At 52.8% G+C, this 567,498-nt stretch overlaps 7 protein-coding genes and 1 long non-coding RNA gene across 13 annotated transcripts; 3 read left to right on the top strand and 5 right to left on the bottom strand.

Annotated features, from left to right (window-relative positions):
• The first annotated feature begins 8,047 nt into the window (after positions 1–8,047).
• SLC25A29 (solute carrier family 25 member 29) lies at positions 8,048–21,147 on the top strand. The gene is made up of 4 exons (XM_080809462.1): positions 8,048–8,336; positions 14,131–14,174; positions 18,982–19,065; positions 19,378–21,147. Exons 1-4 carry the CDS (start codon positions 8,303–8,305, stop codon positions 20,125–20,127), a joined length of 912 nt encoding a protein of 303 aa, XP_080665588.1. The 5' UTR covers positions 8,048–8,302; the 3' UTR covers positions 20,128–21,147.
• Positions 21,148–31,515: 10,368 nt separating this feature from the next.
• YY1 (YY1 transcription factor) lies at positions 31,516–60,774 on the bottom strand. Its single transcript, XM_080807648.1, has 5 exons — positions 59,706–60,774; positions 43,069–43,231; positions 35,336–35,396; positions 33,535–33,693; positions 31,516–32,692 (listed from the first exon to the last, which is right to left on the bottom strand). Exons 1-5 carry the CDS (start codon positions 60,370–60,372, stop codon positions 32,510–32,512), a joined length of 1,233 nt encoding a protein of 410 aa, XP_080663774.1. The 5' UTR covers positions 60,373–60,774; the 3' UTR covers positions 31,516–32,509.
• A 52,717-nt stretch (positions 60,775–113,491) lies between these two features.
• Positions 113,492–133,307, top strand: DEGS2 (delta 4-desaturase, sphingolipid 2; the record flags this gene model as incomplete). Its single annotated transcript, XM_080808976.1, has 3 exons — positions 113,492–113,601; positions 130,728–131,470; positions 133,161–133,307. Exons 1-3 carry the CDS (start codon positions 113,520–113,522, stop codon positions 133,305–133,307), a joined length of 972 nt encoding a protein of 323 aa, XP_080665102.1. The 5' UTR covers positions 113,492–113,519.
• A 2,382-nt stretch (positions 133,308–135,689) lies between these two features.
• Positions 135,690–281,822, bottom strand: EVL (Enah/Vasp-like). Of its 2 annotated transcripts, none has more exons than XM_080807647.1 (14): positions 281,580–281,822; positions 190,338–190,506; positions 183,939–184,116; positions 153,336–153,399; positions 150,087–150,154; positions 148,230–148,459; positions 147,466–147,587; positions 144,139–144,199; positions 143,350–143,413; positions 141,793–141,859; positions 141,638–141,700; positions 138,064–138,130; positions 137,664–137,721; positions 135,690–136,180 (listed from the first exon to the last, which is right to left on the bottom strand). In XM_080807647.1, the coding sequence occupies exons 1-14, from the start codon at positions 281,582–281,584 to the stop codon at positions 136,143–136,145; spliced, it is 1,254 nt and encodes a 417-aa protein (XP_080663773.1). In that variant the 5' UTR covers positions 281,585–281,822; the 3' UTR covers positions 135,690–136,142. The 2 variants fall into 2 exon arrangements, with proteins under 2 accessions (XP_080663773.1, XP_080663772.1); XM_080807646.1 differs by lacking the exon at positions 281,580–281,822 and adding an exon at positions 207,748–207,897.
• A 17,376-nt stretch (positions 281,823–299,198) lies between these two features.
• EML1 (EMAP like 1) lies at positions 299,199–475,319 on the bottom strand. 4 transcript variants are annotated; one of them, XM_080808139.1, is made up of 23 exons: positions 475,140–475,319; positions 374,613–374,795; positions 359,106–359,241; positions 346,159–346,293; positions 335,860–335,888; positions 334,833–334,889; positions 332,154–332,283; positions 328,606–328,755; positions 327,754–327,823; positions 325,498–325,608; positions 324,602–324,697; positions 322,850–322,984; positions 322,096–322,195; positions 320,914–321,068; positions 318,381–318,506; positions 317,975–318,106; positions 315,117–315,184; positions 312,612–312,700; positions 305,102–305,199; positions 304,910–304,997; positions 303,398–303,493; positions 301,880–302,010; positions 299,199–301,229 (listed from the first exon to the last, which is right to left on the bottom strand). In XM_080808139.1, the coding sequence occupies exons 1-23, from the start codon at positions 475,165–475,167 to the stop codon at positions 301,104–301,106; spliced, it is 2,469 nt and encodes an 822-aa protein (XP_080664265.1). In that variant the 5' UTR covers positions 475,168–475,319; the 3' UTR covers positions 299,199–301,103. The 4 variants fall into 4 exon arrangements, with proteins under 4 accessions (XP_080664265.1, XP_080664264.1, XP_080664267.1 ...); XM_080808138.1 differs by lacking the exon at positions 475,140–475,319 and adding an exon at positions 425,203–425,335; XM_080808141.1 differs by lacking the exon at positions 334,833–334,889 and having other exon boundaries at positions 475,140–475,316.
• An 8,573-nt stretch (positions 475,320–483,892) lies between these two features.
• On the bottom strand, positions 483,893–516,946 carry CYP46A1 (cytochrome P450 family 46 subfamily A member 1). The gene is made up of 15 exons (XM_080809211.1): positions 516,727–516,946; positions 510,058–510,138; positions 509,438–509,519; positions 503,206–503,279; positions 502,653–502,739; positions 502,371–502,509; positions 501,502–501,612; positions 500,490–500,640; positions 500,218–500,280; positions 499,195–499,267; positions 496,840–496,924; positions 496,016–496,126; positions 485,665–485,753; positions 484,849–484,915; positions 483,893–484,656 (listed from the first exon to the last, which is right to left on the bottom strand). The coding sequence occupies exons 1-15, from the start codon at positions 516,846–516,848 to the stop codon at positions 484,489–484,491; spliced, it is 1,503 nt and encodes a 500-aa protein (XP_080665337.1). The 5' UTR covers positions 516,849–516,946; the 3' UTR covers positions 483,893–484,488.
• Positions 516,947–521,997: 5,051 nt separating this feature from the next.
• HHIPL1 (HHIP like 1) lies at positions 521,998–546,272 on the bottom strand. Of its 2 annotated transcripts, XM_080809331.1 has the most exons (9): positions 545,983–546,272; positions 539,954–540,600; positions 537,242–537,385; positions 534,805–535,133; positions 534,221–534,347; positions 531,461–531,606; positions 529,193–529,274; positions 525,558–525,640; positions 521,998–523,482 (listed from the first exon to the last, which is right to left on the bottom strand). In XM_080809331.1, the coding sequence occupies exons 1-9, from the start codon at positions 546,250–546,252 to the stop codon at positions 522,947–522,949; spliced, it is 2,364 nt and encodes a 787-aa protein (XP_080665457.1). In that variant the 5' UTR covers positions 546,253–546,272; the 3' UTR covers positions 521,998–522,946. The 2 variants fall into 2 exon arrangements, with proteins under 2 accessions (XP_080665457.1, XP_080665458.1); XM_080809332.1 differs by lacking the exons at positions 521,998–523,482; positions 525,558–525,640 and adding an exon at positions 526,308–526,572.
• On the top strand, positions 544,992–556,403 carry LOC308346426. Its single transcript, XR_013967179.1, has 2 exons — positions 544,992–545,024; positions 555,759–556,403. It is a non-coding gene; the product is annotated as an uncharacterized lncRNA (long non-coding RNA).
• Positions 556,404–567,498: the final 11,095 nt, after the last annotated feature.

The following is a 567,498-nucleotide window of genomic DNA, read 5'->3' as shown; positions in this document are numbered from 1 at the left end:
GAGAGTCCCACACGGTCTGGGGGAGAGCGCGGGTGGGGCCCCCCAGCCTGGGTTGGGCTCCAGGCTCCACCTCTCCCAGATGGGTGGCCTTGGGCCCGTAGTGTTACCTCTCTGGGTGCTGGGCAGAGAGCAGAAGGCAGAGTCCAAGGGAACCTTCCGGGGCCACTCCTCTCAACGGGCAGCTTTACTGATCAGCACCAAGGCCGGCTTTAGGCTTTCCTCCGCCAACACCAGAACCCCTCCATGTGTGGCCCCCCCACCCCCGGGGCTGGTCTTCCAGGAGGAGGCAGACATCGCACAGGAAACCCCAGCCTGGGCCACCGCAAAGGGCTCTGGGAACAGGGGGTGGCGCTGGCCCCACTGGGCACACGGACTTGCCCGTCAAGGGGCCAGACACATTCCATAATGCATTTTTACATTTGATAAGAAAAACTATAACTCTAAGTTTTGGGTTTTTTTTAATTTTTAAAAAATTTTTTAAAAGATTTTATTTATTTATTTGACAGAGAGTTAGGGAGTACAAGTAGGCAGAGCAGCAGAGGGAGAGGGAGAAGCAGGGTCTCCACTGAGCAGGGAGCCCGATGCGGGGCTCGATCCCAGGACCCTGGGATCATGACCCGAGCTGAAGGCAGCCGCTTAACCAACTGAGCCACCCAGGCGCCCCTATTTTTTTTTTTTTTTTTTTAATCCAAACTGATGAGAGAGAGCATACAAAGCGAACGCCTCGCAGTTCAGATCTGGGTCCTGCTTTCTAGTCAAAGGCAGGCAAACACAAACATTATCTTTTTTGTAGTTTTTTTGTTTTGATTTTTGTTTCACTTTGTTTGGGGAGGGGGAGGGGCAGAAAGAGAAAGAGAATCTCAAGCAGGCTCCACGCCAGCCCAGAGCCCAGCACTGGGTTTGATCTCACTGTCCCGAGATCACCACCTGAGCCAAAAGCAAGGTCAGACGCTCAACCGACTGAACCCCCCGGGCACCCCCACACATTTCCTTTTTCACTGTCGTTTTGTGGTTTGCTTCTTTCTGTTACCGACGTGCCTGGGACGCCTTGCCCACCATGGCTCCGAGAACTTCCCCACTGTGCATGTTCTGCGGAGTGGCCGAGGGTTGGCCGGGGGGCAGGGACAGAGGCCGACCCAGGCTTGGCCCTGGTCCTGCCCGTCCTCACGTGCGACCCGGGAGCCTAGGCCTCGGGGTCCTCACCTGTGAAGCGGGGATTCCACTACCCCCTGCCGTCCAGCTGTGGGAGTCCTGAGGGGTCCGCGTCCGGAAAGCCTCGGGAGCCGTGCCTGGCAGGCCGTCAGCGCGCCCCGTGTCGCCGCGATGATCTAATTCTCAACCGAGAGAAGCTGGCTCGTTTCCAGCTCAGAACAGAAAGTCAGTCCTCCCACAGGTCTACTTTGAGGTCTTCCCTTGTTTCCGTGGGGTACACTCTCGGAGGCAGACGGCCGAGTCAAAGATACCCGATCTACCTTTCATTTTCACATACTTTGGGGTAGGATTTGGAGAGGTCGAGGAAGGGCAGTGGGATTTCCGGGCAATGGAAATGGAAATGGGACAGGAGTGGGCAGGGGGACCCAGGCTGGCTCCAGAGACTAGCAGCCGTGGCATTTCCAGGAAACGGGGCTCCAAGATCAGGAGAGCCCTGGTTCTCACCCAGTTCACTCTGTGGCCAGGAGCGAGCCACCTTCCCCTGAGTCACGGTTTCTCCATCTATAAAACGGGACAGGAGACGAGAGCGTCTTCTTGGGGCTCGGCCCTGCCATGTTCCGGTGGGATCTCTGTAATGCCCCGCTGGTGGCTGCAGACCACACGGCCCCAGGGAGGGGGGCAGTGAGCATGTACCCGCCTTTGGGAGGAGGGTGTCTCTGGCATCTGCCGCTGGCCCTAGACCCTTGGGCCTCTCCACAGGACGACTCCCGACGTGGCTCCCAACATCCCCCCCACAGCTGGAGATCGAAGAGGGGGAGACAGGGGGTGGCCACGATGCCTCGGTGACTGTCTCGGAAGTGACACACGGTCATTCCTACTGCTTTCCATTCCCTGGAGGTGACCCGGACATTCCGGCCCAGGCTCAAGTGAGAGGGGACTTTGGAAGAGGGGAGTGTGGAAGGATGAGCGGACGGGTCTCCACGGCGGCTTCCAGGAAGGGGCACTTCGGAGCCGCTCATGAACTGGGGAGGGACCCAGGAGTGCAGGAGTGCAGGGCAGTGTGATTCCCAGCGTGGACCCTGAGGGCAGCCTCACGGGGGATGCCCCTTTGGGCACACGAAAATCTTCAAGAACACAGACCGGGTGAAGGAGAGGAGAGAGAGAGACCCCCAAGCCCCCTGGGGGTACACCTCGGAGGCACACCTGGCCCCTCACCAGCCCTCATGCTCCCGGCCACGTGGCATAGAAGCTAAGGGCCTGGCTCCCAAGGGGGCTGAGGACAGGGACTCCAGAGGACGGAGCCTGAAGCAGCAGGACAGGTGACAGGGGAGATTCTGCCCGGGGGAGGGAAGGGACTGTCCCTGGGCAGCTGCCCCAGGAAGCGACTGAGCTTGCATGAGCGGAGGGAGAGCCATGGAGGAGGAGGGACACCGAGGTAGCACAAGGCCTTTCTGCGAGAGGTTCTGGAACAGGGGGGACTCCGACTCCAGGACTCCTGCAAGACGGCAGCGCTCCGGGATTCCAGGAAGCCGAGGGTACATGGCCCGTCCTCTGCCTGTCTCTGGAGCGTCCCCCCAAACCCGTGCTCCCCGTGGGCCTGCCCGCCGGGTCCATGACTGTCCCAACACGCCTCAGGGCTCAGGACGCATTGTTCTCTGCCCGCTGTCACGCCCCCTCTGGCCTCCCGCGGTGCCAACTCCAGCTCACCTGGCCGCCCAGCCCAGGGCCCTGGTGGGGGCACACTGCCCTCGGGTGCCCTTTTACACAGCCCTTCGCCTGGGGACAATGGTCTGCTCCTCCGCCCCCCAGACGGTGTGCCAGCCCAGACGGGGCAGAGCTGGGCCGGCTCACGTCGGGCCCCAGTGCCAGGCCGGAGGGTGGGCTCCAGGGGGCCCTCGAGCCTCGCCACCTCTGAATGAGCGGCAGGCACACGCTGTGTCTGCCCCACGCGGCTGGGCGCCACAGGCCTGGCTCCTCTGTCCCGCCAGGCTGGGCCAGCCCAAACTGTGGATCACCCCTGGGGCCCTCCAGGTTGGGGGCACCCGTAGGCAGGCCCCCTGTATGCTCTGTTTTTAACCTTGAAGCATTTGCTATGGGTCTGTTTATATCGTCCCCGTCTTGAGTTTCTGGTCATCTCATCTGGCCACTCCAAGGCCGAACGGGCTGGGAAAGGTGCCACGCACGAGAGAGGCCCAGGGCTCACGTGGAGAGGCAAGCGTGCGGAAGGCTGCAACCATCTTCACCGGTGGGGTGAAGATGCTGGACGCCCACGCAGCATGCTAGCAACTCTGGGCTTGACTCCATCCCAGCAACCACTTCACGTCTACCTAACGAGAGAACGTTGGGCCCCGTGGACTTGGGAGGACAGTGGCTGGTCCCCGGCCCTTCAGGCTCTGAGGCCCAGACCTGCTGCTCCGAGTCTGATTCCTTAGGTCTGGGAAGCTGTGTCTTAGCCAGCATCCTGGGAAACTCCAATCCCGGAGATCTGGAATGGGGAGCCTGTGGCCGGGGCCCCACTCCCTTCACCCAGGTCTGGCTCCTCAGCTGCCTGCTCGCCCTGCCAGAGTTGGCAACGTGACCCCTGCCCTGCTTTTTTTTTTTTTTTTTTTTAGTGTAGGCGTCAAGCTCAGCCTGGAGCCCAATGTGGGGCTTGAACTCACAACCCCGAGATCAAGACCTGAGCTGAGATCAAGTCGGATGCTTTACCAACGAGCCACCCAGGTGCCCCTGTGACTCCCGCTCTTGAGTCAAAACCGACAGGCAGGGGTGCACGGGTCTGGCTCTGCAGGGACACGTGGGCACACACACAGACCCCCCCACCGGGGCCAGGAGAGGTTTATTTCCCCCTTTCTGCGCCTCCCTGCCTCCTTATCAGGGCCGACTGTAGCCTCCAGGAGGAAACTTTGTTTCCAAAGTTTTTAATTCTAAAAATACATGTTAGAAAAAACGATCACCCAAACCCCCAGCACTGCTCACCTCTTTTTCACAGAACACAGGTCTCTGGAGAAGGTTCAGGCTGTCGGCCAGCGGGCCCTCCCACTGGTGTTACCCCCCACCCAGGGTCCATCCTTCCACGGCTCGGATTCTGTCAGCTTGCACATTTATTGAGTACCTGCTGTGTGCCCACCTTGTTTAGGGTTAATAAAGAAGACAGAGAAGGCCCCTGCCCTGCTAGAGCTCACATTCTAGTGGGAGAGAGGAGGAAATTAATGTCACCCTAGGAGTTGAAAGCTGTGTGGGGAGGGGCGGAGGGCTGTCTGCGGTAGATGCGGGAGGCCAGCCAAGCCCCTTGTGAGGAGGTGAGGAGTGAACGGGGACCTGAGGTCTGGAGGCGATCCCGGCAAGGGACGGGCTTATCAGGCAGAGGAAGCGGCCTGTGCAACAGCACTGGGGTGATGATGGGCTTGGAGTATGGGTGTGCAGCCAGGTCACCTTGGGCTTAGAGGCACTGAGCCTAGGTTCTATCCCAAGTGAATGGGGAGTCAGTTGACAGCCCTGCCCTCCTCCACCTCACCAGGGTCAAAACAGCCTCCGGTCACTGAATCCAAGTGACTCCCGGAAGGCGAGAAACAGGTGAGTTTTCTTCGCCTCTATTCCTGCCGGTGTTTCTAATTCTTCCGCACGGGACCCAGCCATCTTGTGTAAGAAATTATAAAAGCCATACAAAGTGGGGCACCCAGGTGGCTCAGTGGGTTAAAGCCTCTGCCTTTGCCTCAGGTCATGATCCCGGGGTCCTGGGATCGAGTCCCGCATCGGGCTCTCTGTTCAGTGGGGAGCCTGCTTCCCCCTCTCTCTGCCTGCCTCTCTGCCTACCTGTGATCTCTCTGTCAAATAAATAAATAAAAATCTTAAAAAAAAAAAAAAGCCGTACAAAGTAAAAACTTGTACCACGCACTTTTCAGTGACCTGGCTTGATCCCTAGTCACCTGTGACACTCCCTCCCTCCTTTGCTGTCCCGCCACTGCTCTGGCCTTGAGCCCCTCCTGCCCCCTAAAGTCTGGGGCCTGAGAAGAGCCCTGCCAGGTGGCCTCCCCAGGAACAGAGGTGGGGCCTGGGGCACTGGGGAAGGTGAAGGGTTTGAACCACCACATTCTGTGCTCTAATTTTACCTTCAGGAAATGAAACAGACACAGAACCCGACTGCTGATGTCATAATACAGGCTTCAAAATACAGGCATTGCGCACTCATTTACTTGGCCGTGACTTCCTCGTTTTCCCTTTCTGGTCTCTCCTGAACTGCCACCAGTCCCTGGAGGTCGGGCCGATGACTCCCAGGGAGTCCAGGCTCATACTACCTGGCCCAAGTGTGACATTAACTGCAAGGCACGTGCATTCTCTTAAAAAAAAAAAAAAAGGGCCGCCTGGGTGGCTCAGTTGGTTAAGCGGCTGCCTTCGGCTCAGGTCATGATCCCAGGATCCTGGGATCCAGCCTCACATCAGGCTCTCTTCTCAGCGGAGAGCCTGCTTCTCCCTCTCCCTGCCGCTCTGCCTACTTGTGCTCTCTCTCTCTGTCAAATAAATAAAATCTTTAAAAAAATAAAAAATAAATATAAATATATGTATGTATACACATGTATTTATATATACATATATATTTACATATAAATATATACATATATAATTTAAATATATAAATGAAAATATATATGTAAAGCAGGGTGCCTGGGTGGTACAGTTGGGTAAGCATCTGGCTCTTGGTTGTGGCTCAGGTCATGACCTCAGCATCATGAAAGGGAGGCCCCCCATGGGATTTCACACTCAGAGGGGAGTCGGAGCCTGCTTGAGATTCTCTCCCTCTCCTTCTGCCCCTCCCCCTGCTTGTGTACTCTCTCTAAAATAAATAAATGAATCTTTTGCACACACACACATACATACACACACACACACACACACACACAAATAAAGCAGGTCGGGTCGTCCTAGTTTCCTTCTCAGCTGTCCCATCATAGCGTTCTGACCTACTGCCTGTTAAGGTACACGACTTTCTTCTTAAGCCTCCAAAACTAGAGGGAGCTGCTGCAGGCCTTGTCTCCACCTCCCGGGGCATTGGCAACCAGGGGACAAGTGTCCCTAGGGGTGAGTCACCTGGGTGTAGCTTTTTTTTTTTTAATAAAGAGTTTTATTTATTTATTTGACAGACAGAGATCACAAGTAGGCAGAGAGGCAGGGAGAGAGAGGGGGAAAGCAGGCTCCCTGCTATGCAGAGAGCCTGATGCGGGGCTGGATCCCAGGACCCTGAGATCATGACCTGAGCGGAAGGCAGAGGCTTTAACCCACTGAGCTACCCAGGCGCCCCTTCCTGGGTGTAGCTTAACTGTCATGCCCTGGAGGCCTCCAGCCATCCATCCGAGCATCCCCACTGTCAACTCCTGCCTGTCTTGGGTCTGGGCTTTTCCTGGGGCCCATGTTATTGCTTTTCTGGCTCCTTGAGGTCAGAGGCTGGCGATATTCAAACCCGGGCCTCCAGACCCCTAGTTCAGGGCCCACCAGCCATCACGAGCACTGGACTAGGAGTCAGCGGACCTGGGTCTGGGTGTCTGCTTAATGAATATTCTGTCTAGAGTTTAAAGAATAAAAGGAAACCACACATGACTGTCTGATTCCTGGTGGCCTCTGGATCACCATGGATCAGGGCTTAGCTGATATCCCCCCAGCACGAGAAATACATAATCTTTAAAACCTTGGGTACAGATCCATTGTAACCCCCTCGCGATTTCAGAAACGGTACAGTGAGAGTAAAGGAACTGTGCGATCTGCAACGATCTGGAAACACCGCAGGGAGTTTGGTCCCAACCACAGGACCATGAAGAAGGAAGTTGGGCCCCAGGCCGGAAAGGTGTTATCTCACCCTCATTGTGAAGGAGAAAGTGGCCAGTCAAGTCCAGTCCCAACCGGGCAGTCCAGGCCTCCTGAGGCGCTGGGGAAGGAGGGAAGGACAGATCTCTGACCAGGCAGGGGTCCTTGCCACTGCCAATCTCAGGGACTCTCTCCCCGGGCGGACTGCGTCGGACCGGCTCCTCCTCTGACCCCATCGTGTGCCCACCCCCCCCAGCCTCCTCCGCCACCCGGCTCGCCCAGTCCCGAGGCCTCCGGTGCCCCCTCTCCGCCGCGCGGCTCTAGGCGCGACCAGGAACCTGCCGAGCTCTGCACCCTTCGCGGCTCCCACGGCCCCGCAGCGCGCGGGCAGGTGCGGACCCCCGAGGGGCGCCCCACGGCCCCCTTCCCCGTCCCAGCTCCCTCCCCGCCGCCCGGGAAGGCGGGCGCGCTCGGACCCGGACATCCCGCGTACCGGGCCGGGCGGGAGCGCAGGCGGAGGGGCGACTCGCCGCCCGCGGGGCATCACAGCTAGTGGTGTCCGAACCTGAGAGGATCCTGGCTCTAGGCGCCCGCGTCCCCATTACAGGGGCAGGGACCAGGGGTTTGGCTGCAGTGTCGGGATCTGGCCCCAGGCCCCAGGTCCCCGGGCCCGGTCCAGAGCGAGCACACCCCGCCTCCCGCTCAGCTGACCCGTCGCGCGCACGCCGGGAGGGTCCCGCCCCGCACAGGCCGCGGTCAGGCCCTGCGCTCCCGGGCCCGGCCCCATCGTCCCGCAGCCGCGCGCACCGGGCCGCCTCTCCCGCCCGGAACGGCGCGGGCGGGCGCACGAAGCACATTCTTTGTCTGCGGCGCCCGTGCGCCTCCCCCGACCGGTGCGCCTCCCCCGCCCGTGCGCCTCCCCCGCCCGCCACGTCCCCCCCACCCCGCCCGCCCCGGACACGCCCAGCCAATGAGGCGCGGCGACGGCACGCAGGGCCCGGGGTGTTGTCCGCTCCTCGCCCGCCCATTGGCCGCGCTCTGCACCCCGCGGGGCCCGGCCGGCAGGCGCGAGGGGCGGGGCGCGCGGCCCGAGGTGAGGGACCACTGGCTGCGGGCGGACAGCCGCGAGGGCGAGCGAGCCGGTCAGCAAGGGTCGTGCGCTGACCGAGGAGCCGCGCACTGAGCCGCCGCCGCCGCCCCCCGACCCCGGCCGGCCCCGGGCTCCGCGCCAGGAGGCGGCGGCCAGGCCGAGCCCCAATCCCCGGTGCCCGGGGGATCCCCGACGGCGACCCGCCCGGCGAGGGGCCAGAGGAGAAGGGCGAGGAGGAAGGGCGGCCTCACCGGGGACCCGGCAATGGCGCTCGACTTCCTTGCTGGATGCGCTGGGGGTAAGGAGGCGGCCGGCTCCGGTGCGGGGTGGGAGGCCTGCTCACCTGCGGGCCGGGGCCCCGGCGGGCCACCCTCGGGTCGGGGTTTCGTCGCCTGCAGAATGGGGGTGACAGTGCTCTCGTCTCACGGGGCTCCCGCGGGCGTGAACTGACAGCAGGCCCGGAGGGCGTCTAGCGCGCAGTGCGCGGGGGCACGCGTCGTTTAAACCCTTCGAGGCACGTCCAGACGAGAGGTCTGGGGCGCCGGGGCAGCACGGTGGCTTGGCCAAGGCGGGGACTCCCAGGAGGATGCCCCACCGCCCCGTGCGCGCTTCTAGCCCGAGGCCTCCGGCGCATCTCCCTCACCGGCTCCTGCATCCCCAGCCCGCGCCCACCCGCACCAGGGTCCCCTCCCAGAGCCGGAGAAGTTTGGGGTTGGCTGCACCCTCTTCCCCGGCAGATGCCTGGCCGGGGCCGCAGGACGACCCCCTAGAGGGCTGGCCTTGGAGGGCCCTGGAGGGCGCCGTTTGGACCCCAGGCGCCGAGTCACGCTTTGGCACGCCGCGCCTTCCTACGCCGCTCTGTGAGCTGCTGGGGGGCGACTCCACCCAGGTGGCGGCGTGGGCCTGACACGCGGCGCGGGCTAGCCCCTGTGCTCACGCGTGCGTGTCACCGGTGTGGGGCCCCTTCACCCGCGCCGGGCTCCTAGGGCTCTCCCCAAGCCTGTGTCCCTGAGAGAGCGGCAACCACTGTGCAGTCCTGGCTCTGCTGTGGGCCACCCGGGACCCCAGGGCGGCCACTTCCCTGTTGGGCCTTGGGTTTCTCTGCTTTTCCTTGGGGAGCTAATTCACTCGATGGGTATTCATTGCCAGCCAGGTTTCGCTGCAGGTACTCCCCACCGAGGCGGCAGAGTTGCCGGTGCGACAGCCCCCCAGCGGGGTCCTGTGCTGATGGCGGGCTTCTCTCCTCCAGCACCTGTCTATCTGCTGGGGTTTGGCGCTGGGCTCCCTGGAGGCAAAGGAGGGACTAGCAATGGCCTCTGCAGCCTGAGCTTCCTGCTCTGGGCAGGAGGAGACTGGCAGAGAAGAGAGCGTGCCAGGGAAGCGATCTGTGTGAAGAGATTTTAAGAACTTCCTAGACTGTTACCCAATCAGGCTTCAGGAAACCGTGGGGCTGGAGCCTGCTGAAGGGGGAAAACCCCAGAGCTTTTCATAAATGGGTGCATTTCTCCCAAGCCCAGGCCAGGAGACGGCGGGGGGGGGGGGGGAGCAGCCTCTGCAAATCTAGCTCTCAGCTCCCCTGTCCCTCCCGCTGTGACCCCACTTTGCCTTTCCTGTTAGCCTCCTGTGGCTGCCCCTGCCCCTGCCGGCTCCTGCTGGGCCCCAGGCCCTCCTCTACCATTCCCCTACCAAGTGATGGCTCAGTGAGGGTGGGCTGTCCTATGGCTTCCCAACTTCTTCGGGAGTCTGAATTCTTTCCCCAGAGGGGCAGGATTCCTTCTGATTTCTCCCGGGTGTCCCGGGAGCCCCCTGCGAGCTGCAGGGTTTGGGGCAGCGCTACTCATCGTAAGGCCAGGCCTGCACGGGGACCCGTCCTCCCAGGCACATGTGTTCAGTCACTCAAGGCTCTTACTCATGAAGGGCCCCTCCTGGAATGCCTTCTGCCCGTCCTCACCAGGCCCACCTGGGAAATCTTGTCCAGGCTCCAAGGTTGGGGCTAGATTAGAGTCCAGTACCACACCCAGCTGCAGGCGGCAGCCCCCCCCCCCCACTGCCTTCCAGGGATCCAGCCAGGGGCTGCTGGTAAGCCCCTCCCTCCCTGCTGTGCTTGTGGAGGCCTGAGTCCCCCAGGATGGAAGTGGCTGCCACGTTCTTTATGAGGGTCATTGGCCCCCTCCCCCCCATCATCTGCTTTTTTCTTTCTTTCTTTTTTTTTTAATATTTATTTGACAGGGAGATAGCACAAGGAGGCAGAGCGGCAGGCAGAGGGAGAAGGAGAAGCAGGCTGTCCACTGAGCAGGGAGCCGGATGGGGGGCTCCATGTCAGGCTCGATGTGAGGCTCGATCTCAGAACCCTGAGATCATGACCTGAGCCAAAGGCAGAGGCTTAACCCACTGAGCCACCCAGGCGCCCCTCCTCTCCTGCTTTTATTTGACCCTGGGTCAAATAATCCTGGTCTTGAGAAGGGGAGGGACTAGTGGGACAGTGACCTGATTGTGTCCCCGGCCTGCCTTCTGGGTCCCTGGCATGGCTAGCCTGTGCAGAGGGGCTGTATGGGAACCATGCGCGGGTAGCGCTCCCACCGCGGACCCCTGGGCCCTCAAGGCCCCTGCCCAGTTCCTTCAGCTTGGGCTCCTCCAGGCCTGGAGGCTCAGGGCAGAGTGATGACGGTGCTTCCCTTTGGTGGCCTGTGGTCCCTCTAGATTCAGATTCCTGGGTGGGAGAAGAGTAGATCACCTCTGATTGGCAGGGTGTCGGGTCACTTGAGCTTTGCCTCGGGGAGGTGGGGCAAGCACCTTGATTGACAGCATCGGGGTGCTCACGTGGTCGGCCCGTCAGAAGGCCTGCCCGCACTCCCCACCGCGGCTCAGTCCCAGGCCTTCAGCCCACCGACCCGCCCTGTGCTCTGAATGGAGTTCTCCCTGCCCCAGCTGTGGATAGGAGGAGGTGGGGAGAGCAGCTGCACGGTGGGGCCGGGAACACTGCCTGGGGAGGGTGGTCCCCTCTCCCACCCTGGAGGGGCCATGATGGGTGCCTCTAAGAATCCAGCTTATGTAAGGCAGGGGGTACTGGCTTTGGAGGCAGAAGAAAGGGTCCCCTTGTGGTTCCCCAGTGGCCTGTTGGGGAGCTGCTCTGGCACAGCTTCCCGGCCCTCACGGTACTTGTGAGGTTAAAAGGACAAAGCTTTGGGGGACTGGAGGCCAGGATGGAGGCAGGCCCCAAGGCCCTCTCTGTTCCTGTGAATGGGGATGTCCTAGGTGAGGCCCGAAGCCTCTCCCCTGAGGGCCGTGAACTGAGCCTCTGCGGAAAGTAGGAATGCAAGTTGCTGCCATTGGGGAGGCCTTGGTGGGGCCTCCCAACCAGGCTGGTGGGGTGTGGGGTCACCCCTCCCAACCCGGAGGCTGACGAAGGCTGTTCTAGAACCTGAGCAGGTCTGGGGCCAGAGGCAGGAGAGTCCACTCACGGGAAGGGGACCTCCAGCATTTCACGTGTGTGGTTCTTGGGGACCCCACAGCTAGGCCTGGGTGCCCAGGGCATGGAGGGCCAGAGGAGCCCACAGCTGGAGAGAGAAGCAAGGCCAAACAGCACACCCCAGCCAAGTGTCAGGTTTCCAAACCCCAGGACATCAGTTACAGCCCCAGAAAGTAAATTCTAGAACTAGGCTGTTCAAATTTAGAAAATTCACAACGCTACAGGAGAAAGAAGGTGGCTTGCGAAAGATAGAAACAAAGTGTGTCTCAAAAGACCAGAGACGCAGGTATAGCAGTCTCAAGGGACAAGATGCCTTGGGGATGCCTTTTCGTCTTGCTGTGAATGTTAGGGGTCCCAGAAGGAGAAGGATGAATACGTAAGAGTGGAAATTTTCTGTGATAAGAAAAAGGCCTGAGTCTTCAGAGTCAAAGTGCTGGTGCGGTACCAGGCAGGGTTACTTAAAAAAAAAAAAGAAGACGACGACACGCCCTTGGCATCTCAATGACATTCCTGAAATCTACAGATAGAATCTCAGAGGCTTCCTGGTAGAAGCATATGTTACTGACAAGGAGAAGAAATGCACCGGCAACAGGTTTCTCAGCGGCAGCACCAGGAGCCAGACGATTCTGGGATGTTGGCCTCCGGCTGAGAGCATCACCAGAGCACAGGACCATGGCTCCCCACCAGTGTTAACAAAATAAATTTTGCAGAGAAGCAGGAATTCGGAGGCTATTCATTGCCGTATATGTTACCTCCGAGAAAAATAACCCAGAAAGGCAGCAAGCAAATGGCACTTGATCAGAGTAGAGACCCACAGGAGGGGGTAGAGGTGAGGAGGACAGGGAACAGCTCTGAGTCTGTGGGGTCTCTGGGTGTGGGAGATTTGGGGGTAGAAGGGAAAGCTACTGGGGTGGGGAACCTTCTTGGGGTGGCTCTTACTGGGGTGGGGTGGGGAGCTGTGGGGGCAGAGAGAGCCTTGGGGGTGTGACGGTTCTCGTCCTGTGTCTATATAATAATTCTAAGTGTTAGAAATAAGAAGTAACCGTTAGCTGGCCTGGACCATTAGCCAGCAGCCGCAGGACCAGTGGCAGTTGGTGTGAGCAAAAATGTGGAAAGGGGAAACGAGTAAAAGGATTCATTCACATAAAGTAGATGAGTCGGGTCAGATGTCCCATCCTGGCAAAATCAGAGGCGGCTTCAGACGGGAGCAGAGACCAAAGCCGAGCAGTAGCTTGTTTCCGGGAGTCTGGAAAACAAAGTCGTGGGACCAGGTTGGAAATCAGCCGTCGTGAAGCTATACCAGGTACACATAACCAAAAAGAAAGCAGGATCGGCCAAGTTAGTATCCAACACAGTGGATTCTAAGGCCCAAAGCATTGAACGGGATGGAGAGGACACCCTACAGTGATCACAGGTTGGAAAGCGGCTGCACAGTAATCCCATCTAACCTCGGGGCACCCACCACCAGGATACCCAGCCCCGACAGGGGGCAGGAGAGATGAGTGGTTAAGGAAGAGAGCCCCAGGCCCAGAAGAAGTTCCAGGCTCAGATCCTCACCCCACCAACTTATTAGCTGTGCGACATAGACATAGTCTCTCAGCCTCCCGTTCCGCATCTGTAAAATGGGCTAATAGTCCTTTCTTTACATGTGAGAGGGAGAGTTACTACACATGCAAAATGAACAACAGTGACCCCAGGTAGAAAGGGTACTGTTTGTCACTCAACAGATAGTACCTGTCTTAATTATAAACGCCCCAGCAGTAAAAGGGGAACCTTAAGAGATTCCCATAGGGAATTCTAGGGAGGAAGGTGGAATTGGCGCACGGGGCAGGCCACCTCACTGAGCCTGGTGACTGGGGAAACAAGGTGCCTGCCTCCCAGGGATAGTTGCAGGAGAACAGCACTCAGGAGGACTCTGAAAGGCACAGGAGCCAACTTGGAGAGTGCACCTTTGTCCTTCGAGGTGGGGTTGGGTTTGGGGCCTGGCTTGGACTGATGCATATCTCGCCTGATCACAAAGTCTGGAGCTGACTCCTGGGCAGCAGGTGACTCCCCTGCAGGGAAGGGAGTGGTCAGCCAGCGTCTGTAATACCCTGATACCTCTCCCCTGGCCCTGGGTCAGCCCTGCAGGGTGAGGGGGTGGCCAGAGCCGATGCTCACACCCAGCACAGGTGAGGACAGTGAGCCGCGGAGCCCGAGTTCCCTGTGAGCTTGGCCAGCTGAGTGGCAGACGGAAAATTCAAATCTGGGTGACTCTCTGGCCCCAAGTCCCAAAACCCCTGGGTCCCCCTGCCATGCTGGGAGGTGTTTGCACGGGGAGGGGCGTGGGAGGGGAGGGGCGGGGGACAATTGTTGTCAGTCAAGTGCGGGGAGCAGCAGGGGAGGGAGAGACACCAGCTTTGAGTTGGACAGATCCTGGCTTGTCCTCAGGGATGTCATCCTCTTACCCCACTGCTCCCGCAGACCTGAGGACAAAGGTGCTGAGAGGCGCCTGCACACAGTAGGCGCCTGTAAACATTCTGGGTTCCCACCAGGCGGCTCCCATGCGGTCCTCCGAGCCGGAAGCCCCCCACACTGCAGATCTCTGAGGCATCTGGGTGACGGTCCCCCTTTTTCCCTCCAGGTGTGGCAGGTGTGCTCGTCGGACACCCATTTGACACGGTCAAGGTGAGTGTCTTGTCCCGGTTTTACTCTCAGGTCCTTGTGGAGGCGCAGACGTTACACAGAGGCCTGAAGGGCTGGGGCGGCTGGAGGCCCCTTTCCAGGGACCAGGGAACCCCCGCGAGATCTTCCCAGAGGTTCTGGAATAAACGTAGACTTAGGGTTCTGTGACACCCAGGTGGACGGCAGCATTTCCGCTTTCCTTCTGGGTCTGGCCTTACACCTCCCAGCTCAGAGCTGCACGTGGAGGTCCACGGTGAGCCCTGAGCCTGAGAGGCCGAAGGACAGGCTTCCCCTTGCCCAGAGCAGGGGCTCCTCCCTGCAGAAGCCCTCCAGACATCTTGAAAGAGCAGTTCAGAGAGAAAATACAGAAGGACGAAGAACCGGAACTTGTCAGTATTGCCCACGAACCTGATCTTCTCTGAATGGTGATCCCCACCCGCGCGAAACTGAGCCATCGGTTCCCCGGGGCTGGTGCGCACATGTGGAGTTCACGGCTCCAGCGTGTGGCCCCGGGGGGGCAGGCACTCCTTCCGCGGCTCCTCCTCCATAAACTGTCCAAATGCAGGTTCTCAGAGGCTCGCAGCGGAAACAAAGGAAGTCCGTGTTGTCCAGCTGCGAATTCCCAAATAGAATGTTCTCCCTGTGGTTGGGGTTTTAAGTCCTGAAATGAGCCCCGCCGTCTGGGGTTTTCCTTACAGGCTCCCCCCGGGAATCAGGGCGAGCTGTAAGCAGCAGGGCAGCAGGCCAGACCCCGTGACCCACCGTAAACACTGAACTTGGCAGTGTCTACTGGGGACAGCGAAGACAAGGATGTCAGCCCTAGCTGAGTCTGAGGTCACTTCCTGTCCCCTCTTTTTCCAGTGGAAGTCAGGGGGTCCTTGGGCAAGGAAAGGACTCGGGACCTCAGGGCTGGGGTTGCCTTCAGCGAGGGTATGAGGGCCTGGCGTGATGTTTTGGCTCTGACCTGCACATGTTCTGCCTGAGGCCTTACGCGGGCCCAGGCCCCCTGCTAGCCCGTCTGCCGTGTGACCTTGGGCCAGCTGCTTTACCTCAGGGCCCAGGCTTCTCATCTGCCAAGTGAGGCGCTGGGTGAGATTACAGAGGCCCTTGTGATGCTGGGTGCTCCACGGTCAGGTTGGGCTTACACGGAAGGCTGGTTCTGCAGAGCACAAATCTTCTATCCTGTCATCTGCAATTTCGGGAGAAGGCGGAAGGACCAGGCTTTCTTGCCACACGGCAGCCCGTGTCCCCCCAGAGCCTGCCAAGAACCTGTCTGCACAGCTTCCTGGACGCTACAGGCCTGGGCAGCCCATGAAACCCATGAAGCCTGCCCCCAGGCCAAAGCAGCCCAGCCTGGCACCGGCCCCTACTCCGCTGTGTTTATAGCTTGTGGTCACATGTCGTAAATGCCTCTGTATCCGGCCAAGAAGGGGCTCTGGACTCACTTCGTTAACCCAGCATTACAGGGGCCATGCCTCTCTGAGCCAAGACTCCGCCCTCAGCTAGCCCCGCTCCCACTCCCCCTCATCAGTGCTCCCAGGCTGGGGAGGGCTCTGTCCTGGGGTCCCTGGCCGCTCTGAGCTCCTGGGCCATGGCCACACCCCTAGCACTGAAGGGGGAGGAGGGGAGGAGCCTCTCCACCCCACAGGGCTCCTGCCCCTTGGACACCCCTGCCCCGCCCTTACCTCGCCCACGGAGGGTGGTCTTTGAAGAAATCCACTGGCGACTTCTTTTGGCCACTGCGGCCCACCAGCATGACATCTGGGCAAACCTGTCTTTATGATCCAGGGTTCTTACAGACAAGAAAAAACCTGTCCCCAGGAATCCCCTCTGTCACCCAGCTCGTGACCCCTCTCACTGTGCTGATCAGGGAACGTGCTCCTTTGGTTTAACTTAATGCTATGTCACCGATGGCCTTATTTTTATTTTTTCAGATTTTATTTACTTATTTGACAGAGAGAGGACAAGCAGGGGGAGCAGGAGAGGGAGCAGGCTCCCCGCTGAGCAGAGAGCCGGATGCAGGGCTTGATCCCAGGATGTTGGGCTCACAACCTGAACCAAAGGCAGAAGCTTAAAAACTGAGCCACGCAGGCGCCCTCCACAATGGCGTTATTTTGTACTGGCTCTTTTCCAGTGTAAAAGTTAAACAATTCTCATTAAAAGAAAAATCAGAAAGGTAGAAGAGCACCTTTTCTTCATACTGACAAATTGTGTTTCCCATTCTGTACACTTCCTTCAGGATCCCCCCTCCACCATTGTGCCTGCAATGGGCATGTGATTTTTTTTTTAAATGAGTTTCATCATCAGGCCTGTACACAGTTCTTTGGTTGGCTTTCTATTACAAAAGTAACATATGTTGTAAAGAAATTTTTAACCATTATAGAGACATATAAACTAAAAAGGAAAAAAAAAAAAACAGTCCTTCATAGATCCTCTTCCCCAATCCTTAGTGATTTTTTTTTAGATTATTTATTTATTTGACACAGAGCACAAGTGGGGGGAGGGGTAAACAGAGGGAGAAGGAGAACCAGACTCCCCGCTGAGCAGGGAGCCCGATGCGGGGCTTGATCGGAGGACCGTGGGATCATGACCTGAGCCGAAGGCAGACACTTAACCCAATGAGCCACCCAGGCGCCCCCTCATTAGTGATTTCTGCTGAAAAGCAGAAATGTACACAGACCCATATATTCTTTGTGCTTGGCAAAAGTGGGATTTACTTCAATAGCTCTGCTGTTGTTTTAACTGAAATCTAACATATAGAAAAGTGCGCGCATGCCAAGTGTATGAGTCTATGAATCATAGCGAAGCACATGTCTGGGGAGAGAACAGGGTCCCCAGGAGGCCCCCCCTCCTGTCCTCCTCGCAGCCCCTCCCCCTTCTGCCTGGAACGGGACAGTAAGCAGGGTCACTGAGCATAAAACTACTCTCTCCCGGGAGTGGCCATCCCAGGGCAGGGGAGGGGCTGGGCCCTGGGGGCTCTGTGCCTGGATGTGATGTTGACATTTTATGTTCCTAGGGGCTCTCTGCACAGGGAGCAAAAGTGTAACTTTGCTGTAGACGAGCATAAGCCTCACCCTGGAGAGCTAGTCGGTATAGACCAGGGGAACCCGACCCTTCTCCGTCCGCGCTGATCCAGACCCCGGGCCTGAACCACACCCCGCCACACCTCTCCTCCTCCCGAATGGCAGGGGACAGGGAGGGTGCGAGGTGAGCTAGGGTCCAGCACGGGTCCTGGGGTGGGCACCCAGGTGGGGCTGGTGAAGAAAAATCAGCTCCTTCTGGACCAGAGGGTCTTCGTGTCGGGGGTCTCGGCCGGTGGAGAGCTGGGAGCTGCGGAGACCACGAGCCACCGTCCACGTGTCCTGCAATCGTGGTTTCTGCTCACACGGCCCGTTTAGTGGCTGCATGAGCAAGAGAAGTGTCCCACCAGAAACCCCAGGACATGGGAGGGAAGTGAAAAACCTCACACCGCGAAAACAACCGGAGCAGAGCTCCAGGGGGTAACAGGTTATGAGGTCTTAAGGTGTTAATATGTTACGAACACGTTGCTCAAGTCCTTTTGTTTTTCTCCACTGAAAATGCACCCCTCCCCCACCAGGTCCTGGCCGAGCGGGCAGCCAGGGTGGGACGGGGCGCCGGGGTGACCCGCTGCAGGGTGTGTTTGCTTGTCAGCCGCTTCGCAGAGCAGCGGCTGCCAGCTGCAGAGGTCCTCGTGTGCCCAGATGGTGCTTTTTTGTGCTTCAAAAGCATTCTTCTGTAAGTGCATCGGCCGGAGAAGGCTCCTGCCGGCCAGCTCCCCTCCCCACTCTGGCCCCCACCGACACAGCCGGGCCACTCCCGTCACTGGAGAGGACGGGCAGCCTCGGCTGAGGTGCAAAACCTCTCTGAGCCTCAGTGTTCCCATCTTTGAAGGGGGGGGGGTAACTCCACCCACCCATCTCAGCTGGTGATTCCCGGGTTAGGCCCTCCGGTGCTGCCGGCCGCCGAGGGGTGTTCGTGCTGTGGGCCTGGCTGTGGTCTCGATTTCCGAGTCAGCCCCTGGGAACAGGACTTAACCCAGCTCACCCCCACCCGCATGACCTGGATTCTGAGGCCCACTGTGAGGCCGGGCTGTCTATCGCAGAGATAAGCTCTCTGTCAACAAAGAGTACTTTCACAGTAGGAGGTTCTGGACTACAGGGCTCCAAGGGCAGCTGGGAGTGAACCCCCAGGTCCCAAAGGTGGTCACAGAGTCACATGGTCACAGAGGAGGCGATGAGCTGTTCTCCTGTCGCTGCTTTAACTCAGGACCACTGTCCTCACACTGTCTACTGGCAGAAAGCAGGAGTCCCTCGGAGTCCAACGCTCACTGCTTTTAACACCCACTGTGGCACTGTTGGACCCCAAGGGGAGTTGGGTGATGGGAATTAGGTGGGGAGCTCCCCCTGGCATCGGCCACGGTTTGCCACCAGGACAGTGGGGCGGTCTGGGAAAATGCTCTGTGTCCCAGTGTCTGCACATCGTGCAGACACAATGCAGCGAGAGGCTTAGCCTCTGCCTGTCTGAGATCTTGGGGACCCTCTACCCGCTCTGCAGCTGGCTTTCTCTGTGGCCGTCTGCCCACTGATACCCTCCCTGAAGAGGCACAGACACCCGGCCCTAGCCCCATCCTGAACTTCCAAAAGCCACAGAAAGCTCGTTGGCTCCCTGCCTCCAGCATCCAGCCTTGGGCCTCCCCGAGGGAGCCTCCCTGGGCTGTCCTGAGTGCTGGCGCAAGGGGTCGGGAGCTCTGGCTCCGCTCGCCGCCTCTCACGGGCTCCTGTCCCTGCAGGTGCGGCTTCAGGTCCAGAGCCTGGAGAAACCTCAGTACCGAGGGACCCTGCACTGCTTCCAGTCAATCATCAAGCAGGAGAGTGTGAGTGGCCTGGGCCCAGGGGGTTGGCGGTGGGGAACCAGCTTCTCGAATGCTCTGGGCCCAGACGGCAGAGCTGAAGGCTCCGGGCACAACGGGGACTTGGGAAAGGGGAAGGTGGGAACGCCCAGGCCTCCGCTGTTGAGAACACGGCTTCTGGGAGAATTCGGCGGGGTCCTCCGGAACGTGCGGGGGTGGGCTGTGCCTGAGCACGCGGGGGTCGCGGGGCTGGGGGAGGCGGGCCGGGCCGCTGGACCGGGAGCAGGAGCGCGCCTGACGCGCGTGTGCGCCCCCCGCTCCCCCCCCCCCCCGCAGGTGCTGGGCCTGTACAAGGGCCTGGGCTCGCCCCTCATGGGCCTCACCTTCATCAACGCGCTGGTGTTCGGCGTGCAGGGCAACACCCTGCGGGCGCTGGGCCAGGACACGCCGCTGCACCAGTTCCTGGCGGGCGCGGCGGCGGGCGCCATCCAGTGCGTCATCTGCTGCCCCATGGAGCTGGCCAAGACGCGGCTGCAGCTGCAGGACGCGGGCCCCGCGCGCCCCTACCGCGGCTCGCTGCACTGCCTGGCGCACATCTACCGGCGCGAGGGCCTGCGCGGCGTGAACCGGGGCATGGGCTCCACGCTGCTGCGCGAGACCCCCAGCTTCGGCGTCTACTTCCTGGCGTACGACGTGCTGACGCGCGCGCTCGGCTGCGAGCCCGGCGCGCCGCTGCTCGTGCCCAAGCTGCTGCTGGCGGGCGGCACGTCGGGCATCCTGTCCTGGCTGTCCACCTACCCCGTGGACGTGGTCAAGTCGCGGCTGCAGGCCGACGGGCTGCGCGGCGCCCCGCGCTACGGCGGCTTCGCGGACTGCGTGCGCCAGAGCTACCGCGCCGAGGGCTGGCGCGTCTTCACGCGCGGCCTGGCCTCCACGCTGCTGCGCGCCTTCCCCGTCAACGCCGCCACCTTCGCCACGGTCACCGTGGTGCTCACGTACGCGCGCGGCCCCGAGGCCCGGCCGGACGGCGACGCCGCGCCCGCCGCCCCGTCGGGGCCCGGCCTGGCCCAGCCCTCCAGCCTGTGAGGCGGGCGCCCGGGTCGCCGGCGGGCCTGGGCTGCCTGCCACGCGCGGGCGGGGGTGGGATGGGGGGGGGGAGGCGGGGGCGCCCTCGGCCGCGCCCTCGACGTCCGCGGCGGCCTCCGCCCGGAGACAGGGAGCCTCCTGCCCTCACTGTACGGTCACCGAGCTCCGAGAGGGCGGCGTGTCAGCGCGGAGCCTGGCGCTGTCACTTGGGGTCTCCCGGAATCGCCACCGACGCTCCAGCCCTTGCCTGGGATCCGGGCCGCTGCCACCGCGGGGTCTCCGATGCCGCACCAATGGGCCGTCCAGCGGCTAACCTCGCATCGTCCCCCAGGCAGAGCTCTGGGGGCACTCCTCGGCCACCTGTCCGGTCTCTGTATTAGGGACGGAGAGGCAGCTCCGGGTGCCTCCTGGTGTCCCAGAACCCAGCACTCCGCTGATGCACTCCAGCTTCTCCACGTGGCACAGAGGGGAGTGCCCCTGCTGGTGACCCCGTAGTAGCCTAGGGCCTGGGCTGGGGGACCAGGCAGGGGCCAGTGGGAGGGAAGCTCCGCGGTGAAGTCCAGCTGCGGGAGGGGAAGGCTGGTTGCCCCGCCGTCCTCGGGCTGCCCTTCTGTAAAATGGGGACATGGGTCAGCCACTGTGTGGGGCTCTGGCCGCTGGCCGGGGTTCCCTGAGCTGAGCTTGTGTCTCTTCAAGGACGTGGGCACAGGGGGACCCCCACTCCCCAGCAAATGGTGTCTCTCCCAGGGAGCCTGGTCATGCTTCGTGTTCCCACGAGGCCACGAGGGCAGGTCCTGTTAGTGGACACAGTACAGCGTGGCCGTATATTTGCACAGGGAGGCAGATGCTTTTGCACAAGTTGGAGGTGACTGTGGCCTCCTTGGCCCTGAGCGGGGCTCAGCCTGTTGGGCAGTGGGACACGGTCTCCCAGGAGGCTGGCTGCGGTCAAGGAAGACAAGACTCCTCCCCTATTCACGTGGTGTCGTGTAGAACCCGCTGAAAGAATAAAATATTCTTTGTTTTCTTAAGAGTGAAGCCTTGTTTGTGTCCATTGCCCACCCCCTTCCTGGAGTGAGAGGGGCCGGCTTGGGGGTCTGTGCTCTCCGGCCCAATGGCAGCCAGAGGTGTGTGACCCGGGCACGTGCCAGCATCTGTCCACACCCTGTTTCCTCATCTGCAAAATGGGGCCGACGTAGGCATGAGGATGAGGGGAGTGAGCTCACAGAAGTGCTGGGTGAAGTGTCAGCCGTCGGCACAGGCTCCTCAGATGTCTGTGGTTTCCCAGGAGTGAGGCCTGGGCCCTGCTTGTCCTTCACCTGGGTAGGCCAGACAGTGTGTGCTGTGAGCTTTTTGGGGTATGGAGGTGTGGTCAGGGCACAGACGGGACACTCGCTGAGGCCGGAAGGGGAGGTCTAAGCGGAGCTCTCAGAGGTGAGTGGATCTTTTTCCATATGAGATTAGACCTAATCCAGCCTGAGAGGTCCTGGAGGGCTTCCTGGAGGAGGCCTCGTTGGCCAAAGGGGTGTCTCTCACTGTGTGCCCCCCCCTTCACTGCTGCTCACCTTCCTGGAGGCAGTGCTGGGTACCCCGCGTCTCCATAGCTACCGGCCTGGAGTCTCTTTCCTTCCCAACTCCCACTTCAAGGGAGGGCAGGAGAGGGGGAGCCCCCAGCTCTCCAAGAGGGACGCCGGCTCTCCTGTGTCTTTGCCTCACCCACCCAACCTAATGCCCTGCATCAGCCTGTGACATTGAGCTTGTCTGCAGGAGCCAGATCCCCTCCCTGGAGTCCCAGGCAACAGCTCCTCCACCGGCGGAGAGCCCCCACCCCCCGCCCCCGTCTCTCTCACTTCTCCTTCCTCTGAAAGAGACCTGGCAAATGCTCCAAACCCGGGCCCCCACTCCCACCCCAGGTGCCGGTGGCGGAACATTCCCAGCGAATCAGGCAGGCAGGATCGGGAGAGCTGTGGGTTTTTTGTTTTTTGTTTTAAAGATTTTATTTATTTATTTGACAGAGAGATCACAAGTAGGCAGAGAGGCAGGCAGAGAGAGAGGAGGAAGCAGGCTCCCCGCTGAGCAGAGAGCCCGATGTGGGGCTTGATCCCAGGACCCTGGGATCGTGACCTGAGCCGAAGGCAGAGGCTTTAACCCACTGAGCCACCCAGGCGCCCCTGAGCTGTGGGTTTTTTAATGAATTGGGACATCTTATTTTCTCCCTGGTTGGAATTTATATTTATTTGGAATAAGTAATATATAAATGTGTTTTTTTTTTAAAAACACAACAACCTACAAACATACACAAACGCAGGCGGGACAGGTTCCCACCTCCCTTGTCAGTCGGTTCCGAGGTGGGGGGGCGGGACGCTGACAGCTCTGCTCTGCGCTTTTCACTTGACCGTGAACTTTCAGGAGTTTCCCCGGGGCCGCCATGACCAAATCCCATGCGCTGGTGTTGCAACCTGACGTTAATTTTCTTGAGGATCTGAGGCCAGGAGTGTGGGATCCCATGGCAGCAGTGGCCGGTGGACCTTGGCTGGGAGATATCATGCTCCAGACTGCCCCTCCGTCTGCACTCGGCTGCCCCACTGGACACCTCTGTCTCCTGCTGTTACCAGGACACCATCACTGGCACATGGCCCGGGCCTCCTCCAGTATGACCTCAGTTTGACTGGTGACATCTGCAAAGACCCTATACCTGGGCTGAGGACTTCAACCTTTCTGGGGCACACAGTTAAACTCACAACAGAGACCTTCTCCCCGATGAGTGGGTTCTAGTTGGCCACGGTTTTGTTAAAAGCTGCATGGGGTCTCGCCAGATAAGCGCTCCTTACTTTATTTACCCCTCCAGGCTCGGGACAGTCCTCTGGGAGGTATCTGAACTCTCAGTGGGGCCGAAGCCCATGGGGCCACAGCGGGGACAGTGGGGCTGGAGCCCCGGGATCAGATGGAGCTGAGTCCCACGGGTGGAGGGTGGAGGAGGGAAGGGCGGTGCGGGTCGTGGCAGGGGCGATGAGGTTGGAGAGGGCCACTGGGCCAGGTCACATAGCAGTGTGGAGCCTCCTAGGTGTCCTTTCCTGATGGGACCCAGTATGTTCTGGGCTTCAGCGTGTCTGGATGAGAATACCCTTCCAGACTCCCCTGCGGCTGGAGGAGGCCATGTGTCCCAGGTCTGGGCAGGGAAAGCAGTGGCTGAGGCTTCTGAGAAAGGTTTGTAAGAGGGACAAATGCCCCACGGCACATCCCGTGACTTCTGACCCAAGGAAACGGGGCTGGGACGCCCGCAGGGACGGTGAAGGCAGAGGCAGCCCTGCGCCAGCCTGGTCTTCTTCCTCGGGGTCTCTGCCATGCAACATGGCCACAGCCAGGAGTCTGCTGGTCCCCGGCGGGGATGGTAGGCTCTGGTTCGTGCCTTAGAGACCCCAAAGGAGGCCACAGTGGTGAGAAGAGGAGGCCTGGGTGCCCAGGGGGTGGTGTCTGAACCAAAGGGCATCTCATGGCTGGGAAGGGAGGGCTCCAGCTGCAGGCAGGCCGGAGCACACAGGAAGAAACGGTGATGGATGAACCCCCCCGCCGTGGCAGTTTGAGGGAAACTGAGTCAACAGAGACTGTCTTCCCCCAACTGCTCCAGTGCGGGAGGCCAGCCGTGGGAGGAGGTGCCGGCCACCTCCTCTGGTGCGCACATCGGGATTGACTGCCCTTTTTTTCCCCTCTGGCCCCCTGGTGCAAGGACGGACTATGGCATTGGCCCGCTCAGCCCCCTCTCCTCACTGGCCACTTTCACGGAGCTATGCAGCGGCACCCAGAAATCAAGAGCCCCTCGTTGCAGAGCGGGGCCTTCTGAGCCACCTGTAGCCAGCAGGTTCTGCGAGTGAGGACAGCTCACTTAGCCTCCCCTCCCCCACTCAGCCCTCCATTTGCAGCACCAGCCAGGGTCGGGGGGAGGGGTTTGCACGGCCCACGCCACACCCCTGCTGCAGACCTGGCAGTGCATCTGCTGGGCCGTCCACCCCCCTGCAGCAGGAGTGTCACGAGAGCCAGGATCGGCCCGGGAAGCTTGGACAGGACTGGGACCCTGGGTGCTTCTTGGTCTCCGCTTCCTTTCGACAATGGCCCCCTAGCCTGACCTCCTGGCACCCACCCACCTTGGGGCTGGTGGTCCTGGTGTCCACCGTGTCCCGGGCACACCAGAGAAGGGGCAGTGGCTGAGAGCCCAGCCTGTGGGGACACTGGCTCCCACCCTGCCCTGGCCACACTCTCCCGGGCCAGCTGACATCACTTGGGCTATGACGATCAGTTTTCCTTCAAGGAAGGCCCCCCCCCAGGCAAGGCCACGGTGCTTCCATAGTTTCCGTGAAAGTGCCACCAAATGGGACGCCTGGCAGGAAACCTCTGCAGTGCCAAGCTGGGTCTCGTCCCTGGAGCCTCCTCGCTGTGTCACCACCATGTGGCTCTCAAGGGTTGGGAGGCTCCTTGGCCTGGTGTGCAGACCCTGAAAGCCTCCCTGGGGACGTCCGAGGTTTGGGCAACAAAGTGGGCAGGACTAATACGTGAGTGTATGGTTGGGGGGTGGTGAAGGAGGAGGGAGGAGGCCATCAGGACAGGCCCCACGGGAATTCTGTTTGGAAGGTCCCCATGGATGGTGGCAACATTCACTACAGTGGGGACACAGGACAGGGAGCACACGTGGAGGGACCTGCTGGGGCATGGGGGTTTAGCGAATGCGTGAGCGGGTGGATGGATAAGGGCAAAGGCTGTGGGGTACAGGGCCCCGTGGGGTTCTGCCAGGCAAGTCAGAGGGGCAGGGGCCAGGGCAGGAGGAGGTGAAGCCAGGACAAGGGGCTTGGAGGACAGTATTAGGCTTGGGGAGCCCAGGTTGAGGCTGCGGTGAGACCCTGGGGAGGCAGGAGGAGCAGAGAGCAGGACCCCAGGGCAGAGACTACAGTGGGCAGGTGTCCGGGAAGACAAGGTCTGGGAGCCCCTATGGCCAAGGCAGGCTGTGGTGGGGTCACCATGAGGAGGCCAAGGAAAGCCTGGTCAGACGGAGGTGGCCCATCCCTGGGGCCGGAAGTTGAGGTCACCAGGGATGATATGTGGGGGCCAGTGACCAGGCATTTGAACCGGCACAGCGGCGAGTGCAGGGGCAGGGTAAGACGCGAGCGGAAGTGCTCCGTTGCGGGGAACCCGCCCACGCCGCCATGCAGTGCGGGGGTGGGGAGCTTCCCGCCCGCCCCCTGCTCCCGCTGAAGCCCACCGGCCCGGGGCCGCTCCTCCCCCACCCTCCGCGACTCCAGGTCCTGACTTCACCAGGACGGGCGTGGCCGGCCACGGGGGACCTCTGTTCGTCCTGACTCATCGCCCCCCATCTCCGGGGGAGCCACCCCCTCGGTGGTCTGGGGGTGCACCAGGACCCTCCTGGAAGGGCTTCCCAGCCCTCTGGGCTCTCCCGGCGGCCGCTGGCTGGCGGCAGGAGCCTCCTCCTCCGGGAGGGACTCTCACGGCCCTGGCTACCCTCCCGCGCCTCACTAGCGAGCAGGCCTCCCACCCCGGGCGGAGGAAGAGGAAGCCCCGGGGACGCAAGGGCACCCGCACGCGGGTCTGCGCTCCCCCGCACCCCTCCCACCAGCCGTGCTCGGGCCCCTGGCACACTCGGCGGCAGGGAGGGCCGCGGCGGAGGGGCCCCCAAGCGTCCCCACCCCAGCGAGCCCCGGAAGTCTCCGAGCGTCCCCAGAAGGGCTGGCTTCCCGGGGGTGCCGGCCGCCCCCGCCGCCCCCGCCGCTCGCACGCGCACCTGGCCCCCCCCCGTCCCCCCGCCGCGCGGCGCGAGAGCGGCCGGGCGCAGCGCCCCCCGGCGGCCGGAGGTGGAGGCGCACCCGCGGCTGCGGGCCCGGCGACCAGGGAGGGAGGGGAGGGCCGAGGCCAGAAGGAATTTGCAAGGCGCGGAAGGACAGGCAGCAGCCCCCGCTGGGGCTGGTCTCACGGGGTCTAGTACACAAGCAACATGTAGCAGCAGGCGATGGGCGTGGGGGGGGGGGGTCGAGCCAGGTCACTGGCAGCCCGGCGCTAGCGTCCTCGGAGCCGCCCCGCCACCGCCCTGCCAGGTGTAGAGCGGGTTCCCTTAGCCCCTGACACACAAGTCGGCCTCCAGATTGCTGAATGAGTGAGCGAACCCCGAATTCAAGGACAGGGTAGGGCTTGGAAATGAAAACTGCAAAGGGAAGGGGAGGAGAGGGAGGAGAGGCTGGAGTCGTGCGTCGGGGCTGTGACCCAGTTTCGGCAGTAGGCGAAAGCTCTGGGTTTTGTTCTGCAGGGTTCGGGTTGGGCTGGTCAAAGAGCCCGCCAGGAGACTGGCACAGTACAGTGACCCCAGGAAGCTGGAGAGGAGCAGCTGGGGCCAGAACAAGGGGTTGACGCCCGCTGGCCATGGGCAGACCAGGGAGCCGTCTTCCAAGGTCAAGGCTGGGGGTGGAGGAGGGCGTAGTTCCTCTCCATATAAATGAGGACAGGGGCTTCTCTGTCAGGTCAGAGGGGCCAGTGGCCCTCGCCCCCCAACGAGGCAGTGCTGCAGAACCCCTCCGCAGTTCAGTTTGGAGGAGTACGTGCAACCGTGTCCTCAATACTCAGCACAGTCCTGGGCCCAGCAGGCCCTCTATACGTGGCCGCAGCCGGCAGGAGAGTAAAGGAGGGACACTGGCCTCATTGTCACCTGGGGGCGCCCGCACAGAGCAGCTCCACAGCCCTCGACCACCTCAGTTCCCACCAATCTAAAATCTGAAGTCGCACACACGACTTTCCGCTGTGGCTGCCCCTCAGCTCCGGTCACTCAGCAGTTCCAGGCCTTGCGTGGGCCTGGGACCCGCCACCTCCCCAGCACTGTCAGCAGCTCCTTGTGCCATTAACAAAGAGAAGGGAAAGTCACACGAATTATGGAGAGTAAGACTAACCCTCTCGGGGCAATACCTCAAACACCAGGGCCCCAGCCAGGGGAGAGGAGAGCAAGGCCCTTCTCTTCATTTGTCTTTGGTCAAATCCCCATGAGCTCTCCGTACAGTTCGTCCAGTTTCTAAGTCTATCCCCATCAGTAAGTTCTTTCTCGAGCTGGAGCTCCCAGAACTAACACTGGGCGTCGCGGGCCCCAGTGCGTGAGCATTTCTTTGGGCTGTGCCTTCCGAAAGGTGGGTGCGGTTCCCATTAATACTCTGGCCCGCCAGCCCATCTTGGAGCTGAGAGATGAAGGACGCATTTCTGGCTGGTGTGAGTGGAGGCGTGTGAGTTTCCATTCCTGCGCCAGAAGGGAAGCCGGAAGGGGCTGTCCCGTGGGGGGCTGTCCCAGGAGGTCCGGGTGGCCATTGGGCCCGGCAGGAGCCTGCCGCCAGGCTGCTACCAGGCTCCGCAGGAGGCTTGGAGGACGGAGGGACAAACAAGAACCACACGCGTTAGAAAGCTTCACAACATTATGCGTTTATTGTATTTTATAGAGCCATGTTACACATGCGTGGTGCTTCAAACGGAGTTATCGGTAAGTGTTTCTCTGGATGCAAAGCCATCTGATGCTTGATGCCTTAAATACTATAATATTTCTGCATCTATGACCTATGAGCTAAGGAAAAACCAAGGACGACAATTCCAGAAATGGCAAAGAACATTTAAGAAAAGATGTACATGAGACACAATGCTAAGTCCTTGAGTCAGGGCCTACAGAAGTTACCAGAAAGTGAATAAAAACAGAATTGTTCTATGAAAATGGCTTGACCAATCACCATCTGCAGATCATAGAGCCTCACACAGTTATGGATGTTGTAGAAAAAGGTTATTCTGTTTGGTACTGATGCCCTCTCCCCTCCGCTCTGTGTGCGGACACTGTGCGGCCAACAGACAGAGGAGCGAACAGAACACAGCACGGCAGCTGCCCCCTCCCCGCCACATCCCGATGCTGTTTCTTATGGCGTCTGAATGTCCTGAAGGAAAAGCAATTGGATCCAACTTGCCACTTGGTGGAAAATCACTGGGACTCAGATGAACGTGGTACCACCACACACTGGCCCGCGGCAGACTCCCAGGACGCTGGTCAGAAATGGGGAGCAGGGTGACCAGCCCGCAGTAAGCTAGATTCGCCTGCTGCCCTAAACTAACAGCCATGTTCACGGTCAACATTCCCTTCCCGTGTTGATAAGGGAGGGGAACGGAGAAGATGCCTCGACAGTAGGCCGCCCACCCCTCCCACATCTCCACAGGGTCCCAGCTTAAACATCTCCTCCAGCACCCTGCTGACCGCTCCGCCCTGGAGAGGACACCGGCAGCCTTCCAGCTAGGGATAGCCAACTTGTGCGGGGGCCAGCCTCCTTCTAGAAGCCCGATGCCGCTGCTCTAACGGGCCTGCACTCACACCGACTTCATGCAACCAGGGAACCTGAGCCCAGTATGAGCAGTAACCAAGCTGGCCAAGGCCAGTAAGTTCGGGTGCAGGAGACCTAGCCAGACATTCAACTGCGTCTGCGCCCATGAAAGGGATTCTGAAGGACCTTCTGGAAAGTCCAAGTGCCGGCCACGGCACGCATGACCGGAGCTGCAGGGAAGCAGAGCTTGGAGCCCGGGTGGCACGCGCCGGCCCTGGCCTGCTGGACTTTTTCACTAATGCCAACGGGAGCTGGGACACGGGCTACCACGTCAGACAAGCGCCCGGGTCTGAGGCCATCCGACGACAGGCGGGCCGCTGGCTTCCGCAGGCCAGCGGAACAGCCGAGGAGGAGGCCTCCGGGCGGGCCGGGGCACGGAGGGGACGCCTGCCAGCAGCTTCGGCTCCCCGCTATACTGACCTCTCGGGATCCTTGCTCTTGCTGGTGGTCAAGATGTCCAGAAAACAGAAGGAACTCCAGGAATCCAAGATTCGTAACGCGGCTTTCCTGAGCCCTGCCAATCCCAGGCCACAAAGGAGTCAGACAAGAAGCCATCAATTCTCTCTACCTGCGGCCCGGGTGCTCATCGTCTCCCACTCAGCAACTCGGGGGCGGCCAGGTGTTCCGGCGCCACGGACATACACTGTGAGGTGCGCGAGGACAGCTAGGTTTGGCAGCAGCGAGCCCCCCGCCCCGCATCGGCACCGCGGCGACCACTCAGGTGGCCCGAGGGGTCTCTGGGTTCTTGCTGAACGGAAGTGGCTCTACCTGTGAAGAAACCCATCTAGAACTCTGCTTGGCAACACTGGCAGGCATCGAGATACTATTCTGTCAAAGGGCCTCGCCCGACTCAAATTCCGCAAAGCAAGTGACATTTAAAAGAACCCACACGTGAAAACCAAACGGGGGGGAAAAGTCTTGATTTTCCTCAAATCCTCAGGCCTCGAGTCTAGGCACAGCACACAAACACCATATGAAACCAACAGCGTGAGTTCAATGTCACCTTGGAAAATAAATGTCACTCTGGGGTGACAGTTCTTTATACAAATATTATGCTTCCCCCTAAACCCCCGCTACCAAAAAAGGGGGGCAAATCATAAGAAATCCAAAAATAGAAAACAACATCTTGTTAAATGTAAACTTATCCTCTGGAGCTTTTATATTACATATGCTAGAAACATGCATTTATTTCAGTTCGGATGTAAGAAAATATGTCTATCGGTATTACTTACAAATCAGGTTAATTCTCCAGACAAGGGACTCACTGTTAGAAGACCACTTCAAACTGCGGTAAATTACATCTTTAGCAAAATCATAAATTCTAACCACAAGCACGACGGGTTTCGGTTACAGCCAACGAGGACAACGGCTCTTCTTCCACTGCCGCTCCCCGAGGAGCTTCCTACACTAACGGGAATCGAGAGCGCCCCGCCAACCGGGGACCTGGGACACGCCACCGCCTCCGAACCCCCACTTCAACTCCTGTCACAGATGGACTCTGCAGACCGTGAGAGAAAGACACACGGACAAAGGGGCCGGGGGAGCGACGGTGGTTCCCCTCAGGGACAGAAGGGGGTGGAAGAGATGACCGGGGCACCCCCAAGGGATCAAGGCACAGAGGAAGGGGGGACCTTGCTCCACGCGGGAGCCTGGCTTCTCTGTAGGTCTTGGCGTGGCTCGGGGTGGGGGCTGCTGGTGACGCCTCCCCATGGCCAAGTCGGCCTGGCCGTGGGCCCCAGGGCGGGAGTCCCGGGCACAGCGCCGGGCCCAGGCTCCCACGTGGCAGTGCCGGGCGAGGGTGGCGTGGCGCCGGACTCCTAACGCGGCCACCACCCCGAGACCGCTCCCCTGGTGGTGGAGAGGGGACGTGAGGACGCTTACAGCACAGGCCTCGGTGGAGGCCTCCGCCCCAGGTCTGCTCAGAGAACCTCACGTTGGCACTGGGGCACGCCGCTTCGAAGGGGACCTCCGCCACCGGCTTACCTCTCTCCTGACTGCCAGATACAGCAAAGCCGGGCTTATCCCGAGAACAGCGTGGGGGGGGGGGTCTTCTGATTAACTCAGTTCCATCAAACTACCCCAGGGATACCAGATTCTGAACGAATAAGAAAAAGTGTCTCAAGTTAAATTTGTCATTTAGGACTCAGAAGGCACTTCAAAATTCCAGAGAGCCCCAGGGTCACTGTCACTAGGTCACCGACCGATGGAGAAGCTGTAAGAGACGGGGCTGCGTTTCTGACCTGACGGGTGTCCTGGACATCTGGTACACAGACCTCAGACAGCAGCCAGCTCGCCAGCGACCTCGCGGGGTCAAGCGTGCGGCACACACGGCATGTTTGCGCTGGGAATAAATGTGATTTTTGCTGTATCATGGCAGTTTATAAAATAGTCTCGCGAGTCTGAGACTCGACTCGCAGTAAAATGCAAAACTTATAATCGTACGCTTAGGAGGTCACAACGTGAGAGGTAAAGTACTCACTGAGTACAGTATTCATCATCCAATCACCCTGCCGGCCTGCGCTCGGTGGCCGGGGAGAAGCCGGGAAAGGAAGCCACCGGCGTGCGACTGCCACCTGGGCCCGCCCTGAGAGACTCCCGCGGGACGGAGGAACCAAGGCTCTCCAAGGACAGCCAAGAACCCGAAGCGCTTCCCGCCAGACCAGCCAGGGACCTGCTGGGGCCGCCCTGAAGGCAGCCCGCGGCGGCAGATGCCCTCGGGTCTCCCCTCTGCTCGCGCCCCGTCCCGGGGACCGCTTACCTTGAGCGCACGCCCACGGGCCGGGGCGCAACTGCTCCAGTCACTCTCTTGCTGGGGGGGGAGAGGGGGGTGGGGGGGCTAAAATCAAAATCCTACCACCAACGGGGCCCGGTTTGGGGTACTCTGAGGTAGTTCCTGAACTCGGGGTGCCTGTCACCTACTCTCTCCCAGAATTCAGCGCGCGTAGGAAGTCCGGCAACCTGCACGCGCCGCTGCCACCACAAGTCACTGCCGTCGAGTGCAAAATAAAGGGAACTTGAGTTGCTTTATTTAGCTTCCAATTTCTGGGAGGCTCGAGAATTATAATTATGCTGGACAACAAAAGGAAATAAGACTGTGCTTACAGATCTTTTTCTGCCGTATTCTTTCTGTAGGATTGCTGTTTTATTGTTGCCCTTTTCTGTTACATGGGGTGTACACATCAGGTGGTAAAAGGTACAATACATTCTACAGCTGAGCACCACTTTCTGTAACTGAACAGGCAAAGAAATTACACTGAACATCAGCATCTGGCAGTATTTTTCGGAAAAAAAAAAGTGACTAAAATGGGTTTAAATTGATTAACACTATTAAATCACATCTAATATTTGATACTACATGATTCAATACAGCTATACGATACAATTATACAAAATGTGTTAACATCAAAGAATACAACCAAAATTAAGATAGCAAACAAAACCTATATAACTTTTTTTTACAGGAAAATACTTTTGAAGTATGCATGTAACTGCCCATTCTTTTAAAGAAAATCTACTGCAAGCAAAGTTATCAACCTCCAGAAAAATCACACATAGCATTACTAAGCATATCCCCAAAAAGTGTACAATATGCACACTTGGAAAATACAAAATTAAAAAAATTGTAAGCAACAGGTGAGCTTCATATTTATAAGAATGTGAAAAGAAGTCCCATTTTTAGCACTGTTGTATAAAGAATTGTCTTTTGATGCGAAGTTCATGAACTGTCCTCCTGTTGGGACCACACTTTACAAAAACACCGTGTTTTTGAAACGAGATTACAGAGCAAGATAGAGCATCTTAGCAATGTCATCTTATTAAAGTTTTTTTTTTAAATTTTTACTACTTTATCAAAACATGTCCCTTAGGTGTGTAGGATTCATTTTTTAAAATTCTTTCCTAGAAACAATATACAAAGGAGAGGCATATTTATTCCCAATCACACTCCTGGAAGATGCTCCCCGGGGTCGAGAAGGGTCTTCTCCGTCTTCTTCTCACTGGTTGTTTTTGGCCTTAGCGTGTGTTAAGATGTGAGATTTCAGGTTAGTTGACTGAGCAAACTTCTTATTACAGCCGTCGAAGGGGCACACATAGGGCCTGTCTCCGGTATGGATTCGCACGTGCGTGCGCAAATTGAAGTCCAGTGAAAAGCGTTTCCCGCAGCCTTCGAACGTGCACTGTCGAGGAGAGACCAGAGACAACCCGACTCAGCGACCGTGACGGGGCCGAGAGGGCGGGCAGCGGGCGCCGGAGAACAGCCGGCCTGGCTCGCCGCGCACCTCGTGCCCCCCGCTTCGGGGACACGCGCCAGTCCCATCCCAGGACAAGCGGGTGGGGAGCTCTAACTCTGCGTGCGGGATCTCTCCGAAACCCAGGCGCGGCCCTCACTGTTCAAATACGGGGTAAGAGAAGCACTTGCCAAAACAAACACCAAGAACCTTCCCCGGGCTCATGGTAAGGTCTCAGCACGGCGTCAGTGCTCCAGATAATAAAGTACAGCAGATCGGGAAGGTTTCTGGTGTCGAGTAGCCGAAAAGCCCTGTGAAGCGGGAGCTGCCCCGCCCGCCCGGCCGCGGTGACGGTTTCTAAAACAAGGGGAACGTCACTGCGCCGACGCCCCACAGTACCGCGTTGGATTCCCCGTGAGTGAGTGACCCGCTGCACTTCCATCAACTGCGGAAGACAAACTGCTTCCACGCCACAGTGAGTGCACCGGAAATGCAGTTTCAGGCTTGCTCTTGAGCAATCCAGTTTTTCTGCTGATACGAAGTACACCCCCCTGACACCCCGATACACCCCGTGCCCCCCTCCAGGACCAGAGTGGCTGCGCCCCGGGAAGGCAAGCGCCGGGGCAGCCCCTCCGGGCCCTCCAACGGGACCCCACTTCGGTTCCTCCCTTAAGGAGTGCCGAGAGCCCCGCTGAGAGGCCCCCCGGGTCTCCGGGTGTCCGGCTCCCCAGCGCCCGCAGCCCCGCCTCCACTTGCCAGCTGTGTGGGGAGGGGGAAGGGACCAGCTCTACCTGAAAGGGCTTCTCTCCAGTATGAACCAGTTGGTGTCGTTTTAGTTTCGAGCTCTCAACAAAAGCTTTGCCACACTCTGCACAGACGTGGACTCGGGGGCCGTGGGTGTGCAGGTGCTTCCGCATGGCAGAGTTATCCCTGAACATCTTCGTGCAGCCCTTCGGACAGAGAGAGCAGCTCAGCGGTTCGCACTGCGAACTGTTACGAAGGACTCAACCACCGAAAACAGCCTTTACCGACCCAAGAACAAAACCACCCCCCCCGACCCCCACTTACATTACTCAGCAGCGCAGTAGAAATATTGAATGACTTAAGACAAAACCCAGACAGCTGGAAAAGACCTTCCCGTTAAATGCAAGCCCTTGTGTTACAGACCAGGAAACTGAGGCTCAGAGATGTCTTTAAGTAGACTTGCCCAAGGTCACACTGCTCAGAGGAGCCGAGCTGGGGCTAGAACCCAGCAGCCTGGCTTCCAGCCACACCACAGCTGCCTCAGCCAACTCTGTCGCCAGACCAAGTACCAGAAGCCCCGGCAAACAACGGGGCTGAAATGACAGCAGCCCACCACCGCCTTTGGTGGGCCCCATATTCTGCGCCGCAAGAGTGGGCTGTCACTCTCCGCCGCACACTGTTCCCTCTTCTCTCTTTGCCTCTTTCCCCTTGACAGAGAAAGAAGAGGGTCTCCGAGGAATGGCAACTACAGAGGAAACTGATTTTGTGAGACACTAGGACAAGCAGCAGGCACAAGGACACTGGAGCGGGAGGGGGTCGGACGGGCGTGCGGCTCTCGGGACAAGCATGGCCTTCCCAATCTCCTCTGCAGCTGCTGTCCAGGGAGGAGCGGGTGGGGGACGAGCGGACAGCACAAGAGGAGGAGAGTTTCACAGGCACGAGGGAGGGGGAAGCTGTGGCTTTGGCACCTTGACCCCCAGGGCTGTGTTTCCATTTAGCAAATGGAATTTTTTTTAAAATGTAATTTGGAAGTGCAAGAAGCCAGAAGGAGCACAGGCACTTAGGGCCTAACTGTTTTCAAATGCTTCTTTCCATGTTGGCCCCCAGAGGAACTCATTTTATTTCTCAAAATCGTTACACTAAGCGTGTTGCAAAACCACACAAAGAACCTGTGGGTGGTCACTCGCTGGACGTCGCCAAATGAAATTCATCCTTCCTCAATGACTGATTTTCAAAAATTCTTTATCCCATGAAAACTTTCTGCCCACCTACGTGATACTTCTTCTTCTGTTAGTTTTATATCCATCCAATTAAGTGTGAAACAGACCCAACCAACACTTCAAAGTACTTTCGAGGTGATCCTTTTCTTGGAAAGACCGAGCACATTTGAAAACAATTAGGCACCCCCGTAAGTAACACACAGTGAACAGGGCAAATGAAGACAATCGTGAAGGGAATGTGGTTTTATGAGGCTTACTTTAGCAGCATCCAAATACTTTCCAAATTTTCATAGTGAGTTTAGAGCCCCACAAAGGTCCACGGGTGAGATAAAACCCAATGTCTTAAGACTGACTTGTTCATCATCCAAAAAGAAGAAATAAAACCCTAACATTGTGTATTCGATATACAGTAAGAGCAAAAACACTGGCACCCTACAGCAGCCCCATTTTACAGTATTTAAGTGGCCTTTACTGGACAAAACTTACATCACATATATAGCCTCTTGAATTTCGAAAACAAAGATTATAGTTCCTCATTTAATTATTCGATGGAAATAACAGTACAGATTATGGGCTCTCTAAATCTTCATCGGCGTCTAACGAACACTTTTCCCCTAGCATTACTTACTTTATGAGGGCAAGCTATTGTTCTTGGAGCATCATCTTCTTTAATTTTTCTTGGCTTCATTCTTACCAAAAAGAAAAAAAAAAAAAAAGAAAAGAGAGAGAGAGAGAGATTTGTAGGAGTGGGTAGACTCATCTGGCATCAATCATATAGTCCCTAAAATGTTCTCCTTACAGATACAAACATCTACGGTTACAGTTTGCGTCCAGGAGGGAAGGGATGCGACCGAACACATTCACTGAGTGCCCGTGACTGGGGTGCACCCGTCCCAGCTCGCAGATGGGGGTGCTGGTGCTCACAAAGCCTGAGTCGCGGCCATGGTCTCGCAGTGAGCAAGCTGGGGCAGCTCAGACCGGAACTGAGGTCTGTGAGCTTCGTGTATCTGCTCTTTCCTCTAAGCCCTTTAAATAACACAAGACCACCAGCCCAAACCACAGAGGAGTCTCTTGGTGGGAGCAGAGCAAGGTGTCCACGAGCAGCTGCTGTGATAACAAAGACACCTTGTGAAAAGGGAGCAGCAGATGGGGGAGGGTCTCAAACACAGATCCTACAAAACTGCTTTAAAAAAAAAAGGAGGGAGGCTTCCTTTCATACTGATGGACATTATCTTTGAGAGATAATTTTTTAAAAGGGTACAGAAGAGTCCTTGTAAACAGAAGATCATTTATATACATTATCTCTGGAAAGAAACATAGTAAATGAACTTGGTGTTGGTGTTTTGGGGAGGAGCCCCCAGGGACTGGTGGACAGGTGGGGACACCCCATGGCCTTCCCCACTGCTGAATTTCATCAGGCCACTACTTTTGATGGCGGGGGTAGGAGGGAGGTTACTGCTTTTCAAATAAGTTTTTTGTTTTTTTTTTTTTTTAAACGACAGAGATTTCTGGCCCTGCTTCAGGACAGGGGTGTAACAGGGTCCTGATCGTGCGGGCGGCAGAGCCCTGTGTGGCCTCACTGCCCAGGGAGCTTTCTGACTTGGTAGCTTACCTACCTGCTATTTCCACTGAACCAACCTTTGTTCTTTTGTCAAAACTTTCTCTCCAAACATTCCCTACAGATCTGTGTGTGGTAGAGGGGTGAGAGATTAAGAGTTCCTAGAGAGCCTAGAAAAACAGATTTACATCTCCGAGACAGATGTTCCTTCTGTCCCACTGCCTGCCCCCTCACTGTCCTACGTGAGGCTGCAGTTCACCGATGAGTCACGAGGTCAGCAATGCCTTACCAGTAAGAGCTAACTTACCAGCTCAGCACTCTCTCATCACAAAAGCTTTCTGCAGTCATCTTTAAGTTAGCAAAGGCCCTAGCGCCAAGTCCTTCTTCACCCTTGAGCTGGGAAAAGGATGACCTGAAGATTTTTGTTTTACAAAACCTGAACTGACAAAGTCATCTAGTTAAACTCTCCAACCCTGGAGGGGCGTTGCTGAACCAATTTATCTGGTGGCTGGAACTTACTGCTAAGGGGAGTCTGTTCAAAATTCTGAGAATATTTCCAGCTTGGTACCTGCCCCCTTTCCAACCTGGCAAACACTCATTCTTTCTTCTACTTGGGGGATTACTCCATCAGTAAGCAAGTGTTTTCTAAATGCCTACTGCATACAGGGCTTTGAACTTGCCTGTTATCTTAAACACTCGTAAACCCTGGAGCTGCTCTGAGCTCACGGAACTCAGGACAAAAATCTGGTGCCACTGCGCCACCTGGAGGTTGGATCAGAGTTTGGAAAACAACAGCGACCCACATGAACGAGTTCTACTCCAATCAAGTATTAGTAAGAAAAAAAGGGTATTAATAGGAACCAGGCTTCTGTCTTCCCAATGAGTAACATTTCCTCTTTTGATGATTACACTGAAATGCTCTGTCTCTCTTGGCTGCGGACATGGCTACATGATCGGTCACGGCTACATGATTGTGTCTGTTCAAATTCACAAGAGTGGTACTCACCTAAAAGAGGGTGAATTTTATTGTTTGCAAATTATGTTAATACACCAACTTTTTAAAATGCCCACTGGGATGACAGGTAAGTGGCACAGACAACCACTTCCTGCCCCACCCATCTGGGGCTCCAATGCGGGGTCCCTGCCAGTGAGGCACCTGCTGCAACGGGACAGATGTGACCAGCCTACCCCCCACCCCCACATTTTCTTAAATTTATTCCCAGGAACTTGATTTTTAAAAACTTTTTATCACGGAAATTTTCAAACATACACAAAATTAAAGGGCATGGTCCCAAGTACCATTTACCAAACTCTCGATTTCTTAAATGTTATCATTAAGTGGTATTTTTCTTAAAATGTCATTTGCAAAGTGTGGGGCCAGCACGTAGCAATATAATTGATTTCAGAATGAAAGTTTAAAATGTATTTGGGCAAACACCCCTGGACGCAAGAAGGAAGTGAAAGGCTTAATTGCAGCTACTCTCAAGCTCCTTGGCAAATCCGCCTTCCTCACCAGAGTGGCAAACGAGGCAGTGTGTGTTGGGGCCTTTATATTTTATTTGAAGGCAAACACTGAAAAGGTCATTTTCCAAAAACTAGATTCAAAGTGGGGTTTTTTTTTGGTGAGTAAAGACTAAAATTAAAATCTTCGTGGCACCAACTGATATATAACCTACAAAATAAAAAGAAGTATTTGAAATCCTAAAAAAGTCATTTTTGAAAAGACTAAAATCATATACTGCTACTTGGAACATCCCTTAAACCCGCCCAAACTATTCTGAATAACCAAGATCGGAGTTTTTCCTGGATACTTTACACAGGAGGAGACCGCCGACGGCAGCGGGGACATGGGGTCGGGCTTGACGCCAACTCCTACCAGCTGCACGACCTTGAGCAAATCACTGCACTTCTCAGCCTCAGTTTCTCACTCTGTAAAAAGGTGGAATGCTACCAGCTTTGTAGCTGCCAAGACTCAAAGACAGCCTGTACGTGAAGCTCTCGGGGAATGACAGCTATTCTTACGCCAGCTGTGGGTTAAATGGGTCTAGCTAAAAATTAGTTCATGCCTTAAAAAAAAAAGGGGGCCAATCGTATTTAACAACCCAGAAGGTTCCAGGGCTCCAAGCCACCGTTTTCAACTAAAGGGCTGAGAGATTAGAGGAAAACGGCCTAAGCTGAGCAGAAAGGCACCTTGGGCAGATTACCAGTGGCGTGGAGGCGCGAGGTGCCCAACGAGAGGAGCGAGCGCACGCTCTGTGCCGCACAGCTGCCAGCCCTGGCTCTCCCCACGCTGCGCGGGGCGGTTGGGGGCAGGCGGGGGGGGGGGGGGCAGCGCTGTAAAGGCCGGACTCTGGGACCAGAAGCCTGCAGGAGTCTCTGGCACCGCTTCCAGCAAGGAGAAATCAGAGTTCTAAGTTAAAGCCTGAGGTCCCAGACACCGAGATGAACCATTTTTGAAGCAAAGATTCTCAAATGAGGATAAGCCTGTCCCCGGCAGCCTGGAAGCCCCAAGGGGACCTGCGCTGGGGGGACGGGGGGGTGGGGGGTGGCCAGAAGCCCCAGCGGAACCTAGCTCCAGCTCTCCCCTCTGCAACCGCCAACTCCCCTTCCTACCTGGTGCCGAGGAGAGCGGCGCCCCTTGACAAACGAGACTAATGCTAGACCAAGTACGTCCCAGGGAGACAGCACTCGGCCCTGCCACGTTCCTTCCAGCCCCGCTACCCCCGCTCATCCTCGAGCTACTCCTGAGAAGCCTCAGGGCGGGTGGTGGACGACAACAAAAATAACCAACTTGTGGCTGACCTAACCACTTTTAATTCTCATCTGGCCAGACCAGAAGTTTCCAAAGGGCTAACTACAGGTAATGGAAAAGGCAAAAAGGCTGTTTGTTCACTTAATCTGGAACAAGAACTCACCAGGTCCCACCCACTGGCCACATTCTGAAGTATTTAAAAAAGGACAGTCACCCCCCAAATACCAGGACTTCTTACACTCGTGCCCCTCTCTTAACTGATTTACTTACTCCCAACCGATTCTCTAGGCTCGGTGCGGCACGAACCTGAGCCATTCTGTGGTTAGTTCCAAGCCCAGTGCAGAAGCCCCTCACCCCAGCACACGGAGGAGAGGGAGAAGCAGCCAACACGCTACCCCAAGCCGACAGCTGAGCCACAGAGTACAGGTGGAAGAAGGAGGTTCTGTGGGTCTTTACAAGAGAAGACGGGGTCTGGCCCCCAACAATTTGCAACCTGGTGCCTCTCGTCTCCGGCTTTCAGAGTCCCAGCACCACTGCCAGGGACCCCGGAAAATCCTCTTCAGCGGTTGGTTCTACACATTCTCAAAACGCAAAGACCTAACAAGAGAGGCCATTCCAGGCTCCAGTATCTCTCATCACCGCCACCGTCCAATTAGAGACGTGACAGTTTTCCGTGATCTGTTCTAGGATCGGGGGGCGGTGGAGGGGGGGGGGGAATAACAGAGATGAGCAGGAGACCAACCCTCTCCCCTCACTTTGTATACACTGTCAGGATGAGTGCGATCTCATTCCACTTGGTACACAAAAGGAAATCTTTTAACAGAATGATCAGAAAAGACACACACACTACATTCAGATGATTATGGAAAAAGATCGCCTACCGTGGACCGTAACTGGGTGCTAGGATCACGTTTCCTGCTCTGTGAGTCCAACAAAGCAGCTTGAGGACCAAGGCGAGACTTGCAGTCAGGCCAACAAGTTCCCTGAACTTCGACGACCATCAACTTTATGCCCACTTTTAGGCCGCGGCTTATCAGCACTGCCTCTCTCTTCAGGGGGTCTCTGATTATCTTTTCCTTTTTACATTATCTTTTCCTTTGGTTTCTCCCAAACCACCAAGGCCTTCCGGCTTCTTACTCATTCTGCGCACCGCTCAATGAGCTCGACTCCTGAACAAAGCCCCACAACTCACCGACTGTCTGTTCTCAACTGAGTGGGTGTCCAGCCTGCCGCAGAGCTGCCCCTCTAATTTTCTGGCTCTCCAGACTCTTCAGGAAGGCTTCCTTTTGATGTGCGTCCTCATCTCCCTGAAGTATATCCTCCAGTAACCCCCTCAGAGAGGGTAAGTGCGACATAAAACGAATCCTTAGGTGTCTACAATGGCCACTTTCCTGCCCTGTATTTGACGGACAGCTCTGCTCGATCAAGAATGCTGTTTACAGAAACTCTGCCTTCCAACTCTCAGAACCTGGCTCCACCGTCTTCTAATTATCTACTGCGGGTCAAGAAAGGTCTCATTCAGATCAGGTAGGGTTGAAGGCAGCCCTGACGCAGGTGCAAGGCCACCTGGGAAACAAGCAGAAGCTTCTTTCTATCTGACAACAGTGACATGCACCTCCCGAGCGCAGGGCTGAAGCCCCAGATCTTCTGCTCTGGAAACTGGGGACAAGCTTTCAGATCAGCCGCCCCAACTCAGCAGTGAGGGTAAACAACGCCAAGGGTCGCCACAGCTGGGCGTGGCGGCTCCCTAGCCCCAGGTTCCTGCTCTCCGCGAAATCCCGCCGCAGCCCTCTGCTCCTACACTGAAATCACTCCGCAACGTGCAACTCGGAGAAATGTGATCCGTCCCTCTCCTGGACCTCCTGAGCACGCCCTTGGCTTTTGTGATGCCGTGGGTACTTCACTAAGCCACCCCGTCTTGTCTGAATGAGCCCTGTGCACCGACCGCAGGGTGTTCCCCGGACTGTCCTCTCAGAAACCGCCCTCTCCACACCGCGGACGGCCGCAGCCACATTGCAGAAGACGAGTCAGCCCTGACCTACCTCCTGAAACCTCCAAGTCCAACAGGGACGACTGACACCTAAAGCCCAACAATGCCCACCCTGAGCCCCAAACCAGCAACCCTCTTCCAGTCTCACGCCAGCTGGGGCTTCGCGAGGCACTGCGCTTCCACTCCAATCCCCCCTCCCGGAGGCACGCAGCTGGGGTGGTTCTCCGTCTCTTCCACCACCTCCCACACCCTGATCTCATTTATTCTTTCCGTCTGGCCACCGCAATCCTGGCTCAGGCCTGCAGGACCTCCCCCACTCGCTGTCGGTGCCCGCGCCAACCCAGCCTGGAGAGAGCAGACATGTCATTCCCTCCACATCAACCCCCGATCACAGCCCTCGCTCTGCTGTTCACACCCCTCCGGCAGCTGTCCACCGCGCACTAAAAACATCCACAGATGTGGCGCCAGTATTCAGAGAACTCAGTGATCTCTTACACTTCAACTATCTTCCTATAGGCAGGCATCCAAATTCCCAGCCAAACCTACTTATTCTTCTCTGAGCGTACACCGAATGGGCGTGCAGCACCTCCCTTTCCACTGCGCTCACGCCACACTAGCATTAGGCCCACCAAGGAAACCCCCCCAATCCCCCCCACCTCAGCGTTTTTCAGGGCTCAGGCCAGACGCCATCCCCTCTACAAGGCTTTGACTCCTGCCTTCCATAGCTCTATCCCTGGGGACAGCAGCCTCTACCCTCGATAAACTCCAGAGACGTTAACAAAAACTGACTAACTTTAAAAACCCATGACAATACTAAACACTGGCATGCAATTCAACTCAATCTGCCCCAAAACTCTAACCTCGCTGCTGATTCTATCTACAGATTCCATTTTTATTTGTACGGGGGGGGGTGGGTGGGTATAATGGAGTTACATAGCATACCCGTACTTAAAACATGAAAGCCAACAAAAGCTGGGAGACACAATGTCATAAACAAAAGGACAGAAGCCTTAACATTTTTTTTCAGCCGTGGTCAATCAGAAATAAATTCGGGTGTAGTTTCCCTCTGGCCGCAGTTTCACGGGATAGGAGGAAAGGGCACAAAGCCCTTTATTATAATACCCCTGACTCTGACACCCATCCGACACCTGGAGAAACTGAGGATCCAAATGGCAGGAGGTCACCCACCTTGTTTTTTTCCCGGCAGGGCACACTCCAGGGCCTCCAGCTCTTATCTACTCCACTCTGCTCGCAAGAGAAAGACAGACAAGGGCGCCCCTGCTCTGTTTCTAGATGGGGGGGGATCACAAAGAGGTCTCTCTGCCCCGTCCTGTCCTTGCCTAAATGTCCTGGCTATTCCAGGCCCTGCACAACCTCAGGGCGGGCCGCGAACTCCTCCGTCTGCCCCAGAGTTGATGAGTTCATTTCACCTTTTATTTACAATGGTCTCTGAGTGTGTTCTCACGTCCTCGTAGAAACTGCCCAACGGTGCTGGGGAATAAATACTACAAAAGGGGAGAGAGGCTTCTGCGGGGGCCCCACCTGCTTCAGGTAAACAAGCCTCCAGACCTTCCTGACTGCCCACTTTGGTCGGTCACGGGGGGCCCCTGCCATAAATATTTGATCTCTTCCTGTCATGCCCGCTTCAGTGAACCAAACCCCGGGAGCATAACTGATGACACGCTGGCAAAGGAACTGATGACTCCTTCACGGGCGGCTCTGCCCGCCCGGCTCCGAGCCAGGCCCCCGCAGCGTGCTCCAGCTCACAAGGCGTCCAGCTGGTGTGAGGACCCCCATTTCCAATCAACTTTTGTGCAATTTTATGTATTCGCAAGCAATTATGAGCTACGGAATTAAGCAGCATTCGCCTCACCTCACTGTCTGCCAGGATCTAAAATGGGGCCACGCCCATCACTAGCAGAGTCACCCCCACAAACCCAAAGAAGTGCTTTTGTTTTCCCAAGTTTCCCTGGAGCAAGGCCACCAGCCACCAAGGAACCCGGCTGCCGACTCTCAAGTACTTTCTATGATTAGAGAGAAAGGAAAGTTCTGAGGGCTTACCTAGCGAATTCTGCCAGTTGTTTGGGGTCTGAGAGGTCAATGCCAGGTATCCCTCCAGGAGGAAGCTTCTTCCCTGTCATATACTCTGAATAATCAGGAGGGGAGTTCTCTCCAATGATCTGCTCTTCAACCACTGTCTCATGGTCAATATCTTTTTTTTCATCTGAAACACACCGTAAGATTGATTATTTTAGTGGAGGAAAAATGTGTATGTGGGCAAATACATTCTAAAAACTATGAAAAGTGCTTTCATTAGCAGCTTCGGGAGCGGATGATTTAGAGCTGCTAGCCCAACTTCTTAACCACCCAGTCTTTCTCCTCGGTCTCCTGAAATCCTCTTTCTGCTTCAAGGTCACCAATATCTGCGATGCCAAACCCAGCAGACCTCTGCGCTCGTGCTCCTCAGCCTGGCGGGAACGTTCCCCATTCCCGACTCGGCGGTCACCTGCCTGGTTCTGCTCCCACTTCTCGAACTGGCTCCTTGTCAAGCTTCCTCGCTTCTCCTCCCACCACTCCTCAGACTTCTGCTTTCTGTCCACCCTACACATTTCCTGTTAGCCAGCAACACAGCGGGGCGGACTCGAGTCTGATGCCCCAGCCTCCGCCCGGCAGCCCGCCTCCTGCCTTCCCCCTGCAGCCCTCACTCTTCCATCCCGCTCTGCGGTCCTTTCAGCTCTTCATGCCGACCCCATGACCCGTACGCAGGCAAGTTATAAGCACGGCACTGTGGTTTTCGTTGGCCTCTCCCACTACACAGTACGTGCCACGAGGACAGGCGTGCTTGTCAGTTTCGATCCCCAGGTATCCCCAGAGCCTGGTGCAGCCCACACAGAGCTGGCCCTCAACAGACGCGTGTTCAAGGAATGCAGGACATCTCTACTTGTATTGTCACAAATCCAACAGGCTAAAAAAAAGGAATACGGATCCCCATAATGAATCTCCTACACCCCAAACACCAAATCCTACTGGTTTTTAGAACGTCTTCGCCCTTTGTCCCACTGCCATCAAGTTAGCTCTTAGCTTCTCATACCTCAACGACTAACGTAGTTTCTTAACTTATCTGCCCCATTCTGTTCTCTGCCATGATGATGCTATAAAGGATCAACTGATACAGAAAACGCAGCTGATGTATTCCCACCTGGTACGAACCCTTCAGAAGTGTAAATTACACTTGGCCTCCTGGGCCCCCTGGGTCCCCTGGGTCCCGTTTACACAGCTAGCCGGGCCTTCCTTCCTCCCAGGCAGGAGCCCTCCACAACACAGCCAGGCCGAGCTCCTCCCAGGGCTTGGTGACTCTACTGCTCTGGCCTCAGGTTCTTACCTTTTCCTTGAACTCCTACACTAGGGCTTGGTAACAACACCGACAAACTCTAAATCATGCTGTTTTGAATTTTTGTTGGCCTCGCCTCTTACACTAGGGTCGAGTGCCCAGAGGCCCAAACTGGTTGGTGTGCAACTATGTGGCGCTGAAAGCAGAAAATAAAGACGCTCCAAAGTGTTCCCTGCTGACTGAAATGTCCTGCTTCTCCATGAAAACGTTTCACAAAGGGCAGGAACAAATAGGAATTTTTTTTTGAAGATTTTATTAATTTATTTCACAGGCAGAGATCACAAGTAGGCAGAGAAGCAGGCAGAGGAGAGGAAGCAGGCTCCCCGCTGAGCAGAGAGCCTGATGTGGGGCTCGATCGCAAGACCCTGGGATCATGACCTGAGCTGAAGGCAGAGGCTTTAACCCACTGAGCCACCCAGGCGCCCCAAACAGGACTTTCTGAAGTGAAAATTGGCTTGTTCAATTCTTACCCTTCCACCAGTGTTTAAAAAACAAACAAACAACAAAAAAAACACAAGACTAAAGGGGCGTCCGGGTGGCTCAGTCCGTTAAGCATCTGACTCTTGATTTCATCTCAGGCCATGATCTGAGGGTATCAAACCCCACATGGGGCTCCGTGCTGAGCGTGGAGTCTGCTGGACATGCTCTCTCCCCATCTGCCTCTGCCCCCATGTGCACACGCTCTCTCTCCCTAAAATAAATAAAATCTTTTTTTTTTAAATAAATAAAATCTTTTTTTTTAAAAGATTTTATTTATTTATTTGACAGACAGAGATCACAAGTAGGCAGAGAGGCAGACAGAGAGAGAGGAAAGGAAGCAGGCCCTCTGCCGGGCAGAGAGCCCGACTCGGGGCTCGATCCCAGGACCCTGGGATCATGACCTGAGCCGAAGGCAGCGGCTTTAACCCACTGAGCCACCCAGGCGCCCCAAACAGGACTTTCTGAAGTGAAACTTGGCTTGTTCAATTCTTACCCTTCCACCAGTGTTTAAAAAAAAAAAAAAAAAAAAAAAAAAAAGACTAAAGGGGCGTCCGGGTGGCTCAGTCCGTTAAGCATCTGACTCTTGATTTCATCTCAGGCCATGATCTGAGGGTATCAAACCCCGCATGGGGCTCCATGCTGAGCGCGGAGTCTGCTGGACATGCTCTCTCCCCATCTGCCTCTGCCCCCATGTGCACACGCTCTCTCTCCCTAAAATAAATAAAATCTTTTTTTTTAAAATAAATAAAATCTTAAGACAAAAACAAATCACAAGACCAAAAACCAACCAAATCAAACCCTACAGGGACATCACTATCAAAAAATGTCTAGCTGCTTATCATCAGGTTCTCTGACATCAGGGTACAAGGGCAAGGTAAAGACAAAATGTTGGGGTGTGTGGGTGGCACAGTCAGTTAAGCCTCTGACTCCTAGTTTCAGCTCAGGTCTCGGGGTTGTGAGACTGAGCCCTGTGTCGGGCTCGGCACTCAGCACGCTGCCCCGCCAAGTAAATAAATCAATCTTTTTTTAAAAAAAAGGGCAGAATGTAGGTTCATTTGATTCAAGTGGTCATTATGTTCAATCACTCAGATGAAAAGCAAAGAACACGATACTTTTTCTTTTTTAAAGATTTTATTTATTTGACAGAGAGAGATCACAAGTAGGCAGAGAGGCAGGCAGAGAAAGAGGGGGAAGCAGGCTCCCCGCTGAGCAGGGAGCCCGATGTGGGGCTCCATCCCAGGACCCTGAGACCATGACCTGAGCCGAAGGCAGAGGCTTAACCCACTGAGCTACCCAGGTGCCCCTGGCATACGATACTTTTAAATTATAAATGTCTCTCCTCCCACCACTCATTTATTTTTCAAAAATTTTATTTCAAGTCATCTCCTACACCCAACGTGGGGTTGACCCTGAGATCAAGAGTCGCCCACTCCACCAACTAAGCCATCCAGGACCGCACCCCCCCCCCCAATTCTGGAAAACGTTACGCGTCACTGCCAGGAATCAGAGGGCAGCAGCATCGCACTGAATGTTTACTGGACAGGCGGTTTTCATTACCACGCACAGCCCCCGAGAGGTGGGCAAACTCGCAAGTCCACCCTGCACAGGAGAAAGCGGAGGCCCAGAAAGCCTCCCTCCCGGCCCCGGGGTCCTTCGCTGTCAAGCCCAGCAGCCTTCAGTTCCGAGCTAGAACAATCTCTACATCCCGAGTAACCTCCATACAGACCACCCAGCCCGGGGAAACAGCCAGATCATTCTCGAAGGGCGAGAAACATGGTTAGCGATCCTAAGTGACAAAGCCAGGACTGTGCACCGTAACCGGGTTTTCTCTCGGGCCTGCGGTGATCCCCTCACCCTCCAGCCTTCCCCCTGAGGAGCAACTACCACCACGTCACCTTTCAGGTGCTCCAAAAATGCTCGGGTGGGCAGGGGAGCTGTTTTCCCACCCAGACTTTGGGTACTTCCCACAGAAGAATGGAAGCAAGGCGGAGGGCCCCTGCCGCTTCGAGGAAGCTGTGACAAGAGCCACGTCTCCAGTAAGCTGGGACACATTCCGGGATTACCGACTCACAGACTAGGGGCGCCACCGGCTGCCTTCGGCTCAGTCATGATCCCAAGGTGCTGGGATCGAGCCCCGAATGGGGCTCCCTGCTCCGCGGGGAGCCTGCTTCTCCCTCTCCCACTCCCCCTGCTTGTGTTCCCTCTTCTTGCTGTCAAAGAAATGAATAAAATCTTTAAAAAGAAAGAAAAAGGGATCACAGGCTAGCTCACACTCCCTGCACAGTCCAACACCTATTAACCGAGGGCCTCCTCACCTGGCACTGTTCCAAGGCCCCAGAAACAAAACGAAGCCTCTGCCCTCAGGGAAATTTATTCTAGTGAGCGAAGCCGTCTTGGCTCAGGCTGCCCTAACAAAATACCACAGACTGGGGGCTGTGACAATTCACCCCTCACAGTCTTGCAGACTAAGGTGCCAGCCAATTCAGCTCCTGGTAAAGGCGCTCTACCCTGGCTTGTGAACAGAACCTTCTTGGGGGGCCCTTCCATGGCGGGGAGGCGGATCGTCATCTCTCTCTCTCTCTTTTTACCTAAAAGGGCACTAATCCCACCAGGAGGGCTCCACTCTCATAACCCAATTACTTCCCAAAGGCCCCACTGTCAAATACCTTCGCACTGGAGACTGGGACTTTAACTCATGAATTCTGGGGGGACACAAACAAGTCAAATGAGGAAATGCTTCCTGAGGCTTGAGACTCAGGTCTCAGACCCAACGTTCAGCAACGCCAAGCACCCAGACGCCAACGCCAGCAGAGTCACCAACATCACCACGAACTGTAATACGTGTATGGAGTGAGTCTAAGCAGAGACTGACAAGTTTTACGATCCCCAAGTACCGCCAGTGAGCCCGACCCAGCCTGACAACCTTCCCACCACCACTTATGGTTTCCTTTCTATTATTTTTTTATTTACACACACACACACACACACACACACACACACACACAGAGAAAATCCCAGCACAGAGCTGATGCGGGGCTAGATGTCATAACCCTGAGATCAAGATCTGAGCCGAAATCAAGAGCTGGACACAACGGAACGAGCCGCCCAGGTGCCCTCTCCTTCCTACTGTTTAAACAAATTTTGGTTAAGGAGACATGAACATAATAGTTATCATTTCATCCATCTGTGAAATGTCCAATTCTGTGGCATCAGGTACACTCACAATGCTGTGTACCCATCACCACCATCTATACCTGAGACTCATCGTCCCCAACAGAAACCCGGTACCCACTGCACACCTGCCCCGCCCCCCGGTGGCCTCTATTTTACTTCCTGTTTCTACAAATTTGCCTACTCTAGGTACTTTTTTTTTTTTTAAAGATTTTATTTATTTATTTGACAGACAGAGATCACAAGCAGGCAGAGAGGCAGGCAGAGAGAGAGGGGCAGGCTCCCCGCTGTGCAGAGAACCTGGTGCGGGGCTCGATCCCAGGACCCTGGTATCATGACCTGAGCCGAAGGCAGAGGCTTTAACCCACTGAGCCACCCAGGCGCCCCTCTAGGTACCTTTTATAAATGGAATCAAACAGTATTTGTCCTTTTGTGTCTGGCTGACCTCACATCTTCAAGGTCCACCCATGTACTAGCATGTACAAAACTTCATTCTTTTTCACAGCCGAATAATACTCTTGTATGGACATACCACATTTTGTTTATCCACTCATCCACTGATAGACACAGGAGCTGCTTCCCCCTTCTGGCTGCTGTGAATCATGCTGTTATAGATAATGGTGTGCACATATGCCACCTATTTTTGGAAACAGCTTTACTGAAACACAGCTATGCTTGTTTGTTCACATGTTATCTTTGGCTACTTTCCTGCTGCAATGACACTGGCGTTGATATGGTGCTTTAGGATGGCCTATGAAACCTGTAACATTACTATTTAGGCCTTTACAGAAAAAAACAGCTTATTGACCTTTTACCTATATGATGGAATTTTACTTAAAAAATAGGATTTAAAACTATAGTGGAGATTTTTCTAGTGAAACAAACAGTGAGATTACCCAATGATGGGATTTACTTCCAAAAGAGACTTCAACCTGTCTTTAAAACAGGTGAGAGGGGCGCCTGGGCGGCTCAGTGGGTTGAGCCTCTACCTTCAGCTCAGGTCATGAACTCGGGGTCCTGGGATCGAGTCCCGAGTCGGGCTCTCTGCTCAGCGGAGAGCTCGCTTCCTCCTCTCTCTCTCTGCCTGCCTCTGTCAAATGAATAAATAAAATCTTTAAAATAAAATAAAACAGGTCAGATTTGAGTTCTATTTTGGAGGAGGACTACACAAGTCTGGGTAATAAATGAGAGAAGGGGGGGTAAGGTGGGTGGAAAAGGATGTTAACTATGCCTTCCAAGTTTCTGGGTTGCATTTCTGGGGGGAGGTCATGAGCCAAGTTGGAGAACAAGGGGGGAAGAGACAATGTGCAGCAGAGGACCTGGAGTTCCCTTCTGATTTGAGGGGTCTGGGAAACACCCTGTGGATAGACAGACCTCAAGGAGGTACTTGGATATGCGAGTGTGGGGACAAAAGAAATTGAGGTTGAAGAGGAAATACAGACATCACTGGCACATGGCCTGTATTTAAAGCCAGAGAGATAAATGGTATCTATTGAAAAAAAATACAGACAGGGAGGAGAGGGTTCGGAACGAACACCTGGGTAACTGCAACCCCAAGGGAGACCGCAAAGAAAAGTCTAGATGCAGGGAGAAAACCAGCTTTGTCTCATGACTACTGAACTCAGTGACTTACCAAGCGAAAGTGATGCACAGTTGACGCCGTCCGTCCTGAGTAGACAATAACCACATGGTCTGTATGTAATGTTAAAACCAAAATAAAACTGATTAAAGACAACCTGCTTTTGATGACCACCACACATACCCCTGCACTTCTGAACGTGATCCAATACTCTTGCCTCAAAAAAACTTTTGTTGGGTCTTTCTAGATAATTGCTGTGTGCTTTCGTAATATGTATTTAAACTTTACATTACCACTTCTGTTACTTATTCCTTCATAAACAGCGTATGCCATGAAAGTTCATTGAGTGAACTCTTTGAAGACCAGCACACAGAAATCATCAAAAGGGTCATTAACTACTCAACAACACAATGTCAGGAAATAAACTATTTATATAGGAAAAAAATCATATTTTGAAGAAAGCTGCTTGAGAAATGACAAAAGATGTTTGGTTTTATGGTCAGAGTGCCGCTCAGCAGTTAAGTTTTTTTTTTTTTTTTAATTTGTCAGAGAGAGAGCACACAGGCAGGCAGAGTGGCAGACGGAGGCAGAGGGAGAAGCAGGCTCCCCACCGAGCAGGGAGCCCAATGTGGGACTCGATCCCAGGACACTGGGATCATGACTCGAGCCGAAGGCAGCCGCCTAACCAACTGAGCCACTCAGGCGCCCCTCAGCAGTTAAGTGGGTGTGGTGTCAGGCCTCTACTGGGGGTCTTGGAACGCACCCCCACAGATTAAGGGGGGGCTCCCGTATAAACAAACCTGTCCTATCCCCATCTCTCAACTATTCCGTTCACGTCTCCATTACCGAAGCCATCCTCATTCTCATCCTGGTTTGAGAGGCAAAGCAAAGAGATTCAGAATAACTTCAGTCAAAAAGATAGCGATGGTGGGTGAGGGGCACCTGCGTGGCTCTGTCAGTTAAGCAGCTGCCTTTGGCTCACGTCATGATCCCAGTGTCCTGGGATCGAGCCCTGCATCCGGCTACTTGTGAGCAATGAGCCTGCTTCTCTTTCTCGGCCTCTGCCTACCACTCTGCCTGCTTGTGTGCGCTCTCTCTCTCTGACAAATAAATAAATAAAATCTTAAAAAAAAAAAAAAAAAAGATAGCAATGGGACACCTGGCTGGCTCAGCTGGCAAAACATGTGAGTCTGGATCTTAGGGCCATGAGTTCGAGCTCCACATGGGGGAGGCGGACTGTACTTTAAATAAGTAAATAATCTTTGAATAAAGACTCAAATATATTAAAAGAGAGAGAGAGAGAGACGGAGAGGATTAAGCTAAATGGAAAGGCTGGAAGCACTCTCCAGGTCCACGAAGAGGTTTAAAAAGTGGTCTGACCTACCCTCCCCAGTCCTACCAAAGAGGCCCTCTGGCCCTGTTCCTCAACGCGGGAGAAAACGTACAAGGTAATACAACGACACCTTCCCCTCTGCCCACCTCTCACCCCCCACCCCTGCATCCACTCTGCGCTCCAAAGCCCGGACCTCCTTCCTTCGAGAGGTCTTTCACTTCCGTCAGTGAACCTTGCTTGGTTTCTTCGTTTCTTAAAAAAGAGACCACCACCGGTAAGGCTGAAACCCGAGAAGGCTTTAAATGGCAGCCTCGGCGTCTAGGAACACAGGGAGGAGTGAGCCAGACACCTCTGTTCCACCTTCCCCACCCTCCTGGGCTTAAGGGGAACAGCAGGTTGTGGAAGAATGCTCAACTTTTGTTGGAGGAGAGGAAGCATGTAAAGGATATGGAAAATTCTGAGTCACCTTCAATTAGGTTACATTTTCAGTCTTTGGCTCTTCTAAGACACCACGTGAATTCTGGACACCACACCGGCTGGAATCCGCACTGTGACCCGGTGGTCCTCTTCATATAGAAGCAGTTTAACCAAGAATTCAGTCCTCAGAGAAGCTTGACTTCCCTACAAGTTTTTCTCATCTTAGCTAGAATCCGTTATCAGTAGTATGCTTTCCTTTTTTATCTCAACTGCCAGGAAATTCATGAGGGCTGACCCTCACACTTCTTTTTTTCCTGTGATCCTGATTTTCTATTTTCACCAACTCCGGTATTTATTTACCAACTACTTACTTACATGGGTTGGCTAGATTTTGATCCCCCGCACCTTTCATCTTAGGCCATCAGCTTCGGTCTGACCTTTCTGGGAGACTTACAGCAAAAACGACATCACCAACTCACCACTGCCCTCACCCAAACCTTCACTGGGGAAACCTTGGGGGGGGGGCACTAACTATTTGAGATTCATTGCTAAGCAACAGGCAGAAATCAGTCATAAGCTATTTCCATGTTTCCCCACTAACTGAGACCTAAGGACAAGATACTATCATTTACTGAGTGCCTGCTTCATGCTAGCAACTGTCCTATTCCTGAACGCAGACAAAACCTCAAAGACACTAACTTCATGTGTTTGGCTTAAGAAACAAGCCTCAGAAATGCCAAGTCATGTACCTGAAGAAACGCAGTTAAGTGGCACATCTAAGATTTGAAACTAGGGTCGACTGTGTAGTCCGTGCCTTTCCTAGAAAAGGAACACTCCTGCACACCCTCTCCTCACCCTTCATACTTCTTTTCCACCTATGCGGCCGGGGCGGTCCGGGAGCAGGGCAGTGCTCTGGTCACTAGGCTGCGATTCTGCCTTACTGCATCATTTCCATGTGCTGATCGCTCACCCAGTTACGGACCGAGAATCTTCTAAATGCCTAGTGCCATCCTAAGGCTGAGGGTCACAAGCCCAAAACTTACTCCCTAGAGGAAGCAGAAAGAAGCAGGTTAAAAGAAAAAAAAAAAAAAAAAAAGCAAGATAGCTTCAGACACTGCTATGAAGAGAATAAAACAGGAGTTTTATTAGGAGTCACAGTGAGAGTGGAGGACCAGGGAAGGCCTCCTGAGAGCGGAGATGTGAACACGGCAGCACAAGAATGTGACATCTGGGGTCACTGCGCTGAAGGCAGAGGTCAGCGCAAAGAAACAAGCTCAAGGATGGAAAAAGGGCTCCTCAGGCTGGAGCACAAAGGGAGTGGCGGGAGGAAGGAGGAAAGAGAGAAGGAAAGCAGGGGCCAATCATGTGTCGCCTCATGATAAGGAGTCTGGACTTCAACTGAATGTGATGCGACATCTGCAGGACGTGTGCGTATGTGAAGACACAAAACACGGTATTTACCATTTTAAAATCTACAGTTCAGTGACATTAACTATATCCACGCTGTTAGAGAGGTTTTCAAGCAGAGGAGTGAAGCCATCTGATGAAGTCTTAGAAAATTCAGGAAGGTAGAGAGAGTGTACACCTAGATTCCCCAGACATGAAATCCAGAAGTGTGTATGTAGTCCTTGTTAAGAATCTATAAAAACTGGGGCACCTCGGTGGCTCAGCCTGTTAACTGTATGACTCCTAGTTTCCACTCAGGTCATGATCTGGGGTCATGAGATCTCGCCCCATGTGGGGCTCTACACTCAGCACAGAGTCGGCTTCAGATTCTTTCTCCCTCTGCCTTCTGCCCCCCCCCACTCATGCTCTCTAAAATAGATAAATCTTAAGGAAAAAAAAAGAATCTGTAACATCTACTTAATACAGGAATCATATGTATTAGCACAAACTGTAAGTGAGCTGCCAGCAAAGTAAGAAATGAAAAGCCAACTGTCCATTTGGAGGAGCAGCAGCAGCTTCTCTCCCTCAAAGTTTCTGGGTGCTTGGGAGCTAGAAGACAAAAGGAAAAGAAGGAAAGAGGACTGAGCGGAGAACTGCAAAAAGAGAAAGACACTTCAGGCGTTTTCGCAGGCGTGATCACCTGTGAAACACTAGAGATTCTGTTCAAGTCTGTGGCTCTCCTAGAAGAGACAGGGTCTGGGCTCCAACAGAAGAACAGTGGCAGCCTCCTTCCCTTCTCCACACTTCTTATATCTAAGGGAGATCATTAATACAAGAAAGAAAAGTCCTTCACAACCACTTACATTGTCTTCATGTTCATCTTAAGAGCACTGTGTAACCTCAAAGGCATCAAATGATTATCAAGAATTTTACTCAAGGGAAAAAAAAAAAAAAAGAATTTTACTCAAGAGCTCCTAAAACCTCATTCAGCAGGTCACGTTAAAATTTAAGAGTTCTGGGGTGCCTGGGTGGCTCAGCGGGTTAAAGCCTCTGCCTTCGGCTCAGGTCGTGATCCCAGAGTCCTGGGATTGAGCCCCACATGGGGCTCTCTGCTAGGCAGGGAGCCTGCTTCCCCCACCCCCCGGCCTGTCTCTCTGCCTACTTGTGATTTCTGTCTGTCAAATAAATAAATAAAATCTTAAAAAAAAAAATTTAAGAGTTCTGCTTTAAGAAAGTGAGTACACTGGTTCCTATGGTCACATAGGAGTTCGGGAAGAAGTTCTTTTTCTAAAATAAGTCATTTTACAAGGACACAGAGGTCAGAAGTTAAGATATTCCAAAGCAAGATACTTTGGTCAGTGCCGTCTAAAGTGGAAATCTGATGCTGTTACTAATGTGATTACCGGAAACCACTGGGCCTGTTGTTATTGACAATTAATCACAAATGAAACAGAATGGGACCCATTAAAACGTGGCACTTGGGAACGGGAACGGTCCTCTCGTGGACTGTACTGAAGTCCACCACGCGCAGGAAGGCGCACACTCACACGGTGCGGTCAATGAACTTCCAAAACCTCCACACGCCTTCCCGATATTCTGCTAACAGTAACGAAATTAATGTTACTGTCAACCTCCAAGCAGCATTTCAGATGCCAAATTTTACAAATACAAGGCTTGAATGTTTACCCAACAATACTAGAGAATACAACCCACTGGTAAATACTCAGATTGAAAAATTATAACAAGTTTTCACTTTCGTATACTCCTATGGGAAGAAGAGCAGAGTTCACAAGATGGTGCCCTGAGAAGAGAGGATCAGGAGTTAACAAAGGAATGAAAATCCTAAGAAATGTTCCTTCTAGTCATTGTTTTTGCTAATAACCTGTTACAGGACCCTAAACTTCTCAGCCTTAAGCCCACCTTACTAAACAGACTGCAACAACAAAACACCAGGAAACTTTTGGTGAATAAACACCCAGGAGTCTAGCATACATTTTTTTTTAAAAGATTTTATTTATTTATTTGACAGACAGATCACAAGTAGGCAGAGAGGCAGGCAGAGAGAGAAGGGAGAAAGCAGGCTCCCTGCTGAGCAGAGAGCCCGATGCGGGGCTCGATCCCAGGACGCTGGGATCATGACCTGAGCCGAAGGCAGAGGCTTTAACCCACTGAGCCACCCAGGCGCCCCCTAGCATACATTTTTAAGTTCATTATTTTATTTATTCTCTTTCAAAGTCTAAAATGCTAGCTAGTAGGTAAGGGTCAGGAGCCCTGACCTCTTCCTGGTAGGGATTTCTCCTTTCCCGCTAGGGGGAGTCAGCTGTTGCCAGTGGGAGGGAAGAAGGCCGGTGAAGCACCCGGAGTCGGGCAGCGCGGAGTCCGCATCAGCGAGCCGGCTTCCAGAACTTCTGGGTCAGGAATCAGGATCTATGACTTAGACTGCCCTATGTAGGTCACAGGCTTGACAAGATCACTTGGCGGGGCGGAAGTGGGGGGTTGTTCTGCAGCTTGGCTCCGTGGGAATTTACGTGCACGGCATCTCTAGTTAAGGATCAACAGGTAAAGGAGGAGGAGGTGGAAAACCCGCACAGGAGTGGCCGATGATCAGGACTAGTAACTTTTAGCAAATCTGAGTTTTCTGAATATAAAGAACTGACAAACAGTTAAATACTTTTCAACTTTCTTTCACTTTACTGATTTTAATATCAATGGTCTTTTCTGGTCTTAGACGTTTTGCTCAATCCAGCATGAAGCACTTCTATATTTGGTCTAACAAAAGATAAGTAAAATACCAACAGCCTTGAGTGAAGGTCACGATTTCCAAATACCTGCAACGTCGGGGCGCCCGGGCGGCTCAGCGGGTTAAGTCTCTGCCTTCGGCTCAGATCCCAGGGTCCTGGGATCGAGCCCCGCATCGGGCTCTCTGCTCAGCGGGGAGCCTGCTCCCCCCCCCCCGCCTGTCTCTCTGCCTACTTGTGATCTCTGTCAAATAAATAAATAAAATCATAAATAAATAAAGACGCGAAGCCTCAGATTTTACAGCCTTCTTAGGTTTCTCTCCAAACTAAATGTTTTACGGGCACCTGAGTGGCTGAGTCAGTTAAGCATCCGACACTTGATTTCAGCTCAGGTCATGATCTCTGGGTTGTGAGATCGAGCCCCAGATCAAGCCCTTCGTGCTCAGCGGGGAGTCTCTCTCTCTCTCCCTGCCCACCCCCCCCCCAGCTAGTGGTACTCTCCCTCTCTAAAATAAATAAGTTTAAAAAAAAAAGCCCTAAATGTTTTAAATACTCAGCTTTTATCATGAGTGTCCCTATTTGCCCATGATTAAGCGGTTTAGTTTATAGTAAGCTCTTTAGAACAGTATCAGTCCCATATGATGACAATCTAGCGAAAAACATACAGGAGACTGTGCCCTACGTCAGGCAACATGGAACTGTTCATTCATCATGTGCCAGGAAAAGACCCCAAAATAAACAAGGGCCTTAAAACAGTGGATCAAGCATGTTTAAGACACAGCTGAGGTGTGATGAAACACCAAAACACACACAGCCTCACTGAGCCTTCATCTTCTACTCGAAAACAAGCAGGTCCTGCTCAAGTACCTACACTATGGAACCTTACTCAGCCTTAAAAAGGAATGAACTACACTCGACGCTATGGCTGAACCTTGGACACCGGCTAAGCCACAGACACAAGACCACAGATTGTTATGATTCCATTTAAATGTCCAGAATGGGCAAAGCCAGAGAAACACAAAGTAGATTAGTGGTGGCCAGGGGCTGGAGGGCGAGGGGAAATGGGGAGTGCCTGCTCATGGGTATGGGGTTTCTTTCTGAGATGTTGAAAATACTGCGGAATTAGCTGGCAGTGACGGTCACACAACCTGGTGAATACAGCACAAGCCGCTGAACTGCACCCACGTGAATTACATCAGTTAAAAAAGAGGAAAGAAAAAAGCAGATCCACTAGGTTCCTTTCCCGTTATTCCATTAAAGAGATGCCAGTCACACAGACCGCTGTGACTCTGTGGGCAATTAGAGCAAGACAGCACACAAGCAAAAGAAACCCATAAAATCCAAAGATTTGGTTTCCACGGACGTGCTGGCTCCCACTAAGTTTTTTTAGCCTAGAAACTAACAGTAACTGGAACCCTGAGAATACCCTGTGTACAATTTTTTATATAAGGACTTCAGGGAACTAAGCTTAGACTTGGGCAAAACGGTCACCTCACAGCTCATTCCCATCCAAAGGACTGTGCCGTGAAACCAGAGTGGCGTTCAAACCCTTCTAGCCTGGGATCGGATGAAACGGAGTCTGTGAAAGCACTGAGCATACTGGCTACTGCAGTCAATACACACACCGAGAAATTCAGCTTAACAATTAAACTGTTTTGATTTCTTCACCTATTATCAATTATCTCCTCATTTCAGTTCCTAAGATTCCACTATCTTCAGAACTTGAACTTGGGGCGTGCAGAGTTAATCACCAATTATTAGGCTTCTCTTTGGTAAATAATTCCAAGCCACAAGGACAAGGAAGAGGGCTAGTTCACCACAAAACATGTCTGAGGAATCAGGCCTTACTATGTTACTGCCATCAAATATTTGTAACTACCTTTAGACATCGAGTACTCTGTTATGCGCCAGGCAACTAACTCTGCAAAGAAATGGGAATTAAAATAACCCCAAACTATGCAACTCCGTAAGAAGCCACTTGCACAGGGGAAATAATGACTTTGAAATGTTAATTGTAAATTAACTCCCATTAGTCAGGCCCCTCAGACCTTCCCCCTCCCCTGGCTGACTCCATACCCATCACCTCACCCAGCGAACCCTCCATTACCAGGTTTTCTGGGTATGAAGTAGACAAGCAATTTGATAAGACTGAATACAGAAAATTTAAAACACTCTAGTTTTCTAAATTTCTATAAAACCAACATGTCCTCACCATGAGAAAAAATAAATTTAGTTTTATAGTTAAGGTATATTTCTATCAATATCTCATCTCAGGGGCGCCTGGGGGGCTCAGCGGGTTAAGCCTCTGCCTTCAGCTTGGGTCATGATCTCGGGGTCCTGGGATCAAGTCCCACGTCGGGATCTCTGCTTGGCGGGGAGCCTGCTTCCCTCTCTCTCTCTGCCTACTTGTGATCTCTCTGTCAAATAAACCAATAAAATCTTAAAAAAAAAAAATCTAGGGGCGCCTGGGTGGCTCAGTAGGTTAAAGCCTCTGCCTTCAGCTCAGGTCATGATCCCAGGGTCCTGGGATCGAGCCCCACATCAGGCTCTCTGCTTGGCAGGGAGCCTGCCTCTCTGCCTACTTGTGATCTCTGTCAAATAAATAAATAAAATATTTTTAAAAAGAAACCTAATTTCAGATGGGACCCTGAATTCAGCAAAACTCAGCAACAACCGATTGGCCCGTCTTTTATTCTGCATATTAATGGAAAGAGACGACCCTCGGTTCCAACATCACGGGTGTGCACGCTACCAACTCTCCGGAAGGTATTCTGATAACCACTAAATACGCGGACAGGTTTCGTCTAAACATGCATCTTCATTGAACGCAAACTGCTCAGACTTCCACAAGCACTCTGAAATGCAGAGCAGCAGCCCTCTGCCCTGCCGTCCCGAGTCCCGCAGCCGTGCAACTACGGTAGCTCCCCGTGGGCTTACTTGAGCAGCCGAGCCGGCCCGGCCTTCCCCTCGCAGTCAGCCATCCTTTCATACTCAAGGGTCATCGCAGTGTGAGGCTCCATCCCGACAACTGACGCCACAGCCCTACGGGGGGGGGGGGGAGGGGGCGGTGTCCTACAACCCAGAACTAGTGTAAGCCCCGCAAGCGCTAGAGGCACCGGCGCCGGCAGGATCACTCGCACGTCCCTCCAAGGCCCCGGCAGCTGAACCAGGTGACATGCGCATCAAGTAACAGGACGCGGTCGCGCAGCTTCCTACGGCCACGAAGCAAAGAACAGACTTCAACACGCAGACAAGTCCCTCCTGCCCTATTTTCTCCGGCCTTCCAGAATCCTTCTCTTCCCGGGGAAAGGAAGCGGACCGCCTACCATGCACCGAAAAGAGAGCGGACACTTAAAGGCCTCGGCTGCATTAATTCGGGGACAAACGTCCCCAGCTGGGCAGCTCACCGACCCGTCTCCACAGACCCGCACACTTAAGGACACTCCCCCAAACGTAAAGGGCTCACAACAACCCACAAAACCTCGCGGACCCGCTCCCCACCGTGCCGCGGGCGGGGAGGGGGGCCCGAGGCGAGGACCTCGCCGGCAGCGCGGTGACAGGCCCTGGCTGCGCGGAGCCCGCACACGCGAGCCCTACGTGCCGCCCAAGTCCCGCCCCACCCGGCGAGCGCGGGGAGCGCGGCCGCTGGCAGGGTCCGGCCTGCGCGCCGGGCGTGGGAGCAGAAGGCGCCTCTCGGGAGCAGCTGAGAGTCCGGGGAAGGGGGCGGAGCGGGGCCCCGGTGCCCCCCTCCAACTCCGAGGACGGCGGGGGGCTGGGGCTGGGGGGAGGCGACGGCAGGCTGCCCGGCCCGGCGTGAGGTCCGCGCAGCCCCGCTGCCCGCCCGCCCCGCGCGCCCCCGGGCCTCGCGTGGAGCCGGCCGGGCGGGGGCGGCAGACAACGGGCCGGCGGCCGTCCGTTGGCCCGAGCGCGCCCCGCCCCGCCGCGCCGCCCGGCCCCGCCCCGCGCCGCGCGGCCGCCCCGCCCGGGGAAACTACGCCATTGCGGCCTAGCGGGCGGCGCCGCGCCTCCCGCCGCCATCTTCGGCCCGCCGGCCCGCCGCCCGCCGCCCCCGCCGCGGCCCGCCATCTTTTGGGGCCGCCATACTTGCCCTGCGAAGAAGATGGCGGCGCCCATCACACACATAAAACATGGCTTCCCTTCAAAACAAAAACATCCCGGGGGCCGGCGCGCGCCGGCGCTCACCTGAGGACCACATGGTGACCGAGAACTCGCCCTCCAGGGTCTTGATCTGCACCTGCTTCTGCTCCCACTTCTTGTTGCCCGCGTCCGCGCCGCCCGCCGCCCCGGCCCCGCCGCCGAGGTAGCCCTTCTTGCCGCTCTTCTTGCCGCCGCCCTTCTTGACGCGGCCGCCGCCCGACGACGACGAGCCGCCGCCGCCGCTCTTGCCGGCCGCCGCCACGGTGACCAGCGTCTGCTCGATGTAGTCGTCGTCGCCGCCGGCCGGCGCGGGCACCGGGATGAGGATCTGGTCCTCGAAGCCGTCCTCGGCGCGCAGCCCGTCCGAGTCGTCGCCGCCCACCACCTCCTCGCGCGTCTGCACCAGGATCACCTCCTGGTGGTGGTGCACCTGGGTCGGGTCGTCGGTGACGAGCGGCTGCAGCGCGATCATGGGCGGGTGGTGGTGGTGGTGGTGATGGTGGTGGCCCGCGTGCCCGTGGCCGCCCCCGCCGCCGTGGTCGCCGCCGCCGCCGTCCTCGTCGTCGTCGTCGTCCTCCTCCTCCTCGCCCACCACCGTGGTCTCGATGGTCTCCACCGGGATGGTCTCCACCTCGATCTCGTGCAGCTCCACGATCTCGGCCGGCATCTCCGAGCCGTCCGTGGCGATGTAGAGGGTGTCGCCCGAGGCCATGGCTGAGGGCTCCGCCGCCACGGCCGCGGCGGCCTCGGCTCCGGGGCTACGGGCGGGCGGGCGAGGAGGCGGCCGGCCGTGGGGAAGGAAGGCAGAGGGAGGAAGGCGGCGGGCGGGCGGGCGGGGGGAGAGGGGGCGGGCGGCGGGGGGAAGGGGCGGGCGCGGCGGCGGCGGCGGCGGGCTTCCCCGCCTCCTCGCCTCGGTGCGCCCCGCGCTCGCTCGGCCGCTGCTCGCCCCGGCGCCCCGCCTCGCCGCGCCTCGGCCGCCCGCTCTGGCCGCGCCTCCTCCCGCCCTCCGGGCCGGCGCTCCGCTTCCCCCTTCCTCCTGCGCCTCCGCCTCCTTCCACACAAATACCAACTCCTCACCCCGAGCCCAGATCTCGCCGCCGCCGCCGCCGCCACACTCCGCTCAGGCTCGGCCTCGCGAGACTTCCGCGCTGGCCTCGGCCCGCCCCGCCTCGCTCCCACTCGCCCGCTGGCCCTCTCGCTCCTCCCCCTCTGCCAATCGATCTGCCCGTTCCCCACCGCAGCCCCGCCCACTCACCCGGGCTCCTCCCGGATTGGGGTCGACGGGGCGGCCCCCGCGCGCGCCGGCTGGCCGCAGCGTGTGACGTCAGCGCGCCGCCGCCGCCGCCGCCGCCGCCGCCGCAAGTCGCGCGGCTCCCTCCCTCCCTCCGCGGTGCCACAGCAGCGAAATCCGCCGCCCCGGGCCCGGGCCGCACTCGGGAGCGGGGCGTCGCCGCTGCAGCCGCCGCCTCGGGAGCCGGTGAGCGGTGCGCGGCCCCCGGCGCCGCGGGGAGGGGATCTGCAGGGGACGGCGGGCGGGCCGCGCGCGCGGTGTCCCGGCCGGGAGGCGCGGGGGAGCGGGCGGCGCGCTCGCGGCGGCCCCGGCGCCCAATAAAGTCTGCTTTGACGAGAAACGCCTGTGCCTCCTTTTTCGCGTCGGGCGGCGTTTGCTCGTGGCGCCGGGCTCCGGGCGGGCGATGGCGGCGGTGAGTGCGGAGGGCCCGGCGAACAAAGGCGGGCGGGCCGCCGAGGAGCATGGCCGCGGGCCCGCATCGCGCCGCCAGCGCCCGTCCCCGCGCCGCGGCGGGCCGGGGGCCGAGCGCAGGTGGGCCGCGCGGGGCGGCCGGGGCGGGGCGGCCGGGCGGAAGCGGCGCGCGGAGCCCCCGGGTCCACCGTTGGGAGGATGTCCGTTATCCTTTTGTGACCCGCGGAAACCCGAGACCGGGCCGTTGGGTGCCCGCTGCCCGGGGAGCTCGGAGCCGGCGGGCTCCCGCCGCTCGTCGCGCGGCTCGGCTCCTGTGGCTTTCTAGAATTTCCTTCGGAGCTTCCCTTTCTTCGGCTCCAGCCAATCAGTGTCTCCCCTGACCCCCGTCTTCACCTATTTCTCACTTTCGTGGACACTCCTCCTTGTGCCCACCGGGCTCTGCCTTGGTCTCGTCCTCGAGAGCCCCGCGGTCCACCCGCCGCGTTCCCGTCGCACGGCGCCGTCGCAGAGCCTGGGTGTTTGCGGGCGCGAACTAACGAGTGAAGCCTTCCGCCGTCCGACCGGCTGGCTGTGTCGCCGCGAAGTCCCTCTGCCCTCCCTCCGCCTTTGGGTTCACCTGACGGTTGGTTTAAAGCAGTAAAAATAAAGACTCCCTGGTTTTTAAGAAAATCTCGGAAAACTGAAATTCTGGGAAGGCGTTCTCTCTCTCTGCTGTGCTCCTGTGGCCAGATGCACGCCGTGCGAATTCCTTGAGCTCTCGGGACCGGTGTCCTGCAGTTGAAGCCACCATGATTCTGCGCTGTGATTGCCCGTCTTAGGTCGAACTTGGTGAAACAGGCAGGGGTTTTCCATAACGGTAGAGACAAGGCGATGTTTTCTGGCTCAAGAATGACTTGATCAGTTTGGTTCTTATTGCTAAAGGCTGTTTAACGAGTTTTGAGAATTTTAGCGTAAGGAGTGAAAAATTAGATTTTTTTTTTTTTTTTGAGTTTGAGTTTCAAAACCTGAGTAATTCCTCTTGGAGTGCTGCACCCACACAGTTTGGCAAAGTCAGATCTGTTGAAATAGTCATTTCTGGCTTCATAGCTTATAAATTGTGCATAAATATTTCACAAGTGAAAACCAGTTGTGGGAGAATTTTTTTTATGTGGCTTAATTTCATTTTCCCCACTCTCCTGTAATTGACGGGAAAATGTGAGTACTTGATACATCCACGTGGATGCAAGACAAATGGTGGGGGAGGCCCTGCTTAGGTAGCCTAGCTTCTAAGCGGCAGTCCTGTAGATGTTCACCGTCAAGTGGAGAAAGCTGGAAAGGGTTTAAAACTTGGGAAGGGTGTCCGGTGTGACACAGCGTTAAGATGTCCCAAAGTGCTGTCCCGGCACCCGCTCCATGAATAGTTTTTAAAGATTTATCATAGAAGGAGCAAGTATGGGGTGGGAAGGGGCAGAGGGAGAGAGAGACTCTCAAGCAGGCTCCACGCTCCATCCCCCAGCCCTGAGATCACAACTTGAGCCAAAACCAAGAGTCAGGCACCCCTCCACGAATAGCTTTTAAAACTTCCCCCAGGGGCTCCCGGTTGGCTCAGTGGGTTAAAGCCTCTGCCTTTGGCTCAGGTTATGATCCCAGGATTCTGGGATTGAGCCCCACATCAGGCTCTCTGCTCAGTGGAGAATCTGCTCCCCCACCCCCCCCACCTGCCTCTCTGCCTACTTGTGATCTCTGTCAAATAAATAAATAAAATCTTTTTAAAAAGAACAAAAACTTGCCCCAGAGCAGGGGTGCTTGGGTGGCTCAGTCAGTTACATGTCTCACTCTTGATTTCAGGCTCAAGCGGTGATCTCAGGGTCATGAGATTGGGCCCCAAGTCGGGCTCTTCACTGGGCTCACCTGCTTGAGATTCTTTCTCTCCGTCTCCCCCTCCTGCACCTCCCCTACTCACACTCCCCCTCTCTCTAAAACAACAGCCGCAGCAGCAAAACTTGCCACAGAGCAGGTGACCTGTTAGCATAGGCCTAGAGTTTTCTGTGGTGGGAGGTATTCTTACCTTCAGCTCTTTAGCCATGAAGGGTCGAATGACTGGATGTGCAAAGACGGTGTGCTGCATTTGCTCTAGCCTGCTTGCACTTGCTCCTAAAGGTGAAAGTCAATTAAAAAGACAGGTTAAGGGGACCCGGGTGGCTCAGTGGGTTAAGCCTCTGCCTCCAGCTCAGGTCATGATCTCAAGAGTCCTGGGATTGAGCCCCACATCAGGCTCTCCGCTCGGCGGGGAGCCTGCTTCCCTCTCTCTCTGCCTGCCTTCTCGTGATCTTTCTCTGTCAAATAAATAAATAAAACCTTAAAAAAAAAGTAAGTTGCTACTTCAGAGCCATGGGACTCTAATGGTAGGGGTAATTTTACTGCTTTTAGTCTCCGGTGTGGGCAGGATGAATTGAGCCGACGAGTGTTCCCTCTGAATGTCTAGAGTCCCTTTTTGTTTTGGCCACAAGCGTTTGGACAAACAGCATTATCTAATTAAGCTGGCGTTTCTTACACCAGCGTTTGAATGCTTTTACCCTTCCAGCTATGAGAGCAAAGGCAACGGCTGTGGCCTTTGCCCTCATAGCTGTCTACAGCTGAGTGCCTTGCACATGGAATGATGGTTTGCTTTTTTGGTTCATCAAAAAATGAAGTTGAAAGCACCATGACGGGAGCTGTGTGATAGTGCTTGACCGTTTCAAGTGTCTCAGAGGCTCTGACTTTGCACAAGGCTTCCAGGCTACCACAGAGATGAATGTCAACAACTGCGGGGGGGGAAAAATTAGAATATCGGAAGAATCCTGAAAGTCGTGCCGTTTTCTCAGAGCTGGGGAAGTCCGAGCTCAGTAATGGCTGGGGAGATGTGGTGGCAGATACCCTGCTTGGAATGTGCCCTTTGGCCACCTGATCAGGACAGAAGCAGGACAAAATGCAGACTGTTAGCCATAACCCTTGAAGTCGCCTGCCTCCCTCATTTCCTAGTCATTTCTTTCCCGAAACTTCCATTAAAAGCTCAAAGTCAGGGGACGCCTGGATGGCTCAGTCATTAGGCATCTGCCTTAAAGCTCAGGTCATGATTCCGGGGTTCTGGGATTGAGTCGCCTATCGGGCTCCTGGCTCAGCGGGAGGCTTGCTTCTCCCTCTCCCATGCCTCCTGCTTATGTTCCCCCTCTCACTGTGGAATAAATAAATCTTTAAAAAAAAGCTCAAATTCAGTTTTAAGAGTGTGTGGTTTAGGGACACTCACCGAGAGGGCAAAGGTCAGGAGTGAGCAGAAGAATAAAGGATGTGAGTTAAAAGATGCTGGTATTTCTCCCCTTTTCAGACAGTGTCTTATTTGTGGATTATAAGGAGGTTGTTAAACCTCATCCCACTTTGTGTGTATCCCTGACAGATTGGGACTGATTCAGGTAACGAGCTCACGACGCTAAGTAGTTTCCCTTACCACGAAGGAGTGTAGCTTCTTTGTGAAACCGCTCTGGGTTCGTTCGAATGTGTAGTCCTTGCAAGGTTCCCTCCAGTAGGCAGTTAGGGCTTTCCGCCTGAGGCGCAGGATGAAGAATGTTAGAGCTATGGGCTTTTTTCTTTTTTTGCATTTTGCCCCCAGGGAAAGCAGCTGGGTCACAAGGTCACATTGCCAGGTCAAGTAGAGCTAGGATCTGCGTTTTCTTGTCTTTCTTTTTTTTTTTTTTTTTAAAGATTTTATTTATTTGACAGAGAGATCACAAGTAGGCAGAGAGGCAGGCAAAGAGAGAGGGAAGCAGGCTCTCCACTGAGCAGAGAGCCCGATGCGGGGCTCGATCCCAGGACGCTGAGATCATGACCTGAGCCGAAGGCAGAGGCTTAACCCACTGAGCCACCCGGGCGCCCCTAGGATCTGCGTTTTGGGGTGGGATGGGGGGAGGTTGAATGTTAGTCCAATTTAGGTCCACACTGAGTTACCAGTAAAATATTTGGGAGAATGAGGTTGACATTTCCTGTTTGTGCATCTGAATTAGTGATGCCTAGTTTGTGTCAGTACAGGTCAAATGAAGCACTACGGGTGTGTACCTGTCTTAGTCATCTAAACTGAGTTCTTCGTTGTGGGGTCTGTTGAAATCTGGGCTGTTAAAAGGACACTCCCTGGGCGCCTGGGTGGTTCAGTGGGTTAAGCCTCTGCCTTCAGCTCAGGTCGTGGTCTCAGGGTCCTGGGATCCCGTCCCACATCGGGTTCTTTGCTCAGCGGAGAACCTGCTTCCCCCTCTCTCTCTGCCTACTTGTGATTTCTCTCTCTCTGTGTCAAATCAATAAATAAAATCTTTTTAAAAAGAAAAAAAAAGGACACTCCCCACGAGATACCCTAAGGACCTGTCTCTTAAGCTGACATTTATGTGTCATTTTATGTCCTTTACTCTTTTTTTTTGTAAAGATTACTTATTTATTTGAGAGAGAGAGTGAGAGAGAGCATGAGAGGGGAGAGGGTCAGAGGGAGAAGCAGACTCCCCGTGGAGCTGGAAGCCGGATGCGGGACTCAATCACGCAACTCCAGGATCATGACCTGAGCTGAAGGCAGTCGCTCAACCAACGGAGACACCCAGGCGCCCCGTCCTTTACTTTTGTAAGATCTTCATCAAATTCTCTTTCTGAGGCCAGTGAATGGATGGGTTACTGCCCATAACTCTAAGGAGAGCTGAAGTCTTCAGTAATAAATTAACTAGCTGTCCTCCGCTTTGCTGGTCCAGTGGCCCTTCGGGGAGATGCCAAGTCGACTCCTTTGCCTTGCTTACCCTTCCCACCGGCCCAGCCAGGCACGGGCCGCGCGGGCCCCTGAGCGGAGTGAGGAGGCATTTCTCTTCCAGTCCTAGGCAACTTTTTCACAGCCACACGCTGTTTCACGGCCGAGGCGCCACGTTTGGGTGCGTGAGATGGGTTAGTGTGGTGGAACGGGACAGCTCGCAAGGGCGAGGGAGTTACCTTGGCCTTGCTGCGAGTGGGGGGATACCAGCCTCCGTGGTGGGTTTTCTCTGTAAAAAGGAGTGACCTGGGGAGTTCGGGGAGTCCGGCTGGTCATTCCCCTTGCCAAGTGCCCCGCGGACACAGCCGCGTGAGTGGGATGACACACTTGTCTTCTTGGAGCCTGTAGTCTGGAGAGGATAGGTGGTGAACGGATGGTTCACAGTTACTTGCCATGATTCTGGTTGTGTGAAGTCCTAGGACGAAGGGGAGAGGCCGGGGACGCTGTCAGATAAAGGCCTTCTTGAGTTAAGGGGCAGGTCGACAGGGACTCACAGGTGGAAGGAATCAGAAAGCGCCTGACCCAGCACTTGGCTGCCCACCAGTCTATATCGTTTATGTTAATTTCTGTGTGAAAAAGGGGTAGATGAAATAAATCAGGTGATAAATTTTAAATACTGGGGCAAACCGATAACACTCACGTTTAGCCCTGGAAATTCAAATTAACAGATTCATCCGCTGTAAGTGCTGCTGGGGTTGGCTGTGGTTTTCTCCCTCACACGTGGGTCCTCACATCATGTCCTTTGTTTTGCTGTTTTTTTTTTTTTTTTTTTTAATGAGTCCCCCATTCAGAATTCACACTTGAACTTGGGAATTCATAGCGGAAATCATTTTGGGATTCTAGGCCTCGCAAGATAGACCGACAGCAAAACCGATGGGTGGGACGGGCAGACGAGTCACCAGAGCTTGGCTCTGGGTCCCCGTGGTGCCGTTTCTTACCCGTGTGACATCAGGAAAGGCTCGTAACCGCTAAACCCTCCGTCTCCTGAGCTATAAAACAGGCCTAACAATGCCAGTCTCCGGGCGTTACCGTGCTGAGTGACATGCCCAGCTCGGCTGTGGAGGTGCTGTACACTTCAGGACCAGTCGTACCTTCTTCCTCCTCCTCCCTGGGTGCGCCATCCTGCCACTTACCAGAGCTTGAGGGCCTGCCTTTTGCTTTCGGGCCCTGCTGGCTTCACCAGCGATGTTTGTAGACAGGACCCAGCGCTCCCTTGGTTTCTGAAAGTAGAGGAAAAATCACATGCTAGCCAGACTTTTTTTTTTTTTTTTTTAAGAGATTTGCCATATTGGCAGTAAGTAATTAATCTCTGTAAGCTAGGTCGGTTACTGTCCATTAAAAGTAGAATAAACAGCTTGCTTTTGTGTTTCCTGTGCGAATCAGAACTCGGTTTCTCCACATCGGAGCTCCCTTTGGAAGGGTCTGTACTGCAGTCCAGCCGCCGGTGTCTCACTGCTCACTTTTCTTGTGTTACAGGGGCTTTGCCTGGTGTAGGGGGTAAAGCCAAGGAGACTTGGCCGGGGTGTTGTGATGGTGGCTTCAGCAGCTGCCACGGAAGCAGCAGCCTGAGGTGGGGCCAGGGAAGAGGGAGGCTGGTGGTCTGTCCTCCGTGTGCCAGTGAGCCACGTTCTCATGCAGAGTTACCGCCTGACTTCCTTGGCACGCCTCGGTGCGTGGCTCTTTTCTTCCCTCGGTCACGTGCAGTTTTGGACTTGGAATTTAAAGGAGGAGGGTTGGCAGGAAAGACTATCCTGTCTACACCCTGCCATCCTCTTACTACCCGAGGAGTGGGTTGGGAGTGTCCTTGCACTGTTCGACACAAATGGCATTGACCTCGCGGCAAGAACGCAATCGTGGATGGCCTGCTTCTTTTCCTAGTTGATGTCTTGACCAAATCCTTCCAAAGGCAGTGCTTGCCCTGACGTGCCGTGAGGCCAGTGCCGCTCCAGACGCCGCTCTCTACCATCTCCTCGCCTGCTCCCGCATTTACGGGCCCCCTGGTGCCTAATCTACACTCTTCCTCTTGAACCTGAACCTGAGCCTGAGCCACGTCAGCCCTTAGCTGACTTGAGTCACCAGCTCTCGGGTCTGTATTTCGGCCTCTGTGATTCCATTTCCTCATTTCCCCCCTTCAGCTGCTGTCTCCCAGTCCTTGTCACTCCGAAGAGCAGCCCCACGCCTGGACTCTGAAACCCCAACGCACTGCCCTCTCCGACTCCCCCCTTCTCTCCACTTCAGCCTCAGACCTGCAGTTTTCTGATCCGTCCTTTCCTTCCCAGACTGGAAATCCATGGTTAATCCCCAGCATCCTCAGCATCCTGTCCTGCTCCTGTCTGATAAAACTTCTCCCTTGGGGGCGCCTGGGTGGCTCAGTGGGTTAAGCCTCTGCCTTCGGCTCAGGTCATGATCTCAGGGTCCTGGGATCGAGCCCCGCGTCAGGCTCTCTGCTCAGCGGGGAGCCTGCTTCCTCCTCTCTCTGCCTGCCTTTCTGCCTACTTGTAATCTCTGTCAAATAAATAAATAAAATCTAAAAAAAAAAAAACAACAAAAAACCTTCACCCTTGGATCGGCCCACTTTTGTCTCTGTCCTTCTGAAATCCTGGAACCTGCTGGAGGAAACACCACGGGCATAGGGAGGCTTTTGCTGTAGCTTACGGTCTCCAGCCTCAGTTCTGTTAAATGTCACTTGGCAATTCTTCTTGCTTGGCCTGACCCCACCTCCCTCCATCATTTTGTTCAGCAAATTCTCTAAATTACTTTCCTCAAAGTCCTTAAGAAATGTGCTTGTGTCCACCCCCGCCCCCCGTAGCCTCCTCCTTGAGGAGAATTGGGGGGATCATGATTCGTTGGTCAGATGCCAGCTGTCCCTTTGTAGCCATCTCCCCTGCAGACTGACCAGCCAGGTCCCTCCGTTCTTCGGCCCCGCGTGCTGCTGGCCGAGCCCGTGTCCTCCACCTGTGCCCTGCTCCCTGCTCTCTCTCCTCCGGGCCCCTCTGCCATCGAGTACCTGCACTCCCGGACTCGTCTCGTTGGATTGCATCTCTCCTGCTCTTCGAAAAGGCTCTCTCTCGCCATCGCCTCCCTTTCAGTTCCCAGCTAGGCGTCCTGAGCCCACCTGTTTTTCCAGCCTTGACTTGGTCTGTGCGGCCCCAGGCCCCTGTCTCCCGGCAGTCTACCGGCCGTCCCATCACCGACCAGACAGATGAAGGCTCCTCACCTTCTCTTTGCACCTGACGCCAGCTGCTGCTGTGTCCCCGGACTTCCCACCGCGGCTGTCCTCACCGCTCTGCTTGGTCTCCATCTTCTGCTCATGACTTCTCTTCCTTCTGCCCCTCTCCTTGTCCTGCGCGCTGACCCCTGCGTGCCGACCGTTAGCAGCTTCCGCGTCTGTCCTGGATTCACTCCAGAGCGCCTTTGCACACCGCACGGTTCCAGACAGCCCCGCCCTGCGTCCCACGGCCCCTCGGACATCCGGCCTGCCTACCCTGTCTGTCCGTCTCTGCCACCCCTGCGCTCCAGTAGATTTCCCCTCACCAGCGCACCCCTGCTCGGGACCAAATTTGGAAATTGATCTTGGACTCCTCTCTTTCCCTCACCCCCCATGTATAGCCACCAGCTCCTAACGAGTTGACTTAGACATTTTTCAAAACCAACTTTTCTCTGTTCCCACTCGTGCTGTCCTCAAGTAGGCTCTGGTTCGCTGTCACCGACATTTTCGCCAACCAGGGCTCGCCCCGTCACCAGTCCCCCTTCTAACCTGCAGCTGGGACCGCATTGCTCCCCTGCTCAGACTTCTCAGGGGCTCCGGGAGCCTCGGGACTAGCCAGCTCCCCAGCAAGACGTTTCTGACCATGCTGCCTCTTTTCCTAGCCTTCGCGCCACCTGCAGGCGTGTGTACCACGCTGGCTCATATATCTTTCCAGACTGTTCCAGAACGTCCTTCCCTACCTCCTCCAACTTTTACTCGTCTTCCACAGCTGCTCAGGTGACCTCTCTGGAAAGCTTTCTTTGGAAGGATATTTCCATAGTTACTATTGTTCCCACATTAAAATGAAAGTGGCTGTTACCAGCTCTGCTTTCCCACAAAACTGGGCATTCTTTGACGACAGGGACAGTGTGTGGCTTGCATCTTGTTCCTGGAGGGAATCAGGGCCAGCCCAGCGCAGGACACAGGGTGGGCCTGTCCGAGCAGAAGTACTCAGTGGTGCTGCTACCTTGTCCCCCTCCCCCTTCCTGCAGGTGGGATGAAGTCCAGACCCTTTGCTGGGTTTGAAGATAGCATGGCATAGCAAAAAAAATGGAAGACAAGCCTGGATTTGAATATTTGTTTCCCCATTTATTAGCTGAGTGATCTGAGATGAGTTTCTTAATCTCTGTGGTCAGTTTCTTTATCTGTAAAATAAAAATATAGATCTTCAGTTGGAATCACGCCCAGAGCTCCGGCTGTAGGAGGTGCTAAATAGTTGCCTCCTCGGCACTGGTTTCCCCACTTGCGCCCTCCCCCAACACGGAGCCTCACAAAGGTCTCCTCGCTGGTGTCCCCGCCTTTACTGGTTCTCCCTCCATTAAGGAATGCTTTCTTCGGTCCACCAGTGTCTCTGCCCAGTTCAGATTCTGCCTCAAGACAGGCCCAGATCCTCCAGTTAGAAATAACTCCCATAGCAGATGGTATCCCAGCTGCTCCACACGACGCGAGGTCTTCATTACCTGTAGACGGTCCCGGGGCTGAAAGCTCCGGGAAGGCAGGGGTGTTTCTTCAGCTTCGCAGCTCTCCGTGCTTCCAAGCACTCAGAGCCTGGAGCCTCCTAAGTGTTAAGTGAAGAGCTATTTACTGTGGTGGGTGTTGGGAGGACGGAAGAATGCTTCTTCGCTGGGTTAACCTGTTGTCTGCACCTTTAAGGAACCAAACCCTCTGAGAACTCGGAATTCTGGCTTACCCGCCCGTAAGATTTTTTGTGTAATGTCAATGTCCACATTTGCAAGCAAATAAGTACCTAGAAATTAGACAGAACTCTAGAAAATTCATTTCAATACAGTGAGCGATCATCAATCTTGAAATTTGTTTATAATATGAAAAAAGGAAAGATTCTCGTTTGTCCCAAGCTACAAGAAAGTGATATGTGATTTCTAATTATTTCTCAAAAGCATATTCCAAAAGGAAATTCTTCAAGTAGACCGTGCTTTGGGAAGATAATCATATTTTGACCTGCTCAGCGGAAGCTGACCCAATCTCTCATCCAGCCTTTTATTTTTTTAAAGTTTTTATTTATTTGAGTAAACTCTACTCCCAACGCGGGGCTCGAACTCATGACCCCGAGATCAAGAGTTGCACGCTCCACTGAGCCAGCCCGGTGCCCCTTGTCCAGCCCTTTTGAAGAGAAGGGTGTTACAAGTCAGGTCCTGTCACAGGCACCACAACAAAGAGAGAGTCCACATAAAAAGACCATTTCCGGTGAGAATAAATGCCATATTGATTGATGTATTAATCCAGCAGCCAGCAGGTTGACAATGCTGTCGGTGTCCCCGGCAGCTCCAAGTATTTTATAGACCTGCTCACGCATACCTCTCCCAGCTGTAAGTAGTGATTTCCCTCAGCCACCGCTCACTCCTTTCCCCCCCGCCCGCCCCCAAACCCCTGAATTCTAGATGCAAAGCCCACTTGTCGAGAGAACAGAAGCCGTCCACTCCAGGCTGCAAGCGAGGCAGGTGGCCGGGGCCAGGAGCGAGGGCCAGCCACCGCTTGCCCTGCATGCACTGGCTTTTAACTCCCATCTCCCCATCCTCTCTGCAAACTGCAGTTTTCATAGGAACCAAATGTGATGTGTAAATAAATCTTCATCCCAGTAGACGTGTCTGTCGCACACACAGAGATGGGGAGGTGCCAGCTCTCTGGGGACCCGCATGTAAACTGGGGTACCACAGCAGAAAGGTCTAGAAATGACCTGGAGGAATGGCTGGCTGCAGTACTGTGTGTCACATGCGTGTGTGTTGGGGGGCCCTGTGGCGTCCACTTTGTTGCTGGCTGATGATGGCTCTTATCACCCAGTGCTCCCTCCCTACAGAGCCCCAATTTTTTCGTGTCAGGGAGCATGGAGAAATCTGATCCCCCTAGGAAGGGGCTGAGAGAGAAATTTTGCTTGGCTGAACATCCAGGGCCATCTTACTTCCTTCAGCCAGTGACTTCTGAGAAGGAGTTGGAGAGACCGTGACCCAGTTCTGGCCAATGAAATGCTAAGGAGAGTGTGTAATATTGGAGTGGCTTTGCTGCCCTAATGAAAAGATAAAGCCTCAGGAGAAGACAGCCCCTCTTCCTCCTTCCTGCCGAAAAACCAGCGTGATGGCTGGGGCTGGGGCAGCCATTTTAGGACCGTGAGGAAAAAACTAAGGGAATTCGGGTCGTCAGTCCAGCACTGTGGACCTGGGAACCCACCAGTACCACCAGGCTCATGTGACCCATTGCATGGACCTGTTCTTGACGCACTGGAGCAGGTCAGGCTGTTAGTCGTTCCCTCTGGGAACAGGGTGGGGAGTGGAATAGAGGGGATGGTGCATCAGAGGGGAGTCTCTCTTCTGTGAGGCTGAAGTGTTTTGGCAATCTGATGGTCCATCCATGTGGAATATTATAAAACCATTGATTTTTACATGTGTTGGGTTTTAATTTTGTAAATGGTTTTGATAATGTCAAGAATTGCTGATAAAGGGGCACCTGGGTGGCTCAGTGGGTTAAGGCCTCTGCCTTCGGCTCAGGTCATGGTCTCGGGGTCCTGGGATGGAGCCCCGAATCGGGCTCTCTGCTTAGCGGGGAGCCTGCTTACCCCTCTATCTCTGTCCTCTGCCTGTCTCTCTGCCTACTTGTGGTCTCTGTCAAATAAATAAAATAAAATCTTTAAAAAAAAATTGCTGATAAAATAATCAGAAATATAGAACACTGGGGTATATAGTGTAATCCCAACTTTTTTTGGGAAAAGGTAGAGAAAAAACGGGGAGGTAAGTATGTCAGAACAGTGGTTTGCTTCTGGGAACTGGAATTCTGGGCAGTTACTTTCTTTTTTTAATATGTGTGTGTAGTTTTCACATACGGGGGGTTTTTCTGATTTTTTTTTTTTTGTTATTATTACGGTAAGAGACAAAGCATAAAATTTACCATCTTAGCCATTTTTTTTTAAGGAGGCTCCGCACCCAGCATGGAGCCCAACATAGGGCTTGAACTCATGACCCTGAGATGAAGACCTGAGCTGAGCTCAGGAGTTGGGCGCTTTGCCGACTGAGGCACCAGGCGCCCCACACACGTGCTGAGTTTAAGTACACAGTGCAGCGGCCCTAAGCACATTCCCCGTCCTGCAGCCACTACCATCTCCAGTACACGTCACCTTCCTGATCAACAGTAAGTCCCCTCCCCCGTCCCTGCAGCCCTGGGACCCACCATTCGCTTCCCACTCTGGGATGTAACTGTCACAGCTGCCTCCCACATGCGGGTGCACCACGCGGCATTTGTCCCTTCGTGGCCATCTTATTTCAAAGACGGTCTTCCTCTTGAAGGAAGATGCGGTCACAGCTACAGTGGAGCCTCCGACCCCAGCCCCTGCTCCTGACTCACTGCCGGTGGCTCTCACTGAGGAACACGTCGGTCAGGAAGCCGCAGCCACGGCTTTTAAAGACACCGGGAAGGGGCACCTGGGTGGCTCAATGGGTTAAGCCTCTGCCTTCAGCTCGGGTCATGGTCTCAGGGTCCTGGGATCGAGCCCCGCGTCGGGCTCCCTGCTCAGTGGGGAGCCTGCTTCCTCCTCTCCGTCTGCCTCTCTGCCTACTTGTGATCTCTCTCACTGTCAAATAAAATCTTTTTTTTTTCAAGATTTTATGTATTTATTTGTCAGAGATCCCAAGTAGGCATAGAAGCAGGCAGAGAGAGAGGAGGAAGCAGGCTCCCCACCGAGCAGAGAGCCCGATGCAGGGCTTGATCCCAGGACCTTGAGACCATGACCCAAGCTGAAGGCAGAGGCTTAACCCACTGAGCCACCCAGGGGTCCCTTCAATCAACCTTTTTAATAAATTGATTTATCGGGGCACCTGGGTGGCTCAGTGGGTTCAAGCCTCCGCTTTCGGCTCAGGTCATGATCCCAGGGTCCTGGGATCGAACCCCACATCGGGCTCTCTGCTCGGTGGGGAGCCTGCTTCCTCCTCTCTCTGCCTGCCTCTCTGCCTACTTGTGATCTTTGTCTGTCGAATAAATAAATAAAATCTTTAAAAAATAATAATAAAATAAATAAATAAATTGATTTATCAGTTGTTTAAAAAAAAAACAGTCCTCCAGGTCCCCGCCTGTGGGAGCAGGTATCAGAATCCCCTGCCTGAGGCGAGGTAGTCGCATGTGCGCCCCACCACGTCTCAGGGGACACTCAGGACTGCTTCCATGTTGTGGCTGTTGTGAAGAGTGCGGCCGTGCACACTGGTGTGCAAATCAGCACGTGTTTCGTAATCAGGAAAGTAGCCGGGGCTCGGTCCTAGGGCATGCAACTGTTCATCTCAGGGTCGTGAGTTCAAGCCCCACATACGGCCCAGAGGCTAATGAAAAAAAAGAGAGAGAGAAAAGTAGTAAATGAAGAAAATCTTGGGGAAGCCAAATCCACCGTATATTGAATTTGCGCCTTCCCCCCGTTGGTTCTCGTTTTCTATCAGATCTTTCGGACACTCAGCCCCCAGGAACATTGCCCTGCCAGAGGGGAGACTTGGTACCTGGGCGCTCTCTCCCCACTCGAAAGCCAGATGGCCGCACAGGGTTAGCTGTGTCCAGGCGCTCCCCCTGCGTCCTACGTGGCTCCTTCCTGTCCCTCGCTGGGCACACTGGTGACCAGCCCGACGCCGTTCCCAGAGAGGCTGGCGCTCTGCCCCCAGCCCCGCACATTCCTTCCTCGTACTTCCGAGCCGTGGCGGGCTGGCCGTCTGTTTCCGCAGCAGACGGTATGGAAGAAAAAGCAGCCTCAGGCCAGTTCACCGGCGACTGGGGGCTCCCTGGGGTCCCACCCCGTGGGGGTGCCTGGGGTTCAGGGGAGACTCTTCAGGTGGAGAGGTGCCACTAGAGTCGCTAGCTTGGTGGGGGCACAGCACTCGGGGCATAAAAACCCAGGGACGGGGGCGCCTGGGTGGCTCAGTGGGTTAAAGCCTCTGCCTTCGGCTCAGGTCACGATCCCGGGGTCCTGGGATCGAGCCCCGCATCGGGCTCTCTGCTCGGCAGGGAGCCTGCTTCCCTTCCTCTCCCTCTGCCTGCCTCTCTGCCTACTTGTGATCTCTCTGTGTCAAATAAATAAATAAAATCTCTTTTAAAAAAAAACAAAAAACCCAGGGACGTCTGGGTGGCTCAGTCGGTTAAGTGTCGGACTCGACCACGGCGCAGGTCATGATCTCGGGGTCCTGAGATGGAGCCCCGCGTTGGGCTCCACGCTCAGCAGGAAGTCGGCTTGTGATTCTCTCCTTCTGTCCCCCCCCAACATGCGTGCACGCTTGCTCTCACTCTCTCTCTCTCTCGAATACATAAATAAAATTTAAAAAAACGGAAAACAGCCCTTGAACTGATTGAGTCCAGCCTCTTGAGATACCCAGGCCGGGTGCCCAGGCGTGAGGCTGCACTGAAAATGCCTTCTCTGCCCTCCTCTCCGTCTACCTGGTGGCCCCCACCCCCACCAGCCTAAACCAGCCGTGTGCACTGACCTGTCCTCAAAAACCTCTGGTGGGCCCTGCTCCTCTCCAGCCGGCCCTCTGCGGGCCCCGACGCGCCTTCCGCCACCCACCCTGCCTTCCTGGCCATCTGCGAGGACGTCCTCCAGGCTCTGCCTCTGCGCGCTGAAGACAGGCCTCCCTGTTGGACCGGAACAAGCCGGGGAGCGAGGGCCCCGGGACTGGAGGGAGGCTGGCGGCCCTCCCCTGGGGTCGCTGGGAGAAGAAGTGCACCAAGGCCGTCCCTACCAGTTTGGGAGCTGGGAGGTGCTTCCAGAAGCACGGTGTTACCTCTCACAGGTACAGTGAACTGAACAGGGTTCTTACTTCCAGGAGGAGAAACAGCCTCACCCCCGCCTGGCTCTGCCTGGGCGGCTGTTCGCCTGCTAGTCCCCGTTCCCTGCGCCGGCTCTCCTCTGTGTCCCTCTCCCTCTCTGCTGTTGGCCCTTCCTGTCCCCGTGTGTCTGCCTCCCCTGCACAGCTTCCCATAGACCCTCCCTCCCTGATGCAGAGGCCATGTGTGTGCGTCCCACACCTGTCGTGTGCCAGCCGTGGCTTCCTGGGTTATTAATAGAGCCGGTAGATGACTTAGGGTTTGGAGCTTTTTATTCCCCTAGAAAAATTCCACCGGGTTATTTTTTTCAGCCAACAGGCTTTCATTGATTTTTCTCCCCATGGATCAATGATCTTGAGCAGAAAAGCTCGCCACCTCCCTGAGAAATGCAGGCCTGAGAAGGAGTCCCAGAGCCTCTGAGGTCTGTGTGTGCAAAGCTGAGCCCCAGGCCTCTTGCCCACCCTCACCGCCCACCCACGGCACTCACCGGGAGCGGGCAGCGGCCCTTTGCACCCCCCACCACCCCGCCAGCCAGTGCAGGTGGGGTCAGGTCCCCAGGCCACTTTCCTCTGCTCTCCTCCCAGCCTCGCGCCGGCTGCCCTCTTCCCTTCCCCGTGCCACCTCTGGGAAGGCAGAGTCCAGGAAGGCCAAGACCGGCTCTCCAGCTCCCTGGTAACTGGGGTTCTGGGCAACAGTCGGGTTCCTTCCATCGGATACCCAATTTGGGAGGCCGATGGTAAGGGTAAGCATTGGAGCGTGCAGGCCTGTGCAGCACGTGAATTAGGAGCTGAACGGAAGGCAGGAAGTGGCTCTGCGCCCTCCCCGTCCTCCCGTCGCCGGGAACCCCTGCGTTCTGGGAAGGTGGAGACCCCTCTCGGCACCAGGCTTCCCAGGACGTGTCTTCTGGGCCTCGCCAGGCGAGCCGCGTGGTGCCCTCGAGTCAAGGCCTCTGCCTCCTGGGCCCCGAGCCGTGCTGCAGCAGCGGCCACGCAGCTCTCCGATCCCTGCCCCCCTCCACCTTGCTGCACACGCGTGGCTCCGCGGCCCTGGCGGGGGGGCTCCTGCTCCCCCACCTTCTGACCTGAGCCCTGTCTAGCAGGTGGGCCATTCCCGGGTCCCCGGCGTGTGTTTCCAGCCCAGCCGATGGTCCCTTAAGCTAATTCCCAGTGCTGGCCATTGTCCGTCGGAAATACCACCGCTGCAGAGAGCCCGCCAGGGACTCAATGTCTGTGCCCCACCCACCCCGCCCCAGAGTCCCCTGTTGCAGCTTCGTCCCCAACATGATGGTGTGAGGAGGCGGGGCCTCTGGGAGGGGATTTGGTCAGGCAGGTGGGACCCTCCCGGGTGGGGTTAGCGCCCTTAGGAGTGAGACCCCAGAGAGCGCCTCTGCCCCTTCAGTCCCGCAAGGGAGAGGCCCGGAGGCCGTGTGCACCTGGCTGCCTCCAGAATGGTAAACGGGGTGTCTTACCCCTGGGAAGCCTCCCTACCCCTGGGGCTTGGATACGGCCGCCCTGAAAGGAGCACCCTCCCCTCCTTTGTTCAGGCATGGGTGCCGGTTTCCCCCGGTCTGATCCGGAGGCACTTGAGCGCGGGGATTGCTGACTGGGGGGTCCCCACAAAGGGCTCGCTCCGGGCCCGTTGAGGAAAAGCCAGAGTCTGCCTGGGCCCCCCCTCTCCGCCTGCAGCACCCCTGGCTGCAGCCATTCTCCCTCCGGAACCGGACCAAGGGCGCAGCCCCTCCAGGAGCCTCTGCCTTCCCCGTTCCCACCGCGGATGGCCCTCTGTATCGGGGAGGGGGCAGAGCAGACTTCCCCCTCTAAATGCTGCCCGGAGTCCTCGCACATGCTGGGGGTTGCTTGAAGCTGGCCAGGCCCCAGCCTCAGGCCAAGTCGTGGGTTGGGTTTTGCAAGGTTCTGACGCCCCAAACAACCCAAACCCGTGCTGGAATCAAGCAACTCAGTAGGAAGACCAGGGTCATGGTGTGTGACTCTTGTCCTAAGAGCAGCTTTCTAGACTGACCCCAGGGAGAGAACTCGGCATTACGCGAGGCTTGGACCTACATCAGCTCAAACGTTGTAAGCAAGTAATGCTATGACTGCCGTGAAGCCACTGTCTCAGGGTCCAGGTGAGGCGCGGAAGCACCTGGCCGGCAGGGGAGATAAGTGGGACAGATGGCATGGAGACTTCCTGGGGCCACTACCAGGCAGTGCCTCCATGTGGGCATCTGTCCTGTGTCGGGCTTCAGGATGACCTCACAGTTTGTAGTAAAGACTGTGCAAGTGGGGCGCCTGGATGGCTCAGCGGGTTCAGCCTCTGCCTTCAGCTCAGGTCATGATCTCAGGGTCCTGGGATCGAGTCCCGCATCAGGCTCTGTGCTCAGCGGGGAGCCTGCTTCCTCCTCTCTGCCTGCCTCTCTGCCTACTTGTGATCTCTGTCTGTCAAATAAATAAATAAAATCTTTAAAAAAGAAAGGAAGGAAGGAAAAAAGACTGTACAAGTTACAGGACGTGGGTGGCTCAGTCGGCTAAGTGTCTGCCTTCAGCTCAGTCATGATCCTTAGGTCCCAGGATCGAACCCTGCATCAGGATCCCTGCTTGGCAGGGAGCCTCCTTCTCCCTCTCCTTCTCCCCCTGCTTGTGCTCTCTTTATCTCTCTCTCTGTCAAATAAATAAATAAAATCTTATTAAAAAAAAAAAAAAACTGCAAGTTAAGTGGGACAAAGCATAGGAGAGAGAGGGCTGAGTGGCCTGTGCTGTTGGCATGAGAGCTCACGTGGCTGGGGTCTCCGGCCCTGGAGCCGGGTCTGCCCTACCTTCTGGATGTGGAGGGAGATGCTGCAGGGGACCCCGTGTGAGCGGGCACACACCCTGCCTCTGGGGGCGCTCCCACCAGGGCTTTGCGTGGAAGCACCAAGCAAAGCAGGGGGGCGGGCGGCCCTGGCCCACAGTCAGACCTGAATTCTAGCTATCTGTGCTGCTAACTCCCTGTGTCCGCGGGTCCTCTGGGTTGAAGTACTATTTAACAGTATCTGTGAAAAGTACCCCCAGCCCCAAATCACAACATGGCCCATTTCTGCTGGTTTCTACGTGGGCTTTCCTCTCTAACTTGCAATAGCGTCCAGGGCTCAGGACCAGAGGACCCAGGGTGGGGAGACGGCAGACCACGGAGCACCCCTCAGCAGGACTAGGCACGGGCTCCATCTAACCCACGTCTGTGGGTGGGGTCCTCTGGCTATGGAGGCCGTCCTCGCGGAAGAGAGCTTTCACCTGGGAGCGGGGTCACTAACCCGCCCAGGAGCTCATGTCTGGGGACAGGGGCCACCTGTCTCTTGCCCCGTGCCCAGCCAGGGCACAGGAAGTGCTGGAAATGGTCGTGGATCCAAACAGATGTGAGCCACAGTGGGTGGGCACACAGGTGCGCTGAAGCTGGGTCCAGCCCAGACCTAACAGGTGTGCGAGCAGGTGCCGTGCTGTAGACAGGGCCTGCTCTGGCGAGCCCTGGCAGCTGGCCCAGGGGGCTCTGCTGGGTAGTGACAGCTGGACCTCGCTGGAGCCCATGTGGGATGGCGCTGGCAGGTGGGGGTGCTCGGCAAGCTGAAGCGGCTAGCAGAACCGCACCGGGGTGCAGGAAGCAGGCGGCTGGGGTGAAGCCCGGAGAGCAGAACGGTGCGGGTTCCAAGCTGTGGGACGTCATCTCCAGTGCACCTGGGCAGCCAGTCAGAGCCCCGCCCGCTGCATCAGTCTCAGGACAGTCGTTCCCCAGAGGCATGGGGCAAGGGAAGGGGATTCAACCTTCCTTCTTCCTCTAGAGAGGCGTCCAGGGGCTGTTGGCTGGGTGCCAGGTGCCTTCCGGTCATCCCGAGGGGCTGGGTGCCATTCCCACCATTTCTTTCTTTTCTTTCTTTCTTAAAGATATTCATTCATTCATTTATTCATTTATTTGAGAGAGAGAGAGACAGAGACAGCCAGGGGAGAGGGAGAGGGAGAAGCAGGTTTCCCGTCGAGCAGGGAGCCCAGCGTGGGGTTCGATGCCTGGATCCTGGGATCATAACCTGAGCAAAAGGCAGATGCTTAACCGACTGAGCCACCAGGTGCCCCTCATTCCCACCATTTCATGTAGGAGAAAACTACAAACCCAGGGAAGAGGGGCACCTGGGTGGTTCGGTTGGTTAAGTGTCTGCCTTCTGCTCAGGCCATGATCCGAGGGTCCCGCGATGGAGCCCCGAGGTGGGCTCCAGACCCAGGGGGGCGTCTGCTTCGGATTCTCCCTCTCCCTCTGCTCCTAACTCCCCACCCCCGCTCGTGTGGGTGCGCACTCTAAATAAATAAGTAAAATTTTTAAAAATGATGCCTATGTCTGATACCATTGTAAATGGCTGTTCATTTTCTAACTGTAGCTAGAGTTTTTTAGACGGAGGGGGCTTTTTTTGGCATGGTAATTTTTATTCCCAGCAACCTTCCTAAGCTCTTGTGTTCTAGTAACTTATCTGTTAATCCTTTGACTTTTGTATAGTCTCTAAATAATGCCAGTTTTGTTTCTTCCTTGGAATCTTTTACCTTTTTTTCCCCTATGCCTTAGTGCCCTGACCGGGACCTCCAGTACCATTCGACCCGCACCAAAAGTGGTGACAATGGGCCTCTTTGTCGTGTGTCCGTGCTCACAGCATGGCCTGTGATGTGATGGGGGTTTGTAACTGCCCCTTATCAGGGCGAGGAAGTCCCTTCCGTTCCTGGTTTGCTGAGGGTTCTTCTCGTGACTGGATCTCCAATTTCATCTACAGCCGTGGAGAGGGTGGCATGACTTTGACTTCTGTTTTCTCCAGTCGCCGACGCGGACTTTTCCGGTTACCGAAGCAGTCTTGCACTCCTGGGACACAGCCAGCGTGACTGTGTCATACGAGCCTTTCGTGTATGGCCAAGTCCAGTCTGTGACTCGTGCAGGACTTTGCGTCTGTGTTCGCCAACGCGATGGTCCTGCGCTTCTCTTTCTCACGCTTCGTGATTGGAGTTAGGTGTCAAGGGTACAGACAAACAGGGCAGTTTCCTCTTTCTCCGTGTTCTGAGTTTACCTAAGGCCCGAGCTCTTTGCTCCTTTCTAAAGGCATTCGAGGGGGCACTGGGTGGCTCAAGTTGGTTGAGCTTCCGACTCTCGGTTTTGGCTCAGGTCATGATCTCAGGGTTGTGAGATCGAGCCTGCGTGGCGCTCCGTGCTCGGTGGGGCGTCTGCTTGAAGTTCTGCTCTCCCTCTGCTCCTCCCTCCGCATTCTCTCTCGCTCACTGTCTTTCTCAAATAAATCTTTTTTAAAAATACTTTATTTATTCATTTGAGAGGGAGACAGAGAGCACAAGCACGGGGAGGGGCAGAGGGAGAGAGAGAAGCAGACTCCCTGCTGAGCAGGGAGCCCGCTGTGGGGCTTGATACCAGGAACTGGAGATCATGACCTGAGCTGAAGGCAGCAGATGCTTAACTATCTGAGCTAACCAGGTGCCCTAATAAAACTTTTTAAGAAAATGCATATGAGAACCCCGCATGGGGCCTCCTGGGCCTGCCGTCTGCTCTGTGGGAAGGTCAGCTCGCGGCCGGTGTTCTTTTGCGGAAATCACATCCCCTCCTGCTCATCCTGTCAGACCACACCAACTCCACGCAGACCGTGTGTCCCTGTCAGGGTCACTGTCCAGGCCTCCCTAGGGAGTCTTCCTGAAGCTCTCTCCTGCTCCAGAGAGCCCAGCGGTCTCCAAGTCCAGACTTGCAATAGGACACTCTGGGCCCCCATTGGGGACTCCCCATCCCCCGCTGCGGGGCCCTGTGGAGCTTGTGGGATCCCTGGGCTTCCTTGTCAGGGCTTCCGTCCTTGCCGATGGCTACAGAAATCTGCCCCCCCTCCTCCTGGCCCTCTGCCGCTGATGCCACCTCTTCTAGCAAGTGTGCACCTTCCCTTTTGCTCTGGGTCCCTTTTCTCCTGTGGCGCTCTACGTCTGCCTCTTATCAGAACAACTTTGCGTGGAAGTATTCTCTGCTCTGGGTCACATAGGTGGCTCAGTCCTTAAGCCTCTGCCTTCGGCTCAGGTCATGATCCCGGGGTCCTGGGATCGAGCCCCGCATCGGGCTCCCTGCTCGGCGGGACGCCTGCTTCTCCCTCTGCCCTGGCTTGTGTTCCCTCTCTCGCTGTGTCTCTCTCTGTCAAATAAATAAATAAAATCTTTATTTTTTTTAAAGATTTTTATTTATTCATTTGACAGAAACACAGTGAGAGAGGGAACACAAGCAATGGGAACAGGAGAGGGAGAAGCAGGCGTCCCCTCGAGCAGGGAGCCCGATGCGGGGCTCGATCCCAGGACCCCATGATCATGACCTGAGCCGAAGGCAGAGGCTTAAGGACTGAGCCACCCAGGCGCCCCAATAAATAAAATCTTAAAAAAAAAAAAAAGTATTCTCTGCTCGAGTGGGTGTTCCTGGTCCTTCACTTAGTCAACAGATATGTCCCGGGCACTGGCCTCCGTCCTCGGTGCCGAAGATAGACAAGTTCCAGCCATTCCGGAATTATCCAGTGAGTGGGAAATAAAACAGCTGGTACTATACAGGTGAACATTTAAAAAAAAAAAAACCCACAAAATTAAATCCCTTAGAATCCCGCTGTTAATGTATTTGAGCCTTCCTTTCCGGCTTTAAAAAATGCTTATGCTCCCGTTCCTGAATAGGTAGGTAGGTACTACCTTGTTTTATCGACGAGCAGACGGAGGCCACAGGAATAACTGGGTCTGGATTTTTACCCTGGCAGCCTGGCTCTGAGCCCCTGACCTTACTCCACCCACCCCCACCTTTAAAAATATATATAATGGGGGGTACCTGGGTGACTCAGTTGGTTAAGCTTCTGCCTGGTTCAGGTCATGATCCCGGGGTCCTGGGACCAAGCCCCATGTCAGGCTTCTTGCTCAGGGGGGCCTGCTTCTCCCTCTGTCTGCTGGTCCCCCTGCTTGTGCTCTCTCTCTGACAAATAAATAAATGAAATGAAAAAAAAAAATCTCTATCCATCTATCATGGGTAGAGCTGTGTGTCCCTGCTTGGGGGCTCCAAATTTCCACGTCTCTTACTGCATACATCTTACCTGGAGAACACAGAAATGTGTATTCTGTTCTGTCCCTTGGCATCATCTCAGATCTGTTCTACCCACTGCCTTTGCAGGCTATGGTGGGGACAGACCCCGCTGGAGAGTCCAGAGGCCTGGGTTCCTGTGCCTCTGCCATCAACTGGCTGTGTGACCTCAGACTAGTCACTCAACCTCTCTGGGCCTCAGTTTCCACGTCTGTAACAAGGCTGGGATTCAGTCACACCACTGCAGGCCTGAAGGACCCCTCCCTGTTAAGGGGGCCACGCCCCTTAGAACTCTACCTGGCACAGAACCCAGAGCTCTGGGGCTTTGGGGAGAGGGGGGAGAGGGGCTGGGGCCGTGCTGGGGCTCTGCGGGATATCTGGGGACCTCTGCCCCCTTTCCTGCTTGGCCTCCTCACCTGTATCCCCGGGAGGTGCGAGAGTAACACTAACGATGTGCTCAGAACACCTGGTATGCTATGGCTGTGTCCTCACACTTGAGGGTTTGGGGTGCTGCTGGATGACCTGGGGTAGAGGCGTGCCTGGTGACCTCCTGCCCTGCCAGGCCCGGCCGGGTCTCTGTGCTCCGTGAGCCGGGTGGTCAGTCCTTAGATGGTCTTGGCCCTGGCAGTGTAGGCCTGCCCCTGCTGCTGGGTCCTGCCCCACCTGAGTGCTTGTCCTCTCTCTAGACAAGGTACCTTTGACCTTGGCATGCCATGGACCCCTGAGGCCATCTGGAGAAGAGTATGGACTCCTCAAAACAATATTTTTATGCAGTTTTTAAAATTTATTTATTTTGGTCATCTCTACCTCCAACAGGGGGCTTGAACTCACAACCCCGAGATCAAGAGTTGCACGCTCTTGTGACTGACCCAGCCAGGTGCCCCCCAAAACAATATTTTTGAATGAGTAAGTGGAGGGAAACAATTACATAGAGAAACTATGCAGGGCACCTGGGTGTCTCAGTCGGTTAAATGTCCTGAGTTTGGCTCAGGGCATGATCCCGGTGTCCCAATCGAGTCCTGCTCAGCGGGGAGCCTGCTTCTCCCTCCACCGCTCCCCCTGCTTGTGCTCTCTCACTCTCTCTCTCTGTCAAATAAATAAATAAATTCTTAAAAAGAAAAGAAAAGAAAAGCAATTCATAAAATTCTTAAACACATGTGCCGTGTAGTAGTGCATTTATTAACGCGTTGAATAACAGCACCAATGCTGCAAGTCAGGCGCCCGGGGGGGCTCCGGGGTTTGGGCGACTGCCTTTGGTTCAGGTCAATCCTGGAGTCCCTGGATGGAGTCCCACACTGGGCTCCCAGCTCCCCGGGGAGTCTGCTTCTCCCTCAGACCTCCCATCTCATGCTTTCTCTCACTCTGTCTCTCTCTCTCTATCTCAAGTAAATAAATGAAATCTTTTAAATCTTTAAAAAATCTTTTAAAAAACTATCTGGATTTCTGTTGGCAACAAAGTCATAGGTGCACTTGACATCACTGAGGTTTGTGGCCCCTGTCCCTGATGGGGAAGTAAATATTAGAGGTGGATGAAAGCGAGGATGTCAGTGTTTTCTGTCCAGTTTCAGAAACCCCAAACTCCCATCCCCTGGCCTCCTCCTCCCCAGGTGTCTCCCTGTGGACCCCAGGTTGAGAACCCCCGCCCTGGGTAATATGGTTGTGTAGGAGGAGCTAGAAGAGAATGGGGTGGGGTGAGGGGCAGAGAGGGGACCACGGGGTTGATTGAGTGGGTCTCTTTAAAAGGAAGATATCGGGCCAATTTTTGTGCTTCTGGGCCTCTGTACATGCTGTTTTTTTCTCCTGGGCGTTCCCATCGGTGCCCCATCTGCCCCCCTCCCACCTCCAGTGTGTCCTTGGAAGCCTTCCATGTGTCCCACCCCCAGCATGTGGTGCCCGCACTCTTGCCCCTGGTGTCTGCTCAGAGCATCTACGCTGAGCTCAGGAACCTGTGTGCTGGACTGACCCAGGCAAGGCCTCTGCTGGGGCTGCTCCATGTCTAGGTGTCCAGCGCCCAGCTCGACACCGGGGCTCGGCTGGTGCCTGCTGAATAAATTTATGAATGAGTGACAGAGCGGGTGAATGAATGAATGATGAAGTCATGCTTGCAAGCAACAGGCACTCCCTGCGGGTCTCACATTTCTGAGAGGACTGCTTGCAGTGATCTGTTACCTTCCAAATACACTTTTTAAAAAAAGTTATTATTTTTTAAAGATGTACTGATTTGAGAGAGATCGAGGGAGGGCGGGCAGGGGGAGGGGCAGAGTGAGAAGCAGAGGGAGAATCCCAAGCTGACTCCCCACTGAGCCCAACACAGGGCTCGATCCCACGACCCCGAGATCCTGACCCGAGCTGAAACCATGACTCAGATGCTCAACCCTCTGAGCCGCCCATGTGCCCTAAAAGTTATTTTTTTAAAAAGCAGATCAAACAATGGATAACAACAATGGAATATTATTTGGCCATAAAAAGGAACGAAGTAGTGGCTTGGGCTACCATATGGATGAACCTTGAAAACACGATACTCGGGGAAAGAAGCCAGCCACAAAGGGCCACATGCGCGATTCCATTTATATGAAACTCCCAGAACCAGCAAATCTAAAGAGATAGCAGATTAACAATCCTTGTCTTTCAGATCGTATCTAAAGGCAGAGAATCAGCAACGGTCAGCAGAAACCTGCCATGTGTCAAGATGAGAGCCAGAGAAAACGTCTACAAGAGCACAAACAGCCACTTCTGAGGGAGGACCGGGCTGTGCAGGGCAGGTGCAGGGGACTGCCACTCGCCAGGATAAGCCTTATAGTTCTATGGGTCCTTTAAAAGCGTGCACCCGTTACGAATTTTATTGGAAATGAAAGCTAGAGGAAGAAGATGGAGGCTCAGAGTGGCGAAGTAACTTGCTGGGTGTCACACAGGATTCAGAGCTGAGCCTGTCCTGAGTTCAGGTTCGAGATGGGGGAGGACCCTGAAGGACTGGCCTGATGCCGGTCGGGGGTGGTAGGCTGTCTGCGCAGGACTAGCCTTTGAGGAAGCAGGTTATTTTCACTCTCAGATGTGGCTGAAGTGAGAGGCATTTGTATCAAGTGTCTTGGAAACCGAAAGACCCTTTTGGCATGTCTGACCTTGCAGGCTGTGTCCTGGGGATTCAATGTCCACCAAAGCTCCAGCTCAATGCCAGCGAATTAGCAGAGTGCGCCCTAAGTAGACTGCCCTGTTTTGTAAGCCCACTGAGGGCAGTCACACATGTGTCAGAGAGAAGGGTTGGGTTTGAATTCGGGTCTCAGCATCTGCTTGTCCTCAGGACAGTCGTGGGGGAGTGCTGAGCAAGATTTGGTGTGGAAAACAGGCATGGGTCGTGACAATGTGAAGGGGTAGGACTAGGGGGACCCAGGAGGAAATAGCATGTGCAAAGGTCCAGGGGTCTTGGTCTGGAGCCGATATGAGTCAGTGTAGCTGGAGAAGGGGTCAGGGTAGCAGTTAATGAGATGGGATTGAGGGGGGCAGCAGGGCTTTGAAGGACTTTCAAGGTGGCCATCCAGTCATCGGACAGTAGAGGAGGCTTATGGCTGTGCTGACAGCACACAGCATTTACCTCCCCAAGTCCCTTTCCCTTTCCAATCTGCTCCAGACCCTGGCCCTCCCCCTGGAGGGGGGGGCACCCATCAGTTTTCCCCAGCAGAGATCCAAGGGCCAGCCTGCCAGTCCTGCCCCTAACCAGTGCAGTCCAGGAATCCTGGGCCAGCCATTCAGCCTCTTGCATTCCCCCCAGAAAGAGGGGTCCCAGTTCCTCACTCCCGGGGCTATCACGTAACTGTAGTCAACCCTGAGATATGCCTGGCACCGGGCCTGGTACTCAGGTGATGCCCAAGGGTGTTAGTTCCTTAGCCATCATCTCTCTCCTTGGTTCATATCCACGCAGGGTTAAGTGCCTATCATATACCAGGGTCTTGGCTGGGGGTGCGGAGATAGAGATGAAGGATCACGGGGGTGTAAACAAGCAGGCCAGCAGCCCAGGGTAAGGGGGTCCCTGCAGGGAAAAAGGAAGATGTCCAGGGTCTGTAGCAGCCCCCAGCTGCAGCATCTGGAAAGATCAGTCAGAGCAAGCCAGGAGAAGGGGGAGTCGGTGGGGGAAACGCAGGCTAGGCAGAGGACACAGGGCGGGGGTAGGCCTGGGGCTGGAGGGAGCAGGCGGCAGAAGGCCAGGGTAGCTGGAGCGAAGGAGCTGGCGGGAAATTCGAGGCCACAGGAGGGACCCAGAGGCCACAGGAGGAACCCGGAGGCCACAGGGCTGAGATCCGAAGGGCCTGGGCCCTCGCAAGGACTTGTGTCTTTATCCCCAGAAAGCCACTCCGAGGTTTGATAACTTAGCTACGGCCACTGGGTGGGGAACGGAAGCGGCAGCGGCGGCTCCAGGGCACTGGGCCCTCGGTCCGCGAGGGGAGCGGCCACCCACCGCTTCACCGACACCCCACGGCCCTGGGCGGAGCCCTCGGCCCTGCCACCACGCCCACAGCTCGGCGGCGAGGCTCCGCCTCCATCGCTGGTTGGTCGGGGCGGGGACACCTGATGCGGAGCGGCCAATCGCCGCGCCGGGTCTCGGAGCCCCGCCCACCCCGGCCCCGGTCCGGACTGTGTGGCGAGCGCGGACAGGAGCACCGGCAGGGGGCGGCAGGGGGCGGCAGGGGGCGGCAGGGGGCGGCACGGGGCGGCACGGGGCGGCACGGGGCGGCACGGGGCGGGCCGGGCGGCCTGGACACACCAATTCCGGCCCCAAGGCAAGTCCGCAGTTAGCAATTCCCGGGACGTCCCCGTGGCCGAACCACCAGTTCCCACGAACTTCCTGTGACGTGCGTTCTCCGAGGCCGCCCCGCGTCCGGCGTCCCCGGGCCGCGGTCGTTTCTCGTGCGGTCTGGCAGCTCGTCGCCGTCCCACCGCGCCCTGCCGAGCCGCAGCTCCCGGCCTCTGAGGGTCGGGGGCCAGCGGGGAAGCCCCTCCTCCTGTCCCCCCCACGACGCCCCTCCCCCTCTGCGAGCTCCCGACCTGCAGGCCGCCTCCTCCAGGAAGCCTTCCTTGCAGGCCGCGCGGCAGACTCCGCGCACGTCCGATCTCCGGGCCTGGGAGTATCGTCATCTGGGGATGCTTCTCCCAGAGGGCACGGCCGGGGCAACGGCCCCTCCCCAGCCGGGACCCCAGGCTCGTCGGGGGCCCGTCAAGGCGAGGTGAAGGGCGGAAGTTGGCCGGGGCCAGCGGTCGTCCCGCACCTTCAGCTGACGGCACGGAGATGCGGGCGGCCCCTCGGGGCGCGCGGGGCTGGGTGGCCGGGAGCCCCGCCGTCGCTCTCCGGACTCTCGCCCGTGCTGGTCCGGACGGGGTACGGCTGGGGGCCCGGGCCCTAGAGACGGCCGGGGGTGGGGGGAGGGGACATGCTCCTCAGCGCCCAGCTTCGACGCACGGGCACGTCGCGCAGCGCGGCGTCGGGTACGGACGCGCTGGGACGCGCACAGCACCGAGCGGATCCGGAAAAGCGACTCTCCCGGAGGGCAGCGGCTCCCGCTGCGGGGCCACTCACCCCGGCGGCAGCCGGGCCTTTGCCCAGGCAGGGGGCGTGAAATCCGACCTCACTGCCTCGTCGTGCTGTGTAGGGCGGCTTCCAAGGCACCCGAGGTGGTGCAGTGGAAAGTGCACCCCGCGATCCTTTCCTTCGTGTTCGTTTTTTAGTCCTTCCCTGTTTTTAACTATTTATTTTATTTATTTGTTAAAGATTTTATTTATTTATTCGACAGAGAGATCACAAGTAGGCAGAGAGAGAGGGGGAAGCCCGCGATCCCAGGACCCTGAGATCTTGACCTGAGCCGGAGGCAGCGACTTAACTGACTGAGCCACCCAGGCATCCCATATGTCAAATCATTTTTTTAAAAAAACCAATATATTCTAGGGGCGCCTGGGTGGCTCAGTGGGTTAAGCCTCTGCCTTCGGCTCGGGTCATGATCCCAAGGTCCCGGGACTGAGTCCTGCCTCTGGCTCCTTGCTTGGCAGGGAGTCAGCTTCTCTCTCTGCCTCTACCTGCCACTCTGCCTGCTTGTGCGCACTCTCTCTCTCTCTCTCTCTCTCTGACAAATAAATAAATAAAATCTTAAAAAAAAAAAAAGATTTAACATATAGTCAATCTTTGTGAATATTCAGATGTCCAGTAACAAAGGGATAGTCTGTTTTTAGGGCAGAGAGACAGATAAAAATTAATTAAATCTAGCTCAATAATTAAATTTTAGGTCTTCTCTAATCTTGATTTTTTTGTACACATATCTGTGAGAGATGTATTAAAATTTCCTACTACGGGGGCACCTGGGTGGCTCAGTCGGTTGGGCATCCAACTCTTGGTTTCCGCTCAGGTCATGATTTCAGGGTTGTGAGACTGAGCCCTGCCTTGTGCCCCCTCCATGCTCAGCGCGAAGAGTCTGCTTGAGATTTTCTCTCTCCTTCTCCCTGTCCCCCGCCGCTGCTCCCCGCTCCTTTCACCAGCACACATGCTCTCTCTCTCAAATAAAATCTTTATTTTTAAAAAAGATTTTATTTATTTATTTAGCAGAGAGAGAGAGATCACAAGGAAGGAGAGCAACAGGCAGAGAGAGAGGGAAGCAGGCTCCCCGCTGAGCAGAGAGCTCCATGTGGGAGTCGATCCCAGGACCCTGAGATCCTGACCTGAGCCGAAGGCAGAGGCTTAACCACTGAGCCACCCAGGCGCCCCTAAATAAAATCTTTAAAAAATACTTCTTGCTATAGGGGCACCTGGGTGACTCATTCGGTTAAGCATCTGCCTTTGGCTCAGGTCATGATCTTGGGGTCCTGGGATCAAGCCCCTGTCAGGCTCCCTGCTCAGTGGGGACTCTGCTTCTCTCTCTCCCTCTACCCCTCACCCCTGCCCATGCTCTCTATCATTCTTTTGCTCTCTCTCAAATAATCTTTTAAAAAATACTTCCTGCTACTGATGTACTTTTTACTCGTTCTCCTTGTATCCCTTTCGTTGTGTGAATGCAGGTACGTGTTATTGCAAGTACACATACTAAGGTCTGCTCCCTGGCACTGAGTAGATACGTGCCATCAACATCGTGACTTGCATTCATCATCGTTACAAAATGTTCCTCTTGACCTCAACCAATATTTTGCCTTGAACTTGACTGCTGCTTTCTGTTTGTTGGCACTGCCCCTTGCACCACCCTTTTATTTTCATTCTGTGAGTCTTCTTGTTTGGGGAGTGTCTCTTGCCCCCAGCTTACAGCTGAACGTGAACCACCTCCCAAGCATTTCCTTGTACAGATGAGTTAACCCATTTGCGCATATCCCCGTGACAGATCTGTCTCGGTCTCAATTAAGCCATCTTATTTTATGCTTTCTATTTTTGTAGGCTATAAAATATTTGCTTAATTTGGGTACAAGTGTTTCTTTTGATACTTTTGGAGTTGTTTTTTTTTTTTTTTAAGATTTTATTTATTTATTTATTTGACAGACAGAGATCACAAGTAGGCAGAGAGGCAAGCAGAGAGAGAGGAAGGGAAGCAGGCTCCCTGCTGAGCAGAGAGCCCGATGGATGCGATGGATGCGCGGCTGGATCCCAGCTCCCTGGGATCCTGACCTAAGCCGGAGCCAGAGGCAGAGGCTTTAACCCACTGAGCCACCCAAGCGCCCCCTTTTGGAGATTTTATCGCTGCGTCCTCGTGATTACCTTTATAATTTTATATATAACACACTTCATTCTTTATTTCTCTAAAGATTCTCTGTTGGCCCCCCAACTATGAGTAATGATGACACTGTTAAACTCTCTCTCCTTCCTTCCACCGTCCTTATCACAGTATAATTTGAAGTGGAAACAAATGTCATTTATACCTACAGACATCCTTGTGTCTAGGGTGTCATCGATTTTAAGATGCCCACTGAGGTAGTTCACAGCTTCTCGAAGGAAGATAAAATTCTGTCCCATCCCACATGCCCTGAGGAGGGTTAACAGGGGCCATGCTTGCGACGGAATTCCAGGGCATCTTGACTTCCTTCCCTCTATCCCTGTGTCCCCGCCTAGGCTGCCTGTGATCTTTGTCCTCCCTACCACCACTTGGAGGAGGCGTCCCGTGTCCTTGCCAAGGACCACAGTCATGCATGTCTCGGCAGGAGCCACCGGTGTGGAGGGGCTGGGCTGTGTCAGCCTGGACTTCAGGTGGCCCAAGGCTCTGCGCCGAGACAGTTGACCTCAGATCCACCCTGCCCGACGCTCCTCTTTTCTTGAGTCCGGGCATAGCTGGCTGACACTAGCTCAAAAGCAAGTCAGGCTTGATGTCATCTTACTAAAGGATTCTGGACATTTCTCAGGACCCCAGAGTTCCCAGAAGAACCCAGCATTCTCCGGCTCCCGCCTGTGGCTGTGCCAGTCACACCCGCCCTGCTGCGCCTCCTCTAGCTCCCGTGTGCCAGCCGGACCAGAGCGCCACCATCCCGACCACACCTAGTGCTCACCTGTCTCCAGGCCTTTGTTTTGGCTGCTTCCCCCCCCCGACTCCCGGGCTGTTTTTGGTGGTCAGAACTTCACCCGTTCCCTGAGACTCAGCCTGTACATCACCTCCCAGAAGCTTCCTTTCCTCCTTCTCTGGCTCCTCAATCCTGGCTAGGGGAGCTGGCCCCGTGCTCTCTGGATGCTCAGGGACTCACATCTCTGCCTCCCCTCCCCGAGCTGGAGTGGCTACAGAACTCTCTGGGGAGGGCTTTGGAGTCCGACAGGACGGGCTTCCCCAGAACGCCCGTCTCCAGGGTTGTACAACGGGGATATGGATCAGTGGAGCCCATCGTGCAGATGGGTGGCGAGAGCTATGTTTGGCCCTGGGGACCCAGCAGCGGAGACAGCCCTGCCTGCCAGCATGGAAGAGGCTCGAACTAACATTAGTCCTTGTGGTATGTTATTACGGTAGCCTTATTGGTGTATTTACATTAAAGTACAGAATCTGGGGGCGCCTGGGTGGCTCAGGCGTTAGGCATCTGCCTTCGGCTCAGGTCATGATCCCGGGGTCCTGGGATCGAGCCCCACATCGGGCTCCCTGCTCGGCAGGAAGCCTGCTTCTCCCTCTCCCACTGCCCCTGCTTGTGTTCCCTCTCTCGCTGTGTCTCCCTGTCAAATAAATAAATAAAATCTTTTTTTAAATTAAAAAAAAAGTAAAAAATAAAGTACAAAATCGGAACGTGAGCAACCGGATGAATGTTTCCTTGCGGGACGCCACCCTGCGACTCCGCGCAGGTCAAGTGCTCGCTCGTTTCAGGTCCCCAGGAGCCTCTACTGGGGCAACTGCTATTTTGCCCTTTGCCAGTACAGATTAATTTTGCCGGTTTTGGGTTCTTTATTTAAATGGCACACGCCTCATGTACTCTCTCCCATCTAGCACCTTTCACATTATACGTTATTTATCTGTATGTTGTTGTAATGATAATAATAGCACGGCAAGTGCTTAGTTAAGAGACCTGGTTGAGGGAATTTGACCCATCAGCTTTTTTCGTACACTTGAATGTGACCGGAACCAAACCCGTTGTTGAAAAAGGCACTGGAGGTGGAAATTGGAACATCGGAGCTCACGAAGGAGCTCACTTTACAGGTCACTGGTATCTGTGGTTTGGCTTGGCTGGTTATAAATGCCCCTGGAGCATCCTGGGGTCACCTTGGGTGGTGGCTGTGATCCTCCCTGAGGGTCATGCTGGGCCCTGCTCCCACTCTTCTCCCTGGCCCAGGGGGGGACGGGCCAGCTCCTTGCCTAGGCTTGGTGTCTCTGCCTGTCTAGAGGACTCCTGCTCTTGTCCTTTGTGGTCTAGACTGGGCACCCAGGAGGTGAGACACGCAAGATGCCCCTGGTTTGGTCTCAAAGGGAGAAAATATTCCCTCATCCTGCTCCAAAGCCCCCAGATAGAAATCTCTGGGCTGATGGCAGGTCAGGGGGCTCCTGGGGTGTGGATTCCCAACGGTCCCTGTGCACCTGGTCCCTTCTAGAGGGACAGGCCATGGCTGCTCTTCCCAGCATCTATTCCACAGCTGGGAAACCAAAGCTCAGAGGGCAGACTGAGTCTTTATGCAGTGTTGGATGAGGACTGCCCTGGATCTGCACCTATTGGGTCCCTACTGTGTGCCCTGTATTGGCACTGACAACCTATAGGTAAGATGACCTGTGCGGGCCAAGGACAGCCATGCTCAGGTGAGGTGTCCGGGAAATCTTCACCAAGTAAGCGGCCTTTGAAGTGTGAGTGCCAAATAAGTCCCCAAATAAGGACATTCCCGGCAGAGGAACTGCCCAAGCAAAAGCGTACCAGCGTGAAGGCCCTGGGGTTCACTGATGAGCAGAGCACTCAGAAGGGGGGTTTGGATGAAGCTGGTCAAAGACCCTGCTCAGGGGTGTGCTGGTGAATGCAGAGACTCTTTCTGGGGCAGGTGCAGGACCCCACCTCTAGGCTCTCCCTTCTACCCTCGGTGAACCCTGTACTGGCCCACAATAAATCCTCTGCGGCAGATGGATGAATGGGGGGTGAGTGAGTGAGTGGGGTTTAAAAGCAGGCAGGGCCAGGTAGGCAGATAGGGTTGAATGAACCAGGACCCTTGGCCTACGAGGCAATTAGGTCAGCACGAGGATTAGTCCCAGGCATGCTGTCTAGTCTTACCTCCTGGAGCAGGCCATTCCTGCACTCCACTCTCCAAGGGAGCCAATATCTGGTGGGGCAAGCAAGAGCCTTGGCAGCCCCTGGTTCAATCAGTGACCAACAGGCTAAATGTGCCTGTCTCTTTCAAGATCTCAGCTGCAGTCCCCCCTGCGCCTTTGCTCTCTGCAGAGGTGGAAGTGTCATTGACCCAGACTCTGCCAAGTTGGCTCCAGGACCAGGGGACCCAAGAAGAAATGTTCCAGGAGGATTCACTGGTGGATGGGTTTGTTTTACAGGACTTTTAATGGTCCTCACTTGTGGCTGTATCTCTTCCATACCGCTTCTCACCCCCACCCCCCCACCCCAGTGCTAGAAGCCCTCCCAAGCCTTTCCAGATGACCCTTCCCCACCCAGGAACACAGCAAGCTGGCTCCTTCCCACCACCAGGCCTTTCCTGTCCTGGAAATCTCTTTTCTGTGGGTCAGGAACTCTCTCTCTTCCTTGTGCTTGGATGCCGGAACCCACGGACCCACCTGCACCTTCAGGACTTACCCGTCCCCAACCCCAGGCCGTGGCACTGCTTTAGCCACCGGAGATCCCCCCTCCACTGAACGGCCGCAGAGCCCGGACCACGTTCCAGGGTGGAGACAGGGCAGGAGTAGGGGGTGGTACCTACCAGCCCCAGGTAGGGGACCAATAAACCGGTGTAAAAGAGGTTAAAATGAGAATTCCGAAACCCAAGTTCTTTGCTCCTCCTTTGGCCCAGTGCTGAGACATCCTCCTCCTCTGCGGTTCTGCGGGAGGGTGGGATGGGGGCCCCTGGGCACGGGCGCCGGGGTTCCTACCCGCCGCAGGCACATCCCGGCCCCAGGAGAGCCCGGGTGGCGGAAAGGTGAGGCACCTTACTTCCGGGCCCAAGGGCGGTGCTCCCAGGGGCGTAACCGCTACATAACAGCGATGCAAAGGCCCAGGAGCCGTCGGGACCCTCTGGCTGACCTCCAGCCGGCAGAGGGTGCAGGGCGGGGAGCGGGAGGAGGGCGAGGCTCAGGGATGCTGGCCCTGAGGGGTGCGCTAGTTTTAAAGCATTAATTAGGTCTCTTTTATTCTTTTAAGTGATCCGCCCTTGTGAAACAGAGCAGGGGCGTTAAAACAACCACCCTGGTCCCACAGCCTCACCTCCGGGAAGTCGCCGCTGCCTCGGACTTGGGAGCTCCCTTCCAGGTAGAGCAGATGCTCCGACACCGCGCACGCTCACCTGCAGATACCACCACGCGCGCAGACAGACACACACCCGTGGGGACACTCGGATTGCAGGAAGAGGTTGGTCGGAATATTCTGGGCTGTGGGTGTGTCCACGCAGACACGTGTCCGGTGACGAATCTACACACACAGTCTTGCAAGTTTTCCTGCTCTGCTCCCCGCGCTCCATCCGCGGGGCGTTCGGCGTCTCCAACCCTGCTTCCCGCCCCGGGCGAGGCGGGGCTGGAGGCGCAAGGTGCAAGGTGGCCGATGACACATCGCCAGGGCTGTCTGGGTGGTGGTGACGGGGTGCCCTGCGTGCAGGCTTGGGGGCTCACCCACGCCTTGGGATTCAGGAAGATGCCAGGGACGTGAGGGCAGAGGCGACCGGAGGAGACGGCAGAGGTCAGCAGCTGGGCAGGGGCTGACCCTGGCCTTCACGAGGGACATGTCTGAGGCCTTTGGGGCCCTCCAGATGTGTAACAGCCACCAATGTGGAATTTTCCCCTGCAAGCACAATCCTGCTGAACTGAGACGCCTAAGGGGAGGGCTGTCCCATGTCCAAGGGCTTTGGTGTATGTGAACATGCGGGCCCCACTCACTCCGCTTGGCATTCCCCATTACCCCCCACTCCGTGGAGCTCTGGGGAGCTTTCCTCTTCAAATCCACTGTCCTCCAATGGGGAGGGTGACCACAAGCCCAGCAGAGTCCATCAGTGGGGCCGGCCGAGTGGCTGACAATGACTTCCACCGTGAGCGTGGGTGTTGGGTGGGGGGTGTTGGGTGGGGGGAGCTGAGCATCTTCTTGCCGCCCCCACCGGCATTTGGGTCATCAGCCTCCGCTGTCCAGGGACCAGCTCCAGGTTCCAGCTTGAGTTTCCACCGGGTCATGCCAGCAGCACCCGCATGCGATCTGAGCTTCCGACTGGGTCTCTGGGACTGTCAGAGCCAGGAGCCGGCCCCCTGAAAGGTGAATCCTGACAAGACCCACGGACAGGCGGCAGGGAGGAGACAGGAGGGGAATGAGTGTGCAGTGCGCCACCCCCCCGGCTGCTGCAGTGCCTGCCTGCCACGCGGTTGCACCCGGGCCTGGGGATCCAGCCCTGGAGACCAAGAACATTCTAGAACGTTGATTTGGAAGCCTCAGCTCTGTGGCCATCAGTACTCTGGTGCAGTGCCTACCAGCCAGACAGGCCGGAGCCAGAGCTCATGCCTCTGCTTCTAGCTGAGCACGGTTCCTCCACTGGGACAGGGGAGAGTGAGGGTCCCCAGACTACAGCAGGGCAGGAACTGCCCTTGACCCAGGCCGGCCCTGGCATGGAGCTGGAGAAGAACCTGACTTCTGGGGCTGATACCACATGATAGGCCCCAAATGTCCACACCCGACTAAGTTTGTTTGTACGTGGTGTGAGGTTGAAATCCCCCTCCCCTCTCCAAAACAGGGCCGACTTCTCCAACCGGTTTTTATTTTGTCCTTAAGCCACACGGCTGAAAATGATTTAATCAAAGTGGAGCCCTGAATTCGGTCTCGGGGCCTGGCTCAGTGCTGGCCCGGCTCCCAGGGCCTGATGGCCTCGGGTGATCTGGTGAGCTTCACGGGCAGTTGGTGACCTCCTACAGCCCCCCCACCACGCTCCTGTTCTCCGCAGCCGGGTTCTCCCTGCAGACCCTTGCCGATGCCTGGGGGCCTGGTGCCCAGTACCTAGGGGAGGAGAGAGGAAAATGGGCCTCTAGCTCCGGCCCGCGGATCAAGAAGCTTCTGGCAGAAGGCGGCACTTGGACTGGGCATGAGAGATTGGAGACAGACGAGGCAGGCCGGTGGAATGAGAGATCTGGGCACAGGGGAGAGGGGTGGGTGTACGCTCAGCCGTGTGTGTGTGTGCGCACACGTGTGTGCATGCATGGGAGGCAGGCTGGGGGTCCACGGTGGGAGAGGCGTGGCGGCGGCAGCGACCCCCTGCTCTACCACCTTCCTGCCCACGGTGTTGCCGGTGAAGTCTGTGCACAGGCTGACGCTTGGGGGTTTTTTTGGTTTTATTTGGGGTGCCTGGGTGGCTCAGTGGGTTGGGCCTCTGCCTTCGGCTCGGGTCGTGGTCTGGGGGTCCTGGGATCGAGCCCCGCATCGGGCTGTCTGCTCAGCAGGGAGCTTGCTCCCCCTTCCCCTTCTGCCTGCCTCTCTGCCTGCTTGTGATCTCTGTCTGTCTGTCAAATGAATAAAATCTTAAAAAAAAAAAAGATTTTATTTATTTATTTGACAGACAGAGATCACAGGTAGGCAGAGCAGCAGGCAGAGAGAGAGGAGGAAGCAGGCTTCCCGCTGAGCGGGGAGCCCGATGTGGGGCTTGGTCCCAGGACCCTGAGATCATGACCCGAGCCGAAGGCAGAGGCTTTAACCCACTGAGCCACCCAGGCGCCCCTTTTTTGTTTTTTGTTTTGCAGGTAATGCCTTTTCTGCTTCTTCTTGGAAGCCTTTGGGATTTTTGTCTTTGTTGGGTGTTCAGGAATTTCTGCACAGTGTTTCTAGATGGTGATGTCCGGCTTTTTGGTTGTTGGTATTGTTTTACTTTGTGTTCCCTTTTTAAAATTTTTATTTTATTACTTTTTTAAAGTTTTTTTGTTTTGTTTTGTTTTTTTTACAAACAGAGATTACAAGTAGGCAGAGAGGCAGGGAGAGAGAGAGAGAGAGAGAGGAGGAAGCAGGCTCCCTGCTGAGCAGAGAGGCCAAGCAGGGCTGGATCCCACAACACTGGGATCATGACCTGAGCTAAAGGCGGAGATTTTAACCCACTGAGCCACCCAGGCGCCCTTTGTGTGCACTTTTGAATTAAAGTATAACGTATAAAATGGACACATCTCAACAATATAGCTCAGTGAAGTCTTACCTTTGTCTACACTGGGGTAATCACCACCTGGGGCCAGATGCAGACTACTCACTTTGAGCCTCACTCCGCTCCCCCCTACTCCCTTTCATCCCTAGAAGAAACAAACCACTGTTCAGTCCTCTAATACCACGGACTAATTTAGCTATTCTTCTCATAAATGGAAACATAGAATGGTATGCTTTTGTCTGCTTGTTGTTCTTTTTTTTTTTTTAAAGATTTTATTTATTTATTTGACAGACAGAGATCACAAGTAGGCAGAGAGGCAGGCAGAGAGAGGAGGAAGCAGGCTCCCTGCTGAGCAGAGAGCCCGATGCGGGGCTCGATCCCAGGACCCTGGAGTCATGACCTGAGCCGAAGGCAGAGGCTTTAACCCACTGAGCCACCCAGGCGCCCCTGCTTGTTGTTTTTTTTTTAAGTGAACTTCTAAATTTTAGAACAGTTTCAGATTTACACAGTTATTGGGAAGATAGTACAGAAAACTCTGTATACTCCATTTCTGTTTCCCCTTTAATTAATTAATTAATTTATTTTTGAGGATTTCATTTATTTATTTGACACAGAGAGACACGGGGAGAGAGGGAACACAAGCTAGGGGAGTGGGAGAGGGAGAAGCAGGCTTCCTGCCGTGCAGAGAGCCGGATGTGGGGCTTGATCCCAGCACCCTGGGATCATGACCTGAGCCAAAGGCAGAGGCTTAACGACTGAGCCACCCAGGTGCCTCCCCTTTTAATTTATTTAAAAAAGCTTTAAAGTAATCTCCATGTCCAACATAGGGCTTGAACTGCCAGCCTGGAGATCAAGAGCCCTGCGCTCTACCCGCCGAGTCAGGCAGGCAGCCTGCCTGACTTTTTTACTTAACATCTCACAATAGTATGATAGATTTGTCACAACTAATGAGCAAATCTTTATACGCTGTTACCAACTAGAACCCGTACTACATTCAGAAATCCTCAGTTTTTCTTAATGTCCTTTTTCCGTTCCAAGATCTCAGCCAGGACACCACATTGCTTTCAGTCGTCATGTGTCCTTCGGCACCTCTTGGCTGTGACACGTTCTCAGCCACTCCTTCCTTCTGATGATCTTCGCAGTGTTAAGTAGTGCTGGCCCGGGATTTTGTGTCACGGTCCTGAACTGGAATTTGCCTTGATGTCTTCCTCAGGGTTGGACTGGAGTCATGGGTTTGGGAGAGGAAGACCGCGGAGGTGACGTGCCCTCCTCATCAGACGACTTCATCACTGCAAGGGGACATCCTGTCAACCTGACGCGTCACGGTTCCTGTTGACCTCGGCCCCCTGGTGGAGGTGTGTTGGGCAGGTTCCTCCGCTGTAACGTGACTCTTTTCCCAGCTTCCACACTTTGGAAGGAAGTCTCTGTGCAGCCCACGCCTGGGGAGCGGGAGGTGGGCTCCGCCTCCTTGAAGGTGGGGTATTGGCCTGAATTATTTGGAATTCCTCTGCGTGGGAGATCTTGCCTCTCCATTTGGTTACGCAATTATTTATGGATACCACTTTGGACTTATGAGATTTATTTAATACTTTGGGCTATAATCTAATGCTGTCTTATTATTTTGTTGCTCAAATTGTTCTAGCTTTGGACACTAGGAGCTCTTTTTTTTTTTTTTAAGATTTTATTTATTTATTTGACAGACAGAGATCACAAGTAGGCAGAGAGGCAGGCAGAGGGGTGGGGGGGGAAGCAAGCTCCCCGCTGAGCAGAGAGCCCGATGTGGGGCTCGATCCCTGGACCCTGAGATCATGACCTGAGCCGAAGGCAGAGGCTTTAACCCACTGAGCCACCCAGGTGCCCCCACTAGGAGCTCTTTCAGTTGACTTCTGTGTCCCTTTGATGTGCCCCATCATTGGGTGTGTATGTGGTGCGTGTGTATGTGGCACGTGTGTGTATGTGGTGCATGTGTATGTGGCGTGTGTGCATGTGGCGTGCATATATGTGGTATGTGTGTGTGGCGTGTGTGTATGTGGTGTGTGTGGCACGTGTGTATGTGGCACGTGTGTATGTGACGTGTGTGGTATGTGTGTGTGTGGCACATGTGTATGTGGCGTGTGTGTGTGGCGTGTGTGTATGTGGCATGTGTGTGTGTGACATGTGTGTGTGTGTGTGTGTGTGTGTGTGTATGTTCTGAGTACTTCCTTACTTTCTGGTGTTGCAAGATGCTCCAGGCTCATTTTACGCATTCCTTGGTCCAGTCCTAGAATCTGCCATTTCTCCAAGGAGTCCTGGTTCCTCTTGCCGGAGAAGGGTAGTAGATGAAGATCACATGTGATCAAAGGTACTGGGATGTCCTTGCCTCTGGGCGCTGTTTGCTGACAAAGCAAGGGAGTACATGTATGTATTCTACCCCTGTGTGTACGCATCTGTAATTATTTCTACAAGTAACCATCTGTATCTACGTTAAGCTGAACATAAGTTTATCTTGGTGTCTCCACTTCTAATCAGTGACCACATGGAACATTCTAGCCTGTTCCCCTTGCTTATCTGTAATCTGCTCCAACCTGGAGAAACCTGGCTCTCACCATCTGCCCACCCCCCTTTTTTAAACTTAATTGTTCAATTCCAGTACATGTTTAGTGGCTCTAGAATTGTTAACCGGTGTTCACATGGGCAGCAACGTCACCAACTAGGGTACAGTCCTGCGTCTCCTCATTTCCCAAGTGACTCAGGGCAGCGTCTGATTCTCCCCGGCCCTTCAGCGAAGCTGGTTCAGGTTTTCCCATCAGTTAGATTCTTCCATTGTGTTCTGTGTTCTTTCCTGGGATTCCCGACTCCTAAATGGTTTTTTAAAATTGTGTGTACATGGAGGTCCACTCTGTGATATCAAGGTGTATGAATTTTGACCAACACTGGTGTCTTTTATCCACTTTTGTGGTCTTTTATATCATGATTTCACCTCCCTAAAAATTCCCCTGTGCTGCCCCTGTTCAACCCTCAGTGCCCCCAGCACCCCCGGCAACTACTGGTCTGTTTATAGTCTTGATAGTTTGACCTTTTCCAGAATGTTATTGAATTGGCATCATACAGTACATAGTGTTTTCAGACAGGCTGCTTTCACCTAGCAGTACGCATTTATGATTCCTCCATGCCCCTTAGTTATTTGTTAGCTCATTTCCTTTTATTTTTTTTTAAAGATTTTATTTATTCATTTGACAGAGAGAGAGGGAGAGATCACAAGTAGGCAGAGAGGCAGGCGGGGGGGTGGGGTTGGGAAGCAGGCTCCCTTCTGAGCAGAGAGCCTGATGCAGGGCTCGATCCCAGGACCCTGAGATCATGACCTGAGCCGAAGGCAGAAGCTTAACCCACTGAGCCACCCAGGCGCCCCTCATTTCCTTTTTTTAAATGTTTATTTATTTCTAAGTAATCTCTACACCCAATATGGGGCTCACCCCGAGATCAAGAGTCACAGGCTCCTCCCACTGAGCCCGCAGGTGTCCCTCCCTCATTTCCTTTTACCTCTGATTGATATTCCCTTCGCTGGATGGACCACAGTGTGTTTATCCCTTCACCTGTTTAGGTAACTAGAAATGAAGCTGCTGTCAGCGTTCACGTACATGCAGGTTTTGTTTGGGGGTGAGTTTTCACATCAGTTAGATCAATACCGAGGGGCGCAACTGCTGTATCATATGGTAAGACCTTGTTTAATTTTGTAAGAAGCTGCCACCCTCGGGGGCCCCTGGGTGGCACAGTCAAGTAAGGAAGCATCCGCCTCCTGGTTTCAGCTCAGGTCATGATCTCAGGGTTGGGAGATCGAGTCCCGCATCTGACTCCGTGCTCAGTGGGGAGTCTGCTTGGGACTCTTTCTCCCTTTCCCTCTGCCCCTCCCCCACACTCTCTCTGTTTCTCCCAAATAAATAAATAAAAACTAAGAAAAAAAAAAAAAGAAAGGCTGACACATTGTCTTCCAAAGTGGCCATGCCATTCTGCATTCCTACCAGCCACGAATGGGAATTCCCGTGGCTCCACATCCTCGGTGGCATCTGGGGTTGGTGTTGTGGATTTTATCCATTCCTGTAGGTCTGTAGTAGTGGCTCATTATTGCTATCATTTGCATTTCCCTGATGACAAATGACGCTGAGCATCTTCTCGTGTGCCCATCGTCAACTGGTGTCCGTCGTCATCTGTGTCTCCTGTGGGGAGCTGTCCAGGTCTTTTGCGCATTTGTTGGTTGGGTTATTTGTTATCTACTGTTGACTTTTTTTTTTTTTTAAAGATTTTATTTATTTACTTGACAGACAGAGATCACAAGTAGGCAGAGGGACAGGCAGTGAGAGAGGAGGAAGCAGGTTCCCGGCCGAGCAGGGAGCCTGATGCGGGCCTCGATCCCAGGACCCCGGGATCATGACCTGAGCCGAAGGCAGAGGCTTAACCCACTGAACCACCCAGGCGCCCCTCTACTGTTGACTTTTAATATCTGTTTATATTTTTTGGACTCAAGTCCTTCATTAGACTTGTGTTTTGCAAATAATCTTCTCCCCATCTGTGGCTTCTCTTCATGTTCTCTTTTTTTTTTTTTTTTAAGATTTTATTTATTTATTTGAGAGAGAGAGAGAATGAGAGAGAGAGCATGAGTGGAGAAAAGTCAGCGGGAGAAGCAGACTCCCCTTCGAGAAGGGAGTCCAATGCAGGACTCAGTCCCGGGACTCCGGGATCATGACCCGAGCCAAAGGCAGTCGCTTAACTAACTGAGCCACAGGGCGCCCCCTTCTCTTCCTGTTCTTATAACATTGTCTTTCACAGAACTAAAGTTATACATTTAATAAAGTTGAAACTATACGTTTTTTCTCTCTTTCACGGGTTATACCATTCGTGTTGTCTTTTTTTTTTATTTTAAAGATTTTATTTATTTGACAGAAATCGCAAGTAGGCAGAGAGGCAGGCAGAGAGAGAGAGGAAGGGAAGCAGGCTCCCCGCTGAGCAGAGAGCCCGATGCGGGGCTCAATCCCAGGACCCTGAGATCATGACCTGAGCCGAAGGCAGAGGCTTAACCCACTGAGCCACCCAGGCGCCCCTGGTGTTGTCGTTAAAAGCTCATCACCAAACCCAAGGTCATATAGGTTTTTCTCCTAAGTTTTCCTCAAGAAGTTTTGTCATCTTGCATTTTACGTTTAGGTCTGTGATCCATTTTGAGTAAATTTTTTTTCTAAGATTTTATTTGTAAAATAAAATCTACACCCACCGTAGGGCTCGAGCCTACAAACTGGAGATCAAGCATGCCACGCTCCACAGACAGAGCCAGCCAGGTGCCCCAATTTTGAGTATATTTTCGTGTAAGGTCTGGTCTAGGTTAATTTATTCTTTTGCATATGGACGTCCAGCAGTGATGCTATCGGGAGTATGATCTCCTGATTTAGTGAAGTTTGTGCAAGTTTGTGCAAGGCGACGTGGTGTTGTGTGTGACCAGGGGGGCAGGTGGTTGTGGTCCTGGTGGGAACCGCAGGGCCAGAGATCCTGGTGGAAAGCTGGAGGGTTAGTAAGGAAAGGCACTGGGGCTTAGGCAGTCCTTTCCTCAAGGGGGTCCTGGGGTTGACTAGTATGAGGCAGGCACCTCCTGGGGGAAAGCATTATCTCCATTCATTGTTTGGCCCAGAATAGTGACCTGGGCCAGATTTCCCTCTGGGTGTGGCATGTTTGCACAGACATGTAGGTGTGTGTTTCCACAGGGAGCAAGGAGTTAACCAGGATCCTGGCGAAGCGGACAGCAAGTTCAGAAACATCCCAGAATCCCTAATCCTAAAGGAAGGAAAGCAGTCAGGGTCTGCGTCCACTGTGCCTAGCAGAGGCCGTCTGTGGGCATCGCTGGGGCAGGAGTTCAAGAGTCGGGGTGAACTTGTCCTGGGGATCGCCAGCAGCCAGCTCACGGCCGTGGAGATGTCATCTGTGGTGTGGGCCTGGGTCCCCGCTCAGGGGGGTGTGGCCGCTGTTCTTGGGACTCAGTGGTGTTGGGACAAGGCTGGGCTGGGCTCTGGCGCGAGCCTATAGGCAGGTCCTCCCATCTGGCCAGTTACTGTGGGTCCTTTCCTTCAGTTGGTTTGGTTGGGGATAGCAAAGTAGTTAGGTCTTTGGGTTGTGGGGCTTGTACTAAGCAAACTTGACGCCTGGTTGAGGCAATGGCTCACCGGGAGGGTTTGGGCTTTGGATTACAAACCAGGGAAAAATCCCAGGCCGAGAGTATTGAGACCAGTAATCAACAGAGCGGTATATGGTTACACTTGACAGGTTTTGTGTTTATTCCGCGCGCGCGCGCGCGCGCGTGTGTGTGTGTGTGTGTGAAGTTTAGGCTCAGATGGGCCCTTTTTCAGATGAGCAGCTGTCTGGCCCGCAGGACACCCTATGGTGAATGGGGTCTAGGAGGATAGGTGCCCTCGCTCTGGCCGCCAGCCCTTCTGGGGTGGGGGCAAGATTAGAAATTCATAAAGATGCGGGAGACAGTATTAGAGCCTATATATGATATGTAATGTCTTTATGACCATGGAGGGGAGACAAATCCCCCTTTAAATGTAGGAAAGGGAGTGTAGGACATTTTAGAATTTGACGTTGAGTTTTGAGTTGGCCAAGGACCTTGAATTAAGAGAGATTAAGCCCTGGGGCAAGCAAGAGGCCCTGTGCGGGGGTCCATTTGCTGGACTGGAATTTGAAAAGAAGATATTTGAGGAAACCATTATGTCCCTGAGCTCAGCCTCTCTGGCGCCTCTCAGGGACAGAAAAGTTCTATGGGAGTGTCTTTTCGGAGAGCCTAGCACTGTGGATTCTGAGAAGTAACATGTGTACCTGATCGCTGCCAGTCCTGTTTGTAACTCCAGACGGTATAGGAGTTTGGTTTTGGCCTTCAGATATAAGGAGACAGTTGTGATTTGGGGTGTCTGTGAGGCAAGAGATTCCGAATCCTTTACCCTCAATGACCCAACAGTGTGTATAATCAACGTGCAGAGGGGCCTGGTTGCAGGCCAAGGCGCCAGTGCCAAGACGGCTGGCCAGTTGTGTTGACCATTGGGTCCTGACCTTCGTCTGGGACATCCTGAGGGATGGAAGGCAGCAGGGTTCCAAGGAGTGCTGTCATCTTTACGATGGCTGGCACAGTGCAAGTCACACAGTCAACAAGCTCTGGTTGATGTTCATTCGGTTCAGGGGGGGAGGGAGGGCGCTGCTGGTTAGCCAAGGTGCCTAGGGGAGGGGTGACCTCCCCCCTGGGTGGAGCACATGGCATCTGGCCAGGGACTGAGGACAGGGGAGGCCCGGTGGGCTGTGCCAGGGGGCTCAGGTCGGGCTCCTTCCTGTTGCAAGAGGCCTCGTCAGCCATTCTGAGCCCCTGACCCCAGCTGAGGGGCAGCTGCACTGGGAGGGTCCCGGGCTCCGGGGCTGTGAGTGTCGGTATTTCCAGGAAAGCCCAGTATGGAGAGATTTTGGTTTTAATGGTGTTTAGCATGAGGCCGAGAGAGGCAGTTTCTTGCATCAGAAGCCTTTGGACAACTAAGGGCCATCCGGGGTGGTCCAGAGAGCCCCGGGGACGGGAGGGGAGGTCGCCCGGTCTCTGAGGCCCGCAGGGAGGGCCCGTTGGCTGCGTTTGGCCGGATCTTCGAGCCTTTCATGAGCGGGGCCCGCTGCCCCGGAGCTGATTCCCGGGGGGCAGCCTGCGTCTGACCGAAGCAGAAATTGTAGACGAGGGACACGTTGTCATCAGAAGCCGGACAGAACGGACAGAGGACAGACCCGAAGCGGCAGGTCCAGTGACGCTCGCTGGAGGAAGCGGTGGTCCCCGGAAGGTCACAGCTGCGCTCCTGGAGGGCGGTGGATGCTGTCAGGTCTTGTCGGCCGGGATGGTTGTGTGAAGGCAAAGCCTGGAGAAGATGTGCGTCCTGCAGGGGGGAAGGCGGCCGGGCTGAGGGGCCCCCGACATGGGCGCTGAGCGGAACTCATTAGCCGAATCTTTAAGAGCAAGATTCTGCTGAGTTTTAGCAATATCGGGTGTGGGGAACGGGGACCCAGCGGCCTGCCTCTAGCCGCGAGCTGGGGTGATTCCTTCTTCTCCCTTTCTTCTTCCTCCTCCTCCTCCCCCTTCGTCCTCTCTCTCCTCCCTCCCTCCAGATTCCCTATGGATGTGATCCCTCCCATCCCACCAAGTCAGGGGAGGAGTCAGGGCTTCTGCAGACAAACAGCACAGTGAGGGACCTGTGGGGTGCCATGGTCCCTGAGCGGGGTGCCCTTGCACGGACTCAGTGCGGGGTCCGAAATTTCACAGTATCTCGGAGGAGTGCTCCCCGCTCCCTGGGGAGGCTGAAAAGTAGGGAGCACGGCAGTTTGGTTTGTCCACCACTTGTCAATGCCCCCGCTCGGGACCAGCCACGGCCCTGGGAGGGAAGTAAGACATAACTCTGTCCCTTCGGAGGGGCCTCTCAGAAACTCAGCTCGACCCCTAAGAAAAGGGGGTGCCCTGCAAGGTCATCCTGCGATCCAGGCGGGTAACAGCTTGAGCAGAACCTAGGGAGGACCCGGCTTCCGAGTTCCGGGTGGGAGTCCACGGCCACACCAGGCAAGTGTGCCAGCCGGGGTGGCCACTGGCCAGGCTGCAGCTCAAGCCTGGTGCCGGCAGTAGGTGCGGTGCCCGCCCCCCCTACCCCAACCTATGGCCTAGGGGCATACCCGCCCAGCCTGACTGGCCAGCTTGTTTTATAATGTTGATTTTATTATTATGCAAGTGTCACGAGGCCATCAGATCTGGAAACCACTGGGGCTGGCAAGGGAGTCTGTTAGGTATAGTTCCCAGGCAGGGGTCGCCCTGGAGGCCGGAGCCAAGGAGGTGAGGAGGGGAGGCGGGGAGGACCCGAGGGCCGAGGGGAAAGCCTGGGCAGGAACTTTTCACGCGGTTTCCCCGGGGAGTGGTGAGGCAAGGTAAACGGGTTTAGGACTGGCCAGTCTGAGTAATTTTGTTCCAGTGGTCCGGTCGAGTTGTCTGGAACCTGGAACACTGGCCCCGAGTGTGAGCCCCTGGAGAAGGTGGCGCGGTGCGTGGGCTCCGCGGGCTGGTGAGTTCGCCCTGGGAAGGCCCCCAGGCTGGGCGTTTACCAGCGCGAGGAACTGGTTAGCCCTGGGACGTCAAAGCATAAGAAATACAGAGAATCCGGTGTGTGGCCGACCCTGTCGGTGGAGCCCTTGACTCCTGATCTCAGGGTCGGGGTCATGAGTTACAGCCCCACGATGGGTGGAGAGATTACTTAAAAAAAAAAAAAACAACAAAAAACTAGAGAGAGCCAGAAGGCATGGATAGTCCCCAGTGTTGGTGTTGATCTAGTTGGTGTTGGTGTTGATCTAGTTGGTGTTGGTGTTGGTCTAGAGCATTTCTGTTGCACTGCTGCCCACCAGTCCACGCGTGGACTGACCATGGGGAGTCTGTCCGTCCGCTCCGCTGTGGTGGGAGGTTGGCGCTGTCTCTAAGCCGGGGCTTCTACCAAGGATGCTGTTACGGATATTCCTCCGCACATCTTTGGTGGACATCTGTCGTCCTTTCTTGGGGCCCCGTGCGCAACAGGGGAGTCCTGTGTGGTGAGGCAGGTGGAGGTGATGCTTTGGGGATGTCACTGCAAGTGACCCAAAGTGGTTGAACGAGTTTCAGTCTTGGGGACACCCCAAAGCCTCTTCAGGCTGAAGGCTCAGGGCTTCTGATCTGGGGAGTCCCCACTGATTCCTTATTCGATAGGATTCATCTGTTCTTTCACTGAGTACATTCCTATAGAGGCCATCCCCGTTCTGGGCATTAGGAACGCCAGGGGGACCCTCGAGAACAAGAAGCTCTATAGGAGGGAACAGACAGAAGCAAGAACGTAAGTGCGCTACACAGATTTATTTCAGATGGGAATAATCGTGCTTCCATATAATTACAATCCCAGAGAGAGATGACTTCTGTAAAGAAGATAAGGCTTGGAGGCACAGATGCCGCCCCTCCTCCACTTTCTCTACCCTTCTAGAACTCTCGCGAGACAGATTCGGGGTCCTATACCTGTCCTTAAGTCTCTCAACTTTATGGGCTTCCATGTCAATAGAGCATTGTTTTTTTTTAATTGAAGCATGATCGACTACACAACATCCTGCTAGTTTTGGGTTTACATTGTAGGGATTTGATATATTTTTTTAACTTTTAAAAAAAGTTTTAAAGATTTTATTTATTTGAGAGAGAGAGAGAGAGAGAGTGCACACGAGAGGGGCAGCAGCAGAGGGAGAGGGAGAAGCAGGCTCCCCACTGAGCGGGGAGCCCGATGCGGGGCTCGATCCCAGGACCCTGCGATCATGACCTGAGCCGAAGGCAGAGGCTCAACGGCCTAAGCCACCCAGGCACCCTGTGATTCAATATTTTGAAACATAACAGCCCCCGCGATAGGTCCAGTTACCGTCTGTCACCACACACGGTCAGGACAGTATTACTGACTGTTCCCCATGCTCTACATGACATCGCCACAGCTTCTGTACTTTTCTGTACTTCCCAGCGGGTGGATACCTTTTTTTTTTTTTTTTTAAAGATCAAACAAAGCTTTAGTTCGTGCCAAGCATCAAGAATCAGACCGACCGCCAAACAGACCAGTCGGGGACGCCCCTACAAAGAGGACGACCGGGTGGGTACCTTTTAATGCCCTTTGCTCTTTTGCCCGCCCTCCAGTCTCCCTCCCCTCCAGCAACTGATGGTTTCTTTCTTGTGTCTGTGAGTCTGTTTCTGTTTTGTTTCTTAGATTCCACTTGGAAACAAAATCTTCCATATGTCTCTTTCTCTCTCTGACTTATTTCACTCAGCATAATACCCTCTAGGTCTGTCCATGTTGTTGCAAATGGCAAGATCTCGTTCTTTTTTTTTTGTTTGTTTTAAACGTTTTATTTTTATTTTTTAAAAGATTTTACTTATTTGACAGAGAGAGATCACAAGTAGGCAGAGAGGCAGGCAGAGAGAGAGAGGGGGAAGCAGGCTCCCTGCTGAGCAGAGAGCCCCATGCGGGGCTCGATCCCAGGACCCTGAGATCATGACCTGAGCTGAAAGCAGAGGCTTTAACCCATTGAGCCACCCAGGCACCCTGGCAAGATCTCATTCTTAAGGCTAATATTCCGCTGTGTGTGTGTCCCACATCTCTATCCATCATCCGTCTGTGGACACTTAGGCTATTTCCAGATCTTGGCTATTACAAATAATGCTGCAGTGAACATGGGATGCATGTATCTCTTCAAATTGGTGTTTTTTTGGGTGCCTGGACGGTTAGTTGGTTAAGTGTCTGGCTCTTGGTTTCGGCTCTGGTCATGATCCCAGAGTTGTGAGATCGAGCCCCGTGTACAGCTCATGCTGAGCAGGGAGTCTGCCTGAGATTCTCTCCCTCCCTCCTCCTCTCTAACCACCCATCCCACGCTCCCTGTGTGCTCTTTCTTCTTCTCCAGAAAAGAAAAAGTATTTTCTTTTCTTTAGATAAATTCCACAAGAGGGAATACTAGATCATAGAGCAGCTCTATTTTTAACTTTTCGAGGAACCTCCATACTGTTTTCCACGGTGGCTGCACCAGTTTACATGCTCGCCAGCAATGCAGGAGGGTTCCCTTTCGTCCACGCTCTTGCCAAGACTTGTTACTTTCAGTCTTTTGGTCCTGCCATCTGTGCCAGGTGCCAGGTGATCTCTCACTGTGATTTTGATTTGCATTTCCTTGATGACGCATCTTTTTGTGTCCTGTTGGCCGCCAGCCTGTGTTCTTTGGGAAAATGTTTATTTAGGTCCTCTGCCCCCCCCTTTTTATTTTATTTTATTTATTTATTTGACAGAGATCACAAGTAGGCAGAGAGGCAGGCAGAGAGAGAGGAGAAAGCAGGTTCTCCACGGAGCAGAGAGCCCGAAGCCGGGCTCGATCCCAGGACCCTGGGATCATGACCTGAGCCAAAGGCAGAGGCTTTAACCCACTGAGCCACCCAGGCACCCCTCCTCTGCCCCTTTTTAAACATTAAGTTGTATAAATTCTTCATATATTTTATCTACAAACCCCTTATCTGACGTATTACTTGCAAATATCTGCTTCTACTAACTAGGCTACCTTCTCGTTTTGCTGATGTTTTTCTCACTGGAGTAGAAGATTTTTTGTTTGATGCAATCCCATTTGGCTTTTTTAGCTTTTGCTGCCCTTGCCTGGGGAGACTGCCCCCCACCCCCAATCCTGCCAATACTGCCAAGAGCTTCCTGCCTGTGTTTTCTTCTAAGCCAAGTTTTTTGCTTTTAAACAAGCCACTTACACCTGCCCATCTCTGGTTTATTTATTTATTTACTCGATGGCTTTGTGTGTCTCCTGAAATGAAAATGTCATTCTCATTTCTCAACCCAGTTCTGCTTTTCCCATAGCTCTGTTTTCCCAGTGGGACATTCTTCTCTTTCTTGGGGTGATTGCCCCCTGCCCACCCCCCCGGATGTGACTCCCTCCTGTGGGCTGACTGTGAGCTGTGAGTTACGGGCTGTTAGCTTCCCTTGGGTTCAGACAGGAGTGGGAGGGGCTGTACCGAATGCATTCTGGCCTGTTCCCCCGAATGTGCAAACCTGGGGCAGAAGAGGGCTTCCTGCTGGGACGGCAAATACTACAGTTAAGACTTCTGGGTGTAGGTACCCTGTGCTCCTCCCAAGCAGTGGAATTCACCCAGGCTTACGGTCAGGGTCCCTCCTGAGAGTCAGTGAACCTACCCCCCCTGCCCAGGTGTGCTCGTTGTCCCCCCCCCCCCCCCCCCCCGCCCACCGCACTGCTGCTCCTCCCAGGAGAAACGGGGGCAGGGAAGGTTCTGTGTGTTGGGGGGAATCACAGAGGAGTGGCTATACATACAGTGTATGATAAAGATTTTTGAACAATGAACTTCATTTTTTAAAAAAAATATATATATTTTTAAATTTTATTTATTTGACACACAGAGATCACAAGCAGGCAGAGAGGCAGGCAGAGAGAGAGGAAGGGAAGCAGGCTCCCCTCTGAGTAGAGAGCCCGATGCGGGTCTCGATCCCAGGACCCTGGGATCATGACCTGAGCCAAAGGCAGAGGCTTAACCCACTGAGCCACCCAGGTGCCCACAATGAACTTCATTTTAAAAATAAACTTTATGATCTGTAGAAATACTGGGAAGATAGCATTAAGAGTTCACATAGCTTCCGCACCCAACATCCTTCATTTTAAGATCTCGTAATAGTATGGTGCATTTGTTGTAATTAGTGAATCACTACTGGTACATTATAATTGACTGAAGCTCATACTTTATTCAGATTCTCTAAGTTTTTAACCTAATGCCCTGTTTCTGGTCCAGAATCCCTCCCAGGACCCCACCTTACAAACACGTCTTCTCTGTCATTGCCGGGACCGGGGCGTGGTGGAGAGACAGTCACGTGTGCTGTGATCAAGGCCACCATCTTGAATTCCGTTTCTCTGGTTCAGGCCTGCCTCAGGGACTTGGGAATTTCTTGGTCAGGGCACAGGATTGAGAGTCCTGTATGTTGAACTCCTGTTCTCCCCTCCTGTCTCTCTAGTATGTCCTTTGACGTGTCCCCTTTTGGCCTTAGTTTCCTCATCTGTAAAATGGAGGCACTGGGCTAGTTTCATCTGGACAGGCTGAGTCCTGGGGTCAGTGTGTGAATGAAGTTTTCTGATCCCCATCCTGGGGTGGAGGGAGCTGGCAGGCGGGATGGGATTCCAGAGGGCGGAGCTGAGACAGATCTCACTCACTGCACCGTGGGGGCAGACACGCTGCCTCTGGGCTTTTCAAGTTGAAGATCAGGGGCCTCTCCCTGCTTTGCTGCCTTATTCTCGCGTGGTTAGGCAAGCGCTCTTGAGCTCTGAGCCTTGGTTTACTCACCTGTAAAGCGCCAGCTGGTGGGAGGGTCCCTTTGGCTGGGAATAGAACAGGTTGCCCTGGGGAGCAGTGAGTTCTATTTCTTTTTTTTTTTTTTTTAAAGATTTTATTTATTTATTTGACAGAGAGGGATCACAAGTAGGCAGAGAGGCAGGCAGAGAGAGAGAAGAAAGCAGGCTCCCTGCTGAGCAGAGAGCCCGATGCGGGGCTCGATCCCAGGACCCTGAGATCATGACCCGAGCTGAAGGCAGAGGCTTAACCCACTGAGCCACCCAGGTGCCCCTCTATTTCTGAGGCTGTGCAGGCTGGGCCAGGTAACCCTGTCGGGTGCTTCAAGGGCTGGTGGCAACGCCAGGCTCTGAGGGTCTTCTCTATTGGACTGGGAATCCAGCCTCCTGCCGACCCATTTCTCCACACCTGAGCCACCACCCGAGGGTCACACACAGTTGCTTTACTCTCCTGCTTGGGTGGGACGGCATCTGGCCTGGGCCTAAGGGAGGCCTGCCAAGCGTACCACACCCCTGGGCCACGGACTTCAGTAGGCTGGAGGAAAACTCACCCTTATTACCTCCCTGCCCAGACTGGCTGCCAGGCCAGTCTGCTACCCAGGCTTCTCCCAGCACAGGCCAGGCTCTCCAGGGCGTAGAAAGGTGAACTGTCCACACCCTCCAAAGCTCCAGGGGGGTGAGAGGAATCCCTGAAAAGGTGAAAATGAGGAGCCCTGTGCCCCCACTCCTGGACTCTTACTATTTTAAAAATGTCAGGGTTCGTCTAAGCTTCTGAGCCTTTGGCATCTGCTGTTCCCTCCTCCACCAGTGCTTTTCCCTTGTCTAGCTGGTGATGACTCCTACTCACCCTTCAAAGCCCAGTGCAAAAGACTCCCGTGCTGGATCCTGGCTACCCCTCCCTGGGTCATGACACGTCTCACACTGAGTCATAATAGGCCTTTTCCGTGTCCCCGTGTCCCTCGATTTTCCTGAAGGTAGGGTGGGGCTGACTCACCTCCCTCAGGTTGCCACAGACCCATCATCTGCCCGCTGCGTTGCGTGGGAAGGCCGGGTAGGGGACAGGTAGGGGAAGGGAGCATTGCCGCCGTGGCGAATCTCTCCTAGCACCTCCTGTTTACCGGCGCTGTCACAGGCGTTTAATCTCTAGCCTCCTGGCCCCTATCCCCACCCCAGGTGGGCGCTAACCCAGCTCGTCCCCCAGGCAGGGGCAGCGGGTGCGCCCGTGCGTCTGGGCCGCGGGGAGAACCGGCGCTCCGACGACCGGCCGCGGGCGAGCCAGGCCGGGTGGGGGGCAACGAGCGCACCGGGCCGTCCCCGCACGACCTGGGGCCCGGGGACTCCCGCGGGCGGCGCGCTAAGAGTCCCACGTCCAGCCGAGGCGACCGAGGCTGGGGAGCCGCCGCCACCCGCCCCAGATCTGGGCCGCGCCCCAGCCCCGCGGGCCCCGCCCCTCGCTCCTCCCGGGGCGCACCTGGCCCCGCCCCGCGAGAGGCCCCGCCCCCGGCCCCGCCCCGAGCCGCTCTCGGGTCCCCGCGGCTCGCGCGGGGCAGACAGGTGGAGGGGAGCCGAGTGGTGCGACGCGCTCCGAGCCCGGCCCCAGCATGGGCAACCGCGCGGGCCGCACCGACTTCGAGTGGGTCTACACCGACCAGCCGCACACGCAGCGCCGCAAAGAGATGCTCGGTGAGCGCGGCCCGGCCCCTGCCGCGGGTGGGGACAGACCCGCGGGGCCGTCGGGAGGCGCGGGCCAGTGCCCAGCCCGGCGGTCCCTGTGGCGCCGGCCCCGATCTCCAGCGGGCGCTCCTCGGCCCCTGCTTCGGGGAGGGTGGGAGCGCCACTTCCCCCCTCCCAGGGGTCCTCGGCCCGGGTCCCCGAGGGTCCCCCCGCCCGGGTTGGAACCTGCTGTCGTGTCTCGGGCGGCGTCCTGGAGTCCGGGATCCGAGGACCCCAGCCCGGATCCGCGCGCCTGCAGCCGCCGTGTCCCCGTGGTGCGCCGCGAGCCGGTCGTGGGGCGGGGACCGGGCGGGGCAAGGGTCCGTTCCCGGGGACCGTCCGTGTGCGGGATGCGCCGTCCTGCCCGCGAAGGTAGAGCCCGCTGAGCTCAGCCGGTCCCGGAGTTAGGGCGCGACGAACGCCTGGAAGGAAGCCAGCGCGCAACGAGGGATACGACTTAAGAAAAAAAGATTATGGCCAAAAATGCCTTTTGTATCTTCAAACCTGTATTTTATAGCTTAATACGTGGTGGCCCCTCCCCCTGTCATTCAGTGTAGTTGTGGTCCGTCAAGCCAGGGGCTTCTTTGAGGCTGGGGATGTGCAGTCTCCTTGGTGGGGACTATGGGGAACTGGGCTCACGGCTCCGCGGGTTTTTTGTTTTTTTAAAATACTGTGCAGGAGAGGCAGAGGCAGACAGGGAGATACAGACTCTCCACTGAGTGGGGAGCCTGATGTGGGGCCTGATCCCAGGACCTCAGGATCATGACGCCCCCTGAAGGCAGACGCCCAGCCATCTGAGCCACCCAGGGACCCCTCCAGCCTGGTTTTCATTAGATGCCACCAAACCGTCCCTACAGCCCCCCGGGTGTGGAGCCGCCTGGACAGGCTACTCTTCCTCCCAAGAAATGGCGGGCTGTGGTTTCCACACTCCCTCGCCTACACCTGGGGTTGGCAAACCTTTTCATCAGATTGACTAGGCGACATGTGCTATTTTATTATGTTTAATTTGCAGTTTGGGGATGATTGTTTCCAAAGTTTAATGGGCCACTTTAATTTTTTTCTTTGTTCTCTTGGGTTGGTCTGTCACTTGTTGGTTTGGGCTCCTTGTGCCTCAGGACTCGGCTCTTCTGACGTGTTGTGTATATTTTCTCCCTTTTGCTCTCACAGGACCTTAGCTTTTCATTCTTTTTTTTTTTTTTAAACTGCATTCAAATGGATTGGCTCCCCCCCTTTAAGATTTTATTTATTTGAGGGCGAGAGAGCACAAGGAAGGGGGGAGGGATAGAGGGAGAAGCAGACTCCCCGCTGAGCAGGGAGCATGACTGTGGGGCTCGATCCCAGGACCCCTGGGATCGTGACCTGAGCTGAAGGCAGCCCCTTAAGATTGGCTTTTTTTCTTTTTTCTTTTTAAAAAAAGATTTATTTATTTGACAGACAGAGATTACAAGTAGGCAGAGAGAGAGAGGAGGAAGCAGGCTCCCTGCTGAGCAGAGAGCCCGATGCGGGGCTCGATCCCAGGACCCTGGGATCATGACCTGAGCCGAAGGCAGAGGCTTTAACCCACTGAGCCACCCAGGTGCCCCTGGCTTTTTTTCTTTATAGAGTTTTCTCTCTGGTGTCCCGCCCCACTCCAAGACTGTGAGATACCCATCCTGTTACTTCTAAGGCTTTCAGACCCCAGATACGCAGCAGTGGTTAGTGCGGGACTGTGCTCTTCTGTGGCTTACCCTGGCTGGAGACGCTGGGTGGGTGGGTGACTTCCGTGGTTTTCTGCGGTGAGGTGGACAGTAACGCAGCAGTACTGCGGTCTGACCTGTAGAGCGTCCTCTCTACACCCGTGCACTCAGTGGGGTCCCGGTGATCACCTGGTCCTGCCCCTCCCTAGAGGGCAGGTGTCTTGGCCACACCCTGCTGAGGCAGGGCTCCATTTCCTTCCCCTCCCCAGACTGCTCCTTACCTCCTTAACAGGACTCACTGGGCACCTGGCCCCAGGTGGAGAAGGCTGGGAGACTTAACCCTGGCCTGCAGAGCTGCCGGGAGGAGGGGTCCAGACCCTCTGGGCTGCGGACTCAGCTTTCTGAATCTGCAGAATGGGCACAGTCATCCTGTTTGGCAGAGAGGGTGTGACATTTAAAGGAGATCTGGGATGTCAAGAGGTGCCCAGTGTGCTACTCGGCACTCCTGGACGTAGAGAAAAGGATCTCTGAAGAGAGAAACATGGGCCCTGAGACCAATGGGGGAAGCTTCTGGCCAGGGTGGCCGGGAAGCCTGGAAGCCTGGAGGACTCGGAGGAGAGGAGGTGGTGCGGGCCGGGGAACGGACAGCACCAGGTCTCCAGGGCTGACCCTCCAGGGCACTTAAGCTCATTCCCATTTCCACTGGGGGTTGGGGATTCCTCCAGTTAGGTTTTTGAACTCGTGAACTTGGCATTAATGGGCCATTTTGCCTCACTCCCCAGCATTTGACAGCTCCTGCCCTGCCTAGATGTCCGTCTGACTGTCCATCTGTCTTTTCCTTCCTCGGCCCCACTGGCTCTTTGTTTGTTTCATTGAAGCGCGATTGACACACACCCTTACGTACGTTTCAGGTGTCAGTCTAGTCACCGTGGGCCGTCGTACAACGTTAGTGCAGTTTTGTGGGCTGCAGTCTCCTTGCTGCACTCGGATTCCCATCCCTCCCTCGCGCGTAACTGTTAATTTGTACTTCTGATCCCCTTCACCCATCCCTCTGTACCCCTCCCGCTCTGGCAACCGCCAGTCTGGGTTGGTTTTGTCTTTTGAGTCTGGGTGTGGTTCGGTTTTGCCTTCAGGTGGCGTGTGTAAGTGGAATCATGCGGTACTTTTGTTGGTCTGACTTCTTCAGTTAGGTCCCTCCGTGGTGTTGCGAACTCCGTTCCTCCTCGAGGCTTGGGGGGATCACATCGTCTTCATGCCTTCGTCTGTTCGTGGACACTCAGGCTGGGTCCGGGTCTCGGCTCTTGTACAGAATGGGGCCGTGAACGGGGGGGGTGGGGGGAGGCTATATGTTTTCGAATTTGTGTTTTTGTTTTCTGTGGATGAACACCGAGCCCTGGAACTGCTGGGCTGTGGAACTACTAGGGTAGTTTCTAGTTTAATTTTTTGAGGAAACTCCAACCTTTTCCAGAGTGGCTGCCTCCGTTTGCATTCCCACCGACAGCGCACGAGGGTTCCCCTCTCCCCACATCCCTTGCCAACACCTGTTTCTTACGTTGTGGGTTTTGGCCATTCTGACAGGTGTCAGGTGTGACCACCTGGTCGTTTCCATCTGCATGTCCCTGAGGATGACAGGTGCTGAGCATTCTTGCCGTGTGCCTGTTGGTCATTTGTGTGTCTCTTCCATGGAAAAATGTCTATTCAAGTTTTTTTTTTTTTTTTAAAGAATTTATTTGACGGATAGAGATCACAAGTAGGCAGAGAGGCAGGCAGAGAGAGAGAGAGGAGGAAGCAGGCTCCCCGCTGAGCAGAGAGCCCATGTGGGGCCCGATCCCAGAACTCTAGGATCATGACCTGTGCCAAAGGCAGAAGCTTAACCCACTGAGCCACCCAGACGCCCCTCTATTCAAGTTTCTAATCAAATTTCTGTTGGTTTGCTGTTGAGGTGTAAGAGTTCTCCATATGCTTTGGGTATCATCTCCTTATTGGGGATGTGATTTGAGAGTCTTTCCTGCCATTCTGGGGGCTGCCTTTTTGTGCTGATTGTCACTTTCATGGTGCAAAAGTGTTTACTTTGATGGAGTCTCCCTTTGTTTTGTTTTCGCGTATGCTGCCTTTACTTGCGGTGTGGCAGCCAAAAAACTCACCGCCAAGACTGAAGTCAGGGGGCTTGTTGCCCAAAGTGTTCGGGTTTCCCGTCTTGCATGCAAGTCTCCGGTCCATTTTGAGTCTATTTTGCACGTGCTGTAAGAAGGCGGTCCGGGTGTGTCCGTGGTGCGTGTACTGTGCGGTTTCCCCAACACCACTGGTCGAAGAGACTGTCTGCCCCTTGCACGTTCCTGTCGCCTCCGTTGGCCCATCCCTTGACCAAATGCGTGTTGTTTTGGGCTCTCTATTCTGTTCCATTGATCTGTGTGTTTAGTTTTATGCTCACTGAACTGTTTTGATCACTTCAGCTTTGTAGTATAGTCAGAAATTCAGGAGCGTGATACCTCGGACTTTGTTCTGTGTTCTTGAGGCTCCTTTGGCTGTTCGTGGTCTTTTGCGGTTCCATAGCCGTTTTAGAATTATTTGTTCAAGTTCTGTGAAAAATGCCGTGGAAATTTTGTTAGGGCTCGCTCCCCCACTTCCTGCAGGAAGGACCCCCCCCCCCCAGCCACCACTGTCCTCCTGACCTTGGGCCTCTGCTGGGTGAAGGCACTCCTCTGGGGCTCCCCCCCCCCGACGGCTCCCTGATTCCTCAAGGTTCTTAATCTCTGAGGGGCAGTAGATTTCGGGGGGTCTAGAGCATGGCCGTGAGCTCATCTCCTGGCTGGCACCTCCACACTCCTCACTCCTGAGCCTTGTGACCCTGGGCAGGTCGGTCATCAGATGAGCAAACAGAGGCTTGGTTGAGTTAAAAGGGCTGTTATTCCTGACGGAGTTGCGCAGATTAAATGAGGTAGTGTTAAGTACTTAGCCTTGCACGCCAGAAATGGAACAGTGTTAGCTCGGATGATAATTACCACCTCTGCAGACAGGCCGGAGCCCTCCCCGAGGACGGGGAGTACCTTCCACCTCTCATTTCCGCTGCTTACGCTGTGCCCAGCCCGGGAGAAATTCTGCGAGGAGCTGAGTAGCCGCTAGTACCTCTTTAGAGAAGGGGCAGTGGAGTGGGGGTGGGGATCAGAGAGGGGAAGGGGCTTGGTTGGAGCCACCAGGGCCAGGCTGGTGTGCAGTGCACTTGCTTTAGGGCTCCAGCCCACCCCCTGGGGCCCACTGGATGCTCCATAAAGATCCTAATGTGGGAGGGAGTCAGAACCCGGGGCACCCGCTGCAGGGGGCGGGGGGGGGGACCCGCAGAACCAAAGTTCCTCTCTGGCTCCCGCCTTCATGGGGACAGGCTCCCCAGGGCACAGTGCCCTGAGTAAATGCAGGCCCTCGCAGCCCCTAAGAGCCACGCCTCTCAGGCCGCTGCTGAGCCTCCCTGTACTTTGAAGGCAGGAACAGAGCCAGCCGGACTGGGATCCCACGGCCGACCGGAGGCCAAGCCGGGCGGGGCAGTGGAATGAAGCACGCTTTGAGTTTGTCTTTAAAAACAAATAGCTTTGTGATTTTTTTTTCTTACAAAAACAGGGCGCAGGCTTAGTAAAACAAAACAAAACCAAACACACACAAATTCAAATAATCAAAGGAAAACAAAAGAGGAAACAAGGAAGTAAGACTCTTGGCAATTGTTGGGTTATTTGGGTAGGAGAGGCCCCTGCTGGGGCTCTCTCGGGGCCTGGGCGGGAAAATCCAGAACGGAACCAGGCTGAAGCCCTCGGGGGGAATTCGCGATCGCTCCCCACCCAACCACGGGGCTGCTGGCTGCTTTCTCTCCCTGCCCCTGCCCCAGAGGGCATCTGGGCCTCCTCCCCTGCCGGGGCGGGGGGGGGGGGGGGCTTGCGTCCACCCAACTCTGAGATTCCAAGGAAGAGAGTGAGCTCACTCTCTCCCCCCGCCCCTTGAGCCTCCGACCTCGGGCTGGAGCTGTGAGTGGTGCGGCGGGGCAGTGGGCAGGGCGCTGTGATGGGCAAGTCCCCAGTACCACATAGTCAGGGCTGTTCTGTGGGAGAGGAATGGCTCTCCAAGAAAAGGGAGGTGTGCTGTCGCCCTAAGTGGTGTGGGCAGGGGGGAGTGGCAGGCAGGGTACAGGGACGCAGAGCCGCGCAGACCGTTGGTGATCACTCAGGGCTGACACCTGGACCCTCCTTGGCCTGGGGATATCCTCCCCTGAAATCGTCCAAGGGCTTCCCTTTCTGAAAAAACCACCTCTGCCCTGGCCTGTGGGGCAGCCCATCCCTGGCCTTTGCCCTTCCTCTTGACTTGTTCTCTGACTTTCGTGGAATGCACCCCCTTTGCCGTTTCCCTTACGGGTTTTGCAAATGCTGTTCCCTGTGCTTGAATTCTTTCCCCCTGTTCTTCATGAACCAAACTCATAATATGTCCCTCAGGTCTCAGCCTAAATGGCCTTTTCTCAGAAACACGACACGACACCATACACACACACAGACACAGACATACACACACACACACACACAACACACGCCTGGTATTATGCCGGTACTCTCTGGAGGGAACAAAAAATTACAGACACACAGACACACACACAGACACATACACAGACAGACACACGCATTCACACACGCACACACACGGTATTATGCTGGTACTCTCTGGAGGGAACAAAAAACTACACACAGACACACACAGACACATACACAGACAGACACACACACATGCATACACACACACTGCACACGCCTGGTATTATGCTGGTACTCTCTGGAGGGAACAAAAAATTACACACACACAGACACACACACACAGACACATACACAGACAGACACACACACACACACACACACACACACACTACACATGCCTGGTATTATGCTGGTACTCTCTGGAGGGAACAAAAAACTCCTGATTTGCAAATTGGCACTTGGCAGTTTCTGCAAATATCTCTATCGTGGCCGATTTCCAGCTGGCAGCACGCATTGCTGGGCAGGGATTTGGGAAGGGAGGATTGCCGTGGGGTGACCTGCACGCCTCCCCTCGCGTCCCGGCGCTGCCCCACTGTCCTCCCTCACCCTCCTGCAAAGTGCCTTCACCTCCTGGCCCCGGCCTCTTCGGTAACGGCCGACGACTGTGGCCGACGGCCTTCATCCTCCCGCGCTGGGGGCTCCCGATGCCCGGGCGGGCCCTGCTCCACCACCACCGTTCCCTCGGCCTGGCCCCTTGGCCTGGCCCGCGGGGCTCCCCAGACACAGGCCTGTGACAGGCGCTTGTGCAGAGGCTGCCAGGAGGTCCTGGGTTCCTCCCTCCAGCGCTGACTGCGACCTGCCACGCTCTGGCTCTTTCCCTCCTGGGCTCACCCCCTCCGGCCGGGGAGCTGGGAGACAACCCAGCAGCACCCGCATTTCTGGGCGGGTTGGTGAGGCGAGGACCCTTGGTTGATCTCACTGTCTTCCCCCGGGAACTTTACTCTCCTGTCCCAGCTCCTTTCTCCACCCGAGCAGCCCTCGTCCTTGTTCCCCGGTGGGTAAGGGTTTGTGTGTGACTTCCCGTGGCCCTGTGCTTGGCACCGTAACGAGCATCTTTGCCTTTTGTTTCTTCTTTTTCTTCTTTTTTTTTTTTTTAGAGATTTTATCCATTGATAAAAATTGATAGAAATCACAAGTAGGCAGAGAGGCAGGCGGGGGGCGGTGGGGGGTGGGAAGCAGGCTCCCCACTGAGCAGAGAGACCGCGCCACGCCACCGACTGGACCACCCAGGCGCCCGCCTTTTCTTTTTCCTGTCTGCTTTCCAGACATTGATGCTCTCTGGGGGGTAAGTCACTTGCCCGGGGAGCCGGTCTGGGGGACAGGCAGCCCTCCTGTCCATCCTCTTCTGTCCCCGGCCCCTGAAGAGAGCTACTGTCCCTGCCACGTGATGCTCGGATCCCAGCCTCTGCACGACCCTGCATGTCCCGTCCTTCCCTGGCCTACCTTTCCCCTCGTTCCGTTAATATGTACCAGCTTTTATGAGGCCCAGTTTACATACCATAAAACCACACGCCAGTGAGTTTAGTGAAGTTGCATAATCCAGTTGGGGAGTATTTTCCTCACCTGGCGGGTCCCTTGTGAGCACGTGCCGTTGCCCCCCAGGTTCTCACACCGTCCTTGGGCTCTGATGTCAGATGTGCGTGTGCTCACGTGTGTGTGTGTGTGTGTGTGTGTGTGTGTGTGTGTCCCCGTCCATCTCCCGGGATGCCCCTGTGAGAGCCGCACCCCACCCCCATGCTGCCGGGGAACCCCTGCCATCTCGCTGCCAGAGACTTTCAGCGAAGGTTTGTCACTGAACAAAAAGCAGATTTAGGGGCGCCTGGGTGGCTCAGTGGGTTAAAGCTTCTGCCTTCGGCTCAGGTTGGGATCGAGTCTGGCATCGGGCTCTCTGCTCTGCGGGGAGCCTGCTTCCCCCCCCCACCCCCGTCCCCCTCCCTGTCTACTTGTGATCTTTGTCTGTCAAATAAATACATAAAAATCTTAAAAAAAGAAAAAGGCAGATTTAGGGAGAGGCTGGTGAGGGGCCGGGCCTGGTGGCTCCTGAAGGTGCTTGGGGCCACTTTCCACACGTTCTGCCTGGAACCAGGTCCCCAGGGTGCCTCCCACACTGACTGTGTTCCTCCCGGCTCCAAAAGGGAGCGGGAGGAGGGAGATGGGCCGGAGAGGGGCAGGAGGGAGACCGGCAGGGGGGAGGCCAGGGAGCTGGGCGGGGCTGCAGGGAAGCCCTTTAGGAAGGAGGGGATTAAGAGGGTTTGGGGGAGTTGCCAAGTTACTCAACAGCCGGTGGAGGATGGGAGGGACAGAGCTGGAGCCCCTGGCTGGGAAGCAGGTGGTCAGCAGTGAGCTGCTGTGTGCCATGGAATGTTCTAGACTTGGGAATACTTAGCTGATGAGTGGCAATGACAAGGACCTCCCCCATAGCCATTGGGACTGTCACACCGTGGCGCTTGGCCTCTTCGGGGAGGTGGTAGGAGTGTGTGGTCCAGTGGTGCCAGGCCTGGGCACGGGGATGGGTCCGGAGTGTTGGCAGGAAGAAGCCGCTTGTGTTCCTGGGGCCCTTCCCAGAGGCCAGCGGTCAGCAGGGGGCAGGCGGGAGGCCTGCATCTGGGAGGAAGACCCTGGAGCCTTGGGACCTCCCTGGCTGCCTCTGGAGGGCAAGGGCCCAGCAGCCTCCCCGGGCAGCTGCCTGCTTCCGCCTCCCCTGCCCCTGACGGCTCTGTCGGGAGAAGTTGGGGGATGAGCCAGTATGTGTGGTAAGGCCGTTCCCGGAGACTGGTGTGGGGGCCCTCGGGGCCCAACAGGCCCACCCTCCCGCCCTGCTCTCTGGGTTCTGTGAACAAGTCTATTGTGTGTGTGGGTCCTTGTGATGCCTAGAAGTCACCTAGAAGTCACTTTGCTGGTAGCAAGCTGCTTCTCACCGGTCAGAGCCAGCACCTTCAAGAGGGAGAGTGCGAAGCAGGCCCAGAGAGGGACAGGGGCTGCCCAAGGACGCCCTGCAGTGGGGGTGAGCCGGGCTGCAGGCAGGTCTGACCTGGGACCCAGCATTTTCTCTGGCTGCTTTGTCCTGGCGACCACACATCTCAGCCCCAGGACACAGGTCCCGTGCCGGCCCGGCATCCCTGCAGAACGCTGTTCCCCCCTTTCTGGGGGGGTGGGGGGCTGGGGGTGCTTTGGAAGCGAGGCACGTAGTTTCACCTTGCAGTGGAAACCCCGTCTCCCTGTCTCCGCAGTGGGGGGATGGCCCGCTCCCGGGCAGCTGAATGTTTCCGGTTCCCTGCACCTGCTGGTGTGCCAGCCCTCGCCTGGGCCCCAGCGGGCATCCTGCTGGGGGCGCCTGGAGCTGGGGGTCCCAAGGCCAAGTCTTGGCAGTATGGGCCTCACCCTGCTCTGTGGGACGCTTCACCAAGCTTCCCTGGGCCTCAGACCCTCCTTTCCGTGTCAGGCCCGGTCAGGCCCAGTCAGTGCGACTTCTAACAATGGCTGTTGTTCATGGCCAGGTGCCCAGTTGCCTTGGGCCACGCCCGAGCGGGCCGCAGAGATTTGCATGGTTCATGGGTCGGTCTGTCTCCTCCTGGGTGGCCGTCTGTGCTTCCCCCCTGTGTAGCGAGCTCTCGAAGCTTGCGTGTCCCCGTCCATCCTGCTGTCTCTGAGCCGGGGCCTGGGCGTGCCCGGCAGGCTGGCCAGGCTTGGGTGTCCAGCTCAGGGCCAGGGCTCCTCCGTGGGGCCGTTGGGGTTGGGGGGGTTATGTGCTTCTGTTCCTCCTCTTCGGGCATCCCCCAGAGAGGATGGAACCCAACGCTGTGCGGCCTCAGGGCTCTCCCCCTCTTCTGGTCCTCCTTTCCTGGGCCCCTGGAAGAGGCCCAGCCCCCCAGCCCCCACCCCCGGCTTTTATCGGGCCAGCACCCCTTGCCCGTTCCGTGACCACTGCCCCAGCATCTCTGTCCTGGCCTCCTGACATCCCTTGCCCCCCCGGCTAGACCTCCCGTCCTCCCCGCTTCCCGCACGCACCCTCCCCCCCCTCAACTCCTTGCCTCACTGCCGTCTCGCCCCAGGTTGTGCCAACGTGGCTCCTGTTGGGGCCCTCATGACCGTGCTATAGGTCCGATGGGGCACCTGTCTTGTCTTCCTGCCCTTGACCCTCTCTGACCCCGGGAGAGAGACCTGAAGCCCATGGCTGCAGTCACCCAGTCCCTCCGGCGCCCCGTGAGCTCCACCTCTGGTCTGAGTGGCCGGGGGTCCCCAGAGCATCTCCTGTGGGACCTCCCCCAGGTCCCCCCGCTCCCCAGGAAGCTCTGGGCTTGAGAAGTCGGGATTCACTGTTGCCCTTGAGTGAGGACTGACTTTCTGGCAGGCAGGTCTGGAGCAGCCCCGCTCCTAAGACGGGGCCTCCCTGGGGTCCCAGTGGAAGGCCTGGGGTGTTCAGTGGGGTGGAGTCTGGAGCCGAGGACCAAGAAGGAATTCTTGAGACGTCTTTGGTGCAAAATGGAGGTTTGTTCAAGCGCGGGGCGGGGTCCGTGGGCAGAAAGAGCTGCTGGCCGAGGGTTGTGGGGGTGGCGGGTTATACTGTGGGGTTGGGGGAGGGAAGGAAAGGGAGGTGTCAAAAGAACTTATTTCTTTTTTTTTTTTTAGATTTTATTTATTTATTTGTCAGGGAGAGAGAGAGTGAGGGAGCACACACAAGCAGGCAGAGGAGGAGAGAGAAGCAGGCTCCTTGTCGAGCAGGGAGCCCTATGGGGTACAGAAGGCAGCGGCTTAACCAACTGAGCCACCCAGGCGTCCCTCAAAAGAACTTTCATATGCTAAAGAGGACCTGCCAGATACCGGAGGCCTCGCCATTGTCCGGTGAAGGTGGTTTTTCCCCTCTAGCAAGGCATTAACATCAAGATAGTTGGGGAATGGGCCGCCTGGCCCGCCCGGCAGTAGGGGTGGGAGGGTTGCAGGGCGTCCCTGGCCGCGGGCGGCTCCTGTTCCCTCCGCAGCGGGGCCTGTGAGCCGGTGCCGGGTCCGGAATCCGCCGCACTCCCAGCTCCCTGGGCGCACACAGGCCCTTCCAGCCAAGGCCCGGGGGCCCTGCCTTCCTGTCTGCTGGGCTCCTCCCTGCACTGCGGTCCGGGCCGTAGCCGCGTGGCCCCTTGTAGGGATCGCCCCTGTGCGGCCTGGAGTCCTGCTGGGACGTCGGCCCCATCTGTCGTGGCTTCCAGCAGGATGGCTGGGCCCAGTGGCCCTTGCGGCCTGGGAGTCGGTCCGAACAAGCCGGGCCAGGTCAGCCTGCAGGAGTAGCGCCCAGGCCCCAAGATCAGAAGTTGGAACCTTGTTACTCTTGGCTCAGAAAACTGCATTTAATAACAGTGAGAGAGCTCGCAGGGCTCGGAGCCACCATCCCTGCTGCGACATTGCCCCGGTGGGCGGGCCGGAGTGTTGTCCCTATCTCAGGTGTGGGGACAAGGCTGGGAGGCAGTGGGGCCACCCGAGTTTTTGGGAAGCTGTTAGGAAAAGGAGGAAGGGGCACCAGGCTCCCTGAAGGTGGGACCGCGGGGGTGTGCGCCCTAGCTCCCCACCGGCGGGATTACTGTCTTTGTTGGACAGATGGGGCGTCTGGGGCCCACTGTCCAAGGTCAGAGCCGCTCCTGCGGAGCACAGGAGTGGCCTGTGTGCTGGCTTCGGTGCCCGAGCCGGGGTCCCACTGCCTCAGAGCATGCCAGGCTGCTTACCTGCTACAGGTGTGGCCTGCCCTGCCCTGCCCTGCCCTCCCGCCCCAGGCTTGGCCTCCCTCCAAGGGCTTGCGTGGGAACCGGCCTGAGAGAGAAGCTGCTGGCCTCCAGCTCCCTGGGCCTCCTAGGTGTGCCTCGGGAGGCCTCGAGGGCCCGGCTCCTGGTTGACCGGGTGAGGGGGGTGGAGGCTGGTGGAGCCCTGTGGCCTGCGGTCCCGCCCCGACAGCCAGCTGTGCACCGGGCGCGGGGGGCTCTGCGCGCGGTTGCCCTGGCCCTGGGCTGTGGGCGAGCGGTTGCTGCTGGCTGAGGCGGCCCGCACTTCTCGGCACCCTGGCCTTCGGGAAGGCGTGCTTTCTCCCGCTGCCGTCTCACCCCCCTCACTGAGGCTGCTGGATTCCCCCGTCCCGGGCCCCCAGCCCTAGTGCCCCCCTGCCCCGAAGTGCCTCTCTTCCCAGGCAGTCCAGGCCTACTTTGTGAAGTGTCCCTCTTCCTCTAACCACCTTTTGGGAGGGGAGCAAGCTGGGATGAGGCCTGCCCCTTCAGTCCCCTCCTGGCTCCCAGGCTTAGGGTCCTTTTGTCTCTCATCCCACCGGGTGGGATGACAGAGGGCATGTGTGGTGCTGGCTCATCCCCCTTGGCGGGGACTGGCGGGCTGGGGGGGGCGCCCTTGGGGTGGGGGTGGGGGGCAGGCGGAGCGTGAGTCTCCCTGGGCCCTCCGGCGCCAGGTGCCAGGGTGGACCAGGGCTGCAGAGGAGTGGACCCTGTAACGGGCCCAGCTGCTGGAGTGCTCACTGTTTCCTCCTTTCTGATCTGGGTGCCCTCCGTCTCCCTGGGCCCCAGTGACAGGTAACCACAAGTTGGGGGGCCATCAGAGAGCACACACATGTTCTCTAGCAGTTCTGGGGGGGCGGAAGCCTGATGTGGGTCTCATTGGGCTGAAGTCATGTGTCATAGAGCAACGCCCCAGGGCGCTCCGGGGAGGAGCCCTTTCCAGGCACCTGTGCTCCTGAGCTCACAGCTCCCCTCTTCCTCCGCCTTCGTGACCAGCAGGGGCGATGGGGGTCCTTCCCTGTCCCCGGGGGACCCCCTCTCCTGCCTGCGCTTGCCCTGGGAGGGAGGGCCCTGGGATGATCCTGGGCCACCTGTACGGTCCGGGTCACCCTCCTGTCGTAAGGTCAGTGGCTGGCGTCTGATGCCCTGTGCGACCTTGTCCTTATGCCGGGGACTGGAACCTCCTCAGCATCTGGGATTGGGACGCGGCTATCTTTGGGGCCATGACTGACCTCCCCATCCCCCTCCCCCCACATTGCCAGTGGTCTCTGTCTCCAGCTTGTGAATGGGGTCTCCTGGCTTAAGGTGGCACTGGCCACCCCGAGTCTTACTCTGCCTGCAGGGCGCCAGGCAGCCCTAGGGGCCTTGACCTTGACAGCAGCCGGGTACCCTCCCGCGGCGCAGGCAGGAGGCCAGAGGCTATGAGCCCAGTGTGGGCGGCCCCCCGGGCGGGGTGAGCTATTCATCAGCCCAGCGTTCTGTCCCCTTGCAGTCCCCGTGCCCCGACGACACAGCTGCCAGCCTCGGCGGGGCTGGTGTCCCCAGCGTGCCCCGGCGGTCACCCTGCAGGCAGGCCACCGTTCGTGCCTGCCCGGGCCGGCTAGCCGAGCCCCGCCGGGCCTTATCCGTCGGCCCTGCCCGTGACCCAGCGGGCAGTGCCGGCACAGCCCTGCCGCCGAGCTCACCGGCCCTGAGCGGCCAGTTTCTCTTCACCTTTTTCCAAACTGAGGCAAAATACACAGAACCAGCAGTTTGCTGTGGGAACCAACCACGCTGGCGTGTCTGATTCCGTGGCACTCACGGTGGCGTGCCACATCCGCCTTACGGAGCCGCACAGACCCGTTCCGGGCCCCCCTTCCCTCTTCCCCCTCCGCCCCCTCCTGGCCCCTGCTGACCCCTCCTTTCCTGCCTAGGAACTGCCTGTTCTCCCCCCTCGTTCGTCCTAGTCCTACAGTTCGGGGCCCCAGCGGCTGGCGGCTTTCACTTGGCCTCATGCGTTCGAGGCTCATCCACGTGCAGCCTGGGTCAGCACTTTCTGCCTTTTTTTTTTTTTTAAAGATTTTATTTATTTATTTGACAGAGATCACAAGCAGGCAGAGAGGCAGGCAGAGAGAGTGGGGGAAACAGGCTCCCCGCTGAGCAGAGAGCCCGATGCGGGGCTCGATCCCAGGACCCTGAGATCATGACCCGAGCCGAAGGCAGAGGCTTTACCCCGCTGAGCCCCCCAGGCGCCCCACTTTCTGCCTTTTTCTTTCTTTTTTTAAAAGATTTTATTTATTCATTTGAGACTGAAAGATACAGAGAGAGCGTGGGCAGGGGGAGAGGCAGAGGGAGAGGGAGAAGCAGGCTTCCCGCCGAGTGGGAGCCCGATGCGGGACTCGATCCCAGGACGCTGGGATCGTGACCTGAGCCGAAGGGCGAGGCTTAACGACTGAGCCACCCAGGCGCCCCTCTTTGGGTTTTCATTTCCTCCTGCGTGAAATGGTGGGAATGGGGGGCCCCTGGGTATCTCACTCGGTTAAGTGTCTGCCTTCAGCTCAGGTCGTGATCTGGGGGTCCTGGGATCAAACCCGTGTCTGGCTCCCTGCTCAGCGGGGGATCTGCTTCTCCCTCTCCCTCTGCCTCTCCCCCTGCTCGTGTGCTTGCTCGCTCTCTCTCTGTTAAATGAATAAACAAAATCTTAAAAAAAAATAATAAAAAGGTCTGTGGGGTGTGTGTAGAGGTGAGCTTGCTGGGCCATACGGTAATCCTCCATTCAAGTTTTCGAGCAGCTGCCGGTTCGTTTTCCCCACCAGCAGCCTCGGAACGCGGGCTCCCGGCGCGCCCCATCCTTGCGGCCACCTGCCCTTGTCTGGTTTTGACTCTGGCCCTCCTGGGGGGCCGGGTGAGGCGGGACCTCCTGTGGTTTTGGTTTGCGTTTCCGGTGACTGCCCACGTGCAGCAGCTGTCTGGGCTCCTTGGCTGGTGGCACCTGTCTGGAGACGTGCCTGTTCAGGTCCTTCGCCCGCTGTCTGTTGGGTGGTGTGTCTTCGCCCCTGAGTGGTAGGAAATCTTTGTGTGCCGGTTATTAAACGCTCATCCACCGTGAGGATTTGAACCCGCCCGGAACACTGCCCTCTCCCAGCCGCCTGCGACCCTGGGTCCTGTGCGGCCGTTGAGTGGGGCTGAGGTGGTCACCCGTCCCTGGGCTGGCGTGCGTTTTCTGAAGTCCTGCGTCGACACCTGCGCTGCGACCATCCAGGCAGAGTCCTTGGCCCAGCCTCAGGGAGCGAGCACCCGGGATCGAAGGGGCCCGTGGCCTCCTGCAGCTTGGAGGCCCTGGGGGCCGGCGCTGCCCCCCGCTGGAGGGGTCCTCTGTGCGCAGGGGGAGCCTCGGGGGTGGGGCAGGGGTCTGGCTCTGTCCACGGTGGGGTTCACAGCCCACCTTGGCCCCTCGAGGGCTGTCCTCGGGGCCGTGGAAAGCACTGCTCCCGCGTCAGAGCCCACACCGCGGTTTGGGTGACGAGTTGAAGGCTCGGTGGGGGCCTGGGGATGGGTGCTGCCCGGGGCATGCCGTTGGCTTCTGGGCAGAGGAGGACCCCGGCTCCCCGCAGCATGTCCAGCAGATGCCGGCTGTTTGCCGTCACGGAGCCAGGGTCTTTCTGTGGGGACAGACACCCTGTGGAGCACGCACATCACGCCCCTGCCATCCCACACCGGGACACTGAGGCCCAGAGAGGGCGGGAATGGAGCCCGGGGCGCCCAGAAGACCGAGGGACCCCACGAGGGGCTTGTGGGGAGGCGGCTCAGGCAGGAGGATTCTGAGCCGGAGTCTCCCTTCTGACTGGAGCAGACTCCTTTGCTCCCATCGTGTGTTTCGCTCGCACACTCCCGGGGACAGGCAGCTCACTACTTCGGAAGCAGCCTGTTCCATTGCTGGATGGCTCTCAGAAAGGCCTGTGGGCTGTGACGGGGGTGGAGGGGCCTGGCTTTGGGGACTTGGGGCTGTTGAGTGGAGCTGTCACATCCTTCCCTTCCAGGCACAAAGGGGAAGCAACTTCCTGGGTCAGTTGGAGGACAGGGCTGGGCAGGATTTGTCCTGGGCCTGGCTGGTTCCGGGTCCTGTCTGTGGACCAGCCCGGGGAGGGTGAGCCTGAGGTTGCCCAGCTGCTCTGTGGGCAGGAGGGCTGAAGACACTGGAGCCCAGCACTGTCTTTCCTGAGGGTGCCCGGGATAAGCCCTGCTGACACGGGCCTCGGTTTCCATATCCATGCATCAGAGCGCTGCTCTGCGTCCCAGGGCCTGGGAACCAGGGCACCGAGCAGACCTGGGAGCGTCTTGTCAACCTGAGCGTGGGATGACCCCTTGGCCCTGTGCATCCCCACCCCTGGACACAGCACCAGACTCCGTACCCCCTCCCACCGAGCAGCCGGGGAAGTTTCTGGAAGGCAGAGCTGTCTTGCCCCAGGAGCACCCCTGCCAGGGCCTGGCTGCTTTCTGGCCTAGGGCCCTCCCCTGCTCAGCCCACTCCCACCATCATTGTCTTTTTCTTTCCTGTAGAACAAACTACAGAAAAGTACAAAAGACTCTGTAACGAGCACCCTCCACCCCAAAATAAATGAATTCAGCGTTTTATCGTGTTTCCTTAGATCTTGTTTAAGAACTGAAACACCGCAGCCAGAGCCAGAGGCCTCCGTGTCCCCGCCCCTGGCCAGCCCTGTGCCTTCCAAGGTTCCTGGTGCGTCGGGGCGCCCCACGCACCCCGTCCCTCGGGCTGGAAGCCCCTGGTACCACCGCACACCGGCCTGCAGCTCTCGGCCGATGCTTGGATTTTGGGCATCATGTTGCTGTGACTTGTGACATCTGCTCGCTCTTTAGGCCGGTGGCAAAGATCCCTTCCCTGCTCTGGGGAGTCTCCCCTGAGCCCCCAGGTGGTAGGGAGGCCGGTGTGCCTGGCTCTGCGGCTCCAGGGATCCCCAGACGTCTGCAGGCTGGGGTTTGGAGGGGCCCCGTGTCACTGCCTGGGGCTCAGTGGGTTAAGGGGGGGAGGGGAAGGCCCAGGAGGCCGGCGCGCGGCCCTCGCCGTGACCTCCTCTCCTCCGTTCTCCCCGCAGCCAAGTACCCGGCCATCAAGGCCCTGATGCGGCCGGACCCCCGCCTCAAGTGGACGGTGCTGGCGCTGGTGCTGGTGCAGCTGCTGGCCTGCCGCCTGGTGCGGGGCCTGGCGTGGCGCTGGCTGCTCTTCTGGGCCTACGCCTTCGGCGGCTGCGTGAACCACTCGCTGACGCTGGCCATCCACGACCTGTCGCACAACGCGGCCTTCGGGCCGGGCCGCGCGGCGCACAACCGCTGGCTGGCCGTCTTCGCCAACCTGCCCGTGGGCGTGCCCTACGCCGCGTCCTTCAAGAAGTACCACGTGGACCACCACCGCTACCTGGGCGGCGACGGGCTGGACGTGGACGTGCCCACGCGCCTGGAGGGCTGGCTCTTCTGCACGCCGGCCCGCAAGCTGCTGTGGCTGGCGCTGCAGCCCTTCTTCTACTCGCTGCGGCCGCTGTGCGTGCACCCCAAGGCCCTGACCCGCATGGAGGTGCTCAACGCCCTGGTGCAGCTGGCCGCCGACGCCGCCCTCTTCGCCCTGTGGGGGCTCAAGCCCGTGGTCTACCTGCTGGCCAGCTCCCTGCTGGGGCTCGGCCTGCACCCCATCTCCGGCCACTTCGTGGCCGAGCACTACATGTTCCTCAAGGGCCACGAGACCTACTCCTACTACGGGCCGCTCAACTGCATCACCTTCAACGTGGGCTACCACATGGAGCACCACGACTTCCCCAGCATCCCGGGCTGCAACCTGCCCCTGGTGCGTGGCACACGGCGGGGGGCCGCGGGGGGCCGCGGGGGGCGGTGCTGCCGGGCGCGCTCGGGCTGCGGATCGCTGTCTGGCTGCATTCTCGGTCGTGGTTCCTGGGGCGACGCGAGAGGCCCCCCAGGATAGGTGGGGCGTGGCTGTAGAATGGGGGGCGCTTCTGGGAGGGCAGGGGCTCGTGGGGGAATGAAAACCCGTTTGAACCCAGGCTGGACACCGTTGGGCCAGCCCCTTGTCCTCTCTGTGCGTCCCCTGCCCCTTCCTTACGACAGGGTGGCCTAGCTGTACTGCATTCCTGGCTCCCACCTCCCCTGTCCCTGCTCATTTCTGGTCACTGCCGGTGACCCTCCAGGGCCCCTTCGTGGCATAGAGAGGACAGGGTGGGCCTGGCACTTCGTGGACCCCAGGGCTGGGCCTGAGCTGGAGCCCCCCCCAGGTTTGGGGAGTTTCTGGAGGAGGGAGAGGGAGGAAGAGGAGGGGGAGTTCTGGCTGGGGGCCGGTGGGCTGGTGGGTTAGAGCGGGGGTGACCCGAGACGGGGTGCGTGGGGAGGGTGTCAGAGCGTTGGAGTCCGTGTGTGTTTGCCCGTTGTGCACGTGTTCTGCGGGCGTGAGTGCCGTCCGGGTGTGCACGCCTGTGGGCAGGTGCTTGCGTGTGTGTCTGAGTGTGCTGCGTGGCACACGTGTTTGTGTGTGAGCACCTGTCCGCGCCATGTGACTCAGGAGTCCGACCTGGCTGTGTGGCCCCCTGCCCTCCTCGCGTCCCCTGCATCTCCTGCCGAAGCTCCTGTGGTCCCACTGTGTGCTGGGCGCTGTCTCAGCCTCGCCCCAGGCCCGTGCAGCGGGCGTCCTTGTTCCCTGTTGTCCACGTTTCACAGACAAGGCAGAGGCTCGGGCGGGGACGGCCCTGCCTCGGAAGTAGCAGAGCCAGAACCTGGACCCCAGGCGGTCACGGAAGCACGTGCTCTTAGCTGTGAGCCTTTCTTTGCTTCCCCCAGGCAAAGTCAGGGTTCCCTGCTCATGCTTCAAGTAGGTCGTCTGGTCTCCCGAGCCCTGATCTTCCCCTCTAAAGCAGGCCGGGAGCCCTGGGTGCATTCCCCTGGGGGGAGTGAAGGGCGGTGGGGGTGCCCGTGCGGGCACTGAGGCTGGGAGTGCTTCCTGGAGGAGGTGGGCTGAGGGTGTGGGTGCAGAGTGGGTAGAAGGCTAGAGGGAGAGGGAGAGGTGTGCATGATACCCGTTTGGGGAAGGAAATGGGAAGCACTGAGACTGGGAGGAGGGCGGCGGGGTGGGAGCCTGGTGTCTGCTGAGGCCAGAGGGGCAGGGCGGGGAGGGGGGGCAGGGGACACTGGCTGGAGGCGCGTGGCCAGGACTGTGGCTCAGCAGAATTCAAGCCAGGCTGGGCTGCTTGGGGGCACGGAAGCTGGGCCCACCTGGAGCTCCTGGATCAGAAACTTGGCACGGACTGCAGAGGGGGGAGGGCAGGGGCTCCGAGCCTGCTGTGTCCCAGGCCGGCGGCACCCCGCGTCAGGCGGCGCTGAGCAGTCTGGCTGTGCCGGACATGGGTCCCCTGGGAGGCCATCCCTGTGTGTGAGTGTGTGTGTATGTGCATGCCCGTGTGTTCACGTGTGTGCGCGGCTGGGAAGCGTGCCCCAGCCCCAGCGTCTGACCCCGCTCGCCCTCCCTGCAGGTGCGGAAGATCGCCCCCGAGTACTACGACCACCTGCCGCAGCACCACTCGTGGGTGAAGGTGCTCTGGGATTTTGTGCTCGAGGACTCCCTGGGGCCCTACGCCCGGGTGAAGCGGGTGTGCAAGCTGGCTGAGGACCGTCTGTGAGACCTGCTGGCGGCCCGCCGCCCCGCACCCTCGCTCCCCTGCTGAGGACCTGACTCTCACTGCCCGCCCACCCCCCCCCCCCCCCCGCCCCCAGCCTGGCGCCCAGAACTGGTTTGGCTGCATTTGGTTCCCACGGCCTGGCTGTGCTCTGTGTCCCAGAGCCCGAGACCACGTCTGGCCACAGCGGGCACAGAGTGCAGCCTGGAGAGCTCCCCACGCCCGGCCAGGCCTCCCCCTTCTGGGCCTCAGGGAGAGCAGCCTGGCCCTGCCCTGGGTGCTCCGGGCCGCAGTCTCCCTGGGGCTGCTTTCTCGGGGGTTTCCGGGCCCTGCATTGAGTTCAGTGTTGGTTTCCACACCCGCACAATGTGCTTCCCAGCAGCAGCCAAGGGCCCAGCCCAGCAGGCCGCCTTCCCCGCCAGCCCAGGCCACAGCCCCTCTGCTCCCCCCACTCACGGGACGCGCTGTGTGCTTAGGCAGCATCCCCGGTGGGGGTGGGGGGTGGTGCCTTGGTGGCTGGCCCCTGCATGCCCTGGGGTGTCCCATCATCCTCTGTGTCTTTGTCCCAAGTCCCTGGGGCTCTGAAGCCCTCCGAGCGCAGCCTTCCCTGCTCTCCAGCCTGGCTGAGTGCTGAGGACGCCGCCGCCTCTCAGCCATGCCCCTGCCCCCACTCCACCCTGAGGCCTTGGCCTGAGGGGAGCCCTCTCTGAACCCCCGAGGGTGGTCTCTCCCTGCCCAGCTCCCCCAGAAGAGATCTTTGGGAGTGGGTGCTGCAGGCCAGATGGACGGAGGTAGACGGGTGGCTGGACAGACGGACTGGCTGAGGGACCTGCAGCTCCGGGGGCAGGGGGCTGATGTCCTTGGTAATGACCCCATCCTGACTGGTGGGGGCATGGCTGAAGCCTAGGGGGCGTGAGGGGTGGTGTGGGTTAGGGCGGGGTCCTGGTCTAGAGGCTGGCAGGCAGGCAGGCCGCAGGAGGGGTGCCTGGGGCCCCTGCACAGGCGTGGCCCCTGAGGCTTTGGGGGCAGAGGACCACCCTCTGGGTGGGTGGAGCAGGGCTGTGATAACTGACCCAGGAGAGGGAGGACGGGAGGAGGCAAGTTGCTGCTGCCCTGCGTCCCTGGGTCCCTGTAGGAGCTGAGCACAGACTTCTGCCGGGGCGGGGGTGGGGTGGGGTGGGGTGGGGTGGGGTGGGGTGGGTGGGTGCTGGGGGGCTGGGTGTGGCCTGTGATGCCAGACACACACACACACACACACACACGCACGCCCACCCCCGCCCCTCGACGTTGAGATGGCCCTGGGAAGAGGCACCGGCCCCAGGGCCTGCTGTGTGAGGCACGCGCAGCTTGGCTGGAGTACTTAGCCTGGGTGGACCGGTGGTCTCTCCCCGTGCAAACAGGTGGGCCTGACTCGGGGGACCCAAGAGCACAGCTCCTCCAGCGGCCGGCCTGGGGGCTCCCTTGGGGCTGCCGGCACACCCACCTGCAGGGTTGTGCTGGGGAGGAGGCTCCCCAGGGACTGGGTGAGCTCAGTCATGACCTGCCAGCTCCCCGCACCCCCGCCCCTAGAGGTTAGGATTCCTGGGCCTTGGCAGGGAATCTGATGCCCTGGGTTAGAGTCTCTGCTGGCCGGGGGTGGGGGGGGGGCAGCCACTCTGAGAGGAGGCCCCCGGCTGCTCACCCCAACAGGCAGAACCGTCGTACTCTGTCTTTCAGGTTGTTTGGAGTACTCGATCAGTTGGGGTGTCCAGAAAACAGCAGTCCCGTCATCAGACTGAGGCCCCCAGCCTCATCCCCCTCTCCCTGAGGAGCCCCCCCACCCCCAGCCCGCCACCCCAGGACAGCTGGGCAAACTGCTGTGTCCCTGGGGGCCGGGAGATGGTACCGCTTTTGCAGGCCTGCCTGCTGGCTGGGCCCCTCCTCCTCCTCATCCAGTGGGCAGATGCTCTTGGCCTCCAAAGGGCGCTCACACTGAGAAGTGCTGGGATGTGCATTCGGTGGGGGTGTAGGGTAGGGCCTCGGTTCTTTCTGGACGACGCAGCCTGTCACCCCTGCTGCCTTGCTAAGCCCAGGCCGTCGCTCCCTGAACCGTGCTCAGAGTGGAGCCAGCCGCTCCCATGCTCCGGGTGTGGGCGGCACGCAGGCCCATCTGGGGCGGGGGGGCGGCCGTAGTGGTGGCCCTCACCAGGAGCCCTGGCCGGAAGCCGAGTGGCCCCCGCTCTTGCTCCCACCTTCCCCCATCTGCTTCCAGCCCAGCTGCCCACCAAGGTGGCCACTTCGTTCCTGCGGCTCCGGGCCACGATGTTGGTGGGCCGTTACCCAGAGGGGTATCCTCAGCACGGAGTGGCCCAGAGCTGGCGCGACAGACTGAGCCGGAGCCGGGCGTGTGGACAGAAAGCGTTTATTACCACGTGGATACAGATACCGTGGTGCGTGGACAGACTTGACCACCACGACGCTGGGGACCGCTCGCCCCTGCCAGCCAAGCTGCTAAGAGCATCACCTAGGAGAAAACTCGGAAACCGTCTAGTGAAGCGCGTGATTCGGGGGGGTCCTCTATAAACCAAAAGAAATGTACACTTAAATAGGCAAATATAAAATACAAAAAAGGCGAGTAGACCTGGTGTTCTGTGTCAGGTAGAATCTAAAAAAATCCAGAAATTGAACTTGTTTCCTCATTTTAATATTTTATCACAGGTTAAGACGTTTGAATGGAGCACGTCCCGGCTTCAGTGCGTGCTTGCGTGTGCTGCAGGCCTGGGGCCGGCCGGGCTCCTCGCTGTCCCCCGCCGGCAGTGGGCCTGTGGTCTCGGGCGGTGGCGGCAGGGGCCAGGGGCCCTAGGAGGTGCTGATCCCGCTCAGCTCCTGCCGGATGGCTGGGGGACAGGACAGGACAGGGCGGCTCAGGGCGGTGGGGACAAGGCCTGCTTGCTGTCTGCCCTGCTCAGTCCTCTGAGAGCCTGAGCTGGGCTCCCAGAGGTCACGAGGCAGAGGCTTAAAGCCTCTGGCTTTTCTCCCCAGCTTCGTCCTGTCCCCGAGATTGGGGCCTGGAGCTGAAATAGCGGAGTACTGGGCGCTTAGCTGCCAGCAGGGCTTCCGAGAAGAGCCACGTTGCTTGCGCTTTCCCACACGCCCATCGGCCACAGGCAGGACCCACCCAGAGGCCACCCTGCCTCCTGCAGACCCGAGTAGGGGCCGAGGCCCCGTTTCCCACAGCCTCCCGCGGTCTCCGTCCCTGCAGACAGGCTGGCGGTGCACCCGCGGTGCACACCGGCTCTGGCCCTGGGGCCCCCAGCAATAAAGCGGAGTTAATGGTTGGCCTGTGTCTCGGCTCTGGCTCCGGGCCTGGCCTTGTTCTTCATTCATTAACTCCCTTATCTGGCCGGCGGGGGCCCGTGGGGGGCGTGGGCGGACAAACAGGAAGGGAGCGTGCTCTGCTGGGGCAAGGACAGGGCGTGGCCTGGTCCTAGCTCTGGGCTGGGGTTCAGGGTTGCCTGCCCCTTGGTGGGCCCCCATCCTGGCAGGCCGCCTCTGTCTTCACAGCACCCACCCTTTTTTAGTTCACGGAGCCCTCTCTGGCCCACGTACCCCACTGCTGCCACGGGGGCCAGGCCTAGCCTCCAGTGGCGAAGGGAGGCGGGGCGGGCCGGTCTGCAACTCCCTAAATGTCTCCTTTTCTTCTGGCTCCAGACCTGAGCCCCTGTATCAAAGGCTCCGGCAGGAACCGGAAGGACGGATGTGATCAGGGCCCTGACCCCTGCAGCCAGAGGCTCTTGGTTCGGGATAACACATGCCTGCCCCCCCAGCACGGGGCCCAGCCAGCTGGAGACTGCGTCAGACCCACGGGCAGTGCTGTGGCTTCTTGGTCCCGCAACACCTCCCTGCCCCCCTGCCCCCCTGCCCCCCCAGGGGGAGGCAGCTGCCGCCTTAGCCCAAACCCGGTGATCACAGGCAGCAGTCTGAGTGCACAGACAGGGAGACGAGGGACACGACTGTTCAGGTGGCTTCCACGGTCTCGCTCTGGAAAGCATTCTCGGACCCCTCTCCCCTTGCCCACATTCACACGTTTACCCCAGGCAGGAAGCCGGGTGAGCGCAGATCTAGCTGCCACCCCGCCAGGGAGGTGGGTATCTTAGACAAGTCACTTAACTGAGTTTGCTCAGTTTGCCGGGCTGGAGAATGGGGTGACGTGGGGGTCAGGAGGGCAATGGGACTGTGAGCGTGGATCAGCAGGCCTCGGGCCCAGGACGCTCTGGCTGGGCCACACCACAGCTCTGCTGCGTTATATCCCTGGGGGACAGGCCGCCCTGCTGCTCCCCGGGGACCCTGGGTAATGCCCAGGGCAGACCCACCACTCACCATCGATGATTTCCTCCTTCACTTTGTGGAGCTCTCGGACCACCTCCTCGAGGATCTCCTGTAGGGAGCAGAGTGGGGGAAGCTGGCTTTGCCAGGGGCCGTGTGTCCCCACAGGGCAAGGTTGGAGAGAATTTAAATGGGACCCCCCCAGTCCTGCAGAAACCAGGGGTGGCCCCAGGGGTGGGGGGAGCCCTAGAGCAGGCTGGAGAGTCCAGGACAAGGGTGCTTTTCTGGTGATGACGGGGTTGCGGGCCCAGTGCTGAGCGTGGGCGCCCCCTTCCTCCTCTGCTGGCGCCCTGACAGACTTGCAGCCGCTCTGCGGAGCCTGCCTCACTGCATGGACCCGAGAGGGTCCCAGCCACTGGCTCCTTCATGGCCACGCAGGAAAGGTCACGCTTACCTGTTTCATCCGGTCCAAGTCTAAGGCATCCAGGGCCACATCATTCACGCTCCCCACCGGCTTCATCCTGGAGAGGACGGCAGAGCGCGGTAAGACGGGCGGCAGGGCCTGCCCACCTCGTGGGGACAGTGTGGGAAAGCAGGCTGTGTGGGACAGCCTCCAAGCGCAGGGCCGAGGACCCCGGGGCCAAGCATGGCCCTCTTCCCATCGTCTTTCAAATGCTTTTTGCTTTGACCTCTGGCCACTCTGGAGCTACTCTAAAAGGATTCTAACGGCTCGTTTCCACCTCAAGAGGGTCTCGTGGGTCCTGTGACCGTTCTTCCCAACTCCGGGCTACGGACAGGCTGTTTCTGCTCTTAGAGCTCGTACACAGATGTGGCAATGCAGGTCACACGCCACCCCCTCTGGAAAGAGACACCCGCTACTCCTCGGTGAGGGATCTGGGCTCCTGGCTAACCTGAAGCTTAGGGAAAGCTCGTGATGACAGCATTAAGTACAATTGCAAAAGGCATCCTCCTAAAGGCATCCACTGGTGGTAACCGGTCCTAGTGTGTAACTCTTTTCAGGAAACATCCTTGGAGGTGGTTTTGCTCTTTTGAGGCATGGACTGTACTTTTTGAAAAGTCACTGAACTGCGGTTAGCGAGTTTGCTCTTCAATGTCTCATACATGAACCGTCCCTGGAAAATCCTAACAAAATGCCCCTCTGACCACTCAGTCTTTTAAACCCGTGCGGAAGGGTCCACTGCCAGGATCCCCGCATCCCCCGGCGGGGAAGAATGGCGGTCTGGGCCTGCGGCTCTGGGGAAATGTTTTGTCCCTCGGGGTGAAGGACGGCGGACACACACGCCACCTGGTAGGGCCGGCCCGGCTGCAGGGGCCGGTGTCTAGGGCGAGAGCAGGCCTGACCGCTGCGGGCAGCAGGGTGAGGGCCCCGACAAGTCAGACCAGGGCTGCTTCTGGGCGCATGTCTGAAGGGAAGGAGACCGCCGTCCTGAAGACAGGGCCCCCCACCCCAGTCACGGCCGCACGACTGACAGGAGCCTCCACGTGGAAACCACCCAGGCGTCTGCTGGCGGACGGACGGATGAGGAAGACGCGGCACGCACACGGGCCCGCCAGCCCCAACAACAGGGTGACCCTAGGGCGCGACGCAGAGAGAAACCGGTGGGGCAGAGAGACAAGCACAGCGTGGTCCCGCTGACGTGTGCCATCGCACGAGGCCAAACACCCAGAAACATAAGCAGTGGCTGGCGGCCCGGAGCTGGGGGGCAGTGGGGGAGCTCAAAGAGCACACAGCTCGGCGTGTGGGGAGACGAGGGAGATCTGGGGTCTCCCGTGCGCTGTGGGGTCTACAGGGAGGCACACGGTGTCATGCACCCGACAGCTGCTAAGCCAGCGGATCTGGAAACTGAGGCGGCAGCTGTGTCAGCTAACCTGACCTCGGGGAACACCTCGCTGCATGCTCGTGGATCGGCACGCAAACTCGGACAGCGTTCGATGTCAGACCTTAATAGAGCTGGGAAAACGATCCCCTGAGCAAGTCAAGTTTAGTGGTCCAATGCCCAAGCAGGAGTTAAAAAAGCAGGGGCGCCTGGGTGGCTCAGTGGGTTAAGCGTCTGCCTTAGCTCAGGTCATGATCCCGGGGTCCTGGGATCGAGCCTCACATGGGTTCCCTGCTCAGCGGGGAGCCTGCTTCTCCCTCCCCCGCTCCCTATTTCTCATAAATATATAAAATCTTGAAAAAAAAAAAAAGCAAACAGCATGCCCCTGCCCCCCCGCCTGGCTGGACTCAAGAAGGAGGCCCAGTGCGGTTTAGAAGGAGCCTCGCTTTGGATCCTGACAGGAACGAAGTGCAGCCTGAGACCCCGGCCCCACACATCCGACCTGCGGGCACAGTGTCTGTCCCAGCAGCAATCTCCCGGGCCACCTGGGCAAACTGCTTCACCTCTCGGGGCCTCAGTTCCCCCACGTGCACCAACCCCCCCCCCCCGGACGGACTGTGGCCATACGCCCCCTTCAGAGCCCTCTGTGAAACCAGAGGACAGACTGGTCTCGGGGGTGGAGGGTCTCAGGGGTGCAGAGCCCCAGCCTGAGGCGGAACAGCCTCGGACAGTGTCCTTGCCGGGGCCAGGGACAGCTGACTGCCCATCCGCGCTGCACCTGCGGTAAGTGCTGGGTCCGCTGCGGTGCAGCCCCAGCGGCCTGGGCGCCTCCCACCTCCTGCCTCCTGGGGCCTTGCTGGGCTCCTGCCCCCTGCCTGTCCCTCTGCCCCTTCACAGCCAGGGGGAAAGTGCTGGTTCCCCACGGCGCGCTGTGCCTACAGCTCGAGGACCAGGCCTCCCGCACACACAAGGAAACCCAGCCTTCCAGCCGCGTGACCCCTTGTGCCCCCTCGGAGCTCACCTCCCTCAGCCTTCCCCACCTGCGCCCCCTGCCAGCCCCCCTGGAGGCTGGCTGTCCTGTGAGCTGGCAGGTTGGTCACAGGACCTCAGCACTTACCATCTCCAGCTTGGAAGGCTGTCCCCGCTCTCTGCAAGGGCAGGCTCTCCTCAGCTGGGTCAACTCCAATGCTGCTCTGAGAGGCCTGCCCCAGCCCCCGTGCTAAAGCGCGTCTGTCCCCAGCACGGTCTGCCATGCCCCCCTGTCTTCCGCACAGCGCCTTGTGGGCAGCCGCGGCTGCCTTGTGCACAGGCCTCCGGAGAGAAAATGAGCTCCTTGCTGGCAGGGACCCGCTGGACCCAGCCCGGAACTTGGCTGACCACTGAGAGCCCTTTCCTGATGCCTGGCACCTGTCATCCCCGTTCCTGCCAGAGCCGGCCGGAGCTCCCCGAGAGCCCTGCCGGCCTCTGCAAGACCCGGCCCCCCGGCGGCCCGCTCTGTGGCAGGGCGACCCCGTGCAGCCTGGGCGCGGCAGTGGAGGCCTGTCCCGGCACGGGCTCCAGGGACCGGCAACCTGAGGCCACACTTGGACTGCGTGACCGTGTGGGTGTCCGCCTCTCACTTCTGGGGCCCCTCCGTTTTGAATATTTCACCCTGCTATCATGCCAGCTTTTGGTTGGAGAATGCAGTCAGGGAGACGTGGTTCTTCTGGGGGAAGGCGGCTGTGTGTGCTGGGGGCGGGGGGAGGTGGTGGTGGGGGAAGCCCGACCGGGATCAGCTGCGCGGCGGCACACGGCTGTGGCCGGTGAGCACATCCCGTGTCCAGCGGCTGCCACCACACAGCTGTCGCAGGACGCAGGGGTTAACAGGCCTCTTTATGGGGCGGGGGAGGAGCGGAGGCTGGGAGAGGCCACTCGGCTTGCTGGAAGTCGGTTGGTGAGCCCGGAGCCCAGCTTCGATGCCAGCCTCACTTCACCGCGCCCCCGGGCCCCGGTGTCTCCCTCCGGGAGGGGACAGCCAGGAGCAGGTCTGCACGGCCCCTGCCGTCCCTCCAGCCCTGCCTGCCCCAGGTCTGAAGGAACAGGCCACCCTTTCCCAGAGCAAGTTGTTAGGTGACAGGACACGGGGCGGGTTTGGGAGTGTTAGTCACAGGCAGGGACAGAGGAGGCCCCCGAGGTGGGGCTGTTCGGTACCTAGCGTGAGGCTGCGCCTGAAGGGGGCTCTTAGCTTCGGGGCTCTTGGCCACAGACGGGGTTCTAGGGCACGGAATGAAACAGACATGTGAATCGCCCCATCGCCCGCCTCGGCCCCACCGGACTCGCAGCAACGCCTTCCTGGGGCCGCTCACCTGGACAGTAACGAGGACACGGGTTTCTCCACCGAGTTGCTCCGCTCCCAGGGCTTCCGGCCAGCCTCTGTCAATCCACACAGTGGACGGAGAGCCTCAGAGCTGGGAGGACTCTCGGCGGCCACCCCCCACCGCACCCCAGGCCGCCGGAGGCCCCCCACATCTGAGGGCGCAGAGCTGCCCCGTCGGGAAGGTCGGCTTTGGGTGGAGCTGGAAACCTGGCTCTCTGCTCCCGGCCTCCCTTAGGGCCAGGCGGCCCTTGCAGGGTTGCGGAGGGCCCTGCTGTCACCCTGTGTCTCCCCGCTCAGGACACAGCTCCCAGTCCCTCCACCTGGTTGCGGCCTGGCTCTGAGTCCTCTCACCCTGGTTGGGTCTCTTCTTGGGAGTGTGAGCCCTGTGGTCGGGGAGCCTCTTAACCGTGACCTCTGGGGTCGACCTGAGACTCCAGCAAAGGGCCAAGTGGGGCGGAGGAAGCGCTGGGCCTGGCATCTCTCGGGGCGGCCTGCGGGCCCCGCACGGACACCTGCTCCACGCCCTGTGCCCCACACTCCCCTCCTGCGCAGGCCCTGAAAGCTGCTGCTCCTTCCATCTTCTAAGTGGTGCCGGATTAGTATTTCATTTTACTTCAAGAGAGCTGTTGGACTCAACTGAACTCCCTGGCTTTGCAGGTGAGCAGAGAGACAGAAGGAAAACCCCGAGGGGCCGCAGGGAGGCCCGCTGTGGGTCTGAGGAGGGTCTCCCCAAGGCCACACGGGGGGGTGCACGCTCAGCCTGCACGCACGGAAGGTGGGACCACATCCAGGCTCCAGGCGTGTGGCCTTGAGCAAAATGCGTCACCTTCTAACTGGGAAACACAGAACCCTTCCCTGGGGCAGGGACGTGGGACAGGGAGGCGTGCACAGGATCATGAACCCCCGGCGGCAGCTCTGAGGCGAAGAGGGCCCGGAGGGCAGTGTCCCGGGGGAGGCAGCCACACCAGCCCATGAGCAGCCCTCCGCTGTGGGGCGCGGGCCGGCCTGCCCTCTCTGCCTCGCTGCGGAGCACCGGCCGGGCTCAGAGCAGATGCCGCACACAGTGCGCTGAACCAGCGGGAGCCCGAGCGCAGCGGCCCCTCCCCACTTGTGGCCTTGCGGTGTTCTCCTGTCACCCCTGCCTCCACGAGCTCCCACGTGGGTCTCCGTCTCCCACTACTCTGCAAGCATCACCGGGCACCCTTCCTCTGAGCACCACAATGAGCGAGACAGGTCCGCACCCCCCTCAGAGGCCTGGCCCGAGGCCAGGAGCCTGCGTCCCTGATGCCACCGCCTCCTCTCCGCTGCGGGACAAGAGAGGGCTGCAGTGGGGGTGACGGGCCAGCCGGCTCTGATGTCCTTGGGCCGTCAGCCCAGGTGGCCACACCCGCACCTGCTCCAGCTCAGCGTGGAAGCCACAGCTGCACCTGCCGTGGCTCCTCCTGGAGGCTCAGGGCTTCCAGAAGGTGTCAGGGAGACCCACTTCGGGGGGCCCCTCCTGCTCCACAACCTCATGCGTGTCACAGGGCGGGACAGGGTGCCTTACCTGAGGAGTTAGGTGGCTGGCTGGCTGCTCGGGTCCCCGGGGATGGAGAGGTGCTCGGCTCTTCCTGAAATGGGAAAGAACAGCTCTGCCCTCACACTCTGCTTAGGAAGGCTGTCGGGGCAAGGGCAGGGTGCTCTGTCCAGGCCTCAGGGGAGCGTCTGCTCCTCACGTTTTCTAAGGAGCATGTATTGCCTTAAGAATCAGCCAGACAGGGCGCCTGGGTGGCTCAGTGGGTTAAAGCCTCTGCCTTCGGCTCAGGTCATGATCCCAGGGTCCTGGGATAGAGCCCCGCATCGGGCTCTCTGCTCAGCGGGGAGCCTGCTTCCCTTCCTCTCTCTCTGCCTGATTGTGATCTCTGTCTGTCAAATAAATAAATAAAATCTTAAAAAAAAAAATGAATCAGCCAATGAGCACCGCCATTAATAGGCACAAACCCGCCACCTTGGTGGGGAGAGGGCTAGCCCCGGGGTGGGCGGGGAGGGACCAGGCTGTGGGGGGAGACGTGGGCTCCTGCAGAGCGGGGCAGACCTTCTCAGTGGCCGGCAGCAAGCCCTGCCCATTAGGGAGTCCCCGGCAGCTCACACAGCTGGCCCGCAGGAGAACAGGCGCGGCCCGAGCTCTGGGGACCTTCTGCTCCCCGGTCCCCCCAAACTCTCCTGTCCCTCCTGTGAACCTCCGGGTGAAGCTTCTGTCACAGGTATGTCCAAGCTGGGCGCATGTGTGTGCCCCAAAGGCCTGGTGTCTCCCGCCGGCAGGCACCCGGGGCGGCGAGGGCTGGGGTCTGCTCACCGCTTGGCTTTCATCATCCTTTCTATCCGCCGGCCTGTCTGTTTGGGAGGCTGCTTTTCTCCTGACACAAGGAGGAAGAAGGTGCAAATCAGCTCCGGAAGGTTCTCACGCGGACCCAGATGCCTCTGCCAGACACAGCCTGGTCCTCGGAGGAACCTGTGGTGGGGATCTGACCCCGCTTTGGTGTGAAGGAGGCAAATGTTCCAGCGGCCATGATGATGCCCGGGGGAGTGTCTGGGCCTTTGTGCTCGTCCCATGACCCTGGGCACAAAACGGGCCTGGGCAGGGAGAACAGGGCCCAGGGGACATTCCTACGTCTGTTTACAGCACCTGAGGGTGGGAAGAAGTTGGTTTGCACCCTGTTCAGGCTCCCTGGGGGCCTGCGTTTGGCCACGCGGCAGCTATGCTCCCAGGACACTCAAGGCCAGGCCACAGGGACCAGGAGAGGCGGCCCCGGTCACAGGTCAGCGCCAGGGGAGCATTGTGTCTTCAGGTTGACTGGCTTAGGTAGGGGAACCCCACACCCTTCTGGGAAGGAGAGAAACCTCGGAACTTAGTCCTATAGCCACACCCTCCCCGCTCTGGAAAACCTCTGTGAGGCCGCCCTGCTCAGAAAGGGGGGGACCCCGGAGAGCTGGGACTGAGGTCCTCTGGTCCGTCTGCCTGCTCCCCACTTGCCTGGACGCCATCTCTCAGCCTCTGAAGCCCGCCCCTATGTCTCAGCCTCAGTGGTTATCCCCATCTGGCTGACTCCCGTACCTACAGGGCCTTAGTTTCCCCCAAGACAGGCGGCTCGGGCTCAAGAAGCTGCCGGAGCACGCAGCACGTGGAACTCAGGAGGCGAGGCTGTCACAGCCGAGGGACAGGCCCGCAGGGAGCTGTTCTGCCTAGAAACCGGGGGATGCCTCCCCACCAACCTCTTCCTCACAAGAAGGAAGCCAATTCTGGGGCGCCCGGATGGCTCAGTCGGTGAAGTGTCTGCCTTCGGCTCAGGTCATGATCTCTGGGTCCGGGGATCGAGTCCCACGCCGGGTTCCCCATTCGGTGGGGAGTCAGCTTCTCCCTCTTCCTTTGACCCCCCTCTCTGCCCCCACTCATGTTTGCTCTCTCTCCCAATAAATAAAAATCTTAAAGACAAAAAAAAGAGTAGAGCTACCTGCCTCTGCCTTGTATTTCAAATCTGTCCTCCTGTCTTACCTTTGGTTGCCTAGCGCCAGCCAGCAGTACCTCTTCCTGGACAACAGCAGCCACCAGATGGGCTCCCCACTGCCACTTTGCTCTGTAACACTGTGTCCCCACCCACAGCCAACCTTTAATTTTCTAAAGATACAGAGCAGGCAGGCACGGCAGTCCCGGGAGGGCCCGGCACACAGCTCTTGGCCACGATGACTTTCCCACCTATACCCCGCTGCTGGGAGACAGACCTCACTGCAGCCCCCCGAGGGAGTGGCAGAAATTCCGTGCTTCAAAGACTGACTTGCTGAACCCTTGTGGGCAGGGTGCACTCAGGCTTGTTCTTGGCCGGGCCTTGACTGTCCCGCCAGCCTCTGGGCGTCTCACCGTCTTCTGGTGAGACTGACCTTTGCCAGTCCTCAGGAACTTCCTTTGCATTTGGTCTGAACCATCTAGGCCTAGTTGTTACTGTTGACGCACTGGGGGAAATGTGATGGACTTGGGCAAAGTGTGAATATTTTCTTTTCGAGAAACATCTACTTTTAGGGGCATCTGGGTGGCTCAGTGGGTTAAAGCCGCTGTCTTCGTCTCAGGTCATGATCTCAGGGTCCTGGGATTGAGCCCGATGCTCAGCGGAGAGCCTGCTTCCCCCTTTCTCTGCCTGCCTCTCTGCCTACTTGTGGTCTCTCTCTCTCTGTCAAATAAGTAAATAAAATCTTAAAAAAAAAACCCCAAGGAACACCACCCCCCCCCAAATCTACTTTTACACAAGGCCCTGCTCTCCTCTGGGAGATGGAACCTGCCATGCCTGCGAACGAGGCTATCTCCTGCAGCCTGATCTGCGGTCACTCTCCTCCACGCCCTGGGCTCTAGGCCCAGTGGCTTTCTCAGCCTTCCCAGTACTGTAATACTGCCCACTCGCCTCGGCCTGGACAAGTGTTCGCTTCCTTCCCGGCTGTGCTTGTGTGGAACCTCCTCTGTGAAGGCCTCCTGGCTTTCCCCAGGGAATGGCTTGCACTGGCATGTAGCCCCAACGCCCTGCGAGCCTCCACTCTGTTGTGTGACAATTGCTCACAGTCTGTCCCTGCTCTTGGTTACCTACGTGTGCCATGGGTCAACCTCACGGCTCCCTTTGCCACTCCCAGCGGGTTCCCTCTGCTGTCCCCGGCCATGTGTGCAGGGGCCCTGGGCAGGAACCGTTGGCACTGCCCCTGCTGCAAAGCACCAGGCCAAGCGCCTGCCCTCCGGGAGCCTGGGTTCCCGTCATTCTCACAGAGCTGTGTACACTTAACAAGGGGCTGCCCCGCTGTCCGGTTCTCACGCAGGGCAAGCCCACTTGAGGGCAGGGAAGCAGCCAGAGACTGAGAGGAGGTGGGGGGGGGTGGGTGTCACAGTCAGAGTGAGGCCCGGGTGCGGCTGTGCACAAGAAGGAGCGTTCCGATAGGCCTGGGGAGCCACGGCGCCGGCAACCTGTGCCAGCACACTGCCGCCGGCGCGCCATGCTTACGAGGGACAGCCAAGCTCCGCAGCCCCTCTGAGAAGGAGCCACCGGGCCCCTCGGTCGTCGCATCAGCGGGGGAGCGACTGTGAGGCACGGTGACAGGCTGCTGGCCGGAAGCGCGCCTGCTGGTGTGGCGGAGAAGGGCTGAGCGGCCCTGGGCCCCGGCAGCCAGCCAGCACGTGGACGGAACTCCTGTTCCATCTCCCAGGGTGCTGTCCTCTGGGCTCCTGCCACTTCAGAAGGCCCTTCCCCGGCCCCCCACGAGCGCCCCCACGGGACCGGCCCCGCAGCTTGCATTCGCCGTGGGAGACTCCGGGACGCGCCGGCTCTGGGACATCCCTTTTCTGTTGGGATCTTAAGTGTGGGGAATGAGCCTCTTTCCTCGGAACCGATCTCCGAATTTCCCTCTGCTGGGAGCGAGGCTGGTACAGGGAAGCTGTGGGAACCAGACGGGGAGGGGCTGAGAGCCGAGAGGACTCCGCACGGCTTGCTGCTTGGGGCTGGGCCCTGGAGAAGGGGAGCTTGACTGACAGTCCCCTGCTTGGCTGAGCCCAGTGACAGTGGGCCCTGGGGCCGGGCAAAGGCTGCAATTGGACACTGAGGCACAGGAGATCCCTGCCAAGTAGCTGAGTCTGGGGGCGCCGAACACCCACCTCTTGGCCAGCAGCTTGTTCATTTCTTCCATGAGGCCTCCTCCACCACCCCCACTGCTTGCGCGGTTGGTGTCAGACTTGGAGGTCCCACTGGGACTGGAGCCTCCGGACGCATCTTCTGGCTAAGGGGTAAGGATGCAGCGTTTTAGGCTGGTGTCTGTGGTGGGATGTCGCTGGGGACGGGTGCAGGCCAGCGTGGACAGGATTCCTACGATAGTGGCACTGGAAGAGGCCCGAGGCTCTCGAATCCCATCTCCCCGCCCCACAGGCGACCCAACAAGAGCCCAGCAAGGGCCCGGGACTGGCTGGTCCCAGTTAGACACTGCCCAGCTCTGCTGACTCATGTCCGTGCCCTTGCTAAGGTGGGTGAGCCGTGACCGGGAGGAGGCAGTTCTTGGGAAAGAAGCCAAATTCTGTCTCGGAGGTATTGCCAGAACCCTAGCCGCACTCCACTGCCCCGTGGCTGCTCCCCGTTCCAGGCCGCCGGCCTCTAGAGCAGGCGTGGGAGGCAGGAGGACCCAGATCCAGGACACCTGGGCCTGAATCTGAGCCCTGCAGCTGCCCGCCGCCTGCTGGGCCAACTGCATCCGTGGCCGTGTGTCAGTCTCCCCACCGGCCCGGGGCTGCTGCTTGCCGGCTGGCGGAGCTACGGGCCAGGCTGGGGGGACCTTCCCTGTGCCTTGCAGACGAGGGAAGGCACTGCCCGTTGGGCAGCTAGAAAGCAGCGCCCGCCCCCCCCCCCCACCCTCCCCATGGACGCTTACCCGCTGGACTCTCCTCAGCTTGGCCCCGGCCAAGGCAGCAGCCAGTCCGGACACGGAGCTCTCGTCGTGGCTGGCACCCTGGGCTCCTCCGGCTGGCAGTGGGGGTGGTGGCGGGGGGGTGGACCCCGTGGGGGGAGGCGGGACGGGGGGTGGGGGAGGGGGTGGGGGCCCGCTACACGAGAGGGGGGCGCTGGCTGCAGATGAGGGGTGCCCCGGTGGGAGGATGGGTCCTGAAAGGCAAGGGTGGGGCTTAGTCGGTCCCCAGTTCTCAGCTGCTACTTCCCTGGAAGGAGGGAGAGACGGCAGCCTGGTCCTCTGAGGGAGAAGCTCAAGGTGCTTCTTCCAGGAAGCCCCCCATGGAATGAGTCCAGCCCTGGTCCATCACTCCCAACCCTGGTGTCCCCAGCATTCTGGGCCTTGGCGGGACCCAGAGTGTCACATACTCAACATCCCTTGAGCTCAGCCTTCTCTTGCTCTAATGGTGGTCTTCCCATGGGAGATGAGGTGCTTTGGTGGCACAAATTGTATCTCTTTTTCCTTCCCTGTACCCAGCGCCTCCCCAGGCACTGGCCCTTAAAAGGCAGCTGTGACTGACCCGTGGCCTGTGGGGCTGTGGCGGGTAACTGAGGCCGCAGGGCAGAGTGGGGCATACGTTAGGGAGCCATGCTGAGCCCTGGGCTGTCCTCAGCCCACCATCCACACAGCACCCCCCCAGCACCCAGTGATCCCCCACCGTGTGGCCAGCACGGTGCCAGTGCTGGTGAAAGTGGCCACGGGCTCTCTGTCGTGGCCTCGCGGGCGAGGAGTGAGCCGGCCACAGACGGAGGCACGTCTGTAACGGCGGCAGGACGGCAGGGCTCCTGGGGTGGGCACACGGGGGCCCGTGGGGGAGGGGCTCCAACAGCAGAGCCAGACGTTCAGACGTCCTTGGGGAAGTGGCCCGGCGCTGGGACGGTGACAGAGGGGCAGGAGTTGAGTCTGGTGAAGGAGGAGTGAGGTCGGGGTCAGAAGAGGGTGGGAAGTGCCTGAGAGACACTGGACAACGTGGAAGGGGCCGCCAGGAGGCCAGCTTGGCTGGGGCGACGGGAAGGGGTGTTGTGTGACTAGGGGCCCCGGGGGGTCTTGGTGCAGAAGTCTAGCTGAGAGGAGGTGCTACCGGCCAGCATGTCTGAGTGGGGGCTCTTGCCACTGGGCAGGGCTGGTGCTCAGTCTTCCCGTCAGCGAACCAGGGTAACGCTCCCGGCACAGGGTGCTGGAGGCAAGTGCGCAAACGCAGAACCTGAAGGCGCCCAGTGGCCTGAGGAGTCCCGGGCCTACTCATCGGCACCGCCCCCCTTCAGGGAGCCTTCTCCGGCCTCCCTGAGCTCGGGTCCAGTCAACGGTGAGAACGATCCTGCCCCTTGTCCGGAGGGCTTCTGACTCCCAGGGCAGGCAGGGCCCGCCTCCGCGTGGCCTCGCAGCTCGCACTGACTCGGTCACCACGCGGGCGCCGGGTCGGCTCAGTGTGCTCCACTCGTTTGCGCCCCTGACTGGACACTGAGCTCCCTGGGGCCGGGGCCGCGTGTGCCTGGCTCAGCGCGGTGTGTCCCTAGCCCTCCACACGGTGCCAGAGCCACGGCCTGTGTCCACGCAGCATCTACTCGGATAGCCAGTGCTGGGGGACCAGAGGCCAGTGGGCAAGGGCCGGGCCGAGCGGAGCTCATCCCCTCCCCCAGCTCTGTCCCCTTGTCCCCTTGCTTTCAGCGGATGGGACCGTCACAGAGACCCAGGCAGCAAGCAGCTCTTCACAGAGGGCGCGAGGTGCCCCGCGAAGGGGCTGGGCACGGCGCGGGCAGCAGGCCCCAGAGGGGCGCTCACCTGCGGCCGAGGTTCTTCTCTCCAGAGACTCTTGCCGCTGCTGCTGGTGCTGCTGCTCCATCACTTGTCTGGAAAACAACAGCAGAGCAGGCCTGACGTCCCGGAGCCGAGAACAATGTGGCTCTGTGTCCCGAGCGCGGGCTGCAGAGTCGGGTGTCGCTGGCACTCCCTGAGAGCCGCTGCACGCCCCGGGCTGGGGGCCTTGGCCGTGAGCTCGCCCCGTCCGCCCCGGCCCTGTCCGCCGGGCTCGCTGTCGTCACTCACAGGAGGCGGGGCATGTGACTGGCTCCAGGTCCCCAAACAGGCAAGGGCTGGTGGCACCCCCTGAACAGGGAGCCCCTCATAAAGGCTGGGGTGACCATCTGGCTGAGTGACTAAGCTTCTCCCCAGGCTGGACGTGCCCATCTGGGTTTTGGGGGCCTCTGGCCTCAGCAGACCCGACCTTGGGGGCCCCCATTCTTATTACACCTAAGCTTCCCGGAACAGTTTAGGCATTGCTGGTTACTGGGAGAAGCGGACACTAAGGCTGCACGTCCTCATTCATTTTACCCCAGATGCAGCCACAGTCTAGGCCTCCGTTAGAGAGCAATGCTACGTGCGCCTCAGTGGGCACAAACGTCCCCGCTCCTTCAGGCAGAGTGACCTCGGTGCTCTCAAGGGCAGGTCGTGTGAGGACACCGACGCACAGATATGTCTATGGAACCTGGGACTGAGATGCTGGGCCGGAAGGGGGCTCGAGGAGTCACGCACACCCTGGAGAGTGGCCAGGCTTCAACCGGTGTTCACCCACTCTAATTTGCTCTGCCCGGGAAGCACAGGGCCAGCTACTCTGGGAGGCAAGCAGCGGTCTCCGCCTGGCGGGGGAGACGGGAAGGGCGGCGGGCAGAGCGGGAGAGGTCGTGTCGCGCTGTATCCTCGGTTCAGAGCGAGCTTGTGCGTCTCTGGTGGGGGCACCAGGCACGCAGCCACTGCTCAGCAAGTGCTCTGTCAAGTGGTAAGTGTGTGGAGGACGGAAAAAATACGGCTGCTTTCCTCTGCAAGGAAGGCTGATGATACAGCACCTCCTCCAGAGGGGACCCGACATCACTGCAAAGACCACTGGGAGGTAGTGAGCTTTCTGGCTCCTGCTTTGGGATGGTGGCTTTGTGAACACCGACAAGTCACCCCCTTCCCAAGGCCTCAGCTGCTTCTCTGGAGAGGCAGCGACAACACGTGTCCAGGGAGCTCTTGGAAGGGCTCTGAGTGATCCCTACAAGATAATGGAAAAGACCTTTCTGGGACGAAACGTGTTTGAAAAGCTCCCAGCAGTGCTTGCACCAGATTTTCTGTCCAAACTGCGGAAACATCCCCAAACTCCAACTTTCCCAGCAGGATCCACATGCTTAGATGCCCTCAGCAAAACGAAGGCGCTTGGAAATCCTTAAAAATCAGGTGTGGACTTAAGAACTTGTTTGCGAGAGAATACAAGGTTCTGGTGCTTGGAATCAACGTAAGTCACCTCTCCCCGGGGCCTCCCTCTGTGTGAGGTGACAAGTAGGGAGGGACGCAGAGGAGCAGGTCCCCCACCCTATCCCGGCCCGCCCAGGGGCCGGGTGTTGACTCCTGCAGTTGAGAGCCGGGCCTCCAGGGGGCGCTCCGGCCCACGGGCAGCGGACTGCAGGCGGCCTGGGGGAATGCTGGGCGTGGGTGGGCGTGGGTGGGCGTGGGTGGCAGGTCGAGGTAGTGCAGGGTAGCGGTTAACCACTTCCGAGAGACCTGCTTGGACCCACCTGCTGCCTACTCTGACTCCTGGGTCTGGTGGGGCTCACGCGCGCCCTTCTTGGGGTGGAAGCAGCCCCAGGACCTGAGAGGGTGCAGTTGGGGCCAGACGGGCCGCCGGTCCTGGTTCTGCCTTAACTTTTCGTTACTTTGGGCAAGTCCTTTCTGCTCTCCTGGCTCGTGTGAGGTACCAGTAACAGAAGCCCGGGAGGTCAGGGTGAGGAGTAAAACCAGCCCAAACCCGTAAGAGCCCTTCGTAAACGGCAACGTGCTGTACTGCTGCCAGGCTAGAAGACAGGCCCACAGAATTAACAGACCCGTGGGAATTGATAAAAGGAGTGTCTCCTGCCTGCAGACAGCCAGAAGCACATTCCCATCTTTGCCTCATCTCTTTGAGGCGAGGGAGCGAGAACACCACCGTCGTGTTCCAACAGGAAACAGGCCTAGAGCAGGAACCTGCCCAGGGTTCCAGAGAACCCCGTCACAGCCAGCAGGCTCCCAGAGGTTATCGAGCCGTGGCCTTTAGTCCTCAGAGTCAGGGAGAGGCTAGAGGCAGGAGGGCCCCGGAGATCCTCCCAGCCAGCCGAGGGGTGGGCACGGGGCCTCCCGACTCCCAGCCCAGGATTCCACACGAGCTTCGCTGCAGGCCCCCGGCTCAGCCCCTCTTCTGAGAACCTGGGTGGGGAAGGCCTGCACCAGGCCCAGGTCCTGGACACAGCTCCCACAGAGCCCGATCCAGAGCCTCTCAGAGACGCAGAGCCCCTGCCAAGGCGATGGCAGGCCGGGCACCCTCCCTGGCCCTGCCTTCCCTGGCAACATGACCTGGGGCAGCTGCTCCCTCCTTGGCCACCATGAACTCTTCTGTAACTCCTGGGCAATGACACTGGCCCTTCCTCCCAGTTCAGGCGCTTTAGAAACTCCCTGGAGGGGGGGTGGGTGTCGTCCTATGGCCCACATCCCACAGGAGCGGCCGGCTCCACAGGCTGGCAAACAAGGACACCCCCACAGCCCTGGCCAGGCCGTCGGAGAGCAGCGGCAGCCCCCGCGGGGCGTTCACGGCCTCTGTCCACCCGTCTCAGCCGCGAGGTCAGTGGGCTGGGGTTACGATCCTCCTGAGGCCGTGGCCCCTGCCCGAGGCGTCCAGTGAGGGAGTGTCTGGCAGCACAGAACGGAGCCTAGGCCACAGGCCTCAGGCAGACAGCCCTGCGCGTCGTCTGCCCGGCTCCGGCAGCGCGGCCTTGGTCATGTTACCGAACCCCTCCGCAGCGTGACAGCCGCCTCCTGACACACGGGGGAGGCTTGAGTTCAGTACGAGGGACCGGCACGCGGGGTGCCGCAGACTGGAAGTCTCCATGAGACCTCACGTTCCCTTCCTCACTCGGGCAAAGCTGCAGAGGCCCGGCTCCCGCGTCCCCCTGGTCAGGCCTGTCCCCCCGCAGTGACTGTCTCTGGGAGTCGAAGGGCCGCCGGCCCTGCTGGCTGCGGGATTACCTTCTCTGGATGTCCGTCTCTTCAGGAGAGGGGCCATTCTGCACCTGACGCTGCGTGGAGGGGCCTGTGGGACAGAGAAGCACAGAAGCAGAGGTTAGCGAAGAAAGGCCCTGGCGAGCGAACCTGGAACTCTCCCGCCTCTGCCCTCCTGGCCCACAGGAGCCGTCTCTGACCTCTCAACAGGCCCAACGCCGCCCCCAGCCTGTCCCCTCAATCACCTCTCTGTCCCTGTCCCAGGGATCTTCTCCCAGAGCCCATGAACCGGACCGCGTTGCTCCCGTGCCTCAGAGACAGTCCAGCTTCTGAGCAATCTCCCCTCCCTCTCGGACCAGGCTCGCCGTGTGCTCTGCACATCGCACAAGGCCATTCCTCCTAAGACCACCAGCGCGCTCGGCATCACCAAACCAGGAGATCCGTTCTGCCCTCCTCGTGAGCAAAGGACTGACCCTGGCGTCCGAGCCAGGGACTTGCAGCTGGTCTGGTGCAGCCGCAGTCCCGGCTCCTCACCATGATGCGGGGCCCACCTGCCCGCCTGCCCGCCATCTGGGAACCTGCAGCTGTGGGCACAGCGAGGCAGGGACGGCAGCGGCGGTTACTGGCCGGGCCACACCCTGGCCCTGCAGGGAAGGGCCCAGAGCAGCCCAGGCCTGCTGCAAGTGCCCTGTGTTCCGATGGGGAGTGGGTGCCGAGCCACATTCACAAGAAAAGACAGGCTTCCGCCCCAAACTGAGAAAAGGCTGATTGTTCCTTCTCTTTGCTGGCTCGGGTGTCACTGGGGAATGGCACAGAGTCACAGGGACAGGGCAGAGAGTCTGGGCAGGCCGGTCTCATTCTTCCCTGACTACATGGGGAAGGGGCTTGTCTCCTCCCTAGGACAAAGTGGCAGCCCACTCAGCCCACAACAAAATCCACCATGTGTAGAAGGCTTCTCGCACAAGCGCTCCGAGCTGCTGAGGGATTAGGATTAGCACGTCGTCCCCCAGATCAGGGGCACAGCGGGAGAGACAGCAACAGAACCTCAGAGTGGAAATGGATCATCTGGGGCTTGCCTCCGGCCCGGCCCGAGCACAGGAGTCTCTGGTCTGCCTCCCAGGCCGGTCCTCCTGCCTGATCCCAGCAACGGACGACACTACCTCCCGTGACCACAGGCTTTCTGCCGCACAAGTCTCAAACCTACCCATCCTCAAAGGCCCTGTCCCCGCCACCAGGTGGGACACAGCACGAGTCGAATCCTTTCATGCCCACAGTGAGCTTCCACGGTCGGCATCTTCCAGACCTTGCTGTCCTGGGCCCCAGTATCATCTCCAGTCAAGTTTTCAGCGAGCCACGCCTTGCTGCCCTGCTAGCCCATGTCAATGTTTCAGCGGGGGAAGGAGGAGGATGGCAGTGGGCCTGCTGCTTGGTGGGAGGAGAGGGCCTCCCAGCACTCAAGGGAAGATGCTTCCCGGGGTGGACCTGCCCAACCCTGCCCTTGCTTGGTGCCTTCTGCCGCGCTCAGAGCATGGGTGGCAGAGAAGGGGCTGGCACACGGACAGACATGGCTTCTGTAAATGCTGGTGGGGCGGCCTGGCACTCGACAGGCATGAGATCGTGAGCTTTCTCTCCCCATCACTAAACACATTTGTAAAAGGAAGTTATTAAACATATACCACTTTGCTCTTTTTTTTTTTTACAATAATTGTTTTTTTCTGACTGTAAGTAACATATGTGTTCAAGACAGACATTAAAAAATTTAAAACAGGGCGCCTGGGTGGCTCAGTTGGTTGAGGGACTGCCTTTGGCTCAGGTCATGATCCTGGAGTCCCGGGATCGAGTCCTTCATCGGGCTCCCAGCTCCACGGGGAGTCTGCTTCTCCCTCTGACCCTCTCCCCTCTCACGCTCTCTCTCACTGTCTCTCTCTCAAATAAATAAATAAAATCTTAAAAAAAAATTAAAACAAATTCAAAAGCAAATCCTTGATCAGGGATCTCTTCTGTCTCCTCCTCGGCAAGGCCCCCGTCCTAGCCCCTTCTACCTTGTTCTCAGGAAGCAGGGGCAGGAGAACCCCGCTACCCAGCAGAGCCAAGGCACTTCCCTAATTTAACTTCATTTTCACTCTCACAACCCTGCTGGCCACCGAGAGGACTTGTCCTGGGGGAGGTGGGCTGGAAAAGGGAAATAACTTGCTCTGGGTCGCGAGCGGCAGACCCACACGACCCACAAAAAGCCACTCTATTTCTTCCGTTCGGTTACACCATGGGGTTGTGCCCTTCTGGGACACACCGCCAGAAGAGCCACAGGACAAGCGGCTGCAGCCCGCAGTGTCCACAGGTCGGACAGGTGTCCTCTGACCCCCACCCAGAGGCTCTGTGCCTCCACCCGCTTGTCCTGGCCAAGGCAGGAGGGATTTAAGACAACTCAGCCTCCCCTCCCCATCCCATTCTGGGACTTGGCCTGAGCTGCTCTGTTGCTGGCTGGACTTCTGGAAAATTGAGCTGTTCTGCCTCACTCTAGGGCCTGGCCTCGGCTGCCGAGCCCACGCCTGAATCTGGAGTCGCCCTTCTTCCATGGCTGAGCCCATCCTGGAGACCCTGTCTGGCACCTGGTGTAAGGACTGGAGCCCTCCGGTATCCTAGCCAGGCCCCCTCTAGCACGGAGGTCACATGATTTGGGCTCTGCCAGCTACTGAGATGTCTCTGTGTCTGCCAGCCTGGTCTGGTCTCGGTCACTGTGTCTGTTTCCCATCCCTTTGTTGGGATCCCCGATGACAGCCAATGGCTGTCTGTTGGGCTGGACTTCCTCCCAATACCTTCAGCCAGCCTGTTCCTCCAGAGGGTGGGGGACATCCGAGAGGAACCTGGCTGTTCCCAGGGGGTTCTGGCCCCCTGCATGGCAGACATACTTCAAAACCAGACAGCTGGAATTTCAGACACTACAGAGCAGGAAAAGACAGTGATGCTTGGTTGCGTAAGGCCTTCCGTTCTTCCCAAACTAAGAAAATGTGAGTCTGTTTTGAGCTATGAGAATTCTTGCCATTAGGAAGCCTGGTCCCTGTCTCAGAGGTGGGAGCTGGGGCCCGGGGAAGGGGCTTGGCAGCGTCACAAGGGGTATCCGCCGCAGACATGAGGTTCCCACGGCCTCCTTACTCCTGGCCGATTCCCCCCACTGACTCCAGCAGCCCCAGCGGCAGAGGCAGGGGTGAGGGGCAGGGAGGAGGATCTCTCCTTTGGAGTCATCTAGGGCTCCTTGGGAAGGCCCTGGCATAGCCCCCTTTCAGGAGCTTCGGCGGGAGATCTCTCGGTGGGAACACTGTCCCGGCATTGAGTTATTTCTATGAGTCCCTGTGCAGTGCCGCTGGCAACCAGGGCGGAGGCCATGCAGAGCCCCCGCCACAGAGTCAGCCCAGCCAGCCACGCCCCCACCTTCAGGATCCAAGGGAGGGAGCAGGTGGGGACCCCCGCTCCTCTGCCTCCCACTGCGAGTTGGTTATCGGGTCTTACCGTGGCACTGAGATCCCGACAGAGCCCACCGCCTCTGCGTCCCCACGTGCCCGCCCTGGCATCTCTCTCCTTGACGGATGCCTCAGGCCGCCAGCGGGACCCTGTGCCCTCACTCTCTCTCCTTGCTTCCCGCCCTCTCTTCCACACGGACACACACCCTCTGGGGTCTGTGGGAGACCCAAGCCTGACCCACAGGGGGTTGGGGCCACACTCTGTGGAAGAGGACACCAGCCCCCTGCCCCGCAGCAGCGCTCTCACATCTGCTCCCTGAGCCGGACCGCTTGCTGGGCTCCCCACCTCTCTGTCCTCGTGTGGGGCCCTCAGTCGACCCGGGGACCCTCTGCAAGGCTCGACTCTGACGTCCGCTCTTCCAGGAAGCCTTCCCACACCCTCACACTCCTCACTGCTCCACACGCCAAGGGCCCCTGTCACAACCCAGCTCTCACTAACACGACAGAGGGGGAAAGCAGCTCCTCTTCCCTGCGAGCTCTTGCGGCTCCTGAGGGCGGAGAGCACGCCTCTTCCTCGTCACCCCGCGCACAGGGCCTCGTGCGCACGGGACCCTGCTCTGTTTTGCTGAGTTGAGTCGGGACGGTTAGAGAGAACGGGTGACTGCTGGCCCAGGTTGGGGAAGCACAGCTGAAGAGACGGGGCTGAACTCGCTCAGATAAGAATAAGAATCACTGGAGAGATAAGCTTCAGATAAGCGATCCCCAAATTCAGGCTTGTTCAGAGAGGAGGCCAACCAAAGGGATAGATCTCAGGCTAACGATTCCCTGCCATAACCAGGACTGAGCTGCCGACCGGACGCCCGAGAGACAGTTTGACCTGGCCTCTGTCACAGGGCATGGGGTCTGATGAGCTCTGCGTGCAGCCGTGTGCGGACGCCCCTCTTTGTACGGGATGGCAGACATTCATCTAGGGGGATCACGTTTAACTGCCTTGTCCCCACAAGGTACTGCTGTGCACAGGCAGGCGGGGGAGGCGCCCGGAGTTGAGAGGGAGAAAGCCGGGCCAGAGCTCTGCCCCACACCGGTCAGCTGGACCTCCCTGTCTACAGAATGAATGTGAAGAGGACCCTTAAAGCCAACAGGGGCGCCCCACAAAGCTGCTGCGAGGAATAAACTAACTACATGAAAAAGCCCTCTGTAAACCATAAACTGGTTTGAAACTATTTGACAACTATTCGTTTTTATTAGTATTCAGAGCAAATTCTTAGGGCACCTGGGGGGGAGCTCAGTCGGTTAGGCGTCCAACTCCTGATCTCAGCTCAGGTCTTGATCTCAGGGTCGTGATTTTGAGATCCGTGTCAGGCTCCGTGCTGGGCGTGGAGTCTACTTAAAAAATAAAAGCAAATTCTTTGGTTGGCCTCTGCTCGGAGTCCAACGTCTCTTGCTGGTCACTGACCTGCCTGTGTCCTCGCACACTCGAATGGCCCCTGACCCCAGTCAGGCTGCTGGGGCTTTTAGGAAGGCGCCTCACTCCCCATTTACAGAGCGCTGCCTTCTCCGGTTCCACGACATCCCTGCAGAAGGGGTGGCGTATCTCCGGGAGGTGAGGGGACTTGTCGAGGCCAAGGGGCTCCTGGTGATGGCCTCAGTGTCTCAGCCTGCCGAGTATGGGAGCTGGGCTAGGGCTCTAGCTAGGACGACTTATCCTCTCTCACTTGTCCCAGGTAAGTTTTGCTGAAGTCAGAACAAAGAGCCTATCGGCACCACAGACGTCTGAGCCAGAGGAAGGGAAACGCCAGCTGGAGCCGCAAACAAAGGTGGGGAGAAGCAGGGCGCCCGTGCGTGACTGCTGTGGGTCCAGCCCACGGCCTGGCAGAGGGTGGCCTGTGGGGGAGGCCCACACTGACACCAGCAGCTTTAGGCCCTTTTGCGCAAAGTCCCGCTGGACAGTGACGCTTCCTGGGGAAGGCGCTAGCTCCCTCTATCTCTGAGGCCCGCTTTCCGGATGGCTTTAAGTCCCATCACACGCCTGCTCCTACAAACCCGGTGGTGATCCACAGGAGGGCTGTTCATCCTTAGGGGTCATGAGGTAGGAGAAGACAGAGGAGAAAACAAAGCTAGACGGGGCTGAGGCCAGGCCAGACTCCAGCCATGAGCCTGCTTGGGAGGGGTGACACGGGAGTCTGGCCAGAGGGGACGGGGCTGGCCGTCAGAGGTGGTCCCACAGAGGCCGCGGGACCGAAGGGAGAGTCAGTGTGATTGACCTGAGGCAGTGGTGTCAGCCAGACCAAAGGAGAAAGTGGGGCCAGGGCATCTGAGGTCATCTCTGAGGGACAGCCGCTCTCCCTGGGACCCCAGTGTACTGGGGGCCCCCGAGCAGGGTGTTAATGATCAACACACCCTTCCCAGGGCTGGTCTGAGGTGGGATGAGAGCATATTGGGCACTGGCCCTTTCTAAAGCCTTCTATAGTGCCTGTCCTGGATGTAAAGACTTGACAGAGGATTCCAACGCGAGGTACAATCATCTTCAGGAAAGCCACCCTTGTTTAACAGAAAACCCGGTCACGTGACTAATTCCAGGAGGATGAACCAGATGTGGACGATGCCACAGTCCCCCCAGCTTCACTGTGCGGCAGAGAGGCACGCAGGTCACAGGCTGGGCCCGGGTCCCGTGCGGCTGCAGGGGCACCTTCCTGTGGGGACTCTGTGAGTGCCCAGCTCCCTGTCCACCAGGACCCCGTGCGTCCACTGCACGGACCAGGAAAGACGGCGAAACGGACCCGGGCGCACAGAGCAGTCTGACTTTTACTCTCCAGGGACAGAACTTTTGTCCTCTGTATTCCCAGCACACACTGTAGTCTGGCATACGGTCAACGCTCAGTATTTGCTGAACGAGTGAAGGACTAGGCCCCAGGCAGACTGCGTGAAGCTCTACAGCCAAATGTTGAGACGACAGCAGGCGACACATTCTTAAAAAGTTCTCAGCTCTCGGCTGGAAACGGTCAGTGGCCAAGCTGGCGACGGCGCCTCGCGAGCGTTGAGCTAGGAGAGCAGGAGACACACCGCGGGTCGCCCACAGAGGTGGTGCTCGGAAAGGACCACAGATGGGATAAGGGAAGACACAGACCAAGTTTACTGAGTAGTTACTATGTTCTGGGGCCAGGCTCTGTGTAGGGTTCTCCCTGCTAGTCTTCCTCCTCATCCTCGTGGGCTGGAATCTCGCTAGCACTGCCCCCAAGGGTCCGCTGCAGGACCAGACAGGCGGTTTTCCAAGTGCTGGCCCAGGGGCCTCTGGACAGTGGGCAGTGCTCATGCTCCCGCCAGCCCCCACCCCCGGGAAGATAGCCCAGGCTTCCCACTACCCCGGCTCCCACTTTCCAGTCCCTCCATGTTTCTGGCTGGCCTCTTCCGTACTGCTCCCGTTTATACAAACACCCTTCGGAGTGAATTTGGGGCCAGGAGACCCAACTCTTGCTGGAGTTCTGCTCTAAGTAGTTAGGTGCCTTCGGAGGTCCCTCCCCTTTCTGGGCCTCAGTTTACCACGAAGTGAGAAGAATGGAACCAAAGACCATCTAGTTCTAAATCTCTACAACTGAAAAGGACAAAGAAGGAAATACACCAAGATGGGGACAGTGGTTATCTGTACATTGTGAGAGATTATTTCTCTCTTTTTGAACTTCCAAAGCCTGTCCAAGTGAGATATATTACCTTAAAATAAAGAAACACATGGCTGGGAGTCCCCAAGGAGGGCACACGTGGGGACTCCGTGACGCTCTCCCCATGAGTCCGGTGGTGCAGGGCGGGCAGAGGCCCTGACCGCTCCTGGCCCGGGTACCCCACTTTGAATTACACAGCCCGAGCTGGGCAGATAAGCCGGGGCATGGCCAACACCTCCTCCTGAGAGAGGCTGTTCCCCTGCCTGCCCATTAACATTCATGAGGTACTGGGACACCAGCCCCCCAGCCCCTCTGGGACACAAGGGACAGGCTAGGTTTCGAGTTAGTCTCTATAGGAAAGGCATCCCCTGGGCCTCCTGAAAGGATGGAACCCGAGATCCCAGGAGCCGGGACAAAGGATCCAGCACCTGCTCAGTGGGGCTCGATGGCATCTCTGGCCAGCAAACGACACCTACCTAATGTGGGCTGGGCAGAGCCCGAGCCCTGCCGAGGCGCCCTCCTCCCCTCTCCATGTCTCTGTCTGCCTCCTCCCCTCTCTCCAGAGGGTCCCTGCATTGTGCACTGACTTAGAGTGGCACTCTGAGATGGAGGCAGGCTTTCTAGACCAATGCCTAAGTACTCCTTCCCCTCTCGTTTCAGGGCCCCCCCTGTGAGCAAGCTGGTGTCTGTGTGGGAATGGGGTCTGTGGTCTGGGCCTGAGTCTGCAGTTGCCTCTCCAAAGCCACACAGGAATCGGTGGCAGAGGTGGGACCAGCGCCCAGGACAAACGTCCCCCAGCCCAAGGCTCTGGCTGGACAAGCAGGTGTCTTCCCACTTACGTGCTTACAAAGCCAAGGTGGCTTGGCACTAGACAATCCTGACTGCTACCTCCTGCTTATTTATTTACCTATTTTTAAAGATTTTATTTATTTGACAGAGAGAGACACAGTGAGAGAGGGAACACAAGGTGGGGGAGCGGGAGAGGGAGGAGCAGGCTCCCCGCAGAGCAGGGAGCACGATGCAGGGCTCGATCCCAGGATCCTGGGACCGTGACCTGAGCCGAAGGCAGACATCTAACGAATGAGCCCCCCAGGCGCCCCTGCCACCTCCTGCTTTAATGACAGTTCAGCTGCTTGCCTAGAGTTATCCTGCGTGAATCTCCCAGTGTCTTTCCTGCCCAGGCCGCTCTAAGGAACAGAGGCTCCCAGTGGGCTGGTATGTGAGGCAGCCCGTTTCCCTTTACTCAGATCCCTGGAGGCAGCTGAGGTGTCGCCCACCAGACTCTTGTAACAGACCCTCACTCCTGAGGCTGCCAATCATGGTTTCACCATCACCTCATGGTGACCCAGGGCTGAGGCTGCATCAAAGAGGCCAGAGTCTACATGACCCGCAGTCCTGCCAGGCCAGCCAGTGCAGATGCGGGGCTGATTCGGAACCGGAGCTAAGGCCTGGGCCACACAGGCAGAAGCACCTGCCGTCCTGGCAATGACGCAGCCCCCTGGAGTCTAGACAGAGCCGGCCTTTGCACCGTGCTGATGGCCGCGGGAGGCCTGTGGAGGCCGCAGCCCCACCTCCCTGTCCCTGTCCTTGCACAGAAGGCTCGGGAGGCTCGGGGAAAAGGAGGACTTGCTCGCTGGAGAAGTGGGGTTGAGACCTAGGTTCCCAGGTTCCAGGCCAGGATACCGCCAACCAGCCTGCCTCATCCCCTCAGGCTGTCTTAGGCCACTTTCCTGCTGAAATAACTTTTCTCCCTTTCCTCACAAGCTCACTTCAGGACACATAACAAACCTTGACAAGAACCTCAAACAAATTAAAACACGATAAAAATCTGTCACACCTTTACAGTGTGCGTGACAAAGTGCCTTTGTGTGACTTTGGCCATTAATCTGCTCGCTCTCCAGGGTGGGGCCCGTCAGACCTCCTTACAGGTGAGGAGACAGAGGCTGGGAGAGGGGGAGCATCCGCCCAGGGCCAGGCACGCCTCGAGTGACTGGTGCCGCTGGGACGGATGCCCATGTCTCCCGAGCCCAGTCTGCACACCGCTGCTTCTGCCCACACTTCCGCAAGGCCTCAGGGCAAAGCAGCGCTTACCCTCTGCTCAGTCACTAATGGGGGCTTTGTCCCAAGATCCAGAGCTCATGTCCACCACCCCAGCAGACGGGAGCAGAAGGAGAGGCCCATGAGGAACAGAGAGGAGAGGCCCATGAGGAGTGGGGAGGAGGGGCCTGGGAGGAGAGGGAAGAGCCCCCATGAGGGGCAGGGGGAGCCCCCTATGAGGAGCGGGGAGGAGCCACCCCATGAGGAGCGGGGAGGAGCCCCCATTCCCACCCCGTGAGGAGCAGGGAGGGGCCCCGTCACCTACAGCTCACTCTGCAGAGCACGGTGCAGTGGCAGTGGCAGAAGCAGAAGCAGTAGCAGTGGGAGGCCCACTCTCTGCTGACCATTACGGGCAGGCCCCCGGGCGCGGTGCAGGAGGGCGCTTCTCGCATCCCGGCCACTTACCTCTCCTTCCTTGGCCGCCCGGCTTATGCAGTGCGAAACCGATACGCCAGCCAGCCGTCAAATGGGCTTCACCGCCTCAATCTTTAATGAGGCTTCCCAGCTAACCTATCAGAACCCTCCTGCCTACCTGATTCCAGCAAGCTCTGGGGGCTGGGGACAAGTGTCCAGACCCCTGGGGGGTCAGCTCACAGGCCTTGGTGACACCAGTGTCTGCCAGAAGAACCCCCTCACTGTGGCTCTTGTCCCTGGGGACAGTGGGATGGGCGGGGCGGGCACAGAGCCAGAATGGAACAGGTGAGTGGCCAAGGGCAGAAGCCTGGGCACGGTCTGCCTAGGCCACCCACTCTGCCCGGGGCCCCCTGCGCCCTGGCTGCTGTTCCTCTCGCTGCCCCTCCTTGCCATCGTGTTTGCTTCCTCCCTCCTGCTTTCTCTCCCAGCCCAACCAGTTCCAAGGTCTGCAAGAGCTCAGTCCTTCACCCTGCCCGCAGGCTCGCGTCTCTTCCACTGCCCTGGGACCCCGTCCCGTCGTCACAGCTGTGGGCACAGAGCCTGTTCCTTCTGCCGGGTGACCTTATCCACACTTCCCTGACTGGCGACCCTCGGGACCCGGAGCCCAGGTGAGGTCGGCATTCCCTGGCACTCCCTTCTTCCTGCCCCCTGCTCTGCCGTAGTGTCCTGCCCCACTGTGCCGAGGGAGCGCACCCACTGCCACTCCCTGAGCTTCTCCTCTGTGTACTCCACTCCGCTGCGAGCTTGAGAGCAAACCCCAGGCCTCTCCCTTCTCATACACGAGACCGGCACCGGGCCCGGCAGGAAGCGCACATAGCACGTTTGTGTGGCCTGCCCAAGGCCGGCATCACACTCTCCGTGTGGGAACCTGCTCAGCCCCGGTCCCACCCGCCTTTCCACTCTGTGCCCTCTGCGGGTCTCCAGGAAACGCCGGCTCTCCAGAAAACTGCCCCTCACGTCTGCCTTCCCTGGGCTGTCTGGGCCCCAGCCTCGTGCTCGCTCGAGTGGCAGGGTCTCCCAGCCTCCGGCTCGTTGCTTTGAGCCATGTTTGCAGACAAAACATCAGGAAGCAAGTTTCTCCTCTGCCATTCCGCAGCCAGCGCCCCAGCAGGGCCTCCCAGCACCCACGGAATATCCTCTCGGACCTGGGGCCTTCTAGGCTCTAACTTGCCTGGGCCCACTGCTAACTATCCTCTCCAGCTCCCTCGTTCCCAGCCGGTGCCTTCGTTGGGCCAGACCCCACCTTCCTCACCATCTTCCCTGGTGGATACAGACAACTCCCTGTTCCTTCTTTCTCTCCCTGGGTATAAACGCAAATATGCGAAATACGCACAAATTCGTAAGGAACGACACTGGACTTCAAAGAATTTGGCTTCTCTCTCTCTCCCCCAGACACTGCCTGGGAGGGTGGCCTGAAGGCTGGCACCTCACCTCCCCCTCTATTTCCTCCTTGACACAGGGCTCGCACGGTCCTGCCTGTCCAGATCCTTCCTCAAACAGCTGACATCCATTCTAAGGGGCTCTGGGACCTGGGGCTAGCTAGTCACGGTCCGTCTTTGGGACTGTATCTTCTGCGGGCTGAACTAGAGAGGCAGCACCCCAGTTCCGACAGTGGCCCCACCGCTTACTACAAGCTCACCATGTGCCAGGCACTGTTCTGGGTGCCTGGACTTGAGGTCACTTAGAGCTAGATGCAGCCCTGGCTCTGTCACTTACTCTTGGCCTGACGGGTTACCGTTCCTCTGTTTTCTTATTGGAAAAACAACCAAAGCGCCGTCTGTCCGGGGTTGTGGATCGGTAACCTGTTAGTGTCAGCCTCCAGTCCGATGCGGTGCGACCCACCGACGGGGTCTGCTTTCTGTTTTAGGTAGTGCTGCGTGAGTGACACTTTGTGTCTGTGAAATTCTCATGACACGTCCCAGGAACAGTGTGATCACTACCGCATCGGGCCAGGGATGCCCCGAGACGTTAAAAACTTGCCTACATCAAATCTGTGAGTGACAGAGTCAGACCCAGAACTGGGTCCTGCAGCTTCTAATCCCACGCTGCCACCTCCCCGATGCTGACGCTACAGAAACTGCCTGGGGGAGAAGCCGTCAGTGGGGGCAGGCTCTCAGGCGTGCAAAGTCCGAAAACCAGCTCCAGGTCTGCCCGCTAGCAGTGGGCCTCTTTTCCTTAAAAAGCAGTGCCTATGAGGGAAAAGGAGCTGCAGGAACGGAAGGTGAGGCCGCACATGCGTGGGCTACAGGCCCAGTGGACCCACGTGCTAATTCTGCTTCAGCTTCAGTCTCTCCCTGACTTCCACCCCTGAGGAGGGTGCACTGGGTGGCCCTGCGGCCTTGCACGGCCTCCCAGCTGGGCGGTGCCCATGCCCACCAGCCCGCACCCAGGCTGAGCTGCCCACCCTGCCTGCAGCCACCTGGTGCCCCAGGAGCCCAGGAGTGAAGTCCTAGTAGCAGTGTCTGCAAAAGGGAGAACACATGTGTCCTGAAGCACAGGCCGGCAGGCAGCTAGCGGGACCGGAGTGCGGCCTCTGCGGCCTGACCTTCCTGGCTAGTTTCTCCATCTCTGAAACCAGGTCTGGGGGCACCTGGGGGGCTTAGTCAGTTAAGCAGCTGCCTTCGGCTCAGGTCGTGATCCCAGGGTCCTGGGATCGAGCCCCGCATCAGGCTCCCTGCTCCATGGGGAGTCCACTTCTCCCCCTGCCCCTCCCCTGCTTGTGCCCACTCTCTCTCTCTCAAAAATAAATAAATAGAAAAAAAAAAAAAAAAGCTGGGGTCGTGGCTGATGCAGTCTCGGAGGCCTTCTGCAAACTAATTAATGACGTTTATTTGTTTCTTCAACAAGTGTTTACTCCCAATTTTGCACTCCGATGGAGGAGAGCAATAGAGGGAAGTAATTTCTAGACTGAATCATGTAAGAATGTTCTGTTAATGGAGCCTGGCTTGGCTAATCTCCAGCTGTGCCCGAGTCCCCAGGTCAGACCTGGTGGCCAGCAGTCCCCCCTGTGCCAGGCACTCCTACCCTCTGCTTCTGAGGCCGCTCTACTCGCTGCCCTCTGCTCCTAAGCTGGAAGGGGCTCCCATGCCAGCGGCAGCCCCTTCCATCTGCGGGTGGGCACCCCAACAGCTTGGTGGTGCTCTGGGGGTATGTGGAGGAATGGAGAACATAGACCATCTGAGATCAGGTTTACTGAAAGGTAAATAATTTAAAACGAGGAAATAAGCACAGATGGTCCATGGAGTAGAACAGAAAATCTGCACGAGGCTGGAGGGACTTTGGGCCCCCCCGCCGGCCGTGTAGCTTAAGCCCAGCCCCAGGGGCCCTGTCGCCCAAGGGCTGCTGCTCTTCAGTGTGTCACCTGCATCCTCCTGAGCCGTTTCTGTCCTTCCTGCCTCTCCCTGGTGGTCCTTGTGCTTGTGACACGGCATGTCCCTACTTCCGCCCCACAAGCCCGCCCTCCTCCGAGGCCTGCTCTGGGCTTGTACGAGGCACCGCATGACATCTTCTCAGGGAACGCGCTTCCTGTGAGCCCTGCCCGGCCTGGCGCCCAGGCTGCCTTTTATTAGAGCCCTGTAGGCGCTTGTCTGCGCCCCTGCCGGACTCCGAGCACCTCGCATAAGAGAAACACCCTGTACTTATGCTTCCACATCACCGTGTGGAATTCTCAAAACAATGTGACAAGCTGTTATTATCACCCCGTGTGACAGATCAGAAAATGGGGTTTCAGAGGCATGAGTCAGCCACGTAAATCGGTGGTAGAGCTGGGTCAAGCCAGGAGGCTTTCAGCTACACCTTTCTGCCACCGCAAACAGGGCCCGTGTTGCTGTGAAGCTGGGCGACAGGCAGGTGCGCTGTCTGTGCTCTGAGGTCGCCGAGGCCAGCCTCCATGGCAGACCATTGCAGACGCCACTGGGGAGAGGTCCGGGCCGCTCAGAGGCAGGGCGGGCAGAGCCCAGAGCTCCCAGGCCTCGGGAAGCTGTGAGCCAGATGTGCACCTGCTGGGCCCCGAGAGGAGCCATGGCGCCCGGGGAAAGAGATCCCGGCGGGGATTCTTCACCTCTGAGGATCTGTTTGGCTGGGAGACGAGGCTGTGAAGGCCTGGGCCTGGGGGGCTCCTCCCCCATGGCTCTGGGGGAAGGGCTCCGCTCTAGAATGTTCTACCCAAAGGCTGTCCTTCAGGACCTGGCCCTGCCTACTCTGCAGCCTCATCTCCCACAGCGCCCAGGATGGGCAGCGCTCCTGGGAAGGGTGCCAGGCTCTGTGCGCTGCACGTGGCGCTGCCTTCCTTCGGAACTGCTCGTCTCTTCTGTCCCCACACTTTAAGACCCAGATCAGGCTCGCCTGCTGCAGAGGCTCACCTGCCGGCCCTGTTCCCTTACCTCAGCCTGCCGGCCGGGCCCCCTCCCTCCTCTCCCGCAGGCCCTGCCGGCCTCTGCCACAGCACCCGCCACGCTGTACCGTCAAGTCTCCCCTCTCCCCCTGAGCCCCAGGAACCCCGGAACCTGCTCACTCATCTTTGTGTGCTGGGGCACAGCCCAGGACCGACACGCCACGGATGTCTGTGCAGTCACTGATCACATAAATATCACCGTGTGGGGCACACACACCGCTGCCCTGGAACTCAGGCAACAAAGACGTGCATGTAACGGCAACATGGTAGGGAAGAGAGCTGAGGTGGCAGGTGACGATCCGGGGACGTGTGACGATCCGGGGGGTGAAGGAGCCACAGGCTATTGCAGGGAGGAACATTCTAGGCCAAAGGGACATCAGGTCGAAGACCCTGTGTCAGGAGCACAGGGAAGCAACAAGGAGGCCAGTGTGACTGAAGTCAGTGGGGAAGCAGAATGGGGGGCAGGTGGGTTTGGAAGGCGCCAGGGCCGAGTAGCCTGTGCAAGCCTTGCTATGGATTTGGGTTTGATTCTGAGTGAGACTAGAAGTCTCTGGAGAGTCTTGAGCAAAGGCTGACCTGACCTGGGTTAGACTGGAAAAGACCAATCTGCTTGCACGTAAAGAACAGACTACTACGGGCTGAGCACAGAAGCAGGCAAATCAAGGGGGTGTCCGCTGTGAAAACCCCATCACGTGCTGAGTGAAGAAAACGGGTGGGAGAAGGCAGGCGGCAAACAGGTGGGGGGCAGGGCCTCAAATGCTCACACGCTGTCCACTCCCGAGACTGCAAGTCGTACTTCAAGGCCGGCACTTGGGTCTGAGTCCTGTGACGATGACTTACTAAGAGATACGAGCTGGCTCCTCTCCTATGGGAGCTGAACTTGGCAGAGGCTGACCTGTGAAGGGGTCATTCTTTAGGAAAGAAACAGATGCTAGCTAAGAAATCAGAACACGGATGCTAACGAACTTCTGACTTCCTTCGGAAGACACAGGCGTTTGGCCACAGAGATGGGCCAGGCTGAGTGCCTGCCACCGTTCCCCTAGGATCAAGCTGGGCAACCACGCAGGAAGCATGGAGGCCGCCAGCCGACGAGCGTCTCTTCTGAGAGGCTATCTGTGTGGCAGGAGAGACCTGAACTGGCAGTGAGGAGACTGGGGGTGCGTCCCTCCCCGGTGTGGCCTTGGGCAAGGCACTTACTGCTCTGAGCCTTCATGTCCTCCTCCCTAAAGTGGGGACAACAATCCTTACACCTCCGCCGCTCCCAGAGGCCGCCGGCCGTGAGGAGCCGGTGGGATGAGCCAGCACGACGGCGTGTGGGGAGGCGCCGGAGCTCTCCTCAAGGAGCGGGTGGGTGAGCCCCTCGGGCACGTCTCCGCTTCTCCCTCAGCAGCGTAAGAATGACTCTGCCACTGTTGAGGGGCGAGGCCCTAGCACGGCCTCCTGGGACTGGGTGCTCTGGGGACAATGACACTCCGCTGGTGTTCTCATGTGCTTTCCAGCTGACGAGTCACATTCCCGTCTACTGTCTCACGGGGCCTCACCACAACTCTGTAGGCGGCCACTGCGTCCACGGTGAAGATAAGGAGACAGGGGCCGCGGGTGGTACGCTGGCTTGCTCAAGGCTGCCTGGCTGCTCCGTGTGCAGGGCCTGCAGCATGGGCCTGGCCACCCTGTCACCTGCCGCCGGAGTCCGTGTCATTTCTGCCAATCACCTGTGCCGACCACAGGCTACTCACCGTGCCCCAACCCGGGCACATGGGCAGGGACGGCGAGGCAGACCGTGCAGCATCCCAAGCCCCGACTACGGCCCTGGTGTGCAGGCCGTAGCTACGGAAAACTCCAAGCCCCAGACACACCTGCCGACCAGTGTTAGGGAGAACATCCTGGGGCTGGAAGTGAACTGCAAACCAACCAGCAGCTCCTGGAGGAAGACAACGGAGGGATGGCGGCAATCAGGGCCCCCAGGAAGGATACAAGGTGCTGTGAGTGGGCAGACGGAGACCCCAAGGTCAGGCAGAGCTTCTTCCCAAAGCCTCAAGTTGAAGTCCCAAACCACAGAGCCTATCCTCACCCTCGACTGCTCCCACCCCGGCTCCGTCCTGGCACCGCAGCCGTGTTCAGGCCCCACCACATCCACCACCATGCACCCCGGGCCATCCCAGTCCTGAGCCCGGCCTCCCTCCGTGTCCCAAAGCAGGGGAGTGGATGTTGTTTTTTAACTTAGCAAATATGGGAAAAAAAAAGAGTAACTTCAAATTGTTAGAGTAATTTCCAGGTGGCAAAGCACTTTCACGGACGTCATGTCCCTTTACCCTCACAACAACCCTGTGAAGTAGGTATGACCCCGTCATACAGACGGAAAAACGGTCTCAGAAAAGGACCGTGGCTTCACCAGGGCACATCCTTGGCACAAGCAGTGCCTGAACCCAGATCCACCTGGCGCCATGTCCGACGTGCCCGCACCTCCGGGCCGCAAACAGCCGTAGATCCACGAACACGAGGCTGCTTGGGAAGGAGCGCTCCATCATTTAGGGGTGGCGGTAGGTGGGCCAAGGTGACGGGTGCGATTTCTGTGTGAGACAATTCTATTTGCCATGTCCCTCAATCACAGATAGCACCCCTCACCTTGCGCCCAATGTCACAGGCTTGTGAGCGATGCTGGTTCAGGAGCGCCGTCTTGGTCTGCAGACGATGGCATGCTGATGGCAGGAAGCGCCAGGCCACGGGAGGCACACGACTGACACAGGAACAGAATGGCCAGTCCCCCACCCTGGGACGCTGGAGAGATGAGGAGCCAGATGCCTGCCCTCGAGGGGCTCACAGTCTAGACCAAGTGGGAAAGAGGACTGCACGTTTGGAGCCGAGAAGTGAGCTCTGAGGTTGGCGGGGGCACGGGGATGCTCCCCCGGCATAGCAGCGTGAAACAGCACACACATAGGCGGGGAGCCCCAAGTACGGTGGCACCGAGAAGGGCAGCATGACCCAGCTGGTGTGACTCACGGGCAAGGGTAGAGGAGAAGGTGAGCGGGGCTTGCCAACCTGACCCCAGTTCTGCAGGAATGTCATGCCGGATGCACCGGCAGGAAGGACAGCTTGAAGAAGGGAAGAGAGGCTGACCAGTCAGGGTCCTGCTACGAGCCTTCAGGGGCAGACAGCGAGCACACGGGATGAGTCAGAGATGTGGCGGGGTGAGGTGCACGCGCACCTTCATCCGTGTAAGCACGATGGAGCACGGGTTTGGGGGCCTGTGCTGGGTCCTGCCACATGGCAAGGCCCTGGGCCTCGATGCGCTCACTCAGCCTGGCATGCACACAGCAAGAGCTCCTCAGACAGTGTGCTGGTTTCTGAGGGTCCAGCGACAAATAGGACACTTAATGACACCCATCCCGACCGGATTCCCATGGGACAATGCCAAGTGGGCTGACCCTGGTGATGGAGGCAGAAGGAAAACATGGGGGTCGGGGTGGATGAGGCGGCCACAGTGGCTGGGAAGGCTTCATCTGAGGGTGAACTGCCGGATGGGGGAGTGGGGCCCGAAAGTGTGGGGCAGTGAGCAGGGCGACAGCGGGGGTACTCTGGGAAGCGTGGGATGAGCAGGGCACTGGGCGTGGACGTCCCGCCATCCCTGAACCCCGAGCACAGAGGCTGGTCAGGACCAGCCAGCAGGACGGTCCGGAGGGGGCATGGGAGGAAGTTCGTCACTCAGGTGGGGCCGCTGTGTCGCAGGTGGGCAGAAAGCGCCAATGGCCTCAGCAGGCGGGAGAGGAAGAGAGCCGGGTGTTTTTCTTAGGGGAAAAGGTAGGTCATTTTCCACAGAAAGGTTTATGAGAAGTGAAATTCAGCGCCAAGTCTGAGAAGCCATGAAGTGGAACAACGTGAAGAAATGGGGCCGGACCCGCTGCGCGAGAAGGCGTGTCTAGAAGTCCCTGCCGCACCTCCTTCCCACGTCTGTGCTGCCGCCATTCGGGGGATCAGCGACGGTCCCGCGGTGTTGGGACAACCGGGAGAACTCTGCCCGCCCAGCACCAGGACAACCAGGTCTCGGGAGGTCCCGATGAGGTCATTACAAGCAAACCAAGAGAGGAAAGGGTGTCCCCTTCCATTCCGCGGGGCCAGTGAAAATACCTCCTTCGTCATGGGTTTTAATTCACTCCACGTGGATTCCCACAAGCTACCAGGCTTTTCTTTTCTTTTTTCCCGAGCCCGGGTAGACAGACCCGACCAAGGGGAAGACTTCCGGGTGCAGCAGCGCGCGGTTCCCTGGCACGCACCCGGCCGGGAAGCACAGTTTGAAATTCACAGGCTTCCCCCCAGAAAGTGTGAACAGAGTTGCCTTCCACCTTCTGCTTCTGTTCCAGCCCCTGCCCAGCCCAACACCAGGCCTTCACCTTCTCGGGCATTCCTGGGTCTAGTCTGGGCCTCGGGCCTGTAAAGGAAAGCTGCCTTCCAGCACCGAGTTGGAGACACGAGGCGTGAACTCCTCATTTCCAGCCAGCCAGCGTTTAGAACTCCTGCCATCAGCGCCAGGCTTTGCTGGACTCCCTGGATCCCACTGAGATGGGCATCCCCAGCTCATTTTACAGACGAAGAGACTCCGGCCCAGAGAACAGCCCTGCCAGAGACCAGACAGCCTGTCTGACTTGGGCCCAGCGATGCTGCTTCACGTCACTATCTGCTGGAGAGCCGCTGTCCAGGCAGCCTGTCCTGCTACAGAAGTCTGGGTGCTGGGACCTGTGTACCCCAGGACATCCCGCTGGGGAAGAGGCTCCTTCCCCAGTTCTGGACACAAGGGCTGCACAGCAGAAGTGCTCATGGGCACAGACCCCAGCGATCTGTGCGGAAGCTCTCATAGCCACCACGGGGCTTTCTTTTCTACCCTTCCTGTCACAGTCTGGCTCAGTCACGACATAAAGTTTGGCCAGCCACCCCTCTTTTCCTCCCCTGTCATTCCCAGTGACCTACTGGGAGAGGCCATGACTTTGGCATGAGTTGGAGGTTGCCGGATCTTCTGATTTCAAAAGTTTCTTGGGGTCTTAGCAGGAGTTTGAGAAGTGAACCCTCTGTTTTGGTCTGGGGTCTCCCCACTCGGTCCTGAGTTGACAGTAGCTCCTGGAGGCTAGAATGGGGAAGGGCCTGCCCACAAGGGCAGGCTGTTCTACCACCGGGAATGTCAGACTCAATGTCATCAGAACCAAAAGGGAAAACAGTGGACAAACGAAGCTATCGCGAGCCTTCCTGAGTACTTTCTTTAGGTCTCTTCTGAAAGAAGCCCTGGTCCTAGGTCCCAGGGAAAATCCTTTTTAAGGAAGGAACAGGTGTCTCAAACCTGGGTCTCTGGGGCTAGTAGGAGAGACCTCGGGAGCAGCCCCAGCTCTGCTCCCGACTTTCTGTGTGACCTGCAAGTCCTCCCCCTCCCCCCACCCCCGGGCTTCAGTTCTGTCACCTGCAGAACGTACACTCTGTTTTGTGACGCCCAAGGCTCTCTCCGGGTTCCCACTCGCCGGCCCAGCTGGGCCTCAACCATCTGTCCTCCACACCAGCGGTGGCTTCGAGGCAGAAGCTTTGCTCAGAAATCCCCCCCACCAGCTGGCTGGATGCCATCAACCTGGGGTCTCGCTTCAGGTGTCGCTAGGGCCCTACTGTCCTGGAACATGATACAGTGACTGTGGTAAATTCTGGGAGAACCTCAAGTCGTCTAACAGAAGTGCGCGGGCCTGGGAACAAAGGTGAAACAAGGCCGCGGGCAGCTGGAAGGAAACCAGCTGTATTTACGGGACACCCGGGAGCGCCGCACACAGGAGCTGCGTCCACCACTCCTCCCACAATCGGGGGCATTATTACATCCATTTTTCAGAGGGCCTGGCTTGCTGTAAGCAGCACAGCAGAAACCCGAGCCCAGGTATGGGGAGCAGCACACCCAGAGAGCCTGGAAGCTCCTTCCCCCTTCTCTGCACCTCGTCCTCGGCTTCTCATCCCTCGGTTTCTTCCTGAGTAATGTCCTTTAGGATAACCAGTGATCTTGCAAGTAAATGTTTTCCCGAGTTCTATGAGCCATTCTTGCAAACCAATCAAACCTCAGGGGGTTGTGGGAGCCTTCAATTTACAGCCTGTTGGCCAGACGCACAGGTGACAACCCGGGCCTGACTGGTGTCTGCCTCGGCTGGTGGGGCTGTCTTGTGGGACAGAGCCTTAACCTGTGGGGTCTGACGCCACCTCGTGGTGGACGGTGTCAGGACTGAGTTTGGTTGTAGGACAGCCTGCCGGCCGCCGACTGCTTCATGTGTGGAAACCACACACATCCGGTGTCAGATGTGAAGGACTGTGGGCAGAGAAGACACAGGAATGTGATAGGAGTACCTTCCTTCCACTAAGGGACCCTGGTGCCAAAATGGACATTCTTCCCACTGTGGCATGTTGTTTCCACCACACCTCCCTGTTCCGCGTGAAGAGGAAAGTGAGCTAATCTAGTTTCTCTTACTGCCTGGCCACGGGCTCACTTCCTCCCTCTGGGGCTCAGTTTCCTCCCCTGTAAGATGGGCACAGACATGGCACTATCCGCCTGGCTCTGTCATGTGACAAGCACACGAGACGCCAGCCGTGATCAAGAAGGAAGGAATCTGATTTTCACAGAACTTCTGGTCCACCCTTCCAAACTCAATAGTCTCTTTTTATTACAAACATTTTATAAGGTCCCTTATGTCATCGCCAGTGAGATTCACAGGTCATATAACCTACCTACATAGGTTAGAAAACACCCGATGCCTTCAGTATACTGCAAAGGAGAAAAAGTGAGGAGGGACCCGCAACAGCGTGCGCACCGCAGGACGTAAGCACGCAGGTCCGGCTCCACTAGCAGACACGCTCCCTCGATGCTTGCCCCTGGCCCCAGACTCACAGTGACCAAGGGGAGCCGTGTGCACCACGAACAGTCTTGAGTGACAGTGCTCACGGAAAACAGAAAACAACTCCTGGTAAAGTCACAAACAAGCTAAAGCACAATTTTCTTTTGCAGTACGTGGTAGCAGCATTCCTAGAAAATTCAGTGCACATTAAACCCTGGTGGAAGAAAGGAAGCAGCACTTCCTCGAACAGAGCTACGTTCTGGCTCAGATAAGTGAGTTTTTACCTCCATGTGCTCAGTGTGACCCGCGAAGCTCTTCTTCACCGCGGAGGCCTGCCGTGCACACTGCAAGACATCCATGCTCCTCGCCCCCCGTTTACTGAGTCCCCGTGTCTCAGCTGTCCCTGCTGTGACCAGCCCTGCCACTTCAGCTCTAGATGACACAGGGGCTACAGCTGGCCTGAAGGCATGTGGAGGGCCATGGCTCACTGAGCCAAGAACCGGACTCCCTAATGTCTAGGCCAGGCTCCTCCAAGGGCTCAAGTGAACTCCCGGAGGGTCGGGTTTTCCCAGAACTCAGTCACTGGAGCAGGCCGGGCATTTTCCTTAGTTAGCGGGGCTTGGCCAACCTGGTGACCAACACAGGCTCCACACCTGTGCCGTGCGGGATGCCTCCGAAGCCGTCCACACCCACTACCTCCCTGCACTCCCATGCTGGGGGGCACCCAGGTCCACTTGCCACCCGCCACACAAACGGAGAGATCGAGGCCCAGAGAAGGAAAGTGATTGGCTCAGGGCACCTGTCGGTTAAGTGTCATTCCAGGCCCAGCATCCGGGTCCACTGACTTCCCCATCATCATGCCTGTTCGTCCCTGAGCAGACGGCAGCTCACCCAGCTCCACACAGAGAGGGCTGTGACTGGCCACTAGCCTGGTATGAGACCTCAGGGGACAGTCGACACTCCATGCTTTAGCTGAGGGAGTGGAGGCCCACAGAGGTCACTGGGCCTGACGGAGGTCCCACAGTGAGTGAATGGCAGAACCAGAACCAGAGCCAGGCCTCCTGAGTCCCAGTCCCGAACAATAGAACCTGGGGACTCTGTTCCTTGCAGGGTCACTGAGGGCCAGGTCAGAAGGCTAACGCAGCCCCTCCCACCCCAGAGGAGTTCTGGAGGGCAGTGGGGGAGCGAGGGTAGGTGGGGTGCGGGTGCAGGCCAGGTGCTGGCTGCAGCCGCCCAAGTGAGAGGCAGCGGCGTCACAGCAGGTGCGAGGCTGGGCTGCAGCATGACTCCTGAGGTCTGTGCTCTCTAGAGCCGGGGGCTCCCCCACGTCCCCCCTTTCAGCCACAGAAGCAGCCCTGCAGTCAAAATGGAGTTCTGGGGAAAAATGAAAACTAAGTATCACTAAGATCCTTCCCATCTTTAACCTCATTTCTTTCTTTCTTTCTTTTTTTTTTTTTTTTTTTTTAAGATTTTATGTATTTATTTGTCAGAGAGAGAAAGAAAGAGAGCACACACAAGCAGGGAGAGCTGCAGGCAGAGGGAGAAGCAGGCTCTCTGCCAGACAGGAAGCCCGATGCAGGACTCAATTCCAGGACCCTGAGCTAAAGGCAGATGCTTAACCAACTGAGCCACCCAGGCGTCCCTAACCTCATCTCTAAAGATAAGGAAAGGCAAACACACAGCTCAGCGAGGGAGTAACTGATCTGCATGTGTGACTTTCCGAGGGCGCAGCTGCATTTCTTCCCTGGGGTACTCCCGGGAATAGGAAGATGCCGTCTCCGGTGAGCCCCAGACCCCCGCCGTACAGAACAAAGATCACTACCGTTCCCGTTTCCGTTTCCACCACTGTTACCGCGTAGCTACTGCACCTGCACCCTGCTGGGAGCTTCTCGAGGATTATGAAAGGTTGTCCAAGGGAGAGGGAAAAAGAGGGGTGAGAACCGCAGGGGAGCAGACCCTGTAGCGGCCCGGAGCACGGCCCCTCGCTGGGGCGCGGGGCCCGTCTGGGCCCCTGGAGCGGGTAGCGTCACGTTCCCCGGGATTTTCACGAACAAACCGCGGGGTCAACACCACCAACCGGGAGGCGCGACCTGGGAGATACCTCACGGTCTGGGACAGAATCACCGGCACCAAAGCCAGGGCTCTGACCAACAGTGAGAAACACCGGCTGAGAGCGCGGAAGGAGATTTAAGCCGCCACCTCCAAACAAACAACTGGAGGAGTAAAGTGCTCCCGGGGCTGAGCAATGCAGGGCCGGTCACGCCCGCCCGCGACCCCGGCCCAGCCCCCCGAAAAGATCGCAGTGGGTTTTGAACGAGTGTATGTTCGTCAGGCACGTACTGTGTGTCAGGCACTATTCTGGGCACTGTATGGGGAGGAGGACAGCTAATCCTTAGGACATCCCGTGAGACATGATGTGATGACTAACATTCCGTCTTTACGGTTCAGAAGCCTGCGCACAGAGATCAAGCAACGTGTTCCCCGTACCAACACCCCTCACACCACTTGCTCCCCATACCGACACCACTCACACCACGGAGGCCTCCCAGCTGTGAGCACAGAGACGGTAACAGGCGACCCCTGCTCTCAGGGCGTGCATGCAGGCGCTCAGCACTCCACAGCTTGTTCTCGGTACTGGGAATGTTCTGGGTGCTGGGGAGAGCATTATGAAGGCACTGGGGTGCCTTGGGGCCATGACGGACATGACCCGGCCTCTCACAGCAGCCAGCCTTGAGCATTACGTTGGCAAAGGCAACATGGACAGGGAGCTTCCAGGAGCATGGAAAGGGGCATGAGAGGCACAAACTGGGGACGGGGGTGGTGCACAGAAGTCCCAATGAGAGAGAAAAGGTAAGTACACAAGGAAGCACACAGGAGGAATGAATAAAGAGAGGCCAGAGGAGGGAGCTGAGAAGGTGGAGGAGGGCTGAGTTGGATGGGCAGGGGTGGGGAGGGCAGGGCTCGATGGGCAGGGCTGAGGAGGGCAGGGCTGGGGAGGGCAGGACTGGGAGAAGCAGAGATAGAAAGAAACAGCCCCAGGGAAGGAGCAATATTTGAAAAAGCTTGGCATCAACCCCTCTGCCCTTTCTAGATTTGTCCTTGGCTATGTGCCCTTATTCTACGGGTTGCACGTTGTTTGAAAAGACCACAAGCTTATCAGAAGGCTCTCCGTGTGCCCTTCTTGTCACTTTTGGTATCCTTTCTTCTTCTTTTTTTCAAAGATTTATTTATTTATACGAGAGAGAGACCGCGCGCATGTGAGCTGGGGGAAGGGGCACAGGGAGAATCCTGACAGACGCCCCACTGAGTGCAGAGCTGGATGCGGGGCTGGATCTCACAACCCGGAGATCATGGCCTGAGCTGAAACCAAGAGTCAGACGCTTAACTGACTGAGCCTCCCAGGAGCCCCTTGCTATCCTTTCTTCTTTTAAATATTCCTAAGATAATTTAAAATGTAACATTACCCACACCTCCTAAACCCCAGAGCCACGGAATCCCGTCTCTCTGGTTTCTTTCCATTTTTAAAGCAGGGGACAGTAGGAGGATGGGTGCCAGGGCCAGGACGAGCGGGGAAATACCCTGGCCAGACGTGCCCTTGAAGAGGGGAAAAGGCTGAGAGGGGCCTGTGCTAACTGGGAGGCCACCCCACCCCACCACCCATGCTTCCGGCAGAATCTAGGTCTTCTAACTCCGAGACCTCCCTCCCCTCTTTTAAGAAGCCAGTCGAAGAATAGCCGAGAAATCTCCCTGCGACCCACCCATGTGACTCTAGATATTGAACTTGAACAAGTTCTCCAGCGAGAAGAGGTGCATGGAACAAAAGTGCAAGTGAGGACTCCCTTCTACGGCCGTGCAGACACGAGGAGCCGTAATAGCGCCTAACACAGCGCAGGTGCGGCTTCCCAGGGCCGGCGGAGGAAGGTGCATTTATGACGGACCCCCGCCTGATCCCTGCCACATGGGGCCAGACTGCATCCGCTCATTTGCCCAAGCAAACACAAGAGACCATTGTCCTTCGAGGACGCACACACTTTGGGAGTGGGAAGTCACGCAGGTGTGACTAAAGGTGCAGGGAGCTCACACAGGGCCGTGCTGTCCAGCATCTGCTGCAAACAGCAGACAACTGAAATCGCCATTAACGTCCACAAAACGCTCACCCGTACTAGCAAACGAAAACACCAGCTGAAAGGCTATGTCTTCCCTCGTCTTGGGCTTACTGGGATTAGCAAGAGTGTGAATGCTCAGTACTGGGGAAGGCTGGGGCAGAGCGTGACTGTCACGCGTGCTGGGGAGAGTATCAGCTAGTGCTCTCATTTTGGGAGACATCGTGGCAAAATAGATCAAAGCTTTAAAAACGTAAAGTTTGACTCAGAAATATGGCCAAGAAGTAACGGGACAAGTGTGCAAGGATGCACCCGTGAGACACAAACACACATACAAATACTCACGTAAAGGTACAAGAAGACCCTCTATGACACAAATGGAACAGTGAAAAATGGGGTCAGCTTTTAGGTTTAAAAGCAAAGACTGGTGACGTCACGGTGCATCATCATTCGGCACCCAGTGCGGTATCTGGCCACTCAGATGGTGTGGAGATCGCTCTGGCACGCAGAGCCATGCAGAGCCTAGCGTGACGTGAGAAAGGGTTACGGACAGTAGGCACAGTAGGCACAGACCATTTCCAAGGAATAGCTATTCAGTCCCATACAAACACAAACACGTCTGGAAGGACGTCTGTGAGTGTCAACAGCACTCATCTCTGGGTTGTAGGGTTACAGGCCACTTTGGTTGCTTGTACTTTCTCTTTTCTATGAGAACCGAGCACGGACTTGCTCAGGGAGCCTGGACGTGGAGGCGCCCTGCCTCCCGGGTGTGCTGGGCCCTGCGAGGGGTGAAGAGGGCATCATCCCTCCACTCCGGCATCCGCACAGGGCTCTGCCCACTCCCAGCAACGGCCACAGCGACACAGTCCCTCAGCAGTGAACGAGAACTCACTCCTGCCCAACAGTGTGCACAAACTGCTAGGACTTACAGAGATCTGCTCAGTGTGTAGCCCCCTCCTTCCTCATACTGAAACCGAGGCCCACGGAGAGGGCCGTGTTTAAGGTTCCATGGTGGGTCAGAAGTGGGCCCACACAGAAGCACACGGAAGCTATTGCGTTGCTAAGGCTACTGAGCTGTGGACTGGTATCTGCTGAGGGAACAGGCTGCAGGGGAGGGAAGCCGAGCCTGGCTGGGGTGTCCAAGTGTAGCCTGTTTCTCCCCTCGCCTGCTAACCGGCTCTACCCAGGTGGGGCTGTGTGCCCGCTAAGGACAGCACCCAGAGCAAGTCTAGGGGAAGCGCTTTCTGGAGCTGATGTCAGTGATGCAGCGGTCGGGACCCAGGGCACAGAAGTCCCCGTCTCTGGCCATCCTGTGAGCCGCTGCAACATGCCAGGAGCCGCACCCGCCGCCCAGCCCAAGCCCCTGAGATCCCCAAAGTGAGGAGACCCCAGCTGGCCTTCCTCCCTGACCGACTGAGGCAGAGGTGTAGAGAACACACTGGCTATCTAGCCAGAAGCCTGGAACCTGGGTCTCACTTCCACTGGTAGGTTCTGGCAGACGTGCTACCTCTTTTAATCTCCCGAGCTCCCACCTTGCCGTCCGCTAAATGTGTGTAACACCAGATCCCGAACCCTGGCCTGGGAAAAGAAGCCAAATTATAAGTACTTCGGAGTGTAAGGAAGTACTTTCTTAGCCAGATAAGGTCTTTCTGTGACTCTCACCAACCCCCCGCGCCCCCGGAGCTGAGGCTGATTAGTGCGGACCTTTTCTTGAGAAGGGCAGGAAGGGGCATGCGGGAGAGGTAGCCTGGTAAAAACAAAGCGCCCGGGCTTTTAAGAGAAACTACAGGTATCATTATTATTACTCTATGTTGTGGGTCCCCAGAGAGCCCCAAGCCGGCTTTGCAGCCCTGTCCTCCACCCAGGGGACTGAGGCCACCGAGCTGCAGGGCGACTAGTTTACTGATCTGTTTTACTTGCTAAACCGGCTTCAGGCTCTCTGGGTTGGGGCCTGAAGTTGACAAATGCGTCTCTAAAAGCTGCTGCTGAGGGGCGCCTGGATGGCTCAGTGGGTTGGAGCCTCTGCCTTCGGTTCAGGTCATGGTCCCAGGGTCCTGGGATCGAGCCCCGCATCGGGCTCTCTGCTCGGCGGGGAGCCTGCTTCTCCCTCTCTCTCTCTGCCTGCCTCTCTGCCTACTTGTGATCGCGCTCTCTCTCTGTCAAATAAATAAATAAAATCTTAAAAAAAAAAAAATAAACGCTGCTGCTGAGGAAAAGCTGATTTTGTGGGTACAAGGAACAAGTCAGTAAAGAGATCTTCCAAGGTCCCAGGGCCTGACCATCATGTCCACACCGGCGTTAGGCAGCAAAAACAGGACTGTGCTGGGTCCATTCTTTCTCTGGACTACCCCCAGGAACCCCGGCCGACAGCGTGCCCCACGCGGCGGAGAGGCGGGAAGGAGCACAGGCAGAGCACGGCCCTGCAGCTCCCCGCCGGTCCTCGGTGCTCGGACAGTGCGGACTGCTGAGTGGGCACCGCTCTGGGGGTGGCCTTCAGCGACCTCTCCAGCCATGGAACCACAGGGAAGTCACCCTCCTCCCTGAGCCGCAGCTGCTTGGGCCCCGCTCTTGCAGGGCAGTGGCTAGAGTCAGGGGAGGGCAGGGGGCGTCCATGGTTCGCTCTGACGGGTGACTTTCAGGTCTGTACGTAGGCATCTGGTATATGCCAGGTTCTAAAGACCCCAGAGGGGCCCTGCTCGCATCTGCCCCACAGGAGGAGGCAGAGGAGGGAAATGCCCAATAGGACTCAATGTGAGAAGACACCGAGTCTTAGAAGGCACCAGCCACAAAGGCCTGCCGGGGGCCGAGGCCTGCCAGTGAGGGGAGGGAGGAGCGGCAGGTGAGCTCCTACGAGGTGCCAGACACCACACCGGGTCCTTGAGCCCCCCTCCACAGCTCTGCAGTGGGACCGATGACCCTATGTGACCAGGAAGGACACTGAGGCTTATAGAAGACGACCACGTTTAACAAGAACAAAAGGCAAGGAACCAGTATTATTTGAGCTCCTATCACATGCCAGGTACCAGATGCTAAGTGCTTTATCAACATCTCAAAATGAATCTTCCTAACAACCCCAGGGAGTAGGGTCTAGGATCTCAGGGCCACAGGTGGCAGAACAAAGACTTACTATGAGATCTAGCTGCCCCCAACAAATGCTTTTCATACTATGGTGAACTGCCTCCCGCCAGGGGAGGATAGGCTGGGATTTCCTGACCCAGAGGGGATTTGCCAGAAAACAGCACAGTGATCCGGCAGCATGAACATGTCCAGCGGGGGCTGCTGGACAGAGGTGGGTGGATCCACGTGGCACAGCTCCATGGCGCAGTGGCACACAGTGGCCACAAGCAGCCCGCGGAAGACTGAACCATGCCCTGGTGGCTCCCGCAAACACAAAGCTGAGGGAGAGTCAGGTACAAAGAACGCACTGTACAAAGTACACACACAGTGAGGTTCAAACGCAGGCAAAACTGCTCTGTCGTCTCAGAAGCTGCTGTCCCCTGTCCTTGCGGGAGCGGGAGAGGGATATGGTCTTTCTGGGGACCTGCGGAGGCGGGGGCTGCTGGCATGTACGCGTGCAACAGCTAGTCGGGCTGTGCACCTCCGGCCGCTGCTCGGTAAGGTCACACCTCAGGGCAAGGAAAAGCAGAACTCGATTAGGGGCCTGCATCTCCTTCCACCAGAGGTCACACCTGCCGAAGCAGGACATCGGGTCCCGGCCAGCGAACTGGGACAGGCCGCTGCTACTCACGGTGTGAGCTGCCAACGAAGCCAGCCGCATACGCGCGCCCTACCCCTGCCCCGACGAGGGCGCGCATCCCGCCCAAAGGAGGCAGAGGAGGTCGGGGTTCCTAGCTGACACAGGTGAGTGACTAAAGGTTTCTCGTTTGGAAATGAGGGTCGTATTAGCTAATTTCCCTGTGACTATGATAAACTTAAGAAAGCAACTAGTAGTTTCTATTTAATGAGCAGTTGCTTCGCAAGGGTTACTGGTCTGATTAAATTAAAATGTTGTTTTTGACCCTCAGCGTGTCTACCTGTACAGATCCAATAAAGCCGAGCTCTCATATCCTGGGGCAGGTGAGGCGGCTCGGATCAGAAACCGTAAACCCAGCTCACTTCACCAGGAAGTACGAGGGTCTCGGGTGGAAAACAGTCTGAGAAACGTGTGTCGGGTGCTTACGGTGCTTCAGCTGTGGTCAGCCAGCTTCCCACCATGTGTCCCAAATTTTCAGTGGGAAACCCACAAACCCTGGAGCCTTTCTGAGGCGAGGAGAACATTCCACAAGTCCCTGTTCTGTGTGTGAACCCCGGGGAGCATACCCAAAATGTGTTCTTTATTTACTTAGAAAAATTCTCCGAGGGTTTACATTGGGTCCCAAAGCTGTCATCTGTCAGGACCAACAGGTCTATAAAAGCCATCTCCCTCTAAGTACCATGTCCTGCACTTCCCACCCTGACTCTGGCAGCAGCCGCAATGGGAGTGATACCACGGACAAGTGCCAACAGTGGGTGACTGCTGTGTGTCAGGCAGCTGGCTAGGTATTGTACACTCCACCCAGTGAAACTTAAAAACAACCTTTATCACCACCATCCGATGGAGAAGACAACTGAAGCCCCGAAAATGAAGTAACTTGCCCAAACTGTCCTCAGCTGGAACGCGGCAGAACCAGGACGCAAACATAACCCTGTTCCTGACTCGCTCTACCAAGGCTAAGACCTCTAGCGAAGTGCGGGGCTGTATGCGTGGACGTCAAGACACCTGTACTCTGGAAGGCTTCTATGTTCCCTTGAAGCTAACGTTGCGAATTTCCAGTAAGAGCCACATGCATTTTTGCTCTGTTTAGAAACTTTTCCCAGCCCCGCCCTGCTCCCTCCTCCAGGCCCACTGTCTACCCCAAGTGTCAAGCCTGGCCCCAGTCCCCTTCTAGGTCCTTGGGACCCTTCACTGTGAGGTTTCAAGGCCACCTTCTTTCCCGTGTGTGCCTGAGGCCCCAGAAACACTGCAGGGCACTCTCCCGCATGGGCTTTTGCTGTCCCTCCTCTGCCTGGCATGCCTGCTCCTCCGCTGCCCTGTGAGCTCCTCGCCCTTCCAAACTGCAGCCCAGGCATCCCTCTCAGTGTTCCCTAAGTAGTCTGCCCACCCCGGGCTGGAGCACTCACCACGACCCACAGTGCGAGCAGTTTATGAAGCCACCTGCTCAGGCGCGTCTTGGGCAGAAGGACGCCATCTATGCATTTCTTACCTATTCTGTCTGGCCAGTTTCCTACACTCAGTAAATATTTGGTACAAGTTCATTAACGACGTGAATGAATACTTTAATTCAACTTTAATTCAAATTGTTGCTCGTTCCCTCCCATCTCTGCTAAATACATGTTCTAGTACAGAAGGAAGATGACGCCCGTGAGACATCAGGACATTTAGCTTCAGGCACGCATCAGTACGAAGCCGAATCTCACAAACGGCAAAGAGATGTGATCACCATTCTCTCCTTCTTCAAACTGCTACCATGCCCCTTCGAGCTGGAGTCAGGCAGCAGGCCTCTCTGAGAGTCCACATAACGTCAGCCTGATGTGGCTGTGGGCTGGGACCCCAGGGAGCCAGTGCCGGGGGAGGGCGCGGGGAAGGAGAGGGGTCTCGGCACTGGGCCGAGACAAAGCCCCACTTACCTCCTTCTTGGGAATTCATGATGTTCAGGGCGAACAGCATGGCGTTGGAGAACGTGGTTGCCTCTTCCTTACTTGCAAAGTTCAAGCCGTAGACCTGGCGGGCATCTCGCCACTGGTGGAAGGTCGGCGTTGCCTGATTGTACTTCAGCCCTTTCACGATTGAATAATTGATCACAACCTGGAGGGGAAAAGAGACGGAAATACGTGTAAGTAAATACAAGGTGAGTAAGTGAGCTGGAGAGCGCGGCTCCGGGGCAGGGATACGGTGTCCCTTGGGGCTAGCAGAGGACAGGGAGGCGGGGCGGGGTCAGGAGAAGGGGATAGCGAGGCCAGGCAGCTTTTCAGTATGACCTCCAGAACCGTGAGGGGTTGAAAACCAGCTACTTCATCTCACTAACAATGCGGTGTAGTCACGCCTTCCAGATGAGAGGCCTGAGCTGGAGTCAGGTTCCCCGAGCCCAGGGGCTGGTCCCTCCATCCAGCCATGTCACCCAAGGAGATCACGGCATTTCTTAGGGGCCCAGTTTCTCCAATTATAAAATGGGGGTAATAATGCTTTACTAACCTACTGGGGTTACTGGGAAGGCCACACTGCGATGCATACCTTATCTAGATTTCCAGGCATGGAGACCCTAAGGGCAGAGTCGCCTAGTTCCTATCTATGCCTCCCAAAGCCATGCACACAGCGTCTAACACTTAGGATGCATTAATAAATGGGTTATTAATTAAAAGGATAACTCAGAAAAGTTAATGCATAGCATTATTAGTCAATCAACAAACCTCAACTGTCTGCAAGGAGCAAGCCAGGCCCAGTAGGGCAAGGTAAAGTAGACCAGGGCTGAGCCCAGAGCTTCGGGGGCTCCCAAGCAGTCAGGGCAGCCGCTCGGGTCGGCCTGAACTCAGAGCTGCTCTCTCAGACGACTGACAGAGAAGGACTTCCAAGTTCTTCAAGGTGACAGGTGGTAAGTGCGGCTCAGGGAGGCAGCGCGGCTCAGGCCTGGAGCGCTTATTCTCTACTTGGAGCCACGTGAGCCAACCTCAAGGACTTATGAGCCATCAGTCTTCCGGCCTGGAAAGTGGGAAGAAGGAGCCCTGGCTGCGGCACGGCCCCCTCATGGCGCGTGTGAGAGCACACAGCAGCCCGTCAGCGCTGAGAGACGGCAAGCTCCCTACGGACGGAAGTACACAAGCATAGTCTGGAGGAGGCTGTGGGCGACGAGATGGGAAAAACCTGTTTTAGGAGACATTGAGGAGGACTGCTCAGGTCTCCTCTGGCTCTGGGGCTCCAGGGTTCTGTGACCTGAAGCTAGAGACAACTCTGCCTGCGGTGCCCCTCCCCGGTTAGGAAGGGGACATCAGGGAAAGATTCAGAGATGCTGAGGGACGTGGCCAAGCCCCCTGCTCGCGGGCTGGGCACTAAGACGTGACCTCTGCTCGACCGCTCTCCTCTACTGCTCCACTCTGCTGCGCTGTGGGTGAGGCCAGAGGACGGCAGATATGATATGGCCAACATCCATGACAGCTTTTTTCCCAGGTCCTAGCCAGGAGGAAGGTGGGCTTGGGTCATTGTATGGTCCAGAGAGAGCACAGGTGAGCTGAATCAGCTAACGAAAATGCAATTGTTTCACATCTTGACACAAGGAAATTTTGGCCAGCGTCTATACCCCGGTGCCTGGGGTGGTTCTCTCTCTAGGTTGAGCTCCGAATCCTCAGGAAAAGGGCTGGAGGTTTTGTTGCGTGTATGCACAGTAAGGAGCACAGTGACCTCGGGTTAAAACGCTCTTAAGGGGAGAGCACACTCACGGCGGTGTAGAGACCAGAGCGAGGCAGCAGACCTGTTCTTTTCTGCCACGGGAAGGCCATACTGGAAGTTCTGTGTGCAGGTGTTTCCATTTTTGGGATGTACTTTTAGTGGACATTACACAACCAGAGGAAGCCGGAAGGAAATGTTTTCAATGGAAGGAGATCTGGAAACCACATTATGTCAAGAATGGTTGGGGCACCTGGGTGGCTCAGTGGGTTAAAGCCTCTGCCTTCGGCTCAGGTCATGATCTCAGGGTCCTGGGATCGAGCCCCACATCAGGCTCTCTGCTCAGCAGGGAGCCTGCTTTCCCTCTCTCTCTGCCTTCCTCTCTGCCTACTTGTGGTCTCTGTCTGTCAAATAAATAAAATCTTAAGAAAAAAGAATGGCTAAGGGATCTCGAAGCAAGATGAGAGAAGACTGCAGTGTACCACAACTGCTGCAAACGGTCTGTTTTGGGAAATGTTCAGTTCGCACCTGAGATGACTGTACATTCTGCCATTGTTGGCTGTAGTTTCGTAAATGTAAATTAGGTCAAGTTGGTCAATAATGCTACTCAAATTTTCTATCTCTTTACTTTCTTTCTGCTTGCTCAGTCAGTTTCTTGGAGGTTATGAACCTTGGACGATTAAAACCTCCAGCTCTGCTTCTGGATTTGTCTATTTCTCCCATTAGGTCTGTCCAATTTTGCTTTACATATTTGCAGATATATTATTAGATGCGTACAAATTTAGGATTGTTAGGTCTTCCTTTTCATCGACCCTTTCATCACTGAAAAGGTCCTTCTTTACCTTTCATAATGCTTCCGGTCTTGAAGCCTCTCGTATTTAACACTGATACAGTCACACAAGCTCCTTCCGGTTGGTAGGCTGTCCTCCCGGTGTTTGGAAGGCTTGCCTTTTTCCACTCTCCCACGTTCAGCCTGTGTCCCTATCAGCTTTAGTTTTAAGATAATTCTCCAAGCTCTGGAAGGACTGACCTGGACAACTGCTGAAGGATAAACTTATTTTATTTTAGTTTAGTTTAGGGCGAGACTGAGAGAGAGAGAGAGAGCCCATAAGCAGGGGGTGGGGGAGGAGAGGAAGGGCAGAGGGAGAGGGAGAGAGAGAGTCCCAAGCAGGGTCCACACTCAGAGTGGACCCTGACACAGGGCTCAATCCCACGACCCTGAGATCGTGACCTGAGCCAAAATCAAGAGTCAGACACTTAACTGATGGAGATAACCAGGCACCCCAGGATAAACTTATTTTAAAAGGTCCTACTTTTTTTTGCTTAAGAGCCCACAGGTGCGGTGTTTGGGGGAGGGGTGCAGGGCCGAGTAAGAGGGCCTTTCCTGTCTTCCAAGAGAAGGCCCAGAAACTCCAAACACTGTGCACCATGCTTCTGAGGCCTCTGAGTTCAAGCAGCCAAGAGCCCCTACAAAAACAGTGACTCACTCGTGGAAAACGATCTTCCTGACCCACACATTCACCGACATCTAACCCCCTCGGGGCGCCCGGGTGCCTCAGCTGGTCGAGTGTCCAACTCTTGATTTCCGCTCAGGTCATAGTCTCAGGGTCACGAGACTGAGCCCGCACTGGGCTCCACACTCAGCAGGGAGTCTGCTCAAGATTCTCTCTCCTGTCTCTTCCCCTACCCCATGCTCGCTCTCTCTCTCTAATAAATAAATAAATCTTAAAAAAACAAACAAACAAGAAACAAACCCCTAGAACCTATTGGTTGGTGAAGGCTCCTAAGGTCTCATCTCATCTAAATCTCTACCCTTCCATGAAGGCACGTCCTTCCCAGAGTTCTCACCCAGCGGCCAGCTAGCCCGTGGGCTTGCAAAGGAATGTGTTCACCCTCCAACAGCGTGCACGGAAGAACGTGCTCCCGGCCACCAAGCTATCTTCTTCCTGACAGTGTCCACACAGGACTCCTAGCCCTGTCTCAAGGGTACAAAGAGAAGCATGCCTTCTCCTCCCCACGCAGCCCATCAGAGGTTTGAGGGCTGTGGCCCTGCCCTCTTCAGCTTGCTTGCAGACCTCTCACCAGACCAGACGCCCTTCCCCTTACAGATTCCGGCTTGTGGCACCTGTATTCGGTCCCAATGTTCTCGGTGTAGTGGGACCAGGGCACAGCAGAGCAGGACTGTAGCTCCCTTCTGGACCTCTACCGTTCATTCAGCCTGAAAACTCATTAACATTTGTGGTGGCCATAATTCATACTAAACTAAAAATCTTTTGATGTTTTTCCACCTGTAATGTGAGACTTGGGTTAGCCCTTAGCTGACGATACTGCCATGTACTTGTCCCTTCTTCCGCAAATGATCACCGGGCTTTACGCCTACCCATTTAGCACAATGGGGCTGATACATACTTATGCTGTTATCCTCTGGGGTTCCTGGGAGACTAAAGTAATAGACATGAAAAGTGCTCCAGGAACCATAATCACGTTAAACGTGTAACATATCCCGACCTGGTTATAACCTAAGGGATCTCCGTCTAACGTGTCTGACCTTGCAGTCCATGTAGACTGGGAGACAGATCTGTGAAAATTAGTCTTTTCTCCTGAGGTCACAGGAGCTGCTGTGGACCAGGCTTCTGGCCACTTTCTCTAACGCCCTGGCTTCCTAAGGATCCCTTGTGCATTCCTATGTGTGCATGCTCATGTATGTATATACACACGTATATACGCATGTATGTACGTATACTATGTATGTACGCCCCATCTGTTTGGGGAACAGAGTCTCAACCACATTCTAGGAGCATGTCTCTTGAACGTGCAATTCCAGGTGGTGGCTGTGCTGGTAACTTCTCTGTCAGACTCTGGGAATCTCTTGGTTAGGGTCAACAGGGCCTCCGAATTTACCCAGGAGGCCACTGAGGACTGCTGCCAGTCCTTCCCCACGTAGGGAAAAGGTCTCCTCCCACACGAGCCTTGGCGTGTGGATTCTGGGGACGGGGGCAGGGAGGCGCGAAGCTCCTAAGAGCAAGGCGCATGTCGGTGGCAGGGAATCCGGTTCTCCAGGACCGGGGTGTTTCCAGCACACCATGCTGGCTTCCTGGCACGCCCTCGGGGGCAACCATGAGGTGTGGGGGCCGGAGAAACTTGCCACAGTAAAAGTGATTACTCAGGGAACACCCACTGTGGTCCAGGAGCTGAACTAGGTAATGGACCTGAAGTCAAAGCACATAGCAGGGAGGCACTGCTCTGCTGTACCAACCCATGGGTGTTGGGGACACGTGCCCATAACTGTCGCCATATGTATCCTGTAATACATTGCACAGTGCACGTCTAAAAGGCAGAGACAGAACCAATGAATTGGAAGAACAGGGTAGCAGCCTCCAGAAGGCTTCTAGAAAACCCTCTCTGCCAGTATGACTCATCGACAAGGGAAAGTGACACCTCTGAAGGTACCAAGAGCTCCAGGTTGGACCTTTCATCAGGGTCCTAAACTGGGGCTGTCCCTTTCAGCCCCAAGAATCTGAAACTTAACAGGGCCGTTTTGGCCAAAGCAGAAACCCATTCAACAGGCACCATACTAAAAATAGAGTCCTCAGTTTTTGTTCTTTGTCTTCTAATGGCTAACGTGCTGATTCTTATAGAGATAGCAGCTAACCTGCTGCTCGATTTAGCAAGGCCCTGACCAACAAAGGATGCCAGGAGGGGTTATTTGAGTGGAGTTTTTCATAAGTGCCGAAACCGCAGAAGCATTCATTTCACTGCTGAAAACATCCTTGTCGGTCTGTTCGAAGAGAGCTGGAGGCAGAACCGTGAAGCAGGAGCCAAAGTCATTGTGGCGAAGCTACACGGTCCCCTCCTCCACGTGTGTTTCGGTCCGCGTCATGTCAGAGCCCTGCGGCTTACGTAGGCTCGGCTCCTTCCACCGGGGCTGACCCTGGGTTTGCACAGAATTAGCCAGTACGCTCGCCATCTTGTCTGATTCGCCCAGGAGGTACTCTTAGGGGCAGAAATGATCCCAGAGTCTTCAAAAAAGATTTATTTATTTATTTCTGAGACACAGAGAGAGGGAGAGAGCGCGCGCGAGCGAGCAGGAGCGGAAGGGGTCGAGGGAGAGGGAATCTCCAGCAGGCTCCGCACCCAGCGCAGGGCCCAACAGTGGGGCTCCATCCCATGACCCTGAGATCGTGACCTGGGCCGAAACAAGAACCAGACGCTCAACTCCCTGAGCCACCCGGGCGCCCCCAATCGTCCTGATCGTCTTTCCAAAGGAAGACTCGGGGGCTGAGGAGCCAAACATCTTCACAACGCGTCACTTACGGCTGTGCAGGCGGAAGGAGACACTAACACGGCCTGCGGCAGCGTTTCCACAGCTGTTTCCCGTCTATTATTTTATTCTAATGGGATAATAACACAGTGAGGCACACCGCGTGTGGATTACCGTCTCTGCGAGACAGATGTGAAAAATGCCGTTCAGAGAAGAGCGTGTGCTCAAGGTCTCATACGGTGCAGTCGGAGAGCGCACAGGCGGCATGAGAGCCCAGACCTTCTGACTCCAAATCCCGACCTTATTTTTTCCTGAACTCTTTTCACTGTGTGTGTGTGTGTGTGGGGGGGGTACGCCCACGAGCCCAGCCTGTCGCTCCCTCGCTCACCTGCTGATCCTGAAGCTTGACCCCGACCACTCTGAAGGTGTTGCTGGCAGTGTTGTGGTAGATGTTGATGCGGCTGAATCCCTGCTGGCCGGGTTTGATCGGTACCCATTTCTTACTGGTGTCATCGTAGACCATCACGGAAGCCCGGGCTTGGCAGATACTCTGTTCGCTGCAAACCGAGAGAAAAGCTAAACGTCAGGCTCTGCTGTGAGGCTTTGCCTTTTCTGAACTAGGGGCCCACTGTCCCTTGATACCAAGAGCATCCGACTGTCCCTAGAGGGGCTGATCTATGAGTTCTCATTCTCCGAAGACCACCAAAGGAAGTACAGCTTACACGGCTTAGAAAAGATGCACAGCTTTCCTCTCAGGGAAAAAGTGCTGAATGAGAAAGGAGTTCTAATTCCAATTTGCCGACTGTCGACAACATTCTAGGCACTGTGTTAAATAAGACACTGCATTAAAGCACTTACGTGTCACAACTCAGGACAGCCATTCACTGCCCCCATTCTGTGAACGAGCAAAGAGTGGCTCAGACCCTTGGGAAGATTTTTACGAATTCACAGAGGTATTCAGGGATTACATTTGGGATTTCCGACCAGTTCTGTCTGACTCTAACGCACGTAATATTCTTCGCAACAACCAACAAAATGTTCTATTTATGATACTATGACACGATACTATCCTACAAGCTGTGCAGACACCAAATGATTAGATGACCTTCTAGAGAACCCAGCAATACAAGTAAAACTAATAGACAGCTGCGTCCAACTTCGCTGAAGACATTTCCTCTGTTCAGAACATGACAGAAAAGCAGGAAGAACCACTAGAAGCCCCCGGAGAGAGAAGATGGTTATCATCATGATCAGCGCTACAGCTCCTGTCAGGGCATTCAGAGGGAGTGTCTCAGAGCCAGCTGGCCTCTCCCTTCGCATAGGAGCCGGTGACCTAGAACGTGTCGTTTCTTAGTCTCCAGCATATTAAAGGCTCAAACTGAAAAGGTAAGGCATGCTTGTTCTGGGTAGGCACACCCAGAACAGTAAGGAGTGGTGGTTACCAGAAAGGACGGCCATATTATTACAATTTAAGAATTAGAAACAATATTTAAAGCCCCAAATTTGAGGCCAATTAATGTAGAAGCGAAAGTGTGTAATAGTAACAGATGACCATAATGATGAGACTAAGCAGTCAAGAAAAAGTCACGTTGTGTCCACTTCACCGTATTTAAGAAGGCAGGAAAATAAGATATTTGAGGAAGGCCCCCTCCCCCACCCCCAGAAACCACAAAATAGTGGTTTCTACGGGATGAGCTCTCAGTGACTTGGAAACCTCAGCCTGGTCTACACAGTCAGCTCCTAAGTGTTCCAGAGGCCTCAGCTTCCTCCAGCCCCAGCTCCCTTGTGACCCGGGCAGCAAGCGATCCAGTGTACAGACTTAAAATCTTAACAATAATTTTGTGTCCGGTGTACACACATGACTTTCCACACATATTCCTCCACTTCGCTTTATACCAACATCTACACACATTTCATGGCTGTCCGGCCACTGACAATGTGCCAGTGTTGGGTCTCCAATCTCCTGCGGGCCCCCCAGCGGTGCTCTGGGGCCCAGGAGGCTCGCGTGTGCTTGACAGCAAATGACCACACCATGCGCGGGGAGCTGTGCGGTGCAGTGGGCAGATGTATTGGCAGTGAACTGAAAGGGTTCGGTTGTATAACTGTGCTACTTTTTCCCCCCCTGTAATTTTTCACTCATTCAAAAATATTTAAGGGGAAATCAGTGATGATCAAAACAGGCCTGGGTCCTCCCCAGAGGATGGCCACATTAGGGAGAAAAAAAGAAAACACAAAAATGTGGCTATGCTTTGACTTCTCTGAGTTCGTCCTCCTCTGGCTAAGTCTCTGGGGCCCTGTCCTCATGAAGTCTAGTGACAGTGAGAGGAAACTCCAAAGCAGTAGACAGACCTTGGCTCAAGTCAGGGTTCCATCCCCATGTGAGCTGAGCACAGATCAAGTTATGGGCTAAACTGCGTCACTTACGGCTGTGGACACACTCGTGGCTAACCGTGAACCGGCAAGCAGCTGTGGTTCCTGATGCTCTCAGGGGCTGGGAGAGATCCCGAGATACGCAGGGCATTACTTAGCAGACCATGGACTTCCTGAGTCAGACGGATCTGAGCTGAACTCCCAGCTCTACCACTTGCTGGCGTGTGACCATGGAAGCCCTTGAGAGGATTCTGGGGAAGCCAATCCGGAAGGTACAGTGTGATGGGCAACACTTTCTAGAATCCCTGTGGGGCAGCCGCTGAAGTGTGCCCTTCAGATCTCCTTCAGGAGAACCTGTTGTGGGAGCAGAGCTGACCAAGGTCGCAGCTGCTGCTGCCCTGGTTACCCACCCGAAGGCACGCGCAGAGGCCACGCTTCCCTGGGCCCCTCTGTACCGATGACTGGCATAGCGGGAGCCAGCTCATTCCTGCCTGACCTGCGGCTCTTCCGCGGGGCCCTGCATCCCCCTGGCATGCCTCTTACTCAGCCCTGTGCCCTTCCTCCTTTCAGACAGCACACCTGCCTCATGGCCTGGGGCTCCCCCTGCCTGCTCCCTCCATCCTTCCCCTAAACCTCTTGCACGCCATCATCTGAAGGGTCTTGGCGTCTGCTTCTGGGAGCACCAGAGAGACACGGCCCTGCCATCGCGCAGGTGGGCCATGCCCGTCTGGTTCTCTGTGGGCCCAGAGCCTGGCACGTCGCTCACTGCAGAACCTCAGGGCCCAGAAGGGACACTCTCATGTCCCATGCAGCACACCTTCTAAAGCAGCCCCGCGTGCAGACTAAGCCTTCAACAGAAACTGCTCTCCAAGGCGGCCCACTTTGTTGTGATGTGGTTTCAGCTGTGAGGCTGCCCCCCCCCCCCCCCCGTTCTGAGCGACACGGCACTCACAGTCCTTCCGTTACAGAGGTGTCTGGGACAGCCCATGACGGTCCACTGGGCCACTGAAGGGACACCTGGCCCTCCCCTCCCGTTATCAACAGGACAAAGCTGCCAGTCACTCTCCTCCAGTGAGGCCCGCTTTGTCTCGTGTTCCCGTAGCGTCTGGGTCCCGCGTCGGGAGAGCAGGTTTTCATCTCAGTCTGACAAGCACAGACACCAGTGAGTCAAACACACGTAGTGGCGCAGAGGCGAACAGGACGGCTCCTGCCCTCGGAGAGCTCGCAACGACCCCGACCGCGAGACAACTCGTCGCACGTTTCGGTGAACTGGAGGGGCCGGGGAGGCTGGGAGACTTTCTGAAGAAAACGCTGCCTGTGCTTCAGACACAGACCTTCAACCCCCAGCGAGCTGAGGAAGGGGATGTGGGACTCTCGGTGGGGGAGGCACACAGCCGGCGGGGGGCCGGGAGGCGAGAACAGCGTCTGCAGGGAACCGCAGCTCCTGGGGGCCGGCGTGGGCCTGGGCTCCCATCTCTCGGGGTGCTGCAGGAGACGGTGGAAGGTACCCACTACTGTGCCCGCCCCTACTAGGTGCTGAAACACCAAGAACCCGGGAACTCATTTTCTTTTCTTTTCTTTCTTTCCTTCCTTCCTTCCTTTCTTCTTTCTTTTTTTTTTTTTAAAGATTTCCCTTATTTATTTGAGAGAGAGAGAGCATGAGAGGGGAGAAGGTCAGAGGGAGAAGCAGAATCCCCGGGGAGCTGAGAGCCTGATGCGGGACTTGATCCGGGGACTCTGAGATTACGACCTCAGCCAAAGGCAGATGCTTAACCAACTGAGCCACCCAGGCGCCCAAGAACTCATTTTCTTATTCTAGTTACGGCCACAGTTCCTTGTTGTTAACACTTCAGGTTCGAACTGAACTTGGAGTTAGCCAAAATACCCTATTCTTTTTTTCCTATTTGAATGGCACTTGTCTGGGCTTATTTTATCACAATAAAACCTAAATGCAAGAAAATACCCATTTCTTCTACTTACAATTCACCTTGCTTATATCCCTCTGGGATTTCTGTTTTAATAAAATTAAAAAAAAAAAGATTTTATTTATTTATTTGACAGAGAGAGACACAGCAAGAGAGGGAACACAAGCAGGGGGAGTAGGAGAGGGAGAAGCAGGCTTCCCGCTGAGTAGGGAGCCCGATTCGGGGCTCGATCCCAGAACCCTGGGATTAGGACCTGAGCCAAAAGCAGACGCTTAATAACTGAGCCACCCAGGCGCCCGTTTTAATAAAATCTTGTTTGCTGCCCAGCCTGGACATTGTCTCTGAGCTCCATCGAGACGACGGTCTTCTCTTCATCTTCCCTGGATATGAAAACGCTGTACTAACCACAGGCATCATAGGCTTCATTTGTCTAGATCAGTTACCATTTGAGGGCAGTCAGACAAATGTTTTCTTTTTAAAAATATTACTGGACAAATGAGTAAACTATTTATGAAAACATACACATAAATGCAAACAGACAATCCCTCCTCCCCAGCCGTCCACACATAACCATCCGCAGCCATGCCCGTGTGGCCTCAGAGCTGCCACCCTTCCCGGCTCTGAGGAACCCCAAAGTGCAGGAAGCCGGAGGGAAAGCTGAGGTCAGTTCTGAGGAGGGCTTTCTCTCTGACCGGCCGTCTTTCTGTGATCAGAACCACCAGCTGATTAGCGGGGGGAATCAGCCAAAACTCAGTGTCTGGTTTGTTCTCTATGGTGCCGCGTCACTGGGTCGGTGGACTTTTCCTGCTGGGGACCTATAAGTCTGCTCTGATCAGGAGGAACCACCAGAATCTCTCTCCCAGAAGAAGGTTCTCTTGGAACAAATGGTCCAACCCCATTGTCATCTGGGCTTTTTTATTTTTTTAAGATTTTATTTATTTATTTGACAGAGATCACAAGTAGGCAGAGAGGCAGGCAGAGGGAGGGGGAAGCAGGCTCCCCGATAGGCAGAGAGCTCGATGTGGGGCTCGATCCCAGGACCCTGAGATCACAACCCCAGCCGAAGGTAGACGCCTAACCCGCTGAGTCACCCAGACGCCCCCCACCCCGCCTTTTTTAAAGATCTGATTTATTTGAGAGGTAGCCAGAGAGAGCAGAGCAGGAGAGAGAGGCAGAGAGAGAAGCAGGCTTTCAGCTGAGCAGGGAGCCTGATGGGGGGCTCGATTCTGGGACCTTGGGATCATGACTGGAGCCGAAGGCAGATGCTTAACCGATAGCCACCCAGGTGCCCCAGTACTATCTGAGCCCAGCCCCGAGTAAGGTCTTATAACTGGTTCAGCACTTAACTCTTTTAGAGGACACAACAGAGACAGCTACTGAAGACCTGCTGAAATCCCTCCATTAGAAGGAAAAGAGCAGGCCACGCCCCAACTTTCTGTATGCAACCGGGGATCTTCCTGGACTCGACATAAAAAACCACTCGTGCGTTTGGAGAGAAAACTCCTAGGCAGGAGCAGCTTGTGGCAGGGCGGTGTGCGCAGCCGGAAGTCCGCCTCCGGCTCTCGCCCCATCGGCGCTTCTGGAAGAGGACAGGATCTCTGCCCACCAGCTCTCGGACCTGACCGACATAACTGGGAAGGAGGTTTCTGGACTTGTCCCAGGCTCACAGTCTCCAGGAAAGTCACCTGGGAATCCCTTTCCACCCTCCAAGTATTTCTTAACTCTTTTAGAGCACAAAACAGGTACTTGTGGGCACAGGAATTTATAAAAAATTGAAGCCTGTCATTTCCCTCCTAGTGGCAGATGAGATATTCACAAAGCTTTGAAGAACCCTTTTGTTAGGCGCCTTAGAGGAGAGAAACTGTGTGATTCTGGGCCTCTTTTTCAACAAAAACTTAAAGGACAGTGTGTAAATTCAACTAAGGACAGAGGACATAAGGCCAAAAAGGGAACAGAGAGGAACGGGGCTAACCACAGACGCTTGCTGGAGAGCTACGTGTGGGCCTGGGCTGGGAGCCACACAGCACGGAGGTGGCTCCCGCAGCCCCGTGCTGTCTCTGCGGCTATCTCGGCCCTTTCTGTTGGTCCTGCTCCTCTGGGTCCGCGTACACACCCCCTTCCCCAGGAGGCTGTGAGTGCCTCGAAGGCGGGACCCCACTGTTTGCCCCTTCGTAACCCCAGTGGTTTGTATGATGCAGACGCCAAGTGTCTGTGGAATGCACGATTCTGAGTAAGTGTGTTTATGACCGTGAGCCCGTGGGAACGTCCCATTTACGGTCCCACTCCGTTTATTCTCAGACAGCGAGCAGCTGCCACATAAAAGCATCTGTTCCGGCTTACCGACACTGCTGTCTGTCTCAAGACGCCCGGGATCTGAGGTGCTCACCGTGCCCAGTGCCGGGGGGGGGGCTGCTTCTGCAGGAGCCCTCGGCCTCACCCCCCTGCACGCCCAGGCCTGGGGAGACCAAAGGCTGTTCTGGGCGAGGACGGGCTGCCCTTCCCAGCCCCTCTGGCCGAGGAACCACATGCCCTGTCCTCAGATCTCTTCTGCAGGGACAAGGATGGTACCTCCCTGTCCCCCAGCTCCCGCAGAGCCTCTTGCTCAGCCCAGTGCCCTGATGTGGTCGCCCCCTGCAGACAGATCAAGTCATCACACTCTCCCACTGTCTCCCCAGCAGGACTGGGGACAGGGTTTGCCTGGGCCTAAGGGGTTTCCCGGAAGGCAGGTTATTTGGCACATCCCAGGCAGACCAGGGTGAGGGGCCACCCTCCTGGGAGCTCCTTCTTTATCTTTCACTCAACAGCCGTCACAGGGTTAAGCACCTGATAAGCACCCATGAACGTGAGTTTGGCTGCTGTGAGTCAGTGTGCAGGTGCCCACTGCTACCCCCGCTGCTCACTCTGGCTCTCCCTTCTCTTCCATCAGGCTCCTGCCTGCCTGCTTCCCTCATTTCTTTGCCACTTGCTCATGCTCCCGGCCCCTCTGGAACCTGGCTTCTGTCCCCGACGGACACAAGGTCGCTGGCGCACACTTCCCAGGGCAGGCGGCTGCTCTGGAGTTCTCAAACCTCTCGTCTCTCGTACTGAACAATGCTGCGACAATGTCCATACTTTTGAAGATCTCTCCTGCTTCTGCCTCTGCCTCCTCCCTGGCTCCCACTTCTCTCTGGTGGCTCCCTGAAGGCTTCTTCGTTTGAGGTTTTCTACTCGTGCTTAAAATGGGGGCCACAGAAAGGCTTAACGAGTCTAAGAACTCCCTGAAATTATTTGCAAAAGTGAGTGTGCAACTTTTTCTGAAGTAGGTTTTCACCGTGTTCTCAAGGGGCCGTTGCTCCAAACCAGACTGTAAAACCACTTTAAATCTTGGTGCTCCCCAATGTGAACCAGTTAGACTTTCTTCTCTTCTCACCTTGCGCTCACGGTTCTCAAAACTGTGTGCGGCGTGAGAATCAGGTAAGGTGTTCATTAAAACGCAAATTCTCAGACCCCTCTTCCAGAGAGCCTTCCCAAGTGTCGGCACTCAGAGCAGTACCGGGAGCCCTGCAGCCTACACCGAAGACTCGGGTCCGATCCCTGCTCTCGGCAGCCCCGTGGGCCCTCACACTCTGGGCCTTGCCTACCTTGTTCATGACTCACTGTCCCCATTCTCCATGGCCTCGCTGCTCTAGCTCGTGCTGCTCCCTCGGCCCGGGATGCTTTTTCTAGCCTAGCTTCCCAGTAATTCCTACTCATCCTACAGACCTGAGACCCATGTTACTTTGGCTAGAAAGCGCTCCTGGAAGCCCCAGGCTGAGTTAGATGGTCCTTCTCGGAACCCAGTTGGCATATCCTATGCCTTGGCACAGAACAGGTCTCACGGCAGGGGACTCCCAACAGCCTTCTACCTTGGGTCCCTCTGCTGGGCATGAGTGCCACCAAGGTGGGGACCACTTCCTTAAGACAGGCTTCCCTGTGGGGTGGTCAAAGGCTTAGTCCACAGTTCTGGTCCCACCCGTTTACCTTGGGCGTTCCAGGACAATAGGGCAAATTCCTTGTGCTCTCCGGACACTGGGCTGCCCACACCGTGCCTGGCGCCGAGTGTGAGGAAGGGCGGTCTGTCCAGGGCCCAGCCGGCAGCTTGGCGGTAAAGCCACGTCGGATGGCGAAAGCATCCTCCTGACGCTAGGCCAGTTAAAATGACTTGCTACGATTACTCAAGAAACTGAAGGAAGAAAGGAGTTCCCTCTGCCTAAGGTGTCTTCTCCCTCCTATGCCCACAGGTCTGCTCTTCACCTTTTCTTAAAGCTCGGGCCAAGTGCCGCTGCCTTCAGCAAACATCTGGCTCATTCCCATTCACTTGGTAACTACGAAGGGAACAGCACGATGCAAGGCTCTGGGGAGAAAAAGGACATGTCCCTGCCCCGAACGGATTACAGTCTAGCAGGAAGCATGAACAGGTACGAAGTGGGCATGCTAATGCCGTCACAGGGAAATCATGGGGTTCTGCGGGAGGAATTCTCTTCCGTAAAACAAAGCCAAGAAAATGTAGGTATTTTTCTCTGTGCAGGTGCCCAGTATCCAGTACAGTCCGCGTGCTCAACACGAGTGTGTCTGCCCCTTGCCCCTCTTGTTGGCCCTGTGTCCTCTGATCACTTTCAAGCTTTGCTGATAGCTCTTTTGCTTATCTTCCTCCCAAGGAGAGCTGCTGGAGAGCAGACCCCAGGGTGAGCCATCAGCTCCCCCATGGCCTTCCCGATGGAGTCTGGGACCACGGCCCTCATGAGCCCAGGCTCAGCAGCTGCTGAGTGAACTAGTTAAGTGACGAGGGAACAGGGGAGGCCAGAGAGAAGTGGCCATAAATAAATGTTCCCAAAGCCAAGCAGAAACAGAGCCAGACTCTGAGGCGGCTGGTAAAGTCCTGACTTGTTTACTTTCAACATGCAAGCGATGAAAGTGAACTTGAAAAGTGGGCTGAGAATCATCCGGAAGGAAGCCCCTCAGCCGGCAGCAGGGCAGCCGCCGCGGGAGGTGGGGGCCATGGAAACCTGTCTGGGTGCTCTGGCGTGCGAGGCTACCCCCCAGCACCACGGCGAGGCGCAGAGGGGAGGGGACTGTCCTCTCCTTCGCCACCCTCTCTCTCTGAAGCATGAAGCGCCCCTCCTGCCCGATGTGCAGGTCCCTCGCGTCAAAGCCCATGTGATTCATGGGATACTCAATGATTCTCATGAGCAAGTGATCACATCTGTCCCCACGTTATATGAAGTGATTTGTCCCCAACGACAGGCACCACTAGCTCAGACCCTGTCTTCCTCCCTTCTCTGGAGGCCTCTGCTTCTGGCTTCTAGGGCCTTACTCGCTGGGTGCTCCCACTCACCCTTCAACTCTGCCTCCACGAACACACGCCACACCCCTCGGCCCTCGCCTGCTGTGCTGTCTCCTCTGGGCCCCATCAGCAGAGTGCGGGCCCCCTACCCGCTCCATTCCAGTCCCTCTCTCTAGGACCACCGGTGGCCTTCCATTTGCCAGAGGTGACAGACTTGCCCTCGTTCTCGTCCTCTTGGCCCCTTTCTGCACCCTTCCGTTGGCTGACGGTGCTAGCAGCTTGGTTCATTTCTACTCTGCCCCTTTTCCGAGCAGTCTTTCCCAGTGAACAGGGGCAGAAAGGAAAAATCTGGGGGGCTGGTGTGAGCCAGGGACCAGAGATGTATCAGAAACACAGGCCAGGGGCATCGAGTCGACACCGTCCATCACAGAGACAGTGTGGGGAGTGAAGGGGGCCCGGGCCTGGCCTGTCATTAGCTGATGACATGGCTTCAGGGGAGCACACGCAAGACTCTGGAAAATGAGAGACGCGATCTTTCTTGACTAGGTTTTCAGTTTCTTGGAGCTTGGATACGTCTGAGGAGATAAATCGGAGAACAGTTTATGAACACGATCGGCCCCCGGCTACCATCTTGGGCAAGCAGATGCTGGCTCTGGTAATGGCACATCTGTGTGAGCGGAGAGTTGGGTGGAATCAGCGTGAGGTGCCTCTGTACCCACACGCAGAGCTGTCACGGCCTCTTATTCCGTCAGTCTCTACAGAGGAAACCAAGGTCTCCGGCGGGTTCTTCCCTGTGGCCTGGAGAATCACCTTGGGTGTCCAGGCGGGACTTGGGCTGTCAGGTTCTGTCCTGCGGAGCATCCAGAGCTTGGGCTCATCCCTGGGAGGGGCCCCTCCAGCCAGGCCTTGATGCCGGGGCAGCTCAAATGCCCTGCTCTGCCGGGACTCTCCTCCACCTGTCCTCTGTGTCATCTCCTGACAGTGATCCCTTCCCGCTGCGAAGAAGCGGCTTCACCTTTCCTTATGCCACTTATCACTGTACAGAAGGGCTGCTGCTTTTCTCTGTCCCCCATGAGGATAGTTCTTTTTTGGTTTGTTTTAAAAATATTGTTCATCGTGGTAGCCCTGGTGCTTGTGACTAGTGACTGCTCAGTAAACACCTTCAGATAAACGTCTGCTTTAACATTCGCCTACACCATGATGTCCCAGTTCAGTGACTGAGGGACACAGGGACTTGGAATGACAGCTCTGTCAGAGCCGAGAAATAATAATAAGTACTTTATTCAGATGGAGGAACCAGGCCTGGAGAAGGGGAGTGTTTCCTAGGGTCCTGTGCTGTTATGTGGAAGGGCCGTGTCTAGACCACAGATCTTCCTTTCTGCCATACAACAGGGCTTTTCTGCTTTATTTAGTAAAGCATTTTTTTTTTTTTTAGTAAAGCATTTTTAACACATGTAACTTATCTCTTCTATTTTTTTTTTCTGAACCATTTGAAAGTTGCAGATATCGTGTTACTTCAATCCTAAGGTTTTTAGCACACATTTCTTTAAAATAAGGACATTCTAATGTATAATTTAAATACCATTATTACATTTAAGAAAATACCTTACTAATAGCTAATACAGAGCCCACCTTAAAGTCACCTAATTTACCCCCAAATGTTTGATTTGTATGGGTCCACGATCTATAGCATGACATTTGGTTGCACTGTCTGCTTATTCTCTCCCAAGCTAGAATGTTAGGCCATTTTTTGTTTTTCATCGATGTTGACTTTTTTGTGTGAAGAGCTCAGGCCAATTGCCTTGTAGGCCCATCCACATTCTGGACTGTTTCCTCACGACTGGATTGGGCAAGAACCCGGCACAGGTGATGGTGGTACTTACTGGATCCCAGCCCAGCAGGAGGCACCCAATGCTAGCGGCCTCCTCTTCCAGACGCAAAGTGGATTAAGGGAATGGCCGCCAGATCTCTCCAGTGGAAAGGTGCACTGCCCCCTTGAGAATGAGTTAACCATTCATCGGGTGGCTTTTTTCCCCTCTAAGTGGCAACAGGCTCGAAATATGTTTAATGTTAGGTTCTCAACTTAAAACATGTACTCAGTCTGGGATGTGGTGTCACCTCAAGTGAAACCAGGCACCTTCTCCCCAGATCTCAGGGCCCCTCCTCTGCCGCAGGAGCCGCCATCTTGAACTGGGGGCTCGCCGGTTCTGTGTGCGCCTCCTGCAGCTCACGCTCATAGTGGACTATTTTACAAAAGTGGTTCTCGAGACTTTTTTGTTTCAGGACCACCTTACGCCCATAAAAACTACTGAGGATGCCAAAAAGCTTCTGTTTACGTAGCTTAAATCTATCCGTATTCACCACAGTTGAAACGAAAACTGAGAACTTTCTAAAACACAAGAACGCACAAGCACCCATTTCATTACCTGTCACAGTGACAATGTCAACACATGTCATGTAGCTTCTGGAAAGTTCCACCGTGTGCTTGTGAGATAAGAGTGAAAAAGGCAAACAATGTCTTAATGTTATTATAAATATAGTTTTGACTCACAAACCCCTAAAAGGGCGGTTCTCCTGACCACATTTGAGAACGGCTGAACTACGGCAACGAAAACAGTGGGTGAGGTCTGCGTGTTTTCAAACGCAGAAACTCAAATGCTGACTGTTTGAGCCCCACTTTTGTAAGCGTCAGAATGAAAGGAAGGCTTTGGCTGTATGAAGCCTAAATTTGCATGAGCCCAGACATCTTTCCTTCCATCTGAACTGGTTGGGAGGGTCAGCCTGCTCTGTCACCTACCATCGAGGTGTTTGCCTTTTCTCTGCTATAATGCCACTGGCCCAGATGCTTGGACAGCTGTTCTCCACTTCTCTGCGGAGTCTAGTGGAATCTGGAAAAAAACACTCCAACCAACTGTTGCGAGAGTCTGATATTCTCAGACAGAAGCTGTCTCACACCCACTTCCCACACTTTCTTTCCAGGCCACCAACATAACCCTTTCTGTGGGGAGCCGCCCGATAGTCCATGAGGACACTGGGGCTCCTCAAACCTCAGAAACGTTTATAAATTCCGGTACATGCCTATGGCCTCGCAGTCTGTGATTCTGCTTACTTGTGTAAGTGGAATGGGTTTCAACACAGCCTTGGGAGAGCTACAGAGATCTGGCTGGACCCAGGACTGGGGCAGTATGCTTATCTCCAAGGGTAAATTAATAGCTGAGGAAGGAGACCTGGCTGAGCCCCAGCAGATACCCCTGATCATTAGCATGGCAATCAGCTCAGTTCATGACATACCTGAGCAAGCACAGGGACAGGCAGAAAGGAGTGGCACCATGCCCTGGGTGCGCAGATGACGAATGACTGACAGACACGGGCGCAGGGTGCCACAGGAGGACAGAGGAGGTCTCCGTGTCTCTCGTGGTATGAATGGTGTGAAATCAGGGACTGCGTGATAACAGAAATTAGGAGGCCCTGGTCCGAACCTTGACTCTGCAACTCGGGGTGAGTTCCTTCAAGAGGCTACAGCTAAGCTTAGCTTTTGAGAACACAAGAGATCTGGTTTCAAATCCAACTCTGTCAAGTGAGACCACCGCGACCTGGAGTGAGTGACCTCTCTGCTGAGCCCTGTTCTTACCTGCAAGCTGGGACCAACAGTACAACGCCTCAGAGGATGAGGATTAAATACAGCGTCCATCACAATGCCTGGCACGGAACACTTTAGAAAGGATAACTGTTGTTCCTTTTTGCCTTTCTGGGTGCAGCCACCAAAGTAAAACCACTGGATGAGACCGGTCGCCGCCTTCAGCCCAGGACACCCGAGGAACACCGGCCGCCTTCAGCCCAGGACACCCGAGGAACACCGGCCGCCTTCAGCCCAGGACACCCGAGGAACACCGGCCGCCTTCAGCCCAGGACACCCGAGGAACACCGCACACTCTCATGAGATCGGCCCGGAACCCATGTGGTCATGTGTCTCAGTTGGAGGCACATCTGATTCTTTGGAACAAGGGAAGACAGAGAAGTTTCAAGAAGCTCTCCAAGTGACCTAGCTACATGGCCCTGGGAGCAGCTGCTGAACAACGTGCTCTCCAATGGCCTGTCTGGCTGTAAGCTTGTGGACTCTGACTCGCCTGTGACGACGACATGTTCAGGAAACGCTCCTCTTAGAGGCAGTCTTCAAGCCCTGCTGCGGAGGCAGAGGTATGGGTCGGACCCGGGCTGTGTGAGGCTTCTCACACCTTTACGCATTCAACATCTGAGGGTGGTGGAACAAGGGGCAATCAGTGCGCCGGAGCAGCCAACCAGCTACTGGACAGGGAGCCTCGGCGCCTCCACCACCCGAGAGCGAGCGGAACGTCTGCTCCTCTGGCCTCTTCTCCACCACGCCGCGTGGGGAGCTGCACTGAGAAGGAGCTTTGGTGGCCGGGCATCTCCAGCACACACATCAAACGCAGTTAATTAAATCCAGCAACTCGATAAATGTAGCAAAACAGACAAGAGCCCCTCCCCTCCTGGAACTTAGATTTTACAGGTGTGGAGAGAGAGATAAGTAATAAAAATAATAAATAAGTTATGTAGTATGTTGGGAGCTGATAAGCCTTTAGAAAAAACAAAACACCAACCAAACACAATGAGGACAAGAGGGAGGCCAGGGAAGGGACTGAAATTAGCGGCTCCACCAGAAAGGGGCAGACACATTCTCTCCCGTGGCCCTTCCTGCCACACTCTGGCATCAGCGGGTTCCCACTCAGCGCAGACTTGTTCGACCACCATTTACCGGGAGCCTGTCTTGCACAGGCTCACAAACCCCACGGACCCCCCAGCTGGCAGTCTAGCTGCTTACATCGTGCCCCCCCACCTCCACCGTGGCAAGAGAAACCACAGGCCACCTGAGTCTGGTTTGATGCACTTCCTTCACACCCACGGGTGACCCAGCGGGATGTCCTGGGGGCCGCATCTCCACAGCGCATCCTGAGCCCGGCTCTTGCTCCCCACTGACACTGACTGTCCCCTCCCTAGTCCCAACCGCCCCCTCTCACCTGGACGACTCCAAGCCCGCCTGGAGGTCTCCCTGCCTCCACTCGTGCCACAACACAGATCCTGAGCCACCCAGAATGATTCTTCTCAGTCCTCCATCGGATGCCTTTCCCCGTGCTCACCACCCTCCAAAAGGTTTCCCACGACACAACAAACAAAATCTAACCCCCTCACCAGGCTTGCCGGCTCTGCGTAAGAATTCCTGTCCACTTCTCGGCCAGTGTCGCCCTTCCCTCTCCCCTGGTTCACACAGCTTCAGCCTCCTTGCCCTCTGACCCCTGACCCCACCAAACTGTTCCCGTCAGGGCCTTTACACTTGCTGTCCCTCCCTATGTGCCCCCACCTCATGCTTCCATCTCCAGACTTTTGCATGGTGGCCTCACGACATCATGGCAGAGGTGTCTGAATAAAGGTCCCCCACCTGGGTGCTAGGTGAGACGATGGCCTGGTCATTTGCAACCAGCCTCTGGTGCTGTTTGGTCTCTCCATCTTTGGCTTATGGTTTCTTGACTGCTTCCCCTCCCTACCCTGCCCGCAGTGTAGTTTCAGGACAGGACGGCCCGTCTCGTTCCCTTGTTTCCCTGGCGCCTGGAGCAGCCCCTGACTGACGCCGACCGGGATGCTTGCTCAGTGCCTTTTTCTTTTTTTTTTAAGATTTTATTTATTTATTTGACAAAGAAAGAGATCACAAGCAAGCAGAGAGGCAGGCAGAGATATAGGGGGAAGCAGGTTCCCTGCCGAGCAGAGAGCCCGATGGGGGGCTCGATCCCAGGACTCTCAGATTATGACCTGAGCTGAAGGCAGAGGCTTTAACCCACTGAGCCGCCCAGGCACCCCGCTCGGTGCCTTTCTGAAAATCATGCACTATCCTTCGGAGTTCACCCGAGGTCCCACTTTCTCCTCAGAGTCGGTCCTGACAGCCCCAACGTCTCAACTCCTGCTGCTCGTCCCGTCTACACTCATCACTGTGTGCCGCGTGGCTCTGGGGACTCGTGGGCTCTCCACTCCCGAGTGCTGTCCCCCCGACCCTGTGCATCTCTGCATGCCCGAGCAGAGCAGCTCTCAAGTCAGTGCGGAAGGGCAGCACGGAGCCAGCAGCCCGGAGCTCAAGGCTATGTTTCCCAGCAAGTCGCTCCTTCTCTGCCTTGGTTTCTTCCTCTGTGCCATGGAAGCACAAAACCAAGCGCCGCTGCCCTCAGGACTGCCGACAGAATGAAAGGCAACACTGCCAGCGTGGTCCGGGCCATGGGCTCCGTGCACTCCCGCTCCGAGCCCACGGCCAAGTGCTCGGGGAAATGCTGCTTGGCTTCTGGGTGGCCGGAGCGGGCGCCGGAAGAAAAGTTGCTATGATCCGAAGGCCCCGTGGATGCCCGCTACAGGCACGCGGGTGAACGCAATCTAGATGTCGTACCCCGTTAGGTCAGCAGCCGGAGGACCAAAAAGCCTGCAGGTTTTCCAGCAGCTCTGCTCGTGGCTACTGACGCTGCCTCACCAGCCGGGTGTGGGGAGGCCGTGCAGGACCCTGGGCTTTCCGCCTGGCTGGGCCACCACCTCCTTCACCAGACTGGTCCTGCCAGGGCTCTCCGCCTCCGTTTCCTGATCTGTGTACCTCAGAACCGGACTCACTAGGAAGTATCCAGACTTCAAGATCAACATTGCCAATACACATTTTTTTCCCTCAAAGAGATACTGAAGAATACTTTACGAAGATAACAGACAGTTAATTTGGCTGAAGTGGAGGGTAAGAGGCCCAAAGCACCACTGACCTGGTTGCCCGACTGTGGGTCGGCTCTAAGGGCCTTTCAAGATGGAGAACTTTAAGACTCTTACTATTTTAAAAAACCTTAAAAACACCTGTTTTGCTTCCTCCCTCTTTACTTCGGACTCATTTTTCTGCAGCGGCAGTGGACAGGGTAAGTAAACTGCCTGAGCTTTTCACACTGTAATTCACGGCTGAAAACGACTCTGGTCCTCACCCACTCTGGAAGTTCACACGCCTTTGAAATCGAAGTATTCGGTTCTCCACAGCTCCACCCACAAGTCCTTCAGAGTTATAGGAAAATTACTAAAGTGATAGAAAACCGGCTGCAAAGGAGCAGGAATAAAGCCAACCACAAAGAGACAGTGTTTCCCAGGCCCTGGCGACTCCGGGCCGGGAGGAAAGGATTCCGACAGCCTGGCCGAGGCTGCGACGCCCCCTCACCAAATACCCGCTGGGAGCAGAAGGCGTATGGGCCACGATCTGCTCGCCATGGGGCCGGCTCTATTAGCTCGCTGCCAAACGCTTCCAGAACGCCTGTGCGGCGCCCTGGGAAAAACGCAGGGGGCGGCCGTCCTGCTTCTCACAGCCATGCGACCCTAGGCCAGAGCCCCTGCTTTCCAGAGGCTGGCTTCTTCCTCCTCAAAAGCCGAGTGCTGACACCTTCCTGATCCGCCAACACGGCCGACAGACCCAAGTAAGAAAACCGGTGAAGCAGCACTTTGTACAGCGAGGGCGACACAAAGTACTGAGTTAATCAAGTTGACACCCCAAGTTCCCGGGGGACAGAACTGTCTTATCACCGGCCACATTTCCTGGGGTAGCAGCGTAGGGAGAATCACAGCTGAGGTGTCACCCCAACATCGGAGAGAGTGCCCACAAGGAGACGCGCAGTGTGGCCTGGCTGCCACCTGCGCACGGCCTGAGTGGTGGGAGTCTGAGGGGCCGATGGCCTCGGTCACCAGTCTCTCAAGCAGGTCAGGACTCTGCTAGTCAGTTCCTGAAGTTTCCATTTAAAAAGGAATCAGTGATTCCCTCTTTGCCCAACTTGAGAGCCCAGGACCTCAGAGCCAAACCACAACCCCCTCGATGGTTCCGAGCCCGTCTACAATCAGAGGCAGCCGTCTGACTTCTGAGCACTGCCTTCAACACAGAAGCCATTACAGATCACAGACATCGAGGGACACGGGCCTATTTAATGACACACCAGAAGATGGAGAGGGGGTGGGCTCTGTGCCTAACTTGCCCCGAGATCCCGGGTAAGTCCCTCGCCCTCTGGTCCCGGATCTTCCCTTTAGTATAACAAGGGGGCCTGGGATGATTTCTATGGTCCCTTCAGCTCTACATGATTATGAGTCTAGGTTTCCTCTTGACATTCCTCTGTCCCCTTTTTGGTCCCCATACTCACCCCGTGGCCATGGCTGAAAGGCTTAAGCACAGGGAACCCTGAGGAGGCGAGTCCTGTCCTCCCACAGGCTATGCCGATCAGAGGACCACGGACCCTCGGAGGGCAGCAACTTGACTTTTAGACTCTACTTAAGACCAAACAGGAAAAGGAAGCTGAACCAGAGACAAAGGGGAAACAAACCCCAGTTACAAACTGAAACCCAGGGAGAAGAGAGAGAAACGAGAGGCTCAGAGCGCAGAGCCCCCACCTCCCGACGTGGGCGGCTGAGCCACCGCGCCACCCCACGGCGCTCCCATGGCCCACGGCCCGGCCTCCAGCCCCGAAGCAAAGCCCTTCTGGGGAGGCTGCAGCCGCCGGCTGGGGCTGGGGGTGGGACCTGTGGTGGTCCCCACCTGCCCCCCCCCCCCGGCCTGCTCCCTGCCGCCCCGCTCGGCCACAGCCACCTGAGAGGCCTGGGCCTAGCTCTTCCCACCTGCTACAGAAGGGGGGGGGGTCCCTGTGGGCGGCTTCGTGGAGGCTTTTGTGAAAAGCCTCGGAGAGCTCAGACGTGCCCTCCCCGACCCTCTGGAGAAGGCAGGCCACAGGGCGACGTTTAGGGACCTGCTGAAGGTTTACTGTTGACTCTGGTATCAGTTTTGCTCCTGGAAGAGGAGACGCTTGTCTCTAAGGCGGAGAGCTCCGTCCGCAGCTGAGGGCCTGCCGGGAAAGGCGCGAGGAACACTGGAAAGCGGGCTTCGTCACTTGCTCACTGAGTGACCCTGGGGCTGTGGCTTCCTCAGCTGGGGGGCGGGGGGGGGGCTCGCAGCCCCGACCCTGCCCGCCTCCACCGGGCTGTGGTGGACAAGAGGCCCATTCCCAGTCCCTCACTCAGGCCTGTGCTTGGCCCAGGAGACGGCACGCTGGAGAGGACGGCTGTCTTTCAAGTCCTGGAAGGGCTTTCGGAGTCTAGAAAGGAAGACACTGGAATGCTAGTGAATACATGGGGTAAAATGCTATCACTGGTACAGGGAAAAACAGCTCCGCGAAGGAAGGAAGGAACAGCTCTCAGGGACAGCTGACAGCGCTCTGGATGTTGAGCCTGTAAGAGGCTTGCAAAGAAGGTCCTTCCCTCTGAGCTCTGCTGTAGGAGCACGACACAAATTTTGACATAACTGTGCATTTCATTTTCCTTGACTTCGAAATATTCTCTCTTTTTCCACAGGACTACTTCTTTTATCTAGGGGTTATTTAGAAGCATTTTAATTTCTGTTTCTTAAACATCTGTTACTGTTACTTATTTCTAATTTAATTCTATTGTGGACAAAGAACATACTCAGCACAGCTTCCTTTGTTTCCCCAGGGAGGCTTTCAATCCTTTCAGATTTACGGAGACTAGTTTAGTGGCCCGGCAGGTAGTTTACACAGTGAATGGACTGTGTGCACAGGGACGTGTGTGTTAAAGGTGGGTACAGTGTTCTAAAAGTGTCAGGTCGGTGCTGTTCAGATCTAAGTCCTTACTGGTTTATTGTCTAATGGTTCTGTCAACTGCTGAGAGAAAGGGTTAAAGTCTCCAGCTGGTGACAGTGGATTTGTCTATTACTCTCTTTAATTCTGTCCATTTAAAAAAAAAAACTATTTATTTGACAGAGAGAGAGATAGGGAGATCACAAGTAGGCAGAGAGGCAGGCAGAGAGAAAGGGGGAAGCAGGCTCCCTGCCGAGCAGAGAGCCCGATGCGGGGCTCGATCCCAGGACCCTGGAATCATGAGCTGAAGGCAGAGGCTAAACCCACTGAGCCACCCAGGGGCCCCTAATTCTGTCCATTTTTACTTCATGTATTTTGGAGCTCTTGCTCGGTACATAAACTTTTTTTTTTTAAATATTTTATTTATTTGACAGAGATCACAAGTAGGCAGAGAGGCAGGCAGAGAGAGGGGGAAGCAGGCTCCCCGCGGAGCAGAGAGCCCGATGGGGGGCTTGATCCCAGGGCCCTGGGATCATGACCTGAGCCAAAGGCAGAGGCTTTAACCCACTGAGCCACCCAGGCGCCCCGGTACATAAACTTTTATGGTTATTGTATCTTCCTGATGAACTGACCCTCTCATCAATATGAAATGTCCCTCTTTACCACTAGTATCATTTTTGTCTTTAAATTTACTTTGTCTGTTAACGTAGGCATTTGGGTTTTCTTGTTGCCTGGGGTATCTTTCTCCACCCCGTACTGGTTTTCTGTTGTTTCTGTAACAAATTACTGTGCACTTAGAGCTTGTAACACAAATTTATGATCTTAAGTTTTGTGAGATAATAGGTCAGAGATCTCAAGGGTCTCACTGAGCTAAAATTAAGGTGTTGGGAGCGCTGGCTTTCCTTCTGGAGGCTCTACAGAATAATTTCCTGGCCTTTTAGCCAAGAGGCCCCCCACCCTCCTTCCCCATGGCCCCTTCCTCCACTTGCGGACTGTAGTACAGCGTCACTACAACTCCTTCTCCCACCCTAAGGTCTCTTCCTGACCACAGCCAGGAAAGGGTCTCCCCTGCTAGCTTCTTCTTGTCCTTGTCAGATCTGGGTTTTGTGGGGGAAAGAGGGGCTTTTATTTTTTCCACTCTTACTGAGGTATAACTGACAAAAACTGTATTGATATGTATAATTTATATTTGAGGTGTGTAACTATGACACGCTGAAGTGTGGTTTTCTTGTTTTCTTTGTATTTTCCCTGCTAGGGTTTCCTAGGATTTCTTGAATATGTAAGTTAAGGTTTTTTAGCAAATTTGGGAAGGTTTTGGTAATTATTTCTTCTAGCATTATTCTTCTGCACCATTTCCTTTCTCCTCTTCCTCCAGGGTTCCAATCACACCCATGTAGACCTCTTGGTATCATCCACAAAGTCACCAAGGCTTTTAATTTTTTCAATATTATTTCCCTGGTTTGCAGATTAGGTGATTTCTATTGACTAGTATCCAAGTCCACTAACCCTTTTTAAATACAATCCCTGATCCACTCTTGATCTCCTGTGATGAATTTTAAAATTTCATCTCTAGTACTAGAATTTTTATTTGGTAAATTTTTTACGATTTCCATTTCTCTGTACGTTTGCTCATTTTATCCATCTTCTAAGTCTCTGAACATATGTATAATAGCAACTTGCCTGCAAACTCAAACTTCAGAGTCACTCTAGGGTCTACTGATTGCTTTTCCCCTTAAGTAGGGGCCACACCTTCTGACTCTATGTCCACTAATTTATGATTGTATGTTAGGCACTGTAATGTCATAATGCGGAGAGTCTGGGTAATACAGTCTTTCTTTAGAGGCACTGAATTTGCCCTAGCAGGCAGGTAAATTACTGGCAGATTCTTTTGGTGAAGTCAAGTGTGTATTCTTTTTTTTTTTTTTTTAAGATTTTATTTATTTATTTGACAGGCAGAGATCACAAGTAGACAGAGAGGCAGGCAGAGAGAGAGGGGAGGCAGGCTCCCTGCTGAGCAGAGAGCCCGATGTAGGGCTCGATCCCAGGACCCTGGGATCATGACCTGAGCCGAAGGCAGAGGCTTTAACCCACAGAGCCACCTAGGCGCCCTTGTATTAATTTTTTAAAGTTTTTTAAAGTTGTATTTCCATTTTGAACTTAGCCCCAGGGTGTGGCCCTTACTCAAGGGCACAGTCCCCACTCCTAAGGTATGGCTGCTCTGGGGTGTCAAGTGAACGCTTGAGGAGCTCGGTGAGGTCTCTTCATTCGGGTGACTAGACTCTCCTAGGTTTCCCAGCACTGCATGAACTTGGCATCATCATTCAGTCCTCAGCCCTACAGCAGGTAACCTGTGCTAGGGCTCATAGTCAAGTCTCATTCCACACGGGCACAGCCAGCCAGCCCTTAGCCAACAACCCAAAGCGAATCCCTACACAAAACTCTATCCTTGCTCCTACCACAAGGCTTCCTTTTCTCTATTTCTTTGTCCTGCAACACCCAGCTATTTTGGTAGCTTAGAATTCCATTATCTGCCTTCTGAGCTCATTAAGATCAACTTTGAGCTTGAGCCCCACCATTCTGTGCCCAAACCAGAAAGAGGCCCCAGGCAGAAAGCCAGAAGCATTGTGGGGCTTATCATGTTTCTTTACTCAAGACTAAGAGCCCTGTGCTACCTATCAATGCCTGAAAACAGCAAGAAAATAATATCTTATGTGAGTTTCAGTATCCATATATTCAGGTGCTTCATATATTTTGTTCAGTTCATAGATTTTTTTTGTTTTTTGTTTTTTTGTCAGGAGAGTAATTCCACAATCATTCCTGTGTCATGGTCTGAAGCAGAAGTCAATGATTATTAAACTTCCAAAGGGTATTCTCTTTCACTTTCTGAGCATTTCCTGAGTGTAAACATCTTCACTGTAAGAAGATGCCTTTTCCTCCCATCCTTCATTCCACTGTCCTCCAGTCATGTTTCTCCTGCCTTTTCTTAGTTTCCATCGATAGATAAGAGGTAAGAGTGACCCTTCTGAGGGCATTTTTTTAACCCTCTCATCTAGCTTTAAGAAGGCACTTATGTAAATTACAAGGACTAAGAAGTGTGGAAAGATTTTCCGCTAGGGTGTTATGAGATACGGATTCTAGCCTATGCTCTATTACTGACACGCCATACATCCTCGGGCATTTATTTCCCCACTCTCAATCCTGGTTTCCTCCTCTGTTCAGTGAAAGACTGTCCATATTCATAATTGTGAATGCAGGTACAACACCAATTCCCAACTCAATTGTGTCAAGGCAACAGAAAACGTAGGAAAGGGACGCCTGGGTGGCTCAGTTGGTGAAGCAGCTGCCTTCGGCTCAGGTCATGATCCCAGCGTCCTGGGATCGAGTCCCACATCGGGCTCCTTGCTCGGCAGGGAGCCTGCTTCTCCCTCTGCCTCCGTCTGCCAGTGCTCGCTCACTCTCTCTCTGACAAATAAATAAATAAAATCTTAAAAAAAAAAAAAAAAGAGAACGTAGGAAAAATAGGACAGGCACTGTTAACATCTGAAGAACCAGTCAGTGAGGGGTTAAGTGATGTCCCGTTTAAGGCAGCACCTAATAATGTTACTATGAACTGAGCTCGGCGCTCAGTACACTCGTCAGGATGCAGCAGGTGCTAACTGACTGCACGATGACGACACGAATTAATGAATGGGAAGGTCTCACACAGGATACTAAATGCTAAGGCATCTGGCTCTGCATCTTGAACATAGTAAATGCTCAGTAAGTGCCAACTGTATTGGCTTGGATTGAAAGAGATTGTTTCCCATGTGTCTAGATCCCGAGAGAGAAGAATGGTTGACGACAAATCAGGGAACTACACTACAGGACACTTTACTTAAGAGATCAAATTCAAAGGCTTGTTTTGTGGCTTGGGAGAGTCATCTAACTTCTGCAGATCTTCGTTTTTTTTTTTTTTTTCTGTAAACAGACTGTTCTCTCTTCTACTCTCTTGGTGAGATTCTTTGAGCATAAAAAGGTTTTTGACTAAGAAATACAGAAAAAAAAATTTTGCTTCCTAATACTAGTTCTTCATGAGAATTTGTGTCCAAAAAAAAAAAAAAAAAGACAGTGTTCGGAGTAGAAGGTCCTCGTGTCCTTGGAGTGGAGGACAAGGGGATGGAGCACAGAATTAGTTACCATCAGTGACACATTATGAAAATCTCCTGGCAATGCTGCATGACCAAATGCAGTCACACCTGGCTTCGCCCTTCAAGACCCAATTTACATATCACCTCTTCAATGAAGTGTTTATCGTGCCCCAAGATAGACAACGTTATTTCTGCTGTGGTGTTTCTCCTGCAGTTTGTAATATTATCCATTTAATTGTCACAGATGATTGTTCTTTAGGGAGGGGCTACCACATTTTGTTCATCTTTTATCACCAGTTGTGCTCAGCACAATTCTTGGGATACATACTGTGTGTTCAGAATATTTGTTAGGCTGTTCTGCTGAAAAGACCGGTACTCAGGAAGTATGTGAATTACTATTGTACAGAGAGGGTACTGACATGGTCTTGTTTTTCAAATGTCAGCATCTGGAAAGGGAATGCTTGAATCTGGTCTGCAATACAGGGTACTCTGCCCCAAGTAACTTCCATCCCGACCAAGCTCCTGGCCAAACCCATCTGCAGCATAAACAGACATTACCAGCCAAGTCAATGGAATGTTCCAAAGAAGTAATGATGAACTCACAGGGGAAAATCAGAACATCTTTGAGAAGTGCAAGCACTATATAAGACTTGGGGGAAAAAGAACAAATGAAGTAACCTGTGATATATAATAAGAAATACATTTTGATCTCTGTTTCTGAATACAGATTAATGTCATTGTGGGTGGCAGCAATACTTTGTGTCTGGGTCTTAGTCTATAAAGGTGACCGAATGATGACAATGCCACTAAAAGAAAAGTTTAATGTTACTCTCAGCTCCCCCATGAAATAAGAGCCATGGTATTAGGGAAGCACCAGTGTTGTCAGGAGGCAGGAAGGAGCGAGGGGAAGAAGAGGCCACAGCCCTTCGGGGGGTTTCTGGGGGAAAGGCAGGGCAGGGTAAGCAGATTAGAATTGCTAGTTTGAATAATTCCCACAGGCCGGAGGGGACAGGGGCTGTCCCAATTGTTCGGGGTAGCTTCGGGCAGGGGAAATCCTGGCCTGGGGACTGTGAGTCAGATAAAGGAGGGGGTGGGGATGTGACTGGGATGGGTTGGCTTGTACCTGAAATGGGACCCCCCTAACAGTTTACTGTCTATAGGAATCAGCTAGCTCGGTGAGCCTCTCCCTAGCTAGCAAGGTCCCCCAAAGATGTCAAAACATTAAAAAACATTTAAAAAATATAATTAATGGGGGGAGGCATGGGAAGAGACTGTTCTTGAGTATGGAGCTTCCTCTAGGCGAGGTGACAATGTTTTGAAACCGGATAGTGGTGATGGTTGCACAACACTGAGAATGTACTCAGTAACACGGAATTGCAGATTAAGATGGTTTTAAAAAATAGTTAAAAAAAAAACAAAAAACAACTTGGGGAAGCAAAGATCTAGTAAGGTTTCTTATTGCCTGAGGTTTAATTGTTTGATAAGCAGTAATAATCAATAGCCATTTTTAAGGAAAGCGTATCTGTAACTTAGGACAGAAATTCCAGATGCACCAGTCCTTGTGTGTGCGGGTATTAGTCTATGTGGAACAGAAAGAGATGAGAGAATACTAAAGACTGAGGAGGCCGTGGACATTGAGAGCCTTAAATCAATGACAACAAAAAAATAAGTATAAGTGGGGCGCCCGGGTGGCTCATTTAAGTGTCTGCCTTCAGCTCAGGTCACTATCCCAGGGTCCCAGGACTGAGCCCCACGTTGGGCTCTCTGCACAGTGGGAAGCCTGCTTCTCCCTCTCCCTGCCACTCCCCCTGCTCCTCCCCCGGTTTGTGCGCTCTCTCTACCTCTCTCTGTCAAATAAATAAATAAAACCTTAAAAAAAAAAGTGTGAACCGAGGTCAGAGGAAGTTAGGAGTAGCAAGCAGGAGAATGAAAATAGAATGTATGATTTTGAATTTGTATTTTTAGAAAATTTAATATATATACCCAGAAGGTGGGGCAGGAGAAAAAAAAAGGAGGAAAAGCATTAAAAAACACATAGAGAGAGAAAATATAGAATAAGACAGCAGAAGCAAGAGCTACTACTCTCATCTCTGAATTTTTTCTGCTTGTGTACCCTCTAGAAATATTTAGGAAAATTATGTATCCTGTTGCATGTGTTTTAGGTGGCATCTGTAATTTTTCCTGAGATGGTTGCAAGGTATTTAACATTTAGAAACATTATCCGTAGTATATGTGCATTAAGTATGTTATATTTATGAATACAACTTAACATGGGAGCTTAAGCTCTATTTTTGAGAAGTTTTTATTTATTTATTTGAGAGAGAGCGAGCATGAGCAGGGGGAGGGACAGAGGGAGAAGCTGACTCCCCACTGAGCAGGGACTCAGACATGAAGCTTGATCCAGGATCCTGGGATTGTGACCTGAGCTGAAGGCAGATGCTGAACTGACTGAGCCACCCAGGTGTCCCAGCTCTTTTTTTTTTTTTTTTTTTTAATTTAAAGATTTTATTTATTTTAGAGAGAGAATGTGTGCGTACAAGCAGGGGAGAGGCAGGGGAAGGACAGAGGGAGAGGGAGAGAGAGAGAATTTCAAGCAGACTGTGCAGAGTGCAGGGATCATGACCTGAGCTGAAACCAACAGTCGATGCCTAACTGACTGGGCCACCCCGGAACCACTAAAGAGTTTATTTTTAAATAATCTCTACACCCAGTGCTGGGCTCGAACTCACAGTCCCAAGATCAAGAGTTGCGCACTCTTCCAACCGAGCCAGCCAGCCAGCCCTAAGCATTTTCAGTTGATGAAGGTCTGCCAGCAAACTGAATGGGCAGAGCCAGTTTACTCAGTCAAACTATTCAGCCAAATCAAATCTACTTGCTATAAGAAAAATTTCGACTAATTTTCCAACTCAGACGTGCTTATACACATCAGAATGAGAGCACACCACCTCTAAAAAGTCTTTAATTTTAAAAAGACAACCAGAGAGATGAGTTGTGGTGCTTGGCCACGAGTCAGGGGCCCTGCTGAAACGGAGGCTGCCCTCTTCAACATTCTCCACAGCTGCTACCCCAGCTCTCCGGAAACTCTCCTTCAGGGCCAATACAGCCTCACGTGAGTCCTCTGTTTGGTCTGCTAACTGCTGGGAGAGCCCGAGGCACTGAATCTTCCTAAGATTTGGAAAGGCAGGGATGCCTGGGTGGCTCAGTGGGTTAAAGCCTCTGCCTTTGGTTAAGGTCATGATCTCAGGGTCCTGGGATCGAGCCCCGCGTCGGGCTCTCTGCTCAGCGGGGAGCCTGCTTCCCCCTCTCTCTCTGCCTGCCTCTCTGCCTACTTGTGATCTCCCTCTCTGTTAAATAAAGAAATTAAAAAAAAAAAAAGATTTGGAAAGGCAGGCGGTGTGTCCTTCTGCTCGGGTGAGAACAGAGGAATCCTGAAAGGTGGCAGGAGGGAGGGGAGCCAGCGCGTCACAGGCAAGCTGCCAGACAGATCCGTGTCGGGATGGAGGATGTGCGGAAGCGGCAACTCTGGGAATGGATTCCCTCACACAGCCCTTGCCCGTGTAGTCTCAGGAACGCACGTGGCCTGGTGTGTAGGCAGCTGCACTCATGTGATAGCAGTGACCTACCACAAATGGGTTAAAAATCACTGGTCAAGAGACAGGGATTGTTGGATTTGATAAAAAACAATGACCAGAGTCAAGCGGTTTACACAAGACAGTTGAAACAACAGGATAATTCCATAATGCAACTTCAAAAATGGAAAAGTTATAAGGCAAATATAAATAAAAGAATACCATGTTAGCAATTCTGATATTGGACAAACAGAATTTAAGGAGAAAAACATGATCAAGGATGTAGAGGAATATTAATAAGTAGGAAAAATAATCATGACCGTGTATGTATGTATTATAGATGCAACTCTGTAAAGTAACTGAAAAATTTGGGGGAGAAAGAGTTAAATAAACAATCCTAGCGAAGACAAAAATACATGATTTCTTGGATATTTTTAAAAATAGAGAGATACAAAGTAAAAAAAGTGGGAGCCATTAGCTATCCACTCAGATAGCCCTTATTTTAAAAGTTTTGTTTTTTTAAAGTTAGAAAACTCAAACTACAGAAGACAAAGAAGGTAACTTATGGCCCCTTCCCTCTCCCCTGGTCCCTCTCTCCCCAAACATAACCCTTGTTGACCCTGGGGAAATGGAGTGCGGACTCCAGTTCTCAGTATCCCAGCCCACTGCTGCTTTTGTTACATCTCTGTGTCCCCTTGAGGAGGATGTGCTACAGTCATTCCTGCTTTGGACAGAGGGACCTGAACAATGTGACACCTCAAACAGTGAAGCCTGGAGCCCAGGCGGAGGGAAAGAAGCCAGCCATTATGTGACACGAGCAGAGCAGGCAAGTCTGTAAAAACAGAAGCAGATCTGTGGTTGTCTCGGGCTGGGGGAAGGGCTGAGGGGAACCTGGGGAGTGACTGCTAATGCGTACAGTACTCGCTTTAGGGGTAACCAAAATGTTCTAAAATACACCGCGATGATGGTGGCAAGACTGGACATACTAATACTATTGAACTATACACTTTAACTGGGTGGAATTCCGTGGTTTGTAAATTATATCTCAATAAAGTCATTATTAAAAAATGCTCCAGGGGCGCCTGGGTGGCTCAGAGGGTTAAAGCCTCTGCCTTCAGCTCAGGTCATGATCTCAGGGTCCTGGGATGGAGCCCCACATCGGGCTCTCTGCTCAGCAGGGAGCCTGCATCCCCCTTCTCTCTGCCTACTTGTGATCTCTCTCTGTCAAATAAATAAATAAAATCTAAAAAAAAAAAAAAAAAGCTCCAGAGGCACCTTGGGTGGCTCAGTTGGTTAAACATCTGACCCCTGGTTTCAGCTCAGGCCATGATCTCAGGGTCACGAGACTGAGCCCCACATCAGGCTCTGCTCTCAGTGTGGAGTCTGCTTGAGATTCTCTCCTGCTCCCTCTGCCCCTCTCTGTGCCCCTGAATGTTCTCGCTTTCAGATACATAAATTTTTTTTTAAATGTTCCAAATACAGATGGAAAATGCTTTCAAATGAGTTATGAATTAACAGGGGGACTTTAGGATTGTTGGAGAATCATCCCATCATTTTGGCTCCCATCAGAAACAGTGCTCAGTAGAAAGGACCTCATCCAGGGTGACAGTTCTAAATTATTTCAGCTTTCCAGAAAGTGAAGAGAAAATACAATGAAGCAAGGGTACTTCTGACTACAGAGGCCTCCCCAGAACACAGCAGGTGTAGTGCTCGTGCTCAGGCTTCCGGGCGAGTCTACGAACTCGATCTGACAACTACTCATTTCTCAAGCCATACGCTGAGTACGTTAATGCCTCCAAACCTTCTGCCTCCTCTCAATGGTTTCTAATGGTTTTACTGAGCATTGAAGAAAACAGGACACTCGGTTAGATTTAGCTGATGACAAATAAAATCAATCCAGAGGAACATAATAATGAGCAACCATTTTTCATCAAATTACTGGAGCTTTTTGTTTCTCAGAACTTTTTGTTTTAACGTAGGCAAACGGTCCGCATGTTTAGTTTCAAACGTAGGTCATTTGTATGAATCTAACACCTGTACCGATCTGTGGAATCCCTGGCACGGGAGATTGCCTCCATCCCTCCCCAAACTCCCTCCAGCTGTCCTGGGGTGGCACCCCAACCCCCCACCCCCAATTATTCCTGGCAGCCACTGATGTGTCCTCCAGCACAGTCCCTTTCTTCTGGAGAGTGCCACACTGCTGGAAGCTATGGCATGTAACCATTTTCATGACAGCTTCCTTCACTCAGCATTAACGCCTCTGAGACTCATCTGAGTTGCTGTGTTTATTCAATGATTTGGTTTTGTCTTTTTTTGTTTTTGTTGGCTAGTTTTCTGTTGTATGGCTTATCACAAATTGTTTCTCCACTAAGTTCAAGAACGTCTGAGTTGGCCTTGGCCATTATAAACAGAGCTGCTATCAACAGCCGTGCACACACGTACAGGTTTTTATTGACTTTAAGTCTTCGCTTCCATAGGGCAAACATAGAAGACTAAGATTGCAGGGTTAAATGGTGAATTTTATAAGAAACAGTTGTACTGTTTTCCAGAATGGCTGTACCATTTTCCTTCCTACCAGCTGCTGCTCTGCAACCCCATCAGCCTCTGGTGTCCTCAATATTTTATTTCAGCCATTCTAACACGTATGCAGAGAGCTCGTTGTGATTTTAATTTGCATTTCTCTAATGACAGCTGGTGCTGTGCATATTTCCACGTGACTGTGCGCCATCTGCATACCCTCTTCGGTGACGTGTCTACCTAAGTCTTTTGCCCATTTCAAAACACAGGGCTGTTTTCCTACTATTAAGTTCAGAGAGTTCTTTACAAATTCTGAAGACAAGGCCTTGTGATATGCAAATGTTTTCTCCAAATCTGTTTCTTGTCTTTTCATTCTCCTAACGTCATCTTTTACAGAGTGACAATTTTTAATTATAATTTAAGTCCAATTTGCCTTACTTCATCTTCTATGGATGGTACTTTTGCTCTTATTCATGTGGGCTGTTTGCCCAGCCCAGTGGTCGTGAGGGCTGTTGCAGGTTTCGGTCCAGCAGTGCCACGGCTGGACATTCAGGGTTAGAATCCACGTGGAGGTAACCTGGGTGCCACGTGGGAGGACTGGGCCAAAGTTCCTTTTTTTGGCATATCAATGTCTGATTGTTCCCACTCCATCTGTTGACAAGGCAGCACTTTCTCCATTGAATGGCCTTTGCCAGACATCAACTGACAACTGATTTCTGAACTTTTCCATCTAAGTGCCCAACATCTCCATAAGTCATCTTGAAAAATCCCCAGTTACGCTGGTCGGTGCTGCATACACATCTCATCAGAACTCAGAACTCGACCAGGAACAGTGATGGGGTCCGTGACTCACCTATTTTGTGACGTAGGCTGTGGAGTGTGTAACCCTTTCCGCGGGTTGGACTGCACACGGGATACTAAGGTCAGTTTTTGGTATCACAATGCGAGAGGTACCGGCAACCTGAACACATTCTGGAAGGGGGACTGAGCCGATGAGGCCAACGGAGATCCTAACACAAGAGGACAGGCTGAGGAAAATGGGGCGTCTAGACTGGAGAAATAAATGGAAAATAACAACACTCGTCCTAGGCCTCTGAAATGGAGCTGCCTGGAGAGAAAGGGTCCTTCTCTCACGTGATCCCCAGCAGATGATGAGGGCCAGTGGCCACAAGCAGGCACTGCGCTAGGTACTGGGAGTCTGGGGATGGACGAGATACACTTTTGCCTGCAGGAGGGGGGAGCCACAGAGAAAACTACTTTGGTTTGACAGAGGCCATCCAGCCAATTGTAGAAAACCGGACAAAATGACTTGCTTTGATTTTGACTTTGCATGATCGCCAAAGATGGCCTGTCAGCTCTATGTTCGACAGACGGTTCGTTTCGTCTTTGGGTCTAATGGCCAAATGAAAGTCCTGAGGTCAGGTGACAGAAAGAGATCTGCCCAAGGTCTCAACCAGTGCTTGCACAGCTGCGTTTGGAAACCAAGCCTCCCGATGCGCAGATCAGGATTCTTGTTCACTATCTGTTAAAATTCTTAATCAGTACCGTGTCTGCTGAAGAGTAAACAACCCCATGCCTTCTTGCAAATCCTGTCTCCGGGCTTCTTCTGACCCTTTAGGTTTCCAGTCTCGCAGGCTCACTGTCTCAGAGGCCTTTAAAAGAGAAAAGGATCCCTCACTTTGAAATTTCGACCCTTGTTTTCAGTGACAAGATAAGGGAAAAAAATCATATCAAATCAGACAGGTCTTTTCTGAAGATTTTATCTCTGCTCTGAGCTGCTTCTGGGTCACCTACTGCTCTAATTATGCTGGAAGTGAACCTGGCTTTCATGAGATTCAGGATGTAGCTGGAGGAAGAAGTTGTCAAAACTACTTAAGACCATCAGTGCCCACACCGGGCTCAGAGCACTCCAGGAACCCACCGATTCATTCCATAACTCATTCCACTGGCTGACTGCAGGCGCACGGGGAGAGCAGACTTCACTGACGGATTAGTGGTACTAGCACACCCAGGGCAGGACAGAGCAGGAAAACACTTCGGTTTAAGGCTAGTCCCCTCCCCAAACTCCTCACGTGAGCAGCACGGAGCCCGAGAAAGGAAGGACTCGAGGTTCCCTGCTTCTTCCCTTCGAAGGTGTGCTCACTCCAAAGGGAAGCAGTGACTCCGGGGCTTTCCCGCTGACAGAGTTCTGGTGAGGATCAGCGGGGATGACGGATGGGCAGAGTGCCTTGCGCACTGAGCGGCACTGCACCCAGGTGAGAGATTTATTCATTTAACAAACATGTGTTGGGCACCGATTAAAGGACACGCGTGCTGCCGAACACCAAGGATATCCAGTTCAAGAAAACAGATCCCTGGGCGCCTGGGTGGCTCAGTGGGTTAAAGCCTCTGCCTTCGGCTCAGGTCATGATCCCAGGGTCCTGGGATCGAGCCCCGCATCGGGCTCTCTGCTCCGTGGAGAGCCTGCTTTCTCCTCTCTCTCTGCCTGCCTCTCTGCCTGCTTGTGATCTCTGTCTGTCAAATAAATAAAATCTTTAAAAAAAAAAAAAAAAAAAAAGAAAACAGATCCCTGCACTCGAGAAGACAAAGCGATGTGGCAAGTTCGAAGGTGAGAAGAGCACAGGGTGGGAGGCGGAGATGGGGGGCCCTCGCCAGTCTGGGCAGGAAGAGAAGATGACCGTGAAGACGGAGCGTGAACAGAGAGGATTAAGGTAGGAGAGAGTGTACCAGGTTCCAGAAGGTATTTAATACTAGAAATGGTCTGCAAGGTGGGCACTGATTTTATTACTATGACCCCTACTGTGTCACAAAGCAGTGGCTTCAAGGAAGCTGCTCACTATCCCACAACGCACAGCCCCCACGACAGAGTCACCCAACCCTGATGTCAACTGCGCCAGGCCGCGAAAGCCTGCTGTGAAGGAAACAACTGAGGCCCGCACAGGAGAAGCAACTAGTACCAAAGGCTGCAGTGGGTTAGCAACAGGGCTAAAACCCGCACGCAGGTCTCCCATGGCCCAGCATCTCAGACAGGTCTCCCAGGTGACAGAGACACGGGTCTGCAGCTGGGCAGCACGGGAAAGGAGCACAGAGGATGACACGGCTGACTGATGGGACAAGAAAAAGTCACGTCTCCATGCAGGAGCACCACCACCAGACAGGGCTGTAAGCGAGGACGGCAGAGAGAAAGGGGGGACAGGAAGCAACAGAGGAAGGAAGTGGGCAGCCGTCGGTCTATTTCTGCTCTCAGACAGAGCACCCTCTCACAGTTCTATAGCGATCTGCATTTGAAGAAGCTGGTTGCACACCCAAGCATCACAACCAGGGAGGCGGAGAGGCAAAAATGAATATTCTCACTTTCTGGACCTGGAAGAGTGAAGGGCTTTACCCCAGGCCCCAGAGCTCTGTGGAGAGGGAGAAGTCCCTGGTGAATACTGCTGCAGGCGGCAGGTGCCTCGTGCCAGCCCTGCCCCAGACACCTGTTCCTTGACTTGCCTGCGGTCCATGGAGGCAGGACAAGTCTTGAAGGGACTTTGCCGTGAGCTCAAAGGAGAAACTAGGTACAGGAGAGCAGGCCCTCAAAAGCTGCGGAACCGATGTAGGAACAGAGAGGCCCTGCAGACTGGGCTCCACTCCCTGGGTCTCCGGACCAGGGATCTAACGGCAGGCGAGTCCCTGGCTTGTCTGGGCATCCCCGCCCATCCTGACAGCCAAAGAGCCACAAGATCGCCCTTAGGAGCACTGCCTGCTCTGAGAATGGAGTCCGTTCTATTTTAAAATTTTCTTGTTCTGAAGCCAATAACACTACTTTCAAGTATGGCCAAAAAAAACCATTACTAGGAGGGCAGCTGCGATAGCTTAGTTCCTTAGTCTAGGCTGAAAGGAAATAAAATCACTTTGTTAATGAATTAATTTTCAAGAAACCGAAATCCTTAAAAAATCTTTGTCCAAGTTTCCAGACTGCTGTTTCAAGCAGTTGCACAGATACCTAATTTAATTCCCTCTCATGCTAACATCTCTGCTACAAACGGTACACTAACGTACGGTGAGTGGTGGTGGTGGCTCACAGGCCCCCAGATGCCTGCGGCAGGGTGCTGCGGGGCAGCACCGTGGAACACAGACCACACCTGCTCTGGGGCGTCTGGCAGCCCAGTCACCTTTCAGGGCCTTGCTCCCCTCCTCTGCCACATGAGGGACTGGGTGCGCAGGCCATCGGGGCACACCTGGTGCAGATGCCCCAGAACTATTCTAAGCCTCGACTGGTTTCAGTTTCAGTGTCTTCACTGCTACTCTGCTAATGAAGACTAAATATAACAAGGAATGGGAAAGGTTCTTGAAAAGTAGACCACCTCACTGGCCAGAGAAGCTTGTCAGGGAGATGGGACGCTGAAAACTCTGCTTTATTAATCATTAGTAACGGGGTTTGTACTGACACCAGCTGACTCCCGTGCAGGGGCCCTGGGTGCTGGTCCGTCACTTAGGAAGCGCACTCACCGGTGTGTCTGGAAGGGTCCTGCACAGTACTGAGCGTGACTGTCCCCTCTGCAGGAGTTACACTGTTCCCGCCACAAAGTCAAAATTGTCCCCGGGGCCTCATTCTCACTTACACGCTACCGGGGTCTTCTTACAGAGGGGGAATTACGTTCCCTTTGACCCTGGGTGTGCGTCCTCTGAGCAACGGCCACCTGCCGGCCCTCCTTCGCTAGCCTGCGGGGCTCTCTCCAATCAGATTCCGGTGAATTCCACTTCCAGCTCATCAGTCTCGATCTAGCTAACAACCGAGTTCAGGATTTAAAAATTCAACAACGGCAACAACAAAATCCCATCATCCAGGTCCAGAATCTATGAACTGACATATCTATCGTTGACACATGCCACTAAAATCTTTCCTATTAACAAGAGGCACCCAGGTCTGCTGGCATCTGCCTCCTCTGGGTGTCCACACACACAACACTCCAGCGGAAACTTCTCGAAGCCATTGGTCTTGGAGTCATCTATTATGCAGTGACTCAATGCAACTTCTCCCTTTGCCAGAGCATCACGGAGTTCATAAACTGTCGCTCATCACAAAACATTTCAGCTTTTACTAGTAACACCCCGCCTTGACTTTTACCCAATCTCTGTCCTTATAACACAAAGTTTGCCGACAGGAAATGTGCCCTTGAACAAGGTTCTGCCCAAACTGCTTCAGAAGAGACACCGCTGGGAGCCCTGCAAGGGGCCTACGGAGGGGCAGATGCCCCTGCCACGTCCATCGGTGTCTGTCACTGTGGTTCTATCCTCTGGGAAGCCTGTGTGACGGCCCATGGCCGGCGCCTCTGCAGGGCACGGCTGGAGCTGGGGGAGCGCAGCGGGCTGTCTGTGGGGCTGGGCAAGCTGGCGCGGGGCCCGTGTTGGCTCCTCTCTGCAGCCCCAGCCCGAGTGTGCTCAATCCATGTTTATTTTCCTGTAGATTTTGGTCAAAGCCATCTGGACACTTTTCACAAGGGATTGCGGAGCAAGGGGCTGTTGTTCTGTGTGTTTGTGAACGTGTTTAAGCAAAATCTCTATGGCTTTTTAAAAATTTGACAGACAGAGATCACAAGTAGGCAGAGAAGCAGGCAGAGAGAGAGGAAGAAGCAGGCTCCCCGCTGAGCAGAGAGCCCGATGCAGGGCTTGATCCCAAGACCCTGGGATCATGACTTGAGCTGAAGGCAGAGGCTTTAACCCACTGAGCCACCCAGGTGCCCCGCAAAATCTCTATGTTTAAGAAATGTTACATGTCGTGAAAATTTAAAAAACCTAAAAACAGAATAAAACCTCTCCCTCCAATCCCAGCTCCCTCAGCTGGAGGCAGCCAGAGGCACACGCTGAGAGATGCTGTGGGTTCAGTTCTAGACCACTGCGATCGAGTGACTACTGCAACACCGCGAGCGCCCACACAAATTCCGTTTACAGTCTCCTATAGTCCGGGAAGTGTCCAGCAGCACTGTGTCAAGAACAATGTACATACCTTAATTAAAAATACTTTATTGCTGGGGCGCCTGGGTGGCTCAGTGGGTTGAGCTGCTGCCTTCGGCTCAGGTCATGATCTCAGGGTCCTGGGATCGAGTCCCGCATCGGGCTCTCTGCTCAGCGGGGAGCCTGCTTCCCTATCTCTCTCTCTTTGTCTGCCTATCTGCCTACTTGTGATCTCTCTCTCTGTCAAATAAGTAAATAAATAAATCTCTAAAAAAAAAATACTTTATTGCTAAAAAATGCTAACCATCATCTGCGTTTTCAGTGAGTTATAATCACTGATTGCAGATCACCATAACAAATGTAATAATGAAAAAGTTTGAAAATATTGTGAGAATTACCAAAACGTGAAGCTCTTCAAAAAACGGCACCAGCAGACAGCAGAATTGCCACAAACATCCAGTTTGGAAAAACAGCCTGTGGTATCAGGGAACCGCAGTAAGGTGAGAGGTGCCTGTGCTGGGTACTAGTACTGGGTACTCCTCTCATGCACATTCTTTCCCAAGTGCCCTGTGCCCTGTGCAAGCATGTGTGTGTCCTGCTCCACACCTGCAGTGCACACACGGCCTGCTAAATATCTACAACTCCAACGCACAGCTCTCATTTGTGGCTTGTGCTGTCTTTGCTGGACAGCACTGGTCTATGTTCTCCAGCAATGAGTATCTAATTTCCACCTTATGAAATGTTCTATTCTCTGCAAATTAAAAGCAAAGCTTTCAGATGGAATTTTCTAAGTCAGGCATGATAACTGGCACACGAAAAACCAGTTCACCAAAATGCCAGGGAAAATCACACTAAGTCAGATGAATTTATTTACGGGGTCTAAGTTCAGGGTGACATCAATTTGGCAATACCCAGTTGAAATTGGAAATGTCGCATCCAGGACATACTGCTAATACAATCTTTTTAAAAAAAAAAGATTTTACTTATTTATTTAATTGACAGAGAGAGAGAGAGAGAGAGAGATATCACAAGTAGGCAGAGAGTTAGTCAGACAGAGAGAGAGGAGGAAGCAGGCTCCCGCAGAGCAGAGAGCCTGATGCAGGGCTCGATCCCAGGACCCTGAGATCATGACCTGAGCTGAAGACAGAGGCTTAACCCACTGAGCCACCCAGGCGCCCCTATAATCTCTTTTTAAAGACATTTACTGAGCTCCTTCTGTGTGCTGGGCCCTTGACATTTATCATCATGATTTCCGTTAAACACGAGAGGACCGAGGCTCAGAGAGCAGCTACAGACCACTCGGAGCCTCCGTGAACCCGGGTCTGCATACCACAGCACGCTCTGCCTCATCGCTCCCTTGGCTGACATTCTGCATTTTTTATGTTTGCATCACACTTTGCAGTCTACAAAGTACTTTCAGATGTATTACATCATTCAATTATCCAAACTGTTCTGTGCAGCAGACGAGGTTATCCGTCTCCATATTCAAAGGAGGACGTTACAGGCCCAGGGGGAAGAACTTGCCCTATGTCTCACACCTAAGTAGAGCGTAATCTTACACTAGGAATTCCGCGCAGAAGTTCAGTATCTTTTCAAAAGTTTCCTCTCTGCTCTACCAACCGTAACTTTCTCCTTTTAATTGATACTGACTGCTTTCCTGGTCTCAGAGTTCAGAGGAACGATGGAAGAAGGGCCTTCATTGTCAGTAATAATTACGTTCATATTCAATGACAATGCAACGGTTTCTAAACACATATTACTGTTTATTATACACTCTTCTACTATCACTGTAGCAACAGCACCGTGACCTTAGAGCGTGCTATCGTATGTATCATTATTACACCCATTATTTGGTTTGCTTTGGAACCTGCGTGCGGTATCATACCAACCTGGAAGAGGAAGAAACTGAGGCACAGAACTACTTACGGATCAAACAAATGAAGAAGACAGGTAGTAAAGGTCACGAAGGGTGAGACGGAGAAGCATTGAGGAGAAACCTTTCCTCTTGGTCCCTAACGTCCTAGGGAAGGTGTCTGGCCAGCCCCACTTGGGTGCAGACTGGGGAAATGTAAAAGCCAAAGGACAGGAAGATCCATAAAAAGGCTTCATTTCTTGGGAGTGAACTGTGTTCACTGTGTGGGAGTCAGGCTGTGTTTCATTGTTTGGTTCTGTTCGTCCAGGTGAGCTTTCAGAAGAGCTGTGAGCAGCCACCCTCTGCCCTCTCTGTGCCCGAGCGCCTCAAGTGAAAACGAGTGGAAAACAGAACTAGAAGGAAGGCGAATCCAAGAGGAACAGGTGTAGCCCGAGTGCAGCCCAAAGGGGGAGGCCGGTCTAGCCAGAGGGGAGGACGCGGGCGGAGGAGTAACCGCGTCACCATCCAGGAGTAAGGAGGAGTTCAGGAGAGGAATGAGTACAGTAACGTCAGAGGGCTCAAAACCCAGCAGGACAGAGAAAGCAGAGAAACAAATGGAGCTTGTGAGAGTCTGCAGAGGGGAGCAAAGTGCCTGCAACGCGCCCACTCTGTGTGGAGGCATCAGGCAAGCGCGCTCAGGGGCCGGAGACCAGTAAGGCCAAGAGCGAGGCGGAGGGGTCAGCCGCACCCCCCGGACGCACAGCGAGAGGAGCCGGGCTAAGACGCCAGCCGATTCCCGGCAAGGAAACCACTGGCCACCCCTGTGTGTGGGGGACGGGCCTCGCCGCGGCTGTTTCTCTGGAACTTTCTCGCATGGATTTCCCGGACACTTCCGCTGCTCTTCTTCTATCTGTGCCGCGCACCCAAGTTACTAATTTTATTTCAAGTTCCACCTTACGAAGCCTAACAAGATTGTTGCAATCCGAAAATGACTGAACTTCATCTGAACCAATGGTGGGAAAGCCAGAAAACCTGAAATTACGGGGAAGGCGAGGACCCTTGTTTAAAAAGCATTTATCATCCGCGGGTTCTCCGAAAAGCCCGACTCTTCTTCACCATCTGTTTTTCCTGCACATCTCATAGCTCAGTCGGTGTCCTGCTTAATGATTATTTCCTTCTCCAAACTGTTATGTGAGGGGACAGTCTTTTGCTATATTCGACATAACCCAAAGGAAGTCGTGAAAGTATCAAGAACCTAAAACTTGCCACCAAATTTCTAATCCTTGTGGGTAAACACAGCCATATTCTTTCTTGACAGCATCTCTCACTCCCTCTCTCCTTCTCTCTCTCTCTCTCTCTCTCTCACACACACACACACACACACACACACTGAAATCCCAGGGCACACAGGGTCTAAAGTTGTACCTGAGACCAGCCCAGACAGCTTCCCACCCAGGCTGGGGCCTCTGCCGAGTCCTTAAGGATCTCAGTGGAGGTTCTAGTATTATTGTTTGAACTCTTTATTTTGAGCTGTTATTAATTTTTCAATTAATAGAACTAACTTATTAAAAAGAAAAAATGTTTAAAGGGGCAGGTGAAATGCAAATGGGTTGCAGCCCTGGCGGTCATGACCGAGTGGGCATTAAAGGGGTGGTGGTACTGGCCTGCCCTGCCTGCTGGCCTCAGTCCCTCACCCCCTCGCCCCTGCTCTTTGATTCGGCAGGTCAGGGCGTCTGCAGCCCAGCAGAGCTGGGAACGCCAGCCCAGAGAACAGCAGGATTAAGATCAGTTAGTCTGAAACCTGCCATATTAGCTTTGCCCATGCTTAGCAATTCTTTCCACCGGCCACAACTTAATTTCTGGTCTCTTCTCCTAATTCTACAGGGCATCCTCAGTATGGTGCTTTATTAAACGTGCGGAGCTGGTCGCCAGTGCCTCTGGCTCCCTCAGCATGTGCCCAGGTCCAGGCCTCAGCTCTCCATCCACAGGCATCCTATCCAGGGCTGATTTCTGCACAGCCTTCCCTGGTCCATACTTTCCCCTTGTTATGGGGCCAGGGAAGAAAGGCAACAGAATAGGAATTAGTAGATGTGAGTTCTAGTCCTGGCTCTGCTACTAACTTCCCTGGTGACCATGACCAAGTTCTGACCCTTTCTAGGTTTGTTCTCATCTGCAAAAGGGAGGTAATCTCCAACTAGCTGAGTGTGGTGTTACTTAGTATATTGTAAATGATCTCTGGGCACTTCATGGCTGAGTCAACAGAAGCTATCCCAGCTGTGTCCTCAGGTCTCGCTGAATGGATAAAAGAAGATAACTATGTATTGCCTGGACACAGAGGGCACTCAGTGTCACCTCTCTTTCCCAATGGAAGTGCCTTAAGGGACCCTGAAAAGTGTGCTTCAGGGAAGTGAGAAGCAGACACTGCGTCCAAACAAGCTCTGAGCCAGAGCTTACCCAAGCAGCTCTGCTGGCTCTCAACCTGCCCTTTCTTCCTCGAAGCGCTCCCCGCAGGCTCATGAGCTGCCCCTCAGATGTGGTCCTGAGTACCCTGAACAGCCTTTCTTTCTTCTAGTGGTCTTACTCAACTCGGGCTGCCATAACAGAACACCAGACTGGGGGGCTTAAGCCCCCCAGAAATGTACTTTCTCGAAGGTCTAGAGGCTGGAAGCCCAAGATCAAGGTGCCGGCAGGGCTGGTCTCCCCTGAGGCCTCTCTCCTTGGCTTGCAGATGCCATTTCGTCCTGTGTCCTCACATGCCCTCTTCTCTGTGTGCAAGCACTCCCGGCGTCTCTTCTTGTAAGGACACCAATCCTACTGGATCAGGGTCCCACCCTCATGACCTCATTTAACCTTAATTACCTTCTCGATTAACCTACTTATCTGATTAATTAAGCTTCATTACCTACTTATCTCCAAATATGGTCACACTGGGGGGTTAGGAGCTTCGACCTATCAATTTGGGGAGGACTTGATTCAGTCCAAAACAGGGTCCCAGACCACAGACCTCAGTTAAACACCCAGATGGATACAAAACTGCAAATATGGTCAGGCGATTCTGAAGATGGAAGGGATGGTCACCTCTCTGAAGAGAAAAGTGATAGAATTTTCTTCTGCTCTTTATTTATCTTGCACAGTCCTGTATATTCTTTTTTTTTTTTAAAGATTTTATTTATTTATTTGACAGAGATCACAAGTAGACAGAGAGGCAGGCAGAGAGAGAGAGGAGGAAGAAGCAGGCTCCCGGCGGAGCAGAGAGCCCGATGCGGGGCTCGATCCCAGGACCCTGAGAACATGACCTGAGCCGAAGCAGAGGCTTTAACCCACTGAGCCACCCAGGCGCCCCCAGTCCTGTATATTCTTTGGGATTCTCTAGGTTCTGACAGATACTAATGGGGAAAGATGGAATTTCTTTTTAGCGGGAATAAAATAAATAAAGGCTCTGGACTAAGTCCGGCTTCAGCAGAGCCGAGAGCCTGAAGCACACGGTCAATGACGCCATGAGAACTCCATGTCTCTGGCCATCACTGACCTCTGCCTTCCTCTCTGTCAGCTTCATTCTCACTCTTCCCCAAATGCTGGTGGCCAGGGACTTAAGATCCTTTGGTCCCAACAGCTCTTGTTCCCAGAAAAACAAAACAAAACAAAACATGGGAAACACCACGTTTCCTAGTCCTAGCCCAAGTGCCATTGAGGACTCTTGGAGAACAGACCTGCCCCCCAAATCTCCACGGCCAGGAGGCTCAGGCCCAGGGGTGTGCCACACCGAAGCAGGGGTGAGGGGCTAGGCCTGCGCACACCACACGGCCGCTCCGACTGCTGCGGGTGGAATGCTGGCCCCCCTCCCCCCTCCCCTCCTCTCCAAACAGGCTGCTGCCAAAACATGGTCTCTCCGTAGGAGGAACAGCCACGGTGGTCTAAGGAAGGATCTGCTTGCCTCTCACTTCTGTTTAATTTCTAGATCTTTGCGCAGCATCTTACCTATCAAGATGGTCTGAAACTCCTACCTGTCTCTTTTGGCCAGGGCTGAGAAACAAATGACTAATCTGAACCAGGTAAAGAGTGCCCTCACCCCTTTCTCCATCAGTAGGCACTGCCCTGGCATGCAAGTTTCTCTTCCTGACAGTCTTTGACAAGAGAAAACATCAAGAGTAATTACATCAAGAGTGTGACACATTAGAAATTCCTTTAAAAAACACACACACAGATGGGCACATCTGAGGAAATGAGCAGTGTTAAAAAAAAAACAAAAACCCCAACAACAACAAAACCAACACATGCATGCTGTTGAATGAAATTTACCATTTTGGAACTGTCCAAAAAATTTCTTGCTGCCAGGGACATGTCAGAAAAATACAAAATAAACTGCCTTAGCAGTCCAACTTGGGGTACAACAAAGTGAATGAGAGCAACGTGGTTCCTGATTTTCCAACTGTATGATTTCATTAAACTCCAAAAGCATAGAAACCAGCAAAAACAAAATTTAGAAGGAAAATTCAAGGAACAAAGTGTCATTTTTTTCAAAGTATCATTTTTTAAGAAGATTCACCGTATGTCAATTAGATCCCAATAAAACTGAAAGGAAAAAAAAATCAGTTGTAACATACCAGTTATAGAACCCAGAGACAAAGAAGGCAAAATCCACTCAGTCATCCAACAACTGTTAACTGTCCTTCAAACAGCTGGGAGAGGCCGTGCTAAGGTACCAGGACAGAAATGAACTGGTAAATAACGATTAAAAACAACAACTTTGAGTTTCGTTGTTTACAAAGCATTTCTGCATCTGAAATCCCAATTTTCGGGGCACCTGGGTGGCTCAGTGGGTTAAAGCCCCTGCCTTCAGCTCAGGTCATGATCTCAGGGTCGTGGGATGGAGCCCCACTTCGGGCTCTTTGCTCAGCAGGGAGCCTGCTTCCTCCCCCGCCCCCAACCCCTCTGCCTGCCTCTCTGCCTACTTGTGATCTCTCTCTGTCAAATAAATAAATAAAATCTTTAAAAAAAAATAAAATCCCAATTTTCCTCACAATGATCCCATTTTTACAGGAAGGGCAAGAGAGACCCCCAAAGAAAAAATGAATAGCCAATAAGAGCAGGACCCTGAATTCATGCTCATATGAGACTTCTTTTAACTTCTTCCACTTAACGGATTTTGCCCTGAAACCCCCACCCCCGCCAATTTCTAATTTCCAGGCTCTGAATCTCCCTCTGTTGCAGCACGATCTTCCAGAGTGTCAACTAAAAATCAAGCGTTAGGCAATAAAAGTTCTTTCATGACACGTGTGTGGGAAAGCCAGGGGCAAAAGTCCCACCCCACGGGACTTCCCAGAGCCTTCGTGTTACTGGGTGCTGTGCTCTTCCCGGGGAGCCGGTGCACAGTTCTTCTCAAACAACTGACCACGGAACTCCCGTCCCCTGTGAAGCCTCTGTATGACTAGGATGGCAGTCAAAAGCACAGGTCCCAGAGGCCGATGAGCTCAGGCTCAGTCGCCAGCTCCGTGTGAGGCTGCTTCTGTGATTCAGCTGGCGTGTGCCTCGGTTTCCGTTATCTGCGAAACAGCAGCTCCGTCCCAGGATCCTTATGAGGACAGTGGTACATGTGTTTATGCATAGGAAGTGCTGAGCAGGTTGCGGTGCTCATAGTTAAGGCCCAATAAAGGTGCTGTTTCATTTTCTCCGTGAAACAGTATATAAGACAAGCAACACTGGAGAACCTGACCGATTCTCCTTGTTTTACGAAATCAGGGTTGGAGGCAGCTACGAAATGACAAAGCGAGCACGGGCTCTTTAGCTTGAAGATTCGGATCCGATTTCCAGCTTTGCCAGCTAAGCACAAGTCTGACACTGGGAAAGCGCCCTAGCCTCTCGGAATCTACCCAGGTGCCTCCGAGGGGAGCCGGTAACGGTAACCCCCAGCCCACAGGCCTGCTGGGAAAACGGGGGGTGGCAACAGAAGGGCCTGCAATACACGCGTGGGATCCTGTGTGTACGGGAATCAGGACGAGTCAGAAACATTTCATTTAAATACGTAAGGGCATTTTAAGCCTCACATGCATTTTTATTAGCTCATATACTTTTGTAAATCCCTACAGTTTTGAAAATCTACCACCTAGCACTTTTAGGCCTTCCTGCTGATCTACTGCCTGGACCAACTGTGCTCGTTCGAAAGCAGGTCCCGCTCACTGGACTCAGTAGCTCTTTCGGAATCCGAATCAGGCCTCCATGCTGCCGAGTGAACAGACACCAGGAAGGCAGGAATGGTCTTTTTTTTTTAAAGATTTTGTTTATTTATTTGACAGAGAGAGAGATATCACAAGTAGGCAGAGAGGCAGACAGAGAGAGAGGGGGAAGCAGGCTCCCCGCCGAGCAGAGAGCCCGATGCGGGGCTCGATCCCAGGACCCCGAGACCATGACCCGAGCAGAAGGCAGAGGCCCAACCCACTGAGCCACCCAGGCGCCCCAGGAATGGTCCTCTTTACTGCCATGTCCCCCTCCAGGGCCTTTAACAATGACTGACATATGGCAGGAGGTTAAAGAGAAAGGTAATAAAAGGTGCAGAAAAGGCACGATGCACCCAGCCCCCCTAAAGTGTGACAGATGGGAGGCAGCTGGAGCAAGCATTCCTTCTCCCTTCAAGTAACCCTCACTCTAGTCGAGCAAATAAGACTGAGAAAGATTAAATACCAGATTATGAGTGATGGACCTTGAGTGTTATACGGGAGTTTAGAAAGAACAGAGAAATTCATGTGGATAAAGAGGTCAGGAAAGGGAGTGTGCACAGGGCTAGATTTCAAAGGACTTCACGGGCAGACAGCAAAGGCTGCAGGATGGGGAAGCAAGGTGGTGTGTGCAGGGCTGTTTCCAAGCCAGGCTCGCTGAGGCAGCGGGAAGGTTCCTGGGAGCTGAGCTTTAGGAGAGCCTGCAGCAGGCCATGGAGGGCTCCATGTGCAGGAGACGAGAGGAGCTGGACTGGCAGTGGACAGAGTGATAACATAACCTGGTCCCCAGAGTAGTAGGACACTTTCCCCTCGGTCCGCGGCCTTCTTGAAGCCAGCGGCGCTGAAGTCTCCAGTTAGGGCAGGGAGGAGCTGATTCCCACTTGGTTCACAGCAGGATCTGATGATCATGAATGTTCCAACCAACAGCGGGATCGCCTACAGCAAAATGCGTCTACCTTCCTCTACCTTGGGCATCTCTACCTTCCTGACTTCAGTAAGCTGGAGAATAATAAAGTACCAGGTCTTCGCTCCACTGGGGCTTTGGAAGGGCTCCAGGTTTCTTTTCTTTTCTTTTTTTTTTAAGGTTTTTATTTATTTATTTGACAGAGAGATCACAGGTAGGCAGAGAAGCAGGCAGAGAGAGAGGAGGAAGCAGGTCCCCCGCTGAGCAGAGAGCCGGATGCGGGGCTCGATCCCAGAACGCTGGGATCATGACCCGAGCCGAAGGCAGAGGCCTCAACCCACTGAGCCACCCAGGTGCCCCAGGCTCCAGGTTTCTGACTATAGGAGCATCCTCTCTCCAGGAAAAGGAATTTCACCACCAAGTACAAAGACTTCTCTAAATCAGAGTCTGCTGGGTGTTCTGGTCAGCATAAAGTCCCCTCAGCACACAGTTTTACCCAGCTGCCATCTTCCTCAAGAAGGCTCTATCTCGACTTAATACACAGCTTCTGAACTACCGCATCCAGGGAACGATGGAGACCAGGCCACAACTTGGGAACACTCACGAGGGAGCCCCCGAGGGGACGCCCCTCTTCCCGCTCCTGGTCCCTTCCTGGCACCCCCGGCATGCAGCCTGCACACCAATGGCCAAGAGGGGACCTTCGGAGATGGAGGAGCTCCCAGGTTTCATGTTTTCTCCGGGGCTCCCCAAGGAAACGCAGGTTGTCTTCTCTCCCAGCGCTCGTGCCGATGAAGACGGAGGGATGATGAAGAGCGCACAGTCAGATCAATGGCGGCCTTCTGCAGCCTTGAACCCGCTGACTGGAGTGAAAACATTCCTCTCGCTTGCAAACAAGCACAAAATGAACTCCTCACAGCCAAACGACGAGTCGTGCAGTTACCGAACCCAAGAGAGACCACGAACCAGCAGCAGTTCAGTGTGGACCGGATGCTGTAGTCTGTACCAGCCACACACACTGGACACACCTGGGTTCCCGAGTTCTAACTCAGTGCACATCTGGGTTCCAAGTTCGTGCGTCTCTGGGTCCGGGGCTCTCAACTTTCCAAAGCTCCCATATGGCCATCGTCTTATTCTCTCTGAACCCCATCTCTGTAAACGAAATATGATTTCTCTTTCCTGGGGGAACAAACTAAATCCCAGGCAAGACAAGTGACTTACCCAGTGTAACACAGTATCACTAGAGCTGAGGGTTTCCAGGCTCCGGAGCTCAAGCTCCTCCTGCAAACTCTAGCGGGGAGTGAGTGTGCCTCAGAATTACTGGCAGAGCTGCCACAAGGCATGTACCTCGGTTCTACGTCTGGAAATGTGGACTCAGTAGGGCTGAGGTGCAGCCTGGGCCTCTGTGTTTAGACCTTGATGGGCCCTCTCAGTCGAGAACCGTCACACAAAATCCTCGACGTAAGGATCTTCAGTAGCTTCTCCTGACGCCCAACAGAACAGAAGCCCCTTTCCAACGTGTCCTGTCGGATGGGCAACAGCTCCTTCTTGTTGGAAAGGTACTCGCCACTCTGTTGTCTGTAATTCACTCTGCTCCCCACCCCCATGGAAGAGACCTCACACGTCATACCTGTCCAAAGCAGCCCACGTTCACTCAACAGACATTTATTTCTGATGGCAGGCTCCGGAAATAAAGAGATACAACCCCGAGAGGTACAAAACAATGAGTTCTCAGCTATGGCCAGAGCATGTGGGCACTGGGGGAATGTCCACACTCGGGGTGGGCTCTAGCTCTGCTATCCTAATTAGACAGAAAGCACCAGACTCTCAGTCTGTCAACTGCAAGGAACTTAATTAATCTCTCAGACCAGTGAACCTGCAAGCGGACCAAGCCAGGGTCCAGGCATGCAGCTCATCAGTCACATCATGGTTGGTTCGCTGTGGCGTAAACATTTCAACCAACAGGGTTATCTTCCAAGGCCTGATTTCTGGCACTATGAGTCTGCCCTCTCTGGGAAGTGCTCCATTCGTGGTGTGGCAGTCCTCTCTCCTGGCTCCTGCACAATTTCTAGCCCAGGATGAGGGTCTCACTAAATGCTTTGTAACTTAAGGGAGATTAAAGGAATTAATTTACTGAGTATCTGCTAAGGCACCTTGCTAGAGGCTGCATGTAAGTAACGTCCTTTAATCAACACCATAGCTCTGGTAGGTAGGCAATATCCCCATTTTACAGACAGGCAAACCAGAGCACAAAGGGTCTGAGTAACTTGCTCACGGTAATAAGACTAGTGGAGAGGCCAAAGGGCCAGCTCCGGCTTCCCTGGAATGTCACACACACCCTGAGGGTGAAAAGGGTTCACCTCCACAAAGTAGTGAACTTCAGGGCAGAAAAGTCACCAATCGTGAAGAAAAGACAAAACAGACTTGGTTACTCTGAGAAGGAGAAAAATCTCTGCTTTTCAGCCCAAGCGTGGCTGGGAGCACACACTGTAGCCCGCTCCCCATCCTTATTTTCATCCACCTACACCCCATACTTCTCCAGGACACACTTAAGACACACGTCCTCCTAAAAGTCCCCCTTAACTCTCCATACAGCAAAACCACATCCTCCTCTTCCCCATGTGCCTCATCAGTGTCCCTCAGAAATTCATCTTACTTTTCCAAGTGCATTTGTCTTTGGCTACCCCACTCCGTACTGCTGGTGTTGGTTCAGCACCTTTTCAGGACGGTAAATGTCTGTGTATTTGCAGTTTCTACTACGGCTTCTATTTAGTAAATGTTTAGGAAGTGTTTTTTCAGTGAATGGTCATCCTAATTGCAAAAAGGCCCTCCTTTCTTCCCAAAGACATGTACAAAGTGTTCAGAACCTACACAGTTGGGAGATGATTTTGCAAGTACCCTCAACAGCCAGCGAGAATCCCAAGGATCGGGCTGGCATCCTCTTCTGGGACTCATTCCTCTGGGTAATAAGTCCAGTTTAAGTCTTTCCTCCAAGTGTTGTTCTGTTGTGTTTAACATAAGAGATTATGACAGTGCTAAGCAACAAAAAATGGGTAATGGAAATCAGGACTGTTTTAAAAAGTAATCTCTGAGCCAGTCATATATTAACTGATCAAGCTCCCACTAATTCCAAAATAGAAAATACAAACATTATAGCAAAATTTTGTCATTTACACACTTCTTTCCTATATATTATCCTCAAAATAGCCCTTTTCCTATAAATGAAGTAACTAAGGCCTAGAGAAATAAAGTGACTCGCCCAAGATCACAGTTTTTAAGTTTACATTATATAAACTGAACCCAAGCCTTTGGACTCCAGATCCATGACACTGCCTCTCTTTGAGGAAAACTCAACAATAATTTTAACACTTACTTAATAACAGAGGATAGACTGATATTTTTAAATATGTCTGCTTTGCCATTCAACAGCTAAAGTGTTTCCCAAAATAACATTTTGCTGTGGCTAGTCAAGCACTAGGCAAAACTGTCAAGTCAACGCAATCTGTCTGTCCTTCCGCTCTCCTGTTCTACTTCTCTCTCCCTCAACTCTCCTTCCTCTGCCACTTCCTCCAACCAGGTGCTCCTGGTCTCGCCTGTTAGAGACCCACACAGCTGTGCTTTCTATTAGACCCTGGGGGACGAGAGACAGTGTGATCACAAGCTCCTCTCAGGGACTGTGACTTATATAATTTGAATTATCTTAATACCTGCAATATCAATCTTTTTTTTTAAGATTTTATTTATTTATTTGACAGAGAGAGAGATCACAAGTTGGCAGAGAAGCAGGCAGAGAGAAGGGGGAAGCAGGCTCCCTGCTGAGCAGAGAGCCCGATGCGGGGCTCGATCCCAGGACCCTGAGATCATGACCTGAGCCGAAGGCAGAGGCTTAACCCACTGAAGCCACCCAGGTGCCCCTGCAATATCAATCTTATTGACAATGTTCCCAATCACTCCTAAGTTGGTAGTGATAGAAGAGGACGGAGCTATGCTCCCTGACTTCCAAGAGCTCAGACCACAGGAGGGCAGAACGCTGTGAAAGAAACACTGCTGTACAATTACCCTGTAGGAAGTACCCAGAGAGACGGGATGGAGGGTCGGAGGGAGTCAGGACAAGGGGCAGTCTAATCCACCCTAGGTGGAGGGATCCTCTCCTCCTGTTCTCCACTCTCCACAGACATGGAGGTGTACCAAGAGCCAGGCGACAACCGGCTCTGGGCCCACTGGAGAGAGTCAGGAAGGTGTGCCAGCTGGAAGACAGAAGGTCAGTTCATGCGACGGCATTCCAGGCTCAGAGTGTCTGGGAAGATGAACTGAAATGAAACTGACTAGACCTCCTTGCTGGGTGACTTCACACAAAATACCCAACCTCTCTGAGTGTCTGTCTTCATTTCTTTCATTCAGTTAGTAAGTATTTCCTAGATACCTGCCATGAGCAAGGCCCTAGGGATATAGCAGCGAACAGAAATAGATTTTTATTTTTATTAAGGATTTTATTTATTTGAGAGAGGGGGAGGGAGAGGGAGAAAGAGAGAGAGAGGGCACAGAGGGAGAGGGAGAAGCAGGGTCCTGCCAATCAGGGAGCCCGATGCAGGACTGGATCCCAGGACCCCGGGATCATGACCTGAGCTGAAGGCAGATGCTTAATGGACTGAGCCTCCCAGGTGCCCCTCAGAAATAGATCTTTTAAAACCCTACCTTGTAGCACTTACATTCTGCTAAAGAGAGACAAACAATAAACAAACACAAAATTAAAATCCACAGCACGTCGACGGTGGCATGTGGTCTGGTGCAAAGATACAGCTGAGTAAGGGGGCAGGGAGTGCCTGCTGGGGGGGCACCTTAAAAAGAGAAGTTGCGGCCATAACCGAGCTGAGACTCCAGGAGATGAGGAAGAACACCGCACGGGCATCTGGAGCAGAGGCCAGGGGAGGGGATGCCTGGCGTGCTCAAGAACAGGCCAGCGTGGCAGAGACACCGGTGTGAAGGACACATGGCACTGTCAGAGACGGAATATGGTGGCGACAGGGCCAGGCTAAGCAGGCCTGCAAGTTACCCTGAGAGCTGGGGCATGTGCAGGCAGGCGGGTAGCCACTGGAAGGTTCTGAGCACAAGACTGACACTTGATTTGACATTTTATAAAGAAAAACAAGTGAAGAACCGGGCGCAGGAGGACAAGGCAGACAGGAAGCTGGGAGGTCAGTTCCAAGGCCATGGTGGTGAGTTGGGTGTGAGATGGTGGCAGCGTGGACCAGGTTGGTGGCACTGGAGACACTGAGAAGTGGTGGGATGCAGGGCATCCTTTGAGGTGGAGCTGGAAGAACTCCCTGTGATGGCTCAGATGGGGAGGAAAAAAGGAGTCAGGGATGACTGAGCACTCAGAAGGAAGGCTGAGCTGTGGACAACTAAGGAAGGTATGGCTTAGGAAAAGCCACGAGAACAGTGTTAGATGTTTTAAGTTAGAGATGCCCCGTAGACCCCCAGACAGCAACACCAACCAAGCAGGGAAGACAGGGGACAGCATGGGGAAATGTCGGGGCGGGAGGTGTATGTTTGGGTGGTCCGCATCCCTGAGCTTCTGCTTTCATTGACGTTATGTGGCTCAGAGTCACCGTGGGTGAAGCCACCAGCACTGTGTGGGGCAGAGAGGCACTCACCGATCCAGTCCTGCGCCTTCCCCATCCCTGGCCAGCCCAGTCCCCATCTCCCGTTGATGAGGCTTACTTGTTCGCCGCAGTGTGACAGTCACTGAACCGAAACACCTGTCTCTTTGGTGGACTGCAGGGCCCTGGAAATGAGAGGGGTGAAGGCCGGCGTGGGCTCCACACTGGGTGGGCTATCCCGGCTCTAACTTCAGGTCTTCCCTGATACCACTCATTTTGACTCATTTCCATAATCCAGTGAAAGAACAAGAAAAGTTAAAACACTTCCCAAGACTAGGTATGAATCTGAATAAAGAAAGAGCTGGCTGGAGTTTGCTTCCATAAAGCAGACATACTCGCAGTAGTGACTTCCTGTTTTCAGGTGACTGACACATTCCAACTGTGGATTTTAGATCTTGGAGCTGGTATACCACATTCCTTCTAGAAATAAATCAGAACAAGTATCAGGAATTCTGAGAAACAGTGGTTTCTGATTTGGGTTCCATTCTCCCTCGTGAGATTACGGAGCCAAAAATCACATTTAAAACTGTTTATTCTGGGGATGGCAAGTCATGTAGTCTCCATTCTGGGTCTAGAAGGGGAAAGAAAACCACAAAGTGTTCCACAAAGCTGTCTCTAGGGGTGCTCAGAAGGCAGTCTCTGCCGTCTGTTGGAACTGGTAAATGTGTACTAAACTATGAATCCAGTAAGCTTGTCATGTAACAAGTTTTTCTTAAAAAGGTAAAAACACAGGTGAAGTGCGTCAACCACAAAAGCCAGCTAGAACAGCTTGCCTAGTGTTGCAACAATACAGTCTTGAAGTCAATGGCAGGCAAAAAAAAAAAAAAAAAAAAAGCCCTAACCATCTGGAAAACGCTGGCCCAACCACTCAAGCTCTCAGGATTCCACAATTGTGTGGTTTTGGCCCGGGCAAATCACTACAATCATCAGCACGTTCTAGAGTGAGATCATCCGCAGAGATTCCTTAGGAAATGTGACCGAGTTCTCTGGCACTCCGGCAGCCGGGGTGTGCTGAGGACACTTCACAGTTTTCTCAGGAGGTCAGCTGTCAGGTTTTCGACATGCTCTTCTGAACTAGCGCACTCACTGGGCACCCGGCACCAACAACAGGCTGCCCTTGAGCTAGCCGGGTCACTTGCTTGTTTCTCCTTCCTTATTAAACCCTCTGAAAACGACCTGTGTCAACCGCTTACTTATTAAGGCCTTACTGTGCATCAAGCAGTTTTACGCACAAAGGAGACAAAGTTAAAAACACAGGAGACTCAAAAGCTCTCAAGGAACTCATAGTCTAATACAGAATAATGGTGTGTCCGTGTGTCCATCAAAGTGAACGTGGCCCGTGTGCTGTCAGGGTTGGGGTGTGTGCATGGAGGAGTACGTGCATCCGTGAGCCCCGGAAACAAGTGTGCATATGCTGACAGAGTTGCCCCCAGGTCCTCTCCACCACTGTACTCACAAAGAAAGAACAATATAATGTATAAAGTAAGTTCATGCCATCTCGTTTAATTCTAACAGCATTATAGACTTTCTTAAAAAATGATCAAGAAACTTGACAAGTCCACACAGGCCGTGCATGGCAGAAGCTAGGTTATAAACCAATTCCCCAACTCTCAACCCTACCCAAGAGGAGGGGGCTGTTGGGAATATCAACTCTCACGAGCATGCCTGCTTCTGGTCCATCTGCCTGAACTTGATCTGCGGCTTCTGGCTCTGGATTTCTTTCCTCCCTGTACCTCCCTGCCTTTGCCTCAGACTTCCCATCTCAGTCATGACAGTCTGCTCTCCCCAAGCCAATCGTTCTGAAAGTCTGGTCACCAGACCTACGGCGTCAGAATCACCTGGGAACTTGCTAGAAATGCAGATCCTCAAGTCCACTCCAGACCTATTGCTGAATCAGAGCCTCTGGGAGGGGGGCCCAGCAATGCGGGTTTTCATGGGTTCTGCAGGTGAGTCTGCTGAAGGCTAGACCTTGAGCATTACCCTGACCTAAGCTAAAAAGCTAAGTTCCTCTATAGAGCCTGTGTCACCCCACCATGATTACTTGGCCTGTGACTAAAGAAGAAAACCATTTGTCTGGTCCGTGCAGCAGTCACAGAACACAGTCATACCCAGCAAAGTTCTTCAGGGCCAGCTGAGGTAAAGCCGGAAGCGCATGTAACAGACCTCCCCTTTCTGGTCTACTTTCCACAGCTGGCCCCCCACTTTCTCAGTTCAGCAGTACAGAGGCCTTCAACCTCACCCTCTTCCAACTCATCAGACCCAGCCTCTGGGCTAGGAGCTCAGCAAAGTGGGACAGGCTTGTGGATACACAATCCTCTTCCCTAACCAGGCAAGGAGGTGAACAGCTACAAGCTCTGCTCAGGCAGTTAGCTAAGGCTTACTCCATCTAGAATCAATACTAACAGTAAGATATGAACCTCCCAATTATATTACTTTCTACAATCCCCCAAACTCCTCTGTACTTCTCAGCAGATCACAAAAACTACTTTTCAAACTGGGATTAGAACCCGGGACTCCTGACTCACTCTCCATGGACCTATCTACCGTAACATGTCACGCTTAAAACAAATTCTTGTTAGTTATCTAATGGAGCTACAATAAAACAGTAAGTGCTGGTCACTGTGTAAGGGCACAGGCTCTATGTCAATAGAGCACGCTACCGCACGGAAAGAATGTCCTTTTCACAACCCAGTGCATTAGAAATCATGCAGAGACACTCTCTTAAACAAAGGATAACTTCCTAGATCCAGAGCTCCAAGTTTACAGAAAGGGCGGGGGACAATCTTTCCAGCCCTGCTTTTCTTCATGCAAATCTGGGGATCCTCTCATCCACTCCCTTGATTTTGATTAAAGGTCTCTAATTTCCTCTTACAAATAATGCAAGGTGCTTATTCTCTTATCATTTTCATGTCTATAGCAGCAACATCCTTCAGAAGGAACAAAAAAAAAAGAAGCCTGTAGAGACAGAGCTGAGGTCCCCACACACCCACCCGCCTGCCCATCGATATGCTATTTACACTCTGTTCTAAAATATACCAAAATTCCATTTGAGAAATGAGAGGCTGCTGGATGTCAGAGGCAGACACACACAAACACACTCTCTTCCATGTTCCAAAAGGTGGAAATCTGCACACGGATGATCAGATCACCCTCCCATTCCGCCTCCTTTATTTTCATTTCTTAGAAACTATCTCTGTTGGAACATCCCTTCCCACATTCAGATCTGTGGAGAGGAGATGGAGGAGAGAGAAGGAATAAGATTCACAAAAGACTAATTTGGAGCACTGATAATTACAGCAGCTGGAGAGCTTACAAAAGCAGAGAAGGACCCTGCTAACAAAACACCATCAGGGCACTTCCCCGAAAACCGGCCAGGCACGAGATTACTACTAACAATGAGGGAACAATTAGAGGCCAAATCAAATCTCAATTAAGCAGACAGACTTGCAGAATTTTTCACCTTCCCTGCTACGATTAGCATTTTAAAGACTCCATGAGTTTGACAAAGGAAGAAAAACAAAAGATAGCAAGAGACTCATTCTGGATAAACAGTTGCTGCTCCGCATTCATAACTCTACACCATCCACGGCAGCTCGGCAGCTCGAGAGAGGCAAAAGGTGGGGTCCTCAGCCGATGTGCCCCCGACCAAACCAGCAAACCAATTACCCACGCCGCACCTGAGCATGCAGTACACCCCCCCCCCCCGACCTGCACCACCTCTCTGCCTCCCACCCCCACAGCCGGGATCAACCCCACCGAAGGCAGAAAAGAACGCTTTTTTTGGGTGAGAACCAGCCAGAGCCTAAGCTGTCATTACACAGCAAAAACCTAGCGAGAACAAAAACCCAGCGGCAGCCTGATGTAGGAAGCCCAGAACGTACCTGAATTCTTCAAATGCAAACATGACCTAGTCAGAGACAATTTCCTTAGATTGTCTGGTAGCCTTTTTGGTTCGGAGGACAACCATTTAGTCAGTCAGATGGTGCAAAGTGCAGGAAAAAGAGGCGGGGTTTCCACACCCCCCCAATATTCTGAAGTAAAAGGCTTTCTGCAGACAGGGGCCTGCAGCTTCCAGCTCCGCCAGCTGCTGACAAGCGGCAGCTAACAGGGGAGGCAGCTAGAAAACCATGTGATCATTCCAGCAAGTCTGATTAATGCAGTGTCTGCTTAGGCTCCAGGCTGGGAGCTGGAGGAGCCCAGAGAAATAAGTCGAACCCTGGGACTCGCCTGGGATCCTGGGTGAATCACATATATGTACCCCTCCTCCCCCAAACCAGAAATTCGAAGGTTGGGAAGTGGGAGGCAAAGGCCTACAGGAATGCCACCAGCTCCCTGCGACCTGCCCGATGACCTCATCTTCCGTGGCTGCTGCTGTCACCACCAGGTATGGCCGGGCGGTCAGTGAACAGTATAGAGTGATGCCAGACTGCATCTTACTGAAAATTCTTCAGAGTTCCACTCCCAAACATTTGTCAGCCACAAATGCACAGATCCCTTCAGAATCACCGAAGTCACGTTCTGTGCTACCACTTTACCATGAACAGCATGACCTTGTAGGTCAACTGTGATGAATGATCTCATTGACTTAATTATTCATTTATTGAGTGTCTAGTATGTACCAGACTGTTTTCAATTCCTTGAGGTACAAAAATTACTATAATAATTTCAGAACAGAAGAAAAAGGAAAGATGTCAGCCAAAAAAAAAAAAAAATGTTTACCAGTTTGTAAAGCCCGAGCTGGCAAGATTCAGCTGTATTCTGCAACTTGCCATTAAGGAGATGTTCAGCATTTAGAGAGCAACTCTCTATAAAATAAGGAAGACAGATCTCAAATAAAAACCTGTGAGTCACTCTTGACTTTCTCTCCCTCACAACACAAATACAATCAGTCCCTACTTCTGATTGTGCCTCCAGAAGGCTGCTCTGAGCCCAGCCCCTCTCCTCCCCACGCCCTCAGCACTTCTTTCACGGCCCTGTGCCTTCTAACTGGTCTTCCTCATTCTGTTCTCCTCTTAACTCTGATTCTGATGCCCCTGCCCCTTCTAACCCTGCGTTAGTTCCTCAGTACCCATGGGATTATGCAAAAATGCCTCAGCCTCACAAAGAAAGTCTTACTTCTCCAACTCTTCCTTCCGTCAAAACTGTCCACAAACCCCCAAATTCAGGAAGACAGTCCCACTTCCCAAAACGCGCCAGGGCCTCCTTCCTTTGGTCCATGAGGCAACTCCGCAGATGATTCCTTGTTTCCTGTGTGACCTGTGTCCTCTCACGCATGCTCTGCCCCCAGGGGCCTGCACACCCCCAGGCCAGTCAGCTCTCTCTCTACTACCCCTGACCCACCGCACAGCACTCTGCCTGCCGCACACATCCCTGAGGCCCGTCGGGCAGTGCCGTGCATTCCCAGAGCCTGGCACAGAGCCGGACAGAGAGGAGCCATTCAGTAAAGGTCTGCGGCAGGAACCACCTTTCGCCTCTGCCTTCCGTTAGGGAGGAGATTGATGGGAGCACAGGTATCCGCACACGAAGGTGCTCTGGGATGACTACGCCCCCTTCCCACGTTCTCGCTACCTTGAAGAGCAGCCAGCTTCTTGGCAGAATCACGATATAACAGAAAACCCAAGAGATTCGGTGTCATTAAATAACTGAGTTTACGTCCCAGATCTGCCACTTTGCGACTCTGTGATCACCGGCAGGTGACTTGAGCTGCCCACGCCCCACTCCCTGCATGCACAGCCGGAGGAAGGCAGATGCCGGCCGCGCCCCTCTCACAGGATGGCAGTCGGGACCCCATAGGGCAGCACCCGCGGAGCTGTGAGAGCTCCTTGTCGAGTGCCTCAAATTACGGAACGTTCTCCATCATCGTTACCGGCTCACAAGGCCGCCTCTCCCTGACAGCGCCGATAGCCGGACAATCTCCTCTACGGCGAGGCCGCCCTCCTCAGCGCCGTGTTCTGTCTGCTTGCTGGCAGCTCATTTATTTTTTGGGTGGGGGTCAAGGTATTTCTGTCCAGGATTCTCAGGACAGGAGGTGTGTGTGTGTGTGTGTGTGTGTGTGTGTATACATACACCCCCCCCCACATGTATGGAGATATGTATAAAATCATTGTCCAAAATCCTAAGTTTAAAAAAGCAGCAGAGACTACCCAAGGCTCAGCAAACACAACGATATGATGTCGCTATTTACTAACGACCTGGGCGCAGTCACAGGTGCACGGGGGCAGGGGCAGGTGGTGCGCAACCAGACACGAGCTTCCGGAGGGAAAGGAGCTTCAGGGCATTCTCTTACCAGTCCTTCCCAGCTTCAAGGACGGGGCTAGTAAACAGCAGATGCTCAACAACCACTCCTGACTGAGAGAGGTGCTGGCTGGTCTCACGGCCAGAGCCTACGGTGTTGGCATTATCTGCAACGTGTGGAGAGGAGCAGCAGTGCTCTCAGCTCCTAGTCGTCTGCTGCCTCGGGCGCCGGCCAGATGTGCTTTAGCCTGGCTACGTGGCAGGTCCCGTGTGGCCGAGGCCTGGGGGTTGGAGACCTCAGGACTTCATGCCTGTTTTCCATCAGTAACACAAGAATCTCCTCTTGGAAGGCTGGTTATACCTTTCAGGGCAATTCATAAGGTCCAAGTTCAAGCAGAGTTGGTGAAAAATCTCCAAATCCCAGAACCAAATGTATGGCAGACAAAATTTCATGAGATCCCCCAATTTACTAATAAGGAAATAGAGGCCAAAGAAGTTAAGCAACTTGCCCAAGGTCATACTGGTGTCAAGTCGCAGAGCAATGACGTGGGGCCAGGTCAGCTTAATGCCAGTGTTTGCCAGCCCTGTGCCCTCTTGGGTCCCAACACCAATGACCCAACAGCCTCAGGTTGCCTCCAGCGAAGCGCTTATCCCATAGACGGTCAGGCAGCCTGTGGCTCTGTGGCAGGGCTGGGCCACAGTGACCGCGTCTGGGGTACTTCCAGCTGGTCCAGTCTAGTGCCTGAATGTCATGGCCAGGCACGCGTCTGTAAGGGCTGCAAGAGTGCATCAGCCGCTGCAGGGAGGAAGGGCTAGGATCTCGGGTTGACACAGGGCCAGACCGTGGGCTTCAAAGGCTAGGCACTCCATTTGATCAGATAGCACCAAAGTGCCAGGAAGAGGGCCACAAGTGAGGGTCCGTGCCTCTTGACAGCTCCACGCCTACCTGAATAGGCCAGGAAGGCACTTCTGTGACCAGAGAATGTTAAAAAACAAAAGGTCATCCCAGGTCATCTGCCAATGCCTCAAGGCTCAGACAAAGCCTGTTAGTGCCATGGGACCTTTTTTTTTTTGAATGTTCCTTACATGGGACATAAAGCTGATAAATGTAGAGGGTTCCGGTTGAAGGAGGACTGAAGGGGCCACAGATGGGGCCACCAGGCTTTCCTCTGCCTCTAGCAAGGGCAGCCCAGAGAACGCCTGGCTTCCATGACAGGCAGCCCCGTGGGCACGGATGTTCTGGATGGGGGTGGGGCTCATCATCACATTCACCCTCCTTAATCTGGATGCACCCCCTTTTGCTAGTCTCATTGTAAGAATAAAGGCCTCCTGATGGGCCCCGCTCTCCTCCTGCAGTGACTGGCCACGTGGGCTGCCTGAGAAGTCTCCAGAAAAACAAACGTGGGGATGCTGAACCCAAACACAGGAGGTGTTTCCAGGCCCCTGACAAGCTGGGAAAGCTAACATTCCTAGGCACACAGTAGGCCTTTGGTCAAACACTTGTTGAATTCACTGAACGTGCTTTTCCTGCAGTTGAATTAACCTTTCCAAAAATTTAAAAACAACAACAACAAAAATCCCTTTTTCAGTTGATAAGAAATGTGAGTCCTACACGCCGAACTAATTCTCCCCCCAAGTTACATAATTCAAGTGAACTTCTACAGTGACATTTAGCTTTAAAATAAAAGTTGCTTTTTTTAAAATTAAAGTTTTAAATAAAGCCGTCCCTCACCTCTATTTTGAGAATTCTATTTAAACGAAGAGCTACCCCTCAAAGGCATTCTACTACAAAGGAAACACAACTATATTTTTCAGTCTACCACTACTCAACAGGAGGGGTCACTGGTACTGATTTCTGTATTCGGTCTGCAGCAGTCTCTCTCAGCAGATCAGCGCCGTCTAGATACCTGTGTCGGTTACTGGAGGTTAGCTTTGCACTCACTCAACCAACAGCTGGAGGGCCATGACGCTAGCCCTACTCCAGGGGCTGCAGAGAGAACAGTGGGTACACTGAGGTCCTCAGTCTCCCAGTGCTGGCTGGGAAGGGGGGAAGGCAGATCACAAATGAATAAAGAGATTAGAAAAGACAGCAAAGGGGGGCGCCTGGGTGGCTCAGTGGGTTAAAGCCTCTGCCTTGGCTGGGGTCATGATCCCAGGGTCCTGGGATAGAGCCCCGTGTCAGGCTCTCTGCTCAGCAGGGAGCCTGCTTCCCTTCCTCTCTCTCTGTCTGCCTCTCTGCCTGCTTGTGATCTCTGTCAAATAAATAAATAAAATCTTTAAAAAAAAGAAAAGAAAAGACAGCAAAGGGCCACAGAGTGATGGGAGCTACTGAATTTAACCGAAGTGATAGGAAAGACCCCCTCAGGGGGTGACACTTCTGGTGAGATTAGAATGACAACCAGGGGACAGTTGTGCAAACCTCAAGGAAGGATTACTGCAGGCGAAAGAACGAGCTGAGGTGGGAGGAAACAAGCTTGGCTGTCCCCCTCCCATGCAGCGCGGCTGGAACGGAGGAGTAAGGAACAGAAGAGTAAGGAACAGAGGAGTTGGAGAGGAGGACAGAGAGGTCCACAGGGCTTTAGCAGCCGCGGAAGCCACCGTGGAGTGTGAGACAAGGGAGTAACATGTCGGATTTTCGTTTTTAGAAGGAACGTGGAAGTGGGGAGGCCAGTCAGAAGCTGCCGCAGCAGTGCAGGTAAGAGCGGACAGGGTCTGGACTCCGGGGTGCAGGACACAAGAGCAGAAAACAAGATAGTCTTTCTCACAATCCCATGGTTTCATGTGGTTCTTAGGTTAGTAACAAAGCAAAGACGGGAAACACTTCAACAGAGATACGAAGCACCCCACAAGGGTCATAAGCCAAAGAAGTGTTAGTGCCGCGTGAGCAAGGACCTTGTCCCATCTCTAGCGCTCTACGCCAGGGCCGGCGCCCGGAATTGCTCCGTGAATATGGGCTGGATTCATGAGCCAGCGGTCTGCAGATGAAGAGAATTTCGTAAAAAGGCGGACCTGGATGAAGTCTGCATGCTCTTCTGGGGCAGCCATCAGATAAAGGGCAGATTATCCTTTTGAACAAACAAGTGCAGCTGCTCCAATGTCACCCAGATAGAACTTTGCCAAGAAAATCATACCAGGAACCAGGGAGAATCGCAGAGATAAAAGCGTGCACAGCAAATTCACGTATTCCATCAGGTCCCTACTGGGCCCCTGCCAGTAGGTCCAGCACCACACGACCTCTGAGAGTCGAGGAGGGGTAAGAAGAGAGAGACACACCTGTGGCCTTTCAGAAAGCTGGGAGCAGACCACAGGGCCTCAGAAAGCTCAGGGAGAGTCGGTGTTGGTAAGTCATTATGAAGGCGTCTGCAGCTGGGACAAAGGATTTTCTAGTGACCCTGTTTGCACGGGTCTTCTTTCCCACCTCGGCTCACTGCTCTTACCAAGATCCTCTCGCATCCTGGTCCCGGTGTGCAGCAGCCCGTGAGCTTGGAGCATGAAGAGCTGAGCTGCGGTCTGAGCTCCAGCCCTTAGCAGCAGAGCAAGTCACCTCACCAACAGAGTCTCAGCCCGCTCGCCTGTGCAGTGTGGGTAATAATTCTCGTCCTCCTCCCTCACAAAGAAACTGCGATGGCCAAATACAATAGTCAGTGTGCCAGGGTTTCGTAAATTACATGTGCTAGATAAGTAAATGATCATATTATCATCGACAACACAGGAAATCACCCTTTTCCACTTGGTGCCACTGAGGTCTTGACAAGGCAGGAATTTTAAGTGTTTATCCAGGTCACATAATTAGATGACCCATAAATGCAATCGACTATCCAAGTGACCAAGAGAGTTTAAAAACACACGTAACTGTGGGAATTCAGGGCTAAAAGGACCTCACAGTCAGATGAGTCAAACCCTACTTCAGGCAACAGTCTAGCTACCTAACCAAGATGCTTATCTCCTCCTGTGTTCATTCTGTCAAAGTCTAATTTTCAAAAGCTAAAAACCTAACGGTCATACAAAAATATAGTATGCTTGTGGCAAGGACTGATTTAAGTCATGATGAGGGAATAGTAGGATGACAAAGCTGGTTCAAAGGTTACACAAGAAACACACAGAGTCAATGGCAAAAAAAGAATGTTGTGATAATCTTGCAAAGTTAGATCGAAACTGGCTCATGTCCCACAAAGTAATGACACCATAACCTTTGTAGTTATCTTTTCTACTAAACACAATCATTTAGCTCTCTAGCAGACAGAAATCACGTGTAACTTATCCATCTTCTACAGATTAGCATCTAACTTTACAAAACGAAGTCTTCTCCAAAAACATTAGGTGTGGGGCGCCTGGGTGGCTCAGTGGGTTAAGCCTCTGCCTTCGGCTCAGGTCATGATCTCAGGGTCCTGGGATCGAGCCCCGCATCGGGCTCTCTGCTCAGCGGGGAGCCTGCTTCCCTTCCTCTCTCTCTGCCTGCCTCTCTGCCTACTTGTGATCTCTGCCTGTCAAATAAATAAATTTTAAAAAACCCCAAAATATATATATATACCCTAAATCTAGCACAGGGCTTTATTCTAGTCTCTAGCCTGAGCACATTCTCTCCCCTTTTTTATCTTCTTTCTTTTTCCAACCAACTTATCTTATCAATTCCTTTTTTAGAATTTTTTTTAAATTTTCATCTTTACAGCCATATTCCATCCCTTCATTGTGTTTACTCTTATTTTCATCTACATATAACTTTTTCTTTCTTTAAAATTTTGGGAGGTAGTTTCTTCTAAGAGATCAAAATACACCCCAAATCAAGTGGGTGTATTTAAAATCTTTAAAAATCTTTAAAAACAACAAAAAAAGTTAGGTGTCCCTTAGGTGGGCTTGCTAAATGATGCTCTCGAGTGTACCAAAAGAGCACACTATAATCTTTCTGCCTTTGTACAAGCTGTAGGTAATTTTCCTATAATATCTCACCATAGCGTATCATCCATCCCCATGAACAGGTAATTAAAAAATTCTTTCCTATCTGGCCCGTTTTTGCTTTTTTCCCATTTACATCCTCTTATTTTGTGAAAATCCTTCAAATGGCTGAAGTCAATTCTAAATCACTGCCTAGTTTTCTTAATTCAAATCATCCTGAAATGGGAGGTGGTGGTGGTGCTATTTTCCAGAACTTCCAGCTTTCAGTGCTTCTCTGAATTCTCTCCAACTATCACACTTGCGGGTCTCTTAAGACAAAAAAGGGACCATCTGATTCATAGGTGCTGATTCACAAACCCCTCCCCCTCCCCCAGATCTGGCTCTTCTGAAGCACTTACCATAATTAACTCGAATCCCCCAACTTCACAAACCCAGCCTATCATCCCTTTCCTTCCCATATAATAGTGCTTGGAAGTCACAAACCAAACCCACTATACAGACACATGCACACCCAACCCACACTAACTGGCACAATAATGCGAGTCAAAGAAGAAATCGAGCAGATCAGAGAACGTCTTGTTCATATCTGTATTTTCCACACAGGGTAGGGAACGGGAACGAACAAACTAATTAATTAATTAAATGTTGTAAAGAGCTGCAGGAAGGAGTGCACCCCAAAGGCTTTGGCATGTTAAGTGTTCCCAGAAGCTAAGTGAGGAAGGGAATTTCCGAGACCAGTCCAGTGGGAGCCTTTGGAAGACGGACACTGCCTTAGTCCGCTCGTGCTACTGTGTGACAAACTGGGGAGCCTGTAAAGAGTCATGAGTCTCACAGTTCTGTAGGCGGGAAGGCCAGGATCAGGGTACCAGCACAGTCAGGAAAGTGCCCTCTTCCAGGTCGCAAACTTCTCTTTGTATCTGGACACGGAAGGGGCCAGGGAGCTCCACGGGGTCTCTTTCGTATAAGTCCCCCCTCCTCACACCATCACACTGGGGTTTAGGATCCCAACATGTGAATTACGGTGGGACACAAACATTCAGGCCATGGTAGAGACTGAGTGAATGAATGATGTGGGAATTTCTGGCACCTGCTGGCAAGGCAGGGTGGAAGTTTCATTTTGAGGGTAGGAAGTAAAGGAGGGGTCTAGATACATACATCTAAAACCAGCACACAGAGATGTGAGGTCTGCGCCACCTTCGAAGAGGGGAGCTGCCCTGTGTTTTGGGCACCTAAGGTCTAGAGTCCAGACACCCGTCCTGACCAAGCAATTCTTTCCCAATTATACAAGCACTGAAAGGGAGAACCTGCATTTAACCCATGTCCTCCGTAGAGAAGGACTTACAGGGAAGACATACAATGGTAAAGAAATCGCATGAATATAAGCCTCAGAGAGCTGTAATTTGAGAAGTCCTGCTTTAAATTTTGTTCCCTCAAAAAGCTAGTTCCTCTTTCTCACATTTTATTTCTGATAATCAGGCTTTCTCTATTTCTGATTCCCTACTAAAATGTACAAGGTGGTGTTTTTCTCCTCCAAAATAGCACTGCTTCTTAGTTTCCAAAAACGTTTCATTTGCATAAGTCTTGCAATGGTGTTTATATTCCTTCTTACAAAAAGCTCTGACGCCCAGCCTATAGCCCTGCTGTTAAATTAATAGGTATCGGGATAAAGTGATTAAGACCTTTCCATGTAGCCCTAATGCTGAGCTGGGATTTGCCAGGAAGCTGACTACATCTGGAGCTGTAGTTCTTTTTTAAAAATATATTTCCGTGAGCACGAAACAATACAAGCACCAGATTGTGTTCCATGCCTCCTTCTCAAACCATTCACTCTCCTATGATGCTACCTCCCTTGGACCCCACAGCAAATATGGCATAAAAAAAGGAAAAGAGAGCAAAAGGGACACAGGCTCTGGCGGAACCAAACTTGGAGAACCACTGTACTCTAGGAAGAGAATGTGGAACTTGAAGGGCTTCTTAGATTTCATTAAGTGGCATCGGTGACTAAGAAAAATGCTGGCCCCCTTCGGACCACAGAAAGAGAAAAACAGCACCGTCCCCACGGCTCCACTGTCATGGATGGAGTCAGAATGAAGTCTCCTGGTTTCGTTCTTTAAACCGGTACCTCTTGAAAGCAGGCGCCTCCCCCAGCAGTCGGGCATCGCCCACCTGCGAGCCGGTCAGAGAGGAACATTCTCAGCCCCTCCCAGACTAAGAATCAGAGACTTCAGGAAGGAGGAAGCAACCCAGCAGTCTGTGTCTCAGCAAGCTCTCCGGGGGACTCGGACGGACGCACGTCAAAGTCGGAGACCCGAGGACTGCTCTACCACTGGGGCCTCAATTGCGGCCATCTGAATGGCCCAGGGACCATCTGGCACTGTGTGGAGACACCGTCAGCTGTCAAAACCGGGGACGGGGGAATGCTACGGGCCCCTGGTGGGTGGAGGCCAGGCGCGCTGCCAACACCCTACTATGTGCAGCACAGCCCTCCACAACAAAGAATTAGCTGGCCCAAAATATCAATCGTGCTGAGGCGGAGAAACCCCACTCTTCCTCCTACAGGGACGGCAGGAGAGACAGAAGTTGCTAACGCTGCACTCTCTCCCTCAGAAGCGTCCATCCCCTCTGTCGGAGGTTCTCCTCTCTCTCATTTATGTGTCCTCTCGGGCTGGGCTCCCCAGCCGGTGTGTCTCCACCAGGTACGGGGCTCTGGCATCTGGACGCCCTCAGCTCCCCACGAGGTCAGCGGCCCAGACCCCGAAGCCAGTCCCTCCCACGGCAAACAGCTACACCCACTGCCCAGGTGTGCCACCCAAGTACTGTCATTTTCCGGGACAGCCATCATGGGACAAGAGATGAGAAATCAACTCGAATCTTTAAACAAAGCTGGATCGACTTCTCATTTCCAGTGATGATGAATAGGGTGGTTCAGATCAACCATTCTAGTGAAAATAACCCGAAAAGCCAGGTCACGCTGCTAAAAAACAAGCTGGCATTTCTAAAGGCATCAAATTGCTGTCAAGATGGCAAGGAACTTCTAGGCTAAAACTGAAAAAGAAAGATGAGGGTCTGAAAAGGCAGTTGGGCACAGAAGCACCCTTTTGCCCTGAGGGCACTGGTTGTTCCTGGAAAATACAAACTTTTATGCTGGCATCACGGGACGAAAGAGTCACCCTGTCAAGGTGCCCCCTCTTTCTTGGAAGGGATCCACAGACACCTCCCCAGCAGTGATCCATGGCACCTTAGTTGAAAAACTCCTACCACCTCCACCGACCAGCGCCCCATAAGCAAGCCCACTGAGCAGTTATGATGTCCCCTGCTCTGCTCTGCCTGTTGCATCAATTAACTTGACCCTGGGGGAGCAGCATGGAGTCAGGTTCCCTTATTTTTCCCATTTTACAGATGGGGAGACTGAGGAACAGAAAGGTGAAATAATTTGCCCAAGATCACACAGTTCAAAGATGGCAGAGCTCATCATACTCAACCATAGGCTACCGGACTTATAACCACCACAGAACAAGTTAAAACCAAAAGGGCACAAAGATGTCGATTTTTGTATGACTTAAAATAGCAATAAACTCAATAGCCATCACCAGGGATTGGTCAAATAAAATACAGTATATACAAGGAACCAGTACGGGGTGCCTGGAGGGCTCAGTCCGTTGACTGCCAACTCTTGGTTTCATCTCAGGTCACAATCTCAGGGTCATGAAATGGAGCCCCTGCTCAAGATTCTCTCTTTCCCCCTCCACCTGCTCGCGCTCTCACTCTCTCTGAAATAAATAAATAAAATCTTTCGAGAAAAATAAGAAAAAAATACTGGGTGCCTGGGTGGCTCACTTGGTTTAGAAAAATAAAAAAAATACAGAGTCACTGCAAACACAGACCTACGGTTAATATTGTTGAATAAAAACATTATAGAGAATTGTTACAAAGTATGAATTATTGTTGTGTAACAAACACTTCCACAAATCAAACAAAAAAGCACGTTACAGGAAAGACCCTCTAGTACAGTGTATTCTCAGGACACACCATACAACCCTGCCCCGTGGTCACAGGCTCAGCCTTTAGATTCAGAGAGCTTGCCACGACTTGACCTTGGGCAAATTAAATTACTTCATTGTTCTGAAACATCAGTTTCCTTCTGAGCAAAATGGGGTAGCATTTTTATCTCAAAGGGTTTTGGTGAGAACCATGGAGCTGCTCCGGCCAGAGCCGCTATGGAACAGCTCAGTAAACATAGCTGTTCTGCTACTATTACGCTTTTATGTGTGTATGTATGTGCGCACAGAGATGTCTGGAAGCATGTCAGCAAAATGCTAATAACAATTATCTCTAGGGAACTGGCATCCTTGGTCATTTGCACTGTATTTGTTTGTACTTTTCTCTATCGCTTGATTATAACGATGAACGGGAATGATTTTTATAAAACTAGTAACGCTATTTTATATATGCCCTCCCAACATACACATAAGGGTACGCCCTGAGCAGACTATTCCAACAGCACCAACAGGACAGGCGACACCTCAGAGGTCCCGGGGAAACGAGAAGGGCAAGCTAGGGAAAGTGAAGGGCCCGGGACATCACCAGGCACCTAACAAATGCGTGATGAGTGAATGAAGGCATCCACGATCCGAGAGGCCACGGAGCGGAGCGCAGTAGTACCGAGCTGGAAACTCGCACAGCTGCCGTGAATTACCAGCTCTGTCCTCCGGGCTGCTACCCCGATTTTTTAACCCTGCTGATCTTCGGCTGCCTCATCTGTGAAGCAGGCCTGTGCCGGTTCGGAAGGCCATCGCACGGCTAAACGAGATCGTACACGTGAATGCAGTTTGCAGTTAGTAAAAGTTGCACAAAAGCTAATTCTTCCCCCGCCCCAGCCCCAGGTGTGCGGATAACAAACTGGGTGGCTCTGGACAAGTTGTCTCCTCAGCCTTAGTTTTCTCACTTCTCAAATGAGAATAACATTTAGCCACTTCTCGGGGTGCTGTGCTGATTATGTCCAGGATTCCTGTGCAGTATAAATGGGAACACTTGCTATGAGCGTTACGGGAGTGTTTTTGGTCAGTTTATTTTACAGCCTCTTGGCTCCAAGGAACTAATTTTAGGAAGCCTTTAAAATCTAACAAACATGCAGATTTTATTAATTAGTAATAATTTACTGACCTTGCCCAGAAGAGCCTAATCCCTGTCTGCCTTGATGGGACTGGAATTGGTGCCTCCCAAGAAGCCCAGGTCCAGCTTGGCCCAGTGTCCTGACTGCCTGGCACAGAGCAGGCGAGGGGCCTGCGTCCACAGTGCGGGCGCCCACAACTGCAGTTTGGTTCCCCGACGATAGATGGGAACCCTCGCTTCTTTTCCTCAGTCTAAGACGAAGTGCTAACCTCTTCGAGGCGCCACATGCTGAAACCCTTACACAGCCAGCATGTCCGTACTCTCGCTGTCAGACCTTCATGAGAGCTAACATTTACAGAGCGCTCTGAAAGCGTTTCTCAGACACTGTCTTCTATGGTCAAAGAACCATCCAGCAGGGTGGCCGAGCCGGGGATTACTATCCCTATTTTTTTTTTTTTTAAGATTTTATTTATTTATTTGACAGACAGAGATCACAAGTAGGCAGAGAGGCAGGCAGAGAGAGAGGAGGAAGCAGGCTCCCCGCTGAGCAGAGAGCCCAATGCGGGGCTTGATCCCAGGACCCTGAGATCATGACCTGAGCCGAAGGCAGAGGCTTAACCCACTGAGCCACCCAGGCGTCCCTACTATCCCTATTCTAAGAGGAAACCATGGATCCAGGCAGTTAAGCGAATCTGGTCAAAGGCAAGCTCTGCACTGTCCACCATGCTCGGCAACAGAAGGGAAGATTCTATAGTCCGTCCGTTTGGGAAAGGCAAGGAGGGAGGAACATAAGCCGGGCCCCAGCCCTACTCAGGAGTATGGCCAGAGACCCCAGCAAGCAAGCACAGTTTGGAGTTTACTTACATCGGAATCACGTCTCCCTAATGAGACCAACCAAGAAAAGGAGACATCTATGTTTACGACTCAGATGACTTGGTTCTGCCCTAATTTTGGACGTCCAGCAGCCTGAATCAGTCTGTCCACCTGAGTCAGAAAGTCCCCCTAGAACCCCAGGCTGTGGAAGCGGAAGGGCCCTGAGACATCAGGCAGTTTGATCCCCGTCCTTCACAAGCAGACACATGGTAGCGATGAGGCTTAGCAGAGGGGACGACTCTCCAATATCAGCAGCAAGTTCGGGCAGAGTCAGGCCTAGCCCCCAGCTCCCCTGAATCAAGGCCCAGCTCCCTTCTCCCATCCCCCACGGGCAACCACTGGACTCCCATTCCCACTCCCAGGAACCCCCTGCCCTGACCCTTTGTCCTCCCCGGATCATAGTCATGTACCCTGACCAACGGACACTGAGCAGATGCCACGGGTGACTGTGGCAGTAAGAGCCCCCGTTTCCGGACCCTTATTATACAAAGGATGAGCCCACCTGCCAATTAATATGTGCAGGAGGCCACGACCCTGCCTTTTAGAAAAGAAACAACCGACAGAAGAAAGTCAGTTGTTGAGTCCGAACGTCTACACGACCCTTTCCTTCCACTTCTTCACGGAAAGCCTGAAATTCTGAGAAGCCCGATAGCTACGCCGGCCCCACCAGAAATGCCAAGAGAGTTACACCTGGGCAAACAATTATATTTACAAGTGGTTAAAAAAATGAACGCAATAACGAAGATGGGAAATACGGAGTATAAGCTGAAGGCTTGGACTGCGGCCAAAGAGTCCCTGGAAGTCTCTGGAACTCCACAGCCGTGAATCTGTGAGCAGTACAAGCTTAGGACATACGGTGGGGCCCCAGCTTTCCAGCTAAAGGCACGAGTGTCTTGTCTTCCTGTGTCTCAGACTCCTCACCCATAAAGAGAGAGACAGTAGAATTTTGGATCACTGAAAAAAAATAAAATAAAATTCAGAAAAAAGAAAAAAAAAAGAGAGAGAGAGACAGTAGTACCTACCCTCAAGGGTGACTGCAAAGATTAGAGACAATGTACATGAAGTGGTTAGAAAAGTGCCTGGCCCGTGAGCAGTACTCATTAATACCAGCGCTGTTATAATTACTACCAAGGACATTAATTAGGAAATAGAGTTCAGAACTTCTTGCCAAACTATACTTTCAAACTCAAAGTTCACATTTTGTCATATTTTCACAAACTGTAATAAGGGATTAAATTACTCCCCAAAGAAAGCAGACTTCAAAAGAGGGCACTGGAAAAAAGTAACTTTTAGTCTTAAGGAAGTTTTCTGAACTTTGCTGGTATCCTGGTACATGCCAGAAGATGTTTGTTTTTCCCCCACAACGAAAGCATTTACTCCATCACTGTTGCTGTGAACACTTCCCCGAGTATGTAATTGTCACTCATGCTCCTCGGCAAATAACCAACCTCAGTGACAGGGAGAAGGGGCAAGAACAGGGTACCCTCAACGGTATTTTCCCAATTCTTTACTGTTCCCCATGCATCTGCCACCCATCATCACAATCAAGATGAGATCTAGGGGCGCCTGGGTGGCTCAGTGGGTTAAGCCTCTGCCTTTGGCTCAGGTCATGATCCCGGGGTCCTGGGATCAAGTCCCGCATCGGGCTCTCTGCTCAGCGGGGAGCCTGCTTCCCTTCCTCTCTCTCTGCCTGCCTCTCTGCCTACTTGTGATCTGTCTGTCCAATAAATAAATTAAAAAAAAAAAAAAAGATGAGATCTACCATAGAAAATAAGCTGTTTCCAAAACACTTGGTATAAATGAACCCATCAGAACAGAGGCAAAACACAGTTAAACAGAAATGAGATTTATTCTATTCCGTACCAAGTTAAAAATGAATGAGTAGAAAGTCAAATGATTTTCAGTATAGATGCTAAGAAAACTCATGGGGAAAAGCATGTCTTTTTCAACAAATAGCACTGAAATAATTGGAAATCCACAGGCAAAAATGTGAACTTAGGCCCTTATCTCACGCCATACACAAGAATTAACTTAAAATGGATCATAGGCTAAGTGTGAGAATTAAAAGTATCAAACTTCTAGAAGAAAACACAGGAGAAAATCTCCCTGACTTGGGCACAGGCAAAGAATGATCTATAAAAGACAACACTGGGGGCGCCTGGGTGGCTCAGTGGGTTAAGCCTCTGCCTTCGGCTCAGATCGTCCTCTCAGGGTCCTGAGATCGAGCCCCGCATCAGGCTCTTTGCTCGACGGGGAGCCTGTTCCCCCGCTGCCTCCGCCTGCTTCTCTGCCTACTTACGATCTCTGTCAAATAAATAAATAAAATCTTAAAAAAAAAAAAGACAACATTGGTAAACCGGACTTCATCAGAATTAAAAATATATGTACATCACTAAGTAAATGAAAGGACAGGGTGCCTGGGTAGCTCAGTCAGTTAAGCGTCTGCCTTTGGCTCAGGTCATGATTCCAGGGTCTTGGGACTGGGCCAGTGTTGGCTCCCTCTTCAGCAGGGAGTCTGGTTCTCCCTTCCCCTGCTCTTGTCTGCGCTCACACGCCCGCTCTGTCAAATAAATAAATAAAATCTTAAAAAAAAAAAAAAAAAAAGAAAGAAAAGGCAAGCTACACACTGGGAGGAGACCTGCAGATCTGATCAATGACTTCTCTGTAGAACATGTAACAAAATCTCAAAGTCAACGGTGAGAAAACAAGCATCATGTAAATGGAAAAAAACCTGCGTACCAACGACTGGCTGGCTGCGTGGCTAAATAACCTAAACACCTCCTGTCAGTGAGATACTCCGCAGCTGTCAAAAAGTTAAACTCTTATCAAAAACAAAAACAAACAAAAAAACCAGAGGAACTGATGGAAGGATAGAAAGAGAACTACACGGACAGAAAAGTGACATAGCAAAAAACATAAAATAGTGGCAGGTACGTAGGTGTTTACTAGGCAGTTCAATTTCTCTGAGTCTGAAAATGTTCATGGTAAAATGTTGAGAAAAGGTAAGCTCCGGAATATTTAATGACACAAATATGTCATTAAACACGGCATACTGGTAAATAAAAGTGACAAAGCTGAGTGCATAGTACAAAGCTGCAATATATACATTTTTTAAAAATGTGTGGCCATAGAAAAGGACACAGCAGAAAGCTACAGTGACTATCTCTGGACAATGTGCTAATGAGCACCTGTCCTCTTAATCTCACCGCTTACCCATATTCTTTAAATTTTCCACAATGATTAAATATTTTTATGATTCAAAAAAAAGAGGTGCCTTAAGAGCAATTAAGAAACAATTTCAGGGGCACTGGGTAGCTCAGTGGGTTAAGTGTCTAACTCTTGATTTCGGCTCAGTCATGATTTCAAGGTCATGGGATTGAGCCCCGAGGTGGGCTCCGTGCTTAGCCTGGAGTCTGCTCGAGATCCTCTCCTTCTGCCCCTCCCCACATTCATGCATGCTCCTCCCTCTCTCCCTCTCTCAAATAAAATCTTTAGAAAAAGAAAAAATTCCAAATATGATTAAAATTTGATCACACACGCAGTGACAAAAAACACTGTCCTCCAAAAAAGTTTAAAAAGTCTTAATTCAACATACATTCAATGACTAATCCTTTCAGCCAGCTCCTGTGCTAACTGTTGAACCCCGTGGCAGATGCTGACACCATTAATTAGGGCTGCGCAACCTGAAACGTATGTATGAGAGAGAGAGCTGATAAAGCCCTGGATTCTGTCCTGGTCACACGGTCTGGAGTCAGCAACTGTAAGGGGCGCCAATAAGCTGGAGACCGCTGACTGTTACACAAGGATTAAGTGAGCCAAGTGTTTAACCCAAGGTGGAACAGATTTTGAGGAAATGACACCCAGAGTCTAATAATGTGTGTGCTGTTTTGGATGATGTAGAACTTGAACTTCTTATCAGCAGAAATTTCCGAGAAGTAAATACCAGCTAAGTGTAACAAGAAGAAGGAAGAGATAGCTAGGGCCGACTGGGGAGTCCGCTATGCAGCCTCATGACCCAGGGAACGCAAAAGCAGAAGCTGGGTGAATGCCTGTCACCGTAACAGCTACGCTCACATTCACTCATTCAGCAAATATTTACTAAGTGCTTATGATACAACGTCGAAGTTCTACAGTCTGTGCTGTCCAACATGGTAACCACCAGCCACATGTGGCTGTCAGTCACTTGAAACCTGGTATTACAATCAGGAGGAATATCATATGCAAAGAACACATGAGGGTAGACTCCTTATAAGGAGAGTAGAGGAAATTAAGCTGAAGAGGCAGAGTGGCCAGTTCACGCAAGACTTTACATACTATGCTAAGGAGTCATGACTTCGTCCAGAAAGACAGAGAAACATCCTAATGAGACTTAGGAAGAGAATCTTAACTCAGATTTGATTATTACCAATTTAACAAAGTACAGAGAGATTTTTTAAGAGGTAAACAACAAAAGTGGAATGCAATTAGAGTGTTTTAAGAATGATGAAGACCTGACTTAATTCAGTATCATGCTCTGGAGAAGGGGACAGACGAAAGAGATTTCGAGGAGGAGAAAAATGACAACATGGCTGCCTGGATGTGGCGGGAGGGAACTGAATGACTCCAGGAAGTCTCCAGGTCTCCACTGTGGATCCCAGTGTACGCCTCACGGAGAACGGGAAGGAAAACAGTGAGTTCAGTTAAAAAACAGATTTATTGAGAAACAAATTTTTATCCCATGATATTCATCCATTTGAAGTACACAATTCATGATTTTTTAGCGTATTTATAGCATGGTGCGACCATCACCGCAGTCTACATTTAGAACGTCTCCGGGGCGCCTGGCTGGCTCCATCAGTACAACGTGGGCCTCTTGATCTTGGGGTTGTGAGTTCCAGCCCCATGTTGGGGGTAGGTCACTTAAAAAAAAAATTGTGGCTCAGTTGGTTAAGCGCCTAACTCTTGATTTCGGCTCAGGTCATGATCTCAGGCTCAAAAGATTGAGCCCCGTGTTGGACTCTGTGCTGAGTGTGGAGCCTGCTTAAGATTGCCTCTCCCAAAAAAAAAAAAAAAAGATTGTCTCTCCCGCTCTCCCTGTCCCTCCCCGCGTGAGAGAACTCATGCGCTCTCTTCTCTTAAAAAAAAGAAACAAAAAAAAAGTTTTCATCATTCCCCAAAGAAACCTATTAACAGCCACTCCCATTCCCACCCCCATGCACCCCAAGCAACTACACATCTACCTCTGTCTCTATGAATTTGCCCTTTCTGGACATTTCATATACATGGAATCACACAATATGTGGTCTTCTGTGACTGGTCTCATTCACTCAGCATCATGGGCTCAAAGCTCATCCACACTGTGCTGGGACTGGTACTTCCCTCCGTTTTGCTGCGGACTAATATTCCAGTGCGTGGCTATACCACACCTTGTCGGCATTCACGGTACACAGACATGTGGGCTGTCGCTGCTGTTTGGCTGTTAGGAATAATGCTGCGATTAACATCACATATGAGTTTTGTGTAAACCTGTGTTTTACTTTCTCTTGGGTATACGCCTAGGAGTGGAAATGCTGAGACATACGGTAACTCTGTGTGTTCAGGATTTGAAGACTTGCCAGACTGTTTTCCGGAGCTGTGGCACCCTTTTATGTTCTCCCCAGCAACGGGTGAGTGTTCCAGTAGGGGACTTACCCACGTAGCCACTTACTCAGTGTGTGACAGTCATGTGTGTCCTCACCAACCCTTGTTACTAGCGTTTTGTCTTTTTTTTTTTTAAGATTTTGTTTATTTATTTGACAGACACAAGTAGGCAGAGAGGCAGGCAGAGAGAGAGGAGGAAGCAGGCTCCCTGTTGAGCAGAGAGCCCGATGCGGGGCTCGATCCCAGGACTCTGGGATCATGACCTGAGCCAAAGGCAGAGGCTTTAACCCACTGAGCCACCCAGGTGCCCCGTTACTAGCGTTTTTATTCTAGCTCTCCTAGCGGGTGGTGAGGTGGTGTCCCATTGTGGCTCTGGTTTGCATTTCCTCATGTCCAAGGAGGCTAAGCGCCTTTCCAGATGCTTCCTGGCCATCTGTATATCTTTGAAGAAGTGTCCCTTGAAATCACGTGCCCATTTTTAAGTTGGATTGTCTTTTTATTACAAGTCTTAAGTATTCTTTATATGTTCTAGATCTAAGTCCCTTAGTGGAGATAGGATTTGCAAATATTTCCTCCCATGCTGTGCGCTGTCTTCCCAACTTCTCAACAGTATGAGGTGCATGCACATAGCAGACAAGCCTTTAATTTTGATGAAATCCAATTTATCTATTTTTTCTTGTATCATTTGTGTTTTGGTGTCATTTCTAAGAAACCACTGCCTGACACCAAGCCCTGAAGATTCTCTCCTATTTTCTCCTTCAAGAGTTTTAAAGTTCCAGCTCTTACACTGAAGTGCATAATCTATTTTGAGTTAACTTCTGCACCTGGAGTGAGGTAGAGGTTCAACTTCATTCTTTTTTTGTGGATATTCATTTCTCTCGGCATTTGTCAAAAGGCTCTTCTTTCCCATTCAACTGTTTTGTCATTTTTCTCAAAAACGTATCGGTCAAGAGGCACCTGGATGGCTCAGTCGTTAAGCCTCTGCCTTCAGCTCAGATCCTGATCCCAGGGTGCTGGGATTGAGCCCCACATGGGGCTCCCTGCTTGGCGGGGAGCCTGCTTCTCCCTCTGCCACTCCCCCTGCTTGTGTTCCCTCTCTCACTGTGTCTCTCTCTTATAAATAGATAAAATCTTAAAAAAAAACAACAACAACCAATTGGTCATAAATTTAACAACAGTGGGGCCAGTGTCAGACATGCCGAACCGAAGGTGCCTGTGCGCTGTCTCCTTGGGACTGAGCTCCCCATGTAGAAAACCGTGTTTTCTACCCACAGCCTAAGGATTGGCCCAGTGTTCCTGAAAAACACGCAGTGAGCAATGACCCGTCTGTGGGAGTCACGGCAGCGCGGCCTCGGCAGCCACGGACTTGGACACTGGGAGGAACATCACTCTTTGTTCTGGGGAGGGGACCCGCTGGTCCTCCTTCCAGGGCTGCTCTCCTGTTGGAGACGCTTCATCTGATTCCGTAGGTCGCTTACAGCTCTATTTTATGTAGTGACACAAACTGAGGACAGCATTTTCCCTCTTCCCAGGAAGGGAAGTGTTTATACACTGGACCCAGACACTGCTCCGTGGGAAATCCCAGCCGGCATGAGAAGGCGGGCCCGTGGGACATGATCTGTCTGCAGGTGCACGGGCTCCAAGGTGTGGTGTGTTTCCATTTGGTATAAAGGGTCTCGTTTGCGGCTGGGGCCAACATCGGTCTGTGATCAACCCCGTTACGGAATTTAAATTTTTACATTGCTAATGGGTCATGTCTGAGCTCAGTGAAAGGAAGGCCCTCAAAAGGGGCACTAATTAGAGATAAATCATGAAAAACTGGAAGAACTGAGGATATTAAGCTAAGGCAAGGCTTTCTGAAGACCACTGGTTTTCAAGCACTGAAAAGCCAACAGGAAGAAAACGAACCAGCTCAAAGAAGTGCGAAAGGGAAGAACCAGAACAGAAGATGACATCCCCTAGCCTAGCCCACTGCAAATGCAAAGAAATAAAAATAAATAAAACCAAAACTTCGCACCTCCTTTCTGACATTTTGGTCTCAGGCTCGGCTCCCTGTCTTGGCTCTCTCTCTCTAAAGGCCAGCTCTCACGGACATCTGTAGCCTTGTCGCGGGCCCACTGCCTTGCATGTGGTAAGCACTCAATGGGTGTATTTCAAGTAAAAATTGAAGCAGATCTGATACGCGAAAACAGATCCATAAGTAGTAGCCATGTAAGTTTTAAAACAAAGAAGTCTATACTTTTTAAAAAATCACATTGACTGTAGTAAATTTAAAATTTTCAAGTATTTTTCAAGAATTCACATTTACTGAAATGATATTTATGTTAAATATTTAACACCACCCTTATGGTATAAAATTACCTCCCTGAGTGTTTACGCTGCCCAACCCAATCACAATGTCCACGTCTCCCAAGGATAAAAAGCACAGTAAGGTCTATACACTGCATCAGGCGCTCTTTTAGCTCTCAGGTCTAAGAGCCTGTGGCCATCATTCCAGCTCCTCTCCTGTCCCAACCTCAAAGCTATCCAGGACGGGAGAGAGCAAAGATGCTCACACCCGTGCAAATACAACTGAGGACACGAGGCAGACACACCTGCTCACCACAGTCAGACCCAGAACACACTACCTGGAGTAGGAGGCAGCCTCGGACCTGGGCTGGCCACGATGAACAAGGAAAGGTACAGAACATTTATTGCCTTAAACATCTACTCTCAGTTCTCTTGAAATCCAAGTTGGGGGGGCGCCTGGGTGGCTCAGTGGGGTAAGCCTCTTCCTTCGGCTCAGGTCATGGTCTCAGGGTCCTGGGATCGAGCCCCGCATTGGGCTCTCTGCTCAATGGCGAGCCTGCTTCTCCCTCTCTCTCTGCCTGCCTCTCTGCCTGCTTGTGATCTCTGTCTGTCAAATAAATAAATAAAATCTTTAAAAAAAAATCCAAGTCGGATGATTTTATTTTGTCTGTTCCTGTTGTCTATATTTCCCCTTGGTTTTCGGTTAAGTTTTACCTCTCAAAGATCTGGTCATTTCTGACCGAGGGCCACCCATTGCACAAGAAACCACACAGGCGGTGGGAGACTCCTCTGAGAGGATTTGCACAGGCAGGTAGGTCGGGGCTACAAACAACCCCATGTCACCTGAAGATAATCAGATACTGATTCCTTCTCTTTCTGACCAGGCCCGTCTCCTCTGGTTCACCCTTGTCCCTAAGCAGAGCCCACAGCAAAAACCTGGCGAGTTTATGAGGGCTCCTCCTCCTAGGCGGGTTCTGAACACCAGCATCTCCCCAGCCGCGTGAATCTGCCTACAGCTCTAATCCTCTTCTCAGGTGGCAACTGCAACGATTCCGGCAATGTTTCAAGGGGAGAAATGGTGCCAAACGTCAGGCATACCCGTCTGCCCTCTCCTGAGTCTTCGTTCTGCAAATTCTTCTGCCTGGTAGCTCTCTCACACCTTCAAACTGATTTTCTTTCTTGACTTTCCACCTTCTCCTGTTCTTAGTAGGACGGGTCCAAACAACCCGAAAAACTACTGCCAGAAGAACCCCAAATCCAGCAAATTAAACACAACCTTTGTTTAAGACTGCACTGGTTTTGAAATTCGAGTCTTTCCCAGGGAACTACCTAAACCAAGACTGAATGAAGCAATGTGGGCTATGGGAAAACAGTCCGCAATTACTGTTGACTAACAGAAAACCACACATATTTAACTCAAATAAAGCTCCCGGGCAGGGAGCCCGATGTGGGGCTCGATCCCAGGACCCCAGGATCATGACCTGAGCTGAAGGCAGACGCTTAACGACTGAGCCACCCAGGCGCCCCATCATTATGCATTTTAATCAAAACTATGTGTTTTATCGCTGGAATTGAGGGTGTGAAACTCCTGCCAAAAAATGAGACAGCTATCAACTCGCAGGCCAGGGAACAGCACTTGGTCGTGCCCTTTCCCCGCTCTGCCCTTGGCCTCCCCTGCCCGAGGTGGGCTGACACCGACGATCTTACCATGAAGTCTCAGGCTCACCCCTGAGCTGTACTTTTTGCTGGACTGAGCAGGAGGAGCTAAGGTCAAGGTCACAACACTGGACAATGCAGGAGTCAAGACAGCCCCTGCTCTCGACCACGTCTGCCCGGAAGTAAAGGGAAGGATGTGGACAGAGGACAGTGGGGAGAAAAGACCTGTGCTTCCTGCCCCTGTTGGCCCACTACCTCGTGAGCCCCAGGCAAGTGACTTCTGGAGTCTGGAGTCGTTTCCTCATCTGAGAAAGGAGGGATTCACATATTATTCAACGAATAATTATTTGTAATAATGTAATTATTGAGCACTTTCTATGTTCCAGGTCCACTGCTGGGTGTTGGGACGATAATGTGAGAAAAATCAGCCTTGCTCTTGACCTGGTGGCTGACTGGGTCAGCGGTTCTCCACTCTGGCTGCACATGTAATAATAATCGAGAGACCTTAACAATAGAACAAAACAACAACAGAACACCTTATCCCAGATTAACAGAGTATTCTGAGGGAGGGCCCCAGCACAGGGAGAAGCCACGGAAGAGATCCTTTCCAAGCGTTTCTGATACCCGGTGAGGATTAAAGCCCACCAGACTTGGAGGATTTCTAACTTTCTATGGTTTTACAAATGAGTATTTTTAACAGGTCAAAAATCTCCAAAATAAACTGTGGTTTCATCAGTAATTTTGGAGGAGGATGATGAAGGGTAGGGATTGTCTTGACGTGCTAACAATGTTATCCTCAAAAGTGATACTTCCTGTGAGCGATCTCTAGCCTCACTCATATCTCTTGGAACCATATTCAAAAGCCACATGCATCATGTCATCAATGAGAATTCTCCCCAAGGGGTATATAGATGCCTGAGTCATTCCATTCCAGATTTGCTCCTTTGGGCCAAAGCACTATTTCCCAAACTCTAGTCATTCATGATTAGTGCTATTACTTAGACTTTTTCTTTAAAATCAATGCACTAGAACAATAAGAGTGCTAGCCCTACTAAATATGAAAACCTATTATAAAGCCTCTTTAATTAAAAGCACATGAATAAATATAGACCAATGGAATGTAATAGAAAATCCAGAAATAGGTCAAACTAGTTAAATATGACAAAAGACAGCATCTCAAACCAGTGGGAGAAAAATGAAACTTTTAATAAGTGATACTGGGATAACTGAAAAAACAGACAAAAAAAGGATAAAATTGGATCCCTCCTTCCAACTGTATATGTCATTGCTACTGGGTCAGAGATTAAAACGTTTGGGTACCACAAAAAGAAAAGAAAGCATGCAAGCTCTAGAAAAACCCAGGCAAAGCCAACCTGGAGGATAGGAAACTCTGCAGCAATGGCTGCAAATCAAGAAGCAATGCACAAGCGGATGAAAGCAGTGAAACGTATTTCCTTTCTATTTAGTAATAACATTCGCAAAACCACACGCACAAAGCAACCTTTTCTGCATCGCTTCCGCTCCTCCTGCCTCACTGGTTCTGATTCTAGCCACCACTGAAGTGACCAGTCTCGCCTGGGCTCTGACCTACCTTCCCTGTCCCTGCTCTGGGCGATGCCACGGGAGCCCTCTCGGGGCCACCAGGGAACACCAACCCACTGTCAAAGGCAGCCAGTAGCTGATGGGTATATGCTTCTCCCCTTCTCCCCACAAATGCGAGTCCCGTGCAATGCAGTCATCATCAAGTCGGCAGCTTAGATCAAGGGCCCGATCAGGACAGAATGCCTATGTTGGCTCTTCCTCTTTCCATCGCCCTGCCCGCCCCTCATGCCTGCTCCCAGGGGGAACACTCCCTTGAAAGCTCCTCTCACGTGGGCCTTTGTCTCAGATACAGCCCTCTGGGGAGCTCAGTTAAAATACTGTGGATGTGATGCACTATTTTCCTCTAATGCATATAAAAATTATTATTAATATTTAAAAAGCACTCATCAGGAGAAACAGCATAACTCCCCACTGCTTAAGTGTGTGCCGTGAGCTTTCTTAAAAAGGGGACGAAGAGACTAACTTCACAAGGGCGATACCTGAAAACATGACATCAGCCAGGTGACTGCGGTCAGTATCAGCAGCCGTAGACCACGTCACCAGAGCGCGCCCTCTGCGTGATGTGAAGAAACGGCACCTCGGCGCCTTGGCTCTGTGGTCTTCCTCCCAGAACCTGCAACCCCACTCTAACCCTGAGAAAAACCCGAGGCAAATTCCAACAAGGGGCATCCTACAATAACCTAATAAGTACTCCTTGAAACAAGTCAAGGTCATCAGAAATAAGGAAAGGCTGAAAAACTATCAAGGCCAAGAGGAGTTGAAGGAGCTACAACAATGAAACACGCTGTGGTGTCCCGGATGGGACCCTGGAACAGAAGGACACAAGGTAGAAGCAAGGAGTGAAGTATGGACTTTAGCTAATAAGAATGTGTCGATATTAGCTCATTAAGTATAACAAATGCCCCTTAAATGTAAGATGTTAGTACCAGGGGAAATGACACAATTTAGATGTGTGCAGGGTATATGGGAACTCTCTGTATTATCTGTTCAAATTTTCTGTAAACACAAAATTGTTCTAAAATATAAATTCTATTAATAGAAAGAGAAAAAGAGATTTTAAGAAAGCATTCCTCCACCTCTGGCAATGGGATCTGCGTTTTGGAAGAACATTCACAAGTGATTCCCAGGCACGGTAAAGTTTGAGAAAAATCCAAGACACCAAAAGTTATAGCACATAATGTCCTTACAAGGAAATAACAGGAAAAACGATCCAGCCACACATCAACAAACAATCGTGCCCCAGAGCAGCCGTATGGGAACAATGGACTAAAGCACCATCACCCCAGTTATGCAGTAAATCATTATTCACATAATGAAACCGCTCTCCTTTGGATGCCAGCTTCCCCAATTTGGGGGTGGATGCCTGGAATGTTGTACTCGGAAGGACCCAGGCCAAGCTGGAATGACAATGTCATGATTCACTATCCATTTTAGGTATAGGTGGCAGCATCAATATTGATGAAGTATTTACCAAGTGCCTGGCACAGTGCTAGGCTCTAGGGACCCAACAGTGATCAAAACAGGCATAATCCTCCATGAAGTATAGGAGAAAAAATGTAAATAATTATAAATATAAAGAGTTATGGAAGAGGAGATACGGGATGCCATGCAGGCAAGTAACAGGGAAGGGCCTCCAGGGAAGGGCTCAAGGATTAACTCCTGGAGGAAGTGACGTTATATTCACTTACTTGAAAGAGAGAAAGAGAGTCCATGAGCAAGCTGGGGGCGGGGTGGGGGGGGCAAGAGGAAGAGGGAGAAGCAGACTCCCCGCTGAGCAGGGAGCCCATGCGGGATTTGAGCCCGGGACCCCGGGATCATGACCCAGGCCAAAGGCAGATGCTTAACTGACTGAGCCACCCAGGTGCCCTGCAGTAACTATTTCTTAATGTAAATGTTCTGGTACAATGATCTCTTCTCCCCCCAAACAGCCTGCCTCCTTTTTTGTCTTTAACGGTTCTCCTTTGTGTCTTTTATAGATAATCATTTTTAGAAATTGAAGCATTAGTAACAGCTATGGCTTCTAAACTAAAAAGTTACCACTTATGGAAGATGAGTGATTTAGTGATTGAGAAAGGGCAGAATATCTGAATTTAGAATTGTTCCAGATTTTGCAGGGTTGCAGACATAACGAATTGGGGTGGGGGAGGTAGGTAACTAACCTTTATTGGACACCACAGGCTAAGAACTTTTTATGCATTCTCGACTGATCCTCACAAAACCCTGTGCAGGAAGTGGAATTATCCTCAGTACACGTGAGAAAAATGGAGGCTCATAAAGGTTAAGTAATTTGCTCAGTCAGGTAACGAGTGGCTCTGGAGCAGAATCAGGTCTGACTCTAAAATCCAGGCTGCTTAGAAAGTAGGGGGCAAAGTGTGGCATAACACAACAGTTTTTTAGAAAGTTTGTCTACACTCCAACATGAACTCCAAACTGAAGAGAAAATGTCTATCACACAGCCTTAAAGACAAAGGCACACGGTCCACCTGCACGCCCGCAGCTACAGAGGAATCGGGAACGGGGCTCCCCCAATTGGTGAGCACATGGAACCACACCATTTACTCCGGACCTTTCTCTAGTCCTTTGTTTTGGGAGGGGGAACCTCTAAGTTAAGACAGGATTAAACTTCCTTTTACTAACTTTATCTCTTTCTTTCTCTCTTCTCTGTTTAAAATTAACACTCGGATAATGTTAATTATCAGAGAATATATTTGCAAATGACATATCCGATAAACGGTTAGTATTTGAAATTAAAATGTTTATACCCTTTGATGCCAGTAATAATACGATTTTACCAATTTATCTTAAGGAAATAATCAAAGATGTACCCTAAGAATTATGTGCAGACATTAGCCACTGTGCTATTTACAATGACGAAACCCTAAAAGCAAGTTAACGGTTCCAAAATTGGAGTGCTGATAAAGTACGGTATGCCATATAATAGATACTATTCGCCTACTTAAAATATTTTCAAAGACTATTTAATGAGGGGGTAATACATACATGTTAAATGTAAAATATCCAATACAAGTACACCGTCCAATATCAATTTTGTGAAAATGTTCCCTTACGTATGTAAAGGAACTAGAGTCCATGTTTAATGCGGTTTTCCCTAAACAACAGATCAATGCTGATTCGTATTGTCTTCTCTACCTTCCTATGCTTTCAAATTCTCTGCATGTAATATATACCACATTCAGATCAGGAGAAAGTTATTTTTCTAAAAAGTGAGAGAAAATTTCCAATAGAAATTGTTTCTATAGTGCTCTCCTTTTGGGCTAGGAAAGAGAAAACGAAGAGTTGTTTGCTGAGGGGGCCACTGCCCTTCCCACCCCCCCATCCTGAGGTCAGCTGGAGGTCCCCTTCATATTACTCTAGCACTTATGATACAGTCATTTAACAACTCAGTTACCATTAAGCTTATAGTCTACTGTGAAGTTCAAACTTAGGTAGTATATGGATTCCCTTTAAAGGGAACCTGATTTATTTTCATGCAGTTTATTTATGTACAATTACAAATATAAGGTTAAATTTATTATGTTTACAACTAGATACGAACAAAATGACCAAACCAGCAAAATTCAAAATGACAAAAGGATGATTTTGCTCATATTAAAAATCATCATCAATAGTAAGAGTGAGTTCTATTTTTTAATTGGAATAGTTTCACTTTCAGCATAGTGTTTTGTAATCTGCCTTTGTCACCTAACACAGTATGGGCTTTTTTCAAAGATAGTAAATACAAGCCAACATTTTCCTTTCTTTTTTTTTTTTTTTTAAAGGTTTTATTTATTTATTTGACAGACAGATCACAAGTAGGCATAGAGGCAGGCAGAGAGAGAAGGGAGGAAGCAGGCTCCCTGCTGAGCAGAGAGCCCAATGCGGGGCTCGATCCCAGGACGCTGGGATCATGACCTGAGCCGAAGGCAGCGGCTTTAACCCACTGAGCCACCCAGGGGCCCCTCTATGGTTAAATCTTTAGGGTAAAAATTTATTTGAGGGGTGCCTGGGTGGTTCAGTGGGTTAAGCCTCTGCCTTCAGCTCGGGTCATGGTCTCAGGGTCCTGGGATCGAGCCCCGCATCGGGCTCTCTGCTCAGCGGGGAGCCTGCTTCCCCCTCTCTCTCTGCCTGCCTCTCTGCCTGCTTGTGATCTCTCTCTCAAATAAATAAATAAAATCTTTAAAAAAAATCATCATCAACCCACAACTATATAATCAATTAGTGTTTGAAAAGGCAGGAATGAATATCCAAAGGAAAAAGATGGTCTCTTCAACAAATGGTGTTGGGAAATCTGGACAGCAATGTGCTGAAGAATGAACCTGGACCACTTTCTTACACCACACACGAAAATATATTCATAATAGGAGCGCCTGGGTGGCTCACCTGGTTAAGTGTTCAACTCTTGGTTTTGGCTCCTGTCATGATCTCAGGGTCGTGAGCTCGAGCCCTGGTCAGGGGGTCAAGCTCCGTGCTCAGCGAAGAGTCTGCTTAAGACTCTCTCTCCCCCTCCCCCTGCTTCTTCCCCCACCTCCGTGCACATGCAGGTGCTCTAAGAAATAAATAAAACTTTTTTATTTTTTATTTATTTTTTTTAAAGATTTTATTTATTTATTTGTTAGAGAGAGAGAGAGGAGTGAGAGTGAGCACAAGCAGACAGAGTGGCAGGCAGAGGCAGAGGGAGAAGCAGGCTCCCTGCCGAGCAAGGAGCCCGATGTGGGACTCGATCCCAGGACGCCGGGATCATGACCCGAGCCGAAGGCAGCCGCTTAACCAACTGAGCCACCCAGGCGTCCCAATAAATCTTTTTTAAAAATAAATTCAAAATGGATTAAAGATCTAAATGTGAGACATGAAACCATTAAATCCTAGAGGAGAACACAGGCAGCAACCTCTTTGACATTGGCCATAGCAACTTCTTTCTAGACACATCTCTGAAGACAAGGGAAACAAAAGCGGAAATGAACTAGTGGGACTTCATCAAAATAAAAAGCTGCTCAGTGAAGGAAACAACAAAATTAAAGGGATCCTGTGGGATGAGAGAATATATTCGCAAATGACATATCCGATAAAGGGTTAATATTCAAAATACAAGGGCGCCTGGGTGGCTCAGTGGGTTGAGCCTCTGCCTTCGGCTCGGGTGTGATCCCAGGGTCCTGGGATTGAACCCCGCATAGGGCTCTTTGCTTGGCGGGGAGCCTGCTTCCCCCTCTCTCTCTGCCTGCCTCTCTGCCTACTTGTGATCTATCTCTCTCTCTCTGTCAAATAAATAAATAAAATCTTAAAAAAAACACATAAAGGATTTATACAACTCAAAAAACTCCACAAATAATCCAATTAGCAAATGGGTAGAAAACACAAATAGACATTTTCCCAAACAAGACACAGAGATGGCCAACAGATACATGAAAAGGTGTACAATATCACTCAGCATCAAGGAAATGCAAATCAAAACTATAATGACGTATCACCTCATACCTGTCAGAATGGCTAAAAACAACACAAGAAACACATGCTGGCAAGAATGTGCAGAAAGGGGAACTCTCCTGCACTGTTGGTGGGAATGCAAACTGGTGCAGCCACTCTGGAAAACAGTATGGAGGTTCCTCAAAAAGTTAAAAATAGAGCTACCCTATGACCCAGCAATTGCACTACTAGATATTTATACAAAGAATACAAAAATACTAATTCAAAGGGAGACATGCACCCTGATGTATACACCAGCATTATCTACAATAGCCAAAAAAGGGAAAGAGCCCAAATGTCCATGGACTGACGAACAGATAAAGGAGATATGATGTGTGTGTACACATATACACGCATGCACAAAGAAATATATATAATGGAATATTACTCAGTCATAAAAAAGAACGAAATTCTGGCATTTGCAGTGGTGTGGATAGAGAGTATTATGCTAAGTGAAATAAGTCAGATAAAGACAAACCCCATATGATTTTACTCATAAAATTTAAGAAACAGGGGCGCCTGGGTGGCTCAGTGGGTTAAGCTTCTGCCTTCGGCTCGGGTCATGATCTCAGGGTCCTGGGATCAAGCCCCACACTGGGCTCTCTGCTCCGCAGGGAGCCTGCTTCCCCCACTCTCTCTGCCTGTCTCTCTGCCTACTTGCGATCTCTCTCTCTGTCAAACAAATAAATAAAATCTTAAAAAAAAAAGAATTTAAGAAACAAACAAAAAACGAGCAAAGGGAAAAAAAAGCGGGGGAGAGAGGGAAACCAAGAAACAAGCTCTTAACTATAGAGAGCGGCTGGGCAGGGGGATGGGTGAAACAGGTGATGGGGATTAAGGAGTGCACGTGTTGTAATGAGCACCGGGTGCTCTATGAAGTATTGAATTACTAAATTGTACACTTGAAACTAGTACTACACTCGATGTTAACTGAAATTTAAATAAAAATTTAAAATAAAATACAATAAATGGCACTATGATTCATGGTGACTTCTTTTCACCAGCTTGGGAAATCACAAGCATAAGCTATTAGAACCATTTCCATACATGTTTCACACAAAGAACACTGGAATATTGCTGGCTTGAATGAGTATTTTCTCAAACACTCTGAGATAGGTTTCTAAATTGCTCCGTATTCTTCGACAAATTACTGACATTAAAATTTCCATTTAAAGTAAAACTTGGGGTGCCTGGGTGGCTCAGTTGGTTGCGAGTCCAACTCCAGATTTCAGCTCAGGTCATGAGCTCAGGGTCCTGAGATGGAGCCCTGTGTTGGCCTCTGCACTCAGCATGGAGCCTGCTTGTCTCCCTGCCTCTTGTTCCTCCCCTTGCTCACACACGTGCGTTCTCTTTCTCTAAAATAAATAAATAAAATCTAAAAAAACAAAAAAGTAAAAACCATCATCTACAAGGTCAATAAAGCAGTGGCACCAGCCTAAAAACAGGCAGACAGAACAACAGAAGAGAGCCTAGGTCTCCCTAGGCTCCCTAATATGACTTTTTTTTTTTTTAAAGATTTTTTATTTGTTCATTTGACAGGCAGAGATCACAAGTAGGCAGGGAGGCAGGCAGAGAGAGAGAGGAGGAAGCAGGCTCCCCACTGAGCAGAGAGCCCCATGTGGGGCTCGATCCCAGGACCCCGGGATCATGACCTGAGCCGAAGGCAGAGGCTTCAACCCACTGAGCCACCCAGGTGCCCCTCTAATATTACTTCTGAGGACTCCCTCCATGACCTGGAGAAATGCTCTTCTGTCCCCATTCTGCAGCGCTAGGTTCAGAAATGTACTTGGACCCACATGTATTAGCTAGTACAGGCTCATGGTGATAAGCAAGGACTGTGTTTGTGCCTGTGTATCTGGTCCTGGGCCCTGCAATCCCACTGCAGTCTGTGTAACTCCAAGACTGATAAAATGCCCTTGGCCCAGATGAGGTGGATCCCTGGCACAAAACCAGACCCGTGGGATGGTGGACCGGCTGTGTCTTACATACACAGGGTGGGCCCTGCTGGGGGCAGGTAACTGCTCTGAGGACTCGGGGGTGATCCTTATTCAGATGTTACTGGTTGCAACCATGCACCCTCGAAGACAACTGTGAGATCCAGATGCCTGTATCGCCATCTAACTAATGAAATGTTCCTGATGCCTCTGCCATGTATCGACTGGTACAGTCAAGTAACTGACCAGCAGTTTTGAAGAAAAAAGTAATTTTGATCTTCATCTCGTAATCCAGACAAATTGAAGGATGACTTTTTTTTTAAAGATATTTACTTATTTATTTGACAGACAGAGATCACAAGTAGGCAGAGAGGCAGGCAGAGAGAGAGGGGGAGGCAGGCTCCCTGCTGAGCAGAGAGCCCGATTCAGGGCTCGATCCCAGGACCCTGGGATCATGACCTGAGCTGAAGGCAGAGGCTTTAACCCACTGAGCCACTCAGGAACCCCGGAGGATGACTTTTTAATATTTTATATATAAAATAGAAAAACAAATTAATACTTATCAAACTTCTAGAGGAATGCTATCTTCAACATAAAAAAATGACAGGAAAACCACAAAGAAAAGGACTTAATGACATAAAAATCCTAACCTTCTATATATCAGATCTTTAAAAGATAAAAGGCAGATAAGGAAAATATTCAGAGAAAAGAATGTTCCCCAAAGATAAATGACGAAAACATATCAACAGAAATACACTGTATACTGTGTATGTGGGGAGGTTGGTTTTTAAGAAAAAAAGGATGCAGAAAGGGATCTAGTATATCTGTAAATCATTTAAGGATGGGGACTATTTGGGAGGGGAGGTCTGGTTCTTTGCACCTCCCTACCCTCCTCATCCAGCATCAGGAACCAGTAAGCCCTCAAAAAGTGATTTTTTGAACGAAGACATGAAAATACATAAGGTCTGTTAGGAAAAGGGAAGGATTCAGGCAATAGTCTACAAAAGAAAGAAAAACTCAGATATAGCCTTAATTATCTGAGGAGTTTAATTCAACAGGACTTTTTTTCCCTAAAATATGTGAAAAATATGTGCCTCAAATGTTCAGTTTATTCATGAGGATGCATCTTGAGCCCTATGTCTTTCTTAGACACTCCTGAAAAGGGATGCTTTGGAAACTACCTTGCACACCTTTATGAACAGGTCCCATCTCCATACCCCCATGAGATTATCCAGCAAGAAAAATGTGTTACTTTCACTGAAAAAACTCAGGATTGAACAGAAAGCAAAATACTTTTCATGGATGAACCAAGTTGCTTATAAATATCCCAATCAAATGAGCTGACAACAGAGGTAATGAATATACTCCTTTGACTAATTTAGGTCCTTGCACAAAAGCCAAGTACTTGGGGTACAAGTCGATGTACGCACGTTGATGCTTAACTATAAACAGTCTGTGACAGAGAACCATGGTGAACTGTCAGCAGCATTTAAAAAAAACCTGTGTAACAAACTATAGAAGTGATCCCTGAAAAAAAAATCTGTGTAAAAAACAGACAACTTAAAGAAAAAGAATGACTGAATGGCCCACTTCAGAAAAGCCATTTATAAACTTTCATTTCTACAGTCATGCCATTTTATCTGATCCAAAAGAACAGAATATGAGAATGCTATTATGCCATTATTGATCAAAAGATTAAATGTTCTATTCAAGAGGACCAGATAAAGGGTAATTTTTAACAAATAAAGAAGAAAATCAAAACAAAAGAAAGAAATATGGAAAAAAGAGAGGAAAGCATCTGCTTCCAATATCTTTTGCATCACAGTAATAACTTGCACTAAACTGCCATTTTTTTCAATTAATTATATATTATGGGGAAATAAAGATTTATTTTTGAGATTATCTTGTTTCTAAGAGTATCTCACAAACTGACAATCTAATAGAGTTGATATAACACATGAAAATAGCTGTTATTTATTGATTTAAAGAGTTTATCTACTTGACAGAGAGAGAGCACGTACAAGTAGGCAGTGGTAGGCAGAGGCAGACCCTGGGATCACGACCTGAGTCAAAGGCAGTGGTTTAACCGACTGAGCCACCCAGGCTCCCTGAAAATAGTTGTTATTATTCTCCACAGCTTCTATAGCCTGCTAGCTTACATCTCCTGCAGAATTCAATCCTGACTCAAACTGCCCCTAACCCGCATGAATGAAGAGCTTTTACTACCAACAACCTTGGACTAAGTAAATCAGAACAACGTCTAACCGAAGAGAACTAGAGAAGCAGGGAAACGATATAATAAATATTTGCATGGAGGCCTGGAGAAGGAAGAAACCTCAGAGTAAGGAAAGTGAGCTCAGTATTCAGAGCTACTTTTCCCTGAGGGTGTTTGCCAATTCCAAAGGGAACGCTAAAAGTTTGGTGTTGGCTTAGGGAGGGAAGGTGCTAGTAGAGAGCTGAACCCTGGGAGTAAAGGTGGACCAAACAGGCTGGTCCTCACAGGGACTGCAGCTCAGTTTAGAAAGAGCTCGATCCCTGAGACTGCACTGAAGTGACTCCAGATCCCAAATGCCCCATTCGCCTGACGAAAGCAAATGTGGATTCTCTCTGGCAGAGGAAAACATCACCTTAGATCTCCAATAATTTCTACAAAATAATAAGGCAAATTCAATGGCCAGCACAAAATTAAAGAAAAAAAAACAAAAGCTAGGCACATAAGGAGACAAGATGAAATGAATGAAAACCAAGAGAAAACAGACAACAGACAAGGCTCACAATTAGTGCCATAATCGGACAAACCTTAAGATAATTATGCATACCATATTCAAGGAGATAAAAGACAAGATTGATAAATTTGGCAGATAATGGTAAGCTATAAAAAGAAAACCACATGGAAATTAAAGAATTGAAAAATATATAAATGAAATGAAAAACTCAACTGAGGCATGCCCAGCTGGCTCAGTGGGTAGAGCATGTGACTCTTGATCTTGGGGTTGTGAGTTTGAGCCCCATCTTGGGTGTTAAAAAAACCAAAACCAAAAAACCACAAAGGGGCACCTGGGTGACTATCAGTTAAGTGTCTGACTTCAGCTCAGGTCCTGATCTTGGGGTCCTCAGATAGAGCCCCACATTAGGCTCCCTCCTCAGTGGGGAGTCTGCTTTTCCCTCTGCCTATACCTCTGGCTTGTGCTGGCGTGCGCGCTCTCTCTCTATGAAATAAACAAATAAAATCTTTAAAAAACAAAATAAGAACCTCACCCTCAATTGATGGTTTAATAGATCATTTATAGCAGAAGAAAAAGAGATAAGTGAGGAGATACCCAGAATGAGGACAGAGAGACAAACAGAAAACACAGAAGAAAGGTTAAGAGACAGAAAATCCAATGAAAGATCTAACATGTTTAACTGGAGTCCCAGAAAGAGAGGTGAGATAGAATGGGGCAGAAGTATTATTTCATGTATTAATGGCTGATGACCTCCAAACCTAATGAAAAATGTTAAGGCCACGGATTCAAGAAGACCTAAGCACTCCAGTCATAAGTTAAAAAAAATTAAAAAATAAATAAAAAATAAAAGTCCCACCAGGAACAGCATAGAAAAATTGCTGAAAACCAAAGACAAAGAGAATATTTTAAAGGCACCCAGAGAAAAAGACTGCTTTCAAGAGAATGACAGATTGACAAGTGGCTTCTCAAAAGAAGTAATCCAAGTCAGTGATAATGAAATGTCTTTGAAATGCGTAAAGAAAACAATGGCAAACAAAGAATTCTTTCAGTACCTAAAAGGCCCTTCACAATGGAGGAAAATGTTCTAAAATTAGAGTGTGGTAATGGTTGCAAAACTCTGTGAAAATACTAAAAACCACGGAATCGTGTACTTTATTTATTTATTTTTTTTAAAGATTTTATTTATTTATTTAACAGGCAGAGATCACAAGCAGGCAGAGAGGCAGGCGGAGAGAGAGGAGGAAGCAGGCTCCCTGCTGAGCAGAGAGCCCGACGTGGGGCTCGATCCCAGGACCCCGGGACCACGACCTGAGCCGAAGGCAGAGGCTTTAACCCACTGAGCCACCCAGGTGTCCCAAAACCACGGAATCGTATACTTTAAATGAGCAAATTTTATGCTGTGTTAATTGTATTTCAATTAAGCTATTGTTTTTCTTTTTTAAAATTTAATTAAATTTAATTTTTTTTGTGTATTCCAAAATTCATTGTTTATGCACTACACCCAGTGCTCCATGCAATTCGTTCCCTCCTTAATACCCACCACCAGGCTCACCCAAGACCCACCCCTTTCGCCTCCAAAACCCTCGGTTTGTTTCTCAGAGTCCAAAGTCTTTCATGGTTTTATCTCACCCTCGGATTTCCCCCAACTCCCTTCTCCTCTCCATCTCCTCATGTCCCCCATGTTATTCCTTATGCTCCACGAATAAGCAAAACCATATGGTAATTGACTCTCTCTGCTTGACAAACACACAGTAAGAATCTGTCACCGCACACCTGCACTAAAGGAACACTAAAGGGTATTCTTCAGAGAAAAGAAATGGACCCAAATGGAAGTCTGGAAGATGACGAAGAAGGCATTGAAGAAATACGGGGAAAAGATGGCCTTTTTGATAATCAGTGCTGAATAAACGGTGCTGGTAACCCTTTTCCACAAAAAAATCAATTCCACAAAAAGTTACACACACACACAACTATACAAAGTCACACAAAAACAAATTCCAAGTGGACTGTGTAGATCTTAATTCGAAGGGCAAAACAGTAGGATTTCTGCAAGGTGTTATAAGAAGCAATCTTCTTTACTTCAGACTAGAACTACAAATTAGGAGAGAAAAGCCATGTAAGTCCCAAAGAAAAATGGGCAAAACATCTGAACAGGCCCTTAATAATAAACGAGGCTACCAAATAAACACGAGCATGACCTCATGGGTCGGCAGGAAAGTACAATCTAAAACCACAGCGGGATACACTTCGCACTCGGCAGGATGGCTAAAGTTTAAGACTGACAGTACCTAGTGCTGGCAAGGACGTGGCACACAAGAACTCTCAAACGCTTGCGGGAAGGAGGATACATCGGCCAAATGCTCTGGAAACTTGGTATCATCTATGAAATCTGAAGACATGTCAATCTTTTGACCCAGAAATTCCGCTGTTAGGTACGTCCCCGACAGAAATGAGTGCGCGGGGGACACAGAAGTGTATGCACGATGGCCAAAAGGCAGACCCAAGTCCAACGCCCACCGACAGGGGACTGGGCAAACCGCGCTGTGTTCACACAATGGGCTGCTACAGGTTAGCGAGCAAATGGATGAACGTCGAAGACAACTTGGGGGAAGGCAGACAGACACAAAAGAACACTCATTGTACTGCTCCGTTCACGTAAAGTTCACGAAACAAGCGAGGCGAAAGCACAGACACCGGAGGTGCGACGGGCTGTGCATCTGGAGGCCCAATTACCCAGAAAAAAGGCAAAGGGGTGATTACCCCGACCAGCGAGGGTCGCGACCGCGGGAGGAGGGTTCCGGCTCGCGGGCGCCGGCAGGGCTGTCTTTCTCGGCCTGACAGCCAGCAGAGCCCCGGCCGGGGGACGGCTCGGGCCGGGCTGCCCCGGGGTCCGGCACTGCCCGGCGCGCGAGAAGCCAGGGAGAGGGGGCGCGAGACGCGAGCGGCTGCGGGAAACCGCCGAAGCGGGGCTCGCGGCGCGGCCGGGGGGCGCCCGGGAGGGGAGGCCGAACGGCCGCGGCCCTGCGCCGCCACACCTGCCCGCCGGCCCGGCCCCCCGCCCCGCAGGTGCCCCCCGCCGCCTCCACCGGCCGCCCGCGCCGCCCCCGCCGCCCCGCCTGCTGTCCTCGACGCCCCCGCACCGCCCCCGAGGTGCCCCCGCCGACGCCCCCGCGCGCCCGCCCCGTCCTCTCCCGCCGCGCGGCTCGCCCGACTCACCTCATTGTCGCTGCCGGGGCGGGCGCGCGGGGCCGGGGGCGCGGCGCGGGGCGCGGGGCGTTAGCGGGGGAGCCGGCCCCGGGCGCGGCGGCTCCGCGTCTCGCTGGGCTGCGGGGGGCAGCGGGGGAGCATCTTCTCGGGGCGGGCGTCCGGGCCGCTAGCTGCGGAGACGGGCTGCGGCGGCGGCGCCTGACAGCTGGGCCCCGGCCCCTGCCATCTTGGCGGGCGCGTGCCCGGGCCGGCGTGTGCGCGCGCCGCCGGGGGCAGGGCGGGCGGCGGAGGGGAGGGGGCGAGCGCGCGCCGGCCCGAAGTCGGGGCGCCGGCCCGGGCGGGCGCGGGCGGCGCGGCGACGGGCGAGGAGGAGGCGGGGGGCGCGCGGGCGGGCTCCGCCGCGAGCCGGGACTGAGGGGGCGTCCCTCCGCCCGCCGCGGGGGGTGCGCGCGTCTGCGTCCCGCCGCCCCCGGCCGCCGAGGGAAGTGCGCGCGCGGCGGCCCGAGCCCGACACAAAAGGCGCGGGGCCCCGCCGCCCGCGCCTCCGGGAGCGCAGAGCCGAGGGCTGCGAGGGGCGGGGCGGAGCTGCGAGGGGCCGGGCTTCTGGGGAAGGAGGACCCGCGGCGGACAGGCCGGAGCTTCGGGGGCCGGGCTGTGGGGACGGGGCTTCCTGCGAAGGACGAGACGCGGGGGGCGGGGCTTAGGGCAGAGGGGGCGGGGGAGGACCCGCGAGGGGCGGAGCCGTGAGGGTGAGGTGGAGTCGTGGGCGGGGCGGGGCGCCAGGCCGGCACGTGGAGCGCAGAGCACCCCCCCGCCGCGTGGGGCGCCCCCAGCATCCACCAAGGGCGCTTAGTACGCGGGCGTCCGTGTGCGTGGGCCCGGGGGTTCCCTCCCCTTGTGCCGCTCCCCAGCTGCTCGGACGAAGGGGGCTGCCGGGATCCCTGGGGTGTCGAGGTCACCGACCCGTGAGCCCTCTTTTTGTAAATAGCCGGGTCTGGGACCGGGAGCCGAAGCTCTGGGGTTACAGCAACGCGTGGAGGACGTCCCCAGCCCAGGGAGCGCCTTCTCAGGCGCCCCCAAACCACACCTGTGAAAAATCGCAGCACAAAGTAGGTGCTCCCGGGTTTCACGGGTCGCTAAGTTCCCATCCTTCCTACAGGTTAGCGATCTTCATTGCTGGCTGGAAACCTTCCGGGGTCGCACTCCCCATATCTGAGTGGACGCAGATCGTCGTGCTTTCTCAGTTCTGCCGCTGAAGCTCCCTCTCCTGTCTTTCACAGTGACATGGAAATCATAGCTACCTTCTTAAAAACTGAGTCGAAACAAGAGCATATCACGCATTTGTCGGCGTTTGGGGTTTAGGGCGGGGAAGGGACGCTGTTTTACTCCTGGCCCGGATGAAGAGGCTCTGTGAGTTTTGTGGTTTTGCCCCCGGTGCAGGAAGTGGTGGAGCCGGTTCTCAGTCCAGGATTTCTCTGACTCAGAATCCCAGTGCCCGTTCGTTCTGGTTTGCTGCAGTTGAACGTGGTTCTCGCGGGGAGCAGGATGGCTCTCTAGGTGCTTACTCCCCTCCGTATCACCTACCTCTCCCTCGCCATCCACTTGTCATGAGTTCCTTAGGGACTGATTGTCACATTTTCCCTTTCTATTTGTTGGAGCTGGAGTCTTCAAACTCAAAAGGACACATTCGTCCCCTACTGCCCTATTAGCAGGTCCAGAGGGTTTAGGCTCCTTCTCACCTTATTTGTCCCCCTCATCCCAGGGTCAAGGTTGGCTCACTGCTACAGAAGAGACTGGTTAGACACTAAAGATGACTAAAATGGACAATCTCCAGGGCACCTGGAGACATGCAGGGGTGTTCTGTATAGGCAGTGTTACCCTTGGTCACTGCACATCTGACTGTGGGAGATACCACCCCAGGCCCCTGGGATATTGGCCGGTTTGTTCTCAGCTTGATTTATTGGAGCTCTGACCTCTCTGGTGCCTTGGAGTCTGATAAGTTGTTACTATCCTGTAACTGGAAAAGGGTCACCGGGCCCTGCTGGTAACAGATTTACTATAGAGCATTAGCACCAAAGGTGTGGGACATACACCTGTCGACCTTTCCTGCTAACCACCAATATCCTGGAACAATTAAGACAGGAGGACAGAGAATTTTGATGCTAGAAGGGAACTGCAGATCCTTCTGTTGGTAGGAGATGAAGGGGTTGGACCCCAAGAAAGTAAAAGGGGTCCCAAATCACTCAGTGAATTTGTAAGATCAGCTGTGGGGCTCCTGGAGAGACCACTTCCTAGATCCTGTGTCTGAGCCTCAGAGGGCTTCATGAGCAGCAGGAAGGGCTGGGGAGGACAGGTAGGGACCACTTGTGCTCTAAGATGAGGGCTGCTCCTCCATGAGTGGGTGTTGGTCGTGCTCACCCAGCCCAGGATGCTTAGGGAGGAGAACTCCACGTGTTGCCGCTCCACCGGCTGTGTAGACCTTTCTGAGCCTCCCTTTCTCACCCCACAGATGGGACTCCTGTATCCTTGTAGGCACGGCTGAGGAACAGCACAATGTAGGCTCCTCAAAAGTCTTTCCACCCTCCCCCTGCAGCCTCACTCTCGCCTCTCCGTCCCCTCCCCACTAACTATGCAAAAGTTTTTGAAACGAATCTACTTAGCATGTTTCCCATTTACTGAAAGAGCCTTGACTCCTTAAAGGCACATGAATTCATGTTTTACATTCTTCCGATAAAAAGAACATTAACATTATTTTTGACACATATGGCCCCCAAGTGATTTGTGTCTGAAGGTCACCCTTCCTCAGATTTGAAAAGATTGCTCACAAAAGCCAGCGACTTTGTGACACGTGATGGGGGGGGGTAGGACACGTAGCCAGGCTTACTACCCATGGGTCAACTGAAGACCCTCCTGGACTGGTTTTCCCACTTGTGGGGGAGGCAGGAAACACAGGCGTTCTGCTGTTAGCCCCAGCTAGTCATCGAGCCACAGACACGTAATAGAGCCAGGAAGCCCTCAAAGATATCTGTCTAACCTCCTGTCCGGAGGGTGAAACTGAGGCCTGGAGAAGTCACACAGGCCAGTGGATGAAGAGCCAGATGGACACATGTTCCTGCAGACCCCACGTTTCAAGAGTGCCGACGTTACCCCCTGCTCCCTCCCTGTTTCTTGAGGCTTTTCCAGACTGGGGGGTCACTGTTGAGGAACCGACCCTGTGCACCATCTTCTCTCTCTCTTGGTGTTGCCAAACAAAACCTCACTCACCCCAAATAATCAAAAGAAACACAGTTGTTTTCGATGATTCACCAATGAGACCATGTCTGGTTTATATTAACAGCAGAAGTCAATTACTGCTCCATGCCAGAACCCAGAGTGAAGACGCGCTTCTTTGAAGTGAAGACAACAGATGTCTCAGAGACCTTGGGGACCACCTGTGACACGGCACCTTTTTTTGAAAGTCTGCCTTTGCACCATTAACTTCATTGACCAACTCACTTATTACCAACAGTGTTTTCCTTGAATATAACACAATTCATTTCAATCATTCATTCATCCAAGGTTTTTGAGCACCTACGTATCTCGGGCTTGCTGATGCCCAGGACGCTGCCTCTGTCTACCTGGCAAACCATCTTCAACCCCCACTCACCTGTCACCTCTCTCTCAGAACCCTAAATACCCCCTTCCCCCAGGGCTTGCAGGCACCATCCTTCATACTGCTTGGAGGTTTGGGGCTTGGCCCCATCACACCTTCACCATCTCATATTGCAATGGTCTTTTTGACCTGCTGGCTCCCCCGCTAGACCGTGAACTTCATGAGGACAGCATGCAGGTCTTACTCCTCTTTTGACCCCACATCTGTTACAGCACAGAAGTGAGGAGACCCTGTTGTCTCTTTGCCCTCATCCAAGCAATGCCTGCAGGAGGGGTCATTTTGGAAATCCAAGCTCCTGCTTGTGCTCCTGTTCCATCTGGCAGGAAACAGAAATTACTTCTGGCCCATTTTACCTTCCCCGCACTCAAGGATGGCCCGTGGCTCATAGCTGGAGCTTCTCTTTTGACTCCACTCTCAGGCTTTTCAGCTCAAAAAGCAGCTCTCCTTAGAATCATGTTCCGCCCTCTTTGAAGGCTCAGGAAGAAGCAAGTCTTGGGAGAGGGGCCCGTGGTGGTCATGCTGGGGACGACTCCAGCTTCCTGCTGAGTGTCTCAAAGACCTGGACCAACCGAGGGGAAGCTTGGCCAGATGTACGCATTTTGGAGGGCTGGAGAGGAGGACCTTGAGTACCCTTCCTGCAGAGGGCAACTTCTTAGTGCCACTCTTTGCAATGGGAGAAGCAGATTGAGGACCCAGGTTGGAGCAGGCTTACTTTTTTGGAGGAGCCTGGAGCCAAGTCCTGCCATCCCAGGCTGCCCGAGTGTTTCCACTTAATTAAGTTCAGAAAGCTGAGCCAAGGGCATCCCTTAGGCCACCCTGGCCAGCTACCAAGGAGAGAGCTGTTGATCCTTTTCCCAGGAGCCTCAAGGCCTTTGGGAAAGAATGTCCATCCAGCCCCACCCTAGGGAGGCCCAACCTCCTTTGGGTCTTCCCAGTCCTGGAGATCAGGTCTCAGCTTGGGAGTGGGGGGTTGTCACCATCATCCCTGGGGAAGAGACTCCCTGGCCACTTCTCTCTCCTAGCTGTCCCACACTGCTTAGAGATCCTGACAGCCAGGCCTTTGGGGGGCTGAGGGGACCTGCCTACAATGGGGCTGAGAGGCCTGGGACTCTGAGCACACATTTTAGGGGACTTGGGAAATCTGAAGTCTTTGATCCTCTCACATGATGTTCTACCAAGAGAAAGAGAAGTCAGCAGGTGGCATGTCTAATGGAGGGGAATGATAGAGAAGTTACAAGAAGAGTCAAGAAGATCTTGCTTGAGAGCAATATGGGAACAAAAAGTGATTCTTAGGAATAAAAACATTATTTTCAAAATTGAAAATGTTAATTAGAGGTAGTAAAAAACAGAAAAGACACTGATCTAGAACAAGGGTTGGCACACTTTTCCTACAAAGGACAAGATAATAAATATTTTTGGCTTTTTGCAGGTCGTTCAGTCTTTGTCATAACTACTCCACTTGGCCATTGCAGCTTGAAGAGAGCCATAGCTAATCCATGAATGAATGGATGTGACTGTGTTCCAGCAACACTTTGTTTACAAAAACAGGTGGCAGGCTGGATTGGGTCTGCAGGCTGTAGTTTGTTGACTCGTGCCCTAGGAGATCAAACAAAAAATCTATTTCACAAAGCAGACGGAGTACAGAAGGAAGAAATAGAAATTATCATTGATAAAATAAAACACATAAATGATAGATTCAAGAGATCTGACTTCTCAATAGTTAGAATTCCAAAAGCAATGGTAGGAAAAGAAGTCATAATTGAGGACAAAATAGAGTTTTTAAGTCAAAAGAGCTCATCAGAAGACTGAATGCTTTTTTCTAAGACCAGGAACAACACAAGGTTATCTTTTCTTCCCACAGCTTTTCAATACTGTCCTGGAAGTAATTAGGCAAGGAGAGGGCAGGAAGGCATTCCACTGAAAAGGAAAAAGTAAAACTATATCTGCAGATGACATGATCTTGTGTATAGCAAATCTTAAGGAATCCATTAAAAAATTATTAAAACCAACAACTGAGTTCAGTTCCAAGATCAATATCCAAAAAGTCAATTGTATTTCCATATACTTTCTATGAACAATTTGAAAATGAAGTTGAGAAAAAAATTCTACTTCAAAACATTGAAAAATAAAATATTTAGGGATAAGCTTGATAAAAGAAGTGCAAGATATACACTGAAAACTACAAAATGTCACTGAAAGAAATTAAAGCAGACCTAAACAAATGGAAAGACATCCCATGTTCATGGACTGGAGGACTTGATATTGTACAGATGGCAGTACTCCCCAAATTGACTTAGAGATGCAGTGCAATTCCTATCAAAATCACCCCCATTTTTTTCCCCAGAAATTAGCAATGTGATGCAAAGACTCATTGGGAAATGCAAAAGATCTAGAACAGCTAGGATTATCTTGAAGGAGAACACAGTTGGAAGATTCATATTACCTGATTTCAAAATTTACAGCAAAACTATAGTAGTCAAGTACAGTACTGGCTCACGGAGAGAATTAGGTATAGATACAGATTGATTGATGGAATAAAGAGTCCAGAGATAAACACTTACATTGATGTGCATTTTGATTTTTAACAAGGGTGCCAAGATAATTCAGTGAGGAAAGAGGAGTCTTCAATAAATGATGCTGAAACAACTAGAAATCCCCAGGCAAAAGAAGTTTAATACTTCACATCATATGCAACAATTACCTTAAAATGGTTTGTAGAGGGGCGCCTGGGTGGCTCAGTGGGTTAAGCCTCTGCCTTTGGCTCAGGTCATGATCTCAGGGTCCTGGGATCGAGTCCTGTATCGGGCTCTCTGCTCGGCAGGGAGCCTGCTTCCACTCTCTCTCTGCCTGTTACTCTCCCTACTTGTGATCTCTCTCTCTGTCAAATAAGTAAATAAAATCTTAAAAAAAAAAAATGGTTCATAGACCTAAATGGAAGAGCCCAAACTATAAAACCCTTAGAAGAAAACAGCTGTGTAAATCTTTATAACCTTGGGGCACCTGAGTGGCTCAGTGGGTTAAAGGCTCTGACTTCGGGTCAGGTCATGATCCCAGGGTCCTGGAATCGAGCCCCACATCAGGCTCTCTGCTCAGCGGGGAGCCTGCTTCCCCCTCTCTCTCTGCCTGCCTCTCTGCCTACTTGTGATCTCTGTCTGTCAAATAAATAAATAAAATCTAAAAAAAAAAAATCCTTCTAGCCTTGGGTTAGGCTAAATTTTCCTAGCTATGATGCCAAAAATAAAAACAAAAACAAAGGGGTGCCTGGGTGGCTCAGTGGGTTGAAGCCTCTGCCTTTGGCTCGGGTCATGGTCCCGGGGTCCTGGGATTGAGCCCTGCGTCGGGCTCTCTGCTCAGCGGGGAGCCTGCTTCCCCCTCTCTCTCTGCCTGCCTCTCTGCCTACTTGTGATCTCTGCCTGTCAAATAAATAAATAAAATCTTTAAAAAAACAAAAACCAAAAACTAAAAAACAAAAAACAAGCAACCAAAGAAAAAACAGATACATTGAATTTCATCAATATTAAAAAATTCTGCTGCAGATAACACCATCAAAGTGAGAAGACAACCCACAGAATGGGAGAAAATATTTGTAAATCGTATCTCTGAAGAAGGTCTGTACCTAGAGTATATAATGAACGCTTCCAACTCCATAACATAAATGCCAATAAGCCAAGTAACAAGTGGGCAAAGGATCTGAGCAGCTACGTCTCCAAAGAAGATCTACAAGTGGCCAATAAGCATATGAGAAGATGCTCAATATCATGACTATCAGGGAGATGCAAATAGAAACTGCAATGAGATACCACTTTATGGCCAACAAGATGGCTATAAATAAAAAAAATAAGGAAGTAGAATAAGAAAGGAGAATAAGTAGGGTTGGCAGAGAAATTGGGACCCTCACACATTCTAGTGGATTGTAAAATGGTGCAACCACTTGGGAAAACAGATTAGCCCTTCTTCAACTATTCGACGCCGAGCTACAACGTAACCAATGAGTCTACTCCTAGGTACACACCCCAGAGAAGTGAAAACCTATGTCCGCACAATAGCGTGTACACCAATGCTCATAGCAGCATTGTTCATAATAACCCCAAAGCGGAAACAGTCCAGCTGTCCATCCACTGGTGAGCGGGTAAACAAAACGTGGTCTATCCATACAACGGAATATTATTTGGCAAGAGGAAACCGTGCAGTACTGGTTTATGCTACAGTATCGATGAACCTTGCAAATACGATGCTGAGTGAAAGAAACCAGCCACAGAAGGCCACATATCATACAAGTCGATTCATAGGAAATGTCTAGAAAAGGGGACTCTGCAGAGGCAGAAGTAATCAGCAGTTGCGGGGCTAGGGGAGCAGGGTGGATCTAGGGAATTACTACCTGTTACAAACTGGCCTGTGTTTCCCCCCAAATTCATATGTTGAAACCCTACCCCAGCACCTCAGAATGCATTTGGAGATAGGAACTATAAAGAAGTAATTAAGTTAAAACGAGGCCTTTAGTGTGGGCCAATCTGACTGATGTCCTTATACTGAGGGGAGATTAGGCCCCCCCCCCCCCAGAGACGCCAGGAACAGAGAAAAGGCCATATGAGGGCATCTCAAGAAAGTGGCCGTCTGTACGCCCTGGGGAGTAGCCTCTGGAAAAAAACAGCCCTGTTGGCCCCTGGCTCTGGGACTTCCAGCCCCCAGACCTGTGAGGAGATAAATGTCTGTTGTTTGAGGCCCCATGACCCCCTGCCCCCCGCCCCCCTGCCCCTGCCCTGGCCCGGGATGTTTTGGTTTGGCAGCCCCAGGAGATGAATACCCTGCCAGGGACTGTGGGGTTTCTTCTGGGGGTGATGAAGATATTCTAAAATTACATAGTGGAGATGGTTGCCCAGCTCGGCAGATATATAAGAACCACTGAATAGCATTCCTTAAGTGGGTGAATTGCATGGGATGTGAATTACATCTCAACAAAGCTGTTTGGAAAAAGAGAGCTCACCAGGTGTTTGGGAGGATTAGTGTAGAACGACACACATTTAGACACAGTCTGGTAGAAATGCCTGTTTTTCTCTCCCACACGGATGAGGCCCTCAACCAGAAAGGATTTCAGGCCTGCAGTTCCCTTTTCTCAGGGATCTGCAAACTTCTAGTTTCAAATTGCAAGTAAGAAGCCAGATAACCAGCCCGAGTCTCTCTTTACATGATGTATTAGCTTCCGGTCCCTGCCATACAGACGACCAAAGCTTGCTGGCTTCAAAAAACACACATGTATTCTCTTACAGATCGGGGGGTCGGAAGTCTGATGAGGGTCTCACTGGGCTGAAATCTAGGTGTTCGCGGAGCTGTGCTCGGGGGGAGAGTCTGTTCCTTGCCTTTTCCAGCTTCTAGAGGCTTCCTGCATTCCTTGGCTCGTGGTCCCTCAGGAAGGGCCGTCTGCAAAGCCAGCATCAAGTACGGATCAAGTCTGGGTCAGAGCATTCTGGCTCTGCCCTCACATCTCCCTCACCTCCTCTTTCCCCTCCCTCTGCTCTAGTTACACACCCTTGCAATTATACTGGGCACACCTGGGTAATCCGTGGTACTCTCCCTGTTTTAAAGCCAGCTGATTAGCAACCTTAGTTCTACCTGCAACCTTAATCCCCCCTTGGGCACGGAACCTACATATTCATGGGTTCCAGAGGTCAGGACTGGATATTTCAGGGTGGCGTGGGTGTGGGCATTTCGCACACAGGCAATCTTTTTTTCTCCCAGAAGCTGAAGGGGGTTTCTTGTTGGCCTTGGAGTTTGGAAATTTCACCAGGGTCCAGGGACACCCCAAACCACCATAAAAAAAAAAACAATAAAACTTTAGCTTAGAAATGTAAAAATACTCTTCAAGATAACTTTGAGCTGAAAGAAGAAATCAGTACAAAAACTATAAATTAATAAGAAATTAATGAAAATGAGAAAACGTCATAGCAACACTTACGGGATACAGCAAAAGCACACCTCATACATTTTTACTATACAACAGAGGGTATACATACGTGCTTAAAACACGACAAGATAAATAAAAAAATTATGAGGGGGAACTTATCAAGATGAAATCTGAAAATAACGAATTAGAAACATGAATCCTGAGAAATGAAAGTAAAATCCACTTCCTCAAGATGAAAGGAAATGGAAAACAGGCAAAAACTAAGAGTAAAAGACAGGAAAACAAAAGTATGGGGCGCTAGGCGTGAGGAGGGATTTATAATTACAGGGTGAGCGAGAATAAAATAACTGCATTGTTTTGCAGTGTGTATAACTGCAGGGTCATTGGGTTGCATTAATATAACATTAACATTAACTGACATTAATAGAACAATGGATAAGAAAATAATTACAAGAGAATATTGCTGTGGTTTTACTTCAATAAATTTGAGGATCGACATGAAATGGATGATTTTCCTGAGAAGCAAATCGGGGGGAATGCTGGTGTTTGGGGCACGGGGATGGCGAGTGCTGGGAGATGCGAGCCGTCTCTGGGACCCCCTCCTCCGAGGAGGACGTTCTTCTGCCCTGTGATTGGGGATGGCCGCTGAGCTGACTGTCAGCAAGACAGGTCACCAGGGAGGGGGGTAGGCGCGAGGCGGGAGGACCCGGCTCTGCCACCGCTCGCTGTGTGGCCCTTGCTGGGCGTGGACAGTGGACTTGGGAGACCCATGTGGCAGTCGGAGGTGGTGGGGGCGGGGTGGGGAGGAAAGGAGAGGTGGGTGGCATGTTTAGGGGGTGGACCAGGTGGAGGGTGTGGATACAGGATGAGTGTTTCTGGTCACTTCTGCCCTCTGACTGCTCCCGCCAAAGCAGGGACAGTCTCACCCACGCCACAGAGTGGATTTTCCTGTAAGATTTCATCCTTATAAAGCTGTTGCAGTCCAAAGTTTGAAAACCAGGTGATAGCCCCAACCCCTGGGGCTGCTTTCAGTCCTGATCCTTTCCCAGCATCCACTTGCTTAACTGAATGGCCTCTTAGAATTGTAAAGATGTTCATTATTCAGTCCCCCGACAGAGATAGGTATGAGTGTGTGTGTGTGTGCGCATGTGTGTGTTTTTCTTCTCTAAAAAACCACCACTTCCTTTGGAACATAATTTAAACTTGCCTTTCCCAAATGACCAAGAACTAGGCTAGCGCGTAGGGGCTGCTGGGCGGCGAGGCAGGCAACGGGTTTCCGCACACACGCCCGGCTTTCTCCCCTCAGAAGGACGAGGTTTACAGCCTTTAGGTAAAAATAGCTTCGTGCGGCTTGTGCCAGGAAGACATTTAGAAACGGAGGGAGGATTCGTTTGCTAAAAAAGAAAAAGCCTCCCAAATTGCTACCATAATTTTGGAATTCACTTCTGCAAAACCTATCAGGGGTCATAAAGATGTTTTTGCTCTTTTGCTCTCAAATTCAGTAATTGCACTTCTGGGATTTTGCCCTGAAGAAGCAAGTCTAACTAAAAAGAAAGGCTCCACGGACAAGCTGTTCTCCGTAGTGTCATTTGCAATAGTAAACTACTAGAAGCAGGAAAAGACACTCGGGCTTAAAGGCAAAGGTTTAGGAATCTAATCTGAATCCAAATGCTCCCCGTGGCCCCCCACGGCCCCGTCCATTTATGCCTCCACCTGACACTGGCTGGTAACCTGTCCATGCCAGACCCTGCGCTAAGAAAGACCAGGGTACGTGATACTGAGTGTTTATGCCTTGGGGAACTTACCACGGAAAGGGGACAGGCAGTAGACTCCACTTACAACTCAGTTTGACAAGGGGAGGATCCATGGGAGGGATCAGAACCCAGATGAGGCACTCCGGAAAGGCTTCCTGGAAGAAGTGTCTCTTGAGCTGTGTTATGAAAGTTACTGTGGTTGGAAAAACGGGAGGAAGAGCTTGTGGGCAGACGCACTGCGTGTGCGGACAGAGAAAAGCTCAGCCGTGAGAGCAGAGGGAGAGGGTGTTGCAGAATGGGGAAAGCAGGGAACAGGCCGTGTTTGCCATGTGGGGTGCTTTTTCCTAAGAGCCCTTGAAGGATTTTAAGTGAGAGAGTGATGCCTTTAGAAAACTCAGCCCGTCTGCCCTGTGGGGTAGGGCTGGTGTGGCTGTAGGCGGGGGGGCGGGGGGGGGGCGGCGGGACGCGGGTCGGGGTGGTGGTGATGCCACCAGCCCGGGCAGAGCCGTGCTGGTGGGAGGAGATGGGCACATGGGGGACGGCTCCTGGAGGGACAGGCAGAGTGGCGTGGTGGTTGGGTATGAACTCTGAAACCGGACTGCCTGGGTTCAAATCCCAACTTACTCGCTGTGTAGCCCTTAGCAAGCTAACCAACCTCTCTATTTTCCTCATTGTGGAAGGAGGATCCCTGTGGCAGGGTTGTTGGGCGTACTGCAGGGTCCCCGTGTGTGAGGTGTACCCAGCCGTGACCCGCACGAGTGAGGTGGTGCTGTTGGATGTGGTGCGGCTGATCCGGGCAGTGAGGCGGAGACAGGTGTCTGGATGGATGCATGCATTGCTGGCTTGGGCTACTGGGATCTGGGAGTCCAGGGTTTGGGGAAGGAAGTGGGTGAATTTGGTCTGGGGCGTGAGATGGCGGCACTCGTGGCTGAGCCGACAGACGGGTGCGTGAAGCTAAGGAAACGGACGTAGAGATGTGGATCTGAGCCTTATCCTTGTTGGAGAGGTGGCAGACCTTGTGAGCCGATGGGGTGGCCCATGGGAGGGGGCCCTGGCAGAGCCTGCAGCCCCGGGGACAAAGGCCCTCAGTAAGGGTGGCCTTGATTATCTTGTCTTGTCTTGTCACCGTCATCAGTGTGGGAGGACCGGACGGTCGCAGCAGCCGGTCACACAACCGATGGGAATTATTTATAACAAGTCTGTAATGACACTGGGAAATGCTTTCAAAGGTGCAAGAGAAAAGCAACATAAAACAGTATCCATGCACTACGTCAGCTACGGAAACACATCCGGAAATGTCTGCAGAGAAAAAATACGGGAAGGAGACGCACTAAGAACCTAGCAGCGCTACTTCTAGGTGGTGGGACATGGCAGGGTGTCTTGAATTTGCTATAATACATCTTATCATTGAAAAATACAGTAAACTTCATTTTATTTATTTGTTTTTTTAAAGATTTTATTTATTTATTTGACAGAGAGAGAGGGCGCACATGCACAAGCAGGGGGAGAGGCAGAGGAAGAGGGAGAAGCAGGCTTTCCGCCAAGTACGAAGCCTGATGGGGGCTCGATCCCCGGACCCTGAGATCATGACCTGAGCTGAAGGCGGAGGCTTAACTGACCGGGCCACCCAGGTGCCCCTAAACTTTATTTTATAAAAGGAAACAAACTAGAGCAGTGAGGCTCTGTCCCTGCCAAGGTCACGGCGACCTTGGGCAAGTCCCTGTTTTACAAGGGCTCTGGTTTCTGTGTTTACAGAGAAAGGGTCTTGCTGAACAAAACATTGTATCTTTCCTCACCATGTGCTCCCAGGGACTCTGCCTTGCAGACCGTCTCCTCCAGATGGCCACAGGCTTGGGTCCTCACTCTACCACTTAAATCTCTGCTCAAAGGCCACTTTACTGACTGCTCAGGCTCAAGTATCCTGCATCAGCCCTGACCCCTCCTGGGATTGAGCCCCACGTTGGGCTCCCTGCTCCTTGGGGAGCCTGCTTCTCCTGCTGCTGGTGTGCGTGCTCTCTCTCTCTCTCTCTCTCTCTCTGTCAAATAAGTAAAAATAAAACCTTACGGACGCCTGGGTGGCTCAGTCGTTTAAGCGTCTGCCTTCGCCCCAGGTCATGATCTCGGGTCCTGGGATCGAGTCCCATGTTGGGCTCTCTGCTCCACGGAGAGTCTGCTTCTCCCTCTGCCTGCTGCTCGCTCTCCCTGCTTGTGCTCTCTCTCCCTGGCAAATAAATAAATAAAATCTTTAAAAAACAAAATCTTAAAAAAAAAAAAAAAAAAAAGAACAAGATCCTCCCTTGTCAGGGGGGCTTGTTCCAATGCCCCGGATGGTCTTCGTCGGACCCTGATGGTCTCCCGCTGCGGATAGTATACATCAGGGAGGCTGAGTGTTCTCGAGCGAGGTGCCCAGAGCGAGATAAACTGGCCGGGAGCTCCAGAATAACAGAAAAGCACCCCTGTGCCTCGTCGCCCTTCTGAGTCTGGCCTTGAATCCCTTCCTATCGGGAATGGGGGCGGGGGGAGAGGAGGAAGTGGAGAATTGTTCGGCATCTGGGTTCCCTTTCACTTCTCTGTTATATTAAGCTTCTGCATGACTAACCTTCTCCCACAGTGTTTCCCAAGATGGTATGCCACGGAACATCGATCCTGGCCAATTATCAGCGTCGTGGGAGCCCAAGTGCCCAGTGCATGAGTATGGGAAACGTCAGGGTCAACAGGCTTCTTTGTTACGGAATTTCCAGTGTGTTACAGAGGCAACCTGTGCCCGAGTCTCTACCTACGACACACCGTATATAGTATGGGGCACTCCCGAAGTCATGCGGAGAGCCTGCACGAGCAGAGCGTCAGCCGGAGGACACTGGTGGGGGCGGGGGACACAGCTTGGGAGAACCTGGGACTGTCACCCAAGCAGCCTGGGGCAAGCTCCTCTTTCAAACCCTCTGCCTCTTCATGATCAAAGGGAGAGGGGGGGAGTGATGCTACCTCTCACAGCCGCTGTGCAGCCTTGTGGCCTGGTAGCAGACACTCGGCTGGTGCCCAGGGTAGAGACTGGGTAGAATCTTGAGAAGCGAGCAGGTGCGTGCCCTAGAAAACCAGCGGTCCCCCTCCCAGGCAGCGATGCCAAACTCTTGCTCAGATGTACAAGGAAACTGCAGGAATCCTGACGACAGCAGTTTGTGTCACCAGCTGTTGAACTGACATGTCAGTCCAGGAGCCAAGATCCAATGGAAGTGACCGTCTGAAGGTGCTGCTGGGTTATGGGCGGAACTTACCAAGGACGTTCCCAAGAGACCTCTTAGCCTCCCTCCTCCATGTTAGGGGTACAAAAGTGTCTGGCAGTAGAATTAAAAAAAAAAAAAAAGTCTCTGTAAGGGGGATTTCTTTGGGGCAAAGTTGAGCTGTTGATTCCAGCCCCCTTCCTCCCAAGAGGGAGGGGAGAGCTTGGTGGGTGGCCCCTGGGATTGGTGAGTTGATGGCTGAAAATCGAAAGGCAGGAGGTGGCTCTCAGCCAGATGTGCAGAGAAGGCTGTGTGTGGGGGAAGGAACCTCCTTCCCGCCAGTCTGAGGGTGCGGGGGTGGGGGGCACAGAGGTTTCCTCTGACCGAGGTAGAGAGCCTGGATTCTGCCCACAGGGCCTCCTGGAGTGGGGTGGGGGGCTCCCACCAAAAGAGGACTGGGGAGCGACTCCCGGTGATCAAGGCCTGCCGGGGGTGGGGGGGCGCGAGAGGCCCCTCATAGAACACCCTTATCCAGTGTAAGGGGACTCGGGGTGAGGCCGTCTGCAATGTTGGGGCTCCCCGAGATCCTCGAAAGCTCCCTGAGGACAGTCGCTTGAAAGGCCTGCCCCATCCAGCGAGTCGAAGTCCGATGGAGTCATGGAAGCATTCACCCTCCGGGCCTACGGAGGTCAGACCCCGGAGCGTCGTTCCATCCGGAGGAAGAGAAGCCGGCGCTGCTTTCCGCCACAAGGTGGCGCGCCTGCAGCCCGCGGAGCCCGGGGAGGGGGTTCGGGTCCAACCCAGCGCGGAGGGTTACCTTTGCCGGCCTCATCTGGCAGGCGCTGCGGCCCTTACTTTACTCTAAGCCCAGACAACCGTATTTGTTGGTAATTCGTCCATATCCTGAACTCAGGCAAATCTGTGTTCACGCCCCCCCAACTCTCACCGGCCAGCCAAGGTGGGAAGAAGCCAGGTCGGGTGACCCAGAAAGGGGGCTTCCCCAGGGACCAGGGGCAGGGTGTGGGGAGGGGCAGGGTGCAAAGCGGCAGTGAGCTGGGGGTCAGAGTGGGCTTTGGAGAAGGGTCCTGAGCTCAGCTGCACACGGGTGCTGAAGCCCCTGCTCGAGGCTTCGAGGTGGCCTCTGTATCCTGTGCTTTGCCTGGTTGGGTGGCATCCCCGTGTGGTGCTTGGCATGGAGACACGGCTGGTCTGACAGCTGGAGAGACCGGAAGGTGGACTGGGTATCAGACCATAAGGACTCACTGTTGCCGGTCAGTGGTGATGGTGTTACAGTGGTTACTGAAATAAATTGTGGGAGCTGCAGGCGGGGGGCATTTACAGGGGAATGACACGATGACTTGGACTTGCTTTGAAAACATCCCAGTCCTCTCTGTCGTCCAGATGAGCGGAGACAGAGGAAACAAGATTCTCTGAATGTGCATAATTTTTGAAGCTTGGTGAGAGGCTCTACTTCAGTGTATGTTCGAAATTTCCCATAAAGTTATATATACATATATATATGTGTATATATACATATATACACGTTATTATATATATTATATATATATTATATATATGTATATATATATACACTTTATTACTCTTCATCATGTGTATATATATATATATACACACACACATATATATATGTATATATAAAAACCAAAACCACAGTGAATCAGTACGTTTCTTGTCATTTTCACCAAACAGCTACCTCCCGGTTGTGCAGTTAGACCCCCTTTGAGGAGGCCGGAGGAGCTCAAACGTTGCTTCTTCTATGGGCTCTTCTAGAAGCCTCAGAGATCACACGATGGTAGTCTGTTCCCAGAGAACAGAAAACATGGTTAATGGGTGCAGCGTGTCACTTCTGGGCAGTGGAAGTAGTCATTCAAAAATTTGAGGGGTTAGGGGCACCTGGGTGGCTCAGTTGGTTGAGCATCTGACTCTTGATTTCAGGTCGAGTCATGATCTCAGGGTGGTGAGATCGAGCCCTGTGTCAGGCTCCATGCTGGGTGTGGTCCTCTCTCTCCCTCTTCTCTGCACCCGCCCCCTGCACTCTCTCTAAAAAAAAAAAAAAAAAGTTGGGGGGTGGGGAAGATACGTGTGTGAGCTCTGGAGTGAGCCTTCTCTTTGCAGGCAGCCAGTGCTCCTCTGGGTGCCCTGGGACTCTGAGTACCCCTGGCTGGGGCAGAGGCCCTTTCCTCACCCGGCTGGACCAGCTTCCCGTGATCTCGGCCACACCCCAGTGTCAGACATGGCGCTCTTCTGTGGCACCGTGGCACCTGCTGCTGGACTTCCGTCCTGAGCCTGCTAGCCAAATGCCTATGCTTGCCCTTGCACTTGGATGTCACGGAGGCCCCTCACCTCGCTTTCCCCTGCCCCAGGCATCATCCACCTTCAGACTCGCAGTGCTCTGCATCTTGGCCAATGGCACGGCCATCGGACCACAGAATGGGGAGCGGCCCGAACCGCACCCACGGTCCATAGGCGGTCCTTCACCTGCCAGCACGCCTCCCCCCGAAACTTCCCTCGGACCAGCCCTTCTTCTCCGCACCTGCCGATTGCAGCCTGGTCGCCGCTGTCAGCGCCTCACAGAGATTAGTGTCACTCTTCATAGCCCAGCTAAGCTGACACGGCCTCGGGCCACTGGGAGGAAGAGGCCTGGCAGCCGCCCTGGCCCTGCTTCCGGGCCTCTTGTCCTAGCGGAGTCTTGGATCTTGGAAGGTCGTTATCTCAGAGTCCTGAGGTCGACCCCCACCACGGGCTCTGTGCTGGGTGTGGTGCCTGCTTGAGATTCTCTCTCTCCCTCTCCCACCCCAAAAATAAGTAAATAAATAAAATATAGACAAATATGAACAGTAGTAGTTTATATAAATATCCTTTTTCCTTTATGAACCTGGAAAACGGTGGAATTATATAGAAATAAAAGTAGATCTTATAAGATCAATAATGGGTCCCTTTCCCCTTCCTTGATCTGGTGATTCCCCTAATTATTAATGTAAAAGTAATTGTTTTTGCCAGTATTACTTAGCCAAGTAAAATAACACCTAGGTATGGTAATTAAGCTGAATTTTTTTTTTTTAAGTTTTTAGATTTTTTTTAGAAACTCTAACCCCAACATGGGTCTTGAACTTATAGCCCTGGGATCAAGGGTTGCATGCTCCTCCAACTGAGCCAGGCAGACACCCTTCAGCTGAACTCCTTTTTTTTTTTTTTTTTTAAAGATTTATTTATTTTAGAGAGAGAGAGAGAGCGCGAGCATGAGCAGGAGGCACACAGGGAGAGAGAGAATCCCAAGCAGACTGCACTGAGTGCACGCGGCGCCCCATGTGGGGCACAATCCCATGACCCCAAGACCATGACCCAAACCGAGACCAAGAGTTGGATGCCCAACTCACTCTGTCACCCGGGCGCCCCTAAGCTGAGTTCTTTACAGCCCTCGAATCTGATGAATGCTCACATACTGTATGCTAAAGTCCCATTTGCAAATGACCCAGGTGAGAACAACAAAAAAATATGTCTATGAAACAGAATATAGTGTGAATCATGTCTAATTTTAAATATTTTAATTTATATATTTTCATGATTATAGGTCAATAAGAAATCCTTTTCAGCTTTAATTTCATTATAGAATATATTTGATAAGGATACATACAAACAGATTCATCTTTAATACACGTCTCTACTGGTGGCCCGCACTCGCGCCGCACGCAGGCTGGAGATGGGACAAACGTGCCTCCAGATGTGCTTAGTCAGCCACTCTGGACAACCAGCGCCGTGGAGTTCAGGTAATTCCATTCATTTACTTGCCTAGAACAAGTAGAAATCTTTAGTGTTTGTTTTTAAGTCTGTTTATTACTCTTCTATTTTTAAAATCTGAGATACATTCCCCAATGTAAACAATACATTTCAATCTGTCGCACAATCCAAATGGATAAGGCCTTCTTGACAAACGTACGCCACCTCTGTTTGACTCGTCAGAGTGCAATCTTATTTTGTAGTGTAGAGAGCCATCCACGCACAAAAGACAGGAAAAGAAGCTGCCCTTGGCACCCGGTGGAACCTTCCAGACTTCTCCCCGCCGCAGGTTTATTGTACACTTCAGAGATACTGTTTTGACTTGGTCTACTTGGTCTTAGAATACAAATATACAATGTCCGTAAGCATAAAATAGTAAAGCCTAGCCTTACGTCTTTAGGATGAATTTCTACAGTCCTATACAATACCAGATCATGCCGACTCGTAGACGGAAGAAGGTGGCTTAGATGTCTCCACCGATCCTCCGGGCAAGCGAGCGCGGGACAGAAGGGAGTGAGGCGGGGGCCCACACTGGGGTAGGCGGACAGTGTCACTGAGACTCTACGGTGCCTGCATACCGTGCTGCAGCGCGGAAGTTAACCTGGAGTACCATCTGCTGAACGCAAGACGACTGCGACCCTTTTCTCGCCAGCCTCCCGGAGGCAGGACGGAAGGAACCCTCGGAGAATGTCACCAAATAAAGCCACATTTGCGTTTCCCGATCCAGCTGTGCAGCTCAGTCCTCCTCGCTCTTCTCCATCGCGTTATCCCCTTAGGACCGATTAATCAATAGCGATCCCAATTCAGTACCTCATTCTTATCATAAATATTTGACTTAGCGAGCTAGGTGGGGAGAGAGTAAAGCTTATGTACAATATTTTAAAAGGCATTTCTGTGACCATTTTTGAAGGGTTCGTAGAAAAGTTACGAAGGATATACCAGTCGCTTCTGTTGATGTCACCATAATGTAAACCCTGGCATGTTTTTTTTTTAATATGAAATGTGCAGTGTTTTATATACTGTACAACCAAGGAGAACCGTGAACCGCTGCTCTGGTGTGATGCTCACTGATTCGCTAAGCTAAGGTAACTGGTAGAGGGAGTGGTTTTCCTGAGGTTTGTCAGAACTTCTCAGACAGAACAGAAATCACAGTGGTGGAGCCTAGCACGAGTGCCTGCCCCTGTTCTGCTCCCCGCACTTCTTGCTGGACTAAATGACCCGCCACTGCATGATGCTCGTGTCCTTGCCGCCCGTGGAGATGAGGTGGCTGTCGCCACAGAGAAAATCGACGTTGGTGACGTGGCTGCTGTGCCCACTGTATACGTGGCTCGGAGCCTGGGGAAGAATGACAGAGAAAGAGCTTAACGCAGAGTGTCCTATGCGGAGTCGGAAAGTCCTGGAATTCCACGCTCGTTCTTCCCTCCCGCAGCAGCTCTCACACGTGCACCTGCTTCGTGCACAGGCGCAGTAGGGGCGTGCCAACAAACCGCACAGAGGCCCTCCCTGCAGCCCGAGAGTCTGGCCTGGTGGGGGGACAGAGACGGGCAGGGGACACGTCAGGGCCCGAGTACTGTACCAGGCCTGGGACCGCCCAAAGGAGGGACCAACCAGGTGCCCCGGGTAGAGGGGGCAGGCGAAGGGCTTTAGGTCTGGGAAGGACGGGGCAGGGTGATCGAGGCACTGGTGTTGGCTCAGCTCCAGCAGGGCTGGAGCAGAGAGAGGCTGGTGGGGGCCGTGAGGCCCATGAAGGAAGCCACAGAGGTGGACAAGCCAGCTCGAAGGGCTCTGTGGGTGGGGGTTCTCCCCAGAGAGCAGTGGGGAGCCCAGAAGAGCTCCAGGCCAGCGGGATGACAGGGTCGTGTCTGCGCACGAGACTGGCAGGTTCATGCAGGCGGCCTTTCTAGCCAATCACCAGACCGCCAGGTGGGGCCACGACGCACGCGCCCCGAGGGCAGGGTCCCGGGGGGGTGGGGGGGAGACCATACCCTGAACTGTGAGCAAGGATAAGAGAACAGGTGCACTTTGCCGAAGTCGTCGCCGGTGGACAGCAGCTTCCTCTCATGGGCCCGACACACGGCGTTGATGTCGGTTCCGTCAGAGCCCTCCGGCCACACTCCTGAAATGAAGGCCACAGACAGGGCCCTGAAGTCCGGAGACACCGCGGCACGCTGCGCGGGGCCCGCCACCGAGCTGCCACGGAGATCAGGTCGCCCGGAGTCCCTGGCTCTCGAAGCCGGGGCCAGCTCCCAGCCTGCCCGTGATCGTCTCTGCCGCGGCAGCTCCCAGATCACTGGTCCCAGAGGAGAGCCACGGCAGGCTCTCTGGGCTCCCACGACTCTCAGGGGCCCCTTCCTTCTGGACTCCACAGCACAGAGTGTGCCAGAAACCCTGGCTTGGGACCCGATGCCTTTCCTTTATTCCCAAAGCATCTGAGGGGAAGCTGACCAGTCCTCAGCCTACAGGTTCCTAACTTTTGGGTTTTTTGGGGGGAACTCTATGTGAGTCTTTCCAAAGAACTGTTTAACCCTGTATGTGCCTTTCAGGTTTTGTTTTGTTTTGTTTTTTTTTTTTTTAGATTCTCTTTATTTATGAGAGTGGGGTGGGGGGAGCAGAGGGAGAGGGACAAGCAGAGTCCTCGCTGAGCATGGAGCCTGAAGAGGGGGGCTCGGCGGGCTCGATCCCACCACCCTGAGATCATGACCTGAGCGGAAATCAAGAGTCAGCAGATGCTCAACCGACTGAGCCACCCAGGCACCCTCGGTGTTTCTTGGTATCTGTCCCCTGTGCCTGCTCTGGTGGCATCCGGCAGGTGTGGCGTCTGCCTGCCATGGGTCTGGAGCCTGGCTGGGGCTGGGCGGGGGGGCGGCAGTGTCTGCTGATCATTGCTCTGGGAGACCCTTTTTGGTCCCAATAACTTTGCATCTGAGACAGCGGACTGTACATCTATTTCTCAACTGGCAGATCTAGAGTAAAGCCAGGAGTTCCTAGCATTTATACCAGAAAATGATAAATGCCAGCTCTAAAGAGATTTGTGAAATTCTGACCACCTTACTGACTTATGGTCTTACATAAAGAGATGATAAATATTGTCTTTTCTTTTCTATTCTGCGACACTGTGGTAATTTATTTTACACCATTTATAAATGTATTCCAATCTCAACTTTACAGGAAGTGAAAAATTTAAAGAACCCAAAAAAAATATAACAAATGATAAATAGATTGAGTGCCATCTGGCCTATCTTTCTAGGAAGTCTGGCACGACCTCATAGAAGATTCTAGAATGTTATCTCAGGACTCATTTCATACAATAAGGGTTAAACCTCTCTCTGGTTCTTGCCTGGCTGTTCCCCTGGGAGCAGCAGGGAGCATGTCCTTGTAGGGTTCATGTGGCAACAGAGCAGATGGACAAAACCGGTGACCATGAGAGCTCGTAACTATTAGAGAAATATTCTAAAAGTGGATACACGTTATTTTGAACTGAATGAAAGCTTCAGAAAACTTACCAAAGACGTGGAACCCCAAAGTGCAGGTGTAAGTAGCCCACTCAATGTCTCTCGTAGTTTCCACACTTACGACTTGCTTACAAGCAGAGGGAACCCCTGGAACGAGCAGATCCAAGTCTGGTGACGTCTGAGCCAAAGGCCCCCCCCCCTCCCCTGAAAAGGCTGGCCCTTAGAGCCCTGTCCTGCCAGCGACAGAGCCCTGTGGAGTGGGACCCCTTCCGCTTCCCAGCCCCATGGGAGCTGGGCTCATGGCTGCAATTGCGCCCGAGCTCTGGGCCTCCGGGCACCACTTCCCATCCGTCTCCCTCTTTGGGTCTGTTTCCTGCACTTTGGCTTCTCTTTGACCATCCACAGGTACCCTGGCCTCCAACTGCTCAGTGTCTCCCTCCCCCGCTCCCCCACAGAGCCCTTGAACAGCTGTCACTGGCTGTCATGTCAGGCCCCCCAGCTGTCCCCCAACACACAGACACACACACACACACACACCCTTTCAGCCCGGGGTTAGGAGTGGCAGCTTATGGAAACCAGTCATACCCAGGTGATTTGACTGTTCCCCAAACGAGTTCTCACTCATAGAGTACGAGACTGTGTTTGAGAAGACTCTAGACCCTTGGCCTATTTCTGAAGTCTGTCCCACTGCTTCTGCCCTGTGTCAGGCGGCACCTTGGAGAGGGCAGGGAGGGAGGACCAGGTACCACCTGGCATGTGCTATTTCCCTCTTTCCTCCAAGCCAGCAGCTCCACCTGTCTGGGCTCCCCAGCAAGTGGACGGCTGCCTCCCTGTGCACTGGCTCTTGATGCCGTGGCCTCGTGTCTGAGCCCAGATTTCCTATCTATAAAAGGGATAAGCCTGGAGAGCTATGGATCATAAGAGAAAATGTATATAAACTTTTTAGTACCATCCTGCAGGCTGCACACGAGGCCCTCCTCTTGCCCCACGATCCCTGTGCTTAGCCCAGAGCTCAGCACACAGCAGGTGCGGGGCACATGTGTAAGGAGCCAGTGCATGGGGTGTGACCTGTGCTCCGGAAGTGCCAGCCTTATCATCCTCAGTGTCCTCAGGTCCTGCCCGGACAGAGACACTGCCAGGAGGGATGGGGAGAGAAGCAGGAGGGGCCCCAGGGTCTGCGCCCCCCCCCCCCCCCCAGGCAGGAGAGACTTCACTGTGTCTGCCTGCTTGGGATGACGCCTTTGCAACCCACTCTTTCCTGCCCCACTTGCCCCCCTCGGGTGTCTCCCTCCAGGATTTGACATCCCTCTCCTTGGAGCCCAGCATCTTCTGCTCCAGAGGGGCCCACACTACCCTGGGCCCCCAAGGATCTCAGTGGTGGGAAGGATCTTAGAGCTGGTCCTTCCCAACTCTCCTGCGTTATAGAAAAGGAAACGGAGGCCTGGAGGTGATGGCACAGGCCGAGGCAGTACAGGAAGTGAGGTTTTGCAGGAGACCCCATTTTGGTCTCAAAGTGAATGTTCTATGTGATCCAAATCCAGACAGGCCCTGGGGTGTACTCACAGTAAAGGATTTCATAGTCTCCAGAATTTGACACGAGGAATTGTGAGTTCACAGACCAGTCCAGGTGGGTAATGAAGCTGGAATGACCCTGGGAAGGAAGAGTGGGATGCGTTTCGTGTGCCTTGTAAATGCCTGGCCCGACAGACACGTGGTCACCACACACGTCCCCGTGAAAATGAGAAGAGCGCCTACCGAGCACTTGCCAACACGCGTGTACTTCCTCCCATTGTCGCTGACCCCGTAGATGTAGATGCAGTTGTCATGTGAGCCGATGGCTAAGAAGGTCCCGTCTGCAGAAATACGCAATGACGTTTATTTTAAATACAAGCACTTCTCAGTGACAAGAAGTAATGCTAGTGACATCACAAATCTAGAAAAAAAATAGCCAAATCAGGGACTTAGAGCGAAAAGTTTGCTTTTCAGGGAGTCCTATACCACTGCCAAAGCTGTCTTTTAGAAATCTACTCCTGGGGGCCCCTGGGTGGCTCAGGTCTGGTCGTGATCCCAGGGTTCTGGGATCGAGCCCCGCATCGATGCCCCCAACCCCCGCCGTCTCTGCATGCTGCTCTGCCTACTTGTGATCTCTGTCTGTCAAATAAATAAAATCCTTAAAAAAAAAAAAAAGAAAAGAAAAGAAATCCACTCCTGACCAGATCTCTCCCCTTAGCAGCTCCGTCCCTGCCATTCCCACAGGGAAGGACCAACACTCACTCCCTCGGTGACGGGCCGACAAGACCCTCCTGGATGTGGCCGCCTTGCTCCTCTCTGAGCTTCAGGCTCTCTCAGACCTCTGCACGTACCGTCCTCCCTCCCACTGCACTTCAGCACACACCGTCTTCCCTTCTATCCCTGCCCTGCCTGGAAGGCCCCTCCTACCTCATCTCTGCACACTCTGGCCTCCCTCCCACCCCCCTGCCCTGCCAAGGCTCTATCCCCCTCTCTTCCAAATAGGCCATCCGTTACCGTTTACGCCTGGGTTTCTGGCCTCAGGGAAGCCTAAGGAATAGGGCTTCGGTGCTTGTGTGGAAACACAGGGAAGGAGCTCGCTGTAGCAGAAAAGCAGAGCCCGCCTTCGTAGCCGGCAGAGGAGCTGCCAAGTGTGAAGGCAAAGAGAGGCGATGCAGGATATACTGGGAAGGAAACGAGGCCTGAGAGCCTAACCCAGAGAGGGTCAGACTTCCCTGAGGCCGGGACGCAGAAGGAAGGAGACAGGAACCATGTGTGGGGCGGGCACCGAGGCCTGGAATGGAACCCCGAGTAGCGGGGTCTCTGCGCCCTGGCTGGGGGACTGCGATGCGTCCCTTCTCACCCCAAGCACCAGCGCCTCCATCCACAGAGCGTGGTAACGGTTCCATTTCATAGCAATTCAGAGGATTCCCTGGATAGCATCTGGAAAGGTCCTGGAGGTCACTGGCCATTATAAGTCATTAAGAAAGGGGGACGCCTGGGTGGCTCAATTGGTTGGGCCGCTGCCTTCGGCTCAGGTCATGATCCCGGCGTCCTGGATCGAGTCCCGCATCGGTCTCCTTGCTCCGCGGGGAGCCTGCTTCTCCCTCTGCCTCTGACTACCACTCTGTCTGCATGTGCTCGCTCACTCTCTCTAACAAATAAATAAATTTTTTGTGCTCGCTCGCTCTCTCTAACAAATAAATAAATTGAAAAAAAAATTTTTTAAGAAAGGTTCTCCCCCCGACCACTGTCATCAGATTTTCCTTCTCCAAGGTAGGGAGTCCTATAGGAAACAAACCGTCAGGAAATGTTGTTTCAGGAAGTCCTAGCCTGGGCCAGGTCAAAATAAGGGTGTTGGCAAGACCAAGTCAGCCTGTCCCAGGTGGGAATCCTGATGGAATAGGGGTAAACAGGCCAAGGACAGCGGAGGCCTGGAGGGGGGAGACCATCTGTGGTGACGGTTCTCGAGAAGGCCGGAGAGCTGCATGGGGAACCATCCACCCTTGAGTCCTCCAACTGACCGGGCCCTGACAATAATGATGCTGATAAACACTAAAGGCTAATGCTAATTATTATCAAATTACAACAGTTCACATTTATGTAGTGTCCACTAGGTACCATCCTAAGCTTTTCCTATATTCATGTATTTCATCCCCATAAACCCTGAAGACAGGCAGATATTACGCCCATTTTTCAGGAGAGAAAACTGAGGCACAAGTGGTAAAGCAATTTGCCCAGGGTCACACAGGTTTACGGAAGCTGGGATTTGAACCCAGGCAGTCTGACTCCAGAGCCTGGAGGATTTTCTTGCTGATTCTGCTGCCCCTGCGACATAGATTAAGACATAGATCAAGCATAGAGCACGGCTGAAAGCCTGCCACGCGACGTGTCAGCATGCTGGCTTGTATACCCCTAAGCCAAGGATCTCAAGGTAAGAAGTACCGTATCATCTGTTAACTTTCTTTCATAATGGAACCATCTGTTATAATTTTAGCTGCTCCAGTTCCAGAGTTTCGACTATTCTAGGCACCTCCCGCAAGTGGGATCATACAATTTGTCTTTTTGTGTCTGCCTTATTTCACTCAGCATAATGTCCTCGAGAGTCACCTGTTATAGCATGCGTTACAATTTCCTTCCTTTTCAAGGCTGAATACTATTCTGTTGAATGGCTAGACCACATTTTGCTTCTCCATCCATCTACTGATGGACACGGGGGTTGTTTCCACCACTTAGAATAGTTCTCATAGAATAACAGTGCCATGAACATGGTGTACAAAAGCCTCTTTGAGAAAAGGGTCCCCTGGTTAATGAAGAAAAGCTCCATGGGGCGCCTGGGTGGCTCAGTTGGTTAAGCGGCTGCCTTCCGCTTGGGTCATGATTCCAGGGCCCTGGGATTGAGCCCCACATTGGGCTCCCTGCTCCAGGGGATGGCCATGAGGATAACTGACAAGAAATGCAAATATACTCCCCAAAGAACTCCGCTCACATCCACAGGAGCGGGTAGAGATCTGAGGGCTTCCTAGGAAAGAGTGCAGACGAGCGCTTCTTGCATTTCAAGAACATTCAAATAACCAGAAAATGATGACAAACACATAATACGCATAAAAGAATGCGAAATATTCGCCAGAATTAAGAGTAAAATATGATACTTAAAACATCAAGAGTGAAAGGCATTCTGAGCTGAGTAAACATCTTCTCAACATTGGAGAAAAGGTTCCAAGGTGCCTGGGGGGGAGGGGTGTCTGTTTAGGGTGACAAGTGTGAACTTTGCTCAGGCACCAGGAAAACACATCTGGAAGGGTTGCTCCTTCTCTAATGATACCAGTGGAGATTAAGAACACAGCTCTGCCATGACGTAGAGAGGACTCCCATTCAGCCTATAAGATAGAGAATTCCTACAGAGTAGTAGCAGCTCAGTCTCGGCCAAGTATGTCCAAGGAAAAAACTGCTATTTCCGAGAGGGTTTACGTAGCTGAATATCCTGCCTATCACAGAAAACTAGCATTTCCTTAGACACAAGCATCCAATGACAAGGCCTAGAAGCAAGGGCCCACCCAGCAGCCATGAACACTCCTGGCACCCACACTGTCAGAAGGACTCAGGTGCCAAACCCCAGTGGCTTCCACTGGCCCGTGATGAGTAAACTGCTCCACCTGTGATAACTATCATGGATGGAAAGAGAACAAATATACTTCAGAATGGCATCCAACCCACCACCACTGACTGATCACTGTTAAGGGGTACGGAGAACAAATTCATTATTTTGGAAATTGGTAAATAAAGTAAAAGAAACCAAGCAGGGGTGCCTGGGTGGCTCAGGCAGTTAAGCGTCCAACACTTGGTTTCCACTTGGGTTGTGATCTCAGGGTTGTGAGATTGTGCCCCACAGTCTCAGGCTCCATGCTCAGCACAGAGTCTGCTTAAGACTGTCTCTCCCTCTCCCTCTGCCCCTCCCTGCTGCTTGCATGCATGCATGCTCTCTCTCTCTCAAATAAATAAATCTGGAAAAAAAAAAAAAGAAATCAGGCATTTAACTTGACTTTCCTTAACGAATGCTACCACGCTTTTGGATAACAAAGTAGATGATCAGCAGTTTTTTTTTATGGAAATATTATATCTAATAAGTGAAGAAGAAAATCTAACATTGCCAAACCACTCATTTGTAGCCCCCTGTGGATCTAGGGATTGGGCACCAACAGCTCCTAAGATCACACAAAGTGAGAGAAGCAGATGTGACTCTCTGGTAGCTGGAAGACAGTAATACAAGCAGAACCTAGATGGAATCCAGCTCTAGATGCAAACATCACATCAGAGGAAGTCCAAGGGACAGAGGAACATGTTAAAGGACACCATGAGGACACACTCAGCAAAATCCAGAGTGGAGAAAACAACTACAGGAAAAATGAGCCCATTCCTTCAAGTGAACATTGTATACATGAGAGGGGGGAGGAGATGGAGGAGGGAGAGAGAGAACAAACACGAGGAACTGTGCATTAAAAGGGACTTCAGGGGCACCTGGGTGGCTCAGCCCGGTCAGTGTCTGCTTTGGCTCAGGTCATGATCTCAGGGTCCTGGGATCCAACCCCGCATCAGGCTCTCTGCTCAGTGGGAGCCTGCTTCTCCTTCACCTGCTTCTCCTGCTTGTGTTCCCTCTCTCACCATCTCCCTGTTAAATAAATAAATTAAATCTTTCAAAAAAAAAGGGGGGGGGTGTCTTCAGAGACATCCCAGGCAGTTACTACATGTGAGACTTTTTTGGATCCCAATTTAAACTGTTAAGAAGTCAAGTGAAAATTTGAATACTGACTATTCGAATACCTGATGATATTAAGAAGTTAATGCTATTTGGGCTGAGCAGGTGACAGTGACACTGTCGCTATGTTAAAAATAAGTAGGCAGGGCTTCCAGCCGTGGCCCAGGGAGAAGCCAGGCAAATCCTCTCCCCATAAAGCGATTATAAAGACGTACAAAACTGACCAAAATAACCATTTCCGTACTCTGGAAATGATCAAACGCATAAATCCATCCGAGAAGTGTTTATGCTTAAAAAGCTGCTGAATCTGGGGGGAAGGACAGCATGAGTCCCTGGGGCGCTTGCCTGGGGCTGTGCTCACCCCGCCCACCGGCTTGGGGGCTCCGAGGTTCTGGCCCGGCAGGGCCCTGAGCACCAGCGGCTTTGTTTCCGTGGTCAGGTGGCTCACTCCCTACAAAGCCCTGGGCGACGCCTCTGCCCTGCAGCACCCTTGGCAGAAGTGACCGTCTCCAGGGCGGTGGAGCGGAGAGCGCCCACGGCACCCAAGCGCGGCGGCGGGAGCGAGTCCTTTGGGGCATTGAGGGCTGCGCGCATGCGTGTACGTGCATGCGTGGGGCCGACAGGAGAGAAGCCCGGCTCGCCCGAAGCTCGCAGCCACGGCGAGGTTGTGCGCATGCCCGGGGAAGAGGCCGCGGCGCCCGCGGAAGTAGGAGCCAGGCAGACCCGGAAACGGCCTGAACTCCGGGCGCGCCCTGCACGCACGGCGGCGGGCAGAGGATGCGAGCCTGCCTGGCTGGGGGTGTTGGAGCGCAGCTCTGGCCTGTCCTCCACCCAAAATGTGTGAAGCCAAACTGAGAGGGCCGGGAAGAGAAACTAACAGGTCCCACGTGTCAGCGGGAGACGGCAAGCCTTCCCTCTCGGCCGCGGCCGGAGCAGTCAGGACACGGACGACCCCAGCGACACATCGGTCGGCTCGGACGCTGGCCACCCGCTTGTCGCACCGACGCGTAGAGGGCACTGCCCCCAAGACGGCAGGACGCACAGTCTCCTCAAGTGCGCCTGGGACACGGTCCCGGACAACCAGCGTCGGGCCGTAAAAACAAGTCTCCGAGAAGCGAGCGTGATGAAAGCCACGCAGGACACGCTCTAGGCCGCAACAGGAGGGGATAGGGAAACCCCCGACTTCGGAACGTCATCAGCGCACTCTAAAGGACCCGCAGGCCCGAGAAGAAGTCATTAGGGAAGTTAGGAAATGTTTTGAACGGAATGGACGAGAAAACAACATATCAAAGTTCACGGCCTGTGACTGAAACCGCTCGAAGGGAAATACTCTTTCTAAGAGAAGGGGAGAGAGACAAAGGACGGGAAGGGGCAGACGGAGGGGGGAGAGAGAATCTGGAGCAGGTGCCACACCCGGCGTGGAGCCCAGCACGGGCCGGATCCCACGACCCTGAGATCATGACCCGAGCGGAAACCAGGAGTTGGACGCTTAACGGACTGAGCCACCCAGGCGCCCCAACAATCACCTTTCTGAAACAAAGCCGAGGGGAAAAGCCTCAGGACTTGGGCGCGACACTAAAAGCCTGAGAAACTGGACTTGACCAGAATGGAAAGCTTTTGCTTCAGAAGACCCCATTAAGATGGGAGGACAAGCCACACCTGGGAGAAAACATGTGCAAGTGGCAGAGCTGATAAAGAACGTATACACGGACTCTAGAAAGCGCTCTTACAACTCAAGAGTAAGACAGACAGGGGCACCTGGGTGGCTCAGTGGGTTAAAGCCTCTGCTTTCGGCTCAGGTCATGGTCTCAGGGTCCTGGGATTGAGCCCCGCATCAGGCTCTCTGCTCAGCAGGGAGCCTGATTCCCCCTCTCTCTCTGTCTCTCTGCCTACTTGTGATCTCTCTGTCAAATAAATAAATAAAATCTTAAAAAAAAAAAAGTAAGACAGACAACCTGACTAGAAAACAGGCAGAATACCTGAAAAGGTATTTCACCAAAGATACAGGAGTGATTGACAGGCACAGGCAAACATTCCCAGTGTTTCCGAGTTTGGGAGCCAACTTAAAACCGCAGCTACTACTCCACCCCTACCAGAAGGGTCGTCGTGAAAGAGGCAGGTAATAACGGGTGTTGGTGGAAATGCAGAGAAAAACCCAAATCCCCACACGTAGCTGGTGGGAACCAGAGACCCTGTAGCCTCTCTGGTAAGCAGCTCGGCACCGTTTCATAAAATGTTAGACACAGATTTACCACGCAATCCACCAGTCCTATTCCTAGGAATTCACCTACGAGAAACGAAAACAAATGGCCACAAAGAGACCTACAGTGAGTGCTCCCAGGGGCTCTCTTCGTAATAACCAGAGACCAGAAACCACCCCCGTGGCCGCTGACGGATGAACGGATAAGCACAACGAGGCATATCCACGAAGTGGAATCCCATCTAGTACTTCAAAAGGAATCGAGTACGGACACATGCCTAACAACCTGAATTAATCTCGAAAACCAGTATTCCAGGTAGAAGAGCTCGGTAGTATATGAGTCCACTGATAGGGAATGTCCGGAAAAGGCGATTTATAGAACAGACAGCAGATCAGTGGTTGCCTAAGGCTGAGGGGTGGGAGTAGAGCTTAATTGCTAAGGGACGGGGAGGGAAGTTTTGGGGCGATGGCAAGGTTCTCAAATTGGTTTGTGGTGACGGCTGTACGGTGGCATGAATTCACTCAAAATCTGTCAATTACAACTAAATAAAGGTGTTAAAAAATAAAGAGGCCTCATCTTTTTAAGATCTGTACAAGAATATTAACAGATGAAAGCGTGGTACTGTCCGCAGCTGGGTGGTGACCACACGGGACTCAGTACGAGAATGGGTCTAATTTTGTCTACGTTTGACAGAAGCAGGACAGTTTAAGCTCTGCTCAGGAGGCTTGCGAGATTTCTTCCTTTAAAGACATCCACGCAGGATTTCCTAATTGTATGGCCAGCGGACTGCGGCTCTCACCTGGGGAGTAACGCATGACGGACAGCTGTTCATTTCCGTCCGTGTGAACGGTGACCAAGTCTTTTGTTTCTGTGTCGAACACAAACCACCTGTTGTGAACATGAGAAGAAGCGCGGTAAGTTGTTTAGTGAGAAGATAAAGGAAGACTAGTACACTTAACGGCAACTGTTAAAAACGATTCCTCTTGGGGTTTCATAAATACTCTTTGTTGGGACGCCTGGGTGGCTCAGTTGGTTAAGCGGCTGCCTTCGGCTCAGGTCATGATCCCAGCGTCCTGGGATCGAGTCCCACATCGGGCTCCTTGCTCGGCGGGGAGCCTGCTTCTCCCTCTGCCTCTTGCCTACCACTCTGTCTGCCTGTGCTCACTCGCTCGCTCTCTCTAACAAATAAATAAATTAAAAAAAAATTAAAATACTCTTTGTTGGCTTGACAAGAATGCTTATTCTCGGCTTTTCTTTCAGGCAAAGTTCCTTCAGGTAAGCATTTCCTAAAGAAAGAAGCAGCATGCTGGCTTTCCTTTGAAATGATGTGGTTCCACCGTGGTGACAGGGTCCTCAGGGCTTGAGTTTTGTCATTTGTATCTCAAAGGACAGAAAGCCCTGAGGCTGGGCCCCCGGCCAAAGGAGGCAGCAAACGGCCCCTGCACGGGTTTCCCCCAGACATCTGGCCCCAGAGCAGCAGGGTGGGTCCCAGGGGCTGGGCTGGACCAGCCTCGGGGTGTCTGGCCTCCCAAGAGTGATGCTGTCGGGACCAGCCTGGGGATAGCCAGGGTGGAGAGGGTGGCGGAAGGGCAGCCACAGACCTGGTCTGGGCTCCACATCCTTGATTATAAAATGAGGATAAGGGCCAAGTCCACCGTGGAGGCACGGTGTTGAAGCAAACCCTAAGGGATACAGATGTGCTTCGTATCTGCCAACAAGGACTTGGTACTGGGTGCATGTACTCTCCTGCCTGCGTGTTCTCGGGTGGTGACCGTCACGGGGCTCCCGTGTTTCCAGGGATGGAAAGGACTGTGGGTGCCCTGTTTTGGTAGCCTCAGACCGGGGACCCCAGACAGGGTACACTCCATGGGCTCGGCCAGCGAGCGGTGCTAGTTTCTCTGCTTCCTAGTCCAGGGGACGAAATTTGGATTTGGCTTCTCGACTTGTGTCTTCAACAACCTTTTACCTTTAATATGCTGTTGACCGTGATCAGAGGCCAGAACACAAGTGCAGGGGCTGGGGCTGACTGGGCTATGCTCCAAAGCCCCACGAACGGCCCCATCCAGAGCTAAAGCTGGCGCGAGGACCAGAGATGTGGGAGGCAGACACTGTGGGAAGCACTAGAGTCCACGTGCCCTCTCTCCCACCCACGGGACCTTGTCTGTGATTTTGGGCATCCTGGTGCGGCCCCCAGGCCCTGTCCTACGGCTCATAGCCTGCACGTGGGCCTAGTGATCATTGGCTGTCAGCCGCTCATCAGAGCCCGTTGGGTCTGAAGCTTCCACTGTCCCCAGGAGAGTTTAAAAGGAGGGTGTGTGTGTGTGTGTGTGTGTGTGTGTATGTATGTGTGGGTGTCGCACATCAACGCACACGTGGCAAAACATTTTCATGAAGAATTCTGTTGGCTATGAGGTGCCCCGCTCTTTAGATGCTGTGACCTGTGACTTATAAATGGTTCCTCTTTCCTCATACACACACCACAGTCATCCCAACAGTCTAAATGGTTTGCTTTCTAGAGAGAAAGGATGGGAGGAAATCACCAAAAATATCTGAATTAAACCGCAACAAGCATATATGTACTATGACAGACAATATGAAAGTGTAATCAGAATGTGCGAAAGACGGAGCACCAGAGCTCCCGACACTGCCTGCTGGGACACCCCAGAGAACACCCCTACACCACCTCCTCCAATCGCCAGGGCTGCCTGTCTAGGCAGGTAATACTGTCACAGTTTATGAAGTCAAACTACTCAGAGAGGTTGTCTGGCTGGCCCAGAGACACACAGCTGCCGAGTGGTGGAGCCGGGAGTCAAGTGCAGGCCTACTGCCTGACCTCTTGGAGACTCTTGGTAAATACACGTTGGCAGAATCCGAGCATGAGGCTCGGGATCTGGGCAGTTTCCAGAATTTCGAAAGGGCAGCAAGAAAAGCATTTTTAAACTCTTGGGGCTTTGAAATGCTTTCTTGCCCAATTCCAAAGCTGAGGCTCCTCCCATAGCCTGCAGATCAGGGCTTGGGGAGCTCCACAAATCCCCTGAAACTGTAGGCAAGCATGTCTGTGTGTACGTGTGTATGCGCATGTGTGTGTGTACCTGTATGTCTGTGCATGGGCAGAAAGGTCCAGAGCTTTCGTCAGATTCCCCCTCCCCCGCCCTGTCCTGAATGCGAAGGATGCCGTCTTCCCTGTTCGTTTTGAGTTCTGGCTTAATTCTCGGGTGGTGGCTAGAAGCTGGTGGGGCAGCCACCCCGCGCCCGACCCCGGGGACCAGAGACCCCAAGTGGAGCCCTGACGACACGGGCTTACCTGCCAGTCAGTGTTCCCACCGCAAGCACAGACCCTGAAGGATGAAAACCAGAAGACTGAGCTGGATCCTAAAACATTGTAAAGGAAGTGTAAATTGATGGCCAGACACAGCGCTACCGCAGAAAACACACACGCGGCTGTTCCAAAGGGGCTTCGCGGCCCCACTGAAACAACAGGGCTCTTTGCGCGCCAAGAGAGGAAAACGTTCTCCTACTCTGGGAAGGTCATGTGTCCATCACACTAGATATGGGTCCCTTTAGAGGTTTTCCTCTTTCTGTCTGAATTATCTTTTCATGCCTACAGGAATCAGAAGACAGACCAACACATAAATGCTCTTCCTCCCAGTCCTGGCAGCCCCTTGGGTTGACCCCCATGGTGTGCTTGATGGCCCCGAAAACAGGACCGCCAAGCCCGATGCCAGTAGTGACACTGGATCAGAGCCCCCGGGCGCATGCAGCACGCTCGGTAGGCGTGGAAGGTTCTCGAGACCAGTAAGCACATTCAGGTTTGGGTCAAGTGTCCCTGACTAACGTGTCCGTCACTAACTCTGGCACAAGGTGGGATGGGACCGATGACAAAGGGAGAAGCAAGCTGTCAAGTCACAGGAGAGGGAGTGTTAGAGGAAGCTCAACGGGGAGACTGGGCAGATGCTTCCTGGTCCCGAGACTCTCGGAACAGGACCTTTCGGTCCAGGAGGGATCAGGCTGGTGAAAGAGGGAGCAGACACCCCGATCGGTATTTTCTGGGATCAGGAGCTACGGGGACGAGAGTGTGATCCAAGAGGTCAAAGCGACCCAGTGTGGGGCATATTTGAGGAATGATGGGTAGAGAGGACATCCCAAGCTGGGATGTCCCGGTGGGATGGAAGGTGTGTGGATGTCACTAATGAAGGCTGTGCCTCCACGGTCAGGGCTGAGATTATGGGGAAACAAGAGCACGGTGACACTGACTGTTTTCTTTCCATAGAGAGTGTGACGTGACTGGGGCGCCTGGCTGGCTCAGGCAGTAGAGCGTGTGACTCTTGATCTCCGTGTTGAGTTCCAGCTCCACACTGGGTGTAGAGAGGACTTAAAAACAGTAGAATCGGGGCACTTGGGTGGCTCCGTGGGTTAAAGCCTCTGCCTTCGGCTCAGGTCATGATCTCAGGGTCCTGGGATCAAGCCCCGCATCGGGCTCTCAGCGGGGAGCCTGCTTCCCTTCCTCTCTCTCTGCCTGCCTCTCTGCCTACTTGTGATCTCTGTCTGTCAAATAAATAAAATCTTTAAAAAAAAAAAACCAGTAGAATGTTTAAAAATGAAAAGTGTGACATGACTGAGTCTGCTTTAGATAGAAGGTCCCTTGGTGGAGGGACTTCGAATGGACCCAAGCGAGAGGAGACGGGTGGCAGGGAGACCGAGAAAGAAGCACCCGTGGGAATGGAGATCGAGACGTGACCGTGTCAACTGAAAAACAAGACGGCAGGTACTGACTCTGTTCTCGGCAATGCTTTCTTCAGGTGGGAGCTCCGACCAAGCTCAGGGCCGCCCCGAGACACAGAGAGAGCCACCTCCGCTTGGAGCTTTGCTGTGTCATTAATTCTCTCAGGCTCCTTACATTTCCCCATTGAGGACACTGAGGTGCAGGGAGGTTCTCGTCCAAAGCCACACGGCAGCAGGTGAAGGAGCGAGGATTTAACCAGAGATCTTTCCAGCGCCTGGTTCTGAGCCCCTTCCCTTCTGTCGGGCTGAGGGGTGACCGGTCAGGGGAGGGGAGGGGGAAGGAGCCTCTGGGATTGCTTTCAGGGGGGCCGCGGCTGAGGAGCAGCAGGGGAGGTCGCTCTCCCCCCACCGCCGTGTCCCCCCATCTGTTCCTCCAGCCCCCCAGGGGGACAGGTCCAACACAGGACCCCGCTTCCTTCAGCCCATCCTGCCGCCTGGGCCGCACCCACTCTTCCCTCTGAGGGGTTCGGGTCCTGTCATTTTGGAGCTCAGCTCAGCTCCACCAGTGGCGGCCGGCTCTAGACCCTCGGTGACCTTCTCGGGGGTAAGGGGTCAGGGGGTAAAGGGCCGAAATGCAGATCTGGCATGCTGGGGAGTGCCGGGCCCTCTGTGGGGGCTGCGAGGAGGAGTTGGGGCTGCAGAGGGCAGGACACGTCAGCAAGGACACGGGCCACACAGGACGTACCGTGCTTCGGAGTCCGTACCGTGCAGGGGAAGACCGGGGGTCGGGGAATCAGACTGAGCTGTGTGTAAGCGCCGGCTCTGTCACTTGCTGACCTAGCGGCCGCGGCCAGCCGGCGGACTTGGCTAAGCCTCGGCTTCCAATCCGGTCACCTGGCACCCCGGCAGGTGCAGGCTCCAGCTCCTGCGTGCCCAGCGCCCCGTGCTCGGTAACTACACCGTTGCTGGCTCCACGCGGGCAGGACAGGACGTCCCCGCGCTCCAATACCTAATCTGAGTTCCTTCTGTGAGGATCACAGCGACGCCCCCTGGAAGTCTAAAGCCCGAGGGTCAAACTCCAATTGTAGAGATAAATTACGTTGGATGCGTAAATTGTCGTTGCAAAGGTGCGCTGTGAGCGGAGCGCGGGCTCACGACGGGCTTCTGAGCACGGAAGCCGGTGAAGGAGCTCTGCGCTCAGGGGAACCCCCCAACTTTGAAAGCCTAGCTTACTGTTGAAAAACTCACCAGCAAACTTCAGGATGACGCAGAGGGGACCACTTGAGGCCGTGTTTAAACCAGTGCCAGCCAAAGGGGGTGAACTGGGTGACATTTACTTTGGGACAATTTTCTATCTCTATCCATTGCATGCAAAAACATAAACAAACGCGTTCCAGAGGAACTTTCATAAGAAAAACGCCACGTAACATGCATGTCTACCTCTATGACTTTGTCCCAGACGGGCCGGTGACCAACAGCGTCCCAGAGAGTGGCGTGCCTGTCATGCCCGCAGGTCAAGAACTGAGGTTTGGAGGCGTGGATGGCTAGTCCCCAGAGCTCATCGGTGTGACCCTGCAAAGGACCAAGACAGAGGAAGCTCTCTGAAACACTCAGGGACACTCGGGGGCGGGGGCCTGTGGCATCCGCACGCTTTCGGCTGCCCTCCCCAGTTTCCCTTCCCACCGGACCTAAGCCAGGACAGCACCTGAAACTCTGATGCCAAGGAAGGCTTCGCTGCTATAAAACAAAGGGATCATCCCCTGTTTGCAAGGCTCTCTCATGCTCTCTGAGCCTCTGATACCGCAGCCGGTGAAGGCTGTGCTGGGCCGGCTGGGAGGGAGCGTACCTGAGTGATGGGTGTGAAGTCCCCTGACAGAGTGCCCTGCAGAACGAAGTTTCTAGTTGTGCCTATCAAGATCACGTCACCCTTCCCCTCGGTCACTGTCCGGATCGGGCCAAACTGTTCTGGAATCTGCATTGAGAAGAAAGCATCGGAAATGTCCTTAAATGTTAGCTCCACCATTCCAAGTATGTGTTTCTATATCATGATGATGGCCCCTCCCTCCTCCCTCCCCCCCCCACACGCACACACATACACACGCTTGCGTGCACACACGCGCACACACATGCGCACACATGCGCACACATGCACACACACACATTCACGTAACATGGAGAGAGAGCAAGGTTCAGAGCTGGGACCTGTTGAGTGAACGATCAAAACCACACATTGGACGTTTAAACTCCAAACGTGTATAAGCTTCGAAGAATCGGCAAGAGCAAGGTCGTTAAACAAAAACAATGAAAAATGAGGTATCTTTTTCTTGGTAGGAATAAAAAATTAGAAACAACACTGGTTAGTTTACTTTTTTCTTCTTGTGGCTTTGGATAGTAGCGGGTACAATTTGGAAAGTAGAGAACAGAATAATAAGCCGTAAGAAGTATTCCTGGGGCGTCTGGGTGGCTCAGTGGGTTAAAGCCTTTGCCTTCAGCTCAGGTCATGATCTCAGGGTCCTGGGATCGAGCCCTACATCGGGCTCTCTGCTCAGGGGGGAGCCTGCTCCCCCCCCCCCGCCTGCCTTTCTGCCTACTTGTGATCTCTGTCAAATAAATAAATAAAATCTTAAAAAAAAAAAAAAGAAGAGTTCCTAAAATTTACTGTAACTTAAAATGGTAAATTCTTTGGCAACTCTGTACGACTTAGTTTTGAAATTCACTGTTCATGTCGGTAAATGTGTGGAATTATCAAATTTTAAGACAAACAATTTCAAAATATGCCTGCCAAGATCAATTTGCTGCGTGGTGAAATAAACAGAGGTTCTCGTACTTTATAAAGGAACAAACGCAGAGACCCGGCTGGGGGATGCTGGGCACCCCAGTTCTGGAAAGACGCCGCTTGCTCTCTCACAAACTTTCCATCTCCAGCGCAGTCTGTTGGCACAGGTTTGGGAAAAGGTGAAGATAATCCATGCTAAGGAAGAGGAAGGTATGGATGCTAAAAAAATGATGAGAATCTTCTAGAAACTGGATGAGGCTTTGAGGCTTCTGTTGCAGTTACGATTTAACACAGGAGCCCATTCAGTGAAATGCTGGTCAAATCTTAGGATAGAGAATGGCATCACGATGAAAATCTCCATGAACGGGAAGGCGATTTCCAAAGCTCACCCAGAGGCCTTCCTTTATTAACAGCAATAATCAATAGAACCGTATCAATACCGCCAAAGCAGCGGGCCGCGCTGCCCTCTGATAGAATGGGTTACAGGATGTAACGTGTTGTGTTGTGAGTGTTGTACACACCCACTCAGAGGCTGGAGAAGGTCTATAATGTGTCCACTGGACGCTATAGATAGGGACCCTCAGCCTTCACACTGATGTCCGCCTTGACGTCTGTCTGCTCCTAGATCCCCAGGGCCTGGGGGAGGGGTTCCAGTGAGTGTGTACGAGGCAGATTAAACTTCTTTCCTGTGGTTCCTACTGGTGTGCAGGGTAACAAGGTGGTAAAATCGATACTGAAAGGAGAGAGAGCTTTAGAGAATATGTTGGCACTCAGCCATGAACAAGGTAAATACTCAGTAAATGTTAGTTTCGGGTTGTAATGTCTCCAGAGTCACACCTGGAAATTAAAGTGGAAAAAGATGAAAGATTTTTTTTTTATTTAAAAGATTTCATTTATTTGTTTGAGGAGGGGGGAGATGAGCAGGGGAAGGGGCAGAGAGAGAGAGAAGCAGGCTCACCGCTGAGCAGGGAGCCCAACATGGGGCTAGATTCCAGGACCCTGGGATCATGACCTGAGCTGAAGGCAGATGCTCAATGCACTGAGCCACACAGGCACCCCAAGAAGAAAGATTTGAATGAAAAATAAAAATGTGGATAATATTCCCTTGGAAATGTGAGACTGTTCTCTTACAAAAATACTCTAAATGTGCAATATGTTACAACCTAAAATTTTACAAACCTAATTCCATTTTAGTAGTTATACTTAAACTGCTTCCAATGATTTTAATAAAATGTTTCCTTTTTTTTTTTTTTTAAAGATTTCATTCATTCATGACAGAGAGAGAGGGAAAGAGGGAACACAAGCAGGGGGAGCTGGAGAGGGAGAAGCAGGCTCCCCGTCGAGCACGAAGCCTGATATGGGCTCGATCCCAGGACGCTGGCATCATGATCTGAGCCGAAGGCAGACGCTTAACTGACTGAGCCACCCAGGTGCCCCCAAATGTTTCCTTTTTAATAAAGTTTTATCTAAACCATTTTTGAAACAGTAAGCTGAAGATTTCAAACTAACAAGAAAACTGGTTAGTGTACCAGTTTTGGGAGGTTCAAAATGAATTTTGGGAAAAAAAAAAAGAATTTCGATAGCGCTGCTTGCTTTATCTTACCTCAGTTTTACGAAGTTTCTGATAGTTTCCATTCCAAGAAATGAGCTTGCGGTCCTTCCCTCCTCCCGACACCAGCGTGCCGTCCCGTAACATACAAAGTGCAAAAATGCCCCCCTCGTGGGCCCCTTGAACGGCGTAGCTTATCCGATTCGTACCTAAACACACCAAGAAAACCATCCTCAGACGTGATCAAAGGGCTCGCCTCCGTCCATCCCATTTCTCTTTGGTTTTAAAGTGGCATCTTGTGGGGTAGGACATCTCTGCAGTGCGCCTCTACAAGGGACGCGATTTCTAGAAGCTCGCGCAGCAGCAGACAAGCACGCTCCGGGCTACTTCACGATCCAGAACACGCTCACGGGAAGCCGAGGACGGAGCGAGCATGGCGAGACTGTGCGAGGTGAAGAACGGGGGCTTGGGTTCACATCCTCGACAAGTCGCTTCACTGTCCTACACCTCAGTTTCCCCTTTGTGTCCTGCTTATCCTGTAGGAGCCTGCTAAGGGTGAAATGGGGTGACATGGGAAGCACTTGCCCCCACAGTAGTCGGGACACTAGGGAAGTCATCACATTACCCTGAAGTCACATCCAGGGATCTGTTTCTGCCTTTGCCCCCAACCCAAACTCTAAGCCCTCTGAGGACAGGGATGGTGTGGTTTCCCTTTCCTCCTGCTGCAAACGCTCATTGAACTTGACCGGATGGGTGTTTTCTGAGTAACGAATCCTCTTTACGCGGCTGTGGGCTCTCTGACACCACGGCCTTGCGATCATCAGCGTGCTCGGTGGCTAACGTGCTGTCTCGCACACAATTAGTTCTCAGTAACTATCTGCCAGAAGCCGCAGGAACCAGCAAAGTTATTTAAGTCTCTTACAGCTAAATAAATAGTCATTGACACCTTCACCGTTATAATTGGTTACTAGAACTCTTATTAAAGCTATTCCATCAAAATATTTTGGGCTTAAAGAGCCTGCTGCAGTAATAGAAAGTGCACAATTCTTGTTTTTCCTCTGTTCTAGTTTTAAGGTTTCAGGTTACACACGCACCCATATTCGTATGCACTTATTAAACTTGGGGTTTAGCTGTAATTCTGTTAACTCTGTTCACAGACCCCTCTTAGAGAAGCTGTGTCTGGCCTCGTATAATATCCGGCCCCAATCTTTTGTTCTGGGGACAAGTCTGTGTTACCTTTTCCCCACACCAAGATGTTGCCGCTTGAGTCTCCAGTGATGGTGTCACCGTTTTCAGAAAAAGTCACGCAGAGGACAAACTTTGGCTTTTCTTGCTTCTGTGGGATGTTGTAAATATATACACGTATTTAGTGAAGACGCCCTCTAATTCGTATTCCTCTGACCTAGAGGCACGGTGCTCCTAAGCCCCACGTGCCTTTCGTTTTCATCTACCGTTATATAACGTATGCTGCGAGACTACCTGCTCTAAAACAGTGAAATTCCTGGCAATTTTAAAGTTGCAGACAGTTGGGGCAGAGGAGGGTGTCAGTGGGACGGGCTGTGTTGTCATGACTAGAGCCTCAGAACAGGGCCCTGGCACTGGAATAAAGCAGTCCTCTAACTGGGCCCCGCCAGGAAGGAGGCGCTGTCCCTGGTACTCACAAGCCCCAGGACCTTCTTGGTTGTTCTTTGCAAGGACCATGTAGGGTGGCGGGGGCACCTGGCCCCCAGAGCGACTGTCCCTGCGCTTCTCCCCTTGTTGGTTCATCTTTCCTTCCTGGCATCACCAAGACGACCCACAGAGACACAAGGGGCCCCCAGTTCTGTGAGGGTCCCCGGGAATACTCTTCATTGCTATACCCCCAGATAGATGTCCTGATTTGCCAATCAGAGCAAATTCCGGAGACTGCGCTACGCCTCACTGCTCCCGGAGAAGCCCTGACCACAGGCACCGCTCAGTGAAGACTCAAACAAATGGAATGTAACATTACCTCGAATAATCCTTGCTTCTTAATAAGGGAGTTTCCTTCTAATGTCCAAAAGTAGAGATGTGACTTTCCGCAGGTAACTATTATATTAGTGTCCGTGGGGTGGAAGTCCGCAGCAAACACGGCTTCGTTAGAACACTTTGAGCAAAACAGGAGAATCAAATGTCTCAAATCTCTGGACACGTCAGAAAGTAAGTGACAGCTGAGCCGCAGACAGCTTGCCGGGCCGAGCCCTAAAGCCTCTTGATTTTTCTCCCCACTGAGCTCACCTTCCATAAACACTCAGCTTATGTTTGCTGGGTGTCATAACCTCTCCTTGTCTGTCTGTCTGTCTCCCCTGCTGGGCCATAGCCCTGGGGACAGGGACCTCAGCTCCTCTCTCTCTGCAGGGGAGGGGGGCGCCCAGCAGGAGCGGGCACGAATCATGTCTTTGCTGAAGGGCCGGGTGGAAACTTAAGAACCCAAGAATTTGCTCTCATCTCCCGTCACAGACTCCCAGCCGAGGCTGAAAACAGAATCGCCTGACGTGTGTTACAACGTGGTGTCAAGCCTCAGCCCCATCTGGGGACGGGAATTTTGGGAGGGGCCCAGGAATCTGGATTTTATCCAGCTCCATCACTCCTGGCTGACTTTGGCTGTCCTGTTTGCTCTGGGATTCCCTCCTGGTAATTCCCAGGACTCTGCCGGTGGTCTGGTGACTGGGCGGGGGCTCCAGGGCTGGGAGCTGGCTCTTGGGAGTCTCTGCACCGCCCCCGACCTGTTCACTGCGTTTCCAGCACCTGCACTTCGGCCGGATGAATCTGACCCTGATTGTTCCTTCTGCTCGAAATTCAGTCACAAGCCTTAAACCTAGGTGATAATTTGCCTCTGATCACTTTCACCACCCAGCAACCTAGCAAGAACTTAAATACTTGACCAGAATGTTAGTAAGCTGGTGTTAGGAAACATGCCAGATAAGAATACAGACCCAGCATGCCAAACACTTGAGGGAGAGAGATAAGGCAATGGATGGTGGTCCTGATGGCCGGGAAGTAAAGTGGTCTAAGGCTAACGGAGGACAGGATGGGGACTCTGAAGTCAAGTCTGTAACGACTGGGATCCATTCATGATTTCCACAGGAGGGAAATACAAGAGAGCATAAGGAAAGCTGGGGGACCTATCGCACAAGATGGACCGGAGGCGGTAAAGAGAAGCCCAGCGCACCCCCCTTGGAAGGGCCCCACGGGGAGGGGCTGGGGTCCCGCAGGGGCGCTCGCCTTCGCAGAGGCCACTCAGCTTTGGCCAAGCCCCGTGCTGGCTGTGCTGACCTCTCCCTCAGCCCTCGCTGCTCCTGACCTGTCCCCACTCCCCTGTCCCCGCCCTGTGGCACAAGGGGGACACCTCCCGTACCACCACACCTGCAGTGCCCCCCGCGACGGCAGAGCACATATTTGTGGAATAAAATGAGGCAGCAGCGAACAGGGAACAAGGGAGTGGCTCCGAAGGGAAGGGGCTGCGACGTGAGGAAGAAGGAAACCTTACGGGTGTCATGAAGGGGGAGGAGACCCTGCCAGGACTTGGCACCGCACCCTGGAAGGGGAGAGGGGCGGGCTCGGGATTCCTGGGGGCTGGTGTCAGGCCCGAGGGCCGGCCCAGGAATGGGGGGAGCCTGTGGCCCACCGAGAAGTGGGACCCGGGCCTGGGAGCCAGCGGGAGCAGACGGCTCCGCTCGGGGAGATTACAGCGGAGCCCGGCGTGGGGCTCGGAGAGAGAGACCTTCACGTCGGCCAGCCGCTCCTCCCTCTGCCAGTCCCACACGGACAGCACGTGGTCGTTGGAGTCGTCCACAGTGCACAGACTGCTCCCTCCGTTCTGGAAAACAAAAGGTGTTCCCAGGAAGGCTACATTTGAGAATACAACACGTTAAAAGTGACTAACAGTGAACATTAATTTTCCCTTTAATAGCGCGCATTTGGGCTAAAGAATACGTATGCACCGCCCTGAGACCTGCTTTCCGGCCACTGCGGGATGGCGGGTGAATGTGGGCGAGGGAGGGACGCAAGCAGCAGAGAGCGGTCGGGGGTGGTCCTGCCCCGTTGGTTCTATTAGGAAAAGTCCACAGGGGCTGCAGGGCCCCCTCCTGGGGGAGCTGGAGTCCACCGCACACACAGCACACGTCTGTGACTGACGGGCAGGGTGACCAGGAGGCCGTGTGGGAGCAAAGGCCCTGGGGCCGCGGCACGCGCTGTTCTGATGGGAACACGCGCACGCGTGAGTGACTGTGTTTCTAGAACAGTGGTTTACAGGGTGGATCTGTTGAATGGGCACATCCCGAGGAAGATGTGGAGACTACGAGGCCCCTCTGACTCATGCTAACGGACAGCAGCCCGCATGGGGACGGCAGAGACACTAGGGCCGCCTGTCCAGGAGCAGGTGAAATTCCAGGAACATGAGGGCAGCGCTGCGGGGCCTCTTCCCGTCAGGTGTGTGATCCCGAGGGGACACGTGTGACCTTTGAAGAGGGGACCTGAGGAGCAGGACGGTGTCGGCCTGCAAACCCACGCACACACCCGGCAGCCGGCGAGTGTGTTAACTTCCTCCCTCTTCAACCTTGAGCGGCTGCTGTCCTCCCTACGGACAAGGGCGCCCGCGCCCACGGGGCTCGCACTTACAGATTTTGAGAACGCGATACAGGTGACGGCTCGGTCGAAAAACCCGACTCCGATGACGTGCAGCGTGTTCAGCGTCACCGAGTCCCAGATGCGCACGTGTGGGGGCAGTTGCTGTTTAGAAGGAAATGCGGAGAGAGAGTCGCTGGCTGTGCGGGGCGCATCCATCTGTCTTCACCTTGAAGCTACAAGACTACTTCAGTTCTGTCAAAACGGAAGGTCTTTTCCTGCACTTGAAGTCTCCGCCTTTGAGCATCAACGAAACGTGGCCGGTGGCTGCCGGAGACCGTGGCCCCTGAGACCCGCTGAACGTCGGGCGGGGCAGGGCCGGCGGGTTGTACGTTTTGAACAGCCCATTCTTCCTATCGGTACCGCAGGAACGGATGCTCCCCCTTGGGCACCCAGATGAGCCCAAATTTTAAAGAATGAAGAATGACAAGGACCGCGGGATCTCACCCACGGGCTATGCCTGTGAAGTCTCTACTGTCATTAAGTGTAAATACACCTAAATCCAGCGAGTTGGTCCCCACCAAATAGTACTGAGGGTTTAATACTCTTGGGCCTCACAGGAGCAAAACGGGCACTCGATTATGCCCAGGTGAAATTCAGAATCATTACCATTAGTTCAAAGCCCTCTCAGTTGTGTTCCAAGGTGAACAGTCCTAATTCTTCTCTCCCTCAAGAGTAGAAAGTGTCCTAGAGCCATCAGCAGGCGGATTAGGAGAAAGACTAGTTACACCAGGTGGACAGAGCGGGGTGACCCCTGGCCTGGACTTGCTCTGAGTAGCTGTGTGTCTGTGATGGTCAGATGGCCTCTCTGGGTCTCCGTGCGCCTGAACTGAAGGCTTGGAGAGCCATTCCGTCTTCCCCGGCTCGAAATTCTGATTGGATTTCAATGCCAGAGACGGAAATACCCTTTCAATCCACTAGAGGGAGGAACACATGGCTTGCTACTAATTTCAGACCTGAAAGCTACTTAACATTAAAAAAATAAAAAGAGGGGCGCCTGGGTGGCTCAGTGGGTTAAAGCCTCTGCCTTCGGCTCAGGTCATAATCTCAGGGTCCCTGGATCGAGCCCCACATCGGGCTCTCTGCTCAGCGGGGAGCCTGCTTCCTCCTCTCTCTGCCTGCCTCTCTGCCTACTTGTGATCTCTGTCTGTCAAATAAATAAATAAAACCTTAAAAAAAAAAAAGATGAAGGCCCTATTCCATTTATGTGTATGTACATCATTATAAACTGATTTCCATCGTTCCTGTTATTTCTTTTTAAGCATAGAATTTTAATGGGAAAGGACACAAAGTTAATATTTAAAATTTGATGTTATTAAAGTGTTTTCTGAAAAATGGCAGCATTCATGTTTCAGGAAGAAAACATGCTGCTAAAAATGGACATGCATGGGGTGCCTGGGTGGCTCAGTGGGTTAAAGCCTCTGCCTTCAGCTCAGGTCATGATCCCAGCGTCCTGGGATCGAGTCCCGCATCGGGCTCTCTGCTCAGCAGGGAGCCTGTTTCCTCCTCTCCCTCTGCCTGCCTCTCTGCCAACTTGTGATCTCTGTCTGTCAAATAAATAAATAAATAAATAAAAATAAAATAAAATAAAATAAAGTGGACACACTCCGTGTAATGAGGTTCATCTCATGTACGGTACAAGAATAAGCTGTGCAAAGTCGATAGATAGCAAAGAAGCTACCAGGAGTTTTGGGTAAGACATGGCAAGGACCACAGACTGTGGTCAAGAACCAAGTGGAAGGCAGTTTCATGTTATTTTCGGTTTGTTAGAATCCACTAGTTCCTACTCTGATTCCTTAAAATTCAAGTTAAAGTCTTGCCGAGGTGCTTATAAAACTTGTGCCCAAATTCTCCTGCAGCATTTGAGGGCTCCAGGGTGACGCCAGGAGTACAGGGTACTCAGGCTGAGGGTCTACAGTTTGCTTGGGACGCCTGGGGGGCTCAGTGGGTTAAGCCTCTGCCTTCAGCTCAGGTCATGATCCCAGGATCCAGGATCGAGCCCCATGTCGGGCTCCCTGCTCAGCGGGGAGCCTGCTTCTCCCTCTGTCCCTGCTCCTGCTCGTGTTCTCTCTCTCAAAGAAATGAAAAAAATACAAAATAAATAATTTTTTTGCAGCAAAAAATTTGAATGAGGAATTTAGAATCATTCAGATACTTTCTATCTAGGTGGACTTATTCATCAAATGCTTCCAGAAGAGGATATCCAGTGAACCGTTCATTATAGAAATGTGAAAAGATAACGCAACTCACCTTTCCATCCTTAGATGTGCCTGCAACTTGTCCCGTTGCGATGGTGATCCTGTCAGGGTGAACTGCTAGGCTAAAAAAAAAAAAAAAAAAAAAAAAAAAAGAATATTTATAGAACAGCCACTCTTTAAAGATAAGCTTTACTTTTCTCTTGGCCAAGTATGATCTCGTCAAAAATTTAAATATGAGAATGATATGGTGCCTAACTTCTCACGGACTCAGGACAAGCTCCCTGAGCACAACCAACCACCCTGGCCAATGAGTGCCTGTTTCGTTCCACCCTTTCTGGAGAATTTCCAAACTCAAGGAGAAAACATCCTTTGCTTGGAAAATACCAAGTCTCCTACGACCACCTTTATCAAGTATGTTAAGCAGCAGAAACATCATCGCTTTCCAATAGGATTTTTATACTTGACCAGGGCTCTAGGACGATAGAAATAGGGAAAGCCGCCCATTCAACCACCCGTCCTTCTGAGATACAGAAAAGCCCTATCAAAAGCTATAGGTGAATTATGAGTGAATAAAAAGTGAATGAATTATAGCAAATCCAGGCATAAGCGTGAACATTTTTATTAAAAAATAAGAACTCCAATCAGAAGCCATTAGCGTCTTTGCTAAGGAGGCCTCCAAACAGGGATCTGTAGGAAGTTTGGGTGACGCGGTTGGTTGCGATTACGTGTCACATGGATAGAAATGAAACTAGTCTCTGGTGTCCTAGAAAGCCAGCTAACTAGCCGACCGCCAGCTCTGACAGTGCGACCCTAAGGGAGAGCTCTTCTCCGATCTCGTCTCTTTACTTCTATCTCAGCCCCGGCGTCTCTGCCGTGGCGCCTCCTGCACGGGGTAAGGACCCACCACTTCACGTCGTCGTTGTGGCCGGTGTAGTGTCTCTGCAGCTGCTCCTCCACGTTGTACAGCACCACCACGGAGGCGATGAAGTACACCGTCTCCCCCGTCGGGAGCAGGTACAGGTTGTTTCGACAGTCGCGGCCCCGGTACCCATAGCTTGGTGTGTGTCAAGAGAAACTCGATTTCCTTTGAGAGCTGACAACGCGTCAGCTGTATTCACCGGGGACAGACAACACAATTCCGTAAGACCCTTCCCATCTATTTCTCTTGGTTCAGTAACACGAAATCGTAAAAACTCGGTGCCAGATACATGAGACTCTCAACAGGCAGGCGGAGGGCTGGAAATGGTCCTTGAGTCGAGGTGAATAGGTCTTTCTAAAAGATGGGGCTTCATTTTTAGAAATTATGTTCATCTTGAAAGCTGAATTTTTCAGCTGGATCAAAAACGTCACTTGTTATTTCATTTACTAAAGGTCACTGGAGGGGCTATTTGTGAAGTCGCCAGAAAGTGAACTATTTTGAACTAAGCCAATCAATCCTAGACCGTGGCAGCCACAGCCAGGGCCAGAATTCTTTGTTGAACTGTTTGGATTATCCGCGGATGCCTGGCTTCTTCACAACTAGTCTGCCTTTAAATGTTGCCAAGGTCGGACTGTGGGGCTCTCAGTTTTGGGGTTGTGAGTTCAAGCCCCACGTTGGGTGTAGAGATTACTTAAAAATAAAATCTGTTAAGAAATCAATTTTGGGGCACCTGGGTGGCTCAGTGGGTTAAAGCCTCTGCCTTCGGTTCAGGTCATGATCCCGGGGTCCTGGGATCGAGCCCCGCATCGGGCTCTCTGCTCAGCAGGGAGCCTGCTTCCTCCTCTCTCTCTGCCTGCTTCTCTGCCTGCTTGTGATCTCTGTCAAATAAATAAATAAAATCTTTAAAAAAAAAAATCAATTTTGCCAAGCTGGTTTCCTGAAAGGCCTACCCCCTAACCAGCTTGACTCTAGAACTGAAATCACCTGGGCACTGCACTTTGACACTGCTTAACATGAATGCTGGAATGTTTTGCTCCAGAATTTGTTCTCTCTTTCCTCTAGTTATCAGACCACCTGCTCGGTTCTACCTCCGTGTCTCGAGGTCTGAACTGTATTCATTCTCCTTCCTGCTTGGGTGTCGGCTGTCACAGGTGAGGGCTCGACTGTAAGGACAGGAGAGAAGGTGGGGCCAGCGGGCCACCATCTCCCAAGGCCTATCCCATCCCTCCCTCGGCCAGCCTGGGGACTGACGTCACCACGATGCGGCGGCTTCACCAGAGGCCTTGCTCTGGTTCTAGAATCCCGGCTAGCGAATGAATCGAATCCCTACGACGGGCTGTGGCATTTGCAGCTCGTTTGGAACAAAATAGATCTGAGAATGCGGGGTGACTATGTTGTCTCAACTACCAAGCCCTGTGGACTCAGGACTGTTCCCCAAAAAAACCTCTGCACTCTGACTTTATCAAGTATTCAAAAGTAAATTTTAAGATACTGGCAACTGACTTGTATAACTTGTTACTGAGTCAAACTTTTTATTGTCATCAAGGAGCTAAATCTTTTCAATTTTTTTTCTTATGTTATAAAAGTACTTATAAAAGGTGCGAACAACACTCCCACATACGTACATAAAGGGTAAAAAACCTCACTCCTCCTTGCCACAACCATCCCCACCTCCTTGGAGATAATGACCTCTGTGAAGATTTTGGCGTGTACACTTTCTAACCCCTAAAACTATTTTGGAAGCCAAACATCACTTGAACTTAGATGTGAAGAACGAATCTAACCGAGGTCCCATTTATCTGAAGTAAATTCCACCGTTTTACATCTTGAAAATATGAATAGTTGGCTGAAAAAAATGTGTTTTGAATAATGCTTTCCAGCCATGATCGAACCGAACATGTAAACCAGCACTGACTTAAAGAAGAATGGAATCACTGTGATTTCATGCGTCAAAAGAGACGCCCATAAATGCTTATGAGACCTGAGTCCGAAAATGTAAAAAATACGTCCCCAAAGAATATGATACTGTCATTTCAAATAGCCATTCTTCCAAATGAAATGACAACACCATGGATTTAAACCAACTTCCTAGAATTTATATCTGGGGCTTGGCATCCAACTGATACTCAGTGAAAGTTTGTATGAGGGCGAAGAAAGGCTTTTTGTTCTTTGTCTTAAACTCTGCATGGACTGGAGGGTTTGCTCTGAAGTTAAACAAATAGAATAAAATAAAATAAAATTAAATAAGGAAAAATAGAGCAAAAAATTAAAAAAAAAACCCCAACACTTCATTCACCCTTTGTCATAGGCTCTATTTCTTTGTGTTTTAGGCTTTTTCTCCTCGGAGCTCATTCACGTTTCCAAATCTCATAGGATGAAGGCTCCTGCAGCTTTATCTCAAGGTTAGTGCAAGGACAGACTCGGATTTCTGTGGCTTAGGTTTTGGGCAGGGGAGGACTTTTCTTTCTCTTAAAGCAGCATTCTAGCTATGCTAATGCGACTTTCTTGACGCCTGCACCGGACCCCCTACATTCAGTACCGGGGTGTTCCTGGTTCCTTCAGTTAGTCTCCCAAGGCTGGCCAAGCCCCCCGCTGGTTTGAGGGGGAATGGCTGTCCTTCCCTCCAGGGTGTCTGTCACTCTTTGTCTGGGTGTAAGGACTTCCTGCCACACAGTGTAGTTCAATCTCTGATAGTCTCATTTTCCTAAGTGTGTACGTCTGGTGTCCTCCTGCGTGTCCTCTGCGTCCAGGTAAGCAGGCAGAGCTCCTGGCTTTTCCGCCTGCCCTGCGGAGCTGGCCGAGCCTGTGACAGCTACTGTTAAAAACGACCTGTTCTTTCAGTTTCATTAGAATCCTAAACTCCACCCACTTATGATTATTATCAGCAAGCTTGTTTTTCTATTAGTTTTCAACTACATTTATTCTGCTGGAAAGATTAAAATTCAGGTCAGAAAGTGATGCATTTTCTTATGACTCTCTAAAAAAAACAAAACAAAAACGAACAAACAAACCCCATCCAGCATTTAACTATTTTCTCTTCGGGAAAGTAAGGTGGACGTATTTGAGCCAGGACTACAATCTTTCCTTCGGGGCTGGTAAGAGAGTGTCCCCCACAATCAGGAGCCCTCCCAGAACCCCTCCTCTGCTCGAACACCGGACCGGGTGTTCACATACGGGCCTTTTTGTTAAATTAATTTTTAAGAAAGTGAGAATAGAATACTTTGGTTTTTTCAAAACTTAAGAGAACGTGGGGCGCCTGGGCGGCTCAGTCGGTTAAGCCTCCAAGTCTCTGATTTCAGCTCAGGTCATGATCTCAGGGTTGTGAGATCGAGCCCCACGCTGGGGTCCGTGCTCAGTGCAGAGGCAGCTTGGGATTCTCTCTCTTCCTCTGCCCTTCCCCTCCCCCCTCTAAATAAATAAATATGTGCTTAAGAGAACTTAAGTTACATTACTTAATTTTAAGTTAAATTTTAAGCTCCGGGCATGAATCAACTTAAACCTTGTGCCAGATCCGGTCAGTGAACAAAGGATACACCCATTCAAGCTTCAGTCTCTTGGTCGGTAGCTCTACTTTTGCTTCCAAATTATAGGAGTTCACTTGCTCTTTGGGCATGTACATGGTGACGGGGCGTCCCCGAAGAAACATTTTTACGTATCCTTCTTCTACAAAAAGAACACAGAGATCTGTAAGACACCTCAGTGCCCGGCGCCTCTGAAAACAAACGTTATCTTTTCTTTAGCCTTTTAATGTAAAAGCAAAAACTTTACCCTTCGTGTGATTTCTAATTAATGTGGAACCAAAACACAACGTTGAAGAGTTTAGAACAAAAGTTTTCGCCCTGTTGATGTTTGACAGGCTGCCCAAGTGCACGAAATACATGAGAAACCGTAAAAGGCAGGAAAAACTAGATTCCATTATTTTTCCACATGAGACTTGGTAGCTTGCATTTTCTTTGTCATCAGGAGGGGGGAAATGCCACCTCAAAAAATTACAACTAACACAAGAAATCCACTAAAATTTTTTATTGATTTCAATGTATGTTCAATTTCAGTATCGAAATTCCTAAGATTTCCTTCAATATTTAAATTGGTTTGTTATAGTGCAATGTAATGCAATATAGTGCAATGTAATGTATCTTTATGTGTCGTTTACACTGGACAGGCTTTTTGAGTGTAAAGAACACAAAATTCGCAGGAGTACATGCTAGGGTGCACGCAAGAAGGAAAATGCTCAAGGAAAAACTAGAAAGAAAATAAAAGAACAAAAGACCCATTAGAGAGAGGGATCGTGAAATAGAACCTTCTAGAACAAACATTTTTATAATAAAATCACTTGTGGTGTTTCATGAAATAACGGGGCAAGAGGAACACCCAGAGGCACATCAGCATGGGGGCAAGTGCGGTTTTACAAAGAAGTCAGTTGGGGTTTTCTGCTGGCGCCTGGGAGATGGTGAGACCAGAGAGAATGTCTGTGAGCTCCTGGTGAATTCCGTTAAAACTCACAGCAGACTGAACGCCCGGGCCCCTGTGGCAGTTAAATCGGGGAGTTGGAACCAGTGTGGCAGCACAGAACTCAACAGAGAAACACCCGGGGAGAGGAAACAGGTGAGGTCACGGAGGGGTTACACCGCCAGAAGCACGGCATTTACAGGTTAGTTTTGTAAGTCTTGTCCCTAAGGAGCTTCAAACAATGCCACATGCGATATGGCCTGCAGATTAAGGGGCCGTCCCGGTTGCATGTTCCCCGTGTGCGTGCACTTCTGGGCTCACATGCACGTGTGGGATGCTCGCTCACTCTGCACAGACAGTCTGACTTGTGACTAAGAACCCCCACGTGCCCATCCTGCAGATGCCACACCAGCCGCTCAGGTCCGTGGACCTTCCTGTGAGGACGCCGCCGACAGGCTGTCCTCCCCAGATCCCCCCGGGGCTGGCCTTTCCCAGGTCTGGCACCCCAGGCTCTCCTACTGCTCCCCCGGGGCATTTTGCATTCTGCTGCCAAACCATCAAGGCCCAGAGTGGATTTCAGCGAGTCCTTCCTCCATGCAAAGTCCTTTGCCCGCTGTGTCACCTGCTGGCGTCTAGCGCCCTGCCTGCCCTCCCGTGGGATCTCTCTGGCCGCAGCACCAGCCCGTATCCTCCTGTCTGGCCAGATGTGTCTCCTGCACCCTGCTCGGGGCCTCTGCCCTTGCGGAAACCTCTTTCCTTCCCTAATCCCTCACCCGAGTCTGAGCTCATCGGGCTGTGTGGCTGCCACACCCGTAGGACCCGGGAACCCCCGGCGGACGACAGGAGGGAATAGAAAGCAGCACGTGTGAGCTCGGAGCTAGAAGACGCGCGGTCGCATCCACTCTCTTTGCACGAGAGGACGCAGAGCGCGTGGGTGGGTAATCAGAGGCCGTCGTGCCGTCTCCGCAGCTCGGCGAGCCCTCCACAGCTGCCACAACCCGGGTGCGTGAAACACTGGGTCTGTTACAGCCGTGCACCGGCAAAGTCATCACAACAAGGCTTGCTTAGCACAATTATAATCACTGACCGAGGGAAGAAGCCCTGGGGTTTTGCCTTGGCATTGTTTTGCGTTGGTAGTTCAGACGTTCTACGTCTAAAGTCAAAATGCAGGGGCGCCTGGGAGGCACAGTCGGTTGAGTGTCCGACTCCTGGTTTCCGCTTAGGTCGTGATCTCGGGGTCGTGGGATCGAGCCCTGCGTCCGGCTCTGCGCTCAGCATGGGGTCTGCTGGGCCCGGGGGTCTCTCCCTCTGCCTCTCTCTCCCCAAATAAAATAAATCTTTAAAAAAAAATCAAATCAAAATGCAGCAAGGGAAAGCAAAAGTATTTTCCAGGCGTGTTAGGACAATAGCTCACAGCGGCCAACCAGAAGGCGCGGAGGGGAAGGCCAGCAGTGGTACAAGACACCAGGTCAAGCAGTGGGGCATTCAGCACTGCCCTACAGCTCTCTTAAAGTTTGTCTGGCGTTTTCAAAGTGCCTGCAACCAGCCAATAATCAAGCCAGATCAAATGTATAAGCTACTTATTTAAACCCATCCAAGTCAATGCACGGGGATGCTTTTAACTGAAAGTACGTTGGAGTGGCTCGTGTGCCCAAAACATTTTCATACCAGGAGAATATCTGCTTGCCTGTATGAAAGAAGTTTCTGCAGCCTGGGTAGCAGCTTTGCTCAGAGAGCTATGAGGTTTCAGAAAGGCCGCCTACCTTTGCAGTGTGTCACCCGGCGTTTCCCTTGTGATTTCGGAGACAGGGACAGAAGCGCTAGATAAAGAGATGGCAAGAACTGCAAGAGGGACCGGCCTGCCCGCTCGCTGGGGAGCAGCCTCGCTGGGGAGCAGCCTCGCTGGGGAGCAGCCTCGCTGGGGAGCAGCCTCGCTGGGGAGCAGCCTCGCTGGGGAGCAGCTGGCTCTCAGTCGGAGCCGCTGCCCCACCCCCGGCAGGAGAGCCTGCCTTCAGCGCAGGGGTGCAGACCAGCGCGCTCAACGCCTGGCTTGGGGCAACTACGTTTTCAGGGCGTGATCTCATGCCTCCTGAAAATGAAATGAATACTCAAGCACATGCCGACAAACACAGACACTGACTTTTGTGGAGGTTTCGATTCTGAACTGAAGGGGGAAAAAACTGGAAAAGTTAAAACGAAATGATTTTACTTAACTGATGCCATACTTGTCAATGATTTTGCATTTTAAATGCGCTTTTAAATCAGGTTACGATCCTAAAAATAGCATCTACCTTATTATAAAATGTGTTAAAAAAAAAAAGGTAAATGGAAAGGTCCATATGAACTATTAGTTTGCAGTTTAGGAAATCAAAGGCAGAAAGAGAGGGAAAAAAAGCTACTTTTAGACAAAGTTATAACATAATGCATCAGAAAGCTTCCCTTTCAGAGAGAGGCAGGTGTTGAGCCGGAAGCCCCGAGGGTCTGGGAGGACTAACGAAGGCAGCACAGTGTTTTCCTCCAGAAATTCTGCCTCTGCTTTATTGGTGGCATTTTGCTCTTCCTCCTTATTGGTGCAACTTAAATCGGGTTTAAGGGGGTGAATAGAGGGTCCAGTCTTTACGACCATTGTATGGCCGGTCTCTGCGGCCTGAGCCCCGCCGCCCGGGTGCCGGCTGCTGGCACTCAGCCCGTGAGCCCCGCCACGCTGACAGCGCAGGTGACAAGCTACTTATCCGTCCCTCGAGTCCTGAAGGGAGTGTAGGGCCCGCACAAAGACGAAATCCGACTTACCTGCGCTGAAGACGGGCTCCTTGGGTTTGCTGTGGAGAGGAAAGAGAGAGAGGTTTAGAGGGGGGCTTGGGGGGACGGTGAGCCTCGCTCACGGGGAGGCTGGTCCCGGATGCCGCACCGGCGACGGTCGTTGATGAGAAAAACAAAACCACGCGACAGCAAAAAGGAACACGTGTAGAGGAGCGTGTCTAAAAGCGGGTGTGAGAGGCTGTAATCCCAGCCTTCTCGCCACGACTGAGCTTTGTACGAGAGCATGTGAGGGTCTAGGAAGAAAATGTGTTTCACCAAGACGGGAATGGCCGCGTCTACACGTGTAAAGCTTTGCTCTCCTTCCCCGTGCTCTTCTGATAGATTATTTAAATAATTTACTTAAAACCAGGGCCTTCTGCGTAAGGACCCTCAGAGCTCAGCTCCTAGCGGGGCGGCTGCTCTAAGAAGAAAAAGAGGACGAGAACAAGGATATCGGGGGTGCGGCCGTCTCAGTGCTGGGGGACCCCGCTGCGCACTTCCGCCAGGCTGGGACCACCCCCTGACTGCACCTGGGGGAACCAAGCCCCCAGTGCATTCAAGGTCATCCCTAGGGGCAGGCTCCCATGCAGTGAGCTCCCACGAGGAGGGCCCTGGGTAGGGAGGGCCCTCCCACGAGGAAGGCTATGCCTGCTCCTTCCCGTGACAAGCACCTGCAGGGAGAGGTTACCCCCCGCCTGCCAGGCCAGGGAAGGGACTCTCGGGCAGGACAGCACATGTGTCCTGCTTAATCAGAGAGCCAGTGCCTGGTCCCCAGTCTGCGAGACTCCGGCGTCGGCCCCGTGCTCCCCTGTACCACCCCGCTTCCTGGAGGACCCCCGCTTTCACACTCGGAACAAGACAGACTGTGTAAAGGAAAGCCACCCCCGGGAGAGCCGGAGGAAGCACACCGATGTGTGTGTGTGCCATGTTTTTTTAAAAAGTACCTGAGCCAATAGAGTGCTAATACTGCTTTTCTCCTCCATTTTTCTTCAAGTACATTGAGAAACGCCACAAGTAAGAATTAGCTGTGACCTGGGGGCGCCTGGGAGGCTCGGTCAGTTGGGCGACAGACACTTGATTTCAGCTCAGGGCGTGATCTCGGGGTCGTGGGATCGAGCCCCGCATTGGGCTCCACACTCAGCACAGACTCTGCTCAAGAGTCTCTTCCTCCCGCTGCCCCTCCCCCAACCCTTTTGAATAAACAAATAAAATTTTGTAAAGAAAAAGAATTAGCTGTAACCCCACAATCTAATAAATGCTATTATCAATGTCCTTTATTTCCAGATAATCTTAAGCAGTACAGGGGTGAGGGGAGGGGACGGGACTCTGGAGTGATGCTTTAGAAACGCTCCGCTCAAATGTGTTTTAAATAGTCGGATCCGTGACAGGACGCTGACCTTTGGTCACTGAAAACTACTCTGGAAGCACGGGACAGTCTTTACTGTGACAGTCTATGTCTTCCACTGGCCTCTAGGGCCCTACTGCCACCTCTCCCGACAACTCTTTTTCTGCCCGCCTCTCCCCTGTCCCCTGGTCACTGAGTGAGCTGCCCTGTCCGTGGTGGCCCTTGCTGGTGCCGGAGCTCAGCTCCTGCGTCAGGCCTCTGCCCTGGCTTCCCCTCCTCCTGGACACAGGCCCACGGCCCCTGCGTTGTCTGGGCTTTGAGCCACTTCCCGGAGAGGCCTCTCCGATGCTCTGCTCTGCAACCCCCTCCAGTGCTGCCCCCGCTCCGGTGCTGTCCCCCCTCCCATACCCCACCCCCAACCCCCACGCACGCCTCCCTGGTGGGTTCCCTCCCTGGCACCTGGTAAGGCCGGGTCGTGTGGGGGGGCTTCCCTTGACTCCCCCGTGGGGTCCGCAGACTTCACCATGCGCCGCGCCTCCGGGGCTATGGGCTCTTGGTCTTTTCTGGAGGGGCGGCTGGCTCTTGCCCGGCACCTGCGCAGGCCCCACGGGGACAGCATTTCTCCGGGTTCCCCTGCCCCGCCCTCAGACGACAGCGGCCTGACGTGCCTGTGCCCCAGAGAGGGTGTCCTTCTGCATTCCTGACCTGCTCCCGGTCCGTCTCGAGCTCACTGCAAGTCCACGGAAAGGCAGGAGAGTGTGTGTGTGTCCCCGGTGCCAGGGGCTCCCAAGACTTCCGAACGACCGTGCCAGTCCACACTCAGCTTAATTATCCTGTGAGCTCCTGGCTGTTTCTTCCGACGTGCATCGAGGAAGGCTCCTCTCCTCCTGTCGCTCTGCCCAAGATGAGCGCAGCCGAGGGCCCGTCTCTCCCAAGACAGGCCTGTCACCGTGTGGATTCTAGTTCAGCATGATTACTCTGCGACCTCAGCTCCAGGGTGGGTTTAAAATAGCCGTGGTTTTGCAGATCACCGGCTTGGGTTCCCCGTCGGGGCGGGAGCGACACTCCTGGGATCGCCCGAGTCGAAGCACGAGCCTTACCTCTGACTTTCCCGTATTGTTAGCTTCCCGGGCGGGGGGAGGACACGCGGGGTTAAAGTTGACCCGGAAGACTGCAGAGCAAGCCTACTGTTATAGGGACATAATGACAGGGAATCGGAAGGCACGAAGGCCGCTTTTCCATCATGACTTTGATCACAAAAACCATGAATACAGGAATAAGCCATCCAGAACCTTTCCTGGAGACTGAAAAGTGCAATTATGAACTCTGTTCTTCTCAGAGAGAGAGATCCACAGGGCAGTTTGAATTCCAAACACAGGAAGGCCCGTGGACTTTTGAGGCTGAGCTTGTAACATAAGAGGAACAATCAAAGATCTCTATGAAAACACCAGAAACGAGGACGCCTGGGTGGCTCCGTCGGTGAAGCGTCTGCCTCTGGCTCAGGTCATGATCCCAGCAGGGAATCTGCTTCTTCCTCTCTCTCTGCTCTTGCCCCCTCCCTCGTGCCCTCTCTCTCAAATAAATAAGTAAAATGTACTAGAAACAGCAGTGAGGCCCCAGGTAGCGCTGCTCCTAGTTCTTAAATTTTGCTCTGAACTGCGCATCCCATTTTGGGTCTATTACATTTAGAAAGGATACTATTGCTGTGTTTCATTTTTCTAGAAAGCCACATTGTTATAGAAGATACACTATTTACTTGCGAACCCGTTATTGTCGTCTGTGCACCAGCACCCTTCCTAAACGGCGCCAGAGTGCCAGGGGAGACGGCGTCCCACTCCTGTGTGCAAGTCTTGTAGGTACAAACGGATGGACCGACAGTGAACCTTTGCAACTAGCAGCAGAGGGACGAACCCCAGAAGGGGCCATGATGACAGCGATCCAAGATTAAAGACACGACGGCTTCCAGTCAAAAATCCATTCAGAACACCTGTCCTTTCCAAAACTCGCCGTTGGCAGACTGAGAGCGGACCCTGGGAACCTGATGCTGTCTCCTGGGCTGCAAATTTGCTTGGTGTGGGAGGAGACCCCCCGTCCAGTGTCGCGTGACTGGTCTCCTATGACCTGTTCCTTAGCATGAGCTAAGTGGGGAAATGTAAGTGTGCCCCCGTGGGGAGGCTGACGCAGGTGTCCCCCCCACCCCCCCTTCTCCCCCGAAGCCCATGAGAGACGTGAGCCCGGATTTCCCCTCTGCTGAGCAGACCTTCGCTTCTTGGCTCTTCTGCACTGGGCGGTGGCCCATCCCTCCAAAATGAACAGTGTTGCAGTCGGGTATGGCTTTTACGGCTCTGTTTTGGCAGGAAGATTTGCTGGAAGAGTTTGGCTGCGTGTTTCCTTGAGCAGTTGGCTCAGGAGACTTTTGGAAGGACTCCCACACGCTATAAGCAGTACCTGGGGACTCACGGAGAAGGCGAGGCAGTCGAGAGCCTTTGCCAGACCAGCAGCTGGATCTGGAGGAAATCAAACCACCGAGCAGAGGAAAAGTTCCTGCTGGGAGCCATGAGCTCGCACCCACACAGCAGCTACAGCCACCTGGGTCCAAGTCACGCATTACCAGCGCCCCGATAACATCCACTGTGGACTCTGGGCACAGCGGTGGTCCCCTAGTGGTTGTCTGTCTTTTCATCCGCTAACACTCACTTGCCCCAAGGAAGGCTGGGTGTGCACAGGGAGGGGCGTCTGGTGGAGAACTTGCTCGGCTCCGATTCAAGCCGTATCCACCCTGCTCCTCTTCTGCGGTGGGATCTGCGCTCGGCACTTCCATATCCGTTACCTAATTTGCCCCACGTGCCTGAAAGGGGGCTCAGGGGCCCAGGTCCTGTGCGCTGTAGGTCTCACACCCGAGTGCCGTGTGTGAGGCGGACCCCTGGGGGACCAGGATGAGAGCAGAGCCAACACGCGTCCAGTGCTGTTTGAGGAGAGACACTTGCTTTTGAAAATGATTGCTCAGGCTCCATCAAGGAGGACACCATTCCAGAGTCAAACGTGTTATTTCCCTGAAACTTATTCACCTGTGAAAACTGTTGTTCTTGGCATACACACCATGAGTCCTTCTGAAAAGGACCCACTTGAAATAACATTTCCACTGGAAATCAAAATACTTTACTGCGTAAGTAATGACTCTCCATATAAACGCCCTTAAGCAGCTTTCTGCTAGAAAGAGGGTCATTTAGGAACCATCTAAAAGAGTTTAGAAGTCACTGGAGACCTCGCTGGGAACAAAGACTGTTTCATAGACATTTCCAGCCAATACTTACAGCTTAATGCGGCAGAACGAGCCCAGATTTTGAAGTCAGCTGCACCTGCACTCAGGTCGGGCAAGAAGCTGTAAGCCTTACTTTCTTTCATCTGCAAAATGGGACTAAATCCACTGTCAGGTACAGGCCAGATCAGATAAAGTGTGTCACAGAGCGCCCAGGACACGGTGATTACTTAATGTCCCTTCCCTCTTCCTCCGAATTTCATTGATAAGAACCTGCACATATTTCCAGGCTCTCTGCCTGCCAGCCTCCTAATGATAACAACATACAGAATATTAGCACTTATCACTTTAACATTTGTTAAAAGATGAATGACCCCACAGCTTGGAGAGTGAACCCCTTTTTCCGTAAAGGGAAGATGCTTAACTCAAGTCACCTCATTTCCAGTGCAAAACATTGGAATCTGAAGGGGCGTGTCAAACCTGTATACCAGTAGGTGGCGCTGTTCACACATTTTTCTTAAGTGACTTTTTTTTTTGGTCTGTTTTTTAAAAAATTAAATATATATTCTTTCATTCGTGCCAGAAATATTTATTGAGCAGTAACTGGCTGCCAGGCCCTGTGTGAGGTGCTAGTGATACAAATAATGAAAAGGGCAGCTTCTGCCTTCCCAAAGCTACAGGGAGGGCAAGAGGCCTGCGTGGGGATGGGGCGAGTGGGGAGGAAGTTTCAGATAAAGCGAATGAGCAGGCACTAAGCAATCAGAAAGGCAACTGACTCAGACCAAAGAGCCAGGGCAGGCTTCCCAGAGAAAGGGGCATCCTGCACTGGGTCTTGAAGGATCAGCTGGAGTTCCTCCAAATGTACCCAACCATCGACCCCCGCCAAATCTCCAGACACATACACATCATGCAGTTTAGAAGGGGAAAACCCTCCACTCGCTAAGTGCTAGAAGGTGTAATTCATTAAGCTATATATTTCTTTGTGTGGGGGTTTTAGCCTTTTAAAAAAAAACACCTGTGTTTTATAATACAATAAGGATTTTTCGTTTTTTCAATAAAGATTTTATTTAAAAATAAAGATTTTATTCATTTTTTGTTTGTTTGTTTATTTATTTATTTATTTAAGAGAGAGAGAGAGAGAGAGAGAGAGTCGGGGGAGGTCCAGAGGGAGAGGGACAGGGACAAGCAGACTCTGCGTGGAGTGCAGAGCCTGATGCAAGGCTCGATCTCACAACCCTGAGATCATGACCCAAGCCGAGATCAAGAGTCAGATGCTTTACTGACTGAGCCACCCAGGTGCCCCTACACAAGAAAGGTTTTTCTAAATACACTATCTTCTTACTTAGATTTGCATTTCTTTAATTCAGACTGGGTTTGATCATGGGGGAGCACACGTTACTTGTGTAATACATCAATTATCTCAGAGAAAAAATTCTTGCTGGGGACAAGGGAGAGCTGGTGTTAGAGATGCATGAATATCAGGGCCCAAGAGAAGAAGGGGCGCCAGCAGACAAGGGCCCTTGCTGCCAGGCTGAGGGTGAAGATTCAGATCACACTCTCAGGGATGTTCGAGTAAAAGAACAAATTTTAGCTCTGAGGACCTCGTGTCACTGAAAAGACTATTTCATTGAACACTAGAGCTGGAGGAAGGACAGAGCTCAGAGTCCCCAGCTCAGGGCTCTGGACCCTACAGTCTGGATAAAACAGCTGGTACGGGTGTTCAGGTAGCTCAGTACAAAACAGCCTCTAAGGGGGCATTTTCACAACCTCGCTATTTTGAAGTGGTTTTTTTTTTTTCCCCCCACTTTTGCTGACTCTTAAGATGGTGAGTTTAAATGTGTGTTCTTTTTTTTATTTTTTTTTATTTATTTTTTAAAGATTTTATTTATTTATTTGAGAGAGAGAGAGGGAGAATGAGCATGAGAGGAGAGAGGTCAGTGGGAGAAGTAGGCTCCCCGCCGAGCAGGGAGCCCGATGTGGGACTCGATCCCAGGACTCCAGGATCATGACCTGAGCCGAAGGCAGTTGCTTAACCAACTGAGTCACCCAGGTGCCCTGTGTTTTTTTTTTTAAAATAAATTTAATAAATTTAATTTAATTTAAATTTAAATTTAATTTAATTAATGTGTGTTCTAACAAGGTTTCCAGCTGAGGCATTTCTTGTTCTAACAAAATGAGCCCATTACAACAACTTTTTGATGGAAACAAAGTATCTAGTTTACAAAGCTGATATATGTCACTCCAGTCAGAATTACAAAGGAGGGGGGGAGGGACCAGTTTTCTCACTGAAACACTTAATCAGTCTAGCAACATTTAACATAAAACTGCATTCTAAGTAGTAGTTGTTCTTCTGTCTGATACATAACACTTTTTTTTTAATTAAAAAAAAATCCCTATTGGGTTAGTACAGAGGCTATGTTAGATAACACAGGTTGTTCATCAGAATGTTACTGTTGATTTTCTATTTAAATTTAATACGTACTTCATTACGACACAAGTCACTATTAACTGTTAATATTTATCATCAATAATCCATAGAGTAAACATTCACCTTGCCATATATTGCTTTTGTTTTTATGTAAGTCTTGTCGGTGCGAAGATTACGTGCTATTGTTATAAGCAGAGTATTTTAAGGTGTTAGACACTCGAAGACACAAGCCTACAAGGTCACAAGAACGACTATCAAATCCAGTGACCACCTCCAAAGAAAATGAGACATAGGAACATTGAAATTCATAAAAGAACACGGTTTCTATGGAAGTAAAACACGCCATTATTTTCAAGCAAATTAGTCTATCTCGGAAACTGTGAACGTTGAAGACCTCAAAAACACGATTATTTTATGTTTGACATGAAGATTTGGATGAGGTCTATGGAGTCGTTCATATTTGCTGGAATTCTCATTGAGAACTATATGTGCTGACGTGGGATTGTCTTTCTGGAGCGAGAGGAGGCTTTTTCCAATTTTCGTATAAGGGCCACACGTGCGGAAGACAGCCCTGCATATGGTGTGCGGCAACGTGCGCTCGGGAGCCAAGAGTCTGCTTCTCCCAAGACACGGCCCCGGCGTGGCGCACGGCGGCGCTTGCTGCACAAAGCTGGGCCCGTCCGGGGTCCCCCCTGGGCTCGCTCTCCCACCCCGCATCCTGGCCAGCTCGCCTGCAGCCCTGCTCACTCTGGTGTGACACGGACAACCGTGCGGACGTGTCATACTTTCTGATCCCCCCCATCCCCGCCCCCCGCCCCCAGCCCTTCTAGATCTTGCCAGAACTCAGGTTGTGTTCCTGGGACTGCATCACGCACACGAACCTCAGTCAATGTATATCGGACCAGAAACAAGACTAATTGCTTCCACCCCCACGTAACCCCCTTATCTCACAAGTGAGGGAAAGAAAGTTCGCGGTCCCGGAAGCCTCGCCAACGATCCTCCTGCACTCTGCTCGGGCCTCGTGCTCTAACAGCCGCCACCACCACGATGCCCGCGACCAGGTGCCAAGCCTTGGGCTGGGGGGTTCTCCTCCCAGTCAGTTTGACAAGATTTGAGGCAATTGGGTATGCGATCCCTCAGGCCCCCCGGGCGAAAGCTGAGGCTTGGAGAAGTTCCTGGTTTACAGACCCAGACCTTTCCTTTACTCTGGAGTTTGTGCCCTTTCCATTTTGTCTTGCTGTCCCCAGGAGCCGCACAAGACCAGCTCTGAAAATGGACGACGGCCTCCTGGAACCACGGACAGACAGACACTGGAGCGATCAGGAGACGAGCACACCGTCTGAGGGCACGGAAGACCGTGGTGGTTCAAAGAGGGTTAGGTCAGGCCACTTCCCTACAGCTTTCTCTGAACGCTTTAAGTCCCGGCCACCGGGCCTTGGTCCGGGAGACTCCAGCTCTGGTTTGGGGCCAGACCAACAGAGCCCAGGACGGGGGGCTGCTCACCGGGGAAGGGAGAGGAGGAAGGAAGGAAAGAGTCAGGCAGAGGCTGAATCACCAACCTGACCTTCTCCGTGCTGCTTCTTCCTGTCCCAGTTACTGGGCTATTATTCCCTCGGGCCCCTGAAGGCATCTGCCACACCAGCAGTTACCTACGAGAAGGCGAGACCTTTTCTTTCTCAGGTGTGTGCAACTCAACCTGTTCAGCGGCACACAGGCCTCAACTTTTCCTGGGTCCGAACGAAACGAAGGATTTATTTTTAAAAGGACATGTTTAGTTGCTTGAGTTATTTTTAGAAAATGAGGAGATTTTCCCCATCCCTCATTTCCAAATCAAAATTTCCTACCGTGGCAGTAAAAACAAAACAAAACCAAACAAAACCTTTTGCAAATATCTTTTATGGAAATATTTACCCAGTGCATTTATCAATGCCGTAGGATTTGAAAGATAAAACAGATCTGGAGTTTGCACAAGGCAGATTCTCTTTGGAAATTCTTAATAAAAATCAGATGTGCGCAGAAGGAGCCAAGTTTTTAAGAACTGCCAAGATCTAGACATTTCAGGCCAACTTCCAAGCTTACCCTAAACTCCGAGAAGCCTGCGTCAAGGCCCATTTACGCTCTATTGCCAACGTAGCCACGTGGCCTTATTTCTAAGATATTATGGTCCAATTAACATAATCTTCTGATAAGAAGTACTAACAGTCTAAATTAGAAGACAGAAGCATGTCAGTCTCTGAGGCTGTTATTCGACGGTGGGGGGCCCTAACCTGCTACAGTTGGGGAAAGTGCCTGCATCTTATCTACAAAAGGTACCTTTTAGGGATAAAACTCAAAAAGAATTTAAGGTTCCTTGCAGGACTGAATCAGAGTAGATTTACAAACTTGGAATTTTTACAGCCTGTGGGTTGGAGTCGATCGCTTTATGACTAAGCCTTCTTCTTACATAAACATTTAGGGGGGAAAAAAGCCATGTTTAGCCTGTAAAGCTGAAATTCCTTCCTCAGCCTTGCTCAACAGAAGAGAGAGTAGAACTACAGCACGATGTTTAAAAAGAGAATAAAGTACAGCGTCAGGTATGTGCCCAGAGACACTGGTCTCCTGTGCCCCACACTTCGTAAACCTGACACGGGCCATTAAAATGGCAACAATTTGCTTTCATTACTAAAAGGCTACTAGTAGTTGTGTAGGTGTTTATCATAATCCATGATAAATTAACCTCACAGGGAAAATTCAAAATTAGAAATAAAATAAGCATGTTTCGTGAGACCAGAAAGAAACGGTCCTGTACCTGGTGTCGGCTCCATATTAAAAATGGTTTCTGACAAATGATAAAACTTCAACTTTTCACCCAGTCTGCCTTGGGAAATACGGTTGACAAAGTTAAACAACCCAGTGAAACTAATTTCAAAATGGCAGCAGAATGTACTAGAAGTACAGGGTGCTCCATCAGGAAATTCAGAATGGCTTCCCCCAGCCCGTGGATTTGGTGCTGAGCAAATTCTCGGGATTTCTTTCTGTTGGCATCAGGGTGCTGGGATTTCAAGCTCCTGCCTTCTACCTGGACAGTGACGGTGGGAGCTGGGATGAGGGTCGGCCTCCACAGGCCAGTGGCTGAGTGCCCACAGCGCTATCAGAAGGCCTGCCCCCCGTGGAGAGCTCGAAGCTCACAAGCATTTTAGGGGAGCTTCTGATTCATCTCTGGGGAAAAGAAGTAACAGAACACCCCGACAGCAGGAGCCCGGAGAGGAAGCCCCTCACCTCTCACTGTTCTTCTTGCCGCTGGAAGAGCTGCTCGTGGATCCTGTGCGGTTTCGGTTTCCTTTGGAATCCCCGTGGCTTTCCTTCCGGCCGCCAGGAGATACTCTCTCGGAGGAGCTGGTCCTCTTGATGGTGCTACAGCGAGAGGTAAAGGACAACGAGATTCTTAATGAGGTGCTTTTATTTTATTGCCGAGCATAAAAATATACTACACAGAACATTGTACTTCCACGTGGCTGTTTAAAAGCTCGGCTCTGATCCTAACTATAGAATGTCTGTCTCTACGAGTGTGTGTGTCTGTCTGTCCGTATTCTTAACTGCAGAACGTCACTTGGAATCAATGCCTCTGTTTGCTGCCTGTGGAACAGAGGCAACTGGTACCCAGTTCAATGTCACAGCAGAAACCGCGAGGGAAATTCCCCACAGCCCTGCCTGAGAGCACCCCAGCGGCTTCGCAAGAAGGAGCCTGCCCCGGAGCGGGGGTCAGTCTAAGGCAGGGGTGACACCCGCAGAGGGCAATTGGCGATGTCTGGAGACATCTTTGATGGTCCCAGCTGGGGGAGGGCTGCTACCGGCATCCCATAGGTGGACAGGCCAGGGATGCTGCCAAAAGTCGCGCAACTCCCAGGACAACCTCGAGACAAGAACAACCCAGCCCCCCAAGTCCATAGTGCCGATACGGAGGAGCTCTGGTCTAAGGGCACATGTGGGACGAACGGAAATAGGACACCCCCGGTAATGACAAACACGGTCCACCCCGTGTGTGATGCCCCAGTTTGGAGGTAGCGCCCCTGCAGTGTAGCCAGGGGCAGCCGGATGGGTGGGGGTCTGGGGGCGATGTCTGGGAAGACTTCCTGGAGATGGTGAATTTCTGGGAGAGATGAAATGAATGGCGTGAACGTGTCATCATCACACCGTTGGGTAGAGATGTGCTAGGAGAATGGCAGACCCATGTGGCACGAAGGTACATCAGCCAGGACCTGGGCTGCAGGTGGGACGGGCAGTGCCTGGAGCACAGACGTGAATTACGGGCATCCCTGTGACATCCGGACCCTCATCACCAGGCCACACGTTCCTCGGGGCCCTAGCTCATGGGTCCTTCTTATGTACTTCGAGAGCCTGGTACAGAAGCTTGATGTTCATTCAGTGAAAAAGACTGAAATAAGTGAATCGGTAAATGGGCATGTCACACAGATAGCCTGTCCCGAGGCACTCTAGCGCCTGCTCTCGGTAAGAGAGGAGAGGGCTGGCTGGCGGGGCGTCTGGGGCTGGGGCTGGGGCTGTGGGCGGAGGGCCGGTCCGGCGGGGGCGTGTGAGCCAGCCGGTGGAGAAGGCTGCAGAGGCGGGAGGAGGAAGTCGGGAGAGAGGGCCCGAAGGCAGGAGGAAGCAGGATGCAGACAGAGCCGGGCTGCTGGTGGGGACAGGACGAGACATTAGTGCCCGGTGGCTGCTGCAAGCACGGGCCCAGGGAGGGTGGCAGATCAGACCACATTTCAACCGGGGGGCACGGGAAACAAGGGACTTAAGACCAAGGCTACCCTCCTGGGCGGAGGGTCCGAGCCCCCCTTTCTCCTAATGACACAGCACAGCCGCGTACTGGGGCTTCTCAGTAGCCGCCCCCACACACTCTAACTCGCCTGTCCTCACGCCCTTCCTTCAGGCCAGCTTCAGTCCCTTTCCCTTTGGAAATGCCCAGCACTCAGAGAAGGATCTCTTCGCATGTTTTTAAAAACTGCGTGGCGCGTATCAGCGTTTGAAAAACCATCGCGCCCTCTGGGTGAGCAAAAACAAACCACGTGACCGTCTTCATGATGACATCGGTGCGCTTTCCGCGCAGACTTTCTGGGAACTAAGGAATCTTTGGATCTGCAGCACCAGAATCTTACAACTGCGATCTGAACGGGGATGCCTTAAGGTCAAAATTGTGCATTTTTAGAACGCTCAATTTGGGGACAAGGAAATTACAGATCTTAGGAGAGCACTGCATTTCTGAAATTTGGGACTGAGGTCTAAAAATTCTAGAAACCTTTGTGCTTAAAGTTTAATTTCTTCCAGAGACAAGACACAGCGAGCTGATTTAACTTTGCAGGATCTTTCTCTGCCAAGCGTCTAGCACGGGGCTTGGAGGTACGCTACCTGGTCCCCGAAGGGCCCCGGGAGAGCAGCAGCAGCAGCAGCCACCAGCCCGAGTGTCACCCGCGTGGTGTCCTTAGGGGAGTTCACGGCAAGTTCATGGCAACTTAAAGACTAGTATAGAAGATGCTTCCAGAGCTGGAAGAACCACGAGTGTTCCTCGGTTACAGCAAACATTAACTGATTTTCTAATAATGCTGAGCTTAGCGGCCAGATCTAGCAGGGGACACCAGTGATGGGAACGAGGAACTAGCAGGTGGCAGGGACGGGCCGTGTAAACTAAGAACTTCGGGGCTGGCATATGTGACTGAATCGAGTCCCCTGCAAAGGTCGCGTGATCCTCTTCTACAGATGAGGACACAGAGGGACACAGGAGCTCGCGTGGGATTGCTTCACTCCTCATTCTCTCTGCTGGGCTTCCTACTCAGGACTGCATACGGTTCAGGAGATACATGCACACGGGGTTGAGGACCTGCTGAACATCTGAAAATCCAACGAATGTCAATCACTAACATGGTTACAGGATCTGAGGCTAGACCAACAGGAGACCCTGAAGACCACTGTGCTGCGGTGGTAACGGGACCTCCCGCGCCCGCGCTGTGCAATCAATCGAAGGGCCCCTCGCCTTCGAGTCCTTCTACTCGGTCCGCACACGTTCAGGAGACCCACAGACCTGTCCGATCTACGCGCAGGAGCCACGGGGACAAAGTGCAAGGCACCGAGAGCGACGACGAAAGCATGGAAAAGTATTTGCGAAGCTTCAATAAATAACAGAGAACACACCGCACACACCAAGACGAGAACATTTCCGTCTGCCTGTACAGACCGGGATGTAATTCATCGCGGCTCTTCCCAGATATTAGTCATCTGCACGTTTGCATTAAAATGTGAAACTTAAAAAAATATATATACTATTGTTGGATACAGAGGAAAAACAAGATATTTCCTTTTGAGAGCCAAGAGCTCTTCTGAATTAAAGAGGATTTACCAGGACGCCAAGTGAAGGACAGAAGATAAAGCTGGAAGACGAGACATTCACAGGATCGAGGGCAGCCAGAAGGAGTAACGCCGCACGCTCACTGCGAGAAGCCTCCTTTGATAACCAGCAGCGAAAAATCAAAGAAGTTACGTTCCCTCTGGACAGCAGGGAAAACATTTCTCTTCATTGTGAAAGTGGTAGAAAGTCTGGCTTGTGAGAGACTGTACTGTAATGGAGTACACTTTTTAGTGCTTAAAGCAAGTAAAATATTTTTGGTATAAAAATGCATGGATCCCATCCTTTCTGCCTTTTGCTCCTGGTCTCTACCCCCACTGCCAAACCAAAAACCTTCTAAGTTCTGAAAATAAAATGGTTCTTCATATTTCATTCCATACCCATTTGAAGGTTTTTGCCAATTTAAACTGAATTGTAGACTTAATAGAAGTTTCTGCAAGGGTGACTGGTGGCAAGCTTTCTTCCTACGGTTAGACAGTAACTCTGAGCAACAAGCTACAATTATGTGTCTCTCATTATGTGATCTGGACTCAAGGACTGGCTTTCCAGAATTGTGTGAGAAGATCCCAAACGTTTACAAACGAAAAAAAACAGAAAAAAGAGACAGGCAGCACTTGCGTACCACCAGAGGTCTTCTGATGATGTCGTCTGTCATGACTGCTGGGGCGATGATCCTTGATCAGAACAATCATCCACTCAACAGATATCTCTGAGGCATTGACCCTACGTGGGGTGCTGGGCTGAGCACTGGCAAGTTAACATGGGACAAGGACCAATCTGGAATTTGTCCTGCAAGTTACAAGTCCTCTTTTTAAAAAAAGATTATATTTTGGGGTGGGGGGAGAGAGAGGGAGATCATAGAGGGGGAGTGAGGGGAAGAAACAGATCCCTGCTGAGGAGGAAGGGCTGATGTGGGGCTTGACGTGGGGGATCGATCCCAGGACCCTGAGATCATGACTTGAGCTGAAGGAAGACACTTAACCGACTGAGCCACCCAGGTGCCCCAGCAAGTTCCATTTCTTGCAGGAGATCACTCATTTCAGTAATTACAAAATGCTCTTATCTTCCTCTCTTCGTCATGTCCTAGGAAGGCTAGTGGTCTTGGAGAATCTGACGGATCTTCAGAAATTTCTGTTCTACCATGTGAACCCAGATCCCTAAGCCCAGGGGGTGACTGTGTCACTTCTGATCAAGGGACAGGAGCCGTCATCTTCCTCTGTTCAATGGCAGAATGACTCTATCTCTATTTTGCTACAGAAACAGACTCAAAATGTGAGTTTAACATCTACATTTCAATGGATCTGACTGATAAGGAAATACATCAGAAGCAATAATAATAATTAAAACTCCCCCCGGAAAATCAGATTTCCTTTTCTACTTTTTGAGATATGCATGGTGTCCGGCACCGACTGGTGCATTTACAAATGGGTCTTTCTAACAGGTGTAACCATTTTTCCAAAGCACTGTCAGCTGTTTATTTGGAAGCAATAGATGCTTATCCCCCTATTTTACACTTGGAACAGCGTGTTTTTAAAATAATGCTCTGTTTTGTACCAGTTTTGTTCTTTTGATCTCTCTTCTCACAGCTCCGCTATTGTAAAACTCTACTTAGGAGCAGAAAGAATGAGTGATTGTCTCTGTTCTGAGCCAGTGGAAATGTTACTCTATTGTCAGCGTTAGCACCCCTGCTGAGCTAGGTATGACCTAGAATGTCTTCCCCAGATTTTCTGCCTTTTTTCCTTTGACTAATGGAAACAAAGCTTTTCCCAAGGATTCCAAATCAAGCCCCCAATCGAAGTCTTAATTGGCGACACAAAGCACAACCGCTGGGTGCTGGACAATTTCCAAAGGAGATTTTGTTCTTAAGCACCAGGCTGAAAAAAACCCAGAGGACAGAAAACAAACATATACCCATCCACACAGTGCAGATGCCCCAGCTTGGTTAATTTGGAACTCAGATTTTAGAAAAATTCCCGCATGATTGTAAACATATTTGAAACGTCCTGAAAGCCATTTTATTCTTAATATTCAGGATGCCCAGTGTGCTTCTTGCTCTTTTCAGAATTCTCTCCTAATGAGAGATCTATAGGAACTTGACCACAGAGGAATAATTAGAGGCTACGGTTTGGGTTTCCAACGTCTGAGTGGATGGGAACTCACATCCACGGACGCCCATAAAAGCCAGAGAAACAAAATTAATGGATCACCATGTCCTACCCTGAAAACCAAGAGTCTTGGACACTCAATCGAGAAAACCACGTATTTCTGGTTGGCTGCTTGACAACAGCTGATCAGACGAACCAAACTGATTATTCTGGAAATTAGTAAGAAGCATCTGCAGAGGCCTTAGAATGTTTCTGGAAGGAAGGTTATTGTTTAAGTGTTAACACGTATACAGGCACCAATATGATGGCTACAAATAACCAGGCTTCCTCCCGCCCTCCCTTCTTTCCTTCCTTTCCTCCTAAGCTAATCTTGCTAAGAGCAGTCACTAACCACGAGCTCTCGCGAATAAAGCTGACACAGGGGGAAGAGGACCCAGGCCTCTGCTCACAGCAGATGGCCAGTTCTGTCCTTGGAGTCCAGCCCGTGAGCCCCTAAGTACCCAGCAGTCCTATCTCTCAGACCTGCTGCCACAAGGTCCCATCGGCTGCTCCCATCGGCACCCACGGGGGTATCTCAGAACATCGCTGTCCTGACAGCAGCACGCAGACAGCATGGGGCATACAAGAGGAATCATTTCCAAACGGTAATTATGTCAAGTGCTTTTTATGAGCCAATATAAGTGCTGACCTGGACATCTGGGGGAAGCAGCCTAGCGCCGTGGGAGGAGCATGGGCTCTGGATGCACGTGAACCTGGGTCTGAGCCCCTTCCCAGCTCTGTGCCCATGAGATCTGGGGACATTTCCTTGTTTCTCTGAGCTTCAGTCTTCTTGTAAAATAGAAATACTACTATCTCCCTTGCAAGTCATTTTGAGGACAAGTGATACCAATATTAAAAATGTGGTACTTGATAGGCTTCTGTTATTATCGAAGAATGATTTCTGCCAGCTTCACTGACTCAGGGGGGCCCAAAGCACCCACGGATGCCCCCGCTTTTTCACACCCCGGGGAGAGCGTCCGTCCGATTCCGGAGCCCCGCCTCACTTCTCTGGTCAGTTTCAGAAACCTACTCCCCAGCCTTACCCTACTCTGAATACACGTTTCAAACACTAGAACTGAAAGTACAATTTGCCAGGAATTCTAGCATTTATGCCGCATTAATCTAGCATTAATCCTACAAGGTCTAAGAAAGCCATCCACAGTCTATAAAGTGAAGGGCATTATCACACTACATCAAAGTTACTTTGGACCAAACAGAGAGAATTCTCCAAAATCAAGGAGCAAGAATGCTGGACATAAGCTCTCATGAAATGAACTGAAAGCTAGAAATGGTGTTTGTATTTCAATTTTTCCTTTCTTTTTTTTTGCCCTGAAAAAAGTTTTTATTTTATTTAAATTCCAAATATATAAGAGGTATAAATGATAAAATTCTATTTTATCCAAGAATAAAGGGAAAGAATCTCATTTTCCATTAGTAATTTGCTACTTTATTTATTTTTTAAAAGAGAAATTTTTTTTGAGTAGTCTTCACACCCAATGTGGGGCTCAAACTTATGACTTCAAGATCAAGAGTCACAGGCTCTACCAACTGAGCCAGCTGGGCACCACAATAATTTGGTACTTTAAAAAGTCACTCTTGAGGGGGCGAGTCACTCTTGAGGGGGCGCCCTGGTGGCTCAGTCAACTGGCTAAGCATCCAGCTCTTGATTTTGGCTCAGGTCAACATCTCAGGGTTGTGAGATCGAGCCCCATGCTGGGTTCTGCACTGGGTGTGGAGTCTGCTTAAGGTTCTCTCCCTCCCCCGCTCCATGTGCACTTGTGTGCTCCCTCCCCCTCTCTCTCAAAAAGAAAAGTCACTCTTGAAATACAATGTCTCACTGTTGAATAACCAATGTGTCAAAGAGGAAATCACAAGGGAATTTAGAAAATATCTATAAACAAAGGAAAATAAAAACAAAACACCCTAAAACTGTGGGATGCAGAGAACACAATACGGGAGGGAAGTTTACAGCAGTAAAGATGTGCACTGAGAAGAAGGATTTCAAACAACAACCTAACTTCCTATGTCAAGGAACAAGGAAGAGGAGAACTGGAACAAAAGTTAGAAGTAAAGGACCTAGTAAAGATTAGAGCAAAGATAAATAAAACAGAGAACAGAAAAAAAGAAAAAAAATCAATGAAACTATACATTTTTTAAAAGATCAACAAAATTGACCAATCCTCAGCTAGACTAGGAAAAAAGAAAAGAGACCCAAATAACCAAAATTAGAAATGAAAGAGGGGATTTTATAGAGGATGCCACAGACGTGATAAGAATTCTGTGAGACTACTATGAGCAATTCTATGCTAACAAAGTGGATAACCTAGAGGAAATGGATCCGTTCCCAGAATCATACAACCTTCTAAGACCGAATCATGATGAAATAAAAACCCCAACGGACCAATAACTAGAAGGAAATTGAAAAAGTAATAAAAAAAATCTTTCAACAAAGAGAAGCCCAGGGCCAGAGAGCATCACCAGAGAGTCCTACCAAACATTTAAAGATAAATTAACACCAATTCTCCTCAAACTCGTTCAAAGAACTGAAGGGTGGGGGTGGGGTGGGGGGATTCTTCCAATCTCGTTTTATGATACCAAAACCAGACAAAGACACAGGAAGAAAAACTATTGACCAATATCCCTGATGAAGCTTGAAGCAAAAATCCTCAACAAAATGCTATCAAAGTGAACTCAACTGCACATTAAAAGGATTACAGGAGTCTCCCCCCTTTTCCATGGAGGACATGTTCAAAGACCCCCAGTGATACCCAAAATAGTGGGTAGTACCAAACCCTATTTTTACAGCTTTTTCCTATTAGTACATATCTATGATCAAGTTTAATTTATAAATTGGGCATAGTAAGAGATTAATAACAATAATTAAGAATAAAATAGAACAATTATAACAATATACTGTAATAAAAGTTACATGACTGTGGTCTCTGTCTCTCAAAATATCTCTCATTACACTCTACTCACCCTTCTTTTTGTGGTGATGTGACACGATACAATGCCTATGTGATGGGCTGATGTGAGATGAATGAGGGAGGCACTGTGACATAGTGTCAGGCTACTGCTGACCTTCTGGTGGTATGTCAGAAGGAGAGTCATGTGCTTCTGGACTGAGGCTGACTATGGGCAACTGAAATTGCAGAAAGTGAGACCACAGGTAAGAGGGGACCATTAGACCATAGCCCAGTGGGATCTAGACCTGAAATGCAAGGATGGTTCAAAATACGAAAACCAATGTAATACACCACATGAACATAATGAAGGAGAAATACCACATCCCTATCTTAATGGATGCAGAAAAAGCACTTGACAAAACTCAACATTCTTTCATGTAAAAAACTCTCAACAAATTAGAAATAGAAGGAAACTGTCTTAACATAATAAAAGTTCACAACTTTTAAATTAAAAGCTCACAGCTAACATCATATGCAACACTGAAAAACTAAAAGCTTTTCCTCTAAGATCAAGAACAAGGCAAGGAGATCCACTTGTGTCACTCCTGTTCTACACGGTACTAGAAATCCTAGCCAGCACAATTAGATAAGAAAGAGAAATGAAATCTACTGACATTAGAAAAGAGAAGCAAAGTTATCTCTGTTTGCAGATGGCATGACCTTACATGTAGACAGCCCTAAAGATTCCACACACACAAACATTTTAAGCCTAATGAATAATTTAAGCAAAGTTGTGGGATACAAAAATCAGCAAAAATCAGTTGCATTCCTATACACTAAAAACGACTAACACAAAAAAGGAAAAAAATCCCATTTGCTGCCCGATCAAAAAGGTTAACATACTCAGGAATAAATTTAACTGAGGAAGGGAAAGACTTGTACATGAAAAACTATAAAACGCTGCTAAAAGAAATCAAAGAAGACATAAATAAGTGGAAACCCACCCCATTTTCATGAATTGGAAGACCTAATATTGTTAAAATGTCTATTCTACCCCAAATGATTAATAGATTCAATGCATCAACGTGGTATTTCTTGCAGAAATAGAAAAAAAAAATCCTAAAATTTAGAAGGAATCTCAAGGGATCCCGAATAGCCAAAACAACCTTGAAAAAGAATAAAGTTGGAGGCTTCAAAGAATCTGATTTCAAAATATGCTACAAAGTAACACTAATCAACTTGGTGGGGTATCTTTATTAGCACAAAGAGAAAAAAATAGATCAATGGAACAGAATAGAGAGCCCAGAAACAACCCCCTGAGTATGTGGCCAAATGATTTTCAGCAAGGGAGCCAAGAGCACACGACAGGAAAAGGCCAGTCCTTCTCAACAAATGGCAAAGGGAGAACTGAATATCCACACGCAGGAGAATGAAGTTGGACCCTGACCTTAGACGATACACAAAAATTAACTCGAGAGGGGTTAAAGACCTAAATGCATGACCTAAAACCATAAAAGTCCCAGAAGGAAACACCAGGGGAAATCTTTGGGATATTGTATTTGTCAACGATTTCTTGGATGTGGCATGAGAAGCAAAAATAGACACTTGGGACTACATCACAATTAAAAACTTTTGTGCATCATGGAAACAACAGAGTGAAAAGGCAATCTATGTGATGAGAGGACACGTTTGCAAATGATGTATTTAATAAGGAGTCCATACCCAGAATACATAAGGAAATCCTACAGTTCTGGAAGAACGACAAGAAAAGGAATAATTTAAATGATCATTTAAATAATAATTTAATTTAAATATAATAATTTAAATAATTTAAATTTAAATAAATAATTCAAATAATTAAAATCGTCAAAGGGCTTGAACAGACGTTTCTCCAGACATATACAACAGCCAACAAGCATATAACAAAATGCTCAATATCCAGGTAGCTGGCTGGCTTGGTCAGTAAAGTATGTGACTCTTGATCTCAGGTCGTGAGTTCGAGCTGCATATTGGGCATAGAGATTACTTAAAAAAAAAAAAAAGATGCTCAATGTCACTTATCATATGAGAAATGCCAATCAAAACCACAATGAGGTATCACCTCATATCCATTAGGATGGCCACTTGCAAAAGAACAGAAAATGACAAGTTTTTGGCAGGGATGAGAAGAAATTAGAACTTTTGTACATTGTTGGTGGGTATGTAAAATGGTGTCGCCATTATGGAAAACAGTATGGCGGTTCCTCAAAACATTAAAAATAGAATTACCTTATGACTCAGCAATCCCACTTCTGGGTATATACCCAAAAGAATTAAAAGCAGGATTTTGAAGAGCTATTTGTATAGCCACAGTCACTGTAGCATCATTTACAACAGCCAAGAGGGAGAAACAAGCCAAATGGCTATCAACAGTTGAATGGAAAAAGAAAATGTGGGGTGTGGGGGCGTGGGGTGTGTGACACAGACTTAAGAAAGCAGGAAATCCTGGGGCGCCTGGGGGGCTCAGTGGGTTAAGCCTCTGCCTTCAGCTTGGGTCATGATCTCAGGGTCCTGGGATCGAGCCCCACGTCAGGCTCTCTGCTCAGCGGGGAGCCTGCTTCCCCCTCTCTCTCTGCCTGCCTCTCTGCCTGCTTGTGATCTCTCTCTCTGTCAAATAAATAAATAAAATCTTAAAAAAAAAAAGAAAGCAGGAAATCCTGTGAAATGCCACGATATGGATGAAGCTGGAGGATAGGATGCTACATGAAAGGACTCCGTCACAAAGGGACAAATAAATATGATTCCACTCCTAGGAAGAATGGAAAGCAGTCAGAGTCACAGAGACAGAATGCAGAAAGGTGATCGCCAAGGGCTGGGGATAGGAATTACCGTTTAACGAGGGGGTGGGGATGGGGGAAGCGGGGGGCTGGGGATGGGGGAGGGCACTTGTCCTGATGAGCGCCGGCCTTTGTGCGGAAGCGCTGAATCGCTCTACAACCGATTCTCATCGAAACTAATACAAGTCTGTAGGTTCACTGGGTTGGAATTAAGATTTAAATAAATAAATACATAATTTTAAAAAGAAACAGAAAGAAAAGGTGAAACAGTTCCTGAGATCTGCTGCACGACATAGTGCAACAGTCCTAACGCTACTGAACTGTGCGCTTACAAATGGCCGAATTGGTACATTTAATGTTATGTGTTTTATAACAAATGGCGATCAGAATCCTAAAATAAAGTCAGCCTTGACCACCTTTGAAATCTAGACCCCCCCCCCCAAAAAAGGTAGTCCATATCTACTGCCGCCCGTTAGAATGCAGAAGAGGTCACTTCACGCTGATTAGAAAAACGATTCAAGCAAGTATCACACAGATACAACATGAGGCTAAGAATGTCATTTTTAAGTTTCAAAAAGCCCTGCAAAATCAATTTTCTTTTTTTTTTTTTTAAGATTATTTATTTATTTATTTGAGAGAGACACAGTGAGAGAGAGCATGAGAGGGGAGAAGGTCAGAGGGAGAAGCAGACGCCCCGTAGAGCCAGGAGCCCAATGCAGGACTCGATCCCAGGACTCTGGGATCGTGACCTGAGCTGAAGGCAGTCGTTCAACCAACTGAGCCACCCAGGCGCCCCAAAATCAATTTTCTTAAAATTCCCAAGCACTAAGTACATGAAACTCTATCTGATAAACACACAAGGAAAGTTCCTTTGTTGAGTGAGAGGACGAACACTATATATTTGAAAGAGAGAACGGGATGGCCCCGTTTTCCTCCAAGTCACAGCCCAGCATCAGATCCAAAGCCTGCGAGCCCGCTGGTGGTCCCTGTGTGGCCCGGAGCCTGCTCACGCTCCCTGACTCGGCCCCTGCTAGGCAGCTGGTATGGTAACGAGCCCTAAGAGCTTCTACCGTGGGCTCATTACAAGCCCAGCAGGCAGCACGGCTCAGGAGTTTCTTTAAGGTTTTCTAGACTATATTACCATCAGGTGTTTAATTTTCTAGAACCTAACAGCTTAGACAAGTGGCCTGGCATATAAGATATGAAATTTTAATACGACAATCTTGACATTATAGAAATGTTACAAGCAAACTATGCTCTATCTGACAGACAACATCCATATGTACAACTTCACCATTAAACACAATTTAAAAGTATGAGCTTATCCAGATTCTATAGATAAAAAGTTAAGGTTGGTACGGCAATCTGAATTTTGCTCTATGCCAAGTATAAAGCTGGGAAGAACATATCCTTTTATTTTTTTTTAAGAGCATGTTCTTTTTTTTTTTTTTTAAGATTTTATTTATTTATTGGAGAGAGAGAGCGTGAGCAGGAGGAGCCGCAGGCAGGAGACCCCATCCCTCCCCCCCACTGAGGAGGGAGCCTAATGCTGGGCTCGATCTGGGAACCCTGGAATCGACCTGAACCAAAGGCAGGTATTGACTGAGCCATGCAGGCGTGCCTGCATTTTTTTTATTAGTTTTTTCAAAGAGCATATTCATTTTAACACAGGTTACACTCCCATTTGTGTTTTCAAGAGACCCTCAAGCAAAAATACAAAATGGCACACCATGGTGTTAGCCAAAGAGGTTTCAAAGACAGTAAGATTAAATCCTTTAAAAGAAGCAGAAAAATACATTTACAGAGGTCCTGATACGGCAACACACCAAATATTGTACTTTTATGAGTTTTAATTCAGACAAGAAATTAAGAGGTGTCACATAAAAAGGCAGTATTTATTTCAAACCTGAGCCGGAACACCTTTTCAAGTTGGGTTAAGGCACTCGGTACCTACCTTTTGGTTGCGGCGGGCACAGCAGTTTCTTTCCTGGCCCCCGAGGGGGACGGTAGAGAGCCACTAGGTTTCTTTGGTAACACAGTGCCGTTGTTGACAGTGGTCCTTAAAGGCAAGGTCTGCACCAGTGGTCTTGCTGTGAGACAAGCAGAAAATGCAATCAGAGCTTTCCTCCTTTGTCAAAGTAACTTTTTACAGAACTCAAGGTAGATGGGACAGCAAGGGACATCGATTTTAAAATGCTGGCAGAACTGACAAAGGTGCAAAGAGAACTCAGAGGAGACTGTCAACAAAGGGTGCGGAACAATGAGCCTGGACACAATCTCCCCCCTTACGCAGAAACGCACTCGAAATGGACCGAAGACCTGGGGGTAAAATGCAAAACTGTAAAACTTCTAGATGAAAACATAGGAGAAAACTCTGTGTCCTCGGGTTTGGTGACTTTTTAGATACAACACCAAAAGCACAGTCCCTGAAAGGAAAAAAAAAAAAATGATGGCTTGGACTTCATTAAAATTATAAAAATGTTTGCACCGTGAAAGACATTGTTACAAGGATGAAAAGACGGAGACACGAACCGGGAGAAGATACTTGCAAATCACGTATCTGACAGAGGACTTGTATACAGAATATAAAAAAGAATGCTGAAAACTCTGCAGGCAGAACACAAGCCACCCAATTAAAAAAATGGGCAAAAGATCTGAACAGACACTTCACCAAAGAAGATCTACAGATGGCAAATAAGCATATGAAAAGATGCCCGACATCTTTTGTCATTAGGGAAATGCAAATTAAAACAATAATGAGATATCTCTATACACCTATTAGGGTGGCTAAAATCAAAAAACAAACAAAATAGCGATTGCTGGCCCGGACCAGAGCACCAGGGACTCTCATTCATCGTTGGTGAGGATGCAAAATGGAAGGCACGTTGGAAGACAGTTTGGTGGTTGTTAAATACAGTCTTATGGTATAAGTCCATCATCGCGTGGCATGAGGTTACTTGACTGATCTGAAAACTTATGTCTCTATAAAACCTATATTTAATATTTATAGCAATTGTATTCATGATTGTCAAAAACTGGAAGCAACTAAGATGTCCCTCAGTTGGTAGCGGATAAACAAATCGTGGTCCATCCAGACAATGGAGTATGATTCAGCAAAAAAAAAAAAAAAAAGGAAAGAAAGGGAGGAAGGAAGCCATGCGCACAAGGACAGGGACGAGTCTTAAGTTCATCCTGCTCAGTGAAAGCAGCCAGGCTGAATGGCTCCACCTGTATGATTCCACCGAAGGCAAAACTACAGAGACAAAGACCAGACCAGTGGTTGCCAGAGGTTGGCCAAGTCAAGGTGAGATGCTGAGTTAGGTAAGATGCGAGAGCATTTGAAGGTGGTAATCTGTATGAGGCTGTATGGTGGCTGGGTGACACCAAGCATCTGTCGAAACCTCCAGACTCTTACAGCACAAAGAACGAACTTTAACGTATGCAGATGAAAATCCGTTAGGGGCTGGGGGAACCCATGATGGAGAAAAGAATGGAACTATGCCACAAGAATGTGCTCTAACCTCCTGGAAGGGGGTGGCCAGGAAGGTGCTGTGGAAACAGGGAGAGACTGTAAGATGGCCAAGGAGCCCGTCTGTGCACTGTGCTTGGATCAGTAACATTGTTTTCCACCGGGCATGGTCGGTCAACATCCCCGAAACCACTGTCATGCGCCCCAGCGGTGAACAACTAAGGAACGGCAAGGAAGATGGTGGGAACCCAGCTTCTCACTGTTGCAGAGGGAGGGTACAGACAAGCAATGGCGCTGAATGAGCTGAGGGTAGGAGACCTCACTGTGAAGCCATGTTTAGCCTGATGCAGCGACAGGTACAAATTATACCTATGTATGTAAACATGGGCCAGTAGAAACACACTTCTTTTTTTCTTTTTTTTTTTTTTTAAGATTTATTTATTTGAGAGAGAGAGAGAGAGAGAGAACATACAAGTCGGGGGAGGGACAGAATCTTCAAGCAGATTCTCCACTGACTGTGGAGCCTGACAGGGGGCTCGATCCCACAACCCATGAGGTCATGACCTGAGCTGAAACCGTGAGTCGGATGCTTAACTGACTGAGCCACCCAGGCGCCCCAGGATAGACATATTCCTCAGCTCTGCCTGCTGAGAATACTGAACGCAAGGGCATCCCGCACCCAAGCCCTGGTTACTAACACGAGTCCTCAACAACTAAGAACCAGGACTCCTCGGGGAGATGCCCAGATCTGGGGCTGGGGCAGGACGCTATGTCATGAGCATGGAGCCACGGGGACAGCCAGAGAGTTGGGAAGGGCTCGGAAGCAATAGTAAAGCCCCAAACCCGATACCGATGGGGCCAAGTCAAAGGGCCCCAGGAGTCAACTGAAAGAGCGCCCCTAGTGGCCAGAGCTGGGACCACTTCAGTGATGAAATACAGACAGCAGCATCGGATTATAGCCCAAAGCATAAAATAAATATCCAGGAGTCCAGACTGATAGAATGACTGGATGATGATTAAATGGGTGGGAAAAGATAATTTCTCCCGTGCAGAATTCCAGATCATTTACGTAGATGGTTCATCCCCAAGGAGGTGGCGCACAGTCCTCTACTCTGTTAGGGGTGGGTGGCAGGGTGACCGCCTTCCACGCAGTGCAGGGTGGCGGCAGGGCAGGGAGTCACTTCACTGTGGACAAACCTGGTGAACTGTACTCCAGCCAGCGTCATGGTGATGAGTCACGTCGACAGTACGGACCCTAGACAGGATGGGACAGAAGTGCCCTTTCCCTCTACAGTCTTCCTCCCTAAACCCCAGGACCTACCAGACAAACCCAAGTCAAAAGACAATGAACTCTCCGACCGGGGCTCCCCCAAACCCTCAGGGTCATCAGAAAGAAGGAAAATCTGGGAAACAGTCAGTCTAGAGGAGCCTCGGGAGAGAGGATGACCAAATGTAATCCCGGAGGGGATCCTGGAACAACAAAGGAAGGATGTGAGGGATAAACTAAGGAAATCCAGATAAAGTGTGCCTCTAATTAATAAAAAATGTGTCATTAGGGCGCCTGGGTGGCGCAGTCAGTTAAGCATGTGACTCTTGATTTTGGCTCAGGTCATGATCTCAGGGTCGTGGAATTGAGACCCACATCAGGCTTTGTACTCAATGGGGAGTCCGCTTGAGGATTTGCTCTTTCTCTCTGCCTCTCCCCACTACATGCTGTCTCTCTCTCAAATAAATAAATAAATTTTTTAAGTAAATTAAAAAATAAAGCAAGTATCATTGTGGCATACTAATGTAAAATGTTACTCATAGGCAAAACCAGGTGCGGCTGATGGCAACTTTCCATAGGATCCTTGCAACTTTTCTGTAAACCTAACGCTATTCTGAATTCAAAAAATCGATTTGAAATGCTAGCAGAATTTATTTTGTGCATCACAGAATTAAACCTGCCTTGACTGAGGTTCTCAAAAACAATGACAAAACTGCACAGAATGTTTTTAACACACTGACCGACACCTTTTGATCCCCAAGGCAGGGAGTTGGGTTTCCTTCTTTTTTCAAAAGTGACAGAAAACAGCAAGAAGCACAGGCCGTGCCCCACCACCCTCCGCGCTCTCTCTTTTCTCGCCTCCTGAGCACCTGCCCACCGGGGGGCCCGGCATGCTGGGGGCCAGCCTCCCTCAGCAAGACACCGCGGCTCCCGAGCCGGGACCCCCCATCTTCTCTCCCGTCTGCCATGCCCCCTGGACAGGACCCCTTCTCCTCTGCAGGAGGACGTACATCGTCACCGTCATTGTCACCGTTCTGCCTTCTCTCCCTGCTTTGTCCACTACTTCTGTTTCCATTCTGGTTTTTGTTTTTGTTTTAATACATGGATTGGGTTAACCGGAGTTCCCTCAACGTTCCATCCACCAGAACCCCTGGATGTGACCTTATTTGGAAATAGGGTCTTTGTCAAAGTAATTAGTAAAGATGAGGTCATACGGGATTAGGGTGGGCCCTGAACCCAGTGAGAGTGTCCTTGTGAAGAGCAGAGAAGGAACACAGAGGCCCCGGGAGAGGAGGCCAGGTGACGGCGGAGGCAGAGGCCAGGTGACGGCAGAGGCCTGGGAGCGAGGCATCTAGAAGCCAGGGAATGCCATGTATGGCCAACAGCCACAGACGCTGGGACAGAGGCCTGGAGCAGTCTGGTGTAGAGCCTCCAGCCGGCACCGACGGGCCGTGCCCACGCCTTGCCCTCAGTCCAGGGATACTGGTCTCGGACTGCCGGCCTCAAGCAGTGTGAGAGGCTAATAAGTCTGCTGTTTCGGGCCCCCCAGTGTGCGGTCACTGGCCACAGCAGCCCTCGATGGTGAGAAGGATGCGTACGTCAGCCCGGCTGTCCCTTCCGTTCCTGCTGCTCCTGCCTGTCCCGCCTGGCTCCAAAGCATGACTCCTAGACCCCGGGGAGGGTCTCCTGGGTCTTCGGTCGCCCTGTCCAGGCTCGTCTCCCCATGGCCCTCACCTGGACGTATCTCGCCACCATCCCTGACGGTGCCCCGGAGCCGCCCACGGTGTCACAGGTGGTCAGGACGACACAGAACGGAAGGGCCGCTGCGCACGCTCACTGCGGGCCAGAGTGGGACAACTGGCAGGGTGCGGTCTTGTCCTCCTGGGACCTGCACGGGTGGGGGGCTCCTACTTCACAACCAGCCCGGAGAGGAGAGGACACGGTCCCGACCCCTGGGTTACGGCGCTTCTTACAACCTCTGCAAGCCGCTCTCGTCCTGGCCGTATGGCTTTATTTCTCCCACTGCGTGCCCAGACTCTTCCGTGCGCCCCCCACAAACCAACAAGCACAACGATGCCACCTCCTTAGCTCTGCCTCTGCCGGGCTCGCGCACCTGAGTGTGCCCAGACTCACCTGGAGGGCGTGTTACAGTACAGACTGTGGGGCTCCGGCCCCAGGGCTTCCGATGCTGGGTCTGGGGTGCAGCCCGAGAGTCTGCCTTTCTAATAAGCTCATGGGTCATGCGGCCATTGCTCTGGGGACCACACTTTGAGACCCACAGGCTACGCCATTGTGCCCCCCTGGTCGTCCCTGGCCTCCCGGATGGTCTCTCTGAGCTCTGCCACCACGCCAGTTTGTACCTGGCAATTTAGCCCTTGCTTATATACTGCGGGGGGGGGGGGGACGCTAACCTTACTTTCCAGAGTAACAGTGGACAACCTGTGCTGGGGGCGGTGTCGCCTAGATCTCACCACCCTGTCCATGTGCTTTGCACATCTCGCTCCAGAGGGAGGCAGCCTGGGGGGACAGCTCTGTCCTTGGGCTGAGAGCAGAGCAGCAGCCCTCACCCCCCTCCCAGGCCCCACGGACCAAAGGAAGGGAGCAGTTGCCTGAACGTAAAGAGAGAAAACCTGCTTGGGGAGCAGTGGCAATGCTCAGGGAGGGACATGGCCCGCCGAGGGACCCCCATGTGGAAGGAGCCAAGGAAGTAAAGACTCTGGCCTCCCTCCCTCCCCTCCTTCCAAGCCCCAGCAAGGGCTCCCGATGCCCCAACCTAACTGGGAGGTGGAGGCCAAGGGCCTGCTGGTGCGGCCCCCACAGGTCGGCCGGCAGGGCAGAGCTGGTTGGAGGAAGGCACAGGAAGGACCAGAGGGGCTCACAGAGGACATCTGGCACGTGGCTCCTCTCGGCCCAGACCGCCCACCCGTCCCCTCACGCTCGAGGTGAGCCTCCTCCCTGCTCCCGCAGCCCTGGCCTGTGCTGCTGCCCCGGAATGCCGCATGGCAACCGTCTGTTTATTCGCCTGCCCCCTCCATCGACGAGGGAGGCTCGGTGAAGGTGGCGCGCCTTCCCAGAAGGTGTTCAGCTGGGATTTGGCGATCGGCCTGTGCTGGATTTCAAGAACAAAGCCTTGCTTCCAAGAGAAGGCGTTATGTTACCATTTCTGAGTCATTATGAAAATTTCATTTCTTCTTGAGTCATAATTTCAAAGTTCAGTCTCATAATAACCTAGTTCTGTATTTCTCCCAAAAGGGGAGCTGTGATTGTAGAAGCCCACGAAAGATCAGCTCCATGGGCAGGCTCTCTGACCTGGGGCAACAGATCTTATACATTAAACTATGACAGAGGATACCTGGGGGGCTCGGTCAGTTAAGCGTCTGCCTTCAGCTCAGATCATCAATCCAAGGTCCCGGGCTCGAGTCCCGCAATGGGCTCCTTGCTGAGTGGGGTTCCTGCTTCTCCCTCTCCTTCTGTCTGTTGCCCCCCCACCCCTCCTTGTGCTCTCTCTGCTCTCTCTCTGACAAACAAAAATAAAATCTTTAAAAAAAATCGATCTATAACAGGGCATCATCAGAAGCAAACAGAATCCTTCAAGTTCTGATGAGAAATCATGAAAGAATCACCGAGAATGGGGCGGGGCGTGTGACCATCCTCGGAGTGACAGAGCGGGGGACAGATCTCATTAGGACCACACGCCTATCCGGGTACTATCCCCCGGTTCTCCTCACCACTCACTTCGTTAATAGCACTGGAACTGCCCCCAATATGCCTTTAACCAAGTGGCCACTGTGCTCGTGACACCTCAGCAGGTTGTGTCCATGTTTCCCCATCTAGATGTGCTCAGCCACTCAAGGAGGAAAGGTGGCTGCCATAAAGGGAAAGTTCTGGAAGGAAAAAGTGCCTCCCGGTGTCCATTGTGAACGAGTACCAGCCTGGACGGGGAGGACACCAGAGCCACTACAATGAGTCATTTTCAGACGAGCGATCTTCAAGACCGAGGAAAAGAAACAGCACAGGGAAAGGTTCAAACACAATTTCCTCTCATCAGGTGTGAAGATAAATGACTCCTTGGCCTCCACGTGACACTCAGAGATGAGACATTCTTCTGGTTCATAAAAGGGATCTTTTAAATAACATTTCAATTGTTCCTAGGGGCAAAACATAGACACACGGCATGAAAGAAGAATTTCTCAAAAGGGGAAGGAATGATAAATGGTGTGTATTCAGAATGCATTCGTTGGAGTGGTATCAGGATGGCTGAAATCCCAATCTCGAGGGAGACTGAGAAGCACAGTGGACTGGAGGGATGGGGCAGGCTGGCCTCCCTCGCAGTTTGGTTTCCTTACGGAGCCTCGGAGAAGTCACGACCCTTCCGAGCCCCAGCTTCCCTACGAACGACGGGTAGCCCCAGCCAGCCTGCAGGGCTGCTACAAGGATCAGGAGAGAGAGTGGGAGCTGTGAGCAGCGCGTCTGGGCGGCTGCAGGCACACGAGAAGTGGGGGCTCTCATCCTATGGCTACAGCCAGGTGATGAAATGCTTTTGGCCATCAGGGTGCGACCGAACCCCCGGAACGTGATGTGAGCAGAATTAGCATTGCACGTCAGTTACGGTCAGAGGTATCTACGGCAGAATCAGACCCACGAGTGACCTCAGTCGCACCCAGCACACCCAGGCACAGGCAGGGGACCATGCCTGGCAAAGTGAGGATGGCAGGGGAGTGCAGGTAGGGGCAGGACCTCAAGTCTGGGTGCGAGAGCCAGAGCGCTAGCCCCCGGTGTGTCCCCAGCTGGCAGTGTGATCTGAGGTCCCATTTTTATTTATTTTTATTTATTTTTATTTTTTTAAAGATTTTATTTATTTATTTGACAGAGAGAGAGACCACAAGTAGGCAGAGAGTCAGGCAGAGATAGAGGGGGAAGCAGACTCCCTGCTGAGCAGAGAGCCCAATGCGGGGCTTGATCCCAGGACCCTGAGATCATGACCTGAGCCAAAGGCAGCAGCTTAATCCACTGAGCCACCCAGGTGCCCCTGAGGTCCCATTTTTAGTTCAGATGAGCTCTAAGGTGTCTCTTCCCACCCTGAAATCGGATCCTAATGATGTGGGAAGAGTGCTCTGAGTTTCCATGACTTTGCCACCCTGAGTCGGTTCGTAGCCAGACCCGACAGCCCACCAGGGAGCTGAGCCAAGAGGCAGAATGGGGCAGGCCCCTGGTCCAGTCACACGTGCAGGACCAACAGCTGGTAGTTACTTGGCATACTCATTCAGAGAAGGTCCTCGATAAACTACCAGGAGTTAAATTTTCTGTAAAATGACTCCACAGCACAGTAGCTGAAAGTCTCTGGCTCTAATAAAAGTATTTGCAATCTCAGGTCTAAAACAGTCACAATTAAGCCTGAAAGGAATTTCTTTTAAATCTTTCTAGGTGGTAGGATTGGAATATTCAGACTTCAAGGACGACTACCTGTGATGACATATTTTCAAAACTACCATTGATATAAATGCAGAAATTCGAGGTTAGCTAGTCAAACCTACCAATGCTTATTATTATGGGATGTTACAACCCAAAGACCAAGAAACCCTTTTCATTCACGTCACAGCAACAACTCAATATGCAATATTTGATAAGTGAAACATCCCTGTATGTTTCAAAATAAATTTAATTATGCAAGTGTGACTATGTATGTGGTTATGTGTAGATATTCAAAGTTTAATTTTAGCATATCTTACCATTATGAATCTAGACTTCTTAATTATCCATTTATTTTATCTTATTATTTTTTTAAAAAAATTTTTTAAGTTTTTTTTTTTTTTTTAATTTGTCAGAGAGAGAGCACAAGCAGGCAAAGTGGCAGGCAGAGGCAGAGAGAGAAGCAGGCTCCCCACTGAGTAAGGAGCCCAATGTGGGACTCGATCCCAGGACCCTGGGATCATGACCCGAGCCGAAGGCAGCGGCTTAACTGACTGAGCCACCCAGGCATCCCTATTTTTAAAAAAAATTTTATCTATGTATTTGACAGAGAGAGCAACAGCAAGAGCAGGAACACAAGCAAAGGGAGTGGGAGGGGGAGAAGCAGGCTTCCCGCTGAGCAGGGAGCCCGATGTGGGGGCTCGATCCTAGGACCCCAGGATCATGACCTGAGCCGAAGGCAGACGCTTAATGACTGAGCCACCTAGGTGCCCCTATTTTATTTTCTCTTTTAGAGAGAGAGAATCCCAAGTAGTCTCCATGCCCAGCACAGAGCTCACCATGGGACTTGATCTCACAGACCTGAGATCATGACCTGAGCCCAAATCAAGAGTTCAACACTTCACTGGCTGAGCCGCCCAGGGGCCCCGAACTGGAAGGAATCTATTTATAGGCTTCATTTATTTTTATTATTTATTTATTTATTTATTTATTTTCAAAGGTAGGCTCCACACCCAGTGTGGACCCCAACGCGGGGCTTGAACTCACGACCCTGAGCTTGAGACCCTAATTATCCATTTCAAAATTTACGAGATGTCCGCATTTGGAACCGGAGGAGGCAGACTGTGTCTGCTACTCGGTGAGACAAAGTGGGTCATTAAGTCCTGGGGAAGATCCCGTTGCTGACAACCCGGCAAAGTCACCCGTGCTCTCATCCTCTGACGGGCGATCCTGCTGCTAGGGACCTGTCCTAAAGACACGCGGACGACGCAAAATGCGCTAACTTGTAAGGTGAAGTGCGGCATCACCTGTAAGACAGAAGACCATGCATAGGGATGGGTGGGGTGATCCGTGGGGGACTCTCACCGCGGCCGTTGCACGAGGAGTAAGGAAGATCCTGCTACACTCGGGGGAAAGGAGGGAGCACAAAACAGTGTTATCTGCTGGGCCAGAAGCCTGACGACTTTCAGCAGATTTAAAATCTTCACTTTTCTTGTATGTTGTTTTTAAAGATTTTATTTATTTAAGAGAGAGATCGAGAGAGCACAAACAGAGGGGGGAGGGACAGAGGGAGAGAGATTTTTAAAAAAGAGGATCTTTATATCTTGGGGAATACATACTAACAAATTTATAGATAAAATGATACAATGTCTTGGCTTTGTCTTAAACTAATCCTGATGGGATGAGGGAAGTAAGTCACAAGGGGGATAATAAATGAAACTGGCAACATGTTGATAAATAATGAAGCCAGGTACAAAATAAAAGGTATTTTTCTTTTGACTTTTATATACCTTTGAGCATTTCATAACATAAAGTTTTTTTTTAAGATTTTCTTTATTTGTTTTAGAGAGAGAGAGAACAGGGGGAGGGACAGAGGGAGAGGGAGAGAAAATCTCAAGCAGACTCTGTGCGGAACCTGATCTCACGTCTCAATCTCATGACCCCGAGATCGTGAATCAAGAGTTGGACGCTTAACAGACTGAGCTACCTGGGCACCCCATCATAATACCAAGTTTGAATGTAATCCTTCTTAGTCTCTGGGAAACTGAATACATCTACTAAGCCTTCTCACAATTCACTAATAATGCCTGTCTAAACTGGGGAAGGCAATTCATGGGAAAAAATGAGAGAGACTACAACAGTGTGTTGTCTTCAAAAAAACCCCCAAATTATGCTCCGTAGTAGAGCCATCTGTAAGTCGAAAGGAGAAAGCACAGTGTAGGAGAGAGAGGGACTCAAACTGCTAACTGCACTGAACCGGGATAAAGAACTAGTTATTTGTTAATTTCGTTCACTGCAGAGCATGTACAATTTTAATTTGTGAGTTGTGTCTTGCTCCTAACGTCTGTGAAGGGACAACACATAATGTCTCACACAATCACGTGCCAAATATGATCGATGCTGTTTGGGACACTTTGCAGATCTTGAGAGGAGAGCTCTCGTTTCAAGTTCTTTGGTTATTCATTTCCTGAATATTTGGTTTGATTTGAATAATGCAAACTTAAGTGATACTGCTAAGCAGCGCAACACAGATGGTGGGAAGAAGGCATGTCCAGCCAGGCCCTGGGGACCAGTCCCAGATTTGTGTAACCCGGGGTAAATAATCTAATTTCCTAGTGGCTGTTTTCTCATCTGTAAGATGGGCCTGATAGCACCTACCTCAAAGACCTATGGAGCTGGGAAACGGGATCATATATTCAAAATATCTATTGCGATGTCCAGTACCCAGCTGATCAATAAATGGTAAGTACACCCATACCTACTGATTCTGAAAATCAGGAGTAAGCATCAGGGTAGCAGAGGCTACTGAAAGGTGAGCCACAGGCTGCTTTTAGCAGTGGCCTCAGGGGCTAAGTCCTGACACCGGAAGGTCTTGATGTCCCAGAACAGCAGGACCCACGTGCATATGAGTGTCTCTACCAGAAAGTTTTGGTTCTACTTAGTAATTCTCTGATCTGTTGATTAATGGGGCTCAGAATATAACCAATAAAAAAGGCTGCAAAAGGTATGTTAACGTTTGCAGAAGGCAAGCTTCCAGATTATGGTCTGCACCCACAAGCAAAATGTAAAATGAAAATTGGAATTACTTGCTAGTTAATGCATAACAAAGTGGACAATTCCAGATACATGGGACAGTGACTATATTTTAATCTACATTTTACAGTGAAATCTTATAGCACTCCCCTAGCACTGAAATGGAAATTAGCCATGCATGTATACAATGGGCTTATTATGAATTTAACTCCAAACCATGATTCCTTGTCCTCTTGAGAACACGCGTGAGCCAGCGCTGGCCTCAGGACATTTGCCCTGAGCCCTGCTGTTGTTCTCAACGCAGTGAAGATCAGAGTCAGGAGTGAGAAAGGAGTAATTTTTATTTTTTAAATTTATTTTAAATTTATTTTATTTATTTGAGAGAGGGAGCACACAAGCGGGGTAAGAGGCAGAGGGAGAAGCAGACTTCCCGCTGGCCTTGATCCCAGGACCCCGGGATCATGACCTGAGTCAAAGGGAGATGCTTAACTGACTGAGCCAGCCACGTGCTCCAGAAAGGAGTCATTTTTAAAACACAAATTTCGGGGCACCTGGGTGGCTCAGTGGGTTAAGCCGCTGCTTTCGGCTCAGGTCATGATCTCAGGTCCTGGGATCGAGCCCTGCATCGGGCTCTTTGCTCAGCAGGGAGTCTGCTTCTCTCTCTCTCTCTCTCTCTGCCTGCCTCTCTGCCTACTTGTGATCTTTCTCTGTCAAATAAATAAATAAATAAAAATCTTTAATTAAAAAAAAACAAAAAAAACACAAATTTCTTCTGCTTATTACACCAAAGAATATTTAGAAACCAACTAAAAGGTATAAAAAGAGAAAAGCAATCACAATCCTACCACTCAGGAAAACAAACAAGCCCGTTCTTTTTCGTCTTCTTGCACAGATTTTAACTATTTACTTGAATTATGCCACATATACATTTTTATATCTTGCCCTTGACTCTTTATGCAAAGCACAGGCACTTTCCCTGTTGTTACCAACAGCACAGACGTTCTTAACGATGACGCCGCAGGAAGGGCTATGGTTTTCTAGCCATGCCCCGCTAGCCCGCACTCCTTCCATTCCTTTCTACCCATTTATCCCCCAATAGCACGATGTGGCCGTGAACTCTAACTCATGAAGCTCTCCTGAGTTTTTTCTCACAAGAGCACCTATAAGGGGGTCATTCTCACCGCGGGTGAGGAGCGAGGATTGCCCGTGCTCCAACCACAACACTGAAAAAACTTTAAGATTGCCAAGAATTTTAAAAATATGTGCCTTCACCAACCAGCTGATTCCCTTTTCTCCGCTATATAGTCACTCAAGCTCTGCATAATTAAAAATTGCCAAATGTCCCCATCTGAGAGTCCATTGAACGTAAAGAAAGCAAACGTAGCAGGCCGAGGTTCTCCGGAGTTCAGGTGCACCACAGGGCAAGCGGTCCTTAATATTAAAAAAAAAAAAAAAAAGGCAAAAGAAAAGAAGAATAGTGAAATGCGGAGAGCTCAGGTAGAGACTGAGCACCTCCCGAGACCCAGGGCAGTATCACTGCCCTGACCCTAGGGACAGGAGAATGTTGTCAAAAAAGAGCGGCCTGAGACGTAGCCCCCCTGTGTAAACTCCACGGCCTGTTGGAGTTGGCCACAATCTGCCCCGTCTGGGGAGCCATGAACTTGATCTGACCCTGAATTACTTGCCCGAGACTGTAGATCTCACTGTTACGCGAGTGAAGCCCCATGAAGAATAGTAAAGTAAGTCAAAGCTAAAAGGTCACAGAACTTTCTTGACATAAGTGACGTTCTGTCACAGAAAGAGATTAGAATCATGACGGACGGCCTCGCAGGCCACACTGCGGCTACTGTGCGGACCCGGCACCCAGCCCCGGGCCGTCTCGGAGCTGGACCCCGCTGAGCGCTTCGAAAGCTCCCCGCCCCCAAGGGTGGCACAGGCAAACAGCCCAGAAATGTGCACCCAGAGCTCAAAACGCCGAACCCGAAGCTTCTGACCAGTTTGTTCACGTGCCGTGTGTCCCATCTTCAAGTGTGTATGGGGACGGCGGGCCGAAATAATGGAGAGTGTGAGAATAAAAATAAAGTGGCCTTTTACAACCAAAGGCAGTTTGCCTCCGATCTGTCTTGTCCGATCCCCCAACTGAGCTGTGGCTACTGAGGACAGCTCTCCAGCTAGAGGTGCACAGGCACCCCCACGGCTCCCCCCGGAAGGGAAGCCGGGACCCAGAGCTTCGGACAGGCCCTTTCTCCCCGCCCCCCCCACCTCTGCTTCCCTGTCCCGCAATCACCAGCTTGGGGGAAACTGGCCCACTGCACTCCACTCACCAGCTTTCTTATCTTTGTTCTATCTCTTGGGGTGACCCCCTGGCTAGTATGCTCTGATTTACTTTTACTTGTGAAGAGAATCTTATACAGAAATAGAGCTCACTATGAAAACAAATTACCCTCTTAGACGAACTTTTATAAAAACCAAACTTTACTCTAAATCAAAAGAAAAAAACTCCTCGGTAGGTCTCTTATATTATCCCCCCCCCCCAATTTTTTTTTTTTTAAACAGAACTTTTGGAAGTCTGACGCTTTATGGGAAGCAACAATTTTGAATATACCCTGTAGGGTTTTATTTTTGGAAAGCTGAGCAGGTCGGGAATTCCTAAAGTAACCTGCTTTCTATTTAGAATACCCTGATCACTCTAACTTAGCAGGAAGAAAAAAACATGATTTAAAAGGATTATTCAAGGGGCACCTGGGTGGCTCATTCAGTTAAGCATCTGACTTTGGCTCAGGTCCTGATCTCGGGGTCCTCATCAAACCCCTGGTTTGATCCCTGCTCAGCAGGGAGACTGCTTCTCCTTCTCCCTCTGCCCCTATCCCCCAGCTTGCGCTCTGTCTCTCAAATAAGTAAAATCTTTTAAATAAATAAATAAAAGGTTTTTTCAGGAGGTAGTGTTACATGGTAACAGATGGCTACACTTGTGGTGAACACAGCATACAGAGATAGTAAATCACTATGTTGTAAACCTGAAACTAATGCCACATTGTGCGTCCACCATACTCAGATAAAAATAAAATTACAGAAATATGGAGACATTGCCCAGCACATATCTCTTCATGGAGCTGGTGATAATTACCCAGAAGGACAAAGAAATAGATTTTCTTCCATGGAGATGTGAAACGTAGCCAAGTACTTGAGAAAAAAGTAACATATGCACCATCAGACAGTACCCTCTCCTGACTCCAAGAAAAACATGGTAACTGTGAAATAATTTGTTAAATCCAAACAACCAAAAAAAAAAAAAAAGCTAATTTTAAAGGGACATTTACATGCCAGTGTGATCTCAAATGTTTTAATCAAAGGAATTTAACAGCCACGATGCATTCTGTTTTCTAAAGTGAGCCACGAGGAACAGACATCCTGGCAAACGATGAGCACTGGATGTGGGTTGAAAGCAGACATCAGGGGACTATGACTAGCAGGACAGAAGCTTTTATGAGACGTTGTACTTCCAAATTTTAAGAAGAGGGTCACTACAAAGTTATTTCAAACACAAATATTGCTTTTTTTATGTTTCACACACACACACACACACACGCCACGGGGAAATGAAATGATGATTTGAATTTGCTGGAAACCCACTAGGTACTGGATTCTGTAGCAGGCTCCGTTCTCCTGGACAGCAGAGCAGGAGGTTCGAAAAAAACAGGAGGCTGTGCCCAGGAGGAGCGTACTAGCTCCAAGGGAGGGCAGTGAGGGATGTTCTAAACTCCTTGCGGGATCTAAACTCCTCAGGGAAGGGCCTGCCCTCTGGGCCTCCAGTCCTCAGCTCCGAGCTCTGCTGTGGCATAGGATAATTAGCTATTGGCTGGGCTGAACTGAATGGTAGCAGACAAGCTGAGTACAGAGAAAGGAGAGCCACTGAGAAGTTTCTAGGTGCAACAGCCTCCGGGACGCTCAAAGGATTGTGGGGTTTTTTGGTTCTAGGTTCTGCCTCGCAATGTACCCCCAACCTAAACTTGTCAACTGTTGCTCCCAGAAGCCCACCGTGGCTGGTTCCGAGCCTTTCCTGATCACCTACACGTGTACAGCCCAGGGCTGAACAGCTCACTAACTTCTAGCAGAAGGAACCCTGTCCCGCCTCGTGAGAGGGTTCTGGCAACCCTGAGACTGGCTTGTTGATGTTCTGGTCTCCCGTCTTCATCACTGCTGAAAACCGTGTGTGTGTCCACTAGGGATGAGCACCTGCTCCAGCCCAAGTGTCCGCTGCTCTGCGCACTGAAAATGCCCACCTTTGGTAGGTCCTTTCCTGTTCAGCACAGCCTGCTGCTCCTCCGTGATGTTGAGCCGCCGAACCACGTCCGCCAGCGCCGATTTGAGCAGCTGGATGTCGTCTTCTTGCATCTGGACGCGCTGCTCCAGGGAAGCAATGCGGTCTGTCACCTCCATGCTGCTGGCAGCCGAGGCGCTGTCATCTAAACCAAAGGAGAGGAAGCAGGGACTCTTTAGTGCTCCCCAGAGAAATCAGATCGACACCTGTGTGCGCACACGGCAAGGCGGCTGCTCTTACGCAGAAACCATGGGACAGTGTGACTACCCAGAACTACGACCCCTCATTCTGCTATGGTCTTTTTCGTTCTACTTGTGCTTTTCATTTCTTTTTAGCTGTGGGTTTTTTTTTTTTTTAAGATTTTATTTATTTGTTTCAGACAGAGAGGGAGAGAGACAGAGCACAAGTAGTAGGGAGGGTCAGGCAGAGAAGCAGACTCCTGCCGAGCAGGGAGCCTGATGTGGGGCTCGGTCCCAGAACCCTGGGATCATGACCTGAGCCGAAGGCAGATGCTTAACTGACTGGGCCACCCAGGCGCCCTTAGCTGTGGTTTTATTGGTCATTATAGTATTCTAGATACAAAGCAGTGTATTTTCTTTCCCATGACGTCAGAGACCTCAGGGGTGGGGGCAGGGGGGCGGCTAGGGTCACCCACTTCAACTTCGCACACACTGCAGAAATCCACCGCATGGCCTTCTAGCTTTTGAGCCATCGATGCTAGCTGATGGGGTGGTCCGATAATCATATGACTACACCGTCTCCTGAAACCAATGTTATGCACTGTATGTTAACAAACTAGAATTTATTTTTTATTTATTTATTTATTTTTAAAGATTTTATTCATTTATTTGACAGACATGGATCACAAGTAGGCTGAGAGGCAGGCAGAGAGAGAGAGGAGGAAGCAGGCTCCCCGCTGAGCAGAGAGCCCGATGTGGGGCTCAATCCCAGGACCCTGGGATCACGACCTGAGCCGAAGGCAGAGGCTTTAACCCACTGAGCCACCCAGGCGCCCCAACAAACTAGAATTTAAATAAAAATTTGAAAAAAAAAAACCAAAGCTTTCTGCATGATTTCACTATGTTACTAATGTATTATCTTTCCCAGGTAACATAGCTTTAACATAGAAGTTACCAACTGCTTTGGTTTTGGGATTCACGTATATTAGTAACAATTACTGAGGACCACAAACTGCTTCTGTTTGTGTGAATTCTGTCCATCGATATCTACTGTATTGAAAATTAAAACAGGCATTTTATAAATATTTAACCATGACCTATTTAAAAATGGCAAAAGCATGATATGTTCAATAGCACATTTGTATGGAAAATTGTTGAGTTTTTAAAAACAAAAATAGTTTTTAAAAAGATTGATATTTTGAGTATTTAAAAATTTTCTTTAATGTCTGACTTATTAGAAAATAACTGGATGTGTTTCCGCATTCAATCTGCTGTGATATGTTAATTTGGTTGGAATATATGAAGAAAACTTGGCCTCATGCTGACATGTAGTAGGAAAAGGAAGGAGTATTTTAATAGCCTCTTCAGATAATTATGGGTAATCTTGTTACTCAGTCACAACATGATAGATGGTAACATTACAAAAGTTAGCCGCAATGCAGAATCTAAGACCATATAAATAAAATTGTTTACATTGTTAAAACCGAAAAAACACAAGACTACACTATTTATCAGTCATGCCTGCTAAGGCCTGGCTATTCGGATGAAGCAACACGAGGGGTCAGATCTGTTTGGTAAGCAACCCCTTACAGCGATAGCCATCCTAGTCTATTGCATTGAACCATTAATTGCCAATTCCTTATCAAGGCCTCCCCGGTTCCACACAGTCTCCTTGCCTCTGGAATTCATTTCATGCCATTCCTCCTTTCATTCTCTGGGTTTTGGTCACACTGACCTCTCGCAACTGCCTTAACAGCTTTGGTATCTGCTGTTGCCTTTACTTGAAACATTTCTTTTTCTCTCCTTTTCCCCCCCTTGTCTTTCCTTTTCTTTTTCTTTTAAGTTTTTATTTATTTGTTTATTTATTTTTGAGAGAGGTGTGTGTGTGGGAGAGAGAGAGAGAGAGAGAGAGAGTGTCAGAGGTGGGGGAGGGGCAGAGGAAGGGGGAGAGAGAGAATCTTAAGCAGGCTCTATGCCCAGCACAGAGCCTGATGCAGGGCTCAATCTTATGACCCTGAGATCGTGACCTGAGCCCAGATCAAGAGTTGGACGCTCAATGGACTGAGCCACCCAGGTGCCCCTACTTGAAACATTTCTCGACGGGCTCTTTGCAGGACCAAATTCTTCTGTTCGTTAGGTGTCAGCTCAACTGTAGCTCTTCAGAGACCCTTCCTAACGACCTAACCTAAGGTCAGTCCTTGGATCACCTCAACCTAATTTATTTCTTCTACAACATTACTGTGCTCTCGTTAGCTTATCTCCTGTCCCCTGACTAAAATGTAAGGATCAGGGAGTTGCTTCTTCTTCTAGGCATGACAGACCCTTTATGAACAGCACCACCTGCCCTCCTGCTCACAGAGGGCAATCTTAAGCCTGGAAATTAAACAACAACAACAACAACCAAACCAAACAAACCGAACAAAACCCAAAAAACTACCTGAAAGTACTAGAGAGGAGACACAGGTATGTAGACTCTGGTGGGGAGTTCACACTCACTTTGAAAAATAAACAAGTAAATCCCTTTTGTGTGGCTTCTAGCCAGATCTAAGCAGTACATGGCAGGGGTGGGGGTATATGTGGGAAACCCTGCAGCCATTTTGTCTGAAGGAAACCAAGAAGTGAAGTCCAAAAACTGTGAACACTGAGGAGAGGGGAAATTCCAGAAGGGAAGACACCAGAGGGGGATTCCCAAATTCTTTCTATCTGAGCTCGGGCTGACCCGGGAATCACACCCACATGCAACAGACTCAAGTACCGTCCCTCACAGCAGAAGAGCAGAACTCAGATGGGAGGCACAGCCCAAGAAGCAGTGTGCAGTTCAAGTCTAGCCAAGGAATGCAGCCACCAAGACAAAGGGAAGAACACTTCTCAGAGGAAAATAATAGAAGACAAAATCCCCACAACTTAAGATTTGTAATGTTCAGGATATGATCCAAAATTGTTCAATGTTCTAAGAATCAAGAAATGGAACACAGTCTCAAGAGGAAAGAAAATAGATTGAGTCCAACTCCAAAACGAACAAAATATTGGAACTAACAGATAAGGAAAATGAGATATTTCCAATGAATGAAAATTTCAGCAGAGAAGTGGGAAGCATTGGCAGCGAAACAGAAACAATAAAAAATGAACCAGATGGAAATTCTAGAACTGAAAACCACAATTTTTGGAGTAGAGAATTCGCTGACTGGACGCAGCTGCATGGACATGACGGAGCAAAGACCAGTAAACCTGAGACTGAGGAGAGGACATCTCCAGGGTGAAGAACACAGAGAAAAGAACTGAGAAAAAAAATTAACTGAGTCCCTTGGGGATTTGTTAGATGGTCTCAAACAGTCCAACATATATTACATTAGAATATAAAGAGAATGAGGCAGGAAAAAATATCTAAAATATAAAGGCGCCAAATATCCTAAATTTGACGAAAGACAGAAATGTAAAACGACAAAATGCTAAACAAACACAAAGCAAAATAAACACAAGAAGCCCACCTCCAGGTATTACACAAACGGCTGAAAACCAGGTGCAACACACTTACTGAAAGCAGCAAGAGAAAATGGGCATAGTAGATGCTGGGGAAGGACCATGCAGACTAGAAGACAGTAGAACATCTCTAAAGTACTGAATGGGGACGCCTGGGTGGCTCAGTTGGTTAAACATCTGCCTTCGGCACGGGTCATGATCCCAGGGTCCTGGGATGGAGTCCCACATTGGGCTCCCTGCTCAGCAGGGAGTCTGCTTCTCCCTCTGCCTCTGCCCCTGTTTATACACATTCTCTTTCTCTCTCTCTCTGTCTGAAATAAATAAAATCTTTAAAAAAAAAAGTACCAAATGAAGAAAAATCAATCCAAAATTCTATAACCAGCAAAAATATCCTCCAATAGTGAAGGCAAAGAAAAAATATAAAAATAAATGAAAACTGAAAGAATTCATTGCCAGCAGATCAACATTACAAGAAGTACCAAAGGAAGTTCTTCAGGGTAAAGGGAGATTATATAGAAGAGAAACTCAGACAGTCAGGAAAGAATGAAGAGCCCTGGAAATGATAAATATCTGAGTGAGTTCAAGACTTTTTTTCCTTTTTGCATTTCTTGTTAACGTTCTTATAAATCATTAAAATGCTGAAGATGAAAGTTATAGCATTCTCTGCTAGGATTCATGAGGGGTGTACATGTAATATATATAACTACCATAACATAAAGGATGGGGAAGGTATGGGTCTATAAGGCTTTCATATTTTACATAAGATTTTAACAGTAATAATAGTATAACAGTATACATTATCAACTGTGAAAAGTTAAAGATGTATATTGTAATCCCTAGAGGACTACTAGAGAATAATAAATAATGATAGCTAAAAAAAAACACCAACAGAAATATTAAATTGAAATTCTATATTCAAATAATCCAAAAGAAGGAGGGAAAAGGGAGAGAGGAACAGAAAGTACACAAATAGGGGGAAAAAGGCGAAAGAGAAATGTAAACTTATTACAACAATAATTACATTAAATGGTACATTAAAGTAATAATTGCATTAAACACATTAATTAAGGGGTGTCTGGGTGGCTCAGCTGGTTGAGTCTAACTCTTGATTTTGGCTCAGGTCATGATCTCAGGGTCCTGGGATTGATCCCTGTCTCAGGCTCCATGCTCAGCAGGGAGTCTGCTTGAGATTCTCTCTCTCCCTCTCCCTCTGCCCTCCCCCACCCCCATGCTCATCTCTCTCTAAAATAAATAAATGGGGCTCCTGGGTGCCTCAGTCGATTAAGCGGCTGCCTTTGGCTTGGGTCATGATCCCAGGGTCCTGGGATCAAGCCTCACATTGGGCTCCCTGCTCAGCAGGGAGCCAGCTTCTCCCTCTCCCTCTGCCTGCTACTCTGCCTACTTGCGTTCTCTATCTCTCTGTCAAATAAATAAATAAAAGTTTTAAAAAAATAATTAATTAAAAAAAGAAAGAAAGAAAAATAGAAAACCAACACATTAACAATTCAAAGTCCAAGAATGTCAGGGGAAAAAAAAGGTAAGACCTAACTATATGGTATATACAAGATAGAAACTTTTTTTTTTTTTAAAGGATTTTATTTATTTATTTGACAGAGAGAGATCACAAGTAGGCAGAGAGGCAGGCAGAGAGAGAGAGAGGAGGAAGCAGGCTCCCTCCTGAGCAGAGAGCCCAATGCAGGAGTCGATCCCAGGACCCTGAGATCATGACCTGAGCTGAAGGCAGAGGCTTAACCCGCTGAGCCACCCAGGTGCCCAAGATACACACTTTAAACACAAAGACACCGATTGAAAGAAATGAATGGAGAAAAGGACACAGCATGCAAATAGTAAGCATAAGAAGGCTAGAGTGCCAATATTGATAATCAGATAAAACAGATACCAAAAAATTGTACTACCAGAGATAAAGAGGGCCATTTCATAATGAAAAAAGGATCAATTTATCAAAAAGATAAGACAACCATAATAATAGAGTTTTAAAACACATGTAACAAAAACAGACAGAATTAAAGTGGGAAATAGGCAATCCCACAATTATTCCTGAAGATTTTATCACTCCTCTCTCTGCAACTGATAGAACTTTAAGAAATCAGTAAAGAAAGAGAAAGTTTGAACAGCATTATAAACCAGTCTGACTTCCTGGATATGTACGGAAAGCTACAATCAACAATGGCAGTGCACATGGTATATTTACCAGGACACACTGTGTTCTGGGCCCAAAAAAACAGACCTGAATGAAGTTAAAGACTAAAAAAGTATGTTTCCTGACCACTGTGGCATTAAATTAGAAATTGAAAACAGTAAGAGAACCATGAAAACTGCTACTACTTATAAACAACACACTTTTTAAAAAAAGATTTATTCATTCATTTACTTATTTGAGAGAGAGAATGAGCATGAGTCGGGAGGAGCAGAGGGAGACTCCTGCTCAGTGTAGATGCCTGCTGAGTGTAGAGCCTGATACAGGACTGTATCCCACAACCCGGGGATCATGACCTGAGCTTAAGTCTAGAGTCGGATGCCCAACTGACTAAGCCACCCAGGCACCCTGAACAACACACTTCTAAATAATCACTAAGTCAAAGACAACATCACAAAAGAAATTAGAAAATATTTTTAATTGAATGATAGTGAAAATGTAACATATCAAAATGTGTAGGTTGCAGCAAAGCAGGTCTTTGAGGAAAATTCATAGCTTTAAAATCTCCTTATTAGGAAAGAAGAGCACTCTCAGATCAATGATTCTCAGCTTTCACATTAAGTAACTAGAAAAAGATGAGCAAATTAAAACAAAATCAAGCAGAAAGAAGGGAAATAACAACGAGATGAAATCAATGGGATACAATATGGACAAACAATGAAGAAAATAAATGAAATCAGAAGCCAGCTCTCTGAAAATATCAGTAAAATGTAAGCTCCATAACAGCAGAAATTTTTTCTGCTGGTCCACTGCTCTGTCTTCCCACTATATAGCACCTCTTAGGAACTCAACAGATACTTGGAAAATGAATGGATAGCTGGGTAAATGGATATCTCTTATGAAGCAGGCATCAAATTAGTTGCTGGGGATATGAAGATGATTGGATTAACACAGTTATTACCCTTTAAAAGTTCTTTGTGTAGTAGAGAAGACACATGTCCACTAATTTCTAAGACAATTTGATAATCATATAATTATATAATATATAATTTATATATAATATAATATACAATATAGTTATATATATTATAATATATAATATAATTATATAATAATAATATAATGGAGAAATATATAAAGTGGCAAGTGAACATAGAGAAGGGGATATTGAATCTATCTGGGAAAACAGGAGCCAGTAGGGGTTGGCATTGATGGACAAAATCATCTACATGGAAATCAAGAAGAACAGTGTTCAGGTGATTAAAATACTTGGAACAAAAACATGGAAACAGGGAAGCATAGTGAGGACTCAGATAATCATGGCCTTTGAAATTGAAGTCTACCATTTTGTAACTTCTGCTTACTGGATATAAATCTGCCATGCCCCTAAATTCAGGTTCTGTCGACATTCTGGGTAACAGATCCTTGTTTCACACACAGAAATACTGTTCAAGTGTGTCTACGGCACTCCTAAGAGTTCCTCACAACCATAGAACTCATCAAGCATTCATGTGCGTTTAGGACTGCTAAGATCTTCCGAAGAAAACACTGTACAAGTCTTTAAAAATATGTACAGACCTATCTGTCTAAAGAAACCAAACTTGAGGTACGAGTGAACCTCAAATGAACCTGCAAATGAACTTCACACACACTCCTCACCCTCCAAGAACGACAAACTCCGATCTCTACGCTCCTAGAGGAGGAGTCGTATGTTTCAGTTGGGAACATTGGTGAGAATGTCTTTGTTTTTTCTATCTCTCCTTGTGGATGGAGACATAGAAACAACTTTAAAAATCCAGCAGAAAGAAAACAAACACCCCAATTTAAAAATAGGCAAAAGAGTTGAACAGACCCTTCACCAAGTGGCAAACAGGCACATGAAAATGATGTTCAGTGTCCCCGGCCATTGGAGGAATGCAAATTCAAACCACAATGAGGTGTCGCTACACAGCTCCTAGAATGGCTAAAATACAAAACGCCAACTAAACCAGATGCAGCCAGAATATGGGGCACAGAACCTCTCTTATGTCCCTGGTGGACACGTAAGATGGTAGGCTCACTTGGGAGAGCAGGTTGGCAGTTCCTTTTAAAGTTAAACCCACACCTAGCTGGGGACCCAGCAATCCCCAAGCACTTACTAGAGAAATGAACACTCACATTCATAAAAAACTTGCACACCAAAACTGAGAGCGGCTCTATTCATACTTGGTGAAAACTGGAACAGTGAACGGAGTAATAAACAGGAAGGAATTGCTGATACCGGGGTCTGGGTGGACCACTCGCTATGTTGCGTGATGGAAGCAGTCTCTGAAGGTGACACTGTATCACTGCACCATGTGACACTCTCCAAAAGACAAAACTATAGTGAGGGAGCACAGATCAGGGGCTGCCAAGGCTTGGGATAGGGGCCAGGCACTAGCGAGTTTTGGGGAAAGATGGAAATGTTCTGAATCCTGACAGTGGCGGTAATTACAGAGCCCTCTCTGCGTCAAAATATATAGAAATGTCTCCAAAAAGCAGATTTGTTGGAGGTTAATGCAAAAAATTAAATAACTTTTTGAGAGTGCAAGGGAGATAAAGTCTGCCCATCGGCTTTGCTGGTACTTGGCTTGTGGAGGTTGGTTGCTTTCCTCCCTCGAGATCTCAGCAAAGAAATATTCCAAATGGAATACTTGTTGCTCACTGGAAAGAGACCATCCTCAAGTTCTACATAACTTCTTGCGGCTACACAGCAGCTCTGCGTGATTCCTCCATCCATCCTGTGATCAGGATGGAAAAGCAAGAGAGCCCCACGTGATCAAGCCGAGCCAAACGGAGGAAAGGCGACGGGAGACACAAAGGCGTCCTCTTCCAGAGAAGGAGGAAACAGCTGACTAAGATCTTTTAACATGTGAATAAAAGAAAGGAGGACAAGCCTGTGTAGCAGGTGTCACCCAGGGGCCCGGGGCCATGACAGACCTAACTGGGAAGGTCTCCGGCCTCAGAAAGAAGGCAGGGAAAGATCTATGGACCGGGAGAAGCCATCGTAGAGCAAGTTAGTGTTGGAGAGTACTTGTGGAAGAGGGGATATACTCTGGTCATGGACGGTGCGGACTCTGGACGGTCAGGTCGCCTGGGGTCAGATCCCAGCCCTGCTACTGACTAGCTGTGTGACCTGGGGCAAATTATTTAATCTCTTTGTGCCTCAGTTTCCCCATTTGTAAAACGGGGACAACAACAGTGATGTAGCTCCGCAGGTTGTTGTACTATTCAATTGGTTAATGCACGTAGAGCACTTGGGATGTATTTTTGCAGATGGTAAATGCTTTATAAACGCAAGCTACAATCGGGCTACTGTTGTTACTGTTTATTATTATTACCGATAAAAATCACCGAAGTTGAGTATAACATTTCCTTCAAAATTCCTATGTGTGTTGTCTGAACGCTGTTATGCAAAACAGCACTGGAAAATTAATTAGAAATTAGTGTCTGATTAATAGTGTGTGTTTTCTAAGTCACAAAAGAATCTGGCATACGGACCTGTGCATTTCTATGACTTGGCGGTTGTCTGAGTAGACAGTAGGTGTGAGAGACGGTGCGCACTGGCTGTGGGGGCGAGCACGGCACCAAAACGGACTAAGTCAGCTGGTTTCACCCCACCTCGCACCGTCCAGCCAATATTATACCTATGACGGCATTCCAAGGCGGGCAAGGCAATTCACAATGCAAAACGGCATCGCTGTGGCCTCAGTTAGCTCTGTAGATGCCTTTCATGAAAGTGCATAAATCAGACTCTATTTTAATTATGCTGCCAGATGTGTGTAAGGAAAAAATTGAATTTTAATATTTTACCAAAAAAAAACCCCAAAACCGAAAGCACAACCCCCCAACCACCACCTCAATGTCCGCCTTCAAATACAAGCAAGTAAAAACGGGGAAGTCGGGTCTGCTTCAGAGAACCTCTGTTTGCAAGACTTGCTGAAGTTGTCCCTGGGACCTAATCCCCCCCCCCCCCCCCCCCCGCACTTTGCAAATCCTCCTGCAGCCTGCACTGGATTTTCCTGCTTCTGCTCCCCGGCTGGCTACTCTCAGGAACAGACTGGAAGGCTTCCCCGGCCGCAGCGTGAGCTGTCCACAGTTCTTAACCTTCGTGCGTATGGAAAAGGCCAGTGTTGATCACATGACTTTACCAATTCAAGTTCAGCCGGCAAAAAACCGGAATGGGATAATGAGAAATGAAACCCAAAGCCTGGTCTAACCAACCCAAACCACTTCCTGCCTCGGGACATCTCACAGGATTCCACAGCGCGAGACGGGAGCGCGTCTCTCCACTCCACCCCAGCAAACCCTGTTCGATCGCGAATCCAGCATGAGGAACACCTTAGCCAGTTCGGAATTTTAAAATAACGTTCGTTCCTGTAGCTCTAAATCCTACCCACGCATGTCATTAAAACAGTATTAACAACAGAACCGCTTTATCTTCTTTTCAAAGTTTTTGCATTGGGGGAGGGGCTGAAAAAGATCAACTTCTTCACGTTTTCACCTCTTGGGTTTTTAAACTTGTGTCTGAATTGGAACTAGCCGCTGGATCTTGGTGCCTGCTGACGTCCTCAGGAAGTCACTGGGGATCTGTTTACACAGGACAAGTAGAGAGTCCCTTTATCTGGGGATCAGGAAACCGTCAGTGATCAGGCTGCAGAAACTGACAGAACCGGCAAGGGACAGACAAGATTTAACCTGCAGTGGAACCCAGCCCACGGCGGGGTGAGGCCCGTGGCGAAGAGGTCTGAGCTGGCCAACTGCTCTAGAGGACACCCTGTATCCTCGGCCAGCGGCAGACCCCCTCGGGGCCACGGATCCCAGCCTCAAGTCGGCGTTCTGTCCAGGTCCAAACCTCGGGGAGGCTGACACTCAGTGACTCCTGCTCTGGACTGCCTGGGTTCCGGGACCCAAGCAAGAGCACTGCTTTGGAGTTCGAATTGGGCAGGGTTCAGTCCCTGGGTGTGTCACTCATTAGCTGTGTAGTTTGGTAGAGGACTAGGCCGCTCCAGCAGTAACACCACCTGTCTTTGGAAGTTCTTGTGAGGATAAATGTTGGCTTATACCAACATCTAACACGATGGTGGCAAACAGATGCTCATCACGATGGCAGAATCACTATCGCTCATTGTGGCAAGCACCACCGTTTATAACAGCAAATGCGAACACTGACCTTCAGTGGGATCAGCACTGACAATGGCTACTGGGCAATTTTTGCACCTCGGGTCAACTGAGGAAATACGACATTGACCTAAAGTGAGGCAGGGTCCCGGACAAGCCCTCCTGTGACAGCCCGCCATGAGCGGCCAGGGATGGACTGAGCATTACCTCCACAGCCCCATCTCTGACTTGACTCTCATGAGAACCTCGCCTGATGCCCGCTTCTGTGTTTCAAGAGGGAACACAGGTCCAGGGAGGTCCCCCATCACCCCTGGTTCCAGTGGCAGGGAGGGGACCCGTGGCTCTGCCCTTGCCCTAGATCTTCACGTAGCCAGCTCTGGATGTGACGTTTAGGTTTAATTACCACTTGACAGTAAAAAGTAGCACAAAAAGATCCAGTAACTTGTCTCTTTTATTCTATTTAAAAGGCAAGGGAAGTGCACTTTGTCGCCTGTTCATAGGATTCTCTCATTACGTAGACAGAAACAGGCTCTTGACTCTGTAACGTTGTTGGTGTCCGAGTAATGTTCCTGGAGGTCAAAGGGGGACTATTAATTTTAAAAGGCTAACTTAGAACCCATCCCCTTTATCTTAAGATGTTCTCTTTTCTTTAATTATTTTTTAAATCTTTTTTTTCTTAAAGATTTTATTTACTTGAGAGAGAGAGAGAGAGAGAGAGCACGAGCAAGGGGAGAGGCAGAGGGAGAAGCACACTACCCGATGAGCAGAGAGCCCAACGCGGGGCTCGATCCCGGGACCCTGAGATCATGACCTGAGCCAAAGGCAGACACTTCACTGACTGAGCCACCAAGGCGCCCCTCTTTTCTTTATTTAAAACAATAAGGAGAGTCCCCAAACACCACCATCTGCCCTTCCTCCCCGACCTGCTACTGTCAGACGTTCTACCTCAGACGCGTTCTCTCTCGTCCATACGACACTCCCCCACTCAGGTGTCAGCCCCGTCCCGCAGATGAGGTTGGAGAAGTCAGGTTTCTCATCCGTCTCTTTTAAACCTTATAAAGATGGAAAGCGGTGCCCAAGTCTAGCTGGAGGACATCTACTCTTCACCCCACACGCGTTGCCCATCTAAGTGACAAGCATTAATTCCAGGGGGACTTGTATGGCACTAAGTAAAATACACATAGAATCTTTGTTTTGTTTTACCTCTCTTGAAATATCAGACAAACGCTCTTTAGAGAAATACCTCGTTACCAGGTTTTAGCATTTTAGGTCATATAAGCAGTAAGGAGTAACAGTCCCTCACTCACTGATTTGCCGGCAGACATCTATAAAAGCTCCGTGTCCCGTGAGATTGACGGTCACACTCTGAGTCATTCCAGAGCAACCACTCGCAAAAGCAACGTAGACACGGTCAGTAAAGGAGCCGCGTGCCCTCTTTCTCACGTGCCGTCATTTTCAGGCGTGGACTCCAGCTGTGCTGTCGGATGTGCAGCCCTGCCCGCCACTCCCGGCCGAAGGGCACCAGCCTGCTCTCTGCTCTCAGACACCGGGTTCTCCTGTGATCGCCTCGGTCTGCCAGATGCTCCGAGTCTTGCTCAGCTCTGGGCTGGACCTGCCACCTAAGCTTTGACTCTGAAATTCACCGCTCGCTAGAAAATGACAAGAACGGACCCGCTCTGTCAATAAACGTCTCGATGGATGCTCACGCCAACATTCGCAACCTTGACCGGCAAGAATTCTACAGCAGTCCTTGTCTGTACAAAACTGCGGCCGGCCCCTGCCTATCGCAATCTGGAGAGCAACGGCATAAAGGTCTCTGAGCCGTCTTAGGTTGTGGAAAGGGGTGTTGGAGACCAGAAGAATACACTTAAGACCGAAGACCCTGAGAGGCACCCTGGGACGGGGGTGGAATTTCAGTGACACGGGGCTTAAAGCCAACAGACTTTCCATCCAGTTCGGTAAGTGCTCGCGAGCATCCTTCCGGGCCAGGCCCAGGCAGCGAACACCGTGACCTTCCCACCTGTCGCCCACTCGGTCCAGCAGAGGAGACGGGCCCACAAATAACCATCACAGAAATACAGGAACATGGACGAGAGGGCAATTACACAGTTCTCCTCCACCCCCACCCCACCCAGCCCCAGGCCCGTCCCAGACTTGGCAAGGAGCCCAGCTGGAGCTGTCACGTGAGGACCAGACACACCTGCACCAACACGCAGGCGAAGCGGGGAGGCCAGGATTTCAGGGGAGCTGCTGGGCTTCAACCGTGAATAATGAATGAAGCAAAGAGGATGAGTGAGAACAGTCACAGGAAGAAGAGCCTCGGAATTCTCCAGCTGAGCATTTAGAAAATGGGTTAATTGCTTGTCTTGAGGGAGACTCTAATTTCATTTTTCCTAGCCAGAGTTATCAGGCCAACAAAGGCTTTTTCCGTGAAGCCCTGAGACTCCTTGAAATGTCTGAAAGGATTAACATGATTAACACTACACACACACACACACACACACACACACACCCCTGCCGGTGCCCCCTCCACACGCAGGCACATACACACACACGCTCCCAACACACACACACACTTACATGCATGGACGTGCGTGCGCACGCACTCACGCACACACCCCTACCTTTGCAAGTCATTTTGTTTCTTGTTTCTGCTAGAAACGAAAAGACTTAGAAGTTTAAGGTTGTTAATTCTTTTTTTTCCACTTTCCATTTTTAAAGCAAATGACATCCTGCGGCTGAGCTGAAAAGAAACCCCCAAGAAGATCGTGAAGCGAAGACATGAAGACGTGATGCTTTAAAAATTGGCCTTCGCTCCAAAGTCCAGCAGTGCGAGGAACACGGGGTCAGGAGGGCGTAGCCGGTCCCCAGGCCGTAAATCACACAGGATTGCCAATCCCAACCTCAAAAGGAAGGATTAAAAATATGGAGGTGGGGAAGGGGAGAGCGGACAAAATCATGAGCATAGCGTAGAACTTGAAAGAGATCTGAAACTGCCATCTCAATTTTATTTTAGAAGGACACAGTCACAATATTCACCTGTCACATTCATCCACTTCTAGATAGATACCATGTGGTCAGGTCCTAAACGGACTCAACAAAAAAGTATCTAAAAAGGTCACTTCAATAAATTTTTATTTGATATGACGGTTTTAAAACATTTCAGCAAAAAGAATAAATAAAAATAAAAAGAATAAAATAAAATAAAAAGAATAAAATCAAAGCTAATCTTATCTTCTTATTTTCTTTAATTTCCATTAGTATAACATGTCCCAATGTAAAGTACTTTATGGTTCCATTCTCCCTAACACCAGTTGTCTTCTAGGTGGACTGTTTCCATTTGTTTCACACCATAGTCCCCCGCATGGAAGTTTGTCCTTCAGTTGTTGGGATGAAAGCCAGAAAAGCAAAGTTTAAATGGTTGAAAATCCATGAATCGGGTGAAAGCCATGTGATTGGTTCTCCAAGATAAAACCTCCTAAACCACACAAGGAAGCAATCTTTCTTCAGGATAATTCAGTAGGTGGGTTTGGCTCGTGAAAGACATTAAAACTGAAGATGCCTGGTTCTCACTGAACCTAGGTCTTCTCTTTCAGGTTCCTATCAAAAAGTGGGGGTCACAACATTCTGAGGTCAGAATCCAAAGGACATCTGAGTCCTATCCACTATCCACATTCTTTTGCTGTCTTCCATATATAAAATGCTTTCTCTGCCCTTTTGTTGATCTTATGTACCTACTTTTTACTCAAGTGCCATCAACTTCTGCATCCAGCCGAGATGGAGTTACGAGCACCGTGTGTGTCATTCTACCTACAACGGCTAAAAGGAACCAACAAACTATATTACACAGGCCTTTGAAGACATTCGTGGCATCAGACCACGAGGGACAGTGGTCGCTCAGAAAGGCTCAGCAAAGGAGGGGGCTCTACAATTGCCCTGCCTACAGCCCAGAGGCTCCCAGAAGGGAGGCAGACCCTTCACTGTCCCACAGGTAGCCTGGAGTTTCCCGGAAGCGACGCAGGGAAACCGAGGCGAAGACGGAAGGTCTCCTTAAGTTGGGGAGACAGAGCTGGAAGCCCAGAAAATTCCAGGAGTCCACAGGGCAGAACGTTGAAGAAGAGAGAGCCACAAGGAGAGAACATTTTGGACATCTCAGAGAACACCCCTGAGGCTTCTACCAGGTATGGATCTGCACTTATGTGTGAGGAAAAGAGGAGGGCCAAGAACCACCCAGAAAGAATAGAAAGAAGAGCCACCAGAGCCTACACAGGGCTGGGAGCAGTTCCTGTCATCAGCGGCTACGGTGGAAAACCATACACTCCACAGGGCATTGGGTGGAGTACCCAGAGGATTTGGCCCTAGACTAAACTGCTGGTCCCCACCCCGCCCACCTGGAACAAGGCTTGAGGGCAGGCTCAAAAGGATCAAACTATTTCCAAGTAACAACCACATCCCAGAACAAAGCTTAAAAGTATGTATAGGAATATAAAAGTACCTAGCTCCCCACCAGGTAAAATTCATAATGCCTGGTATCCAGGAAAAATGATGACCAGGCATTCTAAGAAGCAGGAAAACATGACCCATAATAAGGGAAAGAATCAACCAAGCAAACTAACCCAGAAATGACAGCAGTGATAGAATTAGACAAGGAAAATTATACAGTTATTATAACTGTATTATATCTATGAGAGCCAGAGGAAAGACTGACTATGTTAGATAGAGGCATGGAAGATATATATATACATACACATACACATACATACACACACACACACACACACACACACACACACACATACATATTTTTTTTTAGTTAACTTTTCACAGTTAAACTTCTAGGGACACCTCGGTGACTCAGTTGAGCATCTGACTTGGTTTCGGCTCAGGTCCCGATCCCCTTGGTCACAAGACTGAGCCCCACATTAGGCTCTACACTCAGCCGGGGTCTGCTTGGACATTCACTCCCTCTGCCCTCCCCTCTCTCAAATAAATAAATATTTAAAAAATAAAGATAAACTAAAAAAAAAAAAAAAGATAAACTAAAAAAAAAAAGTCAAACTTCTAGACATGAAAACTACAGTCTGCTAGATGAGACTAACTGAAAAAAATGAGCAAACCTAAAGAATCGCAATAGCGATTATCCAAAATGAAATACAGAGAGAAAACAGACTGGAATGAGGTTGGGAGAGAGGGGGAAAGAGAGCGAGGAAGAGAATATGAGACAAAACACCAGGGAGTTTGTAAGACAACCTCAAGTGTCCTGATATATATGAAATTCAAATCCCCAAAGGAAGGGGGGAGGGGAAAAATTGGGGAAATAATGGCTGAAATTTTTCCAAATTTGATAAAAATTATAAATCCACAGATCAATAAGCTCAATAAATCCCAAGTGCATCAAACATGAAGGAAATCACACCACAGCAGAGCAAAATCACATTAAGACCAGTGATAAAGAGAAAATTTGGAAATTTGGAAAACTAGGAAGACAGAAGTTCCTTGACTTGACAAAGAGCACATGCAAAAGACCTACAGCTACACCATGCTTAATGGTAAGAAAGTGGATGCTTTTCTCCCTCAAAGTGGAAACAAGGCAAGGACATCCCTCTTACCTGCTACTGGACATCACGCTGAAAGTCCTAGCGAGGGCAAGAAGACAGGAAAAGGAAGTAAAAGGTATACGACTTGGGAAAGAAGACTTAAAACTGTTTGCAGATGACATGACTTTCTACATAGGAAACTCCAAAGAATTAACAAAACTCCCAGACCTAGTAAGTGATTATAACAAGGTTGCAGGATACAAGGTTAATATACAAAAGTGAACGGCTCTCCAAAATACTAGCAACAAACAAGTGGAATTTAAAATTAAAATATGACGCTATTATATAATGCCCCCCAAACGAAGCACTTAGGTGTAAATTTAGCAAAATACATATACAGGATTTATATGTAAATTTACTATAAAGAAATTTTTAAAAGATCTAAAGAAATACAGCGATGCTCCAGGTTCGTATATTAGAAGTCCCAATATTGTTTGAACGTCAGTTTTTCCCAAATTGATTTATAGTTTCAACCCCTAATCCCAGCAAGCTATTCTGTGGGTCCTGACAAACTGATCCTAAAGTTTATATGGAAAGGCAGAAGACAGAACTGCCATCACCATACCAAAGAAAGGCAACAATGTTACAGAATGGATACTCCCTGACTTTACGACTTATTCAAAGCTGCAGTAATCAAAACATCATGTTACCCTGAAGGAACAGACATACAGTCTAGGGCGCCTGGGTAGCGCAGTGGGTTAAGCGGCAGACTCCTGGTTTCATTCAGCTCGGGTGGTGAGCTCAGGGTCGTGAGATCGAGCCCTGCTTCGGGCTCTACGCTCAGGGCAGAGTCTGCTCAGATTCTTTCTCCTTCTCATTCTGCTCCTTCTGCTCATGCTCTCTCTTTCACTCTCTCTAAAATAAATAACTAAATAAGTCTTTAAAAGAAAAGGAGGGGAGGATGTGAAGGAACATGACCTCAGCTACTGAAGAAACCAAGGAAGAGGAAGAAAGGAAGTGATACACTTCAGAGCAGAAATCAATGAACTAGGACGAAAAACCATAGGGAAAAATCAAAACCAAAAGCTCGTTCTTGGAGACAATAAATAAAATTGACAGAACTGTAGCCAAATTACTCAGGATAAAAAGAGACAGGGCACAAAATATTAGAATCCGGAATAAGAGGTAACATCATTTACAGATCTATAGATATTAAAAGGACAAGAAGGGTATAATAAGGATGACTTTATACCAATACATTCAATTTAAATGAAACGGAAGTTCTTTGAAAGATAAAACTACCAAAGCTCACAGATAATCTAAATAGATTTATTAAAGGAACTGAATTTATAGTTAACTTTTCCACGAAGAAAACCCTATACCCAGATAACTTCACTAGTGGATTCTACCAAACATTTCAGGAAGAAATAATACCAACTTTATACAAAGTCCTGCAGACAGCTGAAGAGAGAGACTATTTCTCGATTAATCTCCATGCCAGCATGACTCTAATGTCAAAATCAGATCTATTACCGGAAAGTGTGGGTTTGCAGGTGGCACAACTGAGTCTCTGATGTTCTGCTGCGGGAATCCAAAATGGTGCCACCACTTTGGAAAATGATTAAACCCACACCCACTGTTTGGGCCAACCATTCCACTCCTTGGTGTGTACCCAAGAGAAATGAAAGCATATGTCCACTCAAACACTTGGACACAAAAGTTCAGAGCAGCTTGGTCTGTAATAACCAAAAACTGGAAACAGCCCAAATGTCCATCACCTAACGAATGCAACAAGTGTCCGCAGAATGGATACACTACTCAGTAATAAAAATATTTTACTGATAGAAGCAACAGCGTGATAAGTGTCAGAATAATTACACTAAGTGAGAGAAGCCAGAAAATAGAGTACGTGCTGAATGAGTCCATTTACACAAAATTACACAAGACGCAAACTAAGCTACAAGAACAGGAGGTCAGTGGTTGGAAGGTAGGGGGAGACAGGGGGGATGATGAAGGGGCACAAAAACTTCAAGGGGTTAAAATCTTAAAAAAAAAAACTTCAAGGGATCATGACGTGCACTCTCTTTATTGCTGTTTATGGTTTTACAGATACACGCATATGTCAAAATTCACCAAACTGTCCACTTAAATATGTTCAGATGACTGTGCATCAACGATACTTCTATAAAGTTTCTTTTTAAAGGGGAGGTAAGCAGCAAAACAAACAAAGAACTCCCTCCTGGTCTTTCAGTAAAAAAAAGAAGAGAAAAAATTAAATATATTTTAATGAATCTAGAAAACCTACTCATGTGTTACAAGATATCAAAATCTTCATGGAATGAGGCAGGATGCAAAAAAAGGAAGGAAGGAAAATGTTCAGTTTGAATAAAGAAAGGAAAAAAGACAAATTGGACTGTTTCTGGACCTAAAGGTTATAGCAGATTTTTTATTTAAAAAAAAAAAGGAGGGATACCTGGGTGGCTCAATGGATTAAAGCCTCTGCCTTCAGCTCAGGTCATGATCCCAGGGTCCTGGGATCGAGCCCGACATCGGGCTCTCTCCTCAGCAGGGAGCTTGCTTTCCCCTCTCTCTCTGGCTGCCTCTCTGTCTACTTGTGATCTCTCTCTCTCTCTCTCTCTTAAAAAGGAAAAAAAAAAAGGATAAGATTTCTAATCAGCCAGGAATTACATATTCTAGGAGTCATAGTGGAACTGTATTTCTCCCACCTCCCACCCACCCTATTCTACTCTCTTAGACTAGCTTTCAAAATCCCACCTGGAATTCCTCATTCCAAATTCCACAGCTGCTGACGGTCCCACGGGAGCAGTGCCTAAGGGCAGGGATGCAGGATGTGTTCTGCTGTACCCACTCTTGGGGGCTGCTGTGCCCGTCACCCCCAGCTCCCCCTCCACGGAGGGGGATACTGACCTCGAGCACCCTACTAAACCATGGAGCTGAGTATTCAGATCTAGCCAAGAAGACATCTGGCTCTCTACATTCAACACCCTGCTTCCAACCCCAGTCAAATACACTGGGAAATACAGCTCCGAGTACATTTCCGTAATGTTATCACTTTGCAGAGCGCTTCTGAGTAGCAGGAATTGACCATCGAATTCTCCAATTTCTTAAATGCATGGGAAAAGGACACCTGTGCATTTGAGCTGTAGCATTTTCCAAAGTGAAACTTTGCAGTTTGATTCTTTACTTGAGATCCACTTAAAATTCAATCTGAAACATGAATACTAGAAAAAAGTACAAGAAAATCAAGACACTGGGAGTGGGGAGGAACAGGAGATGATTAAAATAACCTTGCCAATCTAGACCCTCAGAGAATAAGCTCCCTAGAAAGTCAAGTATTAGGAGGGGTGCACATCTTCTAGGAGCACACTTTTTTAAAGTTCTGACCATTTTGTTCAATAACAAAAAGAAACCACCCAACAAAAAAATGGGCAAGGGACTTGAACAGACATTTTTTCCAAAGAAGATGCACAAATGGCCAATGGGCATATGAAAAGATATTTAACATTATTTTGGTCATTAGAAAACTGTACAGCAAAACCACAAGGAGACACCCCTGCGCACGTGCTACGATGGCGAGAAGCGACAAAACTGAAAGTAACAAGACCTACAAAACTGAAAGTAACAAGGCCTGGCAAGGAAGTGGAGAGACTGAGTGTCCCGCACTGCCCCTGGGGAGAACAGGGCGGTGGTTCCTCCAGGAATTAAACACAGACTCACTATTTCACTCCTGGGCTATACACCTAAGAACTGGAAACAGGGACTTGAGTTGATATTTGCACATTCTCATCCAGACCAGTGTTATTCACAATAGCCTAAAAATGGAAACACCCCATGCGTCCACTCGCTGATGAAGGACAGATAAAGAAGATACAGTGTAACATACAATGGATAGTATTAAGCAATGAAAAGAAATGAAGTTCGAACACCTGCTACAATGTGGATGGAACTTGAAAATATTACACCAAAGTGAAACAAGCCAGTCATAAAAGGACAAATATAGCATGATCCCAGTTATATGAAATATCTAGCCTGGGCAAACTCATAAAGGCAGACAGCCAGGGACTGGTGGGAGATACAGCGGAAGAAGGGGGCTATTGCTTCGTGGGGACTGAGTTTCTGTCTGGGGTTATGAAAAAATGCTGGAAATAGATGGTGGTGATGGCCGCACAAGTTTGTGAAAGTGATTCACGTCGTCAGGTTTCTACACTTTAATATGGTTAAAGTAGCCAGTTTTGTTATATATATTTATCACATTAAACAGGTACCGCAATCTTTCTTCAACCATTTTGAATGACTGGCTTCCAAGAAAATGATATACAGTTCACCCCTGAACAAGACGGGGTTAGGGATGCTGACCCCCACCCCCACCAGAGTCCAAAATCCACATAGAACTCGATTCCCCAACAACCTAGCTACGGATTACCTGCTGCCGACGGGAAGCCTCACGGAGAACAAACAGTCCAGTAACACACACGCTGTACATTGTATGTATTGTGCACTGTATTCTTACAATAAAGCGAGCTAGAGAAAAGTAAATGCTATTAGGAAAACATAAGGAAGAGAAAATACATTGACAACACTGTGTGTATTGACACAACCCCCCCCCCCCACAGGTGGACCCGTGCCATTTAGCCCCACGTTGTGCTGATCAGGGGTAACCCATACTCGTGCATCCCCGCCCCCGTGCCAGAGGCAGTGCTGGGTTGGGGGGAGGCGAAGTGCAAATCCTCGTGCGCACAGGTGACAATGCCAAGAAAAGCGTAAGGGCGAGAGTACAAGCCGATGTTCCCGAGAGGCACGGATGGGGCTCTAAGGGGAGCTCGGCGCGTCTAGAGGGCTTCGTGGTGCTGAAGTCAGCGGTGGCTGAGTTTTCAAGGACCAAAGGGAGTTTGCCAAATAGAAAAAAGAAGGCATCCAAAGAGGTGCCCGGTTCAAAATAGCAGCTGACGAGCCTGTACCCCTATTTTTTAAGTTACAAAAATGGAACGAATACGGGGAGGGGATAATGAGCACATGATGACTGGGGTCATAAGAAGAAAGAAGTGTGGCTATCAGCCATCTAGGAAATGAGCCCAGAAATCAAGAACCAGCCTACAAGCACACGAGCAACTTCCAGGTCCTGCCTTCCTTTCTCCAGGCGAGGGCCCTGCAGAGGGTCTAGACCCCGGGCGCAGGTTTTCTGCTAGGATAGTTACAGTACTCCTGCCGACGCGGCCCAGCAGCCTTACGAGGATGGGGTCGGTTCCTTGGGGCTGCCATAGCGACGACCCACAGCCGGGGGGTCTTCAACCATAGAAATGTATTTTCTCAGTGTTCTGGAGGCTGGAAGCCCCACATCAAGGTGCTGGCAGGGCTGGTTTCTCCTGAGGCTTCTCCCTTGGCGAGCAGACACCACCTCGTCCCATGTCCTCACAGGGTCTTCTCTGTACCTGTCTGCGCTCCAATCTCCCCTCTCACAGGATGCCAGTCATATAGATCAGGGTCCATCCTAGGGACCTCCCCGAACCTCCATGACCTCTTTAAAGACCTTATCTCCAACGACAGTCGCCTTCTGAGGTGCTGGGTGGTTAGGACCTCAATGTCCAAGGATATTTATGCACGACTAGTCCCCACCAGGTCGGGCTGGCCTGCCCGGGGATTTAGAGCCTGTTAGGGGCTCTCCATGCAGCAGGACGAAAACCACGCTCTGCACTGCACTCCTGATTTTACCCCCAATAGTGTACGATGTCCCGCTCCCAATGAATAAAAAACTCACGACATCGTATCCGGAACCACCTCGAAGAGCCCTCTGCAGTACCCTGCACCACAGTCCCATGCACGCCTTCTGTTCCTGACTCACTGTCCCTCTTTGGCCTCAGTGGGCACGCTGGCTTTTTTTCTCTCCAAAATGCCATCACATTTGCAGCGCTCACAGAATCCTCAAATAGTCTAAACAGTATTTTCATTTTTTTCCCCTAAGATGTTTTCCAAGGAGCAGGACAACGTGACCCTGGGACACCAGCACTGGGCTCTGTGGTGCTGGTCCTGCTCCAGCCGGTGACCGAGAGCGAGTGTCCGGGGCACCAGCATTCTCACAGCCCGGTGGGAACCCAGGGAGGCGGTGACGCGCTGCTTACGTAAGGGTGCTCGGGGCAACCGGATTCGCGGGAGGAAGGGGTCACGGCGGAACCCCAGCCCTGACTGCTTGCTGCTCGGTGCACCCCCGCCACTTACCAGCATCCTAGCCCTGCTCAAAATCAACAGAGGCGAGCACCCTTCACATGCAGTGGACAGTCAGCCCTCGCAAGAACCCTGGCTCGGGGAGGCGGACACGATGGCCTGTTACTATTTAACCGTGCCAAGGGCTTTCAGCAGCTGTAGGCACGGATCTCTACTTGCTCACCGCAAAGCTGAGCGGCCAGAGAGTCAGAGCTCCTGAACAGAGCTGCGTCGGGTCTAAAGGAGACTTCACTCCCCGTGCTCTCTCTCCAAACATATCCCACCCGACCGTTCCTATCACTGTCTACAGGGCAGAATTCTGGAACCTGTAAGTGAAAATCCATGGTGCCTTTTACATGGCAAGGGGCTGGCTAGAGCTAGTGATGGATGCGGTGGACTTGGGAGAAGCTCCCAGGAAGTGCTCAGCCCTGCTCCAGGTGCAAAGGGTTACAGCTCCCGTCCTTCAGGAGCTCGGGAGCTAACAAGGAAAACCACAGGAAACCGTCAGTCCACGGGCTACAGGGAACGATGGGACAGAGGTGGCCATAAGGTCCCGGGGGAACTGGGAGGATCAGAGAGCTGGTACAAAGGGCAGACACTGAAGACAGGTGCTCAGCTCTGCCACGTTCTAGCTAGGAGATACTGGTGTTGGCTTGATCTCTCTGAGCCTGGGTCTTCTGATTGTAAAGTGTTACATGCATTTTAAGTGCTCTCTAAGTGTTACATAGAAGAGTGAAGATAAGAAACAATGCCTAGTAAAGTCCTTCTCCTAACAAATCACAGCTATTCTTGTTTTAGCCTGGGGCAATCAGGGAGAGCTTCCTGGAGGAAATGGTGCTGAATGCTAGTGATCCACAGTGACAACCAGACTGCCTAATCCAAATTATTTCTGTCCCTAGTTCACCTTCTTCAGGGTACTTACTACTCTAGGAAATTCCCTTGCTCACTGATTTGCTTCCTTGCTTGTGGTCCCTCCCCTGCTCCCCTACTAGGCCATAAGGACCTTTTTGTTGTTGTTGTTCCCTTCACTGCTCTTTCTCTAGAGCCTAGACGTGGGCTTGGCCTGCTGGAGGCACTCAGTAAATATATGCTGGAGGAAACAGCAGACTGTCCTCGGGTGCTGTTCTCACCCGCAGTCTTCCCGCACACGCTGTTGCACCTGCTTGTACGAGGGGCAAGGCACTGTGATAGGGACTATGCGATCACTTGATCCAGTTTTGTAGATGACAGAAATTCAGGCTGAGACCCACGGTCTCCTCCAGGCCTTGTGATTCCAAGACCCATGACTCTGCCACACTGCACCCACCGGGAAGGGCCCTGGCTCTGATGGCTACGCTGGGACCTGGCTCTGGTGAGGCCAGGAGAAGATCGAACTGTCCTACTAGCAGCACGGTCCCCAGAGCGGCAATTTTATAAAAGGAAATGGAGCCGGTATAAAGACGCGAGCTGCGCACCCAAAGGCCGCCTCCCCCACCGTCCCCTGGAACTGACAGGCGTGGCGGATGGTGAGTCTCGAGCTGGAAACGCAGAGGGGGGCCTTGGTCTTGTTCCCGGAGGAGGTGGCTTCTGGAGGCCCAGCACTGAGGCAGGCGGGAGCCCAGCCTGTCAAGGCTTTGACGCTCCGGTGCGAATCCAGAAGACGCAGATGGACTGGACCGGTGACAACCAGCATGTCTGGTGGGGCGAACTGGGCCAAAAAGAGGGAGTGTTAAAATATGAGGAGGCTGGAGGGAGGTTTCAGCAGGCTGAGACGGGGACCGAGGAATGGAAATCAGAAACACTGCCGAACGCAGGCGAGCACAGCGGGCTAGCAAGTCACTCCAACGGAGCTTCCTCTCCTGCTACCCTGTGCAGGCAAGTTCAAGTCCAACGTCTCCCATGGGGGACCCACATCAACACAAAAGGAAAATCAATGATGTTTCAAAGCAGGACAGACAAAGGTGACAGGTTCTGGAAGTCCCCGCGCAAGAGGTGTCGTACAGGGGAGGGTACAGAAGGAGAACTGATGTGGACGGACGAAGAAAGGAATCAGAGCAAGAAGCTGGGAAGGGGTGGGGAGGGCAGACCTCCTCCCCCCGCCACACCCCTGGCAGGAGCACAAGGACTCACTCAACTACCATTCAAATGATGCGTATGAAAGTACTTCAAAATGTCACGGTGCCCTCTGCGTGTAAGCGGTTATTACTGCTGGCGTTATTCAAACAACTGAATGTTGTTACATGGGCTACCGGGTCCCCCCTTACACATGCGCGCACACGCGCGCGCACACACACACACGCATATTCTCACAGCATTTCTCCTGCTTTCTCATTTCTCCTGCATATTCTCAGCATTCTCCTGCATTTGGTACTCAAAAATACCATTAACGACAGTGCCATGGTCTAAAAAAAGTGGGATTTTTTGGGAAAAAGAAGCCTAGAATGATAAGCACTTCTAACTGCGCTGAAGAGACACATTGTCTGCCCTCCGGTTAGATGCCAGAGCTCCTATTTGCAATCATCTGCAACCCCTCACAGGCTGCAAAATGCCTTTGTTCAGAAAAGAGCAACCCAATCTCTCATTTCTGCACACCAGGCTGTCTGTCTGCTCACATCACTCAGTGCTCCACAGTGATGTGCCATCACTCGAGGCCGCCACTTCATCTGCCCTCCTGATGCCTGACCCTCCTGATAGGGAGTGAACACTGTGGCTATCTGACCGCAGATACACTTCCTGTTAATGGTCTGTGGTTAGCCACGGAAGTACATTATGGAATCCACGTAGGAGCAAAGAGAAATGCAACTGTCGATCCTTATCTAAGTGATCTTTAGCTCTGCTCTGATTCCGTTTCAACCTTTGTTGTCACATGGGGGAGAATATCTCGAGTTGGAAGAAAGTAAGTGTCCCCTCTCTCCTGGTGCAGAAGACAGCAGGTGTGACAAAGAGAAAGGGCCCTTGAAAGACCCAGGCTAGAGGCACGTTACCCCGAAGAGACCACTGAACCCTAGACTCAATGCCCTCATCTGTGTCATAGGGATAGTGACCCTATTTCACGGGGTCACCATGTTGAGACACTCACATTTAAAGAGCTTTACATAAAAGCAGGACAGATTTAGAGGTCCGTGCCAGAATGCGTCCAGCAGTAGTAAAGACGTTAGCACCCAGTCTTGGCCTCCGCCTGCCAACAATTTCGGGGGATGGTACTTTCCTAAAGCAGGTGATTCCACGGTTAGGAAGTGCGCCGGCTTTGTAAAAATCACAGCCAAACCCTGCCCCGGGCTCTGTGTGTCTTCCCAGCACGGCCACCTCCTTTCATGCTCCCCCCATCGCCTTGACATCAGTGTGCTTTGGGTCCCTCTCCAGCAACAGCTGCGACAGGGCCCCTCAACACAGTTGTTACCCAGAGCTGGACCCATGCGAACCACATCTTCGATTCTGAGCCGACCTGCGGATCCTCGTCTGATGTTAGGGTTCCCTGTGCGAGTTGTACGGAGGAATGAGTGTGCTCATAGGAAGCGCATGAGGTTCGCAGGGAAAGGATGACTGTCCCTTTGATCGGACGCTCTCCCGGTCTGTCTGGATATGTGTAGGACTGGTTTGCTAAGAAGTCATTGCAAACCAAAGAGTAAAACCCTGATGCAGAAAGAAAGTCTGGAAAGGTGCTCCTCTTTATCCCCGAGAACCCTGTCCCTGCAAGCTGTCCCTAACTGTCAGCTGCGCACTGACAGTTGCCAGGAAGAACCAAGCGGCACAGGAGTTTCCTTCCGAAGGTACTTTCAACTGCAGCGTGGTGAGCGACTGGCTTTCCACGATGTGTCAGCGTCGATCACAGCAAGAGTAACACCATACAGTTCATTTTCAGTCAACACAAAACTAAGAATGACTTATCAAGAAAATGAAATACTATGTTAACCCTCCTCTGCCTTCAAAAAACACGGTGTATAGGCAGAGCTAAAAAGCTTTAAATGAAAATATATTTCAAGACAGATGAACTTGCACACCCCCCTCCCAGGTGGTTGCTGAAACCCTTGTTGCCCAGTTCCTTGGGCGGATGACAGTGACTCCTATGGCGGGTTCTTCCGGCACAAGCCCCCCAGATGCTGAATTACAGGGGAACACCTCTAGTAGACAGCCCGGACTGTTAGTGAATTGTCTATGTGCCGCAAGTTTGGAATTAGGAGATTCTTTTGATCACTCTTTAAAAAAAAGTTTGTTTATTTTAGAGAGAGGGTGTGAGTGGGGGGAGGGGCAGAGGGAAAGAGAGAGAAGCAGACTCCCCACTGAGCGTGGAGTCCGGCCCTGGGGCTTGATCCCACGACCCTGGCATCAGGGCTCTCAGATCATGACCCAAGCCAAGACCAAGAGTTGGATGCCCAACCTACTGAGCCACCGAGGGGCTCCCTTTTGAGCTTTAATCCTTCTTGATTTTAGAAGTACAGAATCACATTAGAAAAACATTTTTAAATGTAAGGAGAAATGCAAAACAGTAATCATGGGGCTGGCTGCCTGGTGCCCAGCCATCGTTCAGGGTGGGTGGGGGCGTCACCAGGGATGCCGAGCAGGGAGAGGCTGAGCTGCCCAGTTCCAAACTCCCCCTTCTCCCCATCCGTGTCTGCTTCACCTACTGCCGTGGACGGAAACCGCTAGAAAATGCTCCTGACGGACAGCTCTGGGATGAGCACGTGTCCGTCCGCCCTGCCCCGCGATGCCGCAGGCACGGGAAAGACGACACTTCCAACATTACGATTCCGTCTCGGGCCACCGAAAGGAATGAAAATCCTAATTTCCAAAACATCATGAGAATAAAGAAAGAAGGGTAAAATGCCGAGAACTATGAAGCCACAGATGGGGAAAGAGCCGCTCTGTTTGTAAAAGCAAAGTAGCTGGGGGCACCTGGGTGGCCCCGTGGGTTAAAGCCTCTGCCTCCGGCTCAGGTCATGATCCCAGAGTTCTGGGATCGAGCCCCACACCAGGCTCTCTGCTCAGCGGGGAGCCTGCTTCCTCCTCTCTCTCGGCCTGCCTCTCTGCCTACTTGCGATCTCTATCTGTCAAATAAATAAATAAAATCTTAAAAAAAAAAAAAAAAGCAAAGTAGCTGGGCTGGGGAGCAGGGCTAGACTGCAAACCGTAACGGGTATTTTTAATCACCCTTCCCAGAAGCGAAGTCCGTGTTTAGCTGAGAGACAGAAACATGCGTGATGCGGGCCATGTTGCTCGTGAAGGGTCCTGCTCAGAATGTTACACTTAGAAGCACGGTCAGATCAGAACGCAGCGTTTAGTGGAAGACTGGCTGCTTTTTCACTTTTTCTCTACTCTCCCCTAGAGATGTCAGGTCTTGGGTTTCCTTCCCCTCCCCCCCCCACCTGCCGACCCCCCCCCCCCGACTCCTCTCTGCACTAGAGTCTTTCTCCTCCTGGGTGGTCTCGTCAACTCTTGGGGCTTCAGCCATGACCTCTGTTCTCTACGGATGACTCTCTGTGGCCCAGACTGTCCCCATCTCCAGACCTGACCCCATCAGCCCACTGACATGTTCACCTGGAGACACAGACACACGCGTATGTATATATACGTGTGTGTGTATGTGCAGAGATGAATGTAATCCATGAAGTTAACTTGCCGTTTTGGCTGTCATCACCTTCCTGTGCTCCCTCACCCCTGAACGCACTGCTGACAGCCAGTCATTCATCTACAGTCTCGGCATGTCCTTAACTGTTTCCATATTTCCTCCCTCAATGTCAAATCAATCATCAAATCCTGCCCACTCAAAATTTTTCAATACTGAGACTATGAGATAGCTGTCCGATTGTCAGTGGACCCCATCTCTGTTAGCCCCACCTTGCTGGGTCCTGGGGTTTGCTCTCTGGGCTCCTGGGGGCACCCCACTGGCTCACCTACCAGTAGTCTTACCAGCCTTCCCTCCCATTCATCGCTCCATCAGAGTGATCTGACAACCTCCCAGCGCCACCCAAATCCTAGCAGTCTCCCTGTCTTTGGGACGAAATACTTAGCACTTGGGGTCCAGCTTCTGCATACACTGTCGCCCCCCACACCCCCACCAGCTCCTGGGCTCCAAGTTCCCCAAGGACTTCAGGCTCTCTCCTGCTTCCAAGTCTCTTCCCAAGCCACTTGATCTCCATGGAACCCCTTCCCCCGTTCTTTACTTGGCTTACTTCTACTCTCCAAAGCTCAGCAGATCTTTGCTATTTCCTCCAAGAAACATTCATCACCACCACTAGATCCGGGAGCTGGGCTGGGTGATTCTGACCACGATCACCCCACTGACTTGACCCATTCTCCATCAGACTGTGAGCTTGAAAACAGGGACTGTGGTGATCCTCATTGGTACCTCCAGCCCCTAGGATGTCACCTGGCACAAAGCCAGCCCTCGGTAGAGATGCCACGTGAAGGTGCTCCCAATACTGACAGCAGTGGTTCTAACAGGAAGGTCCAAGACCCCCGAGAGCCCAGGAGGCCCTTTTAGGAGGTCATGAGGTCAAAACTATTTTCATCATAATACCAAGACTTTATCTGCCTTTGCCACTGTGCGGACATGTGCGGAAGTGGCGGCGGGTAAAACCTCGGGCATCTTGGCCCAGTCGAGGCAGTGCCACCAGGTCACTGGGCTCTTTGCTGTCACTGACAGTAAAAATGCCAAGTGCACACAGGGATATCTTTGCTGAAGCTGCAAACAATAGTGATTTTAATAGAACTCACCCCATTAAGAACATGTCTCTAATAATCTGAGCGACAAACGGCAAGTACATAGAAAGCACTTGCGCTGCGTTGACCAAAGTCCACTGGTCGTCCGCAGGCAAAGCTCTGTGCAGCTGGGCTGGACCTTTCCTCAAGAACCAGCATCTCCCCCGGCGGGAAGAGCTGAGACACCCCGTGGCTACTTGGACGTGAGCGCTCGTGGTCATTTTCTCAGACACGAGTGGGGTGAACTTGATCTTTCAGGAACGACCGTTGACAGTATTTGTTGCCAATGATAAAAAACTGAGCTTTGGAGAAAAAGACAGAACTTTGGAAAACTTGTACCAGCGTCCGCGAGCGTGGTAACTTCCCAATACTTACAGTCTTTTCTGACGGTATCGGTGGCGACATTAAGCTCTGTTTTCTTGTTGGTATTATATAATGAAACGTGTCAACCCTTGGGTGATCTGCACAATCCAGGGCGTCAGTGGTTTTCAAGCGACCAAAACCATGCAGAGGTCCAGGAGCCATTCAGATGCCAGATGGACCAGAAGGTGTGACCTCTGACCCCCAGTGTCAACCCAAAGGACCCAGAAGGGAAAGACAGGCACACACATCTCCATGACAATGGGCTCCCTCCTCTCCTTCGGAACTGGCTTGTGCGCCCTCACAGTGAGACGTGTGCTTTGTACTTGCGTCTGACAAATGTGCCATTTCAATGAAGGCTTTCCTCATTTCAAACAAGATCTACAACTTTCAAACCTGGACCAAACTGAGAGGGGATACTGAGAAAGCCTGGGGAGCAGGAAGCCCAGGAACTGGGCCCCAGCGGTCACCAGGGACACCAGGTGAGCTGAGCAGAGCATCCTGCGCTAGGAACCCCGTGTCTATGTCTGCAGCTTGGAATACCGGTGGCCTGAGCGCAGTGCCTTGTGGGAATCCAGTAAAACACAGGGAAAGTACCTCCCGTTGGACCTCTGACAGGCCACACTGCACATCTCCCTGACAGCATGTGGTATCAGTAATAACCCTCTGAAAGGCGGGGGTGTAAAGAAGATCAATGGGACAAACACAGTATTAGGAAAGAAGGGGGAGGGGCTCCTGGGTGGCTCAGTGGGTCAAACCTCTGCCTTCAGCTCAGGTCATGGTCTCAGGGTCCTGGTATGGAGCCCTGCATGGGGCTCTCTGCTCAGCGGGGAGCCTCTCTCGGTCTGCCTCTCTGCCTACTTGTGATCTCTTTCTCCATCAAATAAATACATAAAATCTTTGAAAAAAAAAAGAAAGAAAGGGGGAAAGGCCAGAAAGAGGGAAAAGTAAAACAGCATGTAAACCTTCACACTCTGAAGTATCAGCAGACACCCCCCAAGAAAGCACCCGCCACACAGGAATCCCTACATCCTCCCTCCTTGAGATCTCTATCTTGCAGGAGCCACCTTTTACCTCCGAGCAAATACAAAAAGAACTCAGGAAGTCCCAGGGTATGAAATTAACGTACGGAGATCTCTTGCATCCCTATACATGTAAGAAGGAGCAGAGAGAGAAATTGAGAAAACCACACCATTTACAAAGGCACCAAAAAGAATAAAATACCTGGGAATAAATTCACCGAAGGAGGCGAAAGGCCTGTACTCTGAAAACCGTAGAACACGGATGGAGGAAATTGAAAACGACACGAACAAATGGAAAGATATTCTATGCTCGTGGATCGGGAAAACCAATATTGTTAAAATGTCCATACCATCCAAAACAATTTACGGATTTAATATAATCCCTACCAAAATACCAGCAGCCATCTTTCACAGAACTAGAACAAATAACCTCAACATTTGCGTGGGACCCCTGAAGACCACGAGTAGCCAAAGCAATGTTGAAAAAGAAGCAAAGCTAGAGGCATCACAAGTCCAGATTTCAAGATAAACTACAAAGTTGTGGTCATCAAGACAGTATGGTACCGGTACAAAAACAGACACACAGAGAACAGAACAGAGAGCCCAGAAATAAACCCATGTTTATATGGTCAATTAATCCACAACAAAGGAGGCAAGAATATACGATGGGGAAAAGACAGTCTCTTTAACAAATGGTGTTGGGAAAACTGGACAGCCACATGCAGAAGAATGCAGCTGGACCACTTTCTTACACCACACAGAAAAAATAAACTCAAATTGGATTAAAGACCTAAGTATGAGACCCAAAACCATAAAATTAATGAAAACCTAGGCACTAATTTCTCAGACATGGGCCATGGCAACTTCTTTCTAGATATATCTGCTCTGGCAAGAGAAGCAAAAGCAAAACTAAACTACTGGATGACACGAAAATAAAAAGCGTTCACACAGCTAAAGAAACAGTCAACAAAACAGAAAGGCAACCTGCGGAATGGAAGAATTTACAACTGACATCTGAGAAGGGGTTAATGTCTGAAATATACAAAGAATGCATACAACTCACCTCCCCCCCAAAAAATGCAATTAAAAGATGGGCAGAGGACACAAACAGTTTTCCAAAGAAGACATACGGACGGCCAACAGACACATGAAGAGATGCTTGACATCACTCATCACCAGGGAAATGTAAATGAAAACCACAATGAAAAAAAAAAAAAAACTGCAGTGAGCTATCCCCGCACATCTGTCAGAAAAGCTAAAATCAAAACCATAAGAAACAACAAGTGTTGGTAAGGATGGGGGGAAAAACCCAGTAGACTGTTGGTGGAAATGCAAACTGGTACAATCACCGTGAGAAACGGTATGGACTTTTCTCCAAAAGTTAAAAATTGGGCTACAGTATCATCTAGTAATTCTGCTGCTGGGTATTTACCCGAAGAAAACAAAACCACTAATTCAAAAAGATGTACACAGTCTAATGTATATAGCAGCCTTATTTACAATCGCCAAATTATGCAAGCAGCCCAAGTGTCCATTGATAGATGAATGGATAAAGAAGATGTGGTGTGTATATTACACACAAAATACAGACTCAAGAACAAACTGATGGTTGCCAGCGGGAGGCGGGTGGGGGATGGGGGAAATAGGTTAAGAGGGTTAAGAGTAAATTTTCCACGAGGAGCTCTGAGTCACCGAAGGAATTGGTGAATCACTATATTGTATATCTGAAACTAATTAACACTGTATGTTAATTATACTTGAACGAGGAAAAAAAACACACCAAATGCTTGTCTTAGATAGAAGCTTCACCACGAGAGAAGCAATGTTAAGTGTCACCAACACGATTTATCTTTCAAACCACAAAGAAGAGACAGAAGAAAGATCACCAACACCCTAAAAATCCCCTTAGTGTATGGTAACCCACCAAAAAGCAACTTGGAAACGTCCCTCCATGATCACTCAGGAGTTAAAGTACGAATCTCTAATTCTGCCATCCAACCAGAACTGTTCTCCCAGACCGCAGAAAGTATGACAAAGACCTGCTGAAATCCGGCTATTGAACATAAATATCTATTCATTCCCATTTAACAGAGGCAAACAAAAAGAAACCATTGTTTATAGACAAAAGAGAGATCATTACAATTTTCTCTAAAATAAATCAGTGCTAACCACCACACAACAAGGGATATGTCGTCACCACCACCGTATTAGAAGATGAACCGTTTGTTTCTAAAACAAAGCCTCACGGATCTGTTTAGGGGAACATTCAAGCTCACAGTTTTCAAAATGAAGAAGCAATGCCCCAAACCCCGAGCTGTGGGTTGTATAGGAAAGTTCTGGAACCAAACCAAGAGAGTGTGAATGCTGGTTCTGCCACTCCCTTAGCTGTGCGACTCCGGGCAAACTACTAGGCCTCCTTGGGCCTCAGGTGTCCCATCCATAAACACGTGCTAACTCAGCCCACCCAGCCACAGGACTGCTGGAGAGTAGAGTGCACGCTGACCTAGCAGAGCACCCAGTACAAACTCACTCAGATAGGACCACTGAGACCTGCCTGGTTGAGGGACACCCTGCAGAGGAACAGTCGTGGCCTAGGAATATGGGAAGAGTCATCTTCATGGCTGGGAGGTGACCGGCCTTATAAAACAGCCTTAACTTGTATTTTAACAAACTCTACTCTTTGCCCTATGACCTATTAATTTAAAAACTGCTTTATAATAAACTTGGTTCCTTTGACTTTCTTTTTGGGTTCTTATTTTAAGGTAAATTTCTGCCCTGAGTCCTGGCGGGTCCCCACCATCTCTAGGTTTACAGAAAAACGACAACGGCTTTGCATTCTTTACTGTTGGAGGGGGGAGAACAGTGTGGTCTCTTAGTCAGGAGTTACAAGAACACAAAACACTGCAGAAGTCTGTAGGGGTGTCAGATACAGGACTGTGGCCCCCGTGTGTCCCCCATGGATCCCGGCCTCAAAGCCCATCAGCACCTCCACGCCCTGTGCAAAACGGAGTCTGGGTCAGAAATCCCAGCGCATAAACCTGAGGATCCACGTTGTCCAAGGTTTATTACCTCTAGTTGATAACTTACACTGACCGGGATTAGTACAATCATATGCAAAGTTTATTGTCTCTTTACATCTCTATACTTTATTAACAGGTAGTTAACTTCTGTCAGTCTGATGATCTACCAGATTGTCCTTTCTGCAACCAAAACCCCATATAAATGTACATGTTACAACGTTTGAATTTTTGCCTTGAATTTTTTTTTTGAAAGCTAAGCAACTGTTGTATTTTTTCCTTTAAATCAAAGCCAGTATTTCTCTTGCACGAATCTGTCATTTGTTGTTCCCTCACCAAGAAACAGGAAATTGACAGGGTCGCTATTTCAGAGCACACAAAACTGGTTCGGCCATCCACGTAACCCTTTTTTGCTGGGCATAATAAGATTAATCATCTTTCCTCAAGAAAGGTAGCTAGCGAAGATTCCAGGGCCAAAGAGGGCCCTTCGTTTCCAAGGGCGGCACCTAATTTATTCAGCCTCGAGGAGAAAGACGTGGGGCTGACAGTGTGGAACGGATTTTTTGGCAGAGTGAATTAGAGATCCTTTGGCTGCAGGGCTCTCTGCCCACGCTCCCCTTGCTAGCAGTGGATCAGGGGAGAATCATTACACTTAGAAAACCTTCATCCCTTCACTTGCTTTTAAAACCATGTGAGAATGTTTAGCTAAAGAAAAGCAAATTGTGACAAAGCAGTCGTAACTGAGATGCTAGCGGCTGGGAACTCCAAACTATTCGGAGCCTCCATTCAAAGGGTTATATTATTTCCTTGACCCCTGAAACTTTCAGCAACCCTGCCGAGAAGCCTGTGTTCCCCCCTCCCACCCACCTACTTCAAAAGGGCCCTAAATCTTAACACTCTGAGTCTTGTTGGTATGGAGGAAACCTCTGAGGCAGACAAATTGGTAGAACCCATTGTCTGGGGACGGACCAGGGCCATGCACCCTGGGAGTGCATAATCAACCAGAAAGGGTCACCGAGAGGCTCCTGGCAGGGGACAGACTCCCAGGAACACCTGAATGCTGCTCCACAAGGGCTCAGATGCTAATTCCCCAGCCTCCCAGTTACCATTTCTAGTTACAGTAGGTCAAAAAAGGAATCGTCGCGTGAATGTTGCCTAAAATCTACATTTTTAGAGGCAGTTAAACAACATCCATTTGATTGACCTGCCCCAGCCTATCCCCAGAGGATCTGGGGTCCTAAAGACACAGCCTAGTAAGTGCCCGCAGGCACAGGTGACTAAGACGTATCTGCCTGCAGGGATGGAAACCCCCCCCCCCCAAGCGGGCAGGGCGAGTGCTGGCGTGCATAAGGCACAGCCACGCAGACTAATTCACGGGCAGGGAGCAGGGAGCCCACTTCGCGGCACAGAAAACCGAGGTACACCGAAGTTCGTGGCTTTGTCCCAGGAATCTGAAAAGAGCCCCCATTCCATTAGGATTGGGCTTTCAAAAGATGAATCTCAAAAGGTAGAAATGGGTCCAAATCAACAAATCATTAGGAGGGCCTCTGCAGGCAGCAGATTGGGGAGAGCACCAGGGTGGGGTCGTCGGCTGGAGAGCACAAGCGTGGGCTGGAGAGCACAAGCGTGGGGTCGCAGCTGGAGAGCTGGGTGTCCCCGAACCACGCAGCCCCCCGCTCCTCTGCTTCTGGAAGAGGCCAGCCCCAGTCCCACCGGGAACAGTGTGAGGAACCCCAACGGCCTACCAGCTGGAGACGGCAAGCAGATGCCAAGCGTCACTATTGCTTTTCAAGAGGCAAGCGCCAGGCCTTGTTAATAGGAGACACACAAATTCGTGGGGACAGAAGCAAGGGAGGGTGGGTGGGAGAGAGGAAGACAGCACAGTCCGGGCACTCTGCTGAGCTTTGCTTTCTTGGGACAAAGTTCCCCACAAAATCAGGCACAGCTGGCCGCCTGGCTCTGTGGGCACCTGGCTGGCTCTGGGGCGGGTGGCTGCCCCCTCGAGGCTTTGCGGTTCCCTCCGGGGACACCCTGAACCTGTGAGCCAGGCTTTCCCCTGAATGTCGACCAAGCATCAGGCCAACGTGCAGAGTCTCACCAGGAAGTGCCCTGGCCACGGGGCCAGCTTGGATGTCGGGTCCCAGGGGCGCACAACCCCTACCCCCTAAAGCCCCGGTGCCTGATATGCTTCTGTATTCAGATTCTGACCTCCAAACGGAAGCCCGGAACACACATCTATTACCCAATAGCCCCAGAAGCCCCTGGGATAGCATCCATTAAAACATACTCAAAAATACAGGAAAGCAGAACTCGTATCTAAAAAGAAAGAAATATAAACCATTAAAACCACATGCTTCAATTCAGATGAGCTGGTTTTTTTCCTCACCAAGTGATTTCAGAGCAGGCCAAGACTAACAAACGAGTTACCAAAAAACATTTGGTGCTCAGAGCCTTCTGGACTTTGAAATCACAGATAAGGGAGATGGGCTGACTTAGCAGCTCCTTCTCCCTTGGGGCTACTGGATCCCGGGACCTCCGAGATCCAGCCTGTGCTAGGGGTGGGTCTAGCAAACACGCAAATCCCCAGCCTGGGCTCCAAGGCACCTGTCCGAGCGCCAGACACACTTCTGGCCACACGTCGGCCAGAATGAAAAACCACACGCAGAAGGAGGTGCCACTGTGACTCCAACAGTTTCTCTGCCCTTTAAGAACCATTAGATGGTGATTTCAGAGAGAACAGGAGTTTAAAAAACAAAACAAAACAAAACCAAACCAAGGCACTCTACCCAGAATGTGGTCCTGAAGTATAAGGTCAATGTTCAGTAAAGACGGTATTTAAGAAAACGAGGAAATTCATACTTTTAGGAAAATGCTATGGAATCCTGTAAATAATCTTACAATGGCTTACATGTTAGGCATCCAGGTTTCTAAATGTCAGCTTTTCCTAAAGCAGAGTGCATTAATAATTTTCAAGATCCAGCAAACAACAACAAAACTTGCAGACTAAGAGAGGCAATTATCTAAGCCTTATTTTCTTTCTAAACAGCGTGCTCTGGTCAGGTAGATTACCAGATGGAAGTAATTGCTCCGGCGAGGACGGGGCTAGGGAAGGCACGGCTCCCAGGGCCCTGGACGGAGACCTGCCCGTGAGGCCTGTCCCTGCCCTGAGTGGCTGTGGTAAGCAGGCAGCATCCACCGTCTCCCGGACCCTCTGTCAAATGTGTGTCATGCCGAGAACTTTACTCACCTCAGAGCCTGCTTGTGAGAATTAAGTGAGAAACAGATCTGAAGGAGCTTTTGGAACTCTAAAATACTAGAGGGGAGATTATTTTCCATTGGGGCTGTATTTTCAGGTCAGTAAAGGGGATGAAAATAGCATCAAAATTACCCTTGAAAACTCCCTTAGTCCACAGTGCCTGGCGTACGGGCTTCTGTGCGCAACTGTCCCATCTCCCCATAAATCCTTCCAGTGCTGGAACAGATGACAGTTGGACCGTGTTTAGAGGCCGTGGTGAATAGAAATCGGGTAAATAAAACAAAACAAAATTGTACATATGGTTTTGTTTGGGTTTTTTTTGAAGATTTTATTTATTTGGGGTGCCTGGGTGGCTCAGTGGGTTGGGCCTCTGCCTTTGGCTTGGGTCATGATCTCAGGGTCAAATCAGATAAAATCTTAAAAAAAAAGATTTTATTTATTTATTTGACACAGAGAGAGAGCACAAGTAGGCAGAAAGGCAGGCAGAGAGAGAGGGGGAAGCAGGCTCCCCACTGAGCAGAGAGCCCGATGCGGGGCTCAATCCCAGGACCCCGGGATCATGACCTGAGCCGAAGGCAGAGGCTCAACCCACTGAGCCACCCAGGTACCCCTGTACATATTTTTTTTTTCTTAATTCACAGATCTAGTTTTCCACCAACTACGGGCACACACACGTGCCGTCCATGCGTGCTGGGAGTCTGTACGCAGACCCCACGCTACGCTCGTTTAGGGGCTTTGGTACACACACTGAGCTATCGCACTCCTGTAAACAAGGAAGAAGCGATTTCTGTAACACTGAAAAGCTCTTCAGGATTGGGACGCTCTCCCTTGGCCTTTCGTGGTGATTTAAAGGTAGTGTGGCCCTTTCTAAAATTTTACCATTGACTTTTCATTCGACAAGCACTCATCAAACATACTCGGCGAGCAAAGCACCTTGCAGAGCAGCGGAAGGACAACATAGGGTCGCTGCCCTCACGGAACTCGCAGGCTGCTGGTGGGCACCAAGGCTGTGCAGCCAACCCCAGCCACGTGCACGCTGGTGGGAACCACGCGCCAGCCACACGTGTATGTGCCACAGTCTGGAAGTGCAGAGGAAAGCGGAAGTTGCTCCGCGTGGACATGGAGGAGTTCACTAGGAGATGGTCTCAGCGGGGCCCCGGGGGGAGCTGCACCTCAGTGTGGGAACAGGAGGGGATAAGGTTGAGAAGGCATGACCACCGAGCCGTGGCAGCTCTCGGCGCACCAGAGGAATGACGCACATGGTAGGCAGAGGGATGGGCTAAGACCCCAAATCCCACATCGATGGGACGCCTCCTTGGCATCAGGAACCAGGCTAGATCAATGCTGCTGCGACCGTCAAGACAGCAGGAGGGCAATGCTCACTGCCCGACACAGACCTCTCCACTGTGGACCACACCGCTGGGCCTCTCGCGTGGGCCCTCCACATCCTCCCACCAGTCTTCTGCCCTGTCCTCCACTCTGGGAGGCTGCTGGGGGTGGGGGTGGCGGAACAGGCTCCTCTGAGTCTGCCCAGCGGGGCACGGAGCTGCCGATGGGAGGGAGTGAGGAACATGGGGTCGAGGTGTCAACTGCCCCGGCTCCTTCATAGTGGACAGAATCGAGATTCCAGCGCAGACCTGTCCTTCTCCAAAGTCCATGCTCTGACCCTTGGAAAAAGTGCTTCGTTGATAGACCACCGAGGGTCTTGGAAAAGATGCACATAATCTTTTGTGCTAATTCTCAAGAGCTAATGATTCATTTTGCACACAGGCAGCCTTGGCTTGCTTGTTTTTTTTTTTTTTTTTAATGGTCCTGCAAATGAGATGCTCCAATCAGGCAGTTATGTCAGTGGATTGTGCCAAATGTGTAACAGCGATCTCTAAAAAAGAAAGAAACTCAGGAGATATTCCAAGACTCCCGCCCAGATCCCTCCTAGATCATGGGTCTCACATCTGCTGTTTCCTTTCTTAGGTTCTTAGCTAATTGCGAGAGAATGCACGCTATTGGTGATCGGAAGGCATATGTCACGGAATTTCTTTAGCAGACATATGCCCCTCATCATTTTTTCTAAACTGCTCTAACATTTTTTCCCCACCTCCTCCATTCCTAAGAGAACTTAGACACTTGTGACCCTGCTCTGCTTGTCAGGGGGGCCTCTGTTGCTGCTCCATGGGTGTTAAGGGCAGTTCTGAGCCTGAGCCCTGCTTCTAGAACTCTGCACCGCCCTTCCGGAGCCAGGCTTCATACTGACGCTAGCTTGGGGGAAAGAACACACTTTTTATTACAGGGATCCCAGAGATAAGCAGCTTAGACTTTAAACAGGCTGAGCAGAGCTGCTGGATGGCATGTGGGTGTGATCAGGTGACATCCAGCAGGCGCTCTGACAGCCTTGAACTTTGAGGTAATTATCCCACTCTTTATGCCCGACTGTGCACCCTTAGTTAGATGGGGTTCAGTTTGGGGATTCTAGAACTTCCTGAAACAATAGTTTTTAAAAGTGTTCAGCAAGTGAAATAAGTCGGACTCCCGGCAGATGAATGGGGGGTGCCGGGGTCTGGGGGCGGGGCAGGGGGGTCTGGGTTTAAGGGAGTTTCAGTTCTGCACGATGACAGGCATTCTGGGGATGGACAGTGGTAACGTGACTGTGCTTAGTGCCACCCGATGGCAAGCATCACACGGTTAAAAGGGTGTGGTTTAGGCTTATAAAAATTTTTTATAAGGGTCCGGGGGAAAGTGAGGGAGGAATGCCAGTATGAGGGGTGCTAGAGAGGAATGAAAAGCACCAGAGCTGCCTATGGGGAGACTGACCAGCATCACGGAGGCTGGTGACAGCCGTCGCAGGGGCCGTTCAGAGAGAACGACGAAGCTCCCTCGGCAGGCAGTCACCAGACTAAAATGGCTTGGCCTTTGGGTCAGTGTGTGGGCACGGAGGGCCCGCGGTGTGGTCGTCTGGGGGCCACTGGTCCGGAGGGACAGCAAGGTTTGCAGTGAGACTCAGGCAGGAGGCTCGGGCCACTGGGCGAACTGGCTTTGAGCCGCTGAGCTCAGGAGGCTTCGGGGGCACGGAGCTGGGTTCCAACGGCCGAGGAGCGGGCAGGTGACGAAGGAGAGGGAAGGCAGGGCCCCGACCTGTGAGGATGCCCATCAGGCAGGTGGCACCTTCCGACACAGCTGGAAGAAGTCGGGGTGGCAGAATCCAAGGCCGCCTGCGGGGAGAGGAGGCCGCGTGGGCCAGGGAGGCAGGGGGGAGGCGGTTCCAGACCCAGCCCCTGTCCTCCGGGCTATGGGGAACTTCCGTGGGACTCCGAACAACTCAGAGATAAACGGGATTTCCGCCTCAGAAAGTGCTGAAGTGGGACGGTGGGAAGGGAAATGGGGTGAAGACAAGGAAACACGCCCTGAGACCCCACAGTGAACCAGAGAAAGGCACACAGGTCTGAGCCAGTATTCGGCATGTGCCCCCCTCCCCCTGGAGAAGCAAGGCCCAGACCGAACGCATCCCCTAAGCCCCCTCCGTGTCCGTGATCGTCCCCACCCCGACCCATCACTCGCTCACCGAGCATAACCGAGCACTCAGCAGGCTGTGGACAGCGGAGCCCAGCGCCTGGGTTCAAATCCCAGCTCTGCCAAGCACTGGCCGGGGGACCTCGAGCAAGTCACCCGAAGTCTGGGGCCTCTGCTGCCTCATCCGTCAAACCAGAGATGGTAACAGGCATCACCTCTAAGGGGTGCGATGAGGATGAAGGAGGGGGTACCCAAAAAGCACCTGCCGCTCCTTGCGGAGAGCACCGCCCCTCCCCCAGCCTTCCGCAGCCCCGCGGGACAGCAGGCGCCGGCCCCACCTCGGAGAGCACAGGCTCCAGTCTGGACGCGACGACTGTGGCGACTGTGGCGGGAGCGCTAGCCGTCCGTCCAGGATGTGGTATGAACGCATATTCTTATATAATTAAATTATATCCACTCAGTACCAGGCCATTTTCAGGGAAGGCGAAGAGAGCGTGCACGGAGCCAGATCTGCCTCCGGGAGCACTGGGTGTGGGCAGTCCTGCTTAATTACTTTCTAAAGGACTAATTTGGCGGAGCCAGTCTAGCAGGTCATTATCTTTATTAGGTCCCCCATCTGGTCCCCGAGGAGCGGCTCCCGCGGGACGGCTGGGCATTGCGAGGGGCTTCCTAATGGAGTGGCATCACTCAGCCCTGGTCCCAGGGATTTTCAGCTGTTTGCGGGGCGGTAATTGGGGCTAAAGCGTGTCCCACTGCTCTAGTGCAAGCGAGTCCTAAGTCCGGCCAACCGTTTCCCGACGGGAGCATATTTTTCTAAGAATGGTAAAAATTCTTGTTATACAAAACAACTTTTTCGGGGGGCTGTTTCACCGCCAGATCTCTTCTGATGTTAAAAACGCTGGTTTTGCCAAGAACTACTTCACGGTGTCAATTACTTTGGCTGAAAATACTGTGTTTTAAGCCCGTTGAACCGCCAAGTGCTTTTCACAGACGTTCCTCCTGCGGCTTCGGGAGCTGGCGTCCAGCTCCCAGCATTCTGGGCCGTCTGCGCCGACCAGGCCGGGCTCGTCCCCGTCACATGTCACCTGCTGCCGGCCTTTCGCGACGAGGTCCCCTGGCCCGCAGAGCCCTCCCTTCCGGATGCCCAAGTCCACTGGGTCTTTGATGTGGGGAAAAGCTGAACGTCACGCGATGTATGCACGTATGCACACCCACGGGACACCCACGGGACACGTGGGCCCACCTGCCTACCTGGTAGCTCTACGTATAAATACAGGTGCTTCTCAGGCACACAGAGAAGTGGCGTGAGTGTGTTCTCCAACCACAATTTACCATGCACCTGCACCGGGAGCCATTTTGCTGGTGTGTGTGTTGGGGAGGGGGCGTCGAGGACAAGGACGGCGGTCCCTGATCCCACTCAGCCGGTGTTCGGCAGGAGACCCACTCGGTCCCAGGTGTTGCTGAAGCATGGACACCCAGAGCATTCGCCAGGAGACTCTGCCCGGAAGGGGGTGACAGCCTAAGGAGGGATGTGAAACTAAGCCGCAGTGACAGGCCTCTGGGATAATCACGGGAACAGAGATTTATGCCAGATAACCACCCGGCCACAAGGGGAAGAGCTCGCTCTGTTCAGGCAGGTGGGAGCCAGGAGGAGCCAGGAGCTGGCTACGCCAGCAGCCCCCCTGAAGACGCCCTGGGTGCCCGGGAGGAAGGGGGCGCTCTGAGGACTTTCAGTCAGGAGCCTGCTGCTATCAGATCTGTCTTCCAGAAAGAGCATTCCAGAAACGTCCCCGTTCTCCCTAGGTGAGCTCCTCTGTGCCGTGGATTCTGCTACTACCTACTGATGGCTCTCGAATGTTTTACGCCTGCTCCAGACTTCTCCCCGGCTCTAGACCCCACAGCCCACGCGGCCCCTCAGCTGGCACGTTCCATAGGCCCTCACACCTGCAGGCCGAGGCGGAAGCGTCATCTGCCTGCCCATCCTTCCAGCTCCTTTAGCTCGGCAAGTGGCCCTCACTCAGGTGAGCCACAAGCCTGGCTCCCTCCTCTCCCCGCCCTGGACAACACCAGTCCTGGTGAGGTGGGCCCCCGGCACCCCTCAAGTGGAAATCCCCACCACTGTCCCCTGGCTTCATTCCACGACTCCCGCCCCCACCCTCCCCTCCCCTGCTGGCCTACCCTCCACGCTGCCAGGGGGACCCCTCTTTCAAAAATCCCTGAGGATCTGGCCACGTCACTCCCTTGCCTCAAAATCCTCTGCCACATTCTCTCTGCTCCTCAGAATAAGACCAAACGCCTTAATGTGGCCGAGAAACCCCAAGTGTGGCCGAGAAGCCCCACAAGACCCTCCCAGCTTCATTTCAATCCACTCCTTCCTCTTCCCCCCACGAGACCTTTCCGTTTCCAAAAGGTGCTCCCGCCGTCCACTTCCTCATCGCTTTCCCTGGTCTGGACGGCTCCTCTCCCCCCACCCCACCCTCTCCCCACCCCCTTGCAGGGTTTGACTTCCACTCTCCCTGGAAAGAAACCCCAATGCACATCCCTCGAGTCCCGTCCCCGGCGACACGCTACACGGTTCCTTATACTTAGGACCGTCCATCCCCGGGGTCATCAAGTCACTCATCAGAAGGAAGCAAGGAATGTCTAGATCCCAACGAGCAATGCAGGGTTCCAGAAGGCAAGGGCCACACTGACCGTGTGCGTCCTCGCGAACCCCCTCCATCATTGAAATAATGAGCACCGTGGGTATTCTACTTGTTTAATAAAAAAGAAACACATTGAAGGGGACTGAGACTGGAGGCAGAAAGGCTAGTTTAGGGCTGCCATTTTCAAAAACACAGATGAAAACCCAGCTGAGAAGTGATGAGCCTCTGAACTGGGCAGAAGGGATGGGTTGTCGGATGCTCAGGGAGCAGAACCCACAGGGCCCACCGAGATGGGAGGATGCGGCACAGAAAAGTCCAGGATGATTCTCAGGGAAATCTAGGGTAGTTTATTAAGCCCAGAGAGTTCAGATCTTTTCCAGAATAAATACTGCATTTTAAGACACAACTAAGTGTTCTGCAAACATGTGGTTTTCCACACCAAGAGCATTTTCCAATAAAGATACAGCTGTAGAGGAAACAAAATTGGAAGTGCGTCTACCTAACTCTTCATTTAAAAAGTAGGACTTTAAAGAAAGATAACCTCTTTCAAACAGCAATTTCTTTACAGTAAGCCAAAGAGGATGGCACCTGTTGCCACTCATACCCCAGGACACTTCCAAGCCAGGACAGCACTCAAACAAATACGTTGCTTCCAGCAGAATAGTAAATGCAGGTGTCAAACATCTAGTGAGAAATTCGCCAAGCTTCTGGGGGCGGGGGGCTGTATTGATTCATAGTTACACAGCATTTAGAGTTTACAACATAGTTTTTTTGATTACTAATGTTTCTGCTGGCATTTTTTAAAAGATCTTACTTATTTGACACAGAAAGAGAGAGCACACAAGTAGGCAGAGAAACAGGCAGAGGGAGAGGGAGAAGCAGGCTCCCCGCTGAGCAGGGAAACTGTCTGATGCGGAGCTTGTCCAATGCGGGGCTCAATCCCAGACTCCCTGGGATCATGACCTGAGCCGAAGGCAGACACTTAACCGAATGAGCAACCCAGGCGCCTCTCTGCTGGCATTTAAAACATTTTGCTACTATTAGAAACCCTCTAATAATAAGCTAGGATTTTAAAGATGAATAAAAATATTTTTCCTGAAAGATTTTTATTTTTTATTTATTTTTTAAAGATGTTACCCATTCATTTAACAGAGAGAGAGAGAGAGAGAGAGAGAGAGATCACAAGTAGGCAGAGAGACAGGCAGAGAGAGAGGGCAAAGCAGGCTCCCTGCTGAGCAGAGAGCCTGATGTGGGGCTCGATCCCAGGACCACTGGGATCATGACCTGAGCTGAAGGCAGAGGCTTAACCCACTGAGCCACTCAGGCGCCCCCTGAAAGATTTTTAGTAGCACAAAATACCATTTATTTCAAGTCCCTACTAATAAAAACAATGCTTTAATGTAGAATTTTCAATGCCACCGTGATGAAGTTTTTCACGCTACTGGTTTTATGGCCTGAACAGACTGTAACACTAGGAAGCAAGATGTTCTTTCTCTTTCCTTATCTACCGTCCACTCAACCAAAGTGTTTATTTCTTAAGAGAATATATGAAAAGGCTTACGCTATCTCAGAAATTAATGATAGCCAGCTAATGGTTACTTTTTAAACACGGTTTTGTGAATTTTCCACCAAAATGCCCGGTTTTGTTTATAATGCCATAAATGCTTGTGGCTTGGCTATAAAATAAATTCCTTGCCGGGCAGAGTACCACATGTACCAAGAAGAAATTCTCACTTAGCACGGGGCTTGCTTTGCACTTTCCATGAAAGCATTTTCTTTTGATTTTGCTATCACAGAAAGCCCAAGTCAGTGCCCAGTCACCACACAGGAATGCAGAAGAGGTTTGAAAATACTTCCTAGTTTTGAGTTCAGATAATTTCCTCACAGGAGCTCCTTGATCCTGCTGTATACCCAACTATGTGCCCACGTGAAAAGCCCAACCTAATCCTAGTTAGGAGGAAGTCATGTGTTACAGATGCCAAAAGATGTTCAAGATTTTAAATAAATTATTCTTAATTTTCAAAATATAAATCCCTAGAAATTAAAAAGATTTTCCATTTCAAAACTAGAAAAAATAAAAAGCAGTAGCTCAAAAGATGGTGATAGCGATTTCAAGACATGACTGGGAGTAGTAGCAAGTACCATAGACTTGACCTGCTACGGTTATTAAAAAGTACCACCTGCAGGAGAAGAAGATCAGGGAACAAACGGGTCGTTAAAAGCTGTGTAGGCTTTAGAAGGAATTTGATAGTCTGTCAAGACACCCTCCAAAGGAAGATGGAGAAAAGGCTGCTATCCAGAATCATAACCCTTTAAGACGGTGACCAATTTCCATGTTATGATAGCGCAGAAGTACTTTATATGAGCACCAGGATTATTTACAGCATCACAACCCAGATTACATTGTATTGTAAATTGACAGGGCTCTGTCTTCTGGAAGAAACTCCCCCTCAAAAAAGAAAGGTAAAAGTAAGAAAATTAAGGACTTATCCATCATACATATAAAAAAGATAAGAGTTTTAAGTGAAAATCAGTAAGAGGTAACAACGTGAAGTGACAAGCAAAAAGGCTAATATCATCTTAGGCTGCATTATAAGACGTATAAATTTTAAAATAAGGGAGGTGAAATATCCTGCTCTATTCTGCTCTGTTTAAAAACTGTGTCTGGAGGGGCGCCTGGCTGGCTCAGTGGGGTAAAGCCTCTGCCTTCAGCTCAGGTCACGATCTCAGAGTCCTAGGATCAAGCCCCACATCGGGCTCTCTGCTCAGCAGGGAGCCTGATTCCTCCTCTCTCTCTCTCTGCCTGCCTCTCTGCCTACTTGTGATCTCTGTCTTCAAATAACTAAAGAAAATCTTTAAAAAAATAAAAATAAACACTGTGTCTGGAATACCACATTCAGTTGTGTCCAATTTTAAAAGGTCCATGGACAAAAAGAAACACACATAGATCAGGGAATCCAAAATGATTAAGAGCCTAAAATTGTATCTTATAAGGAATTACTTTTTTCCAAAGGTAATGTTTAGTTAGGAGACCACTTCAGAAAGAGCTATCATAATTGTTTTCAAACATGTAACAACCTGGTGTATGGAAAAGAGATTAAACCTATTCTCTGAACCCAAGAGGCAGAACTTGGGCCAAATTTTGAGTGCACACAGGAACCAGCCATCTGAACTATCCATAGAAGGGATGGCTTGCATGGAGAGATAGTGAGTTTCCAGTCCCTTGGAACTGCTCAAGCAGAGGCTGAATTACATTTGGAGCATTCTCACATATACCAGAGATTTCAGGCCCTGCAGGGATGGGTGGCCTGGATCAGAGTATGGGTAGGCGCAGGCGAGGAGGGCCAGCCTGCTGTCTTCTTCCTACTTCAACTAAAGCAGCTCCATGTTCATCTGCTTGACATTTGGGTTCCTGGGTAAGTGGTACTTTGAAGAAACAGCTCAAAGTCTGAGGAGAGGAAACCACAAGATGAAAAGCCCATTAGGTCCCCTCAAATACCAAGAGCCTTCTAACCTATTGCATCTGAGCAAGGGTGAGCGCAGACTCCTTCTGGTGAGCTCCAGCTGAAGAAAAGTATCCAAAGTGACTCACATAAATGAAATGGCAACATTTTATACTTTGCTCCCACTTCTTTCCTTCTTTGATCCAGCTCAGCTCCTTGTTGTTTAATCCAAGGGTGTAATGTAAAAAGAGGTTGATATTTAGATTTCAAAAAGTTCAGATTGGTTTCCCCCAGACAGTAAAAGCCAGAGTTAGCACATGACCCAGGAATTCTGCTCCTACGTATCTACCCAAGAAAGATGAGAACACATGTCTACACAAAAGCTTGTATGTGAATGCTCACAGGATCATTATTCAGAATGGTTTAAAAAAAGTGGAAACAATCCAAATGCTCATGGACAGGAGAATGGATACATAAAATGTGGTATATCCATGAAACAGAATATTATTTGGCCATAAAAAGGAACAAAGTACTGACATGAGGTACAAATTTGGGCAAACCTTAGAACATGATGCTTAGTGAAATTAGCCCAATGCAAAGGTCAACTATTAGCATGATTCCATTTACGTGGAAACATCCAGAACCAACAGAGACAGGAAGCAGGTTAGCAGTCATCAGGGTCTAGAGTGATGTGGAAATGGCAGGAACTGCTACCCAGGCTTCTTTTTGGGGTGGTGAAAATGTTCTAAAATTAAGGTATCAGTGATGCTGACACAGTTCGGTCAGTATATTGAAAACCACTTAATCGTACGCTTTAAATGGGTGAATTTTTAGGGGATGTCAATATCATCTCAACAAAGGTGTTATTAAAACAAACAAACAAAAAGATTCAGACTGGCATCCAAGCCTTATTGGTTGTGCAGCCTTATAGAGTCACCAAATGTCTCTTTCTGTTTTTTAAGATTTATTAATTTATTTTAGGGGGGCAGGGCAGAGGGAGAGGGAGGAGAGAAGCAGACTTCCTGCTGAGTGCAGAGCCTGTTCTCTCCAGGCCACAACCCTGAAATCATGACCTGAGCCAAAATCAAGAGTCGGACCCTTAACCCGCGGGGCCTCCCAGGTACCGCATCCCCAAATCCCTCTGAGCCTCAGTTTTCTCATACATAATATGATATACCGCACAGGGAGGCTTTGAAGAAATATGGAGTAAAGAATGGTAAGTATTTCCCAAATCACGAATTGGCTTATAAATGATAACTTTCCTTCACTTTTCAACAACGGTGGTTTTTCTTGGAGCAATAAAAGAAGTTTGTGGTTTCTCGCTCTTTGACCAGAGTTCTAAATACTTTGGAGGAAAAAATGCTGCATGAGTTTTCTCCTGAAATGAGGGCGCCAGTATCTGAAAGATGAGAATGAACAGTCTTTGGGGGAAGACTAGACACCCCCTGACTTTACACTGAGGATCCACTGCAAATTAGATAGGAGACAGAGCAAGGGGGAAAAGGATGAGAGGAAGACAAGGAGTGCATTCACTTGAGCAAAGTTTTCCTTCTCGTTCAGATATTCGCTTCCATCCTTATCTCCCCAGGAGGACGCTGTGACAGTCATCCAGCTAATAAGTATGGGTTGTATTTGCTGAAGCTAATCTACAACTATGGCTTCTTAGCGGCTGTCATTATCGCAAGCCTGAGGCTTCATCAACATATGAAAATGGAGGAGTTCACATATTACACTGTTGTAGTCTGGGCCATTGTCATGTAAATCTCTAATTTAAAAAGAAAAAAATTTTTTCTCAGTGCAGCTAATGAAATACCCACATGTTTAATTTCATTCTTGGTGAAACGGTGTTTCCTTGATCTGCTGCCTTAATGGAATCATCATAGTAATTAGCTAAATTATATTCATTTATACTTTTACTTAATGGAAGCCTCTTGAAATGAATAATTTCACATGAAAACATCTGTTGCTTGCGACATCATTAGTTAACGCCCATTCTGTCCCATAAACTACTCTTGCTGTAAAGTTTATTCATATGGTAACCAAAACATAATAAAAACAGAGCTGAGAACTTTCTGAGAAAAGAAATTCAACAGCTATGATTCATTCAACTGTGTTTTGAAGTGATCTTACGGTTTGATTCTAGCTATTTTAAAGTGATTTTTCTTAAACTGTTACCCATACAATATAGAAGAGCTGACCGTTACCTTCTTCTAGGCATCATTAGCAGGAAGCTACGTTACCACTATCTCTAAACTAGCAATTAACAAGAAAAGGCAGAAAACCAAAACACTCATGAACAGATGTGTAGGTCAACTTGAGGAATGAAGTGCTATTTAGGAATGAGATAACCAGGCCCCCTAACAACTGCTCAAATAAAAATACCTAGGCTCATTTCCATAACCTAAATCAAACTGTCAACATATATGCCCACATATTAATTTTTAAAAATCCTTCATGCCTAAAATTCATTTAATATAATTTTTCAGCCACATGCCTTTCACAACTAACATAATGGGAATTCTCTCATAAACACTTAGGAGGCTGTACTGCCTTTACACCAAAAATAGTAATTCAGATGGGATGGGTTGTAGGTCATTTAAGGAAACCATTCAAAATTTAATTGGGAACTCTATACAGCGGACGGGAGAACCAAATGCTCCCATGACTCTAAACTATAAGGGATTCCAGGGGCCCATAGAGAACCAAATACATTCTGTGTGCCTCAACATTTTCAGAGGACCAAAAACACAGGGGCTCTGCTCTGGGAAACTGCTGGTACATCTGGAGAGTCAAAACTTTCTTTAATTCCACTGAAGAGAGCATTACTAAGTTAAGGAAGGCCTGCATGTGATTAACATGAAAATTAATCACTGCAGAAACTATCAGAAAAAATCTTTCATGAAAAAGACAACGATCAATTCCACCCGAGGCTAAAATATCATCATGGAGGGGAAAATCCACACAGTCATCTTTATGGCTACAGCAAATACCTCCTATTTGCAAACAGGTGTCAAAGAGCTGGAGAAGTTCCCCTAAATCACAATCACGATTGCAAAATAAATTGCTCAAGTCCTCAATGCACCTAGAATTCTAAATTATTCCGATCGCACTACAGGCGAATTCTATAAAATACACATGGTTTCTCCTTTAATAAACTTTTGGGACCCTCTGATCAAGCAGTAAATCCAACGTAGAAAAAAAAAATTAAAAACCTGGTTAACTTTGGTTCATGAATTATCATACATCGTGTTCTCCTAAAATATGCTGCGTGATGTGAAAATCTTTTTCCACCCCGCCAGGGAGACTAAAATCTTTCAAGCACGTAGGATTTTACATTTTGTAAAAGATGCCACATTGCCAGTTAAGACTGTTTCCTTCCTGTTTAAAAAAAAAAAAAAAAAAAAGGCAACAAAATCTAGCATCCCGTCCACAAAACAGTGCGAGCACTTTCCAGCCAGGTTCACTCCGCCCGCGCGCTGCGCTGCACCGGGGCGGCTGCACCAAAGGAGCCCGAACGGCTCGCGAGGGTCGAGCTGCCGCCGACCCGGCGCCGGTCCCCGAGGAGGTCCTGCTTCCCGGGGGCTTCTTCCCCGAGCTCCTCCCGCAGAGCCTCGCGGGCGGACCCGCGTCCGGCAGCCGCGAGCAACACGTCCCCGCGCCCGCGGCGGCCCGGCCTCCCCGCGCGCCGCCCGGCCCCGTGCGCTGGCTCCGCGGGTCCCCGGCGGGCCGGGCGCGGGGCGCGGGGCGCGGGCGGCGGGGGCGAGCCAGGCGCGGCCCGCGGGCCTGCACAATGCGCCCGCGGCGGCGGGAACCGCGCGCCTCCGCCGCAACTTTGCGCGGCCTCCCGCCCCGGCCTCGCCCCGCGGCCCGGCCCGCCGCCCCCCGCCCCGCGCCGCCGCGGCCGCCGCCCCTCACCGTTGCAGAACTGGAGCAGCGAGGACGTGTCGTACAGGCTGCTGTAGCTCGAGAAGCCGTCCTCCATGCTGAGGCCGCCGGGCCGCGCCCGCTCCCCCGGCCCGGCCGCGCCGCCGCCGCTCACCCCCACACTGAGCCGAGCCGAGCCGCGGCCGGCGCTGGCGCTGGGGCCGGCCCTGCTGTGGCGGCGGCCGCGGCCGGTTACCATGGCAACCCCGGGCCCGCCGCCGCCGCCGCGGCCGCCGCGCGGGCCTGACGCCGGCGCTGCCCGCGCTGCCCGCCAGGGGGCGGCCTCGGCGGGGCGGCGGGGCGGGGCCGGGGGCCGGGAGCTGGGGGCGCCGCCGGGCCGCCGGGGTGCCGGCGCGCGGGGGGCCTGCGGGGGCGTCGCCGCCGGGCCCCGCCTCCTCGCACGGCCGGGGCGCCCCCGGGAGGGCGGGCCGCGGGGGCCGCGGGGACAAAGGGAGCGGCGGGGCGGGCGCGGAGGGAGCGGGGCGCCGCCCCGGCCGGGGGAGCCGTGCCCTGCGGGCGCCGAGGCCCGCGCTCCCCGGAGGCCCCGTCCCCGCGCCCGCCGGCGGCTCCAGGACCAAACATGGGCCGCGATTCGCGCTCGGAGCCGCTCCGCTCCGGGCCACGTCCCCCGCCGCGGCGCGCCCCTCTCCCCACAGGTCCCCCGCCGCGGCGCGCCCGGCCCCGAGGGAGCGGTGGCCCCGGGTGCGGGCTCCGCTCGGCGCTCTGCTCGCGGGCGGAGAGGGCCGCGGCTCAGCCCCCGCGGGCCGCAGCGTCTGGGCGGCCTGGGCAGGAGCCACGACATCTGCTCCGCGCCTTCCCCTCCGATCGGCCCCCGCGGCACAGATTTGTCACATTACACACTTGTTAGCCGGCTCGGGGAGCCGCGGGGGGCTGTGTGCACTCTCCCGGGAAGACAGAGTTCCGACGAAATTCCGGAGCGGGGGAGACGCCCGGACCAGCTTTCTGTAACTTTTCCAGCACGCGCGCGCGCGCACACGCACACACACGCGCGCACACGCACACACACGCGCGCACACACGCGCGCACACGCGCGCGCACACGCACACACGCACTGCATTAATGACCGGAGCTCCACCACGCTTCGCCTGAAGTCCGGGCGCTGGGAAATGGGGAGAACACGTGCGCCGGTGACCCTCGGGCCGGGAGGGTGCAGAAGACACTGCCAGCATTTGTGCTTCTTTGCTCCACGACGGCGACAATTCACTTCCGCCTCTTAACCACACGTGATTCGCTTACATGTTCTAATTCACCTACATGCCCGAGTGGTTTCAAGTCGTAGGTATTCACTGGTAGGGCTTGAACACCCCGAAGGTGACATGAGTAAAAAGTTACCATCAGGAGCGCGAGCGGGCCTCACCGGGCTCAGAGCCGGGGCTCGGTCACTGCAAGTGGCACGTTTGGCATGTGGGTTAGCCACCACTGGCAGTGGAAGCTGTGGGCGGAAGGGAGGTTGAAGACCTTCTCCCTGGTCAGGGAGACCAGGCACAGAGGACAAGAGGGACTGTTGATGAGGAAAGTGCAGGTAGGACCACGAAGGGCTGCAGGGGGGGTTGGAGTGTGGCCCAGAGCTCGGAGGACAGTGGGAAGGCCGTCATTCATGATCCTGGGTCTGCTGACAAGCCAAAGGGCTGCTCTAAGAGGAACGAAGAGCTTGTATTGCAGACAGGTGGGAAATGAGATTGCACTGGGGGGGGGGGGGCGAGCCAGGTAGGAGAGGCCCCGAGGGCCTGCAGAGGACCTGAAGGCAGCCGGTGGCAGACAGAGGAGGGAGGTGAGAGCAAGCGGCTGCTGGGGCTGCATTGGAGAGATGAGTCTGGGGGCAGACTGGACAGCGGGGGCCGGGGCCGGGAGCTGGAGAGGCCCAAGGCCGGGAGAGGCCTGAGCACCTCCACAGTCAGAGGGATGGGCCAGAGGAACCTTCCTATGGGACAGACAGCTGGAGAGGCAGGAAAACTGACAGAGGACAGCAAGCTTCCCACTAGAAACGATCCAAGCAATTTGGAGAGTGGAGAGGGCGTCCCAATGAAAGAATGGGATTTGGGCAGAAATTGTTTAAAAAAAAAAAAAAACTTTCTAAAGGTGAAGATGGTAAGTCAACAGAAGCTGGGCAGAGCCTTGGGATGGGAGGAGAGAAATTCCAAAGGAGTTGGAAAGAGAGGCAGGAAACTCGCATAGGATATTGTCTCATTAAACTAGGAGCACAGAGAGTAGCAGAGAGGTGGGCATTTTCATAGGATTCTCTGCAGGACAGGTCAAGGAAGACGGGGCTAGGCAAGGGCCCTTCTATTCGGCAGCAGAGGGCTTGCCAGGTGGCCTGGAACATCTTGGTGAGCCGTGGGGAGGGGAGGCGGGCTGCTGGTCATCAAACGGAGAGCATACGTGGGTGCACATTTGAGAACTTTGGCAGGGAAAGGAAATGCGGGCCAACTCCAGAGGGCTGGGGAGGCAGAAGGGTCACATAAAGCCACCCCTGCCACTGCCCAGCACAGATGAAACCTCCACGTCTCTAAAGCAAGAGGCAAGGGGCACCTGGGGGGCTCAGTCATTATGCGTCTGCCCTTGACTCAAGTCATGACCCCAGGGCCCAGGGATGGAGCCCCATGTCAGGCTCCCTGCTCAATGGGAAGCCTGCTTCTCCCTCTCCCACTCCCCCTGCTTGTGTGCACTCTCTCGTTGTATCTCTATCAAATAAAAAAATAAAATCTTAAATAATAAAGTCAGAGGCGGGTGCTATAGAGAAGGGGCTTTCGAAGCGCAAGCCTGATCACAGGTGCACTTTGATCTTTGCTCATGTCTGTCGTCTCGCTTCCCACCCTCCCCGCTTCAAACCCAATCCTAATACCCCCTCCTCTCCATTTTGCAGTTTTGTGCATTAGAATACAGTAGATAATTGACATGAAAGCTGACTGCGGCATTCTTCACATTGGAAAGGAAAGGATAATTATGAATAAATGATTAAAACATGGCTCTTCTTAAGAATGTTAATATTCTTGATACATCGTGTTCAAGGAATGCTACTGGACCACAGCTAAGAAGAGTTAAGAACAAAGAAAATTCAGAAGCAGGGCAGGAGAGAAATTGAGCTGGAGATTTTCGTAGAAGATCTTACTTCTGCTAGAGCAAAATTACAAACAACAGTAAAGAACTCAGTCCACTTGCTTTTCAGATGATAAAGATCATTATTACACTCTTAACCTAGAATACTTAACGGCTATGTTTTTCCCACAATGGCAAAAGCTCACTCTAAAAAAAAAGCAAAATTTAGTATAATTACAAGGATATGCATATTAAGTCAATTAGGTATAATCTACACAGCATTGAAAAAGATCCATGGGGAAAGTCCAAAAAAAAAAATCTCTGAACGCTTTAATTAATGATGTGTGATTTTTGTGCCCAAACATTTTAACAGACTGTTATTCCATGTCACTTTGAGATCATTTATGGCCCAAGACCAAGAACTGTTGTCATTGTGATAAGTGACGTACACTCTCCAGGACAAATTAACCACAGCATTCAGTGGCATTAATAGCAGCATATTGTACTGTATGTGAAAAAAGAGAAAGGAAAGTAGGAGCTCTGTAGCCTCTATTCGTGGAGAAGTAATTTTTAAAATTACCCAGAAATGTAGCTTGTGTACCTATTGTTTAATTCAACATTTCTCCAGAAATAGTTGCTACAGTTCCGGGCACCGTGCTTGGGGCTGGGAATACAGCCACAGAACACAGTACTTTCTAGACTGCAGGTGGCCGTGTGTAGTCGATGTAAAGAGTCATATGTGCACTTTAAAGAATGAAGTAGGAAAGTCTACTTCTGCGTCGGTACCCAAAGGAATTGAAAGCGGCTGGGTGGCTTAGTTGCTAAGTGTCTAACTCTTGACTTCTCGATTTTGGTTCAGGGTCGTGAGATCAAGCCCCACATCTGGCTCAGTTCGGAGTCTGCTTGCGATTCTCTCCCTCTGCCTGTCCCCCCCACTCGTGTGCGTACTCTCTCTCAAATAAGTAAATAAAAAAAATTCTTTTTAAAAAAAGATATAAAGAAAGGACACTTTGACACCTGCTACTATGTAGATGAACCTTGAGGACCTTATGTTAAGGGAAAGAAGCCAGTCACAAAGAGACATATACTACATGATTACACTTACACGAGGTCCCTAGAAGAGTCAAGTTCATAGAGACAGAAGTAGAATGGTGGGTGCGAGGGGCTGAGGGGGATGGGAAGGAAGTGAGTGTTCAACGAGGACAGAGTTTCAGTTTGGAATGATGAGAAAGTTCTGGAGATGGAGGGGGGTGCTCGTTACACAACAGGGTTATTGTACTTACTGTCACTGAACTGTGCCCTTACAAATTAAAATGGCAAATTTTATGCATATTTTAAAACCAATTAAAAAGAAATGGAATAAGAAATATCAGAATACACTGAACTTACTAAGAATAAGTTTTTACTCGAAACATTGGTTTTTACTTGGAATGTGTGCTGGGTCGTTGTGTAAAATGTGTTTCTCCCTATAGGTCACAAAGTCAAGCAGATGGTCAAGCAGATAATAACGAATTGTGATAAGTGCTAAGAAACAGAAGTAGAAGAAGGAAGGGTTTCAGATTATTCCAGAGAGCGTGACTACCGGACCGAGGGTAAGCGAGGGAATCCGAGCAGGGGAAGCCGCTCGACCAGATCAGGACCCAGGACCGGCTGAGGAACCGCCAAGGTCACCCAGCAGGAAGAATGGCCTGCTCACATGGTGGTTCTGATTAAATTCTAAGATCCAAGGAAAGCTGCCCTTCGGTTAGTGTTATGGGTTAAACTGTGTCGGTCCCAAATGCATTTGTTGAAGGACTAACCTCTAGCCCTTGGAATGTGACTTTCTTCGGAGGCAAGGTCTTTATAGAGGTAATGAAGTTAAAATGAGGGCATTAGGTTGCGTCCTCATCCAATGGGACTGATGTCCACAGACGAAAAAGGGATTAGGACACAGACACACACAAAAGGAAGACAACATGATGACACAGGTAAAAGGCTGTCGTCAACAAACCAAGCAGAGAGACCTGGGACAGATCATTCCCTCGTGGCCCTCAGAAGGAGGCGACCAAGCCTTCACCTTGATTTTGGACTTCTAGCCTTCAGAACAAAGAGACAGTCAATTTCTGCTGCTTCAGCCCTCCCCCAGCGTGTAGAACTTGGTTACTACCCCCCTGGCAAACGGACAGAGTCACTGTAGAATCCCAATGTCAAGGATTAGCTCTACCCTGGATCCCGAAACTCATTACTGATACTGGAGTACAAAATGCGCTTCCTATGATAAGATTGTCACTGCATCAAACGAGAGCTACTCAGAGATGCCTAACCTCAGAAAAGGACATTAAACTCTCCCACCTGCCTGCCAATGCCGCTGTATTTCCCTACAACATCCCTGACAAATGCTCCCTTGGCCATTTCAAAGCTGAAAAGCTTGAATTATTGAAAAGATGGCTGGTTATTTTTATCCCAAATCACCTTCCCCAAAGCATCCTTCAGCGATCCAGCTTTCGTCCCGTCAATCTCATCTCCCGTGTCCTGGTGCAGTCTGTCTGTTCCGAGACGCTGCAGTCACAGCCTGTGTCCTGTTTTCCCGGCTCTGTTTTGTGACTCCAGGGTTAGCTTGCCCAGAGAGGGGTTAATGATGGCATTTCATTCTCCGTTGCCTACCCCATTAAGTGCAGATATCTTGGCGCAGACTTCAAGTGTGTCTGAGTTCCCGCGGCAAATGCTGTCTTTGGCATCTGACACGCTCCTGCCGCACCACACTATCGGCAGCTCCCGTTCATGACTCTCAGTCATGCCATGCACTTGAAAGCTCTGGACCTCTGCCCATGCCCCAGCCCTGAGTGCCTGCCTTCCCCGCCTGCCACCACTGAAGCCAAGCGATCCTGCCCACTGCACTCCACATCTGCTGGGATTGAACCCCATCCCTTATGTTAAGTGGCCTTGCCTTGTAGCAACGTGTGTGTGTGTGTGTGTGTGTGTGTGTGTGTGTGTGTGTCCATCTGTCCCAGGAGATTAGATGCCCCAAACATCCCTCATGCTGGGCATAGCTGGCACTGAGCACATGCTGAGTGAATGAATGAAATGAATGATTGAACCCGCTAGACAAAATCAGTCGCTCGTGACACACAATAGGTTTTCAACTGCTTCAAAGACTTTGAAGAGAGCGTTCCTGCTTTCCAGGCTGAAGCCCTCCATTTCCTCCCTGGCCATCCCATGACATAGTTTCTCAACCCCTTGTCTGAAGAGATGCCCACCTTTCTCAAGTGGGCTCTTTTCTCCTGAATCCTGGCACCCAGAGCTGAACACAATAACCTCAGAGGACAGACCTGCGTGACTTTCCCTTTAACAACCTGGATACCATAATTCTGTTAATGCGACCAAAGTCCATATGGATTTTTTTTCTTTTTGAGCAGTCAGGATATATACTGTTGGTTCCTGTTGAACTTCTGGCCAGTGATAAACCCATCAGCCTTTCCAAATGAACTGCTGTTGTGTCTTCTCCATCCTGTATTGAGCTAATTGATTAAAAAAAAAATCTAAAGACAATTTATCTTTACCCCCGTTAAATGTCATGTTGTTGGTGTCCACCCATCCTCTTAGCCAACCCAAATCTTTAAACTCTGAACTCTGGCATCTAACCCATCAGCATTCTGGCGACAGGAAGTATGCAGTACCAAACCCTTTACTGATAATTGACAAAGTCATCCCCCCGCAGGAGGGGGAGGAGCTCTGCAGTCCGCATCTCCAGTAATCTATTTATCTGTACCTTAAACATGTTTGTCCAGCTCAACATGAAATTCCTCAACTGTGGGGCGCCTGGGTGGCTCAGTGGGTTAAAGCCTCTACCTTCGGCTCTAGTCATGATCTCAGCGTCCTGGGATCGAGCCCTGCCCTGCATCGGGCTCTCTGCTCGGTGAGGAGCTGCTTCCCCCTCTCGCTCTCTGCCTGCCTCTCTGCCTACTTGTGATCTCTCTCTGTCAAATAAATAAATAAAATCTTTAAAAAAAAGAAAGAAATTCCCCCAACTGTTCACCCAGCCCATTTTTCTCTGTCATGCACAGTGTTCCATGAAGGATCTTTACCAGTGCTTTGTAAATCCAGTCTGGTAACCCCGTGAAAATCAGAGAAAAAAAGTTGGTTTGGCTCTTGGGGACCGCCTTTCCTTCCAAGTCATACACACTAGCTCCTCAAAGATCTGTTAAAATTTTGGCTCAGAACCAACATTAATATCAAATTTATCATCCGTATTTTCCAGAATCCAACTTTTTCTGCTTTGGGGGAAATTATGACATTTTTCCCTTCCCAGTTTTCTGCAACGCCCGTCTGGTGAGGTTCGAGGTGGTTTGTCGACGTATTTGCCGTCACTAAGGAGCCTCGTCATTTCTCACCTACCTTTGGGCTCTTGACCATGCCTCCAGGGATGTTTCTTTTACTCTTTCCAGTTTTGCAACTGTTCTCCCGATGGGAGAGAAAGAAACCCACAAAGCCAAGTCCAGGATAGGCAGACGGCTCTCAGAGTCCTTTGTGGTCCCTGTTCCTCTCACTGTCCTTCGCGATCATTCGCCAGCCCCCCAGCAGCCGGCATGGAGCCTCCATAGTGCTCGCCCTGGCTTTGCCCCTGGGAGCCTCGTCCTGACGTTTGGGAGGCAGATCCAAAGCCCATCTCACAAAGGTGAGTCAGCTGCAGTGCGAGGAACCTGACTACCTGTGCGGCACCTGTCCCGGCCGGGCCGGGGCCGGCGAGACGCGCGAGTGCAGAAGCCGCACACACAGCCGAATGGAGGGCCTCTCCCGCCTCATTACCCTACAGCAGCACAGCGGAACCGGGAACATCTGAGCCTTCCAACTTAATGTGCTCGTAGTCCGGATGGACACGAAAACTCCTCATGATCTGAGACACCCATGGCTTTTTTCCTCTCAGGTCATTCACTCAAAAATGTTCTTGAGGATTCGCCTCCATCAAAATAATTTACGAATCTGGGAGTTTCTGAAATGAAGTGGAAATTTACAAGTCATATTCCATTTCCCCCTTTTAAAATTTTGTTCCGTTGAGGAGACTCGGCATTGTGATCGTCTGGGCTGCCTTAGAGTCATACGGGTGTTGCCGCTGATTGCAAGCAAAATGTCCATTGCACCGGCTCCACTGCACGACGTCATTTTCGGGAATCTGAGTTCGTTCTCTCCATTGTGTTACCCATGAGGTTTTATGGCAGTTCTTGGTGTACCACCGACTAACCACAGTTAGAGACACCAGGGTTAGGTCGGCTGTTCATCCCGGAGTGTGGGGCAGCTGGACTTGGGCCTGTGCCCGGGGTGATGAGCAGTAGCCCCCTGGGACTCTGGGGTGTTCTGGTTTGGATGACAAATTATACGGTAATCCCAGCTAGCATGGAAAGACTTAGAATCTATCCGTTTCGTATGTTTTAAAAATTACTGATATTCGCACAGGTGTATTGAAAGTTCTACCTTAAACTGCCTCATGGCATCAAAGTTGCAAGAAAGAAAGTTGCCAGAAATCTGAATATGTATCTGGAATGCCAAGTAAATAGACCTGTTTCTGAGGTTTGCCTGGTTCCTTCCCACCACCCGCAGCAGGGGCTTTCACATCTCTGTGGGCTAGCCACATGGTACTCATATGTAATTAACCAAGAGTCCTGGAAAACTTGCTAAAATATTTGCCTTTGGATTTCTGACTCCAGCTATCCCACTGAAGAAGACGAAGGGTTAAAGGGTCTTCTGACGAGAGATCACTGGTAAGGCAGTGCAGCTCCTCTCTTAATCATGGCTTGTTCACGGCACGCTTCATCACAAACAGGGTGCTGACCATGGTTCACTCCCTTGCACACACTGAGGGACTACTGTGTGCCGGGAACAGAGGACACAAAGGGGAATAAGGCCCCAGCGCACCCCCGGGGGTCTCAGGGTCCAGGAGGGAGCATATTCATGGGAACACAGCAAACACACAGGAGGGGACCAAGGCACACAGGAGCCCGTCGGGGATACGCCCCAGTTGCCCTCAGTGAATCAGCTCCACCCATGCTACAAGCCTGTGGGGTAGGGAGTACTGCCCCAGTTTCACACATGGGGGGCGCCTAGGTGGCTCAGTGTCTGACTCTTGATTTTGGCTCAGGTCATGATCTCAGGGTAATGGGGTCGAGCCCCACAACAGGCTCTGTGCCCAGCGTGCAGACTGCTTGTCTCTCTCCCTCTGCTCCTCCCCCACCCCCCCACCCCCGCTCTCTTAACTCTCTCTACAAAATAAATAAATAAAAACTTAAACAAAAAAACAAAAAAAAATTTTTTTTACACATAGGGAAACTCCCCTGTGAGCAGAGAGACAGGTGCCTGGCCTGAGGTCAGGGGGCTGGTGAGTGGTGAAGACAAGATTAAAATCTGGTCTGATCAGGCCCCGACCCTCCCTGTTGTGCTTTGACTATTCCCTCCGCAGCTGAGGATGAGATAAGAGCCAGGGGGAAGGAAGGGAAGATTTCACTCGGGAGTAAAAGCTGATGCCCGCTGCCCGCAGGAAGGAAGAATTCCAAGATAGAGTAGGGCCTCGGACATCCTGGAGGGTGCAGCCCCCAGATCCAAATGCACCTTACCCATCATGTGCATGCAGAAAGTCTTTGCTGCTTGGGCTTGGGACACGTGAAGGCATGAAGACTACGGCACCCCCAGTGGGCTGGGGCAGATGGAGAGGAGCCGGGGGTGGATGGACCCAGAGCTCCAGTCTTGATGGCCTGGGAGACAAGACAGTGGGAGGACAAGGGAAAGCCATCCAGGGAAGAGGCTAGCAATGCATGCCCAGCGTGTCTGGGAAGTGGTAAGCCATCCAGCTCTGTTCAAGTCAAGCGTGGGAGAGGAGGTCAAACTGGAGGCCCCACTGGGGAGGGTCTGGGAGCCCCTACCTACGAAGGGGTTGGGCTTGGCCCATGGGCAGTAGGAAGCCCCTTGAACACCACACAGTTAGGCTGTGCTTCCAGAAGGCTGATGGGGCAGGGCATGTCAACTGGACCAGGGGACCCTGAGGTCATGAAAACAAACTAGTGGATGCCTAGCATATTTCCCAGTGAGGTGGTGAAGGCCTGGGTGCTGGCCTCCCAGCTGGGTGGGAAATGGGCTGGTCAGACCAGGTTGCTGATTCAGAGGACACGGAGGGAGGATGTCTTCTAAGAGACAAGGAGTCGGGGGCAGAGTGGGTTGTCAGGAAGGAAGAAGGGTGCCTGGAAGAGGCCATGGCTTTGGCAGTGAGGATGCCACTGGGGACATGGAGGCTGGACAGCTGAGTACTGGCAAGGCCTGAGGGCTGGAGGTGGCTGGGATCAGGCAGTCACAAGGGAAGAGGGGAAAAGAGCAGGGAAACCCACCTCAGGGGCAGCATGGGTGGGGGGGGGGACATTGTCAGGAGAGAAAGAGCAAGCAGTTGTTGGGAGGAAGAAAGACTCAGAGGAAGGGAAGTTGGTGATGATTCAAGAAGGCAGGAGGCGGCTACTGGGACAGGCTTCTGGAGGACACAGAATGTAGGAGAGTGTCCTTGGACAGGAGGAGGGAGGGTACATCTTCTGGGAAGAAGAGAGGGTGAGAAGGATAAAATGGGTGTAAAGCCACCAAAAAGGTGAAGTTTCATGCATTTGTTCAACAGGTCTTGATTGGCAACATAACTGTCCTCGGAAAGAAGATCTAACAGTGGCTTTCCAGGGAAAGGCAGTAGACTGAGCATGTTCTGCTGAAGCTCTTCATACCGACAGGCAGAGAGGACAGAAGGGGAGCCCATCCATGGAACTGCAAGCTGGGGACCAGGACAGGGCATGTCAGGGCTCATGTACCCCCCAACAAACTGCAGCTGAGGCCATTAAGGGTGGGGCAACCAAGAAGCACCCCATTTGCTACTGCAGAGTCCCCCCCCCCCAAAGAGTCAAGCATGGGCAGCACCAGCACCTATGGAAATGAGGGGCACAGAAGGATTGGCCCAAAGTATGCTTAGGAAGCTGATGCAGACAGAACTGTGTGTCCTTGAATTCCTGAAGGCCTAACCTCCTGAGCGGCTGTGTGTGCAGATAGGGCTCTAGGAAGTAATTAGGGCCAAATGAGGTCATAATGGTGGGCCCTAATCTGGTAGGATTGGAGGCTTTATAAGAGGAAGATCTCTCTCTACCCACTGCCCTCTCCATCTCCGTCATGCGAGGACACCATGAGAAGACCACTATCAGCAGCCAGGAAGCGCCCCCTCCCACCCCCAGGGACCAGCATTGCTGGCACCCTCATCTCGCACTTCCAGGCTCCAGGACTGGGAGCAAATAAATTTCTGTTGTGTAAGTCCCCCTGCTTGTAAAGGTGTTTTGTTATGACAGCCCAAGGTGACTGTGACAGAAGCAGTTAGACCCTTCCTGATGCCCTTCTTCTCCCTGCAGAAGATTGGAGGTTTAATCTCTGCAACAGGGGAACTGAGGGGTTCTCTACACCAATGGAAACCAGGGGGCACCATCCTCAAAAGAAGAAAGAATCCATTGCCTAAGGCTGAATGAGGAGCCATCACCCCAATTTCTTCCCACCCTCGGCTGTGGGAATCTGGGCAGCCAAGTATCTGCTCTTCAGAGCAGAGTATGGGAGACCCTACTTCAGGGAATATGACAGACTCAGGAAAAAACCTGGAGGTGGGGAAGGTCAGAAATCACAGGGAAGTCTCCCTTGTTGATAAGCCTCATCAGTGGACTTGAGAACATATAAAAGGATAAACGGAGGGGGATATGAGGAAAGAGACAATACAGAGAACAGAAGAAAAAAAAAAAAACAATCATCTACATTCTCAATGATCCAAGTTATTGCAGCCGCAAGATAAGGACAAGGTGGTAGAGTCAGATGATAAAAGAGAGTTTTGGGGAATCAAAGTATTACCACAGAAATAAGATGTCCATAGAAGAGGTTAAATAGAGTTAAGGAAATCCCCCCAAAAAATAACACAAAAAGACAAAGCAATATAGAATGTAGGGGGGAAAATCTAGTAATCCTATTGGAAAATTCAGTGTCTAAAAACAGGAGTTTCAGAAAGCAAAAACAGAATTAGAGGAAGAGAAATCATCAAAGAAATAATTCAAGAAAAATTCTCAGGACAAAGGGACAGAGATTCCTAGATTGGAAGGACCTACTACATGTGCAACACAATGGAAAGAGAGAAAACCAAGTTTCTACCCTGTGACACTCTAGAACACTGGGGATAAGGAAATCATTCAGAAAGCTTCCAGGGTGAACAATGGATCTCAGACAAAGGATCGAGAATCAGAACAGCCTTGGATTTCCAAGTAGCAATGCACAGCACTCATTACCTTCTGATGATAAAGAAATGGAAAAAGTAAGTCTTGGAGGGCTGCTTGTTTTCAACCTATGATCACAGGCCCAGACAAACCATCAGATCAGGTGTGTGAGTAGACTCCAGATATTTTCAGTCCTGCAAGCTCTCAAAAACTTAGCTCCTGTGTGCCTCCATTCTCAGGAAGCTACTGCAGGATGTGGTCCAGCAAAACAAGAGAGTTGCCAAGAAAGAAGAAGACATAGGATCCAAACAACAACAGCAATGACAACCATAGAGAATCGGATCCAGCAGAGAGGTGAAAGGAACCCCCAGGAAAATGGGACGAGAGATCTCAAAACATGTGCTGTTCTGTGCACAGTAACTGCCGTGCTATTAGGTAGCCAGTCTGATGCCTGCCTGAGGGCAGAGGTACTGGAGAAATGACACCAAGAAGATGGAACTGGAAACTATTGAGAGGAGATTTACACAGAAGCTGGAGTATTTGCGGATGACTTAGTGATAGATACATGCAAAACCAAAGACAGTTAGTTATTCCAGTAAAAAAAAAAAAAAAAAAAGTAGAAGAAAGGAAATTCAGTCATATACTACATGGCTTAACCGTGGGGAGCATTTTGTCATTAGAATAATATAAACACACAGTGATCAAATAAAAAATAATGACATGACATAAACTTAACCAAGGAAGTAAAAGACCTATATTCTGAAAACTATAAAACACTGATGGAAGAAATTGAAGATGACCCAGACAAATGGAAAGATATTCCATGTTCATGGATTGGGGAAACCAATATTGCTAAAATGCCCATACTACCCAAAATGATCTACAGATTCAATCCAGCTCCTATCAAAGTACCAGTAACACTTTGCACAGAACTGGAACAAATAATCCTAAAATTTGTGTGGAACCACAAAAGATGCCAAGTAGCCAAAGCCATCTTGAAAAAGAATAAAACTGGAGGAATTACAATTCCAGATTTCAAGATATACAACAAAGTTGTAGTAATCAAAAAAGTTTTGGGGGGCACCTGGGTGGTTCACGCAGTTGGGCATCCAACTCTTGATTTCTGCTCAGGTCATGATCTCAGGGTCATGGGACTGAGCCCCAAGTGGGGCTCTGTGCTCCTCTGCCCCTATCACCACATGTGCTTGCTCTCTTTCTCTCTCAAAAATAAACAAATCAATCTTTAAAAAAAAATGTTTGGTACTGGCACAAAAATAGACATATAGATCAAAGGAACAGAATAGAGAGTCCAGAAATAAACCCATGCTTATATGGTCAATTACTCTATGACAAAGGAGGCAAGAACATGCAATGGGAAAAAGTCTCTTCAGCAAGTGTTGGGAAAACTGGACAGCTATGAGCCAAAGAATGAAGCTGGACCACTTTATAACACCAGACACAAAAATAAACCCAAAATCTATTAAAGACCTAAATATAAGACCCCAAACCATAAAATTCCTAGAAGAACACATGGGTAATAATCTCTTTGACATCAGCCATAGGAACATTTTTCTAAATATGTCTGGTCTGGCAAGGGAAATGAAAGCAAAATTCAACTATTGGGACTACATCAAAATAAAAACTTCTGCATAACAAAGGAAACCATCAACAATGTAAAAAGACAACCTATTGAATGGGAGAAGATACTTGCAAATGATGTATTCAGTAAGGGGTTAGTATCCCAAATATATAAAGAACCGATACAACTCAAAAGCAAAAAACCAAATAATCCCATTAAAAAATAGAGAGAAAATGAGAAGAAATAAATGGACTTTTTTCCAAAGAAGACATATGGATGGCCAACAGGCACATGAAAAGATGCTCAGCATCACTCCGCATCAGGGAAATGCAAATCCAAACCACGATGAGAGATCACCTCGCACCTGTCAGAATGGCTGGAATAAAAGCCACGAGAAAGAACAAGTGTTGCCAGGGATGTGGAGAAAAAGGAAACTGTGCACTGTTGGTGGGAATTCCACGATTACTGTGGAAAACAGTATGGAGATGCCGCAAAAAAATTAAAAATGGAACTAGCATACAACCCAGTAATTCCACTACTGGTTATTTACCCAGAGAAAACAAAAACACTAATTCACAAAGATATATGCGACCCTATGGTTATTGCAGCATTATTCATTAACAGCCAAGATATGGAAACAGCCCAGGTGTCCACCAACAGATGAATGGATGAAGAAGAGGTAAGATATATTCTCGTATTTATGTACCCATAAAAAAGAACAGAATCTTGCCATTTGCAACAACATGGATGGGTCTAGAGGGTATAATGCTAAAATAAGTCAGAGAAGGAAAAATACCAGATTTTACTCATATGTGGAATTTAAGCAACAAAACAAATGAAGAAAGAAAAAAGAGGCAAAAACTCAGACTCTAACTATAGAGAACAAATTGATGGTCGGGGGTGGGGGTGAAATAGGGGACAATGATTAAGAATATACTTATCACGGGGCGCGTGGGTGGCTCAGGTGTTTAAGCATCTGCCTTCAGCTCAGGTCATGATATCAGGGTTCCGGGATCCAGCCCCACCTCAGGCTCCCTGCTCAGCAGGGGGTCTGCTTCTCCCTCTCCCTTTGCCTGCTGCTTTGCCTACCTGTGCTCTCTCTCTCTGTCTCTCTGTCAAATAAAGAAATAAAATCTCTTAAAAAAAATACACTTATGATGAACACTGACTTATACATAGAATTGTTGAATCATTACATTATACTCCTGAAACTAATACACCACTATATTTTTCACACTTGAATAATAATACTAATAAATCATGACATGACTACTACACTGGATAGAGGGTGAGGAGTGTGTGTGGACATGTGGGTGTGTAATGAGCCACGTAAATGAGAGCTAGGTCTTCATCCTCCTGTACCTAAAAGATTCCTGTACCCTCCTGAACCTTCATTCCTGAACCTAGAAGATCAGGAAGAATCAGGATACCCACGCTATTTCAAGAAAGATAAATGCATACCAAAAGGAAGAGATACAATATTTGGAAGTAGCAGTTATGTCTGGGAGGTTCAAGTGTGGGGATAGCAAGAAGGGAGCAAACTGCTATTTTTTTTTTTTTTTTTTGGTATTAAGCCATGTAAATCTACCTGGTTTTTAAAAATATGTGCACTATGACTTTAATGAACTGAAGTTAATTTTAAAAACTAATGTGCATTTTGGGCGCCTGGGTGCCTCAGTGGGTTAAGCCTCTGCCTTCGGCTCAGGTCATGATCTCGGGGTCCTGGGATCGAGTCCCGCATCGGGCTCTCTGCTCAGCAGAGAGCCTGCCTCTCCCTCTCCCTCTGCCTGCTGCTCTGCCTACTTGTGCTCTCTCTCTCTCTCTAACAAATAAATAAAATCTTAAAAAAAAAACAACTAATGTGCATTTTAATCTAACTTCCCGAGCTTCAATTTGTGTATTTGTTCTTTAGTTTGTTTGTTTGCTCGTGTATTCATTCTACAGACATTTGCTGGGAACCTTCTTCTGGAAGTCAGGTGCCGTGGCAATGAAGGTGAACTCTCAGCTCCTGCCCTTAAAGGACCTTACTTTTTAATAAGAAAAACGTCAAGGAGGTTAAAGATTTATGTGTCTTTTTACTTCGTTTTTACATAGTAGGTGGGTTTCTGAAGAACTCTAACGCGTGCACTTGAAAACGGGTGGAAGGCTTGGGACAAAGTGGTTGGAGCTTCCAGCATGAAGGGCCTTCTAATAAGTCTGCCAGGAAAAAAAAGTCCCCATAGTGTATCAATGTGTAGGCTCCTATTTTTAATATATTGGCCACTCCAACAAGAAATAGAGGTGTTGGCAGGAAAGGTAGTTTGAGAACAAATTTATGGCCAACACATAGCCATTTGGGAAGAGAGGGATTAATTTATGACCAATATTATGAATGACAACAACTTAGAATTCATTTATATACCATATACTGTGATGTGGTCCTTAATTACATGATTATGTGCATTTTTGATGATGTCATTCACTGATTAAAAACTAACCATATCCGATGAATGGGATAATGACATGTTCATCTAGACGTCATTGGGATTCTGCAGTAATTAATTTCACAGGCTTTTACACTTTCTCTATTTAAAACAGTTAGGACGTCCCTCCTTTCAGTTCTAACTATGAGGACCTCAAGGACACACTTCTCTACATAATTAATATATGAACAGCTGTTTTATCTGCTAAGATTTTATTTTTGCCCAAAGGACATTTTATTGCACCAAGTTACAGCAGCAGGAAATATTCTTAAAAGATAGCCATAGTTTGGGAAAACCATCTGTTTCAGTTGGAAGAGTAGAAACATAAACTGTACCATGCAAATTTGCTAAGAGAACGCTTTCTCCCAAATGCTACCTTTTGTGCGATGACTATAATGTTCTGGACCAATCTACAAATGTTGTGTTCAAAGTCTTTGTTGCTACCCCAGCACCGCCTTTATGTGGGAAACAGCAGAGGCTCAGAAGTTAGACCCCTGTTTTAGGCATGCCTCCCAAATTGGTCCAAGAAAGATATTCAACAAAGTACATCCCATGGTAATGGAAATGTATCCTCCGAGCACGGCAAGGGTGGTCTGCTAAAATGCAGCTCGAATGCAATCGCCACCCCGCTCAGAAGTCCCCAGGGACTCCCCACTGCCCGGAGACCGAAGAGTAAGCCGGACCTGGGAGCTGATGTGATGGGTTCAAGTCAGACTTTCCAGTGCGGAGTCTATCACGTCTGCCCACGCCTCAGCCTGTTCACCTGTGACATGAACCCCTTCATTCTCGGGATACACACCCACTCTGTTCCATCTCAGACTTCATGCTATTCCTTCTCGTTGCTCCCTGTTACAGACTGAATTTTGTCCCCCAATTTCCTATATGGGAGCCCTAACCCTTGATGTGCCTGCATTTGGAGAGAAGGAGGGACTCAAGGTTAAATGAGGTCACAGGGTAGGGCCCTCCTGTGACAGGACTGGTGTCCTTCTGAGAAAAGGAAGACACCAGAGCTTTCTCTCTTCTCCATGTAAGCCCGCAATGGGAAGGTGGCTATCTGCAGTCTCCCCAGAAACCAGACTTGCCAGCACCTCCATGTTCACCTTCCAGAAAGTAAATCTCTGTCGTCTAAGCCCCCCAGGCTGTGGTATCATGTTACAACAGCCCAAACAGGCGGATACACTCTGCATTTTCCCAGTCACCTTCTCTCAAGGGTCATCTCAGATGCCTCCCATTCTGGGGACCCCTCCTCCCTCCTTGCCAGAGGCCCCGCCCCCTCCTCTGAGCCCCTGCCAGTGTGGTGGAGAGGAACTCCGGTGTGGGACCTTGCCTGAGTGCCCAGTGGGCTCTGCATTCCCTGAGAACCCAGATCGGATCCCTCCCGATGCTCTGTGATTAGAAAATGGATTTGCCGCGGGCACACAGCCTCCTGGAACTTTACGAGCGGGCTGTGATGCTCTGCCTGTCTTGAACACTGTGCCAGCAGGCTACGTTCCTAATTATATAACAGTATTAGAATATAAAAATGCATGTCAGTAAGAAGAAAGGAACAACCTCTTTTTTTTTTTTTTGTATTCTGTAACTAGAAAATCTCTTTATGGTCACTGGACTCGTTTCCATTTTAAGCTAATTAGTAAATTGCATTTCTGGCTCTTTAACTGGCTAGGTTAAATTTAGCTCATCTTTTCCCTTCAACTCAAGCTGTCAGTGGGATTTGCAATTAGAATTTTCGCTCTCAACTTTCTCCACCATTCAGGGGGATGCCGGCAACGTGCCCACACCCCCACCCCCAACCTCCCCCTCTCCCCTCCAGCCCTCTCTTTCTGCAGCTTCTCCTGACCCAAGGCTTCCCAAAGATGCACCAGGACAGCTCCTTACCCCTGAGCTTGTGGGTCACTCATGAGCCAGGCTGACATCCTTGGCTTATGCCCATGAGCAGACAAGGTATAGGGGGGGCGGTCATGCAGCCAGTAGTCCAGCGTAAAGAAGGCCCAAGGGACTTCGTAAACTCTGCAATACCCGGTATGGCCAGGCCTGCAGCAAGGGCCCGGAGCCCCTGATGTGTCTGGCAGGAGCCCTTTCCTTGTTGGACATGGGGAGGTCGGAGGGGCCCCGGAAGGAGGCTGGGTGGCAGGACAAAAGAGTGCGCTCAGGGGAGGACTGCGAGGAGAGGCAGCCTTCCAGAAACACGGAGCGGTACAGAAATGTCCTGAATCGTAACAAGTACGTGGATCGTAACAATCGCCACAGCCGAACCAGGTGCATCAGCTGACTCCGGGCCCTGCCAGGACCATGTGGCGAAGAGCAGGGCTGGGTGCTTGGCCACGCCCGCATGGCTGGCTCTGGTGGCCAGACCCTTTCTGAGGACGAGGGAAAGTCCCCCACCCCTAGAATCCCGCCCTCTCGCCTCCAGGCCCCTCTGATCTTCGCTCGGCGCTCGGCCTCACTCCGTCCCTCCGACCCCGGCCCCTCTTAGCCCCGCAAAGGGCTCTTCCCTGACCCGAGCTCTTCCTGCCCACCCCATCCGCCCCGAGCACGGTTCGGAGGCCCAGTACCCCAGCCCTCAGCAGGACGGCCTGAGGGTGGGAGGGAGAAGATGCTCACCCAGTCTTTGCGAAGCAGAAGGAAGGCACCTGGCCAGTTCCTCCCGGCGTGAGCCCCCGGCCGCCCTTCCTCCAAGGGGGTTAGGAGGCAGAGACCAGCCTCAGGAGCAGAGCGCCGGCATCCCGCTTCTCTCGTTGTCATTAAGTAAGATGGGCTGGTGATTTCCAAGCCGAGAGGCATCCATTATGCAAGCACTAATGGGGCTCTGGGCCTCCCAAGCGGCTGGGAGCAGGGCCGGTCTGCGGGGGGGCGGGGGCACACCCACCTGGCCTGGCGGGGTCCTCTTCCCATCCCCGTCTCTGTTCTCTGCCACCAGGCCCTGCGTATCTGGGTGGTGGCAAGTAGGGCAGAGGAAGCCACCCCAGGGGACTGGCGGCAGTTAGTGAAATGAGCTCAGTGATCTGGGGAGTCTACGGAGCACAGATGGGATCTGGGAGCAAGCGCCGCGTCTGCAGTCAGAGCTACCAGGAATTTTGGTGAATTTTCTGTGGAAAAACTGGAAAATATTTTCTCTCTTTCAGGTGTGGGACCGTGGGCAAATGTCCACTCCGTTCTGGGCCTGATACAAGAGGGAGGTGGATTCTGAAACCTCCCAGTGTCTTTCTAGCCCCGGCCTCCTGTGTCCCTGGCTGGATCACAGGCCCCCAAACACCCCACCACGGAGTGAGAAAATGTGCAGCGCGTTTCCATGATGCACAGAATGAACTTGACTTCAGTTCTTTGCCTTGTTCTGAGATGGTCTAGATGATGTTTTTGCGATTTTTTTTTTTAAAACGAAACGATGGCTTGAGTAGATGGTCATTATTTTTAAATGTCCTCATTTAGTGAAATAAAAAGTTTACACCCTTATGTCGCTGCCTTGGGGGGTCAGGGCCATGCAAGCAAAAGCCTGTGAGTGAGGTGTAGCCGCAAAGCCTGGACCCTGGAGGACTCTTTCTTTGGGCTTTGGTCACTGCAGGGTCTAGGGTGGGAGTGGGGGCGGAGGGGGAGGGGCAGGGACACAGATGTTCACCCATCTGTGAGAACATCCATTACGACGACCCTGCTCCCAGGATGTTCAGAAAACTGGGGCAGAGGAGGGGGGACCTCTTGCATTTTGTTCAATGAGCTCTTCTAGTAAGAGCACCTGCCCCTTGCCTGCCAGACATTAGAGAACCATGGGTCAAACTGGGTCGTGACCCACTCTTGGCTCATGAAATCAATTTAGCAAGGGACTGAAACCAGCTTTTTTTTTTTTTTTAAAGATTTTATTTATTTATTTGACACTGAGAGAGAGATCACAAGTAGGCAGAGCAGCAGGCAGAGACAGAGGGGAAGCAGGCTCCCTGCTGAGCAGAGAGCCCTATGTGGGGCTCGATCCCAGGACCCTGAGATCATGACCTGAGCCGAAGGCAGAGGCTTTAACCCACTGAGCCAGCCAGGTGCCCTGAAACCAGCTTTTTAAAATGAAATACCATGGAGCAGAACAGAAAATATCAGAGTATATCATGTGTGAACATGGAGTAGGGTAAGTATTGATTCATAAACCATTGGTTTTAAATATATAGTCAAATGTACATGTATTTGAATATATAGTCAAATTGATATGTATTTGAATATATATTCAAATATATTAATATATTCAAATATACACATATATTCATACACACATGCATATATATATGTTTTCATCTTCTGCATGGAGGAGTAAATTCCTCACAAACCAATCTTGCCACAGACAACATCTACAAATAAACAAACTATGGACAAAATAGCAAAAACAACATCTTGAGGGTCCTGGAGAGTAAACATAAGCAGACAGGTTTTGGAGAAACATTAAAACCTAGAAGAGGGGCATCTGGGGAGGGGGGCTCAGTCAGTTAAGCATCTGCCTTTGGCTCAGGTCATGATCTCAGTGTCCTGGGATTTAGCCCCACATCAGACTCCCTGCTCAGTGGGAATTCTGCTTCTCCCTCTGCCCCTCACTCTGTTCATGCTCGCTCTCTTTTTCTCACTCAAATAAATAAATAAAATCTTTTTTAAAAATCCTATAAGAATCAACCCACATAGGGCAATTTTCCATTTTTGTGGCTTTTCCCTGGAGGCAGGCACATTTGTGATGGGGGGAAGCCTATTGTCCCTCTGGACTGAGGAACCAGAAGAAGGAGGCTTGGACAACCAGAGTGTCTGGAGAGCGGGGAGGAACCCTATAATGGAGAGAGCCAGAGAAGGAATACATAAAATTGCGTGTGTTAACTCTGCCCAAGTTTCTGGCCGACTTCCAAACCACACAGGTGTGTGGCATGTTAAAAGAAGCTTGAACTAAAATCTGGGCTCCCCCCCACCACAAGTGTTTGAATCTAACCAAGTTAGTTCCTGCTGAAACAAAAACATTAACCCTCTTCTAAACAATATCACCAAATCCAGAGTTTCTACAACAGAACACCCATAATGTCCAGAATACAATCCAAAATTACTCTATATATGCAGAGCCAGGAAAATGCCACCTATTCTCAAAAAAAAAAAAAAAAAAAAGTCAATCAATGGAAACCAACCTTAAAATGACCCGGATATTGGAATGATTAGGTAAGATCTTTGAAGCAGCTATTATAACAATATTCAGCAACGTAAAGAAAAGGATGTTCTGGGTGGCTCAGTGGGTTAAAGCCCCTGCCTTCGGCTCAGGTCATGATCTCAGGGTCCTGGGATCGAGCCTCACATCAGGCTCTCTGCTCTGTGGAGAGCCTGCTTCCTCCTCTCTCTCCCTGCCTGCCTCTCTGCCTACTTGTGATCTCTGTCTGTCAAATAAATAAATAAAATCTTAAAAAAAAAAAAAAAGAAAAGTATGTTCTGATAAAGAAAAGATAGGATGTCTCAACCAAGAGATATAAAAATGAACCAATTAGCAGCATTATTTGTAATAGTTAAAAAGTAGGAAAAAAATCCAATCTGTCAACTGATGAGTGGGTTAACAAAATGTGGTATATTCATGCAATGGAATATTATTCAGCCATTAAAAAAATGAAGCAGTGGTACAGGCTACCACATGAATAAACCTTGAAAACATTCTTAAGTGAAAGAAACCAGACATAAAGACCACATATTTTATGATTCCATTATAGGAAATTTCTATAATAGAAAATATATATAAAGGAAATTTCTATAAAGACAGAAAGTAGATTAGTAGTTGCCAGCATCTGGAATGAAGAGGGAATGGGAGTGATTACCAATGAATATTGGGTTTCTTTTGGGAGTAATGAAATGTTTTAGAATTATGTAGTGGTGATGATTGTACAATTTTGTGCACATACTAAAAACCTCTGAATTATACATTTTAAATTAATCAAATGAAAATTTCAGAACTGAAAACCACAGTATTTGAAATGAAAAAAATTCACTAGACTCAGAATGAGAAGGAAAAATAATCCATAAACTTGAAAAGGGATGAATAAAAATTTTCCAATCTGAAAGAGAGAGAGAAGATAAAGACAATAAAATTAACAGTACCTCAAGGACAGTAAAACAATATCAGAGTTTAAGAATTCCAGAGGAAAGGAAGAAAACAGGGTGGAAAATGTTATCTGAAGAAATAATAGCTGAAAACTTCTCACACTTGAAGAAAAACACAAATTATAATTTCAAGAGGCTCAGCACATCTGAATAGGATAAAGAAAGCTATGTCTGGGACACATCACAAAACACTGCTGGAAACTAGATCAAGGCAACAGCTGGAAAGCAGACAGAGAAAAACCATGCGTTATATACAAGGAAATCAATCGTTGAATGACTGCGGACATCTTATCAAAAACCATGGAGGCCAGAGGACAGTGGAACAACAGCTTTAAAGTGTTGAAAGAAAAAATACTATCAACCCAGAAGTCTATATCCGGCAAAAGTATTCTTCAAGAATAAAGATAAAATAAAGACATTTTAAAATAAAGGAAACTTCGGTCCTCGTGCCCACAGATCTGTGCTATAAGATACGCTAAAGGAAGTTCTTCAGTCTGAAGGCAAAGGAAGAAGGAGAACATCTCAGATTTTCACGAATGAATGAACGGCATCAGAAATAGCAAACACAAAAGACCATTTTCCTCTTTACTTAAAAAATTATCCATTTCTGGGGTGCCTACATGGCCTAGTTGGTTAAGTGTCTGACCCTATTTTCATTAAGCTCAAGATCTCAGCTTAACTGAGTTTGAGTTGTGAGTCTGTGAGGTCATGAGTTCGAGTCCTGTGTCTGGCTCCATGTTCAGTGCAGAGCCTGCTTGAGACTCTCTTTCTCTCTCCCTCCACCCTCTCCCCTGCTCTCTAAATAAATAAATAAAAATCTAAAGAAAATTACCTGTTTCTGTCTGAAGCAAAAATTTTAACACCTTCTTGTGGAATTCATAATTGATACAACTATAATACATATTGCAATGGCAGTGTAAGGATGATGGGAATGAGGATACATGCACCAAATGGGTGCAAAATTCTTATATTTTATGGGAATCACCTGATTTTAACCTGAAGCAAAAGTGAAAAATGAAGATGTATGTTGTAATCCCCAGAATGATTACGAAAAAGACAGAGTGCGAAGAGGTGTAGCTAAATAGTCAATGGGTAGATTAAAATGGAATTCCCCAAAATATTCAAATAATTCCCAAAAAGGGTGCCCAGGTGGCTTAATTGGTTAAGCATTGGATGCTTGATTTCAGCTCAGGTCATGAGCTCAGGGTCATTGGATCGAGCCTTGCATCTGGCTCTGCACTCTGTAGGGAGTCTGTTTCAGGATTCTCTTTCCCTCTGCCCCATCCCCCATTCACTCGAGCTCTCTCTCTCTTAAATAAATACATAAATAAGTAACTAAATAAATAAATCTTTTAAAAAATGAGCAGGAAAGGTGAATAAGAGAAATTAAAAACAGAGGTGACAAAGGGGAAATAAAAAATAAGTTATATTAAATGGGAATGGGCAACCACTCTAGTCAGAAGGCAGAGGTTACTAGAATGGAACAAGAAGTGAGACACAGCTAAACATATATGTTGTCTACCAAAGACCCATTTTAAATATTAAGTCACATTGACAGAAAGTAAATGGGTTGGAAAGGATGCGACATGCCAGCCGTAGGTACGACCAGGTTGGAGTGGCTCTATCAATACCAGATAAAATGGGCTTCAGGACAGAGAATATCACTTGAGTTGAAGAGAGACACCATCTAACAGTGAAAGAGTCAAAAGAAGACATACCCATAATAAAGGTGCCTGTGCCAACTAGAGCCTCAAAGTACATGAAGTAAGACTGACAGTTCTAAAGGGGAGAAATAGGAACTTGCAGCCGGTTCACTCAGTAGAGCGTGCAACTCTGGGTCTCAGGGTTGTGAGTTCAAGCCCCATATTGGGTATAGAGATGACTTAAAAATTAAAATTCTTTGAAAAAATAATAAAGGGGAGAAATAGATAACTTCACAATCATACGAGATTTTAATATCCCTCTTGAGAGAGGGATATTTATAGAACAGTTAGACCATTTTTAAAAAATCAGTAATGACAGAGGATCCCAACACATCTTGACCTAATTGATATTTATACATATGGGTTATGACATAAAATATATTTCTTACTATGACTCATTTCTAAAAAAAAAAAAAAAAAAGACAGAAAATCACTGCTGGGGCAAACACTAAGGACTAAATCATAGACACTTCAAATTCAACATCTAGTGGGTGAGGCAGACACAGATCATTCTTATCACAGTGGAAATTGCTAGAGGCAAGAGTAGGAAAGGGAAGGACTTAATGTTTATTCCTTCGGTGCTAGGTGCCAGGCTCTATGCTCAACACATCACACGGTTACAGAATTCTCATTATTTGGCTAGGTGCTTTATGACCCCCATTTTACAGATGAGGGACCTGAGGCCCAGGGAGGTAAAATTACTGGTCTAGTGTCAGAACTGGAATTTGAAGTGGCCCTGACTTTCAGAAAAGGGCCAGAAGGAGACAGAGAGGGCAATCTCTTCACTTTGGAGGAAAGTGGGGAACAGCATTACAATGGGGTTCAGGTGTCATGAGAACCCTGTGGACACAAGAGAAGGAGGCAGGAAGGTCTGTGTGTGACATTTATGGATGTCCAGTGACTGGAATTCAGGGAGCAGGAGGGATGGGTGGGACATGAGCTGTAAGGGTGACGGGGCTAGATCAAGTCCAGCTGGCCCGTTTCTATCCCCAGGCAAGAAGGGAGAAAGGGGATAGTAATGAAATAAAGGGGCCTTGAGTGTTTTGCCTGTCTGCCCCTCCTTGGCTGGCTGCTCTGGAAGGTGGAGACCGGGGGGAGTTTTCTCAACCTCTAAACTGAGTGTCTCCAATGTACCGTCCCCAGAAAAACTGAGCATCAACAGCAGGTACATTAGAGGACACCACGACACTTGTCCAGATGCTGAAACACATATGCCTTGTCCTTGGTCCAGACTGGTGTCTTAAAGGGGGGGACGGGTAGTGTGGAGAGCTCCCCCTTCTTCGGTTATGAGGCCCCCAAAAGAGTGACATCAGGCAGACCACATACACGAAGGAGGTTTGGATTGTCTACTCTAAATGCGTGACTGGGGGTGAGAAAGGGACCCCCGGAAATGAGAGGGGCTCTTGTTTCCCTCCCACTGTTGAGACTCTGGCTTCTCTGTTCTGACTTCCCAAGTGACCCTCTCCTACACACACTCCTCCAGAGCCTTCTTCTCCTGGCGCCCAGGGCAGAGTCCCTGGGACCAGAGCCATGACCTTTGGAACAGTGCTTTTCTTGGCATCTCAGGGATGGGTTCTTCCCGTTGGGGGACCTTAAACTGGGTCAGTTGTCCGCACAGGCGACCAGGATACCATCTGAAAAACAGGTCTTACTGTCTGCATACTGACACCCCCAGCTCCCCGAGTCCCCATCACAGCTGCAAAATCCCTGCTGGTCTGACTTGCCAGAAGAGAGGGTTACCACTCCTCCCTTCCATGCCTCTCAAGGAAGTTGGTGGCCAAGTGGGGTCTGCGGAGAAAGGACCAGAAGAGGATCCTCTGGCGGGATCCCCTCAGTGGTGGAGGGGCCTGCTGCTCTTGGCTGTCTTGACTCCACATCAAAACACCCAGCCAAAGCCAGCTTGGGTCACTCTGGAGCCCTAAACTGGGGACAAAAAGACACAACCAACACCGGGGGTTTTTCCAATGCACTGTGAAGTTCCCCGCTTCGACCAGCGGTCCGGTGCCCAGGACACACGATCTGAGCTCGGATTCTCCTTGTGTGCGTTACTTGAGTGCTGTAGTGCGTGCAGTCGTTCCTGGCCTGCCTGCGTCTGTCCACCTCCCTCCCCTTCTACATTCTGGACACACAGAGATACTGACAGCTCCTTCAATCCCAGCCGACCCCCGTGCACCCTTGGGCACAGCTCTCCCGGTGCCATGAAATCTCTTCCTCTGTGGCAGCCTGGTCCATGTGGCAGTTTGAGTCCTTCACTCTCAGCCGGGACAGCTGCTCTACGAAACTCTCTGAGACCCCACCACACCACACAGAATGTCCCCTTCCCTTTTCTGGGTCACCTCTGCCAATGGAGAGGTTCTGAGAAGTTCTCATAACACGTGGCATTGTGATTAAGCAGTTTCCCAGCTGTAGGACACACCACTTTACTTTGGAACGTTTCTGAAATAGGGTTGAATCTTCCATTTCACTGTGCTCTTGTAAGTTAAGTGTGCTTCTCTCTGTCTCCTACCTCCAGGAACGGTTGCTATGAAATCAAAGTCCGGTCTCAGAATGGGGTGACTCAGCTCCCTCCCCCAAGTTGTGTCTGTGACCCCATAGCCTGGTACAGATGGAACTTGGCATGTGCTTGCTGGATCCAAGTTTGAGCTCAATGGAAGTATTTCTTGAAGCCTGCACTAGGAAAAGTCATATGTTCTGCAAATTGGAGGGATCGGGATGACACAATAAAGTTCCTGTCCTTGATGAGGTCAAGGCTGCTGTGTGTGTGTGAATGAGGGGGTTGGGGCGGTCGGAAGGGACACAGCCAAGAGCACCGCCAGTTAAAACCACCTGCGGCAGCACCTTGGCCGGCACTAAGGGGCTTTGTATTTGAGGAATTTGGGGGGATTTTTTTAAAGAAAGTTTTACAATTTGTAAATGTCTTGCATTTTCTCGATCAATTCCACAGAGAACCCTAATTGCCATTCTGCATCTCATTTTACAGAGAAAGGAACCAAGGCTCAGAGAAGGAAAGAGCCTTGCCCAAGGTCAACAATCAGAATGTGCCAGAACCAGCCAGAAAGTGCTGGAACCAGGGCCAGTTGCCCACTGTTCTCATTTCCTGACTCCTGCTCTCTCTGAGCCCGAGAAAACTCGACTTGGTGGAACCTACCTCTTCTCTTTAAAATAGAAACATGTAGCCCACTCTCCAGCAGAAGTCAGATCTCAGTTCTGTGAGATGAGCAGGAAACTCTGAAGTTTCTCCCTATGCCTTCTCCTCACATGGTCACCATGGCAATGGGAAAATATTATGCGGTAAAGGAATTGTGGGAATATGAATCAGCAAAACCAGCCAGAGGACCTTGGAAAACTGCGATTCCCAGTGGATGGGCCGCGCTTTCAAAGCACACACTCCAAGACGAGGGACTGCTCTTGGCCTCCTGTAGAAGCTCCCCTGCCGGCCTCCATCAGCGACAGACCCGCTGTCTCCGTGCAGATGCCGGCCTCCTCCTCTCTTTACAAGAAAGGCTTGGGCCGTCTGTGAGCACGATTGCTGCTTGGCAACACAGACTTGTGGGTATCTGCTAGCTTCATTGCATTTTAAACATTTTCCCTTGCCAAGTGGAACAAATTATTGATGCGGATTTGGGGGGATATTTAACGTTGTCCAATGCCGTTTCAAGGGTGAAGAGTTCTAACCCAGCTCTTAAGTCCGAGATAATGATGCTATTAATCAAGCATTAAATAATGTGAGAGCGTCATGACCGGCTCATCCCACCGTTGCTAAGCCTCCCTGAAATTCTCAGTCAATCTGTGGGTGATAAGAAATACTGATTCAGTTCCCCAAAATAATTACGCATAGAATTGCCATAAGATCTAGCAATCCCCCTTCTGGCTGTGTACTCGAACCAGTGCAAAGCAGATATTTGCATGCCTATCTTCACAGCAGCATTACTCACGAGAGCGAACAGGTGGGAGCAGCCCAAGTGCCCAGGGACAGCTGAATGGAGAAACAAGTCGGTGTACCCATAAAACGGAATATTATTCAGCCTTAATACGCGAGGACATTCTACCCAAACACTAATTTAAAGGGATATATGCACCCACATTACGGAAGCACCCCAAGTGTCCATCGATTGATGAATGGATAAAAAAGAGGTCGTGTTTTGATCTATAATGGAATATTACTCAGCCCTGAAAAAGAATGAGCTCTTGCCATTTGCAATGACATGGATGGAGCTAGAGAGCATTGTGCTAAGTGAGATAAGTCAGAGAGAGACAAATACCGTATGATCTCACTCACAGGTGGAATTTAAGAAATAAAACAAATGAGCCAAGGGAATAAGAGAGCGAGAGAGAGACAAACCCACAAACAGACTCGTTACTATAGAGCGCAAACGGGTGGTTACCGGAGGGGGGCTGGGTGGGGAATGGGGGAAGTAGGGGATGGAAATGAAGAGTCTACCTATTGTGATGACCACCAGGCGACGTATGGAAGTGCCGAATCACTGTATTACACACCTGAAACTGACGTAACACTGTTAACTATTCCAGAACTGAAATTTAAAAAAAAATTTTTAAGGTAAGGAAATTTTGGGGCTTGCAGAGAAGAATAAACTTCTCTTCCCCTAAGGTGGGGGTGGGGAGAGTAAGGGAATTCTGATCCCTGCTACAGCATGGATGAACCTTGAGGACATTAATGCTAAGTGACAATCACAAAAGGCAGTCACCTAAACCGGTCACAAAAGACAAATCCTGTATGATTCCACCTATATGATGTCCCTAGAGGAGTCAAATTCATAGAGACAGAAAGTAGAACAGTGGTTACCATGGGCAGGGGGAGGAGCGAGGCAGAGTTAGTGCCTAATGAATAATGAATACAGAGTTTCTGCTTTGTGGAATGGAGAGTTCTGGAGACAGATGATGGTGGCGAATTCACAGTGTGAATGTGCTTAACGCCCCTGAACTGTGCACTTAAACACGGGTAATGTGGTGTGTTTTATCACAAGAAAACAATGCCAGTTGAGGAATGGGTAAGGCCATGGTTTGGGTGTCCCCAGACACTGACACAGAGCTCCCGCTGGCCAAGCCAGAGGTCTAGCAAGAACCTTTTGTGCATACGTCACCCGGCATGCCAGCTTCCGTGGCCATGCGCAGTTTGTCCCGCTTTTTCTGCCCTATACCTGGCCTGCAAGGCTGGTGGGGGCCTCTCTCCTTCCTTCCTCCGCTCAGCCACCAAGCTGTTTCCTTCCAGCAGCACCTCCGGTGTCCCCTCCAGGAAGCCTGCTCTGACCCTCCACGGCCCTCATTGCCTTCCGTCCCTCTACAAGTCCCCGAGCTCCACTGGGCTCTGGCCTTTGAAAACAGGAATGCAGTACTTAACACCAGCTGCACCTGGGAGCTTGTTAGAAATGCAGATTATCCGCCCCGTGACTCAGAAGCTTTGGGCTCAAGCAATTTGAGCTTTAACAGTCCTGCAGGTGAAGAGAAACGCATCCCCCATCCTCTCCCCTCGCCCTCCTCTCACCCCACAGCTCTTAACCCACAGCTGCGCGGAGAGTGAGCACGAAGGGCCTGCCCTTGGCCTTGGGGCAGACTGAGGTGCCATTCCCACGCAGAGCCCCCCGAGGGAGGCAGTTCCGCATCCTTTGGTCTCTTTCCTTCCTTGCCCTGCTGTCCCCGCTCTGGACCCGGTTCTCCTGGGAGCACGGCTCTGGGGGCCCCACGTCACACACAGGGCAGAAGCTCCTTCCTGCTTACCGCTCGGAACTGAACACGCACGGGGCGTCCCCCGCTGCGCGTGGTGACCTCCATGGCTTAGCGTCGATGAACGTAACTTGAGAAGAGTTTGGATTCTTCCCAAAGGCGTCCGTCCTTCCAGCCAAGAGAGCGACACCCCAAGGGGGCTGTCCTCTGTACGACACAGACCCCCTCCCACCCTCAGTGGGTGTCGTGGTGAATTCACACGTTGACCGGGCTGGGCCAAGGACTGCCCCGATCAGCGGTCAAACGTTATTTCTGGGAGTGTCTGTGCGGGTGTCTTGGGAAGTACATGTGAATGTACAGCTGAGTAAAGATCGCCCTCCTCGGTGTGGGGGGACCCCCCGGTCCCCTCGGGGCCTGAATAGAACAAAAAGGTGGAGGAAGGGCGAGTGTGCTCGCTGGGACGTCATCTCATCATCTTGGCTCCGGCCCTGGGTCACCTGTGCTCCTGACCGTGGGATGCAGACGGGGACTCACACCCCCTGGGACTTATTGGCCACAGGTGCTCAGGCCTTCGGACTGGATTGAATTATTCCACCGGCTTCCCTGATTCTCAAGCTTGGAGACGGCGGGACCTCTCAGCCTCCGTAACCAGGTGAGTCGATTCCGGCAGTGCATCTCCTCTTAGAGACGCCTGCGCGTGTCCTGTCGCTTCTGTCTGTCTGCAGAGTCCTGGGCGTTCATCCAGGGGCTCCTGAGCCCCTCCTCTGTCTCTGTTCAGGCCGGGCCCCCTCTGGCCCCACGTGGGTGTGCATCTGGGGGGCAGAGACCGTTCATTGGGCAGAATACGCCTCTCAGGCCGCCACCTGCCGCAGCCCTTTCCTGGAAAGAACCAGCCTGTACTCAGGTGCCTTTAGATACAGATCACAACAGCGTCTTGGCCAAGGGGCAACACGGATGCACGTCTTCGGGTTGTCATCCACAGAGAAAGAGCAACAGAGGGGCTGTGGCTTCCCTGGTGAACCCTCCACCCCCACCCCTGCCCTGCACCCCCAGCCCCCTCTGGGAGGTCGCACCCCACAGGAGAGCCACTGGCTGTGTGGGGGCTGGATCTGGCCTCACCCCTCCCACGGCGCAAGGCTGAGGCTCATCCTGCCTGCTTTCTCCGTGGGCAGAGCGGCGGCAGCACGGCTCCCCTGCTCAGAGCCTCACACGAGACCTGGGGGCAGCCAGGGCTGCCATTTTCCTGGTCCAGCGGTCTAGGGCGGACACACGGGGCAGCAGCCCCGGCTTTGTGCTCCTTTGGGGCAGCGACCAAGAGGAAGGGGTTCTGGCAGACGGAGGTTTTCTGAACAAGGGCCCGGCAGGAGCAGCTTCGCTTGTGTCCAGTGGGAAAGGCCACCCTTAGCCCCGGTGGTGGGCAGGAATACACAAGGGAGGACACTTAGGGCTGAATTCTGGCCCAGGCTCTTTCTGTCCATGGGACCTGGGGCAGGTCAGTGGCCTCTGTGAGCAGCACTTTATTGTCTGCAGGGCTATGGAGACAAGGAAGGGAAAAAGTGAGAGGGAGAGAGGGAAGGGGAGGAGGGGGAGGAAGAAGCCCAGGAGGAAAGGAAGAGGGGAGGAGGGTGGGAGGAGGGCATCCCCGGAGGTCGGAGGTCGGAGGTCGCACTGCAAATCACTGGCCCGCATGGGATTCCTGCCTGGCTCGGGCGCCCCCACCCCGGCGCCCAGACCTCCTGGCTGCAAACCCTCTCCTCCTCGAGGAAGCGCTCAAGGCCCTGAGCTGGCCTGCAGTCCAGCAAGAAGCAAAGTGCAGACCCGATACCCAAACCCTGCTTTGGAGGGAGGGCCTCCCCGGTCAGTGACCTCTGGGAACAAAAGCTTCCCCCTGGCCGGGCCCGGCCCAGCGGAGTGGATGTGCTGACCCTCGGACGGGGCCAAGGGGCGTCCCACACAGCCCTGAGTGGCCAGTCCACATCACTCCCCATGCTCATTTTGTTTTAAAAGATTTTATTTTACGTATCTGAGCGAGCATGCAAGCAAGCAGGTGGGGAGAGGAGCAGAGGGACGGGGACAAGCAGACTCCATGCTGAGCACAGAGCCCAACTCAGGCCTCGATCTCACGACCCTGAGACCGAGACCCGACCGGAGCCGAGATCAGGAGTCGGATGCTGCACCGCCCCCGCCCCGCAGGCACCCCTCCCACACGCGTTTTTTATTCTGTGCTGAGGCTCGAAGAGGTGAAGGAACGTGAACGGTAAAAGCAAAAATCTGTCCGACACCTGTCCGGCTCAGTGGAGGCTCTAGAGGGAGGCCACGAGGAGAGTGACTCGGACCACAGCCACGCTCGTTGGGCGCACAGGGGACGGCCCCGAGCTCCGTAAGCCCGGGAACGGCCCAGGGAACCTCACCCTCCTGTGGGTTGGCCTCCCTTCGCTTCTGTGGTCGGTCAGGCTGCGCGGCCTTCCCTTCTCACGGCCGAGCGCTGCTCTCCTGTGGGAATGTGCTGGTCTTGTTACCGATTTTTAGCGTCGACAGGCACGTAGGCTGTGTCCAGTCTGAAGCTTTCGTGAACTTGCTGCTGCCAACATTCTTGTCTTTTAGTAAATACGTGTGTTTCTGTCTCTTGGGGCCATCCCTGGGAGTCGTGGGTGTGTTCCTGCGTGCTCGCACACACGTACGCACACACACAGACGTCTACAGGCATCACGACGGTATCATTCCGCTTTAGCAGGTAATCTCGGTTTTCCAAAATACTTTCAGTAACTGACAGTCCGGCCGGAAGGTGTGTGAGTTCCAGCTGCCGCCGCACTTGCCCAGCCTTCGTACTTGCAAATGCGTGACGTCGTCTAAAGCAAGCAACACCCAGTGATCCGGAAAATGTTTGCTTTCGGGGTAGTGCCTGGAGGAGGTCTCTGGGGGACTTGGGGGGTCGCATCCTGTCTCTTGGTCAGGGTACATGGTGACACAGGCCTGTGCTCACTTTGTGAGAAGTCACCACGCAGAGCACTTACAACGCGCTCGCTTTGCTGTATGTGTGCACACTAAATATGAATTTTTTAAAAACACACTTAGAGTGCCTGGGCGGCTCCGTCGGTTGAGTGTCTGCCTCTGGTTCAGGTCAGGATCCTGGGGTCCTGGGATCGTGCCCCGCATCGGGTTCCCTGCTCAGTGGGGAGTCTGCTTGTCCCGCTGCCCTCCTTATTCCCGATCGTGCTCTCTCTCTCTCTTATGCTTTCTCTCTCTCAAATAAATAAACAAAATCTTAAAAGAAACAAAAGGACACTTGAGAAGAATCCCAGGCACAGGTTGCATTATCGCCCTGCTGGGACGGTGAAGACGCTGCTGGTCCAGGTCTCTGCCCGGGGGTGGGGTCCCTCTCCTGACCCATCCCCACATCTGTTCAGTCGTGGAGTTGGTTCGACCTGCGCGGTGTTTCTCTGACTGGCCACAGGTTTCTGCAGGTGTCAGCCCTCGGGCTGGATGGCCCCCTGCTTGCCTGTGGCTCCCCCAGGTCGGGTGTTTTTCGATCGGTGGCCCTTGGGCAGCATCTGAGCCCCGACCCTGTACTTACTGGCTGAAGACAAGGACAGAGTGAGATACGGTTTGCTCAGCCGAAGGTGGGGATGCCAGCGTGGGGACCGTCGGGCTCAGGATAGGTGCTTCCTTGGTGGGGACAAGACGAGCAGTGGGGGCTGTGAGCGTGCATCTGGGGGTTGAGCGGGCTCCCATCCCGTCTTCGAGGCCCTTACAGTGAGGCTGGGGAGGGAGGCGCGTTTCCTGCCGTGGGAGGCTAGTCGTGTGGAGGAGGGACGGGTCGATAGCTGCCCTCCATTAGTGACACGACAGAGGAATTAAATTAGTAGATGGATGAAATCCATTTCCTTTGAGCAGTGACTTTTTAAAACCCTGCCCAGTAACGCCCAAACAGAGGGGAATTGTTCCGGGCACTCGGTTCTGCAGTCATTAGAAGCAGTAATTCTAGAGACGACACAGCAACGTGGGAAGCACTTAGGACGTGATGGTGAGACCAAGGGACGGCAGACGCCCTCTAATGGGTGGCTTGTGGGGACCGTCCTGCTCAGCAAAGGCGTGGCAGGGAGGGAAGCCCACAGGCCTGCACGCGGCATCTCCAAACTAAGGGACCGCCGTGAGAGTGGTTTCTTGTTCTCTGTGTCTCTAACTTTCCGTAGAAGTTTTGCTTCTTGTACACGTTTGGGAGTTTATTTTTTGAAAGATGGAATGGTTTCAGCCTAGGCCCATAGCTCTCGTCCATGCGTGTTCGGTGTTCTGGGGGGCGTCCTCTGGCCCTGCTGCAAGGAGGGGAGAGGGAAATGTGCCGGGGGCTTCACCCACAGCTGCGGGGCTGGAGACCGTGTTCCGCTAGCCCTCTCCGAACCTGCAGTGCCGCCTCCCAGCCACTCACCGGGACAGGCCCTTCCCTCTCCGGCGGCGGCCTAGGCCATGACCAGGAAGGCGGGAATGAAAGGAAGGCTCTGACGTGCCCACACACAGAGGCTGTGGGTAGCAGAAAAGGAGCTGACAGTCCCAGAAGGACGTAGACAGAGAAACACGACCCCCCGCCCAGCACTATCCTCAAGGGTGGCTGAGGTGTGACCCATAAGGCGTGAAGGGGCCTCCGGAAAGCCCCGGGGAAGATGGACCCAGGGGGCAGCAGCTGGGCAAGAGGGGGGGACGGACACGGGGGAGGGGCGACCTCCATCCAGCCGAGCAGACCATGCAGAGCTCACCTTGAACCCTGACCGCCCATGTGCCCACTGCTCGCGTGGCAACACATCCGGGAGGCCGAGGGTGGCTCTGGGGGAGGGCGGTGCCTGTGCTCTCCCCAGACGCCTCCTTCCCTTCCTGCTACCACCTGGGTCCTACCCTGACTCTCAGCCCAGGGCTTATCGCAGGATGCTGGGGCCACTGGGACCGGAGTACGCTCTCATTCAGAGGGATACGAGCGAGCCCTTGAAATCTAAACGACACGTAAATCACACGTCTGGGCGTCAGCTTTTCAGCTGTGGGAGACTCTGTGCAGTCAGACTATCAAGGTCTCTGATTCTGAAGCAAATGCCCTGGGGGGGTGGTGAGGGCACACCTGCTCTGCCCCCTCCGGGCGCGCCAGCCTTGCCAGTTTAAAGAAGCAACAGCCAAGTAAACTCCAGATTCTTAGAAGACCAGAGTGCCATGTTTGAATGGAGCCCAGCGGCACTCCGCAATTTCATTGTCACGGGGAGGGAGGGCACGCAGGGTCTGGGCTTTACAAGAAGTGCTTGTGAGCAAGGCTTGTAGGGACCAAGCACTCCCCGCCTTCCTTGGCCTCCCCAGGAGCCTCCCTATCGAATGCATAATTTATGAGGACGAGTTCATGCATATTCATGAGCTCATCGCCTTCCAAGGCCAGTGGCTGTCTCTGAAAAATCCTCCCATAATGAATTATTGCATGGGAAGCCGCGGGCTGGGCTCAAAGCAGGACTCGGTCCTCAAAATTACTATTATCTCTAAAACTTGCTTTGAAGAAAATGCTCCCAACTGTGCCTAGCTCTGGTCAAATGTGGGGGAGGTGCAAGAATGAAGCTTCCACCGTGGGAACCCTTGAGCCCCCAGGCTGCACAGAGAGGGGCGCACCTGTAGCATTTTTGGGAAACCGAGGCAGGTCTCCCCTCAGCCCGGAAAAAGCAACGCTGCATGCGTCATGGGTAGAACTCTGGAATAAGCTCTCTTAAGGCTCTGTTCACATAATAGCAGGAGCCCACAAGCCCCCTGGCTGGTTCTTACCCTGTCTGGACCTCAGTCTTCCCCATCTGTGGACTGGGAGGCTGATCCCTGCTCGCACCCACTCTGAGACACGCTTTTCACAGGTGAGCGCCTCTGAGCCCCGAGCAAGTTCACCCATCAACGCCTCGGCTGGTGTCAGGGTACGAAGGGCGGGTTTTCTCTTTCCCAGTGGTCCAGAGGAGAACGTGCATCTGACAATCAGTGCGATCCCCGGCTCTGACGAGCACAGGCGTCCTCCGTCCTGCTGCACTTGGCAGATACCATGATTTTTACAAACTGAAGTGCTGTGGCCATTCTGCGTCGGGCAAGTCTCCTGGGACCATTTTCCCAACCACATTCACTCACTTCATGTCTCTGGGTCCCGGTCTGATAATTCTTTCGATATTTCATTATTCTTTTTGTTATTCTTGTATTTGTTAAGGCGATCTGGGCTCAGCTGCCTGGGTGGCTCAGTGGGTTAAAGCCTCTGCCTTCAGCTCGGGTCATGATCCCAGGGTCCTGGGATCCCAGCCTGTCTCAGGCTCCCTGTGCAGCGGGGAGTCCGCTTCTCCCTCTGCCCCTCCCCCCTGCTTCTGTGCGCTCACACTCTCTCTCTCACAAAAATAAATAAATAAGTAAATCTTTAAGAAAAACAGGTGATCCGTGCTCAGTGATCAGCACCCGCTGAAAGCTCGGCATGGCAGCATTTCTTAGAAAGGAGTATTTTCTAATGAGGGTACGTGCACTGTTTTTCTTGGACACTGCCTAGATCATTTATTTATGCCATGCGAACAAAAACATCCCTTTGTCTCGTTTTATAGTCCCCGTACCGCGGCGGTCTGGAGCCCAACCCGCAGCATCTCCAAGGTGCATCTGTACAGCCCTAAGCGCCCTCTTCCAAAGCCCCAATTGTGCACGAGGCGGGGAGCCCGGGGCTTATGAACAGGTGACAGACCAAGGCCACCTCACCGAGTGCGCAGGCCGGCAGGTAGCAGGTGCTGTGAACGCGAGCCTCCCCTTCCCGCTCCTGGATTCGTCTGGGAGAGAAATCTGTTCGCAGAAATCCTGAAGTCGACATGTTATTCGGTGCGCTTTGTGGCATTTGCAGCGTGAAATAAGGGCCGGTTTAACTTAGATGTTGGGGTAGACGTGGGAGGGAGCGTAGAAGTTTTCCCAAACTAGTCACAACCTAGTTAAAATGTTACTCACGAAACCCAAGACAGTGATTCAGCTAATACCCCATCTGGCATTTCTTGCTTACGAGCAGCTCACTTGTGACTCAACTTTGATTCTGCTTTATTAAACATTAACCAGCACACTTCCTGAGCCCAATAAAAAGCTGTCTTGAAAGCCTCACCACACAGGAGCGCGTGTGTGTCTGTGAGCGTGCGTGTGTGTGCACATGCGTGTGTGTGCACGTGTGCATGTGCGTGCGTGTGTGTGTGTGCAGTGGGCAGGCTCGTCCACGAGCACCCCAGGGTGTGTGGCCTGCATGTATGCGGGGCTTGGCCTTGTTGATGTGTGACCTGTGCTGTCACCCGAGGCCCCAGGCTTGGTTTAATATCCCGCTGTCACCGCCTCGAGATCCTTGATGATTCTTGAACAGGGCCTGTGTGTTCATTTAGCACTGGGCCCTGCAAATTGTGTGACCCGTCTGGGTGTATGTGTGTGTGTGTGTGTGTGTGTGTCTGCACGTCTGGCTCACTTGTCCCGGGCAGTGTGGGCGTGAGCCATACCGATGAGGAGCACGTGAGAGGACTGGAGAGCGTGAACACGAGGAGGGTGTGGAGAACCTCACAGATGTGCCAAGGGGGGCCGGAGACCGGGACCATGAGCCACAGGGGACGCCTGGAGATGCAGATCCCAGGAGCCTGGGTGGGGCTCAGGAATGCACCGTTCCGGGCAGCAACCCCACCCCACGTGGCTGTAATGACCAAAGTTTGAGAAGCCCAGGCCGTACATTTGGGGCACTGAAAAGTGAGGCCCACGATCCTCTAAGGCGAGGTTTAGAACACCCCTGAGCTCCAGCCAGCTCACCACCCATCCTAGCATCTCAAGTTCAGGTTCTTAAAGGAACAGAAGCCTGCCAGGAACACCAAGGAGTGGTCGGACACCAAGGCTGCTAACCTCAGGGAACCCCGGCCAGAGGCCTCCCTCGGCTGCCTGGGCCCTGAGCCAAGCAGTGACTCATGCTGGAGGGGGACGGAGTGGCCTTGAGGGCCAGCCCTCCCCACCACCTCCCTGCAGCACAGGCCGGGGCCAGACCTGCTACCCGTGACTTCTCCAGTTTATCAGTGGGGGGTCTCGCCGCGGACCCTGTTCCTTGGTGCCGTGCTCCTGCCCGTGTTCTGGGCCTGACATCCCACACCGAGAGCCGCCCTGAATTGGAGGGATGGTGGTCACCGGCAGCACCCCTCCCCGTGGTGCCATCTCCAGCAGCACGGGGAAGGGTCCTCAGGGCAGGCGCTGACCCTTGGACTGATGGCGCCTGGTGACCTCACCGAGGGTAATTCCCTTCCGGAGCTCCATTTCACTGAAAGCCGTCCCAGGGTCAAGACGCTACAGTAATGGCTGGGAGAGGGCGGCCCCTCACCAGCTGGCGACCTGGGCAGGTTCCTTGAGCTCTCCGAGCCTCAGTTTCTTCGCCCCTGTGCCAACTCTCGGCTGGGGCTTGGCTCCTGCCCTCTGCCTTCCTCGGGCACACCTCCTCCAGGCAGCCCCTGCTTGACCAACGGACGTGTCTCAGTTTTCCCACCCCGGCCCCGTGGCGAGGAGGCTCTGGGGATTGAGCCACTGATCAACAACAGTGCAAATCAGAATTGGAGTCCTACAAGCTCTGGGACCAGGAAAAGCCCCCATTTCCCCGGAGGGGAAGTGGCCCTGCCCTGAGTGCTTTTTTCTATCACTCCACCGTGAGGCACCTACTGTGTGCCAGGAACCCCACAGCCTCCCTGCTAGAGCCCTTGAAACCATCACAAGATGTAGGTGGGGATGTCATAGATAAGGAGGCGAGGGCTCAGAGAGGTTAGGCGTCTCGCCCAAGGACACACAGCCGGTGTAATCTGAGCTTGAAGCCCAGGGCCTTCATCGGGACCCGAATGCAGAGATACCTGGCCTCTCAGAGCCAGTGTCAGCCCAGCCTCAAGACCCTTTGCGCCTCTAGGAGCCCGATGCCATCTGAGGCTGCCTATCCCCATGGTTCCTCCCTCCGCTTCCCGACATAGCCCTGGTGGCAGGGGGCCCAGCGCCAGCCCTTCCATTATTCACGCCTCCCTTCGGCGGCCAGCAGGGACCCGGCCCAGAGGCTCGGGCTTTGCCAGGAGAGATAAGGCGCCAACACCTGACTCGTCCTTCTCTGAGCTCCGTCTCGATTTCCCAAAAGAACACAAAGGCTTGTTGTCCCTGGCCCGGTGCCGCCAGTTGGACCTCCTTCTCATGGAAGGAAGAGAAACCATTAGCAGGATTAAGAGCGGTTAGATGTTTTTAAAAAGACCGATTAGATTTACAGCTTTTGCTTGTGACCACCTGTCCCCTCCTGTAACCACGCCGGTGTCTGAGGGGCAGGCGCTTGCCATCTGCAGGGGTCTGGGGGGGGGGGGGAGCTGGGTCCATGTAGCACGTCCCAGCCCAGCTGCTACCAGTCCCGCCTTAGAGGTGGGGAAACTGAGGCTTGCTCAGACCATTCAGTGGGTGGATGGCTTTGCCAGCGTTCTCTGCCCCAGGATGGCAAGCTGACTCATCTCTCCTCAAAACAAGAAACAAGTGAATTCGTGTGTGCGAACCCTGCCCACCCACCCCCGAACCTCTAACTTTACAGTTGGGGCAAGCAGAGTTCGAAAACGAGAAGGCCAGGCCACCAAAGGGAGCCCCGGGGAGTTGGTCTGCAGTCCCTGAGCCTCACCCTTCCCCTCTTCTCCTCCAGCACGGGGAGCCCCCACCCCGGGCAGGCCAGGCTGGGAGAAGAGGCCTGGCCTCACCCAGAAGTCATGCATGCTAGTGTTGGGGGAAACAGGGGTGGGGGAGGAGGCATGCCGGGCTGAGAAGTGTTCCTCTCCCCTGCAGACCACACCCCTGCCCCAGGATTAAGGGGATGTTACAAGTGTGGCAGTGTCTTGTGCCCCCCACTCCAGGGGTAAGGCTTCGGAGAGTACCCCCACTTCCCACATCAGGAAATTGAGGCCCAGAGAGTGAAGGGATTGTCCATGAACCCCAGTGACGCAGGGCAGGAACAAGAGAGGTCCTCACACTAGGCACGTGACGATCCACACACCCTCTGAGTCCCAGTTCTCTTGTCCATAAAGTGGGAGTGAGGGTAAGCCCTGGTGGTGGGACTGTGGCGGAGAGAGAACAGGGTGCACAGAAGAGCCTCGGACGGGTCCCGACCCTAGTGCTTCCTTCGTAAAGGCTGCTGCAGGAGGAGCAGCCAGCAGCATGGGGGGAATGACGAGGCCATTTGCTGAGCACCTACTATGTGCCAGTTGCTGGGCACGGACTCAGATGTGGATGCCACCCTCACAATGGTCACCATCTTGTAGGGGCAGGGCAGGAAGGGAGAGGCTAGGACGGAAGAAAGACTTTGCTGGGGATGAGGAGGTGTTCCCGGAGGAGGAACCAAAAGGTGAGAAATGGCCCAGAAAGTGCTGAGTTCTAGCTTCTCACTGTACTTGGGGTGGGAGGGTGGGGGAGAGCTGGCCGGTCCCCTAGAGAAGCCGTGTGTGCCAGGCCGAGGGGCTTAGACCATGCTCCAGTGGAGAAAAGTCCCCAAGAAGTCCCATCCGCTGAAGGGTCAGGGAGCTCGGGCCACAGGGCTGGGAGGAGAGGCGCCCCGTGGGAAAGGCAGGTGGCGGGGGAGCCTCCCCGGGGGAGGAGGCGACACCCCGTCTTTGCAGGCAGGACCCCCTCCAGGTGTTTGCCTGCTGAGCAACCTTCTGCTTCCTGCTCCTGGCCACCCTCAGGCGGGCCCTGAGTTCCAGGCAGGGAAACTGAGGCTCGGCCAGATGCAGTCACCTGCCGTGCGCCTCCCACAGAGGCCTCCTTCTCACTCACTCACGCTCCCTCTCGGCTTCCCTGAGGACGTCATCCATCACCCGCATATTTTCAGGTTTATTTCCTTATTCAGGTTTCGCTATTTTTTTTTTTAAACTGCTGTTTCAAAAAGTCTTTTTTTTTAAACGTGTATTTTTGAAAGGTGTCGTCTCCTCCTTCCTGCGGTCAGGTCCCACCGTGCTCCCTCTCCCACCCACCCTGATTACTCCAGGCCATCAACCACTTTCTTCACAGGGGGCGGAAACGAAGGCGAGACAGCTGCCCTTGACACTGGGCAAGCTTTGGTGCAGCGGCCAAAGGTGGCTCAGGAGGGAGGGGGAAGAGCAGGGCTCAGAGGCCAGGAAGGTACGGGGCGCAGAGCTCTTCCCTGGGGGGGTCTGAGCCGCTCAGGCTGTTTCCCTGGGTCCCCAGCCCGAGCCCTGGGAGGGCACAAGCTCCTTGGGCATCTGTGTCGGTGCCCGCTGAAGGCTGAAGGCGCCAAGCTCTACTCACTAGGTCCTTGGAATGTTACCATATATGGGGAAAGGGTCTTCGTAGATGTAATTAAATTAAGGATAGGGGGTGGGGGGAGGGACTCTCCCGATTTATCCAGATGGCCCGAAATACCATGGTGAGTGTACTTAGGGGAGAGTGGCAGACAGAGATCTGATGCAGAGAAGGGGGACAACGTGACTGCGGAGGCAGGGACGGAGGGACACGGCCTCCAGTCAAGGGCCCTGCAAGAGACCAGGGATGGATCCTCACCCGTGAGAGCGGGGCCTTCCTGACACCTGGACTTTGGCCCAGTGCATCTAATTGCAGGCTTTGGGCCTCCTGAATGGTGAGAAAATTAATTTCTGTGGTTTCATGCCTCCAAGTTTGTGGCCATTTGTCACGGGAGCCCCGGGAAGCAAATGCAGAGCCACAGCCAGACTGATGACCGCCCCCGCCCCCCCCCCCCACACACACACATAGAGGCAGAGGCTACAAGAAAGGCCTGGTCGCCTCCTTCACTGGGCTGACACTAGAGTGTGTAGACATCGAACAAAATAAAGCTGCACTTCGCCTGAAGCCCTATCCCGCCTCCCTCCCGCCTCCCTCCCGCCTACCTCCCGCCTTCCCTGCTTCCTCCTGAGCACCTTTGCCATGTGTGTAGACCCGAACCTCCACTCCCATCTCTAGAATCCGCCCCACCCCCCGCCCTAGACCATGAGCACTAGTCCATTCGTGCTCGGCAGCCACCCTATACGGTATCATCAGCTTCATTTTACACACGAGCAAACAAGGGCCCAGAGAGGTTCTGTGGCTTGCAAAGGTCACACAGCACCGGGTAGCTGAGCTTGAACGCCAATGCCAGTCTCACTGATTCCCAGCCACACTCCTGTCCCTGCTTCTCGCCTGCTGCCCCGGGGGGGCCATGGGCACCGTGGCAGCATCCACACCCAGCCCCAGAGCTTGGAGTCCCCTTGGGGTACGACCCAGGACGGCAAGCTGCCCCAGGGCCGTCGGAGTGAACTCTGCCTCTCTCCCACTGGGCCCAGAACAGAACTGGAATTGTTCCCCCAGGGCAGCCTAATGAGCTTGCTATCTGGAGCCGGGTTTGCTTTCTGCTGTGATGAGGTGATTGTGTTCCCTCACCTCCCGCCCAGCTCCCGGCTCAGGTTACGGCCACACAATCAGGTTGACCATCCCATCAGCACCGCCGCCAGGCCCCAGGCTCCTGCCCAAGCTCGTGCGAGGATGCTCCTGGCCTATTTCCAGAGCTCTCCATGGACAGACGGAGGCTTGCAAGTCCAGGAAGGGCAACGTGACCAGCCTGGAGAGTAGTCAAGGGGAGGAGGCCAGACAAGATAAGAAACCTTGCAGGTGTCCCTAGCCGGAAACCCGAATGGCCGGCAGGCTTATCTTCCCCGAGCCTGCGGTCTGGACACCTGCCTCATCTGGGTTGTACAGACGTGGCTGGCTCACTTGGCCGGCCCAGACCAGCAACTGGGGAAGAAATCACCAGGGCTGGACCCGTGTCAGTCACCGCCTTCTCTGCTGAGGTTTGTCCTTCTCCTAAATGGGTTTGGAACCTGCAGAAACTTCCAGTTTTCTAGCTTTCTCCGACTCCCTCCCTCCCACCAGCCTTCAGGGGAGGCCCTGTAAGCCCAGACCGCAGCTTTGGGCAGGAAACATTTGCTGGGCGGCTGCTCTGGGCCAAGACCCTGGAATGATCTCACTGAATCCTCACCACGGCCTGGGATGCGAGCACGGTCCTGGTCCCCATTTTACAGATGAGGACATTGAGGCTTACGGTCTCAGAGCCAAGGGGGTGATGCCAAGGAGCACAGGAAAAGACCAGCACAGTCAGCACCACCAGTCGCTAGGGAAAGGCCAATCAACACCACGGTGAGACGCCCACCCGCTCAGGTGGCCGGAATCAAACAGGTAACGAGCAGCATCGGTGAGGATGTGCAGAAAGGGGAGCCCTCGTGCACCCCTGGGGTGCCGTTGCTGCGGAAGACGGTCCAGGGGTCCTCAGAAGGTGCCATGGAGCCACCCTCCAGTCCAGCAAGCCCTCTTGGAGGCAGACGCCCGAGAGAGGTGAAGACATCTGTCCGGAGTCACGCTCTAGTGTCCGCGGTAGCGTTGGTCATCACAGCCGAAACGTAGAAACAGCCTGAACGTCCATCACCTGGTGACTGGATAAGTCACGTGAGGTCTCTCCACACGACGGAGGGCATTTGGCCACAAGACGAATGAAGCACGGCTGCAGACGGCAGGGGGAACAGACTAAAAACATCCCACGAGGAAAAAGGCCACGCGCTGCACTATTCTCTGTGTGTGAATGAAATGGCCACAACGGCGAATCCGCGGAGACAGAGACAGGAGTGGCTGGGGCGCTGGGAATGACTGCAAAGGGGTGGGGGTTTCTTCCCGAGGTGATTAAAATGTTCCCAAGCGGGCTATGTGAGCGCAGTGGCACAACCCTGGGAATGGAGTCATTACCGCTCAATAACGCCGCTCCCCAAAACCAGAAGTTACGGTGCCGGGGTGGACCCCAGGACGCTGCCTGGAGCCTGCAGCCTGAGCACCACTGGGGACTCAGAGGGACCTGAGCACAAGTCCCCTGGCCAGCTGCCCCCTAGGGGCCTCCCCGGACCAGGGCCCCAGCTCTCCCCTCACGTGGCAGGGCCTGGCGGGACCCGTGCACACAGGACAAGCCTGATAAGCACCACCAAGTCAGGTGGTCCACTGAGACCATGGGCCCCTCCAGAGAAAAGCAGAAGGGAGAGTGTTTTCTGCAACTGCACCATGCTTTGACACATTTTTCCATCTGAAATAAATCAGGCGGAACCCTAGAAGATGTGTTTAAACTGGGGCGAGAGTTCTCTAAACAGTCTGGCTTAGAGGTTGGACTGTGGGTCGCCTGGGCTGCAGGGGAATCTGATCCCCAGCAGGGAGTCCTACCATCCCAGCTTTAGCAATGCAATTAATATTTAATTTATTTTAATTACTATAATAGTAATCGATATTAATCGATGAATAAAAAATTATATTTAATTACTAATATTAATGTTTTAAATTCCAGCTTTATTTCTAGCTATTCAGTTGACGTCATCAACCCTTACGGAAAGGCTTAGAGACAACCTCTAGTATTTGCAAACGTTTTGAAGCCAAGTCTCATCTCATACAAACGACGCGCGGCGTTCATGGCCACAGCCCTCCGGTTACGCTCGTTTCGTTCATGCGACTACTCGTCAAACGGATGGCGAGCCTCTGCGTGGTGCGGTGGCGCGGGATTAAGGAAATAGCGTCTGCTTCAGGGAGATGGCACACGGACCCTTCATTCACCTTCCCATCCATTCCCACCATCATTTCCCCTGAGCTCAGACCCCGTTTCTTCATCCGGGGACCGTGGTGGCCGAGGGGGCTCGGGAGCTGTCCCGCCAGCACCCCCTCCGGTGCGTGAGCAAATAATGAATCAATGGAGCTTCGCGGCAATTAACGGCTCATGTTTCTCTTGGTTATGCTTTTCCTGGCTGGCGTGGTGACACAATCGCTCAGACGCTTATGTCTGTGCTTTTAAATGCAAATTCAAATCGGTGGGAAAGAACACGTTTTGAAAAATCTTGTCCCTTGCTTTGTGACTTGCATGGTGGAACGATTCATAATTTGCATTTCAGATGCTTAAGGACCGCAGCTCCGCCGATACGCTCCCAACATTTCATAATTAAAATGGATTGCTTTTTTTGTTTGTTTGTTTTAAAGTCAGTTGGGGACAAAAGTCCATGGGGTGGCCGATATGACTGCTGTTCACAAATGGAGAGCAGTACCCCCACCTCTGGCCATTAGGTGTGGCCATGTGACTCACTCGAGCCAATGAAATGCCCGCCGTGGCAGGACGGGCGACTCGGGCACGGGAGCATTTGTCAGTGCGGTGTCTCTGTCTGTCTGCCGGGCCTCATAACCCAGAAAGCGTGGGTCCGTATGGAGGCGTCAGGCTGAACTCCCGCTTAGGCAACCCACCCGGCAGTTACCCAGATCTGCAAAGGACTTTGCACGAACGGGAAATACACCTTTGTTGCTTTAAGCCACTGGGATTTATCTGTCTTGTTTTTTTTTTTTTTTTTCCAGCACACACTGAGTCTATCCCAGCCCCTATAGTCAGTAAAAAACAAAGGGTCTGTGTTGACGAATGCAAAGATTTGAAATCAGAATTGGATGACAATGGGTATCGCTAACTCATCTCAGCCACCAGTTTCCTTATCTTTTTCTTAAGATTTTATTTATTTATTTAAGGGAGAGCCCTCGGGGGACAGGGAGAGAGAATCTGAAGCAGACTCTACACTGAGCGCGGAGCCCAAGGCAGGGCTCAATTCCACAACCACAAGATCATGACCTGAGTCGAAACCAAGAGTCGGCGGATGCTTAACCAACTGAGCCACCCAGACGCCCCTTGGCCTCCAGTTTCTGTCTTTTATTTTGACCCCCATGTGCTTTTACAGACCAGCTCTGGGCCCTTGCCAGGTCACCCCCAGTCCCCTGGAGATGAGCATCTGTCCTCTGGACCTCCGTGATGGGGGAGGCAGCCTCCCTGCCCCCACACCCAGTTGCTAAGTCCCCTACTCCCCCATCCCTCCCCTCCTGAGTCAGCCTCAGCCTCTCTCCCCAGGACCATCCTTGCCAGCCTCCTTCTGGGCCTCTTGGCCTCCAGATTCTGGTCCCTGCCCCCCAAACATTGAAGCAATCCAGGTACCCCCAGCTCGTGTTCTCACTGGCTCCCTATTGCCCAAGAGACTTACCTGTCTAGAAAGAGGGAAGCCCTCATCAACAGGAGGGGACACCCTAGAGAGATGACGAGACCCTGGGACCAAGCCTGCCTCTCCTGGGGGAAGACACTTCCTTTCCAAGAGCAGGACCTAAATTAAAATGTTTTGCTTAGGGGCGCCTGGGTGGCTCAGTGGGTTAAAGCCTCTGCCTTCAGCTCATGTCATGATCCCAGGGTCCTGGGATCGAGCCCCACATCGGGCTCTCTGCTCAGCAGGGAGCCTGCTTTCCCCTCTCACTCTCTGCCTGCCTCTCTGCCTACTTGTGATCTCTGTCTGTCAAATAAATAAATAAAATGTTTAAAAAAAAATGTTTTGCTTAAATGTCTTTGTAGACACAGCTGCAGGCCCCGAGGCCAGTTGGTAAACAAGGAGACTCAAACCCAGGCCGGGACGAGGAGGGAAAAGGAAGTGGGGTTCTCTCTGGGCTCTGGGGATGCCGGATGTAGTGAGTGGGATATGGGGTGGTTTACTGCAATGTCAGGCCCTCCGCCCTTGGGAAAAAACCCTTGTATCCAGGCAAAGACAGATACTTGGGGAGCCAAGTATGGGGACCTTTGGGGGGACCCAGAGAGCTGTTGGCCCCCTGGGTGAATCGCTCAGAACAGCTCCAGGAGCTGCAGAGCTGAGGGAGAGGATAAAGACAGGGGGACAGGCAGTAGCTAGTCTGTCCACTGTATACTGCCATGAACCCAGGGGCCATGGCCTCGGTGGGAGTTTATGCAGAAAGACAAAGAGAGTCACTCTGTTGGCTGAGCCCTCATCACGTCCTCATCACACCCCCCAAAGCAAGGCGAATGGAAACCCATCACTGAGGCTCAGAGAGGCTAAGTGACTCACCCAAGGTCACAGAGCTAGGGGACAGGGCAGTAGAGTCAAGATTCAAACCCCGGCTCGGAGGGTCACCCAAGGTCACAGAGCTAGGGGACAGGGCAGTAGAGTCAAGATTCAAACCCCGGCTCGGCTCGGAGGGACTTGCTCTGCTAAGAATAACAACAGCCTATTCTGTGGGGCTTGGAATTGTAAAACGGCTTTGCTGGAAACCCTCCCAAACACGTGGGTTCTGCCAGTGCAGAGGCTGGATTCTCTTCCTGCAGAGTCCCGCCCGGAGGGGAGGGGGCCCGGCCTCGAGGTCAAAGGCAGGAAGGGACAATCAACAGACCCAGGGTGCCTGGAGCCGGCACCTTCCGGCCCCTCCGTCCAGGCCACACCAGCCCTTAGAGACACCGTCTCCAGACCCAGCAAGGGACATGGTAGGGCCCCATTTTACAGATGGGGGAACTGAGTCTCGATGGGAAAGGGGCCCGTCCCATGCTGGGCTTCGCTCAGGGGCGGAGCCAGGCCTAGAATCCAGACAGCTGTGAGGGAAGCCCCTTCTCTGGACCGGTGGGCAGGCTGCCAGCTCCCGGGACAGGCAGCTCCCTGCTATAAATACGACGTTGCCTCGTGGTAACCTTAGCCTCCAGGCTCCCCTGTCCAGGCGCAGGGCCACAAGTCCTGGAGTCGACCGCCTGCCACTCTGCTCCAGCCCCGTGAAGTTTTCTGGACACATTTTTTGGGCACAGACTCCAAATTATTGGAGACAATCCTGAGCTAGCTGCTGTGTCCCAAATGAGAAGGGCTGTTGTTCAGATGAGAACTACAAGGGCCTACAAGACCCCCCAGCCCCCACCCGTGGACGAGCAGGGTAGGATTTCTTGGATGGGGCCCTGAGTTGGGGTCTGGGGAGGTGGGTTCGAATCCTGACTCTGCCATGTACCAGCTGGGCAACGTGGGGCCAGTCTATTCGCCTCTCTGAGCCTCAGTTTCTCTACCTGTACGATGGAGTTCATGCACACCCTCCAGGGATCAAACAACATCTCCAAGGTGGCCAGGACAAGACACAGCACATAGTCTGTCCCCTTCGTTTTCCTCTTCGGCTGCAGCTCACTTACTAGGGGACGGTAAAAATAGTTACACCTGCTGACAGTAAGCTGAGCGTTATGTCAAGCAGGTTATATGCTTTTCGTCACTTAATCCTCACTGGGACTTGAGGAGCTAATGTCCTATTATTGTGCCCACTGGACAGACGAGGAAACTGAGGCCCGGTGACCTTCAGTAACCTGCCCACGGTCACACAGGTCATGGCTGGGCAGCTGAGAACTTTCTTGCTATAGTCAGAGGCCCAGGGACTGGTTTCTGAAAAGAGGTAGAAATATTTCACAGTATCCTCCTGGACCCAACCACTGCCATGGGGTTGGAATCCTAGAAAGTCTTGACCTTCAGACAACACACTCTAGGGGACCCCCCCGAACACGCACACACCCTTGCGCCCAGGTGTTGCCTCTACTGCCAACCAGACTCCCCAGCAAGGCCAGCACAGCAGAGAAAAGAACCATCCCACAGTGCTCTACAGGAAGCCAAGGCCCACGCTCGCCCAGGGTGACCCGCCCGGCCAGGGTGGGCACAGCCACCACCGCGCCTGCCGGCCCCAGCCCAGATGACCCTCTCCTACACTGTACAGGGGCATAAAGGCCGTGTCTCCTCTAGCCTCCTGGACACACACACACACACACGCACGCACGCACGCACACATGCACACGCACACGCTCGGTGCCCGTTCCATCGGCCCAGCAGGCTAAATATTGTTCTGGCCTTCCTGAAATACCCTTCTCTGTGCGGGTGGTTTTACAAGCTGCTAAAAGCAGGGCCGTGTCCCCGGTGGAAGGAGAGAGCTATTCCGGGTTTGTGTCAGGTGCTGGCAGAGCCAGCCAGAAAGGGCCCGTCTGCCCCCCCCACCCGCCCCCACATACCGGCTCCTCGGCGGACAATTCTTGGCAGCCAGCACCCCTGATGCCTGGCGGAAGAGGGTGAGGTCAGGCCAGTTTTGTCGGTGTCCCCCTCCCCAACACACACGCACTCTCTCTCTCTCTGTTCCAAATCTGATTTGGCCCGGCCCAGGCGCCAGGACTGTCTACCAGACACCATGCCGGGAGGACCACACCGCCGTCCATCACAACCAGTCCAGGACCCCCAGGCTGGCCTGACCTGTCTGGGCATGTCCCCACGTGGCGTTGCGGGACAGATAAGGACTCCAGGGGCCACAGATGTGCAGGAGCTTAGGCTTAGACGTGCAGGTGCGGCTGGAGCGGCCAGACCGCGAGACACAGGCTCCTGCCCGGGGCTCTCCACCTGCTGCTTCCGCGAGGCCACTGCAGGGAGGGTTGGCGCTGCCTTGTTTTTCCCTTGGGGATACGGAGCTTCAGAGCAGGGAAGCTCCTTGCCCCAGGTCAGTCACCCAATCTAGAAGTGAGAGAATTGGGGATTTGAACCCGGGCCGCCTGGCGTAGGCTGTCTGCAGCCCTGGTCCCACTACGGCCGGCTCAGAGGGATGTCCATCTCAGAGCCTGCCTTCAGCTGGAGGGAGCCGAGGGCGGCCGGCCAGCCGCACGGGCAGCCAGTCCCCTGGGGAGGGCAGAGGGTCGGTGTGCAGACCACAGTATCTGACTGGCCCTCTGTCCTTGTGTCCCGGGCCATTTCCAACCTAGGGGATTTGGGGACTCCTGGAGGGTCTGTCTCGTGCAGGCAGACCCGGGCCTCCGAACTTCCCAGAGGTCTCCGATCTTTGGGGAATCAGACGGAAGCTGGAGGCCCCCCCACCAGACACATGTTCACACAGACTCGTTTGCACGCGGTTCCAGGGGCCGGTGGCTCCCAGGCACAGTCCGGCGCCCGCGGCACCGTGGGGCAGCCCCCGACTCCCTGGCTAGCAGCGGGAGGGGTTCGCAGCGGGCACAGCTTCCTGCTCCGGCCCCACCGGGAAGCCCGTGGTGCAGCAGAACTTAGCTCTGAAAGGCCAGTTCCCCTTCCAGGAGCGCAGCAACCCCCCACCCCCGCCCATCCCAGGCATCAGGCTAGGAGGAAGGGGGTCCGGCCCCACAGCTGCCTGCAGCCTGGGGTGGGGGCGCCCAGTGCCCTCGGCGCCCAGCAGCATTGGCCCTGCAACCAGAGCCGTGGTAGGTAAATATAGCACTGCCACTCACCGGCCGAGGGGCCCTCGCCGTCCGACATGGTGCAGGAGATGGGCGGGCAGCCGGCCACCAGCCTGCAGGGACGCTGAGAGCCGTCAGTGGCTGTCACCCACCTGGTGGGGCTTGGGGCTGCCGGGCCTGCTCCGTGTCCAGTCCCCAGGCAGCGTCCCGCCCCAGTTGGCCCAGCGGCCCCCCCTCACCCCCCATGCTGGGCTGGGCAGATAAGAACAGGCTTCCGAGCCGGGAGCCCGCCCGATTGGTGGATAAATCTGGGCCCTGCCCTCCCCTGCCCTGGGCCTCTCCCGGGCAGCCTCGGAATGTTGCCTGAGAAACTGTTGCACCCCTGGGTACTTGGTCAGTCCCCAAGACCCCAGGCCCAGCCCTGGAGACCCCAGAGTGCCTGAGTCACTCTCTGGGAAGGAATCCACACTGCCGGTGAGGGGCTTTTATGGCCATTGTAGAAAAAGAGTGATGCCGCCCACTGAGCCCGTGCCTGGTGCTGCCACACGTGGCCTCTCACTCGGCTCTCCGGAGCAGCCATGACCCACCCAAGGCCACCCGGCCAGGGAGGGGTGTGACCAGAGCCGGACTCTGGAGCCCGACTGTCTGTCTCCAAGGTTACGGGAAGGCATGGCCCTCGCCTCTGTCTGGCAGACCCAAAGCAGCCACTCCTGGGCACCTCCTGAGTGCCAACTGCTCCTTGTGTGCTGGGGGTGCCGGAGGGGGATGGAGGTGACCTCCCTGGGGAGCCACGTGACCCAGTGTCGGGCACAGAGTGGGGACTCAGGAAATACTGGTTGGGAGGAAACCTCTCAGCAAGCGCTTAGTATGCACTTGCTGTGTGCTTGCCTAAGAGGTAGCCCAGGCCTTCTCCTGGGTCCCCACAAAGGCCTGGGCCAGAGACGAGGACAATGAGGCAAGTGAAGGGCTTTGAGCTCCCCTCCCAGAGACATCACCCTTGGGCTGGGCATCCCTGGGTCCCCTCAGGGCTCAAGGTCTACCTGGTTCTGCATGCAGGGCACAGAAGGAGGGAAGTAGCTTAAAGAGGAGAGAAGCTGGTAATCAACCCCAATTAGATAGGGAGGGCTTCCTGGAAGAGCTGACCTTCGAGTTATGTCTTTGAAGAATACGAAAGCTTTTTCGGGGAAAGAGAGGGCGTTCCAGGAAGAGAACAGCAGGTGCAAAGATAAGAACTGGAGACGGCCAGGCATCCCTGGCAGGGGCTGGAGGTCATGATCATCCCAAGGAGAGGAGGCTGGTACTTGTGGAAGGGGAGGCAGCAGGGCTAGGGAAGTCAGGGGAGGCTTCTTGGAAGAGGGGGCAGATGCTGGTGCTCAAGGGTCCATGAGCCTCAGAAAAATGAGAGGGGAGTAGAACAGCATCAGAGGCATACAGCAGCCCTTCAAAGACACTGAGGCCTTTCCCAGCTCAGACACCTGGGGGATGAACACAGGAGGGCCCAGGCCACCATGTTCCCAAGGAACTGCCTTTTGGAGATGGGGTCGGGGAGACCTGCAGAGTCACACTAGCTGTCAGACATAACAGCATAGGAAGTCAATCCCTGTAAGGTGGTTCCAGGCCTCCTGGCCTCTGCCTGTGCTGTTCCCTTGGTCAGGAATTCCCTGTCCTCCTCCCCCTTCTCCTCCTCCTTGTCTAACTGTCCTTGAAGGTGGGCCAGGGGCCCCTGCATTCTGCTGCACAATGTGCCCTCACTGTGGTCAGTGCCTGGCTCTGGTTTTGCGCACCTCTTGGTTGGCTCTTGTTGTATGATAATGAGCTCACCATCCCTGGAGGTATGTAAACAGGGCTGGACAACCACTGCAAGAGGACACAGGGGAGGGAGTTCAAGCATCAGATTGAGTTGGTTCAATGCCTTTGGGGCCCCTCTAGAGGGACCAACTTGTCCTGGTTTCCATGGGCTTTGCCCTGTTTCGGCCCCGGAAGTCCTGCCTGTCTCCAGGGAACCCTCAATCATAGTCAAACAAGGACTGTTGGTTGCCGTGGGTCCCTCCTGAGATTTTTAAGTGAGAAAAGAAAAAAGAGAGAGAGAGAGAGAGACAAAGCAAGGCTGGGGCTGTCTCTGGAAGCCCACGGCCCCCTCCCTCCACCTGAGGCAGTGCCCTCCCCCCTCCCACCACCAGATCCCATTCGGGGCAGCTCTGGGAGTGAGTAGAAACCGGATGCAGGTCGAGGGTGTCCTCACCTGCACAGGGGGCGGAGCTCACCTGCTAGGTTTAGAGGATTACCTGAGGTGAAGCCCAGCAACAGTGTGGCCATTCTCTGCAAGGGGCAGCTTCATCCCCAGGGAGGTGCGGGACCAGCAAGGGGCACCGGAGCCCACCCGCCAAGCCCTCCACTCAGCCCTTGGGCGGGATCAGACCCGCTCCTGGGGTGGCCCAGGATGTCATGGCCCCTTTCTGCACCTCTGCCTCTGCATCTGGGGAGCATGTAGGAGCACCTCCTGTGTACCTGGCCCTGGGCCAGGCTGAGGGCAGGAAGAACTTCAGAGTCCCTGGCGAGAGGTGTGCCTGGTCCCAGGGGGCCACGCTCAGCCCTCGTCTCCTGCAGCACCTGCTCTGGGCAACCCGGCACGAGTGGGGTGGACAGAGGAACACATGGGGAATGCACCTGTGGGTGTCCGCTGACTGCCAGTAGCCCAGTCCAGGGGGGCTGGGGTGTGCCCAGGGCCGGACACACTTGGTGGTGCCACAGAAAGGATCCCGCCAAGCCACCTGGCATCCCAGACCGAGGACCTCCCTCACCCCCACCGCTGCTGGGGCCGCCGCAGGACCGCGGCCAGGATGTGCGGAGGGTCAGAGCACCCGGGGCCGAACGCCACTCTGCCAGCCCTCCTTGGAGACCGGGACAAGCCCACCCCAGCCTCGGCTTCTCATCCAAAATTGGGAGGCTGGCTGCGGTGGGATGAGCCCCAGGGCCCAGACGCCCTGGAGGGGCCCTCTACCTCCCCACCCCGTGGCCAGCAGCCTGTCCGGCCCCCGAGTCCCACCCAAACAGGCCACCCCGTGTCCCCCCGCTAGAGCCGGCTCCCTTCGTGCAGGCCACTTCCCCTTCCTGTCCCCGACCCCAGGCACTTTCCTGTTGGTTGTTTTTTTATTGTGGGAACATGTGTCGGGGAAAAAAACAACTCGATTCCTCTGCTCCTGAGGTCACCACAGCAGCCATGGGCCATGGCACGCGTGTGCAAACGTGTGGCTGTGTGTGCACTGGTGAACACTTGTGTGACAATGCATGTGGGTGGGCACGGGCCAAGTGAGCACGGGCGTGTGCACATCTATGTGTGGGAGCGCGTGTATGCGTGCAGGGGAGTGGGGGGGGGAGTGTGAGCACGTATGTGTGTGTGTGGGGAGTGTAAACACATTTATTGGACTACAGTGGGGCCAGCTCTGAGCAAGGCCCCTTCCAGGCCCGGCCTCACGTCCAGGTCGCAAGGGAGGGCAACATTCCCCCCCTCCCACTGCAGCCAGCCAGCCCTGCTGCTGCAAGGAGGGCGCTGGAGGAAAGGAGGGTCAGGGCTGGCCTGATCAAAGCGGGGGGCGCCCCAGCATGCTGGGGTCAGGGAGGAGGTCCGCTTCCTGCCTGCTCACCTGTTCACCCCAGATTCACATGGACACCTGCTGGTCTCAGGGGCCCCAGGAACTCCTCCCTGCTGGAGATCCTGTCTTCCTGGGCCTTGTGCCCCCCACAAAAGAGAGGCAGGAAAGTTTCGAACACAGAGCCTCGCCTGGGCCCTCAGTGGCCATGACATGAGGAAGGACAGCGTATGTCCACACTGGGGGGACCGCGCCTCCTGGGTGTGTGAGCTCGGGCAGGGGCCCTCAGCTCCCAGACATGGGAGGGAGGGTGAGGCGAGCAGCACTGCGAGGGCCTGGGTGCCGCGGGGCCTCAGGACCCTTCCGGGGTCTGCTCGCTGCCTTAGGTTCCAACAGACCTGTCCTTACAGCTCAGGTCGCAGCCTGAGACACGCAGGCATGGCCGCTGGGACCCACATAGAGGAGACAGATAGGCCGTGGCAGGGAGGCCGCAGAAACGCAGGGATACGGAGACACAAGCAGACACACACACGTGCGGTGTGGCTCTGGCAGCTGCTTTCCCGCACCCGGGGGCCCCTGTCCAGCCCGGGGGAGCCTGAGGCTGGTGGCCGCCTGGGGGGGGGGCTTGGAGGAGCCCCACAGAGAAGCTCAGAGGGGGGTCCAGCAGCAGGAGGCGTTCCTGGGTGTGAGGGTGGGGGCCACTCTTGGCTCGTTGGGGGCAACATCCTCACCTCTGGGTGGCGGCCAAGGAGCAGCCCTCATTTGGGGAGTGCGAGGGGTGGGAGTGGCTGCGGGGATGTGGAGCTGCTGGAGAGGCTCTGGGGCTCACAGCAGGGGTGAGGCCCCCCACAGGAAGGGTGAGGCCCCGCCTCCTAGGGGCAGGGTTACAGCGCAGCGGGCTCAGAGCTCCGCGGCGGCGTGAGCTGGAGGTGTCATCTGCGTCACTCCTCCTCACCCAGGGTCCCAGGGCCACCAAGGGCCTCAGATAAGGGCTCTCCCCTTGGGCCCGGGTTAGAGGAGCCCTGGCCGAGTTGCTGGCATCGTCCCGCTCTGTCCCCAAAAGCTGGGCCCAAGGAGGGGGAGCAGGAAGAGGAGTCTAGTCCTTTGCCCTTGTCTGGACAGCGTTGACCCTGGGACCCTCCACACCCCACCTGGGAGGCCAGGCGCCCCCACAGAAGGCCCCGGTGTCCCCCTTGCTCCTGCCTGGCCTCACCGTCCTGAGGCCCAAGGACCACCCTCCAGGTCAGGGTTGAGAGCTCAGTACAGTAGGGTGGGGGCTGCCAGTGGGTTGGGGCTCTGGGGCGCCCCGCAGGGACCGGCACACGCCCCCGGCTACCTCGTGGCAGCCATGACTCTACTCTGCCTGGCCGGCCCAGGGTCCTGCCCACCAGCAGGGACTACCTAAGGTGGGCAACACCAGGGGGGTGACCATGGTTTCCTCAAGCAAGGACAGGAAGTGCAGGGGAAGCCGTGTTCTGGGAGAAACAAATGTTCCTCAAGCTCCAGGCCAGGGAAGGGCCTTGACCCCGCGTGTGCCCACCCCAGCCCTGATTCAGGGAAATGGCCCTCGGGCAATAAGTCTCCCTTCCCTGCCAGAAATACCCCCAGTGTCTGCCCCTCCCCCAAGCTCGGGTTATATTTAGAGGTCCAGGCGGAGATGCCCACGGCTGTCTGGAGCCCGGGATGACTTCGGGGCAGACATGTGGATTTAGAACTCATCTGCCCCAGGGGGGTGAGAGCCTCCTTTGGGTCCCACATTCATCAGGAAGTCAGCTGAAGAGGCAGGCTTCTTGCCCCAGAGGAGAGCAAACGTCCTTGCAGAGGGGAGGAAACGTGGGAAGAGCCACTGGCCTGAGCCCCCTCCTGCTCCGGTCCTGAGGTCCCCTCCAGGCGGCCGTGCTCTCTCTCATTAATCATGCAGGAAACACACACCCATACTGTTCGTGAGGCTGACCCGGGGTGGCCCTACCCAACTCTGGGCCACCATAAAGGACACCATGCCTGACTGGCCAAGACAATCAGGAGGGGCCAAGCTCCATCCAGAACCTGCCTTGGGGTGGGGGGGCAGCTAATTGTGGCCCTCTGTTCACTCACGTTGGCGGCCGCTGAGGCCCAGCAGGGCCACTAGGTGACTCCAGAGCCGGCCTCTTGTCCTAGTGAGCACGGCAGAGAGGAAGAAAACCTCCCACCTCCCACAGCTGCGCCAGGCTTCTCAGCCCCAGCGCAGGCAGGCCAAGGCTCTCGGGTCCAACCACCAGCCTGACCTTGGCCACGGGCCACCCGGGAGGTCCCCTCATCATCACCAGCTTCCCGGACCCCCATGCGGCAGGGCCCTGGTGCTGGCTTCAGTTCGGCCAAGAGCAAGCTAAGCGTTAGAGCAGCTCCGCCCCGAACGGCCCCCCCCGCAGCGCTCCCGGGCGGGAGGGAGCCGCCTGCCCCCCTGTCCGGCTCTCAGGGTGCTTCTCCACCGCGGGGCTTTTCTTGCCGAAGCTCCCCCGGACCGGCCAGCGCCCCACCGCCAGGCCCAGCCCATCGCCGAGAGGTCGCGGTCTCGGCACGCCCGCCTGCGTGGCTGTCCCTCGAGGGCCCCACCCGCTGCCGCGCCTCGCGGTCCCCCCTGCGACGTGGGCATGAAGACGCCCGCCTGCCCACCCGCACCCGAGGGGCCGGCGGACCCCACAGCCCACCCTCGCCTGGGCCCGCCGGAGTCGGCGCCCTCCCGGCCTGGCCCCGCCCCCAGGAGGCTGGGCCTGCGTCGCTGCGGGCCCCGCCCCTGCGGGCCTCCGGTCCCCGCGGGAAGGGGAGGCACCGCCCACTCGGCCTGCCGCGGCCGCGCCGACCCGAGAGCTGCGCCGGGGCGCCACCGTGTGGCTCTTCTGGGAACTGCACTGCCTGGCCTCCCAGGAAAGCCCTTCCTTCCCTAGAGGTCACAAGCGATAAAGATACTCACGCTCTTAATTCTCGCATCAGTCTGAGGATCTCCTATCGCCCGTCCTCCTTTACAGACGGGGAAACTGAGGCCCAAGTCGCATAAACATAAAAGGGACAGTGCAGGTTGGATTTGACCCCACAAAGCCTGGCTGCAAGGCCTTGGTTTTAATCCCTTCCATCTGGCCTGGGTCCCCAGGGTTGACAGCATCTTTGTGCAAACCTGTCCCCAGGACAGGTTTCGGGGTCCCACCCCAGCGGCTGATCCAGCTGGCCCAAGCGACTCGTCGACACAGCCAAGCCCAAGAACCACGTGCTCACTCAGAAAGTCCTTTTTACAGAGGAGAAAGTGGCTCGGGAAGGTCAGGATGGGTGCACTGACCCACAGACAGTGACAGCAGAGCAGCGCGGGGCGGGACGCAGGCTCTGCTCTTCCCACTCACCTCAGGCCTCCAGCCCCGGGAGGCAAGCCCAGGCCTTCAGCAACAGGGTTTGCTGAGATGGTGGGAGACCAAGTGCAAGGGGCTACAGGTTTGAGTCTTGACTCCACTATGGCCTGGCTGTGTGCTGTGGCCTTAACTTTCTCATCTGTGAAATGGGTCATACTCAGGAGGACTTGAAGAAATAATGATGTGAAGACTCAGGTTCAGCAATGGATAGATATCTGCTAAGTCAGAGCATGGTAAAGGCAATTTGAAGTTTCCAGTGGGAGCTGACCCCTCCAGGCAATGCCAGGTCATGCCCCTGGAGCGCTGAGGCTTGGTAGCCTGTGGACCTCTTAGACATACACTGAAGGAAGTTCTGTCCTGTGGGGCCAAGCTGAGCCATGGCAGGACGTAGGGCATGGAGCAGGGGTTGCTGGTGGAGAACTGGGGGGTTGGTGTGGGGTGGCTGGCTTGGGGGCCTAGTGAGGGGTGCCTAGGGTACGTGTGGGCCATAAAGTTTGTGGGATGGGGGCAGCAGTGGGGCTGTTGAAGGGCTGCAGGGGGGCTGGTGAACCTCAGAGACAGGCTGCAGAGAGTGAGGCCTAGAGGTCCCAGCAGGACAGGTCCCTGGGAGCACAGCAAGGCTGCGGGCTCAGAACAGTGGCATTTGGGTGGCCGTGGGAAGGGGCACTTTTGAGCTGAGGACAGACAAGCAAGGACTGGGTTTGGCCAGGCGCTGGAGGCAGAGCCCAGGCACACTGTTCTCAGAGCCACAGGAGGGTCTGGGGCCCTCCATACAGGGAACTGGGTGGGAGTGTAGCTCGAGAAGCGCCTTGCCCAGTGCTCAGTGTGGCCGGAGGGCTGGGGGAGCGGGAGCACTCCGTCTGCAGGCCGTCTGCAGCTACAGAGGATCCTGGAGGCCGGAGCCTCTGCCCAGAGGCCAGGCAGACTACTGGTACCAGTCCCACAACCCACCTGGGCCGGGGGCCTAGCTCCACTCTGGTACAATGTACCCACCTGTACTGAGCATGTCACTTCTTCCCCTGACCCTCAGTTTCCTCTTCCGCAAAATAGGAAGATCGCCTCAGTTCAAGACTGCACAAGCATTGAGCTGCCGACGTAAAGCAAGGGCCAGCCCAGATCCATGCCTTCCCTGGTGCAGAAAAGAGCCCTTTCCAGGGCAGGAACCCCAGGCAGCCGGCTTGGGCGTTTGGTTTTCTCTGCAGGAAAACATACTCCCATGTGCTGAAGGAGAAACTCAGGGGGTCCTTTTCCTTGGATGGGCCCAGAGGATACGGCTGGTCCAGTATTTACTGCCCCTCGGCCACCTCTAGGCCCTGGGGAGAAAAGAACGACGTCTTCACCCACCCTCCTCCCCCACTGTGGGAGTTCCCGTCTCGCCTCCTCCAAGCCGGGCAGGAGGGGAAGCGCTGTGCCAGAAGGTGCGGAGGAAGGTAGCAGGTGCAAGGCCAGGCATTCAGGTGCCCTGGTCCACCAAGCTGTCCCCAGGAGAGGTCCTGGGGGCTCTAGCCTGTGTGAGGCCCTCTGGGGTATCAGCACCTTGTTGGGAGTCGCCTAGACCTCACGGGCCCCAGGGCCCTGGACTCTGTCACTTCAAGCTCTCAAAACCCTGCCCATAATCCCAACCTCACACCACACACAGAAACATGGTCTTGCCTCCAACAAAGGGAATAGGTTTCTCCTGACACAGAAACCCCCTGGGCAGTCTTCTCCCAAGATGTCTGGGTTTAGCTGCGCGGTTAGCTTCCAGGCTGCATGAGCCCTCGGACTGGCCTCCACACTGCTCTCATTTACCAGATGAGCAACTGAGGCCAGAGTGCTCTGGCTGGGTTTCGCCATTCATTCATGCAGTCAACACATATTTATTGAGCATCGACTTGGCCAGGCCCGGGGGCAGGCTCAGAGACGAATCATACACAGACCTCGCCCATGAGGCGTTCACAGCCTGGCAGGGCGGCCGGTCACATCAAAGGACACTCACAATACAGTGTGGTCAGTGTGGTGTTAGAGGTAGCACAGGTGACCAAGGGAGCACAGAGTAGGAGGGGCCCCTGGCCCGGCCGGGGGGTGGCAGGGAGGGCTTCCTAGAGGAGGTGACACCTGAAGAGGGTTTTAGGAAGTGAGCAAGAGTTAGGGTGTGTGGCAGGGGGAGTGGCCTATGCAAAGAGGTTTGGGGTAGGAGACGGCACATCTGGGCAGCAGCTGGGAATTAGGCGGGGGCCAGTCCAGGAGGGGCGTGGAGTTAGCAGTGGACAGGGAGCTCTGGCAGGGGTGGGAGGTGTGAAGCAGGTAGTGGTTGGCGGGGGCCCACTGGGAGCCAGCGTGGAGGGTGCCCTTGAGGAAGGGGGCAGGGGAGCAGGGTGGGTGGCCATGGGGCTGCAGAGGAGCGTGGGTGTGGCGCCCTTGCCCGATGAGTCCCATCCACCCCAGGCCCACTCAGCAGGGCGGTGGGGGTGCGGGCTGCCAGCCCCGGGGCCGCAGAGTGCACAGCACGGGGTCCAGCGGCTTGAGCGTGGCCTGCTCCTGCAGCCCGTAGCGCTGCCCGGGCACCAGCCGGAACTCGAGCCTCTGCAGCAGCTTGGCCATGACCACCTTCACCTCCATCTGTGTGCGGAAGTGAGGACGGGCAGGAGGCCCGGGGCATGAGCGTGCAGCAGAGCCTGCAGCCGGCTGGCCCAGCCCCCCGACCCCCAGCCCAAGGGTCCCAGAGCAGGGCTCGGAAATGCCTCCTGGCCCGGGATGAGACAGCAGCCCTGAAGTCTGCTCCCGGCAGAAACCCCGGCCCTGGACTCCTACCTGAGCAAACTGCTGCCCGATGCAGGAGCGCGGTCCCAGAGAGAAGGGGAAGTAGGTGAACCTGGGCCTGCATGGAGAGAGCAGTCAGGAGGTGGCCGCCCAGTCGCAGCCCCACCCCAGCGGTGACAAACCCATCCCTCGCTGATGAATGGCTATGCACCACGGCTGGGTTGTGCATGCACTGAAAACATCAACAGCTGGCTCTGTCGGGCTCTGCATCAGCATTTTCTCATTCTAGCCTCCTCTGGAGCCTTCCAGAAGGAGTTGTTATTATCTCCGGTTCACAGAAGGAGGAACTAAAGAGCTTGCAATCCGATGGCACTTCTATGTTCAACCAGTCACATGTGCAGTTCTGGGCAGGGTCTGGGTCTGGATGCAGGTGGCCTGTCCCTGGACCCTGGCCACCCCCCCACCACCCCAACTGTAATTTCAGACATTCACCCCCATAGCGAGCTGCAGAGGGAGCCAACAGGATTCCCATTTCTCAGATAGGACCATCAAGGCAGGGGGAGGTATAGTCCCCTGGCGCCAATCACAGGGTTTCCCAGTACAGGGGATGGGTTATGAGCATGGGTTTTGAAACCAGTCTGAGCTGGCCTCAAACTGCAGCTCTGCAGCTCCTGGCTGTGCGCCCTTGTTCAAGTTACCTAACTTCTCTGTGCTGTGATTTCCTCTCCATAAAAGGGGGCAGAGCAGGGAATCCGACTCCCTCACAGTGATCTGAGAGGCTATGTGGGCTCAGGGGTCATTGGCAGTTCAGACCCGAGGTCCCTGGGCCACTCTTCTCCCACATGCACAGCTTGAAGAAAGACTTACTTGGGTGCTTTGGGGCTGAAGCGATCGGGGTTGAAAGTCAGTGGGTCCTCAAAGTACGTGTCCATCCGCCCCATGACATAGGTGCTAAACTGAGGGGAGAGGATCCAGCTGTCTCTGGTTCCAAACATGAGCACCCTCACACCTCCCCGACCCGCTGGGGCCACCCGATGGAGGGACCAGGAACACAGAAGGTCCCCCCCCCACTCTACACCACCCACACATGTGGGCCAGTGTGGGACTCCACCAGCATCTGGAAAGTGCCTCAGATGAAGGGAGGGGGCAGCCCAGGGTGCCAACAAGGGCCAGCTGGCTGCAGCATCCCATGCTTGGCCCCGTGCTGTGATGGGACTACAACTAGCCCTGTTTTACAGATGAGAAAGCTGAGGCTCAGAGAGAAAAGTTCCTGACTTGCCTGAAGTCACCTGGCCAAACTGAGATTCAAACTCAGGTCTGCTTCGAGAACATCTTTTTCAAGATCTCTGAGAGCCGTTATTCGGCACAAGGTTTGCATCTGGGGTTCAGGGGTGGGGGGGTGGGGAGGAGAGTGAGGCAGAGAACCCTCAGGTCCCCACCACGCTTTCAGTTGTCTCCCTACTGGGGTTAATGTTCCGTGGCCCCGACCTCCATGGGCCATATGTGCCCCCCATAACTTGGTCCCTGGGTCCCAACCTCTGCCTCATTACTCCTGCACAAAAGAGCTGCTTGAGCCCACTCTGTCCCCTGGTTCTCTGTGTTGAGAGTCCAAGGCAGGCAGGGTGAAGGGAGGGCCTGGAACGAAGCTCTGAAAAGTGAGGGGGAGCATGAGGTGGAGAGGGGGTCTGAGATCAGCAAAGAGCACCTACTGTGTGCTAGGGATTTGTACCAGACACGTGACATACGTCATTCTTTGACTCTTTTCAGCAAATTAGGACCCAGACATCATCATCCCCATCTTACAAGGAGGGCACTGAGGCCCAGAGATGACTCAGCCTGTCAGAGAGGGGCTGGGATTGGAGCCGGGGTCTGCCACTCAAGGCCCACATGCATGTACCCCTGCCCAGCCAGACACAGGGGGATTCTAAACCACCTCCTGGGTCACAGGCAGGTGGTACTCGTGCAGGGTTGTGCAGAAAAAAAGGGGGGGCAGATAAACAGAATAAAGAACACATATCAGGAAGCTCTGATAGATGCTGGAGAGGGTGTAGGAGAGTCCTGCGAAGTCCAGGTGAGGTGGAAGGGGGGAGGGGCTGCCTAATGGATAGAACCAGAGGCGTGTCACTTTCCTTTATAAATAAAATCAGATCATGTGCTGGGCTGAACTGTGTTCCCCCAAAAATCTTATGTTAAAGTCTTAACCTCAGAATGGGACACATAGTCTCCTTAAAGAGATACTCAAGTTATAATGAGGTCATTAGGGCGGACCCTACTCCTCTCTGGCTGGTGTCCTTAGAAGAAGAGGAGATTAGGACAGACACACACAAAAGAGGTCTTGGGAGGACCCTGTGGGAAGGTGGCATCTGCAAGTCAAGGAGAGAGGACTCAGGAGAAACCAATCCTGCCTTGAACTTGGACCCCCGGCCTCCAGAACTGTGAGAAAGGACATTTCCACTGCTAAGTGCCCATCTGTGGCGCTTTGTTCCGGCAGCCCCAGGAAACGAAACCAGATCCCTACCTCACACCATACACAAAATCAACTCCAAGTAGATAGGAACTTAACTTGCAAAAGAAAAATGTGAAATTGTTAGAAGACAATCTAAGCGACAATGCTGACCTCAGGATGGGGTCGGGGGTGGGGGGGTGCGTTCCCTAAGACAAAATAAGAGAAGGGACCACTACAAAACGAAGAACTTCAAATCATTGAAAACACTTTAGCAAAGAGAAGTCACAAAGCTAAAGACGAAATTTGGGACATACATACCTGACAAAGGATTAACATAAGAATTTTAAAAGAGAGCTCTGCCCAGGGATGAGACAACCCAGAAGAAGAAAAGGAGCCCAAGGCTGCAAACCTCACAGTAAGTGACCAGGAAAGTGGACATCAACACCACAGGGAAGTACCTTCCTTGCACTTACTCCATTGGCAAAAAAAAAAAAAAAAAAAAAAAAAAGGCAGCTGGGCCATACTAGGTGCTGGGGAGGATAAGGAACCACATCTGTGGGCATCCGGGTTGGCTCAGGTGCCCTGGAAATCACTTCAGCACTAGTTTACCAAGCTGACCATTTAGATATCCCACACCCCAGCCCTCCTGTCCCCGTCTGCCCCGTCCTCTGGTCACGTTGGCAGGAATGGTCACCAGCAGTGCTCAGGAGAGCAGGATGCCCGCTGACCCAGAATCGAGAACAGGGTGCTGGTCTACACACAGCAGAATATGATACAGCAGGGAACTGAAGGTCCGCAGTCACAAAGCAATCCTGGGACATACTACCGTGTGGGCACACACACACACACACACACATACACCATACACACATGCACGCATGCGCACGAAAGGTGAGGGTGATGGCAAAATTCAGAACAGTGATTGCTTCTGGAGGGCAGCTGGACAGTGACACATTTCTAGTTTGGGGGTGGGTTTCTGGGAGGTCACTGTGCATGAAGGGATGCCCGATGAGGGAATAAAAGAATGCATGTGTAAACAAAGAAACAAGTAGGGGCGCCTGGGTGGCTCAGTCAGTTGAGCATCTGAATCTTGATTCTGGCTCAGGTCATGATCTCAGGGTCGTGAGATTGAGCCCCGCTTGGGCTCTGTGCTCAGCATGGAGCCTGCTTAAGATTCTTCTCTCCCAGGCAAGATGGCAGAGGAGTAGTGGACTGACATGACATCCGGTTGCAGGAGTTCAGCTAGATAGTCATCAAACCAGTCTGAACACCTACAAACTCAACAGGAGATTGAAGAGAAGAGCGGCAATTCTAGGAACAGAAAGTCAACCACTTTTTGAAAGGTAAGATGTGCAGAGAAGTGAATCCAAAGCGACGGGAAGGTAGACCACGGGGGGAGGGGCCGTCTCCCAGCAAGCGGTGGGGCAACGGAGCACAAAATCAGAACTTTTAGAAGTCTGCTCCACTGAGGGACATCGCTCCGGAGGCTAGGTGGGGCTGGAGCCCTCGCAGGAGTGTGGTCTCAAGTCCTGCAGGGTCATAGAAGGATCAGGGCTGTCTGAGTGTAGCAGAGCTCCCAGGTAGCGGAGCAGGGAAGCCAACTACAGAGACGGAGCCAAGGAGTGAGCTCGCAGCTCGGGGTTGCCTTAAACCAAGATCCATGGCACAGTCGGGCCACTGCTCTTTGAGCTGGGACCCCACAAGTGGCACATCTGGGAGACTCACCTTCCTCCTCTGGAGGCAGGAATCTGCTGGGTTTGGAGACTCCAAACAGGGCTGTGTGCCAGAGACCGAAATGTTTGGTCTCAGGCCAGGAGAGCCCAGAGCGTGGCTGGAGACCAGGGAAATGGGAGTGATTGACCCCTTTTCTCTGAGGACGCACTGAGGTGTGGGGCCCTGAGCTCTTGGCTCCTCCAGCTGGAGAATGGGAGGCCTCGATCTTCATTCCTGTCCTCCAGAGCTCTATGGAAAGCTTTCAGGAAACAAAAGCTCCCAAGAGCGAACCCGAGCGGATTACTTAGCCCGGCCCCTGACAAGGGCGGTGCGATTCTGCCTCGGGCAAAGACATTTGAGAATCACTGCAACCTAGAAGATTAGCAAGAATATCCAGCCAAGACCAAGGTCATTGATCAGCGAGAACTGTGGAACTCCACAGCTCAGGGAAAGCAGCGCATAGAATTCATGGCTTTTTCCCCATGATCCTTTAGTCTTTCAAAGTTAAATTTTTTTAATTTTATTTTTTTCTTATTCTGATTTTTTAAAACTTTTCCTCTTTCCTCTTTTAACGTTTTTTAACTAGTTTATCTTAATAATACCTTTCTAAAAAATATTTTAAAGCCTTCATTATTATAGTCATATTTTATCTTTCATCGTATTTAACCTTATTTTTTGTATACATATAGGGTTATTTTTTCCTAAAAAATTTTGGGATACAATTTCTTCTAAAAGATCAAAATATACTCTAAATCTAGCACATGGCTTTATTCTAGTCTCCAGCCTGAGCACATTCTCTCCCCCTTTTTTTATCTTCTTTCTTTTTCCAACCAACTTATCTTATCAATTCCTTTTTTAGAATTTTTTTAAAATTTTCATCTTTATAGTCATATTCCATCCCTTCATTGTGTTTACCCTTATTTTCGTATACATATAACTGTTTCTTTCTTTAAAATTTTGGGAGGTAGTTTCTTCTAAAAGATCAAAATACACCGAAAATCAAGTGGGTAGCTCTGTTCTATTCACCAGTCTAATACACACACACACACACACACACACACATATATATATATGTATACATATAATTTTTTAAATTTCTTTTTACCCCCTTTGTTCTCCCCCCTGGTTTGGGGTCTCTTCTGATTTGGTTAGTGTACATTTTTCTGGGGTCTTTGCTACGCTTTTAGTGTTTTATTCTCTCATTCATATATTCTTATCTGGATAAAATGACAAGGCAGAAAAACTCACCACAAAAAAAAAAAAAAAAAAAAAAAAAAAGAACAAGAGGCAGTACCGAAGGCTAGGGACCTAATCAATACAGACATTGGTAATATGTCAGATCTAGAGTTCAGAATGATGATTCTCAAGGTGCTAGCAGGGCTCGAAAAAGGCATGGAGGATATTAGAGAAACCCTGTCTGGAGAAATAAAATTTCTTTCTGGAGAAATAAAAGAACTAAAATCTAACCAAGCTGAAATCAAAAAAGGAATTAATGAGGTGCAATAAAAAAATGGAAGCTCTTACTGCTAGGATAAATGACGCAGAAAAGAGAATTAGTGATCTAGAAAACCAAATGATGGGGAATAAAGAAGCTGAGCAAAAGAGAGACAAACAACTACTGGGCCAGAAGGGGAGAATTCTAGAGATAAGTGATACCATAAGACGAAACAATGTTAGAATAATTGGGATTCCAGAAGAAGAAGAAAGAGAGAGAGGGGTAGAAAGTATATTGGAGCAAATTATCATAGAGAATTTCCCTAATATGGCAAAGGGAACAAGCATCAAAATCCAGGAGGCATAGAGAACCCCCCTCAAAATCAATAAAAATAGGTCCACAACCCATCATCTAATAGTAAAACTTACTAGTCTCAGTGACAAAGAGAAAATCCTGAAAGCGGCTCAGGACAAGACGTCTGTAACATACAATGGTAGAAATATTAGATTGGCAGCACACTTATCCACAGAGACCTGGCAGGCTTCAAGGACTGACACGATATATTCAGAGCACTAAATGAGAAAAATATACAGCCTAGAATACTATATACAGCTAGGCTATCATTGAAAATAGGAGAGATAAAAAGCTTCCAGGACAAACAAAAATTAAAAGAATTTGGAAACACCAAACCAGCCCCAGGAAATACTGAAAGGGGTCCTCTAAGCAAAGAAAGAGCCTTAAAGAAGGAGATCAGAAAGGAACAGAGACAATATACAGTAACAGTCACCTTACAGGCACTGAATTCATATCTTTTAATAGTTACCCTGAATGTAAATGGGTTAAATGCCCCAATCAAAAGTCATAGGGTATCAGAATGGATTAAAAACAAACAAACAAACAAACAACCCATCAATATGCTGTCTACAAGAAACTCGTTTTAGACCCAAAGACACCTCCAGATTTAAAGTGAGGGGGCGGGAAACAATTTACCATGCTAATGGACATCAAAAGAAAGCTGGGGTGGCTATCCTTACATCAGATAAATTAGATTTTAAGCCAAAGACTATAATAAGAGATGAGGAAGGACACTATATCATACTCAAAGGGTCTGTCCAACAAGAAGCTCTAACAATCTTAAATATCTATGCCTCTAACAAGGGAGCAACCAACTATATAAACCAACTAATAACAAAATCAAAGAAACAAATTGACAATAATACAATAATAGTAGGGAACTTTAACACCCCTCATTGAAATGGACACATCATCCAAGCAAAAGATCAACAAGGAAACAAAGGCCTTAAATGACACACTGGACCAGATGGACATCACAGATATATTCAGAACATTTCATCCCAAAGCAACAGAATAAACATTCTTCTCTAGTGCACATGGAACATTCACCAGAATAGATCACATCCTGGGTCACAAATCAGGTCTCAAACAGTACCAAAAGATTGGGATCATTCCCTGCATATTTTCAGACCACAATGCTCTGAAGCTAGAATTCAACCACAAGAGGAAAGTTGGAAAGAACTCAAATACATGGAGGCTAAAGAGCATCCTAATAAGAATGAATGGGTCAACCAGGAAATTAAAGAATTGAAAAAATTCATGGAAACAAATGATAGTGAAAACACAACGGTTCAAAATCTGTGGGACAGAGCAAAGGTGGTCCTGAAAGGAAAGTATATAGCCATACAAGCCTTTCTCAAGAAACAAGAAAGTTCTCAAGTACACAACCTAACCCTACACCTATAGGAGCTGGAGGAAGAACAGCAGAGAAAGCCTAAACCCAGGAGGAGAAGAGAAACCATAAAGATAAGAGCAGAAATCAATGAAATAGAAACCAAAAGAACAGTAGAACAAATAAATGAAACTAGGAGCTGCTTCTTTGAAAGAATTAATAAGATTGGTAAACCCCTGGCCAGACTTATCAAAAAGAAAAGAGAAAGGACCCAAACTAATAAAATCATGAGTGAAAGAGGAGAGATCACAACCAACACCAAAGAAATACAAACAATTATAAGAAAATATTATGAGCAATACTACACCAGCAAATTAGACAATCTGGAAGAAATGGATGCATTCCTAGAGACCTGTAAACTACCAAAACTGAACCAGGAAGAAATAGAAAACCTGAACAGACCCATAACCAGTAAGGAGATTGAAGCAGTCACCAAAAATCTCCCAAAAACAAGAGCCCAGGACCAGACATCTTCCCAGGGGAATATTACCAAACATTTAAAAAAGAACTAATACCTATTCTCCTGAAACTGTTCCAAAAAATAGAAATGGAAAGAAAACTTCCAAACTCATTTTATGAGGCCATCATTACCTTGATCCCAAAAGCAGACAAAGACCCCATCAAAATGGAGAATTACAGACCAATATCCTTGATGAACACAGATGCAAAAATTCTCACCAAAATACTAACCAATAGGATCCAACAGTATGTTGAAAGGATTATTCACCACGACCAAGTGGGATTTATTCCTGGGCTGCAACGTTAGTTCAACATCTGCAAATCAATCAATGTGATACAATGCATTAATAAAAGAAAGAACAAGAACCATATGATACTCCCAATAGATGCTGAAAAAGCATTTGACAAAGTACAGCATCGTTTCTTGATCAAAACTCTTCAAAGTGTAGGGATAGAGGGTACATGCCTCAATATCATCAAAGCCATCTATGAAAAACCCACAGCGAATATCATTCTCGATAGGGATAAACTGAGAGCTTTCCCCCTAAGATCAGGAACACGGCAGGGATGTCCATTATCACCACTGCTATTCAACATAGTACTAGAAGTCCTAGCCTCAGCAATCAGACAACAAAAAGAAATTAAAGGCATCCGAATCAACAAAGAAGAAGTCAAACTCTCACTCTTTGCAAATGATATGATACTTCATGTGGAAAACTCGAAAGATTCCACTCCAAAACTGCTAGAACTGATACCGGAATTCAGTAAAGTGTCAGGATATAAAATCAATGCACTAAAATAAGTTGCATTTCTATACATCAACAACAAGAGAGAAGAAAGAGAAATTAAAGAGTTGATCCCATTTACAATTGCACTGAAAACCATAAGATACCTAGGAATAAACCTAACCAAAGAGGCAAAGAATCTGTACTCAGAAAACTATAAAGTACTCATGAAAGAAATTGAGAAAGACACAAAGAAATGGAAAAATGTTCCATGCTCATGGATTGGAAGAACAAATATTGTGAAAATGTCCATGCTACCTAAAGCAATCTACACATTTAATGCAATCCCTATCAAAATACCATCAATTTTTTTCAAAGAAATGGAACAAATAATACTAAAATTTATATGGAACCAGAAAAGACCATGAATAGCCAGAGGAATGTTGAAAAAGAAAGCCAAAGTTGGCGGCATCACAATTCCAGACTTCAAGCTCTATTACAAAGCAAATATCATTCTCATCAGCATCAAGACAGTATGGTACTGGCCCAAAAACAGACATATAGATCAACGGAACAGAATAGAGAGCCCAGAAATAGACCCTCAACTTTATGGTCGACTAATCTTTGACAAAACAGGAAAGAATGTCCAATGGAAAAAAGACAGTCTCTTCAACAAATGGTGTTGGGAAAATTGGATAGCCACATGCAGAAGAATGAAACGGGACCATTTCCTTACACCACACACAAAAATAGACTCAAAATGGATGAAAGACCTCAATGTGAGATAGGAATCCATCAAAATCCTTGAGGAGAACACAGGCAGCAACCTCTTTGACCTCAGCTGCAATAGCTTCTTCCTAGAGACATCGCCAAAGGCAAGGGAAGCAAGGGCAAAAATGAACTACTGGGACTTCATCAAGATCAAAAGCTTTTGCACAGCAAAGGAAACAATCCACAAAACCAAAAGACAGCTGACAGAAAGGGAGAAGATATTTGCAAATGACATATCAGATAAAGGGCAAGTATCCAAAATATATAAAGAATTTATCAAACTCGGGGCGCCTGGGTGGCTCAGTGGTTAAAGCCGCTGCCTTCGGCTCAGGTCATGATCCCAGCGTCCTGGGATCGAGCCCCGCATCGGGCTCTCTGCTCGGCAGGGAGCCTGCTTCCTCCCTTCTCTCTCTGCCTGCCTCTCTGCCTACTTGTGATCTGTCTGTCAAATAAATAAATAAAATTAAAAAAAAAAAAAAAAGAATTTATCAAACTCAACACCCAAAGAACAAATAATCCAATCAAGAAATGGGCAGAGGATATGAACAGACAGTTATGCAAAGAAGACATCCAGATGGCCAACAGACACATGAAAAAATGCTCCACATCACTCAGCATCAGGGAAATACAAATCAAAACCACAATGAGATACCACCTCACACCAGTCAGAATGGCTAAAATTAACAAGTCAGGAAACGACAGATGCTGGCGAGGATGCGGAGAGAGGGGAACCCTCCTACACTGTTGGCAGGAATGCAAGCTGTTGCAGCCACTCTGGAAAACAGCATGTAGGCTCCTCAAATAGTTGAAAATAGAGCTACCCTATGACCCAGCAATCGCACTACTGGGTATTTACCCTAAAGATACAAATGTAGTGATCTGAAGGGGCATGTGCACCTGAATGTTCATATCAGCAATGTCCACAATAGCCAAACTATGGAAAGAACCTAGATGTCCATCAACAGATGAATGGATACAGAAGATGTGGTATATATATATACACACACACAATGGAATACTATGCAGCCATCAAAAGAAATGAAATCTTGTCATTTGCAACAACATGGATGGAACTAGAGGGTATTATGCTGAGCGAAATAAGTCAATTGGAGAAAGACAATTATCATATGATCTCCCTGATACGAGGAATCTGAGAGGCAGTGTGGGGGGTTTTGGAGGTAGGGAAAGAAAAAATGAAACAAGATGGGATCAGGAGAGAGACAAACCATAAGAGACTCTTAATGTCACAAAACAAACTGAGGGTTGCCAGGGGGAGGGGGATCAGGAGAGGGGGGTGGGGTGATGGACATTGGGGAGGGTATGGGAAATGGTGAGTGCTGTGAGGTGTGTAAGCCTGATGATTCACAGACCTGTACCCCTGGGGCTAATAATACATTATACGTTAATAAAAATAATTAATAAATAAGTTTTAAAAAAATAAGGGCAAAATGCTGTAACTGAAAAAAAAAAAGATTCTTCTCTCCCTCTGCCTCTGCCCCTCCGTGCCCCTCCACTCGCACTCTCGTGCTTGCTCTCTAAAGAACAAAAAACGAAAAACAAACAAGTAAAGGAGAGGAGGGGGAAAAGTCACCTCCATGGGAGAAGGGGTGGTGGAGGAGAGAGAGAAGGAACCGGATGGCCTGGGGTCAGCTGTGAAACTGGGCACAGCTTGTATCTGTCCCTGGCCGGCTATGTGACCTCAGGAACGTGACCTAACCTCTCTAAGCCTCAGTGTCCTCAGATGTAAACAAGGTGCCTCCCTTCCAGAATCATCCGCTATAACCTTACACTGGACCGTGTGAAAGGGAAGAAAGACCTCACATGGTTATAGTGCAGCTTGAATGAGAACGCCCAGTGGTGACAATGGGGCCACGGACATCCCGACCTCAGAGCTGGGGCAGGCAGGGAGGGCCCCCACACACCAGGAGTGGAGTGTTGCCAGGCACTCTGACCCCATCAATCAAGGTCTCCTCCTCCAGCAGGCGAAAGGTGCCCCACGCTGGCGGGTACAGCCTCAGCGACTCTTTGAGAACCTACAGAAGCCACACGGGGAGACAAGGAAGAGAAGTCAGGAGATCCCCCCAGATCGTGCTAGTGGCATGCCCCGGACCCACCTTTGCTCCCACTCCCAGGGCTGAATATGCACCCACGTCCAGGACTGGGTCCCAGACCCCTGCAAAGTTAGCCTCAGCTTCTTGTCCAACCCCTCTTGTCACAGGAGAAACTGACACCCAAAAGGAGAAGGGAGTTGGGCAGAACCCCTGTGGCGGAGCCTGGACCAGGACCCAGGCCTTCCCTCTGAACCAGGGCACCACCATCCCAGAGGGGCCCTCCCTGAGCTCAAGCCAGGCCTCCTGCTGTGCTCTGTTGGGGAGGGGTGGGGGCCGCTGAGTCTGGCCCCTGGAGGCCGGCGTGAGGCTCCTGGAAGTGCCCGGCCTAGCTGGGACGTGCAAACAGTGTCATTGCATCGAGGGCTGCCTCCCCACCTAGGCTGCGCACCGGAGTCACCTGGGAGGCCTTTACAAAGGCTGCGGCCCCTCCTGACCCACCTCCGCCTGCCCCAGTGACTCTGATGTCATTGGTCCATGGCAACTCTGGTCATGGGAATTTTTTTTTTTTAATCTCCTGGGACATTCTCACGTGCGGTGAAGTTAGAGAACACCCGTATGAAAGGGTTCCAGGTGCAGAAGGCCTGGCTTGACGAACCACCCCCAAGTGCCCAGAAGCTTCTCTCCCGCCCCCACACCTGGGACAGGTACTGCAGTCTCCCGAGGTCGTCACAGTCAAGGTGCCTCTTAGAACCGATGACTTCGTCCACCTCCGCCTGCAGCCTGTTGGGGCAGATGAAGACAAGCTCGTCCCCAAGGAGAGGTCCCCCCACCCCGCCTAGTTTTAGGAAGGGGTGGGTGGAGGGGAGCAAGAAGTGAGCCTCCTGGGACAGGCCATCGCGTGCCCGCACGCACGTATACACGCACGCACAGTCCGCCCTATTGTTGAAGACATCCAGGAACCACCACGTCCCAACCGAGACGCCTGAGCAGTTGGCAGCTGTGTTCCAGGGCCTGCACGGACTCCCCCTTCGTGCTTGCTGCTTGGAACTGGCGGCAGAAAACAAACGCACCACCGATCCAGCTCTCTGCACCGAGCAGCCTGTCTCAGCCTGGCTCGTAGCCGCCGACAGCTGGAAACAGAATGAGCAGTGCGGGGATGCTGGCTGAGTAATGACGGGTACCGTTAGAAGAATATGCAGCACCAAGAGTGGGTTTGGACCACGTCACACCCACGAGGAGGGCAGAAAAGAGCACGTGTTAGCAAAGGACGTGGAGAAATCAGAACTTTGTGCACTGTCCGTGGGAGTGGAACCCGCTGCAGGTGTGTATGGAAAATGGGATGGCGGTTCCTCCAAACAGGAAAGGTAGAATTACCATATGCTCCAGCAGTGCCATTCTGGGTGTGCGTGCCCCCACATAGAAAGTAGGGGCTCGTAGATACTTGTACACCCAAGTTCATGGCTGCATTAGTCACAGTAGCCGAAGGGCGGAAGCAACCCCAGGGTCCATCACCAGATGAATGGACCAGCAAAATGTGGTCTGTCCATGGGTTGCCCGGGTGGCTCAGTCATCCAAGCATCTGCCTCCGGCTCAGGTCTTGACCCGGGGCCCCGGATCGAATCCCATGTCCTGCTCCCTGCTAAGTGAGGAGTCTGCTTCTCCCTTCCCTCTGTCCCGCCCCCTGCTCCTTCACTCTCAAATAAAAAAAAATCTTTTTTAAAAATGTGGTCTATCCATACGATGTAATATTATTCAGTCTTAAAAGAGAGGGAAGTTCTGACACCTGCTAAAACAAAGGCGGACCTTGAAGACATTATCCTAAGTGAGATAAGCCAGCCAAAAATGTCCGTTACTGTGTGATTCCTGTATGAGGTCCCCAGAGGAGTTAAATTCACAGAGACAGAGAGTAGAATGGGGCCAGGGGCTGAGGGGATTGGGAAGCTAGTGTTTACTGGAGACAGTGTCAGTTGCAACAAATGAGAAAGTTCTGGAAATAGTGGTGATAATTGCACGGTAATGGGAATGTGCTTAATGCCGCTGAACTATGCCCTTAAAAAATTACAATGTCCAATTTTATGCATGTGTCTGTGTGTTTGTTTATATACACAATATAAAAGAGTGGATTTGGGAGAAGAGTTTATAATGAATACTGTGGGGCGATGTGATAAAACACATGGTGAAATTCAGTAGCTAGTTGTGACCTGCCTCCAGAGGTTGGGGCACTGTGGGTAAAATAATAATAATAACGGTAATTATTATTAGTAGTATTAGTAGTATAACTTTTCTGCTTTTTCCAAATGTTTACAAAGAGCATATTAGTATTACAGATACAGTTAAAACCCTAACCAACCACTTTATCCTCACAAGCGATCATTCACATCTGCCCTTGGACACTGCCAATTAACAACTGTAATCAAGGCTCTCCCCGCGTCTAGGGCTCCCACCCCCAAGCCTATCAGGGTTTTCAGAGTTGCTTTCACATTGGCGCAGTTGGTCTGCACAACTGTTTGCATTTAAGGAAACCAATGGCCCAGCTCAAAGGCCATCTCCAGGCACCCTCCTTTGTCTTGCAAGTTGAATATAAGCCCTTCCTCAATGCTGAGTTGGGAATTCTGTTCAGTTCTCAGTGCCAGCCCCTGGCCAGGCACTGAGCACGGTGTGGAGAGGGAAAGAGCCATGATCCCTGATTTTTTGGAGCTTTAATTTCATGACTGAAATAGACTCAAAGCAAACCGGCCCAGGAGAAAAAGACACTCATGAGCTGGGAGGAAACTAGGAGGGGAAAACATAGAATGGCAACTTTAGGGGTGTGAGACGGCTTCTGCGGGGCTGGACGGGGAGTTCTCCAAGAGAAAAGCAAGGAGAGGAGCTTTGAGAAGAGGGACTGGCGTGTGCAAAGGCCCTGGGGTAAAGAGAAGCAGAACACACTGGAGGAGGCTCCGTGGTGGGAGGCTGGAGCTGTTGGTCTTCTAGGAACAAGACATCAGTGAATCCCTTCACCAGCTTTAAGGGGAGCCACTACCTGACCCCCAAATCTCCCCATTCCATACCTTGCCAGGATTTCAGGCTGGCGGGACAGCTCCATCACCGTGAATGCCAAGTGATTGGCAGAGGTCTCATGGCCTGTGGGAAAGGAGAGCAGCAGTTCCACATGGGGCTACCGGGCTGCTGCTGGCCCGGCCCACCCGCCTCTGAGACCCTGAGCACACGGTGACAGTTCAGGTCCTCACTTCTGCCCCCTGCATCTGCGCTGCATGTACAGATAGGCAGGAGGGAGGCTGCCCACCCGCAGTGCCAGCCAGTGTAGTCCAATAAATGGCATCTGCTCCCAGGCCTCTGGTCTTTATACCCTAAAAGCTCCTTCTGGGTCACCTGCGTGGTTCAGTAGGTTAAGCGTCTGCCTTTGGCTCAGGTCATGATCCCAGGGTCCTGGGATCGAGCCCCATGTTGGGTTCTCTGCTCAGTGGGGAGCCTGCTTCCCCCTTTCCCTCTGCTGCTCCCCCTGCTTGTGCTTTCTCTCTCTCTCTCTCAAATAAATAAGATATTTTATGATGAGCAAAGGAATGAAGTTGCCTGGCACATCTTTTTATGCTGGTCTAAGGAAGGCCTCCCCACAAATTCTGAGTGGGGCGGAGCCTTGAGTTCACATGGCCAAGCTCTCCTGCCAATAGGCAGCTTCACGTGGTGCCTGGGTGGCTCAGTCATTAAGCATCTGCCTTCAGCTCGGGTCATGATCCTGAGCAGGGAGCCTGCTTGTCCCTCTCCCTCTCCCACTGCTTGTGTTCCCTCTCTCACTGCGTCTCTCTCTGTCAAAAAAAAAAAAAAAAAAAAGGCAGCTTCACGACCCCTCACGGTGGCCAGCTCCATCACCAGGTCAGCAGCCACCGAGAAGGCCTCCTGGACCTCCCTGAGCAGAGAGAGGACTTCTGCTCCCCTATCCCAGCCCCTCACTTCTGCATCTGAACTCTGCGTAGACAGCCTGAAAAATCGCCCCAAGTCAGGGTTTAGGGGATGCCTGGTTCCCACCATTCCTGCAAAGTCCTGAGCCTTTGGCCACCCCTGGAGGTACAGACCAGCAATGAAGAAGGTGACGAAGTTGTCCAGCAGGATCTCATCGTCCTGGGCCCCCTCTTCGGCTGAAAGGCAAGGAGGGTCTCAGGGCCCAGCAGCAGACACCCACTACACACATACCCCTCGCTCCCTCTCCCTGCCGCTGAGCAAGGAAGCCAACGCCCTTCTCCCCGAAAGTCAGATAGAGACACTGGGAGTCAAGTGTGATCAGCCACCGTGGTGGGGGCACCCCTGCCGCCCGGCCCTCCCCAGGTCCATGCGGGACCCCTCGAACCTTTGAGGATCTGTGTGAGGATGTCGGCAGGTACTTCCTCCCCCCTCTTCAGGGCCTCCCGGCGGCGCTGGACCCAGTCCTTGCCAACCTGGCGCAGAAAGCGAATGCTCTCCCGGGTCTCGCGGAGCTGCTTCCACTTCCCTGGCATAAACTGAACAGGGGCTCCGACTCAGGACGCCGGCCGAGCACACGCGTCCGCCTCTCCCCCTCCCCCAACTCTGCAACGACTTTGGAAACCCACCACGGCACTGGCAACCTGGGAGGTGGGAAGATTGCGAGAAAATCCTAGAAAAGAGGAAGCCGCCAAGGAGACTTGACCAACGTGGCAGGCTGAGCCCAAGCATCGGCTTCCCCTTCCTGTACCAAATCCCTAGATATGATGGGAAAGATGCCTGGAAAATAAGAAGGGATCCCCGAAGGATGGAGGCAGCTAGGACTGCGAGGAAGGAGGAAGCCACAGCCAGAGGGGAGTAGGTGGAATCAACAGCAGAAAAGATGGGGTGGCATCAGGGGACCCCCAGCTCAGAGGCTGAAGTCCCAGGGAGCAGGAAGAGGCCCTGGGCACCTGTCTGAGGATCAACTCAAGTACCACCTTTCTCCTTCTTCCTCTTTCATGCCTGGAACAAGGCAGTGATAGCTGGAGCGGCAGCAGCCATCTTATAACAATGAGTTGATGTGCTGGAGACAGTGGAACGGAAAGACAAAACATTCCAGGACCATCAGACACTGTGTCGCTGTCACAGCCATCCTCAATGGCCTGCTTCAGGATGATTTTACATGAGAGAAAGATTAACTCCTTAATCTTTACTAACTAATCTTTACTAACTCCTTTACTTAAACCACTTTACTTTTGATTCTCTGCGTTAGGAGATGTACGCAAATCCTAACAGATTCACTTCGCTCATACCAGTGCTCAAAACCCATTCTGGAAAAAGGTCACTGGAGGAGGTGCTCCAGCAAACTAGGACGCCAGTTCTGGTGGCTGGTCACCGGAGGGGGGTGCAGGCAGTACCTTCGCCAGAGTGTTTCGAGATGCAGAAATCCCCTCCAGGATCAGTTTCACCTTCAGGGACAGAGGCTTCTGGGCACCCAGCAGCATGCCTGTCTCCATCCCAAAAGCTGCCTGGGGGAGAGAGAAGGGCGAGGTCATCCCTGGGTTGGTGGGAAGACTTGAAAACCCAGGGCAGAACCTGGCACTGCTCAGCTAGAGAGACCCAGGCCCCAGGGCTAAGGGTTTATGTGCATCATGTCATCAACTCCTTACGATGACCCACAATGGTTCCAACCCCCTGGAAGGCAGTGAGGACCACGTGGCACACAGGAGCCACTCCACAAACCTTGGTTTCCCTTCTTGACAAGATGCATTTCCCCAGAAATGCAGCCTTCCTTGGTGTCCCTTCTATACCCAGCCTCCCAGTGAATTACCGAGTGACAATGACCCTTCCCTCACCATCTGCGCTCCAGCTGCCTGAGCTGCCCTTACCTGGGCGGCGGGGGCGGGGGGGGGGGCGGCGGGTACTGGGCCACTGCTGAGCCTGCCAGGGTGCAGAGCCAAGCCAGACCCAGGGCAGGCACTGAGTGGGAGGTAGGCTTTGGGCTGGGAGGCAAGCAGACGTGAGAGCCAGTCCAGCTTCTGCCACTGACCAGACAGAGGCCAGTCCCCACACCTCTCAGGGTCCCCTCGCAGAGAATGAGTTAGCAGGTGTGGTCTCGTGAGAGTGCATGTTGAATATTCAAGGAGATATGAAGCTCCCCACCCAGAGCAGGGGCTGACTGGTGGAGGAGGTGGGCGGGGGAATGCCAGGAAAGGGAAGAGGGAGAGAAGAGCAGCCCCCGACCCATGTCGGACCCCGCTCCCGTGGCCCACCAGCCTCCCATCACCTTGGCCAGGATGTCCATGGTGGTGCAGGTCAGCATATCCTGCATGGACACCGGGGTCTGCCCGTCTGCCTTGGCCTCCAGAATCTCCACCAGCTGCTCGGCTTTCTCGTTGAACGTTTCCATCAAGCTGACCAAGGAGCTGGGGGAACAGCATCCGTTGAAGGAGCCAAGAAATCGGAAACCACTCAAATATGTCTACCGACTGATGAATGGATAAGCAGAATGTGGTAGGGTGTGGTTTCCCACCCCCTTCCCAAAGCCCGCCACCTTGGAGACACTCACCTGCGGCTGAAGGCCAAGTCCATGACCCGGCGCTGTTTGTGCCAGCGCTCATAGTCACATTCCGACACCAAGCCTTGGCCAAAGAGTCTGCCGGAGACAAACATCTGACATGAGAAATGGGGAGGGAAGGGGGTCTGATGGCTTCATGGGGACAGGATCGCCTTTCAGGATGATGGAAATGTTCTGGAACTACACAGTGGTGATGGTTACGCCATATTGTGAATGGACCAAATGCCACAGAATTGTAACTCCAAGGTGGTTAAAATGATGACTTTTGTGAATTTTACCACAACAAAAAATAAATAAGAAATGGGATGGTTGTGTGCCCCAAACTTGCAACCCCCCACCTTCCCATCCGCTATCCAGAGGGGAAAGAGGAGAAGGAAGGTGACAATGACAAGAGCGGTGGCCACTATTTATGGGGCACCTCTTGTGTGTCTGGTAGCCAGGGCTCGGGCCTTCATGCTATGCCCCACGCCCTGGGCCCGGCAGCCCCCCTGCCTGTCACCAGAGGATTTCCCGTCCTCTCCCCCAGCCTCTCCTCACGCCTTACCTCTCACCAAACACAGTCTGGATTGCGTGGTACATCTTGGAGTCCTTGTTGTACTTGGTGGACATCAGGAACTTCTAAACATCCGCAAAAAGCCAACATAAGCTCGTGCACCCATGAGAGGCTACAAAGGACTCAGCAGTTTTCTGGACTCTTGTAAAACAATGCCCCAGCAGTCACCATTACCTGAGTCCCAGCTGTGGCGTGAGGACTTTGTCCAGCACCATCTCACCTAGCCCTCCAGAAACCCTGCCTTCCAGCCACAGCATCTTGTTTGGGGATGAGGAAAGCCTGGCATAGAGGGGTGCAGTGATATTCCTGTGGCCACACAGCGAGAGTGTGGGGGTGGGTGGTCCTCAATTCTGTGCCCACACGGACCTCACACCACACCGTCTTCCAAAGCAGTGAGAACCAGAGTGGGGAAGGGGAAAAGCTCAAAGGGAGGACTTCTGGGACACAGGAGAGACCCTCGGCATAGATTCAGTATTGTTAGTGCCAACCTAGGCATGGAAGTCAAGGAAGGCTTCCTGGAGGAAGGATCTCAACTTGCCTCACTGCAAGCTGGATGATAATAATAAAAACACTGGCTGACAGCTCTTGAGCTAGTACAGCCAAGGGGTTAACAGCTCAGGCTTGAATTTGGAGTCAGCTGGCTTGAATTTGGACCCAGGCTCAGCATCTTGGCTCCACCACTTGCTAACTCTATGACCACAGGCAAGTTACTCATCTCCTCTGCCCTCAGCTTCCTCATCTCCCCTGATGGGGTAAGAAGAGTGCCTGCCTGGGAAGGTTGCTGTGAAGAGTAAATTCACTCTGCATGAAAAGTCCGAGAGCACTGGGACACAGCAGCTGCTCCATAAAGGTCAAAGCCACCCCAGCATCCTATAGCTCACTTACTGCACAGTCAGCCCGAAGATGTAGGTGCTATTTTTATGCTCATCTTACATATGATGAAGAAACTGAGATTTAAAATGCCTGAGGTCACACACATGGTGAATGACGGACCTAGGATTTGAATCCAGGCAGTTTGCCATGGGAGAGAGGAAAGAGAAGGCTGTGATCCAGGCAGAGAAAGCCCAGGCCACATGCTGCCTTCAGGCAGAGGGAGAAGTGGGGAGCGGCAGCAGGGGGCTGGGTCCCAGAGGTCTGCCTTATGGCTCACTGAGCTTTATCCCGTGGGCACTGGAAAGCAGCAAGGCGATATCTCTACTCTACATTAATCCAGGGACTGCTGGTATCTGGGAGCTGAGCCCAGGGGGGTGTAATATCAATTTTTCAGGGAAAGAAAACCCCCAAAGTGGCTGACTTTGGATCATGAGCCATATCCTGAGAACCCCAGCCCCACCCAACCACTGTCACTTACAAACCAACTTTTGTCACTACCCACTCCTACAGGTTCCATCCCTATGACAATAAAGGCTCAACTCCCAGGTCCCTCTCAAACATCCCTAAATAACCCAAGGTCTGTGCTAACCCCCCAACCTAAACTGAGGAATCTCCACACTGAGGGATAGCGGCCTCAACACAGGATCCAGTCATGTGTCCCCATAGTCGGGGGTCCCCATGTCTGCTGTCCCTGGGGCTGGGGATCCTTTGAAGGCCAGTGAGCTAGGTTCTGGGACATGAGGGGTGAATGGGGCACCCTCAGCCCCTTTGCTGCCTCCTCTGAGTGTCCATACTGACAGCACTTACTGCATATTAAGGGATAACTGCTGGGAACTGACCTCTTGCCATACGCAAAAAAAAAAAAAATTTTTTTTAAGGCAAAATGCATAGAAATGTCTGTTTTCAGACAATAGACAACAGGACGTGCAGGATTGTGAACCCTAAGAGAAGGAAAAGCAAAAAAAAAAAAAAAAAAAAAAAAAAAAAAAAAGATGTGAGCCTTACAACCTAAGAGTACTCCAACTTTGTATAATTTCGGGATAAAGGCACTAAAATATAAAACTGAAGTATAGCCCAGCAGGCTTTCCAAGTTGATAAGACAGAAATCAGAATCCAGACAAGCCAAAGGAGGCTAGGATTTATACGACAGAGCACCCGAGGGAAGGGAACGATACATAGGAAGAGCTCCTGTGCAGGAATCTGCACAGGGATCCCCTACATCTTTGGATGAATGATCCATACATGCATATAGTGAACACAAGACTGAGTTCAAAACAACTTCCAGGAAAAGGAGAAATATGGAGTAACTACAGGCTAAACTATTCTCAGAGCTTACACAGCCCAAGAACTGTTCAAGTTCCCAAAGGCTAGTGTTAAATCTCAAACATAAGGCCTTTAGGGGCACCTGGGTGGCTCAGTGGGTTAAGGCCTCTGCCTTTGGCTCGGGTCATGATCCCAGGGTCCTGGGATCGAGCCCCACATCGGGCTCTCTGCCCAGCAGGGAGCCTGCTTCCTTTCCTCTCTCTCTGCCTGCCTCTCGGCCTACTTGTGATCTCTGTCTGTCAAATAAATAAATAAAATATTTAAAAAAAAAACATAAGGCCTTTATGTGGTCCCCAGTAGAGTCATTCCTTAGTAGTGGGGCTAAACTTGCCCTAGAGTAAAACTTAACCCTAGACCAACCCTACAAAAGCCTGAAGACAAACCTGAAAAGGATCAAACTAATCCACAGATAACTTCACTATCTGCCAGGATGAATTCTAGCACCCCTTAAAGGAATGAAACAGGAGTGCCTGGGTGGCTCAGTTGTTAAGTGTCTGCCTTTGGCTCAGGTCATGATCCAGGGTCCTGGGATCAAGCCCTGCATTGGGCATCCTGCTCAGCAGGAAGCATGTTTCTCCCTCTCTCACTCCCCCTGCTTGTGTTCCCTCTCTCGCTGTGTCTCTCTCTGTCAAATAAATAAATAAAATCTTAAAAAAAAAAAAAAAGAATGAAACAAAAGTGAGCACTCAACAATGTACAACTCACAATGTCCAGGGTCCAACATGAAATCACTAGACATGCCAAAGAGCAGAAAAATCTACCTACAACCAGGCCCAGAAATAACAGAGATGATGGAGTTTGCAGACAGGAACTTCAACACATTTATTATGAATATTGCAAATGATCGCAAGGAACCCACATATCCAAGAAGTTCAAAGACTCCTACAGAGCATTAACAAAAAGAAAAGTACACCAGCAAATTTCTGACACCAGTGATAAAGAGAAAATCTTCAAAGTAGACAGAGATGAAGTAGTATATCAGTAGACTGATATAAGTTAAAGATTATACTATAAATCCCAGGACTACCACTAAGAGAAAAAGAAAGGGGGCCAATAAGCAAATGATGGAGATGAGATGGAATGCTAAAGCATACTTGATCCAAAAGAAGGCAGGAAAGGAGGAGAGGAGAACAAAGAACAGATAGGACAGAGAACAGTAACAGTATGGTAGATTCAAACCTCACCATATCAATGATAACATTAAATATAAATAATCTAAGCACTCCAATTAAAAGGCAGAGATTGTCAGACAGTAAAACAGCAAAACCCAACTATATGCTATCTATAGGAAACCCACTTTAAATATAAAAACCCAAGGACACCTGGTGGCTCACTCCTTAAGCATCTGCCTTTGGCTCAGGTCATGATCCCAGGGTCCTGGGATTGAGTCCTACATTGAGCTCTCTGCTCAGTGGGGAGTCTGCTTTTCCTCTCACTCTCCCTTTGTTCTCTCCCTCTCTCTCTCTCTCCCTCTCAAGTGAAAAAAATAAAATCTTAAAAAATATATTTATTTATTTTAAGATTTTATTATTATATATATTATATATATATATCCATCCCCAAATGGGTTCAAAGTAAAAGGATGGTAAAAGATCAACTCTTCAACACTAAGCAGAAGATAGCTGGAGTAACTACATTAGTACTAGACAAAATGTCCTTCAAAAAATGGAATATTACCAAGGATAAAGGGGGACATTTCTAAAGATAAGAGGGTCAATTCATCACAAAGACATATCAATCCTAAATGTGTTCATGCCTAATAACAGAACTTCAAAATATATGAAGCAAAATGGATAGAACCAAAAGCAGAAATAGAAAAACCCATGATTGTGGTCAGATTTTGACATTCCTCTCCAAGTAATTGCTAGAACAACTATACAGAAAATCAGTGAGGACTTAGAAGATTCAGCTAACACTATCAACCAACTTCTCCTGACATTTCTAAAACATTCCATTCAACAATCACAGAATACACATGCTTTTTAAGTGCTCATAAACATTCACTAAGGAAGATCATAAGGGAGGTCATAAAATAAGCTTCAATTTGTTTAGATCAATTGAAATCATGAAGAGTATTTTCTCTGGCCTCATGGAAATAAACTAGAAATCAATAACAAAAGGTATTTGGAAATACCATAATATTTAGAAATTGAAAAACATAATCTAAATAATCCATGAATCAAAGAAGAAATCACAAAGTAAGTTAGAAACTGTTTTGCACCAAATGAAAATAAAAGCACAATATATTGAAATTATGTTACATTTGTGCTAAAGTAGTACTTAAAAGGAGATACATGGCTGTAAGTGCTTATATTAGAAAAGAAACAAGGTCTAGAACCAAATTTCTCATCTCCCACCTTAAAAATGTGCACAAGGACAAATTAAATCCAAAGTGAGTAGAGGAAGGAAATAATAAAGAGCAGAAATCAATAAAATAGGAAATGGACAAACAATGGAGAAATCCAATAAAACCAAAATATGGTTCTTTGAAAAGATAAATAAAATTGATAAACCTTTTGCTACCTTGATGAAGAAAATAAGAGAAAACCCAAATAACTGTTTGTAGGAATGAAAGAAGGGATATCACCACAAAGCCAGTAGACATGAAAAAGTTAATCAATACATATTATGGACAACTTCGTACTAATGATTTTAATAATTAGATAAAATGACAAATGTCTTGAAAGAGATGAATTACTAAACCCAAGAAAAGTAGAAAATTGGAATGGCCATAAATCAATTAAAGAAAGTGAGTAATTAAAACAAAACAAGAAGCACGTCCTTCAAAGAATATGCCAGGCCCAGATGGCTTCACTAGTGAGTCTAATCATAAACATTCAAGGAAAAAATAGCACTACCCCATACAAATGCCCTCAGACAACAGAGGAGAGGGGACATTTCCCAACTCCCCTTACAAGTTCCGTTAAACTGATTCCCAAACCAGACAAAGGCGTTATAAGAAAATAATAAATATAGAAATAAAAAATTCTTAGCAGAAGATGAGTAAATTGTATAATGACCAGGAATGCAAGGTTGGCTTAACACTTGAACACTAACCAATGCATTCATCATATTAACATATATCGCTCAACTTTTCTCGCTGGGCATCACCAAGTTCTTTGCATATGGTTTTGGGTGCTTTAAAAATGTGTAAACTGTGTCTATATTTGAAATTAATTTAAAAAAATGATTTTCAGCATCCTCTTAGAGACACTATGGTGGTTCAGTCTTTTCTCCTGATCTGGACCCCAAGTTGCATTTTCTCCATCTCCTGCCAAGAATCACCCTGCTCAGCTGCTAAGTACCCAGTGTGAGAACAGAAGCACTGATGTTTATTGGGCAATTCCTGGGTGTCAGGCACAGGCTGGGTGACTCACACGTGTTATTTCAGCTCCAGCATCATCCCTATTTTATAGATGAGGACACAGAGGCCCAGAGTGATGGCAGAGCCACCAGACTTGAGCCCAGTTCAGCCAACTCCAAGGTAAACGATATGCTGGCCATTCTTAGTGCTTAGACCCACATGGCAGGTGTCCTCCTGTCCATAGCACAGACTGATCCATGCTCCCTGTCTGTTTCCTCATCTCTGATGTGGGGGCTGATGGGAGGCTCTCCCCCTGTGAGGATTAAACGGGTTCATAATCATGAAGTACATAAAGAAGGGCATGTTTAGGTATCTGTTGTCCCTTTCTTTGTAAATAAATGTTTATATAAATATTTGTGAAATAAATCAATTGATCTTTAATTCTCATTCTAGGCCAGAGACAGAGGGGTTAAGATCCCACCTTGAAGATGAAGGAACCAAGGCTGAGAGAGATGAGCGAGCTAAATGTGTGTGCCACCTGGGCCACACTCCCAAATGGCAGGTGGTCAGAGAGAAAGACACCACTCATTTCTGGATCCTTGGGAAACCAAACCAAATGCTGGTGCCTCCAGGACATTTCTCCTGCAGTCCCTGGGATCTGAGTTTCGTGCCCCCAACCTGGGAAGGGAAGGGCTCTCCCCATGGAACCACTCGGTTTCCTACCTTGACCGACTCAGGGCTCGTGACGATGACCGAGGTTTTGTGGAAGACATTGACCCGCACGACAGGGCCATACTTTTTAGCCCTAGAAACCAAAATGACCCAAAGGAGGCTGTCAGCTCTGGGAGACGTGAATATCACCATCACCATCACCACCCAGCAGGAGGATCAGGGTGTCCCATCCCAGGACTCCCCGCTGAGTCACACACGCCCCCCCCACACACACACTGGGTCTCAGTTTCCACATCCATGAAATAGGGTTGCTACACTTCTCCTTTGCTGGGAATCAAGCCAGATCGTGTCTTTGAAAATGCTTTGGCAAGTGTAAAACATCACCACATACACTGACTGTTACTGAGTCACGCCCCCCACCCAGTTTACAGGTGAAGAAACCGAGGCTCAGAGTGTCTGATGGCTGTTCTCAGGTCGCACGGCTGGCGAAAGGCAGAGCTTGCCTTCTGAACCAGCCTCCTCTGCCTCTCCACTCAGAGGAGGAACTTTGGGGGTAGCAGTAACCTGGTGGGGGAGGGGGGAGTGTATGCGCTGGCCTGAGGGACAAGGGGGTGGTGCCCCATGAGGGACCTGGGTTGGAGTAAGAGCAACAAATGACAACTGGGACCCACCAGTCCAAAAACACGTCTTGAAGCACGCGGCCACAAACTTCATCCTTTCTCCAAAAGTAGGGGAGATGTCCTAGAAGGAAACTAGAAGAAACAGGAAATATTAAGATCACCAGAAGTCACCATTAAAGAGTGCCCCCCTCCCCACAGGACCCCGTGAGGTCGGCATTATTAGGCCCACTTTGCAGATGGAAGGACTGAGGCACGAGGAGGTATGGTGCTGGCTCAGGGGCACCGGGCAGTAAGAACGAAGGCAGGACACAAAGTCAGGTCTGGCCAGCTCCAGAAGTCTCCATAGAGAAGACAGAGAAGGATGAGACCATCTCCCTGGTGCAGGGGCAGGGGGCTGGCACGTGGAAAGTGAACAGTATTATTGTGTGCATTTACCTTGAGACATCCACTGAACACTGACTGCAGGCTGGACGCCATTCTCCGCCTCATTCCAGCTGACCTTCCCTACTGCCAGGAGGTAGATCTGTTGTTAACCTGTCTTACAGGTGCGGCAGCACAGGCACAGAGGTGATCATCTGCTCACCATGGCACGGTTGGGACCAGGCCACCCCAAAGTCCTTCTCGCCAGGGGATTGTTTGGTGATGCTAAGTCTGCAGTGTGTGCATAAGTCTGATGTGATCACCAGCATGTGTTTGGCGTCAGCTTGTGGCAACTTTTAAGGTGCTTCCTACCCCCTGCCTGACTTACTCCAGCCAAGATCACTGACTGCACCATCTAGAATGGACAACGAAACTGCAGATGGGGTTTCTGGGTCAGAGAACTCACCTCCTGGCGGGAGATGGATTGCACATAAACAAATAGGTAAGTAAATATGCAGTCGGAGAGTGATGGGAGAAAAAGCAGAGGGGTAGATAATCAGAGGCAGGGATAGGAGGGGGATTGCCGTTTTCTATAGGCAGGTCAGGAAATGGCCCTGTAAGAAGGTAACATGTGAGCTCCCATAAGTGAGGGACTTGGCTGCCCAGGTATCTGGGAGAAGAGCATTACTGGCCAAGGGAATAGCAGGTGCAAAGGTCCTGAGGTAGGAGTGTACTTGGTAAGTTCAAGGAACAGGGGGCGAGTGTTGAAGCTGGAGTACAGTGTTTAAGGGAGATGTGGTACAGGATAGGTTTCCCAAGGTAGGGGGCAGATCACCAATAGCCTTATGGACTGCTGTCAAACTTTTGCTTTGACCTTGAAATTGGGGCCACTGGAGGGTTTTGAGCAGAGCAGAGACAGGGTCTGATGGGTTTTCAATGGCTCACACTCACAGCTGCTGTGCTGAGAGTAAATGGGATGGATGGAGGGCAGGAAGGGAGGCAGGGGTACCAGCGAGGGGCTGTGAAAGGGGACAGGGCTCAGACCCGTGCAGTCGAGAAGCCCCGTTTCTAGTGTACATTGTAGGAAGAGCCAAGAGGACTTGCTGTGTGGGTGGGTGTGAGAGTGGTGTCAGGGCTGACCCAAGTCTCCTGGGCTGAGTGTCAGAAGGATGAATGGGGCTGCCATGTACTAAGGTGAGGAGGACTGAAAAGGAGCTGGTGGGGGGGTGGCAGACCCCATCGTGCCCACCTCTGCCCTTGGGTATTTGAGGACCAGCATGGAGACTCTGCTGAGGGTGCCCAGCTCTGCCTGCTGGAAGGGCGGGCCAGAAGTTCCAGCTCCATACCTCCAGGGCAGCCTCCACCAATGACCCTGTGCCCTCCATCTGGGTGGGGGTAAGCTCCCAGAGCTCCCCGGGGTGGGGTGGGGGGAGTGCACCTCAGTTGCTCCCAGAGGTAGCTTGCTTTATTGGCTTTCTGACCTCCTCTCTCTATCTAATTGCCAACTCCCCCCCGGATCACTCCCCCTAAACCACTTACATTTCCATTTTTGTTTCAAGATCGGCTCCTGGGGACCAACCTGAGACAAGTGGATTAAACTAGGCATTGGGCTCTGAACCTGTCAGGTTTGCAGAGGAAAGCTACTAAGGGAAGCAGCAGGTGAGAATGGACTTGAAGCCAGGCTACAGATGGGAATGCGACAGTCCTCGGCAGAGAGGCAGCACTCAGAGCCCGGGCAATGGGATCAGACCCCAGGGGGGTGAGTGTAGACGGGGAAGAGACCCAACGACTGAGCCAGGCCATCAGGCAGCAAAGGGACCACCAGCCAGGGAGACTGAGTGGGAGCTGCTGGGGAGACTGGAGGCGAGCAGTGGGGAGTGGAGGGGGAAGCCTGCAGAGAGAGCACGACAGGGAAGGGACAGGCGCTCCCCCAGGCTGCCCTGGGGCCAGGCAAGACCAGGACCAAAGTGTTTTTGTGCATGGAGCTATGGGGGTCACAGGTCACTGGGACCTTGGCCAAAGCAGGGTGGGCAGAGAGGTGGGGTGGTGGGCCCAAGAGAGGAAGAGGAGCTGGAATGGGGGCCCAAAGGTAGGTAGGCTTCTCAGGGGGTTGCTGAGGGGTGCAGAGCCAGGGGGCGGCAGTTGGAGGGAACCGGAAGGGAAGAGACAGGTGGTGGTTTTTTCCTTTTTTTTCTTTCTTTCTTTCTTTCTTTTTTTTTTTTTAAACAACGTGTTATATAAAAATGGGAATGATGCAGGAGACAAGGAAACCTGATGGCAGCGGGGGTGCTGCTGGGTGTTGCTGAACTTAGGGGCCGGCTCTCCTTGGCCACAAGCCCTGAGGTCCGGGTGGGAAGGGCGCGTGGGCCCGGCGCAGGGAAGGGGGCAGCAGCGGCCGCGCGGGCGCTGGAAGGAAGTTCTTCCAGACTGTTCCCTTGACTCGGGAGGTAGGAGGCAAGAATAAAGGCTGAGAGTGGGGATGGAGGGGGAGGCGGCAGGGACCGAAAAGAAGCAAGAACACTCGGAGAGTGGGAGGGCAGCTGCGTGAGGAAAGAGGTGCCGCGCGGCCGCGGGCAGCGGAGGGCCCTCCGGGTGAGCGGCCGTGGACTCGCTCTGCTCCACCTACGGAGGACGGACCCTGGACATCGCACAGGACCCGCTGCATTTCCAGAATAATCTAGTAGCCGTGGTCACTCGCCATAGCTGCACGTTTCGGGAGAACGTTCTGTTCGGAGTCGCCTGAGCAGAACAGGGTCTAGACCCTGCCCACCCTCCCAGGCCTGTCTGGGAGCCTCCACTGGAAACGCTGGGGCCGCTGCCGTTCGGGGACGAAGGGGAGTGACACCTCAAGAAGGCCCAGGGGACAGAGGGGCGTGGGGTCCCCCCCCTCCCCCGCGGGGCAAGAAAGGAACTAAACTCCGTTCCTTCCAGGTCCTGCAGGGGGCGCTGGGGAGGCAAAGGCCGCGCGGAAGACCGGGGCCGGGACCGCAGGGCGCCGGGGCTGGGCTGGGGGCGGACGGAAGCAGGCCCCTGCCGGTGGACGGGCGGAGCAGCCCGGGGAGAGAGAGAGAGGACGGTGGAAGTCCCCCTCCCAGCCCGGCCTGCAGCACTGTGGTCGGCACTGGGGCGGTCCAAGCTTTCCTGAGGGCAGAGGAAAGTCTTGGCGGGTGGAGAAGCAGAGGTCATCTGGAGAGCCCACTGTGAGGCCGGCCCCAGGGAGGAAGGGAGCCCCCACCGTGGCTGAGTGGTGGGCCGTTGCCAGGAGGGAGGGTGAGGGGCCACGACTGTGCCTCGTGCCAGTGGAATGGGGTGGTGAGCGCTCAGCGGGGCGCCCAAAGGTCCTTTGGACGTGCCGCCCAACGGAGCCAGCAAGGGGTCACCAGCGTCACAGGAGCCAACTGGCAATTTGTTGAACAGACCCCACCTCGGGCAACCTGGCAAGTAGGAATGGGAAGAGGGAGATGATGCCCCCCCCAGGAGCCACCCTTGAAAAACCGATTCCAAAATAAATAAAAACTGGAAGAGAGAGGCTTTTTTGTTGTCAAGTTTACATCCATCCCACGCTACCGGGAGAGTGGGGGCTGATGAGGAAGTTGAGAGCAGTGAGAGAAAAATGAAGAAACCACAAGTATTTGTGTGGGATCCGAACGTGGGGTCTGAGCTTTCAGCTGCTACACGGATGGCTGCAGTAGGATGTTGTCTGTGGGGAACTCGGGGAGGGCATCCTGGAGGAGAGGGCATCCTGGTGACTCCCGCTGAATAAGGAGGAGGATGGGTGGGGCAGGGGAGCACAGCGTCTGCCCCTTGTAAGGCTGAGGGACGCTTGCCTGAAAGTTGGCAAAGCCTGGAAGCACCAAGCGGCAAACGTTAGTACTGGACACTCGATATGTACACTTCTTTGCCAGTCATGGTGTTGCCAATCATGGTTTGAGAATCCAGGCTTTGAACAGCAAAGCAGCTGATCTGTGCTAGAAGAGGTTCCAGAACTTTCATTTAGTGCAGTTTTATATGTGACCACCAAACAACTGTTAATCCCCAATCTTTTTGCATATGCCTCGTTCAGTTCAACTCCTTAGACTAAAGAGCCCAACTATAATTATATTTAATTATATAATTAAGGATTATATAATTAACCTCCTCCCACGCCTCCACCCACCCACACGCACCTGTAGGTCACACGTAGATTCTGCAGTGTAGGATTTGGGGGAGAATTCAGGCATAAAAGGGAGGAAATACAGACACATACTACTACACGGACAAACCTGGAAAACATGAAAGAAGCCAGCCACAAGAGGCCACATCTTGTATGATTGCATTTATATGTAATGTGCAAAACAGACAAATCTAGAGACAAAACAGATTAGTGGTTGGTTAGGGCCGGGGGATGAGGGGTCAGGGGAGATGAGGAGTGACAACTAGTGGGCTTCTATTTGGGGTGATGGAAATGTTCTGGAACCAGCAGTTAAGATTGAACAACTCTGTCACTATACTAAAAAGCACTGGTTGTATACTTTAAAAGGGTAAATTTTATGGCACAGTTTTATTTTTAAAATGCAACTTAAAAAAAAAGAGATGGGCGAGGGGCCAAAAGGGGCTTGATTTAAGTTCTGCCTTCTCAAGACAAAGAGACTAGACCAGGTCTGTGGTGCTGGAAGTACATGGGTTTACGAGAAGACCAAGTCATGATGAGACCCAGCAGAACGAGCACAACGTTCATTCAACCCCAAGCTGTTCGTGGCTGATTTGAAAAGGTGGAGAGGCGACAGTGTACCTAACAGAGCTGGTAGGCGAGTTCTACCACCCACTCTGAATCACTGTTTATTGAGTGTCTACTATGCATGTACCAGCTGTGGCTGTGCCAAATGTCAGGAACATGGTAGTGAACAAGACAGACACAGGCCTATGGGAAAGACAGACATTTAACAAGAGGTTGCACAGATAATTACCCAACTCTTACAATGACATAGAGTTTACAAAGCAAACATGATATTTTCAGGCATGGAAGCAGGTGGGACCTCCCTGAGGAGTTAGCATTGAAGCCAAGCCTGGAAGGTGAGGGGAAGAACCATCTGAGTGGCGTGGAAGACAGAGCTGCTAAGCACGGGAAAAGGAAGACCCCAAGGTGGGCGAGGGCACCTGGGAAGACAGAGAGCCAGCAGGGAGAACAATCACCTCCCTGTGTCACCAGCCACTGAGATCTTTCCCAAACCCACCACATAGAGATTCAGGCTTCCAATGCCAGGTCATCTGGCTTGGGCTGGAGGTGGGCACCTTCCAGAATGTTCATGTCCTGAGATTTTAAAAAGTGTGTCTAATACCATTGTTTATTCATTCATTCAACAAATATTTATTGAGCATCTGCAGTGTGCCACGTGCTGGGGATACACGAGCGAACACACAGCATCCCTGCCCTCCTGGGGCTCACATTCTAAAGGGGGGGGGAGACAGACACAGTCAACAGGTGAACAGACAGTCAACAAGTGAACAGAAGGTAACTTCAGGGGTGATGGCCCCTTAAGGAGTTTGCGGCTAGGTGGGCTTTTACACAGGATGGATGGGGGACAGCAAGACCCTGGAGCTGCAGGAGGGGGGTTGCAGAAAGGCAGGGGCAGCAGTGAGCAAGCGGGGGGGGGGGGGGGGGGCGGGGCGCGGATGAAAACAGTACAGAGTGGGTTCTGAGAGCTCAGCAGGGGCCTTGCGGGCCATAGAGTGGACTTAATCTAGAATTAGATTTCCTTCTAAAGTGATGGAAAGCTTTTGGAGCAGAGAAATGACACGTTTGATTTAGCTTCAGAAAGGTAAGCTTCTGGTTGGGGGGCGGTTAGGTAAGTTGGGTGGGGGTGGGGGACAAGGATGGAATGGAAGTACTAAGGAGAAGACAAAAAGGATATACCAGGACAGAAATACAGAGGGGAATGTGACCAGAGCAGAGTGTGTTGCAATCCAGGTTGAGTGACCCCGTTCCGAGTCTCAAAGTTAAGAGTGCCTACTTCAGAGGCAAGGCTGACCCGGGCTTAAATCTAGGCTTACCAACTGTGTGACCTTGGGCAGGTGACTTTGCCTCCGCGCGCCTCAGTCTCCGCGTCTGAACGATGGGGTAACAATAGCGCCTACCTAACAGGGTTGTCGCTGCCATCACGTTTGTGGGGCCCAGCAGAGCGCGGTGGGCGCCGAGCAGCTGCCGCGGCTGTGAGTAATTTGTTACTAAGAATAGTTAGCGCCCCTCTCCCGGCCGCCGTCTCCAAGCGGCCACGCGCAACGGCGAGGCTGGACCCCCGGCCCCGACGCCGGCTTGGACGCGGTCCCCCGGCCCCCCATTCGAGCGCCCCATCCAGGCCCCCGCCCCCACCCCCCGCTCACCTGGGCCGCGGCGGCCCGGGGATGTGCTCGTAGCGGCTGCGAGCGCGGTGCACGAAGGTGCAGCAGAGGCCGAAGGCGACCAGGACGGCGCTGCCGAGCAGCAGCAGCAGCCCGGGGCTCATGGCTCCCGGGCAGGCCAGGCCAGGGTCGGGGCCGGGCACCGAGGGGGCGGGAGGCCGCGAGCCGACTCAGCTGTCAGCGCCGCGCGCCGCCTCGGCCCGAGGCCCGGCGCGACCCAGCACCGCCTACTCCCGCTCGGCTCCGCCCCCGCCGGTTCGACCCCTCCCAGGGCGCTCCGTCCCCGCCAACCACGTCTCCGCCTCCTGCTCCCGCTCTCGGGGCCCGCCCCCACCCCGCCCCAAGCCCCGCCCCAACCTCAACACGGCTCCAGCTCAGGCCCCGCCCAGAGCATGGGATTTCCGCCAGTCACAACGCCGTTTCTGGCTCAGACCCCCATGCTCCGCCCCCTCCCCGCCTCCCCAGGCCCCGCCCCCAGCCTCTCAAAAGCTCCTTCCCAGCAGCAGCTCCGCCCAGAACGCGTTGTCCTGGGCAACCCCGATTCCTCCGCGCTTCCTGCCGCGGCGGCCGCGCTAAGTCCAGCCGGCTGGTTCCGCTCCCCGAGGCGCCCTCGTATAACGGCGTTTTCCGCGCGCGGTCCTAGGCCCCCTCCCTTCTCCCTAAAACCTTCCTGGGAACCTATCCCAGCCTCCAAACGCGCGTCTTACGCCGACTGCTCCCACGCCTCCCTCTGGAGCCCCCAGCCCCAAAGTGGTTCCCCCCGCCCGGCGGGCCCCCGCCGAGCGCCCGTGGTCTCCCTGCAGGGCCCACGGGCCAGATGGCGAGGACCCCGGGGGCCCAGGGGGGCTGTGTCTGCGAGCGAAGAGCGCCCGGCTGGACCAGAGTCGGTCGGCCCTCCTCGCGTCCCGGCACCTCCGGAGCCTCCCAGACCCCGGAGAGTCGGGTCGGAGGCACCGGCCCGGGTCCCAGGGAGCCGGAGTCGGCGTGCGCGCAAGTCTGGAGGCGCGAGGTCGCCCGCGACGGAAGGCGACAGAGGTGCCCGCGGTGGCCAGAGGGTATTTGTTAGGTAATAACCGAGACTTCCGAGCCGTTTATGTAACCCTCTTCTCCTCGCCCGCTCGGGTGTGACGGCGGAGGATGCCCAGCTCCGCGCTTTCGGTTCTCGTTCCCGCACTGGGAGCGGGGGGCGGGGGCACCCCGAGCGCGGGCAGCGGATGGAAGGGCCGGCGGTGCGCGCTCCTAGTCCCGATAAAGCTCCAGCTGGCTGGGGGCGGGGGGTGGTGCCCAAAGATGCTGCCGGGGTCCTGAGAAGGGGACATGCCACTGCCCCGTTCGGGGGCCAGTCCCGGAGAGGCTTGGGGGCTGGGAAACCGAGGTCTGTGCCTCTTCCCAGGCGCAGCCGGGGACAGTCCCCAGCAGGGACATGACGGGGGGGGGGTGTGCAGGGTGACGGAGAGGGCCACGCTCTAAGAACTGGACCCAGAAGACACAGGAATTCTGTCCGCGACCACCGCAGCCTGGGCGTCCACCGGGGCGCGGGGAGCCGGACGCATCTGCCGCTGGGGCGGGGAGACGCTGCCTTGCCGGGGCGCCCCCATGTGGCGGTGGGAAGCAGCCGCTGCCTGGTCCTGCTTGGCGAGGGGGACGGGGGCGGGCAGGTTAGCCCTCCTGGGCTGTGAAAGCTCCAGGGGCTGGGGGCAATTTGAAGGGAGGACCCCGACCGTTGTTTTTTGAAGACAGGGCCAGATCCTAAACTGCTCTGGGTACAGTCTGGGGTCTCACATGAGGCAGGCATGGGGTAGCCTCAGGGTACATTCGTGAGCCTAAGCGCGTCCAACTAGCGCTAAGGAGAGGAGTGGGCGTTAAATCTCTCGTGCGTCACTCAACCCCTGTAACCTCTGGCTCAATGTGACCAGGGCTCACCGGGCATCCCTCTCAACGGAGCACCCCTGCCCCTGACCAGTGTCCCTTCCCCATGTATCAAGTCTACTGCTGTCCCACTGCCGCCTCATCTGGTTCTCCCAGCTCTTCTGTGATCACATGGGGAGCGACGAGAGAGAAGGCACCCCAGCGCTCAGGTGGGTCTCCCGCCCTTTGCCTGGGCAGGCAGGACTACAAGCCGCCAGCAGAGGGCACTGCCTGGAAGCACGTGGCCACCAGCCGGGCCCTTCCCCAGAAAGGTCTAGACAGGGCTCTCCAACATGGTAGCCGCTGGCCAGATGTGCCAGCCCTGCGCTTGAAACATGGCTAGCCCAAACTGAGGTGTTCTGTGTGCATAAAATAGACACTGGGTTACACTGATTGCATATAAAAAAAAGTTTTAAAAATATCATTAATATTTTTATGTGGATTAACTGTTAAAATGGTAGTTTTAGAATATGCTGGGTTAAAGAAAATATATTATTAAAATAAATTTCACCTATTTCATTTTGCTTATTCGACATGGCTACTGGGAAATTTAAAATGACCTCTGTGGCTTATATTATCGGACAGCACAGGTAGAGACAGTGGTTCTCAAAGTGTGGCCTGTAGGCCAACAGCATCAGCATCATCCAGTGTCACAAGGCAAATTCTCAGCCCCGTTGAGATCTACTGAGTCAAAAACTCTGATAGGCCCCCAGCCCCTTGTGTTTTCACCAGCCCTGCAAGAGTTTCTTGCTCAGGTTTGACAGAAGACGTAGTTCCCCAGCGGGATCGCTGGGCGAGGCTGCAGACTCCAGACTCCAGCCCGGAGCCAGGCTCTAAAGGGGCTGCCCTCCCTCAAGTGGTACAAAGTGGTACAAAGCTGCTTCCCCTCTGAACACAGCACCAAGGCCTGGCCCGGCTCAGGCTTGTTAGGGGGAGGCAGGCACACAAGGAACAAGCGAGGCCCCATCAGGAACCTGGAGTGTTGCTACCCGAGGCTGACACCACGGATGCCGTCCCGGGTGCCGGTCACCCCTGGGACATCCCCGCAACACTGGACTCCAAGGGCTCAAGAACTAAGCTGTGTGACGCTGGGTAGAAGCAGCCTCTCTCTGGGCCAGGTTCTGAGAGATCACTCTAACTGCTGACTGGAAGCCCGATTACGGGGGGTGATGGCCGAGGCTGACAGGGAGCAAAGGGAGCCTTGGCCAGGGTCAGCCCCTGAGGCAGGATCAAAGTCCCTGGGGACAGATGGGGCGCCTGGGTGGCTCAGTGGGTTAAAGCCTCTGCCTTCAGCTCAGGTCATGATCCCAGGGTTCTGGGATCGAGCCCCGCATCGGGATCTCTGCTCCGCGGGGAGCCTGCTTCCTTCTCTCTCTCTGCCTCCCTCTCTGCCTACTTGTGACCTCTGTCTATCAAATAAATAAATAAAATCTTTTAAAAAAAAAAAAGTCCCTGGGGATGGAGTCACTTGTGAATATTCCCTCGGCAGCCTGCTATAGGCAGTGGAGTGAAAGGAGCACTGGACAGGGAGTCTGAAGCCAGCTCTGTCACTCTCTGGGCTTGTGTCCCCATCTGCCCAATGACAGGGGCCAATGAGAAGTAGGGGGAGGGGCACTGAATTCAATGCTTTTCAGGCAGCAGGGTGACAGTCCAAAACTGGGGCTCCAGGGCCCCCCTGCCTACTTTCAAATATTGACTATATGACATTAAGCAAGTAACAAAGCTTCCCTGGGCCTCGGTGTCCACATCTGCACAATGAAGGGTGAGCAGAACACTGCTTGCATGGGTTCACATGACGATTAAGTGAGTGGATACTGAGTACAACTTTTGCAGCAGTGCCCGGCACATAGTGAGAGTGCAGCAAACGTCAGCGGTCCACCCTTGTCGCTACTTAAGGGACAGTGAGCCTGTGTCAACCTCCTTGTCAGGGGGCAGGCTGAAGCCTAAGCCTTGTTTGGAGCCTGAGGGGTCCGGAGGTGGGGCCTGGAGCGGGGGGAGCACCCCACCCGGAGGAGTGCAGGACCTGAGACTGCTCCCAGTTGCTCACCAGACAATGGTGACACGCAGGGCCCCGCTGAGGGCTGGGCCACTCCACCACTTGGGGGAAGGTACCAGGAGCCCCAGATGGTGACTTCAGGCTATCACTGTCGAGCAGCTGCGGGAGATACCCCCGTCACTTCCGCCCCACTTCCCAGGCCTGGACAGGGTGAGGAAGGGCAGGGAAGCCCATGGAGGAGCCCCAGGAAGATGCTGTATGACCCCCCACACACACACACACACACACGCCACCACCACCATTCTGGGTCGGGGAACCAACGGCTTGGGTCACCCCACTGGATAGGGCCACGGCACTACCCTGCTCTGGAGGGCCACCCCCCCTACCCTGGGCTCTAGCCTCATAGCCTCAGCTCAGCCCCATCTGGGACAGGCCCGGGACACTCAGCCCCCTGGGCTCCTTTCTCCATGGACGTCGTGAGGAACTCGGCCCTCCCAGCTCCTAGCACGGTTCAGAATTTCTCTGTGTCTGGGCAAGATGCCTGTTAGCTACCGCTGGGCAGTGGGAGGAGGCAGGGGTCTCCACCAGCTGCTTCCCAGCCCACAGTGGGCAGAACCCCTAGGTCTAGCTCCCTTCCCAGCTGGCATGGCAGCCCCAGGTTCAGGCAGTGCTGCAGGTGCGAGAGCTAGGCCGTGTGGCCGTGTGGGTTCTCATCCGGCTTCCCCCTTCCCTGGCTGTGCACCTCAGTTTCCCCATCTGTAAAAGGAGGAGGAGAAGGGGCTGTTCAAAGGCTCCAGTGAGTTCACACGTGCCACACTGTCCTCAAAACGGTGCCCCGCACACAGGCCATGCTCGATGGCACGGCTCTGGCTTCCACGCGGGGCTCCATGGGGCCAGGCAAGCGGCGACCCCACTCAAGGCAGAGGTGTGAGGGGTCCGAGAGGTGACCCCGAGCTTTCTTCGGCAGTCCTGTCCTCCACACTCAGCTTCGGCGAGCAGCCAGGAGACCCCCCCGACTCGCCCGAACCATTGTCTCTGCTGGGCGCACCACCCTGGGTTCTGGCTCAGCTCTCAGAATAATGGGCAGGTCGGGCTGGGATGACACCCCCAGAGTCCTCACAGACCCTGACATGGGCTATACCCTGTCCCCACCGCCCAGAGACCATCTGCTTATCCCCTCTGCTCCCCTATCAGAGGCTTAGCCCAGCCGTGCTTGATGCATGGGGGGCAGGATGGAGGCCCTTGGTGGCAAAGGAACACCCCCTGTGAGCAGGACGGAGGCTCCAGCCCCTCCTCCACCCCCACCCCCAGCCCCCAGGCAGTAGAGGTCAGAGAGAAGAGAGAGGAAGGGGGTTGTAAACAGTCACGTTTTTAGCACAGCTTCGGGTGACAGCATCAGTAGTCTTTTTGGACCTTTGCAGGGGCAGGGGGCGAGGGGGGGAGATGCTGGAGGAATCACAGGGTCCCCTGGGATTTCACTGCACAATGTGGGGATGGAGACGACCAAGGTGGCTTCAGTGGCCTCAACATAGCCTTTAAAGTAGAGAAACCTGCTGCTCTACTCACTCACTGTGGGCCATGGTGCTTGGAGTGCCCAGGTGGGTGGCTGCTGCCCCATGGAGTCCCCAGAGCACCCCCGTGGATCCAGCATGATGATGAAGTCCAAGATGACCAAGAGGCTTCTCGCAGGGGTCATCCAGAACGGCCCTCCCCAGGCAACCCTGATCCTTGCTCAGATGGCCATGGCCCACAGTTCACCCTGGACCCATCCAGCTGACAGCTTCCCTTTGCCCCACTGGATACCTTCCTGTTCTCCTCAGCACCTCTACCTGCTGGGCCACCTGCCCACGTTCTCTGAGTCACCTTCCTTAGGCCATGTTCCAGATGGTCCAGGGCCTTCCGCTCTAGCCCTGGGCAGGTCAGGCCTGGTCCCCTCCCTCAATCTGCCAGCTATGCCTCTGTTAATGCGGCCAAGGACCCTGTCTGCCCTTCACGGGTAGTAGCCCTTAGTACTCAGTGTCCACGGCCAGACTGTGTTCCTGCACGAAACCGAGATGTTTGGAGGTAAGAAAAGAACACCTGGGGCCCGTGACCACACCGACCCCAACACGCTGTGGCTTCTGGTCTGTGGGAGACACACGGGCAGGGACACAGAGCACGGGAGCACTGCACACACCTCACACGCGTCCACAGGACAGCGTTACAGATGGGACCCCTCTGCCCGCAGAGTCGTGCGTGCACTGGGCCCGCTCAGGGCGGGGAGGCCCTGCCAGGCTGCAGCTGGACGGATGGTGCTGCCTACAGGTCAGGGTCCTCGTGGCTGCACACGACGCCCGCGTCCTCCTGGTGCCCGCAGTTGTGCGTGCCCACGCCGGCGTGCGTGCACTCCAGCAGGTTGCGCTCAGTGCCCGCACAGCGCACGTCATCCAGCAGGATGGGCAGCGCGCGGCCCTCCCCAAACTCCGCGCGCTTGGTGGCCCGCTCGGCGTGAGCAAAGCCCAGCTGGCGGCACACGACGGCAGCAGCCTTGGCGTCCCAGGCGTCGTCACACACGGTGCCCCAGCGTCCACCCGTGAACACCTCTACACGCCCGCGGCCGGGACTCAGGCCCGCGGGCCGCACCAGGCGCACCGCGCCGTTTGAGGGCGTGGGGTCCGCTGTGCCTGGTCGCCCCCGGCGCCGCCCGCCACCCCTCCGGCCCCCAGGCCGCCGGGTGGGCCGTGGGGGCCGCAGGGTGGGCGGGGGCGGAGCAGCTGTGGGGCGTCCACGGCGGGGCGCCTGGGTGGGTGCACGCACTGTGGGCCGCGGGGTGCTCTCTGCCCTCCGGATGAACTCTGCACAGAGGAAGAGCCTGCGGTCAGAGGGACCCCAGCCGCCCAGTTGTGCCAGTCTGCTTCTGGGGTCTCCCCACACTCCTAGTCTTGCCCTCCTGGGAGTCCCTCCTCTGCAAGCAGGGATAGGGGAACAGCCCCTCACGCTGTTAACTCATGAGCCCAGTGGAAGAGAAGTGTCTGGGAGGGCTTCTGGGGCAAGTGACACTTTCTGGTTCCAGTCTTTGGTTTAGGGCTGAGGCAGCTGAGGCCCACTGACGGGGAAAACCTGCTGAGGATCTAATGACAGGCAGGATGGGACCTGGACTGCCAAGGGCTGGTGAGGGCAGGCTGGAACTCTCCCCTCCACACTCCCAAGGCTGCTCACTGGCTGGGGGCTGGGGCCCACACTGACCAGAGCCAGGATGAGGGCTAGGGCACCCCATCTACCCCACCACAGGGCCTGGATACAGTGAGCATGGGGAGCCGAGGTGTGACCCCCTTTGTCCCTGCAGCACCCCAACATTCACACCCGGCCCTGGTCAGCCACGGAGATAAACCTCACCCTGCCTGAGACACTCTGCCAGGAGAGGTAAACACCCAGACTAGTCCTTACTATGGGGAGGGACCCCAGCCAGGGTCACCAGTCTGAAGTCCTCTACCCCCCAGCTCAGCTGAGATGAAGACTGAGAAAGGGCCTTGATTTAAGGCAAGGAGCAGGTCAGGGCCAGGAGACAGGGACATGGGCCAGACGCTCCCCCTCCCTGTGCCCTGGCCCCCACTCCACGGGCAGGGAAGGACTTCCGGCTCCCCGGGCTGCCAGGGAGCCTTCTGCTTTGGCTCTTGCTGGTCCAACCGCCCAGAATCCCCCACCCCCACCCCCAGTGCACCTTTCTCTATGTTCCAGCCTCAACCCTCAGCCTGCAGGAGCCCCCAGCCCCGTCCTGCCCTGCTCTGGGTCCGCATGGCAGCTGGCACACACTTCTGTAACAGCCCTGGGACAGTAACTGACTCCTCTGTCTGTCCCAGCCAGGATAGAGTCTGACTTCTCCGGTGGCCCCAGCACCCAGCACAGAAGGGGTGACTATCAAAAGTGCCAGAAATTGCTGAATGAATGGAAAACTGGTCCAGCCCTGAAACCAGCTGCAGCTAGAATTAACTTCCTCAAACACTGAGCTCATTCCTTCCTCCAACTGTCCTCTGCTGGGGACACCCCTTTCTCAGGGCCGCCTACCCTCAGCTGCCAAATGCCCAGCCTCCCCCCTTCCCGCTCCCCTGCTCCTCAGTGAGCCAACAGGTCCCCGATCTATTGAGCCCACTGGACCCACTGAAGTGTTTCCTTTGGCCTGCAGGGTGATTTTTAAGCTTTTGAGCCAAAGGTGCCAAATCTACAAATGGAGAGATCGTATGCAACAACCCAAGGAGGCAGGGACCTTGTCTGTCTGGCTGAGTGGTCTGTCCCTGGCAGGAAGCACGTGTGTGGGGTAAGTGAATGGACAGACAGACGGATGGATCCATTTCCCACTTCTCTTAGGACCTGGATAGCCAGGCAGCCCTGGCTCTACATTCCCACCCAGCCCGGGCCCAGGGGAACAGACCCCTCGTCATGCCTACCCTTTCAGTTGGCCCCAGATGCCAGGGGTCATCATCTGTGGCCTTGCTTGGCCTGCAGGTCCTGAGGGTTTGTGCCCACCTCCCTCCCCACCAAACCGATCAGACAGGACTGGCTTCCAGCAGCCCCAGGAAATGCCCCTCCCCCACAGCACCTGCAACTAGAATGACTCGTTCCAGTCTTGCTCCCACACGATGTACCCACTCTCTCTGTCCGTCCCAAGGGCTCTGAGCGTACCTGCCCTGGCACCAGCCACCCCTCCCCGTCGCTTGTCCCCTCTGAGGCGTGCAGCACCCTTGGGCCTGGGTTCAAGGAGCTGCACCCACTTTAACTGAATGTCTAATGGGTGCCATTCCCAGTGCTAGGCATCGGGGCCCAGAAAGGGCCTCCAGGGCCAGCCGGAAGGACCCATATCTGGGGAGGAGCAGCTGGGCCCTGGTCGCAGGAGCTCCCCTCCCCTGCTGCCACCCGGCTAGCAGCCACTTACTCTCTCTGGGCACAAACGGGATGAGGCGGCTCTTCACCTTCACCTGGGCAGGCTGGATCCGACACTTGCCAGGAGGTGCCCGTCTGCCAACACACGGAGGTCATGAGTGCCACCCCGGGGGCCTGCCCTGAGCCTGTCCCTCGGACGCCCGCTCTCCCCTGGTAGCCAGGCACCTGTGCATTCAAGGGGATGTGAACAACGACGGTGGCCACCGGCGGAGCACCTGCCGCGTGGCCGCAGGGCTCTGGGAGCCCAGCCCCAGGACAGAAGTCCTGATGACCGTCTGCCTAGCGTCCGGCCCGCATCTGCTTTTCAAGGGCCCAAAGGCCAGTGGCTCAGCCTCTCCTGAGCCACCTCTGCTTCAGAGCATGAGCTGTCTTGGGAGCGGGAGCGGGAGTCACAGCCTCTTTCCTTCCACCGCCAGCCCGGCTGCTGCCGGCATCGCGACTGCAGCCTGATCCCCGCACCCCAGCCTGGCCCCCGCACCCCAGCCTGGCCCCCGCGCACCACGGACTTTGAGGAGCTCTCTGTCTCTGTTCCTCTGGCCCTGGATTTTGGTGATGCCGCGGTGGAGTGAAAGGTAAGGTCATCTATAGATAAAGGGTCGGAGAAAGCCGCAGGGCTGGCGGGGAGCGGAGGGATCTGGGGCCTGGAGGACGGGGCTTCAGAGGGAAGGGGGAGATCCGCTTCTGAGAAGGGTTACCAGGGCTCTGAATTGGGTCTCCTTTGACATCCCCGAGGGGCACAAGTGAGGCATGGAATTCCATTTTAATTAGCTTTTGGCTGTGGATCTGTGAGTCTCTGAATGGCACCGACACTATTCTGGGACTGGCCCACGTGGGTCCAGACTTCAATAGGTTCCAGCAGCACAAGGGAAAAGCCCGAGGGGTGACGTGGCCATGTGACAGGAGGTGGCTTCCAGACAGGCTTGGCCAAAGAGGGAAACTGAGGAGGGGTGTGGGTCTTTCCCCCCAGAGGTTAAAGAAACACAGCCAGGCACACAGGCTTCCCGAAGCTGCAGAAAGAAAGAGTGGGTTTTGCTCTGAAGCCCAGATAATACCCACATGCTTCAGACAGACCCAGCACGGTTTTGTCCCTTAAGGAAATAATGTTAAAATTTTTTTAAAAAATATCTGTTAGGGGGGTCGCCTGGGTGGCTCAGTGGGTTAAAGCCGCTGCCTTCGGCTCAGGTCATGATCCCATCGTCCTGGGATCGAGCCCCGCATCGGGCTCTCTGCTCAGCAGGGAGCCTGCTTCCTCCCTTCTCTCTCTGCCTGCCTCTATGCCTACTTGTGATCTGTCTGTCAAATAAATAAATAAAATCTTTAAAAAAAAAAAATATCTGTTAGGGAAAAGGTGGGAGATGCACCGCTAAATGATTAAGTGGTTTTGTCTGGGCCAGGAAGGATACCCACACCCTGCTTGCGCCCATCGCCCATCCCCAGCCCGTCCCCAGTCAGTTCTTCGTTCCCAGTGTTCGTTTTTGCAGCCTCTTTGCAGGATGTTGTGGGTGCAAAGACATGCATTCCAAAAGAGAAACACAAAAGAGAGGAGGGAGGGAGGAAGGGAAGGGAAGGAGTCTAGTTTGTTTCTGGCTCCCTTGAGCCGGAGAACTCCCTAAGCCTCCGGTCCCTTCCATTGCATGGGGGGAATGAGCCAACAGCGAAAGAAAGGTGTCTCGTGGCAAAAGGAGAGGGTGGGTCGAAGGCAGCCTCTGGCATAAATTACATGCTCCATATATGTGATATTTCCTTAGAGAAGCACGCTTTAAAAATAAAAATGGGAAATAAGCTTAATGTCCCAGGAACGGGTAAGGTAATTGTGGCCCAGTGACTCACCAGCCGATTACACAGCCATTCAAGATGATGCTTTTGAGTGATGTTGCCACGTGGAAATGTTTATACAAAATAGGGAAAACGAACAAAGAAAAATGCCAAGTTTGCATGTGGTCCTCCGCACTGCCATAAATCCCACAGGCGCCAGCAGAGAAAGCCAGAGGGGACCTGGGGGACGTGGGAAGGAGGGATGAAGGGAGGAAGTCCTTCTGTGTTTCTGGATAAATAATGTCAATAATGAATAGATTTGTGTTAAAAAAAAAAAAAAGTGTGGTCCACAAGGAAAGTCTGAGAAGCTGTCACAGACCAGAGGAAGCTAAAAAAATGTTATGACCAAGAAACGTGAGATTCTGGAGAGGATCCTAGAGCAGAAAAAGGACAGTAGGGGAAAACTAGAGAAATCCTGTAATTAATAGAACTGTGGTAACATCGGTCCATTAACTGCGACTAGCGTACCATGACTTCCAAGATGCTAATGACACAGGACATTGGCGAGGGATACATGGGAAACTCTGAACTATCTTTGCAAATTGTCCATCAATCTAAACCTACTCTAATTTCTTAAGACGATTTTTTGGAAGTGTGGTGGCGTTTCAGGATTTTTCCAAACCCAGGATGTTTCAGAGGTTAGGGTAACTGTCCATGTCGGGGGCGGGGGGGCTGCTGAATGCTGGATGTAAGTGGATTCTTTGAGGGCCCTGTTGGGGGGAGGGGGGCTTTGTGCTGGGGGTGGGTGCAGATGGTGCCCAGGTGGGGCAGCTCGCCCAGCCCAGCTAAGAAGCAAAACTCAGAGGGCTGAGAAGGACTGAGAAACCCAATCACCCACTCACTGGTTAAACACGCCTGGTCTCTGCTCTGTGCTCCCCACCAGGCGCAGGGCCGGCTCTGCCTCTGAATGGGTGGAGACTCTCAGGCCAGGGGAAGATGACAGATTACGGTTCTGAGTGGTGAGAGCCACGGGGAGCACTGGACAAGGCCTGGATGGAAAGGCCCCTCCGAGGCAGTGAGGCCTAAGGCTGAAGGGGCAGCTTCGTGCAGTCCTGGGGTCAGAGCAGAGCTCTGGAACCAGCTGCCCATCCCAAGTCCAGCTCTGGCTCTGGCTGGGAGGGGGTGCCCACTTTTCTAGGATTTTCACCTCTGCAAACGCAGCGGCTGAGACGTCAAGGAGTTTTACGAGGAAGCCGTCAGAGCACGGCCTGGCACCGAATTAGCGGCTCTACATAGCAGCAGAGCAGATGGAGACGGGCACTGGGAGGGCCAGGGAGGTGTTCTGGAAGCCCCAGCATGTTCTCGACAGGAGCCGGTGGGTTGGTTTGCCCAGGCAGAGATGGGGCTGCAGGGGGGAGGGCAGCCTCGTGGTGGGGGTGGGCGGAGATCAAGGTGTCTCAGAGGCAAGTCGGGGGCTCGGGGAGGTGGTGCAAGGGGTGGGGTGGCCCAGGAAATGAGGGGTGAGGGGTGAGTCAGAGAGGAGAAACGATGGGGTCGGGTGGACAGCAGGCCAGAAAGCGAAGTCAAACCCATGATTATATGGCCCAGGTGGCGTCCTCGACCCCCTCCTACTATGAGTAGAGCTAGATTTGAGGCGGCAGATCCAGGTTTGAGCCCCAGGTCTGCCCCTCACCAGCACTATGGGCCTGGCCGGTCACTACCCTTCTCTGGGTCTCAGTTTTCCCTTCTGAAAAATGGGGCTATGAATAACACCCTCCTGTAGAGGGTGGTGGAGAGGAAAACAGGGATCAGTGGAGGTGAGGGGTGCTGGCAGATAGCAGGAGCCCAGGCAGTGTGGTGGGCGGGGCTCACCTGGAAGGGTCGATCACCTTGTAGACAACCCCACGGGCCGCTGTGGCACTCGGCACACCTGTCGACATGAAGTACAGCTCCCCTTGGGCAAGAAACCAGGCAAGGAGTGAGAACACTGCTTGGAATATGGTCCCGGCCAGGACCCTGTCCCCTGCCCCCTGCCCCACCCTGGCCAGCTCCCCTCAGGCTCTAAAAGGGACCCCAACCTCAAGGAGGTCTGCGAAGCCCTTCAGTGCCCAGAGCTGAAACCAGAGGCTGAGAAAGGCAACAGTGTCCCCAGCTGCTGGCTGCTCTGCTTGGACCTAGCCATGTTCTTGCCTCCTCCTGGAGACCCAGCCTCACCCTCGCCCCTGTCTGGCCTCATGCCCGGTGCACACCCCTCTGGGCACGAGTGAGGGTCCACAGTCCGGCTCCCCAGCGACCGCTGTTCCTGGAACTCAGGAAGGCCTGCTGCCCCCGAGCCCACCCATGCAGGACACATGGGGGCTGGGGGCCCAGACACAGCCCATGCATGATGTGATGGCTCAGCCATGCTAACACCTCTTTCCCTGCAAGACGGTGAAGAGTTCTCGCAAAGACGGGGGCTGTCCCGGAGGAGAGACTAAGACAGGCAGAGAGCTTGAACTCTGAGGAAGGCATCTTTGTGGGGATGGATGCAGTCAAGGAGGGCTGCCTGGGGGTGGGGCCTGAGAATCAAGGCCCAGGAAACCCAGGGATCTCAGGAAAGGCGAAGACACTTGGCGGGCCAACTTGTGTAACTGGGGTAGACCCAGCTGTGGTGGGAGCAGGGGACTGGGGAGGGCAGGTGCTGAGTGCTCAGTGACCTCTGACTCCCCTCCAGGAGCACCAGCCCTGCTTTGGTGGGGGGCTGGGGGCGGTTAATAGGTCTCGGAGGGGATGCAAACATACCCCGGCAAGACAGTCCCTGCTGGAGAACCCAGAGACACAGGCATGAATTTGCTGTGCAGTCTTGGGCTGTCACTTCCCTCTCTGGGCCTCTTTCTGGAGAGAAGCCTCTGGGAGCCACTGTCCCCTCCTGGGCTGTGCAGCCCTCACACCTACTGTCCAGCCCTGTGGAGCGACTCAAGACTCCCGCACAGGCTGCTCCCTCGGCCTGGAATGCCCTTCTCTGGGGTGTAGACTGTCCCTGGAGGACAGCGGGCCAGCAGAGGTCCTTGTTTTGCAATTTGCAAGTGTCAGAGGAACAACTGGGGAGCCAGAGCCCGTGGCTGGGGGAGGTTTGTTTGTGTTGGACCCCAGGGCTCTGGGCCTTCCAGAAGCTGCCTGCCCAAGCTCACTAGCACGCTGTCCCTGGGCCATGCGCTGTCCCTGGGCCATGCGCTGTCCCTGGGCCGATTTCGAGGAGGCTCCTCCTGGCTAAGGTTACTTGATGTCATTCAGAGGGCTGAACAAGGGCCCCTTGGGAACTGCACCTTCCAGGCCCTGCCCCTGGGGCACCTCCTTCCAAAACACATTAACCCCCTACTGACCGAAAGAAAGGGCTTTCAAAGCCCAGTGGGCTTGGGAGGGCAGTGGGGGCTGGGGCTGCCCTTTTGAAAATTTAGATTGTGACGGGTGTCATCCAACAAAGGTTTCCCAGACTTAGGCCTGGGGGCTCTGGGCACTGGGCCCTGCAGGGGATACCCCTCCAAAGGCCCCTGGGTGGGCGTTGCCTAGCAACCCTGCCAAGCATCCCCCAGGCCCCACAGGGGGGCCCCTCGGCTTTTGTCCAGGGACAACTGGGGCCAAGGACAAAGGCAGGGGCTGGCGCAGGATCCAGTCTCCATGGCCCTTCCTCCTCTCTCCTCCCTCCCTGTTCCTTGCATCGAAAATACAAGAGCCTGAATGGGAACCCACTAACAAGAAGGTGGTGTCTACCCACTTTCTGAAGATCACGGGGCTTGATTTTACAGGCCAGATTTCTTGGCCTTCGGGAGCCCAGGGCAGTAGAGGTCCGGGACACACTCCTCCCCCACCCGCCTGCATTTCCACCATGACAAACCCCTTCCTGGTCCGTTCCACAGCCCAGAAGCAGGTCTGCAGGACGTGGGGGTGGGGACTGGGCTCCCACCTTCCAGAGGAGGAGACAGAAGCCCGGGCTGGTGAGGACCGAAACCCAAGCGAGGGCTGCTGCCCGCTTGTTCCCCGGCCAGAAGGCCTGAGACCCCATCTCGGGACTCCACCCGGGTCAGAGGACCCACGGGGCAGGGGAACAGTCCCGGGCACGTGGCCCGGAAAGAGAGGCCTCGGGGCCTCAGGGGTGCTCACCAGCCTCATCCTCAGCAAAGGAGATGATATGAGGGTAGTAGTTGTTAATGAGGCCCGGGAACGCACAGGTCTGGCCTCGACCCATGCAGATCTCGCTGTACCGCCACTGGCCGGTCTCCACGTTCTCTCGGAGGGACATCAGACGCCTGCAAAGACGCAAGAGCTGTGCGGTCGTGCCTGGCAGGGTGCCCAGGGGAGCCCCACCCATGATCCATCCATGCACCCACCCACTCATGTATTATTCACGAACCAGGACCCGACAGCGTTTGCAGGATCCAGTGTAAAGCAAGCGCGCAGGGCCCCTTGTTCCAAAAGTACTAAGGATTTCAAGGCAGTGATAGCTGAACGTGAAACCAAGTGCAGGCCCTTCTGAACACGGGGTCCTGGCAAACGCAAGGGCGGCAACCCACAGAGCGGGCTCTCGACACTCCCCCGTAGTCTAATGGTCAGGACCCGCGGCTCTCATAAAGCTGGCCCAGCGTGCAGCCTTCCCTGGGTACCTCCTCTGCACCAGAGAAGGGTAGGGGAAGGTGACCAGCTTGTCCCCTACCCGCTCAGCTCAGCCCCAGCCGCTGACCCACGGGAGGCAGGCAGGAGCCGAGGAATTCTCCAGGGCTGGTGACCAGAAGTCCGGGCAGACTCTGAAGCAGCCTCCACTCCCGAGCACGAGGTGGAGCTCGGGCATCTTCAGAATATGCCCATCTTGCTCTTATTCCCTTCTCCTCCCGTCAACCACCAGGCCCTGCTTGGACGTACCCTCCTCTGGGAAGCCCTCCTGACTGCCCCTGCGCTCGGGGCCCCCAGCGCCGAGCACAGGCTCCCTGAGGCTGGACTGGAATGGATCAGGCATGGGTCTGTCTCCCTGACTTGGGTGCAAGGTGCTTTCAGCTCTGTTGCCCTGACTGTGGCACAAAGCCAGACCCAGCAGAAGGGCGTGGGAAAAGCTAGCAAAATTAGTTGAATCTCTGTGGTCAGGAGGCTTCAGCACTCCTGGGGGACAGCAGGAGGGGGGAAAGAGAATCAGGCATAGAAAGAGAGGCTTCGGGGCCCCTGGCTGGTTCAGTGAGTGGAACATGTGACTCTTGATCTTGGGGTTGTGAGTTCAAGCCTCATGTGGGATGTAGAGATTACTTAAAAAAAAAAAAAAAAAAAAAGAGGGCTCCTGGGTGGCTCCGTCAGTTAAGCATCTGCTTTGGCCCAGGTCGTGATCCCAGTGGTCCCAAGATCAAGGCCCGCATCAGGATCCCTGCTCGATGGGGAGTCTGCTTCTCCTCCTCCCTCTGCTTGCCACTCCCCCTACTTGTGCGCTCTTTGTCAAATGAATAAATTAAAAAAAAAAGAGAGAGAGAGAGAGAAAGAAAGAAAGAGAGGCTTCATCTAGACCCATTTCCAGATGGAAAAGCTGAGCGGGAGAGGCAGACCCTAAGGGAAGGGCGGAGCTTGGAGAGGCCCCAGCACCCAGAGGCCCAGGTCAGGCTTCTCCCTCGGCCCCAGCTGGCCATGTGCAGGCCACAAACCAATCTCACACCAGCGGCCTGCAAGAGATGGAAATTATCTGGCTAGCTTCGAGCTTCCATATCTCCTTGTTTTCACTCCTGGGGAACCCTGTTCACTGTCCTCATGTGGAGAGGCTAGGGTGGAAATAATTTTTTTTTTTTTTAATTTTGCTTTTTCTTTGAGTAAGCTCCACGCCCAGTGTGGGGCTTGAACTCACAACCCTGAGATGAAGGGTCTCCTGCTCTACCACCTGAGCCAGCCAGGCGCCCCGGGTAGGAATAACTAGGAGCCACCAGATACTGAGCACAAACTGGATTCCAAGTGGTGTATGTCTTGACTGACTCAGTCCTCCAACCCTAGGAAGCAAGTACTGTTATCATCTCCCTTTTACAGATGAGGACACGGAAGCACAGAGAGGTGACATCACTGACTCAAGGTCACACAGCTAATAAGTGGGCCAGGATCAGACGCAGCAATCTCAGATACATTTTTTTTTAAGATTTTATTTTTAAGTCCTCTCTACCCCCAACCTGGGGTTTGAACTTATGACCCAGATCAAGAGTCACATACTCTACTGACTGAGCCAGTCAGGCGCCCCATGAACTTAAAAAAAAAGAAAGAAAGGAAGGAAGGAAGGGAGAGAGGGAGGAAGGAAAAAAAATCTTTACTTGGAGCACCTGGCTGGCTCACAAGGCACCAGGGGCCCCAACAGTCGGCCCCTGGCTGGAGCCCCAGCGCCCCCCTCCCCAGCAGAATGACCTCTCCAGACTCTTCTAGAGGAAAGCTCCCCAGAAACCCAGTCAAATGAGAGGCAGGTCCTGGCTTCTGGGGAAACCAGGTGGCCCAGAGTCTGTCGAGGAAGTCGCCCCCACCTTCCACCTCTGTCCTCCCTGCCCCCCAGCACTGCTGTCAGGCTTGGAGCCTGTGACTGTCCGGTGGGAGGGGGAGACCAAGGGGTCTGCACGTCACCAAGCATCCCGTCTGTGGTCGGTAGCGGAGCCTTCATGGGGCTGCTTGAGGCCGCCAGCAAGGCCGGGGAAGACTATCCGGAGAAGCTGGGGCGGGTTCGGCTGCTTCCTGAGATGGGACTCCGGACTTCCTCCCAGAGGAGGAGACCTGCTTGGCTCCCACTCGGAGGTCCTGGTCAGGGGGCAGCGACCACGTGCCCCCTGCGGGCACACACACCCAGCGCACCTGTACCCTGCTTTCTACAGCAAGCCAGCGGCAGCAGCTGCTTGGCACCGGAGCCCATGGGCCACTTACCCACTCATAAAATCGCCGAAAATGTAGAGGCCGTTCAGGTTGGGGTACTCACAGCCCCGGTACACATAGCCTCCCGTGACCGACTTGCCCAGTTTGTGCGGATAGGCGAAAATCGGCAGGACGTCATCTGCAGAGAGGGGAGAAGCTGGGATGAGCTTGCCGGCCGGCCCCTCCCCCACAATGAGCTTGGTAGGTGGTCTGAGCCTAGAGGGGCAAGAGGAGGGGAGGTCACCGGGAGGGCCTGAGTTGGGGGCCCCACACAGAGTCACGGAAGGAGGAAGGTGCTTAGGGCTTGGGGACGGTGGGGAAGAGAGAGCATGGGTTTGCAGGGATGGGGACAGCCAGGAGCAGCACCGCAGCGCTGGGGAGGCAGGGAGAGGCGAGGGGAGATCCAGGATGGGGGCCCACCAGGTCCCGAGACAGGCACCGGCGCACACCCCATGGCGTGCGGGATCAGCGTCTCCGGGGGCTCGGGGCGGTCTCGATGCGCCACGGGGGCGCGGGGGGCACAAGGGAGGCGCTGAGCACAACCATGGGAGGGGAGATGCAGAGCCGGGGAGGTGGCCCCCCGGGGGCGCGGTCACCGAGGGAGGCGTTGGCGCACAGCTTGCGGTCGTAACACTCGAAGCCTTCGCGGGCGCGCCAGCCGTAGTTGCGGCCGCGCTCCACCAGGTCCACCTCCTCGAACTTGTTCTGGCCCACGTCTCCGCAGAAGAGGCGCCCGCGGCCGGCGCCTGTCGCGGGGTCGCCACGGTCGAACGAGCAGCGCCACATGTTGCGCACGCCCAGGGCGTAGACCTCGGGCCGCGCGGCGGGGTCGCCCACGAACGGGTTGTCGCGCGGGATGCGGTAGAGCGGGCCGCGCTCGTTGCGGTCCACGTCGATGCGCAGCACCTTGCCCAGCAGCGCCGACCTGCAGGCCAGGGGGGGACAAGGCGCAGCTCGGGCTCAGCCAGCGCCAGGGTTCACCCCAGGGCACCCGGGGCAGCCCACGGAAGGTGCCGGGCACGGTCAAGGCCAGCCTGGGCTGCGGGGCCGGAGACCCCGGTTCAAGTTCTCCCTAGCTGCTTACCAGCTGGGTCCCGGCATTCATGCATTCATTCATTCATTCATTCATTCAGCACTTATGGGGCACCTTCTCATGTGCCAGCATCCGGAAGCATTGGACATACTTACCTTCTACTGTTCCATCTCATCCTCACCACCAACCTTTTAGGTCGGTGAGTACCACTGTGATGCCCTCTTAGAGATGGGGCAGCTGAGCTCAGAAAGGTCACATAACGTGCCCTGTTGTCACACGGCTAGTAAAGGGTGGGCTGGCATCCGGCGCACACAGCGGAACCACAGAAACCCAGGCTCATGGCCACAACACTCTTTCCAACTTCCCCACGCCTGTCTCCTCGCTGTCATGTTAGGGGCTTCCTTTCCCTCCTGTCTTCTTACAGGGTTGTCCCAGGGAGTGAAAACACTCAGATGTACAGTTTTCTTCCAACACTCAGGACAGTGACCGGTATGTGAGAGGGGCTCATTCAGTGTTTGGTGAGTGAATGGCTATAATCGAAGTCAAGTGCAGAAGTACAGGGCAGCGCTCAGGGACCGGGAGAGAAAAGACCGCAGATCTCAGCAGGAAATGGGAGCTGGGCTCCTTGCTTTCTCTCTCACCATCGAGGACATGAGGGGGCAGAACGACCCATTGTCAGACAGACAGACAGGCCTCAGCAGCCCTTCACCCCACATGCTACACCCACCACCCCTACCTCAGAGATGAGGCCACCCAGGCTGCAGAAGGGGACAACTTGCCACTCCCCCGGGCAGCTCTGGGCTGGTTGGGCCACTCCCACGGCACCAGGCAACATCAGTTTCTGGGGCCCCAAGAGCGAGGAGAGCTCTCTAGAGCACCTCCTTATCACCCGGCTCTTGTCTTCACTGTGAACACTCTAGTGCCCCCCCATCCCCGCCCCGCCCCACTGCTTTTCCAGGCAGGACTGAGCAGTGTGCACCGCTGGGTACCCTCATTCCAGCCCAGTGTCCGCACCCAAGCCTCTGGCTCACCATCAGACATCTCAGCAGTGCCTTCTTTAACCTTGTAAGAGGCTCCCACCCAGAGATGCCCCATGATTCATCCCCCATTTGTGGTCTCTTATGTCTTGCTCTGAGGAGCCCCCCCAACGCGCTCCAGCCCGCTGGGCACGAAGCTGCCGATCCCACCCCGAGCCCCCACACCGCGCAGCCAGCTTCGTGATGCAAGTGGGCAAAACTCATAGCAGCAAAATAATGTTTTAAGTTCCGTCCAATTATCCCCAAATCCTTAATTTCTATTTTCCCCACTACATCGCTAAACACATCCCAAACATGAGAAGGCTGCAGGGATTCTTACACTGTCACGTATGAAAGCGCACGTCACGGACCGCGAACACTTTAATTACTGTAATCAACATCACTCTCGCTATTTTTACTTTCTGGGCTAAGGAAGGTTTTGTCATTTTTGCTAAGAGAATGGAAGAGGCTGCCCTAGATATCCTCATCGACAGCGTGTGTGTGTGTGTGTGTGTGTGTGTGTGTGTAGGAGAAGATCAGCAGACCATCCGCTCAAGCCAAGAAGTACAACACCAAGCCTGTGCCTCAGTTTCCCAGACAGCCCTGCTCTGACCAGCTCACACTCCCCATCTGGTCTGAGAAGGCTCCCTTTCCTTCCTCTGATTCGAGCGGGGCTGGGCTGACTTCCCAGAGGCTCTCTGATGTCCCTTATCAGGCATCCGTGACAAGTGGGTTCTATGCCTGCCCCTCACAAACACGATCACCTTTACTCCTCATGACAAGCCTCCCCCTGGAGACTATATTCTTCCCTCCAACTGGTGAGTGGAAGTGACTTGACGGGGGTCCCACACTGGCTAGCTGCAGACTGAGCTGGGACCCCAAGTCCTTTCTACTTACTGCCCTATGCTGCGTGGTAGAGGAAGGAAGTCCCCCTGCAGAAGAGTATAGAAACCAACCCACTGGCCAGCCAAAAGCAGAACATACTTGTTTTGGGCATTTCCGAACTTCCCAAAGGGGTCTCCGGCCATCCCGCCGTCACCAGTAAAGATGTAGAGGTAACCATCGTCCCCGAACAGCAGCTGGCCCCCGTTGTGGTTCGAGGCTGGTTCTTCGATCTCCAGGATTATCCTAAAAGAAGATAGGCCACCCCCACCAAACAAACAAACAAAAAAACACCAGCCTCAGCCAAAAACACAAAATAAGATCACACCAATAAAACCTCCTCTCTCTTGGATGCCATTTTGCAGTTGAAAGATTTTTCATATATTTTGTAGCAGGTGATTTTTGTAAGGGTCTAGTAGGCTGGGTAGGGATAATTCACTCCATTGTGCTAAGGAGGAACCAGAGGCTCAGAGAGGTTGAGCAACTTGTCCAAGGTCACACAGCCCATAGGTAGCAGGGCTGGGACTAGAACTCAGGTCTTCCTACTGTTCCCCACTTCGACCTCCCCAGTTATGACCATGCATAACTGTTGATCCAGTCACTGCCACAAAAGGTTTCTTCTTAATCGTAGCTACCTGACTACCAGCCACATAAGACGAGCACTTTCTACACACACCTGTCTTTCACTGTGTATTGTAATTTCTAAGGAGGCGGGCTGCACGGGGTGGGCTGTGCTCAGTTACACACCCAACCCCTCAGGGATCTCCTTTACCGCCACGGCCTTCTGCTACACGGCCAGCCAGCTGGCTTCTGGTTGGGGTTCCGGTGGAGAGTGGAGGGGCAAGAAGACAGGAGAAGTCACACTTCGCTGGCTTTGGCACTGTCTCCAGAAGTGGTAGTTGCAGGAATGGGAACAGTGGCTCGCACAGGTGGACTCTTGGGATCCACCCAGACATCTTGGTACCAGGAGCAACACGAAGACCTTTTCGGTTCTGTTCCCCCGGGTTCTTGCAATTCCTAATCTTCAGGTAACTTTGAGTTTCCCTTTTCCTTCTCCAGATCCTCCCAATACCTTTGTAGTCAACTCCCTGTTGGCTTAGGTTTTCCAGGCTAGGCCACTGACTTAACTAATCTCTTATTAATACAGAGAAAAAAAACCAAGGCACAGGAAGGTCAAAGAACTTGAACCCAGGACTTAAGGGCTCCAGAACCAAGACTGGAAATCTTTCCATCGAGGCCAATACACATCACTTGGGGCGTGAAACAGAGCCCCAGACACCAAGTCCTCCCTTCAAAGGACAGCTCAAACTGCGAGACGTCCACCTACCATGGGGATCCCAGCCCTGGGAACAAGGACCGACAGCTGACTTGGGCAGGGTGACCACTTGGTCTCAGCCCCTTCCTGAGCCCCTACCTCTCCCTGTGTGACTCAAGTTCGAGGCTTGTACTTGACAGGTCCCCAGAGGACCCTCACTGAACACTCACTCTGAAATAGACTCCTCTCTGTACTGTGTGTCCCACCTTCAGTTTTTACCAGGAATCCTTTTTTAAAAGTTACCAATGAAGCACATCCATTCTGTCCCTTGGTCTCTCTGTGCGAGCCATGTGATAGCTTGGTATCTCTTGGAGAACGGGCTGCTCAGCCTCGTATCAGATAATGAGAATTATGTTTTCTCCTTTTGCCCTGGTTGTCAGGACGCTCACAGTCAAAATTAATGCTGCATGACAAGACCTACATTAGCCTTCATGTCAGCCAGCCTATTTGATTCCTTCTCCTTTTTACACTTTCAATGTCAAGAATTTACAGTTTTATTAACTGTCCGATGTGCTATTATTTGCCTTTTTGCCTCAGATCAGTCCTGTTCGGCCCCTACCTGCTCTCTAAGGCAAAGACTCAGATCCTGCAAACTACATTTCCCATGCCCCTTTGCTGGCTGGCCTCCAGCTAAGGACAGCCAATGGATGGCACTGGCAGGAGACTGGAAGGTGGGAAGAAGGGAGAAGCCTGGGTATCTCTCCCCATCGCTCTCTCTGCTGGGCAAGCCTTGGCCGCAGCTGCACTTCCTCCCTGGCCCCGGCTCCCCTGCCCAGACCCACTGTGGTTCCAGCTGCCCGAGTGCCCCCCGCTCTGGGGCTCTAGCAACCCCACCTTCTCACCTTGACTCTCCAGCCCGAGAGGTGGAGACAGCTTCCTCTGGTTGGGAAATTCAGGCTCACCGTACTTCCTCCCCAGGTTGTTCTTTCATTTCTAATGCCTGAGGTGCTAATTCCCAGTATCCAGTCCTGCCTGTTGACCTACTACTTGGCACGGGATTTATTTTCCCGTTGGACCCAGACTGATGCAAGCGCCCTTCATGGGTGGTTTTGAAAACAGTGGGGGGCACAGGTAATACACAGAGAGTGGGCTCATGTCGAGAGCGCGGAATACACCTGCTGGGGTGGGGGGCAGAGGGTCCCGGGGAGGAGAAGTGGAAGGTGGGGCTCAGGAGACAGACACACCCGGATTCCAGCTCTGAGGCTTCCCAGCTGTGTGGCCTGGCCGGTCACTTCACCTCTCCAAGCCACCACTTCCTCACCTGGGAAATGGGGAGCCTACTGCTACCCTCATCGGGCGCTAGGAGAATCGAATGCAACAAACCACCCGCAGCGGCTGATCCAGAAGCCTGGACATGATCCTGGGGTGCTGAGCCCAACACACGGGCTCAGCCCCCCTCACTGGGTGTGATGGGGGGATTTAAGACCGGTGCAGGCCCAACCCATGCCAGCCCAATCCCAGCCCTGCCCCACCCGGTGGGGCCCCTCCGGGGAAAGCACCTCTCCGAGCCGTGGTCCACGGTGTTCATGTCATCTGCAGAGACCCGGAACTCGCTGATGCGGATCCACTCGTCGAAGCCGAACCCCACTGAGTAGTAGACGTAGAGCTTGCCGTTGTGCCGGAAGCTGGGATGGAGGGCTATGCCCAGGAAGCCCCGCTCGTCGCCCTCCCAGGGCGAGGTGAGCACCGCCCGGCTGACGTTCAGGAAGGGTTTCTCCAGCCGCGAGCGGTCGGGCAGGTAGGCCCACACCAGCCCCACCTGCTCGGCCACGAAGAAGCGGTGGGTGCCGTCCCGCGCGTGCACCATGGCCACGGGGTTGCGCAGCCCGTTGGCCACCTCCTCCAGGCACAGCTGCAGGCAGCCCTTGGCATCGGCCACCACGCGGCCCAGGTTGGAGTTAAGGTTCTCGTTGACCAGCAGGTGGGGGAAGCAGTAGTCCACGTCGTCCAGGGACAGGTAGCGGCAGAACTTGGCCCGGTTGCCCTCCAGGGCCCAGAGCTCTCGGTCAGGCGACAGGTGGCGGAACAGGCCCCGACACGTCTGCCACATGTCCAGACAGTAGTCCTCGCAGAGCCCGGGCACGGTGCGTAGGGGCGTGGACGGGTCCTCGGCATCGTAGAGGTGGGCTGCGTACGGTGAGCATTCCTGCAGGGACAGGGCCAGCCCCGGGATGCTGTGGGCAGGTGCATACCAGCTGCGTGACTGCTGGCCAGGTACCCACCTGCTAGAGCCTCAGGCTGCCGGCCTGTAAAGTGGGAACAACGCCATCTGTCTAGCAACACGGGAATTCTCCTCGCTGGCTGCAACCCTCACCCTCCTGTCCCCTTAACTTCTTTCTCTTGCCTTATTGCTTCCGTCGGCACCAACCAACCATTACTATTACCGCTAGCGGCAGCAGCTGACCTTGAGCCCCTACTGGGCTCCAGAAAGGGTCTGAGACAGTTTTACATACGATGCCCCAGCCCTATATCGGCATAACTTACTCCCCACTCAAGGGACAGCTCCTCAGAGACCACACATCCACCACCAGGACTACCTCGTAGCCTCCGACTCTGCTTAAACGCCCCCCCCAAACCCAAACCAAAAACCTTACCAGGACTCGGTATCATAATAAAAATTCATGTGTCTGTGTGTTTACTGTCTATCTTCCTTGGAACCAAAATCCTACAAGGGCAGGTGTTTTGCCTCTCCGGTCACTGTGTGTCCCAGAACCTCACAGTGCCTAGCACATAGCGGGGCCAGAGTGAGTGCTTAGGGCGTGTGCTGGGTACTAACCCACCTGACCTACCCTAGCCAGCGAATGGTGCTCTGACCTCCATTACTTAACCTTTACAAAGGCCCACGAAGGGAAGAGTGCTACAGAAGGGGAGACCGAGGCACAACTTCCCCCCAGTGTCATTCAGTGCCATTGGGCAGCATGGAGGGGTAGGGGTATGATCTGGTGTCAGCCCCGCTCTCCCCAGCACTATGGAGTCTGGCTCGTGGCAAGCTGGTAACACCCATGCCCACATGTCCCCCCAACCCTGGCCCCAGCCCTTTCTTCCTCCCTTGCTCAGAAACCTCAGGTGGGGTCTTGAGCTGTCCTCTGCTCTGGGGGAGGCGGAGCAGCCACCCTCGGCCTCCCTGGCCCCTGCTGAGGATTCCCCCACTGAAGAGACACTGGGGGCCCCACTCAGTACCCACACGGGCACGATCTGGAGGACGGAGCAGTGGGGCAAAACTTTGAGCCCTGGGAGGAGGGAGCTGATGGATAAAGTGCTCTGCCCTCCTTCCCGTCCAGCAGAAGGTCCTGATTCATGGTGGGGATGGATTCTTGGAACCACGCTCCCCCTCTGCTAGCGGGGCCAGGCTGGGATCCAGCAGGAGGCCTCCAGGGACAGGAGGGGGCAGACTGCCCTCTGGCGTGTGTGTTCAGGCTCTGAGCCAAGAGGGACGCCCTCCCTTTCAACGACTGTGGTCACACCATGGCCTTGTCCTCCCGGCACCTTAGTGCTACTGGGAGGCTGAGGGCCACTTGGCCATGTGTGGTTGGTCTCTGGTCAGCCACTGTCCCAGGCCCAGACACGGAGACCACGTTTCCCATGTCACCCTTCACTGACGAGGTCACTACGCAGTACCATCTCCCTCACAGCCCCCTGGAGCCTCCCACATGTCCGGCCAGCAGCTCTGGGTGGGCTAGGAAGGGTCGGCATGCACACACGCCTCACTTAATTTTTGCAAAGTAAGGTCACAGCGACTCCCATTCTATAGATGAGGAACTGAGGCTCTAGGAAGGCCCTGTGCCAAGAAGTGGTCACACCAGGGCTCAGACCCAGCCCTCATGACGCCCGGACCGCCGCTCTCCCCAGATTAGTCAGCAGTGTTTCCTTCAGCAAGCGTTGACCAGACACAGACTATGTGCCAGATGCCGTCCTCAGCCTCAGAGACACAACAGGACTAGAAGAGACTTCTAGAAGCCAGTCTGAGTGCCCTCCACTGGTCAAAGCCCAGCCCAGAGCTAGAGAGGGAGCATAGAGAGCCTCCAGGGACAGCCAGCCTGGAATTTGAGCCTCCACGCACCCAACTCTGGGCCTGGCAAGCCCTTACTCGTGGCCTGTGTACTCTTATTTACACACAATGCAAACGTGGTCCTCAGACCCGAGCAATCCAAAAGCAGGACAGGACAGGGGAGTGTCGTGATCGCTGCTGGCAAGGATGATCAGTGGAAGAGGCAGGAGAAAACCCAAGAAAAACTGATATAGTATCACACTGCTCAGTTGCCTGGGCCATTCAGCGTGGAAGCAAACAGCCTGCTGCCCAGAAACGGCCACTGTGGGCTTGGTGACATCTGTGACTCATGGCCCTGAGTTCCAAAAATTTCTAACGTCTACACCTATTCCTTAGGAAGGCTGAGACTTTGCACACAGTGTTCTCTTGGGAGGAGATTTCCTCCTCTCCCACTTCCACATCTGGCAAACTGCTATCCATGGCTCCAGACCTAACAGAGAAGCCTTCTCTGACTGCCCCCACCCTCTCCCAGGACCCCCACCCCTGGCCCTATTGCAAGCTCTCACAGCTCTCTGTCTGCATCTCAGACACAACATCATCAGAATGTAACTGTAGCGTGTGGGGTGAACTTTCCACTTGTGCCGGCACCTCCCCAATGGCGAGAGATGACTCAGCCTGTCTGCCTGCCTAGGACTTGATTATCTCTTGGTATGTCTATCTGCCCCACAGACATGAAACCATCCAGGGCAGGGGTCCCAGCACACAGTGGGGCTCCAAGAAAACAGGCAATATGAGAGAGTTATTAAGGGAAGGGCTTTGGAGTTAGAGTGTACTGCAGACTGAGTTTACTATTCCCTGTGTGACCTTAGGCATGTTCCTTAACCTCTCTGTGCCTGTGTCGTCGTCATCTGTAAAAGGGGAAAGGAATTCCAACCTCATAGTTGTTGGGAGGAATAAATGAGATGATGCATGTGTTGTTCAGTAAATGCTCAAACTAGATGAACTCTCAATGTTTCCTCTCCCAGGAAGGCTTCCCTGACTTTTCCAGGGAAAGTACAGCCTTTGTCCCCATGCCCCATAGTGTTCAGTCACCCTTGGGAAGGCTTTTATGCGTTCTGATAAGATCAGTGTGTCTGTCTCCTGACTTGAACAAGGGGACTTTTGAGGCTGGGCTTGTGACTTGCCAACTGCCTCTGGGCCCAGGACCCAGCACAGGGCCGGGTCCTAACAGGCTCTGGGGAAACGTCGGTCCAGTACACGTGCCTGCAGAGCATGTTCCACACAGATTTCCATCAGAAACCAGACTTGGATGACTTCTGGTTACGCAGAGAGGCAAGCTCAGTTATCCAGGAAGGTCGTGGTGTGCCTACTAGGAACCTGGGGGCCATATGTCCCAAGCTGCCTTTTCTCCTCTTGATGACACAGGCATTGGCTGGATGAGGGCGAAGCCCTCAGAAAGAGTCTGACGGGGCCACGAGGGACAGTCACCCTCCAGCTAAGGAGCCACTCTGGGCACCTGAAGGAGTCGCAGGGGCCTGATGGGGGCAGGCTCTGGAGGGGACTGTGGGAATGGGCACGTTTTCATGGGATCCCGCCTCCCTACGGCAGATGCGAATGCTTCATTCAATGCTGTCACTGACTGAACCTTGTAAACAAGGCCTGTGGCCACCTCCCATGTGGAAATCAAGAGGTGATGAATCCAGACAGGGCCTTGGCTCACAGGCAGCATGGGCCTCCCCCCAGCACTCGCCTGCCCTCCCTTGAGGCCCTGCCAGAGACACTGTGATCCAACCTCCACTCCCATCCACGTCCACTCCAGACGTGAGGTCACTCTCAGAGACGCCTGGGGTCAAGGGCCAGTGGCCATTCCACCACTGGTTGCCCAAGGCCGAGCCCCGCTGGCAAGATTCTCAAGGAAAGAGGGGCGCCTCCTGCAGGGGGGTAGGAGGACTGACCCTGCCCTTCCTCCTCCTAGGACCCGCCCACCTGATCTGCCCTGCTGAGCCTAGCATGGAGCAGTGCTCAATTACCAAATGCGGCGTGGCTGCATGAACCAGCTTATGACCACAGTGGGGAAGGGCCGGGTTCCAAGGCGCCCCCAGGCTCGTGAGGGAGAAGATGCTTGACGAGACCGTTCTGGCCCCCCGAGATGCCCAGCACAGGGGTTTTGCACTCTGGCGCTCCCCAGGGCTCCCTTCCTCATCCACGCCCAGACCCTCTTATTTCTCACCCAGACGGCCCCCTCACATGGCACCGAGTGTGGGCCAAGTGCCCGCCATGGCCATGCCTGAGCTGTGTGACCACTGAGCAAGTCCCTGTCTGTCTCTCTGGACTTTCTCTGAATCAGCCTCTGGGCCCCACGGCGTCCCCGCCTAGGGCTGAGAAGCCAGTGGAGGCCAAAGAGGCACTAGAGAAATCCCACCAGAATCCTCCACGGAGCCCTGAGTATGTGCCCTTTGGTCTGTGTGGCAACTCTGAGGGATGGCTAGGAGTGCCCCCGTTTTAAAGATGATGCAATGTTGTGCCGTGGTGACCTGCCCAGGGCCGCAGAGCCAGGAAGCGGCAGGACCAGGATCAACCCAGTAAGTCGGACTCCAAGCCTGCCCTCCTGCCCTTGCCCCGGCTGGCTGCAGGGTGTCAGCTAGGCTGCCCCGCAAGACCCTTCCACCCAGGTTCTCACTGCCTAGACCCCGGGCGGGGGGCGGGGGGCGGGGGGGAGGGGCAGCCTAAGGGCTTTCTGGCCTCGACTCCATTTCCCCAGGGATTCTGGTCAGTCACTCCAGAATCAGACCCATGCAGGAGGAAAAGGGACAGCCAGAGCACAGTCCTCTGGGGGCAGAAGCTGGGGCTCTGCCCTCCGAGCGGATGGGACAGAGAGGTTACACCAAAGGGATATGTCACTCAGGTGGTCTGAAACGATGAGAGCCCCTCTGCCTGGTGGGGCGCTCCCAGAGAGGGTACAGCAGGAACCTCGGTGGGGCAGGAAGGGCCAGAGGCATCGCCCCGGCTCACCCAGGGTGTGAGCACCCCTTAGTTGGCCCAGGAAGGGGGCGGGGGCTCTGAGATGGTGTCCTCAGGGCAAGGGAGGGGCCCTCACTGGGAGCAGTGTCCCCCATACCGCTCCACAAACCCAAGTCTAGCGCATCACCCCGCTCCCTGCTCCCCGCAGGTCCAGACTGCTCCCGCCTCCCCTGGGGCAGTGGGTGGGGGAAGCACTGAGAGGGACAAAGGCTTCCCATCCTGGTACCCCCATAAGGGCGGGGCACTGAGGGGCTGACTTCAGGAGGTCCCGGAACAGAGGGGACCCCCAAACTCCAAGGCAGCGATGACACCGGTGTGTCTGGCCCTCTTGCTTCCCAAGGGGAAACTGAGGCCGGGAGAAGGCCTAAGTCACGAAACTAATGAATGGCAAAGTCCGGCTCCCCGCCCCGCGCGGATGACCCCGCCCGGGGCCCTCGGGTCCAAAGCCCGCTGCCCGGCGGGGGCTGTCCCCGCCGCCCTCCCGCCCGGCCACCGAGGCCCCGACGCGCGCCCGCTCACCTGGCACAGCAGATCGAGCGCGTAGCCGGCGCACGCGGCCCACTCGGCGGCGTCCACGCGCGCCGCCAGGGCTCCGAAGCGGCCGGCCAGCGCCGCGTCCTGCTCGGGGGTGCAGCAGCCGAAGGCCGAGTACTGCGCGCAGAAGCGCAGCGGCTGCGGCGGCCGGAAGGGCGGCCTGAAGTCCAGGCACTGCGGGTGCGCCGCCGCCCCGAGCGCCCGCAGCGCCAGCAGGGCCAGCAGCGCCCCCGGCCCGGCCCGCCCGCCCGCCATGCCGCCGCCGCCGCCGCCGCCGCCCCGCTCCGCCCCGGCCCGGCCCGGCCCGCGGAGGAGGAGGAGGAGGAGGAGGCGGCGGCGGGCGGGCGTCCCGGCCCCGCGCGCCCCGGGAGCCGCCGGCCGCGTCCGGGGCACCGGCCCTGCGCCGGCCCGCACCCTCCCGGGGCGCTCGCCGCGGCGGGGAAGGGGCCTCGAGGTTGGGGACCGGCCCGGCTGGGAGGCCACCCCTGGTCGGGGGACGCCCCGGCGGGGTTGAAGGAGGAGGGGCGCGGCGCGGAACTCGGCGCTCGGCGCCAGCTCTGTTCCCGCGGTTCCAGCGGCCCCTACCTCCGGGACCGGGAGCCTTTCTTAATACAATGGCGATGGCCCGGCCTCGAGGGGTCCCAGGTGCCCCTCGGTTTCCCGGTTCCGCCCAGGCGGCGGCTTCCCAACTACCCCCACCCCCCGGCCCGCCCCCGCCCCTGGCGCTATGTAGCCCAGGAGGTGCGGAGACTCCGTCCCGCCTCCGACTGGGCCAGGGAGGGACACGAGAGAGCCAGTGGCCGGGAATTCTCACCGAATCACTTAAAAATAGGAGTGCGACAGGGTAAGGGGCAGGCGGTGCTGCCCGGGACTCATAGGAGAAATGAAACCGAGACCTGGGTTGGGGGGGGGGGGGTGGGGCCGCTCCCCGCCCCAGGCTTCTTCCCTTTCTCCCCGCCGCCTGGGCCAGCGAATTTCCCTACAGCGGGATCCTGCTGGGCCTCCTCTGGGAAACACTCCTACACACCTCCCGGGTGGGCACCCCGCTCTCCATCCTGCAGCCCCTGCCCCTGCTTCTGCCCTACATCACCCGCCTGGGTTCTGGGTCCAGCCATACAGATTAAAGAGCACAGGCCCCAGAAGAGGGGAGAGATCACCCAGCCTCACACAGCAAGCTTGTCGGGGAGAGCCCAAGCCCCTCTGTTTCTGGGGACACCTGAGGAGCTGCGCGTTGTGGCTTCTGCCCTTTCAACGAGAAAAAAGTTGAACAAACTGAAAATGAGTGACTTTTTCTCCCATCCATCAGAGAACAGAGGTCTCAGGGTCAAGTGCCTTCCAGGGACCTGGAGAGTCACAGCGAAGTCTTAGAAGCTGTAAACTCCTAGGATGGCTTGAATGGTCATTTTGGGGAACCGTGGGGGGCTGAGTGCGGACTAGTGCCAAGTGAGAGGCTCCTGGGGGGAGGGCCACAGTCCGAAGGAGGGGGCTACAGGTTCGTGATTTGACCTCCGGAAATCTCCCCAGAGGACAAGTTACCCCTGTGAACCCTAGCTGCTGCGCTCTCCGTATCAAAGACTTGCTTTCCAGGGGAAAGGGCAGTACCAGAGCCTTATTCACCCTGGGGGGTGGCATTTTCCCAACTCCAACCCTCTCTAAACTTGGAGGCTTACTGAGAAACACTAGTGAGTGTCACAGCCCAAGGACATAAGAAACGTTATAGAACATTTCTCTTCTCTCTTTACCACCACCGAACAGTCCTCCAGTGTAGTAACAGTGGTCACACCCTTGATCTAAGGGAATCATAGGATCTCAGGGTCTTAGGGAGCCTCAAAGACAACAGGGGAGACCCAAACAAGGCCAGCAGAGGAATTTGAAGCTGAGAGCTCCTACAGCTACGCCAAACAGAGCCCAAAATGCAACCCCAGCCGGATCAACCTAAATCCTCACGCTAAAAGCCCGTTTGCCTCAATCGCTCTTACCCAGTACAACACATCTGGCTTTCAAGAAAAAATGACACAGCGTGATAAATGACAAGAAAAGACACAGTCTGAAGAGGAAAAGCATTCGGAGCCAGACTCAGGTTAAGACACAGAATTTGGAACCATCAGAGAATTTAAAATAAGTATGTGATTAATACGATATGGCTCTAATGGAAAAAGTTGACAGCGTGCAGGAACAGATGGGAAATGGAAGCGGAGAGATGAAAACTTGATGAAAAAATTTTAAAAGAAACTATTTCAAAAGGAATCAAAAACACTGAAACAGAAATGAAGAACGCCTCTGTTGAGATCATCAGGGGACCGGACGCTGTCAAGGGGAGACTCAAGTTGCCCCCGGACGCTGTCAAGGGGAGACTCAAGTTGCTCCCTGAAGACATGTCAGTTTGGACTTCCTAAACTAACATACAAAGAGGGGCAAAATGTTAGAGGCAAGCAGAGCAGAACATCCAAGATCTATGGGACCATTTCCAAAGGTGCAACACGTGCGTGATTGGAAAACCAGGAAGTGAAGAAAGAGTCAATGTAGCAGAAGAAAAATTTGAAGTAACAAGGGCTGAAAATGAAAGTTAATGACAAATACCTAACAACAGATCTGGGAATCTAAGAAAATGTAAGGCAGGATGAACACCGAACAAATTGACACCTAGGTGTCTCATATTCAGAACCAATGACAAGAAAAGCTTGAAAGAAGCCAGAAGGGGGGGAAAAAAACAACAACTCCTTACTACAGAGGGACGAAGGAGATCCATACCACATCACTCATGCAAGCAGGAAGAGCACAGAGCAGAAGCTTTATAGTAGCAACAGAAAAAAAAAAAAATCCACCCAAAATTCCTCACCAGCAGACCTGCCCTACAAAAAAATGTTAAAGAAATTCTTCATGGAGAATGATAATGATAAGACGCAGAAATTCAATGTATCAGATGATGATAGCATATGGTTGGCTGAATGTGTGACAGCAGGGCGGCTGGGTGCGAAGGAGGAAGTAGGAATACCTCTTTACAAGGTACCTGCACCGTGCAGGGAACAAAACAGTATCCATTGAAGGTGGACTTACATTCGATAAAAATGTCTGTTTCCTACAGAGGAAAATTCTCCGCTGGACTTTTTCTGTAAATCTAAAATTGATCTGAAATAAAGTCATAAGTGAAATATAAATTGCATACTCTAGACCAGCCACCAAGGTCATCCTAAAAAAGCACAATTGATATTCTTTGAAAGGAAGTAAAATGAAATCATAGTAGTAGATGCTCAATTAAAATCAGGGAAGGCAGAGAAAAAGGGGAAAACCAGGAACACGTGTAATCGTTAGAAAACAGTTTGGAATGGTAGCGTGTTAAGATATTAGTCACTTTGGGGCGCCTGGGTGGCTCAGTGGGTTAAGCCTCTGCCTTCGGCTCAGGTCATGATCTCAGGGTTCTGGGATCAAGTCCTGCATCGGGCTCTCTGCTCAGCAGGGAGCCTGCCTCCCCTCTCTCTCTGCCTGCCTCTCTGCCTACTTGTGATCTCTCTCTCTCTCTCTGTCAGTAAATATATCTTTAAAAAAGAAAAAAAAAGATATTAGTCACTTTAAATGTGAATGGTTGAAATAAACCAATTGAAGTTCATACATTGTCAGAGTGGGTTAAAAAACGAGGTGCAGGCACCCTTGGGTGGCTCGGTCATTAAGCATCTGACTTAAGCTCCGGTCATGATTTCAGGGTCTTCAGATCAAGCCCTGAGTCAGGCTTCCCGCTTCGCAGGGAGTCTGCTCAAGGTGCTCCTTCTCCTCCTTTTTATCACTCCTCCCACTCATGCTCTGTCTCTCTCTCCCTAAATAAATAAATAATTAATAAACCCAAAAACAAACAAACAAAAAAACGAGGCCTAGCTGTTGGTTATGTACAAGAAACCCAACTTAAATGCGGAGACTCAGAAAGGTTGCAAATAAAGGGGTTGAGAAAGATACTACACACTATCATTAATCAAAAGAAACCCAGGTCGCTATGTTAGTTTCAGACAAAGCAAACATCAGTATTAGAACCGGGTTCTAGGGGTTCCTGGGGGGCTCAGTCGTTAGGTGTCTGCCTTCGGCTCAGGCCATGATCTCAGGGTCCTGGGATGGAGCCCTGAGTCAGACTCCACGCTGTGCAGAGTCTGTTTCTCTCTCTCTCGGCCCTCCCCCACCACCCCTCATGCTCTCTCTCACAAATAAATACAATCTTAAAAAAAGAAAAGAAAAGAAAAGAACCGGATCTTCTTGTCCCTACTACACTCACCTCCCTGAAGGCAGGTGTCGTGGCTGTTGAACCCCCAGGGTAGAGCATCTGACCTGTGCTGGGCATTCTGTCAGTTGTATGGACTAATCGGCACATGGGTGGGATGAAGGAATGAGTGAGCAAGTGAATGAATGAATGAATGCTCAGACTTTGCTGTTTCCGTGAGGCTTGAGCTCCTCCCACAACCTTGGGTCAGATGGACTGGACAATTTCACCCAATGCCTTCTGGGAGTGAAGGATGTTATGGGGACACAGGGAGAGGACACTGCCTGGGAGCAGGGACAAAGCTGGTTCTTTGAGCCCGTGTGTTCTTGGGTGTTCTTTCCTCTCTTCTTTATAATTTTCTGTAGGTGTGAAACGTTTACAAAAGCCCTTAAGCTCTTAAGAACACACCACCGGACTTTGCTAAAGTGACTATTTGGCTGCCTTTGCTTTGAGGTCCTCAGTCTTTTTAAGACATGAGGAACTGTGAGCCACAGGCGAGAGGCCATGTGAGTCAGTAACCAAGAGCAGTGGGCTCGAGCCCTGGCTTGGCTAACTGTGACCTTGGACAGGCCACTTAACCTCTCTGTGCCTCGGTTTACTCATCTGTGAAATGGGGATGATGGGCGAGGCTCTCAGAAGAGAGCTCGGCACAGAGTGTGTCCTCAGTAAGTGGGAGCGATTACAGACCCACGCCCTGCGCCCTCCCACCAGCCTCATGGCCTGTCCCTCTGCCCGCACCAGAAGGTTCTCCTGAAGGTGCAGACCACAGGTGCCGCCAAGGACATAGGTCACCTCGTATGTTCCTAACGTTTGTATAAATGATCTCTTGCTGCACTTTTCCTTTTGTGACTCGCTTCTTTGCGCTCCGTCCGGTGTTTGGGATCTGTCCACACCAATCAGGGCACTCTCTCTAACTGCTGTCTACAGTGTCCCTCTGTGTACCCGCCACCTTCTACAGATGTCACAAATCCCCGAAAGGCAGCTCAGACCGTCCCTGAAGACCGGCCTGCTTGCCAGTCTGCTGGTTTCTCAGAACCTCTATTTTTAAGTTTAAACCTGGAAAAAGAAAAAATAAAAGCAGAAGACAGAATTAGTGTTTACCGCAGACTGTGGCTTGCTGGGGGCTCTGCCCGGGCCACCTCCTGCCAGCCTTGCACCGGCATGACTGTACGGGGGAGCTGCCAGGGACACGGGTCAGTCCTCAGGTCCCAGTGGGGCCACGGGAACGGGGATCGTCCTCCCCCCAGATGCTACCCCACCCCCACCCATGGGGCTGCAGGACACCCCCCGCCACTTCTCCCTTGTTCTTCTGAAACTTCAGGGGTCTCATATGAACTCGGGGACACATCTACTGATGTGCTGTGGCCCCACCATCTCCCTCCCTGCCCTGCCCACACCAGACTGGGTTGTCCCTGCTTTCTTCACCATGTGCGGATGGGGAAACTGAGGCACACCTTGCTGACAACAAGGAATTGTAGTGGGGTCAGGAAGTGCAGGGATCGGAATCTGAACCGGGGCCCAGTGGCAGGACCCTTCCCTGAGGTCCCTAGGGTGCAAGCCCAGGTGGGGTCACAGCGGGCTGTCACTGGGGCCTGCCGGGCTCTCCGCTTGCCACCAGCCGTGGGGACTCGTGTCTCCAGCCCTCCACTACACCTCTCAGGACCCAGCTGGCCAGCATCCGCTGCTTCTTCACTGCTCCCTGTGGCTTTGACCAAGTGGCTGGTTCAGTTACGAGCACACGGCAGGTCTTGGCGCCAGCACTCCAGTCTTCCTTCGGAGTGGGAACTGCCTGCTGATTCTCCAGGGCCCTGGCTCCCCCAGGAAAGTGGCCCAGACACCAGACAGCCCTGAGCTTCAATCTGCACTCTGTTTCTGTCTTGACCTTGGGGGAGTCCCACCCTAAACCTCAGTGTCCACATCTGCACCACCAGACAGCCCAGCTGTTCTGGGGAATTCAGATTTCCAGTGTTCTCCTTTGACATTTCCCGTGCTCTGTTCTGCGGACCAAGGGTTCTGGGTCTTCTTATCAGGGGCTGGGGCTGTATAGGGTGTCGTGGTCAGGGAAGTTTGGAATCGCCCCATTCCAAGCCCCTCCTCGAGATTCAAGACATACCTCTGCATGCTAAAGGCTCTGAAAAGTCCTGCAGCCAAAGCCTTGTTCTTATATTTATTCAAGTAAGACATCTGATTCCCAGCACACCTATTAACACTCTTCTCCATTGCCTTCATACGCAACTAATTCGGAACTCTCAGAGTTGTGCTTTCTTGTCCGTAAAAAGGAATTTTTGCCTGGCAGGGTCAGAGAAGAGTTAGGTGGAAGATGCCATGGGAGGGGCCCCAGAGGGGGCTGACTGGTGCTGCCTGCCCCTGGCATCTTGAGAGCAGAGGCACCTCCACCCTTTGCCCCAGACAGAGGCCCACCCTCGTTCCTGCACAGAAGCCCCAGGGGAGACCTAACTGCACACTCTGTGTGTGCTGCCCCAGTGGGCTTGGGGCTGGGAGAGTTTTTGGGAGGCTACCACGAGAGCTCCTACCTCCTAGGAAGCCGAATGCAGACTCCCCATCCTCATCCCCAGGTCCTGAGAGGAGTAAACACCGGCTTTGCTCCTGTCCCGTCAGGGTCCCAGATGTGGGAGCTACAGCCTTGCCCTACTTTGTGCCCAGTGCTCTTCTCACACACTGTGCATGGTTTGCTCAATCCTGTTCTGGGCATGCCGGGGAGGGGGAATCCCAACCAAAAAATATCAGAGTGCTTGTTTCAAAGCCAAAGTTCCAGGGAAAATCCATGGACATCAGAGCTGGAAAACAGGCTATCAGTTTAAACTTTTTTTTTTTTTAAAGATTTTATTTATTTATTTGACAGACAGAGATCACAAGTAGGCAGAGAGGCAGGCAGAGAGAGAGGAGGAAGCAGGCTCCCCACTGAGCAGAGAGCCCGATGCGGGGCTTGATCCCAGGACCCTGAGACCATGACCCGAGCCGAAGGCAGAGGCTTTAACCCACTGAGCCACCCAGGCGCCCCTAAACTTTTTTATTAAGATTTATTTATCTATTTATTTATTTGAGAGAGAGAGAAGGAGCATGGGAGGAGGAGCAGAGACTGTTTCAAGCACTGAACGCAGAGCCCAACCTGGGACTTAATCTCACCACCCTGAGATCATGACCCTGAGATTCCAACCTGAGCCAAAACCAAGAGTTGGACTCTTTCTTTCTTTCTTTCTTTCTTTCTCTTTCTTTCTTTCTTTTAAAAGATTTCATTTATTTATTTGACAGAGAGATCACAAGTAGGCAGAGAGGCAGGCAGAGAGAGGGAAGCAGGCTCCCCACTGAGCAGAGAGCCCGATGCAGGGCTTGATCCCAGGACCCTGGGATCATGACCTGATCCGAAGGCAGAGGCTTAATCCACTGAGCCACCCAGGTGCCCCCAAGAGTTGGGCTCTTAACTGGACTGCGCCGCCCAGGCTCCCCCAGGCTATCATTTTAAAGACAGGAAAGGAAGGCTGCCTCTTCCCCTCCTCTGCTTTCTCTCTGTGTCCCACAAGGACAGGAGCCCTGAGTCCGTGGAGGCAGCTCTCCTTACCTGATGATTCAATAAGTGGGAGAGGGAAACCTATTTTAGGACATTTGTCAAGTCTCATCAGATTGTCACACTTCTGCCCAGAACCCTTCCACAGCAACCCATGGGGCTTCCCAAATGCAGTTTGCATCATAATCCTGGCTGCAGAGAGCCCCTGGCTGGTCTCAGATCCGGCTCACCACCCCAGCCCTGGAGGGTGAGGTGATGCGACACCACAAAATGAGGAGACAGGGGTTTTGGGCAACAAGGCTTCCTCCCCATTGTTACAATCAGGGGCCTGCCCCATGTGGGGAGGGTGAGTCCTGCTTTGGCCTCAGAGTCCTGGCCATTCCTAAAATTCCAAAAAGTGGGCTCTGAGGTTGCTGAGAGCTGAGTGCTCAGCTAATACCAGACAGCTTACAGAGAGCCAGAAGTTCATCCCAGAAGAGAGAGTTTTGAGCAGAGAGATCTGTTCCAGCCCACAGAGAAAGGATCTTTCCAGACTGGGAGTTGGGGTAAAGTAAGGGGTAAGCTCCCCACCACCGGAGGCATACAAGTAGTTGCTGAGCAGCCTCCTGTCTGTGCTGCTGTAACTGGGAGGAAATTCGGTCACTCCCAAGGTTCTTTTTGTCACTGAAGATCCACGAATATTCAAATCTTTCATGCATTTTTAAGTACAGGCAATATTTCCATATAGTTCAAAAATCAGAAAGCACAAAACTAAACCCAGTGAAAATGGTTCATTCCCACACTGTACCCCGGCCCCCCAGCTCAGAAGCCCGTGGTGATGCCAGCTTCTTGCATGGTCCTCTAGAGTTTACGCGTGCATCTGCATGCTTGATCATTATTTTAAAAATAAATACACTTTCAGGGCACCTGGGTGGCTCAGTGGTTAAGCGTCTGCCTTCGGCTCCGGTCATGATCCCAGGGTCCTGAGATCGAGCCCTGCATTGGCAGTCTGCTCAGCGGGGAGCCTGCTTCTCCCCCCACCACTCCCCCCTGCTTGTGCGCTCTCTCTTTCTCTTTCATGGTCTCTCTCTCCAATAAACAAATAAAATCTTTAAGAAATAATAAAAATAAATACACTTCTTTCCCTGACAATGGATTTTGGGCAGCAGCCTGCTAACCCAGGACAGTCCCCTCCAGGGGTCCGCGTCTATAACACGGGGTAGCGCCCACCTCACAGGGCTGCTGCTGCTGCCGTTTCCCTGGTGGCATCCAGCCAGCTGCCCGGCACAGGGCTGGGTCCTGAGAAAGGTCCCACGTAGGGATGTCCAGGAGTGAGAGCCCGGGCCCATGTGGCTGCAGAAACTTCTTGGGCCACCAGGGGGCTCCTTGGAGCTGCCTGGTTGTGCTGGCGGCCACACAACCTCCAGAGAGGACCAGGACAACCCGGGAGACTCCTTGAGGGAGGGAGGCACCTGGGCTGGGACTTGGCGTCTCGAATTCCCAGAAGAATTGCCTGGTCCTCCTCCATCCTCCTGCCGTCTTCCCTGTCCAGGAATACGGGGACGAGCAGCTGAGGTCCCCTGGGACCCCCTCACTTCTCCTGAAAAGAAGAGGTTTTCAAGCAATCGATTTTGTTGTCGCTTTCATTCAGAGAGACAAAGAGGAACAGGTGGTCTTACCCACATAGCCAGAGCCACTGCCTTGCCCTGTCCTATCCCCTCTGCGACACCTGGACCTCAGGCGCCAGCCGTAGCGACACTCCCTGGGGGCCCTCATGGTCTCGGCTCTGTCCATTTGCCTATTCCTGAAACCTCCCTGCAAATCTACCTCTCCTGCTCCTGCTCGTGCTGGTGCCTCTGCCCAGGCACCCCTGCCCCTCCCAACCCCACGCCTGCCGAGAGCCCATCCCAAGGCTGCAGACTCTGCCTCCAAGCCCAGAGCTGAGGCAGGGGAGCGGGCCCTGTCCCAGAGGCCAGGACTGGGTCATGTGCTATTTGCATCTCTTTCCCTTAGCAGAACAAGATCAAGCTGGATCCCTGAAGCCGGGAAGCTGGGAACCTGTTTCGTGGACTCTGCTATGATGTGGGCTCTGCTATGGCCTCGGGGGATCGCAAAGTGTGGGCCTGGATCCCCACGGCCAGCAAGTCCCCCCGCCCCCACCCCCCGCTTCCCCTAGTCAGAGCCAACACCTGCTGGGGCCCCCGGGACTGTCCCAGCCACATAAGGTACACACTCAACACACGTGAAGCCAGCCATTCCAGAGTCAAACTCAGCCACAAAGTCAGGCTACAGTCGCACCCCAGGGAGCCCCGTGTCCCTCTAGCAGCAGGGCCAGACAGCTGCTTTGGTGGTACGCCCTGGAGGGGTCCAGATGCGTGTCCTTCCTGGGCACCAGCCAGGCTGGGGCAGGCACAGTTTGAGCTCACCCAGTCCACCCAGGGGCTTTGGGGTGCGTCCTGTTGTGCCCAGGGCGAGAGGCAGCAAAGTGAGTCACTTGTCCAGGGGCACACAGGGAGTGAGCAGAAGCCCCAGGACTTGAGGCCAGGCCGGCTGGGCCTTGGTCCATGCTCTTAACCAGCAGGAGGCAGGTCTTTGGGAGCAGGGGTGCTAAGTGTGCGCAGAGGGAGGGAGCTGTGCTTTATAAAAACAGTGATTGCCTCTGCTTGACTTCTCCGTCGTCTTCCCACTCACAGATCTCCGCTGGTCCGTCACCAGACACATCCAGGGGCAGGTGGGTAGGAGTGGCTGTCTGAGCGCAGGATCTGATGGAGGGTGGGGAGAACCCCATGTCGTGACCCGGGCTGCATGACGGGAGCCTCTGATCCCCAGCATCGTCCTGGGGCCGGCTGGGACAGGACGCTGCCCAGTTCTAGGCACTGTCCCGGGTCGTGGCCCCAGTGATGCAGTCACCCAGATCTGCCTGCCTGGGGCGCTGCCCTCAGTAATAATGCTAATTAGGGCTATTATTAACATTCTATTGTGATGATGGTAGTAACCACGGAGACAGTTTGGCGTCGTGGTCAGGAGACCAGACTCTGTGTCAGGCAGACGTGGCGCACCTACGGCTGAAGGATCCTGGACCAGTGATTGGGCCTCCCTGTGCCTCAGTTTCCTCCTCTGCAAGGTGGGATGAAGTTGCCGGGGGTGTTTGTTTCTGCGGGCTGCCTGGGGCTCCTGGCCAGCCTGTCAGGGACAGAGCCTGAGCAAGGGAGGCCCTGCGACCCCTAGCTTGGGCTTTTAGAGTGAGCCCCCCAGCACCCCACAGAAACTGCAGTCTCGGAGTTCCCACAGCCTCCGCAGCCGCCGTCATCACCCGATAAGCAATTTCGGGCTCTGAGACGACAGCCCTCGGGCTGATGGCTTACACACTTCATCCTCAAGGCACCTTGCAATTTAAATTAGGTCAGATCTCATTATTTCTCCAGATCCCTTTCCTTCAAGAAGATGGGAATTGGATAGGCTGCCCATGTTAGAGATAGGGTGCCTGAGGCCCACAGGAGGCCAGACCCTGGCGTTTGGCCTTAGGGGCAAAAGCTCAGGGTTCATGTAAGGATTCTGAACTTGGTCTTCCTTATGTAGTTCCTGAATTAGGCTCCCAGAGAAAGAATGGGACACAGGGAGTGCTCGCACACACGATCCTGGGTGGCTGTCGGGGGTCAGGGAGCTTCGAGAATCCATCCATCCCATGAACGAGGTCCCACTCCAGGCCTGTAGCTCCCACCATCATCTGCTTTCTCTGCACAGATCCTAGGGTGATCACACAGGGGACTCCTGCTGCTGCCCGAGTCTGAGAAGGGGTATCCTTGGGGTATCCCTGGGTTGGGGGCTGGGGCTGTACATTCCTGAACCTGTGTGAGCTGGTAAGAATATGTAGGCCAGGGGCGCCTGGGTGGCTCAGTCGTCATTAAGCATCTGGCTTCGGCTCAGGTCATGCTCAAGGGGTCCTGGAACTGGGTCCCGCATGGGGCTCCCTGCTCAGCGGGAAGCCTCCTTCTCCCTCTGCCACTCCCTCTGTTTGTGTTCCCTTTCTCACTGTCTCTCATTCTCTGCTAAACAAACAAAAATATATGCACACTGCCCTTTACCAAGCCCCAGTCCAGACAGGGTGTCACCAACTCTGCATATCTCCTTCTGTCCCCACAACAGCCCGGGGCTGGGGCTCAGTGCAGGTGCTCTGACCACGCCATGCGCAGGTGGGGAGAAGCCCAGGAGGTGAAGGTCGTTCAAGCATACAGCTGGTGGGAGGCAGCACCGCCCAGGAACCCAGGGCTGGGTGCCTCCAGAACCCTCGCGCTGTCTCGTCTCCTCCTACAGAGAGCCGCTTGCCAAGAAGGCTGAGGCGGGGCTGGCTGTCCTAAGGCGGAGAGTCTGAACTCTGGCTCTGCCAAGCGCTCGCCTGCACTCTGACCCCTCTGCGTCCTGTCCTCCCACCTGCAGGGGCGGGGGCGGGGCGGGGGTAACTCTCCCCTCACCAGGTTGCCCCGTGGATCCTACAGCGGGGCGGGGTGCCCATCTCCCGCAGCGGGCACGCCATAAATCAGTTCCCATCTTCCTTTCCCTCAGCAGTCGAGCAAAGCGTTCTCTCTCCCAGACAAAATATTTACGTGTTCAGAGAAGCGCCTGTCCTAAAAAGGGGCAGGAGGGCTGGTGGGATTTGGGGCAGCATGTCTGGCCTGGCGGCAGCTGGGAAAAACGCTCTCTGTCCCCCAGATCACAGGGGCAGCAGCCCCCAGGGAGGCAGGCTCGGGTCCTCCGCCCCTCCCCCCCATCAAGGGTGGCCCTTTATCTCAGAAGGACCACTTCCCCCAAATCACCCAAATTCTCCAGGGCTGAGCTCATGTCACAATTCTGAGCTAATGAAGGACTTCTCTTGACTCACACTCTAAGGGATTACAGTTCTCAGGCCCAGCCTTAAAGGGAAACAGACGCTCAGAGAAAGGCAGTTAGGTGTTCCAACACCCTTACACCGCTCTGAAATCAGATCCGCAGGGACACACACCGGTAAAATGACGGAAGCCCGCACTGATGGGGCCGCAGGAAACAGCACACCCCCCAGGCTCTCCTCCTGGGATCTTCTTCCCCAGCTCCACAGCCTGTAGAACGGGGGAGCCCCTTTCAGTCTTAGCCACGCTTCTCCCTGACTGTGAAGCCCTCCCAGCCCCCATCAGAATCACTGCGCCCTCCCGGTGGTTCCCAGAGGACATTGGCGTGTCCCTCAGCCCCCACCCCTACTCTAGCCACTCCCAGCCATTCATCGGGCCGGTGAACACCGAGGTTGTGTGCTGAACACTTCGTCGGTCCAGGGTCCTTCCCATAACCCCTCCCGTGGCGAGGATCCTCCTGTAACAGAGGAAGAATCCGAGGGTCACTTGCCCAAGCCTTGGTGGGTCCCCACCTCGAGCACCGCGCCTTCTCTCCAGGGGCCTGACCCTGGGTCGACTCAGGAGACCCCGGGATGCCAGGGTGTAGAGAGGGGTGGGGCGGGGAGGGAAACGGGGCCCGGCACAGCCCAGCAGTACCACAGTTGGGGAACCCAGGGGCCTGCGGGAGCCGGACGGGCTGCCAGGGAGCCATGGAGCAGAACTCGACAAACCTTTGTCCTGATGTGGGAGTCAGCCAGGTGCGGAAGAGGGACAGGATGTCCGGGACAAAGCGAACACTGTGGGCCAAGTCGTGGAGGTGTGACAGATAATAGTGCGTCTGGGGAACAAGCTCTTTATGCTGTCCTTTTGGCAGAGTGGAAAGTGCAGGCTGGAGAGCGGGGCGGTTAGGAGCAGGTCAGCTCCCTGGACAGGGCAGCCCAGAGATGATACTTTGTAAGTCAGCGCGAGCTGAAACGAGAGAATGTCTCCAAGCGTGGGCCCCGGGTCCCAGCCTTCGGGCCTGCCTGCTTCAGTCAAGCGTCTGGACTGGGCCGTGGGAGGCTCGCTGTGCTGATGTGCCGATGGCCGCTCCGCACGGAAACATGGCATTTCCAGGACCCTCAGCAGACGGAACAAGGGACTGAGACGGACACAGTGGAATAGGGAAAACCAGAGTAGCCTGCATTTGGGTGCAAACGGCCGACTGCACAGACTGACAAGCTCCTGCCCAGACTTCTTTCTGTCCCCCATTGTCTCTAAAACGTGCGTCTCCCGAGGCTAAGGGGTTTCCTGGCCCTGGGCACAGAAGGTCTTCTATAAAAATTCTGTGGTCACAGGGCACCTGGGGGGAATCAGTTAAGCGTCCGGCTTCAGTTCGGGTCATGATCCCAGGGTCCTGGGATCGAGCCTCGAATCGGGCTCCCTGCTCAGCGGGGAGTCTGCTCCTCTGTCTGCCTCTGCTCCCTGCTCGTGCTCTGCATCACTGGGTGTCCCGGCCTTGGGAGAGTCCTTCAGAGAAGGTGGTCAGTGTCTTCCAGCCGGGGTCCAGCCCAGCAGAGCTCATGAGGCTCCCGAAGCTGGCAACAGCTGGGGCCGCCCGAGCCCACATACAGGCCCCCAGCCCCACCCAGGAGGGCATGCGGGCTGCCCCGAGACCTGGCAGCACCTCGGTCGGGTGATCAGCAGCTTTGGGGGTGGGCGTTGGGGGGTGACTCCCTTCCTGTGGGAGTGGGCGGAGGGCAGCCACTTTTGCCTGTGATGGACTAGGAGCAGTGGCTGGGCAGGCTGGTCAAGGGAGATTCAGGAAGCAAGAAGGCCTGGCACGCAGCGGCAGGCGCTCGGTCAACAGTTGATGATTCACGAAGAGTCCGCCCGCTCTAGATCTCCAGGCCTTTCCAGCCCCTGTGTCTGTTTGCTCAGCTGTAAGGGGGCACAAGTATTGGCCAAATGGTGGTGTAGGGTGGGCACTCAGCCCACGGGACCCCCCCACCCAGCCAGTAAGCACTCCCTCTCTGCTTTTGAGACATGTCCACACCATAGCTGTTTTACCTCCAGAGACGGAGAACTCACTACCTTGAGTCTGAAACACCGCAGACACGGGTCCTGCCTTCAGAGCATTCACAATCTTGTGCAGGAAGCAAACTGTGTCAGGCTCCATCAGGATAACCTCATGGGGCTGACTCCTCTTGTATTGATAGGGGGTGTTCCCAGTAGAAGGTCCAGTCTCCCATGGAGGGGCCCTGGGGGAGTGGCCCTCCATGCACAGGCGATCGTCCAGAGCCTGCCAAGGCTGGGCCCCCAACCCTCCTGTGGGGAGCCAGGAAGCTAGAGCCCACCAGTGGGACTGTTCCACAGCTCACCATACCCCACCTTCAGCTGCCGCTCCCTCAGGAGAGAGGGGACTCTGGGGACCGCCCTCCCCAGGGGTGACCATCTAAAGGCATGTTTCAGGGACAGCAGTTGGGGGTGACTCCTGCCCTGCCCCGCCAGTGGGGGCAAGGGACTGCCTTAGGGAGAAACCTAAGTGTTGGCACACCCTGCCCCCAAGCTGAGGCCGAGCTAACCTGGAAGGGGAGGTGGCAGAAGGCCACGGGGCCAGAGGCCCAGGTCAGTGCAGGGGCCTCCTCAACCCTCAGCCCCGGGGCCATCTCCTCCTCCGGGAACAGCAGCCCATTCCTGTCAGGCAGGTCAGAGGGGCCGGAGCCAGAGCCCTTTGTTGTCAGAAAGCACCAAAAATGATCTGCCCACCGGATTTCCAGACCTCCTTTCTGGCCTCTCCCGAAGCTGCTGACAGATCTGCTTCCCCAGGGAGCGAGGCACCCTTTCCTCGCTCACCGTGACCTCCCCAGGAGAGCCCATCCCGGCTGGTGAGCGGCCTGGGCGGGCCCCGGGAAGCCGGGCGCTGAGTCACCTGGGCCCGCATCGCCCGAGCCCTTCCAGGAAAGGGTCAGATCTGCCGTTTTCCTCTAGAAGCACCAGGTGGGACTTGCTGGCAGCCCCTCCTTGAAACCACACGGAAAGGCCGATCCCCATCCTGGGGCTGGGCTACGTTAGGTTTGGGGCTTAGGAGTGGGAACACGGCCATCTTCCACTCAGGAATCCCACTTCTGGGAACTTATCCCAAGGAAACAATCCAACAGGAAAACCACGCTGTGCACAAACATGTCCCACACAGGAGTTATTTATAATGGTCCAGCCCCGGAAATAACCCCCGTGTCCAGCGGCGGGGGAGACGCCAAGCTCTTCAGCTGGTTAAAAACCACAGGGTTATGAGATAGGGCGAGCAGGGCGGTAGTGGGGGGGCTTGGAGACTCTGGATCAGCCCCCCTGTGAATCCTGAAGCCCCCCCCCACCCCCGCATCTCCACCCCTCCCCCACCCACCCCAGCACTCCTTGAAGAGCCCCTCCCGGGATTCACCCGGAGGGGGTGGGTCTGAACCTCCAGGAAAGGAATCTGGCTGACAAGCATCCCACAAGATTCTTATCACCAGGTACTTGTGAGAAACCCTGGTCCTGGCTCAAATCACAGCTTCAGTGATGCTGTTTGCTTAAGCCTTGTTAAGCCTTGGTGGTTGCATCTGCGAAATGGGCCTAGCTCCATGGCCTGCCCCTGGGGTGGGGACAGGGTTAGCGATGGCCCCAGTGAGGCTGGGCTCTGGCAGCTTCTGTCACCACTCACTCAGCCTGTGTCTCCCTCTCCCCCTCCCCCTCCCCCCTCCCTTTCCTGGGGCCCAGTCTCCCTTCTCTCCCTATCCTGGGACTGCCAAAGAACTTACAACAGTGGGGCTCCTGGGTGGCTCAGTGGGTTAAGCCTCTGCCTTCAGCTCAGGTCATGATCTCAGGGTCCTGGGATGGAGCCCCGCACTGGGCTCTCTGCTCAGAGGGGAGCCTGCTTCCCCCTCTCTCTGTCAAATAAATAAATAAAATCTTAAAAAAAAAAAAAGAATTTAATCAGCCCACTCCACCCGGGCCACACAGGCTGGTTTGAGGACGTCAAATACCCCGGAGCTGTGGGAATGTTTCCGTGGGGGTCTCCACCATCCTGAGAGCCCCTGGACCACGAGGGGTGACTCCATCTCTGAAATTCCTTGTGTGCCGGCTCTTGGACAGGTTCTCCACCTGCGTTCATAGGAGGGTGCACCTGCCATGGGAGGGACCCACCATGGACCCCCAAATATGCGCCTGAACGTCAGCTTCTGGGGGTCAAATAGGCATGATGACTCCTGCCTCCCTAGCAGGCTTGCTGGGAGGACAGAAGGAGAAAATGGCCCACGAGACAAGGGCTCTGTGAACTGACAGGCCCTGGGTCACATGGGGCTGGGTAGGGGCCCTCCAGCAGGCGAGGCCCTGTGGCCTGGGGCCGCCAAGGGGGCGGTCAGGTCTGGGGGCACCCATCAGGGAGCTCTCCTGCCACTGCCCCTCCCTCGGTCCACATCTCACTGCCCTGAGGTATGTCTTTTTGATAATTTAGAGTATATTTATATTGTAAGCGAAGTAATGCATGAAGTTAGGTTAAAAAATAAGTTAAATGATACCAACATGATCAGAAGGAAATGAAACATCTCCCTAGCCCTTCCCTTTCTTTTTTGTGTGTTTTTTTTTAATGTGTTTCCTTTTTTTTTTTTTAAAGATTTATTTATTTATTTGTTTGAAGAGTGAGAGCATGAGCAGGGGTGGGAGTGGGAGGAGAGGGAAAGAGAATCCTAGGAGGGCTCCACCCCAGCACGGAGCCCGGGTCCCTGGGGCTCGATCCCACTCCCCAGAGATCAAGACCTGAGCCGAAACCGAGAGTCAGAAGATCAACCAAATGAGCCCCCAGGAGTCCCCCCACCCCCACCTTCCTTTCCTTTCCTTCTCCTGGGAACAGCAGTTTCCACGCATACTTGTTCCTTCTGGTCTGGCCTCCATGTTTCTCAGTAAGACGTTTCCATTGCGGCTTCCTGATTTTTCAATTCTAGTCATTTCTGTTGCCTTCTGGTCAGGACAAATGAGGCTTAGCTCTTTTCAGCCGTCCCACCCTCCTCCCTCTCCTCGCATCCCCTGGAGGGCTCTTCGCTTCTTCCTTAACCACTGGTCAAGGGTTTTATTAGGATTATGTAAATGTTAACTGGAGGTGGGGGGAGTCACCAAGCGGTCCGTGACAGTTCCTTTTCTTGTAGTTCTGTTTGTGTGTGCCCTGCAGTTAACGCATTAAAAACAAAACAGAACAACCTCGTAAGGCATTTAAATGTGTCTTCTTAATTTTTTCCAGCTGATTCAGCATGCTTCTAGAGACAGTGGTGTTAAATGCTCAGGCATGTGGCTATCTTTTTTTTTTTTAATGATTTTATTTATTTATTTGACAGAGAGATCACAAGTGGGCGGAGAGGCAGGCAGAGAGGGAGGGGGAAGCAGGATACCCTCTGAGCAGAGAGGATCCCCACTGAGCGGAGAGCCCAATGCAGGGTTAGGGCTCGATGTAGGGCTCGATCCCAGGACTCGATCCCAGGACTCCAAGACCATGACCTGAGCTGAAGGCGGGAGCTTAACCACTGAGCCCCCCAGGCGCCCCAGGCACGTGGCTATCTTATCTAGTCTTCACCAGGGGCCCAAGCAAGCTGAGGGCTCCTTTCTCTGCTCTGGGGCCTCTGAGCTCTGGGGGCCAGAGCCCAGCCAGCCTTGGGAACCCTCCCTACCCCCACCCCAGGTTAGCTGTCCTGTTCCAGTGTCTGTTCTCAGAGTCTACGAGGGCATGTGCTCCCAAAGCTTCCTGGAAGATACACAGTAGTGACTTCTTCTTCTTCTCCTTCTTCTTTTTTTTTTTTTTTGCGACCTTGCATTTCTGAAAAAGTTTATATTCCAGCCTCATACTTGGCTGATTCTCTCCACGGGCATAGAATCCAGGCAGGAAATCCTTTTCCCTCAGACCTTTAAGGCAAACTGATTGCTCTGGGGCCTTCTAGCTTGCAGAGTTTTTAATGAGAAGTCCAATGCCAGGGTTCTTAAATATTTTATTAATTTAAAAACATATGTGTAGAGTTTCAAAAATCAAATAAAATTATATGGCTTTAAAGGAAGAAACCGAAATAACCTAGTCCCCTGCCTCCTGTCTCCACCCCTGATGTGTGCTTTCCAGAGGCAACTAGATCCTTCTGTGACTTACCCGCATATCTGCAAACAACACACACTGCTCTTCTCGGGCTCTCCAGTACAGTGTTAGCGCTGCCTTTCTCTTAGGGACCAGGAGGGTTTAGTCAATGCAGGCACTTGCTGTCCCCTCCCCCGTCCTCCCAGGATAGCCATATCGCCATTTTGTCTATGTAGTATACTTTACATATAAACATTATGGCCAACAGAGCCACCAGATGTCCTACGACTGCATTTCTTTCCTTGTAGGACTTTCGGGTTTTCCAGGGGATTAATAATTGCCTCCTTGTTTGACTTGCTTGGTTTACTTTTGTGCTTATCACTAATACAACCACCAAACTCTGGCAGTGCTCTCATATTCCTTCTAAGACAGCCAAGCTCCGTGGGGGGGGAGCCCATGAGTTGCGCTCCCTTGCTTGGCCAGCTGCTCGGGGAGCCCTCACTCTCTGTCCCCCTCCGCCCTGATTGCTCCGGGCTCCAACACTTTCACCCTCTGGCTTCTCCTGCACCATCGCTTGGGGATTTCCTGTTTCCTGAATTTCATTTCCTCGAGTCTTCTTATTTCTTGGTTTCATTCCTAATTTTGGAGAAGGGTTGTCTGGGAACATTTGTCTTTTCTTTTTTCTTTTCTTTTTTAAGGTTTTATTTATTCATTTGAGAGAGAGTGAGCGAGCAAGGGAGAAAGACAGAGAAAGAGCATGAGTAGGGCAGAGGGAGAAGCAGACTCGGGACCTGGGAGTCTGACATGGGGCTCGATCCCAGAACCCCAGGATCATGACCTGAGCTAAAGGCAGACGTCTAATTGGCTGAGCCACCTAGGCGCCCCTTTTCTTTTCTTTTTTAATCTGAGAATATCTTACCCTACCCCCTTGGTGGCTTGGGTACTGACATATTTTCCTTTGGAACACTGAAGGCATTGCTCTGTGGTCTTCCAGCTCCTGGAGTTGCCTTGAGACTGTCAATGTTATTATGATTCCTGGTCTTCTGTATGTGGCCTCCTCTCTCTGTCTCTCTTTCTGGATGCTTTTAGGAGATCCTCAATCTTGGTGTTCTGAAATTTTACAAGGGTTGTCCAGTATGGTCATTCTCCCCACCCCACCCCACCCCCATTCTATGCTGGTCTTTTGTGTCCAGCAGTCCCTGATAACTGTTTGGTATTATATCTTTAATACTTCCCTTCCCTCCACTGTCTCCCATTAGATACGGGACAAAGAGTAGGGGGTGTTAAGTGAACACCACAGAGACTCCAGAATGCCTAGCCCCCTTCCCTATCCTAGGCAGCACATTTGAGGATTATGTGGGGGAATCTGGATAATCTTAGAGAACTATCTCTAAATCCAGACACTTGGGAAGGGTGTTGCCCCAGCCCCCATCCGAAGTAAGGATCTCTCCTGGTGCAGCCTGATGCCAATGAATAAGACCTTGAACATACCCAGTGCTTCTCAGTCCTGCCCACCGGGCTTACCTCCCCTAGATAGTCTTTTTTTTTTTTTTTTAAGATTTTATTTATTTGAGGGGCGCCTGGGTGGCTCAGTGGGTTAAAGCCTCCACCTTCGGCTCGGGTCATGATCTCAGGGTCCTGGGATCGAGCCCCGCATCAGGCTCTCTGCTCAGTGGGGAGCCTGCTTCCTCCTCTCCTTCCTCCTCTCTCTCTGCCTGCCTCTATCCCTACTTGTGATCTCCATCTGTCAAATAAATAAATAAAATCTTTAAAAAAAAAAGATTTTATTTATTTGACAGATGGAGATCACAAGTAGGGATAGAGGCAGGCAGAGAGAGAGGAAGGGAAGCAGGCTCCCCGCTGAGCAGAGAGCCCGATGCGGGGCTCGATCCCAGGACCCTGAGATCATGACCTCAGCTGAAGGCGGAGGCCTTCACCCACTGAGCCACCCAGGCGCCCCCTCCTCTAGATATTCTGATTGGATTGGTGGGAGGTGGGGCAAGTGCCAGGGACCAAGAACCACTGGGTTGACCCAGTGGCTTTGTTTACAGAGCCTGACCAGCTGCCTCATTAGGACCTGACTTGCCTGCAGGGGCTCTGAACATGCAGGATGCTAAGGTGGTGATTGTCCATTGCAAAGCTGGGTCCTGGTCTTGGCTCTTAGCCAGGTTGACCCTCTTCTTGAGAGAGGGTGCAGCTCTTCTGCTAGTTTTTCAGTGTGTCAAGATGCTCGTCCCATGTGGACTCTGGTGTATTCCCAGGCTTGTCAGCTATTTCCCCAGCAAAGCAGATCCCACCTGCCTCACTGTGTGGCTTAGAGCTCCCGCCAGCCCTTTCTTGTGCATTTGAATTGACTCCATCTCCAGGCTCAGAGAGGGGTGTGACTTGCCCAGGGCCACCTGCCAGCCAGTAACAGACCAGAGACCAGACTCTGAGTCTGGGCTTTTCTATTTAACACAACTTTCCCTCTCATCATTCACTCATTCAACAAACACTCACTGAGTTCCCAGACTCTATGCTGGGAGGGCCCTGAGAAGAGCGGTGACCACACGGTGGCCCCATGGGATGGTTGTTAGAGTGACTCATGTCCCATCTTCCCTCTGCCCAGCAGTGGGCTCAGCTGGAGGTAGGGGTGGAGGGAATTACTGTTACTGATGGGATTGTATCAGGAGGGACGGCGTGGGGGGTGGGGCAGGCTGGAGGGGGCTGGGATGCCGGGCCGCAGCGGCAGAAGCTGCAGTAACAGTAAAGATCTTTGCCGACTTCTATTCCACACTCGGCACTGAAACATTCAGAGGAGATTGGTCCTTGATCTTTGCAGCAG

This window comes from Martes martes, assembly GCF_963455335.1.
Source record: "Martes martes genome assembly, chromosome: 7".
Lineage (NCBI taxonomy): Eukaryota > Metazoa > Chordata > Mammalia > Carnivora > Mustelidae > Martes > Martes martes.
The sequence above is the reverse complement of the archived record's forward strand: the minus strand, read 5'-3'. Positions and strand labels throughout refer to the sequence as shown.

What these genes read in the sequence shown, in the direction of transcription:
- HHIPL1 (XM_080809331.1), bottom strand. Translation starts at nt 546,252, where the DNA reads ATGGCGGGCGGGCGGGCCGGGCCGGGGGCGCTGCTGGCCCTGCTGGCG. An exon ending in GTGGACCACGGCTCGGAGAG is followed by an intron (nt 537,386 to 539,953) that starts GTGCTTTCCCCG and finishes ATCTTCTTTTAG; the next exon opens with GATAATCCTGGAGATCGAAG. An exon ending in CCCGTTTGTGCCCAGAGAGA is followed by an intron (nt 523,483 to 525,557) that starts GTAAGTGGCTGC and finishes TCCTCTGTGCAG; the next exon opens with AGTTCATCCGGAGGGCAGAG.
- SLC25A29 (XM_080809462.1), top strand. Translation starts at nt 8,303, where the DNA reads ATGGCGCTCGACTTCCTTGCTGGATGCGCTGGGG. An exon ending in CCTTGCTGGATGCGCTGGGG is followed by an intron (nt 8,337 to 14,130) that starts GTAAGGAGGCGG and finishes TTTTCCCTCCAG; the next exon opens with GTGTGGCAGGTGTGCTCGTC. An exon ending in CAATCATCAAGCAGGAGAGT is followed by an intron (nt 19,066 to 19,377) that starts GTGAGTGGCCTG and finishes CCCCCCCCGCAG; the next exon opens with GTGCTGGGCCTGTACAAGGG.
- CYP46A1 (XM_080809211.1), bottom strand. Translation starts at nt 516,848, where the DNA reads ATGAGCCCCGGGCTGCTGCTGCTGCTCGGCAGCGCCGTCCTGGTCGCC. An exon ending in CCCGGGCCGCCGCGGCCCAG is followed by an intron (nt 510,139 to 516,726) that starts GTGAGCGGGGGG and finishes TGTTTCTTCTAG; the next exon opens with TTTCCTTCTAGGACATCTCC. An exon ending in CAAGACGTGTTTTTGGACTG is followed by an intron (nt 509,520 to 510,057) that starts GTGGGTCCCAGT and finishes TTTGGTTTCTAG; the next exon opens with GGCTAAAAAGTATGGCCCTG.
- EML1 (XM_080808138.1), bottom strand. Translation starts at nt 425,269, where the DNA reads ATGGAGGACGGCTTCTCGAGCTACAGCAGCCTGTACGACACGTCCTCG. An exon ending in GCACATCTAAGGATGGAAAG is followed by an intron (nt 325,609 to 327,753) that starts GTGAGTTGCGTT and finishes CCTTCTAAACAG; the next exon opens with CAACTGCCCCCACACGTGCG. An exon ending in AGACTATGAAATCCTTTACT is followed by an intron (nt 303,494 to 304,909) that starts GTGAGTACACCC and finishes TGCTCGTTCCAG; the next exon opens with GGGTTCCCTCTGCTTGTAAG.
- YY1 (XM_080807648.1), bottom strand. Translation starts at nt 60,372, where the DNA reads ATGGCCTCGGGCGACACCCTCTACATCGCCACGGACGGCTCGGAGATG. An exon ending in CAACTGGCAGAATTCGCTAG is followed by an intron (nt 35,397 to 43,068) that starts GTAAGCCCTCAG and finishes CTTTTTGGTAAG; the next exon opens with AATGAAGCCAAGAAAAATTA. An exon ending in CAATAGCTTGCCCTCATAAA is followed by an intron (nt 33,694 to 35,335) that starts GTAAGTAATGCT and finishes CTCTGTCCGAAG; the next exon opens with GGCTGCACGAAGATGTTCAG.
- EVL (XM_080807646.1), bottom strand. An exon ending in CCAGCCACCTAACTCCTCAG is followed by an intron (nt 141,860 to 143,349) that starts GTAAGGCACCCT and finishes GTGGATTGACAG; the next exon opens with AGGCTGGCCGGAAGCCCTGG. An exon ending in GAAGGAGGAAATCATCGATG is followed by an intron (nt 136,181 to 137,663) that starts GTGAGTGGTGGG and finishes CCTGTCCCCCAG; the next exon opens with CCATCCGGCAGGAGCTGAGC.